The sequence below is a fragment of the Tamandua tetradactyla genome, chromosome X (genome assembly GCF_023851605.1).
Source record: "Tamandua tetradactyla isolate mTamTet1 chromosome X, mTamTet1.pri, whole genome shotgun sequence".
NCBI lineage: Eukaryota > Metazoa > Chordata > Mammalia > Pilosa > Myrmecophagidae > Tamandua > Tamandua tetradactyla.
The window spans coordinates 159,388,414-159,965,129 of NC_135353.1; the positions used below are offsets into that span (position 1 = coordinate 159,388,414).

The 576,716-nt window shown below is 40.6% G+C and overlaps 7 protein-coding genes, 1 long non-coding RNA gene, 4 other non-coding genes and 2 pseudogenes across 34 annotated transcripts; 10 read left to right on the plus strand and 4 right to left on the minus strand.

Moving 5' to 3' along the window:
- The first annotated feature begins 11,389 nt into the window (after nucleotides 1-11,389).
- LOC143671181 (BTB/POZ domain-containing protein KCTD2 pseudogene) lies at nucleotides 11,390-12,131 on the plus strand (annotated as a pseudogene).
- Nucleotides 12,132-29,072: 16,941 nt separating this feature from the next.
- LOC143672143 (ubiquitin-conjugating enzyme E2 variant 2-like) lies at nucleotides 29,073-31,737 on the minus strand (annotated as a pseudogene).
- Nucleotides 31,738-37,412: 5,675 nt separating this feature from the next.
- On the plus strand, nucleotides 37,413-100,532 carry ACE2 (angiotensin converting enzyme 2). 2 transcript variants are annotated; one of them, XM_077146348.1, is made up of 19 exons: nucleotides 37,413-37,585; nucleotides 38,292-38,564; nucleotides 50,384-50,542; nucleotides 53,648-53,741; nucleotides 54,177-54,320; nucleotides 55,225-55,337; nucleotides 57,208-57,313; nucleotides 68,721-68,818; nucleotides 71,336-71,505; nucleotides 75,009-75,235; nucleotides 78,230-78,374; nucleotides 81,735-81,833; nucleotides 82,559-82,681; nucleotides 83,094-83,266; nucleotides 84,477-84,535; nucleotides 87,674-87,774; nucleotides 88,090-88,206; nucleotides 90,208-90,402; nucleotides 93,582-100,531. In XM_077146348.1, exons 2-19 carry the CDS (start codon nucleotides 38,382-38,384, stop codon nucleotides 93,688-93,690), a joined length of 2,415 nt encoding a protein of 804 aa, XP_077002463.1. In that variant the 5' UTR covers nucleotides 37,413-37,585; nucleotides 38,292-38,381; the 3' UTR covers nucleotides 93,691-100,531. The 2 variants fall into 2 exon arrangements, with proteins under 2 accessions (XP_077002463.1, XP_077002464.1); XM_077146349.1 differs by lacking the exon at nucleotides 37,413-37,585 and adding an exon at nucleotides 47,513-47,561 and having other exon boundaries at nucleotides 38,458-38,564; nucleotides 93,582-100,532.
- BMX (BMX non-receptor tyrosine kinase) lies at nucleotides 98,115-167,877 on the minus strand. Of its 4 annotated transcripts, XM_077146350.1 has the most exons (21): nucleotides 167,849-167,877; nucleotides 164,312-164,526; nucleotides 161,415-161,534; nucleotides 153,431-153,577; nucleotides 152,248-152,352; nucleotides 150,281-150,362; nucleotides 146,067-146,186; nucleotides 144,100-144,164; nucleotides 140,036-140,211; nucleotides 138,788-138,859; nucleotides 138,057-138,110; nucleotides 132,554-132,608; nucleotides 130,678-130,757; nucleotides 128,108-128,235; nucleotides 125,984-126,058; nucleotides 125,140-125,311; nucleotides 122,281-122,497; nucleotides 121,238-121,302; nucleotides 107,388-107,506; nucleotides 104,678-104,835; nucleotides 98,115-98,550 (listed from the first exon to the last, which is right to left on the minus strand). In XM_077146350.1, exons 3-21 carry the CDS (start codon nucleotides 161,415-161,417, stop codon nucleotides 98,476-98,478), a joined length of 1,968 nt encoding a protein of 655 aa, XP_077002465.1. In that variant the 5' UTR covers nucleotides 161,418-161,534; nucleotides 164,312-164,526; nucleotides 167,849-167,877; the 3' UTR covers nucleotides 98,115-98,475. The 4 variants fall into 4 exon arrangements, with proteins under 4 accessions (XP_077002465.1, XP_077002466.1, XP_077002467.1 ...); XM_077146351.1 differs by lacking the exon at nucleotides 167,849-167,877 and having other exon boundaries at nucleotides 164,312-164,595; XM_077146352.1 differs by lacking the exons at nucleotides 161,415-161,534; nucleotides 164,312-164,526; nucleotides 167,849-167,877 and adding an exon at nucleotides 154,550-154,899.
- PIR (pirin) lies at nucleotides 166,926-264,770 on the plus strand. 7 transcript variants are annotated; one of them, XM_077146354.1, is made up of 10 exons: nucleotides 167,096-167,311; nucleotides 168,958-169,086; nucleotides 176,953-177,045; nucleotides 199,913-199,996; nucleotides 203,188-203,394; nucleotides 230,138-230,222; nucleotides 241,670-241,714; nucleotides 250,811-250,893; nucleotides 260,068-260,134; nucleotides 264,414-264,770. In XM_077146354.1, the coding sequence occupies exons 1-10, from the start codon at nucleotides 167,207-167,209 to the stop codon at nucleotides 264,524-264,526; spliced, it is 1,011 nt and encodes a 336-aa protein (XP_077002469.1). In that variant the 5' UTR covers nucleotides 167,096-167,206; the 3' UTR covers nucleotides 264,527-264,770. The 7 variants fall into 7 exon arrangements, with proteins under 7 accessions (XP_077002472.1, XP_077002470.1, XP_077002469.1 ...); XM_077146359.1 differs by having other exon boundaries at nucleotides 167,191-167,448; XM_077146360.1 differs by having other exon boundaries at nucleotides 167,191-167,448; nucleotides 168,983-169,086.
- On the minus strand, nucleotides 183,599-183,716 carry LOC143672371 (small nucleolar RNA SNORA17). The gene has a single exon (XR_013169824.1). It is a non-coding gene; the product is annotated as a small nucleolar RNA SNORA17 (small nucleolar RNA).
- LOC143671268 (uncharacterized) lies at nucleotides 207,066-216,103 on the plus strand. Its single transcript, XR_013169523.1, has 2 exons — nucleotides 207,066-209,338; nucleotides 211,310-216,103. It is a non-coding gene; the product is annotated as an uncharacterized LOC143671268 (long non-coding RNA).
- A 112-nt stretch (nucleotides 264,771-264,882) lies between the features above and the next one.
- On the plus strand, nucleotides 264,883-298,992 carry VEGFD (vascular endothelial growth factor D). 3 transcript variants are annotated; one of them, XM_077146364.1, is made up of 7 exons: nucleotides 264,883-265,728; nucleotides 282,339-282,546; nucleotides 285,818-286,008; nucleotides 288,889-289,037; nucleotides 290,223-290,323; nucleotides 297,507-297,702; nucleotides 298,321-298,992. In XM_077146364.1, exons 2-7 carry the CDS (start codon nucleotides 282,351-282,353, stop codon nucleotides 298,445-298,447), a joined length of 960 nt encoding a protein of 319 aa, XP_077002479.1. In that variant the 5' UTR covers nucleotides 264,883-265,728; nucleotides 282,339-282,350; the 3' UTR covers nucleotides 298,448-298,992. The 3 variants fall into 3 exon arrangements, with proteins under 3 accessions (XP_077002479.1, XP_077002477.1, XP_077002478.1); XM_077146362.1 differs by having other exon boundaries at nucleotides 264,883-265,724; XM_077146363.1 differs by lacking the exon at nucleotides 264,883-265,728 and adding an exon at nucleotides 278,529-279,205.
- Nucleotides 298,993-301,466: 2,474 nt separating this feature from the next.
- LOC143672408 (U5 spliceosomal RNA) lies at nucleotides 301,467-301,582 on the minus strand. The gene has a single exon (XR_013169857.1). It is a non-coding gene; the product is annotated as a U5 spliceosomal RNA (small nuclear RNA).
- A 14,200-nt stretch (nucleotides 301,583-315,782) lies between these two features.
- Nucleotides 315,783-329,359, plus strand: PIGA (phosphatidylinositol glycan anchor biosynthesis class A). Of its 4 annotated transcripts, none has more exons than XM_077146147.1 (6): nucleotides 315,792-315,850; nucleotides 317,485-318,264; nucleotides 322,491-322,623; nucleotides 323,730-323,862; nucleotides 324,019-324,225; nucleotides 327,060-329,359. In XM_077146147.1, exons 2-6 carry the CDS (start codon nucleotides 317,547-317,549, stop codon nucleotides 327,324-327,326), a joined length of 1,458 nt encoding a protein of 485 aa, XP_077002262.1. In that variant the 5' UTR covers nucleotides 315,792-315,850; nucleotides 317,485-317,546; the 3' UTR covers nucleotides 327,327-329,359. The 4 variants fall into 4 exon arrangements, with proteins under 4 accessions (XP_077002264.1, XP_077002262.1, XP_077002265.1 ...); XM_077146150.1 differs by having other exon boundaries at nucleotides 317,485-317,565; XM_077146148.1 differs by lacking the exon at nucleotides 327,060-329,359 and adding an exon at nucleotides 326,540-327,051.
- Nucleotides 329,360-331,991: 2,632 nt separating this feature from the next.
- Nucleotides 331,992-370,746, plus strand: ASB11 (ankyrin repeat and SOCS box containing 11). 5 transcript variants are annotated; one of them, XM_077146748.1, is made up of 7 exons: nucleotides 331,992-332,195; nucleotides 349,383-349,462; nucleotides 360,172-360,279; nucleotides 363,048-363,198; nucleotides 366,466-366,600; nucleotides 367,445-367,636; nucleotides 370,180-370,746. In XM_077146748.1, exons 1-7 carry the CDS (start codon nucleotides 332,015-332,017, stop codon nucleotides 370,302-370,304), a joined length of 972 nt encoding a protein of 323 aa, XP_077002863.1. In that variant the 5' UTR covers nucleotides 331,992-332,014; the 3' UTR covers nucleotides 370,305-370,746. The 5 variants fall into 5 exon arrangements, with proteins under 5 accessions (XP_077002863.1, XP_077002864.1, XP_077002868.1 ...); XM_077146749.1 differs by having other exon boundaries at nucleotides 360,223-360,279; XM_077146751.1 differs by lacking the exon at nucleotides 331,992-332,195 and adding an exon at nucleotides 333,026-333,230.
- Nucleotides 370,747-377,837: 7,091 nt separating this feature from the next.
- Nucleotides 377,838-404,913, plus strand: ASB9 (ankyrin repeat and SOCS box containing 9). Of its 4 annotated transcripts, none has more exons than XM_077146545.1 (8): nucleotides 385,040-385,112; nucleotides 385,192-385,273; nucleotides 385,999-386,096; nucleotides 392,416-392,523; nucleotides 396,515-396,665; nucleotides 398,507-398,641; nucleotides 400,694-400,885; nucleotides 404,710-404,913. In XM_077146545.1, the coding sequence occupies exons 3-8, from the start codon at nucleotides 386,094-386,096 to the stop codon at nucleotides 404,832-404,834; spliced, it is 714 nt and encodes a 237-aa protein (XP_077002660.1). In that variant the 5' UTR covers nucleotides 385,040-385,112; nucleotides 385,192-385,273; nucleotides 385,999-386,093; the 3' UTR covers nucleotides 404,835-404,913. The 4 variants fall into 4 exon arrangements, with proteins under 4 accessions (XP_077002657.1, XP_077002659.1, XP_077002660.1 ...); XM_077146543.1 differs by having other exon boundaries at nucleotides 385,041-385,112; nucleotides 385,999-386,078; XM_077146542.1 differs by lacking the exons at nucleotides 385,040-385,112; nucleotides 385,192-385,273 and adding an exon at nucleotides 377,838-378,340 and having other exon boundaries at nucleotides 385,999-386,078.
- Nucleotides 404,914-539,831: 134,918 nt separating this feature from the next.
- LOC143672212 (U6 spliceosomal RNA) lies at nucleotides 539,832-539,938 on the plus strand. Its single transcript, XR_013169681.1, has one exon. It is a non-coding gene; the product is annotated as a U6 spliceosomal RNA (small nuclear RNA).
- A 33,419-nt stretch (nucleotides 539,939-573,357) lies between these two features.
- LOC143672254 (U1 spliceosomal RNA) lies at nucleotides 573,358-573,521 on the plus strand. Its single transcript, XR_013169724.1, has one exon. It is a non-coding gene; the product is annotated as a U1 spliceosomal RNA (small nuclear RNA).
- The last annotated feature ends 3,195 nt before the right edge of the window (nucleotides 573,522-576,716 follow it).

The window sequence follows — 576,716 nt, forward strand, 5'->3', positions numbered from 1 at the left end:
TTGATTTTATTTCTGGATATATTATTCTAAATTCTAATAAGCATTATTATACATTTATTAATAGAAATTAAGTTTGTTACTCTGTCTCCCACTATCACCCTTAGTTTAAGTTACAGCAACGGTCTCTAACACACTTCCCTGCCTCCAGTCTGAGATGTTAGTTGGATGCAGAAGGTTTATTGGGGACAGCTCTCAGGAGATGCACCTGTAAGAGGTGAGGAAGACAAATATGGCTGACAGACTGTAGGGGCACCCACCATCATTCCCACCTCCTGGTGTTCCTGTCTTTATGTAATCCCTCTTCTTCAGTAAGGATGGGACCTGTGACTCGCTTCTAATGAATAGAATACAGCAAAGGTGATAGGATGTCATTCTCATGATTATGTTATTTAACATACTAGTCCATCCTGCTGGTAGAACCTCTGGAAAGATCCTCCACACTGGTGTGATAAATCGAGTGGCCATGTTGGACAATCCCACATAACAAGAAACTGGGTGGCCTGTAGGCACCTGAGACATCCTCTGACCAACAAGCAGCAAGGAGCTGGGTCCTCAGTCCTACAACCACAAGAAGATGATTCCTGTGAACAACTTGAGTGAGCTTAGAAGCAGATTCTTGTCCAGTCGAACATCCAGATGAGAAAGAAGTCTGGGAAATACCTGGATTGCTGCCTGAGTATAAGACCTAGATAAGCTATGCCCACACTCCTGACCCACGGACAGTATGAGACAATAAATGCATTGTTTTTAGCTGTTAAGTTTGTGTTAATTTGTTGTAGAGCAGTGGAGCAGTATTGGGCACAGGGAGAAGTTGACTAGCAATATGGTTACAACAGAGGCCTTAGCCAATCCTCGGGTAGCTCAGGAGCTGAGGTGCCCTGCAGAGTTGTCCTGGATTGAGACAAGGGGCCAGATCTTTATACTGCCACATTAGCCAGTCATTGACCCTGGGTGCTCTCTGGGAAAGAGTTTCCCCTTGGGAGAGGTGGTTTCCCGTGGCTGAGAGCAAGGCCCATTGTAGGGCTCAGCTATGAGCCTTCAGGAGCCAGTATTCCCAGTAACTGGGGGAGGGTTCATGAGCCCGGAAGAGGGTGTGTGGTGGACCTCTCGCGTATCCACCACACACTCTCCAATCCATTGGCTACAAATGCACCTTGAATAAACATCCAAATTGCAAACCTCATCCTGTTGGCTCCTAATGAAGAGACTTTAATGACTTCTCATTTTCCTTAGGATAAAGCCAGACTCCTTAACATAAGGCCTGCTGTGGTTTGGCCCCTGCCTTCCTCTCTAACTTCATCTCTCACTCCTTCTTCTTCTTCTCTCTCTCTCTCTCTGATACAATCATACATAGGTCTTTTGCTTCCAGGTCTTGGTACAGGCTGTTCCCTCTACCTGGAACACTATTCTCCATCTCTCAGCCACTCCAGCTTGTCCGTAGGGTCTTTCTCACATAAGCATCTCAGCCTCAGGGAGAGCTTTGCTGGACCTCTGGCTATGTGCACCTAGAGTATCCAGATAATTACCTTCATCTTGCACCTAAATTATTATTTTTCTGTCTGTCTTCTCTTTGGTCTTTCAGCTTCATCAGGACAGAAATGTCTTTACCTGTGATATAGTAGATGCTCAAGAAATATTCTTGAAGTGAATGAATCGATATTTTATGAGTCTAATTGTGCATATACCTTGTTATTTAAACCCTTTTGGAAAGGAGGTGAAATAGAAATAATTTGAGAATCCAAGCTTGCATACGTTTGCTTCTTATTAGATATTTATGGTGCCTGGTAAATACATTTTTACCCTGTTGTTTTCTGAAGGTGACCCCCACCTCCAGGAAAAGGTTAAAGTTTCCTGTGGAAACGAGTGTGAGCATGCCAAGCGATGTCATGGTGCTGTGGCTTGGCTGAAGCTGGATACTCTACTCCAATACCCTCATCTCCCTCCTTCTGATACCTACTTGGAAAACACCTATTTCCAAGCTTAGACTATTACTTCCTCCATTTGGGCCAACTTCTCCATTAGGCACAGTAGGCACAATGTGTGGGGCCCACAAGAGTTTTAGGGACCCATAGACATGTTTTAGCCTTTTGTAGGTCAACAGGGAAAAAATGACATTTTAGGGTCACAGATTATATTAATCTTCATATCAATGCAGTAGGGAAACATGTTTTTCAATGTTTTTTTTTTATGGAGAAAGGGGACCACAAAAGCAAAAGTGCCCTAGAGCCCATTAAAAGTTCTAGTGCAGTAGTTCAGTGGTAGAATGTTCGCCTTTCATGTGGGAGACCCGGGTTCGATTCCCGGACCATGCACCTAAAACAAAAAAAAAGTCCTAGTGCAGTCCTGCTTCTATAAAGCTTTCATAGCTCCCTTTATTTTGTCCCCCCACCTCTAGCAGATAGCATAATTTCACGATATCTACACATATTTTTAATTATAATGATTATATCACTGTGTTTACATGCCTGTAGCCTCACACTAAAAATAATATTCTTAGAGAGAGGGTTCTAGTGACCTAACTTTAGTACCTTGTCTCCCACCCCACTTCCTGTTTTCCTCCTTTCCTTCTTTACTCTACAATGGTGAGCAAAATCAAGCGCAGTCCCTGCCCTCTTGGAGCTGAAAGTCTACATAGAGCTCAATAAATGTTAATGAACAAGCAAATGAAGTGGTAGATATCACAAGCTCATTGTCTTATCCCTTCTGGACCCCCTCCACCGTTGATCACCCAGGGCTGGGGTTATTCGGTAAGCCCTATGGAAGCAATGACTTGGGCAAAGAGGTGAAGGTTTGACTAGACAGCAGAACATAGCTCCTCTCCACCCTCTCTCTTTGACAAAATGGTGGTCACCTGGAGCCCACCTGGTGTGATAGAGGCACGCTGCTCATGGGGCTGACTAGAATCATCTCGACCATTGCTTTTTACGCTTTCACGTGCATATGAATCACCTGGAAATCCTGGTAAAACATAGATTCTGGTTCAGCAGGTCTGGGGTGGGGCCTGCGAGTCTGCATTTCTAACGAGCTCCCAATGCTGCTAGTCCTCAGACTAGGCTTTGACAGGCAAGAATCTAGGACCTGCACTAGCTAACACAGGATCTACCAGCCCATGTATTCGCAACAGGGGTGATCACACCCCAAAAGAGGCAAAAATTGGTTCTTGGGGGATGGAAAATATCTTAACTTTTTTTTCCCCACAAATCACAGATACACTTATAGCACATAAGCAGATATTCAGTATATCTCTTAAAATTTAGTGATGCCTAGGAGTCATCCCCAGAGAACCTCTTTTATTGCTCAGATGTGGCCTCTCTGTCTCTAAGCCAACTCTACACGTGAGCTCACTGCCTTCCCTCCTATGTGGGACATGACTCCCAGGAGTATAAATCTCCCTGGCAATGTGGGGCAGGACTCCAGGGGACAGCCTGGTCCTGGAATCATGGGAATGAGGAAGCTTACTTGTTCATAAGGGGGAAGAGAAATGAAACAAAATAAAGTTACAGTGGCTGAGAGATTTCAAATAGAGTCGAGAGGTCATTCTGGAGGTTATTCTTATGTAATATATAGTTAGCCCTTTTCAGGTTTTGGTGTATTGGAGTAGCTAGAGGGAAGTACCTGAAACTGTTGAACTGTAATCCAATAACCTTGATTCTTGAAGATGATTGACTAACTATGGAGCTTTTAAGATATGTCTGTGTGATTGTGAAAACCCTGTTTGGCGCTCCCTTTATCCACTGTATGGACAGATGAGTAAGAAGAAAAAAAATAAATAATAGGGAGGATGAGGGGTATGAGATATTTTGGGTGTTCCTTTATTTTATCTTTATTCTTATTTTTTTTGAGTAATGCCAACCAAAAAAAAAAATCAATTGTGATGAGAAATGCACAGCTATATAATGATACTGTGAACCACTGATTGTACAATTTGGATGATTATGTGTTATGTGAATACACAATATATCTCAATAAAATTGTATTTAATTAAAAAATTTAATGGGGGACATTTTCAAAGATGAAGTACATAAAATCTCATTACAGATCACCTTTGACAAATGAACATTTGCAACTGGTTTTGATGGGAGGGAACACTAATTTTAAACCCCAATTAAGCAAAATGTTATTACCCCCAGATAATTCCATTCATATCATCAGTAGATGTGAAGTACAAAAATTATAATAATAATTATTGTTATAATATTTTGAATTTCAGCAATAAAAAACTTGTGGAAATTTATTTTGTTTCTTGTTTTTTTTTTCTTTCTTGTTATTTTCTTTTCTTGTTATGTAAGCACCTACATAATATCCTTGATTTTGCCTCTTGGCCCACCAAAGCCTAGAATATTTACTGTGTTCACAGACCAAGAAGATGGTCATTAGAGAACTGGTAATAAGACTGTGAGATTAAAAATAAAACATGCAGAAGAAAGTATTTGATTTTTAAAAAATTGGTACATCTTGGGGGAATAGAAGACAGATAAGATTGCCAGTGTTACACAATCAAAGGAAATAGGTTAAGGTCTGCCTGTAAGACATGGTAACTGGATTAGGGTAGTTAGGTACCTTATAGAGACCCAGAACATTGGCCTTCATTCAGACAGTGGTCAGGGGCTTGCTAATGTCCCTATTATACTATGGGAAAGAAGATCATACAGACAAGTAACCTATTAGGAACTTTGAGGAACAAATTGGAGAAGCCATCCGTAAGAGAAAAGTACTATATCTACAAGAAGGCATAAATTCTTAAGTAGGTTTGCATAACTCTAGATGATGACACCATCCACATTTTCACGGGAGGTCTACTGTGGTGTAATGTCGGCAAGACAAGACTTGGAGTAAGAGGACCTGGGAGCAAATGCCAGCCCGTCCCTCTCCTCTCCCTGTCTTTGGAAGAGGATAAAAGGAACTAAAGTATGTTAAAGTGTTCAGCATGTTGTGCTGGACATAAACACTCAAAAAATGTGAAAAGAGCTTGAATTTGTGGGTTCCAGGTTTTTGACTGGGGCACCATTTTCATTTGGAAACCATATGTTCTTTACATTATTAGGGCTTCATTACTTTTAGGAGACAAATGAGATTTGACCTCTTGGTTGGCAAGATTTGAATTACTAAAGAACCATTTTCTAACTTCCACCCATTTGAGTTGTATGCTCCAGGAGAGGAGCATAGCTTTGCATGTAGAAGTCTTTTAGTTCGTGAAACATCATCTGAATCCAATCAGTGTGCACTGACAAACCTAATCCAAGGCATACATTCTCAACAGGGTGAAAACTGGGGCATATTTTAGACATTGCAATGTTTGTATCCCTCTAAAGGGCCACAATACACAGTTATATAATATATCTACGGCATTAAAATTTCATGGGAGGTGGTTAAGGGAAAAATGTCTAAATAGTCTCAGTAATGAAAAAAGAAAAGGTTGAGAGACATGCTAGATATGCTTCTTATTTTGAAGGCAAGGGATGAACTCATCTTGATCAGTAGATCATTTTCGTCACTATCTATTTATTCTGATGGCAGAAGGGTTTATTTCACTGGCCAAGGTCTGCTCCATTAAACATCCTTGTGGGGGAAGTTTTCTACTCTGCTGTAACCTTGATAGTCAATATAACAGCAAAATGGAGTTTATGTCTCCTGCCTACTGCCTTTGACAAACACTCTGGGTAATTTGAGAGCAATCAATCAACCACACCTCTCATTTTTAATTCAGTGATCCTGTAATGTGCCATGAGGGAACACATTGCAAGGTGATATGTACTGGAAATAAAATGTTGTTAAGCAAGTGGAAATATAGCTGCCATTCCAGTCTCCAAGACCTTCATGAAAACTATTTGGTGAAATTGGAAAGACAGAAATGTCTGAAAACCAACCCAGCGCAGAAAAAATTTAAAAAAGGATGGTGACATCTGAGCTTGTTTCACAGATAAACTATAAATGCAAATAATTTGTGGGTGTGTGCAGTTTCATGTTTTCCACAACAACTGTCCAATAAAAACATCATTGTATAAAAACATGCAATGAGTTCTTCTGTTTAGAATGATATATGATTAAAATTCAAACATGAATATCATAAGGTGAAAATATGCATGTATTTCTGGATAAGGAACAAGGAGTTGCAGAGAGTATAGTTTAAGAACCAGAGAGAGAGAGAATAAAAATGAAATTCCCAATTTCAATTACATAAGCAACACATAGACTTTCTTTCGTCCCCTCCTCCCTCTCTCCCTCCCTCCATCCCACCCCCCTTCCTTCCTTCCTTTCTTCCTCCAGAGTTTATTAAATGTCCACTCTATGCAAGATATCATTTTTTTTTAATTATGTACTTTTTAAAACTTTTTTTTTAGTGTGAAATAAAACATATATACAAAAAAAGCAATAAATTTCCAAGTACATTTTAACAAGTAGTTATAGAACAGATTTTAAAGTTTGGTATGGGTTACAGTTCCACGATTTTTCATTTTTTCTTCTAGCTGCTCCAAGACACTGGAGACCAACAGAAATATCAATATAATGATTTAGCAGTCATACTCATTTGTTAAATCCTATCTTCTCTGTTATACTCTTTCTCTTTAAATAACATATATACATAAAATCAGTACATTTCAAAGTACAGTGCAACAATTAGTTGTAGAAAAGATTTCAGAGTTTGGTATGGGTTATAATTCCACAATTTAAAAAATTATATATTTTTTTAAATCGGAGAAGTTGTAGGTTTACAGAAAAATCATGAAGAAAATACAGTGTTGCCATATACATCTCATCACATGCTGTTTTCCCTATTATTAACATTTTGCATTAGTTTGATACCTTTGTTGCAATTGATAAAATAAAATAATATTATTGTAATTATACTATTAACTATAGTCCATACTTTATATCAGAGTGTACTGTCTGTTGTACAGTACTATGGTTTGAACATTTTTATTCTAGAAACATAATATACAACCTAAAATTTCCCTTTTTAACCACATTCAAATATGTAATTCAGTAGAGTTAATTATATTCACAATGTTGTACTACCTTTACCGACATACATTACCCAAAGTTTCCTATCACTCCGAACAGAAATTCTGTACCAATTAAGCATTAACTCCTCATTCCTTTCCCCCACCCTGGCATCTTTAGGACCTTATGTTAGGCTATGGTTTCTTAGATTTTACACCAAAAGCACAAGCAGCAAAATAAAAAATAGATAAATTGCACTTCATCAAAATTTAAAAGTTTGAACATAAAAGGTTTCATTATGAAAGTAAGAAGATAGCCTATTGAATAGGAGAAAATATTTGGAAACCACATGTCCCATAAGGGTTTAGTATCCAGAATGTATATAGAAATATCTTACAATTCAACAACAAAAAGACAAACAATACAATTTTTAAAATGAACAAAGGCTTGAATAGACATTTCTCCAAAGAAGATATACAAATGACCATTAAGCACATGAAAAGATGCTCAACACCATTAACCATTTATCCATTGATCTATTGATAGACATGTGGGTTGCTTCCATGTATAGACAACTGTGAATAATGCCACTATGAACATCAGTGTGCAAATATCTGTTTGAGTCCCTGCTTTCAATTCTTTTGGGCATATACCTAGAATGGGATTGCCTGGTCAGATGATAATTCTGGACTTAATTTCTTGAGGAACCACCAAACTGTCTTCCACAGCTGCTGCACCATTTTACACTCCCACCAGCAATGAACAAGTGTTCCTATTTCTCTGCATCTTCTCCAACACTTGATATTTCCCGTTTTGTTAATAGTAGCCATTCTAGTGGGTGTGAAATGGTATCCCACTGTGGTTTTGATTGCATCTCACTAATTGTTAGTGATATTGATGTATGAAACTTTTAAATTTTGATGAAGTCCTATTTTTCTATTTTTTTTTCTTTTGTTGTTTACGCTTTTGGTGTAAAATCTAAAAGTCCATAGCCTAATATAAGGTCATAAAGATGCTTTCCTATTTTCTTCTAGGAGTTTTATAGTATTGGTTCTTATATTTAGTTTTTTATATTTTGAGTTAATTTTTGTATTTGGTGTGAGGTAAGGGCCCACTTTCATTCTTTTGCAATTGAATATCCCGTTTTCCCCAACACCATTTAGTGAAAATACTATTTTTCTCCCATGGAGTGAAATTGGCACCCTTGTCAAAAATAAATTAGCACAGATGTAAGGGTTTATTTCTGAACTCTCAGTTTGATTCCATTGGTATATATGCCTGTCCTTGTGCCAGTATCATGCTGCTTTGATTACTGTACATTTGTAATATGTTTTAAAATCAGGAGGTGTGAGTCCTCCAACTTTGTTCTTTTTCAGGACAATTTTGGCTATATGGGGCCCTTATCCTTCCTTATAAATTTGATGGTTGGCTTTTCCATTTCTGCAAAGGATGTTGGTTGGAATTCTGATTTGGATTGTGTTGAATCTTTGAATCACTTTGGGTAAAATTGACATCTTAACATTATTTAGTCTTCTGATCCATAAACATGGAATATCCTTCCATTTGTTTAGATCTTCTTTAATATCTTTTGGCAATGTTTTGTAGGTTTCTATGTATATCGTTTACATCGTTGGTTAAATTTATTCCTGGATATTTGATTCTTTTAGTTGCCATTGTAAATGGAATTTTTCTTATTTCCTCTTCCAATTGTTCATTACTAGTCTATATAAACACTACTGATTTTTGTATGTTGATCTTGTACCCTGCCACTTTGCTGAATTTATTAGCTCTAGTAGCTTTGTTGTAGATTTTCAGGATTTTCTCTATATAGGATCGTGTCACCTGCAATTAGGGAAAGTTTTACTTCATGTTTTCCAATTTGGATGTCATGTAATTTCTTTTTCTTGCCTTCTTTGTCTGGCTAGATCTTCCAGTATAGTGTTTAATAACAATGGTGACAGTGAATATCCTTGTCTTATTTGTGATCTTAGAAGGAAAGCTTTCAGTCTCTCGCCATTGAGTATGATGTTAGCATGAGTTTTTTCATATATGCCTTTTATCATGTCAAGGAAAGTTCCTTTTATTCCTAGTTTTCTGAGTGTTTTTATCTAGAAAGCATGCTGGATTTTTTTTCAAATGCCTTTTCTGATTTAAGAGAGATGATTATGTGTTTTTTTCCTTTTATTCTATAAACGTGGCATATTATATTATTTGGTTTTCTTATGTTGAATTACCCTTGCATACCTGGGATAAATCCCACTTGATCATAGCATATGATTCTTTTAAACCACTTTCAATAATGGACAGAAGATTTAGACAGAAGATCAATAAGGATATAGAAGACTTGACTGAAACTATTAACCAACTAGACTTAATGGACATATATAGAACACTTTCATCAGATAGCAGCAGAATACAAATTCTGGACATGTGGCAAGATTCAGTTTGCTAGTATTCTGTTGAAGAGTAATGCATCTATATTCATAGGGATATTGGTTTGTAATTTCTCTTCTTGTGGTATTTTTGTCCGGCTTTGATATTAGAGTGATATTGGCCTCATAAAATCAGTTGGGGAGTGTTCCCTCAGCTTCAATTTTTTTGGAAGATTTGAAGCAGGATTGGTATTAATTCTTCTTGGAATGTTTGGTAAAGTCACCAGTGAAGCCATCTATTCCTGGGCTTTTCGTTGTTCAGGGGTTTGTGATTGCTAATTCAATCTCTTTACTTTTTATTAGTCTGTTGAGATCTTCTATTTTTTTCTTGAGTTGGCATAGGTAATTTGTGTTTCTCAGAATTTGTCCACTTCATCTAGGTTATCTAATTTATTGGCTTACAGTTATTCATATCATTTTATAATCCTTTTTATTTCTGTGGGATTCATAGTAATATCCCTCATTTCATTTCTGATATTACTTATTTCCATCTTTTCTCTTTTTTCTTTGTTAGTCTAGCTAAAGGTTTGTTGATTTTATTGATCTTTTCAAAGTACCAACTTTTGGTTTCATTTATATTCTCAATTTTTTAAAAAAAATCTCTATTTCATTTATTTCTGCTCTAATCTTTGTTATTTCCTTCCTTCTGCTCACTTTGGATTTAGTTTGCTCTTCTTTTTCTAGATCCTCCACTTGTGAGATTAGGTCTCTGATTTGAGATCTTTCTTCTTTTTTTAAACAACTTTTTTTTTTATTAGAGCAGTTGTAGGTTTACAGAAAAACCATGCAGAAAATACAGTTCCCATATAGGCCCATCCCCACACAGTTTTCTCTATTATTAACATTTTGCATTAGATGGTACCTTTGTTACAATCAATGAAATAATACTATTACATCATTAAGTATACTCCATAGTTTACATTAGTGTTTGCTCTTCCCGCTTGTTTTCATTTAGAGTTATAAATTTCCCTCAGAGCACTGCCTTTGCAGCATCCCATAAATTTTGGTATATTGTGTTCTCATTTTCATTTGCCTCAGGATATTTCCTAATTTCCCACATGGTTTCTTCTTTGACCCATTGGTTTTTTAAGAGTATGTTGTTTAATTTCCATGTATTTGCGAATTTTCCATTTCTCACTGTGTCGTTGGTTTCTAGCTTCATTCCAGTGTGGCCAGAGAAAATACATTATGTGATATCAATATTTCTAAAAATTTATTTGGACTTGTCTTGTGACCTAACATATGGTCTACCCTGGAAAATGACCCTTATACATTAGAGAAGAATTTGTATTCTACTGCTGTTAGGTGAAGTGTTCTATGTCTGTCCATTAGGTCTAGTTGGTTAATAGTTTCATTCAGGGCTTCTATATCCTTACTGATCTTCAATCTAAATCTTCTATCCATTATTGAAAGTGGTTTAATGAAAGCTCCTACTATTAATGTAGAACAGTCTGTTTCTCCCTTCATATCTGTCAATATTTGCTTCATATATTTTGGGTCTCTGCTGTTAGGCTCATATGTATTTATAATTATGTCTTCTTGTTGAATTGCCCCCTTTATGAATATATAGTGACCCTCTTTGTCCCTCATAGCAGCTTTTGACTTAAAGTCTGTTTTATCTGATATTAGTATAGCTACCCCAGCTTTCCAGTATGTCCAAAGTCTGGTCTTCATTGATGGTTTCTGGATTTTTATCTTGTTCCTGTGGAAGGGCTATATTTTCCTGTTTTTTGTTTGTTTGTTTGTTTTTCTGGTATTCTTTTGTTATACATATACATTCTAATATTTTAAAGGGTTAACTCTGGGATTTAGTCCTGAACTCTCTGTTCCTTAAGTTTGTAACCAGGCAGTAATGTGACAGAGATTTCTTTGAGTGCCAAGATCCGACAAAAACAAACAAACCAAAGCAAAAAACAGCTTCCACAGTCTTTGCCAATTGGCTGTGCCCTGGCTGGTGCACTCCTTCAGAGTTAAGCCCACCTGTCAAGAAGATCAGCTTGGGGCAGCAGCTTAAGATGGCTGAACTGCAGCTGGATCCAGCAATGGCAGGGCTGGGAGGGAGTGGTGGAGTGGGCTGGGCGATGGGGATGGCCCAGCCATGGGCCCCCCAGCCCTTACCCTGTAGGCACAGCCATCTGCCTGCCACCACCATGCAGCCACTGGAAGCGAATCCTAGGACAGCCTGAGCGGGCAGGGGGTGGTGGCCTGGCCCGCTGGGTCCAGCTCGATGTGGGTAGCTCCTACTTCATTATTATCAGACAGACCCTACCTAGGCTGGAAGCCAAAGTCTTTCCTCTGTCACTTCTGCTGCCAGGAGGATTCAGAGCTTCACATGGACCAGGAAGAGACAAAGACAGGGGCCTATCTGATTGACAGAGATCCTACCTACTTTGGTCCTATCCTAAACTATCTCCAACAAGGGAAACTCATCAGTAAGGAATTGGCACAAGGTATGCTGGAAGAAGCAGAATTTTACAACATCATGTCTCTTGTGTGACTGATTAAGGAAAGGCTATGGAACAATGAGTAGAGTCCTGCAGTGTCAAGAAGAGGCACTTACACAGATGGTCTCCACCACGTACGATGGTTGGAAAGTCAAACAGCTAATCAGCATTGGATCTTCCAAAAACTATGGAAATGAGGATCAGGCAGAATTCCCCTCCTGTCACCAGAGAACCAAATAATTCTACCAGTGGCATTGTCTTAGAATCTAGTGAGAAGGCAAAGATTCTTCTGGAGAGAGGCCCTTGGATGTAAATTAAGAATCAGAAACTCCAGAATCCTAAACGTCCAGAGAGCAATCTGGAAGAGCATCTATCTGAAATTCAGATAGATGTCCTGTACAGTAACCAGCACTGCAAAGCAAAGCTGAGGCTGGGGCCCCAGTGGAGAAGTCAAAACCTAAAGGCTCCACTCAACTTCAAGGAGAGGTGCGAATTCTGGCTGCAGAGTACCTTTTCAGAAACCTGCTTTTGGTTTCTTAGCCAATGTTATAACAAATCTTTTCACAGTAGCTAGGCTCATTCCCAGTTGGGGCCTCTATGGGGATCTGGGGGAAGGGGAAGGGGAAGGTCCAGCTCCTTATACATGGCCTGTACTTCAAGGAAGCTGGAGCAAATGAAAGAGGATTTATCCCTGAGCTGTACTGTATCTTCACCCGCAAGCGTACCAAGTCGGATGTTTGCAGCTGCTTTGTAACACTACCTTTCCCCAACTTCCATGCTCGCTAAAAGTAATGCAGCATATGTCTAATTGGATTGAGGTTTTAATCTGGACCAAGGATAAAGGGACTTTTTAGACCTTCTGATGGCTTGTGGTCAGGAAGCCTGTTTCTTAGAAAGTTGCCAAATGTTGTTGTATCCAAATGTGCTATTTCTGTGATCTTCTCTTGGAAATGCCTTGACTGAATGTGTGATATCTTGCTCCTCTTCTTGGTTTCCATCTTGGCAAACCTGACTCACGATGTTATTGATAACTTTGTATAATCCCCAGTAGTGTGTGTGCACTTGCGGGGCAGTCCAGGGACTCACTGCATCTCCAGCCCCTCTCCTCACCATACTGCTTTCTATGGAGTGCCATGTTGTCGAGGACTGAATACTTGTTTGGCCAAGGTTGAACGATTACTTTGGCGCAGTTGAAGTGGGAAACCCTCCTTTGGGCTGGGACTGCAGAACATGTGTCTGGGCTTTCTTTTTGAGCTTTTGGGTCTCAGTGAGCAGTCATGAAATGTAAAAGGACCAGAAATTCTTGTTTTTCCTGGATAATTTTCAATAGTATGGCAAATCGAATGCAGGCATAGAAGGTGCCTCTGACGAATGCTCCGCCTGTACAAGGCCACACTTCAGGCCTTGTACAGGTACTCCTGGGTAGTATGCAGTGCTGAGGTTTTCCACACTCCACAGCTCAACTGCTTACTAGGGGTCCCTAGAGTAGAAATTTTTGGAAATGACCATAGATTGTGCCAGGTGTCTTTTGAGCTTGTTACCTGATTATGCCTAAATGGCTTGACTCTTCCCCCAGATTATCATTTCCCCCCTTATTTTCTGTGTCTGTACAGTAGGATAGAAATGTACAGGGGTGTCAGCTGTCACTATATGTCTAAAAACCCAATACAAGAATATGTGTTATGTAGGTGAAACCCTAGATCTTTAGGCTTGCTCTTGTGGAGCTTATTTATGTAGTGAAGAAACTATGCTTACCTCTAGTTGTGCCTAAGAGGACCTCTTTTGTTGCTCAGATGTGGCCTCTCTCTTTAAGTCCAACTCTGCAAGTAAAATTATTACCCTACCCTCTATGTGGGACATGACATGCAGGGGGTAAGTCCCCCTGGCAGCATAGGATATGAATCCCAGTGATGAACCTGGCTCTGGAACCGTGGGATCAACAATGCCTTCCTGACCAAAAAGGAGGAAAGAATTGTAACAAATAAGACATCAATGGCTGAGAGAGTTCAAACAGAGTCGAGAGGCTATTTTGGAGACTACTCTTATGCAAGCTTCAGCTAGATATTACTGTTTACCATAGTTTGCCAACCCCCTACTGAAAGCATTCCTGCCAACCCTAAAGGACACCTAGAACTCTATCTGAGATCCTATAAAGGTTCTGTGTACTATGTTTACTTTCCAGAATCCTAGAACTTCCATATGGATCCCTAGGCCAGATAAGTCCTAAACCCAGAGTGGCCAGCCTCTCCAGATCATCAGATAGTTCCATGCCCCATCCCATATTATTGCCAGCCCTTTCCAACATGAAAAAGTTAGAATGGGCATAGACCAAATACCCCTAAAGAGCAGGAGAAAGATCAAAGGAGAAGGTGGAGTTATGACAGAGAAGGTACAGTTTAACAATTGAGCATGACTGCTGAATCATATTCATATTTCTTTTAGTCTCAGTGTCTTGGAGCAGCTAGAAGGGAAAACCTGAAATTGTGGGACTGTAACCCATACCAAACTCTGAAATCTGTTCTATAACTAATTGTTGCAGTGTGCTTTGAAATTTAATGGTTTTTTTTATCTGTTATATTTCACAATAAAAAAAAGAGACAGAGGGAAAATTAAAAAAAGACGCCTTTGTCATTTAGATGGTGGTGAAGGTAGCACAGCACCATGAATGTAATGAACACCACTGAATTGTACATTTGACAATAGTTAAAATGGGAAATTTTACATTGTTCGTATGTTACCACAATAAAATAAAAAATAAGTTAAAAAAAAAAAAGCAAGAATACATGTTGATGCCTCAGAAATCTGCCCTGGGCCCAGTATTGTCATGGTTATAAATGGTAGATGGATTTTTACAAACAGTAAGAGCGGCCACCCCTTCAAAAAGGTTACAGTATCCATCCTGTTGTATCTTTCAGGAAAAAAAAAAGATTTGGTAATCCAAGGAAAGGTAAAGAAAATGGTAAGAGTGACCAGAGAGGACGGAGTTTGGAAGAGGTGCTCTTTGGCCAATAGGGATGAGTAACTCGTGACTGCCTAAGGGAAAAGCAGCTTCCTTTGGGGCCTGTACCGAATTCCCTAGTTGCTGTAGACCCCTTGTCCCTCTGGTTCCTGGGGCATGCCTAGACACAGCATGGACTAGGGCTCAAAGCTGGGCAGATGCCCCTGGACCAACCCCAGCCTCTTTACCAAGTTCAGCAAGAAGAAGAGAGGTGGGCTGGGGGTCTGACATTGATCAAGTGTCTCATGAAGGTATTTGTCTTTTCATTTATCTTTTCACAATTCCACAGCCAATCCTGTAAAATGACTGCAGTTGAGCCCCAAACTAAATGCTCTGAGAAGAACTAAATGTTATTTCAACTCTCTCAGAGGACTGCTTTTCACCCAGTTTCTCTCCTCACTGCAACACAATGAAAATGTAAATTGTTCCAATGCTCCAGGAATCTGAGACTGCCTCATTTCTTAAAGTTTCTGGAAAGTGTTTTACCCATGCCCTTTATAAACTAAGTTCTTGCTTAAAAATCTTCCCACCCCCCCCCAACCCCAGCAAAATCTGCCTAATAACCTCAAAGAGAGTTCTACCCATCAGTTTGGGGGTGCCACACGGCCAGTGGCCCACTCTCTCCAGCTGCCCGGTACTGCCGAATGCAGAGTGGCTTCCCACCTTTTTCTCTGTCCCAGATCCAAGGCCCAGGAGCAGCCTGGAACCTCTGGAGTGACAACAGGCAGCTCTACTTCTCTTTTCCTCAGAATCTGACCTTTTCCCTTGGCAGTGAGGTGGGGCCTAACCTCCTCTAAAGTGACTTCATCTCCTCACATTTTAACTGACCTCAGGGGGTGTCAGTGAGGTGTAGAGAGGAAGGGCTAGAGATGCCAGGGGAGGAGGGCGAAGAGGGCACCATACCCTCTAGCATGGCCTTTGACCCAGGTGCCCAGGGCCAAACCTCTCATTCTTGTGCCCTTTGCTGCTGTCTATGTGTTTGAATAAAGTCTGAAATGCTGTGACATTTTTTTCTCAGTGAAGATAATGAAACAAAACAAAATAAAACAAAAAGAAGATCAACCTGTGGCAAAAGTAAACCTGTGGCAGAAGTAAAGTGTAGAGTCCTCTCTGTCTTTTTTTGAGCCTGTGTCTTGTATTGGGTTAGTGTTTGTTGGTGGCTTTTAGAATTTCCCCATTTACAGGAATTCAAATGTCCCCTCTACTCCCTAAGAAGTAGACTCCCCTGTCCATGCTCTGCCGTATTTCTTAAAGCAGTTATTCTTTTGCCCCAGACCACTTTGATTTAATTGTCTGTTAGACTGATTTAGCTCTCTACAAGCTGCTCCTGTCCGCAGGGCAAGTTCTCGGAGGGAGAGCCGGATGAGCTTCCTGGTTCAGTTGCTCAGGCTGCCTTGTGCTAGATTGGCACTGACATATAGGCACCTCAGTGTTAGCATAGTGGTTACTCTGCTCTCTCCAGAGCAGGCCAGGGATTCACAATGGGAGCACAGGCTGGCTTCACCTGGTGTCAAGGAGGGGTTGGAGGAGGGGCCAGTAAGGGTGTCAGGAGCTTTTCCTACCTTTTGTTGTTGTAGTGGTGGTAGTTTTTGGGTGCATGGGTTGGGAATTGAACCTGAATCTCCCACATGGCAGGCAAGCATGACAGGGCACTGAACCACTTCTTCTACCTTTTTTAAGGCTGAGTTTTATTGATTCAGCACTTGCCCAGTTACTGCAACCCTTTACCTATTTTCTGGGATTTTGAGGAAGATGACTCTGCCAGCTTTTTATTAGTTTTTCAAAGATTCTGTGGGGGAAAGCACCCTGGACCATCTTATGCTGCCATTTTCGTCTACCTCTGAACCCTCTTTTGTTTTATGTGTTTAATACCTTTTGACCTAATCTGGAAGCACAACAGGGCTGGGTCACCCCCAGGACCACTGGAATAGATGGAACAAGAGCTGACCACCAGGGGCAGGCAGACCTGGGAGGTGCCATTGTCAGGTACCTTGCTACAGTGAACAGATGACCCTTATTTGGAAAATTCAGCAAAAGTTCAATGAAGACTTGTGTCTCTAATCACCCCTGGAGTTCCTTGAACTCCATTAGTCATCTTAAGCCATTGACTGATGCCCACTATATTTAATGAACGATGACGTTTTGGCAATATAAAGTCTGTATCAGGGTTGCATTTGAAACTTATTTCGTGAAAGCATATGAAATTGAAAATATACAATCATTTTTTGAACTACAAAATGTCAATTTTACATGGTTCAAGGTATTATTTTGCTGGTCAGTTCTTTGGGATTTAGGAAATTTGTCACCCATGTAAATATATTATATATGATGATATCGCCTTTAAGCCAGCTCACACAGCTTATTAACCCATGATATACGTGAAATATTATACATTTATAATGTAACCTGTCAAAGACAATGCTGTTTCAATGCCAACAATTTAATGAAAACAAACATAAAAGAACACAATTAATATTTTGATTGTCAGTGCTTGAGGAAAAACAGGTTTTAATAGAAGAATATGAAATTAAACGGAACTGATAAAGGGAACTTATAGACATTCTGAAGACCTTTAAAGGTTAAATTTAAAAATGGATCTAAATTCACTGTCTTGGTTTCACTACCATCCATTTGCACTTTGCATTCTGGCTTTCATGCCCACAACCCTAAGAAAACTGCTCCCTCAAAGGTCACTAGTGAATTTATGGTTGTCAGGGCCACAGCTTCTTGGTGTCCCCCCCCCACCAAATCTCTCTGAAGCATTTTGCAGTGTTGTGCATGCTGCCTCCCTCTTTGACATGCTCTCCCATCTTGATTCTGTGATATGACCTTATCCTTCTACTCCTCCTCCTGTGCTCTCTCTGTCCATTCCTAAAGAAACCAGGAAAAAAAAGTTGAAAGAGAAAGAAATAAACAGGTGAAACACTAGAGTGATACTGTGTAAAAAGTAATTGAGCTTTCAATACTGAAAGATGGAATAGAAGCACTTCTTGTTCATAGTGAAAGAGAGAAATCTTGGGGTTAAGGGGTCTCTCTGTTGACCACCAACAGGTTGGTTGCTATCTGGGGAAGCCTTGGAGTAAGGGAGAAAAAGTTTGCAAGAAGTCATTCTATATTAAGTGGCTGGTTGTTTCACATAGTTGTAGAGAATGCTAGGGCTAGAGGAATGCATTTTCACAATCCTTTCTTTGCAACTCTGAAACCCCAAATCCCTTGAAAACCATTTAGTAGCAACATGGGAACTGAAGAAACATAATACTCCTTAGGGACTATTTGCATCCTACTTAATGAGACCATCGTGTGATCGCCTGCAGAAATATTCTGTTTGGAGATAGGACATGCCTCAGATCCCCATGCACAGCATTACTTGTACTGCCTGAGTTCTAATCTTACCACCACCATTTACTATTTGGGTGGCCGCAAGTGAGCAGGGTTTCATAAAAGTAGAGAATAGACAACTCAGTTAAAGAATTTGTCCCCATTTGATGCAAATCTTTTCCCAAACTAGACGATCTTATAAAAGGAACTAATACTACCTCATCTGCCCAAAGGGCTATTGTGAGAATCAAATGAAATATATAATAGAAAACATTAAAATTAGTAAACAAAATGTACTCTGTGAATGAAAATTTTAAATTGTTTATTCAAAGTGGTAAATTACTCAACTATGCAACTACTCAACTTGAGGCCATAAAGTAGAAATAAAAGGGTTTATTTAGGGGAACTATATGTAGTACAATATATGTGGCTGAATTTCAGAGGTAAGATAACCTATCCATGTGGGAAGGCACAACCACACGTAGATCTGGTAGGAATATGGTAGAAGGGAAATACAACCCCCCCCCCCCCACAAAACGACTAGTATAGTTACAAAGAAAAAACTTCCAAGTATACATTATTTCTAGCCCCAACAACATTCTCATTTAGCCCCCAAGAATTTGATCCTGATATGATCCTTGAGGAGAGAGGGAGAGGGAGAGAGAGGGAGCCACTGAGGTGGCCTAGGGTGGGGAACACAGCTAATTATTTTAGTATTAAATTCTACCCATTTGGGTAATGATGATCATGTTTTTAAATGGTTAAATTTTTTACTCTATGACTATCATTGAGCCAATTGATATTTAATGAATCAACTCCCAATCAATTTAGTTTAAACTTTTTATCTAACTGGATGGACAAGCTGTTTTGTTGAATGAACTAGTCAATATGTCAGAATTTTGTGTCCCAGATCAATGACACTTAGGCTCTCTTACATTGAGGATTGGTGCCTGTGTCTGGGCTGTCAAGTACGTGGGAATGAGTCACCCATCATCGCTTCTTCGTTGCTTGGGGCTCCTACAGCAAGGGCTCAAAAGTCCCTGGGAAGACAGGGCTGCAAGCCGGTGTGTGGGGAGGGGGAACCATTCTTTCATATGCCAAGCCTTTTGGTTTTCATTTGGGACAGTTCCAGGTGAATGAACCTGGTCTTTGAAGAGCCAAAGAAAACTTAAACAGTGTCTATGAGAATTAAAATCTGCTTGCTCAAAACTGGCAGAGGTTTGCCAGTGTTAATACCTTAGCCAAAAATCCAAGGATGATCAAGGCACATAATTCCTTTCACATATTATCTTTCCACTAGAGCATCATCCTCCTACCTATAAAGGGGAATATCAAGGTTCATTTTAGTAGTACAATGGTTACACAAAGCCTCATGTTGTAATTTTAAACGTGGTGCTTTGACACAGCACATTCCAATAGATCAACAAATAAAATGCTATTTACAAAACCTCCCCAGAGATAATGAGGGTCTATCTTCCTCTCTCTTATATACCCTTCCACCAATCCCTTCCAGATTTATGTGTCTTTCCATCTTTCCACATAGGTAGGTTACATTACTTCTAAGATTTAGTCACTGTGGATATGAATATTTATACTTATAGTAAAATATTTTTGCCAAACTATTTTTTTTTCTTTGTGGATTCAAGTTGATTAGTGTCACTATCTCCTTTCAGACATAGTTTAAAAGTTTTATTCACAGGGCATGTTCTCTTCCCCAAGTTTTATTCATTTTCATTATTTATTTCCTCTAATTCTCACAGTACCCCCTAGGTATATAAGGCAAGCATTACTAATCCGACTTAACAAAAGAGGAAACAGGCTAACACATTTAATACCTTGCCCCAAATTATACTGTTTCAAAACTTTCATTCATTGCATTAGAGGTTTCATAGTGGCTTGTCATTTCCATTGTTAAATTATTATCACTCTACTTTTAGCTTATTACCAATTGAAAATTATTTTGGCATCAAGTCCTCTTCCTGGAATAACTTGATCATGTCATCTTTGTCATGCCAGGAGAGTACTTGATGGAGGACAAGAACTGGGGTTGACAGCCCGAGACTGAGAAGTGTGAAAAATGGTGGCCGGGATGATTTTGAGTCCAAACTGAACACAAAACTTTGGGCAGTGGTGTAGAGGGAAGTCAGGTTTTTGGTCACATTGAGTGTATTTCACAATGGGAACATTTTTTAAATGAGGATTATATTTTTGCTTTAGAGAACTTATGTAGCAATTGGTTGATTGTTGGTTGGTTCTTCCTGTGCCATGACTTGATTGAGGACATTTGCTATTTCAACTTTTCTTGTGGGAAATCCAGGGTGCATTGCAGAGGTTCCGGCACGCGTGCACCCATAATGCTCTCTTCATCCTCCTGCTCTGGAGTCAGATTTTAAAAGAGGAAGAAAATCTGGACATATCTTGTTAAAACAGAAAACTAGGCCATGTCATTTCTCTACCCATGGCCCTCCGTCTCTCCTAGGGTAAAGCCAAAGCCTCTAAATGGTGACATGGCTCTATATAATTTGCCCTCAATTCCCGCTAAGAATCCCCCCAACCCATTTTCAATTATACAAATTTTCAGACATGGAGGATAGTTGGAGGAATAGCATAATAAGTATCCACATATTCACCAGCTATATTTAACCACTGAAGACCAAAATTACAAAGGTCCAGGAGAAAAGGACCCCTGGGAGGGTTGGAAGGGAAAGGAGGGAGTGGCCACGCAGACGTGCTGTTAGAGATGTGATGGCGGGTGCACTGGGCCATAGACCAAGGTCATTGCAGATGAAAGGGGGGCAGGAAGGTTGGCAGGGAGAAGGGGCAGCTGGACTGTGGTCTCGGGCTCATTCCCACCACAGCCTTTGTGAGGAGCCCCGGCCATTCACATCCCCCTCCTTGGTCAGGTCCACATTCCACCCTCCTCAGCAGATCATCTGTCTTCTCAAGCCCACCAGACATGCTGCTGACACCACGTCCTGCAGGAGTCAGTGGCCGTGTTTCCAGCTGTTGAGCCATTCTCCCTCAGGACTCAACACAAGGTTTCGCTGTGTCCTTTCAGACCGTTTCTTCCTGTCCTTTTCTCAGGAGAGTAACACGATCTGGATAATAGCTTCTAATTATTGATGTCAATGGATTGCAAGGCAGAAGTATCCCATCATTTTCGTGTTTTTAAAAATCGTCATTATTTTCCTCTTCAACAGTCTTACTGTTTCTTCTGAACTATCACCTCATGGAAACCCCATTGAAAGAGGCAGCAGTTACAACGGAAAGCACACTGACAGATTTTACCCCAGTTCTCTGACAGGGTGACAGAGCTAGTTAACTAACTTTGTGGAGCAGTGGGTTCCTCGCCTGAAGAATGACAACCTCCACGAAGGTGTTGGTGCCGACTCCACGGGGTCAGGAATGCTGGCACCCCACATGGACTGTGTGTTAGGCCTCTCCCCTAGGAAGGTCTAGTCAGGGCTAATTATTTGTACTGATTGATGTTTATGTCTCTTTTTTTTTCCTGCCTTCTCCATATTTGTTATTGAGACCATATACAGCTCTAAAAGGTGTAGGTGCCTTGTGTTCGAATGCCTCAGCAGTTGTGCTACTAGACAGGAGGTAATTTGCTAATGTTCTTGGCCCTGATTAAGACATGGGGAGTTGGACTTATACTCACACAGTTCTTGAGAGCACTTTGTTCATGATACTGTGTAGTTAGGTCCCCTCAATATCTTGACATTGGGGAGCCAGATAATTCTTTGTTGTGGGGGCTGCCCGGTGCATTGTGGGATGTTTCACGCAGCCTGGGCTTCTACCCACCAGATGAAGGAGCACCCTCCCTGCAGTTGTGACCACCCAAAATATCACCAGATAGTGCCAAATATTCTCTGGGAGGCAACTATCACTGTTATGCACATGCTTTGAAGAGAACAGAGTTTCTGTTATGCCATTTGAGGTTGTCATCTGTAAACCTGTGATCTCCAATTATTCTCAAATCCTGAGTATTCTGAGCACACTGAGAAAAGCATAGCTTATTACCAAGATGGGTTTGGACACTGATTGTCTCCCCTCAGTGAAAAATCAAGAAGAAACACGCAGCATAAATACAAGAAAAACTGTGTTTGTAACTCATGTAAGTTTGGTGTCATCATGGGACCATCTTTTAAGGCTGTCCAGCCACATCATTTTGGTTCTTCATGGCTTGGCTGTCGCTGACTTCTTTGCCTGTGATAAAAATTATTTCAGAAAGTCCTTTCTGATCACAAAAAGCCTGGACTTAAAGCCAGACTTCTCAGGTTCATATCCCCAGTTCTGTTCTCCAGCACTGGGATTTGGGGAAAGTTCCTTAACTTTGCTGTGCCTCAGTTATCTTCATCCAGAAAATAAGGACGGGACCATTGCTTACTTCATAGGGTTGTTGTGAGGATTAAATGAGGGAATACATGTAAAGCAGTTAAACTCCAACTAGCACATATTAAGCACTCAACAAAGCTTGGATATAGGTATTACTATCATTCACAGTAGCAGTAGTCTCTATGATTCAGTCTCATCTCTTTCAGAAAGCTTACCTGACCTCTTGGTCCCTGTGATGGTTAGATTCTGGTGTCGATTTGGCCAAATGATGAGGCCAGTTGTCTGGTCAGGCAAGCACTGGCCTGTCTGTTACTGCAAAGATATTTCGTGGCAGTTTGATAAATCGGAAGGCTGGTATATTGAATAATCAGTCAATTGATCACATCTGCAGCTGATTACATCTGCAATCAACCAAGACACGCCTCCCACAAAGAGATAATCCAATCAGGCGAAGGCTTTTAAGGAAGAGCAGAGACTCTTTCACTGCTTCTTCAGCCAGTGAGCCTCTACTGTGGAGTTCATCCAGATCCTTCATCAGAGCTTCCAGCTTCACAGCCTGCCCTACAGATTTGGGACTCTTCCATCCCCACTGTTGCATGAGACACCTTTCTAAATCTCATATTACAGATCTCTCCTGTTGGTTCTCTTTCTCTAGAGAACCCTGACTAACACAGTCCCACTCTGACCTATTTCTCTGAAAGACCATATAACATTACAAATTAGAACATATTCATGTCATCTTTTATCTGTGTCATCTGGGTACATATTGCCAACATGGGATTATGAACCAGAGACCATGTGTTCTATGTGTGTGCATTTTCTCATTTCCCTCATACATTGGGTAAATAGTTGTTGACATCATTTTGGAGTTCTACACCCATGGAAAAAGTTGGATAGTGGCCAGGAAACTCTATTCTCTTCTATCAAGATTTTCTCTTCATCTTGCCTAGTCTTATCTAGTTATGTCTTATGTGGTCAGTGGGTAGAGGCGTCAGCATGATATTGATCTTAAGATAGAAGCACCTCTCAGACAATGCAAGAAGATGATCTTTCAAGTTCTGTTTTCAGTGTCTGAACCTCATAAAAATGTAAATATCATGGCTGGAACAAAATCTCTGCAGAAAATATCCCCAGAAATAGGCCCTTCTGCAGTGGTTGAATCTAGCACTACCTATACTATGCATATAACAGGCGTTCCCTTCTAATTCCTTAAGGCTAAGTTAAGCCAAGTTTAGCCAACATGGCTAGATATAAATCCTGATTAGTCTAAGCCAGTTATCATTGTCCCCTGGGAAAGTTTCCTTGCTCTTAGAAAATGCAGAGAGAGAGAGGTTCTTGGAAAGAAATTGTCCCTCTTTTTCTATGATATGTTGTCATTTCTAGATGTGATGCTTGGAATGAATGTAGCCAATTTGTGGTCATGAGGGAAGCTTTCTTCAGAGCATAAATCAACATATTGATGGTGGTGCCATGGAAAAATGCTCCTTTGACGATAGAATTGGACCATTAAGTAAACTAACCCTGGGTTTACCCTACCATGGTCTTTTATTTATGTGTTAATAGATTTTCCTTATTTTTAAAGCCAGTCGAGTAAGAGTGTCAATAGATTTTCCTTATTTTTAAAGCCAGTTGAGTAAGAGTGTCTTCTTATTTGTATCTCAAAAGCATCCTATCTGAATAGATGATTTGGAAGGAGCTTGGTGAAGTTATTAAGGTAATGCATCAGTTAGCTTATGCTCCATAACAAACCACCCCAAAACTCAGTGGCTTGAAACAACCACAATTTATTTAGTTTATGATTCTATGAGTTGACAATTTTGTCTGAATTCATTGGAGAAGTTCTTCTGGTTTCACTCATACATATGTGGTCAGCTGGCAGGAAGGCTAGGGGCTGGCTGCTATAGACGGCTTCACCTTGGTTGGCTCATCTCTATTCCATGGACTCCAGCAGTTTAGGTTAGGCTCATTCACTTTGTGGCTAAGCAGGGTTGAGAGAGCTGAGAGAGAGACAGAGAGAAAGAGAAAGAGAGAGAGAGAGAGAATAAACTTTTGAGGCCTAGACTCAGAGATGGCACAGTATCACTTCTGCCACATTCTATTGGCCAAAGCAGATTCAATAAGGCAAATAGATTAGTCCTCTTGATGGGAGAAACTGCAGAGTCACATTGTAAAGGGCATGGGTACAGGGAGGAGTGAAAAAGTATTTTTGCGATCTACCATAGATACCTTATACTACATCATTGCAAAGCCTTCTGCCTAATTAGTTGGACATCACAGTAAACACATGGGTCAAAATCTGGGCACTGCCATTTGTTAATTGGACTTGGACTGTTTAGTCATGATGTTTAAGTCTTTATTTCCTTTCCTATTAAACAGAAATTATAAATAAATGGCAAACTGTTCCTTACTCATAGGATGCCTGTGAGGATTCAAGATCTTGCGTGTAAAGTGCTGACCACAGTATCTGGCATTTAGATGTTAACCATTATTTAAAAACTGTAAAGACAGGCCTGTACTCTCTAGTTAGTGCCCTAGAATTATTTCTCTCTCTCTCTCTCCTGTTTGTTAAACAAATTAAGTAATTTCTTGTCCATTATGCCCCTCCTCCATCACCTGGTTACTAGTCTATCGACTGCTTAACCACAGCATCTCCATACCTGTTAGAGGTTCTGTGCCCCCAGTGGAGCTCTCCACGGTGCTGGATTGCCAATGCCTAATGCTCTGCAGATGAGTGTCATGGGCCTAATCTGATGCCTTGCCTTGTCATCTCTTGTTTTTGACTATTCAGTAGAAGAATGCTAGGGTTCTACTTAGAAGAATGCTAGGATTGAAATTCTAACTGAGTAATAGATGGAGAATTATTCTTTCCCTCACTGATTCTCCAATTTACCAAGGAGAATGCTACCTTTAGGCATGGATCCAAGTTACAGAAAGGGTCTTTGAAGTGCCCCATGTGTCCAAGCATGATGGGTCTTCCAGTGACATCTAATGGAAGTACTTGGGGATATCTCTGTATATCAAATTCATTTTGAAATTGTATGGAACTTGTGCCTACATACTTCTTCAGCAAATAAATTAATTTGGAATTCTGAGTCAGTTCCCAAATATGATCAAGTTGCCCAATCAGCTGTAATTGACTCTTACTCCACAGACAATTTTTGAGAGACCCAAATGTTGACATAGGAGAAGAAAAAGGTTTTGGATAATACTAACCACCAAATCCAGTAAAACGGCTGAGTAAAATCAAACACTATGAGATTCCTCCAAGTATATTTTCAAGCTTTCAATTTTCACAATTGCTTAATGACCTCATGCTTGTAGAGTTACTAAGGTCTTGCCTGCTTTTATGTAAACAAATGTTGAAACATTGGGAATCATTGAACCCCAAAAGAACATCTTGTAGCATGATGGTATTATCCAGAATCCAAGGCCATATGATCCTGATTCCTTTCTGGATGGAATCCAAATTAATATTACTAAGACATGCCACATTATGACTGGCCCTTCAAAAGATGCAATGCTGTTCCGGACTTTATAGTGTATAATTTCTAGACATGAAACCCATTTCTCAGCCAAAGAAGATCTCTAATGAGATTAAAGACAGGAGAGTCCATCTTAGGAGGGTCTTTGGTGGCAAGAAATGTAGTAATAGGAAAGTTCTTACCCAGCTTAGCTTCCAGTGTTTACATGTTCATGGTGACATTACATCTCCTGCATAGTCAAAAGCCAAGAGATTTTGACTTAAAATATGAGAGACTCTGAGGCCTCAGAAAAGTTCTTATAATTCCAAGTCCATGTATTTAAGTGGGCACAAGATTGGAGAAGACTTTGCCCTTCAATTTTTGGCATCCAGACTGTCTGTCCTTGAGGCTCAGATGTTACGTGCCAGAGGATTTACATTGTGATTTATCCACTCTCATCTCTGTGATCTTGGAGCTGGAGTGAGTTTATAACCTCTCCTACTTTCTTTCACATCTCTAACTTGCTTAGGTGGGAGAAGGGGGGAGAGAGAGAGAGAGAGAGAGAGAGAGAGAGAGAGAGACCACAAAGCTCTGCAATCAGATAAACGTCAATATTCTTGGGAAGTGTGTCAGCCTTCCAGGACAATTTAGAAGACAATTTCAAAACCACAATTTAGTTCCCTCTCTAGTCCTGTAGACCAGAACAAGGTTCCCTCTGAACCCATCCTGGTCTGTTTAGCTCTGATGAGCTCTTATGTCTCTAAACCAGAAAGCTTCCCAAGCTTTGAGGCTTACAATCCTTCCAGGACCACTGTGTTAATAGTCTCTTTTTGGGAAAATATGCATCAGAGAGGGAGACAAACAGAAAAGAAGAGACTTCTATATGTTGAAGAATCATTATTATTCACTGTCATGCCATTCTCTCTTTGCAATAACCATTTTTAATTCTCAAAACTTCATAAATGTTCTTTTTGTGACATGCTAAACTATGCCATAGTCCAATATCTTGAAAACATCCTAATTTATTTCTGGGTTCTCGTCATTATGTTGATCATACACTCTCTTTTGAATCAGCCATCAGTTATGAATGAAATATATTATATAGAAATCTGGGACGACATAGTCATCCCAGTGGGCACAGAAATAGGCCTTTAAATAGTCAGCACAGTCCTGGGTCATATCTGCCAGAGATCCCAAAGTCTTATTTATGCATCCCATTTCCCTCCTGAGGTCCAGACTAAGTAATAATTTCCAGCACACCTGAAGTAAGAAATAAAATCTTCTCCTGTTGGTCTTAGCCAAATAGACATCTTTGGCCAACCATCTTCAGCTGACAATTCACAAATTTATGTCTCCATCCTGGACTTCTCTACCAAACTCCAGATTTGTGTATCCAGCTGCCTTCTCCACATCTTCACTTGGATTTCTAACAGATAACACAAACTCAGCTGAACTCCTTGTCTTCCCTCTGATCCTGTTCAACCTGTAATCTTATTTCTCTGTAACTGATATTGGCTAATTTATTCTGAAGTAAGCACACCCATTCCAGAGCCAAACTTCTTAAAAGGTGTGGTACCTCTGAGAACTCCAAGTAATAATTATCTCATCCTAATCCTTCTAAAACAATTGTCACTATGGGAGCAAATGCATCTACATGGCCACCAGAGTGGCTTTTCAGGTTAGCCAGTAATTTGGACTGTTTGCCCATGTCTGTAGTTACTTGGCCGTCTTATCTTTGCTGAGGTTAATGGTTGACTATGAGCACGATCTTTAAGATATAGTAACTCCCCAAGGAATAGCATGGAATTTTGATGGCACTCTAACCTCTTGAGTTCAGAGCATCTCTAAATTGTGGAACAAATTAGCAATGATAGAATTGCCAGCCCTGTGTTTTGCTGACTAGGTTGGAAGAGTGTGCACATCTTCTGGCTCTTCATCTCTTCCTGATTCCTTCTGCTATTTTAAGGAAACTGTCATTTTGATATCCCTGATTAGAACACCATCCTCTACTCTGGTGCTCTATGAATTCTGATGACCACAGTTATGGGAAAATGAACAAAAATTCATGGCCACAGATAAGACAGTGCAGAGTAGGATTGAAGAATCTGTAATTTCAAAAAGAAAAAAAAAAGATGAATAAATTTAATAACAATTTTAAAATAAAACAAAAATTATTAATGAAATCAACTGGAGGGAGTTCCATTGCTGTCACTTCTCACTTCTTGATACCCACTTACACATCATGAGCTTCGTTGAAATGATAGTTATGACATAAAGATGGTTCATCTTGTAAAATGCCAGTGTCTTCACTTCTCCTGTTGCTTAAAACATTGATTATTGGTACTGAGATATCTGGCTCAGGGGAAAGACTGACTTTTTTTGAGGATACTTTCCACATTTTACTTACATTTTAAGATTAACTTTAATCTCAAAATCACATATCCATACACCTAGTTCCTTTTAGTTAGTTTCACTTAAACTTAAATGCATGGTTTGTTGCATAAAGACCGTAAACAGTCTGTCTGTTACAAGTGACACACAGGGAACGGCTTTTAACAGAAATTCATTGACACCCCCCAACTTTTTTAATTATAAATACAGGCATCAAAACAATTGTGAACATATTTTTGATACTACTAGTAGTCAGCACCCACCATGCTTCAAAATTAGCACAATTTGCAACAATATTCATTGTACCTGCCACTTTAAACCATTTAAACTGCAGCTCTTTCACTAAGCAAGTGGATAAAGCATGCCACTTATGTTTTTCCTTCTTAAAATTAGTTTTCAGACACATATATCCTTCCACAGCAATCTAATACTTCTTGTCATGCTTTCGTCTTGCAAACCTGAATTCTCCTTTGAGTACTCTAGGTTTATGCTTAAATTAGAGTGCCTTGATATGAGAAAAAAAGAATTGTGCTACATTTTTCTTCCTGTTACTTGAAAACGTAATTGGTGTATATATATTAAATGTAAGTACAATAATATATGTATATTTAAAAATGTCTGGGTCGTGTTTACCAACTGGAATTCTTTTACTTAATGTGTGGGTATTCTGCATTGTGATACTTAATTAAGACATTAACATGGGTCGAAGGTTGTTGATTTAAAACAAGTTTGAGATCCACTAAAATTAATTGCTGTATTTTTGTCTTCCTGGTGGCTGTGGAAGCTTCATATTTTCTTTGGACATCATTAGACGTCTTAGTTCTTGAAGTACAACTTTGAAGTACATCTTTAATGCTATACGAATTTTGCCATTTTGCTAACACTGATATGCTCCGTGCATCCACCATTCCACTGGAATTATTTATTCCATTCATATTAATTTAGTAAGTAACTTATGTACAAATCTAACTGACGGAGGAACTTCTGAGTATTTAGGTCCACATTCTACGTTCAGGCTATATATTCTGTTTTCATAATTTGTCTTTTCTCCTGTATGGCTGAAATGTTCTCCACTCCCATCACCACCTTCTGAGCTTCTACCAGTTAGTCCTGTAAGGATCATTCCAAAGGCAACTTCCTCCACTGTTCAGCCTTCCTAAATTACTCTCACCTTGGCAGCCCAATAATCATGCCTTGTCCACCTTGTAAGTGTCATATCTTCATCATCTTCCAGGCCCCAGCCAACATTTCCATCATCTACTCCTTTGTGTTCTTCTTTAAGTTTTTCCAAGAAGCGAAAATTGCAAGGAACTTTAACTCCACATGCAGCAAAGGCAGTCCTCAGGTGCAAATTTATAGCTGTAAATATCTAATCTGATGCAAGAAGATATAGAAAATCTCAACAGACCTGTGGAGACCACCATTTTCTCCTGCGGCTCCGAAAGACTGACTCTTGCCTTTGCTATTTATTAATTAATAGCATGATGTTGGAAGAAGCAACTTGATAGAACTAGACTTCGTTTTCTTCATCTGCAAAAAAAATGGTAACAATATCTCTCCTATAGTATCATTTGGTGGATTCCAGCATATTAACTTTAGCCATAGATTGCAAATCATATCTTGTTGCAAAAAAAATTTCCCCACCTTTTTTTCATATTTTTTATATTAATCTCTATCCATCACTTCCTGTGGATGAGCAGATAAAATATGCCTCATTAAAAAATGAATTATGTCACATACAGGCTAGACAACTGAGCTACCCTCCTCCTCCTTGCTACAAAGTAGTATTCATTCAATAAATATATATTGGGTGCCTATTATGTGCCAGGTGCTTTTCTAAACAGCTAGGAATATGGCAGTGAACAAAACAGAGGAAATCCTTTGCCCTCTTGGAGCTTACATTCAAGTGGACAAACAGTAAGTAGCATATGTTGTTATCAGTATAGTGTAGCAGGTGGTGACAAGTGCCATGGAGGAAAATAAAGTATGGAAATCTACTTAATAGTGTCAATATATATATATACATATGGTAGTGGTGTTTCAGTTTTCATAGGGTGACCAGGTAGCTTGAGTTCCACTCCTCGGCTCATTAAAAAAAGAGAATCATAATGTTCTTAAAATTCTGATTTGTCAAATAGGCTGAAGGCAAAAGCAGTGTTTAGTAAAAGTGAGAGGTTATGGCCTTGATCAAGAATCTGGGATCAGCCCAGGAGTTAGTACAATTTGCTTTATCTGATCATTAGCTCCCTATGAAGTCTTCTCTTCCAACTTGGTGAAAGAGACCCTGAGTGAATGGGGAGCTTGGGGTTGGAGTGAGTAACTTGTTTTGGCCAAATCCCACTGATGGCCCAGACCAGGCAAATACCTGAGAAGATGAGGAGGGAGGGGTACAATAAGGTCTTCAAGATGAGCCTGCTAGACCTTAAGAAGCAACTACTTCTTTTGAACTTTTCCCATTGGATCAAAAAACATAACTTTCTACTTAATTCAGAGACTAAGGTGGAGGCTAATAAGGATGAAGGATGAATAAGAATGAAGCCTTATTCTAAGACGTTTAAAGTCAATTAGGAAGCACTGACCAATCTATAAAAGTGTTTAGCCACCCTCAGAGTCTAGCTTGAGAAGCAGGAACTAGTTTCCAAAGGGGTCTTCTTTGCTCTGAATGCCCACCAGTTTTGTGGCCTTGAACTGGATGGGGTCTAAACCACTTGACTTTGATTCTCTCTCATTTCAGCCACCTACCCTGAATATGCACTTTTTCTCATCTCAACCACTCTGTGCTCTAATATTTGCCCACTTTGCCATAAACCACTGAAGGAGAGTGATGCTGTGGCCATGTTCCTGAAACTCCCTTTTAGCAGCTTCCTTTTCAGTTCACAGATGGCTCCTCCAGAAGGAGTGACTTCTAGTAAACTTTTTCCTTATTTGTCCATTCCATTTCCCTCTTGAAGTTTAGACTAAGTAATATTTTCCAGTGCACTCGACTCTCGAAGAAGTAAGATGTTTTCCTATTGGCTGTAGCCATAAAGAAATATTTGACTATGCAGCTGTCTGTCCAGCTGCCTTCTCGATATCTTCCCTTGGATTTCAAACAATATCACAAACTCAAATAAATTCCTAGCCTTCCTTCCAAACTTGTTATACCTGCATCTCCCCAATCTAAATGGATGCCAGTCTGTACTTCTGGTTGTTCAGGCCAAAAATTTTGGAGTGATCCTTGACTCTTCTTTTTATTTCATACCCTATATCCAATCCTCCAGTAAATCCTGTTGGTTTTACTTTCAAAATATATTCAGAATCCAACTATCTCTCACCAACTCTACCACCATCACATCTCCCCTGGTTATTGCAATGGTCTCCTCACAGGCCTCCCTGTCTTTAGCCTTACCTCCGTGTAGTCTATTTTCCATATTCTTCATACAGCAGCCAGGGTGATTCTTTCAAAATAAAAGTGAGATCATGTTACTCCTTTGCTCAAACTCTATCATGGCTCCCCATTTAATTTAGGATAAAGTCTCAAGGTTTTACAATGGCTTTTAAGGCCCTAGACATAAATGTATACTAGTGGCTCCCCTGCTCTAGTACTTACCTAATATTCCCTACAGTCTGGATGTGGAAATAAATTAGGGTTACTGTGGCAAGAACTACATTATCATGATTTCACGCCAGTCAGTATATCAGTATAATCTGCCTAGAACCCATGGTTTATCCTCACAAATTTTGACTGTGTTGAATATCTTTATCAATTCGGTTAATGAAGATTATCTTTGCACTTTCTGTAGGAAAAAGGGACTGCTATGCATCTAGAAATGTAAATAAGAAAGAGCTTTAGCTTTTCATTTGAACTAAAAAGTCAACTTTTCTGGAAAGCACTTATAAATCCACTTTGTATGCTCAAAACCAATCATGCTAAATGCAAATAATTTTTTGTGGGCCATATAAGCAGTTTAAATTTCCCTATTCTACATATTCCTGATTCCCTGCCTTTTTCTTATCAGAAAGAACTTGTTCTTGCCCATCACCTTTAAGATGAAACATTGCACAAAATATCCTTTCTGCGCTGAGGTTTACCGAAGTTGTCATCTCAACTTGGGGAAACGGAGGAAGTTTTTGCTATAGCTATTTGGAAACCTCATTGTTTATGACTCAGTTGGACTTACATTGAAAGTTGAGCAATAAGGGAAACGTGTCTCAAAGTCTACGCACTTTGCTCAAGAGGAATGAAGACCCACCCTCAGGTCTGAGCCTATGAAGAAGGAGTTTTCTGATTAAATTCCACGGTTATCTGGTTTCCTTTTAGGTTTTAGCAGACAACTGATCCTTAACAGGGAGAGGATTAGTGGTGGGCGGGGCTACTAAAAGTCAATCCACGAAGTAGCAGTGAGCTCAGAACCTGCCAAGGCAGCAGAATTAATAGCAATAAGGCTGTTTGGAACCATTTAATAGAAAGCCCTGAGGACATTGCCATGTTTTAGCTTAGCCCGGAAACAATGTTCAAGTTGAGGACTCTGAGTCAGCTGGAAAAAATAAAAGATATAAAATAATGTCCAGGCAACATCCTGAATAGTAATGAATATATTTTAGTAAGAGTTCTACCTAAAATGGTTAAAAGATGTGAAACCTGTACAATCAAAGCAGTAAACTTTAGTTTTTGCTTATGTGGCCTACTTATTAGGTAAATATGAGAGATGGATGAGGACTTAATAGACCTTTTTGTGGTTAGCGGATGACCGACCCCATGATTCCGTGGAGAGAAGATGTCTCTTAAACAACCTGGAATCCAAATCCAGCTCCACTACCTTCTAATGGTGGGAATATGGGCCAGTCATGGGACCTCCTGAAAGCTCAGTTTCCTTAATTATAAAATGGATCTCATAATTCCTATCTGTCAAAGTTGTGACAAGTTTATGTACAGAGCCTGGTGCCAACCAGGTGCAATCAACAAAGACATCATCAGTTACATTCATGACTTTCCAGTTCCCCCTCAAGATTGCAATAATAGACTCAAGTTCTCTACTTTGCTCCGGTGGGAGGTTTTATACCAGGCCCTCATGTAATCGGGTGAGCAAATTACCTGCAGACTCCCCTGGTTGACTCGCTTTCCTTTTGCAAATGGCTTTCCTCAATCCATTGGTGAGTGTTCATATCTTACAATTTCAGTACAGGCTGGCAAACTTCTACAATGCAGGACCTACAGTTCAAATGGATCTTTGAATCCAACTCCCCGCCAATCTATGCTGCAATGTCCTTGAAAGATGATCTTGCAGATAATTTGCTTAAACATTCTAGCAAAGGAAGTTCTCTAATGATTACACAGCTCCTCTCATTTTGTGTGTGATTTTTATTACTAGGTTGATGGCATTGTTCTTTCTGTTCTCATGTATTAATTCATATAATATTCAAAGCATCCCTATGAGATGGGTATACTATTACAACTTTCAAAGTAGGGAAATTAGGTGCAGAAAGGATATTACCTGCCTAAAGTCACACAGCTAATGAGTGGCAAAGCAAATCCATTGTGCTACGTCAGTCTTCTTCTAAATGACAGTCCCACATTGGAGGAGAACTGCCCACCCTAAATCTTCTCTTCCATGTCAAAACTGTCCTTCAAATTATATCATCTAAAAGATTTACCCTTTCTTTAGGCAGTCGAGTTGCCGGCTCATATTAGGCTTTTATTTAACTACCTTGATGGTAGCTTCCTAACTGGTCTCCCTGATTCCACCCTGTTCTCTAAGCAGCAACTAGAGTGATTGTTAAAACTTTTATTTGATCACTTCTCTCCTTGAAGCCCTCTGATGTCTTCCCATTGGAAGTAAAAGCCAAAGTCTTACAATAGTCTCTAAGGCTCTCCTGATTTGCTCCCTATCTTCTTCTCAGACTTAACTTTCTGCCACTTCTCCCCTGCACATTGGGCTCCAGCCACAGACGACTCTGATGATCTTGAGACTTACCTACACCTTTGCACTTGCTGTTTCTTCTGCCTGAAACAGTCTTCCCCCCAGATAGCCACACATTTTCACCCCTTCCTTCAAGTCTCTGCTCCAATGTCACCTTCTCAGGAGGCCCTTCTTATAAAAATCTTTATCCCCATGCCATCATTCTCTGTGCTGGTTTGAAAGGAAGTGTATGTCCCCTAAGAAAAGCCATGTTTTAATATAAATCTCATTTCTTAAAGGTAGAATAATCCCTATTCAATACTGTATATTTGAAACTGTAATGCGATCATCTCCCTGGTTGATGTGATTTAGTTAAGAGTGGTTGTTAAACTGGATTAGGGGATGACATGTCTCCACCCATTTGAGTGGGTCTTGATTAGTTTCTGAAGTCCTATAAAAGAGGAAACATTTTGGAGATTCAGAGAGACTCAGAGAGAGCAGAGAATGCTGCAGCACCATGAAGCAGAGAGCCCACCAGCCAGCGACCTTTGGAGATGAGGAAGGAAAACGCCTCCCGGGGAGCTTCATGAAACAGGAAGCCAGGAGACCAAGCTAGCAGATGACACCGTATTCGCCATGTGCCTGTCCAGCCGAGAGAGAAGCCCTGACTGTGTTCGCCATGTGCCTTCTCACTTGAGAGAGAAACCCTGAACTTCATCGGCCTTCTTGAACCAAGGTATCTTTCCCTGGATGCCTTTGATTAGACATTTCTATAGACTTGTTTTAATTGGGACATTTTCTCAGCCTTAGAACTGTAAACGAGCAACTTATTAAATTCCCCTTTTGAAAAGCCATTCCATTTCTGGTATATTGCATTCTGGCAGCTAGCAAACTAGAACATTCTCTAACCCCTTACCATCCTATTATGTCTTAGCCTTGATCACAAGATATTTGTTTCTCCCTCTTACCCCCACCTCATAGAATATGATGTCCACAGATACTTTTCCTGTCTTATTCATGAATGTATGTCCAATATCTAGAGTAGTGCCCGCCATGTAATAGATACTCAATAAATAATTGTTGGGTATTTATTGACTCGAGAGTCTCTGTTGTTTTGCATGTGAACCTTTATTTACCAAAGCTCTGCCTAATCTTGTACCGCATGGTTGTTTCAGGGGCATTTGGATTTAGTCATAGAACTTTACATTTTGTTAAATTCCTTATCAAAATGGAAGATAGACCATGTCTTTGGATTTTTCTACTATTCCAGTCTCTTATCCAAAAGGAAATGAGGTAAGCAGCACCTGGCTTGTTCCTAGTGAATCCCTAATGGAACAGATATATATTTTCCAAGTGCAAGGCACAACCTAAAAAAGTATATTTTATAGTTCTGTCAGGTGTCAGATCAGTGGCAAGATCAAAGTCTCTACACTACAGTTTATGAAATCCACCCACCCCTGACCCTTTTGAAAATGAGAAACACTTTCCTACATCCCTATCTTCTCATTTTTTCTAGTTCTCCATTCTTTTTCAAAGGGTTCCTTTGTGCCAGTTGACTTTCTAGGTCCCATCCCCTTGGTCTCTAGTGTATTCTTTCCATTCTCAGAGTGGACCCTGAGAGAATACTTCCAAGTAACCATCAGAACATCAGCATCTTCTGGGTCAAGAGTGAACAAAAGTTACAACAATTCAGCCAGTGTTGTAATTGGCCATTGTGAGCTAATTTTTCCCATGCTATTACTGTACACAATTCTCCTGCTTCTTTTGCTTTTCAAGGTTTCTTGGCTTCCAGTATTTTCCTGCCTCGTTACCTCAGGTTCCTTGTCCAACAGCTTTTAGCTTTCAGATTTCATATCTTGCTTCGTCCATTTCAATTTGATCACATTAATCTCATTTTCTGCCTCACCAAATTGAATTTGGACTACTACCATTTTTTGTTTGTTTCTTTGTTTCTAAACTCAAGAACTTCATTCAGGAAGTTACCTGAGTTGAGTGTTGTTTCACTTTTTCATAAAGCAACATTCCAAATCTTTGCTCAGAGACTCCTCTGCACTGTGACCCTCTCTTTTTTAATTATTTATTTTTTATTGATATGTATTGTATATTCACATACCATGTAATCATTCAAAGTGTGCAACCAATAGTTCACAACATCTTCATATAGCTGTGCATTTATCATCACAATAGACTTTTTTTCCTTTTTTTTGAAAAATACCATATACAAAACAGCAATAAATTTCAGAGCACGTCGCAACAATGAACTGTAGAGCAGATTTCAGAGTTTGATATGGGTTACAATTCCACAATTTTAGGTTTTTACTTCTAGCTCCTCTAAGATACTGGAGACTAAAAGAAGTATCAATATAATGATTCAGTAATCATACTTATCTGTTAAACTCTACCTTCTCTGTATAACTCCACCATCAACTTTGCTCTTTCTCCCACCCTTTAGCATGGCCCTTTCTTTTGTCTGCCTTCTCTTCTAGTGTGGGTGAGAAGTCATCAACTCGGGGAGGAGCCTAACTGAAGAGCATCTTTGTGCACTGATTGTTCCCTCATCTTTCTTTTTCCATTCTCTGTCATTATAACTTAAAGTTGCCAATTAATTTTTCTCTTAAAAGGATACTGTGTTTTGAGTCCTGCCAAGGATAGTGATAGGCCATGTGTCTTTGATGTGGTGGGACCCAATCCATCATCTTCACTTAAGGTAAGACTCCCTCTGCTGCTCGTTAAGCCTCCACTCTTGCTATTAGACTGTTGGGTACAGCTTAGTTAAGTGCCTGGATTCCAGAATCCGACTGCATGGATTCATGTTTCAGCTCCATTACTTACTAGCTAAGTGAGGTTTGGCAATTTATTTAAGCTCCTTTAGCCTAAGCTTCATAATCTCCAAGATGGTGAGAATACTCTTTACCTCTAGGTTTGTTGTGATGCTTACATGAGATAATACACTGTACTGCACTGTGAACAGTGTTGCTTTTAATTATTTGTTCCTGTTCCACAGTAATATATACAACTTCAGAGTGCGGGGAAGTAGTGGCAGCTTTTTAAATTAACACTCGGTTACTGTCATTTTCCCTGAACCTGGAAGACCTGTTTTTCTGGGTGAAGGTTTCACAATCGCAGTCCAGCAGGCCCATGAACCAGGCCATTTAAAGTGGCTCCTCATTTTTATCTATGAGATTCATGGCTGCATCCTGGGGATGAGGCCACTGAGCCAGCTCCTGAGGCTCGGCAAGATAGCCACTGAGGTCTCTTGGAATCCCATGTTGCCATGATATCATGGCTGTGGATGACCAGAACTTGACATGGACACTTTGGATTTTATACCATGCGGTAGCATTCTCACTTCCTTGTGACCTCAATGAGGTTTGAACAGGTAAGTCAGAGGAAAGGAGGCACACGATGAAGTCAGTCCTAGAATCAGTCTTTAACATGGTCATCTGAGAAATAGTAAAGCGATTTTTAAAAGTTTTCCAAACCCAGACCAGGGGCGTTAACCTGGGGAGTGGAGGGTAGTCCTTGACTGAAAAAAAAAAATGACCATGGAAGTCAAAGTGATTAGAATAAAAAATACTGAATTCCATGAAGACAAGAGCAGGAGCAGAATCATGTTTTTTTTTTTTTCTGTTTGTTTTTTTTTAGGAAGGGGAAGTGCACCCAAGTGGAGGGTTTCTGAGAATATGAGCTTGAAATAAGAGAAAGGGAGATCAGTGTTAGTGGAATTGTCTGAAAAATATATTAGCACCAACATTACCCCCGTGGTCCTGTAAAATTATATCACCTTGGGTGTATCTTTAACAGCTTTTTAGGAACATATTAACCAAATGTAAAATTTTTTTATTTGGCCATAAAATGCTAGGAGAGCTATGGTCTCTAGGATAAATGAATAACATTTGCTTATTTGATTTCCTTTAAAAAAAATCATTCTAAAATCTGTTTATGTATCCGTCCATTCCAGGATGAACTTTTTTTGAGGTCAGCAGATTGTTTACTGTTTTTTTTCCATTTTTTTTTCTTTTCTTCTTTTTTTTTTTTTTTTTTTTTTTTTTTTTTGGCCTTCCCTGCTCAACGCCCAACCCAAGTTCAAAGGCTGATGAGAGAGAAAAACTCGTGAGGAGATTTTACCCTCGGGAAACTTGTTCAGTGGATGGGACCTTGGCACACAGGGAAAGATGTCAGGCTCTTCCTGGCTCCTTCTCAGCCTCATTGCTGTAACTGCTGCTCAGTCCACCGAGGACCAGGCCAAGACATTTTTGGAGAAATTTAACCAAGAAGCCGAAGACTTGTCTTATCAAAGTTCACTTGCTTCTTGGGACTTTAACACCAACGTTACAGAAGAGAATGAGCGAAAGATGGTGAGTTCTCATGGCTACATGGGGGGTATTTGTTGCTTCTTAAAGATTAGATTACTACCCATAAAACTGAAAAAGGAAATCAAATAAATGCTCTTGGCTGTGAGATTGGACGTTTGCCTCTATATGTCTGATTCTGGAGTCCCAGATGACTACACTTAATTGACTTTTGGGTTCATTTGGAAAATTTTTACAAAATGATTCACTGGTCCAGTCCAGATTCTTGGAAACCAGTGAACGTGTTTTATAAAGTTCGCCACCATAATTCTCACCATGGTCAAGGTTTCAAAACATTTCATGGAAATACCATCAATTATTGAGTTAATAATTTCCCCAAGGCTACAGTAGCAACAGGAATATCTAAAGAATGTACAAATGATGCATTAACTGAAAAATGCAACTGGAAGCTTAGTGAAAGAGCTGCTAGTAAATAAGCTAATGATGGGACGGGTGAGGCTGCACTTGGGAATTCCTTCCATCATTGTCATAGAGCTCTAGGGGACTTCCAAAGATCACAGAGTCCATTCAGAGCCCTCCAAAACAGACTATAATGAAACCATTTCTTAAAAATCTCAATATGCCCTGGGAAAGTAAGATGGCTTTATTTGATAAAAGTACAAGGATTTAGGAATTTGTTCTCTCAGACCGAGGTGGTATCCTTACGCATTTAAGTAATGGAAAATTGAACAACGTTATTTAAGAAACGATTTTTATCAAAATATGGTTCAGGAGTGCATGAGGGTGGTTCAGTGGTAGAATACTCGCCTTTCATGCACGAGACCCAGGTTTGATTCCTGGACCATTCACCCAAAAAAAAGAAAATATGGTTCAGAAGCTTAATTTTCCAAACCATTAGTGGGTTGCATATTGACACTGAATTACTATCATTCATTGGACAGAGCAAATCGGAGACCTACTACTTCCTCTGAAATCTGCAAGAGAATTTCTTCTTTTTATAAAGCTCAGAGAAATGCAGAAGATGTGGACAACCCAGAGTTGTTATAGGGAAGTTTTTTTCTTATTCCATGTTTTGGTCTTACTTTTCTTCACCTCTTTGGGATGCTCTTCCTCAGTTCTCATTTGATCTTAATTGCACATGACTACAGTTATTTTCCTTCCTAGCTGAATGGTCCCATGGGTGGTGGAGAAAGAGTACTAGTGTTGTGCCCAGGAGTTCTGGGGCCAGCCTGCCTAGATTCAAATCCTGGCACCACCACTTTCCAGCTCTGTGAATCTGAGCTAGTTAATTAACCACACTCTTGTCTATGAAAAAAGGAGCCAATACTCATATCTGACTCATAGGGCCACTGTGAAGACTGAATTAGTGCACAAAGCTGCCAAAACAGTGCTTGATGCCGGGAAAACAGTAAGACATCACTGCTGTTAGTGTGAGAGGGGGTCACGACTGCTGAGGATGCATGTAACAGTTCTGTTGAGCTCCTAGAGGCCGAGAAGACATACTATGGAACGAGATCTGATGATGTTTGCCAAAACCATCTTCACGCCAAGAATGGAAGGGCATAAATCTCGCAGGGCAGCTAAACTGCACGAAAGTATGGGTACTTTAAATGAAAAATAAAAATATTTGAATGCAAGAAGCAAGCAGGGAAGCCGATCCCTTCTTTCTCAAGCAGTGGTGAAGGGCCCATTAGTGCACTTAAGTGCCCCTGCATCGGTTTACCTGGGGAGGGAGACAGAGGAAGGAGGTAGCTCTTCCTTTTGTTCTCTGGTCATATGTATTGAGAGCCCCTGATGCACTGGGTCCTGTGGGGGGTATTTCATTTTGGGTTCAGATCTTGGTTCTGACCCGTACAAGCTGAAAGATCTTACCTTCTTTGAATCCCAGTGTCATCTGTAAAATGAAGATGATCAAAATAATAATAGTAGAGTATATACTCTACAGGATTATTGAGGGGATTTATATATATATAATGTATATATACATATATGTATGCATATGATATGTATATATTATATAATATATATGCTGAAAGTTGAAATTGTGCCTGGCACATAGCCATCACTACGTCAATGTTGGCTGATGTTATTATTCAGGGATCTTGTATTCTGGAAAGCCCTCAGTGTTTCTGTGCTATCTCCAATGGACAGTTCTAAAATAAGGATTTACCTGAAAACAGTCAGAGCTGGGGTAACTGGAAGTCTCCCACCTCTGGAGGCCATTCTGAGATTCACAGAATGGGTACTGAGGGACAATGAACTAGAGGGCAAGGTGGTTCCCAGAAGCAGCCATAGGTTCTTTCCTTTACCTGCTCCTTGGCCTGCAGGCAGTAGAGAACCCAGGAGCAAAAATGGAGAAATATCGATTTCTATCTGATTATCTTGATAGAAAACCTTTCCTGCACAAAGGGGAGGATTTGTTCCAATAAACTTATGCACTACTGACTTTGCCCTATGTTTCATCACAAACGGGCATCTGTTCTTCTAAGACATGACCTGACTCACTACATTAAAAACAGTGTGGATTTATTTTAGTGAGACTCTCTGATGATCTAGTTTATCTTTCAGGTTATCTATAAACGAACCTCTTGGATAGAGAAAATAAGTTGTTCTGTAATCCCCAGTCTTTAACATTTGCTGAACAATAACCTACTCTTGGCTGAAAATAACTAAAATATTTGAAACTATTACTAATATTTTAAGCCCATTTCATGGTTTTCATCTTGGCTTCATGATATTTACAAAGAAGTTTTGCAAATTCTGAAAAAAAAGCTCAAATAAAATAAATATTTATAGCATATCATCAAGCAGTTTGGGGAAGATCATTAATACATAGAAAAGTGTTTGTAATGAATGATTCAAACTATAACCAAAGCATAATTTTGCCACCAAGAGTGATGACATATAGTAAGATTACATAAGTTGGAACTGGTCTAGAAAATCCAGGTTGTCTATATTTTGGCCGTTCCTGTGAGCTCATTTAGCAGATACCCCATTCCAAGAGGAGGTTTGGAATGAACTTGAACATTTGGGTCTTGTTATTTGCACCTCTGGCATTGCCATGCAAACATGCCTGGGCTAGCCGAAGAATGAGAGTATTAGTGTAGCAATAGATAACTGACACAGGAAGGGAAATTTTGGCTCTGTGACGTGTATATGTTCATATCCTATGAGGGTGACATTATTGAGGACAATCTGCTACCCTCAACTTGTCCCTTGATGTAACTTCAGAGTTAGAATACTGAACTTTTCAGCGTATAGACCAGACCTTGTATGTCTAGTCTTATATGAAGTTGTGAGGCTCTACCTTTAAATAATAGAGAGCATCTAAGTTCAATCAGTGTAGTGGCTTAAAAGCTGCCTTCCTAAGGAGTGTGGAGTGACCCATCTGATAGAAAGAAAGCTGGGTGTAAAACAGGGTTCCAAATAGTTCAGAAATCCAGTGAAAATTAATTACCAAAATTTTGTCATGTGCTACACAATTCTCATTCATGAGAATACCATTCTCATTTTGAGATCAAATATTTACTAATTAAATTTAATTATCTTCTCAGTAAAATGATTCCCTCCCCCATCCTCCTTTTTTTTTTTTGCCCAGCACCTGCTTGGTAAGTTTATCGTTGGTTTGGTTTTTGAAATAGGGCCCTGCATAAATCTTCTTCGAAAGCACTTGTATGGGAAATTAGTAAATTCATTATGTTAATCAGAACATCATTAAGCATCAGGAAAGCCAAATCATTAACTTAACTTGGAAAGCAAAGTAGAGTAAATGAGAGCAAGAGTCTAAGCAAATAGGAAGATAAAACCTCTTTATCTGTTAGTCCACCTAAATCCTGTAGCTTAGTTTGCACCGAGTTAAACCCAGTGCTCCCGGAGGAAATTGGGGCCTCCTAAAAGCAACTTCAGGAAGGGCACATTTGAACTTTAATGGCAAAGTCAGAAGCTCTCATACTCCCCTGTAACATAGGAGGTTGCTGGGAAAATTTTATCCCTGGAGAGAGCAAAACGACCCATTGTGGCAGAGGTGACCTGGTTCACTGTTCCAGTATTTGGCAATAACTATTCCAGCTGCCCCAAACTCTTTGTCTATGCTGCTGCAGTTGGTATTGAAGAATGCCCATGGAGGCTGGTCTTTGTAGATATCTCCTGGTGAGATATCAGAAACTATGAAGAGAGTAGGAGGCACACACTCACCCTTGGGTGGGCTTGAGGACTTCTTCAGCCCCCGGCTGCAGGGCTCCCCAGGGTCTTTGGGCACACCTCATTCTTGAATCTGTTCCTCTTTCTTCAGGGCCGGAGTCACAGAGAACTCAGAGTGGGATCATTCTAAACTACTATTCTGTACCAAAGGAAAGAATGTCTGTCGAGTCCACCCCTGTCTCCAAGGAGTCCATCCCACCCTCCACAACACACACAAATACTTACACACAGGGGGAGGGGGAGGGGGAGATGACTGTACTGCAAGTACAATGGAAGTCAGGAAATCTGATGGTATGCTGACTCCTGAGCTTTCTGTGCTACCTTGGGCAAGTCACTTCATCCATTTCTTCATCTCTTGCGCTGTAAGGGGGCCGAAGGGCACAGCCAAGATTTTTCAGTAGATAACAAGTGGGTGTGGCTGAGTTCCACAGGTGGAGGATTGAAACTGACTCAACCTGAATCAAGTACATTGGAGGCGTTGTTCATACTAGTTTTCCTTTGCCATGACAACCTTATAATGTCCCAGTTTAGTAAGATACTCTTGGTGAAATTAAACTTTAGCAACTCAAAATGATATGTTTAGTTGCATCCAAACTTGGCACAATTACCAAATGATCTAAGCACCTTGCCAGGATGCCAGGAGGCCACCAGGTACACCACAGGGAGGCCAGCCTGGTGGGCAGGACCTGATGCAGACCAGATAACTGCATAAAGGAATATTAATTTAATTTTGGCCAAATCCTTTGGTTTGAAGCAGACCCATAGTGGTTTCGACCTAGTTATGGGACCTGGAGACTAAGGCCTGTTTTGTTGGTTTTTTCCTACCTTTGCTTTTATGGTTGAGGTTTTTAAAAAACAGCTTTATTGTGATATAATTTACACACCATAAAATTCACCCATATGAGGTGTACAATTCAATGGTTTTTAGTATAGTTATAGAACTCTGCAATTATCATTACTACCTAATTTTAAAACATTTTCATCAACTCCAAAAGAAATCCCATAGCCATAAGCAATCATTCCCCCTTTCCTTCCTTCCTCTCCAGCCTTCAGCAAAAACTTATCTACTTTCTGCCTCTATAGATTAGCCTATTCTGGATGTTTTGTATAAATGGAATTTTACAATAGGTGGCCTTTTGTGATTGGCTTCTTTGATTTTGCAAGTTGTAGCAGGTGTCAGTATTTCATTCCTTTCTATTGCTAAATAGTATTCCATCATATAGTTGTGTTGTATTTTTTTAACTTTTTATTATAAAATTTTCAAAAATGTATAAAAGAAGAGAGAATGATATAATGAACCTCCATATATACTCATTACTCAGCTTAAGCAATTATCAACACTATGGCCACTCTTGGTTTATTTTCCTACCCACCCCCACCTTCCTTGAATTATTATGAAGTAAATCCCAGACTTTATATTTTTATGTGTAAATATTTACCTTGTAGCTCTCAAAGACAAGAATTTTTTAACAGCCTTAATAACTATATCGTGTCAAAAATTAACATTAATTCCTCAGTGTCATCAAATATGTGGTTAATATTCAAAGGTACCATACTGTCTTTACTGATTTATTTAATCAGCATTCAACAAGGTTCTCTCTTTCCAATCGATTTGAAGGATGTTGCTTAAGTTTTTTGATCTATAAATTGTCTTCCCCACTCATTTTTTTGTTAAATTTGCAATTTATTGGTGGAAGAATTGGGTTGTTGGTACTATAGAATTTCTCACATTCTGGATTTATTGATTGTTTCACCATAATATTGTTTGACATGCTCTTTTATCCCCCGTGTTTCCAGTAAATGTATATACCTAGGGCAGAGGTCAGCTTACATTGTTGGTAATGTCCAAAGAGTAAATATTTTAGGTTTTGTGGGCCCTACAATCTCTGTCAGGAGTGCCCAACACTGCAGCTGTAAGTCGAAAGTAGCCACAGACAATACATAAATGGTTGTTACTGTGTTCCAATAAAACTTTATTTACAAAAACAGGTGGTGGCAGATTTCTGATCTAGAGACTTGAACAGATTCACATTTCACCTGTGAATTATTTAATAAGTGTGGAAATGGAATGTATACTAGTTGCATAGTGCAGGAATATTGAGCCAAGAAATTAACATAAAAACTGGTTCAGGTCTCTAGAGCTCTGGAAAAATAAGCAAATTTCAAAATCCATAGGAACCCTTTTATAACCCATAGTGCAAAGCATTCCTACTTCATACTATAGATAAAAATAAATTTAATGTAGATTCACGATTAAATGTGAAAAGCAAAACTTGAAATTTTTATAAGAAAATGTAGGTACATATCTTAATGACTTTTGTTTAGGAATGGCTTATTAAATAAAGTACAAAAGGATAAAGCTGTAAAGGAAAATACTGATCAAATCCGTGGCATTAAATTTAAAGAAAAATTTCTATGCATCAAAAAGACATCATAAACACAATGAAAAGACAAGAAGTAAACCTGGATAAAATATCTGCAATCCATATAACTAACAAAGAATTATAAAAAGAAATTTACAAAGTGATAAGAAAAAGACAAGAAAAAATCAACAGAATATATGAGTGATGAACTAATATAGGAGATTTGAATAGATATGTGTGTGCATCTCCATATATATCTCTTTATCTCTTTCTCACTCTCTCATATATATAGTAATATATAAACTCAAATTTATGTGTTTAGCCTCAGGAATAATCAGAGGGATACAATTATAATAATAATGAGATGCCAATAATGAGATAAAATCAGAGTTACCAAACTTTCACAGTGTCCACTCAAGTTGAAATGGGCAGGCAGTTGCTTTAAGTCATCAAGTCCACTTTTAGGAGTTTCACTTGGAGAGCTTCAAGTGCGTGCTCCAGGAACTTTTACTTGAGTTGAATCCTATGAAATTTCTATATTTTCAGGGCAAAATTGTATATTAAACATATGTTTTAGTTTGCTGAAGCTGCCAGAATGCAATATACCAGAAATGAATGGGCTTTTATAAAGGGGACTTTAGTTACAAATTTACAGTTTTTTGAAAGAAAGGCAGCTAACTTTCATCTGGGTTCCTCTGTCACATGAGAAGGCACACAGATATCTGTTGGCCTTCTCTCCCAGCTTCTGGTTTCAAATGGCTTTCCCTGGGCTGTTTCCTCTTTGCATCTCTAAACACCTGGGTCTATGTTGGCTCTGAATGCTTTCTCTCCCTTCTGACTTCTCCTTTGAAGCTTCCAGCTGATTAAATTAAACATTACTCATTGCGGAAGGCACTTCCCTTAGCCTTAGCCGACCACAGATGTGATCAGCCATAGATGAAATTCACATGCTGATGATTTAAGTCCACAGCAACAGAACAATTGGGCCCATCACCTGACCAAGTTGACACCTGAACCTATCACAACACATTAGCAGTTATATGTTCAACTGAATACAAGGATGTGTATGATTAAAAAATGTGTAATACCTGAAACAGGAAACACACTAAATATTCATAGATGAGAACTCCTTAAATAGACTTGGACTTGGTCATACACTTAAATGTTTTGCAGCAGTTAAAAAGAATAAATTATACATACCTTAAATACAGAGAAAATATACTCTTGAATGAAAAACACAAAAGGGTTTCATTTCATTTCTTAGATAAGAAAAAACTCAGAATAAACAATTGCATGATAGCATTTATTAAGTCTGAGTGGAGGTTTTTGTATTTCTTATATTATTCATATTATCTTATATTTTTATTGTTAAATAGCTCAAATATATATCTTTGGGTCACTTTCTGGGCCCAAATGTCAGAGGTGAGTACTTTGTTTTTTCCATAAGAAATAATTCAGGAACAAAAAAAGTTTGTAGGTCACACTCCCCACTTCCATCTCAAATAAGGAAAAAATAATTTTTGAATCCCAAGGGTGAAGGATAGAATTCATATTCTTGTAACTTTCATTACTTGCTGCATTGAATAGAAGAATGTGTGTGTGTGTTTTTTTAATATGCAAGTATCTGGACATATTTGAAAAGTAACCAAGGCAGCTTTTGTCTTCGAACCTGATGTGACTTTGAGGGCTCTATCTAGAAACCAGGCCAGGATATGGGACTTGTGGGTGGCAGGTTTCCTGGGAGCTTGGTGGACTCTAAGGGACCAGAAGGATGCAAAGTTTCCATCCAGTGTTTCATCTTCTGTCTTCAGAGAACTCTCACACCTTCAGGGAAAGAAGTGGCTTAGATGTTGCTGAAAGTATAGCCTGATTTAGGGGATGGTGCGATACAGAAAAGAAGAAAATGAGACATGAATGCTTTAACATTCAAACAATTGATCACAAAAGCATTGTAGCTGCTTAAATAAAATTATCACAGTTGAGGTGGAGACCACCAGACTGACGGCTTAAGGCAAAGCTCAGATGAATACATTTAAATGCCTAATGAAGTCGTTATATTTAATTATGCAGGTGCTTAGGGCCAAAAACAGCAGGGTATTTTTTGAATGTTTAAAAATATAATTTAGGATTTTACATTTCCAGTCCTTGAATTTACAAAAGGCTCTCTCGGCAGAATGGGAACATGGTATCCACTACAGTTATAGGTGAGGGGCCAGAGAGTGCTTTCATTCCAGGGGTTGGTCCTCAACAACGTGTGTCTTATCCTCAACTCCCATCTATGGCTATGGAATCTTCCGTGTTTTAGTTGCTGCTGTCCTGCCTCTGCACAGATGCAGTGTGGGATGCCATCTAGTTTGTCTGTAATGGTTCCTTTGGAGCCCTGGAGATTTGTAAACTACTGAATATGTATTCAATTTATCCATTTTTCAGGTCCAGAAATTATATAGAGCTATCGACCACCATCTAAATTATCTAGTTGGTATGTATGAATTGACTTTGATTCTCTGCATAACTTCTAAGCCATCTGTTTCATTTAGTTTTGGACACCCTAGGGTGAGGATACAGAATAAATCGTAAATAACGTTAAAAAGAATAGCTTGGGAAGGAACAGTATATCCTCAGGGGCCAAACTGCAAGGCAACATAAAGTAATTCTTTGGTGATATAAAGTATAACACTTGGAGGATGGTACTGATAAATAAAATAAAATCAGATGTCCTCATTTGAGGTTCCCACATGCAATATATTTTAAAATTGTTCTAAGACTGAGGACTCGGGGAATTGTGAATTGTTACCACACTAGATTGAGAATAAGATCATTCTTATAATTTGGTCTCAAAGTTTTCCCCAGAAATTTTGTTTGACAGTAAATTATCCTGATTTGGGTGAAGAAGGGTAGGAATTGAGAGGTGAGTGCTGGATTGCATAGATGGGTCTGTGCTATAGACCAAACTTCTCGTTCCATAGCTCTGTCCTTCCTGTTCATACATGTTAGGGAGAAGACTGGAATGTGTTGAGTACAATCTGCAGGACAGTGGTTACGAGCATTAGCTTTGGAGGTAAACACAGTTGGATTGATGTCCTGGTTTTTCTAAGTACTAGCTGTGTGACCCAGGGAAAGTTTCCTACCTGCTCTGTGCCTCGTTTTCCTCATTTCCATCTGTGAAATGGAAACAATAATTACCTCCCAAGTTTTTTGTGAAGATTAGTTGAGAAGTTGTTTCCGAAAGGTTGTGAGTGCTCAGTTATGAGAGACATACTTTTCCACTTGCACTCTTTTTTCTCTTAATCTCTCGTCTGGTCCATTGCTGTCACTTCTGCACACCATTTCCATCATGTTACACCCCTATGGGGAACCCCTCATGACTCCTTGGTGCCCAAAGGACAAAAGTAAAACTCCTTTGCCTGGAATGTGCACTCATGCCTAGAGTCTGTCTTTGAGATCTGTACTAGCAATCTATTGCTGTGTAAAAATTTACCACGAGCTTAGCAGCACAAAACAATACACATTTATTATCTCATGCTTTCTGTGGGCCAGGAGTCCAGGCACAGCTTAGCTCAATATTCAGCTTCAGTGTTTTATAAGGCTGCAATCAAGGTGTCCATCAGGGCTGCGGTCTCATCTGAGGCTCAACTGGGGGAAAATTTGCTTCCAAGCGAAGGTGGTTGTTGGTGGCATTCAGATGCTTGTGTGCTGCTGGACTGAGGTCCTTTGTTCCTTGCCATATAGTCCTCTCTACAGGGCTGCTCGCAACATGGAAGTTTGCTTCTTCAAAACCAGCAAGGGAGAGAGAGACTCCTGTCAAGATGAATATTACAATCTTACATAACATAATCATGTACATCCTGTCACCTTTGCCATAACCTACTGGTTAGAAGTGAGTCACAGATCTCACCCACACTCAAGGGGAGGGGATCACACAAGGGCATAGCCACTGGGAGACAGGAATCTTGGAGGCCACCTTAGAATCTCTCCCCCACAGGATCCAAGTGCTGGGTGTTGACTATCAGCTCCATTATGTATTTATTTCTCTCTGTCCTCCTTCTTCACATATGAAAAAATGGAAATAGGGTGATTTTCTGTCTCTTGGGATTATTAAAAAGATCAAATGAGGTAAATTATTTTGCAAAATACTCTAAATCCATCCGACTCCTATTCATCCTTTAATGTCTGTCTTCAGTTCTACCCTCTCCATGAAGGCTTGGCCAAACCTGGTCACCTGCATGAACCCCTCCTTTCCTAGAACAGGAACTGATTGGCCTACTAATATTTTACACATTATCATATGCTATTATATATCATTAATGAAACATTCTTGATGCATATCTGATAAAATTGTAAGTAACATAAGGGCAAGGACTTTTCTCTCTATATAAAAATAGCTAACATTTATTGAATGCTTATGATGTGTTAGGCTCTACGAAAAGCATTTTATTATTTTTTAATCTTCTTATCCTTACAAAAACACTTTGAGGTAGGTCCTATAATTACTACCATTTTACAGATAAGGTAATTGGCTCAGTTACTAGCTCACACAGCTAGTTGGGGGTTTCTAATTCCAGGAATGGAGCCTCATAGCCTACCTCTTTTATGATTTAAAGTAGTACAATGTACAAAGTGATTACTAATTTTAGTCTTTTATAAATGGAAATGCATTTATGCATTGAGAGATGACCACACTAAAGAAGTCTGGGGAAGTCTACTTGTCTACTGATGTTCAGAGGCAACTGGGTCCTGTTATCATCACCTACATGTTGGTTTCCTTTACTGGTAGTGACCATGACTGCCAAATAGCTATATTCCAGGCAAACTTCTTTGGAGATCATAATTTAAGATTAGAATCTTTGGGCCAAGTCATGGTACCTAAGAGCTTACCGTAAACTGATGTCACTTCTCATGGTTCCCATCATCATAAGGGGCTATATTCCCAGTAAGGCCACTCTGCACTCTCCTGGGTTCTCCCTTTAGAACATCCAGCCTTGCATCCTTGGCCAACTCACTCACATCGCAGCACCAAGACCATACATTCCAGGGCCTCACAGTGTGACTCATCTGTAAGAATTCACTTCCAGTTCTGGTATAGGACTCTGGGGGAAAAACTAGGCAATGGGCCAGAGAGAGAGAGAGAGTGACCAAGAGTGGCCTAGCCACCCTTAACCTAACTGCTGACCGTCAGCAAAGGAGCAGGCTAAGCCACTCAGGAAATATTAGATGTTCTACCAGATGTTCTTGGACTATATCTTGTGTTCTATCTGTTCAAGCCACTACACTCTGATGTGAATTTTATTTTTGTTGTTACAGAATGAAGCTGGGGCCAAATGGTCTGCCTTTTATGAAGTACAATCCAAGATTGCCAAAACTTATCCACTACAAGAAATTTTGAACAACACAGTCAAGCTTCAACTGCAGGCCCTTCAGCACAGTGGGTCATCAGTGCTGTCAGAAGACAAGAACAAACAGGTATATTTGTGAGTATTTTAGCACTGATCCCAAGAGTTGAAATATTTGGGAAATATTAAACAGTAATATGACCCATGGTAGCTTTCTTTATCTACAAAGAGAGTAATGCTGACATTAAAAAAGAGTTCTTTATCTAGGTTAAGTAACCATATAATTCATCACCCCAACTGGAGCCCTTTTGAAAGTGAAAGAAGATGCTGGTATATTAGAGCACAGAATTAAAAGGATTATTGCAGATAATCTGGTGTGTATGGACCCGATGCAGAGGTCACCCTCCTAAGGACCAGGCAGCCTGAAGATGTCTAGAGACATTTTTGGTTGTTATGACTGGGGTAATGCTACTAGCACATAATGGGAAGGGATGATGCCAGACCGTCTAAAATACACAGGACAGCCTATCTACTACCAAGAACTATCTGGTCCCAAATGTCGATAACACCAAGCTTGAGAAACCCTGTGTGTAGTCTAATTTCTCCCTGCTTTGATTCTTGACTCTCCTCTGCAACTTCCTTAACAAGTTGCTAAAGTCTCAGCTCAAACCACTTCAGCAATGTGTGATTCACAACCCATCTTGTGTGAGGGACCCACACAAGACATTTCCATGTGTGGGTCCCTCCAATTAATGGAAAGATATTCTCTCTGTTGAGCATGAAGTGGTTTATTGCCACTTGGTTCCAGCTTCTGGAGCCACATTGTTCTTATGAGAGTCTTGAAATAAATAAAAAGAGCTTTTTTTTTAAAAAAAAAATTTTCTTTGAGTCTTTTCTCCTCTAAGCTAAACATTCATCACTCTGTCAGTTTTTCCCCTGTACAATGGTTTCGTGTCCTCTCATCAGTCCTGGTTGCTGTCTTCATTTTGTCAGCAGCCTTGAGCCAAACATAGATTGGTTCAGGCCTGCACAGAGGTGAACATGAATATGACCTTCTGCATCTTGTGCTCTACATCAATGAAGACTGTCTAGAACTAAATTAGATTTTGTTTTTTGGAGAGCCGAATTCCATGGTTGGCTCATGTCAACCTCACTGTCAAGTCTCCAACCATCTTCCACCAATTTTGCTCTAAAATGAGGCCTTTTAAAAATTCTATTCTTATGGAGTCAGTTTGACCATATTCAAGAAAGCCTTGTCAAGGTAGCATCTCTTTAAGTTCACCCCATCCCTTTAGCCCAGGAGTTGGCTAACTTTTTCTCTAAAAGAACAGATAGTAAGTAAATAGGTATGACTGTGTTCCAATAAAACATTATTTACAAAAATAGACAACGGACAGGATTTGGTACACAGACCGTAGTTTGGTGACCCCTGACCTAGCCTATTGAAAAATTTTTATCTAAGATATTTGGTCATTTAACATCAAGGTCATTTCTTTCTCAGTCTATTGTTCTCTGGGACTCTGCATATTCTCACATGTGTCTATAAAAGATAAAAATGTATAATAGCGACAGGATGAAGCCCCATGACATGTATCTTCCTACAGGTTGGTATATATTATTCTTCATTTTTTGGGTCCAATTATGCAGCTAGCTATTAGCCCACTTTTACCTTATTCATTCTATGATTCTCCATCTTTTTCACAAGTGTATAATAAGAAATGCTGTCTATTGCTCCGTTAGAATCTAGACAGCCTGGTCTAGGTGGAACCTAGGAATCGCATTTGCAGAAGATCCCAAGATAATTCTAATGGGCACCATGATTGCAAACCACTTAAATGAATGTAAGAGTTTGAGAATAAGAGACTCAAAGAGTGTGAATTCAATGGAGAGGAAGGAGAGGAAGTTGAAATAGCAGGTAGAGAAAGAAACCATGAGGGGCCTTGTGCCATGGTAAGGGATTTGGATTTATTCTTTTGGACAACAGGATCTTGTTGAAGTTTTAAGCACAAGATCTATTTCATGTTTTAGGATAATGACCTTTATAACAGAGTGAAGGAATGGATGAGAGAAATGGAAGAAAGAGAAACAGGAATCCTAATCCAGCAGTTCTGAACTCATCTGTTGAGGAGAACCACAGTTCATACTCCCTCTCTCCCTCCCTCCCTCCCTTCCTGCCTTCCTTCCTTCTTCTTTCCTTCCTCTCTCCCTCCCTCCTCCCCTCCCCCATTCTCCCTCCCTCCCTCCCTCCTTCTTTTCCTTTAGTTCCAGTCATTAACAGATCAGTGCTTGGTTAAGTTCATCAATCACATGCTTAGATATCAAATTGTTTTTAAAAGTCTCCACACATTTTTTTCTCGATTCCTATATTTATCTTGTCACATAACGGAAACATTTTGCTGACTGGTACCAATCCATGGACCATACTTTGAGCTGCACTGCTTTACTCTATTATCTTCACTCTCCAGTACTTACAGGGTAAAGTTTGAACTCTGCAGTATGGCATAGACGATCCCTGCTTACCTCTCCATTCTCTAGTCCTTCACTTCCTCCAGTCAACACCACCACTTCAGTCCCATTCCACATTTCACTACCCTTGAAAATACCTTGCCTTTCCCAACCTTTTTTCACCTTCTAGGCTTTGCCTTACACCTCCCTTCTCTACCTATTTATCTTGCAAGACACAGCTCAAATGTCCTTTCCTCTTTGACTCCAGTCCTGAATTTCTGGGTTATTGATCCCCTCCTCCACCCCTGTATTACCACATCATTTCTTCTTGGTGACAATCATAGCACTTGGAACTCTTTTATGTAATTATTGATTTCATGGCTGCCCCAACAGACTGTGGGGTCCTTGAGGGTTGGTAACTTTTTCATTTCACAATTGTCAGAGCATAAGACATAGTAGAGGTTCAATAAATATAGGCTCAAAGAATGCTGAATGAAATAACGAATGCACTTCCCCATAATTAAGAAATGTTCTTAGGGCTTTGGTAAATCTGTTTATTTCAATCACTCCACATATCTACATTATGTGTTTATAAGGCTCTGTGTTAGTTGACAATGGAGACATTTAACTGAGCTATTCCTTCCCTACATGTAGAAAGATACTTGGCAAAGAAGATATCAATTCTGTATTTTGAGGCATAAAAAAATCACATGGCCAAAAGGAAACCTTTAAATTAGTGTTGCCTTTAGCATGTTTTTTCTTAATATTGTTTATTATCTTTAATTTGCAGTTGAACACAATTCTAAATGCAATGAGCAAAATCTACAGCACTAAAAAAGTGTGTCGCCCAAGTAATCCAGAGGAGTGTTTAGGTCTTGAACCAGGTAGGCTATTCATTTTGAGTAGTGACTATGAAATTTCCTTTCTTCTTCCAAGTTCTACGAGTGAGATTGACATTAGGTGGTGTCATTCTGCCTTCAGATGCATATTCCAAATGTGATAAGATTCCAAATATGTGGGTGTCAGCACATAGATGCTCTTTAACTTCTAATAAAACCTCACTGTAAATTTTGTCACATTCAAATAATTTAATTAAGTTCATAATTAAATTATTTCAAGTGATTTTACTTTCTCTGCAGGCATAATTTGGAACTATAGTAAGGGAGAGAGAATTAACAAATCATTAGATTTCCTTTAATAACTATGGTCTTGAGGTCTGCCAGCCTTACTTTTAGCTCTTTAAGTTTAGATAATTGTTTACAAATAAATTTTTTTTACAAAAGCATGTTTATCTCCCTTTGGATTCTTTACAATAACAGGTCTGGAAAACATAATGGAAAATAGCACAGACTATGACGAGAGGCTCTGGGCTTGGGAAGCCTGGAGGTCTGAGGTCGGCAAGCAGCTGAGACCATTATATGAACAGTACGTGGTCCTGAAAAATGAGATGGCAAGAGCAAACAGTAAGTTTGCTGATATTTAGAGGTCTTGTGCTATTTCTTATGCATGCCCACACCTGCCCTTTGACATCAGGGCTATCCCTCAATCAAGGATCATCTGCTGAACAACCCTCAAAAAGAAATCACTGGGGAACGAGAAAAGGCGCGTTGGAATTTTCCAGTTTGAAGAGCTCAGGAGTGAAACTCCCCTTTAGGTCTAAAATGAATCAGTTGCCTAGGAACATCTCAGGCCCTTGAGAGTTCCTGAGGGTGTCTGGGGGAAAGAATGGTGTCTTAGTTTGCCAGGCTGCTCTGACAAATACTACAAATTTGTTTTCGCTTAACAACAGGAATTTATTGGCTCACAGTTTTTAAGGCTACAGGTGGCCCATTAAGGTATTGGCAGGGCTTGCTTTCTCCCTGAGTCTGTAGTGCTCAGCAATCCTCTGTCACATGGTTTCTCTCTCTCTCCACCGCACCCCCTTTTGCTTGTATCATTTCTGTTGACTTCCAGCTACTTCCCTGGCTTTTTCCTGACTGACTGCATCCATATTTCCTCTCTTTGTAAGGCTGCCAGTCATATGGATGAAGACCCACCCTTACAAGCTGTGTGGCTGTGGACAAGTGATTTAAGTGCTTTAAGCACATGCAATCACTCTGCTCAGTGGGGTTTACAATAATGACAATCTCGTAGGGGGATTGTGCATGTTAAATGAGAATGCATTCAAAATCTTGGCCCAGAGCAGGTGCTTAATAGACAGTAGCTAGTCTTATTATCCATTCCCCTTCCTGTAAGTTGATGTTTAGAGGGGCAATAAAATATGACAAGCCTTTGGATTTTCTTAACCTCCCAGCAAGGCTAATTTATGAATATCATGCCTTCTGTCTTTCTTTCCCTTATGTTCTCCTCTTTCTCCTTTTTCAACAGGTTATGAAGACTATGGGGATTATTGGAGAGGAGATTATGAAACAGAGGGGGGAAATGGTTATGGATATACCCGCAGCCAGTTGATTGAAGATATTAGCCGTACCTTTACAGAGGTAACCGAGGAAACGTACACAAAGGAACTGTACACGGGTGCAGGGCAGTTCATGGGGAAAATGACCAAAGGGATCCCAACTTGTTCTTAGCACATTGGTCAGCCATTCCCTGGCCTCTTAAACTCAGGGAATATTAGAGCTTGCAGGGATTTTAGAGAACAATAGGACATTTATAAATGATCAATTTCTTGCATAATTGTTTTTTCCACCTCTGATTTGTTACCTTTTTTTCAGCCCCTGACCAGCAATTAGGAATGGAAAGATCATAAGAAGGAATGGTCTTTTAGATTATACAAAGGAATGGTCTTTTTAAATGATTTTTAAATTGAGATATATTTTATATTCACATACCATATAATCATCCAAAGTGTACAATCAGTGGTACCCAATATGGTCATATAGCTGTGCATTCGTCATCACAACTGATTTTTGAACATTTTCATTACTGCAAAAATAAAAATAAAAGTAAAAAAGAACACCTAAAACATCCCATCATTTGTTCTAACACCCTTTATTAGAAAACCATAGACTTTGCATACTTCCTCAGGACAATGGATACTATTATTTCCTTGGCCTTTTGACTAAGGAAGACTTCCTGGGGAAGGGAGAGTCCCAGGAGGACAAGTGTCCCTTGGGCAGTATCTGGTATCTCCATTTACCTTCATTTTGACCCCCATGCCTCCCGTTTGCCCTTGCCCCTTCAAACTTCTGTGAAGTTCCTCTATTACAGCATAGTTGGAACAAGCCACTATGAATGTACATTGGACAAACAATGCAAAAAGAGAAACGGGCAATAGATTTGACTAAGTACATCATCAGAGAAATTATATAAATGGCAAATAAACAAATAAAAAGTTATTAGAGAAATGCGATTTAAAACCATGATGAGAATTCACTACACACCCACCAGAATGGCTGTGATTAAAAAGACTGACAATACCAAATGTTGGTGAGCATGTGATGGACGGAATTGGAACCCATATACACTGCTGGTAGAGATGTAAAATGGTCCTCACTTTGGTAGTTAATTAGAAAGCTAAACACACTTACCATATTTCACTTCTAGGTGCTTACAAGAGAGAAATGAAAACATATGATTGCACAAAGGTTTATACACCAATGTTCAGAGAAGCATTATCCATAACAGCCAAAATCTGGGGGAAAAAACACAACTGTCCAACTGGTAAAAGGATAAACAAATGCTGATATACCCATACAATGGAATGCTATTCGTTAATAAAAAATAAATGAACTACTGATATGCAGCAACATGGATGAACCTCAAAAATATGATGCTAAGTGAAAGAAGCCAAACCTAAAAAACCACATATTGTATATTTCCATTTATATTAAATGTCCAGGATAGGCAAAACTATAGAGACAGCAATCAGTTCAATGATTCCCTTGGATTGGGGAATAGAAGTGAAATTGACTGCAAGTGGGCACAAAGAAACGTTTTGGGGTCACGAAAGTCTTCATGCTTGTCCAACTGTATGAACATAGAACTCATGGAACTGTACACTCAAAAATGGGTACACTTTATGGTATGTAAATTATACCTTGATTTTTGAAAAAGGAAGTGGATAGCACTTTAAAAATGAATATTTTTTCAGCTGCTTTTGTTTGGCAACCTTGTGTTCTTCTGGGGTATGTTTATTGTTTTATGCAACAAAGCTGGTCATCATCAATGTCTGTGAAGGAGGAATCTTTGTAACTTCAGAATGTTCAAGAAGAGAAGAAAAATCTTCCTTGTTCTTTAGGGAAAATTCTAATTGTCTAAAGAATCTCCTACTTCTAGCTTTGGGGATTTGAGATTGGAAAATTGGAGTCGTCTACTCTTGGTCTTAAACCTTCTTCCTGGGTTTTTCAGATTAAACCATTATATGAACATCTGCATGCCTACGTGAGGACAAAATTGATGAATGCCTATCCTTCCCGTATCAGTCCAACTGGTTGCCTTCCTGCTCATTTGCTTGGTAAGAAACCCCCCAAATTCTTTTTTTTCCTTTGATTTTTGTTATTACAGCTATTGTAGGTTTACAGAGAAACCGTATAGAAAGTACAGAGTTCGCATATACCCTCCCCCCCCCACACACTTTTCCCTATCATTAACATTTTGCATTAGTATGGTAATCTCGTTACAGTTGATGAAGCAATATTGTTATAATTTAGATACTAACTTTAGCCCAATGTTTACATTAACTTCCTTAACTTCCTGAGGAGCAGCCAAACTATTTTCAGCAGAAGCTTCCCCCTTTTACATTCCTACCAACAGCGGACAAGTATTTGTATTTCTTTGCATCCTCCCCAATATTTGTTAATTTCCTTTTTTTTTTTTAGAAGTAGTCATTCTAGTAGATGTGAAGTAGTATTTCATTGGGGTTTTGATGTGCATTTCTCTAATAATTTTGAGCATCTTTTCATGTGGTTATGGTCCATTCGTCTGTCTTCTTTGGAAAATGTCTATTCGAGTCTTTTCCCCATTTTTAAATTGGATCACGTCTTTTTGTTGTTGAGTTGTAGGAGTTCTTTATATATTCTTGATATAAAACGCTTATCATATATATGGTTTCCAAATATTTTCTCCCATTCAGTAGGTTGTCTTTTTAGTTTCTTGATAAAGTCCTTTGACGCACCGAAGTTTTAAATTTTGACAAAGTCCAATTTGTCTATTTTTTCTTTTGTTGCTTATGCTTTGGTATAAAGTCTAAGAAACCACTACCTAACACAAGGTTCTGAAGATGTTGCCCTATGTTTTCTTCTAAGAGTTGTATAGTTTTACTTCCTATATTTAGGTCTTTGATCCATTTTGAGTTAATTTTTATATATCATTCCTTTGGATAGGGCTATCCAGTTCTCCCAGCATCATTTGTTGAAGAGACTGTTCTTTCCCCACTGAGTGGACTTGGCACCCTTGTTAAAGATCAAGTGTCCAAAGATGTGAGGGTTTATTTCTGAACTCTCATTTCAATACCATTGGTCTATATGTCTGTCCTTCTGCCAGTTATCACACAGTGTTGAATACTATATATTATAAGTTTTAAAATCAGGAAGTTGAGTCCTCCACTTTTGAACTTCTTTTTCAGTATGGTTTTGTCTATTCAGGGCTGCTTCCCCTTCCATATTAATTAAGTGATTGGCTTTTCCATTTTGGCAAGGAAGTCTGTTGGAATTTTCATTGGAATTAGGTTGAATCTGTACATTGTTTTGGGTAGAATTGACATCTCAAGAATATTTCACATTCTACTTCATGAGCACAGAATGTCTCTCTATTTACTTAGGTCTTCTTCAATTTCTTTCAGCATTTTTTTGGTAGATTTCTGTGTACACGTCCTTTACATCCTTGGTTAAATTTATTCTTAGATATTTGTTTCTTTTAGTTGCTATTGTAAATGGAATTTTTTTCTTGATTTCCTCTTTCTCTGTATAAGATCATGCCATCTGTAAATAGGGAAAGTTTTACTTCTTCCTTTCCTATTTGGATGCCTTTCATCTCTTTTTCTTGATGAATTGCTGTAGTTAGAACTTCCAATGCAATTGATGACCAACAGTGGTGACAGTGGGCATCCTTGTCTGTTCCTTATCTTAGAGGGAAAGCTCTCAGTCTTTCACCATTGAATATGATGTTAGCTGTGAGCTTTTTGCATATGTCTTTTTATCATGTTAAGGATGTTTCTTCTATTCCTAGCTTTCTGAGCGTTTTTATATAGAAGTCATACTGGATTTTGTCACATGCTTTTCTGAGTCAATTGAGATGATTAAGTGGTTTTTTCTTTGTTTGATTAATGTGGTGTATCATATTAATTGATTTCCTTATGTTGAACAACCTTGCATACCTGGGATAAATCCTATTTGATCATAATGTATAGTTCTTTTAATGTACTGTTAGATTTGATTAGCTCATATTTTATTATTTTGCTTAGGTTTTTTACATCTATTTTCATGAGGGATATCACTCTATAATTTTATTTTCTTGTGATAGCTTTGTCTGGCTTTTGTATAAGGGTGATGCTAGCCTCATAGAATGAGTTGGAAAGTGTTCCTCTTCAATTTTTTGGAGGAGTTTGATCATGATTGGTGTTAATTCTTCTTTGAGTGATTGGTAGAATTCACTGGTGAAGACATCTAGTCCTGGGGTTTTCTTTGTGGGGAGTCTTTTGATGACTGATTCGAGCTCTTTACTTGTTTTTGGTCTATTGAGGTCTTCTATTTCTTCTTGAGTCAGTGTAGGTAGTTTGTATGCTTCTAGGAATTTGTCCATTTTATCTAAGTTATCTAATCTGTTGGCATACAAACGTTCATAATATCCTTTTATAATCCTTTTTGTTTCTGTGGTGTTGGTAGTAATGTACCCATTTTGTTCCTGATTTTAGTTATTTGCATCTTCTCTCTTGTTTTCTTTGTCTATCTACCTGAAGGTTTGCCAATCTTATTGGTCTTTTCAAAGAACTAACTTTAGTTTTGCTGATTCTCTCTATTGTTTCTTATTCTATATTTCATTTTTCTCTACTGTATTCTTTATTTCTTTCCTTCTTCTTGCTTTGGGTTTAATTTGCTCTCCTTTTTCTAATTCTTCCAGATGGGAGGTTAGGTCTCTGATTTGAGTTCTTTCTTCTTTTTTAATGTAAGTATTTAAAGCTATAAACTTTCCTATCAGCACTGTCTTCACTGCATCTCATAAATTTTGCTATGTTGTGTCTGCATTTTTGTTTGTCTCAAGATATTTCCTGATTTCCCTTGTGATATCTTGGCTTGTTGATTGTTTAAGAGTGTGTTGTTTAGCTTCCATATATTTGTGGATTTTCTAGTTCTCTCTGTTATTGATTTCTAGCTTCATTCCAGTATAATTACAGAAGATGCTTTTTATAATTTCAAACTTTTTAAATTTATTGAGACTTGTTTTGTGACCTAACATGTGGTCTATCCTGGAGAATGATTCATGTGCACTTGAGAGGAATGTGTATTTTTCTGGTTTATGGTGCAGTATTCTTAATATGTCTGCTGGGTCTAATTTGTTTATAGTATTGTTGAACTTCTCCATTTCCTTATTGATCTTCTGTCTAGATATTCTATCCATTGATGAAAGTGATATGTTGAAGTCTCCAGCTATTACTATAGAGGTGTCCATTTTTCCCTTCAGTTTTTTCAGTGTTAGCCTCATATATTTTGGGGTACTGTGGTTAGGTACATAAATGTTTATGATTGCTATGTCTTCTTGGTGAGTTGACCTTTTTATTAATATATAGTGTCCTTCTTTATCTTTTAACAGTTTTTGACTTAAAGTCTATTTTGTCTGATATTATTATAGCTACCCAGCTCTCTTTGAGTATTTGTATGGAATATTTTTTCCAGTTTTCATTTTCAACCTATTTTAAATCTAAGGGAGTCTCTTGTGTACAAATAATAGTTGGATCATTCTTTTTTATGCCTTGTGCCAATCTTTGTCTGTTGAATGAAGAGTTTAATCCATTTATATTTAGTATAATTATTGATAAGGCAAGACTTACTTCAGCCATTTTCCCTTTGTTTCTTATATGTCTTATATCTTTTTTGTTCCTCTTTGCCTTTATTGCAGACTTCTTTTTTGTGTAGTTGATCTTTTATTATGTAAGTGATTGATCCCTCTCTCCTTTCCATTTCTGTATATATTTTAACTACTTTCTTTGTGGTTATCCTGTGGATGGTATTAAACAGCCCAAGTCTATAACCTTATAGTATAAAAATAGACTATCTTTCATTTTTGGCCACTTTTCTGGGTTCCACTGACTTCCAGCTTCTGGCTGCTTCCTGTTGCTTTCTCTCTGTGAGTTTGAACTTCATTCTGCTTATAAAGGACTCCAGTAATAGATACAGTTATGGGTGTGATCCATCTGTCCTGATACAGTTGTGCCACACATCAATTCAGGTAATCTCATCAAAAGATCCTATTTACAATGGGTTCCTACCCATAGGAATGGATTAAAATGAAGAACATGCTTTTCTGGGGTTCATAAATCCAAGCCACCACAGTCTGCCCTCTGGATCCCAAAAAGATATATTATTTCCACTTACAAAACACATTCATTCCATCACAACATCCCAAGAGCACTAAGTCATTTCAGTAACAATGTTAAGTGCAAAGTCCCATCAAAATTGGTTATGGGTGTGATCCATCCTAGGGCAAAATTCCCCTCCATCTTTGAATCTGTGAAACCTAGAAAACAAGTTATCTGCTCCCAATATACAATGATGGGATAGGTATAGGATAGACATTATCATTCCAAAATGGAGAAATTGGAAGGAAAACAGGGATCATGGGTCCCAAACAAGTCCAAAATAACAGGGCAACTTCCATTAGATTTCAAGTTCTAAGTGTCATCTGTGGACATCTATGTTTTATTCCCTGAGCCTGATGGAGTGGCAGCCCCACTTCCAAGGGCTTGTACAGAGGCCATGCTCTCCCTGCACACTAGGGTGAATGCTTCACTCTCTCCTAGCATTGGGATGGTGGCCAGTCTCTCCATAAATGATGGGAAACAGACCCCACCCTCTCTTAGAATTGGGGTGGCAGCACTCTTCTGGAACAATAGAGCATGAGGTCTGTCCCCTCCAATCCTGGGGCAGATAGTCTGCCCCTTCCAAACACATCAGTGAATCCACCCTTTCCACATACATGGGTAGGCCAACTCTCTTGGCCACAGGAGATCTCTTTGGTCCAGACTTTGGAAGTTATTCTTTTTTCAATTCATCCCTTCTCTGTCCCTTTGAGTCCAGGCTGCCAATGGTTCTGTTCATACAAATTTCACAAAAACCTTGTTGGATTTCTGTGCAGTTCACTGGGATCCAAACCATCAGACAGCAGAACTTCCAAAGATCCTTCCTACATAACAGCCTTTCCAATCATGACTTCCACTGAAATGGCTGACTGAAACCATGTTCACTTAAACTCTCACATGGAGCCCTATTCTCTGAGGACTTGCTTTCCAGAAGGTCAGGGAACCACTTCTGGCTCAAGTTTCAGAGCACACTACCAGGTAGGCTCAGAATTTCCAAGCCATCAATTTCTGGTTTCTTTGTGCTTAATAGTTCATTTCTCAAATTTTACTATAAGATGCAAGAAGAAGCCAGGCTCACCTTCCCCACTTAGCTTGAAAATATTCTCCACTTCCAACCCAACATCAGAATATAATTCTGCCAAGTTCTCTGCCACTTTATAATGAGGATTGCCTTTCTTCCAATTTCCAATAACATTCATCATTTCCTTCTAAAGTCTCATTGGAAGTACCTTTAGTGTCCATATTTCTACCAACTTTCTCTTCAAAGTAATCTAGGCTTTTTTCTGTCAAGCATCTCACAGTTTTTCTAGCCTCTACCCATTACCCAATTCCAAAGCTGTTTCCACATTTTTGTTATTTGTAAATGAGCACCCCACTTTCCAGTACCAAAATTATCTTAGTTTCTTGGCTTCTCTTCTGGGTTCCATTCACTTCCAGCTTTGGGATGCTCTCTGTGACATTTTCTCTGTGTGTTTGATTTTCATTCTGCTTCTAAAGGACTCCAGTAATAAGATTAAGACCCATCCATATTCAGTTGGGTCACACCTCAACTGATGTACCCTCATCAAAAGGTCCTATTTGCAATGGGTTCACACCCACAAGAAGGGATTAAGATTATGAACATATTTTTCTGGGGTACATAACTCCAAGCCATTACAGATACCAGCTTAACTTCCATAGCATACAGATACCAACATAACTTCCATAACTTCTGTGCTCCCCAACCTCTCCATTTCCCCTCTTAAAGTTGTTTTTGTCACACACTACTTCTTTATATTTTGTGTGTCCATAACATGGAAATATTGTTTTTTCTTGTTCAGTTGTATTCTAGATCTATAAGAAGAATAGATTTACATACTGAGGATACCATACTATTGGGTTTTGTATTTACCCATGTAATTTCCTTTACTGGAGATCTTCACTTCTTCAGACTGCTCCAAGATACTGTCCCCTGTCCTTTGCTTTCAGTCAGAAGAACTCCCTTTAGCTTTTCTTGTAGGGTAGGTCTCTTGGTGACAGACTCTCAGTTTTTTGTTTATCTGTGATTGTCTTAAACTCTCCCTCATTTTTGAAGGACAGTTTTGCTGGATAAAGCATTTTTGGTTGGCTGTTTTTCTTTTTAAGTACCTTAAATATGTCATACTACTGCCTTTTTTGCCTCCCGGGTTTCTGATGTGAAGTTGTCATTTAGTCTTATTGAGGATTCCTTATATGTGATGAATCGCTTTTCTCTTGCTGCTTTCAGAATTCTCTTTTTATGTTTGGCATTCAACATTTTAATTAATAGGTGTCTTGTAGTAGCCCCATTAGGGTTTATCCTGTATGGAGTTTGTTGTGATCCTTGGATGTATATATTTATGTTTTTCATAAAATTTGGGAAATTTTTGTCCATTATTTCCTCAAATTCTTTCTTCTCCCTTTTCCTTTAGGACTCCCATAATGCACATGTTGGTATGCTTCATGTTCCACATTGGGGCTCTGTACACTTTTTTTCATTCTTTTCTCTATCTTGTTTTCCAACTGTATGATTTCAGTTTTCCTGTCTTCTGGTTCATGGATTCTTTCTTCCTGTTCTAAATGGCTCTTGAGTGCCTCTAGTATATTTTTAATCCCCATTATTTTTTTCATCCCCACAAATTCCTTTTGGAAGATGTTAATTTATTTTGTTCACGAGGCATGATCTTTAAGTTCTTTAGTCCTGTATTCATATTTAGTTTACTTCTAGCCATATTTTCCTTTAGCTTCTTGAATTTATTTAGGAGATTTGTCTGAACATCTTTGATTAGTTGTTCCACTCTGTATGTTTTCTCTGAAGTTTTAATTTTTTCTCTTGAAATAATCATCTCTTCCTGTTTCTTTGTTATGTCTTCTGATATTCTGTCAATGTCTAAGCATTTGATTGTTTTAATATATTAACTCTGGAAGTCAATTTCTTTTTCTTGTTTAGGGTTTTAGAGCAGACTGGCTGTGTGTTAAGGCTCTTCTTCAATGTTTGGTCCACTTTGTACTGAGCCTTTAGAGAAGCCTGAGTTTAGCAGTTCATATGTTCTCAGGTCATTCTGTACCTGCTCTTGCCCTGGGCATGTACAGTAACTTTTAAGATTGCCATATTATGTGTGGCTTGCCCCCCACCCCATCCCGCCCTGACTCCTCAGAAGAGGATGTTTTCTCCTCTGTTCCTCCTCTGGGAGTACTGGCTGTTCTCTTTGTTTTTTATATAAATTTTGCTCCCCAGCAACTATGATTTGCTCAACTCTCTTCCAGCTCTCTGGGCCACATTTTCACTGCAGCTTTCAGCCATGGGTCTGCTCTCCCTTACAGCGGTTCTGTTTCCCCTTTTCAAATGGCATTTCTACCTGCAGTAACTACCACATTAGGGGATCCCTAATGGTCCAGTGTTTAAAAACAACCATCTTCTTCATTGAGGCACACCAGCAGTTAGGGAGGGGCTGGGAGTGTACACAGCTTGCCAATATCATTCTAGTTTCCAGGGAATCACTTTGTGCATTTACACCGATCACCTTCAGTCTATGTGGCCTTGGGTCCCTGTGCCTGAATAGATATGTGGTGACTACAGTCACTGCTGTGGGTTGTCAGCAACAACAGTAGGAGGTACCTAGTCCAGAGTGCTGCCACTGTGTGTCTCTTAAATGGTGTGGGACCAAACTGGAAAGGAGTCAAGTCCATGCTGCTCTCCTACCTCTTTTTCTTTTGCTGCTTTTTTCCCTTTGATACAGCATTTGTGGAATCTTTCTCCAGTCTATACCATCCTCTGGAGTTCCAAGAAGGTTGAATGTGCCTTTCATTTAGGTGTCTCTAAGGGGAAATGTTCCAAAGAATATCTTAGGCCGCCATCTTGATAACGTCCCCCACCCACCCTGGGAATTCTTTGTGTACTTGGCTCTTTGTTATTTGCTTCAGTAAATTTGTCTTTTGGAATAAGGCACAAAATAAAACTTTTGAAAAATTCTGTGACTAAAAGGAAATTAGTAACATAGATACCACAGTTTTAAAACACTTTCTTCCACAGAAGGGCCATTTTAAATTATTCTCTATTGCACTACTTATTTTATACATAAAAAGTTATGTTGGCTGCAACCCAAAAGACAAGGGGATTATTTAATAAACTAGGGAAAGAATTCCAAGTTCAAATGAGAGTGGAAGTGGGAAAAAATAATTTTTACTACTCAAGTTGGTTGGCTAAGCTCTCAAGGTGGAGTCTGGAATTTCAGTATCATGTTGTTAGAGAAAAGAAGTTTGATAGGCTGGAGGTGATCAGGGTGAGAGAAAGACTTCCTAGAATTAAGGTATAGCCTAGATGAAAGCTTTGTAAATTTATTTTAGATGCATCAATTATACTTGCTGGAGAGTACTTAACTTGGAACCACTTGAGTATTAATGAAGTTTTCTTCATCATGAAGCAAGAGACCTAGGTGAGGAGAAGAATCAGTGTTCAAAGAAATTTGGATCTTACCACTGAGAATTTGTAGAATACCCAAGTCCTGGGGTCCTTTGTGGAAACTCCTTCCCCATCCAGAAAGTGGGATTCCAGCCCTACCCCAACCCTAGCAGCTGAAGCCAAATAAAATATCGGTGTTTAGAAATTCCATGCCAAGCATACATTTTTACTGAAGTTAAGCTAAGTTGCTGGTAGCTGATTCTCTTCTACAGCCAAGCCTCATGTCTGTCAGCAGAGAGAATATAGATGAAGGACCTAAGGAGCCTTCTTACCCTAAAGCAATACAGAAATCTTTCTACAATATCCTTGACAGGTGTTATTCAGTAATTCCATTTCTACTTAAATATATCTGTTATGATATGGCTTTTCCATCCTTCCAGGGTAGACTAATCCATTGCTAGATAACACCAACTATAAGAGAGTTCTACCTTATGTGGAACTGAATCAATATTCCTCTTATGCCTTCCATTAGTTATTCCTAATTCCCATTATGAGGTTACCCAGAATATGTCATTTCTTCTTCTACAAGATGGCCTTACAGATATTTGGAGACAGCCATCATACAAAACATGGTGTAGTACTTGTCACAAGAATATGTACTCAATACATTTGAATGACTATTATTATTATCATCATCACATATATATACTATTTTCCTTTTTCAAGCTAAACATACAACTCAGATTTTCTTAACTCTACCTCAAAAATCTCACTTCCCTAATTGCTCTCCTTTCAATAAGCTATACTTTATTAATGTCATTTTTCAAATATTCAAATGTCATGTCCAGACTGAACAGTTACTCTAGACGAGGAAGTTGTCTAGAAACCTTGCCAATAAACTTGACTGGCAAGTTTATTAGCATAAAGTTGTTCATAGTACCCTCTCATTACTTTATTTCTGTGGGGTCAGTGGTTATGTCTCCTCTTCCATTTCTGATTTTATTTATTTGCATCCTCTCTCTTCTTCTCTTTGTCAGCTTCACTAAGGGTCCATCTATGATTTTCTCATAGAATCAACTTCTGGCTTTGTTGATTTTCTTGATTGTTTTCATCTTCTCAATTTCATTTATTTCTGTTCTGATCTTCACTATTTCTTTCCTTTTGCTTGCTTTGGAGTTAGTTTGCTGTTTATTCTCTAGTTCTTCTAAGTGGACAGTTAATTCCTCGATTTTTGCTCTTTCTTCTTTTTTGATATAGATATTTAGGGCAATAAATCTCCCTCTTTGCTGCATCCCATAAATTTTGATATGTTGTGTTTTCATTTTCATTTGCGTCGAGGTATTTACTGATTTCTCCTGTAATTTCTTCCTTGACCCACTGGTTGTTTAAGAGTGTGTTGTTGAGCCTCCACATATTTGTGAATTTTCTGGCACTCTGACTATTATTGATTTCCAGCTTCATTCTTTCATGATCTAAGAAAGTGTTTTGTATGATTTCAATCTTTTAAAATTTATTGAGTCTTGCTTTGTGACCCAGCATATGGTCTATCCTTGAGAATGATCCATGAGCACTTGAGAGAAGGGTATATCCTGCTGTTGTGAGGTGTAATGTTCTATAAATGTCTGTTAAGTCTAGCTCATTTATTGTATTATTGAAATTCTCTGTTTTTTTATTGATCCTCTGTCTGGATGTTCTGTCCATTGATGAGAATGGGGAATTGAAGTCTCCAACTATTATGGTAGATGTGTCTATTTCTCTTTTCAGTGTTTGCCTCATGTATTTTGGAGCATTCTGGCTTGGTGCATAAATATTTATGATTGTTATGTCTTCTTGTTGAATTGCTCCTTTTATTAGTGCATAGTATCTTTCTTTGTCTCTTTTAACTATTTTACATTTGAAGTCTAATTTCTTGGATATTAGCATAGCTACTCCTGCTATTTTCTGATTGTTATTTGCATGAAATATCTTTTCCCAACCTTTCGCTTTCAACCTATGTTTATCCTTGGGTCTAAGATGTGTTTTCGGTAGACAGCATATAGATGGGTCCTGTTTTTAAAATCCATTCTGCCAGTCTGTTTTTTGATTGGGGAATTTAATCCATTAACATTTAGTGTTATTACTGTGCAGGCAGTACTTTCTTCTACCGTTTTGCCTTTTGGATTTTATATGTCATAACTAATTTTCCTTCTTTTACATTTACTGATAGTCTTCATTTCTACACTCTTCTCCAAACCTCTCTTTCCTGTCTTTTTGTATCTGTCTCTAGTGCTCCCTTTAGTATTTCTTGCAGAGCCAGTCTCTTGGTCACAAATTCTCTCAGTGATTTTTTCGTCTGAAAATGTTTTAATTTCTCCCTCATATTTGAAGGACAATTTTGCTGGTTAACCTTTTAGGAGATGTAGAAGAGGAAGGAAGAGTTGAAAATGTAAAACAAGAGAAAGAAAAAGAAGCAGTAAAAGGAAGCACAGAAAGTGGGTTAAATCTAGAATATAGGCATACCTCATAGATATTGTGGGTTCAATTCCAGACCCCTGCAATAAAGTGAATATTGCAATAAATCAAGTCACACAAATTTTTTGTTTTCCCAATGCACATAAAAGTTGTGTTTACATTATAGTTAGGGTATTAAATGTACAATAGCACTGTGTCTAAAAGAACAAAGGACATACCTTAATTAAAATTTGACCCAGAGACTCGAAGTGAGCACATGCTGTTGGGAAAATGGCGCTGATGGACTTTCTTGACACAAGGTTGCCACAAACCTTCAATTTGTAAAAAATGCAATATCAGCGAAGTGCAATAAAGCCAAATTCAGTAAAACGAGGTATGATTGTACTGTGTGCCTTGCTTACCAGTCCTACTTCATACACAATGTAAAACTGGATCTGTACTTCTGTTCTCATCAACTTCATGTTGTCATCATGTATTAACCAAAATTTTTTTTATTAGGTGATATGTGGGGTAGATTTTGGACAAATCTGTACTCTTTGACAGTCCCCTTTGAAGATAAACCAAACATAGATGTTACGGATGAAATGGGGAAACAGGTAGGAAGAAGAGGTCATAAAAACCTAATTTAAATTCTCCACTTTCTTTTTTTCTATGCTGTCCTATTCTTATTTTTTAGCATGTGAAACCATGTAAATAAAAAAATGTCAAGGTAATTTAAATTTACTTCTAATGTCACATCTTTTCATGAAAAAGTAGCTTTCAATGTCAGTGACCTCATGTACCTTGAATAACAGGTGTTGGTGCAAATGGGAAATCCATGAATTAGCAACTGGCTGGCATCACTCTTTCCAGAGTTAGTCATTGCTAAGTAATCAGTTACTAACCTCTATGACAAGTAAAAATCAAGGATCTCATTAGAAGATTTTCATATATCGTTTTAAAAATCATCATTGTTGAAACTATTATAAGTCTTTAATATAATTTTTAATCACCTTTATTTTACCATCTTAGTATAATGGCTTAAATTATCTGTTTTCCCTTCCATTGATGAAATCATGTTATAATTCTGTATTTTTCTTCATTCAACTAAAACTCTATGTTTCTGGATAAACTTCACATTTATACTTTTATTGACTGTATAAAATTTCTTTGAACAGTTGTACTATAATTTACCTAACTAGTTCTACATTGCCAGACATTTGCTTATTAGTGGTTTTAAATCTATAAGTTGCATTGCAACATTGACCATCTTCACATACAAGACATATTCCTGGGAAAAATCCATGGCAGAATAAAAAGGTGAAGCTGCAAGAGCCTCCAAACACTTATTCTACAGATTGAAGCCAGTTTTCCACAACAAGGGGACAAGGCAGGCATGCCACTGTTCTAGCCCCATTGCACACTTGAGCAGCAGCCGAGGCCCACTTTTATGTAGCTTTTTAGCCTTCCTAAAGTTTTTTCACACCCATCATGTCTCCTACTGCTATCCCGATGACAAACCTATGGCACTGTGAGGACAAACACTGCAATTGTTGCATGTCATAAGCGAGGAAACTAAGGCTTAGGGTGAAATGATTTGTCCAAAGTCACAAAGACATTGAAAGGCAAGTAAGGTTTGAACTCAGAACTCCTAATATTTCCAGCTTGGTTTTCTATTCATTCTTTATTCAACAGATGTTAATTACTTGCTAGTCCACACGTTTTTGGAAGATGTTCATTTTGCTTAAGAATGCCATACTTATCAGTACCAAAATTACTTGCCATTAAGCCTTTAGAGGTCAATAACTTTTTCTTTCTGTGGCTTAAAACAACACAAATTTATTATTTTACAGTTCTGAGGTAAGCAGTTGGAAATTGGCATCAATGAGCTAAAATCAAAGTGTCAGTAAGACTGCATTCCATATGGAGGCTCTGGGGAGAATCCATTCCCTTGCCTCCTCCAACTTAGAGATCAATAACTTTTTTTAAAAAAATCCTCAGCTTAATGTCCTGTTTCTTAGCCCCAGAGATAGCATAGGGAAAACAAAAACAAAAACAACACAACAAACCAGACTTGACCTGTCTTTGAGATCAGAAGGAATTTTCTGTGTCAGTTTAAGTGATTCATGACATATCTGCCTAGTACACAAACTTAACTCACCTAACATGGACCTTATCTCCTAGGCAGGCTTGGTCAGCTCCTGGGACACTGGCTCCTGGCAGAATTTTCTTGGTGACAGATGCCTACTGCTGTCTCTCCCTAGTTCCAGAACATTCTAAAAGTTTAGACTCCCATGGAGACCACAAAGCTAAGGCCCAACTATTCATTGGCTGCTGGGTCACAACTGGGTCTTTTTGATTCCAAGAGCCCATGCATCCATGTTTACCTTATTGTTTTTATCTTCCTCCAAGCCTAATACTGGGTCTTGCCTCTTTAAAGAGCTCAGTCAATAAGTGTTCACTTGGGTTAGTTTTTAATTTTCTTCTCCTAAGCTAATGCTTATTTTTTAATTGTCATAGTAAATAAAAGGTTGTCATTGTTTATGTTTAGATTTAAAATATAAAGTATAGGGGGTGCAAGGGTAGTTCAGTGGTAGAATTCCCACCTGCCATGCAGGAGATCTGGGTTCAATTCCCAGCCCATGGATTTCCAAAAAAAAGTATAAAGATGCAAAGCATCATACATAAACTCATCCAGCCTCAAATGTTAACATTTGCATATATTTCCTCATTACAATTATACTATATAAGCAGTTTATATATTCTACTTTTTCACTGACTATTAAATTGTAAATATTTTATCACATCAACAGAAACTCCTTAGTGAATGGCTGCAAAAGTTTCCATTCTACCATGATAACATTATTTATTTAACCATTCTGGTGGTCATGTCTACCTTTCCCCTACCCCCCAAAATGATAATTTAACATGTAATTCTTTGACCTAATTTCTGATGATGCCCTTGATTAGATCCCCAGAGACAGGATTACTGAGACAAAGAGCACAAACAATTTGAAAGCTGTGCATACATGTCAACAAATTGCCTTCCAGAAGGGTTAGACCAAAGTACATATCCAACAGAAAGAATGCTGTTGTTTCAATGCTGGTATTGAATACTCTTATTTTTTTTTCAGGCCTGGGATGCAAAGAGGATATTCAAGGAGGCTGAGAAGTTCTTTGTGTCTGTTGGTCTTCCTAATATGACTCAAGGATTCTGGGACAACTCCATGCTCACTAAGCCAAGTGACAACCGGGAAGTAGTCTGCCATCCCACAGCGTGGGACCTGGGGAAGGGTGACTTCAGGTAGGGGGGCTCATTCTTACATGGCTGATACTAAGATGAGGGACAACGGAGCCAGGGGTGTGGTTGAACCGGGATTCCTTCTCTGCTTCTGTGAGCAGTGAGGGCTGGGAGTCCATGAGAATACATCTTGGGAAAAGTGGATTACCAGCTAGCCCTAACAGGAACCTTTAGACAGCCTGCCTCATTTGGAGGTAATATATATGCACCTGTGAGAACTGTCATGGAGATGGTGATGCCCACATTAGCAAAGGTTTAGTACTAAGATTTATGGAAGATGGACGTGTGAATCAGGGTTAACCTCCCCTCAATGTTTCCCTCTTGTGAGTGAGACAGGACAGGTGAGTGAATAAACTAGGATAACAGCGAGAAAGCACGTGTCATAAGATAGATGCAAGTAACGCTCTATGGGGAATTAGAAGAGAAGAAATGACTATCCCTGCACTAGGGGGTAGGGCCAGACAGGGCTTTGTGGGTGGCAGTTGAACAAGGCTGGACAGACAAGAAGGGTTTAGACAGACAGAGATGGGAGGAGGACACTGGACTGGGAGGATAGCAGGAGCGAATGCAGAGAGGCTGGGCTGGAGTGTGTACTGCAGTCAGCAAGTCAGGCTACAATAAAGGGCATGTCAAGGAGGGTCACACACAGCAGAATGAGCACAGCTTTTGGAGGCCAAGTTCAGATCACAGGTGTGCCACTTAATGACTGTGTATTGAACCTTCTTGGGTTTCAGTTTCCTTATCTATAAAGTGAAATACTAATCCCCATTGGTTTGTGGGTATCTTAGGTTGGGTTCCCTATCTTGAGATGGGAGTGAGGAAAACAGGATGGAGCAGGGGAAGGAATTAAGCAAGGATATGGTCTCAGCTGGAGATTTGCTTCAGCCTGATCCCACAGGACACTCTGGAAAGTGATTTGTAACACAGAGTTGGTCCCATCTTGAGGCAAAGGAACTGGCCTTTTGTACCCCCATATTAGTCAGTCGTTGCCTGTGATATGCCCCAGAAGTTGGGGGAATTTAACCTCCTGGTTGAGGTGCCTCCCATGTGGTCAAGGGCAATGAAGAAGGAAATAGCTATTAATTGGCACTTAATATTTATGACTCAAGCAGATGGGGGATGGGTGCCCCTGCCTGCTAAAGGGGAGCTGAGTGGGGGCCCGAAAGCAGTCACTGGAGTAAGGGTCAGCAATCCCTTTCTGTAAAGGGCCAGAAAGTAAATAGTTTAGGTTTTGGGGGGGTCTCTGTTCCAGTTACTCAACTCTGTCATTCTAGCATGAAAGCAGTCATAGACAATCTATAAACAAATAAGCATGGCCATGTTACAGTATTTGAAAAACCGGCAGCCAGGGCAGTGCAATGGTGGCTCAGTGGCAGAATTCTCACCTGCCACGCTGGAGACCTGGGTTCGATTCCTGATGCCTGCCCATGCCCCCACGCCCCCACGCCAAAAAAAAAAAAAAAAGGCAGCCAGTCAGGCCATTGTTTGCAGACCCCAGTACCAGAGTGAGGCTTAAAAATGAGAAAATACTTGTACGTTTCTTAGCATAGGACCAGTAGGCATTCATACGTGGTAGCTATTCTTATAATTGTTTCAAAAGAAAACAGAGAAAAACCAAGTTAGAAAAGCAAATTAGGATCAGATTGAGGTATATAAATAAGGCTGAATTTATTCTTGAGCAGTAGAGTCCTTGAAGGGAATTGATCAGGAGGGTGGCATGATCAGAGTGGTAGGACAATTGATATAGCAATCTATTGAAATATGACCCTACACCCACCTGAATGAAACTACTCTTGCCAAGTTGAAAAGGATCACCAAGTAATGGCCAAATGCACTCCTTATCTCGTGTCACAACTCAAAAATGAGTCCTCGTCTGATGTGTACAGAGTTAATCAGTAGACACCAGGATTTTGAGAAGATAAAAAGTTTATGTAGCAAAGGCTAGCTTCATGAAGACAGGCAGACAGTTTCCTCAAATCTGTCTCCCTGAACTGGAGAAACTTTCGGTGTTTTATGGCACTCAGACAAAGGCAGGCAAGCTTAGGACAATAAACAAGGCAGGTTTGAGATGCTGAGGTCAGAAATAGTCTCATTACTAAGTATGCAGAGCGTGATTAGACACTTAGGCTACTGCGCCTGTCAGGTGTGCTAACCTTGGTCAGAATTGGCTTGGTTCGGCAAGATAGTTTAGGAATTTGGGGTGTTTGGTTCTAGGCTGACTCATGTTAATCACTATAGCGCTATGTGCAAGGGCACCTGATTGCAGGGGGCTACGGACCAGGACACTCTACTCCAGAGTTGCAAAACAAGATAAGGGGAGACAGGCAGAGGCAGTCATGAGATGTCCTGTTATTTTCCATTTACAGCGAGCCATTTCAAAACATAGCACCAGTAAAATAAGGCATCTGGGTTACAGTTCAGTGAGTATAGTTTTTGCTATTATAATTAGGCAAAGTTTTCTCCTAGGTTAACTTTCTTTTTAATTGTGCATATCTTGGCAGCTAAAGCCAATTAAGGCTGGCCTAGCTGAAGCTGTTAAAAAACAGGAATTTATTTATGAGTTGTGTAGGTGGGAATTTTGGGGATCAGAGAAAAGAGAAATGGAAACTTTTGCTACCTAGTCAGGGAGGGAGCTGCTTCAGAAAGTGGTCAATGTGGGGGAGTGAATTATGAAAAAACGGGTCAGGGCCCACCACAACTGGGCCACAGTAGCATTTGACAGTGTTTGCGAGTTGTCTTTGAAATGCCCCTCTTCCTTGACTTCTGCATTATCATTCTCTTTTGGACTTCTTTGACCTGTCTGATTGTGCTTTCTCCATCTTTCCCTGAATCATTTTCCTTTCCCCACTTCCAAGGGTCTGGGGCCTCGCAGAGCTTTGTCACTTATCATTCTACACTTGCTTCACAGGCCATCACATCCATTCCCACCTTACATGTGAATGTTTCTAAATATCCATTTCCAGCCCCTTCTTCGGCCACTTCTCTATCCTGATTATACCAAACTGCTTGCAGTGTCCTGGACACCATGTTTGTTTCTCAATCCTTTCTCTTTTAGCACTTCAGGAATGTCAACCTCTTCTCTCCCCACCCCCGCTGCCATCTACCTGGAAAATTCCTGCACATCCATCAAAGTTCAGAATGCTGACTGCATCTTCAGTTTATGCCCCTCTTGGTGGTTCCAGGAGACTTGCCTTTTATTCACTCATTTTTATGCCCAAGGCAGTGTCTACTAATCACTTATAGAGCACATGTCTAAGTTTTTGTAGCAAGGGACTATGTTAATCTGTCTTTATATTAGTCTGTGAGCAGGAGAAGGGTATTCAGAGTATCCATCATTTTCTACTGAGCACCTAGAATAATTTCTAAGACATAATAGGTAGGTACTCAAGATTCATTAGTGAATAAATCTTGGAAGGATGATACATGCTACCGAAACCCCATACAACTCTACTGTGATTAAAGGAAATTCAGTGAGATTCGTTTTAATCTTGCCCATTTATGTACAGGATCAAGATGTGCACAAAGGTGACAATGGATGACTTCCTGACGGCCCATCACGAGATGGGACACATTCAGTATGACATGGCGTATGCCGCCCAACCCTTTCTGCTAAGGAATGGAGCTAACGAAGGGTTCCATGAAGCTGTTGGGGAAATCATGTCACTCTCTGCAGCTACGCCTGAACATTTGAAAGCCATTGGTCTCCTGCCACCTGATTTTCAAGCGGACTTTGGTACAGACATTTTTTCATAGCTCATGTTGGGGATGCAGTAGTCTGATGTGGCCAAAAGTATTTGTTATCTTGCATATTTATGAGTAACTGGGAATTGCTACTGATAAAAATTTTTAAAGTATATATCAGAATATGCCAAATTGTAGCATTGTAGTTTTGAAAATGGGATAAGATAGGTAACTGAACAAATAGGCCTGGGACCCTAAGAAACAGATAACATGGGGTGGTTTTGTTTTGTTTTGTTTTTTAAGATACTGAAATCAACCCACAGAACTGAAACGGCTTGTCCTCTGTCACCAGCTAATTACTGTCAGGCTTCTGACTAGATCCCTCTAGTTTTAGGTTTAAAAATCCAGTGTATCTGGAACAGATTCCAAAAACTATTTTACAGAGGTACACCCTGAAGCTAAGAGAGGGAAAGTAACTAGCCTATGGTCACAGAGTAATCAGGTGGCAGAACCAGAGCCCAAAGGTAAAGCTTTTCCAATAATATTGTGAAAGTCAAAGCCTGACTTGAAATTTGAGTATTTTAAAAGAATGTCTAGACTGAAAAAAAAAAAAAGAATATCTAGACTGGAAGGAGCCTTAATGTTTTGTTCCTCTAGCTGATGCACAAGTTTCCCCTGCAACAACCCCCTCCAATCTGTGCTATCTATTCTTCAATATCTCCTCATACAACCTACTTGACCTGAGGCAGCCCATTTTTCTCTGGGTGGCTTGGACCTGATGGAGCAGGCCGAACCTTCAGGAGATCCAAGTTCTTCTGTGGGATGCTGCGGCTTTTGAGTCCTCCTTGTAAAAGGAGGACAATTAGAGCCAAATGCCTTCTCTCCTTTGGTGTGTTTCTCTCCCCTCATTGTACATATTTTGACACATAAACATCAACTGGCTGGAGTGTTTGGTCAACGAGGTCAAGGTCGTGAGTGCCATCCTTGTATGGGCAGTCCACTCTACTTTGACCACTGGCTCTAGACTGTCTGTGATCTTATGAGGACCTGGAGTATAGAAGCCCACACCCAGAAGGTGCTAGGCCCGTGGTGGGATACCACTGTGAAGGGAACAGCCAAAAACAAGGGAACTTAACAGTAGCCATACGTGCTTCCTAATTTTAAAATATTCATTCAAGTCAATTGCCAGGCAATTATTTATCTGTTTAAAACAAAAAACAAAAAACAAAAAACATTCCCAGCCAGCAGGCAAAGAGGGTTGGATCTCTACCTTTCTTAACATGGTGCTAGACATGGTTAAACCACTGGTTTGGAAAAGTCCTGCTCATTTCTTTGACTCTGTCCTGATCTATGAATGATGTTAAGCAAATATATTCCTTCATTCCTTCTTTCTTTCCTTCCTTTCCTCTTTCAAACATGTTTATTGAAAACATACTGCATACAAAGCATTCTTCTAGATACCACATACAGTTGTGTGCCAAGTAGATAATGCCCCAGGGAATTTCATTTGTACACTGCAGATGATCCCTACTGTTTCTTCTTTTTTAAATTGTGAAATATAACATATATACAAGAAAACAATAAATTTCAAAGTACATTTTAATAAGAAGTTATAGAGCATATTTCGATGTTTGGTATGGCTTACAGTTCCACAATTTCAGGTTTTTCCTTCTAGCTGCTACAAGACACTGGAGACGAAAAAGAAATATCAATAAAATGATTCAGTAGTCCTACTCATTTGTTAAATCCTCTCTTCTCTGGTATAACTCCTCCTCCCTTAATCTTTCTCACAATTTTTAGGAGTGTTTGGGTTATGCCCATTCTAACTTTTTTTCATGTTGAAAAGGGGTGTCAACAATATGGGATAGGGGGATGGAACAAATTGATGTTCTTGGAGAGGCTGGCCCTGCTGTGTTTCAGGACTCATCTGGCCTAAGAACCCATCTGAGGGTTGTAGTTCCTGAAAAGTAAAGTTAGTGCATGCAACTTTTGTAGGATCTCAGACAGAGCCCTGGGTGTTCCTTAGGGTTAACAGGAATGGTGTTGGTTGGGGTTTGGCAAACTGTGGCAATTAGCAATATCTCCTGAGACTTGCATAAGAGTAGCCTCCAGAATAACCTCTGGACTCTATTTGAACTTCTTAGCCACAGATATCTTCTTTTGTCACATTTCTTTCCCCCCTCTTAGTCAAGAAGGCATTGCCTATCCCGTGGTGCCAGGGCCAGGCTCATCCCTGGGAGTCATGTCCCACGTTGCCAGGGAGACTCACACCCCTAGGTGTTATGTTCCACTTAGGAGACCCGTTATCTCTTTAAAGTTGCTGGTAAAGGATAAAAGAAATAAAATGATCTGTTAAAGCATTTAAAATGCTTAATAAAAAAGATCTCATTGAATTTAAAGCACATTCTTGTTTTGATTTTCCAGTGGATGGTGTCCTCCAGGGAGACTCTTCTCTGTTTTTTAATTCTCCTTGGTTTATTGGCTTTTGACCATATCTCTGTAATTTTTGTTTATTTAACAGAGATTCACAGAGGGCATCATGTTGTAGACACTGAGCTAGGTAGGCATAAAGTCTTGAATAAGACATTAACAGTTACTGCCTTCATGGAGTTTACAGCAATGAACAGTGTGACTGGGAAGGTAGATGAATTAGTCTTAATTAGCTCTGATAAAGAAGGCAAATGGCTGATGATACTCTGACCCAGTAATTGTATACCTCAGATGGTTTGTATGCTGTGTGAATATATCTCAAGAAAACTGCATTAAAAAAGACAAATGAAAGTAATAAAAAAAAAAGAGACAGGATGGGGGCTACTTCTGGTGTCTGTGTATTCATTCTGCCCCAGTGCCTCACTCTACTCCAAGTCCCTTAGCTGAGAAAACAAATATACACATATTATTATGTCCGCTGTCACTAGCTCTCCTGCAGCGATCCTTACGGTAAGTATACCTTGAGGAAATGTAGCTTGAAATTAGAATAATCTTGACACAAAGTATACACTGCCATTCTGATTGTGATATTTATCCTTTGCCATTTTGCTTTCAGAAACAGATATAAACTTCCTACTCAAACAAGCGCTCACGATTGTTGCAACTCTGCCCTTTACTTACATGTTAGAGAAGTGGAGGTGGATGGTCTTCAGGGGTGAAATTCCCAAAGAGCAGTGGATGCAAAAGTGGTGGGAAATGAAGTAAGTCGATAAATATGCAATTGCTAAAAGAAAAGATTTGACAGATTATATATATATATCCATCTATCTATATATGTGCGTATCTGTATATCATCTGGCTATCTAAGTACCCTCATCATCTCTATATATACATATAAACAACTGATAGGCAGACTCCATTGCCTGAGGACTTCCTCCAGCTGCTAGAGGCCTCATGGGGCAGAAATTGTTGATGAACTAATACCATCCCCATTAGCCCTTAACTGACAGACCCACCTCCCTTGCTAACTCTGGGCTAACTCTAGGGCGAGTGCTTTACCTGGACTCCTCGATTTCTTTGCAGGATTAAGCTCCAATTACGCAGAATGGCAACTTGCATGCTAACACACCTTTTGGGGGTGCTGCTCTCCCTTCTCTGTCCTACCTCCTCATTCCTTTGCTGGTGTTTCCTGGGATCACCTCCCAGGACATCGTCTCAGGGTCTACTTCTGAGAGAAGCCAATTTTAGACAGCTAGGTGCTGCGGTCCAGCCGCAGCAGAGGGAACGGGCCTGAAGGTGTGGAGGGTCGTCGGCGCGAGAAGAACACCAGGAGACAGCTCAGAGTGCTCTGAGAAGAGTCGCTTAAATTTATTTTTGCTTAACTGATTTTATACTCTTATTCTTGGCAAAAAGACAGGTATCACAGGATCATGGTTGCGTTATGGCTTACATTTTAGGTAAGGTTACAGGTTCAGGGAAGCAAAGCGAAAGTACACGTTCTGATTTTCTTAGGAACATGTACAGAAGATTTTGATAGCAGCAAGATATTGGCTTAAGCCGCAGACATTGTGTTTGCAGTTTTTCTGAGTTTAGACTTTCTGTTCCTATTATTCTACAGGTGAGGCTATATGTCAAGACCTATTTTAATCTGGTTTATGATTAAAAGGTTACATTGTCTACTTAGATTTTTTATTGTTTCATTAGCATGGACCGGCGCCGTGGTGGGGGAGATTGGGTGGTGATAGGTATCAGTTTTTCTTATTCCTTTATTTCCTCTTGAAGTTTTTGGACAGGTTCCCTGAACCAGGGGCAGCATGTTAAACTCCATTTTAACTGTGATTTCACTAACTGTTGTAAAAGATCTCGTTTCGTTTTAGGCCCCAAAAGACACCAAGGGGGGCTTGCTCTTCTAAGTTTTTCTATAAATGATAAAGAGTTAAATCTAACGTGCCTACCGTTGACATTTACAATTCTATGGCCATCTTCATTGTAAACTCCTGTGTATGGTAATGGAGGGTCAGGGAATCTTTTCCCATTGACATTAGCTCCTTTAGGGGGTTCCCACCATCTGTCTCCAATCTTATATTTCACATTAGGTGGTCCTTGCGCGGTGGGAAGTAAATTTCTAGGATGGCTCAATGCAGGGTTTTTTAATTGTAATTGTTTACTCTTTATAGGGTACTTTTCTGTGACTTGTTCTAAAAGGACTTCTGCCTGCTACATCTGCAGCATGACTTGCTTAATGGGGGTATCCCAACCTAATTTTTTCCCAGTCATTAACAAAGTTTTGCAATTTGTACAATTTGTATCATTTTTTCCAGTTCTTAATACAAAATTTTTGCTTTCTGATTCGTTTTGATATAATGCTTGGAGCACAACCAGCAACAAGAAACACACAATTAGTGTCGTTAATCCCAGTATTTTTCTATTACACCATTTTATGCCTCATCCTCTTTTGGGGCGTTGAAGGCCTTGCCACCGCCCTTCCTTCCAGGGAACCATGTCAAACCGGGGAGGAAAAAGAGGACACGGCAGCTAGGATTGGGATTCTCAAAGAATGCTTCATAGCCAGAATAACTGGAATTTCAAGGGGCAAGTCTTGAAGGCTGGTGGTGTGGGGTTATGTTTGTGGAAAAGAGAGAGAAGGGCATTTAGACTAGAAGCATGCCATCAAACCACACGCATGCACACACACACACACACACACACAGCCTCGTGTTTTAACTTTTAAATCTTCATTTGTATGCCATGCCCTCAGACAGATTTTCCTTGGCTTTGCCCCCCACCCAAACCGAGTCAGGTGACACTACCTCATATTCTCTCTTCTTAAGTGTCAGCTGCCCCCATTAAACTGCAATATTATTTAGGAAGTGATCAAATAATTAATTTTTTACTTATTCTTTTAAACATAAAGATCAAGCCCCAGATTTTAGGCAAACTATTTTTAGCTAATGAGGGGATGCAGAAAACAAAATCACTGCCGCACGTTGTGATGGGAGGGTAGGGGGCCAGGAGTGTCCAAGAGGAGACCTGAAGCCCAACCTGGGGGGTCTGGAGGGGAGAGGACATCCAAGGTGAGTGGCAGGGGTGGGAGTTAACCAGGTGTGTGCAGAGGCTGAGCATAGAGGGAGCAGAGGTGCTGCCAAGCTAAAGAAAGCCTGGCACATCTGGGCAACAGAGAATGATCCATTTCAGTAGTTTGGGCACGACACCATTCATCACTGTATCCCTAGAGCCTCGCACAGCGCATGTGCCTTGCATATGTGAACCAAGTGGGTTCTGGATGTAAGAATTACAAAAGAAGAAAGAAAGAAGAAGGAAGGAAGGAAAGACAGAAGGAAGGATGGATGGACCGAAGGAAAAGAGAGAATGTGAGCTTCTCCCCACCATCTATGAGACCTCTGCTAATTCATTTTTTCTTCATCTTTCTGATTTTTCCTTTCTGCAGTGAAGATCTGCATGCGTAACACTTGGTCACACTTCCAGAAGTTTAAGTCAGTGCCCCTCTGCTGCCCTGATTCTCTCTAACGTAACCCTTTCTTGGGAGGAAGGAGGCAGCATCTATAACAACTTCTCTAGCATTTGTGTTGCACGGAAGATGCCTATAAATAACCCACAGTCAAAAGAGACAAATATATTCAGTTCTCACAATTCCAAATGAGTGGTTTCATTAACTTTTTTTCTGAGTGAAGTTTTTGATCCCTCTTCATTTATTTTAAAGGGATGTGGACTTGGACCCTTAAATTATTCATTCATGCATTCATTAGTCCCTCATTCATTCAATTTTGGCCATGCAGTAGCAACTTAGGAATTTTATTAAATTAGGGTTTTGAAGGCATAGCTATTTTCCAATGGTATATCTAGCTGAATTTAAAAAGAGAGAGTGAGAGCCAGAGAGAGAGAGAGAGAGAGAGAGAGAGAGAGAGAGAGAGAGAGAGAGAGAGAGAGAGAGAATCACATAATGGGCCTTATCCTCCAAGGTTTTACACTTTCTATTTCTCCTGACAGCCAGTTCCAATGTAAATACCGCTGATGGATGAAATTGCATGGGTGGCACCCAGCTCTACCCCCTCGTGACGGGGGACTCGCTGCTAACGTGTCCTTTCTTTTTCTCTCCAAAGGCGAGAAATGGTTGGGGTGATGGAACCCATCTCCCATGATGAATCCTACTGTGACCCCGCCGTGTTGTTCCACGTGGCTAATGATTACTCATTCATCCGGTAAATGGCAGCTTTCTTCTCACTGCTTAACATCCAGGGCTTGTGGGCGGCCGTGCTAGGGGCAAGGATACAAGGAGTGTGGAAGTAATGACTAGTTTCTCTTCCTGTCTTCAGGATGCCCCCCACACACACAGGCCCCCGAAGCTCATGTAGATGACCTTCAATTCCTTTGAACTCAATACAGTTTATTGGGTTAAATAAAACTTGCTTGAGAGCTCTTCCTCCTCATTAAGGAACTAGTATTATTATTGGGAAAAATAGAATTTGTTTGTCTTCTCACTACTGGTAGAGTTCAGAGTGTATCTTAACAGAGCGTTCTTAGCTTCGAGCAGAAAAACCCATGTTCCTCACCTATTAGAACTTGATCTTGATTTCCCGGAGCCTCAGTTTCATTATTTATAAAATGGAGATAATATCATTGCCCTCCTGTAAGGATCACTTGTCACCATTCATATGAAGGGGCTATAAATCTCTAAAACACAATGCAAATGAGAATTGACATTGAACAAAGTAGTTCTGCGTTGTTTATCAGCTGACACACGAAGTGCATATAGGTCAGGATGAGTCCATGGCGTTCATGCTTGGATCTTTCTAGAGGGAAAGATTTGACTAGTATCTCTTTGACTGCTTGGGCCCCAGAAATGAAATTTCTGCCCCAATCTGGGACTTTACCACAGTAACTAAACACGGGATTGCTTTTGTTTGTCTGTTTGTTTCTTATACAGATATTACACCAGGACCATTTATCAATTCCAGTTTCAAGAAGCCCTTTGTCAAGCAGCTAATCATAAAGGTCCCCTGTACAAGTGTGACATCTCAAACTCCACTGAAGCAGGGCAGAAACTGCTGTAAGAAATGCCTCCAAATGTTGAACGTCTCCTAGTAACCGATAGTAGGCATTTCCATGCCTAGGTTTGAATTTGATTTTATTTTATGAAAAGAAAATGTTGGCCTCAAAATGTTCTCTTCTACATTTGAAATGTTAGATTTATGGCCAGGCAGGAACCAAGGTCATGTGATGGCTGCATGGACCATCTCCTCTCTCCTTGGCCTGACTACAGAGCTCCTTTTGTAGAAACTGGAAGAGCAGAGAGATTGGGGAATGAACCCACACTTGTTAACAGCATGCCTTATTTTCTTATCTGCCAGGAGCAAACATGCTCAAAGAGAAAAAATTTTAAAAATGTAGATCATAGATGTAAATAAACTTAAATCTGGAATCCTTCAAAAGACCTTGAACCCCCTCTTTTTCTCATATAGCAAAATGCTGAAAGATGGAAAATCAAAACCCTGGACCCAAGCATTGGAAAGCGTCGTAGGAGCAAAGCATATGGATGCAAGACCACTGCTCAACTACTTTGAACCCTTGTTTACCTGGCTCAAAGACCAGAACAGGAATTCTCCTGTGGGGTGGAGGACTGACTGGAGCCCATGTGGGTACCACAAATTGGCACGCTTTGCATTGTTCCCTTTTTGCTTCTCCCCAATCTACTCTGGTTCCAGTTTCACAGGGCTGGGACAAAGCTGAGGATGTTTTCCTTCTATGTGGACCCTGCTTCTGACTGTGCTGTCCCGGCAACTGCCATTTTATGGGGGAGGGAACGCGGCATCCATTGAGGTCATACTATGCACCAGGCACAGTGAAAGCTGCTTGGCACGCTCCCTCTCTTTCAAGTCCACTTCATTAGCCCCATCTTTAAATAAAATAGCATGGTAGTCTCCAACCCACTGCACTTGAATCCTGCTTTTCAAAGACAAACACTATCACCGATTTTAATGTTAGTAACGCTTCTTTCCGGCAGTTGCTTTCTAGTTGCTAAATAATCTGTATCACTGTTTGTTGGTCAGTTTTAGAACCTCGTTTCAGCCTACGTGTTCACCTCCCTTTCTCACACTCCCAGTAAAGCTTTATCACAATTTTTGGTAAAGGATTTATCAATGTTTACATCACTGTGTCTGCAAAGCCAAGTAATATAGCGCTTTCTATCCTTTCTTTTGGGGTTTTTGTCTGTCCTGGAATTTTTGCTTGCCTCTTTTTTTTTTCTGCTTGCCTGATTTGCTGTCTACATAGCATTAATTTTCCCAATTGCTCCAACATATTCTTTTCAGCCTCATTTCCCCACAGAGATCCCCTTTTTAGAGTTTTACATCCTTCTGTCTGAATCAGAGTTTTCATCTTCAGGCATCCCTCTGCTGCTCTCCTGGGTCAAATCTGCTGCTTTCTGGGTGCCAGGTGTTCCTCCTTGATTTACCCTCATTTCACTGGAGCACAGCTTCCAACTGATTTTCTAAGCGTGGGCACGTGTGTAGGATGATCAACTGTTCTGCAAAGTGGCTTTAACCACATCGACTCTCATTCCCCCTGTTTTCAGCCTGGTATCTTCCTTCCAGCCTCTGTTACACCTGCATCCTTAGCCTCTCTGGGTTTCTCTGGCTCTTTGGGGTCTGTGCCTCTTCTGTCTACACAGTAGGCCATGGCTTCCCTGTCCCTCCTCCATCACTTCTCATTTCCCATAAGTGTGTTATAACTTTAAAAGAATTCCTTTACTGCCACTGTAGTGGGATCTTGGGAAGGGAAGGAAATAAACACACTTGGCCAATCTGTCATCTGTAACCATCAGTCTGCCATTTCTCTTTAATCAGATGCTGACCTACCCATCAAAGTGAGGATAAGCTTAAAATCAGCTCTTGGAGATAAAGCGGTAAGCATGGTTGCAGACAGTGTGTCCGTGACTTTTCAATGCATTTTCTCTATCTTGGACACAACAAGCACTTTCCAGTGCTGTCTGAAACACCAGACGCTAGTGGTTCTATTCAAAACTACCACCCTCAGATTCTGGGCTTCATCTTTGGTTTCCTTTAGTAAGATGTGCCTTATTGGATAGTCGATGCCTCCTTCACACTGGTTAACTTGAAGGTGTTATGAAGATCAATAAGAAAACGTCTATACCCGTCCTGAAATACCAAGGATTAAATACCACCCTTCCAATTCTCTTTTAGCATCATTACTTGTATTAGAGGGCGAGCACATTGTATATATATTCTCAGAGGTTGTTTTAGAAGTAGTTTGGATGGATTTTGTTTGGTTTGGTTTTACCCAAGCATCCATTCCCTGGCTCTACTTCGAGTGTGGTCCAAGGACTGATAGCGTCTGAATCTGCTGGGGACTGGTGCAAAATGCAGAATCTCAGGTCCCAGCCGTGGACCTGCTTAAATAGAATCTGCATTATAACAAGACCCCTGGGTGATTCCTACACACTAAAACTGGGAAGTTTGGTTTTAGAGTAATTTCTCAAACTTGCTTGCACACTGGAGTCATGTGGGAAGTTTAAAAACTGTGAATGCCTACGTCCTAACCCCACTCCCCCGGAGATTCTGATTTCATTGGTTTGGGGTGTGGCATCAAGAGTGGGGCATCTAGAGTTTTAAATGCTCCCCAGGTGATTCTAATAACTGCCATGCTTGGGAACCACTGATTTAGAGATGCTTTTTGAGGTTGCAAAATGTTTTACAGCTAATCATATTACACACAGCTTCAAGTGAATTGCTTTAATTAGCTATTGCTTTCCCTGAACACCTGTGTCAGGTGATCCATTCTGAGGAAGTAGGAAGTTTGGGAAAGTGGAGAGGAGAGAGTATTCTCAGGCCTTTGGGGATCAGAGGCCTGGGTGGGGGCAGATATTCTGAAGGCCTTGCAGGGTTAGAAGACAACCTGGTCAAATGGTCCAAGATGCTACAGAAAATTGTTGTCTGTATTGGATAGATCCAAGATTTGTATTTCTACCACTTTAATTTTCCTGGGAAGTTTGATATTGCCAGTAGTAGCTGCAGTGTATTTTTTTGTAGATAAGTAAAACATCAAAATATAAATGGCATAGTCAAAAGCGAACATTTAGGCAAGAAATACTGAAAATGGAGGTGCACTGCTTCCCAAACTCTGAAAGTTCAGGTTCCTGTTTCTTAATCCTTGCTTGTCTGTGGGATTATTTCTCTTGCTGTCATATTTTTCTTAGCTCTTCCTTGGCCTAATACGTTTTAATTACTCTCAGCAGATCAGGATCCTTTTTTAATTGCCTCCCTCATCCCCCAGCTTCTGTCCCCCTGTTTGCTTCCCAAGCAGTGAAGGGATTGTTAGCCTTCACAGTGTTCATTGGTGTAATGTCTGGAAATCGATTCACTGAGCAACGTCCTGCTTAGATGAGACCAGGCCCATAGTTTTGGACCATCTGCATGTCAACACCAGAATATCTGCCCAGTTCAGGCTGTTTTGTAGTGAGGTTTGACTGGGGTTTTGGCATTATTTTGAAAAACCATATTCCCTACATGTTTTGCATTTCAACCAGGGCCTGCTTTGTTTTCATTGTTTTGACTTCGCATTACCTGGAGGAACGAAGATCATGTTGTTTGGTTCAGTGGTCATTGGGTTTTTGTGTGATTTTCAAAGGCCGATTCATTTTTCTTTCCTGACTGACAATCTGAGGAGTTTTCAGGTTGAAGGTGGTCAGAGCTGAACCAAGGGGAGGAAGTAGGGACCTTTGAATGGGCAGGTTCTCTGAGTTTGTTTGATACCCTTATCTCCACCAGCTTCCCAGTTCGGTGACCTCACTCCCACCCACAGCTCCGTCCCACAATCCCACCCACACACACACATTGTTCACAGTCTGAACTTCTTAACCAAAAAATAGCTCTCAGGAAAGAATCCAGAACACCGTGTCAGTACGACCTAAATGAAATAGGGTGGCTAACAATCTGCAATTCCCTTAACAGGGAAATCTTAGACTCAATTAAATCTTAAATTAAAGAAAGTGACATTTCAGGGACTGGGGTGGGGGGTGGGGGGCAGGGAGAGGGTCAGGTGGTCCACATTTACGTGCCTTGAAGAAAATCTCTCATGTCAGTGTCATCCACCAGCTCTGTGATTAGAACCCAGCCTATACAAGGTGTTTAAATATGGAAATGTAACCAGATGATCACTATTGTAGTTGTAGTAATATTATTATTAAAGCAACTCCCCCCCCCAAAAAAAAACCTGGGTGAAACCAAGCCGAAGTGAATGTAACAGTTCTTTGGTGAAATCTTGTATTTTTTTCCTAAAAGGTAAAGGAGGAACACAAAGTGTTTGCCATTCATTGAGCTCTACTGCCAACTACTGGAGAAAAGAGTGAACGCTTTTTTTTCCTCCTGTTCACCAGTCCTTTCCTACCCACGCCAACAAACAAGCCATTTGTTTAGCACTGAAAAATAAGAACCAACAGATGACCGTGCTGTTTACAAACTGTTGTTTATCCCTTTGGACTTAAAGCTTCTTTTTCTTTTAAACTTATAATTTGCTCATCTGGAAACTTACTATAACAATAGTAAAAGCTCCATGTATTTCTCTAAATATATATATATATGGAGGGAGAGAGGGAGAGAGAGAGACATTTTAAGCGACCCCCCTGCCTCGGCCCCAAACTTCTGCTTGACTGCCATCCATAAACCTGCCTGCAGCCTCTTTCTTTCAGCTTACATCCAACCCAAAGTAAAAGGATCACTAAACCCAGTGGTTCCTAAAGCATAGCCTCCGGGCCAGCAATGGGCATCGCCTGGCAGCTGCTGAGAGCTGTAAATCCCCGGGTTTTACCCAGACTTTCAGAATGAGCAACCTGAGGGCAGGCCCCAGCCCCCGATGTATCAGAAGCCCTCAGGGGGTGCTGATGCGAGCTTTGTCTGAGGCGAAGACAGCCGATAGAGGGAATCTTTGGAATATTGGACCGTGTCAGAGTAATGGCTGTGGAGTGTCAGGCTCTGACTGTCTTCTTTGATCCCCACTGAGCAGTGTCTTTCTTCTGAATTGGCAGTACAAGTGGAATGACAACGAAATGTACTTGTTCCGGTCCTCTATTGCGTATGCCATGAGAAAGTATTTTTCAGAAGACAAAGTGCAGACAATTCCGTTTGGGTGAGTTGATTTGCTGGGTTCTCAAGTTACTCCAACCAGCGCTTCTTTTACTCTTGGATCTGAGATATCCGGGGTCACCAATGATTTCCTGGTTTCTCTTCTCGATGCTTTCAGTTTGAAACTTTTCTATCATTGAAAAAACATGTGGTTTTTATATGGTGGCAGGAAAAACAGTCGCAAGAATGGATGTCACAACTTGTGTGGTTGATTTCATGTGCTTTGGGTACTTTTCATGTTTTCTGGACAAGCGAAGCCTTCATTTTCTTGACTGTCCTCCCTGCCCCAAAGGAAGATGCTTCTTTGGTTTCTCTACAGAGAGCAGGACGTGCATGTGTTCAATTTGAAGCCGAGGATTTCCTTCAGCTTCTTGGTTTCTGCACCTAACAATCAGTCGGACATCATTCCTAGAGCCGAAGTTGAAAAGGCCATCAGGTGACGTTTTACCTTCAAACGAACTATTTGCGGGTGAGGGGGGATTAAGAAATGTGACAGGCATGACCATGGCTGATAGTTCCTATGCTCTTGCTGTGCACCAGGCACTGTTCTAAGCCATTGACAGGTTTCACCTCCTCTTACAAACTTGGCTTTTCATTCCATAAGGATCCCACAACAAGAGACTTGTCTAGATTTGGGTTCTCCCAGGTGTAGGCTTTGAGATAGGGATTTGAGTGTAAGTAATATATTTGGGAGGTGATCCCAAGAAATACTGGGAGGGAAATGTGGACAAGAGACAGAGGAGAGGGGTAAGACAATAAATGGTTATTGGCAAGCAAGTTACTACTGTGGGAGATGGCTTAGAACGTGCACCGGAATTGTCCCACCAGAGGGTCAAGGGAGTTGGGGGTATTTAATCATCACCTTCCAACAGTCATTGGTTGAGAGCTGCTTCCAGATGTCATCAGTTCCCCAGCACTTCTGGCCTGCGGGACAGGGCAGGGGCTTGTGGCCTGGGACAGCTCTCAGCAGATGCTGGCTGAAGGCAGCCCGGCCAGCATGCTTGTGCAGAAGGAGTGCGGGCAGGCATTGCCGTCATCTGCTACAGGGACTCACTTAACTCACCAAGGAAGGCAATCATAGGATTCCTCAGATATTGGTTAGCCTTACGCTAAGAGAGGCATTTGCTATGGGCCCTGAGTATTCAGAACAAACAGTTTGCCTGATCTGCCTCAGCAGTTGCCCCTAACCACAGCAGGGGTAAAGAATGGATCGGCCGGCGTAGATGGTTCATCTTGACATGAAAGGATGCACATACCTGCCATTATGGGGCTGCACATTAGGTGGCCCTCTTGAGCTACATCAGGGAATCCTGTTCCCCTCGAAAAGAGATCTTAGTTCAGACCTGCTGGGCAGGGTGAGCCTAGAACATCTGACTGGGTTGTAGACTTACTACCCAGCCATATTCCTAGGCACTCACTGACTGCCTCCAAGAGACCTGTGTGTGACTAGGGGGAAGTGCTGGGTGAGAGTCCAGCCCTCCCGGATGCCCAGCTGCTAGCTCTAGGGCACCTCAAACTTGCCTTTTCTGTTTCTGGAATGACCCGAACAGAGCACATTTGGGCTGAGGCCACCAGGGGTTACATGGCTGATGCAGATTTCCTCTCTCTCCCTCTCTGGGTTAATGCAGACCTCCTGATCTGCTCTGTACCCAGACACTTTGGTCTTCAACCCAGAATATTCCCCTCCATCTCTTTCTGTGTGTGTGTTGTACGGTGGGGGTCACATTTCATTCTTTTTCTGTGTGACTAACCCATTATTGCCCCACCAGCTGTTGATTTTGGGGGGCTGGGAGTGCACGAACCGGGAATCGGACCCGGGTCTCCCACGTGGCAGGCGAGCATTCTACCACCGAACCACCCTCGCAGCCCCAGTGTGTGTTTTTAATAATCGTCATCCCTCTTGCTGCCATACGATTCAGCCATTTCCCATCCTGGAGCTGGAAGAATTGGTAAAAGTCCTTTTCCTATGTCCCTTCCCAGTGCAGCCCCCAAATGCCACACGTTTGATTTGGAAAATATGATGACAGAGACTTGGCTATGGGACCTGTTTCACGTGTAGAAAGACATATATCCAATTCTCCCCCAGTTCTTTGATATGAAGTCGTTATAGACATACGCTGACAGAGGGGAAATTCTCAGCAAACATGTTAACTTTGCGTTTATAACTGTTTTCACATTTCCACACTTGCAACACGTTTTTCCACTGAGGATCTTGCCTCACCTGCCCCAGGTTGGGAGTGATGCAAGGTGCACCGCTGTCACAACCCCTGGCTTTCATCGGGACTGCTTATTTTGAGTTTGCTGTTATTTTAAGTGTACATTGCTATGCTAAGCCTTGTCAAATCCTTTCTGGACCAATGCCATAGGGGGTAAATAACTAGGCATAATTGTATTTTGCCAAAATGTCCCTTTTGCTGTGTTTTGCTTCTGCGAATAGTATGTCCCGGGACCGTATCAATGAAGCTTTCCGACTGGATGACAGCAGCCTGGAGTTTGAGGGGATTCATCCGACACTGGAACCCCCCTACCAGCCACCCGTCGTCATATGGCTGATTGTTTTTGGGGTGATTATGGGTGCAGTGGTGGTTGGCATCGTGCTGCTGATTTTCACCGGGATCAGAGAGCGCAGGAAGTAAGTGGCCCTGCCTGGGCTCGCCTAGCCCAAGCCCCAGAGGGCGCGGGGACACCACCCGGACCTCCGCAGCTAGTGAAGGTTGTTCCTTAGTGGAGCATTTTGGCATCTAATTATTCTGATGCATCCCCTGAAATCTGCCCAGTGTCAGCTGCGCTCCTCGCAAGCACAGTGGGGGTACCGCCTGGGGAGCCCCTAGTAAATTCCATCCCGGCTACTTCCTGCCGGGGGTGTTGCCCCCTCACCAGGGGAGGGCAGGCTCGGGGGATGGTGCTCTCTGCTGAGTCTCCCTGGTCTAGGAGTGACTCTGGAGCCTGCACTGGCGATGCATCTGAACTGTGAAATTGGTCCAGAAGGAACCCTACCATTGGATCCAAACTGCTGCTCTATGATCCCCTCCATTCCTCCTCACGGAGCCCAGACTTTGCATCGTCCCCCAAGTTCATGGGCCAGGTCCTCTCTCGTTTGTTCTAGAGCCAAAGATCCAAGTTCATCGAGACCTGAAACCACCAGAAATCTGGCCTCTAATCTTGCTCGGCCGCTAGAAGATTTTTTTTCCCTGACCTAGAGAATTCATTTGCTTTTGTTGAGTTGATAATATTTTATAGCAGCTAGCAAAATGCCATGCATGCAGTAGGCTGTTGAAACACATTCTTGACTGAATCTCTACATGCATTAGTCTATTTTGCTCAATTTCCTTCATTATAGAGGTTTTTAGTTCCCCCAAGTAGCTTCATTTTTAAAATTAGGTATTGAATAGGGAATATATCCCTATGTTAATTTTTTTTTAAATACAAAAGGAAGTGTAAAAAAGTCTCCACCACCCTTTACCTCCAAGTTCCCTTCCCAAAGCCAACCAGAATTACTAATTTTCAGTATATAAATGTTAGCAGGCTTTACACCATGGTCTATATATTCTTTTATTCCACCACTTAATATTTTTTTGAGATCTTTCCTTATTAGTTGCATAAAGGAACTGTGACAACACAGTTTCCCATTTTAGGGACCAGTCTTAATTTAAGTACCTCTATTAATGGATTTTTAGGTTGTTTCCAAATGTTTGTGATTTAGAAAAAAAGGTATAATAGCTTAATACAGGTAATTTACTGTGTGTATGAATATCTCTGTAGGATAAATCCTAGCTGCAGGAAAGCTGCATAAAGGGTATGTACGTGTGCAGTTTTGATAAATATTTCCAGATTGCCCTCATTAGAGGCGGTATTTATAGTCATATAATTTATAGTCATATCAGTAACAATATATGAAACATCATCTCATATTCCTGCCCACCCCCCGCCCCCAGGCTCTTTAACACAAAATAACTACCAAACCTGTTGCTCTTTATCAATCTGGTTGGTGAAAAGGTGGCCTACTGATTTTTCTTTATTTGCAACATGGTGCCAAAATCCATTGCCTTTTTCTGGTTGTTATTATTTACTTGGAGTAGCAACCTTTGGATATTGACTCTCTGGCAAAATTGAAGTATTTCATTTTAATGTTTTTGGTATGTCTTCTCTCATGAGAAGAGACTTCACCTTTGGATGAGTAAAGTAGAATAAGTAATGGGAATGGGAGTGAGGTGGAAAAGGGCACAACTATCTGCTTTAACTGAATCCATAGTCCCTGAAATTCATTATAAGAGATAGCTGACGAAGCACTCCAGTTCCTCTAACAGTAGACCCGAATTTGTCACGCAGCTCCCAAAACTCTTGATAGAGAAGGTGCCATTTGCCATTTAGCCCATCACCCACTCCTCCCATCTCACAGCCCCACTTGTTGTCACCCAGGTCTCCTTCAGATATCCCCTGGACCCCGTGGCCTGGCATGCTTCTAAGCCCCTGCTTCTGTGGGAGGTCACTTGAGGACTGAGATTGTGTCACTCATTTAATGAGTCCTCCTCCTCAGCTTCTGGAGAGTGCTGGACACATGAGCACTATTGACTGGTGGGAACTTTAGGTGTAGGCTCTGACACGCACAAAAAATATCACCCCCTCTTCTGCCAGAGTGAGGGCTCACCACGCGCTCCCTGCCAGGGAGAACTTCTAGAAAACATAAGTGGAAGCCAAGGCCAGTGGATTCAAGCCGGTATAAAAAGCCCTTTGAGGCCAATGTGTATTAAACAGAAAAGAAGATTTAACTTAACTACAGCATTCCTGATGTTTGCTTCTGCCAATTGAGAAAGTCAAACTGGTGGCTTTGAAGACAGAGATTTCTGTCCAGTCCACTCCCTGTGCTCATTTGCTCCTCACCTAATTTTCAGCATCTGCATACTTTACCTCTGTTATTCCTCCAAGAGTGGTCCTTGGGCCAGCACTAGCAGCAGCATCACCTGGGAGCTGGTGAGAAATGCAGATTCTTGGGCCCCATCTCAGACCGATCAAATCTGCATTTTAGTAAGGTCCCCAGGTGATTCGGATGCACGTTACAGTTTGAGAAACACTTCTCTGTGCTATAAAAAATTGCATGATAAAAAATATGCACAAAGCGAATTCCTTAAATAATTAGGAGGTGGGTGCTAATAGAAGTTACACGGAAAAATAAGACAGCTGCCCTCCTCTGTGCTTTTGTGTATGCGAGTTCTCAGAAAACATATGATAATAATTGTCATGTATATATAAAACTGAGGCTCAGAGAGGCTGAGCGAGTCGCTGAAGGTCCCACGGCTGGTGAGTAACAGATTAGGCTAGACGCTTCAGTTTCCGAAGCTGGTTGGTGTGCTGTGAAGCTGCCCTGCCCAGTCTTTCCCCTTTAGCAGGGGAGCTCTTTCATATGAGGCCATTAGCTAAATAGCCACTGAAGCTGCTAAAAAGAGTGAGACCAGGTAGCACTTACCGAGGATTATGTGCCAGGTTCTGTGAGTGAGTAGCAGCCCTGTTTCATAACTGCCATCCTTTTCTGAATAGGCGAGCAGGGGCCCCGGCCCCGGCGTCCTGACCCCAGAGCCTACACCCCCAAGCACCTCCTCTGCCCTGCCTGCCATCGTGCCAACCTAGCCTGGGGGCTAAAGAAACGAACCAGTTGCCGTCCTTGCAGCCCAGGAGTTCGTAGCCTGCTAAGAAGGGGCAGAAACGGCAAACGCGTGCACTGGCATCTACTGATGCGGAGATGAGAATGACGCCGGGGCCCCTGGGGAGTCATTCTAGCAATGCTGTATCTAAGTGACTTGCTTTATTCAACAGGAAAAATCAAGCAAGTGGTGAAGAAAATCCTTATGCCTCTGTGGACTTCGATAAAGGAGAAAATAATCCAGGATCCCAAAACAGTAATGATGTTCAGACTTCATTTTAGAAAATTGATCTTATTTCCTCCTGGGGTGATTGTATTGTACGTAATGTTCATTTCAATGTACGGAAAATTTGGGCTTATGAAGATGTCACTAACTCTCAAAACTATGGCTCTGTTCAGAAAATGTCACCCACTCAGCCAAAGAGGGGGCGCGACTGAGGAGAGAGCCGTCTCACCCAGGCGGCTTTCAGTGTTTATTTCTGCCTCAGGGTTTGACTTCCCTTGTGTTTCCTTCAAAGGGCTGTCTATATCAGAGAATAATAGAGAAAGTGTGTCTTTGTCCTCCCAGGTTGCTCAGGGGTGATGAAATAGAAACATCCGTTTAGTTGCTAGAATGGAAAAAAGAAGCCGCATCTTGGGAGCAGGTGTTGTGCTTTGTGTGGGCTCTGGGTGGGCGTGCCTGGGAGCAGGGGGCTGTGGGGGCGGGGACTGCCGCATGCTGGTGGCCTTAGTCCGCGTGTGAAGGCTGACACACTCTCTTCACATTAACGTAATCGGAGTTTCCTAGGAATTCTCCCTCAGCGAGGCTGGAATCGGATCACACCTCCTTCGGGGGACAGGCCTAAAGGAGAGAGAAGAATCCCGAGAGGAGTTAGAGGGCCTCGCCTCCTCACTTCCAAGTTGTTTGATGGCTATTTCCCTGACGTGTCCCTGACCGACACAAAACCAGCCCCAGGCGCCTCCCCAGGACACCTGCTAGAAACTCGCTGCCATTGTGCTTTCACTGTGGAGTGTAAATCCCAACTGAGGCATCCCCCCCTGAAGCCGACACCCCGTCTCTTAAATCTTTGTATCAACCCACAGTGTCTGAGTAGTGCTGAGCCCAAAGCACTCAATAAATACGTGTCAGATTTGCACACTCCCGTGGTCTCGGGCGTCCCTCCAGGCTGGAGCCTCTGTGGATTCCATCTGCTTTTCACGTCCATGGGCAAAGCTGTCGTCAGACTGCCTGGCTGCCTCAACCTCCCACAGGTCTTGGGACATATCTCAACTCCTCAAATGGCTTTATGGTACAAGCAAGTGGAAAATCAGTCCAAAAGGAGTAGTGTTAAGACCTATTTGTGAGAAAGAAATCTGTTTTCTTGGCCCTTGCTGGCCTGGAGTTCATCTGACAATAAAGATGATGACACAGGGCCAGGCCTTATTCTAAGAACCCCATATGAAAGAATGCCTTTAAACTCATAACACCCTCTGAGTGAGACAGTATCTGTAGCTACCCCTTACCGACGGGGAACTGAGACTGAGAGTTTAACTGGCTCAAGGTTGTGTGGCCATTAAATGGTAGAGTTGAGATTTGAACCCCAGCAGTCTGGTGCCAGAATCTGTGTACCTCATTCAACCAAACTGCCACATGATGTTTGAGGAAGCCCAGTTACATCATAAAGCCCCGCTAAAAGATCCAGGCACCTTTGCTGGCCTTAGACCCTGAGGTTCATTCTCTCCTCACATGTGCTTTCCCTAAGTGCTTCACCTCTACTGGATGCTTCCTCTAGCTCGGTGGCTCTCACCCTAGGACTGGAATCACAGAGGGGGCATTTCAAACACTCAGATGACCCAGACCACCCAAAGGTCCTGATGAATTGGTCTAGGATGGAGCTTGGGCATCGGTGTTTGTAAAGGCTCCTGCCTTCAGGCTAACGTGCAGTCAGGGTTGAGAACCACGGCCTAGCCCAGAGTTGGGTCAAAGTGTGGCATCAGCCTCACCCATGCGCTTGTTAGAAATGCAGGCTCTCAGGCCTCACCCTGGACCTACCAACTCAGAATCTGCATTTTTACCAGATCCCCAGGAAGTTTGTGTGCACATTACAGTTTGAGAAGCACTGGTCTTCATAAGGGACAAAACTCAGCTTGGTATTGAAAAACCTAAGTTTGCATATCCCGAGTCAAGCTTGCAGGCCTTCTATGTAGCAGTAACTGGTGAGAGGATGGAGACCCTACAAGGAGGGTTCCCTGCCTGGGGCTAAGACAGGGGTCTGCAAACCAGGGCGTACGGTCATCCTGCCCACCATCTGTCTTTATATGGCCTGTGAGCAAAGAACGGTTTTTACATTTTTTAATGGTTGGAGAAAAAAATCGAAAGTAGAATAATATTTTGTGACACATGAAAATTATATGAAATTCAAATTTCAGTATCCATAAATTAAGTTTGATTGGAACCTGGCCAGGCCCATTCATTTCCCGACTGTCTGCAGCTGCTTTCCCACTATAACCATAGAAGAGTTGCAAAGCCACCTGGCCAGGGCCAGCAAAGCGATCTGGCTCTTTACATACAAACTTTGCTGACCCCTGGGCTAAGAGGCAGTGAGAAGTACATAAAATTATAAATCTGAAAGGGCCAGTATGATGCTCAGTGACCTGAGGTACATTTGTTTATGGAATCTGAAGCCATTCACTGAGCATTTTCTTCCTGGGAATGTAATTATTTCTTAGCTGGGTGAGAAGATGAGAAGAGAAGCAATTAGGACAGAAACAGCAGGTGCTTCCTCCTCATTCCTGGTGCCTATCAATGAATTATTCTCCCTTGTTTGAAAGTTTACCCCCAATTTAGGTAAAGACGAGGCCTGAGGTCCAATCTCTCTTTCTGAATTGAAATCAAAACCGAGAAACCCAACTTTGTAAATCAACTCTGTTGGCAGCTTGCTCCCAATTAATTCACGTAGGTATGATGTGAATTTTGCCCAGACCCTCTTGGCTTTCTGTATGACTTTTGGCATATAGGAAAAAAGTTCAGCAAAACCAGGAAGTTATCTGTTGGTTTCCAGCTAGTAAATGCTGCATTTATATGTACCCTCCATCTTGCCCTTTGGAAAAACTTCTTGCCACACAGTCTGCCTTTTTCTTCACTCACAAGAGAGCATAGGTTGTTTCTTGGTTTCAAACAATGATAATTGCTGGACATCACCACTAAACACAGTTAAATAGCATTCAAAACTTATTATGCATGTTTTAACTAGTATGATTGTAGTTCCATTACTTGGCTCCTTCCAGCATCACTGGACTTGTTCTCTGATAAACCTCTCCAGTACCTTATATTCTTTCTTGGCTTGATTTTTATAGCCAGGCTTCTAAGCCAAGCCTTTCATATTAGACAGTTCTGTATTTGATGTGTATTTCTTTTGTTACAATGAGGATTATTTTACAAAGATCAAATAGACACCGAAGAAGGCAGAGAAGAAAGGAAAACAGTTTTCAAGAGGGTGACCCCAAAGCCCTGGCTTGTATCTGAGAAATCCTTCTGTGAGGTGCTTAGGCCCCTGGTGTACAGGATGAGAGCTCAGTAAAGACATCCGATTGTGGGCTCCTGGCAGAAGAGGCTTTGGGTCACTCGTTCCTTCTTTCCCCTTGGGCAGAAAAGAACCTGGAACACAGTAAGTACTAAATAAATGCCCACTGAATGTATAAATGCCCCAGTGGATATTTAAAGAGTTACACTGCATTATATGTTGATATTCGTGTACCTCCAAAAAAATAGATGATTTTCAAAAGTCAACTCTTGGCTGAAAATAAAGGAGCCATTGTTTAAATGTCAAGAAACAAATAACCAAGAGAGACCACTGGAGATCCCTGGTGGGGCAGGGGATGAGGGGGATGAGGGGGTGAATGTCTCTTAAGGGACATTATTAACTTCTATCTGGAAAATAGTAGCTGGGTTTAACTACTACTAATGGTAGTAGTGCCTCCACATAACTTGTCTCTCTCCCTTCCTGGCATTATAGAAAAGACAACCAACTATTCCAAATGAGATTATAACCGGTGAGTTCAGCAGCAGGCTGTGAAGGGTGGCAATCGCAGGAACAGATTTAAAGCTAAAGTACTTCTTAGTAATAGTCAGGAGAAGCTAAAAAAAAGTACTTCTGTACCTTTGTATCAAGATGAAAGACTGAAGTGGAAACTCCAGTTATCCAACATTCAAGGATTAAAAATGATTAGAAGGCAAAAGTCTAATAAATTCTAGAGTGAAGACAAGGACTTCACTGAATCCAGACCCAAAACTGGTTAAGGTTAAGGAAAAAGGCATCATTGTGCCTTAGCATCTCTTTAAAATTTGCTCTGTGTGAAACATTTAATATTTTATTTACTAACATTAACTTAAGTTTTATATTTGTGTACATGAATGACATCAAAAGACATTGTTCCAATCGGGAGCTCAGATGAGAACTGAGCCATCTGGTTAGAAGGAGGGGCCGCCCACCGAAGCCTCATCATGTCACCAGGGCCTCTAGGGCAGTTCCCAGTGACCGCAGCAGCAACAACAGGGAGGTGGTTAAAAATACGGATTCTCAGGCTGCACGCACACCTCATCTTACCAGAGTCTCCGGGGAGGTTCCTAGCAAGCTGTGTTTTAATAAACTTTCCATTTGATTCTCATGCATGCTCACATTTGAGAACACTGAAACATAAAGGCACATGCCCACATTTCTGTACTTGTTAATAACATTTAATTATCATGACAATGACAATATAATGAAAAGAACACACTTTTAACAAATTCTTTTTCAATTCTGTTCAATGTTTATACCTGCTTCACACCCTCTCTATATTGCAGTCAGAAAAGGTACCTCTGCTATAGGCTGGGAAGTGTTACATTAAGAGAGGCAAAACCAAACTCACTAATTTGTCCTAAAATTCAAGGAAACCTTTTGCTTCCTACCTTGTTCATTTCTAGTAATATAATAGACAGCACACAGAACACCATTAAGAAGAACTAGCTAAATTACATTCCTTTAAAAGAATGAAAATGTTTGCCAACATTTATATCCATTCCCATCAATTCTCCTAATTTCTTCTTCAAGGCTTGTCTTTTGCCCGAAGTGGTTCAATGGAAGATAGGAGTTGCTGAAATGTGGGACGCTTTTCTGGAAGCTAGATAAAAGAAAAACCCAATGTTTTAGTTTATGAAAGTTATAATTAAATAATAAAATATATGCCTCAGTCCTAAATGTTTAAACATTACAGACATTTCTCTCAAGTTCAGGAACAAGGCAAGGATGCCCTCTATCACCACCACTTTTTTTTTCTGAAAGCACATTAAATTTTTTATTTTGAAATAGTTTCAAACTTACAGGAAAGTTGCAAAAATAATACAGAAATAATACAGAGAACTACAATATACATCCTACCCAGATGCCCAGATTTACCAACTTTTAACATTTGCTGCATTTAATATATCTACCTCTATCCATCTTCTAAGCATCTGAGAGTAGGTTGTATACCTCATGCTCCTTTACCACTTGATAATATTTCCAGGTATATCTCCTAAGAACAAGGCATTCGCTTATGGGACTACATTAAGTACAATTATCAAGTTCAAGAAATTTAACATTGATATGAAGCATACACTGTATAGTTCAATTTTTTCAGTTGCCCAATGATGTCCTTTTGGGCATTTTCTCCTCCATTATTAGATGTAGTCCAGGATCACATACTGCATTTAACTGTCATTGTCTCTTTATGCTCTCTCTCTTTTTAAAAATTGTAGTATACTTAACATACAACATAAAATTTCCCATCCCAACCCCTCCCAAGCATACAATTCACTGGCATTAATCACACAATGCTGTGCTACCATCAGTATCATCCATTACTAGAACTTTCCCATCAACCCAAAGACCCTGCACCCATTATGCATAAACTCCCCATTCCTGCCCCCACCTGTCCCTGCCCCTGGTAACCTGTACTCACTCTACTTTCTGTCTCTCTGAATTTGCATATCCCAGTTATTTCATTTAAGAGGAATCATACAACATCCGTCCTTTCCCACCACTCTTTAACTTTGTCTTGGAGGTATTAACCAATGCAATCAGAAAGAAAAAATGATTTAGGGCTTCAAAATTTGGAAAAGAAAAAGAAAAAGTATCTTTATTTGCATAGGACATGATCATAAAAATGGAAAACCTAAGAGAATCAGCCACAGAACTAACACAAACAATAAAGTAATTCACCAGGAGAGCAGTACATAAATTTAACACGCCAAATAAATAGCCTTTATATATACCTACGGTAATTAATTAGAAAATAAAATAGACAACTCCACTTACTTAAGCAGCATAACCAAACAAAATACTTAGCAAAAAGTTTCCAAAAATGAGGAAAACTTTAAAACACTGCTGAGAAAATATAAGTGCACTCTTCAACACATAGAAAAACATCCCTTGTTCTAGAATATGATGAATCAACATCATAAAGACATCAACTTTTCCAACTTAAAATATAAACCAAAGACCATCTCCTAAAAAAATGAACACTTTGTTCAAGCTAAATACATTGCTTTTCTAGTCATAGGTTTAAAATATGCAAAAATAGCTAAGAAAACTACAAAGAAAGATGAGAAATGGGGGTTGGTATTCTACCAAATATTGAAACATCTTATAAAATCTCTATAATTAAAACTGGGGTGCTAGCACATGAATAGACAGACCAAAGAATAGAATGGAAAGTTCAAAACTAAAGCTAAGTACATATGGAAATTTAATATAATATTAGGGTGTTATTTCATTTTGCTTCGTGGGTATAGAGTGTTTATAAATAAAAATTAATTTTAAAAAGAAATTTTTAAACAGTGATATTTTATCCCTGGGATGAAGATGGTTTTTAATAAATGGTGCTACAACAACTGGATAGCCATTTAGAAAATCACATGTATGGATCCATACTTTATACCATATACCAAAACAAACACCAACTGGAACAGAGACCTAAATGTAAAATAATGAAACCATAAAGTACTAGAATAAAACCTGGGTGAATTCAATTGTAATCTGGTTTTGGGAAAGATTTTCTAACTATGACTTAAAATCTAGAAGCAATAAAAGCAAATATCGATATAGTAGACTTTTTTTTTTTTTTTTAACATGGGCAGGCACTGGGAATAGAACGCGGGTCTCTGGCATGGCAGGCAAGAATTCTGCCACTGCGCTACTGTGGCCCGCCCAGGTAGACTATTTTTAAATTTGCATGTCAAAAGACACCATAAACTAAATTAAAAGACAAGTGATAAACTAGGAGAAAAATATTAATCTTGTCAATTTACAAAGGGATCTTTAAAACTGAAGAGAGGGGAGAGATGAAAACCTGATAGAGAACAGGTAAAAGACACAACAGATAGTTCTCAGAAAGATACATAAATGACCCTTAAAAATACAAAAAGGTGCTCAACCTCACTCATCATGAAAGATATACATATTAAAAATGCAATGAAATGCTGCTGCTTATTGATCATTTTGGCAAAAATTTGAGTTTGACAATGCATTCTGTTGGCAAGGTTGTAGGAAAACACGCATTCTTCTCCATTGCTAGTGGGGCAACACTTATGAAGAGGCATTCCTAAGCTACTATTTTGTAAGAAAGAAAGGGAAACAAACATACACACATAAATACATACACGCATGCGCTCATTTTTGTACAAAGAAATACAAAAAGAGTAAACCAAAATCTAATGAAAATTGTGAATGAGGTAGCAATTGGAGCGATGCTTCTCTGAGCTCACTTAATTTGGCTTTGACCTTTGAATCATGTAAATGTTATATGTACCAAAAAATTTAAATTAAAAAGGACCAAAAAAAGCAAACCCAAATTTGAATACAATGTGAACAAATAAGCCTGCATATCATATTAAAAACATAACCATAAGTGAAAAGAGCCAATTCAATTAGCCTTTGAATCTAGTCCCTGACTGTACACCTTTAGTGAGATGCATTCAAAGGACAAAAGAACTCCGAAGACCTCTTGAACTTCAGATTTGTTGGTGCTGTGTTGGAGGATGGAGGAAAGGGCTTTGAGAAATGATACCCCAGTAACCATGTTCACATTAAGAGTCCAGAACTCTACTAAATTCCCTGGTCCCTGGAGAAATCACTGATTCCAGTTCTGGAGCAAGGAATTTCTGAGGTGAATCTGGCATATTTCAGAAAGCAAGGAAATACCTAAAGAAATGGGGCCATGTCCAAAGACCAAGGAGCCAGGGTTGAAGGGTTTCCCACTGGCCAAATCTGGTACAACTGAACAAAAAAACATAATGGCAGTAATGAACTATATTCACTAGATACTCATTAGAGAAAAGGAGAAAGGGAGAGAAATTGGGGAAAGCTTTTCTTTACAGAAGAATGCTAGATAAATGATGAAAAAATGATAGAATTATAAAATCTTTTTGTAACCTCCAATGAAATAATAGATTCAGGCAAGGATCATCAATGGGTATGAAAACTGTTGGAAGAATGAATATCAAAGGATGTTTATATGCTCTCAAACTATCAATTTTTGGACTACTATAAATTACAAAGGGGAAACTTGCTTCACAGTGGAGAGATCTGGGCATCACCAATGATGACTGGGTCTGATATCATATGCCTCTTGACATGACATGCTGGGAGCTACATAGCATCAATTACATGATGTTCTTGCCAGAAATGTTTGATTTGAATCTCATCATGGGGTCAGATCAAGAGTCAGATGAATCTCGAATGAGTGTTGTTCTGCTGGACAGCTGTCCTCTACTCTCAAAGCATAGTATATGAAGAACAGGAGGAGGAGGGGAGCCATTCTAGATTGGGAAAGACAAATGAAATATATAACCCTGCCTGGATTCTGGATCTGCAAGAAAAAAGCACTACAAAGGACACGTTGGGGACAGGTGGAGAAAATTAAGTATGGACTAAAACGTTGGAAGCTGTTACAAAGTTAGTTTGATTTTCCTTAGTATGTTCATAGTATAAGAAGTGAGGCAGAATGTCCTAGTTCTTGGAAGATGCATGCTGGTGTATTTGGGGTGAAGGGTTGTGATGTCTGTAATTGACGCTGAGATAGTTGGCAAAAAGGAAGCATGTGGATGTAGAGAGAACTGGAGAGGGCATGGCAAGACGTTACCAGTTGATGAACCCAGGTGAGAGGATGTACAGGTGCTCATCTTACTCTTCTTTCAACAGTCCTATGGATTTGAATAGTTGGAAAATAAAATACAGAAAGGGGGAAATCCAAAATCTACAAAATGCTCACTATATGCAGAATTGTCAACTGGGCATCATTTCTGTGCCACCCCTCTGTGGATGGATTCTGCCATGACACACACTTCTGCGGACCCACTATGGGAAAAAGGTAGTTCTTTCTTATTCAGGGCTCGCATCCGAGAGTGCCGTCATGTTCTCAGGAGTTAGAGTGGGGATGGTCAGGGCAGAGGTGGGGCTTCAATGCATAAAACTTGTCTGCCTCTCTTCTCCGTCTGTCAGGACAGCAGTAGGTCAGCCTGGTTGTGGGCTGGTCTCAAACTATACTCCCACCCAGTCTGACCCTCCAGCATTGCTAGCAGCTCTCACAACCTTAGATACTAAGTTATGGATAGAAGAAGCCTTAGATAGTTTTCCAAGTGCTATAGGGTGGGAAATCATGAAGCGCCCATATTTCAGGCCATGATTTAACGATAAATGATAAAACATTGCTGTGTGATGCAGACAGCAATTCTGGATTCTAAGCTCCAAGACATGAAGTTAGGAACCATTTAAGTTCTGTTCACCAGTTTATTCCCAGCATTAAGCCTAGTGCCTGGTATATAGGGGTTCCATGAATATATAACAACAACAACAAACACTTAAAGCACTTACTGTGTGCCAGGCACCATTCTAAATGCGTTCTCTTAAACTCATTCAATCCACTCAGTCCAGATAAGTACTATTTTACAATGACACATACAGAAGTTAGGAGACTTGTACAAGGTCACACAGCAAGTAAGTGATCAAGGCAGGATTCAACCCAGTCTGGCCCCAGAGCTGGCATGCTTAAACACTATAGCAATGTGCTTTTTACTAGTGAATGAATGAATGAATGCAGCACTAGGTACTTTTCTTCACCAGGCAGTACCATATAATGGTTATGTGCTATGGGCTCTCAGATTAATGTTCTAAAAAAGCCTCCTTTTAATGTGGCACTGCCTGAAAGTCTTCAATGGCTTCCCATCGCCTATAAAAAACAAACAAAATAACCTTGCACTCCTCTTCTTGTCATCCAGCCTGCAGAATCTGAGCCAAGCCTACCTTCCAAACCTATTTCCAATCCTTCCAACAACAGCTCCTGCCAAGCACATCCTGCTCACCCCTGCCTCTGCACCTTTGCTTGTGCTATTCTCACCTAGATACCCTTTGGCAAAAACTCCATTCACAAAGTCTCTGGATATTCTGCAGAGATTTCCAGATGTGGCTCAGACCCGAATGCATTCCCAAAACTGGGCTCCCTCTCCTCTGAGCTATTCCTGCACTCATCTACGTTTCTAATCTGGGCACGTAATTCTGCTTGGTGTTCTCAGTCCCACAGCAGATGTGTGTGTGTGTGCGTGCGCGCACATGTGTGTGTTACAACTCTTGAGTTCGAGGAGGGCAAACACGGAGCCTCATACTTCCTTAATATCTCCCATTAATTAAAACTATGAACATAGTGGATGTTTTGCAAATTAATCCCTGGCAATTTCAGCTCCATGTCCTCCCCTCAGATAACCTGACCCTCTACCTGCATGAGATGTTTTCAGTCATTGGCTGGAAGACATGGGGAGACAGGCTGGGGTGGTATGTGCTCTCTACACGTGGTTGTATGTTCTCCTTGAGGACAGTGGTGAAGAACAGAGACTCTGGTGTAGACAGCCTGCTTGAATCTCAGCCCTGCCTCTTACAGCTGCGTGGCCTTGGGCAAGTCACTTAACCTCTCTGGACCTCTGTTTCCTCTTCTGTAAGTTTTAGCAATGATAATAGTATCTACCTCATAGTGTGTTCCTGATGAATAAATGAGTTAGTATTTATGAAATTCTTAGGAGAGAGTTGGACATAAGTTGTTTATTAAATTGTTAGCCTCCCCCCATTCCTTGTTTTAAATTACTAACATTTGGGGGCAGGGTTCTGGGCCATTTGCACCTGCTCTGTAGCAGGTGACTCCCTCTGAATAAAGCTTTGCTCTGGTGGTGAGATGGTGAGATGCATCTAGGCCACCCCCAGCTTCCCGGGGGCCCACTTGCCTCATGCCAGCAGTTGTACATGACCTGGTAGATGGCATCCGATGCCAGCTGGGGCCGGTAGAGCCTGTGACCCTGCGAGACCTTCACAACCACCTGGGAGTTGTCATACAAGTCATAGGGCTGCTTCCCCAGGCTGAACACCTCCCACATCAGGATCCCTGCACCGAAAAAGAAAAAGAGGCAATGTCAGAAGGTACAGGGTTTGTGGGATGTGCCTCACACGGTAGGTCAGGAAGGCTATGGGTCACAGCAAGGGGTCTCTTGGGAAATGGGTCCTGAGGAAAAAGAGCAGGGCATGGAGGAGGGCCTGTGCCATTAATTCTGGAGCCTGGGGTCCCTTCCCCCATGCCTGCTGACACAGGAAGCCTCTTCTTGCCGGGTGGACAGGGAAGCGGCAAGAGCAGTTGCAGAGGGAGCCTGGGCTATTCCCAGGAACTGCCTCGGGCCTCACTCGGCCTCCACAGTGACAGTTCCCCATGTGGGGATCCCCGGCCTCAACCCTGAGGACTGACCAACATCCTCATCCTTTCTTTTTCTCTTGCTTGGTAGTTCCATGCAACAACTTGATTGCATGATTACATGACCTTTCAGTGGAATTTTAAAGATAAAACCATTGCCAGCAAAAAATCAAGTGCCTTTTGAGAATTTGGGAAAAGCCTCCGGCTCCCCCCTTGGCATATGGTTTTAGAGCATCATGGACTCTAGGTTAGGAAACCCAGTTCTGGCTGTGGTGGTCAAGAGGGGTCATCTGGAGTCATTTGGCGATGTGGCCTTTGAGTCCTAGTCCTGCCACTTACAGGCTGAGCAAGTTTCTTAAGCCTTCTCAGCCTCAGGCTCCTTGTCTATGAAGTGGGGATATTTGCCCCACATGGAATATTTAATCCTAGGATTAAATACTATAGAATTGGTTAAGCACTTAAAGGAGCGTGGGGACAATTTAAGTGCTCACTAAATGAAGGCCTTTGGGCCTTGTACTGGTCAAGGCCAGAGAACTTCAACAGTGATGCATGTTTGAGACCTTGGAATACTGGAAATATGTAAGAAGGAAGAAAATTGTTCTAAAACCATGACTAAGATTCGAACTTCAAAACTTCTTTGACCTCCAGGGCTACAGATTTTATGTAAAATAGTTATAATAAAGTAATTTTATATGTTGTTGTGGCTGCTTTTTCTTTTTTAGAACAATATTCTAAAAGAATTATTCAAAAGTACTGTTCTCTTTACAACTCTCACTTTGGAAGGTTACACACTTATTTCATTGCTCAAAATTTCTGTGGGACTCTTGTTCGGAAAATGCCTTCAGAGGCCCTGATTCATACTGAATATCCTCATTGGAGCCAAATTATTTAAGAATGGGTTTAGGTTTGGGAATCAGCCAGAAAATATCTGCAGCCAAGTTCAGGTGTAGAAGGTCATTACTCAAACAGGGTAATGTGATTTTGGGGTCAAAAACAGCTGTAATTATTGAGTAAGGGGACTGATTTTTTTACATCACTCATAAGGCATATCATTTGATACCAGGAGATCGTAACTAATTTTTACAAGGTACAAAAATTAATCAGTACAAAATGACACCAAGTATTCACCCAAATGCTGTTTTTGTGGTTTTTCCTTATTTGGTGTACACTGGATCTTTTTTTTTTTTAACAACAACCAATGCCACTTTGACTAAAGGAATAACCATTTTAAAAAATTTTGTCATGCAGAAAAATAAATAGCTAACTAAATTTTCCTTTTTTCAGGAAATCTTATGGGTGTCAATCTCAAAATCAAATGATGCTTTTGGACTAAGACAGGCATGACATAGGCCTCAGTCGTATTTAATATATTCTATAACTTTAGCTAATTTGGATTCGGTTTCCTGGACTGATCTGTCAGTGACTGAAAGCAGGTTTGACATTCCTTACAATGTCAAAAAAATCAGGAAATTAAGAGAGTGTCAATTTGAGAACTGTCTCAGTTTTCTAATTACCTTTACTACATTTCATTATAGATTTTAAATAAAATAAGAGTCAGCAAACTTTTCTCTGTAAAGGTCCAGAGAGTAAAGCTTTTAGGCTCTGCGGGCCACACAGTGTTTGTGGCAGCTCCTGAGCTCGGATGTGGCAGTGGAAAAGCAGCCAGAGGCAACACGGAAGCCAATCAAACATGATTTACAGAAACAGGCCTCCTGCTTTGGTCCTTGGACCACAGTGTGCCGACCCCTGCCCTAACATATGAATTTTAAACAAGGAGAGGAGACTAATTAAAATGAGGTAGAGGCCAAAGAAAGTGCCAGGTCATCTTTGGTGTTAACATTAGGCATGCCCAAAGAATCAGTTCAGAAGAGAATGATTATCTTGGCCTTTTTTGTGTAGAAAGTTGATGACTTCATTTTAAGCCCTTCGACTTTTTTGGACTCCATGCAAAGCTGGCTTTCGTTCCCAATGACTCCTCTTTATAAACTTTTTGTAATCTTCAAAGGAAACATTTTCATCCCGTTTGATGCTATGAGAAGGTGCTAGCAGGATGTACATTACACAATGTGGGGAAGACATCCTGACAGCTGACCCAAGAAAGGAAATCATCTTCTCCAGCCTCTTGCTTGACTCAGGCCATATGTGTCAGTGCTCAAGGACTTTGTAACAAATGGATGTTGCTGCTCTTGTGGTTTCCTGTTGTGGAAGCTGGCTTATGAAATGGGGCCGGGCCAGTGTGGCCACATTCTTACCGAATGCCCAGACATCAGACTTGCTGCTGTATTTGAAGTAGTGAAACACCTCTGGGGCTGACCACTTGACTGGAAACTTTGTTCCTACTGAACTGACATATTGGTCATCAAGCACATACCTGTTGGGGGAGGGGAGACAACAGCACAGACCTTAAGCCACACACGGGTACCAAACAGGCAAACCTCCGCGCTGCTGCCTCTGCGACCAGGCCAGCTGTCACGAGCAGATGAAGGACACGCAGCCAGCCAGAGGTTCAGCCCAGGGCCTCCGTTTTCTGGATCTTTGGCTTCCTTGCAAAGTGTGAGCTTGGCTAGAGGCTGCTCAGGACTTGCAAGCATTTAAAAAAATATCTAACATTGAAAAGAGCAAGACTTGAGTGCAAAAGTTTGGTAGATATAGAAAAACACAAAGGCATAAATAATAATAATAACCCCAAAGATAACCTGTATGTCTGCCACTCAGGATACCTTTTTTGTCATATTTTCCAATCTTTTTTCTATAAATGTAATTTAAGCAAAATACGGTTTCTGTTATTTTGATGTCTGCTTTTATTTTTCATTTAATGACATATCGGGAGCATTTTCCCATGCAGTTATGTTTTCGTCAGCAGCATCATACTTGATGGCTGAAAAGTTTTTCCTTTATGGGATACCATAATTTTAACTGTGTTAGTTGCTTCTCGTTTTCTGCTGTTATAAACAGCGATGAACAAAATTTCCTATGAAAACATCAAGACCATAAAAATATATGTTCAAGAACATTCACTGCAACTCTTGTCTGTAATAGTAAGAAAAATATAAGCCACCTCATATGTTCTCATGTGAGGAATGATTAAATATGTTATGTACATTAATACGATAGAATGCTATGCAGCCATTAAAAAACAAGATAGCTCTATGTTTCCCAGCATAAAAAATGCTCATAGTATACAGCTAGATGCAAAAGCAAGTATACATAATGTGATTTCCTTTCTGTGGGAACAAATAGTAAATGTACATATCTGGGTATGTGATCGGGTATACTTAGGAATAAGGTCTAAAAGGACACCCACAGGGCGGGCCACCGTGGCTCAGCAGGCAGAGGTCTCACCTGCCATGCCGGAGACCCAGGTTTGATTCCGGGTGCCGGCCCATGAAAAAAAAAAATTAAAAGGACACCCACAACATGCCAGCAGCAGTCACTGCTAGTCCTGAAGATAGGGTACAAGGATGAGGGGGACAGTTCTACTTATAAAACGTATACCCCGTTGCTTGTATTTCTTACCATAAGCATGTATTATTTATGTAGTAAATAGCGGGGAGCCTATATAGTTGCCCAGATAAACAATCCCAAGGAAATAATGATTCAACTAAAAAAAAAATAGGAAATTGAGAGACTTCTGAGAGATAGCTGACTAGAATAGCTCTAGATTAGCCCTGCTCCATGGAAAAGTTAGAGGACGGACAAGAGGGCGACTAAGGCGGGGATTTGGGAGCGTAGCTGAGCTGGGGGAGCCTTCTGCACCACCCACGGCAGCCCTGGTTGTGGAGGCTGAGGAACTGAGAGGCAGAAAGCTTGAGCCTGGTGTGGAGCCGCAGAGCCCACGGGAGCACACGGACGAGAACGCGAGACTAGGAAGTAAGCCAGGCCCCGTTCCTTGGTTGCGCTACCCTCACCAGCACAGCCCCATGACCAGCGACTTACCCCACACCCCACGCACCCGAACCCCGTCACCCACGCACATTCCCTGCACTCCAGGTGCCTCTACCCCACCAGCCCCCAGTGCATGTACCTGCCCCCCACCCCCACCCCAAATGCAGCCCAACCCACCTCCTCTGCACCCCTCCCAAGCACTACCACTCCCTCCCTGTTCCCCGCAGGCTGTTACCACCACATAAAGGCTGCGGACACTAACCTCCATACCTAGGCTACCCTGGCCCCTCGCCCATAGTGTCACACAGTGTCACTCCGCCCTCCCTGAGCTCAGGGCATCGGTTTACAGCACTGCCAGGCCCACCCATGCACACGGGCCCCCAATCACACCTTTCAGCTCTGGGAACCACACGTTACAGCAGTCCTAGAACCGTGCATGTGCATAGCCCTCAGCCTCACTTCCCAGCTCTGAGAAAGTGCCAACCTACACAGCCGGGTCACATCTGCCCACAACCTGCGAAGGCATAACCCCGACCTGCTGCCACAGCTCTACGCATGCACACAAAGGGCCCCGTGCCTTAGACCAGTGCATACCAGGGCTATGCCCCAGGGATGCTGCACCCGCACAGCTACATCCTCCCTGGCTGCTAGGTGCCCACGTTCACAAGCATCAGGGTAACATCCCCAACCTGCATCTATACCTGCCCTGAAACACATCACCGCACTGAGTGCCCCATCCTGTGCCCTGCTCCCTACTGTACAAACATATTGCAAACCAAGGCCTTAGACTACTGAAAGAAATCAACTCCCAAAGTAATGCGATGAAGACAGCAGAAGATCACTAAGCATATCACAATGCAGACAGATATAGCCCTGCCTAATGACCAAATTAAAATACCAGAGGAGACACAGATGCTGGAACAACTAATCAAAGATATTCATACAACCCTACTTAATAAAATAAGTGGGAAAGCAAATGGCATAAAGGAGATCAAGAAGACAGTAGAAGAGCACAGAGGAATTTTAAAGGCTAAATAAAAAAAATAATGGAAATCACAGAGATTAAACATGCTGTTGACCAAATAAAAACATACTAGAGGCACACAACACCAGATTTGAAGAGACAGAAGAAAGAACAAGTGATATAGAGGACAGGATAATTGACTTCGAAGACTCAAAACAGCAAATGGCAAAAGGGATGGAAAAAATTGAATGGGAACTCAGGGAAATGATAGACAAAACAAAGTGCACAAATATAAGAGTGTCCCAGAAAGAGAAGAGAGGAGTAAAGGGCTAGGAAGAGTAGTTGAGGATATAATGGGGGAAACTTCCCAACCCTCATAAAAGACATAAATATGTAAGTCAAAGAAGCCCAAAGAACTCCAAACAGAATAAATCCAAATAGGCCTTCCCCAAGGCACATACTAATCAGTATGTCAAATGTTGAAGAAAAGCAGAAAATCCTGAAAGCAACAAGAGAAAAACAATCTGCTACATACAAGGGAAATCAAATAAGACTGAGTTCAGACTACTCAACTAGCACCCTGGAGGTGAGAAGGCAGTGGTATGATATATTCAAGATCCTGAAAGAGAAAAACTTCCAGCCAAGAATTCTGTACCCAGCCAAATTGTCCTTCAAAATTGAGGGAGAGATTAAAGTTTTCACAGACAAAGAAGTCCTGAAAGAATTTGTCAACAAGAGATTGGCCCTACAAGAAATACTAAAAGAAGTTGTGCCGGCTTAAAAAAAAAGACAGGAGAGGGAGGTCTGCAGGAGGGCACAGAATTGAAGAGTACCATTAAAAGTAATTTAAAGAATACAAAGAGAAAGATGGCAAAGAATATATAGATCTGACAAATAAAATAAAAAAGATAAGATGGTGGAATCAAGAAACGCATTTTCAGTAATAACTTTGAATGTTAATGGACTAAACTTATCAATTAAAAGATATAGATTGGCAGGATAGATTAAGAAACATAATCCAGCTATATGCTGCTTACAAGACTCATCTTAGACACAGGGATACAAATAGATTGAAAGTGAAAGGATGGAAAAAGATTTTCCATGCAAGTTGTAACCAAAAGAAAGCAGGAGTAGCTATACCAATATTGAACAAAATAGCTTTAAATGTAAAGACATCATAAGAGGCAGAGAACGACACTATATACTAATTAAAGGGTCAATTCACGAAGAAGATATAACACTCATAAATGTTTATGCTCCCATTCAAGGAGCTCCAAAGTACACGAGTCAGACATTGGCAAAACTGAGGGGAGTGATAGATGTTTCAACAATAATAGTAGGAGACTTCAATACACCATTCTCCTCTATGGCAGAACAACCAGACAGAAGATCAACAAGGAAATAGAGAAGTTAAATAACTTGATAAATGAAATAGACCTAATAGACATATATAAGTCATTGCACCACAATGCACAAGGTTATACATTCTTCTCTAGTGCTCATGGAACATTCTCCAGGATAAATCATATGCTGGGGCACAAAACAGGTCTTTATAAACTTAAAAACACTGAAATTATTCAAAGCACTTTCTCCGATCACAATGGGATGAAGCTGGATCTCAATAACCACCAAAGAACGAGAACATTCACAAATATATGGAGATTAAATAACACACTCTTAAACAACCAGTGGGTCAAAGAAGAAATTGCTAGAGAAATCAGTAGCTATCTGGAGATGAATGAAAATGAGAATACAACTTATCAGAACTTATGGGATGTGGCAAAGGCTGTGTTGAGAGGGAAATTTGTTGCCCTAAATGCTTATAATAAAAAAAAAGAAAGAGTAAAAATCAAGGACTTAACAGCACACCTGGAGGAACTCAAGAAAGAACAGCAAACGAATCCCCAAAGCAAATAGGAGAAGAGAAATAACAAAGATTAAAGTGGAGAGAAATGAATGGGAGAACAACAGAACAATAGAAAGAATCAATAAAACCAAAAGTTGGTTCTTTGAGAAAATCAATAAAATTCATGGGCCAGTAGCAAGGCTGACAAAGAAAAAAGAGAGTGGATGCAAATAAACAAAATCAGAAACAAGAGGGGGTGCATTACCACAGACCCTGAAGAAATAAAAGAAATCATAAGAGCATACTATGAACAGCTATATGCCAACAAACTAGACAATTTAGATGAAATGGACACATTCCTGGAGACACACAAACAAGCTACACGGATTCAGGAAGAAATAGAAAATCTCAACAAACCAATCTCAAGTAAAGAGATTCAATCAGTCATCAAAAATCTTCCTACAAAGAAAAGCCCAGGGCCAGATGGCTTCACAGGGGAATTTTATCAAAATTCCAGAAAGAACTAACACCAATCTTGCTCAAACTTTTCCAAAAAATTGAGGAAAAAGGAACTCTACCTAACTCATGTTATGAAGCTAATATCATTTTAATACAAAAACCAGGTGAAGATGCTATAAGAAAGGAAAACTACAGGCCAATCTCCCTAATGAACATAGATGCAAAAATTCTGTATAAAATATTAGCAAATCGAATCCAACAGCACATCAAAAGAATTATACACCATGACCAAGTGGGGTTTATACTAGGGATGCAAGGATGGTTCAACACAAGAAAATCAATTAATGTAATACAGTACATTAACAAATCGAAAGGGAAAATCACATTATTATCTCGATTGATGTTGAAAAAGCATTCAACAAAATTCAGCATTCTTTTCTGATAAAAACACTCCAAAAGATAAGAACCAAAGGTAACTACTTCAATATGATAAAGGGACTATATGAAAAACTGATATTCAGCATTGTACTCAATGGAGAGAGACTGAAAGTCTTCCCCCTAAGGTCAGGTACAAGACAAGGTTGCCCACCATCACCAGTATTATTCAACATTGTACTAGAAGTTCTATCTAGAGCAATCAGGCAGGACAAAGAAATAAAAGGCATCCAAATTGCAAAGGAAGAAGTAAAACTGTCATTATTTGCAGATGATTTGATACTATACCTGGAAGAGCCTGAGAAATCTACAGCAAAGATACTTGTGCTAATAAATTCAGCAAGGTGGCAGGATACAAAATTAATGTGCAAAAATCAGTAACATTTCTATATACAAGCAATGACGTAGCTGAGAAATCAGTTAAAGAAAAAATCCCATTCAAAATACTAACTAAAAGAATCAAATACTTAGGAATGAATTTAACTAGGGATGTAAAGGGCTTGTACACAGAAAACTATATAACACTGCTAAAGGAGATCTAAATAGGTGGAAAGACATTCATTTCTTGCTCATGGATAGGAAGGCTACATATAGTTAAGATGTCAGTTCTCCCCAAATTGATCTACAGAGTCAACACAGTACCAATCAAAATTCCAACAACCTACTTTGAAGGTTTGGAAAAGCTAACTACCAAATTCATCTGGAAGGGAAAGAGAACTCAAATAGCTAAAAGCATCCAAAAAAAGAAGAATGAAGTGGGAGGATTAACACTCCCTGACTTTAAAGCCTATTATAAAGCCACAGTGGTCAAAACAGCATGGCACTGGCACAAAGATAGAAGCACTGACCAATGGAATTGAATCGAGAGTGCAGAAATAGACCACCAAGTCTATGGTCAACTGATTTTTGACAAGGCCCCCAAATCCTCTGAACTGTGACAAAATAGTCTTTTCAATAAATGGGCATGGAAGAACTGGATATCAATAGCCAAAAGAATGAAAGAGGACCCCTATCTTACACCCTACACAAAAATGAACTCAAAGTGGATCAAACACCTAAATATAAGAACTAGCACCATAAAGCTTCTAGAAGAAAATGTAGGGAAACATCTTCAAGACCTAGTAATAGGAGGTAGCTTCCTAAACTTTACACCCAAAGCGCAAGCAACAAAAGGAAAAAAAGATAAATGGAATTCCTCAAAATCAAATGCTTCTGCACCTCAAAAGACTGTGAAAAAGGTGAAGAGGCAGCCAACTCAATGGGAGAAAATAGTTGGAAATCACATATTGGACAAAGGTTTCATTTCCTGTATATACAAAGAAATCATACAACTCAACAACAAAAGAACAAACAACCCAATTATAAAATGGGCTAAAGATATGAACATGCATTTTTCTGAAGAGCAAATATGGATGGACCAAAAGCACATGAAGAGATGCTCATTTTCATTGGCTATAAGGGAAATGCAGATCAAGACTACAATGAGATACCACCCCACACCTATAAGAATGGCTGTTATTAAACAAACAGGAAACTATAAATACCGGAGAGGATTTAAAGAAACTGGGGCACATATGCATTGCTGGTGTGAATGTATAATGGTGCAGCCACTAAGGAAGACAGTTTGAGGGTTCCTTAGGAAACTAAATATCAAGTTGCCCTATGACCCAGCAATAGCATCACTTGTTATATACCCAGAAGAGCTGAAAGCAACAACACAAACAGACATTTGCATGCCGATGTTCATAGCAGCATTATTCACAATTGCCAATAGATGGAAACAAACCAAATGCCCATCCACAGATGAATGGCTCAGCAAAATGCGGTATATACATATGATGGAATATTATGCAGCAGTAAGACAAAATGATGTTCTGAAGCACATGACAAGATGGATGAGCCTTGAGGACATAATGCTGAACAAAATTAGCCAGACACAAAAGGATAGATACTGTTTCATTCCACTTTTATGACCAGCATAAAGGTATAATCAGAGGCTTAAAATACAGAATATAGGGGACTTAGAGACACACAGACGCTAGAGATGGGTGAACTATTAGCTAATGAGGTTGAACTCCAATGTAAGGAAATATATAGGAGTGAAGGTGGTTCTCTAGTGGGTCTAGAAGTAATATTATCATATTGAAGATGAACAAGATTAACATGAGACCCAGACGTTTGGAGATGCAGGGCCCTGCACATGGCACCCTGTGCCTTCCCGTGTGATGTTAAGCAAGCCAGAACCCAGAGTTATGTCCTGAAGCAGCTAAGTGAGGGCCCACAGAAGCAAGGTGAGGAACCCCCACAGGGAACAGGCTGAAAGCAAAGGAGCCCAAGAGCAATGGTCCAGCAGATGCTAGCGACTTGCCTTCCCAACTGACAGAGGTGTTCCAGATGGCATCAGTCTTTCTCGAGTGCCTTAGTTTGGACATTTTCTTGGCACTAGAATGTTAATCTGTAACTTAATAAATCTCTTTTTAAAAAGTTGTTCCATTTCTGGTATATTGCATTCGGGCAGCTTTAACAAACGAATACAGTGGCCAATTGATTAACCGGTCAATAAACCAAAAAGTCCACCTTTTGTCCAGGTGCATGAGCCTGTGCAGGACTACTGGCAGGACCAGTAGAGCTGAAAGATTGTGGGCTGTGGGCAGAGAGGGTGTGTTGCTGCCATATCTGAGCCGAGCACTGCTCCAAGTAGCTGGCCAGTGCCGCAGTCTTCTCCAGCCTGTGGTCACGGGGAGGATGACTTTGAGTTCAGCAGACCCTTGGAGCCATGGGCTCTATTGAGTCCAAAAGACACAAATGGGTCTGATGAGTCATTTTTAAAAGTCCTCTTGGGAACTTTAAAGTCATGGATGTCAAGGAAAGCTAGAGGTTAAAACATGATAATGTATAACACAGTAAATCCTGTGGTGGATGATAACTGAGGTTAACTGTACAAATATTAAAAAATTCATTCATGAGCTACAGCAAATGCACGACACTATTGCAAGGAGTTAATAATAGAGGGGCATTTGGGAAAAATTTACATATTGCAAACTGTAGACTATAGTTAACGATAATATCTTTTTTAACATTTTTAAATTGTGAAATATACCATATATGCAGAAAAGTAATACATTTCAAAGTGCATTTTAACAAGTAGTTATAGCACAAACATCAAAGTACGGTATGGGTTACAATTCCGCCATTTTGGGTATTTCTTTCTAGTTGCTCTAAGACACTGGAGACTAAAAAGGAATATCAATATAATGATTCAGCAGTCATACTCACGGTTAAATCTTAATTTCTCCCTCTCATTTGATCTTTCTCCCAATCTTTAGGGTATTTGGGCAATGACTATTCTTCATGTTGAGAAGGGGTGTTGACATTATGGGGTACGGGTAGGGGGATGCAGCTAGTTGCTATTCTTGGAGAGACAGGTATCTCTGAGTTTCAGGGCTTCTCTGGCATAGGGACAATCTGAAAGTTTTAGGTTTCTGAAAAATAAGCTGAGCGATATGTTTATAGGGTCTCAAGGACAGCTCTGGATATTCTTTAGGGTTTTCAGGAATACTGTTGTTTGGGGCTTATCTTACTGTAGCAATTAGCAATATCTAGCTGAGTTTGCATAAAAGTAGTCTCTAGGATAGCTTCTCAACTCTATTTGAACTCTCTTAGCCACTGACACCTTATTTTGTTCTGTTTCTTTTCCCCTTTTGGGTCAAGAAGGTGTTGTCAATCCCACAGTGCCAGGGCCAGGTTCATCCCTAGGAGTCATGTCCCACATTGTCAGGGAAACTTTCACCTCTGGATTGTATGTCCCACATAGGGGGAAGGATAACTATTTTACTTGCTTAAAGAGAGTTGGGCTTAAAGAGAGAGAGAGAGAGACCACATCTGAGCAACCAAAGAGATTTTTTGGAAATGACTCTTAGGTATAACTATACGTAGGCTTAGTTTCCCTGTTTTAGAAATGAATTTCAGAAGAGCAGGCTTCAAGAATAGTCATAACCAGTAGCCATGTTTCTTGATGATGGTTGTGTAATGATATAGCTTTCACAATGTGACTGTGTGATTGTGAAAACCTTGTGTCTGATGCTCCTTTTATCTACCTTGTCAACAGATGAGTAGAACATATGGAATAAAAATAAATAATAGGGGGAATAAATGTTAAAATAAATTTAGTTTGAAATGCTAGTGATCAATGAAAGGGAGGGGTAAGGGGTATGGTATGTATAATTTTTTTTTCTGTTTTCGTTTTATTTTTCTCCTGTCTTTTTATTTCTTTTTCTGAATTGATGCAACTGTCCTAAGAAATGATCATGATGATGAATATGCAACTATGTGATGATATTGTGAATTACTGATTATATATGTACAATGGAATGATCACATATTAAGAATGTTTGTGTTTCCTGTAATTTTTTTTAATTAATAAAAAATTAAAAAAAAAAAAGATGAACAAGATTGAAAGGGGTTGTATAGGCCTACATGTCCCACTGATTCACACTAGAAATTTGAATTAGTTCTCTCAAGAATTACTTCAAAGGTATGATTATTGTATAAAGAATGTTTAAGTCCAGGGTACAGGGGGAAAAATGCTATTGCATGCTATGAGCTATGTTCAAAAGGAAACCATCAGCATTACCTCAGCAATAGCAGAGGTAAATAATGGGGTGAGGGATAAGAGTTAAGAGGAAGTTTAGATTTCCTATTTGGCAAGGGTGTATTTATTTGTTTTCTTTCTCTTGGGAACAATGAAATTATCTAAAATTGAGAATGTTGATGGACTGTGGACTTTGGGCACTATACATGATACCCGATGAACGCAGGTAGCTGAAGGATGCACTGATGGAGAAATAGATTGGTGAACGATGGTGCATACTTATGAATGAAGGTTGTGCTGCTACAAAAAGGAACAAAGTTGTGAGGCATGCAAAGATGTGAATGAATATGTGGGATATGTGGCAAGACAAAAAAAGCCAGAAACAAAGAACAACATGGTATGGTCACCTTTAGAAAATGCTTATAAGAACAGGGGTTGTAAGCTTTTAGAGCAGGCACATTAAGTCTGGAGTGGTGATTATTATTTCTGGATTTTGAGAGGCTGTTTTACATATATAACCTGATATTTAGAGATAAGAATGAAGCCGAACAGGTTCGGGTTAAAGTAATTCAGAACATAGGGGTAAGGAAGACAGTGTCTATATTTTAGAACCACACATACTCTTTGACACGGAAGAAAGGTTTATTTGATCTGGAGTGCATAATCTAATTCAACCTATTTATATAGCTCATTTGAACAAGTGAAACACAGGGAGCACAGAATGAGAAAGAGGTCCTTTAATCCTATATAGATTATTGTAATGCCTGGAAACATCCTGGACTATATGAAGCAGATAATCAAAAAGTATTGGCAAAGTGCCCTGAGGGAGGGGAGAAAGAATATGGAACTATTAAACTTTACCATCAGGAAATCCCATGATACTGTGTTAAACTTTAGGGACACCCAAAGCAATAGGCCATGACTTGGATCATGAGGCTTACTCCTGTGAAGCTTATGTAGGTAGCATAGAAGCTTAGAGTACCTATAGGCATGCCTAAGAGTTACTTCTAGAGGACCTCTGTTGTTGCTCAGATGTGGCCTAAGTCTCTCTAAGCCCAACTCTGCAAGTGAAATCATTGCCCTCCCCGCTACGTGGGACATGACATCCAGGGGTGAAAGTCCCCCTGGTGATGTGGGAGATGACTCCTGGGGATGAATCCAGACCTGGCACTGTGGGATCAACAATTACATCCTGACCAAAAGGGGGAACAGAAGTGTAATTAATAAAGTATCAGTGGCAGAGAGAGTTCAAATAGAGTTAAGAGGCTACTCTGGAGGTTGCTCTTATGCAAGCTTCAGGTAGACCTTGCTACCTATCATAACCTGCCAACCCCCAACCAGGACCATTCCAGCCAATCCTAGAGAATACCCAGGGCAATATATAAGATTCCACAAGGGCTATGATGATGAATATGCAACTATGTGATGATATTTTGAGTTACTGATTATATATGTAGAACGGAATGATCAAAATAGGAATATTTACATTTGCTTTGTCTTTTTTGGTATTTAAAAAAATTAAAAAATAAAAAAAAAAAAACAAGAAAAAAAAAAAAAGATTCCACAAGGGTTCCATGCACTAGAGCAGCTTTCCAGAAACCTAAAACCTCCAGGTGGGTCCCTGGTCCAGATAAGTCTTGAAACCTAGCCCAGCCTCTCCAAAACATCAGATGGTTCCATCTCCCTACCACATATTAGTGACAGACCCTTTCAATATCAAAAATTTAGAACTGCTATAGCCCAAACACCCCTAAAGAGAAGTATGGAAAGATCAAAGGTGATGGTGGAGTTATATATAGAAGACAGGATTTAACAAATGAATATGATTGCTGAATCATTAAATTGATATCTTTTTAGTATCCAGTATCTTAGCGCAGCTAGAAGTAAAAATATAAAATTGTGGAACTGTAACCCCTGCCAAACTCTGAAATATGTTCTACTACTAACTGAGGCGCTATGCTTTGAAATTTATTGCTTTTTTGTATATATGTTATTTTTTCACAGAAAAAGAAGGAAAAAAAGTAAATTGTGATGATAAAAAAATAAGCCCTTTAGTCTCCTATATTCTGGAGGATCGTATAGTAGCCCATGACAAACTCTGGGATCTGACCTATAACCATTTGTTGAAGAGTGCTTTGAAAACTATTGCTTTTTTATTTCTTTGCTTTGTATATATGTTATACCATACAATAAAAAAGTAAAAAAAAATAGGAAATTGAAAATTATGGAATCTGAACATTTGAATATAATTCATGGAAAAGTTTTACAGAGAAAAATGCCAGAGTTCTCTACTATAATTTAAAACATAAGAACAAGCTGGTTGGACACATCATTCTTTTAAATATTAATAATCGTGGTAAACAGCCCTTTCACAGGATTACACCCATACTTTTCTTTCCGGGCCCCCTCAGGTTCCCCAGGCACCACAAGACCCCCCAGAAAATATCCCGGCACACCTGACTGGGGTCCGCTCATGATCTGAATCTTCTCTTCAAATCATCAGGACCAAGTTGAGTGACAGGTGTTTGGATGATGTGGCCACAGAGCTTCATGACCCACAGGGCCCAGTGCCTGGCCTCCAGGATCCTTCCATCAGAGCAAGACCGTGTGCCTCCCCTACCCGCAGCCACAGAGAACCTGACATGTGTCCCCTGGCTGCTGGCATTGCAGCCAACAGTCCTGCCTTGAGAGCACAGGCAGGATCAGTTCCCTTCTCCTAAGTGCTTTTCTTCCTTCTAAGGCGCTCTGAGAAGTTTCCTCTCTTGCCTCCAGAGAGCTACATATTTGGAGCCTCAGTCTCTGACGGTGGTTAGAGTGATGGCAGGGAGCACACTGCTAAAGGTCACCTTTGTGATGGGCCCATACTGGGGGGTTCCATCTTCCCCAACAATGAGGTGATAAAATGTCAAGAGGACTTACTATGGCTCCAGCCCATCGTCTGGCTCTGGAGTCAAGGAGCATCTCCTGTTACTGAATTTGAGACTTTTAAAAACAGATCCTTCAAGGGCCTTTTAGGGCCCTGCTTGCTAAATACAGGGCTGGTCTTTGCCAACTCTTAAGATCCCTTTTAAACTCCATTATTCCTCTTCAGAATTATGTGATTTTATATGGAAGCAGCACAACTTTCTAACCGTTTTTTATCTCAATGTCAAGAACACCTACTTGCCCCTAGACTAAACTGTGAACTTTTTGAGGGCAGAAACTCTCCCATTTATATCAGTGTCTTCCATGAGCCTAGGCATTCAGAGGGCACTCAATAAATGCTTGTTGAATGGAAAGAGTGATATGCATACCCTCATTTGCTATGCAAAACCATGAAAATTGGCCCCGAGGCTTAAATTGTATGAGGATTCAGAACGCAAGAAAAGACTGTTTTAGGCTGCTATCAAAATCAAAATGATTTCTCCAAATTAAGAAATGGTGGTAAACTGGCCCACCAAGAGAATCTGAGCCTACTTTCATGTCTTACTTGGTAATACAGAAAATTTAATGACATGAAAACAAAAGCTTTCCTAGTGTCAGTGCTCTGCCCATTTGAACATAGACAGAAAACCAGAAAGGGCTAAAGGAGCCTTGATGGAGTTAAAATATATGTAATATACATAATATATACTTATCCAAATAATGTGGCTGTAACACATTATATTTAAATAAGCATATGGAATTTATTCATAAGCTCAGGAAATATTTTCCAGAGTGCTGACAGAACTGAAAGGCAGCTGAGATAAATTTTGGAGAATAATCCCATTTTACAAGTGAAGAAATGAAGTGAAGCATGTTTCACAGGGCATCAGAGGCAGTAGTGGGGAGAGAAGACCCAGGTACTTAAACCCCCAGTTCAGGGGGGCCTGCAGTGGTGATGGGCAGAGAGGGGTTACCGGAAATTGCTCTCTTGTTGGTTGCCCCTTTAGAGTCGGCTTACCTCGTCATCCCAAAGTCAGATACTTTCACAGAGAGATCACTGTCCACTAAGCAGTTTCGAGCAGCCTTTAGAGGAAAACAAAAAATCAACAAGAATTAAATGTGACCAAAATTCTCCTGACATCAGAATCAGACATCTTCCTCCTTTTCACCAGAGCACTCAACAAATCTCCAGTTGCCTATCCCAACCCCAAATGCCCCGAAGTTGCCTTTCTTCCCTTTGTAATTTTCAATTTTTCAAAATGAAAATGTGCTCCCCTAGGTATTTTCACTCATGCATCCCTCCTTGTGAAACACCATGAAAGCTGTTACAAACGAAACTTGGAGCTTCAGCTCATCAGTGAGAAAGAAAATTCCAGGGGCCGCCTTTCCACCTCGGGGACATGGCACATGACCAAATGCACAGAGAACGGGGAGGTCCCACCATTTGCCAACTTTATGCTCTTGCTTTGCAGGCAGAAACGTTGCCCAGGTTGCTGTGACAGCCCTGGGCTTGTGTGCGCAGTGTGGAGGCTGCTTGGCACAAGAAAATCTCTGAAGTTAAATTCCAGTGAAGACCAATCTGAACACTGCACTCCCATCCTGACCCAAAGACCTCACAAAGCTCACTTCTTCTGGGTTTTGTTTTTGCAGTTTCTGTTTCAAACAATTGCTTTAGCACTAAGCCCTTCCTGGAGGAGAGGCCAACTTAGGTTTAATGGTTTCAAGAAAAGCTAAACCGGCCAAAGTCTTTTCTTTCCGTCTGCTCCCCTTCCTACCACAATATGGCTCTCTAGAACTTGATGACAACTTTTCCTCTTTCTGTTCTTTCTGTACTTCAAATATCCTTTTTCAAAGTTGTGAATTTTTTTTAAATTACAAAGTGTCATGTGCTTCAGCAAGTCATGAGCAGACAAAGTAAAAATGAAGGTGTCAAAAAAAACAAGCAAACAAACCAAAAAATGAAGGTGCCCCCTCACTGTCCCTCCCAATAACCCGGTGCCTTGAGGTGGGGCTGTGCGCTGCCTTCTTTCCTTGCTTGGAGCCTCCAGGGGCGCTGCTTACCAAGTCCCGGTGGATGAACTGGTGGCTCTCTAAGAAGGCCATGCCTTCACAAACACCGTAGCACATTTCTACAAGCTGGGAAGGTTCGAGTCCTTTCCCGTGGCTCTTCAGGTAATTAAGCAGGCAACCATTGGCTATATATTCGGTGACTATGTATATGGGGTATTTCTCAGAACATACTCCATAGAATTTAACCAGCTTGGGATGGCTGAGTTTCCTGGAAACAACAAATTTTTAAAGTTCAGACTTGAATTCCCACAATCCATTTTCCAGATGTTCTGAAAAAGAATTATGCTCAGATTTTTGTTTGTTTCTTTGCTCTCATGATTTCCCCTTCTATTTGAACAGAGAAAGAGTCAAAAACAAAGTTCAAGTCTTACTCGCGAAGCACACTAACTAGCCTTTGGGGTCAAAAATGCTGCCTCTTGCTGGACACCAGCAGCCCTAGCACCAAGTTAGTATGGTGGGTGCAGTGACCTGCACTGTTCTTAACTTTCCTGCAGAGAATTAGGGTAGCAGTAGTCTGCTGCCTTGGAAACCCTGGTTAGTCTTGTGGCATCTTGAGAACTTTCATGACTGATTTGAGGGAAGCCAGAGCCTGAGAGCAATCACTTCCATTTTAAAGCACCGAACTTTCATGTCTAAATATTTCACTCAAGAAAAATAATATCCGAATATGAAGGGCATAGATGAAATGAAAATAGTTGCTGTGTTAGGAAAGTAGGATTAGATGTGATTTTTCCTTCCTTTTTTTTTTCTTAAAAAAGTATTTTACATTACTGTTGCATTCTTTTTTAAATAATGAATTTAGAAAATGGTAACCACATGACATAGCCCATCTGATAAGTCATGATGGGATGGACACTCAGCTATTACAATGTTCATCAAGTTGTCCTCATGTGATTTATTTACTTGTAATAATTTACAAGATGATTCTTTAATATTCAGGTGTGTAAAATAAATCTAAATTGAACATATGTCAACTTTTTTTTGGTAATCAGCCAGGATTTCTTAAATTGCTTGTTAGTTTCTTCCTTCTTGATTTATGCATAAGGACATGCCTTATCAAGTTACTCAAGGCAATGAGTTTGATTACCTGTCTGTCAGCAATTTTAGAGGCCTGTAGGGTACGCAGCATTGCTCCCTTCACAGGGAAACCTTGTGGTGGGACAAGGGTCACCCAATACAAGGTTGTCCCTTGAGAAAATTCAGTCACTGCCCAGGGGACTCAAGGTGGGAATACTATGTCAACTGATACTTCCCACATGTGAGAGTTCAGTTTGACAATTGCATTTGGGATTCAACATGTTCCCCTTATTGTATGTTTGACACCTTTCCTTATAATTAGGTAATTTCTTTAAATGTTTTTTTTTTATTCTTTATGATTATGAACTTGGCAAAATAGGTTTTAATGTTACACCAGCGCACAGAGGTTACACCGTGAGCCTACATGGGTTTCTGGCAGACTTTGCAGGCAGTTTCCAAAAGGAGGATACCAAGGGACCCTCCAAAATTTTATGACCGTCTAACTGCTAATGCCAGGACTGGCTATATAATTTGCAGACCACTACAAAATGCAAATACAGAGCTCCTTATTTAAAATATATCGAGACTTTTAAGATGGCAACAACAGAGCATGAAACCAAGTGTGGAGCCCTTCCAAGTGTGGGGCCATTGCAACTATGTAGCTCACACACCCATGGAGTTGGTCCTGGCCAAAAGCTTATATTCACATAGCACCTCTGCTTTCAAACAGCTCTGAGATTGTGGGAAAACTGATCATTCTGACTTTCCTGGAACCTATGGTCTTCAGAGTGGAATGATCAAGAAAATGGGCTCTGGGACCTGGCTGCCTAGATTTGGAACTCAGCTTTGTCACTTACTAGCTTGGAGACTGTGGGCATGTTAGTTAACATTTCTATGCCTCAGTTTCCTGCAAAATAAAGATAACAATGTACATCCCCCATAGGCATCTCATCAGGATCAAATGAGTTAATATTTATAAAGCCTGAGACTGACAGATTTCCCAGGGTGCGGGACTTTCTATGCTAAAACAAGGACAGTATCAAACAAACCAGGATGTTGGTCACCCTATGAAGTCTTATACACCGTGCTATGAGTAAGCAATGCCTTGTATTTATATAGACTTGGGGCAGGTGAGGATCAGATTACTACCAAGAATTGAAGACTTTGCTTGGAACTGAGACCCATTAAGAAGAGTGTCTCCATTTATCAGGTGAGGAAAGCAGAGCTTTACAGGGCCCCACTTTGTTCATCATGACACCATGCAATTCCCTTCTAAACCACCCCTGGGGTATCAGGATTCTGGGGCTCCCTGCCCACATAGTCCTGAGGCCTCTTCCAGAATCTGTGTAGGCTCTTTCCCCTGGCCATCCCCCCATGGGTGGGCCATGCCATAGGTGTGCCATGCCATTGGTGTGCCCATCCCTGGTCAAGGTGGTTAGCCTATAGATGGTTGTTTTTGAGCAGACTAGAGTGAGCTTGGTTATACTGAAGATAAGGTCTGCTCATAAGAATGGAGGCCACTTGTGGTTCTGGATGGAGCTGGGGGAAGGAGAAGAAATGGGTAAGTCATGCTCTGGGGGACCACAGGCCAGTGGCTGGTTTCTTTTGAGTCTTGAGAATTCTAAATTTGAATATGGCCTTTCAGGGTGTTATGAAGGTATCTTTGTCAAAGGAACAGCATGGAGTCAATTGTCAGCTCAATTTATAACTTCTAAATATTCCTAACTATGATATGTGTACTCTTGGTCAAGGCCTTGTAATGTCGGGGGAGCCGTTAGAACTAATGCCCTCCCATGGCAAGGGCTCAACTTCCATTCATCAAAGAAAACTTACATCATGGTCTGGGCCTCCTGGAAGAATTCATCTTCTGACATGGAGCCCTCCTTGATCATCTTCACGGCAACATCGTACTGGCCCTTCCACTTGCCCAGTTGGACCACTCCAAACTGGCCACTTCCCAGTTCCTTCAACAGGGTAATCTCTTCTCTTTTCAGTTCCCAGATTCCTAATAAGGCAAAGCAGATACTCTCTGGGACAAGAAGAGGAGACTTTGGGACTAACAGCTTCCCCAAGTGCTTTCCTCTCCAATAAGATTTTCATACTGACAATACACAGAAGAGCAAGACGATATTTTTAAAGTTGCTCACTTGAAAAGAAAAAAAAAAGCCACAGCGATGTGGTCTTATGACCTGTAAGACCACATGACAACTCTTCCCACTGTTTTTGAAGCAGCTACAGTTATTGCCAAGGGGACTCTAGAGTAAAAACACTTTGCTAACCAGTGGTATCTGAGGATGAGAGTCAGGGTCAAATGTGCTTGCTGGCTTCAGGTGGGTAAAATAGGGTTATGTTTTCCTTATAAAACAAACTGTGAACCAGTAGGATGTCATTATTCTGAACACACAAGGCTAAAAACTGGCTCCCCTGAGCAGATCAGGGGTACCCAGGACAGGAGGAAGAAAAAGATGAGCAATGAGGTGCTGGAAGGTGATGACTAGGGCAATAAGAGGGAAATTGTGACATTTTTTGTAATATTGGAGAGATAACAGAAAAGTTGGGAACACAGAAAGTTTTTTCTTTCAAGAAAATAAAGAAATGTATAAGAGTTGAAGCTCTCCCTGACACAATCTGAAAATAGTGGAAAGTAGAGGTTAAGAGCCCACGGGTGTGTCCATACCACTTCCCAGGGACGCAGAGTCGGGGACCTTGTTGGCCTGGGTGGACACAGGGTGGCGGAGCCGCGTAATCATGCCTGCAACGGAATCAACACCGTATCATGACATCATGCCACCTGGGTTCACACCCCTGCTTACACTTTCTCCAGAGTGGCTGCAAAACTAAAGACTTCCCAGCACTGTGATGCAGATAGAGGGTGCGTTCATCCCACAGTTGTATCGATTTGCCTGAATTTACAAATTAGCTCAACATAAAGCCAAAGTTAAAAAGAGGAAAACAAACTTAAGTGATATAAAATAGTGAAATCAGTTGCTTGCTGGAATATTTTATTAAAAAAAAATTTCCCATTTTAGTTTTATTAACTCTTTGAAGCTCTATATTTAAATATGTAGACATCCACATAATCCTTTTGCCTGGCAAAAAATTCAAACATTAGAGAAGAGTACAAAATGAAAAGTAAGCCACTTGAATTTTTTCAAATTGAACTGACTAGTAAGTTTCATTAAGCAGTCAAGTCATTTTCATTGTGCACATGAAATTGTGGGTTAAAATAATCAGAATATTTATAGCAGCTTGAAATGTGTTTTAAAACACATTTTTAAAATATGTGTTTCTTGCTTTAAACTTGGGAAGTTTTCCAGGTCATGGGAAAAATCAAACATGTCCTCTTTCCCCCCTTTTTCCAATATACCTGTTTGCTTCTTACATTAGTGGTTTCCAAAGTTTTAAAATCATGCACCTTTAATCTAAAGGCAAAAAAATTTAGCCCACTGCTCCAAAATATGTACATACACAAGTACTGCTGTATTTATTAATACTTTATGTTCATCAAAAAATACACACATGGAAAACCTGAAGGAATGAAATAAAAAACAAATTAAAATATAAATTTTAATGTTCTCTTCCTATACCCCAATGGACTTTGTCGTGCATCCTCGTGGTGTCGTCATTCCACTTTGGAGGCATCTGTTTATACTATACCTCTTCCAAAAGGTACCTCTGAGGTGCTACAGGTTGAAATAAATATTTGAGGAAATTGGCACAAAGGGAAAATACCAGAAAGAACCAAAGAGAAAGGATAATTACCAAAGTACATGCAATCAAGTCTGATAAAGTTATGCAAATTTGATGCTGAGCTCACTGCTTATTTTTACCCACTGGAAATCCATCCTGTCGCTGCCTGTAAGTGGCGCTATTCCAGAAAAGACACTTAGAGGGATTTCTTCTCTTATTTCTGCCAGTTGGTGAGGCAAAATTTAAAAAGAGTAACGGTGCCCAATGTTGGTTAGGATGAGAGAAATTGCTGTCGGTGGGAGTGTACATTTCTAAACAAAACATTTGGAAATATTAAAATTAGCTGTTGCCTCAGAAATTTGCTACTCAGGAATGTGGCTACAGCAATACTCATACACATGCCCAGAGAGAGGTGTGCAGGGTGGTGCACTGACACAGTGACTGAAATGTGAAAATATGAGAACACGATCCAATTGTGCATCAGTAGCGGCCTAAGTGGAGAAATTGTGGAGCAACTGTCCAACAGAATTCTATATAGCTATTAACTACACCAAAGTAAGCTATAGCCTATTTGTATGGAAAGATCTCTAGGACCTGCTGAGTAAAGAAAGGAAGCTGGAAAACCATATGTATAAAATGATCTCATTTCTATAAAAATTATAAGGTATAGACATAAATATATATAATTTTTATATGCAATGTATATATAATGAATGATAAGTGTTAATATCAGCACAGAAAAAATCTGGCAGGAGACACCACCTTATCTATGGAGGTTATTCCTCTAATAATATATATTTCTATAATGTTTGAATTTTGTGATTAACTTGCTTCCATAAACAGAAAAAATGAAAGATTTTTTTTTAAAAGTAAATCTCTACTTCAAAGTCACTCAACTCACTCAGCTTCATTCTTTTTGGCATTATAGAGCCTATAATTTAATATTTCAAGAAATGTAAGTTAAAAATCACAGCAGGAATATAGCTTGAGAGCAATTTTTTCTTACTTTCATGCCTCCCTAAATAATTAACAATATTAGAAAAATCAGTAATATTAAAGAAAATTGATATTTATTAACAGAGCCCCTAAAAGAAGATCTGAAATAAATTACCTGCTGAATTGTGTTGGTGATAGTGAATAAGCTTTGGAATGGAATCAAAACAGTAGTTTTCCGCCAGGTACAATCTGTTCTCAGCGTTTGTGTGCACGTGGTAATGTTTGACAGTTCCTTTTTTATCACTAGGCGGGAAGAAAGAATGGTAGAACATTTTTAATAAGCAGTTGCAGCTTGATTAAATAATGGTTGAATAATTATTTTAGATGCATTTGCAAATTTTGGTGGGGGATGTCAGAGGGTTTCCCAGTCCTGACATCTGGCATTTTTCCAGCAGTACTGATGACAATTGGCAATTATGGAAAAGGACTCCTCTCTGAACTCAATGTACCCTTTGTGCACACACAGAATCCACCTATAATAAAATTCCAACTTTCCAGACTGCGCCTACCTTGGCGAATGTGAAATTAGAACCTTCCTTTGATGACTGACACCTCTGCAGTTCTTCAGGATCATCGTTCTAAGTATCAATTATCTTTTCGGATAAGAATAGAGATAAAAATGCAGGAGGCATAGGTGATTAGGCTTGGGGTGTTCTCACCCCAGAATGTGGACAGGAGGCTCCTTGGGGAATGAGGGTAGGGAAGGGGATGAAGTGGGTGGGGATGCCCTTTAATTCTTTACTGAACTTGTACCTTTTTCTACATACACTTTTCTATTGCTCCACTTTTAGAAAATGGTGGTAAAAAGATACACATTGATTTAAACTAATCGGAAGTGATGTGCCTGCCTTAGGTTTCAGGGTAGGGCAGAGTAGGTTTCAGACTTTGAATCCAGTTCTACCGTTGGCTAGCTGTCTCATCCATCTGCCATAAAGATTGGATGAGATTTTATATAAATCAATCTATACTACGCTTAGCACATAAGAGACCACTTAAATTGCTGTTATTGCCTGACAAGTCGAAGGAGAAAGAGTGCCTCCGTTTGTTGCAATTAGCTAATCAGCTCCTGGCTTCAGCAAGAAATTCCCTGAAGCCCATAGACGGCATTTAATCAAAGAGGGCTTCTGTATTATTGATGGAGATTATTTTAATTTGATTTCTTATTTACCAGGCAACCTTCAAAAATTAACCTGGAGTCAAGAATCTTGTCTAGGAGAATTTCTGATCTCACATTTGGGCCAAATGGCACAACCATAGTGCTACAAAGTTTTGATACTCAATGATCAAGGTTTTTCTCCTGGTGGGTTGGCTTTAGCCAGTGTCCAGGTACTACAGGTACAACCTAATACATGAGATACAAGGGAGATAAGGCTTCCGGGTTTGGAAAATGCCATGGGGCTGCTCAAGTATATCCTATTGGAGGCAGAAATAAAGTAACATTTCAATCACTTAATTGTTAGAAAAATATATACATGCACTGTAGGGCATGGAGCATGGGAAGGGCATCAAGGCAGAAGTTCATTCCTTCCAGTTGTTAAGAGAGGATTGCACATGTTGCACCTTTTTTTAAATGGGCTTAATAAGGTTTAGCAGGTCCTCATTCCAGCCTTTGGGGCTTTCAGTGTGCCTGAAGCTGTTGGAGGCCTGGCTTTGGGTTGGTCACTTATTAGCTTTGTGGGCTGCTCTTTTCAAATTCAGAGTCTCAATCCTCTCATCTGTAAAATGGTGCAGACTAAAACAGCTTTCCTATTGGCTTTGCAGAGCGGTTAGAAGGAACAAAAGAGCCAAGAGCCAACAGGAAAGTGGCTGACAAAACACTGAAGGGGGATCCTGATGTTGGTGATGATGATGATGTGCATCAGACCACCGTGGGGTATCTTACTTGCCTGAGTGCTGGCAGGGAGCGGGGGCAAGGAGGGCAGGCAGAACACCCCTTTCCCACAACAACATTAGTAATTGCTATTAGTTTATTAAGTGCTTGCTGTGTGCTAGGCATTGTTCAGATCTAATGCATGAATTTGGCTGACTTCATGAACGCATGGATCTAATACAGGACTTTACTCACAGAACCTTATTTATTGTTAGGGATCTTTTTCAGCTGAGGAAGCTAAAGCACAGAGGTTAAGAGGCTTGCTCAATGGCATAACACTCTGAATGGATGAGCCATGATTTGGTTCCAGAACTGTGGCTTGAAATCAGAGCTCTGAATCACACAAAGAAGATAGTGTCCTAGAAGAGAGCCGCCCAGGAAGCTACCTGGATTCAGTCTTCCACTAACTTTGCCCCCACTCAGAAAGGCTTACAAAGAAACAAACACTGGGACAGGTTTCTCAGTTTGCAGGTGGCTGGGGCTGAGAGGGTAGAGGCTCCCTTGCTAATTTTTCTCTTTCTAGGCTTAGGCCTGAAATATGGGGGAATCACCAGGGTTCTTCCCACAGATGTGAGCTGAGGCTGGTTGCGCACTGGAACTCTGCTGTCCAGGGTGGGCAAGAGAGGTTCAGCCAGTGAATAGCCTCTTGGATACTAGGAAAGAGACACCTACAAGTGATCAGATCCAATAGAAAGACTTTGATCCAAAATTCCAACCTTTACAGATGGTGTCTTATCCCAAAATGTGACTAAGTGGCCAATATAGCCAAGGACATACATGAAAAGAGAGAAGGAAGGAATTCATGTCATACTTACTTCATGGCCTTACTGAATAAGGACACTGTGTACATTCCCATCTGGCTGGAATTTCTGACCATAAATGCACCTTCTTTTCCCTAATAAGAAAGGAAAATGTGGAAGGAGCAGAACACATTTGGGTTATTCTTGAAAACTATTGTTCAGGCTAGGTGGTAGGAAAAGAGATCCTTTAGATCAACTTTCAGTCAGTTGGGCACAAATTATCAAGCACTGACATAGTTTTGCTTTCCTCCTTTTCTCAGTCAATCTCTATATAGATCTATCCTGCGAGATTCGACTGTTCTCTGCAGGTAATTTTAACCCTCTCTGATATTTTTCTCTGCTTCGTACTTGTCCAAGCCTAATATTTTAATCTTTCAGAAATAAAATTAATAATCATATCCCACCATATCTCGCCTTTGGAAGATTTTAGAAAACCAATGAGGCAGAAAAAATCATTTGTTAAAGATCTATACTTAATGTGTCTGTCTTAAAGACGTGCTAATTGTAAGCATATCCTGATTCAGACAGACCAGATAATAATGTGACAAAATACTGAGTTAGGTAGTGAAATCAACCCATTCTCAATAGCACACCTGAAAGAAATATTTAATGTATTTGGTGTTTTATTAGGTTGAATCATATCAAAATGTCATTTTTGTAGGTCAAAAGAGTTGATTATTGATACTTCCATACCAAATGGGAACAAAACCAGGTGGGTTTATGCCCTCTTACACGTGCTGTCCTCTGATGTGGATGTTAATGAGCAATGATGGATCTGTGGCAGCCAGATTCATACCCTGTGTAGTCCCAGCCAATGTTGGTTCTGGGTTGGGCTATGTGACATGCTCCGATGGGACATAGCAAGCGTGACAACAGCAGACTCGATAAGCACTTGTACTGTGGGGATATTGCCTGAGACTGCAATGCTGTGAGGAGCCCAAGCGCCATGGGGAGAGGCCCCAGAAGGCAGCTTCAGCTGAGCTCCACGCCCCAGTCAATCCATCAGCTAAAGGCAGCCACAGGAGTGAGCCTAAGCAAAACCCACACAAGAACTGCTGGCCAGATGGCACACAGAATCATAAAAAATCATAAATCATTCTTTCAAGGCACTAAATTTTGGGGTGGTTTATTATATAACAGTAGGTAAAAGAAATAGAGGAAGTGGCTCGATGTGAAGGGCCTGGAAACCCCTAGGCTGGACAACTGTGGCATAATTTTATTCTTGGCCTGGTGGCTTAGTCTCTTTCTCTCCCTCCCTCGCCATTTTGGCACTTCCGGTTCTTCTAGACCTCTGAATTACAAGCCTCACCGGCGACTAGTGATGATGCAGTCTTGTCTCTCTAACCCTATTGGTCTTCTCCTTAGTCCTCCACCTACCCAACATCCTCTGCTACGGGTACACTCAGGAACAGCATCTCTATGGTCACAGTCACTCATCCGTCCTCCCGGTGTGATTGGCTACCCTCCCCTGGAGGCCACGCCCTAACTCCGCCTCTCCTCAAGCTGTATATAATCCAGGGCTCACGGAGCCTCGTGGTCTTTAGCTACTGGCGGCCCTGGCATAAGCGTCTACCAACAATAAAGCTACCTCGCTTCATGCCTTAATTGACTCGGCCTCCAGTCCTTTAGACCCGCAGCGAGGTCTCCTGCGCGCGCCCCTTGGACCCAGACCCCCGGCTTGAGCCCCTTTTCTGCGTGCGGCAGTGTCGTCTAGCAAGCAGTGAGAAGCTGAGGAGTAGAGGGTCCCCGATAGTTTAGCGGTTGGGCCAAACCGCAGACAACCACCACTAAAATGAGTTGATTGTATAATTAGCAATCAGGTTTCTCTGAAAGGTGTATTACCTTCTGGAGCCCACAACAGACTATTTGAAAGGGCAACAAGATTTTTTACCTTTTGTCTTAGTAACTGCTCAGACTGTGACCTGGAGATGTTACCTGCAAACCAGCTGCAACAAGAAGGAATTCCATATTTGAGACTTAGGAAGTTTTTAATGCATAACTTGTCACTCAACTTTCTAAACTTTAAAATGAGACGCTGACCTAGATCAGGGACTTCCAAACCTGGCTGCCCAAAAGAATCACCAGAGAAGCTTTTCAAAAATGCAGGCTCCTAAGTCCCCACCACCTATGATTCTGAGTTTGAGGTAGGGCCTGGACATCTGTATTTTTAAATGGACTGAGATTTAAGAAACCTTCAGCCTCCTCCTAGGTAACTTCTAGGTTCTTTAACATTTCACTGAATGAGGGCAAGAGATTAGATCAAGGAAGACTGTTCAAGTGGGAAAGTCAGAGTGGCCAAGGATGAAAACTCCTGTCTTTCCACCCTATCGTTTTCTTTTAATAACTCAATAGAAGCACCTTTGATAGCATCTATTTTTAAAGAAAATGCTTTTTAAAATATGGGCTTTTTTGAGTGTTTTCAGAATAGCAACAGGTAGTATCTAAGGTTATTTTAGGACAGAAGCAGTTGTACTGAACTGAGAAAAAGATGAAGTGGCAGAGCTAGGTGCAATCTTTAAATACTGCCCTATTGTACCAAGCTAGCCAAAAACATCACATCTTACTTTGTATGTGGAGCTCAACAGGCCACAACACTGTTGAAGTGTGTTGGACCTCACAGGAAGCCAACAATGTCTGTAGACTTCTGGCTTTGGTCTTTTGGCTTTAGCCAGTTCAACAGCATTGTGTGAGGTGGGATGGTGCATGGGTTTGGGGGCTTAGGAGGACTTCCTGGCCAGAAGATAACTCTTTAGAGGAAGAGAAACAGGGTATGGGTGCAAGGCCAGGTTTAGGAGAAAATAAAAACCAGGCTGTTGCAGCACTTGGCAGAAATGAATTAGGCCTTTGCTGCTCTGAAACTGAAATACTAAAATATTATAACACTGGTAAAGTACTACTGTGCGTATATATGTATATGTGTGCATATGTAAGTGGGGGGGGGCTGGAATATACACATTACCTCATGGCTTCTCTCAAGGACTCTTTCTGATCATCTATTCCTCCTCTCCCCCACATGGATATTTAATTTCCAATTTTTTAAACTTTTTTATTTTGAAATACTTTCCAACTTACAGGACATTTACAAAAATAAAACAAATCTCTTACAGAGACCTCCAACATACCCCTACCCAGATACCCAGATCCACCAATTTTAACATTTTGCCATGTTTGCTATACCTTCCTTTCCATCTTAGTGTAGCAGGCAGGCCTTGCCCTCTTTCTAGTTCAGCTGTGCTCTCTGCGGAAAATCCTCAGACCCCCTCTCCTAACCTTCAGGAATGGGTAAAACTGCAGGCAAGTGAGATAAAACACATTCCTGGGATAGAAACCCCCTCCCCTAGCCTTCAGGAACTGGTGAAGCTGCAAGTAGGCAAGATAAGACTTTCTGGGGTGGGGACCCCTCCCTTAATGGTTCAGCTCTGGGCCATTCTCAACTTAAATCAGCCAATTGTTTACCTCATCTTTAACATGTCAAAGAGTCTATAAAAGCTAAGGTTGCCTTTTGTTCAGGGCTCAGACTTTCAGAGGTTACTCACTGAGCCCTATGGCCATAGCAAATAAAACCTGCTTCCCGAAACTATGGATCCTTAGTCTCAGCCTGTTCTAACTTTGCAGAACGTTCCTGGAGGCCTGCGGCCTCGTTCCTGGTTTTCGCACTACATTACGAGGCAATGTATGACATCCCCTGAAAAATCCCCAGAGATTCAGCAAATAAAAGGACAAAGCCCACTTGCTTAGAACTCTGGAGGACAGTGAAAAATGGAGAAGGACTACATAAATGCAGAACTGAAGAGAAAGAAAAATGTCAGGTAGGAAAATTCCATCCTGGACCACCAGTCCATTCCGTTCCATTCCCTCTCACTGGGTCCTGCACACTCTGGGAGTTGCATAGACGCAGTGCAGCCCAGGTCCCTCCCAGTGCAAACAGAGACTATAAAGCCACTCACAGCAGTGAGTTAGAACTCCATGCATATCTAGGCACAGACCTATGTCCTCAGAGACCCAGAGCAGAACACAAGCTGCTGAGGAGGGCTGCATACAAATGCCCACCCTCTCCCCCACCGGGGTGGAAGAAGAGGGAGAGAGACCTTGATAGAGCTGCTGGCAAGAACTGTTGTTTCCTCATGCAATCCAGTTTCAGTCGGCTGGGCAACCTAAATGCAAAATCGACTTTTCTGAAGTGACCCACCTTTCTGGATTGACCCCGTATGGCTTCCTGAAGCACAATACCCTAATGAGGAAGAAACCAGAGGCAGAAAAGCCTCATGGAAAAAAAACTCTGTGTGTGTGTGTGTGTGTGTGTGTGTGTGTGTGTGTGTGTGTGTGTGTGTGTGTGTGTGTGTGTGTGTGTGTGTGTGTGCGTGCGTTAAACTGGACTGCTATAAGATAGGATGGGTCCTAGAATTGAAAAGTGTAAGAAAAACAGGGCACTGAGTAAGGGAGAGAATTTAAACAAATCATTGGAGCCAGGGAAAAAATTCTGCACAAAAACAAACAGAACAGATCAAGATTTCCAGAGAAGGAATAGAGGAAAGGAAGCTTACTCCTGGAGATGAAACAATTGCACAAAAATTGCAATCCTAAAAATATCACCACATATCCAGGGCAAAAATCAGATGAAGAAGAGCTGAGAAAATCTGTACAGTTAAACACAGGCTATTCTGAAGGTCTAGAACAAGTTAAACCAAGCATCAAAGAAGAGCTTTAACACAAAGCCAATCAACAATAAAACCCTAGATAACAGGGAGTGATGGATCATCAGAGTTAATGCATCAAGATAATCAGATGCCCAGACATCTATCGATTCCTTGATTTCCTTTAGTTCTTTGTCCATGGTTTTCTTTAGCTCTTTGAGCATATTTAGTTTTACTGTTTATGAAGTCTTTTTCTGTAGTGTCCTAGGTCTGGTCCTCCTCATTGATGTTTCTAATGCTTTAATCTCCTTTGCCTGAGCTATCACTTTCTGTTTCTATGTATGTTTTGTAATCTCTTAATGAAACCTGGACATTTTGATATATTAATGTGGTATTGCTAGAATTTAGACTTGGAGGCATCTGTTTCTTAAACTAGTATCCAGCTAGTGTTATGACAGTTTTCCTTAAATGCCAGGAGCTAACAACAACAAAAAAAAAAATGAAGAGGGAAAAAAAGAAAAACCTCTCTCAATCTTTGCCCATTGACCTGTACAAGTGCTCTCCAGGGCTTATCCATACAATGAGTTTGGAGAATAGTTCCAGGACAATGTAAAGGGGCCTCCCTGAACCTTTCTGCATGTGTCTTGCCTTGGGCATGTACCTGTGAACCTGGGAACTCTCCCCAACCCTGCCCATTTACACAGTTCTGAATGTCACCTCTTCCATAGGAAATAGTTTTATCAGGATCCCAGGCACTGCACTGTACATCCTACAGCCAGCAATGCCTTGCCCCAGGCAGCAGGACTTGACTGTTCTCCCACAGCATTCTATAAGAGAGCTTAATGAGCTGCCTTGTACACACAGGGCAGTGAGTCCCTCAGCCCAGAAACCCCAGCCAGTAACACATGCACCCAGTATGTATGTACACAAGAGTTACTCTGCTCCCTCCAGAACAAGAACTAGATCCACACTGGGAGCTGGTGAGGGGTGGGAAGGGGCCAGTGAGGGCACCATGTGATACTGCTGCTCTCAAATGAACTTTTACTTGATGCGGCACTTGCCCTGTTACTGGACTCTTAAAACTGTTTTCTGGACCTTTGAGAAAGATGTTTCTGCCAGTTCTTGCTGGTTGTTCAAAGCTTCTGTTGGGGAACGGAGTCCTGAAACATCTCACCCGAACATCTTGATCAGAACCCAAATGTGCATATTTTTTAAAAGATCAGTATTTCAATTTCAGAGAAGCACAGGCCTGAATTTTTCCATCTAAACCTCAGTGCCTCAGTTTTTGAGTAGAGTAGAGCTGCTCCTGAAATTAGGGCCATAAAACAAACACTCCAATTACACTTATAAACCAGGAAGCTGGGGGTACCAAGGGCGGCATGTGAAGGCTAAGCCCCACTTTATATAGCCCTGCAGTCCTGAGCTTCTTTTGGTATCTCTGTGATTTTGAAGAGGGCGGGCTTTCCCTGATAATTTCCCCCAATGCCTGTCTCTCACCCACCATGAGAAAAGAGGGGGGTAGAGACTGTTTAAATGGTCAGAGCTGGGCTTTACAAATCAAAGACTTTCAATTCATCTAAGTGCTAAAGCTGAAAATCCACAATTAACCATTTACTCCAACCAGTTTAAGTCTTTGTGTTCTTTTAAAGTGAAATTATCTTTGGAAATGACCTTGTGTTGGTCTTTCTCCATCTTTTCTGTAGTAGGGTGAATTATTGGATACCTTCCTGAGGGTCAATGCTGGGGACAGAGATAGGGCCAAAGCGGAGCTGGAAGGCAGTAAAGAGACCACACCACTGGGGGCAGAGCTGGTACAGGACAGTCTTCTCCAATATGACAGTTCTTATTAGGGCCAGCCTGGGACAGGTAAAAGGAGGAGAGGAAACAGTGGCGTGTACGTAGATGATAGTGTAGATGATACCTCAATTATGGGCACTTAGATGAAACCTGAACTAAAAATATGCATAATCCTAGGGTCCAAGTGGATTGTGTGGTGCTGGGTATCAGGGGTCTAAGAGAAGCAAAATGGCCAATTACTCGCACTTCTCCTTGATGTCATCTTTACATGCAGGAGACAATTCTTTGTCCCTCTGTAGAATGATAGAATCTTAGATTTCAGAAAGGGACTGAACAGTTGCTTATGCCAACCTACTCTTCAGTGTAGGTGGTGTGACCACATAGCCTTGTTTGCTTCGAACAGTCCACTTTACATCTGATGTCCAGGTGTTATTCTTAATAGTGCACTCTCTCTCTCTAAAGTACCCCAATTTGTATGTTAAAAGATAAGATCACCCTAAAAATTAGAATCTTTCCACACAAGTGATGTCATACTTACATGTCTCAGTTGTGTTGCCTTGTAAAATTATTGCATAATAAATAACTTCAAAAAAAATCTGATTCAACATTAATAAGAGCCTGCAAAAGTGACTCTGACAGGAGGCCCCCAAGGAATAAATAATCAGCGGCTATGACATATGCTGCTTCTATGAAGGTGAAGTGAAAAGATGGAAGGGAACACTGGGTATATGAGCAATACAAAGAATGTGTGCAGCTAATTTAAATAATCCAGTTTGGGGAAAAATATTCTCCATGTCTCCTGTAATCCAGATAAATGGCCCAGAACCACCCATGACTTTTGCCTGTGTAAATACAGTCTCGTGAGCAAGTCTGAATCATCTGTTTTAATGCCTTTGAGGAACAGACTGGATGGAGGGTCTATGATTAGTTTTTAGAAGAACACAGAGAGTTTTCAACACTCACTTGTAATCATGTAGGTTTTCCTCTTCTTCAGATGAACTTGACTCAGGGAATCCCCTTAAGAAGAGGGGAAGCAACATGAATGCAAAAATCAACGAAGAAATCACCCAAGCACCTAGCAGTGCAATATTAAATCCCACCCTGACTGTATCCAAGGATATAAAATTCAGACTAAGTTTCTCTATTCACACTTGGGAAGGTATCAGCAAAGTGAAAAGACAGAGTTGCTCGAAGTAGGGCTCGTGCCTAATGCTAAGAGACAATGCTCTCGGAGCCAGGAGGTCCCCAGGAGGCCCCCAGGAACTCAGTTTACTTTGACCTTTCAGAAGAGTGGGCTCATGACCTAGATGAAGACTCCTTCAGTAATCTCTGTAGTACAAAGTGAAAAAAACAAAAACAAACATCTCTGTCGGTGTCGGAACTATTCTTAAAGACAATCAATTCTGGGATGTTTTTCCTCCTACTACAGATGCCTGAGCCAGCTATAGTAATATTCACGGTAACACCTGTGTATACATGGGAGTTGGAGAGGACAATCTCTGTGTGAGGACAACCGTAAACTGCAAGTCACCTGTGCAGACCCACCTAAGGGCTCAGAAAAGCCAACTGCATAGATTTTTTGGTTTACATTTTCCTTAATGTAAAATCTAGTTTCAAAATTAATGGGAATTTGGTTTGTTTTCCTGCAAATGAAGACAACACTAGATGTAAAGGAGTAAATGCATTTAACTTACCATGAAATCTTTGAGGTGCTGTGATTTATAAAATTTCTTTCCCTTTGGTTACTACATGCAAAATCTTCATGGCTATAAGAAAATATATTTTACACATTTATAAATTTGTATTCATTTATAAATTTTGAAAGGCAAAAATAGTTTTGTTCACATATGTTTTAGCTTGATGAACATTTTAATCCACACATTTCACTTGACTGGGAAATTTAAGCTAATGAGCCATTCTCACATTTTTGTCCTTGTACGGACTTCAATCCAAAGCAGTAGTTTGGCAGTATTCCTAAGCAAAGGGGGATTGTTAATCGTGGCTCATAATGACCCCAAACAATAGAAAACCTGGATTAATAAATAATTTTAACTGCGTTTGCCCCGATTATCTTATAGATATGCACATTCTGTCACATATATTTTTAAATAAATTGTTATTTTCCTCTTTGCTGCTGTGATTACAATTAAAAGTCCTGAAAATACTGAACATTTTAATACCATCTGGACACAGATGGACCTGCAGGATCCTCATCACTCCCTGCCATCTGTCACTTTCTCTCTTTCATGTTGGGTATTAAGGAGAGCACAAGGGAATGTCTACCTCTCAAAGTCCAAAGGCTGTTATATCTGGAACGTAGGTCTTATTTCCTGTTTGCCTGGGAGGAGAACCGAGGCAGTACAAAAGGAAGGGGAGCCACTTGACCCTTTCTTTATGTTCACCTTGCAATTCATTTCAACATTTATTGAGCATCAACTGTGGGGAAGGCTTGGTGCCAGATCCCAAAGAGATAATATGAGTTAGGGTCTCCATTCAAGGGATTTTTCAGTACTGGTTTTAGATAGATTCTTTAGGCTGAAAAACATGAGAAAACTTATCAGATCCAGCTATGGCCTTGCCTGAAATACTACTTGTCTTTTGGCTAGTGCTACCAAAGCACATTATAAAAACAAGTCTGTGCCAAGCTCTCTCATCCAAAAGCCAGATCTTTTAAGTTTCTGTGTTCTGGAATGTGGAGTTATTTGCAGGAAGGGGGGAGATGAAGGGATTGGAGTCAAATACTCAAATATTGCTTAGATCATTAGATAGGATGATTTAAGTGCAAAGTCTATGTAGCTGAGCCCCAGGCGCCAGAACATTTTCTGAGAGGACAGATTTATCTCAGCTGAGACCTGTACTGACAGCTTTGAGGCTGAGCTCCAAGTCAGGTGAGTAATGTCTACGCTACATTCTGGGAAGACAGCCTGAAAGCTGAGGTTTACCTTTTCATTTTTCTTACTTGCCACCAGTCAGGACAGTCTTCCCTTGGAATACACCCCGTGTTGACATTTAGCTGGGAGCCAAAGTTTTTCTTTAAGTCAGCATCATTTTGGGCCACAGTGGTACTTGAAGATGATGCATCCATTTTGAGGACAGGAACTGCACGAGGAATCTTTAGCTAGGGAGGACAAGAAATTTTAAAACATCACAGCAAGCTACAGATTCATGGGTTGGGAACTAACAGCCAAAGTACATCAGCTCTTAAACAGGAAGGAAGGAAGGGAGGGAGGGAGGAAGAAGGCAATGCTAAATGTTGGTGAGGTGTGCTGGTTTGAATTTGAGAACCTCAGCAAAGCCATGTTCTTTAATCCTCATTCATTATTTCTGGGTGGGATTTTTTTTTATTAACCATGGAAGTGTGCTTACATGGTGGGGTTGCTTACTGGAGCCCTTTAAGAGGGAACCATTTTGGAAAGAGCCACAGAGTTCACGCAGCCAGAGACCTTTGGAGATGAAGAAGGAAAACACCCCCAGGGGAGCTTCATGAAACAAGAAGCCAGAAGAGAAAGCTAGCAGACTTTGCCATATGCCCTTCCAGCTGAGAGAGAAACCCTGAACATCATTGGCCTTCTTGAACCAAGGTATCTTTCCCTGGATGCCTTTGATTGGACATTTTTATAGACTTGCTTTAGTTTGGACAATTTCACAGTCTTAGAACAATACATTTGCAATTTAATAAATTCCCCTGTTTAAAAGCTGTTCCGTTTCTGGTCTATTGCATTCTGGCAGCGAGCAAACCAGAATATGAGGATATGGTGCAACTGGATCTCTTATACTTTGCTTGTTGGAGGATGAAGTGGTACCACTGCATTGGAAAGCTTTTTGCAGAACCCTCTAAAGCCTGACACACACGTATCCTAGCGATCCAGAAATGCTACCCCTGAAGTCCAAAAAACATGTAAAAGAATATTCATAGAAGAACTGTTTCAATTAGATTAAAAACTGGAAATGACCTAACTGCTCATCAAGAGGATAAAAGAAGAAGCATTTTGTGGTCAGTGTAGGTTGAATAATGCCACCCCACCCTGCCCCCAAAGATATCCATGTACTAATCTCCAGAACCTGTGAATTTTCACTTACATGGTAAAAGGGACTTTGCAGATGTGATTAAGGATCTGGAGATGGAGAGCTTATCCGGCATTATTCAAGTGGGCCTAATGTATTTTCACAAAGGTCCTTATAAGAGGGAAACAGGAGGGTCAGAGATTAGACAGAAGATGTGAGGATAGAAGCAAAGGTCAGAGAGGGGAGAAAATGCTACCCTATTGATTCTGAAGATGGAAGAAGGAGCTGGAAGCCAAGGAATGTAGGTGGCTTCTACATTGGAAAAGACAAGGAAAAGGATTCCCTGCTAAAGCCTTCAGAAGGAATATAGCCTTGCAGACCCATTTCAGACTTTGGACTTCCAAAACTATAACAGAATAAATTTGTGTTGCTTCAAACCACTAAGTGTTTGGTAATTGTTACAGCAGCAATGGGAAAGTAATACAGTGGTATATTTACACAATAGAATAATGTACAGCAATGAGAATAAACTATGACCATTAAATTAAGAAATGGATAAATCTCATACATTGATCAAAAGAAGACAAACCATCCATGATGTTATAAGTCAGGATAGTGATTACTCTTGGCTGGATGCAGTGACTGAATGGGAATCTGTGTCCCAGGGTTCTGGGATATTCTGTTTCTTAATCTGAGTGTGAGTTATACAGATGTGCTCACTTTGTGTAAATCAATCAAGCTGAACACTATAATGTTCTGGGTGCTTTTCCAAGTGTATGTTATATTTTAATGAAAATTTCACATAAAAATATGTATCAGCTCAGAAGTTAATATTTTTACACTGCATTTTACCTTTTGTTTTTTTCAGGGACCTGATTTATTCTGAGTTGAGGTTTTGACAGCTTGGAAATTTTAGTTATGCAGGACACTGTTATTTATGAACTGTGAGATGGGTTCTCTCCAGAAATAAATACAATGGAAACTTCCCTAAACTCAAACTTCTCCTCTTTCTAAACAGAATGGCAGTACAGCTGATTTTATTTCCTCCGCTCAGTAAAGTAAGCCCTCTACTAAATACTCTGGTTAAAAACAAACAAAGGAAAACATGCTTTTCATGATTTCCTCTCTGATCCCAGGTTCATTTGGGTAGCTCAGAATCAAAACAAGTTTATGGAACCCTTGGCCACTAATTTGCTTGGCTGATAATTGTCAACACATTTCTCAAAGAATCCTTACCAGAGACTATATGCAGTGTTATCTGACTACTAAATTCTCCTATTCACTTTGTTTAGAACAAACTTTGGGGAGGCATAATTTACATACCATAAAAATGGCCCTTTAAGTGTACAGTTCAATGACTTTTTAGTAAATTTCTCAATTGTGCAACCATCACCATAATCCAGTCTTAGAACATTTCCATCACCCCAGTAAAATATCTCTTGTCCATTTATAGTTAATCCCCACTCCCACCCAAAGCCTCTGGCAGCCACTAATCAACCTTTCATCTCTCTCTATTTGCCTATTCTGGATACTGCTCTTAGATTTTTTATGCAGTCATGCCTTTCAAGGATCAGGACTGGAACACATATCCCAACCAAAAAAGCTATGTCTCCCCCGACCCCCATAACAAAATAAAAACTCCAAACCATAAAAATGGATATTTTTGGTCTTCATTTTGGGTTTACAGAAATTATATGTGGCTTTTGCTTAGATAGAAAGAGAGAATTAAGTGTGTGAATGCTTGTAACTGAAAATAAGTACCCGATTCACCGTAGACCTGATCTGGGGGATGGAGATGCCCCCTTCCTTTCAGGTGAGCTTCCAGAGAACCACTGGGAAAACATTTTACATGTTTCCTGGCATTTGAAGAGGCTGAACTCTGCCTGGGAAATCTCAAAGCAGGAGACTGTGGCTATGAACCCAAGAGGGCAGAGCAGAAGGGGTGGCAGTCTGTACTGGGAAAGCAAACTGCATATAGTTTTACTAACAAGAGCAAACAAGGCTTTATTTGCTTTATTGTAGGCCAACTCCACCCTTGGGAGAGAGTTAGCCAGGGACTATGTTGTAAGGAACTATGCCCAGGGTGGGTGATTTGACCCAGTAGAGAGGTAGAAGGGTGGAAACCCAAGAACTGTGGATCAAGACATCTCCTGTGTCATAAAACTGCATTTGGAGATGCCCCCCCAACCCAATTGAAAACCCTTAACAGTCCCCCATAAGATAAAAAACCAAACATTGGAAATTGTCTCACCCAGAAGCCACCACTATCAAATCATGTGGGACCAGCCATGTTTGACCCCAACTCAGAAAGGGTCAGAAATTTCAGTCTCCCCATGGGCCTCTCCCCCAAAAGAGTCTGCCACCTGAAGCACACCTGACCTATGAAGGGGAGAAGTTTTAGCTTGGAATGACGTTTGGAGCTAAATGATTATAACATTGGATGGGGCAACTTAGAGGCTGTTCTCAGGACTAATAGTAATGGGGGCATTTTAATCATCTGTTACTAGAAAAGGTATGGAACTTGCCTGACACTTCATCCAGGGGCAGAGAAGAAAGTCCAGAAAAGGACTTTGAAGGGATAATCGTGGGAAAGGATTAAGTTGTTTTCTGCTTATATCCTGTGGGATTGTATACTGTCACCAGGACAGTTACATTAAGTATCAGCCAGGGTGGTAGTAAGAGAGGAATGACAGAGAATGACAGCTATGTGGTACGTGTAGATGCCATCTTAAGGGCTTTTCTCACATGTACCCATTTTCTAGGTGACTATGTATGTGCTTACTGGTTGGAGAAAAAAGGCCCAGTAATTAAATACAAAACTATAAAATGGTAGAATATTTGAATTAGTTATTTGATACCACACACAGCTCTTGGTAGCTCATGTTTTTCCCTGTGTTTGCTAAGTAGTCTGAATGAATCCCACATTTTCTAGTCTTGAATCTGGCAACTCCTGGTTAATTTAATATATCCTGACTATGAAAAAAAGTTAATGTTGACTCACCACCCTGTCTGGGAAGATAGGAGATCTATGTTTCTCTTCATTGGTTGTAATGTGCAGATCAGCATCTGAAAAGTATAGACAGGTAATGTCAGAAGGAACTTTAGACAAAGCAAAGGAAAATACCAACACTATGAATCAAAACAATGAGGCAGCTTGCTGAGGAATCCTCCAGATTGAGTGAATTTAGACACAATATCTGGAGTGATTCTGTAGCTTTCCTGTATAATACCAACTCAATGACCTCTCCACCATTTGGGAGGATTATCGATGTCCTTCCAAATCCGTGGGAAAAAATCAAGCTCCTCTAAATCCTATAAACTATGAATTTATACTTTGCATGTGAGTCACAGCTATCTAATCTCATCAGATAGGATATATGAGCCTAGAGAACAGAATCCATGTCTGAGTCCTTAATGATTGGCCTATACAAAGATGCTTTATCATTCCTGGAGGTCAATAAATAGCTCATGAGCAAATAAACAACCTACTGCACGTTTTTTTTTTCCTGTTCTTAATGATAATTGTTGACTTCTCTTTCCACTGCCACATGTAGATAGATGACCAGGTTGTGAGTGTGAAGCCACTGTATACCTTATGAGTAGGGTGGCCATACATTTTTAGCCCACACTAGAACGCTTTTGACAGTGAAAGGGTGCGCTTTTAATAATTATGTCAGGGCCCCAGGCACAGGATGGGACGATCCCAAACAAACTGGGGTATATGGTTAACCTACTTGTAGGCCATGTACCCTGGAAAAAGGGTGGACCAGTGTGCCTTGAAAACAGAAAGAAGCAAAGACACCCAGCTGTTTCCTTACAACAGTTTATTTATGGGCTGCCCAGCAGCTCAGCAGAAGAGGCCAAGGGAATAAGCTGTGCTCAAACCCATAAACCATATCATCGCTGCTCATGAGCTAGGATACCTCCACACTCTGTAGTTTTCTTCAAAGACTTCAAAAGAGCGTGTAGCACCCAGAACCCATGGCAGGTACCATCCAGACAGAGCCTAGGAAGCGAATCTCAAGGCTGTGCTCTCTCTGGCCTTTTCCCTGCTTCTCCCAGGGAGTTCAGACAAGGTCATAGCTAGACCCTGTGTTTCTGGGTAATGATGCCAGACCATAGACAGAATCACTGGGGAAAATGCTTAATGCTCGAAGGAGGTATTACTCCTCAGCCCCTCCCAGTGGAGGGAAAATTCATATACAGTAAGTTCTATGTAGTTCATTAAATAACTATAATTAATGAATAAAAAAATATGATCTAGTTGAGATGAATTCATTGTAAAGTAATTGAGATGGAAAATGCAATGAATATTTATTCACTGATTTTGGTGTAAAATTATGAGCAGTGAACATTAACAATTATTAATTTGAATAATATTTCATGTGCTTGTGTGTTTTGCAGTTCATGAAGTGCTATCACACTGCTGATCTCTTTCAATTCTTTAAAGCCATTGTAATCCAGTCATATTTTGTCCAGGCTCGTAAAACTGTTACCAAAATAAGTTCTCCTTTTTTAATTTCTCAACAACTTTGTATTGTTTGATAAGTATAAACTGCTACAATGGATAAGCCCCTCATTTCTGTAGAAACATAAGTATGGGTAGAAACTGATTCCACTTAAAGCAAATCCTTCAGTATCATCTACTGATGTCATAAGAAATCAACCAGCATAAACAGTATAATAAACCACTTGAAATATCTTTTAAAACCCAGTCATCCATCATTTTGGTATATATGGTGATTAAAAGTGTTAGTTAAATTTTATCCTTTGATATTTACAAAAAAATGAACATTAGTTTTTTGGTTTATGATTTTTGTTATTTATAAGAAAAAAGTCTTCTTCACGATGCCAACTAATCTTGCACATCTTATTTTCCTGAAAGGTGAGTTGTTCTGGTATCTGGCAGGGTTGGCCTAATGGGACACCATCCACCCAGGGGCCAGCCGAACAGAGGGGTCACATTACATGCTTCCCAGAGGGTACATCCTGGGGCCGCTTTGCAACTCTGCTGGCAGCACAGGAACTTCCCATCCGCGAAGAACCCGCTATGGTATTTGATCAGCAGGTGGGGGTTGCCCTTTATCTCTGGAGAACAGGCAGGAAGAAAACAAGATGTGAGCAAACGTTGGCCCAAGAGGAGAAACCCATTTACAGAACAATGACAGGCCCATTTTGCCAGCAACCAGGGTAAGAGCAAAAGTTTCCGGAAGGATATAAGTCCTTCACTCAGAAGTTAATTAGCCAAAAGCAAAAGGAAAGTCTAACCATACATGCATAGGGAGAACAACATAAGAACATATATCAGCCTTTAAAAAAATAGTAAAGAAAAAACAAGCGCCTATCAGAGCTGCCTATTATTAGAAATTTTGAAATACACCCCTAAAGGAACTGAGAGGTGTTCTCTGGTGGCAGGAGGAGACTGGAGGGTAAGAGCTAGAGCTTAGCAAAGAGCAAAGATTCTAATAAATTTATACTTCCTCCCCACTTTTTATTTTGAAAAATTTCAGATATATAGAAAACTTGTAAGAATATCTCAATGAACATTCATTTACTCTTTACCCTGAGTCACCAATTTACTATTTGCCATGTTTTATCTCTCTCTCTGTGCATATATACTACTTCTTTTTTTCCTTCTTTTTTTTTATTTTTATCATTTTTATGTTTTGCTTAAGTGGGTTGCAGACATTGTAACCTAAATAATGTCACCTATAAATACTTCAGCATGTAACATCTACAAACAAGGAATTCCTGTATGTAACTATAATACAATGATTGTACCCAAAAACTTAACACTGATATAATACTTAGAACTTAATATGTATTTCATATTCAAGTTTTTGCCAATTGTCCCAGTAACATCCCTTATGATCATCCATTGTTTCTGATCCAAAATCCAAACCAGAATCACACATTTAGTTACCTTGTCTCTGTAGTTGTCCTTGAATTTAGAAGTTTTTCATCCCTTCTGTCCTTCATGGCTTTGAAATGATTACACTAAAGAATGAATTGTTTATGAGGCTACTTTGCTAGGAGTATGCGCATTTGAAAAGAGAACATGGGATTAGGTTTCAAAGGAATGACTTCCTAAAATTGGAGTGTAATCCTGTAACAAATTAGCCTCTCTTAAAATACAACAGAGAATAGTTCAAAAGTCTCTAGGGGGAAAGGGCTAGTTCTACTTGTGACTTCAGCTCTTTCCACCTTGATCTTCTGTTCATCTTGAGGATTTCCTATTTTAATCCCACAGGATCCCTGCTCCTCTTTACAATCCTTAAGCAAGGAAGTATATGGAGATAACAATCACTTCACTGGGTCATTGGGAGGATTTGAGATAATTTATTTAAAACACCTAGCATAATGTTTGGTTCAGAGTAGGTGTTCAATTAACAGTTGGCCTTTAGTGATGCCAATTCACTTAGTTTAACTCAGATCAGCTGAAAGTGCCAGCATTAAAAAAACAAAAAGGTTACTCAAAGGTACCACACTAACACAAAGTGTTAATGAGAACACTGTTTCTCTGCACTTGGCCCCAAACGATGAATGCGATTCACTGGGCACATTACCTGCCTTCTTGTACTCTAAGCTCCTGGACTCTCTCTGTATGTCAGGATCCCTCTTAGCTGTTACTACATGAGTTTAGTCTCCTAGGTAGCTATTTTTTTGCCCAATCAAGTCCAAAAGTCCACATTGCAGCACTCGCCTCCACCAAATACTGACAATAAGAGGAACACATACATTAATATATGTAGAGCACTTTACATTTACACAGTTTCCCCCCTCACATATATCATCTCATTTAATCTATTCAAAACTGGGTGCAGAGAGGTGGCATAAATGCTCAGACTCACAGACCTAGTAAACAGCAGACCCAAGACTCAGTCCCCAACTTTTTCTACTACATTCCAATGTATAGATGCCAGCTTTCCTGCCAAACCCCGCGACAGTTTTAATTTTGGGAAGGAAGGGCACACTGTCCACATTGGGTCAGCCAAATTCAGAACTGTAGTAAGTGACTCCCTGAGTCCCCACTGAAGATCAACCCAAATCTTCTATTTTCCATCTGGGAAATTTCATGCCTTCACTGTCCACCTCAGTTTATAATGCCTGAGCCAATTATAGACGCAAAGAGGGGAGTCATTGTATCATGGTGAAACTTGGTAGGGGAGAGATTTTTGAATAAGGGGACTTCTTTGTTTTCCTGTAGCAGGTTGGTTGCCTAACCTGACAACTGATACCATCCATCTTCTCTCTTGCTGCCTTCCAGCACAGAGGCTGGAAAAGCCAGTTATTGTCTACCAACCTCCCTTGCACATAAGGATGGTCATGAGACACAGTTCTGGCCAATGAGGTATGAGCAGAAATTTGCAGGGAGATTTCTGAGAAAGCCCAGAGCCTCTCTGGGAGCTTCTAAAAGTGGCAAGGCAGAAAACTAGAAGAAGCTTGGGTCTCTAATGACCTCAATGAGCTGAGGCATAGCCCTGGTCTGCTTACCTCTGGACTTGTTAATGTGTGAGAAAAGCCCATATTTGTTTCATCAACTGTTTGGTATCTTGATACACGCAGCTCAAAGCATTACTAACTGATACACATTGCTTACTGGACATATGGCAGCCCCAGTGATAGGGTCTCTCTGCAGTTTTATGAAGGACTGAGAGACACACTTTTGCTTTTCTCTCTAATCTCCTTTTACCTTTCACATGCCCCTACATGAGAGTCAGCTATCCAGGGTCCATCCAAGCCTGCCCACCACATATAATCCCAGAAGGATTCCCAACGGTGGAGGACCTAGGGACTGACCAAAGCTGCACACAGAAGGTGTCTCCAAAGCAAATGACCTCAAGAACCCTGCCCCCACCCCCCTCACTAGGAGACTGAATTGGAGGCAGCATCTCAGAGCTCCTCCTGAACGATTCATTGTAGCCACAGTGAGTCACTTTTGTGTGTAGGACACTTTTATATACACCAGCCACTCATTTGTGGCTCATGACCTCTCTAGGAAAGAAGAAATGTGATCCCCCATTTTACAGGTCAGGAAACTGGGACCAGAGATGTCTGATGTTTTTTTCAGATGATACAGCAAAGCAGGTTGTGGATGCAGGTTTGCCTGACTCTAGGAGGGATCTCCTTCTCACTTCAACAAGCTGGTAGGGGCAGAGGAAGGCTTCTCTCCCTCTGCATCCCTAACTATTCTACAGAATAGGTTGCTAAATTATTTTATGCATATGGAAAATTAAGCCTTGTGTGTGAAGAAGTATGTATTTGCAAAAAATTGGAGTAGGTGGTTGTTTAAAGTGGTATAATTTGAGTTATATGAGAAAGAGCCATAAAATAAAACCTGGATGAAATAAAGTAAACTCTACCTAGATCTAGGAGCTTAATTCCTAAAATTCCATGAAAAGCATCATTCATTTGGGTTAAATATTGTCCTTACTTCATTAGCCACCTTTAAAAGAAAAATATTTCAGGGCGGAACATCCAAGAGCTAAGTTACTCACAATGATTTTCTCTTTTCTCCCAAGGTTGATAACAGGGAGGCCTAAGAATCACTGAATAAGAGCTTTATTAAATCCCCAGTTTTGCTGGGCACTTATACTGTACTGGTTAAAAAGTTTGGTTTGGGTAACTGAGTCCTGAGCACCCCCTGGCATTAAGTATGTGAGACTGGGCATGTTTCTTTAACTTCACTCAATCAGAAAAAAGAGCCAGTAGTATCACCCCTTCCTGTAGAGTTGCCTGAGGATTATCTAAGAAAATGTTTTATACGTGCTTGACCCAGAGCTGGCAAACGGTGGGTGCTTAGTAAATATTCCATATGACTAGCTATGTAAACATCGAAAGACCAGTATCTACAGGACCTGACACAGACTCATGAGGACCCAGACTGTGCCCTGTGGGAGGAGAGCAGGTGGCCTGGCTTCCCCCATGCAGCTGGGGAGGCACAATAGCCAGCTCTGTGCTGACCTGGGGGTGGAGGGTAGGAGGGAATCTGATCCACAGGCTTCCTCCACATAACAGAATGCGAATGCAAAATGAGGATAAGCAGGTACATTCCCGGAGGTTGATAGGAAAAGCAGGAATTTCTCTCTTGGCATCAGCTCCTTTTATTGCCATCTCTTTCCTCCATCGAGCCTCAGAAAAACTCAGTCAATGACTCTCTTTTATGACATTTTAAAAGTTACCTTTTTGTAATGCCTTCAACCACTGACTTCGGCTCTCTTCATTGGATGCATAGACATAGAGAAGCCCATCTTTATAGACGATCTGGAATGGAAAAGATGTGGTGCATTTAGATATAATTGCATCAGTGTTCACCTGGGTGAAACTGCAATTGCACTCTATTATCTGAAACAAACTTTGAGTTTGCTTATATAATAGACATTAGCTCAGGAATCAAAGGGAAAAAAATCTAGAAAGTTTTTTTTTAATCCTTCATCCCTCGATTTGTTTTTATCCCAGACAGTCTTTTATATTCTGGAAAATCACAGAAATGAGGCATCTGTCAGCAATGAATGCTGAGGTCTCATCAGGGATTCCCTAGATGATGGAGATATATAAAATATTAGAGAGTACAGGGGTCTTAGAGTGTTCCAGGCCATCCACCTACACAGTTCATGACTCCCTTGGAAAATGTTTATCTGCCCTACTCTTAAAAATACCTCCAGGCATGGACTGTCCTCTCCTTTGCTCTGCTCGTCATCCTTGCCAACTTCCATATATTCTGGTCATTCAGCAGGTCATGCTTATATTGAGTAAAACTATGTCCCTATTACTTCAGCCTGTTAAGTCATGTTCTACCTCAGGAACCCCCTAAATAAGTCACTTTCTATTCCATTAAGACACTTGCTTAAATGTGTGAAGGTTACAATGTCTTCCCCAGATCTTTCCTTCTCTAGACTTATACATGCCAGTTTTTGAACACCTTCTAGTTGCTGAGCGCTTACCTACTTTCATATTTTAATCTATTTGAACTCTATGAAAAATATATAGTTATTCCCATTTTACAAATGAGGAATCTGAAACTCAGAGAGAGGCTGAATATGCTGTCCATGCTTACACAAATGTAAACAGTGGGACTGAGAGCTCTGTGAGACTCCAAAGCTTATGTTCTTTTGCATACCCTAAGCCTCTGAGATGTGGGTTGGAATCAGCTTCCCTTAGCACACTCTCTCGTGGTTTCTCCCAACTGGGTAATGTTCTTTTTAAAGTGGGAAGTATGGGTAGTTCACCAACTGGCTTGTTTTAATTTACTTTTGATCACAGCCCCCTAATACTAACATAGGGTAGTCTGATCATCTGAAGGATAGTCTGTCTGCCTGTAGATTAGACAGGTAAGTATTCTTGACAAATCCACGTAGGGCATGACTTAGATCAAGCAACTTCCAAAGGGTGCTGTAGGTGCACTTTTGTAGCATGCCATTGTTTAAATGGAATCAAAATTCCTTACCAAGGGTGCAGCACCATCCTGATCTGGCCCTGCCCTCTCTCCCAGCTGACTGCTCTCTGGACTGTCCTGGGGCTATGCCATTCACAGGGACCATCTGAAGCTCTCTTGACATGCTCTACACTTTCACCTTTCAGTGCCTTGACATCTGCTGTTTCTTTTGTCTCAGCTGCTTTTTCTGTCTTTGCTGTGCTAAAGTTCACTTGACCTTCTCAACCTGAGAGTCACCTCTAATAGAAAATCTACCAGACCTCTTGGAGTGAGGAGTGATGCTGCTTCTCCTGGGGCATACTCTGCCAACCTCCATCCGCATTTAATGGTCTGTTTATTAGTCTTTTTCTCCATCTCCCTGGACATTTCTTGGGGGGCAGCGAAAGTGTGTTCTTCTCCATAGTGTGCCTACTACCTTGGAGAACATCGGAGTCTGTCAGCAACGTTTGATGAAAGAGATTGTCAGACCATGAGGCAGGTCAAGCCACTGCTGCGAACATTCTTATCTTGCTTCCCCTCCCTCCAGGGAAAGCAGATGTGTGGGCAGAAGCTTAGAAAAATGCTCAGTTCCCACCTGGGGATACTCCAGGCCATATCCCTGGCTCAACAAATCATTTTACAATGACATCATTTATCTCAGTTATATTGAGAACATAACAAAAGATATTTAAAGGAAGACCCACCCATCTGACAGGCTGTTGGCCCTCCTCATACCTGAAATGGGTACTGTCTCTCCACAGGAGTTTGTTCCTCCAGATTTACTTTCTCTACACATCTGATTTTCTTAATCTCGATTGATCCTTTTCTGCTGCCTCTTTTCTGAATTCAAAACACAAAATATAAGATGACTCATGTGATGTACCTTGGTGTATAAAGAAAAGCATAAACTTAAAGTTATGCTGGGGAGAGAGATGGGGGATAGGGTTAGGCATGGAGAATCACTTTCTATTATTTCCATATGTTCAAAAGCCAAAGGCAACGGGATATATTTCTGGAATATGGACCCAAACTCATATATGACCCTGTGGTAGGTTGAATTATGTACCCCAGGGGGAGGGGAAAAAAACCCACATGCTATTAATCTTAATCCATTCCTGTGAGAGTGAGCCCAGTGTAAATAGGACCTTTGGAAGATGTTATTTTCAGCTAAGGTGTGGCCCAACTGAATGAGGTTGGGCCTTAGTCCAATTAAGGAGACTTTATGAAGACAAAGTCATGTGGAGGAGGAGAAGCTAGAAGTCAATAGAACTCCCGACAGAAAAGGGAAGATGCTGCCACGTGCATTGCTAGGTGACAGAAAAGCCAAGACCCACCGATCCAGCAGTCAACCCAGAATGCCCCAGAAAAATCAAGATTTAACTCCACAAACAAAGCATCTTCATTTTGATTCAACTTTATGAGGGCATTTCATCTTACTGTGATAGAATATTCAACGATATAGAAATACTCTTATTTCCAACACTGTCTTAAAGCAGGGTGTCACATCAGCACCGTTGACATTTTAGACTGGCTAATTCCTGGTTGTGGGAACTGTGCTGTGCATTTTGGGATAACTAACAGCATCTTTGACCTTGGCCCACTAGATGCCAGTAGCACCTGCCCCTCCTGGTCCAAGTAGCAAAAACCAAAAATGTCTCCAGACATTGGCCAAAGACCCCTGAGTGTTAAAATCACCCTCAGTTGAGAACCACTGCTCCAAAGTTATCATCTGGCTAAGCAAAGTTATCAAATGTTTTAAAATACTTTATATTGAGCAACTATGAAAAAGCAATGTGATAAGTAAATCAAGTTGATCTTTCCAGCATAAGCTAAGAAATGGGACATCGTTTCATTATGAACAAGCACTTTGTGGAGACGAGTAAACAGTATAAAAAAGATGAAATAAGTAGGGTCTTACCATTTTGTCATATTCATAGTAGGAGAGGTCTGTTTTGGTCAAAACAAAAAGTCGCTCTTTGTAATTATTTGGTGACATTTTCTTCTTTTGCTGTGACCTTTTTAGAAGAAGTTCTTCTAGAATGGATTTTGTATCCATATTATCGTCCTAAATAAAATGAAATAGTTAAAATGAGTTTTTGTAGTGTCTAGCTCAGTTCTCTTTTACCTCTCATAACGCTTACTCCCCTGTTGCTTATTCAAGGATAATATAATCACCAATTTTTAAAAATTAGACTGATACAGGATAATAGAGTAAAATGTAACTAAGCAGGCTCTTCTATGCATACATAAATGCAACTCTGTTTTTTTTTTTACCACTTTTGCTTCGATTTTTAAAAATATGTTAATTTTTAAAGTATTTTATGCATTGTACTTATTTTCCACTCTGGATCATAAATTCAGATGCAAATATCTTTGCATCACCCTTCAGATCATCTCAAGAAAATGCTGTTTACTCCTTAAGTGTTCTATAGGTAATTGTTGAATTTAATTGGAGGTAATCAACCTTTTACAACTTGAAACTCCAGACGGTTCACTATCAATCAAGAAACAGATCGACTAAAATTTCCCTCCATTAATGTGGCCAGTTGTTTGATCGAATTATCCAAAGTGCCATCAACTCTGGACATGGGGCACAGTTTTCAATGTTTTTGAGAAAGAGTTTAAAATCAAAGTGACTGCCTAAAACAGAATAAAATGAGGAAAAATCCATGAAAGAGCAATTTTTAAAATACTATCAAAAGAGATTTAAAAGAACTGGAAAATAAATGGTACATTTACAAGCTAAAAATACTCTTGCTTCCTGGCCCCCTCCCAAATCATGTAAAACAAAAGTTAAGGTATTTCTGGAAGATAAATGCATTATTTTTCTGGTCCTACTTAGACTGTTGCATCAACCCTCAGCCAGGTATCAGCTCTGGTAATGAAAAGTAGCAACATTAAGCAGTAGCCTACAGAGATAAAATTTCTGATGTTGCTCTTTGCTTTATGCAATCACATTGTTATTTGCGGTCAGATGCACAGTGCTTAAGATCTTTCTTTGTTTACTGATAATCTGAAGTTAATTAACATCACTCACCTTATACTTGCTAGAGCCCAAGTTTACGAGTGGGTCCTCAGCTTTAACTCTCAAACACAAAGCAAAATTTACTTCTCCAAGGCACTCATATTCCCTCAATTTATGCCCAAGTCATTTATTACAAAGAAGAGATTTGCATCCTACTTATCCCTTTCAATCAGTAAGCACCCATGTAGGCATTGCTCTGTCCGGATGGAGGCAGGTGCCAACTCAACCCATCCAATCACTAGCAGGAATTTCTTCTCACTGGCTCAGAAGTACTATGGCTCCTCTGTGACTGGGGAGAAATGGAGAGTGAGAAATACAGTCTGGCAGAGGCTCACTCAGTGTTCCTCCTCATATAGATCGCAGAACTCTAGAGACGGGACTCAAGAAAATCAGCTTTTATAATTTATTCACATGGGGGGGAAGTTACTTATTAATTCCTAAAATGTTCTCCAAGGGCACCGTTTGACTTATTGGCAGGAGTAGTAGAAATCTTATCTCTTAACAATAACAAATTCTTGGTTCCTTTTTGCTTTGGGTATTGTTTATCTGAAGAAGAAAAAGAATAATTCTTTTTGAAAAAGAAAAAAAGAAATCTGGGATTCTTTCGAGCACAATGGTTGCTATTTGCCATGGTCTTGGCTTCTTTGCCCCAGGGCCTGAAGACAGGGTCGAGATCAAGGTGTGGGGAACCCAGCAGAAACTGGAAGGCAGGCAACATGCTTACTTTCACCTCTGCCTCCATTATAACCACTATACATATGCCTACTCAGATAAGCTTATTTTCTACACCCTAAGTCTATGGTCAGAAGAGAAATTGCTTGACAATTTGTTAAAACTGTGTAGGGGCTGCTTTTTGTGAGTGAAAGTCCCTGTCTGAAAATCATACCACACTGGATACAGTTGTAGGGTGTTTCTGCCTTTAACATTTCTTTTTCTGTTGTTAAATTTCCAAGTGCATTTTAACCAGTAGTTACAGAACAGATTTAAAGTTTGGTATGGGTTACAGTTCCACAATTTTTCGTTTTTTCTTCTAGGTGCTCCAAGACACTGGGGACCAAAAGAAATATCAACATAATGATTCAGCAGTCATGGTCATTTGTTAAATCCTATCTTTTCTGTTATACTCCTCCTTCTCTCTCTTTTTTTTCTTTTTTGTGGAATACATTTCTAAATTAAAAAAAAAATACATACCAGTAAAGCAACAAGAGAACACTGTGAAAACTCGATCAAGTTCACTTACACCTACAACTAAAACATTACTCCTCAAAGCAAAGTGCTAGTTAAATAGACCTGGCTAGTTGAATGGAAAGTTTACTTTTCAAAGTTTTTTTCAGACACTGAATCAATTCATGACACTAAGGATGCTGATTCTTAAATGCAAATGCCAACATCCAAGGCAGTATGCAGTCTCTCCCAAATACTTTTCTGTTTCTAGAATTTTCAAATGCATCACATTAAAGATTATTTGGGGGAATTTTTTTCTTGTTTTAACTTACTTTAATTGGTTATTTTCACAACTGTAAACAATACAATTTAACTTCTATTTCTTATCCCATCAATTTTAGATAACAACCCCAGACACTGCACAATACAGGATGAAAATATTAGCATCTTCACTTTTCTTTCCACCTTGTCTCCCTCCTTCTACTTCCTACTCTCTACCAGCTGTACTTTTGCTTTACATGAGCTAAGCTGATCATATTTTCACACTGTTTTATAATCATCACTAAGTTCTCTTTGTTGGGTAGAGTCTAAAAGTTGAGAATCAGTAAACTGTGATCATATTACTATGACTAGGTGAATATATCCATGGAAAAGTCAAGTTGTGAGCTCTGATTATGTTTCCTTTGGGGGGAATTTTATTTGAAAAATTAATTTGGTGAGTCACAGAAACCACTGACAAATGGAACTCACTAAAGTTGGCTCTGTATATCAGAAGGAAGGGGAATGTTTTGAGACCTCAAGCACATTCTCTAGCAAGGGTAAGTGGAAAGGGTGATACACATCGTTGCACCTGATGCAATATAATTGGCCAAATTTCGACTTAAGTTTTAATTCCAAAATCCTGCCCCTTATGAGTTGTCTTGTTTTCATTCCCTTTTATTGTCTGTGATATACATTTAGTCTACAAAATCAGTATCTATAGACAAGCAAAAGAATCTGTCCACTGTTAACATTCTGGTGACTATACTAAAATAAATAAATACCTCCAGATTTATTTATTTTCAAATATTTATGTGCATGTGTTTACTTTCACACACACGCAGAATGGGTTCCTATACTGTGCACATGGGTCTGTAAACTGTTGTTCTCATGTTACAAATACCTGAAGTCCAACCTCTTTGATATTCTACCCAGGATGGCTAGGCCTTCAAAGTTCCACTCACCAACTGGGAATCCCAAGCCTTCCTAACAAATTTAGGAACTCTGTTTTTTTGTTTTTTTTTTTTTTTTTTTTTTTTTTTTTTTAAAGACAGAGAGAAGGAAGGAAGGAAGGAAGGAAGAAAGGGAAACATTTTTAAACATTTTCTTGTTTTATTGTATTCTGTTTCTCCGTTTTTGTTACATGGGCTGGGGCCGGGAATCGAACCGAGGTCCTCCGGCATAGCAGGCAAGCACTTTGCCCGCTGAGCCACCGCGGCCCACCCCAGGAACTCTGTTTTGATGACTCACACATTTGTCATCTCCAAGTCAGACAAGATACCTGGTTCCTGCTCAGGTGCGGGCTTCCCTTTCTCCTTCTATTTGTTTCTGCCCCTCCTCTCAAAATCCTAGATTCTAAATTGACAGTACTTCTCTGGTCTCTCCTGGTATCAGAGGTGATAACTTTTAAAAATGTAATGTTACTTCCCTTGCATTAGGACAGTAAACAAACAGGGCCCAGGTACCCACTGCTGACTTTATAAACGCTTTCCAAACAACTAGCAAACTCCGCTCTGCCAACACTTTTTTAAGGGAAATTCAGTCGAGAATTTAAAAATCTTTCAAAATATAATGAGATTTCAAACCTGGTCAGTATTAACCAGAAATCTATTTCCATAGAGGAGCTGGTGGGATCTGGTTAGACTCTCATCTTACCATCCACATAGAATAGGCACATCAATTTGCTTACCAAATAACGACAGCTGCCTATTTCCATAAGCTCATGAAACTAGAAAGAGATCAAAGTGTAGGAGAAATGAACAAAAAACAAACAAATGGGCAGAAATCAATATAACAGTCTTTTCTATAAGGACGCTGGCAACCACACTGCATGCCTAAAAGGCACCTGTGAATTAACATAACTTGGAATTGCTATGGTTCTTCAGGGTTTCAAAGGAAATGGTATCCTGAGAGTAGAGATCAATTCTGCAGTGCTACTCAGCCCACTTAACTTGGAGCCTACAATGTGCCCCACGCTGTGGAACTTACTCCAGAAATAAAGATCAGCTTTCCACAATTCCAAGTGAAAACTAATGGGGGTGAGAGGCAGGTTCATAAGTAATTAGTATGCAGGGTTACCGTGGGGTGGTGGGCTCAGAAGGCTTAGACTGGGGTACAATCCTGTCATCTGGGACCAAGCCCCTTTACTGCTCTAACCTTCAGTTTGCTGGTCTGTAAAGTAAGATGGGCAACAGACCTCTCACTTTATGGGACTTACATGAGAAACTTTATGTGAAAGCACTCAGCACACTGGGGACACCCAATCACGAATCAACAAGCAAAAGACAGAAACAACTCAAATGCTAGAGTGGAATCCCTTCACTCTGCCAGAAAAAGGTCAAAGGAAGGAAAAGCTGCCTTTATTTCTAGAGATAATCAAGAAAGATACTATGTAAAAGAAGGCCCTGAAACTGGACCTTGAAGGATGTGAGTGATTTTAGCAATAATGATCTCGGCTAACATGTAAGGAGGTGCACCATGGATCACACACTACCTAGAGCACCTTACAAAGGTTAATCTATTTAGGGGTCACAGCTGTCCTATGGGGTACAGCATAGCATCTCCAGCCTGTGGAGTAGGTCCTAACACAGTCACTCCACAGATAGGCTAGGATATCCTCATGCTATAAGGTAGGCTGTAACATCAGTCCCTGCTTATAGGGGACAAAGCTGAGATACTAGAAGGAGAAGTAAATTTCCAGGTCTGGGATTTGAACCCAGGCAGTCTAACTCCACAGCCCATTTTCAATGACCATGACACTAGTGTTAGGGAAGGACTTGCCAGCTCTGTGCCCCTCCCAACAGGAAGGCAGCCATAGAACGTCAAGGCTGGTAGGTACCCTAAAAGGCCTTTTACAGATGTGTTACTGAACCCCAACAGTCTCAGTGACAGCCAGGACCACAAAGCTGGGACACAGCCCAGGGAGTCAGATTTCCTGCCTGGCACACTGTCTTCATCACTGTGGTGGCAGTAGACAGACGAAAAACCATCTCTGCTTCCAACTAAACATACTACAGCCTTGCTAATGTATGCTATGTGGTAGAACTAGGTATAAATTTGGGTCTTACCATACCCTGTGCAAGGGATCTTTTATCAGAAAGATGTGACCTATAAACAGTCATTCAGTAGGAAGCCCAAGGCAGTGTTAAACAGCAAAGCTCTAGCTCCTATTTTGAAAATAGGTAAAAACACCCAACCTCAAAAGCTGGAATACATTGTAAGTGGTGCAGAAGGAGAGTAGTAGGCAGGAGAGGAAGGTAGAAAGGTAAACATAATTAAAAGGGGCCATTAGTTATTCTGCTCAGCCAAAACGTCTATTTCCCTACTGGCCCAGGATGGTGCCTTTAAAGGTTTATCACTTAGCTAAAGCTTTTGATGGGGTCAAGATATTAAAATAATGCATGGAGTAGAAGAGCAGCAGAGGGCTGAAAGAGAGGGAAGATTATCCATGTGGCAGCAGAGGATGGGGCTCAGAAAAGGAAACTGGAAGAACCTACTACAAGTTTGACCTTTAAATGTTTGCCTAGGCTAGGCCCCCATTTACCTCTCTGTAACTTAACTGAAAAAAAAAATGATGGTAAGATGAAATAAGAACAAAAAGCTTAATTCAGAATCATGTAAAGTAGATCAAAAATATAAATCTTAAGATGCTGGCCGAAGTTCAATACAGGCTTCAGAGAATGTGACAAGGCCCTATTCCACACGGTTATGACATAATGGGAGAGAGAAAGTTACAACCAGTTGTGGCATGGCATGGACAGAGATTCTTTTGATGCTGACATTCAATTTCTCAGCATATTGAGAACCAAAATGAAATTATGAAAACCAGACACCTAGGGAAGGCCATTTTGCATAAAGAAGGCAAGAATTTCACTGCTATTCCTGTTGGAGCTAAATTTTGCTTTGGGAATTAAATTCATCTTCAGTGCCTCTTGTTGTTTTACTAAGCCCTTTCCTTTTTTCAGCAACCTCTTTCCTTCTACCCTCCCCTCTGTTCAGGAGACTTTCACTGGGCACCTTCCTTACAAAAAAAGCAAAAGTGATATATTCATGTGCACATGAATAAACCTTGAGTTTGCTTATATCATAGACATTAGCTCAGATATTAGAGGGGGAAAAAATCTACAAAGTTTTTTAATTCCTTACGAAATGCAGGTTGGTACCAATGAATGCAAAGAGCTTTGGAGGGTTCAAATCCCTGCTCTGTCTCTTTGCAATCTGGTGAGTTACTTAACCCTGCCTAACCTCAGCTTCCTTATCTGTAAAGGGAGTAAAACAATAACCATCTCAAAGGTTATGAGGAGTCAAGAGAAAATGAAGGCACAGTGCCTAGTACCCTAGTAGATATCCTGGAGACATATGCCCCTTGCCCTCATCATTCCATAGGCAAAGTTTAAAAAAAGACAATAGCAAAGTTAAAAAAACAAAAAATGAAATGATCCTTCATAATAAAATTTCAGTCCTTATAACCCCTCTCCCAGCTCCTGGGGACAAGAGATAAAGGCGGGCAGCAATACACTCTCAGATACCCTCAAGTCAGCAATCGCTGGCTCTCTAAGTTTGCTAACTGGCTTTCCATTTGGGGACCAGTTAGTTACCTTAAAAGCAGGTTGAACCAACCTTCATTGACTATGTATTTGTGCCACAAGGTTTCTCATGAATACCTGAATGTCACTCAAAATGTGGTCCATGGAGGGGCAGCATCAATATCCCCTGGGAACTTGTTACAAATGCAGAATCCCAGGCCCCACTCCAGATCTCCTGAATCAGAATCTGCATTTTGGCGAGGCCCCCAAGTGCTCCACATACACATTTAGACTTTGAGCAGTGCCAACCGAGACCACATTTTACTCGTACTACTTTTCACTCAAATGAAATCCTCCTAGTGCCCAAGAACTTCCACAATGACACGGATGTGGATGCAGTGATACAGATGACCTCTCCCCCCGGCTTTCTATCTACATCTAAAATATCTTAGATAGAGACTTAAGTGCCCTCGGAACAAATATTTGTAGCTAAAATAACATCATAAAAACACACGTGAAGGAAAGAATGAAGGAATAACATTTCTTTGTCTTTTTAGAAGCAGTTAGGGAGCCAGTATGAAAAATCAGGGCAGAGAGATGGCTCAAGAACAGTGTTGGGCAAATCAGAAGAGGACATGGTCCAAAGCTAGTGTGAGCGAGAGGACACATCCTCACAGCTCCCCTGAGAGAGATTTTGAGCTAGGGCTACAGGGAAATCACAGTCGTTTAAGCCCTGTGCCCCCAAATTACAAAGTATCTTCCATAGCCCTGGAAGCAGCCCTAGCAATTTCATAGTCACAATTTTGTGTAATTTTTCTCTTAGCGCGGGCACTCCCAAATTGTATAAACTTTAGGCCCCACAGCACCTGGCCCTGAACCTATATGGCAGGAGAAATGGCATCGCATAGCCACCTGCCTCCAATACGCACCATTTTCCTCGTTCGGTTGCAGGAGCCCACCACAGAGTGAAGTCAGTCCGGTCTTGCAAGACCACAGCACCAGCTTTCTTCCTTCCAGCGGCAGCGAATTGTCTCACATTTTCCCAGCTGCTGGGTCAGAAATGGCTACATTACTCAGGGCCCCCAAAACGCTTATTGTCCTGCAGGGCCTTACACAATCCTACAGGAAACCACGCTCAACACTTAGCCAACACTTGTTGATCTGATTGAAAGCAGCAACAATGGAGACAAAAGCATATTTCATAAAGTTTCCAACTTTGATAACTGCACCTCCTGCTTTTCCCAGGCAGCTCTTGGGTATATGTGATAACCCTGTCTTTGTTTATAGAGCTCTCCCCTGGAAAGGACAAGAAAATATCTCAGCCAAACCTCACTTCTGACGCTGACTTCTCTCATATGAGTCAGGAAACATTAGGTAATGCCAAAGCGCACAGAGAATAAGCAATGAAAACTTCAACTCAACACTTGAACAAAGGGAGGCCTGAGAATATGTGAGAGAGAACAACTGATATGACCCAAAAGGAGCACATTACCAGAGCTTAAATTATTAAGAAATCCAGAAATGGAAAATAAATCAGTTTTTGTCACTGTATCATGCATCAAGATTGCAACGAAAAGGTGTGATTATCACTTGACATCATTATGACACATTGCAACTTTCGGCTTTGCTCATTTCAACCATTTTCTCTGGTGTACACTGGCTGGTCCCATATAATAAAGTGAATGACATACTTTAGCCTCTGCTAGGGACAACCAAGAAAAGTAATCATCCTTTTGGCCTGTGTTGACACACTGCATTCATTTATAAATTGTTGGACTTTATTTGCAGTCGCAACACAGTTAGGGTGTGATGAAATCTTTTGTTAGCTACTGACTTACAAAGAGTGAATACAGGATTGGCATCCTTTCTGTTCATTCAGTCAGTCAACTTTTACTGAGAATCTGCCATTTGCTGGGCATTCTGTTAGGGACTGGAGATATAAAGTAAGCAGAACAGAGGCAGCCCACAACTTCAGGTGCTTATGTCTCTTGGGGGAACACGGACATGTAAAGGCTTAATTACTATAGGGTATGTGTAAAATCACTCGCAGAGATGAGAGAGGATTTTAATATTTCCGGCTGGAAACGGGAATTTGATGAAGGGCAAGAAGTCCTTCGGAAGAATTCAAAAGAGGACAGAGTTGCACTGAGATAGCAAATGAAAGTCATTGATGAATTCCAAATATTTCTCCCTCTTCTAGGGATAAAAACAGGCCATCATTCAAGAAACAAAGTAACAGCGGCATGGCAACCTGGCCAAATGAGTTAATTCTACCCTCTGCTAACTGACCTCCTTTCCCATGGGACAATCTGTATTCACTTCAGTGCTTAGATATGGTAACATGGCAAAAGACCTTTTTTTTTTAAAGGTAAATTTAGGGGGGAAGGAGGAAAGAGAGCTGGTATAACTCCTGAAAGACTTGCACAGACTCTTGGAATTTCCATTTCTTCTTGGGGATGAAAACACTCAAGGGCAACTGGAAGGAGTGGTTTCCTCTCAGTAGAAACGCCACAGATTTATTTATTTATTCTATCCATTCACTTCCTCTGCTACTTCTCCTGAACCCTTCATTGACTTTGCATTTTCCCTGTCTTTAGTTTAATTCGAACTTGTTGTGGCAACCTGTTTCTGATTATGTGATTTAATTTGCTTGAATTTTAGTCTCTGTTGTCTCCTCTTCTCAGTGAGAACCTTAAAAATTGTCTCCAAAGTTCTCTCATGGAAGCACTTAGCAGAAAACAAGCTTCTATAGGGATGCAGCATGGGATGATTGGACTTCATGACGTGAACAAGCTAGTTCACTAGGGAGAATTAGGGCTTAGATTTTTAGAATAAAAAAGAGCCTGGTAGGGATCCATTGTTGGGGGGGATGGGGGGGAGAGGGACAAGAAGAGAGGGAGAGGTTGAGAAGGAGAGGGAGATTGGCTTTGTGGCTGAGCTATTTTTCTTTCACTTTTAAAACATCATTTGACTCAAGACTTTAAACACAATATATGCTTATGCTCCCAAATTTCAGCCAGGAACTTGCCCCCTGAACTCCAGGCTCATATCCAACTGTCAACTTGTCCATCTCTACTTGGAATAATTGAATATGTCCAATGCCAACCTCCTGATTAACTCTTCAAACTAGCTCCTCCCACTGTCTTCCCCTTCTCAACTAATAGCAGCTCCATCCTTCTAGTTGCTCAGGCCAAAGAATGCGGAATCACCTTTGAGTTTTATCCATTCCTCACACCCAACAGCCAATCCTTCTGGAAATGCGCTTAATTCTACCTTGAAAATATACCCTACATTTGGCCACACTTCACCACCTCTAATGTGACCTTGCCATGTCACCACTATCCCTCACCTAGTACACTGCATTTGCCTGCCCACTGCTCACCCCTCTTCTACTCATGTCTTCTGAAGTGTAGTCTCTACCAAGCGGCCAGAGCAATTCTTCACGATGTAAGTCGGATTGCATCACTCCTTCATCTGAGCTGCCAATGGTCCCCTTGCCTGATTCACGACTACTAACTCTAAGATCACCTCACAATTCTTCTACTACACTGTGTCACTTCAAAAACTGGTCTCGATATTTCAAGCACCACCAGTCCAGGGTCTTTGCATTTATAGTTTCCTCTGTTTGGCAAACTGCCCCAAACATCTGCCTGGCTCATTTTCTCAGCTCCAGGTGCCACTCAAATGGCACTTTTGCAACGAGTCCTACCCCGCCAACTACATTTAATCATATAACCTTGCCCCACCCAACACTCCCAGTCTCCCTTGCTCAGCTCTAATTTCCCCCGTATAGCTCTTATCACCTTATAACCTACTTATATGTTACCTTTAGTTTCTGTCCCTCCTCATTAGGGAGGAAGTCCACAAGAGTTTCAAAAGCTTCTTTGCAGCTGGAGTTTTCTCCATGGGTTTCTCTTCACCTGGGTTGGGACCTGATGTAGATCGTGTACAGACTGCAATTTAAGGTTAACATATCACCTCTCCTAAGAATGCTTGCACATTAAATTTCAGTTTCAACTGTGAAAAAAAATGGCATTCTTCCTGAAAAAAGGAGAAGGGGAAGTTGGTGTGGAGGTAGACAAAGAAAGGTTATGATCACCTTTCCTGACGCCTATGAAATCTTTACATAGACTGATGGTATTTTATCAATTTGACTCCCTTTTTTAAGGGGGAGGTAAGGATTTCGGGTCCAGGTGAAGTTGGCAAATTGCGACCTCCATCTATTTTTGTAAATAAAGTTTCACTGGAACACAGCCATGCCCTTTGTTACATACTGTCTGTGGCTGCTTCTGTGCTACAAGGGCAGAGCTGTGTGGTTGCAACAGAGACCGTAGGGCCCACAAAACCAAAACTATTTACTCTCTGGTCTTACAGAAAATAATTGCCAGCTCATGCCTGAGGAGAATCATGCCAGCTCCGAAAGTGACCAAGTAGCCCGGAATTTGGATCAACAGCTCAGTTCAACAGACACTAAATTAAACCTTGTATATGATACCAAAGTTGGAATCAAGGAAAGAGGCAAGGAGGGCAGGTTCTTCATAAAATTCCTCCAGCCCCAATCCCCACTTTGATTCAAATTATTTTTTTCTCAAAATTTTGTCATGAAAAATTTCAAAATATGGAAAAGTTAAAAGAATTGTACAGTGAGTGACCTCCCATACACCACCCTCTAAATTCCACAGGTAACATTTTTACAACACTTGCTTTATCATGTATCTATCTATTCATTTATGCATTTCTCTATCCATCCACCAATCCCCCTTACTGTTATTATTATTATTGTTGTTGTTATTTTAGGGTGCCAAAATAAGTTACAGACATCAGTTTACTTCATTCAGCATCATTAAAGTAGTAAATTAAATTAGTTTTTGTATTTTAACTTCAATACTGTGATCTCGAAAGCAGCCTTCACTTGGCTAGAAGACACAATGTGACAAAAAGCTGAAAACTGAGAAAGGTTATCACAGTAATTGAGGCAAGTATCAGGGGAATCATTCACCTAAAATTTCTCCACTTCCCTGGTTCAGGGATGAATCAGTCTTTCAGAGCCAAGAGCGCTTTGCTTGTGATGAATTCTAGGAAAGTTCTGTGGCTCAAAAGAGAGAGTTAGAGCTCTGTTTTTCTGGGACATCACCAAAAACCCACGAGAAAGATGAAGAGGAACACAGGTAGGAGTGTCACGTATGGCTGATCACATGTAGTTTCTGCATCAAAATCCAGTTCAATGGAAAAGACTGGGTCTTTTCTGGCTACATTTGGATGTTCTCAACCACCCAGTACATTTTCGGCCTTCACAAACCAGTGTTTGCAAAATAATCAGCCCCTGACTTGGAGCCAGTTGATTTCCTGGGTTCAGTGAGTCTGAATCCCTAATATGAAATATTCCAGAGACATTTGTCATTCAACAAATAGCAGCTGCAGTACCCTGGGAAGCAAATTACCAAAACCCGGCCGATCTGCAAGAAAGTGAATTTTTGAATTGACTGTTTGAAGAAGGAACAAGAATTGCAAATGATAAAACATACTAGTTGTCACTAATTTTATATTTCTATAAAATACATATTTTTTGAAAAGAAATTCAATAAGTTAAATGACAGGAAAATAAAACTTTTGAAGTCAAATGAAATATGGTGATAATGTGGGTGTCTTTAAAGCTTATAACTGCATTATTTGGAATCTTATAGGGAAAGCTTTGTTTGTTGTCAGATACCCGTGGAATTTTCCTTTGATTCCAAAGGCACTTGATGGTCTGTCTACACGCGCTTATATCCAGCTGCCTGTTTGGCATTTCCACTTGGGTGTCCAAAGACAGTGTGACAAGTGATCCAAGCTCGGGGTACGGGTTCACATTTCTCATTGCAAAAGTGGATCAAGTTCGGCAAAACCGGTACATGCTCCCTACTCCATTTGTAAAAATTCTTCCCCCGTTTCACCTGTGGTTTTTTAAGCCTTTTAGCCTTCCAGGCCTGCCCATTTTTTCCGCACAGGCTAGCAAACAGAATTCCTGGCCCTGCCCAGACAATGCAGACCCCTGGACTTAGGGTCAGCCGTGACCCGCCACTCAAAGCCAAGAAGGAAGGGAAGCTTGCTATTCCCGCTGCAGAGCTGGAGGGGAGGCTTTTTTTGATAAGGCGTCAAACCGAAAAGCATCCCCAAGACTATCGCAAGTCCAGTACAGAAACAGGTAAAATACTGTCCAGCTGAGCCATCCTCTTCTGTTTTCTTTCATTATGAAGCCGTCCTAGTAAATGCAATTTCTAATAGCTGTACGCCGAGGTTACTGCTATGGCCGGTGGAACACAACATTTAATCTCTAAAGTCTAGTTTAACAACTGGTGACCTTTTTGAGGGCTGGTTGCCTTGGTAGTAACATTTAAATAGGCATATCCGCTTTCTGTAGGAAGAAGTATTCCTAACAGCCTGGAGAGCTTTGAAAACCCACCTCTTCTTTCCGCACGCATAAAGACGTACTTTCCAGTTATTTATTATCATGAACCAACGTACCCCGCAACTGAACGGCTGCGAAGGAACATTTTATTTGCTCGCAACTCTGTGGGCCAGGAAGTTGGGGAGCTCGGGCGGCTGGGAGTTCACCCCTCGGCCTCGTGGCGTCCTCCTCCTCAGCCGCCACGGGCAGGGCGCGAGCGCCCCCTTCCAACATGGCGCCCCGCTCTCGACGTCCGCCCGCCTGCAGGGGGTCTTCTCCGAGGTGGGAACAAAAATGTCTCGTTCCCCTCGTCAAAGCTCGAAACGGCGCACGGCAGGCAATCTGTTCATGGGACAAACGGCTCCACAGCGCGCTCAAAACCCTTTACAGCTCGCAGCGGTAAAGAGGCGACCTCCGAGGTGGCTCCTCCCCCGGGCGCACGGAGAGGCTGAGCCTCCCGGCCCAGGACGCGCAGCTAACCGTGGGGGAGGCAGGATTCGCACCCGTGCAGTCAGGTTTCGTGGGGTGGGCGGCAGGTAGGGGCCACTCCAAGCCAGGTTTGCCCGGGGGGGGGTCGAGCTGGGGCCTGGGCTTGAGCCGGGCGCGCCTCTCTCTCCGGGCCTGGGGGAGGGGCGCGGAGGCCAGAGGGCGGCGGCGCTGCGGGGAGAGGCGGGGGGCGGAGGGGAGGGTCCCCCCGGAGCGTAAGTGAGGGAGCAGCGGCCCCGCCCGGGGCCCGCACCTCCCGGCCCCGCCGGCCCGGCCCCAGAACCGCTGAGTCACGGTGAGGCGGCAGCATCCGCGCCCTGCAGCCCGCCCTCCCCGCGCTCGGCGTCCGCGGCGCGTTCAGGAGCTCCCCGCCACCCCGCCGCTTAGATTGCCGGGTGCCTCCGCCGCCGCAGCAGCACCCACAGGCCGCCCCAGCCGCCGCGTGAGTACCTGGGGCGCCCCGGTCCCCGAGCCTGTCCCTGCGCAGGTGGGCTAGGGCTGGACTGGGGATGCGCGCGTTCAGTGTGCGGGATTCCTGCCCGCCCCAGCCCGCGTTGCCCGTCCTAGGGGAGATGATGATGGATGCTTAAGTACTGAAATTTGGTACCACTTGTAAGAGGACCTTTCCCTCTGCAAAGCCCCGAGATCTCTTATGTACATCACCTGTCGTTCACATGCGTAGACTTTAAGTGTAGGAGTCTGGAAGGACCCGGAAATAGTCCAGATAGGGGTAAGATACTTTCTAGTTGCTTGAACGGGGGTGATGACAGTCCCATTTTAGGATAAGTCTTGACCACCCGGCGGGTATTGCTGCCTTAATAGCAGTGGCTAGCATTCCTTAGAGATAGACAATCTTACAATCCCTGTTTTACAGATGGGATAACCAAGGCACAGAGAGGCCTAGTAACTGGCCACAGATCACACAGCTGGTTTGTGGTGAAGCTAGGATGTAAACCCAGGCTATCTGCTCCATAGTCTGGCTTCTTGCTAAAGCACCTCTCTTGGTTTCAGTAGGAATCTTTAAAGGAATTGGTTATATTTAGCTTGAAGAATAAATTTGGAGGTGGGGATGGGTGGGTGGTATTGTCCACCACCACTTCAAGTGGAAAAGGGATTATACTTGTTCCATGATATTCCATTGGGTAGAGCTTAGGTCCCTAAAGAGGAAGCACTTGAATAATAAATACGGGGTCTGGATTGATCCTGCAGTGCTTTGGTCCCCATGTGCTGTCCAGGGTGACTCCTCCATGAGTTGCCTGCACTCTAGAAGCCTTCATGAGAAAGCTCAAAGATTTCTTGCCAGAAGAGTTGGCCCTGAAATTCGGGGCTAGATAGATTCCTTTCACTGCCAAAATCCTTGGCATGTCCTGGTGGCAAGAGTCGTGGGCCTCTTGGTTCTGATCCATGTTCCCAGTGTCTCTACAACAAAATTCCCATCTCTCTCATCTGTGTAAGTCTCCTAACACAGGTTCTTTGTTTTTTTTTCCTCCATGGATGTTCCCTCCTTCATGACTTCTCTTTTTGTTGTGGTCCCTCCTCTGCCCCTCTATCCTCTCCAGCTCAGCATCAGAACACTCTTTGCAGACTTCAACATGGGGTCCTCCAAGAAGGTTAGCCTCTCAGTGCTCAGCCGGGAGCAGTCAGAAGGGGTTGGAGCACGGGTCCGCAGAAGCATTGGCAGACCGGAGGTATGCTGCTTGCATGGCTGCTTCGCACTTTTGTGAGGGACTGGTAGGATGCTGAGTGGGTGGGTACCACAGGGACCAACTTTAAACTTAGCGATGGGGGCCCTTCATGAACCAGCCTTGTCCCCAGTGGACTTCTGTTATGTGAGTCCAGACAGCTTGAATAGAAGGTGCTGCTGACCTTCATGACTGAAGTGTCTCTGCTCCTCTGTGCCTAGTCACATCCTCCCCCAGGTTGACCTGCTATCTGCTTTAGCATGTAAGTCCCCAAACATGCCTGTCTAATGGCTTCCAAGTTTACGTGTCCACAATTCAAGCCCAGCAGGGAGTAACTCTGGTTTCCAAGTCCAAATTCCAGGAAAGAGTCTAACTGTCTTGACTAGGTCACATCTCCACCCTTGGGCAATCAGCTGTTACTGGGGGTTTGGATTCTAGAAAGACTGCTGGGCCCCAACCTCTGTTGGGCCAGGGGACTAGCTCTTAGGGAAGGCCATTGCAGGTTAGGTAGCTATCTTTCAACATTGGAGGACTTCGTTATTTGAATAATACATGAAACTTAGGACGGGTGGAAAAGAAAATCTTCTGTGGATAAAAAGATGTCAAATGGTGGGCATAGCCCAGGGAAGATGGTGTTCAGTACCATCCTAGATTCCAAACAAATACTTTTGAACAAAGTATGAAATACATTAGAGAAATGGATTCCATTTTGAGAAGTGAAGCTGGTTCTTCCATCTTTTTAAATTCTGCTGGGATAGTCTCATACTGCTTTGTTTCTAGACCTGAGCTTTATGCCACCCATTTCATAAGAGTTACTGTCTCCTCTATTTTAATTTATTTTTATTTGTCTCCTCTATTTTATATATGAAAAAAATGTTTTCAATGTCTGTTGGGTTTTTAAAAACTTCTGGCTTTCCTTGGTGAGTGCTGTTGTCCGTTGTTGATGGATTGAGTCAATGGATTGAGTGTTGCCCTATGTTGTTGATTGAGAGAACAGTGCCAACCCAACAACACATCAGCTCCATCGGGTGGCCTCTGGCTGTGCCTCTGCCATTTGTTTTTCCACCATTGGCTTCTTATTTGCCTGGGGATGTTTTGAGGTCCATCTAACATTATTTTCCAAAGGATAAGGGCAACAGGATTATTCCAACGGCTAAATGCATGGTGGATGGTGGGGCTATACAGATGGATGCAGTGTCATATTCTGCTAGGCCACCTCATTAACGGAACAATTGTAAAGAATTGTGGGACCTGAAAACCACCAGTCGGCCTACTGTTGTCTGTTGAGAGCTGCTAATCCTTAATTAGTCCATCTGTGAGGAACACAGCTGATGAAGGGCTATTAATTTGATTCTGTCCTGTGAATCCCTTTGAAAGTGTGGTGAAACCTGTCAATTCCTTCTTAGAATAATATATATTTTTATTTTATTATTTTTTATTGTGAAAAATAACATATACAAAAAAGACAATAAATTTCAAAGCGTGCTGCAACAATTAGTTGTAGAACAGATTTCATAGTTTAGTGTGGGTTACAATTCCACAATTTTAGATTTTTCTTTCTAGCTTCTCCAAGACACTGGAGACTAAAATCAATATAATGAGAGTAATATTTTTAAATACATAAAATACATTGGATTACACAGGAAAACTTTTATATCGCAATGTGGTTAACAAAATATTATGAAACAAATTTGTAAACTAGTAATTTTACATTCAGTAACAAGACATGGCACTTTCTATGATAAACGATGACAAAGAGACAGAGGAACTGGCTACAGTACACATGGGCCCGGCCCCCCAAACTCAAATTTGAATGGCTGTATAGCATGCTGTTGGGGTGGTGGTGATGGTGGTGGCTTACTGTGCTCCCAGCAAGAGGGGAATCCCCCCACTCAACTGGCTCTGCCTCTGCCCACCCCCTCTTCCACCAGACACTCCTGGGTGGAAAGCACTTTTCCTTGAACTATTCTTATTTTTCTTCTTTTTATTATGGAGAATTTCAAACATAAAAAAGCAGAGAAAATAGTATAATCAAACCCTACATCATCACCCAGGATCACAACGATAAACTCACGGGCAATCTATACCCCTGTTCATTTCTCCTCTCAGAGTATTTTGAAGTGAATTCTAGCCATTGTGTCATTTCATTTAGAAGTATTTCAAGTTTTGTTTCTAAAAGATAAGAATTTTAAAATATATATATAGTCAGTACACCATGAACACACCTAAAAAAATACAAGAATTCCTCAATGTCATTGAATAGCCTCAACTGCTCTTGATTTTGGTCCTGATTAACACAGCTTCTGTAGATGGCATGCTGTGTTATCAAGGTCTCTAGATAATGAATCAAGGCCAAGGGCATAAAGTCATGGCTCATGGCCACCCAAGGCTGTACTTGGATCTTGGGTGTGGGCTCTTTGCTGGCTGTTTCCTTCTCCCTTCTCACTTTTGCCCCAGGCTGGAGACTCAGCAAGCCTGGGAGGCAGTCAGGTAGTCTGAGCTATTGGAGTCTACCTTGAAGAACTTCTCCCTCCTGCTACTGCCATACTGTCCTCACGTAGGCTGGCCTTTTGGAGGGTTATTGGAGGGGAGTGGCTTATATCTAACTCTGCACTGCTGCCACTAGCTCAAGGATTAGGCACAACTGTCAGTTAGGATTAGGCACAACTGTGTGTAACAGAAAACATCCTCCAAACCACTGGTGTACGTAGGCAAGGTTTTGTGTTTCTCTTTTGTAAAGCCCCAAAGTTGGCAGTCTCTATTGGGCCTGGAGGCTGCACACTTACCAGAGATCCACACTCATTCTGTCATAGTGCATTATCCTAAGCATATTCTTTGTGCATCACCTCATGGTTCAAGACAGCTGCTGGGCACAGAAGAAAGGGAGATATGGGGAAAGGGAACAGGGCACACTTCAGCTTTCTATCCTCCTTTTATAAGGAAATTTCCTAAAAGTCCCACCCAAAATCTTCCATATACATCTCATTAGCTAGATTTAGTCATATGGCCACACCAACTGCAGAAGAGTCTGGGGCCTAACACAAGTACCAGGACATCTGCGGTGTACCTTCTATGCACACAGGCTTATTTATTCAGTGGGGTATAAAAAAGCATAGCATCGTCCCTGTCCCTAAGAAGCTGATATTCCTGGTATCCTCTTCCTGTCCTCCTGATTTAAATACAAGGCTAGGCTGCTATAGCTTTATTATGGGTGTGCTACATACCTGAAGAGTGGTGGCCACAGGTTTTAACTGGCCTTCCCAAGAGATCAAAAGAAATAGCTTGACCAAGAAATAGTTGGAAGCCATCACTTGAATTTGGCATCTAAAAGATTTGGAAGTGTTTGAAGGAAAGGAAAATTTGTGGTTCAAAAATTTAAAAGATTATCAGTTAAATATGTAGGGAGTAAAAGATGTGGTTATGTTGGGGACTTAGTCAAAATATTTTAGAAAAGCAGAGATCTCATAAAAATCAGATTTTGTCTGTAGATAACACTTTTTTTTTTATAACGTGTTGAGCATTTGCTCTTAGGAACTTTGGCAGTGACTAATAACCAGCCTTGAAAATAACACTTTATTCAGTACACAATCTAATGCAAGATACTCTTGCTTGTTGGAAAAAAGAGTATCTCTTAAACATCTTCCCCATCCTCTGGCCAGAGAAACAGTTCATCCTTTTGACTCCTGCCTCAACTACCCTCCTGACTTCTGCAGTCTTTTCCTAGTGCTGGCAGGATGCCTTCCTTCCTGTGCATGGATGTCATTGATTAGCGACCAGAAGGCTTGATTCAGTATATGACAAATAGTATTTTCTGAACAATGAATGACTATTCTGTTGTGGGTGAGGGATGGTGATGATAGTGGGAGCGGAAAGAAGGAACCTCTTCCTTTTCATAGTTCATTTCACAGCAGGACATGTTGGCTCATGCTCAACTCCTTGATAGGAAGAGTCAGTAAGTATTTCTTTATCTTGTCTTTACCGACATCCTAATACTGTAGAACCAAAACAATGTAAAGCTGAAGTGTCTTTAGAGCGTCAAACCCTCTGTTTGGCACCAGGGGAAATGGTGGCTCAGAGAAATATACGGCAGGTGCAGTGTAACAGATACGACCTCTTTATGTACCTGCAATTTTCAGGCTCTGGACCAAGTGTTCTACATCATCATCCTAATTATCCTGCAAGGTTTATATTATTCTGTGAGAAGGGCGAAAAGGCATATGGAGATGTGAGAATTCACAGCCTCTCTTCCCAACCTCAGCTCCATTTTGGGGCCCTCATTGAGCTGAAATGGAATAATAAGCAACAGGATAAAATTGAAAGGCCCCAAGCCCTGCTTGGTTGATTTTCTCTGAAAAGGGTAAAGAGTTACTGGTGGAAGAGAAAATAGTAAACTTAAAAGGTGAGAGGAGAGGAGGAGAAAAATTAAAGAGCTATCTACAGAGGATTTGGAGAGATCTGAAGAGTTAGAGTAAGAGAAGTTGAAAACATTGGAGACATATCTTGAAATTGAAGCTCCTTTTGACAATTTTGATAGGATTCAAGAATCTTTGAATTGCTTCTTAACTTTTTGATTAGATGGATGACACACTGTGCTGAGGTGGGCTACAAAGTGGCCCAGGCTTTATATGGCTTACTTTTTTTTTGGCATGGGCATGCTCCAGGAATCGAACCCAGGTCTCCAGCATGGCAGGTGAGAATTCTGCCTGCTGAGCCACTGTTGTACCACCCTATATGGCTTATGTTTTAAAGTGACAAAACCACAGTTTGCTTAGGTTAAATAACTTACCCTAGTTTGTTGAATTTATAAATGTATATGTGTGTGTGTGTGTGTTTTTCATAGAAAGTGAAAAAAGACAAAACCAGAGACAGAGACAAAGATCTTGGTGCTTTCAGTTTTAGCAATATAGCAGAGTAGATACCCTGAAATGAATGAATGAATGAATAATTTTAACAAAATTAATTAACTGAGCTGGCAAGGAAACATTCTTAGAGTCCCAAAATAATGAAAAAGAAAGAAGGAATAGAAAATCTGGTTTCATAACCAGAAGAGTAATTGAATCAGTATTTTTAAAGTCTCTCACAAAGGCAATAGGTCCAGATGATTTCATAGGAAACTTTTTCCCAAATATCTAAGGCATAGATAATTCCAGTAACACACAAACTCTCCAGTGGATAAAACCAGAGTAAATATTCCTGAAATCTTTTTATGAGGCTGATATGACCTTGCTATCAAGACCAGTGATTTTAAAGATAATTACTGGCCAATCTCATTTATAAGCATTTTTTCAAGGATCATAAATAAATTTTTAACTAAATCAATGTATTAAAAAAGATACTTTAATGTAGTATGATCAAGTTTGTGTTATCTATAGAGAGAAAATTTGGTTTAATGTTACAAAAGCTATGTAGTTTACCAACATTAAGAGATTAAAGGGGAAAAGAACATGTAATTATCTCAATAGATGTAGAAAAAAACATTCAGTAAAATTTGACATCCATTTATGTTTTAAAAATCCTTAAAAAACTAGAAATAGAAGAGAACTCCTTTAACCTGATAAAGGTAACCTATAAAAAACTTTAAAAACCTGGTTACTGGTGAAACTTTAAAAGCAGTCTTTGTAAAATCATCATTTCTACTCAGCACTGTTGTAGAGATCCTAGTTTGCAAAAGAAGAAAAATGAAAAAGCGTAAGGATTGGAAATGAGGGAAAAAACCTGTTATTATTTGCTAATCTGTGTGGGTTGAAATATTACTCCCAAATAAACACCTCACCCATTTTTAGTTGCACTACCCAGGAGACCCATAGAGAAGGTTTAAGTGCATGCCTCGCTGACTGGGCACGGTCATGTCACATGCTTTAACCCATGGGACATGTTAATGTGACTGCCTGATTGGCTTGCCTGGGCTCTCTTTTACTCTTGCCCTTGATTTTGTGACTTAGATAGTGACCCCTGTTTTAGCTTGGGTCCCAGAATGAAAAGACAAAAAGAGACCAGCCAACCCCAGCAAAACTGCAGGCTGCCACAGCTTTAATGTAATGAAGACAAAAAAAGTAAATAATTTTTTTTTGTGAACTCTTGTGCAAAAGCTGATGAATATACTGGTGACATAAAGCTACGGACCAGTTAATAAAATTAGTAAGAGTTTAGCAATGTTCACAATCATCTTTCTATCCATGTTTCTAATCTTTAGCAGCAAACTGTTCAAAAACATTATTTAAAAAAACTTTATGATACCATTAAAAGTTATAAGTTAGGAGGTGCAAGGGTAGTTCAGTGGTAGAATTCTCACCTGCCATGCAGGAGACCTGGGTTCGATTCCCGGTCCATGCACTTCCCAAAAAACAAACAAACAAGCAAAACAAAAATTCAACAAATGGTGTTGCAATAGCGAGATACTCACATGGAAAAATAATGACATGTGACCCCGCCATACAGCATACAAAAAAATAGTAAAAGTTAGCTCAAAAAAGAGTTAAAATATGTGCAGAACTTTTATGGAGAAAATGATAAATCTTTATGGAAAGACATTTTAAAAGACCCAAATAAATGGAGGTAACCATGTTTGTGAATAGGAAAGCTGCGTATTATATAGATAGCTGCTCTTCCTAAATTATTCCATAGATTCAAAGTAATTCCAATCAAAAGCCCAACATTTTTGTTTATAAAGTTTGACAAAATTTCTATAATTTATATTGAAAAATAAATAACCAAGACACTCATAAAGACATGCTGACAACAGCCAGATCTGCTAGCTCTCATTCGAACTTGAGACTTACCTTCAGTTGCCTTCTACCTTTATATAATATGATGAACACTCAGTATTAATGGTTTTATTTATACAGGAAACATTTATATGGAGATCTCAAACTCAACGTGATCTAGAATGAAGTCCCCATGGCAGCATCAAGGCTGCTGCTGTTACATACTTGGTCCTGTTGAATGGCCCTACCAGCTGCCAGGCACCATAGTTAGAAATCTGGGTGTCATCTAATGCTCTTCCTTTTTGTCTCATAAATGTCTACCCAGTTGCTCAACCATTCACTGCTGCTATTACTTTAGTCCTGGCCTTTCCTCTTGCCCAGACTATTGGCTTTCTCTTTGTTTCCTGTCTCTTCCGTTTCCAAGCCATCTTCCATATTTCTGATAGAGTGATATTTCTAAATCTAATCATCCCACCTTCCTTTCCCTCCTCCCCATCAAAACTCACCACCTTCAGGATAAAATCCAGTTTCACTCTCCTTTGAGATTTGGTCCCTATCCTCAGCCCATCTGTCATTATAATTCTATTTCTGTCTTTTGCCCCAATATAGTAGCTTCTTTGCAGTTCTTTAAACATACCAAGCTGTTCCTCTGCTCTTCTACTTGGCATATGCTTCCCTCCCCTTCTCCCTCTTTTACTTGATTAATTCCTATATGTACTTCAAGATCCAGCTCAGTGATACCTCCCTGATAGTGCTTTCCCTGATCCTACCCCCTTCTTATTTGTGCTAAGTTGTATCTTTCAGAGCTTTTGTCATCATATTACAAAAATTGGTTTTCTAGTGTATTCCCCCATTTGGTTATGACTAGGATATGGACTGTAGCTTGTTTGTGTTTGGCTATTTCAATCACAGATGATAATGATTGTTTATCAACTCTTAGTGCTTCAGTCAACTTCATAACATAATCAGTGAATCCCTGTGTGTGTGTGTGTGTGTGTGTGTGTGTGTGTGTGTATGTTGTATGTGTATGTGTAAACAGTTCATTTCATGAAAGCAATTTTCATTATAAAAGTTATTTCATTGGCTATGTAGTTTCCAGTTCGTTTTGTAATGTAGCTCCCAGTAGCTTAAAAGTATGTTTAATCTGATGAATGCATTTTTATTCCAGTTAAAAAATCTGGATCCATTTTTACTGCTTGATGAATTTAAAGGTGGTAGACCGGGCGGATTTCCTGATCACCCACATCGAGGTTTTGAAACAGTAAGTAAAATAATTTGATGGCAAAAGTGTGTAATTAAAAACTTGCCTCTGTTCTTAAATTTAATAATCACTTCTCATAGAAAATTCCATTTTAGGAGCAGTGAATAATAGCCTAAAATTAATTTATAATTTGCTGGCTACAGACTGATTATTATAGAATTTTAATATCTACTTTTAATGAAGTATACTCAAATTTATTCACTGTTTGTAGTACTCTATGAATTTGTGCCACTGGAGACACTCCTACTTAAATAGTCAATAATGAGCAATAATTGGCTTCTTAAAATATTTATATAATTAAAATAATTAACTGGAGATCAAAGGAACTATTTCAGATGTGATTAAAATAACTTGATATAGAAAAATGTTATGTAGGAAATCAAAAATAATTTTATGTAGTTTTTAGGTAAGACTATTTGGAACTTTTTAACTTCATGTAATGTAATACTATAACCCCCCAAAGACAATCCAAGAATATTATATTTAAAATTAGTTCTAAGGAATCATAGAATGAAGGGGCCAAAATAGAATATATCCTAAAAATTAGGATTTTAAAGACATGCATATAAATTTACAAATTTAATTGTAAAATTTAAAGATTCTGGTGAGCACTGGTTTTCAGGTTTAGTTAGATAAGGAAATAAGAATGTATAATGTAATATTGTGCAAGATTCCCATTCCCCACTTATACATCCATTCTGGGAAAGCTCAGGGACAGTTACTTCCTGTTTAGAAAGTTGAGCCGTCTGTTTGGTGAGAACAACCTGTATTCTTAGGAAACAGGCCAGGGCTTTTTAAATGTTTCATATGTTTGTGAAACCAATTAGTGAATGAGTAAATATTTACTGAAGGCTGGCAATATGCAGGCGTTGATGTAGGGTGATCTTTGTTTTGTTGGGAGTGTAGGTAGGAGGGAGAGGAGGGAAACTGAAGGAGATTAAGGCAAGGTTCCTGCTTTCCTCCAGAATATAGTCTAGTTCAGGAGGTGAAAGATGGGCAGGTAAAGAATTAAACACTCACCCTGTAAAGGTGGAACGAACCAATACACTTCTGAGACTGGCTCAGGGTAGTTGGACCATACCCTTCCCCCCTTAACAGTTTGTCTTCCAGTTCTCTTTTCTGCTAGCCACTAACCCCTCAGGAGTAGTGCTGTGCCTTGTTTTTGTTTTTTTTTTTTTGCATGGGCAGGCACCAGGAACCAAACCCAGGTCTGCCATACAGCAGGCAAGGAAGGACTCCACCTGCTGAGCCACTGTGGCTCGCCCTGTGCCTTGTTTTATTTATAGTAATATTAGAATCCATTCCTTTCACCTACCCTACAGGGTACAGATACGTCCATACTGTGTTCTGACCCTGTTTCCAGAACCTGTTTCCCCACTGTGCTTTTGTCTGAGCTACTTCTTTGTGTGAGGACTTTCTCGCCACTGCATCCCATAGCTCCAGATACCACCATCTTACTAATCCTTCAAATTTTTTCAAATATCACTGTCTCCACCAAGTTTTCCAAACAGGCCCAAGATGATGTGCTCTCTCCTTCATTTGGTTCCCATAGCATTCTATTTTTACCAGTATCAGGCCCAGTGTACCTTTATGGTGGCCTTGATCATATTCTGCCTGCCTTGTATTTGAGTTGGAAATTGCTTCAGCCTCCCCTCACATGCTAAAGAGAACTGTCAATTCCTTCATTCCTAAGATGAGATAGAGAACACCTCCATGTTCTCTGCATGGAGGTACTCAGTAACTACTGGCTGACTTGCTAAAGACAATGAATGTATTACATAAAATGAAAAATGAAACATACTGCTTTGCTTTCTACTACATAAAATACCTTCTACGGTATCTGTTTTATCAACTGTAAGGTACCAAACTTTAAACTACTCCGTGAATCTGGTTCAGCTAAGAAATATTGGTGTTTGGCTCTTTCCTTCTGAGTAAGAATTTCCATTAAGACTACAGCTTTAATTATCAGTTTCCCCAAGGAATGGAGACAAGCCAGGGACTCAAGTGTTTCTTAGCAATATGGACTTTGAAAGTCTCCACCTTAAAGCCAGGTCCACATATAGGCTCTCACCACTGCCTCCCTGGAGCATTTTTAAAAATAATATGGGCTTGTTGTAAATTTAAAAAATGCTAACTAATATAAAGAACAAACTTAGGATCACTTGTTAGGTTATCTTACCATACAGAAATAGCTAATGTTATGGTTTTGTTGTCTTTTCTTCCAATATATTTTTTTCTGGTGTCACACTATATATGTGGTTTTTTTATTATATGTTTTGTATCTTTTTTTAACCTAACATATTGCTAGCGCTTTTTTAATATTCTTAAAGAAAACAATTTTTAATGGCTTCTTTAAATATCTACCATGATAGTTGTACTAATTCATACTACTACAGCAATGTAGGAGGATGCCTGTTTTCCCTCAACATTACCTTTGTAGTATATTTACCCAACTTTTTTTAATCTTTGCTATTTTGACAAGCAAAAAATAATGCCTTGTTATAGTTTTAATTTGCATTTTTATCTGAATAAGGTTGATTCCTTTTTAAACATATGTTCACCATATGTATTTATAGCTTGGGCCTTTTTTTGTTTTCAGTTGGGTTGCTGGTTCTTACTGTTTTGTAGAAGCTCTTTATATATTAAGGAAATCTGGTCTTTTTCAGTGACTTGAGTTGCAGTAGTATTAAGGGGGATTAGGTTTGTTTTGCATGCCTGCAAAGGTGAACTTTTGGATACAAAGCATACATCTTGGCTCAATAGAGGGAAGAGCTTTCCAACAACTAGTTACCCAAAGATAGAATAGGCTCCCTGGAGAAAAGTTATTTTCTTGTGCGTGGAGGAATACAAGCAAGCACGGAATGTTCATATGATGTTATCGGGATCAGGGGTCTGATGTGGCTAAATGAGCCATTGCTGGGTTGGAAAAACTATTAAAGCTCACTTTTATTTTTTTAAATAAAAATGAAATTATGTTCTACTAGCACAAGAATATAAAATATAAATAACTATACGTAGTTTGGGTGCAGACTTGCTTTATTTAAACTAATAGTGATGCATCATTAAAGAAATGTGGAGAATATGATTCTACAAGAGTCTTATTACTTCAAGTGTGGTCTATGAAGTACGTTTTTAAGATTTTCATAGCTTTCTATCCAAACCTAAGAGTTAGGTTTAAAAGAATGACTAGCCATTATAACTCTGTAAAAGAACGTTTCACTCCTATTTGTCTCACAGAATTGTCGTGTCCCTGGTTTGAAAGATCTTCTCAAATTTTAGTGTGTATCACAATCATTTAAGGATGTTGTTGAAATACAGATTCAGATTCAGTAGATGTGGGCTGGGGCCTGGGATCCCCACAGGGGATCATCTTGTGGTAGATGACTCATGTCCCTCACAAAGACATGCTCAAGTCCTAACCCTTGGTCCTGTGGCTATGACCATATTTGTAGATTAGGTCTTCCAAGATCCTATAAGATGAGTCCAAACTGAATTAGGCCTCAATCTGGTATGACTGGGGGTCCTTATTAGCAGAGGGAATTTGGACACAGAAGTACAAGCCACAGGATGAGACAGAGAGACTGCCATGTGTCAGAGGCAGAGTTGATGACTGGCAAACCACTGTCAGAATGCTAGACTTCAGAGAAGGCATGGCCTGCTGATACCTTGATTTTGAACTTGTGGCCTCCAAACCATGAGCCACTAAGTTCCTGTTGTTCAGGCCAGTCAGTTTGTAGTATTTGTTATATACAGCTCTGGCAAACTAACACATATGTGAAATCCCAGGCCCCAGCCCAGATCTACTGAATGCGAATTTGTATTTCAACAACACCCTTGGATGGTTGAGATGCACATTGAAATTTAAGAAACTCTTTCAAACCAAGTATATTACAATTCTATCAGATAAATAGGAGTGGAAATCTTTTATTTTATGAAGTTGTAATGGCTAGTCATTCTTTTAAACTTAACTCTTAGGTTTGGATAGCAATGTATTTTGCATTAAAAACTTACCTGAAAACTGAGGCAGAAGGATTGCTCAGGAGAGAGAGTGCAGCCTCTTCCTGCAGTGAGCCATTTAACTAAGGAAGCACAGCTGGGTCAAAAGACCAACCATTCAGTATTTCCTGCTAGGAGTTTGGCTCTGGGGAGGACTGTTTTCAAAAGGCCTGAGTGGAGATGGGTGGAATGATTTTTCAGTTACCTGTTTCAGCTCAGTCCTGATATTTTGATTTGTTTGGGGATAACAACAAATGATCAGAAACAGAACATCTAAAAATCCAAGCCCTGTCAAAATTTAGTTTAGCTCTAAAAAGAGGTGCTTAGAGTTCACATAACCCTAACCCTAACCCTCACCTACCCTGAGAAAAAACATCTTTTTGTGCCTTTCAAAACCACCCTTTAAATGCTAACCTTGGAGCTTTCCAGGTTTCAGCACTGAAAGTCCCACTTGACCAGCAACCCCTCAGTCCCGGGCAAACTGGGATGGTGGGACACTCCTGCTTAATTAAATTTAAGACCTGTTAGGAGTAAACCAACATGCCTGCTTTGCCAGGAGCATTTTAGGATGGTCTTCTCCTTCATGTTTTCAATTAGGCTGAGAAGTGTTTTGTAAAATATTTAATTACAAGCCTCTGCAGGCTCTTTAATTTTGTTCAGGAGAACATAACTGCCTTGTTTCCAAGGGTGTGCCCATCCAAACAGCCACACACGTATTTGCTGGGTGGGAGCCAGCAGCATTTGCATGCAATACCTGGGTAAATACCCTGGACAGGAAGGGGACCCGCTTGGTGATTCACGTCTAAAACTTACCACTGGATTAGATTCTCCTGTCTCCCACATGGCCTTTTTATCTAGCTTGCTGTGCACTTCATAAACCAAACCAAACCATACCATTACAGAAGAAGTAATATTGATTAAATTCAACACCACTTTTTAAAAGAAAAGAAATATTCTGGGAAATCTAGGCAAGACTGATACTCTCTCATTATCTTAAAGGCATCCTACATCATAGTTAACATTGAGATATTGGAATTATTAATAATAGATTATTAATTATTAATATAGAGAAAGAAGACAGAACCATTGCTATTTAATATAGTTTTGAAAGTTTTGAAGTCATTAATAAATAAGAGGTATAGCTATTGCAAAAGAGAAGCAAAAATATTTGTAGATAATATAATATAAAAGAAAGCTCCATGGTAGCAATATCCCACTTTGGATAGTGATGATTGGCTGAGGAATGAGGAGGCAGAACTTGTCCTGAAGTTGTTACAGCAAAAGCACATGGATTAGACTTCCAGGGAAGATGGCAGAGTAGGGAACTCCAGGACTCACTCCTTCCTCCAAAACAATGAGTTAACAGGCAGGAAGTGTCTGAAACAACTGTTCTGGGGTTCCGGAGGCCAGAATAACACTGATCCAGAGTAACAGCATCCAGAGAAGAGTGGGAGGAAGAGGCTATGAAACTGTGGTAAAGAATTATGAGTAGCTCACTCAGACTGGTGGCTGGTGGCACCCATCCCCTACTCCTGAGGTGGGCCACCTTAGGGTCTAGCCCCTGGCTAGCTGCTATGGCCAGAAAGGGACGTAAAAATCTTCTCCAAAAACAGGGGTGTACTCAGCCAAGCAATGATCATGGCTTTTGTTTAACAAATTCAGATTGCTGAGTCCTGGCTCTGAGCTACTGTTTCAACCCACCTTAGACAAAGGTGGGTACAGCCATTGTTTCAACCCCACCTAACAGGGGCAGAGGTAGTGGAGGTTTAAAGAAACAGTGTCTCCTTAGAGCTGTGAGGCACAGTTTGTCAAAGGGTACCATCTGCTAGGCAGGCCAGGAAAGCCCAGCTTTGGGGTGCCATCTAAAAGACTTTGGTGTTTTTCTTGACTTTCTCCCCAGGGCTCTTTGGAACTGGTCTGAGCCTCTCTTTTGGGTCCCTGGCCCTGTTTTTTTTTTTTTTTTTTTTTTTGAGGTAAAACACAAACATTTATGAAGTTTACTTAAATTTTTATAGAAGCACAGCAATGATGATTTCTCAAGACTGTAATTTTTGTTCAATCCCAATGCAAAACATAACCAAATGCCCTGGCCCTGTTTTGACTGGAAAATTGTTATTTGGGAAATTCCTCTCTGGGGTGACCCTCCTCTCAAATTTGCCCTCTAGGCAGAAGTAACTAGAGACAACAAAAGGAGGGTTAAAAAAAAAACAACTATAGAGATAAAACAAAAATCACAAAACAATGCTTAAAGGAATCAAAGAAGACCTAAATAAATGGAAGGACATTCCATGCTCATGGATTGGAAGACTAAATATCATTAAGATGTCAGTTCTACCCAAATTCACTTACATAGTCAATGCAATCCCAATCAAAATTCCAACAGTTTGCTTTGCAGGAATGGACAAGCCAATTACCAAATTTATTTGGAAGGGTAAGGGGCCCCAAATAGCAAAAAACACCTTGAAGAACAATGTTGGAGGGCTCACACTTCCTGACTTTAAAGCATATTACAAAGCTACAGTGGTCAAAATAACATGGTACTGGCATGGTACTGGCATTAAAGAGTCTATTCTGGACTCTCAATTCGATTCAAATTGAGAGTCCAGAAATAGACTCTCACATCTATGGCCAGTTGATATTTGGCATGGCTGCCAAGTCCACTCAACTGGGAAAGAGTAGTCTCTTCAACAAATGGTGCTTGGAGAACTGGATATCCATATGCAAAAGAATGAAAGAGGACCCCTATCTCACACCACATACAAAACTTAACTCAAAATGGATCAAAGACCTAAGTATAAGACAGTACTGTAAAACTCCTAGAAGAAAATGTAGGGAAACATCTTCAGGATCTTGTGGTAGGCAATGGTTTCTTAGACTTTATACCTAAAGCACAAGCAACAAAAGAAAAAATAGATAAATGGGACTTCCTCAAAATTAAAAACTTTTGTGCAAAGAACTCTGTCAAAAAAGGGAAAAGACAACCTACTCAATGGAGGAAATATTTGGAAACCATGTATCTGATAACAGTTTAATATCTAGAATATATGAAGAAACCCTATAACTCAGCAATAAAAACACAAAGAACCCAATTTTTAAATGGGCAAAAGACTTGAATAGGCATTTTTCTAAAGAAGAATTAGAAATGGCTGAAAAGCACATGAAAAGATGTTTAGCATCGCTAGCTGTTAGGGGAATGCATATTGAAACCATAATGAGATATCATTTCACATCTGCTAGAATGGCCACTATTAGAAAAACAGAAAATTGCAAGTGTTGGAGAGATGTAGAGAAATAGGAACATTCATTCATTGCTGGTGGGAATGTAAAATGATGCAGCCACTGTGGAAGACAGTTAGGCAGTTCCTCAGGAAGCTAGGTATAAAATTGCCATATGATCTGGCAATCCTCCTTCTAGGTTATAAATCCAAAAGAACTGAAAGCAGGGACTTAAACAGACATTTCCAGACTGATTTTCATAGCGGCATTATTCACAATTGCCAAAAGACGGAAGCAACCCAACTGTCCATCAACTGATGAATGGATAAACTAAATGTGGTGTATACATATAATGGAATATTATTCAGCCATAAAATGGAATGAAGTCCTGCTACATGTGACAACATGGAAAAACCTTGAGGATATTATGTTGAGTGAAGTTAAGCCAAACACAAAAAAGGACAAATATTGTATGATCTCACTATTAGGAACTAATTATAATAAGCAAACTCATAGAATTAGAATCTAGAGTATAGGTTACCAGGAGATAGATTGGGGTTAGAGAATGGGGAGTTGATGCTTAACTTGTACAGAATTTCTATTTAGGCTGATGTAAAGATTTGGAAATGGATGGTGGTAATGGTATAGTGCTGAACTGTATAGATGACTGGAATTAAAAGAGGAAACTTTAGGATGTGTATATCACTAGAATAAAAATTAAAAGATAAAACAGGACTGTTCAACACAATGAACCCTATTATAGATGATAGATTATAGTTAATAGTACAAGTTTAAGAATGTTCTTTCATGGCTTATTACATATATTCAATACTGCTACAAGGTGGTAATAGAATGGTATATGGGAAATAAATATAACTCATGGAAATAATGGCCAATAGAGAGAACTATTTTAATATTATTGATATTATCAATAGTGATTAAGTTTTCACACCAATGTAAGGTGTTGGTGGTGGGTTGGTGTGCAAGTATCCTGTATTTCATGCACAATTGTTTTGTAAATTCACAACTTCTCTAATAAAACAAAAGCACTTGGATTTTAGTTTATATGATTATTTGGTGCTATTTAGGGGTTGTATTAGTTTCCTAGGGCTGCCATAACCATTACCACAAACTGGATAGTTTGAAATAAGAGAAAATTTTTCTCTCAGTGATCTGGAGTTTAGAAGTTCAAAATCAAGGTGTAGGCAGGGCCATGCTCCCTTTCAAGGCCCTGGGGATGATTCCTTCCTTGCTGCTTCCTGCTGCTGGTAGCTGTTGACCTTCCTTGGCATTCCTTGGCTTCTACCTGCATCTCTAATTTCCGCCTCTGTCTTCACATGGCCGCCTTCCTTCTGTGAGTGTCTGTGTCTCTGTATCCCAATCTCCCTCTCCTTTCTCTTCTAAATATACTTTCCATTAGCTTTAGGGCCCACCCTCATCCAGTATGACCTCATTTTAGCTTGGATATATCTACAGAGACCCTATTTCCAAATAAGGTTCCAGGTAAATGTAGACTCAAGGGGACACTGTTTAACCTTGTACAAGGGTGAAGCTAAGAGTTTATAAAAAGGAAACTAAAGTCACCCTCCACTGCCAAGACACCCCTTGGCGCCACCATACCAAGAGTATCAACCTATACCTCTTAGTAAGTGGCTGGATATAAAAGAACTGTATAAAAACCAACCACTTTCCTACATGAAAGAAATAACCAGATATGATGAGGAAATATCTTATTCATAAGAGCAATAAGAACTCATATAATTGCAATATAAAAAAAAGTTCATTTCCTTTAACCTAGTAATAATACTTCTAGGAATCCAATAATTTCTTGGAAAGAAACTCAAAGTAAGAACAAAGGCTTATGTATACAAATGTTGCATTCCAGCACAATTAATAATTAAAAAAAGGAAACAGTATCCAAAAATAATCGGGAAATGCTTAAGGAAATTATTTTATATCCAGAAGATAGAATATTATGCAGCATTATTTATACAAGAAATACTGTAAATAATCTAAAATTACATTAATTATTGGCTATTTTTTATCAGGGTTTTTCACACTAAGCACAATTGACATTTGGGGTGATAATTCTTTGCTCTAGGGGGCTGCCTTGTGCATTGTAGGACATTTAGCAACATTCCTGCTATCTATCCACGAGATGCCAGTAGCGCTGCCCCTCCAGTTGTGTTGGCTAAAATGGCTCCAGACATTGCCAAATGTCCCATGGGCAATAAAGTCATCCTCAGTTGACATCTATGGTTTCAAATATTTGCATCCATACAGTGGCCTACTGCACAGCTGTTACGAAGAGTGCCACAGCCTGATATGTCTTGATATGGAGCAGTCGCAGTGATATTTGGAAAGTGACAGGCAAGGTGCAGAATTTGTATCTGGCATAGTGTAGGATTTATATAAAAAGCAAAGACTGTACTTTATTCTTTAATTTAATGGTTTATAATCAATATTACTATGGTGAAGACTATTTCAATGACTGATTACTTCTACAGACTACATTGATGCAAAGAAAATAAAATTACAGAGAAATAAAGTACCAAATAAAGATGGTATTAGAAAACAAACTCATCATGACAGTTGACAAATCCATATTCACAAAGCTTTTAAAAAATTCAGTGGTTTTGAAGCATATTCATAAGATTGTGTAGCCATCACCACTTATTCTAGAATGTTTTCATCACCCCACAAAGTAACCGTGTACCCCTTGGCAGTCTAGTCACTCCCCATTCCCCCCTCCGCCAGACCCGTGCCAACCTCTGATCAGTTTTTCTCTTCCTATGGATCCCCTATTCTGGATAGTTCATAGAAATGGAATCCTATAACATGTGGTCTTCATGACTGACTTCTTGCACTTGGCATAATGTTTTCAAGGTTCATGTATGTTGTAGCATGTATCAATACTTCATTTCTTTTTACTGCCATGTGGTCTTCCATTGTATGGCTAGACCACATTTTGTTTATTCATCAGTTGATGGGCATTTGGGTTGCCTCCACTTATATACTTTTTTTCTTGGGTATGTGTAGATTATCTCTGAAAAGACACCCAAGAAACTGTTGACCAATGTTATTTCTAGGAAAGAAAACTGAGTGACTAGAGAGAAGGTGGCTAGGAGAGTTAATTTTCAGTGTAATCTCCTTTTCTCTTTGTTCCTCTTGAACTTTGAGCTGTATTTGTTAATTATTTTTAAAAAATCAATGTTTTAAAAATTCACTCTTCACATGATAGCCCTTCTGTTCTTTGAAAATGAACAGCAGTTGGTGAAGTTTCTAGTGCTCACTTGCTGACCAGGATCTCTTGCTGGTCAGGTCTGCCCAGTTCAGATGGACCTGGTTTGTGATCTGTTCAGCCAGATGAGCCAGCAGGTAATGCGGAGGTTGGCCCCTGGGGCAGCTTCCTGTCAGAAACATTTGCACACGATCAGAGGGTTCCACAAAATCTAAAAGCCTCAAATTAAAAATATAACTTTCTGCTCCTCAACATGTTCCCTGCCTAAAAGGAAATTTAAATTGTGTGTGTGTGTACGTGTACACACACAAGTTCGTTTGGGAGTAGGGATGGAGGACTTTCAGTTTGTACAAGCTAGAAAATAATTAAGGAGGACCAAAAGAGGTCTGGTTGAAGAAGTTTTGTATTCAGAGGGAGAAGCTATCACTTCTAACAGGAGATTTGGGAGGATTTCAGGGGAAAATTTGTCACTTGCTGAAAGAATAAGTTAGATTTGAGCCTGTAGATAGTGGAGGAAAAGGTGAGGAAGGCATGGTATGGGGATGAACCAGAAACAGAGGTTTAACTGGGCTTAGAAATCAAATGTGCAAGAGGGTAGTAGGAGCTAAGGCTGTGGGTCGGGCAGTTATTGGGGAGGCCTTCAAACCCATGCTCCGTTTCTAGTTATGAATGAATGGCCAATGTTTCATATCCTGTAATGCCCAGGTTAACATAATCCCAGGTAAACATAATGTAATTGCAGGTTAAATTAGAACCATCTTTTATATAAAAGTCTGATTTTTGTAGAGTACTCTCTCAGTCAGCAGTGCTCAGCCTCCCCTCCAGGGGTCATTTGGCACTGTCTGGAGACATTTCTCATTGTCACGACTGAGGGGGTGCTACTGGTATCTTATGAGAGAGGTCAGGGACACTGGGCACAGGACAGTCCCCCAAGGCAAAGAATTAAACCCTGGCCTACTTCAACAAGCAAGGGTCACAAGAGGGAAAGTGGCAGGTTTACTGAAATATTCTCCTAAAACAGCCCAAACAAACTCCCAGCAAAATCCTCCATCTGTTCCTCTCCCACCCCAGGTTCTAAGTCCAATTATGATTATAAACAGAAGCCATTCAAACCCATGAGATTACTTTCCTAGAATTTTTGAGTAGACAAATGGAGGAAATGCCTATAATAAAGACTATAAACCAGTCATTAAAAATGACTTTATGTCACCAAATAGAAAATAATGCTTTTCAAGTGGGACGAAAAATGAGTCCAAAATAGGTTAATACAGATCATTACATAATCATAATAGAAAGCTTCTTACAAATCTCAGAAGCTATTAGCAAAGCCGCTTCTGAGATATCCAATTAGTAGACTCTTTTAAAATGAATGATTCTGGGAAGAAAGGACTGTCCATACAGGAATAAACCCAAAGAAAGTTTGCTGTGCAACAATATTAGATACCAGTTTTCTGAGAAGCTTCATATGTTGTCTGTAATAACCTCTAAGCCCTACAACAACCTGAAGAATAGGAATTGTTATCCCCCTATTTCACAGATGAAGAAACTGAAGCTAGAGAAGTGGTGACTTGCCCAAGCTCACACAGCCCATAAAGGTCAGAATTTGTTGGTTCCATCCCATTCCAGGGCCCACAGTTGTCCATTCTTTCGTGCCATGGCTCTTCTTGAACAGAGTTCCCATTCTATACATGTGATATGTTCTCAATACATTGAAATATTGATTGATTGATGATTATGATGTTTTTAATACTTTGGAAATGAAATTGCATCAGGACAGATCACAGAACTGTGGCCCCCTCAGGCTCTCTCTGATACCCACTTACTTTGGGACCTGATGCTTTCACAGTTCAGGAATCCAAACTGTCCTGCCTGTAATGATCTCACTTCTTCCTTGAACTTCCAGTACTGCAAAGAAATGGATCAGGTTGGACAGTTGCTGGATATTTAACATTTAGCGTATTTCATACAGTCTCAAGGAAACTGTTCGGGTCCTATTAACACTGTAATTAACAAAAACGTGCTTTATTTGCTTGAGACTTATCTTTCTATAACCACTTAAAAATTTACTCCTCATTCTTTATACCCTCTTGCCCCATACCACCCCAGTCTTTTCACAATATTCCAGACTCTTAAGGCCTAGCCAGGAGGCTGCTGCCTCCATGAATTACTCTTCCAGATTCTTCTTCATCAGAACTAATCTTTGTTCTGTGTTCTGTGGGTGCTGCTTGTTCTTCTCTTTAGCTTTTACTTCACTTTGCTGCCCATTTTAGTAGTTTATTCTGTAATAGCATAGTAGCTTTCTGGGGTTAAAGAAGAATGATAACCATGTTCCTTCCAGATCATTCCTAAGTTCCTGACTATGAAATTGTGAAGACAATTTCCCTTGTGCAGGCCAAAATGAAAGAAAGAAGGAAAGGAGGGAGAGAGTGAGGAAAGTGGAAATGCTTAACAAGCTAGGGTCTTTCCTAGATATAAATTTGTTTTCCTTAAGATTGTTCCTTATCTAGATATTGCTATTCTTCATTATTGGTAGTTAAAATGGCTTTAACCATAATAGATGACTTTTTTCCCTTCCACAATTTAAACATAAAAGTTGGTTTGTGCCTCTCCCCCTGAAGTTGAGGGACACTCTGTAAAATACCTCATCACTATCCTTCAAAACTGTCATTTCACAAAAAACAAGGAAAGAGTGAGAAGCTGTTACAGATGAAGGAGAGTAAGGAGACACGATGACGTGGATCCAGGAACAGAAAAAAGACGTTCCTGGGAAAACCAGTAAAATCCACCATCAGCTGTATTACTGTTGGTTTCTTGGTGTTGATGGATATATCGTGGTTATTTCAGATATCACCGTTAGGGGAAGCCAGTGAAGGGTATACCAGACCTCTTTGTACTATCTTTGCCACTTTTCTGTACATCTAAAATTATTCCCAAATAGAAAGTTGGTTGGCAAAGACAAAAGAAAATGGTAACCCTATATCAGACTTCCTAATTACTAAACATTGTATTGCTTCTTGAATTCTAAAATCCAGGGACTCATTAATGATATGTTCATTAAAATTTGAGAATGTAAATCCTCCCTGTGATTGGATCAGGAGATAATGTACCCATAAAAAGGTGTCAGCTGCTTATTTAGATTAAATATGATTATAATGAAATATAAATATTATTATATGAACATGATATTAAAATCAAAGGAAAACTGACATGATCTCCTCAAACCTATCTGTGTTTCTGTGTGAGCCTTAAGACTGCCCAGGACCTTGTATGCAAAACAGTGTTTTCAGCATTTTAAGTGTCTGCCTCGACAGGTTCTAATGGGGGATTGTGCTGAACAGAAGAGGGAATCCACATACACACCACGAAATGGGTCGCCCCTGGGTGCCCAGATGTCAACCAGCCATACAGCACATGGTCCTTAAGCAGACACCAGGCCTATGCTGGAAGACACAATTATTTATCAGTGGAGCTATTCTCAAGACTTATAGTTGGTTTGTAGAGGTCTTATTCTAGAAAAACAGTGAGCACACATCAGTTGAGTCAGTAGAGGGCACTCTTAAACAACAATAGTTCTAACAACCCACATTGCCCAGCTGGATGCAGACCGAAGACTTTTGAACGTGGGAGATCTGGGTAATTATAGAAGTTAGCAAACCATCCCTTGAGATACCTTTAGTATGACAAGGCAGATAAAACAATGGCCATGAGCTCCCTGACCATATTTTTACAGAATTCTAGGTGGTGGTAGTTGCGAGGTCAGGCTGCCAGTTTCATGGTGAGTCACGGGTAATTTGTCTGAAGAGATTCCCCAAAAGATTGGGTCTTGAGTAGGGTGTGAAGAAGAAGGGGCATTCCGGGCCCTGGAGTTCAGGAAGCTGTAAGTCTCTGAGGGATTCTGCAATTTGGCTTACCTGGTCTTCACAGAACCTTGATGTGCATGTCAGAAATTTTCATCAGAGTGAAAGAAAAATGAGTAGGTTTGGAAGATGTTTGAGAATGGAAGCAACTTAAAAGCCAATTGTTTTTTACTCTGTAGTAGGACGTTGTTGGCTGAAAACCTTCAATATCCACATCAAAGGAGTGTTCCCTGAACACCTCATCTCTGGGTCCTGGGGCTCCCTGTCCTTTCATCATCCTTTCATCATTGTCTTCTGCTCCTCACCCAGGAACCATGAGGCCTGTTTTCAGCTTTGTGTCCAAGAGCCCTTTCTTTGCCTGAGATTTCCAGCTCCCCTAAAGCTATCCCTATATGGTGAAGCAGTATTGGTGAGGCAGCCTGGGATGGCAAAAATAGTTTTATATTCAGAAATGTAAAACATTGATTTAGATCCTCACTCTACTATTCTCATTAACTTTAATCATGTACTTATTGATTCCTTTAATAATCTGTAGATTATAATATAGTAATAATCTGTAGATAATATATCCCTAAGATCAGATGCTCTGTAGATACTGAAATGCCATGCAAAAATATATAAGATGCTATTCTATTATTCAGTCATTCAACAAACATTCAGCACCAGCTATATGTAGGCAATGTTCTAGGTGAGCAAAAAAATGTTCTTGCCTTTGGACAGCTTATTTTCTCTTAGGGAGAGAGACAATAAATGAATAAACAAAGAACTATGATTTTACGTCCCTTAGTGAAAAGTGTGAGAAAGAGGAAACAAATTAGGGTAGGAGGATAAAGAATAGATTGATACTAATCTGGTTGGGACTAAGGTAAATCAGAATACAGAGTAAAGGATGACAGTGTCTGTTTTAGAACTTCACCTACTGTATGAGACCAAGGGAAAGAGCTTTATTTTTTCCAAAACCTTAATTTTCTGTAGCACACAATCTAACTAACCCTGTCTGAATAATTCATTTAAACAACCCAAACACGAGCCCAGAATGGGGACAAGGGTTTGCAATTCTGTTTAGCTGAATTTAATATTCAGCTACATCCCCAGAGTATTTTGAGCAGATAATGAAATAATATTGGCAAAATTCCTTGAGGGACTAGAAAAATAAATATGGAACTATTAAACTTTCTCACCTGGGAAGCCCCTAATACTCTCTCACACACTACGGACTCCCAAGTTAATAGGCCAAGCCCCTGATCTTGAGGCTTCCTCTTATGAAACATTTCTGTAGTGGAAAAGCTAAGGCTAACTATAATTATGACTAAGAGTTACTTCCAGAGAACCTCTTTTGTTGCTCAGATGTGGCCTCTCTCTCTCTCTCTAGCCCAACTCTGCAAATAAAATCATTACCCTCCCTCCTACATGGGACATGACTCCCAGGGATGAGCCTGGCCCTGGCATGGTGGGATCAATGCCTTCCTGACCAAAAGGGGGAAAAGAACGTAACAAAATAAGTTATCAGTGGCTAAGAGATTTCAAATAGAGGAGAGAGAAGTTATTGTGGAGGCTACTCTTAGGCAAGCTTTGGTTAGATATCGCTAATTCTACAGTTTGCCAATCCCCAACCAACATCATTCCTGTTAACCCCAAAACCAGGGCTCTATCCTACAAAAGTTGCACACACTAAGTTTACTTTTCAGAAAACAAACCTTAGATGGGTCCTAGGCCTCTGGCACCAGTCTCTTCAAGAACATCAACCAGTTCCATCCCCCTACCCCATATTGTCAACACCCCTTTTCAACATGAAAAAAGTTAGAATGGGCATAACCCAAATATCCCTAAAGATTGGGAAAAGGATCAAAGAAGAAGGAGTTATAACATAGAAGTTAGGGTTTAACAAATGAGTATGACTGCTGAATCAGTATATTGATACTTCTTTTTAGTTTCCAGTCTTAGAGCAGCTAGAAGGAAAAACCTGAAATTGTGGAACTGTAACCAGTACCAAACCCTGAAATCTGTTCTGTAACTTCTTATTAAAATGTACTTTGAAACTTATTGCTTTTTTGTATATAGGTTATATTTCACAATTTTAAAAAAGGGGAAAGAAAAGAATAGATTGATAAATTAGATGGGTTGGTTCAGAGAGACCTCTAGGCAGTGACATTTGAGCAGAGGCCTGAATGAAATGAGGAAGCGAGCAATGAGAATATTGGAGGAAATATGTTCCATTGAGCATGACACTGGACCCGTGCAGGTGTGGCAGATGTGATGACTTACTGGACACTTCACAGGCACCATGCACTTGGCACACGTTACCACTTTTCATCCTTGCCACACAGTGAGTTCACCTCCTGGATCCGTTTTGTAGATGAAGAAGCCAAGCCTCCGAGAAGTTAAAGGGCTCACCCCCTGGCAAAACCAAGATTCCAACTGGGGTCCCTAAGCCTGAGCAGTTCCCCGAGGCAAGACCAGGGCCAGCAGGGGACAGTGTGGCTGAAGTCCTTGGAACATTGTTGCCTCTGCAAGGTTATGGAGGGGAAATGTCAAGGTTGGACCCAGTAGAACTTTAAAACACTTCAGTTTGCCTATTGGCCAAACACCTGAAACACATTGGTTATACTTTTCTTTTGTATTGAAATCACCTTACAGCAGCTTGTAGGTGTTTTGGGGATCAGGAATGGGTGGGTCAATCAAGTGGGGTGATTTTCCAGATTTCTAAGTCATTAAACAGTTTTGAAAAATAACCTGGATCCTTAATAGAATGAATTCAAGCATTAGATTTCTGTCCTTGAAGACCAGTTGGCAGCTGCTGTTCTGCAATATGTTCCTTGCTAGCATCTCTCAGCAGCCATGACCTCAGTGCTTGTTGTTTTGTTTTTCACCTTTTCCTACCTAACTACCAATAGAAAAAAAGCCACCATTTTATGGCAAATGGAAATGAAAGGAAGACATAATTTTCCCTATAACATAAGCTTTCTGGTTTAAAGAATAAGTCTTGCAGTAATAGCACTGAATGAGGCATTCACACTCTTCTTTCTAAATACCTGCCAGAAAGAAAAAACAAACCTTATTACATCTGGTCCTATAATTCTTCAGAATTAATTTATAGCTCCTTGAGGTACACTTTCTCTAATTATCACATTGCAAATGACACTTTTCTTTCATCGCTGTTGTGGGTTTGTGCCTTACTCCCCCCAAAGATAAACACACAGAGGAATAAAAACTGACAAGAAAGCAGAAGTATTTAGTAATGACCCATGGAAACTTTAGGACTGAAAGGAGGAGAAAGGAGGAAGCAGGACCGGGAAGCTTATCAAGCCCTTTAACAGAACACCTGTTTCAGATTATAAATTTCTTACTTGATTAGATACACGCAACTCTTGAGTTTAAACATAACACAGTTCGTCAACCACCCACGGCAGTTCTCCAGGTGCTAGCGATTATGTAATGCCTTAAAAAATCATCTGGATTTTGTCAACTCTCAGCAGTACTGCCGGAGTGTTTTTTTCAATCCTCTACAGGCAATAATTAATACTTAGGGTCTCAGTCTAGCATTCATAGCACTTAGCAAAATAATGATGATGCTGGTGCTGATGATGATAAATAAAGGGCTAGTGGTTCCCTTGGTTTCTGATTTTTCCCCCAAATGCAAAAAGTATGGCATTTGCTTTTAAGTGGTTAAAGGTAGGTATTATGGATTCAGTAAAGCTGCTTTGACCAGACTTTTCTAATTCAGAATTTATAGTCTTTGGATGGGAGAAACGATGTTTTTTTGGTTGACGAGGGAAAAGAGGGTGGCCGTACCACAAAAGAAAGAAAAGTGGGGAAAACGCCTGTCTTCTTAAGCTTTTAGAAACATTTTGTTACATACATAAAAATGTGTGCATGTAACAGGAGTTGACAAACGTTTTCAGTAAAGGTTCAAAGAGTAGAAATTTTCTACTCTGTGGTCCACATGATCTCTTGCAACTCCTCAGTTCTGCCTGCTTGTAGCCCCCACACAACCATAGACAGTATAAAAGTGAGAGACTGTGTTCCAGTAAAACTTTATGGATACTGAAGTTTGAATTTCATATTTCACTTTTCATGTGCCATGCAATGATTTTAATTTTTTTCAACCATTTTAGTGTGATAATGCAATTTTTAACTTATGGGCCTGATATGAACAGGCAGTGGACCAGATGTGGCCTGCGGGCCATGGTTTGTGGATCCCTATCATATGACATAATCACAAAGGCATGTCTTATTTAAGATACTGTATTTTTTTTAAATGATGACTCTAAGTAGTAATTCATAGTTGGTAGATTCAGAAACTTAAAACCCGTTATTTTGATAGCATCAAAAGTACAAGATCTTGTTTAGTTGGTGGCTTATTTCTCTTAGGTATTAATGAACCTGACAACTGTCTTATCACAGAGAAGTGATTTTGGAAAATTGTTTATAAACCTAAAGTGTGGTCCACAGACTAGCAGCATCAGCGCCACACCTAGGAACTGTGAGAAATGCAGACTCTCAGGCCCCACCAAGACTGCTGAATGGAGGTGGCCCCAGGGATCTGTTCATCAGGTGATGTCGATGTGTGCTAACATTTTTAGAAGCATTGCCACATAACATCTTATTAAAATTACCTGATGAGCTTAAAATAAAATCTCAGTGCCCAGCCTCCAAGTCAGGCCAATTAAATCTGAGTCCCTGGGAGTGAAGCATTTGTAGTTTTTGAAAGCTCCCCAGGAAATTCAGGAAATTCTGTCAGGCAGCCAGGATGATTAGTTCTTTGTAGTAACGTACTTTGACTTGTAGTAAATAAAAGGAATCCCTTTCTTAAAATCTGTTTTATTTGCAATTTGACAAAGATTCCTAAGAGAAAGAACATAATGGATAACGGTAAAAATGTAATATGTGATGATGCTGTTCCACAGATAAGATAGAAATAGAATTTGTAAGCTGTTACCCTCCCCATTCATATTTTACTTTTTAAAGGGAATTTAAAATCAATTCCAAGAATAACAGTAATAATAAGATGATGAGACAGACTTATTTGGACCCATTTTTGTGTTTCTTACTGTTGTTGACATGTGCTTATTAGTGGTAGTCAAATGTGAAAGAGAAAACACCTAAAAATGGAAATGTTTCCTCCCAGGCATTTCACCAGCACAGAGGACCACCAATCTCAAAATCATCAGACCTAAGACCTAAGGATGTTGAGGAATTTAGCCTGGGACTGAGAAATCTCCCTGTAGGCAGCAGCATCTAGAAATTTACCCGTAGCACGTGTAGTTAGGTGGGAGCAGAGTGAAGCCCACGTGCTTCCTGTTGGTCCTTTTGACTTCAGCTCAGCAGCCCAGCATGGCATTCGTGCTTGGAGGAAAGGGATTTCTGTGCCGGACCTGGCATTGCAAAGGGAGCTGGAGCTGTAACAATTTATGTGCTTTGGATGTTGGCTATGAGTCAAGGAAGGCTTGGGGTGCTGAGGATGCAAGAATGGGAGTGGGGTCGCAGGTTAATAATATTGATAATGACCTTTCCATATTTATTCTTCAGCTTTGCTCTTTTCGTCAATATATTACCACACCATTATTAATTATAAAACCAAACTACTACTTACATGTACACATCTGTATGTAAAACACACGTGCATAAAGGATGGATAGTCTATACCTTGTCTTCTCTGACAATGGGGCTTTATATGGATGACAGACATTCTCTTTTATTTGAAAGAGTTGTTATTATTAAGTCCTTTCTCTTGCTGCACTACGAAATAAAAAATAAACTCAGATTAGTGATTCTTGATTTAGTGCATTGTTTTTGCCTTAGTATAAAGATTTCTGCATGTATTTCAGGAAGTATTCCATTATTCTACTTGCTCATATTTCTAAAAATTTTTTCTCATCAGTAATAAAGAGGTCGTTATACTAAAATTTCTCTGGAAATCCCCATGGATTTTTCCTTTTTCATAAATGTGGGGTACCTCAGGATAGTCTTAACTTGTGCTCATTTCTTCTGGGTGTGCTAAAAGCTTTGTTTTTGTTTTGCAATGCTGCTTTTTACTCTAGAACCTATAAAGTGATGTCAACTTGCATATTATAATTTATTTACAAAGCAGAATGTAGACTAATCCCCTCAATTGCACTTTATTTCTCTTAATAACCAAAAGATATTATCTTTTTTGTCATTGATTAGGAATCCTCTCTGGAACAAAACATTTAATTCATTTCCATAAATCGGCAAAAAATATTAGATAATAGCCCTTTCAAGAATTGGCGATAAGGTGTTTCCAAGCAAGAACTAGATAACTTCATTTAGCAACCAAATCTAAAATGGAATGCCAAACATTTCCCTGGGATATGAAAGCAAAATGTTAGTTTCATGAAAAAAATATTTCCATAAGAGGCATGGCGCAAAATTTTTAAAATGTCAGAAGCCCAGTTGTGGTTCAAACAAACCAGTATCCAAAGCTAGAGACAGCATCACATTTTAATGTGGCAGTTAGCATTGAGGTTCCCCTTGACCTTCATTTGAGTCAAGATGTATTGCACACTGTCCTCTGCTCATGGCTAACACGCAGCTAGCTCCATCTGAATACCAGGCAGTGTGCTGAAAATCTGACCCGGCTCAGGTCATTTTATTCTCACAGCAACCCTATGAGGTCACCACTTGACAGACGTGAAATTCCAACCAGCCACCACCACCGCAGTAACCTTAGAACTCACAGCCTTCCTGGCCAGCCCCTGTTCACTGAGACCGAGAATAAGTATTCGCCAGAGTCTTTGTAGCATAAAGCATTCCACTTATTTTCACTCACAGATCAGTGGCTGTGGCTTTACATTTTCCAAAATAAAAAAGTTGTTTATTTTAGCTATAAAATGTAAATTATTCATTGTAGAAAATCCAAACTATCAGAAAAGTGGAAAGATTAATACACTTACCTGCAGTCTCATCATCTGGATGTGACCCTTGACCACATTTTGGTGTCTAGCCATCTAGATACCTCCATGCACACCCTGACAGGACTGGAGACAATTTTATGTAAATGGACCCACCTAAACTCATTGGTGCATTTAACCCCTTTTGATAAAATTGTGGTTCAATAACCTGCTTTTTTGGTCTGGTGATGTTTCACTTTTCTGTGTCAATTAATAGCAACCTAAATAATCTTTTTAACAGTTGTATAGCATGTCCTTGTATGTCTGTGTTGGTTTGAAGCTACTGTGTACCCCAGAAAATGCCATGTTCTATTAATTCATTCCTGTGGGTGTAGACCTATTGTGGGTGGGACCTTTTGGTTTGGTTATTGAGAAGTGTGAGTTAAGTGCCTCCCCTGGCATCATAAATACATTTCCTTTGAATTTCCCAAATTAGTGTCAAGCTGATTGTCAAGCCCTGAGATCTATCCCCCAACACACACAGGCCTGTGTGAACATGCCTTGCTCTGGGGGGCTCCTGCTGCTTCTTTCAATAGAATCTGCCTCTCTTTAGTGCCAGGTTTCAGGGGCCTCTCTTTAGTGCCTTCCAGGCCAAGGGACTGAGGGGGGCTCTTCCTGCCCAGCTCTGGGCTCTAGCACACTTGGGCTGCATCTTCCTGGAGAAAGGGGCACCTATTTGATATTCTCTCAAAGAAAATGTAGAGACACAAAAGGACAAATGATGTATCATCTCACTAATATGAACTAATTATTATATGTAAATTCATAGACATAAAGTATAGACTATAGGTTACCAGGATATAGAATGAAGCTAAAGAATAGGGAGTGGTTACTTAAATATGTGCAGAATGAACTTAAATGTTTAGAAATGGACAGAGGTAATGGTAGCACATTACTGTGAGAATAATTAGCAGTGCTGAATGGTGTGTGATTGTGATATCAAGGGGAAGATAAGAGTCGTGTATGCCACAGAAGGAAAATTGGAACTTAAAACATGGAAATATATAACACAGTGAATCTTATGGTAAACAATGTCTGTGATTAACTGTACAAATATTTAAAAAGTTCTTTCATGAACAACACATGTACAACACTATTACAAGGAGTTAATAGAAGAGAGGTATATGGGAAAAAATATACCTATTGCAAACTATGGACTATAGTTAACAGTAATATTTTAATATTCTTTCATCAATAGTAACAAATGTACCATACCAATACTATGGGTCAATAATGGGAGGAGATAAAGGGTATGGAAGAATTTGGGTTTTCTTTGTATTTCTTTTCTGGAGTAATGAAAGTTTTCTAAAATTGCTCATGGGGTTGAATGCACTTACATGATGATACTATGAGCCAGTGATGGTCTGCTTAGAATGGTTGGTATGGTGTGTGAATATATCTCAATAAACCTGCATTTAAAAAAAATAAATTTAAAAATAGAATAAAGAATAAAAAGAAAGAAATAAAATGTGAAAAAAATAAAGGATATGTTGGGGTTAGTGCAGCCTTTTCGCTGGAATTCATTCTCTCAGCTTTCTCTACCATGTTAGTTGCTCCTGACACTTCCTCAGCAACTTCTCTGTGGAAGAAGTGAACAATACTGCACACCTACCCAACACCTATTTTTAATTCTTTTTGTTTTAAAGGTGTCTTACCTTCTGGAAGGGGGTAGCATGGCCCATGAAGATTTCTGTGGACATGTTGGTAAAATGAACCCAGGAGACTTGCAGGTATGGCCAAAGACAAGGAGTTACTGATGGCTTAAGAGTCTTTGTGTGTGCATACTGGATCCCTCCCACTTCCAGTACATCCAGGCTTTCTCCTCATCTTGTATACCTTCAAACTCTCCTTTTTCCTTCACTTGGTTAGAAATATGCACAGTTTTCTTGTACTTCTCTGTCATGCTTTCTTTGACCTCCTTGACCCCTTTTTAAAATTTGCAGCCACTTCTTCTCTTACAGTTATCAAAAGAGTAGTCAAGAGAGACTGCCTCCACTTCTTTAGCTTCTATTTGGTCCTCTACTCACTGAAACCAGGATGGGCTCTTGGGACCCCTCCCCTCCAAACCACTACTGAAGCTGTCCACATAATGGTCACTCATGTTGTCCCAACTGCCACATTCAGTGCATCCTTTTCAGTATTCATCTTTCTAGACCTTCTGCTGCATCTGAGACAGTTTTCTATGTAACCTCCACCTCAGTTGCCGGGTGAGGTGCTATCTCTTAAAGCAGCCATGACCGCCCCACTTCCACATCGTAGTCTCTTCTGAGACATCATGCAAGTAGAATCCCTGGGAAATGCTTGGTTCATCTTTACCAATTTTCTAAGTCTGAACTCCCTATATTGGCTATCCTCTGGGATCGTGTATATATTTTGTGAAATGATAAATGCGAACTTTGAATCATGTTGTTTCCAAGAATGTGAAATATAAATACAGGAAAGCAAAAGGGCCGAGTGAGGACCAAAAGGCCACAGCCACCTTTCACTGGAGGAGGACACAAGCTGGAGCAGCTAGGGATGGAGTACCATTACTGCTTGTGTCCAGATGAGGAAAGTGGCAGCTGCCCACTGTCTGTATTGTCACACTGCCTCTGTGCATCTATAGGGTGCAGGTCAGCACAGGGTGCAGGTCAGCATGGGCTCTACTTTTACAATTTCACACTTGATTAAAAGAATGCCTGATCACACAGTACCTTTCATTTCATCTAGCACTTTCATATGCATGATTACTTTGAGATCAATATTATTTTTACCTCATTTTTAAAAATTAGGGAATGGAGATGTGAAAATGCTCAAGAAGAGGCCCATGGCCTCAGAGCTAGTAAATGATGAGGTAGGAAGGAGAAGCGTATTCTCCTCCTCTAAATCCAGAAAGACATTGCCAAACTTGTCATGTTTGAAGAAAGGTAACTACAATGGGGAAAGGTAGATTGAAAATATGGGGGATGAACTGTTAAGAGGAAAATGTTTAAATTGGGAGCATAGGTCTGTGAGCCTCACTATCAGCTATGGCCAGATGGGAGAAACACTGCATGGGAGGGTGTTTGGACCCACTTTATGTTGCCTTAGAGAGTGGGTTAGCAAACTTCATCTGTAATGGCCAGGTAGGAAATATTTTAGACTTGATGAGCCATATATAGTCCCTGCCATTGTAGCATGAAAGCATATGTGAAATGTGGCAGTGAATGGGTGTGGCCATGTTCTCATAAAATTTATTTACAAAAATTAATGACATGCAGGCTGGATTTGGGCCCCGAGTTGTAGTTTTCCAGTCCCCACATGAGAGGGTTTATCAGCCATATCAAATGGAAGATAATGGGAAATCTCGTAACAAGAGAAAGACTTCTACAGAATGCATACTGGCCTTCTTCAGATCCTCGAACTAATAATGCTCATTCTTGTCTCAGTCTTTGTACATAATGTTTCTTTTATGAGGAATCCTCCTCCACCACCACCCCCCCTCCCCTGGTCAGCTCTTCCTACTGAATGTTGCATCCTGAGGTAAGTTGCCTTGAACTGTGCAGGTCCCTTTCTGGTGCCGTCATGGAATTCTGTCATCTTCCCAGCATCAAGCACAGTCATAACATCAATAACTGTGTGTTTGTGTAAAGACTTTTCTCCCCACGAGGGCCATGATGCAGATGCTGTTCCTGGCTGCCCCATAGACCCTCGTCCCGTCCCCTCCACCCCAAGCTCAGGGGGTGACAGTTCCCTAGTCCATGCACATCTCCCCAGCTCAGGTCCCCATGCGTCTCTCCACTTCTCTGACTGAGAGCTTTTGGCTTTCTCCAGCCCACTGCCTCTCCCAAGGCTGTGCCTCCTGCTGGGGGTGGCCCACAGTCGATGATTTGTCAATGTGGAGGTGTGAAAGACTGACCACATTGCCTCAATTTGGGAAAGTTCTGAAGGTTCATCCAAGCTCCAAAGTTGTGGGTTGTTTTGCAAAGCCTCTGTTGAGTTAGCATTGCCAGTTGGCTTCTCCCCCTGCCCAGTCCTGTCCTTTCCACTTCTTCCTGATGTATCTCCCAAGAGTCCTCCCCAGTATGCCCTCTGTGGTAGTTAGATTCAGGTGTCAACTTGGCTAGGTGAGGATGCCTAGTTCTATTGCTGTGGACTTGAGCCAAGGGCATGTGAACCTCATCTGTTGCTGATTACACCTGCAGTCAGCTAAGAGGCATGCCTGCTGCAATGAATGATGTTTGATTTAATTGGCTGGTGCTTAAATGAAAGAGCTCAATGTAACATAGCCAAAGCAGCTCAGCATACCTCATGTCAGCACTTGCAGCTCAACCCAGGCCTTTGGAGATTCAGAAAGGAATCACCCCGGGGAAAGTTGTTGGAACCCAGAGGCCTGGAGAGGCCAACAGAGATCATCCTGTGCCTTCCCATGTAAGAAAGAACCTCAGTTGAAAGTCAGCTGCCTTTCCTCTGAAGAACTAACAAAATAAATCCCCCTTTATTAAAAGCCAATCCATCTCTGGTGTGTTGCATTCTGGCAGCTAGCAAATTACAACACACTCTGCCTGCAGTCACCATCTCAGACATCTCAGAGCCCAGTATAAGACTCAGGTATGCCAAAGAGAAAATTCTTGCATTTGTGCGAAGTTCAGCTTGAGGCTTTGATTTTAAATGTGGAAGCATCAGCAGTATTATTACTGTTTGTTAGCCCTCACATTCTTTCCAACTGAGGCTTTATAATGTTTAGGCTTAGGGTCTCCTGTGTTTGATCAATTAAGAACAATTTAGGCGGAAGGCTATGGACAGGTTTGTGGTAGGAAAGGAAGTGGCAAGTGCTGGTTAAGTGAACACCCAGAATGAATGTGGGGAGGCCAGGGCTCCTCACACCTGGCATCAGCATTGTTCCACCTGCAGGGGTGTCAGGCACTGGGTGACATTCTCCTTGTTGGTCTGGTATTCGCAGTGGATGACCGCAGGCCGAGGAATTCTGCACGCCGAGATGCCGTGTTCTGAGGAGCCAGCCCATGGCCTACAGCTGTGGGTTAACTTGAGGAGCTCAGAGAAGATGGTGGAGCCTCAGTATCAGGAACTGAAAAGTGAAGAAATTCCAAAACCCAGTAAGGATGGCGTGACAATTGCTGTCATTTCTGGTGAAGCCCTGGGAATGAAGGTAAGTTGTGTTCTTGGGCATTTTTGAAAACCGAGGTGTGCAGTGACATAAGGCTGAACCTGTCTCAGTGGGTTTATCACAGTTCATGCCCCATGGGCTGAACTTCCCTCAGAGGTGTCAGAATAAGTACAAGTCAAGGGAACCCAGAAGATTTTGCAACATTTTGTCAACCATAGAATAAGGAAAATTACAAGAAAGCAAGCCCGAATGAAGAATGTGATTAAAAAAGTTTTCAAAGAATGTCTTAAAATGTGTTCAGCCTAATTCCTTTCACTTAGAGTTCCATTTTATGCTTTGAATTGTAGCTCTTTGCTGTACCACAAGATTGCACCTTTAAGAAACAAACAGAAACAAAACCAGCTCCACTCCCCAGAGATTTCTTTAAATGTATTATATCCAACTAGGTAAGGAAGGAAAGCACACTACTACATTTTAAAAAGGTTTTATGTTTTAATTAATCTGAACATTTATTTAACCCATACATGCCATTCCCTGGGCATTCTTCCCAACTGAGACTTTATAATATTTAGGATTAGGGTCCCATCTTTTTGATCTATTTAGGCTAAAAGTTACAGACAGGTTTGTGATAGGAAAGGAATGTGGCAAGTGCCGGTTAAGTGAATACCAGATGGAATGCGGGGAGGCCAAGATTCCTCACACCAAACAACTTGAAGTAATGATGAACTGGGGGAGCATGCTGTCTTAGGTGGGGTTTCTCGGAAGCAGAACCTGATATGAGGATTCATATACAAGTGATTTTTCAGTACTCGGGTAAGTGCTCCTAGGGAAAGTAGGGGGAAGCCAGACAAGGAAGTAGATGAAACCAAGCAAGGGTGCAGTTTTAGGCAAAGTTCCCAAAGACGGTGGCTTAAGCCTGATCCTGCAGAAAACTATGGAGAATAAGTTATGTCTCAGAATTGTCTGGACCCACCTGGTGCAAGGGAGTTGGACTTTCATGCTCCTTTTCCCAGTAGTCATTGGTTATGTCCATTGAGTTTGGGGTGGGGGTAGGGCACAAAAATGGCTAATAATGATCGAAGGGAATCTGGGCAGGGCCTGACATCGTGTGTTCTGTATACCGTCTGGCCTTGGGAGCATCAGAATCTTGGAATCTACTTTGCCATTATCCTGTGGACAACCACCACTTAAAATTGTTCTGAATACTAATTTTTTAAAAAATATTTTTATTGACAAAACCATATACAAACACAAACATTCTTAACATACAGAAATTCCATACTTGGTATACAATCAGTGGCTCACAATATCATCACGTAGTTGTATATTCATCACCATGGTCATTTCTTAGAACATCTGCATCACTCCAGAAAAAGAGATAAAAAAGAAAAAACTCATACATACCATATCCCTTTCCTCTCCCTCTCATTGACGACTGGTATTTCCAACTACCCTATATATATATATAATACATATATAAACTTCTTTATTTTATACTAATATATATAATATTAACTTATTTTATAGTATAACATATATACAAGGCAAAGAAATAAAAAAAACAATAGTCTTCAAAGCACTCTTCAACAAGTAGTTACAGGACAGATCCCAGAGTTTGTCATGGGCTACCTCACAGTCCTCTCAGATTTTTCCTTCTAACTGCTCTTGAATATAGGAGGCTAGAAGGCTTAAATATTTTCTTATCGTCACAATCAATTTTTTTCCTTCTTTTTTTGTGAAAAATAACATATAGGCATATGTATTATCTCACTGTGTGTCCCAGTGCAAACAGAAGAAATAGAAAAAAAATCAAATTCCCTCCCTGTTGGGCATAGCTGATTGCTGTTTACAGCCCTGGCAGGGTCACCCTTGTCTATACCCCTCTTGCTTACTTTACAGTTGGATACGTGGCCGTTTATCATGTCTTTGTGATCATTTCTGTTTCATCAAGCATAGGGCAGTGCCCTTTTCAGCTGTATGTCACTTTACTTCCCTTCAGCTCCATAGAGGAGTCCTAAGATCCTTTGAGGTCTTCCTTGTATGAGACTAAAGAACATCATCAGAGAGAGAAGTGAATTAATGCAGATGAGAATCAGTTCAATTCCTTTTTGTACAGTGTTTTTCATTCTGTGTTTCCAGGAGCCTAGAGTTCTAGGGACAGCCTTCAGGCTATACCAGGGTGGATGGTAGAGGTCAAGAAAGTCTCCCTATTCCCTTCATCCAAATCACAAGACATTGCCTGTTGTGTGTATTCCAGTTGTCCATAAGAACTCATTTAGAGAAGGAGTTGAGCTGTCTGCAGCCAAAAAGAGAAATTAGACCACTGATGTAATAGATAAGCAAAGCCAGCAATATGCCAAGTCCTCAGAGTTAGCAACTGCTTCTCATTTATTGAAAACAAAACAAAATTTTCATGTTGGAGCTGGTTTCAGTTACAGGCAGGAGAACATTCTAAAGCACTTCCAAGTAGCAGACCATGCAGTCTTGGAATCAAAACCAAGAATTGGAGAGCTGTAATGTTTACCTTGTAAACTGCTGTCTTAGTAGCAAAAAAAAAAAAAGATTTTTTTTTTGTCACGTAAAATGTCTGAAGTGAATTACATTTTCCTGAGTAAAAAAACAAACAAACAAACATTTTCCTGAGTAAATGATTAATCTTTATTATTACAACATTTTAATAATAGATTCTTGGAACCCTAGATAGCATTAGTTTGGATTCTGAGAAATTTATTCATTGTAAAAATGGGGAGGTATTGTCCATTTCTTTCTGAATATCATAGGAACCATAGTTTTGCACATCTAGAGCATTAATCTTCTGCTCATCAGGGAATGACTGAGTTCTGAAAAGTCTAGATCTATCATTAGAACAAACATTCCATATCAGGAAGATAGTCTTAAGCTAAATAACGAGGTGAAACAGAGAAGATACCTTTCAAGAGGCTGAAGTAGTAATAAGCAGACAGTCAACAACAGTTTCCCTCTCTGCAGCTGGAATATCTAGAAAAGAGAGAATTAGTGACCATTCCAGCCCTTCTCCAATTTATTATTCATACAGACTGCTGGGGGTGGAGAGAAGAGGAGGTCTTGTAAAAATGCAGACTCTGATTCATCAGGTCTGAGTACGGCCCGAGATCCTGCATTTAACAGGTTCCAGTGATGCCAACGCTGCTGGTCTATAGCCCACTCTTCGTAATTCATGTCATGGGTGTGGGATCCAGGACAAGGGAGGTGTTTTGAGGGCCTCTCAAGCAAATAACATGAAATGGGTTGACTTAAACACTGGGAATTTATTCAAACACTGGGAATTTATTCACACACAATTTAAGACTGGGAAAATGGTTCAAATCAAGGCATCATTAAGGTGAGGCTTTTTTTCCCCAAAAACTGACTTTCTGGGGCTGGCTACTTGGCAATTCTTGGTCCTTAGCTTGTCATGTGGCAAGGTACATGGTGGCATCTTTTGGTCTCTCCCTTCTTTGTTGATGTTCAGTTTCTTGCTCCTCCCTCTGTTACTCTCTGTCTGAATTTCATTCTGCTTATAAAGGCCTCCAGTGATAGGATTAAGACCCATTTTAAAGGAGTTGGGCCACACCTTAACTGAAGTAACTTCGTCAAAAGGTCCTACTTACAGTGGGTTCACACCCACAGGACTGGATTAACTTTAAGAATATTGTTATTCTAGGGTAAATAGCCCCAAACCACTACACGAGATTCAAGCAACAAAACTGTCTTTTTGATATTCCCAAAGGTAAATGTGTCTGAGAATTTTTTCAGGCCTTGGAAAGCCACAGCTCATTTTGTGCAAGATTCTGCCAAGGCAGCACTGTTGAAAGTGAAGGCTAAAATGGAGAAAAGATAAAAATGCAATATTTTGGATTGTTTCTGTCACTTATGGAAGGTCAGAGACACATGTTTATTTAATGACTATGAAATTCTCCAAACCCCATTCCATACTTATCAGGCAGCCAATCAGCAATATTTATTGCCAGCTCTCTGTGGAATATGATTCTTTTTCCACCAAATGCTGTCCTTGCCCCCTGTTGCTTTAAATTCCGTTATATCAGAAGCTGTTATGCTTCTGACATAATGACATCAGGCCCTCAGGGTCAGAGAAAGGCCATCTGGAGTTAGACTGACCAACTGTATCATAGACTAACATTTTTATTTTTATTTATTTATTTCTAATAATAGCCACTCTTGTGGGTGTGAAGTGGTATATTGTTGTGGTTTTCGTTTGCATTTCCCTAACAGCTAATGATATTGAATATCTTTTCATGTGCTTATTGGCCATTTATATATCTTCTTAGGAGAAAAATGTGTGTTCAAATCCCTTGCCTATTTTTTAATTGGGTTCTTTGTCTTTTTGTTGTTGAGTTGACCACTGACTAACTTTGGAGAAGTCATTTAAGTTTACAGGGCCTCAGCTCTTTCTCATCTGTAAAATAGAGATAATAATGATGACCTGGCTCAGGATTGTCAGGAGAATTAGTTTGGTTAATATGTGTAAAGTACTTAGAAGAATGCCTGCTGCAATGGGAGTCTTCTATAAGTGCTTGCTGGGATTTTGCTTCTTTGCAAGAGCTTCATGCAATGTTTATGTGACTGATGGACATTACAAAAGGAATCTTTCTTCTGATGGGCAGACTGGATATTCTAGTGTTGGATGATAACCAAATTTTTAAAAGTCAATTTCCAAAGGAGTTTGGCAAAAATCTCACGCAGTTGGCTCAGGTCTTGCTGACCCCTGCACTTTTATCACCTAAGCCTGACTGATACGTAAAAGATGCGTAATAAATATTTGCTGAAGGCATGGGTAGAATAATAACAATGAAATGGCGTTGGAATAAGATGAACTATGGAAAGTAGTATGAAGGCTGACAATACAGAGATCAAGATTTATTGCAATATGCTTAAAAAGAACTTACTGAAAGCTTAAGAGAACAATAAACCTAGCTAAATTATATTTAAAAAAATACAATAAATTAAAAAATTACAATAAACTATTTAAAGGATTAGGATGGTTGATTTTTAAAATTTGAATTCTAGGCTGTTTTGCAAGGCTCAATTTGTTCCCTCCAGGTTTCTTCAATTCATACGGTGACAACAATAGCCACTTGACATTTTGAGGCTTACAGTTCCCCTTGGAGAGCCACAGGCAGATGTCTTCTTATCTACTTTAGCTTTTTCCATGTGGGTTTTCAGAGCATGGCTTGATCTACAGAGTAGCAGACATAGTTGTTAGCCTTCAAATTGTTCTCACTGACACCTCCTCTACTTCCGCCTGGTTTAGCACCTATAGGAATAGGAGGGCACCTCTTGGGCAGTTCTTTCTCAGCCAAACAGCAACCATCCCGCTACTCAGCATGCATTGGTTGTAAACTGACATATGTTTTATAATCAACCTTGCAATTCTTGCCTCTGATTCCAAGAGTTGGTCTTTTCTCCAGGCTACCTGACAGATCATTGGTACACATAGATGCTTTGTCCTATACTAGAACTCAAGAAAAGCAGCTGCCTATGACATTGTCCAGCTTTTGTTTTTATTGAAGAAACTTTAAGGGCAGAATGTGCTTTGAAGCATTTTATTACCAAAATATGATATTATCAGTATCCTTCTATCTTAATTTGTTAAAAAATATTGTTTATTTGGCCCTCAAAGAAATACTTCTATAGCATGTCCAAAAGGCAGTGACTTTTTGGCAATCATAATACTGGACAGTAAAGTTAGAGCATTTTTACATTCTGCCTGTTTCTCTATTTTAGGAGAAATTTGAATTCTTTACTTATATCCGACATATTTGAAATGAATCTTGCCGACTTCACAGTTGACCATAATTCTCTGCTCCTTTCCTGAGTTTTGCCTCTGTTCACGTTGTAATGTGGGAAGAGTTGGGCCTTTGCCACAGGAGACTGTTCTTTCCTTCCCAAGGTCAGAAGAACAGTTTCCCAAAGTAGAATTTGAAAAATGATTAAATCATGAAAACAGGTAGATAATATGCATGCTTTTTTCTTTCTTTCTTTCTTTTTTATTTTTGCCTTTGAAGTATTCCAGCCAGTTCATGGGTTTAGCATGGAAAAGAATGACAAACAGTGGCCTCAGGGCAGAGGCTATGAGTGGGGAAGGAGGTTCTGACAAAGGGAGCTTGTGATAAGGGCTCCAGCTGTCCCTGAGAGCAATCAAAGGGAAAACAGCACTTTCTCAGAAAGGGATCCTTCATATTAGACTAGGTATTTTAGAAAGGTTAACCTTTGGATGAGGGTAGAAGTAATAAAGTTAGGCTTGAGACTTCTCTCAGTATGTCTTCTTAGTTTTGCTTTTTAATTTTACTTCTGAAAGCTGTCAGTGTTTGCATGTGTAAAACACCAGATTAAATCCAAAAAGGGACAAAAGCAAATCTTAAAATTGAAAAGAAACCAAAACAAATGAGGAACCTAAAATTGGTGTAAAAATAGCAGCAACATAACCACACAGAGGAAATATTTATTTTAAGAGCTTTTAAAGATAGTTCTCTAACTGTATATTTTTAGCAGGGTATTTTCTAAAGACAAAAAAGCATGCCATAAAAGTTTTAAACTTCACTCTGTCATTTTATCATTAGTGTTGGTATTGTAATTTGGAACACATTTTTTAATATTATAGGGAAAATCAATTAAGTAAATATGTTAATATTTTTAGGAATCAGTATCTTCAATGTAAGAAAAGTTAGATACAAATCTAAAATCAAAGAGCTAAGAAAAATAATGTAGTATCAAATGTTAAATTAAATATTAGATGGAAATTTTAAGGAAATGGATGGCCATTATCTGTGTAAGACAGTTTCTAGAAACCTGTTATGATTTGATCATTTTAGGAATTTGAGATTTTAGTGGTGTAATTTTACTTTTCTTTCTGATATCACTCCCATTTCCCCCGGGTTTTTCTTTCCATTGATTTTTCTTTTTGGTCCATGTTTAATTAGATGCAATGAGGAATACTAAAAAGTCCCACCTCAGAAATTCATGATCATCCAAATGATTTCTTGCTGAATTTTCTTTTGAAACCTAAAATAAGTGTATTCTATTGGGGGAAGGGGAGTTGGGAGGAAAGGAAGTATCAGCTTGAGGCAGAAAGCCTCCTGTTCTTCCCTTGACGTACATCACAGAGCAAGGAGGAAATAAGCATTTGGGGAAAGGATATGGCAATTTTAAAAAATATTTAAAAATGTGGAGTTAAGGTTTTAACCATCTTTGCCTTCTTGCTACAATTCTTCAAGGGCCAGCCTAGGCCCCTCTCCTCGGAACTGGCCAGCATCTTGACTTCCCACTCAGGGCCACACAGACAGCTTTGGGGACATTTACTATCCATGTCCCATTTCTCTATGACCTTTATTCATTCAGTTATTAGGCATCTACTGTGGGCACATCATGTCGTGCCCTGGAGATAAGATGTGAATAAGATGCAACCACTGTCCTCTGGAAAGGCCATAGCCTAGCCAGGGGGAGTAACTAACAAACCTCAGAACTGTAATGGAATACATGAAATACTAAAAGAGCAGTGGGTGAGAATTTCCTGATAGCTCACAGAAAGGAGAACGAATTCTGCTAGGATGGAAGAAGAGTGGAAAAGAAAGAAGACAAGCAGGCCTTGATTGTGTATTATAATGTCTTGCATCAAAAGCTTAGACAGTAGGAGTACAATCACTCTTTGGGGATCATGGTGGGTGTGTGCATAGATAATCAGACGGCTGGTAGGGGTGCAGCAGGGGAAAAGGAAATGATGGGGATGTAGGGAAACCAAAGACGAAGTTCATCTACTCCTGAATTTTGTCTGAGGCTGATCTTGGTTGTCTGACTATTTTTGCATCCCTCTTGCCCAGGATTTTAAATCCTGGGGCTTGAGGGTAAAGTGGGGCATGGCCCCCAGCATACTGTGTGCAGTCTTTGTTCATCTCATTTTACAAAGCAGTTCATTTTACAGGGCCTGCCATACACAGACCATAGAACCTGAGCAGACGCTCAGTGTCAGTCCACAGACAAGTGTCAAACTTGGCTCTGATTCAGTGATGAGAAAGGGCACAGTTAGATCTTTCCAGTCTTGTTGAGGAAGTAGGAAGACAATCAAAGAAACTCATCCAGTAACTTCAAGGAACTTGCGGCAGACTCGTCCTGTGATAGTCAGCCGTAGCTGGCACTTCATTTGCGGTTGGGAATGTTCAAATAAATAGTGGTTGGGATCTGCTCAGCCCAGCTGTGCAAAAGGCTGCCTACAGCAGCCCACTCACCCCACAGATACTTCTGTGCACAGAGGGAACCAGATGTTCTTATCCCTTCAAGATGTCCCTACTGACCTAGTCATCTAAGAAGTACATTCCGGTGGTGTAAACAAGCCCTCTTCTGCCAGTAAGTGGAGAATGGACTGTCATGTTTATAAACCAGTGCTGTTCTTCCATCTTTGGCCCTAATAATAAAAGTTAGAAATTAGCAGGAAATTGTGTCTGGTGCTCCTTTTATCTACCTTGTCAACAAACGAGTAGAACATATGGAATAAAAATAAATAATAGGGGGAACAAATGCTAAAATTTTAGTTTGAAATGCTAGTAATCAATGAAAGCATGGGGTAAAGGATATGGTAGGTATAATCTTTTTTTTTTCCTTTCCTGTGTTCGTTTATTTCTTTTTCTATTGTCTTTTTATTTCTTTTTCTGAATTAATGCAAATGTTCTAAGAAATGATGAATATGCAACTAAGTCATGATATTGTGAATTACTGATTACATATGATGGTTTATTTGGTTTCTTAATTTTTTTAATAAATAAATAATAATAAAAAAAAGATAATAAGGCATACCCGTAAAAAAAAAAAATTAGCAGGGAAATTTAGTCTTAGAGCATAATGGAAGCAACAAAGACCAAGGTCACCTTCAGTAAAGGTGAGTGAACACTTGACCTATAATTGTAATCACCTCTGTGGCTGTTGAGGCCTCTACTTTCAGGATGCCAAAAAAGTCTTTTTCCAGGAACACATTATATATCCTTTCTAACCACAACAAAAAATACAGGAAAGCTTCAGAGAGCTAGCTGTAGACTCTTGCATGTTGCCTTAAAAGCTGAGCTCTTGTGGATATAAATAGGGCAGATGTCTGTATTCTAAAAAAAATGGTATTGGCATATAGAAAACTATGTTGGTGATAGCTGCAAGCATAGTACTTTATTTTCACCAAAGCACAAATCCTTAGGGTCATTTAGCTTTTGAATGATTTTTACCAAAACTGCACTAAATATGATGAGCCAAAGCAGTATAATTCTGGTAACTTAACCTTCATTGAGAATTCTGTTCGCGTGGCCAGGTATAGGGAATGCTCCAAGATAGCCAAGTACTTCAAAAGTTCCCCTCAGAATGATCAGAATAGGAATGTTTGCGTTTGTTTGGTGTTTTTTGATATTTAAAAAAAGAAGAGAAAAAAAATGTACAGGATTCCTATTTGGAATGATGGAAATGTTTTGGTAATGGGTAGTGGTGATGGTAGCACCACATTGTGAATGTAATTAACAGCACAGAAATATATACTTGAATGTGATTAAAAAGGGAAATATTAGATTTTATATATAGGAACAGAAAGATTTTTTTTAATCCATGGAGCTACACTATAAAAAGTGACCCTTAAGTTAAACCATCGACTTTAGTTAATGGTACAAAATAGTACAAAAATGTGCTATCATCAATTGTAACAAATGTTCCACACCAATTCAAGGTGCTGGTGATACAGTAGTGTATGGGAATCCTGTATTTTATGCATTATTTTTCTGTAAACCCAAAGCTTTTCAAATAAAAAATAAAAAGCCAAAAAAGTTCTGCTCAAATGAGCTGTAAATATTAAAGGAAGAACATGTTAGGATCTTAAAACCACAGGGAATCCTTTTTACTGTGTATTGCAGATCCCCAAGCTGATGAGTATTCCCTTGGCTTAGCAAAATGGGCTGGGGAAACTGTCAGGACCTGCTGTTTCTTGTGAGGACTTCCATATTGGCTTTGGGGAGTCAGGAGGAATTCCCAGAAGTTACTCACTCCATTGCAGTTCATTTACATCCAGCAAACATGTACTGAGAGCTGACTGTGTGCCAGACCCTGTGCAGATATGATGGGAAAAAAGTCAGGGAACTACAAGTGCAAAGTAGAAGGGACACACTGATGGACTGAGAACCCGAGTCTAATATGGTGAGTCATCAGATTAGTAAAGTGGTGGCTTTATGGGAAGGCAGAGTGGGATGCCCAGCCCCAGTCTGCAGGTTTAAGAAAAGCTGGCTGAAGACCCGGGGGATGAATTTACCTTCCGTAGAAGGATGGACAGTCTACATAGTGCAGGAGACAGCATGAGTAAAGAAAGGTATACTACACAGAGGTGTGAAACGGGGTGTGGCCATGTATAAAGCAGTGCTTTGAGATAGCCTCCAAAACGTATGTTCATTTTATTAAGCATAAAAATTGAAAAAGTAATCTTTCCCATGTACAATTTTTTTTCTGGTAATTTGCATCTTTCTCTCTTTTAACTTTTCAATTCCCTTTTGTCTTTTTCATAAAACTTTAAATCCCTCCCACCCTGCCTTCTTTTACTTTCATATTAGAGGGTCCTTCATAACATTATGGAAGGACCATGATGGTCATAATTTTTCTTTCTTGGTCCAACAAATAGAATTGGGAGAAAATTAAATGCATCCTTTTAAAGGAACCTATTTTGAAATCCAGAATAAGACTCTTCTTACCCACCATACTCAAACACTTACCAGTGGTCATTCTCCTTTCATCTCTAGGTTCAAAGGACAACACTGACTTTTTCTTCCTCTTTTGTTATTCTTTAGTTACAAAGAAGTGTTTCACAAGAGAGAGGAAGAATTTAACTGTGAAAACAGGAAGAAAAATAACCTTTCCTATTCCATCTTAGTTTCTTTTACATTGGTCTTTGTGCCTTTCCACCCTTTCTCCATTAGAAAGTTTTCTTGTAGACCCCCCTTCACCACTGCCAATTAGAGTTTCTGCCTACTGAGTACTCCTGGACAGCTGCTCTTCCCAGCATCCTCCACTCCCAGTCATGGCAGCTCTGGTTGTCCCGAGTCAATACTCAGCTACATTTTTATCTGCCATGGAAGACTGTGAGTATCTTAGACTTGGCTGGTAGATTTTTGCAGCATCAGATATAGTTTTGAGGTCATCTTTTACTTACTTATCCAAGAGAACTTTTGAGTTTGAGAGTTCCTATTGACTCATTAAATGTCTTCATAGTTTTTAACCGCCAGAGTCTGTCAGCTAGACAAAAAAAGACCAATACATTGAAGAAGGTTTAGAATTGGGTAGAAGCCAAATGTAAGGAGCTGAGTGGAAGGAGGAGACCAAAAGATAATACTCCTCTCTTCCCCTCCAAAGTTCAGAACTAATTGAGAGGTAGACCTGAGGGGTGGCCAGGTGGGAATCAAAATAGCATGTTTATCACCAGTAAAATACAGGTAAGAGCACATGGTTTGTATGTGAGACCTTTGGGGTTTCTTAATACTCCCCCACTACATTTAAAAAGTCCAGGCAGAATTTCCTAACATAACTTTTGTGTACACCTTAATTGAGCACCATAATACTTAGAACCTTGAGTAGGGCATGAGATTTTGTAGGTTTGTCCAGAGTGATTTAAACAGTGAACGAAAAAGTATTTGCAAAGTCCCCTTGGGGGAATGGTGAGAAAGGGGAAAAATTCAACTTCCCCAAGTGGAGAATTCTTGATATTCTCACAAGCAGTGGGGACAACCAAAGCAATAGGCTGAGCCCCCAATCTTGGGGCTTGTTCATAAGAAACTTAATCCCGCAAAGGATAGGCTAAGCCTACTAAAATTAGGCCTAAGAGGCACCCCCATGAGAACCTCTTCTGTTGCTCAGATGTAGCGCCTCTCTCTCAGCCAACGTGACAAGCAAAATCACTGCCCTCCCCCTCTCTATGTGGGACATGACTCCCAGGGGTGTGGACCTACCTGGCAAGGTGGGACAGACAGCAATCCTAGAATGAGCTGGGACTCAACATCAAGGGATTGAGAAAACCTTCTCGACGAAAAGGGGGAAGAAAGCAATGAGACAAAATAAAGTGTCAATACTGAGAGATTCCAAACAGAGTCTAGAGGTTTGTCCTGGAGGTTATTCTTATGCATTAAATAGGTATCACCTGTTTAGTTAAGGTGTAATGGAGAGGCTGGAGGGAATTGCCTGAAAATGTAGAGCTGTGTTCCCAGATCATTGTATAATCATATAGCTTTTGCAATGTGACTGTGTGGTTGTGAAAACCTTGTGTTTGATGCTCCTTTTATCTACCTTATCAACAGGCCAGTAGAACATATGGATTAAAAATAAATAATAGGGGGAACAAATGTTAAAATAAATTTAGTAGATTGAAATGCTAGTCATCAATGAAAGCAGGGTTAAGGGGTATGGTATGTATGAGTTTTTTTTCTATTTTCTTTTTATTTCTTTTTCTGAATTAGTACAAATGTTCTGAGAAATGATCATGATGATGAATATACAACTATGTGATGATTTTGTGAGTTATTGATTATATAACAAGAATGGAATGATCATATGCTAAGAATATTTGTGTTTGTATGTGATTGTGTTTCATAGAAAAAAATGATTATGGTGAAGAATACACAACTGTGTCATCATGTTGTGAGCCATTGATTGTATACCATGTATGGACTGTATGTTTGTGAAGATTTGTCAATAAAAATATTTTTTAAAAATCCAGGCAGGGCTGAACACAATTGCAGGCTTTCTCTTCATGGGCAGGCTTATTTCCTTGTGGCAGAAGAAGAGAAGAACTTGTATATCTAGAGGACAAGCTATTTTATGGGAGAGAAAGAACGGGGAAAGAAGAGATGGGGTGAAAAGAGGGGCAGAGATTCCTCACATGGGCTGGATAAGGCTCTATTAGGACTGCCAAAGTTGAATTCAAAAAGATAATAAGGGGGTTCAGTGGTAGAATTCTCACCTGCCATGTGGGAGATCCCGTGTTCAATTCCCTCCTCATGTACTCCCCCCCCCAAAGAAAAAATCAACAAATGGTGCTACAAGAATGGGATACTCACATGGAAAAAGAATGAAATGTGACCCCCACTTTTTTTTGGTACAGCATACCAAAAAAAAAAAGTAATAGACACATTTATCACAACACATCCTTGAGGTCATGAAACTTCATTGCACAAGCAAATCTCCAACTCCAGGAAAGTTACCTATCTGGGAAGACCAAACCATGTAGCCATGTTGTCTCCACCCTCTGAGCTGAAGCGTTCCCACCTTTTTGAAATGTCAGATGCTTGTATTGGTGGCAGCTCCAGTCACTAGGTCTTGAGAAAATTCTTCACTTATCCATAGATGGCTGATAAGAATATGGGGAGATGATCTTCTCACCAATAGGCAGAGAAATGTCAATTCAAATAATCTGCTACCACTTGATACCCAGCTGGTTGTCAAAAACTAGAAAGTCTTTTGTCATCAAGTGCTGGTAAGGATGGGAAGAAATAGAAACCTCATGCATGCAGTGTTGATGTATCTGTATTTCTTGTGGAGATCAAGCTGGCCTTCCTTAGCAAAACTAACTCCACATATACCGTATATCCCAGCAACTCCACTCCTAGATACTTATTTACTCCAGCAGAAGTTCCTGAAGCAGACATATGGCTCTGGTTCTCCCAGCATTGTAGGTGGGAGAAAGGAGTCAGAGGTGATGTAGGTGTTCACCACTTATAGGACGGATAAGTAGAAGGTGGCGATTACATATGATATGAAGCAATGGAAAAAATTTGCTAATAACTATATGATTTGATCTCAGGAAATGTGGAATGAACCAGAATGAGAAGGCAGTTTAGCACACAATACAAATTTGTCAAGGATACCCACTTATCTAAATAAACATCCCAAAGTTAGGTTGGAAGAATGTTCATCATGTATGCTCATTTGGGAGCCAGTGTGGGGAGATGGGATTGAAACTGGGGGTGATGGGAAACAATAATACAATGAAACGAGGGGCTCTTATGACTTACAATGACCGTGTACTGTGGACCACGGCAAATGACTATTTCATTTGTGTGCTCTAAGGGAGAGAGATTTGTGCCCAGAACCAGCTTCTAATGTGATTTAAGGGATTCTAAGAAGCTCTAACACATGCCAAGGAATCTTCCTGTGATGTCATCAAAACTGTACCATTTGAAAATCAATCCTTTGACAGTCTGATTGATTGAAAAGAGCATGGGCTGTGTTGTCAAGTGGACCTGGGTTCAAATGTCAACTCTGTCATTTAATACCTCTGTGGGCTTGGGAGAATTGTTTTTTTTAACCTTATTCTCCTCATCTGCCAAACAGGGATAATATTATATACATAGTCTTTGAGTTATTTGTATGTTATGTGATGTACCTAGCAACATAGAAGGTACTAATAAACATTTGTGCCCTTTCCCCTTTTCTGTGTCCTCTTTTTGCTCCTCATTCCTTTGTATCTTTAGGTTTAATGACAGCAAATCTCTAGAACTTTCTGGAAAGGAGAATGAAAATGGCTAAACATCTTTTGTGTGCCTCCTTCTAAATCATAGCTAAGCCAAAACTATAATACAAATGACATAAATTATTTAAAACTTTTTGGTAGGTATGTTTTAAAAAGTAAAAAAGAAAAAACAGGTGAAATAAATTTTTAAATATATTTTATTTAACCTAAATATTATCATTTCAACATAGTAAATACAAAAAACGATGAGATATTTTACATTCTTTTTATACTGAGTCTTTCAAATATACTGTATAAATTGCCCTTATATCATGTCTTCTTTCGAGCTAGCCATGTCATGTACTCAGTAGCCACGTGACTCATGGTAAATGTATTGAACAGTGACATTCTGAGTGCTTTACCTGTATCAGTTCTTTGAGTCCTTTTAACTTGGATTCTCTGGAAAAGAGCCTATTATGTACACTCCAAGGGCAGCAAAAGTGAGGGAGAAGGAACAGATGTTTGGTCATGTTTAATGTCTCCAAACAGCCTGTTAAGAACACTGAACACATCTGTACTTTCTAATGGAGGAAGAAAGGTGAAAAATTTTTCTGTCATTCCTCCATTTTCCATCTCTCTCTGGTCACTGTTTGCCCCATGTTGTAATCCCCCGCAGGGCTGCCCAATCTCTTCCTTTTCCTTCACTACCTTCCCACTCTCATGATCTGTTGGGCTTTTCCCTGGAGAAGAAAACACATCAGGCCAGACCCATTCTCTCTCCCTTTGCGCCTCCACACACACTCAAGAAAATCACTGCCAGTTCCCATGGCTGCTGCGTGGGGAACCATACCTTCCCCTTTCTCCTGGATTTTAAGCCTTTGAGGAAATGAAAAATAAATCTGCCACACTATTTAAAGCATTCTTGCAATCCTCATTGTGTAGAACAGGCCATTGCTCTTTAATAAAATAATAACTTCTGTCCCTAATCCAAAGTGCTCTGATTTCGGAATTCTTGATTATTTTAAACAATTCTGATAGGAAGCGGGAGAGAATAATTTCCATCCTCAGTGCCAAAGGTATTGTGGGAAGGATTAAAATCCTGTAATCACATTTTGACATATACATGAAGTGCTATACAAAGAGAAGACAAGGAATTCTTAGGCAGAATGCCAGTAACTTTGTATAGGGTAAGAAATAGAGTGCCCAGAAAACATTTTAAACTATTATCAGCCTTAAAGGATTGCATAAAATCTTGAGCATCAAGCAGTCCAGCTGGCCAAGAATTTTGGAAATAGCCAAATTGTACTACAGTCCTGTCTCTATAGCATCCTTTTTCAAGGATTCTTTTAATAAACAGCAACCCTCTATTTCCTCTCATTCTCACTTTTTAATTATGGGAGAGGCAGTGAGGAGAGACCGACAAAGGGAATAAACATGTTGACAGACCTCACAGTCCTCAAATTTAGTCAGAGGTATGGTAATTGTGAAACTGGACTTTGATTTCTCCACTGTTTGAATCGGCATCCTTGCCTGAAGTTGGGTTTCAGTTGTAAATTTTTTTTGGAAAATTAAAGTCAGAGAAAGAACAAATGCCCATCTCTTGTGCAAGCAATCGATCCATAACCCTGTGAAAGCGATGGCATGATAAAACCACAAAGTCCCCCAAATATGTCAACAAGGGGCCTTCCTATCCCTTATCTCCTGTCCAGAGGTAATGTGCTCCAAGGTTGAGTCAGTAAATCTATTAACTGATGCTAGAATATTCCTCACAGGGCTGTGTAACATTTTCAGTCCTGATTAGCAGCATTTGGTATTTAGTAGGATGTTTTAAAGAGTTTTTGCAAGAAAGTGCATCAAGATGTAATGTAGGAAACTATTTGGTAAAGATAAGATTTTAGAGAGCTCTGGGGAATGATACATTCATGTAGATATAAACCTTCAATTTTTTTTTATTAAGGGGGAATTTATCATGGCACAAGGTTTCTCTTTCTTGATAGTTTACAGGATGTTCTAACATGACTAGACAGGGGTGACTGCTTGTACAGACAAGTGACCAAAGGTATCTTTTCAGTCCAGAAAGAGAGATTTTCATTTTGATGCTTTCTTCCATGAAAAAGAAATCGGACACTCTCCAAATGGAGAGAGACCTACCCAGAAGGTTTATATACAAGGGTTGAATGGTGTGATTAGGCAAGGGTAATGTGCAAATAAAATGGGGTAAAAGTTAGGAAAACTGAGTTTGGAGCCAGGCTCCGACCACAATAAGCTGTGTGACCTTGGGAAAGGCTTTTTGCTTATTTGGATTGCAGCTTTCTCATCCATAAAGTGGTGGAGTTGAAGAGCTAATCTCTCAGATCTACTGCTGCTTGACATTCTGATTCAAAGAGAAAAGCCAGAAGAAAAAGGAAGAGTAGTCCTTGGTTGGCTTTGCGAAGTATCTCATCAGTCAGGAATTCTAGACTCTGGCCTGTCCGGAGAACTTCATTCATATCCTAATACCTCATGACAGCCTGGGAAGAGGTAAATGAATGGAAAGTTTCTTGCCCAACACATCTAAATAAAGTAGATATTGAAATAGATCCCAATAGTATCAATCACGGCCTCCTGTCTACCCACAAACAAGAGTAGAGAAAGTTCTTTACTATTTGGCAGCAGCACTGAGGAATGGAAAAGGTGACCAAATCTACCAAAGGGTTGAAGACCTATGAAAGGCACCAGGACTTACCCTCTATTCAGGATGGGAATGGCTCATGAATTCCTGGGCAAGTAGGAAGAAGTCATCTCCTTGGCAAAATTACCTATCAATCAAGATTTTCTGCTCTATTCAGTATCCATCTCTTCTCTTAGACCCTCTCTGTCTTTAAAGTTTCCACTGATGGAAAGCTACTCTCAGTAAAATTTGATTTGTATTAGGTTGTGCCTAAGTAGTAAGGACCAATACACTTTTTGGTTAAGAGCACAAACTCTGGGTCTTTTCATTTCCTCAAAGCCTTTAGATCTCCATGAAAAAGGGGAAGGTATGGTTCCCCATGCAGGGGCCATGGGAACTGGCAGTGATTTTCTTGAGTGCAGGTGGAGGGGCAAGGGCTAGAGGGAATAGGTTTGTGCTGATGCGTGTTCTTCCCTAGCACAACATCCAACAGACCATGAGAGTGAGAAGGTGGTGGAAGGAAAAGGAGGAGATTGGGAAGCCATGTGGGGGATGACAAGATGAACTTCCTGGATCTCCCTTTATCAATTGGGGCTCCTGAGTTAGTGAAGTGAATATACCTGGTTTCCCGCCAATAAGGCTTTTCCTTGTGTTGGTCAGAAAGACAACCTACCAGAAATAGACCCTATTATATATGTCAAATCATAATTATAAAGAAGATTATCATTAATTGGGGGAAAAGGGAGAGTAAGTCAGCAAATGGAACTGAGACCATTGGTTAGTCATCTATAAAAAGAAATCAGTTTAGTTCTTGATCTCACAACTTACAATAAAATAAAATATGTATTAAAGAATTAGATGCTAAAAGTTTTGAACGAGAAAAGTATAGACGGCATTTATATATTCTTTGGATAGAGAACAAGTTTCTTCCTAAGTTAAAAAAGCATTGAAGGCAAAGATTGGTATATCTCACCCATGTCAGAAATTCCATAAATGAAATTAAAGGCCAAAAACAAGCTGGGAGATTGTTTACAAGTATTACTAAGGGCTAACAGCCTTAATTTATTTTTAAATAAAATCTCTTATACAAATTGGTAAGAGAAGCTCCAAACTGCCTTGACCTCAATTCTCTGCTCCATCTCAGAGCCATACTTCACAGAAAAGTGGTCTACATACATTATCTCCACTTTGCCCACCTTCTCAAAGCTGTCAACCTAATATCCATCTGCATCAGTCCATTGGAACTGATCACCACTTACTTCCATGTAGACAAACCCAGAAGTCTTTCTTTCTTCAAGTTAACTCTTCCTCTTTCTCAGTACCTTCTTCCCTTTTTTTTGACCTCTTGGAAAATACATTCTAGTGTCCAGATGCTCATTTTCAGCTCCCTTTGTCTCAGGTAGGTATATTTTTCTCTTCCAGATCCCTGAATACCTGAATTCCCTGAATCTCAGTCCTGAGTCCTCTTCTCATCTATTGAGCATTATCTCCCTAGGTTATATCATCCATGCTATGGATTTAAATACCATTTATGGGCTGACAACTCCCAAATCTATATCCACACCACAAGCCTCACCTCTGAGCTCTGGGAAGACTCATATATTCAGCTGCCTACTTGACATCTCCATTTGCCTGGTTCCTAAGCATGTCAAGTTTAAAATAGCAAAAATTTAACTCTTATTCCCCCACCCCAACCTGCCTTGATAACAGACAAAAGATCTGCTCCCCCTCTAGTCTTTGCCATGGTAATGAATGGCACCATCACCCACTGCTCAAAGTAGAAACCTGGTGATCATTCCTGTCCTCCCCTCATCTCCTCCCACATCCAGGCCATCAGCAAAACCTTTCTCTTCCCAAAATTTATTTCAAGTCTATCTACTTTTCTTCCCATCCTCTTCCCAGCTTTCGCCTGACCACTGCAGCAGCCTATTTAGGAGATCTTTCACTTCTAATCTTACTCCCTTCCAGGTTTCCACACAGCAGCTCAAGCCATCTCTTTACAATAAAAACTTAAATCCGGTCACTCTGCTGTTTCACATACTTCAGTCCATTCCCATTATACTTAAAAGAAATTCTGCATGCCTCACTATGACCCACACCTGATTGGGTCTTTCCTAATTCTCTAAATTCATTTCAAGCCATTCTCCCTTACAGCAAGCACTTTGTGTCCACCATATTGCTTTCCTCTCAGTTGTTGAATACTCCAAGCTCTTTACTCCTTTAAGTCTTTTGCACATACCATACTAGGTTTCTTCTATTGGCTAGAAACTTTTGACCCCCAGTTCATCTCGTTCAAGCCTCTACTTAGATCTGATCACCCTAGAGAGGCTTTCCATATCTATATATGCTACCCCTCCCCCATTCTATTATACCCTATGTCTACAAAAAACCCTATGTCTTTCTTCTGAGGCATGAGTCACATTTAATAATTTTATGTTTCACTTTTTAATTTAATTGTCTTCCTCACTAGAAAGTAACTGAACAAAGCCTGAGCAGGTCTATTATTCACTGTCAGTCATATCCAATGACTATGCAAATAATAGGCTCTCAATCAATATTTGTTGAATGAGGGAAGTAATGAATAACTATTCAAATAGATTAATGAGCTGTTAGTTTATAAAAAAGGAAATGTAAGTAGTATAATTAATTCATGTGAAGGAATGCCTGATCCATACAAACCATCAATATAAAGCTTATTCTTAGTATACTAATAATATCTAATAGTGTTTGTTAAATTAATAATAATTAAAATATCACCCAAACTAATAGTCAAATTAGAAGAGTATGGAGATAACCAATTTATGCTTATTACATTTTGCTAAGATTTAAAAAAAAAAAAGAGTCAACATTTTCATGAGATGGACACTTTTTACAGGTGAATACCAAGTGATTTGGTCAAAGCAGTTTGGATGAAAGAATATCAGTACAATGATTGATCAAAAATGATTTGTTCATAAGCAAATATTACTAGAGAGTGGTTTTACAAATACTGGTGTTTCTATTATGGAGGTGGTACTTACCCTAAAATGTTTAACTTCTATCCTTTTCCTTTTTGTCCATATTTTTAAAGATTTTAATTTTTCTTTTGCTTTTTTTTTTCTTTTCAACAACTAATCCTTCTCTTCATGTTTAGGACAAGGAAACATTGAAAAAAATTTGAAATATCCAACAGTAGGGGATGAGTTGGAATGAGTTGAGTTTTTAATGATAAGGGATTAGTTGGAAAACAAGCCCTTGATAGTGCCCATAAAGAGCTTGAAACTGTACTGTAGCACAGCAAAATTACCAAGCCTAGGAAAACCAGTGATGGACAGTAGACATTTTCAGCAAAATGACTGCTTAAACCACATGATCTGGTTGACCATTTTGCTTTTGGTAAATTGTTTTTGGTCACTTTGCATTTAACCATAAACTGACAGCTACTTCTTTAAAATGGCCAGGCCTTTAGACACATCATTTTGCTTTGAAGGGGAAAGATAGAAGTGTGATCAAAGATTTATGTGCAAAAGAATTCATCAAAAGTTAGTGATACTCTCACCTGCGATGCGGGAGATGGTTTCGATTCCCAGAACCTGCACATGCCAGAAAAACCAAAAAAGTGTGAAACAGAAAAACATACAGCATAATGTCCAGCACCAGGGGGATGATCCAAAATGAGGACTGAGGCCCATGAACAGATAGAAACGCGATGTCTTTCTCTTACAGGATATTGAGGATTGGCACTCGTGTATACAGTTAGAATAATGTGCTTAAACCACATATAGTAGGTTTAAGACCTTGCATGCATTCATTACAGAGAAAACCACTAAATCATAAAAACTTTATTGAAATAGCCCCCAAAAAGAATTGTGAAAGCATTTAGTACCGTTTCAACATGTGACTACAAATTGCTGCCACTTGTATTTAGGGAAGGCCAGCATGGTGTTCAGAGCAGCAGCCTTCAGGGATAAATGGGTTGCAGTTATCTGTGCAAAGGGAGGCAGTGTCACAATGACTGACATTTCCTTTACTGCAGTCATACATTGGGCTCTTCTCTTTTTCTTGGGAAGATGTGTTTTAACCACATGGCTTCCATGTGGAAGTGATTTCATCTCCTAATTAAGATCATATTTATGAATTAGAGCAGAGGAAGGAAGCCAGCTTGACAAGGCTATCAGACTAAAAGCCAGGGTAAGTGGGAAGTCTTTGAAGGATATAAGATGAAGGTAGCCGGGGTTCGGAAGGAAGTGGTTTTGTAGGCCATGTGTTGTCATGGTTGTTTTGTGGTCATTATTAGAGTGGTGTCTGAGACGGAGACTTATTAAGGGTTTACTTCTGACATATTTATAGAGAAAGAGAGACAAGGTTTTCCTGGATTTGGTAGCACCCCTGCTGTTGTAATTTTGCCAACATTTACCCTTAACCTCTTATGAGGTGTCACATTACTTACCTTCTAGAAGCTTTCCCTGTGTGATATTTAAACAATAAGATTTTAAGCCGCTGGGCTTTTCACATACAAACTAAAACCTTTAAAGGAGAGTTTCCTAAAGAGTTTTCACACAGAATTATAAGATGGGAAGAAAGACAATAGAAGGATGGCTTTGGATCTTAGTACCAGTACAGGCACTATTAATTGTGTGCACAAAAATGAAAAGGAGAAACAAAACCTTTTACCAGTGGAATTTAAACACATTAGTTCTGCTCATGTTGAAACAGATTTGTAGAGGAGTGTTTTATCTTAGGTTGGTATAGACCAATTTATTAAAATCCTGTGGAAATGGGTACATTGATAGTTAAGTTTTAACCAAAAAAGAATGATATGTTTAGTTAAATTCTCATTCCATTTTGAAAAGCTATTAATAATTTAATACTATACATAAAACTTAAAAAAACAACAGGAAAAAACATGCCTAGTGGCCATATTTCTTTCTGATTACAAATCAGCAGTGTGTGTGATAGAAAAATTAAATCCAGCTTTGCTCAAAGTGCATTCAAGACTGATGTTACTATTTTTGAGATAAATGAACATAGTTTACATGTGCTATTTCTCCAGAGCTACCCTGAAAGATAGCAGTTAAAAAAAAAACCTGTCTGCTTTTCAAAATATTATATACATTAGTGTGTGTATACACATACTCACAGAAAGAGCTTTCAAATTGAGTTTTGTCTCATTCTATTCTAAAATAGAATAATATACATTTAGGTTTGTTTTGAATTTTGAGGGAGTTGTTTTTTCAGGAAATGTGTTGTATCTAAACCTTGAATGACCTGATTTTCAATTTAAAAAGAAGGATCCTGGAGTCTCAGTTCTATTTTCAGCTATAGATGTTGTGAAAAACACCCTGAAAATGAATTAAAATTTTCTCTTTAGCCCTTTTTATACTATAAAACAATAGGATATATGTGTGCTTTATAAAAGTCTCTAATTGGTACCTGTTTAAAAATTTTTAAATGAATACAGAGCTCTCTCTCTCCCCCCTTCCTTCCCTGCCTCTCTTCCTCTGTATGGTTCCAGTCTTAAGGAGGCCGAATACTGTTTTCTGAAGTTAGAGGCAGGAAGAAAAAGAACCAGCCAGCAGGGCAGAACTGCTGATTGAGGTTGAGGGGTGAATGTTGGGCAACTTAGCTCACAGCCCCCAGTCTCTCCTCACAGCCTTAGTTGCCTGCCCCCACTTCTGTCCATCTCTAGTCTGAATGAAAACGTTAATTCTGTGACTCAGAATTTCAGAACCAAAACAGGCTTAAACATCAGAGACTATTCCCCACCCCCTGCCCTGTGAGGTTTTCATATGGGAGCACTAAGCCCAGAACAAGAAAAGTGCTTTGCTCATCAGCACAGAAGGCAATACTAGCATCAAAAACTCCGGGGGGTTTCTAGTTCAAAACTATTTTTATGAAAACATTCTGGGAGAAGGCTAGTAAAAACTAAACCAAGGACCTCTTTGGGATTAATCTCCTCCCCGTAGGCAGGGATAGTGCATCTGGCACTGAGGTGAGGGTTGTAAAAGGTGCTTCAACCAAGTAGGGATGCTCTTTTGTAGAGAACAAAATATTTCCCAAGCAGAGGAGTCATCCAATATTATGTGACGGTTACTCTTGATCATCCTGGAGGTAATTTTAGAAGTTTCATCAGTCAAAGCCAGCCTCTTTCCAGATGGTACCTTAGATACCTAATAATGCATGTCCTGTGTCCTGTATGTGCTGTCTTTGTTTTATTTATGTTTCAGGCTCTTCAGGATGAGTGTGACTTTTTGGCCTCAGGGTGCACTTGGTAGCACAGGTGTTTTTGGTTTCATTTATGTCTGCGCAGGGTAATAGGCTGTCTTGATGTAGGTTGACATTTTAAGCCTGTAAAACCACCTACCAGACTATTTTAAAGACTACAGCTTCAATACATAAGATTCATAGGAAAGGGAAATAAAATCTTTTGATAGCATTATTTATAATTCTCTATCTCAAAATTAAAGGTATAGAAACACGCTTTGATCATACCAAATTCTCCTGTCTTGAAGAGACATTTTGCCACATCTAGGTAAAGATATGGACGAATACGCTATGTGTACTATAAATGGATGTATTATTGTACATGGGAGTTTCCATTATGAAACATCATTCCACAAATACTTATTGAACATCATCTGTGTGACCGGCACCGTGGGCTGATTCATGGTGAAAAAGGCAGGTGTGTCCATGTCCTCATGGAGCTTACATAACCATTATCTGTAAAATGGTGCCTTCACCAAAGAGAGTAACAAATTCTGGGCTCCACATTCTCTCTTTTTGTCTGTTTGCATGTGCATTGTTTTAAAAGTAAGCTTTTTATTAAAACATAACATAGACACAGACATGAAACCAGCAGCCAGGTCAAGAAACAGAACATTATCATGCCCCAGAAGCTCCCTTTAAAGCTCCTTCCAGGTAATAACCTTCCCAAGATAACCATTTTTGTGACTGCTGACACCTAATTTTGATACATTCATTTTGCTTTGTTTTGAATTTTATAAAAATGGAATCATCCAGTGTATGTTCTGTGTTTGCCATCATTCACTCAGTATTATGCTTGGGGAGATTCATCTGCGTTGTATGTAGTTGTGGTTCCTTTATTCTCCTTGCTATATAGTCTTCCAGTGAATACATATATATTACAATTCATTTATCCATCCTTTTGTTAAATGGCATTTGGGATAGTTCCAGTTTGGGCCTATTACTGATAGCACCACTATTTACAATTCTTGGGCATATTCATATTTTTGTTGGATATACACCTAGGAGTTGGTTATAGGTTATGCATATAGCTATAGGTTGTACATATACACATCCATGCTTTAATACTGCCAAGCAATTTTCCAAAGTTGTACCGAATTTCAATCCCACCAGCAGCATGTGAAAGTTCCAGTTACTCCACATCCTTGCTAAACTTGGTATTACCTGCTTTTTCATCTGAATGTGTGTGGTTTTTTTTCCTCCACTTTTTAAATTGTGAAAAACAGCATATGTACAAAAAAACAATAAATTTCCAAGTACATTTTACAAGTAGTTATACAACTTTTAAAGTTTGGTATGGGTTACAGTACCACAATTTTTCGTTTTTTCTTCTGATTGCTCCAAGACACTGGAGACCAAAAGAAATATCAGTATATTGATTCAGCAGTCATATTAATTTGTTAAATCTTCTCTTCTCTATTATACTCTTCCTTCTCTTTTTATTTTTTTTGAAAAATAACGTATATACAATAAAGCAATAAATTTCAAAGTACATTGCAATAATTAGTTGTAGAACAGATTTCAGAGTTTGAGATGGGTTACAATTCTACAATTTTAGGTATTTACTTCTAGCTGCTCTAAAATACTGGAGACTAAAAGAGATATCAATTTAATGATTCAACAATCATACTTATTTGTTAAACCTTACCTTCTCTGTATAACTCCACCATCATCTTTGCTCTTACACCCACTCTTTAGGGGTATTTGGGCTATGGCCATTCTAACTTTTTCATGTTGGAGGAGACTGTTGATAATATGGGATGGGGATGTAACTAGTTGATGTTCTGGAGAGGCTGCCCCCTCTGCGTTTCAGGACTTATCTGGTTCAGGGGCCCATCTGAATATTGTAGATTTCAGGAAAGCTACCCTAGTTGAATACGTGTGTTTTTTGTTGTTGTTGTTATTGTTTTAGCTCTTTTTATTGTATAGTATAATATATATACAAAGCGGAGAAATAAAAAAGCAATACTTTTCAAACCACTCTTCAAAAAGTAGTTACAGGACATATCCCAGAGTTTGTAATGGGCTACCATACGATCCTCTCATATTTTTCCTTCTAGCTGTCCCTGAATATAGGAGGCTAGAGGGCTTAAATACTTTTTTATCATCACAATCAACTTCTTGTTTTGTGAACAATAACATATATACAAAAAAGCTATAAATTTCAAAGCACAACACCACAATTAGTTGCAGAACATATTTCAGAGTTTGACATGAGTTACATTTTCACAATTTTAGGTTTTTACTTCTAGCTGCTCTAAAATGCTGGAGACTAAAAGAGATATCAATTTAATGATTCAGCATTCATATTCATTTGTTAAGTCCTCTTCTATGTATAATTCCACCATCACCTTTGATCTTTTCGTACCTCTCATTGGGGTTGTTTGGGCTATGGCAATTCTAAATTTTTGATACTGGAAAGGTCTGTCACTAATATGGAGTAGGAAGATGGAACTATCTGATGTTCTGGAGATGCTGGGCTAGGTTTCAGAATTTATCTGGACCAGGGACCCATCTGGAGGTTGTAGGTTTCTGTAAAGTTACTCTAGTGCATGGAACCCTTGTGGAATCTTATATATTTGAATACGTGTGTTTTTAAGTTAAAAAAAAAATAGAACAGAACCCAGGGGCTTTGCAATTAATAATGAGACATCATAAAGTTTGTAGCAACAGTGATAATCCCTTGGATTTTGCTCCATGCCCAGGATTTAGTCATAGTCTCTGTTTAAATGTCGATAGAAGCAAAGCCTCTGTTTACAATGGGAAATACTGCAAAGGTTTGCTTTTCCTGTATTTTTGAGTTATAGATTTTTCAAACCAGCAGTGGTGGGCAACTTTTTTTTTTGCAAAAGGGCCAAGTAAGAAAAAAATTAAAATATTTCCAGGCCACCTCTTTGAATTTCAGAATGAAAATGACTTTATTGCATCCTGGGAAAGAAGCATACGTGTAGATGTGAGATAACCTAACATATCAAGGGGAAGACTGGAAGTGAGAAAGTTGGGTCAACGGTTGGCCAGTAAAATATTTATACCCAACCATATTTGAGAAGTAGATATAAGGAGACAACTGTCAACCTGCAGTTAATTTGTCAACCATAGTGTAAGGCTGGGGGTAGGGGACAGCTAACTCTTAGACTAAGATTCTTTAGAAGGGACTCTATTTGCAGCCCAGCCCCAGCTTTCATTTAGTATTTAGTCTTTGTTTCAATTAATTTAATGTAAATAAATTGTTAAATTAGTATCTGGCTTTTAAATAATTAATTTCTTTAGCATTTAATTTAAATTAATTATTTAGTGTTTAATTTCAAATGAGGTTCTAGGCCCCAAGCCAATTACAGAAGGGCCTAGGTGAAATAGAGGAGAACCTTATTCTTGGAAAAATACTAATGATTCTTTTTTCTTTTCAGTCCAAGATTTACACTCGCACACCAACCTTATATTTGGACTTTACATTGGACCAAGGAGCAAAGCATTCCCAGCCAATTCCTAAAGGTATGATGGATGGACTTTGGGGGTTATGGTCATTTCCGGCTAAAACAAGGAGTTGCTTTCTTTGGAATGTGCTTGTTTCCTAGCCTCTGCCCAAAGTTCTATGAATAGCTGGGGGAATATGAGATTAATTAGCAAGTACGGCAGGGGTCTTTCAAGTTAAGAAAATCAGGAAGAAATCAGAGAGAGTTCAGGCTGGAGTGTCCAGGCCATACCCTCATTTTATAGGGGTGGACACAGAGGCCCCAGAGATCAATCACTGGCACAGGGCCACAGGAAGACTTCCTGGACAGGTCCTGTCTCCTGAATTCCAAGCCTCTGCTGACACATAGTGTTCTTGGGGCCAGTTCAGCCCCACATCACTTAACAAACAAGTGAATGCCCAATTGAAATACAAGGATTACTGGATCCAGGTGTTGGTATGGAGAATTCACTTTGAAGTGGACATTTGAATCTAAAGAATAATTAGAAAACTCTGAAGTATTTAAGACCAATTTTATTTTTTAGAAGTGGTCATATCCAAAGTGATTAGGAATCACCCATGAACCCATATTCTCTTCTTTGTTTTGTCATCCTGGCAATTTTAAGTACAGAAAATCTTTTCAGTTAATTAACTTAAGCATATACCTACCACTTATACCTGATTTTATAGCAAATAATCATGATAGCATATATGCTTTAATTTTGTGGTACAGTGCTCATTATTGCTTCCCTCCCTTATCCACCCATATTGGTATCCTATAGATATATGTCCCAGACCTGGGCTATATCCCAGATTTGTCCTTGAATTTTATCTTCCCACATTTTTCTCCAAATTTGTTTTTTTGTACTGACATACATATATACATGTATATATATACACACACACACACACACACACACACACACACACACACACACATACATGTAAATCTGCACCTGTACAGGGTTATTTGGTAATTGCCTTTTTAAATGGAATCATATTTTTAATGCTTTCTCGGCACCTTGCTTTTCTGATTGAATGATACCTCCTAGAAATCTTTTCCAGTCTACTTGTATAGCTCTTTTCCTTTTTCATTGAAAATTTGTAGTTTTTATTGTTAGTGAATTTTATTTCCCCCCAAATTGTTATCCTCTTATGTTGCTTTTTCTGTAGCTTGTCTCATTATATCCTGTGCCCATATTTCTTTTTTGTATGGCTCTTTTTAATGGTGCTATTTGATGCCACGGGTTTCCCATCCAATATGAGTCATGCCCCCATCAATGGGTACTCACTTTGTTCCTAGCATTTGGCTGCTGCAGACGGGCCTGCAGTGAACACTCTTGCACATATGTCCTTCCATCTGGGGATCATCAAAACATATATGCATGCTTAATTTTAAAGGACATTGTCATATTGTGATCTCAAAAGGCAGTCACACTTTCCATGTGTACTGTATGAGAGCACCAATTTCACCACAGCTCCACCAACAGGAAGTTATGGCTTGTATTAGTATTTGCTGTACACTCATCTGCCACCTCATGAGAGGATGCAATATGTCAGTTTGGAAAGCTGTGCTTCTATTTTGTTTTGTCCTTAGGAACTTAAAACTGAGCATTGTTTTCAAATACATTTTTGGAAGCTTACAAAAAAAAGTACATTGCTCAGAAATGTACCTTTTTCATTGGATTACTATAAACCCACTTTAAAGAAGTTGGTTATAAGCCCAGCTGTGAAAGAAAATAACTTGTCTCCTCCAAGACATGCCTTCCAGTTACAGTGTGCACTCTCTTGTGTGCTCTCTCTCAAACATGTGCATGTGTGCATGCACACATACACACTCATTCCATGTTTGTATCAGCTGACAAATCCAAAGTTTGAGGCTTCCTGCTCCAGTGTCAGACAAACAATTAATTCGAGACACTTATTATTTACAGATTTGATAGTCCTTGCTGCCTGGAATCAGACATGTTAGCTGATAAATTTATGCTGTGTAAATTTTAATATGGAGTAGTTGGAAGTCAAGGTCACCCTTTGCCTTTTTTTTTTTTAATACCATCTTTCCAGGTCAAATTCCATTATAAACTCCAAGGACTGTCTAAATTGATTGTATTTGGGTCCTTTATTGTCTCAAATATTCTTTGAAATGTGTAGGCTTTTCTGAATTCCTTCCCATAAATAGTATTGAAATCGATTTTTACCATCTCTTTATTTCCTTCAGGCTAGGCATGTTTCTCTTGAGTTGTGCTAATCTTGCAGAAAACAGATGTTTCATGCAGTGATGTTTTTGGAAGGTAGTTGATATCAGGAATTGAGCTGGACTGTGCATCACTTACAAAGAATCCAATTTGTCAGGTCTCTGACATTACCAGATTCCTTTCACATTGGCCACATGTTTTTCATGTTAGCTCTTGGCTAAAATAAGAATAAGTAGTTGTGTTTTTTTGCAGTGAGTTTACCATATCTTGCGAGGCAATCTGACTTTTCCTGCTATAAAGTGATATACAGATAATACTGTTATCATTCATTAAGAACATAAATCTGTATTTCTAGGAAAATATCAATCTTTTCCAAGAAATTTGTGCCTTCTAGTCCTCATGCCCCCTTCATCTACTGATGGACTGTATCAGAGTTTGGCCATCACCAGCCACTCCGTTTGTTTTCTCCGTCTTTCTTCACAGCATCTCTACTGCTAGGTATTTGAAAGAATGCTCTGGAATGCTAAAATGGAGAACTGTTGTGGTATAGGAAGACTCAATTTTCTGAATCTCCCTACTCTTCTCTGACCTTTTCACTTTTCTGTCTAGTATATGTAGATCAATAAACAACATTTCATTAGGGAACACATAGTCTAGCTCTGTGTGATAGGTAGAACAATGGACTCCTAGTTCTCAGAACCGATGACTATGGCAAAAGGAACAGTGTAGATGTGATTAAGTTAAGAATCTTGAGATGGGGAGAGTATCCTGGATAATGCAACTGAAGGAGGGGGTCAGGAGAATCAGAATCAGAGAAGGAGATGGGAATGGAAGCGGGGGTCAGAGCAGTGAGATTGCTGGCTCTGAAAATAGAAGGTCACAAGCCAAGTAATAGGAACAGCCTCTAAAAGCTACAAAAGGCAAGGAAATGGATTCCCCCTAGAGCCTCCAGAAGGAACATAGCCCTGCTGACACCTGAATTTTAGCCCAGTGAGATCCATTCTAGGATTTTTGACTTCCAGAGCTGTAAGATAGTAAGTTTTTGTTGTTTTAAGCAACCAAGTTGTGGTAATTTGTTATAAGAGCCATAGGAAACTAATACACCTTTTTAAATACTGTTGACATATTTTTGCTTCTGTGTTTACCTTCATAGAAAGAGTAAAAGGAAAGGAGCCACATCGTCCTCATTTGATTTAAAAAGTAGATCTTACTGCTACACACACAGTAACTACTCAATAAATCAGATTAGCATATATTTAAATCCATCTTATTGTATTGGTTATATATATTGTTGCATAACACATTACCCCAAAGCCCAGTGCCTTAAACCAATGTTTATTATCTCACAGTGACTCACCACTTAGTTGAATCCTCTGGCCCAGAGACCCCCTACAAAGCTGCGGTCATGGTGTTGGCCAGGGCTGCAGGCATCCCCAGGCTCTAGTGGGAAGGCTCCACTTCCAGCCTGCACTCATGGGTGCTGGCAGGATTCAGTTCCTTGAGGGTTTATGGCTGGAGTCTGCTCTCAGTTCCTTGTCACATGGGCCACTCCATGGGGCAGCTCAGCACATGGCAGCTGGCTTCATCAGAGTGAGCAAGCAGAAGTGCAAAAGAGGGAAAGCACCACGGAAGCCAGAGTCTAAACGTAACCTAGTCTCGGAAGTAGCATCCCATCGCTTTTGCTTATTCTGTTGATGAGAAGCAAGTCACTAGATGCAGCCCAGACTCGGGAAAAGTGGATTCCACAGGGTGTAATACTAGGAGAGTGGGGATCAAGGGGAATATTGTAGATTTCAATCTGCTACACTTGGGATTGATCTTGGAACAAGGTATCTCACGGTTTTCCATATGGCCATGACTCAAAAACAAGATAGTGATTTTTTTTCTTTTACTTGGGATTTTTTTAATGTAATGATTTGAGTAAGGCTGGAGAAATACATGGTGAGTTTTCCTCAGAGGTTCTGCCTAAATGTCATTTCAGAGTTGTTATCTTCTTTTGAAGGAGAATGCCCCCAATATGAATGATTCCTATGGAATTTTAGATTTTCAGAGAACAGCAAAGACTGATTGTATTTACTACATAGAGTAATGATTTAATTTGTGTAGTTTTGTGCAAAGTTCTCTACCTACCGGAGACTATCCAATCACAGTACCCTTCAGACTTGGAATATACACATAATAGTTACAGACATTAATCAAGTAGTCTTCAGAGCAGTGATAGACTTGAACATATAAAATTGCCCAGAGAGCTGTGTTCTCGTTTGCTAGCTGCCAGAATGTGATATACCAGAAACAGAACAACTTTTTAAAAGGGGAATTTAATAAGTTACAAATTTACACTTCTAAGGCTGTGAAAATGTCCAAATTTAGGCAAGACTATGAAGATGTCTGAATTAAGGCACCAACAAGAGGTTACCTTCACTCAAGAAAGGCCCATGAAGTTTGGGGTTTTCTCTCAGCTGAAAGGCCACTTGGAGAAATCTGCTAGCTTTCTCTCCCGGCTTCTTATTTCAGGAAGCTCCGCCGGGGGCATTTTCCTTCTTCAGCTCCAAAGGACTCTGGCTGCATGGGCTCTCCTGGCTCTCGAGCTTTTTCTAAAATGTTTCCTCTTTTAAAGGATTCCAGTAAACTAATCAAGACCCACTGGTATGGGGGAAGTTACATCTCCCTCTTATCAAAGGTTAATACCCACAATTGAGTGTGTCACATCTCCGTGCAGATAACCTAATCAAGTTTCCAAAGCAGAGTGTTGAATAAGGATTAGAGGAAACGGCTGTCTCCACAAGATGGATCAGGATTAAAACATGGCTTTTCTAGGGTACATAATCCTTTCAAACCGACATAAGCTGTTTCATATTGTTTTCCTTTGGGTGGAATGTCTGTTTCTTTCTTATTTGTAGGAGCGCTCTATTTTTTTATTTTTTGTTTTTGTATACTGTATGGCAGTGGTCACATTTCATTCTTTTTCATGTGAATATCCCCTTATTGCAGTACCATTTGTTGAATTTTTGTTTTGTTGATTTTTTGTTTGCTTGTTTGTTGGTTTGGCAAGTGCATGGGCTGGGAATCGAACTCTGTTCTCCTGGGAGAACTCTATGACTGAACTGCCCTTGTAGGAGCTCCTTACATATGCTGAAAACTACTCATTGTCAATTATTTGTTTTGCATTTATCCTCTCATTTTTGCCTTGATTTTCACTTTTCTATGCCATTTTTTCTGTTTTTAATAACTAAAAATCCTAAAATGTGTCTTTCTGTGTGTTCCTTAATGGTTAGTGTTTTCTGTGGTTTCTATAATAATCTTTTTCTAACCAAAAATCATAAAACTATTCTCTATGTTATGTGTGCTTTGTTGGTTTGCCTTTCATACTGACGTACTTGCTCTGCTTGGAATGAATATTCATGTATAGAGTCATGCAGAGATACAATTTCATTATTTTTTAAATGAGGCTTTAAAAAAATGCCAAAAATCTACTTTTGGCATGTCATGAACATTTTCAGGATTTCACAGTTCACAGAATCATCCTGTAGTAATAATAATAATCACGGCTAATACCAAGTGTCTGCTGTTTGCCAGGTACTGCTTTAAGAACTGTACCTATGTTGACACATATGATCCTCACAACCCCTTGGGTAGAAATAGGATTATCCCATTTTTCAGACGAGGAAGCTGAGATACAAAGAGGTTAAGTCTCTGATTCAAGGTCACCTAAATTGTGAATGTTGGGTCTGAAATTCTAACGCACACAGTCTAACATTAGCTGTGGCTCTGAACTACCATCTTGTCCTGCACTGAATGAATTAATGGACCTTTAGTGACCATTATCCTACAGCAGTCCCATGGGCATTTTCTAAATAAACCTAAGATTTTGCAGATTGGTTAAAAAATAAAGGTTTTTAAAAAGTTTTTAAATGTACCATCTCATGAGTTTGAAAATTGTATTGTGTTTTTCTGTTATATCATCTTCAGGAGAGAACAGATTAAATTGATGGTCAATGTAATTTAAGAAACTGTTCTAAGAATTTCAACATATTTCAGTTTTAATAGTGGTTTTTATTTATGTTTTCTACATGCTATTTAAATTTTTTTCTTTTAGAAACCATCTGATGTCTAAATATGTCCATTTAATAATGTTAGGGATTTTATGACATTCCTTGCTTATTTTAGGTTTCTATTATTTTCTGAACTCATTATTTAATCCTTAAAATTCAGTTTAGTTTAGTTCTTAAATGTCCATAAACTTCACTTCCCTCTAAGTATAAATGTTTGAAATAGTTTCTGTTTTACAGATCTAAATGTAATTTTATACGTATATCTGTATGTTTAAATTATTTTCTGGATTATTCTGAGCAATGAAAAATCAATTGTGAATAACGTACATTTTAAGAGACTCTTTGTTCAAATGAAGCCAAGAAATAATAGTAGCATTTATTAATTTAGCTAAAAAATTATCACATTAAATGCTTGTTGGTAGACTTAGTCTCTAAAAAGAAGAATAACCTTCCAAGGTATGATAATATGTTTTGTTTTCTTGCTATTTTATTAGAAAGAAAATTATCAGCACAGTTTGTCCTCTTGTGGGCCAGGCTATGTTCTGGGTACACAGAAGACTGTCTTCTGAGAGTTTGCATTCCAAAGAGCTTATGCTGCTCATACGTTTCTTGTTTAGAACAGTACATTTCATTTATTTCTTAGGTTCTCTATTAGTCTCTGATGTAGGTTGTCTTGGAGGAGGCGGTGGTTCTTGTTTAAAATATAGGGTCTTTAGAGGCAGCTCTGAAGGTTATAAACACAAAGCATAGTATGATAGTTTAATGTGGGAAACACATTCTAAGTATATCTTGCTCTGGAAAGCCAGTTCTCTCAACTGTCTTTTTGTGTGTACCTTTTAGTGCAATCTTGTTGAACATTTTATTATTGATGTCACTCATCAAATATGGCAAAACGGACTTGCTTTTGTTTTTGTTGGATGGAATTCCCACAGAAGTTCATATAATAACCTGCCTCTTTTCCAGATTGCATAATTGCAAAATTGTCATCTTTCATTAGCTGTTTATCTTTAGTTACAAGATAGGGGTTAACTGCTTGTTTTTGACAAGCTTATAGATCATGTAGTAAACTGTCGAGTGCTACAAAATCAGAAAGCCCAATTTATGTCACCAGTTCTCAACTGCAGTGTTCCATGGGACACAGACAGCATCCTAAGTGTCACAAGGTGCTTCAAGAGGACAGAAAGGATCTGTTGGCCACGTTTTGGGGAACGGTGACCCTGCTAAGCTTTGCTCATTATATAGTGCAACCCCAGAGGAGATCAGTTGACTCAGTGTTGTGGGGGGTGGGTGTTCAGTGGGGGGCAGTGGGGCCATCTCTGTAGTGATGGCCTCTCTCTGGCCCAGATTGCAACCTCATGAGGAGCTTCCATGGCAGCCACTGCAACCTCAGTTTTCTTTTCTCAGAGAAGAGTGGAAATAGAAGGAAGGGGCTGGAAAGGGAACTGACATTTACTAAACATCTACTAAGTGCCATTTGTGTAGGTAGAATGTTTGTGTGTGTGTGTGTGTCCACATTCCCCAATGCCACTTGATCATCATAACAGCCCTGTGCTGTGCATATCGTTTCCTTATTTTACAAAAAAGAAAATAGGCTCCAAGAGATTAAAAAGTCTTGGCTTAAATCTCTCCACAGGTGATTTTAAACCTCCACTTCTGCCCGTAATCATGTGTGTTTGTTTTATTTGCTGTTTTGTGGCTACTTAGTTGGTTTGTTTTCCATGACACCAACACTGCGAGGCCACCTCTAAAGTTCGCTACTGCTTCATCCTTCTTCCTTTCCCCAGGAAGGGTTTTGCCGGTTTAAAATTAAATATGGAGAGGAGGATAATGTTCGAGAAGTTATGTAAGGCTGAAGCATCTCAGTTAGTTCAGGCTTGTCCTGGGAGAAAAGGGAGTCATGAAAGGGTTTTTAGGGGGTATGTATAGAAAATTCACATTTGCTGTGTGTAGAAAATAAGGCAACTGGTTAGGGACATTTCTTTCATCAATATAGTTTGATCTGAGAAAGATAAGAAAGATATTTTTAAAATATGATGAAATGTATATTCATTATATCATCCTTTGTACTGTTCTGAATTTTAAAAATTGAAATATTAAAAAGAAATTTAAACTGTTATCTAAATTAGGGAGGGAAAGGGATTTACAAGCACTTTGGTCTAATTATGAGGAAACAACAGACAAACCCAAACTGGCCAGGGAAGGGGTCAGGTGGCAAGGACTTCCCTAGAGAAGAAGGGCTCCACTTGGCCAGGAAGCTGGGCCTGCAGCCCTTTAACTTGGTTTCCTATTTCTCCTCCCCTGCTTTCTCCTTCTTTGGAAGTCCCTTGAGTTTGGGAGTTTTACTGGATCCCTGTATCCCGGGGCCTGCTCCGTCTGTCCCCTCAACGCCCTAGACTCCGAGCCCTAGATCTTTTTACACAAGACTTGCTCCACCTCTATTCCAAGGGGCACTTAGTGTACCATCCATGAAATTAGCTATTTTTTTTCCTATCCCTATTCCATGCTCACCCCCCACCCCCCGCCATGAATCTCGAGGAGGTCTGTAGAAGCCATTTGTAAAGAAAAAAAGTTTTAGTACCAAACATGAGTGAGTGAATGAATGAATGAATAAGTGAGTGAATAAATAAATGCATAAATAAAATGTGGGGCGGTGCAACAGTGGCTCAGTGGCAGAATTCTCACCTGCCATACCAGAGACCCAGGTTCGATTCCCAGAGCCTGCTCATGCAAAAAAATAAAAATAAAATAATAGGTGGTTGTTCTTAAGTGTATATTAAGCATTCTCATAATTTGATATTTGTTTTGTGGTAGCTTTAATAAACAATTTTTAATGGAAATTAAATAAGATTAATAGAAACAAATGCAGATGAACAACTTGCTAAAAAGAAGAAAACAAGGCAGTCATCCCTATTTCTACTTCATTCCCTCAAACACTGTGCTTTCCAACCAGCAAAGAAGTGTGTTATTACTGGACACTTTATTCCAGTTATTACTGGAACTTATTATGTTCCTGGATACTGACTGTATCCTAACAGAAGATTTTTACAAGGAGTGTAATCAGTGTATGCACTTACTAATTTGACTTGGTCATTCTTTTAAGCAAATGTTTGGTCCTTCTGGATCACATGGACAGATTGAAAGGGAAAGAAAACAGACCTAGGCAATTATGTGTGGTCTTGTTTTCTGCTTGGAGGGTGCATAGGAAGCAAAGGAGGTGGAGGAGAAATGAGATTAGGACAATCAAAATGATTCCAAATAAAAACCCAGCTAAACAATTGAGAGCTTTGAGGTTTTGTCCAACACAGAAACAATTAATTTTTAAATACCTTTAACTATAAAAAGGGAGTTGGCTATATAAATTAAAATTTGTCCTTTCAATAGAATGCTATGGACTCTTTCCAAGGATGTGTTAACATCTCTGTTTTGACATGGAAAGGTATCCACAGTAGAACATTAAGTTTGTTCTCATTCTTAAGCAAATTATATATATTACATAAGAGGGAAAAAAAACCCTGAAAGCACAATTACCAAATTGCTAGCTAGCTAACTAACTATACATGTATGTATATGTCAGGTTAGGTATGAAGATTGCCAAAGGAGTTTCAGTTTAGATGCTACACACTTTTGTATTCTGAAAATTATTTTAAATAAGTGTGTATTACTCCTTTTTTTTACATGGGTAGGCATTGGGAATCGATCCTGGGTCTCTGGCATGGCAGGTGAGAACTCTGCCTGCTGAGCCACCATGGCCCGCCTGCATTAATTTTTATAATCAGAAAAAAAGCAAAGGCATTTGCACTTTGAAAAAGAAACAAACCATTTTCAGTGGCTACATTTTTAAAGGAACAGAGAAGAAAGGGTTATAGTTACTGCATTTTGATTATAAATCAGACTAAAGGAGAATAGAGAAGCTCAGCATCCCTTAGAAAACAGAACAAAGTACTGAAGCAGAGCCAGCCCACCTGGAGAAGACCCAGAGAATCAGGCTGTAAAGTGTTGGCATGCTTTTCCAGCATCTACCCTGAACCACCCTCCCAAAAATGCATAGCTTGAACACCTCTTGCCGTGGCCTTATTGTCTTTATATCTCCAACCTCAAATGTGCATGCATGTGGTAGATGTTCAATAAATGATGGTTCAAGACCAAGCAAGCACATTAATGAAGGAGAAAACGAATAAGTGAGCTATATCCAAATTGTGTTACTCCCATAGGGATAAACTTACTATAGCTAAGTTTCAGAGAGGAACAACTGTGAAATAGGTGGATGGAAAAATACCCTCTAGCATTGACCCAAGTGCTTTTGTTTGTTGGTTTGGTTTGCTACCCTTTGCATTTCCTTAACCAGATTCAATTTACATTTATATTTAAGTTTTTATCAGGTATTTATTTCTTTTTCTTATGTGCCTCTCTGACTCATTTGAGCCCATCTGCCTTCACAACCACATCCTGAGAGTATATTTTGTCTTCCTTGCCCCTTCTCTGCCTGTCTTTGTTTACTAGCATCACCAAGTTTTCTTACCCAGCCTCTAGTCTAACTAAGCTGTTCCTTTCTCGCCTTGAACTCTGCCCTACATTTTCTTCTCAGATCTTCTCCTTTCCATTAAAGGTACATAGAATGATGTCCTAAATCCATTCTGAGCTTGCCATTTCTAGGTTCAGGTCTTTTCATAGAACTCTCATAGAACTGCTACATCTCTTCTGGGCCATGGGTATGATACATAAATATCCATAGGAATCAAGTGTTGGTGCTGAGAGGACAAAGTGCAGGTTGTCCATGGCTCTGAACTCTTGGCCCGATGGGTCACGGTAAGAATCTGGTGAATACTATGTACCACTTCTCAGAAAGATGGACACACTTGGCCAGTTCCAGGAAGTTCGCAGACCATCCAAAGCACATTCATAACACAAAGACTATGTGACCCTGAAACTGATGCTCTGTTTTAGGATGGATAAGAGGAATGGGTTCACTGGAGACTAGAATGCAACTAAGTAAATCAAAGCATATTTCTATCTAGCATTATCTTCACACTAAAAACTACCTGGAGGTTTAGTGTACTTGTAGACTGTCTTCTTTGGGGGCTCTTAAACATTTGGAGCCAAGTCACTTAACTTCAGCTGTGTGTGTGTTAAACAGTTCATAGAACTTGAAATTTAAAATATGTCTGACTCCAAATCTTACCTTTTATATTCTTTGTTCCTTTTGGCATTATGGACAATAACATTTTAAATATTCCTTTTCAGGATGGACAAGCTTCATTTATACCATTTCTGGAGATGTGTATATTGGTAAGTTGCTTTTGTTTCGATTGCGATTTCATTTAAACTTCTGAAGGGAAGGAAACGTGATAAAGCCTTCTACGTAATTGAATACTAGGCTTCCTGTTCTCCCACATCAGCCCTCCTTATATCCTAGCACAGATATGCAGGATGTCTCTCAGCTTCCCGCGTGTTCTGTGAGGGAAGAGAATATAAACACCAGTCAAGACCACAGTCATTTTGTTAGGACCTGTGTGCAGACAAGTTTGTGGGCTGACACCTGGTAAGAAGTCAGCAACTCCCATCGTGATAAAGGGTTGGGACTAAAATGGGCTCTGAGGGGCGTGGGAAGCCTTCTATCTCCTGGGAGGTGGAAGGGGCTGAGTTTGGAGTCCCAGGAGACTCTGAGAAATCTCAAAATCCATTTTCTCCTATTCTGGGGATTATTTATATGTTCATTGTTGAGTTTAGCTCTAGCAGATGTGATCATCTCTCACTTTATAGAGGAGGAACCCACGGTTCCTCAATCCTGCTCCTCAAGCCCCACCCCGTACTCTGTACCACAGTGCAGGGACCACACACCATCTAACTTGTGATTTTGAGTCTAAACCCTTTAGCCAACCCAGCAGCAGAAGAGACACCAAACAGAATGAGCTGGAGAGTGGGGCTTGCAGAGTAGGCTGACCCCTGCCTGCATCTGCTCCCACCCTCCCCATCCTCCTCAAAGTAGCCAGTGGTGCCAGGAAAAAGGCTCTCTGTGGGATTGACCTGATACCCCTGTAGCAGGTGGCTTTGGGCCCCACCCACACCCCTGGGGTCTAACCTTTTCAGTGCCCACTGGTCGACTTCCAAATGTCTGAATCTGGATTGCTTTGCCTGGGGACTTTCTCTGAAACCTGGGAAGCCTGCCCCTTCTCAGTCAGGACAGGATGAAAATGCTAGGGAATTAAGATGAGAAGCTACACCTCACCCTCAAGTGGGATAACACTGAGGCTTTCTGGAAAACAATGGTCCCACAGACCCACATATTTTGAATTTATTCTTAATACAGTACAAATGGCTTTAGTTCATTTCTCACTGAGTAGCATTTCAAGTAGAGGTCAGAAGCAAACTTCATATACTTCAGCAGTTGAGAATGTGGAAAAAAATTTAGTGGCCATATCACAAGTCCATGGGCACATAAATTAAAGGATATGACCATCTGGGAGAGAAGAGGCATCACTTGCTTTTATGATCTTTTAAAAATCCTAAGAATCATATAGTTATTTTATAAAAATGGAAGGAAAAAGTGCATTTGTATGGAATTAGCACTCCTGACTTATCACTTCAAGAAAAACAAAATAATATGTGTAAATGGAGAGTAATCAAGCAAGCCCATGAATTCTATGGTGGCTGAGATACCAGAAATGTTGGTGTCAAATGAGAAAGAGCCGGGGTCAGCAAACTTTTTCTGTAAAGCGTCAGATGGTAAATATTTTCAACTTTGTGGACCGTACAGTATGAGTTGCAACTACTCATCTCTGTCTCTATGACACAAAATCAGCCACAGACAATATGTAAATGAATGGGCATGGCTGTGTGCCAATAAAACTTGACATCCACTGATATGTGGTTTTCATATTTTCAAGTGTCATGAGATATTCTTCTCTTGCTTATTTCCAATCACTTAAAAATGTAAAAACCTTTCTTAGCTCACAGGCTGTACAAAAACAGGCAGCTGGAGGTGTGTTTGCCACCTCCTGAACAAGAGTAGAACTCCCAGTTGATTGGGGTTTAAATGACATTGTAGAGGGCAAAGGGAAGGAAAATTAATGAGCAGTCCCACAAAGTGGATTTTCATCAGTAATTGCAGTCTGGTTGCCTAACATTTTGTCTTAGAAGTTATGAAAAGTGCTTTCCTCAAGGCGAGGTGGGCTTTTTCTGAGTCATCTCTGTTCACTGGCCTTGTGACCCTGGGTCACAAGTGTAAAAGATCTGGCAAGTGATGGGGTCTCAGTCACTAGCCTTGGCAAGAACTTGAATCTGTCCTGAGTAGACTGGACTTTGGAGAGAACATTTGCTCACAAAAACTGGCCTCTTGGGAACTCTGTTTTAGCCTATGAGTGACTGGCCAGATGACCTCATTTGAATTTTATCTTCTTCCCTTCTGCCTCCCTACCTCCTAATAGGGGTTGTAGTAGTTAGATCCAGTTGCCAACTTGGCCAGGTGAAGGTACCTAGTTTCTGTTGCTGGGGACATGAGCCAATCCTCATCTGTTTGCTGATTACATCTGCAGTCGGCTAGGAGGCGTGCCTGCTGCAGTGAATGATGTTTGATTTAATTTGCTGGTGCTTAAATGAGAGCCAACCTAGCACAGCCCAAGCAGCTCAGCATACCTCATCTCAGCACTCGCAGCTCAGCCCAGGCCTTTTGTAGATGCAGAAAGAAATCACCCCTGGGAAAGTTGTTGGAACTCAGAGGCCTGGAGAAAAGGCCAGACCATCCTGTGCCTTCCCACATAAGAAAGAACCTCAGTTGAAAGTTAGCTGCCTTTCCTCTGAAGAACTAACAAAATAAATCCCCCTTTATTAAAAGCCAATCCGTCTCTGGTGTGTTGCATTCTGGCAGCTAGCAAACTACAACAGGGGTGTTAATGAGAAAAACAAAAGGGCAAAAACCAGACAAAAAGAAATGACAAAGCAGAAATAACTACTGAATGCTGATTTGTAAAATCTATAGAGAGAATCCAAAAAAAAAGTATTTTCTGGGCAGTGCAGTGGTGGATCAGTGGCAGCGTTCTTGCCTGCCCTTTTAATAAAAGGGGATTTATTTTGTTAGTTCTTCAGAGGAAAGGGAGCTAACCTGGACCTCTAAATAAGTCTCAAAGAAAATACATTTTACTGTTTCATTAGAAACATTAGAAAATGCTGTACATCTAACTAATTGTCTTAAGTTAGACATTTTAAAGTTCAAGGTGAGTACACTGTACTCCAACATGACACCCAATAGGAGAGGAGTTAACAGAACTAAAATAAGACCAGTAGAGTTAGCACTTTCTTATTAAAGAAAGGTATTGGGGATGCTTTAGGCTTCTCAGGGATCCTCTTAATTTCTGACATATTTGTTCTTTTCAATAATGGAGAGGCTTCAGAGTTCTTGAATAGTAGCTTTAATAATTGCACAGGAAAGAGACCTTTGATGACAATCTTTTATTGAGGCAAAAAGTCCAGTGACCAGCCTTCAGCCTGAATCTGTGCAGCATAAAATTTAAAAAAATTGAAACAAAATAAAAACCACATGGTCCAAAAGCCAGTAGGTACCAAAATACTCACACTGAGCCCCATCCCCCCCCAGCTGTAATGAAAAAGATGTTACACTTTAACATAGAGATTAAAAAGGTAGAAGAGTATATATCCTGTATCCCTAAAGCTTGGGGCATTTCATTACCTTGGCTGCCAGTCCCCTAGAAGGACCAGTATCAGGTATATCAAGACTACCATTGATACCTAGGAAACATCAAATTTAGAAATCTGAAAATATTTCTGGTCATTTGAACTCAGAGCTCACTGGCTTATGTAGTCAGTAAAATGTTTCAAATGTTAAGTAATTATTCAGGCAAAGTTTCTGCTCAGTCCTTTGCTTCTGATTCTGGGTATTATTACAGAATTTGATGTTACCCCTTGGATCTTAGTTCTCTGTTTCCCACATTCTGGGATCTACAGATTTTTGATATCCTCAATTTTATATGTACAGTTGAAACTCTCTCATCTGATGCAATCATATCATTATACTTAAAAGGTCCAACTGCTTCAAACATTTTAATTGTAAAACACAAGTGTTTCTTCATTTGCCAGTTTGTAGAAATATAGTCAAGGTAGGGCTGCTGATTGGATTTGATCATTGTCTTTCTTAATAACTCATCATCTCATATATAAGGGAGGGGAGACATATATACAGTAGAAGTTTCCTTGATTGACTGCCACTGGGTTGATCAGTACTCCCCATTCCTTGGTGACCATCTTGAGTGAGGCACCTAAACACCCAGGAATTCGCCTCCTCCATGTCTCCCTGCCTCCCTGCCCAGTTCTACTCCCACCAGGTTCTAGTGACCCTAAAGGCAGTTGTGTTTGTTCTCAAATCTGTTTATGCCAGTTATACTGGTAATTAAAATCATATAATTTAATTGAATAATATGTAAATTAATGAAATAAGTTTGAAAAGAGAGTGGATGTTTCTAGAACAACTAAGTGCTTTGTAAAACTGAATTGTAAAGAAAATGCCTTTTGAGTTAGTATAAGAGAGATGTTGGGGAAATATAATCTAGAAGGATTTAGATGGTGCATTAGATGGTGATGAGTTATTAAGAAAGACAATAATCAAATCCAATCAGCAGCCCCACCTTGACTATATTTCTACAAATTGGCAAATGAAGAAACATTTGTGTTTTACAATTAAAATGTTTGAAGCAGTTGGACCTTTTAAGTATAATGATATGACTGCCTCAGATGAGAGAGTTTCAACTGTACATATAAAATTAAGGATATCAAAAATCTACTGTAAATCCCAGAATGTGGGAAACAGAACTAGTGGGCCAGCAGGTTTTATAAAGAGAAGAAAAACAAAGAAGTATGGCATATGGCAAGAAGTTGCACAGCAATTAATCATACCTCGAAAATGCAACACTAACTTTAAACCAGGTTTCAAAGTAGTTTTGCCCTTCTTTGACTGTTGAGGCAAACAAAAGCTATTTTCAGTTTAATCGTTTTCAGTTAAATTTTCCTTAACTGCACCAGTAGATTTAACATTCTTGGCAAAGATTCTCAGTGGAAACTATTTATTATCTGATTTGGCTCTATTTATCATTGAAAGTAGTCAGAAACAGTAAAATGTATTTTCTTTGAGACTTATTTAGAGGTCCAGGAAATAATCAGATGGAAGACATATCACAGAAATGACCTGGGACTGAAGTTAGAATCAATCTTTGCTCTTCTCTGACTCTGTTTTAAACAATTCATATAATAATATAAAAATTTTAACCCAGAAACCTGACTTAAGTGTCTATAAGAAAGGTCCATCTGCTTTAGAGTGATTGGAGCATTTCACATGTCTCTTCAGTATCAGTACTGCGAGTCCTCCCATTTATCAGCAAGGAGAGTGGCAGATACTGCATCCCCCAAAAAGTTAGAGTTAGAGTTAAAGCCCTCTGGACAAGTGGAATTCTTTGTTTCTAAATTGAGGTTTCCTCTCAGACCAATAAACACTGCTATCCTGATAAGGAGGTGCAGAGAAGTCCCAAGTCAGCATTATTTTTGAGAGTCTTTTTTTTTTTTTTTTGAGTTATTATTTTGAGTCTCTTGCCAGCTCACTCTACTAAAAAGGAATGGGGGGGGGTTGATAAACTTTTTGGCTTATGTGTCATGAAATATCTTAAGTGACAGAGTTAGGGACCAGGAGTGGATCGCATGGGTAATGGGTGTTATGTATGAATAAGTTGAAGATAAAGATAGTGGTCTGTTGCCCCAAGGGAATCTCAATAAAATACCCTCAATAAAACGCTGTCCCATATCTGTTTAAAATATTAGCATACCTGAATGAGAGTCTTCTATTCCCAGACCTCTTTTCTCTTGCCAAATCCAGGCATGAATGGGAAATCAGTGGCATTTTATCACTCATTCCATTACTTTTTTTTTCAAAACAAAAATAATATAATTTTAATTTCAATATTTTAAAATACAGAAATTGGAAAGTAAGAATACGCAATACAACTTTAACCAAATCACTTACTCTCCCCCCATAATAACCAATGTAAGCTACATAAAGACTTACACATTTAAAGTAAAACAGAAACAACATAAATACTATACACTTTCCCTGCCTGCAGACAAAAGATGGGAAATACTGTTATGAATAGAAAAAAAATGCTCTTAAAGCTTCAGCATCCCACTTCCCAGCCACACACCACTCCATTGTAACACAGTACACTTTTGTATTAAAGGGGCACACATGTACACACACACTGACTGCCTATGCAAGTAAACAAGACACTATTCTGTAGACACCCTTAACAAGAAAAGATAACAGTCATCTTAGACCATAGGCATAAAAATCAGTAAGGAAAGTCAGTCAGGCTAGTAAAACATTACTATAAAACTAGTAAATACCATAGCCAACAACTGTCCTCTTTTCAAATTTCACAGATTTAAAACCCCTAAAACCAATACCCTCTCCTATTGCCACCCTCTACCCCCTTCCCCCACAAAAACCTGCTGAAGCACTGGCAAAGTTAGACATTTCACAGTAAATGTGAAACATCATACTATATAATCTCTTAAAACAAACCTTTCACCCTCTCTCCACAGCATGAAACTATTATGCCTTAATTTATATTAAAAGTAGAAAAGTCTTTTCTGAAGGAAATACAGTTGGCAAAGATGCATATGCATTTCCTAATTGGTGCTATTTCATATCTAAAACTGCATGACTTGCTTTTGCAGTCAGAAGCTGTTTTTGGAAAAATTGAGGTTACAGCTTTTGATTAAGTCTAACCATAAACTGTAAGGCCCTTAGTTTGGTTTAGGTTTCTTTTGCAAGATAAAATAACCTTGGGGTTCACTTAGCAAGTTACACCCCAGGTCCCTGAGTATAATGTGGAAGTTATATGCATGCACTGCAAAAATAAAAACTCTATTACATTTGTTGACCTAAATGTCCATACCTTTAAATGTATGCTGGGGCCAGCCCTGATCAGCTCATGGGAGCTGATTGTGCTCCTGTTCCCTGACATGTCATTGATACTTTGGAATTGGCCACAATGGGACTGCTTACACTGTGGTAATTGGCACACACTCCAGATCAGGTCTGTCCCCCACACCCCCACTGCAAAAGTCACTTGTTCAACATTAACCAGCACACCTCTGACTCTAGGACAGAAGTTCTGAATTTCTTTTGGGCCATCGGTCTCCACCACCCTACCCCACCCCCACCACTCTGAACAATGTGGGTGAATGCAGTGAAGTTATCAAAAAGTTAAAAGGAGAAGTTTCTGATATAGTTTTATGTGTGCTTCTGTAATCACACATGAAGTAACGTGATTAACAACCAGTCCACCCTGAACTCTAAGTAGTGATTAGCATAAACTACATTTTGAGATATCTGCAAGACTGTTATGTGGTATGAAAAGATCTGTGATTTTTACTGGAGACAAAGTCATGGGTCCATGGAATACTACTGTGGTTTGTTGACTTTGTTCCTAATTGAAAGAAAGGCTACATTTCAGTTTGTTATTAAGAAGAAAAAAGATTAAAGTCCATGAATGCCCTGAATTCTGTCAGACCCCTTGGGAGCACATTGACTCCAGGTTAAGAAGTCCTACTTTATTAAAATCCTATTTCAGGTTTATAAGCATCACAATGAAACCTCCTAGGTTATCTCCAAAGTGGAGGTGAGAAGGGGGATTAATTTTAAAAATAGAGTTCTATTTGGAACCCAACTAATATCCACAAAATTCACAAATAATGCTTCTGTTCATATAATGACTTCTTACGTTATTGTTCTCATTTAAATGAGTACTTCCTCATTGACCATTTGGCTTTTGCTCCAGTGTATCAGATGAATGGCCTTATTTATGTTGTCAAATGTCAGGCAGGTGGGTTTCTTTGCATATCTGTAGGAGCTGCTCATCCCACTTGGAAGGTTCTCTCTGTTGTCCATTCACATCTGCCTTTTTATCCAACTGAAAGACCCAGTCTACATCCCACCCCCTCTTTGCAGCATCCTATGAGTACTCTGCCTACTTGGGTTCCTCCATTCTCTCACAGAACCCCTATTGTAATTTTCAGATCACTTCATTACTCTGCTCTTGTGAGAGTCATGTTAGACTCTTCTCTCTCCCCCTGCTGTGACATCCCTTAGAATCTTTCTCCACTACACCTCTCCAATCCATTCTTATCTTTCTATGTCCCCTGGCCCAGGTCAGACTGTAATTCATTTCCACTTAGACTATTTTAGTAATCACCTAACAGGCGATACTAACTATAGTTTTGCCCCTCCCATTCATTCTGCTTCCATAGTGATTTCTCCAAGACCCATCTGACTGACTGTGTTACCCTTCCACAACCACATTCAAGGGCTCTCCATTTTATCTGGCTATCAAGTCTTCCTTGCTCTGAAGCCAACCTACATTTCTGGAACTCTTCCCAGTACAGTCACCAGAAGCTCTGGCAATATGGAAGATTCCCTCTTCCCCTCAGGGAGGCCCTACGCAGTCCCGTCCCCTGGCCCTTGTACAGCCTGTCTGCTTGTCTAGAATGCCCTTCTCAGCTTTGCCTTCTGAAGGTATGTCTAATCCTACAGAGCTGTGTTTCAAACTCAACTCCTCCACACCAAATCCCTGGGTTCCCGTGGCCTAAATTAGCCACAACTGCCCCTCTGCTCCCCTTGAACTTTGCTTATCACTTTATTGCATATAACCTTTCAAAAGTCTGTCTTTTATGATTTCATCTGTGAGCCTTGGTAGGGAAGGGGTGGAAAGGTATCCTTCCTGAAGACTCCCTAGAGCATTTAGCACAGAGCCTTGTTCATAGTTCAATAGCTTTTTTCCCAGTAGCTTTCCAACTTGTTTTTCATTTTAATTCTGATTATCTCATGAACATATATTTAGTTCCCCAATGAGATTTTGAATTATTTTCAGGCAGAGAACCTTCTTTGCATGCCTTTGTATCTCCCCATGATATCAGGCAGTCGTAGATGCTCAATAAATACTTGTTGAAATGAAGTCATGCATTAGGACATTATCCTAAGTATGCTTAATTCTTACAAGGCTTAGAAATTACCCAAGGAAACATTTTTATAAACAGATAATTCCAAGGACTTTGCTTATTAATTGAACATCCATTTGAGCACGACATTAAGAGTATAAATGGAAGTGCAATTTAGGATCCGTCTTCCTGTTCTTTTCTACATCGAAACCAGAGTTTCAGCCTTAGGTAATAGCAAATATAATAATCAAACAATTTAAGGCAATTCCTAAGTATATTATTTTGGAAATTAAAGTTAATAATATGGTGCTATGTAGTTAACAAAATAGGTGACCATATGATAAAGGTACTAAAATAAGTATTAAATTTAGTGGGTCATCCTTTTTGTAGGGCCTGATGATGCACAACAGAAAATAGAACCTCATCACACTGCAGTATTGGGGGAAGGTGACAGCGTCCAGGTGGAGAACAAAGTAAGTATTGGAAATCTTTGATTTTCTTAACTTGTGCTTTCTACTAGTTTCCAGAAAGATGCCTCAATCTCTTGTGTAGCTGATATTTTTTTCTCATCTGTCACACAGAAAAGTTTATCAACTCCTTTAATTGATTTCTGTTATTCCTATTGGTTTATTTGAAAATTTTATCTACACTGATTCCCCATCTCCTGGAATCCTATAAGGTTCCTATTGTTCACCCCTAGAAATTTAAATTTGGAGGCAACACATCTTTCTTGTCTATGAAGTTTTTTTCTTTATATGTAATTGTTTTACGCTTATGTGAATATGGTTCAATCCTCTAGAGGTAGAAATCTGGTTTGCATGCATCCTCACACAGAGCTTGTCTTAATTTCCCAGGGCTGCTGTAGCAAAGTACCACAAACTTGGTGGCTTAAAACAACATAAATTTATTTTCGCACAGTTCTGGAGGCTGGAAGTTCAAAATCCAGGTGTCGGCAGGACTGTGCCGACCTATAGAGGAGAACCCTCCCTTGTCTCTTGTAGGTTCTGGTGTTTGCTGGCAATCCTTGGTGTTCCTTGGCTTATAGATGCATCATCCACCCTCCACCTCCTTCATCTTCCCATGGCGTTCTTCTCTGTGTCTCTGTCTCTTTCCTCCTTCTTATTAGGACACCAGTCATATGGGATTAGGGAGCACCCTAATCCAGTTTGGGTTACATCTTCTAGGACTCTATTTCCAAGGTCATATTCATGAACTGAAAGTTAGGATTTAAGCATGTCTTTTTGAGGGGGCAGAATTCAACCCTTAACAGAGCCCTTTGAAGGTAATCCCCATTTCAAATTAAGAGAAGCATATGATATGTTTCATAATCCTTTCTTGATAAATCCTTGCTTTTTAAGTCATGTTTCTAGTATTTTAGGAGTCTTGGAAGCATTTCTTTCCCTAGATTCCAAGTTTGTTTTCCATGTCTATTTCACCCTCTTGTATAATTCATTCACCATCTCATAAGCCTATGAAACCAATTTGACTGCTTCATGTCAGTCTAATAAAAGGGACTGAGGAGATAATCATACAAAAACTCCTGCAAATCAGGTTAACTTTGTAGACCAGGAATGAAAACTATTTCAATTTGGTGGAGAGGTAGTTTGACTGACTCCTGGCCCTCTGGTCCTGGTACTAGACAATGTATTGGAGTACTTTTCTGGCAGCCCACCTCCTGCTGCTGGAGTCATCTGCAACAGCACCACGAACTGTAATGAAAACCTCATAAGCACCAGAAGAAATGCATAACTCAAGATCTCTGCCCTTTAATATTAGGTTGAACCCATTTGAAACTGCCACTTTGGACCTATAACAATGGCAATTCCATATGTTTCAACCCTACGCAGGAACTAGCCATGGAAGGCTACACATAGGCCAGAAACTAAAAACATAAGATTATTCTGTAACATGTTCTGCTTTCACTTGGCAACAGCAAATAGCACATTGCAAGTGATAAGAATTTGGAAGCTGAATCTGAACACCAATAAATGATGAGAAGATCCAGAAAGGCAGGAAACAGCTGGGAGAGCAGTGGGGAGAAGAGGGCCAGAGGAAGCCATCCATTCATTGGCAAGCACAGGCGTCACTCTCTTATATACACTTCTGTAATTGTTGCTGTACATAAGCTTAGCCTGAGCCATCATTTTTCTATGAAAACCTAGTGTTTTAAAATTAGCATTTAAAGGGGCCTATGTCACTCATGTCTACAGGGTAAGTATAAAGTCACTCTTAAGGTTTACCTGAAAGCAGACTGTATAGGTTTGAATCCTGGCTTCTCCGCTCGTTAGCTATGTAACTTTGGATGCATTTCTCAACCTCTCTGACCTTCAATTTCCTTGTCTGCAAAATGGGAATAACGAAACCAGCTTTATGAGGTTGGTAGGAGGATTATGTGAGATTAGTATGTTGAGAACCTACTCCAGGATGGAGCACAGGGGTTGCCAACATATGACCCATGGGCCAAATCCAAACCTGTTTCTGTAAATACGGTTTTATTGGAACCCAGCCAGTGCCCATTCATTTATGTATTATCTCTGGCTGTTAACCACGCTACAAAGGCAGAGTTAGAGAAGTTGAGATGGAGACCGTCTGGTCCACAAAGCTGAAAATACTACCCTCTGGCTCTTTACAGAAAACGTCTGCCAACCCCTGGTCTAGCACCTAGTGGGTGCCCAGTAATGATAGCTGAAAAGTTCACTGATCCAAACAGCTAACTTAACACATACCAGTTGCATAGTCATACCAGATGCGTGTGGCAAATGAGGACTCATACCTTAGGCCCTGAGGCTTAGATTAGGACCCATAACAGATTCTTCAACTAGCAAGAAGGCCCATAGGGACACCCAGGGTCCAGGACAGGATTATCCTCGCTTAGAACTAGTTGTAACTTGAGGATAAGGAAAAGGAGAAAGATGTGACTTCCTAGTGCTGCCCCCAGTGCCATTTACACTGAGCTGAAGTCAAGGAAGGAGAGCTGATTTGCTCTCTGTATTCCTTATGGATATGTTCTTCCTGCCCTTTCTTTCCTTCTCATTTCTGGTTGTTTGGCCATGTAGGCAGTTTCCTCTAGAGTGGCCAGTCTCTAAACAGGAGAGGTGGGAAAGGAAAGAACAACATAGACAATCACACCTTTCTCAGCCCCAGCTTTCCTTGCTGCATCCCATAGCATTTGGCCCATCTCAAGCTACACAGGCCAGGCTTCAGGGACCCGTCTTCTTTACTCAGAGGATGGATTGCCTCTTGTGACCCTTATCCTCAAGTCCACCATGGTAGGTAGAAACTGCAGGGCACTCAGTTTATGCTACATGTAAGAGTCTTCAAGCCAGATCCTTTGACTTCTTGGAGAATACCCAAACCCCAACAATGTCTTCAGAATGGACATAGCATTTTCAGAGTTCTCAGAGATTTGGGATCAACCCTGGGCTACTGTGACATTTAATCCTAGACTGGCACCAGTCGTCTTGGAACAGCCTCTGTTCCATGGACTGGGGCTCCCTGTGCTGCTTTGATGCACAGTTGGCATTCTGGATTTTCAACTGAGTGATGGTTGCCAGGCTGGCTCCATGATTAGGAGGATGTTGATTTGATACGAAAGGCTCATTCTCATCCTTAGACCCATACCTATACTCATGCCCTGTTGAGAAAGCCTAAAGCCTCATGGATTAGCAAACATACTTGTAGTTTGTAAAATCAGGCAATCAGTTCCTCGTTGGCCATCTTCAAAGCCATACTTGAAGGTGATGGTACTTTTTATTGGCACCATTCATTGGGAAATTATTACATTAGTAAAGATGAACATTGGCCAAGTACACCATTTGATTCAAATGAACATTGAAAGACAGGAATATTATAAAACACTATTAAAGCTAGAGGCAACTTTTTTGCTTATTTATGTAAAAGTTCAAAACAAACCATTAACGTTTTAAAAACTGATAACAGTTTTATCTTTCCATTAACCTAAATAAATAAAAACAGTGAAATCGAGTAAGAGTGAGCACATACAATTAAGTCATGCAAAAGTTTAGCTTCTGTTCTGGTAATTTTTTTCAGGTAGTATATCTATCATTATAATAAGAGTTCTTGAAGCATAAGCATAAACGTAGATTCATTCTCACAGTCCTACTGCCATCTCAAGCTTTATATTTATAATTAGTTAAAGAAAATATGTGTAGGCTACTCATTGTTTGGAAATTGCCCATACCTTAAATGAATCATAGGACCTTTCGGCTTTATTTATTATGGGTATCAGCAGAATTCAAGACATATGTTGGCGGTAGTATTTATGGAATAATGAGTGATTTTTTTTAAAGTAAATTATTAAATCAACCCAGAATGTGTCTTGGTACCAGAAACTATGAGAAGGCACACCAAAGTAAAAGACATGGCCTGGACCTTGAAAGATCTTGAATTTTAGTTGGGATGATTATACCTGAAACAGTAAGTGGGCATCTGTTACCTTTGCCTTGATCTTTCCTTAAATTCCATAAAGGCATTGACTTAGATCCCATAGGAACTCATGTCTTGAATAGATCTTTCATTCTCTTAGTTTTTGAATGATTTTCAGCATTTGGCACTGAATGTGTTGGGTTACCATAGACAAGGATTTTCAAGATAAAAGCAATGGGGACTTGCAACCACATTAGTGCTTTACTGATAAACAGAAAAATTATCAGCATTTGCTAAAGAAGGCTAATTAAGGAAAGAAAAAAGAACACATTTCAGATAACTGAAAAGGCACAAAGCAGATCTGGTTTGTATTAGAGGAGAAGGGGACCCTCAGAGCTTGAATTTGCGGAAAAGTAATTTATAAGAAACTTGACCATCCTCCAGATTTTCCCAGTAGTTCAGTAATTTCTCATTTCTGTCAAAATGACACATGTCCTTTAATCCTACTGTCTGAATTACAAATGGAAAGTCTTTATTTGATTTGAGTATTATCTTAATTTAAATTATTATCATTCCAAAATGTATAAACTATAGGACATGTCATCACCCTCAAATGATGAATTAAGAAATTTAGAATTGAAGGAGTTCAAACATATATGACATAAGGAGGTTGATGTTTCTTCTTCCCTTCTTTCTTAACCCCGCCACCTGCTCTCTTCTTCCTCTTGACCCAGGACTCAGATATGCCCCTGTGCTGGTTTGAAATAATGTATGTACCCTAGAAAAGCCATGGTTTAATCCTAATCCCATTTTGTGAAGGCAGCCACTTCTTCTAATCCCTATTCAATATTGTATGTTTGAAACTGGAATTGGGTCATTTCGCTGGAGATGTGATTTAATCAAGAGTGGTTATTCAGCCTGATTAGGTAGAGGCGTGTCTCCACCCATTTGGGTGGGTCTTGATTAGTTTCTGAAGTCCTGTAAAAGAGGGAACATTTGGGGGAATGAGAGAGATCCAGAAAGAGCAGAGAATGCTGCAGCACCATGAAACAGAGAGTCCACTAGCCAGTGCTTTGGAGGTGAAGAAGGAAAACGCCTCCTGGGGAGCTTCATGAAACAGGAAGCCAGGAGAGAAAGCTAGCAGATGATGCCATTCTTACCACATGCCCTTCCAGCTGAGAGAGAAACCCTGACTGTGTTCACCATGTGCCTTCTCACTTGAAAGAGAAACCCTGAACTTCATTGGCCTTCTTGAACCAAGGTATCTTTTCTCTGGATGCCTTTGATTGGACATTTCTAAACTAGCAACTTATTAAATACCCTTTTTATAAAGCCATTCCATTCCAGGTATATTGCATTCTGGCAGCTAGCAAACTAGAATAGCCCCCTCCCTCGAAAGAAAAACACAGAATACTATTTAGTGACACCTGTCTTTCAGATTAAATGACATAGAGCCAATGATCAGAATTATTGCTCTGAGATACTTTTTCTTTCAAATGTCTATTGTTTTGCACTAAAATTTCATCACTCTAAAACCCTTACTGACTAAATCTTTTTGGATAGCTGTTTCCTTTTTTAAGTTGAGTTTTTAGTCATTAATTATCACATTGGTGGGGGGGGAGAAATAATTTCAGATAGGAACCAGAAAACTTCCCCCTTTCTTGTGCACTTAGATTATGCTAAGCATAATTGAATGTATTCATAACCTGGGGTCATCAGCATGTATTCATTTATTGTCCTGAGCTATAAAGAATGGTGAAATCTTCAGGTCCAGTGTATTCCTGCAGTAAGTGGTCTGAGACTAATTTTCAGCTTCTATGACTGTTTTTCGTGTTTTCTTTTATTTCCATCCTTGATATTAAGCTGTCCGTCTTCTTGTAATGCTATGGGGGTAGTGTTTTCCTGTCTTCTAGCTTTATATCTCTTAGAGATTCAATGACCACCAAGTCTAATTGTTAGAACTGTGTGTAAAGTAAGACAAGGTAGGAATGAATGAGGGTCTATGCTAAGGGTAAAGCACTAATCTTTCATATATGGGCTTTATGATATTTGTTTCGAAAATTCGGACTATCAGAAGCCCTTTGAGGGTACTCTTTGATTTTCTTCTGGGTTCATGTTAGCATATTTTGATAGCAAATTGAGTTGTGAATAGTTAAGGTGATTTATAAATAAATACAGTCCTGAGAATGGTTAAAAAGACTCTTTTCAATATGAAGAGGTGATTAAAGAATCTACTGCATGATGTACTAAATGACATCTACATTTCATTCCAACCCTGGGATTGTAGAGAATAAATGAAGACTTTTGCAGAAACTATTCTACCCTAGTGTATTAGTTAGGGTTCTCTAGAGAAACAGAATCAACAGGGAACACTTGCAAATATAAAATTTATGAAAGTGTCTCACGTGACCGTAGAAACGCAGAGTCCAAAATCCACAGGGCAGGCTGCGAAGCCGATGACTCTGATGGATGGCCTGGATGAACTCCACAGGAGAGGCTCGCCAGCCAAAGCAGGAATGGGACCTGTCTCCTCTGAGTCCTCCTTAAAAGGCTTCCCATGATTGCATTTAGCATCACTAATTGCAGAAGACACTCCCCTTTGGCTGATTACAAATGGAATCAGCTGTGGATGCAGCTGACGTGCTCATGACCTAATCCTATGAAATGTCCTCATTGCAACAGACAGGCCAGCGCTTGCCCAATCAGATGAACAGGTACCACAACTTGGCCAAGTTGACACCTGTCCCTAACTATGACACCTAGATTCCCTTTTTTTCTAAAGTTGGAGGCAGAGGGAGAAATAAAGTTGCAGTTCTGTCAAATATAACAGTTTTTTTTACCATGTGGAAGATTAAAGAACGAATTATTAATTTTTATTGAATCCCATGTTCAATTTTCCAGGACTAGTAACACTACAATGATTCCTAATTAAACGGTTTTATATTAGAAGTATATAAATATAATGATATATATCTTATCACATATTTAGTGCTCTATTAGCAGAATATGAGTGAAGTTTTAAAAGTTTTGAAGGCTTTGTTTAAAAGTACAAAATCATTTTTGCTTTGCTTATTGTTCTGTTCTGAGTTGGGTGAACCTAAGAGAAGCTTCGACAGAAATATGTAACAACCAGTTATCTGTTAGCAAATAACGAATGACGCTAAAATTTATGGGCTTAAAACAACAATGATTTATTAATTCTCACATGTATGGTGGGAGGGGGTAGTTCTTCTGGTTTCGCTAAGGTGGCACATGTGGCTGGGGCCTGGGGTCAGCAGAACTGAGGCACCTCTGAGACAGCCAGTTGACTAGGTTGGGCTTCCTCACAAAATGGCAGCAACAAGTTGGTGTCCCAAGAGGGAACATTTGCAGATAGGAGGAGCTGGGGAAATGAAGATGTAGAAGGGGGCTTTAGGGAATCAGAGAAGTTGCTAACCAGCACATCTGGGATGCTAAGTACATCTGGTTACTGAAATGAGGCCATGAAAGTGAAACTGACGGAGAATTACAGTAGAGAAGTCTGTGGTTTTGCAGCCAAATGTCTGCTTATAGGTCTGGGGCTTCTTTTGGTCAGCAGGGTCCAAAGTCAGGAAGAAAAGCTGAGTACGGTATGGAGGAGATAAGGACAAGCTGGAACCTACCAGCACCTCTGAGTCTGCCTGTGGCCATACCTAAACACCATGGCTTTCTGAGAGCAGTGGCACTGTTCCTCTTCAGCCTTCCAAATTGCACACAGATTTTTCTTTTGCTCAACACTCACTCACAGGGAAGGAGATTCTGGGAAATATCTGTATAAGTGGATGAGTGTATCTGAATATATATGTAATTCAAATTTCCCTCTGACAGAACCACAGTTATCCTTAATTCCAAATGAAAACTCCAATTTCTAATTAAATAAATTTATTGAAATGTTTAAATAGTTTTAGGATTTTGATAAAGATAGGACTTTAAGAGTTATCACATTTGCTTTTCAAGTATTTGATTCATTTTATGTAGTGAGATGAAGATCTAATGGGTATTAAACCTGAAATGCATTTGATTATAAAATGTTTCCACAAACAGAAACATATATATATATATACACACACATATATATGTGTATATACATAACTTTTAAAACCAACACATATTGTGGCAAGTTGGAAAAAAAAATGCAAAAAAGCATCAGGGAGGAAAAAATCACCTATTTCCAATCACTCAGAAATAACTAGTGCTAACGTTTTGGTGTACTTTTTCACTGTATGATTTTGTCCTTAAAAATTAGAACAATGCTATATTTATCATTTAGAGACATTTTGAAAACTTACAATACATTATGAACATTTTAATATTTGTTGAAAAAATAAATTGTAATTGTTGCATGGTATTTCCTCTTTATAAGCATACCATAATTATTTAACCTCTCATTGTTGGAGAAATATGTTCAATTTTGCTATGCAGAATAGTGCTACAGTGAGCAAACTTTGTGTGGAATTGATTATTCCCTTACCCTCTATTTCCAAAACTGGCCCTAATGGGTCAGGGATATCAGGTATATTGGGGTTTTGAATCATATTGTCATATTGCCCTCTCTAAGGATTATTGTACCAATTTAAAATCTGCCAAACAAATATGAAGATCTGTGTTTCCCTGAAGCCACACTAACACTGGTTATTATAATTCAAAAATATTTTTCTGTGTCTAAGCGAAAAAAAAAATCTGATCCTTATTTCAAAACTTTTAGAGATATAACATAATAAGACTTTTTTATAGAGGAATTTGTCTGAGCAGATGTCCCTTGGATGCTGTTTTCATAAGTTCCATTTAATGCAACATTTATAGGGCCCATTTTTATATTAATAGTCATAAATGTCAAAAGTAATATCTTATTTTTGGATTTGTGTAAATACTCTTCCCTTTAAAAATTATATTGATGATGGGAAATTATAAACCCTACAGTGTGCCAATTCTGTCACACAAGTTTGTCGCGTAGTTTGTCTTGAAGATGTGTCCAATTTAAGAAAATCTTAATGTAAATCCCCCTTCTCTTTAATTTGAGAAAGATATTTTGGTGGCCTGGATTGATTCTTGAATTCTAACTTCTATTTATTCTTAAGGTCTACGCTTTTTCCTAGTGAATGTAGCATAGAAAATGTTTCTGCTCTTTACAGTCAGAATTCGGAACATTGTTCATTTGGCCAGCATGTCAACTTCAAATTGCTTCGAATTTGACATTCAAAAATATGCATATTTATTGTTTGATGCTTTCTTGTTGATTTTAGGATCCCAAGAGTTGCCACTTTGTCTTAATTGCTGGAGAACCAATAAGAGAACCAGTTGTCCACTATGGTAAGCCCAAAATGAATGGTGATTTTCTTTTTCTTTGAAAGTAGTATATGTGTATAATGTTATTAGTAAGAATAGATAGGTTTTTGTTCTGTTTCTCTAGCTACAATTTTTTTAATATTGTTTCCTTTATTGTCAGAGGAGAATACATATATGCCTCTTATTTTTACCTCCATTTGCTTTCTTTTAAAGCAGCATTTCTTCAGTACCTAACTATGTGTAGGACATTGTTCTTGGAACTGTGGGAAACATATAATAATATCTTCTTTGCATTGTTTCATAGGGGAGTTCAACTTTAAAAAGATCTTAAGGTTTACTGGGGACTTTGAATATCGTTTTTCTCTTTACCCAAAATAATAGTGATTTCAATACTGTCCTTGTAGCTTACTGTATTTTTAGAGAAAACTGTGAACCTCTTATGAATAATGTCTTTGAAGATTTCTAAAATATTTAAGTCATTCTTTGACTATTGAAAAAATAGATATAAATAGGACTAAACCTGGAGGCAGACCATCCTGATACAAGTACTGTCACTAGTCACATCTATTCTTTGTGTCTTGACATCTTTATAACATTGCTGTTTGATTAAATCTGAAAGCACCTAGAACCCAACTTATTAGTTAGATAAATGTCTACAAAATATATGTCCACATCACTAATTAGTAAATTTAATATTCTTTAAAATCCCATGACATCGCCTTGCTTTGCATGAATTCCCAGGTATAAATAATGATTTCAGAAAGGCCCTGATTGATCATAAATTTTAAAAAACACTGATTGTTTTTGAACTGTTCTTCCTTTTTGACCTACTGATTACATAAGGGGAGAACATTAAATAATACCCCACCAAGCCTGCGGCATCTGACCTCCATTTTGCAGGCTCACAACTTCTACTCCTAAGGTTCATGGTTCTTGACTGAACAGCACTGAAATGGTTTCTTCTGTAAGAAACCTGCAGGCAGACTGTGTAGGACTAGTTCATAATCTTGATAAACAATGACTAGAAATTATGTGGGAATAAGATGTGGAGGTTGAAAGTCTTTTAGGTTAAGTGATCTCAGCAGCAATAGTGAAAGGTGAGTATCCAGCTGAAGGAGGTGATGCACTAATGGGGTGAAACTGCTTGAGGTCCCCCTAGGCTCAGGTTATGCGAACCTTCTCCTAGTGACTGGGAACATGGAAACGCTGGATCCACCTGCACATACATACAGATAACCAGACAAAGGAGATATGTTGCTTGACATTTCAGTTGATGAGAGGCAAAGCATTTGGGAAAGTTTGTTTTGTTTACTTGTTTGTCTTTTTTTGTTTTGTTTTTACTTTTAAAAATCCAGACATTCATTTAAGATTTTCTTTTATATTTGTATGTTTAAAGACAGCCACAACTACTCTCAACTATTTGGAAACTAGTATTAGTTAACAAATCAGCTAAAACCCTTTCTTCTCCTTTCGTTGTGTGTCCACAAATTAAATGTGATATACAGAATGCTGGAATAGGAAATGGCCTTCGTAATGATGTAGTCATGTCTCTTTTATGAGTGAGGAAAATGAAATCTGGATATTTTACTTATTTACTTAGCAGATACTTTACGTAGCACTTCCCATTTACTAGGCATGGGCCAACGTTTCTTAGTGTTTATCCATTTAATCCTCAAACAACCCTATGATGTGGATACCCTTATCCCCATTTCATAGAGGAAGAAGCTGAGGAACGGGGACTCAGTGGTTTGCCCAGGGCCACACACCTGGGTTCACACACCGGCTTCTGCCTCCCGTCCACCCTGCCAGCTGCTACTCACCTGGGCTGCCCCTGGCTTTGCCCTACAGCTTCTCTGATGAAAAGAGATTGTTGGTAGCAGAACTGGAATCTGAATGCCAGTCTCTTGCCCCCCATGTCTGATCCTCCCTCCACTATACCATAGTCCCACAGAATAATAGATTAATCTCATGTGGTTTTATTATAAGAGAAGGAGTTCAAATGTTTAATTAAAAAAGAGATGAAAACTACAGCTGGAAAGAGTATTGACAGAAATATCAATAACTATCAAAGAATTTTGTTGTCCATAACTCTGATAGTTGATCACCAAAAAATGTATGCTTTCTAGATTCTGGTGTTTTTCCTTCTTCTTGAAGGTTGGAGGAAATGAGCTTCCCCAATTCGGCTTTGGTGGGCTCAGTGCCTCTCTATAGAACAGGCTTGTTTCTCAAAGTGTGGTCCATGGACCAGCAGCGGCAGCAGCTTCTGAGGCTTGTTAGAATTGTAGACCATCAGGCCCCACCCAGATCTACTGAATCAGAATCTGCAGATTCTCAGGTGATTCATGTGCATATTATAGATTAAGAAGTACGGCACAGTGCCTTAGAAAAGTATCAAAATGGAAGCCCAGAAGTGCACTGTTCTTCCAGAATGATAGTTGGGAGATGGGAGTGATGATCCACAAGTCCAAACTATAGCAAAATTATGATACGTAGGAAATGCACCCTTGGCCCAGCACCTCTTCTCATTTTCTGGGTTCCATTTCCCTTTCCTCTGTGTGTCTCTTAAAAAGTTGGCTTCTCCAGGGTGCCCTCTAAGGTTTATTCCTTATTCCACATATAAGGGCTCTCTTCTTCTTCCCTACCTGATAATAGTCTGTCTCCAGATGAAATTTCTCTCCTGAGCCCCAGATCCAAATTTCCAACGATGAATCTGGCACCTCTACCGGAAAGCCATTTTCTTGTCTCCAGCAGCCCCATCTTGAGAGGTTCCCAGCTGAACTCCTCGCCCCCTCTTCCTGCCCTTTCAGTGCCACCTCTAGAATTTACATACTTTCATTGTTCCATAAATCAAAGTCTTGTGGTTGTTTGTTTTCATAACTGTCTGTGTGATATTTCATAGCTGCTCCTTGAGGGGAGGGACTCTATCACTCATTTTTCTTTTATCTTTATGTCTCTAGCTCCTGTCATTTAATAGGCGCTCAAGAAATACTTGATAGTTGAATGAATGAAAGAATTTAGATATCCTCTGCAAGTTTTCCCTTCCTATTGGCATCCTGTTCTCTGCAACCTCCCAAAAGCTCCCAACAATGTCATGGCATATCAACCTGCATCCTCCTTCTCAAGTTTTAAACTAAAGTGATCACCAAATCTATACTGATATGGTCACAATGGCTCAGAAGGTAGAATGTGATATTCCCTTTAAGTAATACCATTATATTTTAACCTGGGCCTCCCAGAAAAAGCCCCTCAGAGGAGGGACTTCCATAAAATCAATGTCAGGAACCTCTGCAGGCTGGTGAAAGAAATTTGTTGAATAGACAAACCTGCCAACTGCTTTTAAGACATTGCCATTGTCATATTAGAGCTGGCCTTGTTTATCCAACAGATCATGGGAGTGATACAGTCCAGAATGGTGCTCCTTTGCCCCTACAGTGTGTGAAGGAAAGGGAAGAGGCAGTCATTTTGCCTCCTGGTAGATGAGGGGATGACTCCTTCCACACTTCAAGCAAAACTTGAGTTTAGACCCAGGAATTAGAAAAAGGTGTCAATACATTATGGCCTGTGGTCAATTCTGTCTGTTTTGAAAATAACGTTATATGGGAACATAGCCACATGCATTCTTTTACGTGTGGTCTGTGGCAGCTTTTGCACATAATTGCCACAGACACTCCATGGCCCACAAAGTCTAAAATATTTACTCTCTGGCCCTTTACAGAAAAGGTTTGCTGACCCCCAGAGATTTCAAACAATGATGTTTTTCTGATAATGAAAAGTTTCTAATCTTTTGTTGTCAGTGGTGTGCTATTTATTTGTTGATTGTCAATGGTGTGCTATTAATTTTCAAAATAGGCTCAGAATGCTAATAAGTGCAGAGCTTCCATGATGCTTTGGCACCAAAGCTGTGATAAGATTTGGTGATTATTTCTATCAGATCAGTTTAGTTCTTGTCATCGGCTAATGCTATAAAAATTACTACTTCAAAAATGGATATAATAGACCCAAACGTATGACTATTTTGAATAAAGAGACAGCCATTGCTGATGAGGAACATGCAATGAATGGGTGAAATGCATCTGCATTTATTTAACTGAAATGTGGTCTTGATAATCTGATCACACACAATCCCAGTCAAGAAACTCATATTACAGTCCTCGGTGGTTAAACACTGCAAAAGCAGCCTTTTACCATTCATATATGACTGGATTTTGTTTCAAATAAAGAGCCACAGAGAAGTGGGGCCATTTCTAGTGGTAGAGGACAATGACATCACTGGAACTTTCTGAATGTCTCTTCTCTGCCCTAGGTCCATTTGTGATGAACACTGATGAAGAGATTTCTCAGGCCATTCTTGATTTCAGAAATGGCAAAAATGGGTTTGAAAGGGCCAAAACCTGGAAATCACAGATTGGAAACTAGTGCCGAGCACAAGAGCAGGTCTCACTGCCTCCTAGAATTTGCAGTTTGTGGCATCTGTTCACTCCTAGAATTTGCAATTTACGGCGTCTGTTCAGTGCATTCAAGTTCCAAAGCCGATGTAGCCGGTACTTATAATGATGTCCACCCTAACTCAATAACATGTTTTTTTATAGCAGTGTATGTGGGATATTTGGTGGCACCTCCAGAAACCTGCAAATAAACCTAACCATTACTTTTTTGAAAATCCGTGTTCTTCATTTTCACCTGTTACTTAAGCTTCTATGAAAGAAAAAAAAATCCTGTGGTGTATGTCTGTTTTTTTGCACATATGCATGTTTGTGTTATTTGTGTGCATGTGTGGGGTTTTAAAGTGTATTTGATTGCTTTCTGTGTGTCATTGGCAGTAGATGTGAGTGTCTGAGGTCCCTTCCTGAGCAACTTGATTGCTTTAAAACAGCTGAAGTCAAGACTGCAGTGCTGGGGTTTCATGTTACAGGTTATCTGCTTTAAAATAACAGCAGTCCTGGGCGTTTAAGTCAGTTTTCAAACTGCCCAGCTATTGGTAGGGATGCAACAGGATTACCGCCAAGACTTCCCTGCATTTTCTGCCAAAGTCTGCGTCAGATTTAAGACACATGCTTCTGCAAGCTTCCATGAAGGTTGTGAAAAATGTTTTAATCCAGAGTTTGGTTCCAGCTTTCTGTAGCTCCAAACACTGGTGGCTGCATCACCTCCTTTCTGCAACCAGCAGTATAGTGTTGAGAGATTTTTTTTTTAATTTGCTGGACGTGAAATGGATTTAGAGTGCTTGACAATTTCAGATTGAAGACATGTCCACTTCCTGATTATTTTTGAGACCATGAGGGCATTTTAATTTTTTCATCCTTCTTTCTCTCCCTGCCCCCCCCCCAGGATTATGCAAAAACGTACCTTGCCTAATTCAAGTTGTTTCATTGGCTTTTGATCACAACTGATTGTTTGGGTTTTTTCCATGTGAAGTCGTGGGGTTTTGAACTTTCCTTCTGGAGAAGAAATGCCTTTTGACACAATTTTCTCTAGCTGCCTGATGTCAACTGCCTGACAGTCAATGGATATTAAAATATTCAAAATGTATGCACAGTGGGCAGTGGTGAATATTTTCATGATGTCTTACGTGCAGCTGGTGCAGGGCTCCAGTTATGAACATGGACCAGTGAAGGTAGGTGAGCACAATTTGTAATGTGATGAGGATTTTGGTTACGGGTTTAGATAGAGGGCTTTCTTTCTTTGTCCCTACTATTCTTGAAACTAAAAAAATGCAAAAACTCCTGTAGTAGACAGGGTGTATCCTGAATTTGTTAGTGACTATTTTATTTCTTTGACTTACTTTACAATGCTTGCCATGAGTGTCTGAAAATGAGGTGGGGTTTTTCTGGGGTGTGATAGAATGTGCACATTCTGGCATTTTTTTCAGACAGGACTATTTCCCCTCAGTTGTATATGCAAATGTCAGTGCTTTTCTAATGAAGCACTGATTTTCTTTTATAACACGGATAACTTTGTTTATCATTATTTTCTGTTTGTTTGTGAGCAGCAAAGGTTAGTTTATTTCTTCTGAGAATGCCAAATTACAGTGCTTTTCTGCAGATGCTTTTGATCTGGTTTTGCAAATTGTCCATTGCTACCATCCAGAAAAATGACTTCTCAGAAGTTGTTCTGTTTTTAGTAAGGCATATAAAATCCAACAATAATCAAATCCAGCCTACTTGAGTGTACAAACATCAGGTAGAGCCAGCGAACTCAGAGTAATGCAAAAATAAAATGAGTTGGGACATTACCGCTAGAGTAGTGTGTGCCCAATTATATGTATTTCAAAGATTACATTGTTTTTTAAAAAGATTTTTATCTTGAAAATGATTCACATTTAACTGTTTTGATTGAAGTGGTGCTAAGTTATTACTGATTTAGGATTTCTGGCCATGAGCAGACAAGCAAATGTGGGCTCGAGTGTCTGTAGCTGTCGTTAGGACGTGTGTTCCCACTGGAGGGACATCTCCCCCGATGGAGGAAACTGGTTCTTGTGCAGTGAAAAAATTCATACTCTCTTTATGTATAAAGCATAGGTAGGTAGGTGGGTAGATAGGTGTACATGAACAGATATACAGTATATCTGTGGTATTATTTTACTGCCAGCAGCCAGACTGTAGGTAAAAGGGAATCAGTTTTGAGTACACATAACAGGAGGGAGGGTGAGATCTGACTTGTTTGAGGCAAGTAAGGCTTTTCAGGTGGTTCAGTATTTTTAACTCAGGAATTATTTCCATATTCTGGGCTCATCAAATTTTAACATCTTTCTGTTTTACATCTTAAATATCCATTTATTCGATGGTACAAGAGAAACTGAATTGTTTGAAATAAGAAATGGTCTTTAGGTGGTTAAGCTCTCTTAAAGAGCACAAACACCAAGGATTCTTTAGATGTCCTTGGCATACTGAAGCTTTGAATGTTTCCAGTTTAACTTTTAAGATTGCAATTTATTTGATGGTGCACTGCAGGAAAGCAGTCGAATTTACCTGTGATGGAAAACATCCTTATACAGGGAAGATGCAACATTAGTGATATTATTAGGGTTTGTTTGTTTGTTTCCAAATATATCAGAAATTCTTTTTAAATGTGAAGCTACATATACTGAGCTTATATCCCCAACCCTCCAGCTAAATTAAATCTTTCTGCTTTGAAGGAAAGAGTTGCCTAGAGTTCAACAGAAATTTAGGCATAGATGTGACTGAGTGGTGAGGTATAATGAGGTATATCATATTGATTATATCCGTCCATTTCCCCTGAAAATAGAATCTTAAGAAATATGCTTCTTAATGTTAATATTCTTCTTGATTAAAGTTCAGTATGAAAGTATATTCAGAATGTTAATGATTTAGGACACCGGGACTTGAATATTCCTGGGGGGTTTTTGTGCTCTTCCCTCCACCCTCCTGTCTTCAAACAGCCTTTGTCCAGGATGGGTGGTGGCAGCAAGCCTGGCTGTAGGTTGCCCTTTCCCACATCCTCACTCTCTGGCCTTAAACATTGCCCAGTGTTTCATCTTACACTAGAGGCATCTCTGCTGCAGTTATAGGAATCTGTAACTATTTTTTTCTACAGCACCCATGCCAACAGTACCCACTGCTCTGGTCAGTCACTCTGAATATCATTTGAATGTAGACATCCTGATTTCATTCGTCTGACCACTTGTGCTTGGAAGGATAGCTTTTAGGGTCCTGCAGTGCATGAATGATACAAACTGAGACAAATCTGTTTGGAAGCCTCAACTTGAATCCATTATATATACTGTTCAGCTAAGTTTCTCAGTTAAGCAGAATACGTTTTCATCTAGAAATAAGGTTAACTCAATGCCTATACTTGGTTCACTGGTAGAATCAGATTAACTGCCTAGATGTGAAATTTATTTCTATTCCTCTTTTCTCCAGCTTTTCTTAGTACATTTGGGACAGTTATATATAGTTGCACAGCTTGTGTACTGCTCAACTCTTGGGACCCGCCCACATAGACACACATTGGTATGTGACAGCCTTGAGTACAATATCATAGCGACTTTGGGTATTTGGTAAATAAGTATCTGCAACTTCAACCTCATTATCTTGCAGTTCACATCAACCTTCTAGCCAGCACTATTTCTGGATGATTTGAGAAACATTTCTTATCAGCAAGGATCTTAGAGCCTTCCTAAGCCACTAAGGGAAGCCAAGCTTCATAAAATTTTTCAAAATCACCAATACAGATATATCAATATCTTGATAAAGGAATAATTCCAGGTGTGAAAGTCTTTCTCAACCCTTTTCTGGCAATATTTATTCTATCTTCTTCATCTTTCTCTATATTACCTTTCATCCACCCTCTTTCTTACCTTCATGGTGGAAGAATCTTGCTGGGTGTTAGAGTCATCCAAAGTCTGTGTAAGACTGGAATAATTCCAAGAGCCACAGGAATGTTAGCTATCTCTAACTTTCATGAGAAGCACGTGGCTTACCAGATTTCATGACCTTGGTGTCACTTGCCTTCTCCTGAATAAACAAGGACCAAGGGGCACCTTCCTATTCAACTCCAGGAAGCAAAGCGTCCACCCACAAAGCCACACACAGGATAGTCCATTGACTTGGTTGCTAGTCAGATGGTCCAGTAAGTTCTTGCACACCTTTCTATTAGTCGTAGTCCTTTAAAGGCATCTGAAACATTTTTCATTAATTTCTTCTTTATGTCCTTGTCATTTAATGTGTTGAATTATATGCTTCTGTGTGCAGATTTCTTCCAATCTAGTTAATAACTTTTAACTGGCAATTGCAGCCATGACATTCTTTTGGAGCCCAGGGTACAATAGAACCCCCTGCATCTTTTATCTTGAATATAATGCTTCCTTGTATGACTTATTTTTTTATTTAAAAATCCTGATCTAGATCAGGATCTAGATCGGGAAGTCCCCAGCATATTTATATTACCACAGTTGGACAGAGGTGCCAAATAAAGAGCCACTCAGATGATGGTAAAATGGTTTCTGATCACATTTCTAAGCCCAACTTTTTCTTATCACTTAAGGCCGGCAGAGAGGGTGACGAATGTTATATAATCGGAAATGTGACTGAGCTGTGTATCAGATATGAGAATACTTCTTCTTAGGTTGCTTTTATGGTGCTAAGCCCATTTTTCTCTCTTCCCCTGCTACTTGTTCTTATAGTCACTGCCAAGATTCTAGGGCATAATAAAGCAAGATACCCCAAATACCCCTGCACCATGAGAGGCTTGGCTGATCATGATTTCCTAGTTGATAAAGAACCTCCCTTGTCCCTCATTAGAACTTTCCAATGTTCGAAAATTCATTTTTTTTTCAACAGGTATTTATTGGGCACCTACTATGTTCTTGGCACTGATCTAGGTGCTGGGAATGCAGCAGAAAATAAGGCGATGTTTTAGCGCTCATGGAGCTGATATTCTAAATGCAGCATGTGAAGGCAGACAGTTTGCAAATCCATCACCTATCAGGGTGCTAGGTGCCATGAAGAAACCCAAGTAGGGGGAGAGGGCAAAGGGTTGGGGAGAGCTCTCTGATAAGGTTAGATTTGTGCAGACCCCTGAAGGAAGGAAGAACTATTGGCGTGACAGCTGTGGGGGGGCAGGGAGTGGGCTTGGGTGTTAGGGTATCAGCCAGGGGGCCGGTGTGGCTGGAGTGAAGTGAGCGGGGACGAGAGTTGCAGGTGTTACAGTTGGAGAAGTCAACAAGGCAGATCACACAGAGCATGGCTGTACTCCCATAAAATTTGATTTATGGATACTAAAATTTCAATTTTATCTAGTTTTCATGTGTTATGAAATAATCTTCTTTTGGATTGTTTCAATTATTTAAAAATGTAAACATCATTCTTAGCTCATGGACCATACAAAAACAGGCCATGAGTTAGGGTTTGGCCCATGGGTTGGGGTTTGCTGACCCCTGCTCTATATCACTGCACTGGTGTATCTTCTTCACGGTACACATCAGTACCTGAAAGTTTTTATTTGCTTGTGTGTACAAGTTTATTGCTTTTTCACTATCCACTAGACCAAAAGCTTTTTAGAACAGGAACGCTTCATGGTCTTGTTTACTGTGGTGTCCCAATCACCTTGTTCAAATCCTGGAACAGAGAAATTACTAATAAAGTATTTGTTGACTGGATGGATGGACTAGTCTCCTAGGATTATGAGATACCTTGCTTGGAAACATCTATTTTCACAATGACTTGTCTGAGTTCCTAATTTTTTTGTATTCTAAAGCACTTTTTCAAAGTCAGTAAACTCAACCTATGTTACTTGCCTTGTGGGGATAGGACAGGATTTGAGTGGAGGTATCAAAGAATCCTCCAGTGTCTTTCCAGCTACAAGCCTTCCTATTAGGCATTGCCTTCTAGAAATCAAAGGTCTAGAAGGAAGTCACGTTAGCCCATTATTCCCGCCTGGTGGTCATACAAAGAGAGATGGGCAAAGTGGCATCTGGCTGCACAGCGGGCCCAGACAAAACCTGAACACCTCGATACGTTCCTTCACTCTTGAGATCCTGGAGAAGCCCTCTCTCTGTCTTCCTCTCATGTAAGGTGGCTTGTGAAGATGTGGTCAACAATGGCAGACTACTTTGATCAAATACTTCATCAGTCAGATTGGACCAATAACCAACAACCCCCAAATCTTGGTGTCTCATAAACAACAGAGGTTTATTTCTTACTCATGCCCCAGGGAATCCAGGTTCATCTGGGGTCAACACCATGTCATGAAGAAGCTGGCTGACAATTCACATCTTGAATCCTGTGAGTCACCATGGCAGAGGGAAAGAGAGACCCAGAGAGGCTCACCTTGGCAGTTAAATGCTCTGGCATGGAAGTGACATCCATCACTTCTGGCCACAGCCCCGTGATCACTGCCCCATCCAGCCACAAGGGCCACTAAGTGCTCAGAAGGCAGAAAGCTAAAAATATTTGCTAAGTAGCATTCATTTATGTCTAATACATTCGACTTTGATCATGTCCAGATGCTTCCAGATGTTTCCAGATGCTTCTGAACATACATACCTTTGACTGTAGCAAGTCAAAAACATTCCCCATCTTACAGCAATGCTGGAAAACTAATTGTATGGAGACAGCTTGGGAGGGTCAGGAAGAGACAGATGAAGGAAAAAAATCACTCATTTCAGCCACACCTCTTGAACACGTGGAAGAACCCATGCTTCCTTAGAAAATCAGGTTTTCATACAGAACGACTTTAGTGAAGATTAGAAACAACTGTGCTTGTTCGTGCTTGCTAACCACCGAGCTCGTGGGGTAGCATCTGCTCAAGGAAGACATGCAGCCTTCCTCTGCTGCTTCAGGAAGTTCCTTCTCCCTGGGAAAAGGCAAGCCATACATTCGGTTCAGTAATATTTGTGGAATGTCTACCATGTGCCAGGCACATGAGTAGAAATCATGTTTTTATAAAATAAAGATGTCTCAGTCATTTGCATGTCTTACTAACAGACAAAGAATTCAATTTGGCCTATGGAAGGATAAATTTAATGCCTGAAACTTCAAGTAATCAGGTAGATTTTTAGAATGAGTCTCTTTTTGTCATTCATCAAGTATTACCATAAAATGTACAACACTCACATGTTAGAGAAAACTATTGCCTTTCTGAAATCTAGGTTGGGATAAAATCATTTCTGGAGAGACGATGACATGTGCCAAATATTCCTATGGCAAATGTCTTGTTTTTGCTTTAACATTCTGGAGAGTTAGGAAGAGTGTAGTTTGGATTGGACGAATATCCTGAGTTCATCAAAAATAAAAGGCCCTCCAAAAAGAAAAGCGTGAGATGAGAAAGTAAAAGCAGCCTTTGCAATGGTGTGCTTGGTTCATAAGTGCATGGTCACAGCAAGACTAGACATCATTGGGCATCGTAGACAACACAGAGGATGTTGGTGAGGAAGATAAGAAGGCAATTAGTAGCTGCTGATGTGACCCCACTACAGCTCCTTTAGGAAGAGATATGAAAAGGTACACTCTGCTGATTGCTGGTGGCACAGCAGGACTGCCTTGTAGTTAGGACATTGAGGTTTTACGTAAAAATCCTTTACCCATTGAATGGATTAGGCAGAAATAAGGCTGGATCAGTTAATGCTTGCCACGATAACGCTGAGTAACAAAGCAGTCCAGATTTTAATGGCTTAAAACATCAATAACATTCTCATTTACGTATCTGTGGGTCAATTGGGAGTTAAAGGGCGTAGGCTGGTCTTGGCTGTGCTTGGGACTCCAAGCCACAGGTTCAGGGAAAGTCTGCCCCACATGTCTCTCATCCTCCTTGGACCAGTAAACAAGCAAGTTCTCACAATGATGGCGGAAATGGAGAACAGCCCAGTCGTAAGCACATTTCGCACCTCTGCTTGCATCGTGTCTTGTAACACTCCGTTGGTCATGGCAGGTTACCTGCCCAACATCAGTGGAACTGGGAAATATGCTCCCTCTTCAGGGAGGTGGGGGAGAGGGAGCATCTATTTTTTGAACAATAATCTAATCACCACCCAGGGTTTAGGTTATTTCCTTGGCTCTTGATCTTTGAGATCAGTGATGAAGGAATTAGAAGAGACCTCAGGAATCCATCCTCCTGGGTTATTCAGAGCATCTATTTAGAGGATCTGGACTGTCTTGCTACTCAAACCCATCCCGTACCCATCTGCCTCCACGTTTCCTCACATCGCTGAATCAAATGGTAGCAGAGTCATTTCAGTAGGGCACGGATTTGCAACAAATATAAAAGGGACCTAGACATTTCCTGAAATACTGGATCATTTGGCTGGGGAAGAAACCACCTATACTCTTTGTGGAACTGAAGAATGTGCAGATTCCAGTCTTCTTAGCCACCACTATCCCCTTAAAACATCCAGCAGCAATGCACACACATGCACATGCGCACTCATACAAGTTTGCACACGCTCAAACATGTTTGTACACATGCACACACACTATTCCTGCATTTGTAGTTTCTTTCCTCTAAGTTTAAACACCCTGAACTTCTCATATCTGCATTTAAATATAGAACTGCATAAGTAAAAGAACCACCTGAGCCTCCAGTAGCCTGAGGCCTTGAAAAGGAGGGCACCTCCCCCTCCCCGCCCCGCCAGACTACCAGGCTTTCTGGGTTTCAGAGGAGCAAGACCAGGCCCTTGGCAGGTTCCATCTAAGCAGCCACAGCAGTAATTGTTAGCAGGTGTGCACACTCCTGCCCTGCCCATGGTTGGGATGCCCTCCTGTACCATTTGTTGCCATCTGCTCTGGGGACAGCCAGACCCTAATCACTAAAGCCAAACATTAGGAAGTGGGTTTGGTTTTGTTTTGTCTTGTTTTGTTTTTGTCATTCATCTATATAGACATATGTAAAGCCTGGGCAGATGCTTTGAATTGGCCTTTCATCTGAAAATACCTGCAAGAATTAATTTTTTTTTAAGATTTGTCCTTTGTTTAAGCTGGAAATTTTTTTTGTTTTAATTTACTATGCTTGGAGTTGCCCTGCCTGGCTCTTTTCAAACTCACCTCTCTGGTTACAAGAGATGCCAAGGGTCATAAAGCACAAACCCCCAAACCCCAACACATAACACCAGATGACCCGCCGCTGCGAAAGGAAATAGGCATTTATTGAGTGTTACTTGATACCTGACTCCTTCCTACATGCAAACTCACAGAGTCTTCCCATCAGCTCTATGAGTGGGATGTTATTAACATTGCCACTTTATAAACAAGGAAACAGAGATTTAAGGAAGTTAAGTAATTTACTGTCAAATAGCAAAAAAGGAGCAGTCTGCATTCTAAACCAGCTTATATTATTTTTTTAAGTAACATGCAGTAGAATTGACATTTTTTTCCTTTGGGGGCTCGGTTTTATGAATTTTGCCACATGCACATAGACTTGGGTAACCACCACCATGATTAGGTTATAGAGCTCTTCCATCCCTCTTAAAACCCCCCTGATGTTAACCTTTTATCATCACACCCCACCCCCAACTCCTGGAAGCCACTGATCATTCCAATTTTTTGAGAGTGTCATAGGAATAGAATCATACAATATGTCATCTTTTGAAATGGTCTTTTGCTCAGCATGAGGCCTTTGAGGTCCATCCAAGTTGTTGCACATTCCAATTGCTCATTCCTTGTTATTGCTAAGTAGTATCCCACGCCATGGAAGGGCCACGGTCTGTTTACCCATCCACCCATTGAAGGACATTTGGGTTGTTTCCGGTTGGGGGCTGTTACAAATAAAGCTAGTCTTAACATTTGGGTACAGGTTTTTATGTGAACATTAAGTCTTCATTTCTCATAAGTCAGTACCCCAGAGTGGGATTGCTGGGTCATATGGTGAGTCTACGTGTAACTTCATAAAGAATCTGCCACCAGTTTCCAGAGTGCTTTACCATTCAGAGCCCGTTCTGAGCTACTTGCATCCAAGCCCTCTTCTCTACAATAAGCTGTCTGTCCAGACAAAGAGTGGTTTATGATGTTAGGCAAAGCTTCCTTTGGGATGTCCAGATATTATTTCCACTTGGGAGCTATGGGAGCAGAAGTCACAAAACTTCCACTTACACGACCTGAGATGATGCCTCGACAGGTGGGGGAATGATACGGGGAAATGGAGAGGGAGGGAGACATCATCTTTGGAGGACAGCTGGGAGCCAGTCAGTACAACTTGGACCCTAAACCAGGAAAACCTGGGTGGTTTCAGCTGAGGCTTAAATATCAAGTTATAGATGAAATGCAAAATCCTCTTCTGGTGAAACAGAAGTTGCTAAGAGGTGGAAGAAAAATGGAACTATTTGTACTGCAACCTAATCCATTTCTCCAAACCCACCACAAAGGGAAATTGCTGACTGCTGTTCTCCTGAACTCTAAGAGGGGTGAGGACTGAGAACCATGCCCCCAGGCGACACTATTGAATTGTTAAACAAATCTAGGGAAAGTTGTGTGAAACATGTTCCCTCCATAGCTCACTCAAAAGCTTCTGGATATTTAGATACACAAATTCTATCTACCACTGTGGTAGTTAGATTCAGTTGTCAACTTGGCCAGGTGAAGGCACCTAGTTCTGTTGCTGTGGACATGAGCCAATGGTACGTGAACCTCATGTGTTGCTCATTACATCTGCAGTTGGCTAGGAGGTGTGCCTGCTGCAATGAATGATGTTTGACTTAATTGGCTGGTGCTTGCAATGTAGCATAGCCCAAGCAGCTCAGCATACCTCATCTCGGCACTCAGCTCAGCCCAGGCCTTTGGAGATGCAGAAAGAAATCACCCTGGGGAAAGTGGTTGGAACCCAGAGGCCTGGAGAGAAGGCCAGCAGAGATCACCCTGTGCCTTCCCACGTAAGAAAGAACCTCAGTTGAAAGTTAGCTGCCTTTCCTTTGAAGAACTAATGAAATAAATCCCCTTTTATTAAAAGCCAATCCGTCTCTGGTGTGTTGCATTCTGGCAGCAAGCAAACTAGAACAGATTAAAGGAATCACTCTGGGGAAAGTTGTTGGAACCCAGAGGCCTGGAGAGAAGTCCAACAGAGATTATCCTGTGCCTTCCCACATAAGAAAGAACCTCAGATGAAAGTTAGCTGCCTTTCCTCTGAAGAACTAATGAAATAAATCCTCTTTTATTAAAAGCCAATCCGTCTCTGGTGTGTTGCATTCTGGCAGATATTCCCTCATAACCAAACTTCCGGAAGACATATTATTGTTGCTGCAGTCTGACAAAGAAAATAGCAGCAACCCTTTTGAAAAGGCTTGGAAACATGATTTTGGACCCACAACTCTCAAGCAGTCCAGTGGGAAATTTCATAATGCTGGTCTCCTTTTCCGTATCTTGAACAGGAGAGTTCTTTATGGCATGAGATCGGATTGACCCAAGAAAGACTTTTGACAACTGTGTAAGGTAAATAGTCAGGGTCCCCACTCAGAAATTCCTTGCTGAAGGCCTGCCAGTCCAGAGCCAGGATCTGAAGCCAGCCAGGTACCCCAAAGCCATCCTCCCCTTTGGCATCAGGTTTGTCTTCTTATTCTTGCTTTCTTTAAGGTATTCTATAGGACTACCTTGAGAAAGAATTATAATTTATACTTCTGTGTTGAATACCAGTAGGTAAAAGCAGTACCTATTATTTTAAAATCTGTTTCGGGAAATGAGTTGTTTGGGTCCTTAGGAATAGCAATTTAGCCTGGGGTTCAGCAGGGTTTCACAATAAGGCAGCCTGTACCTCCTCGTGCCATTTAGCCTAGACGACAATATTGTTGATCTTCAAACTTGAAAAAGTCATCCAAGTTGAAAACTGGTCTGCCAACAGTGAATCAGGCGTGTTGAGTTTAAAAAAGGCTTTAAATGTCCAGTTCAGCAAGATACTTATACAAAGATTTTGAACCCAAGGCATAACTCAAAGGGGTCTTTTAGATAAAAAAAAAAAAGTCAAGTGTGATGATAAAAAAGTATTTAAGCCCTCTAGCCTCCTATATTCTGGAGCAGCTAGAAGGAAAAATTTGAGAGGATCTTATGGTAGCCCATGACAAACTCTGGAATCTGTCCTGTAACTACTTGTTGAAGAGTGCTTTGAAAACTATTGCTTTTTTCTTTCTTTGCTTTGTATATATGTTATATTATACAATTAAAAAGGTTTTTTTTTTTAAAAGGGATCTTCTAAAGTAGATCTTTTATTTTGGAATAATTTCAGAATTACAGAAAAGTTGCAAAGATAGTACCGAGAGTTCCTGTATACCCCTCATCCAGCTTCCCCAAGCTGTGTATCCCAGGCCCATAAAGTGACAATTTCTGAGGATAGGGCCCAGTATCAGCATTTCTTTGAAGATTCTTCCCTGGTAGGTTCAGGGTGAAGTCAAGGTTGAGAACCTCTGCTCCAAATCCTCACTTCACAAAATGTAGTCTGCAAGCCAGCAGCATCGGCGTCACCTAGGAGCAGGTTAGAGATGTAACATCTTGGGTCTCACCCCGACCTTCTGCATCAAAATCTGCACTTTTTCAAGATCCCCAGCTAATTGGCATGCACATTAACTTTTGAGAAACACTGCTCTTTACAAATATTAGACGTTACAAACCTGGGACCAGTTGCTACTTAGCAAATGTATGTATGTATTTATTACTCAGAAATTTGTTTGTCTGATATAGATTAAGGATATAAGTGAGTCAGACACTCATTCCACCTTTAAGGATACCTCGGGCTAGTGAGGGAGATGTGTTTTGTCCATAAATAATAGAGTGGGAGCTAGGGACATCACGGAGCCCTCTATGGCAGAAGTGGCATTTAATCTGGACCTGGAAAGAGAACACTTGGAGGAAGAGACCCCGGAGATGCGCGATGTGGTCTGAATAAGTGAATAATCCCCGGGTTAAATTTTCTATGGCTTTTGGTGAGTCAATTTATTTATTCATACAGTTAATAAATACTTCTTTTAGCTCTTACTATTTCTGTGGATAAGACAGATACCGTTATGGCTCAAGGGGCTCTTACAACTCAGTGGGAAAGGTAGGCACTAAGCAAAAAACACCACGAATAATTCATCCCTGTCAGTGGGAAGGAGGAAGCCGGAATACTGGAAATCCATGTGACAGAGAGACCAGAATTGGGGGTGGAGGATGTGGGGGTGGGGGTGGTTTTGCTGAGAAAGGCTCAGCTAGACAAAGGGCAGAGGGAACAGTGTGGCCTAAGGCCAAAAAAAAGGAGAAATGAACAAAAGGACAAGCCAATGGGATGCATGTTCAGTAGTATTCCATTGTTCAACCCTGTTTTCCATTGCCTCCCAAATTGGGTTCAAGTAGCCTGGCCTTCAAGCCTCCAATCCTTTTTTATTTTAAAAATAACTATATTGAGATAAAATTTCCATACTATAAGATTTATCCATTTACCTGTTTTAAGCAATTCAATGATTTTTAGTAAATTTACTGAGTAGTGCAGCCAACCTCCCTATAAGGTCCTTTGTGCCCTTTTACAATTAATCCCCTTTCCCACTCCCAACCCCAGGAAACCACTCATCTATTTTCAGTCTCTTGGGTAGACACTTAGGAGTAGACTTGATGGGCCATATGGTAAATTTATGTTCAACTTCTAAATTACCTGCTAAACATTTCCAATGTAACTGCACCATTTTCGAATCCCATCAGCAAAATCTGAGGGGTCCCGTTGCTCGGCATCCTCCCCAGCAGGTATTATCATCTGTCTTCCGATTATAGCCAGCCCAGTGGGTACGAAGCGGCAGCTCACTGTGCCAACCCCTCTTCCTAATCTCATTTCCCAGCCCCTCCCAAACTTGTTGTGGGCCCCAGTGGAGGTGACCTTCATACTTTTTTTTTGTTGGGGCTCCCTGATATCCCCAAATCAAGCTGATGTTCACCCTTTGAGTGTGTTACTTGACTTGATATTCGGGGGGGGGGGGAGGGGAGAGAGACAGGATAGAAGTTGAGGCTCCCAAGAAGTAGGAGCAGAGAAGGCCTTCGACTTCTCTACCGCATGGACACTTTCAACTTCTTCCTATAAACTAGGCCACTAAACCCTTTCAAACAGCTTGCCTGCCATCGTGGTCACACTTGATTGAGAGTACTGCCTACCCCTGAGCTAGACACTGTGGAGGAAGCCCATGCTTCCTCCAGGGGAGAATGACGTGGATTTAGAAATTACCAAAAGGAGAAATGACTCATATTATACCACAGAAAGCAGTATACATTCAAATAGTGGTAAAACCTTGTTCCAGAGACGTTAAGCCTCACAGTTGAGAAACTGGCTCGGGGTGACTGTGCCGGTCTGAATCTGTGGCGGACCCCAGAAAAGCCATGCCCTTTAATCATCATTCAATATTGCTGGGTGGGAGCATTTTGATTGTTTCCATGAGATGTGACCCACCCAATTGTGGGTGGTAACATTTGATTAGATGGTTTCCATGGAGGTGTGTCTCCACCCACTGAAGGTGGAGTTGCTTACTGGAATCCTTTAAAAGAGGAAACATTTGGGAGAGAGGCCCTTTTTGGTAGAGCCATGAGAAAGCCAGCAGATGATGCTGTGTTCGCCATGTGCCCTTCCAGCTCAGAGAGAAGCCCTGACTGTGTTCGCCATGTGCCATCTCATTTGAGAGAGAGGCCCTGAACTTCTTGAACCAAGGTATCTTTCCCTGGAGGCTTTTGATTTGACATTTCTATACTTGTAATTGGGACATTTTCTCGGCCTTAGAACTGTACACTAGCAACTTATTAAATTCCCCTTTTTAAAAGCCATTCTGTTTCTGGTATAGTGCATTCTGGCAGCTAGCAAACTAGAACAATGACCAAAACATCAGAGAATGGTTTGTATTTAGAAGTGTAATTGCTAGCAGTCTCAGGTTAATTACCAAACAAATATTTGGTGTTTTTACAAATATTAGACGTCACAAACCTGGGACCAGTTGCTACTTAGCAAATGTATGTATGTGTTTATTACTCAGAAATTTGTTTATCTGATATGGATTAAGGACATAAGTGAGTCAGACACTCATTCCACCTTTAAGGATACCACAAAAAAGAGGCAGCTACTGTAATAAAAAGCAGAGATCTGATACTTGTGCTTTGCTTTCTTCCTCTTGCCAACTGCTTTTTAATTCTTTCAGTTCTGATTAGTACTTGCTTCAGAAAGTAGGAAGAAATTAAGAACAACTTATTTGGCCAAGGTTTAGTAGCTAAAACCATGGTATTGGCGACTAGTTTCCTTCTTTTTAGTTCTAGTTTTGTCTTGGACAGAAAACATAGACTTGATTGTATAAAAACCAACCAATGCTGCAAGCCTATGGGAAACAGGCCACCATTCTGTACCCTTCGGAAGTTTATGCCCTCAGTGAATTAGTTGCCAGGTTTCTCCTATGTTAAATTTTAGTGCTTCCACTTATAATAGCAGATTTCTATTTTCTAAGTTATTTCAAACTAAGTTTTTAATTATGAGCTTTAAAAGTATGCTTAAATAACTCTGAGTTCTTGAGTATACACTACATTTTTTAGGGGGTGAGTCCAGTCTTATGAGCCATTCAGTGGTTTCAGTTCAATCCAGAGACTTAATATTTTCTACTGAATTCTCACAGTTGGATAGTTTAAAAATATTTCTGCAGTGATATGATAGTCTGGAAAATACCCCCCAAAAAGACATGTTCAGGTCCTAACCCCAGTCCTATGAGTGTGAACCTATAAAATAGGATTTTCAAAGATTCCAATAAGATGAGGCCAAACTGAATCAGGCTGGGCCTTAATCGAGTATCACTGGAGTCCTTATAAGCAAAGGAAATTTGGACACTGAAGTAGTAGCCACAGGAGAAGAAAGGGAGAGATAAATTGCCACGTGATGGAGGCAGAGGTTGAATGACAGAAGCTACCACCAGAAGTTTAGAGACTTTGGCAAAGGCATGGCCTGCTGTTAGTTTGATATTAGATTCTAGCCTCCACAAAGTGAGCCAATAAATTCCTGTTTTTTTAAGCCAAAAAATAATATATGTATATATATATATATTTCTGCAATTGAATTGAAATCCTTAAGAACTATTTAGTCATACTCATTCTGTATTTATGGATGATAGTGGATGAAATTTGCCTCAATGAATAAAAATCCTTTATTACATAATTAAAAACCTTTAAAAACTTTTGATTGCTACCATTACCTTCATGTGGAAACAGTGTTGTAACAAAAATTTATTTCCAAGATTGTATTCGATATGAAGTAGTTATGTTATCCAGCTAGAAGAGGGATGGCATAAACAGGAAGAGAGACTATTGGCAAATGAGCCCTAATAGAGGCTCAGAACTTCAGAGCTGCAAGAGACATTAGCAATTATTCCGTTTCATCCCCAGAATTATTAGATAAAGCAGCTGCCACACCCTGCTCAAATTCTCTGCCCAGTCCACAAACTCCATCTGTGCTGCTCACCCTTCCTCTACCCCTTGCTCCCAGAAAACTGTCTTGATGCCAACTTCGCAGAGAAGTGAGAAACCATCAGCATGAGCTCACTCGCCTTCCCAGGCACCCCGCTGTCACAGACCCATGTCACATGGCACTGGCTACCTTCCTCTTGTGTCGAAGGGTGATGGCCTCCTCCACTCCTAACCATCCACTTATCTCTGGAACTCATGGCACACCAACCCCTCTGAATCCCACTCCAGGTCTCCTGCCTGTGTTCTCAGTTTATTCCTCTTTGTTGGCCCTTTCCCTCAGCTTACAAACATCAAGGTCCATCCACGTTTATTATACACTCACACACACACACACACACACACACACACACACACACACATCTGAGTTGCCAAGCAAGATGACCTTGTAAATTTGTGTTTGAAATCTTTTATAGTCCACAGCAGTGACAGATGAAATCGCCAAAATACAGGGCAAACATCTGCAGCAGTGGTACTAAGAACATAAAGCTGGCGCTGCAGGACTGATGGACTCTGAGTCTGGAAGACTGAGTCTGAAAGACTCTGAAAACTGCCGTAAAGGTCTGGGTCACAACTTCTCAGCTCTGCCATGGTAGCACAAAAACAGCCGTAGACGGTACTGAGATGAGTGGATGTGGCCATGTTTCGATAAAATTTTATTTACAAAAGCAGGCAGCAGGCTGGAGCTAGCAACATAGTGTGACCATCCCTAACCTAGAGAATAATCATTGTTTATACTTGCATTTATATCTCCTCAGATTTGCTTCATATTTTTGGATATATTATGCATATGCATACATATAATTTTAAAAGCGATCGTATCATACCTGAATCACATGTGACATGGACCACATTTTCTTTTCTGAGCCCCCACCTTTGGGCAACTCTCGGTATCCATCCTTATATCTTACCAAAAAAAAAAAAATCCTACTCTCAGTCCACTGATGCATAATGCAGACTTCAAAGTTTTGAGGGGAGTTGGAGGAGGATGTACATCTCACGCCCCTCAGTGAAACTTTCTCCAAGTGCCATTTGCTTATCATTGTTTCCCCTGTGTCCTCTCCCCACGGCAGGCAGCTGGTGCTCCCCTCTCCCCTCTCCCCTGCTCTTGCAGCACTGTCCTGCAGCCATGCTAAAGAGCCCCTCAGCCTGCACATCCCACCACCCAGCAGAGCGGAAACCAAACAGCCTCACAGACAGACACCTCACCCAGCACATTCCAGGGAGGACCGCCATGCATTCTGCCGCAATGTACAGCTGCAGCATGGGTTTTGATGATTGCACAGGTTAGCAAGACAATGTGAAAATGTAAGTTGCTTTTAAGCCAGTAATTTTTTTCTTTGAATCAGGCATATCAGTCAATGTTAGAACGATCGGAACAGGAGATTAAGGCAGCTTCTAGTTTGGAGGAGCTACTGCGAATCACACACTCGGAGAACTGGAAGCTGTGGCAGTGCCGCCTGAAGCTCAAGGGTTTTACCGGGCTGGACTCTCGCTCAGCATCCCATCGGTCCACCAGGTTTGCGGCAACGTTCTACGACATCGAAACACTCAAAGGTACGCGTGGGGGTGGCCGGGGAGGCACTTGCTCTTTATCGGCCAGTTCCTTCCGAAAGTCTGAGTAGGGCAGGTCGGAGGGAGAAGGAAAGGGGGTCTTTTATTTCACAGCTTGGATATCAGTACCGGATCCTGATTTTCTGTATTTTGCTCCACAGAAAAATATGTTCCACACAGTCTCAAGATCAAAAAACCAACACAAAGAATGCTTCAAAATATATGTAGCCATCAACAAGGAACATTTTATGGCCATACATACACAGCTAGAAACCCACAGACTAGGTGTAGCTTTTTAATTTCTTCAAAATTCAGTGATCTTGAGTAAAAATGAAAAGTACAAGTTGGAAGCTGAATGATAATGATAGAGACTTGTATTACTAAGAGAGTAACGGAAAGGGGGAATCCTTCTAGACAAAATGCTCAAAACTCCAGACTCAAAAATCAGAACATCTGAATTACAGGAAATGATTGTTCCCTGATAAGGCAGGGAGGGTCTCTGCAAGAGAGCCATGGTGCTGCTGTGCTGTGCCGTGATGGACACAGTGCTTCTCAGAGTTGTGCGGCCTCTGAGCAGGTATTTAGCTTTTTGAAAGACATGTCAAAACAACATAAGAAGCTACTATGGCAATTTTGAACTGGCATTTTAGATTTGATCAACAAATGATTATTTGTAACAATTGTGTTTATTGCATAATTCAAATTGACTGCTATGCCAAAATTATTCTTTTCTTTCTCTCTGGAGTTGCCTTTGCTTTTTTCTCCTTTTGTAGAAAAGATAATGATTTTTTCACAGTTCCGTGCCGCTGGCTGTGGGGAAGTCTGTATGTCGGTAGGGCTAAGTCACCCGGCAGCACCCAGGCATGAGTGTGCCCAGGGTTCTTTGCGTTCGTGTGTATGACTCTCCAAGTAAATTGAGGTAGATGGAACAATGGCCTGCAACCTGCTTTAGATGCAGGTTTAAAGCTCTAATTGTTTCTATGTGGTAAATTAGCATAAGAAAGCCAAGGGGTCAGACCTGACCTGGAGGTCAGAAGACCCTAACCCACTAACCTTAGGAAGGTTTGATGTGAGCCTAGAGATGTGCTGTGAAGACAGGGAGACAAGCATGACCATCAGTCCAAGACTAGGTGATAGAAAAGGCCAGTGATGTTGATATTTTCTAAAAAAAGCAAGCATAAAAAAAACAGACTCTTCTCATTACGTGGGGATCATCTAGCTTAGTTAGAAGCAGCGAATAATGAAATCTGTGTTTGACATGGATTTTAGGACTGCTGTATCATAGTATAGAATAGTAGAGTTAATGGAGCCTTTCATTGGTGGTGTTGGTCAGAATTGTATACAGTCTGGATTGAAATCTTACCTGCTACAACTTTCAAAACTTAGTTTTATACAAAGAGAAAAAGCCAATGGAACCCAAAAGTTTCAGTCAATTGGATAGTATGACCAGTGCTCCTCAGCTGTTCAGACATCTTGTATTTTGTGTTTTCAGTGACTGAAGAAGCAACATATGAGGAAAATTGGGATTAAGGGGAAAAAAAGGATACAGAAAAGATGTTTTAAGGGAATAATGAAAAGACTCAAGTTAGATCTCAAACAGTAATATTATATCTGTATACTTCAAGCAGCAGTCCTCTCTATTCCTCTCTAGTGGAAGTATGTCCATATGCATAGGAATTCAGAATAGTATTGGGAGAGATCAGTGCAAATTATTGAACATAGAGTAAAATGAAGTTATCTGTTGCTTTGCTACCTAACAAATCACCGCAAAATGTAGTGGGCCAATACATTTTTATCTCACAGTTTTTGTGGGTCAGGAATGCAAACTTGGCTTAGATGAGTGTCTGCTTCCGGGTCCCGCCCAGGCTGCAGTCAAGGTGTCAGCTGGGGCTCAGCTAGGGTGGGATCCACCCCCAAGCTCACTCAGTGGTGGCTGGCAGGATTCAGTTCCTGGAGGGCTACTGGACTGAGGGCTTCATTTCCTTGCTGGCTGTTGGTCAAAGACTCCCCTTAGTTCCTTGCCACGTGGGCCTCTCCCACATGAGGGAGTGCCTCATCAAAGCAGGCAGGCCAAGAAGCTGAGAGAGAGAGCATGTGGGAGAGTGCAGGCAAGAACTCAAGGCTGCAGAAAATAAAAAATAAAAATAAATGAAAGAAGAAGAGATAGAGACTTCTAGCAAGATAGAAGTTGGTCTTTTTAAACCTAATCACAGAAGTGACATGCCATCATTTTTGCTGTATTCTGTCCACTAGAAGCAAGTCATTACGTGCAGCCCACATTCAAGTCGGGGATTACACAAGGGCGTGAATCCCAGAAAGTGGGATTCCTTGGGAGTCATTTTAGAAACCTCCTACCACAAGCATTCTCTTTATCTGCCCCCCTCCCCACCTTCTAACATATAATAAACTACACTTCCTGGTAAGCAAAGTGGAAGTCTTTAACTGTTGTCCTTAGCATGAGATTGAATCTTTCCCCAAAAACAATCCATAGAAAGGCTTAGAGAATATTAAGCACCAAAGTGTCAAAATCTAATTGAAAGAAAAAAAACACCTATATAAGAAAAGCAAGTACAGTTTTATGAGAATGCATGTAATTTTCTTTTTATTCTCAGGGGCGTTTCCCTTTTCCATGTTTCCCTCACATTAGCTAGAATGGCCAGGCTATTACTCCTTCCTTAGAATTAACAGACTGATTTCATCGTGTTATATAAACATCAATATCAGGCATTTGCAGATGAGAAAACTCCAACTTCTGGAAAGTTCAGTTCCACTTAAATTTACATTCATGTTTTTGCCAGGTTTTAATCCTCCTATAGCTACGTAAGCACCCAATAGAAACTGTTTCTTGATGGTGCTACAACCTGCTCACACCTGGCTTCAAGTAGAAGCAGTTCTATCCAGCTGTATCCTTTAAATTTCTTAGTAAATAGCTCTTAAGTGTTATTTCTTTATTTGCTTCCATGTACCTCCTTATCCGCCAGCTTTTCCAGATGTACTCAAGGTAGTTAGTCATATGCAGGAAATAGTGTTCTTCACCAAAGGGAGATAAAATAATTATATTCTATGAAAGTACAGTATAGATGGGAAGGAGCACAGATTTGGGGATTAATTTTCCCCCAAACAATCTTTGGTTAAGGTACGGACAAAAATCTCTTGTCTAATGAAATAAACATGCACCAAAAACGCAAAAGGGGCTGTTTTCCGCGTACTTCGGGCGCACGCTGGCGGGCCAGCTCCTTTCACCTGCGGGTCCCCGCGGGCCTCTTCTCTGCAGTTATAGACGACGAGTGGCAGAGAACCCAGTGCAGCCCGAGGGAGACGTGCGTGGAGGTGGCCGCCGAGCTGGGGAGGAGCACCAACACCTTCTTCAAGCCGCCCTGCGTGAACGTGTTCCGGTGCGGCGGCTGCTGCAACGAAGAGAGCCTCGTCTGCACCAACACCAGCACAGCGTATGTTTCCAAACAGGTACGAGGACATGGGCAAGTGCACCTGCACCAAAGCCCTGGTGAGCACGGTGGTGTTGGCAGCTACACTTTGCCTTGTTGCCAGGAGCTGTGCTAAATGATTGGTGTTCATCATCTTATTAATCAACAAGCTAAAAGGGTACCTGCTTTATTTTCCTCCCTTATAGATGAGGAAACTGAGGCTCAGAGTCACTCATCTAAAGCCACAGAGCTAGCAAGTAGCAGAATTGAGATTCAAACCCAGGTCTCTGGAACCTCAGAGTCTGAGCTGTTGGCAGTTACTGCCTCTCTAATGCTATAACATCAAGAATCAGAAAACTGCAAGGAAGAAACTAGAACAGGATGTTAAAAGGAGTGAAGCTAGGGACACTGGCCTGTGTATCCATTAGGTTCCTGGCAGGAAACAGATGTGTTGCTCAGATGGAGTGCTTGAGAAGAGTTTAATGGAGGGTGTAGACTGGATTAGGGGAAGGAGGAGAGGATGGGAAGCACAAGGGGCTAGCAAAAAGGGGGAGCCTTCCCAACCCTGAGACTGAAGAGACAAGGAAAGGAAGAAGCTACAGGAACCCAGAGAGAAAGAGGAAAAGAGGGCTGCTGGGCTGGAGGAGTGGCAGCCACTGCCTGGGGGTGGAAGATAGGGTGGGAAGGCCTGAGGGCCCACAGCTGCAGTCCATGGAGGTGGCCTTTGGGGCACAGAGTCAGGTAGAGAAAGGAGGAGAGAGGACACGTATCTCTGGAGGGACAGATGGAGAATCTCCAGCACAAAAGACCTTTGAAAATAATTCTGTAGTCTCCGTGGAAGAAATAATTCTTCCTTTTCTGTCTTCTAACGTTTCCTTGCTTGATAGATAAGTTTGTCTTTCTATCACTATCATTTTGTTATGAAATGTAAGAAACATTGCATACAAGAACAGTAGTAACAAACTTAGGAAAACAATATTAAAAAGCTGTAAGTCAACATCCCTTTTGGTTGTAAGTCATAGATTCCTCATTCATGTTGATATATTCATTTAATCCTCTCATTTGCCTATCCAAACTTTTCTCACTGCTGTAGAGAGAGTCCAATAAGACTACATATGCAATGAATATATCCATATTATGGTAATTCTCTTAATAAGATGGAAAGACTGGAATGCCAGTTTGCTTTTTAAATGGCTTAGCTTGTCCTTAATTTTATTCCAGCATCCTCCAAGCTATCCCTTAAACAGGAGAGTTTCTTTTTCTAAATCATTCTAGAGAATCTTGGAAGTTGTGAAAGTTCTGGTCTCAACTGTTTGACGGTTAGAAAAAAAAAAGCTACGTAAGTATGGCTAAGCATCAACCATTAATAAAAACAAAGCTTTACTTAATGCTAGAGGCTTTAGTTCATGCACATGTTATCCCCTGGATATAGCTGAAAAATTGCACAAGGAGGTGAAGTTTATGCAAAGTAAACACTCTAAAAACAGTCTCTTCCTTAGACTCCTGGAAGTTCCATTACACATTGACAGGTCTGAATAAACACAATTTTAATGAATTTTTTCCACTTAATGGATAGTTGAGTGCTTTATTTTGACTGTTCTACTTAACAAATGATTAGTTTCAAAGAATGTACTTAAGTGTAAGTGTATGGCAGTTTTTCCTTCCAAATATGCATATTCAAACATTGAAATAGTGTTTTATTTTTTAAGAAGTACCTCTCATTCTTACAAATAAAATGAATATGTAATAGCAGTCACACAGAGTGGTGACTGAATGGGCAACACATTAAAATCAAGTTCAAATTCATTCATACATCAGAGAGCCACTCTGGAACAAAGTGCTTGATATTTCTCTAAATTCTATTTACCAAGATCCCATTCTGCTACTTCTGGTCCCATCTATTTCATTTCAAAAAACAATCATGCATATTCTTAAAATCATCACCTCTGGCTCTAGAGTATAAATCCCACTATTTCAAGTAATAGCTGTGTGGCATTAGGTAAGTTACATAACTTCTCTAAGTATCTTGTTTCTTCACCTGCAGGGTTTTAGAATAATAAAATACCCATCCCGTAATGTTGTTATAAGGGCTAAATAGATTAATAGGAAAGTGCATACAACAGGGTCTGGCATATGGAGACACAGAATGATATGTGTTAGCAGTAATTATTAGTTTGGGCATGATGATCTTGCATCAATCGGTCAGCTGTTACAACCGAATGCTGCAGCGTCATACCTTGAAACTCAGTGGCTTCAAACAACAATGAATTATTCTCACTCACATATCTGAGGTTTGGTTAACCTCAGGTGGGCTTGGTTAGACTTGACTCTAAGCTTCAGGTTGGGTTCAGATCTGCTTCTTGTGTCTCATCCCTTGGACCAAGAGGCTAATCAGATCATGCTCCTCTCAGGATTATGGCATAAGTATGGAAAACAAGCCCTGCCGTGCAGCTGCAGTTCAACCTTGTACTTGTGTCATATCTGCTAATATCAGATTGGTCAAAGAAAGCCACATGTCTGAGTTCAAAGTCAAGGAAAAGGAAATTATATTCTTTCAATGGAGATGGTATGGGGAGGGATAAATAGTTTTGAACAATAACCTAGTCTACCAAGACCTCAAAGAATCTTCATAGCTATAATCTCATTTAATCCTTTTAATTTATAAAGCATGAGCAAGGGGACCAGCAGTGACATTCTATGAGGGTATCAGCAAGACTGAAAAGTTAAGAGATTTGACTGTACTTAAATACTTGAGCGAGCTCTTCTGACTCCCAGCCCAGCATTCTTTCCAGCATGCTGTCCCTTATGAACAGCTTTGCTAAAGGCACCACCATCAAGGACAAAGGCAAAAATTCAGACTATAGAAACTATTTTTTAAAAAAGATATATATGTACTCATAACTATCTTTTTCTGTTATAGCTTTTTGAGATATCTGTGCCTTTGACATCAGTACCTGAATTAGTGCCTGTTAAAGTTGCCAACCATACAGGTTGTAAGTGCTTGCCAACAGCTCCCCGCCATCCATACTCAATTATCAGAAGATCCATCCAGATCCCAGAAGAAGACCAGTAAGCTCTTCTTATGCTCCATTACATTTGTTCTTGCCTTTTCCAAAGCTGTGTGTGTGGAGAAAATCTCGCATTTGATGATTATTATAGAGTCATTGCTTTTTCTTCAAGTTCTTCATCTGTTGGCTTCTGACTCAGATCTACTCATGATAACTGTTTAGCCAGCATATTCTTTATTAGGTGTTTGAGCTTTATTGCAGTAGGACCAGAGAACTCAGTGGTTGTGAGTTCAGCATGCCTGCCTGTGGACACCTTTGTTCTTGCTATTCCTAGTCTAATGAAGTAGAAAACTCTGCTCCAGCCTCAATTTGGCCTGTGTCCTCGCCTCATTCCAGAACAAGCATTAAAATTGTGAGCTATTTGTATGTTACTGAATATAAAAATTGAAATTGAGAAAAAATCCCAGTAGTTTTGCAGGAGCAGTAAAACTATCAGTATCTGAGTTTTGCAACTTTCTAACCCTTCCTCTTAAGAATTTCCTTATTTTAAATAAAAATGACTTAAAATTCATTTAACTTTAGATTTTTCTTGAGAGTATTTTGTGATTCTTCATAAGACAAATTATTACACCCTGAAGTGTTCTGAAACTAAAGGTAAAAATCATTGTTTGGAAGAAAAATAATTTAATATAGAGAAATAAATGAAAGGCATATTATAAAAACTGTTTGAAAACATAAAGTAACTAAGTTGGGTACTTACTGTTTACATTAAGTCAAGTATTACCTGCCTTGTGTGAGTAGCAAATGAAAAGGTAAACTACTGATTATATTAGCTACCATCGAGACAAGAAAGCTCATAGAAAAGAACTATTTATTCTCAAGGGCTTCCGACTGCTGTCCTGGCCAAAGTTCTTATCTCCATTTTAAAGGTAAGACTTTGGAACTATGTTAGAGCAATATTTACCTTTGGCAAATAAACTCCACAGGCACCTTTATTTTGTACCAGTCTTCTTAGAAAGAACATAACTTTCCACAATTACCATTTCATTTCCAAAGGTTTCTAAATAGAATATTTGTAATCCCAGAATTAGTACCTAATAATGTACAGTTCATACATACAGACGAAGTTTCTTTAAAAATCTTAACTGTTTTCCCCATGGAAATTTAGTTGACATGTTTTTAATGTACCAAAGGTATGCTTACCCTTGAAAACTTTTAAATGTGGTTCATTTTTTTCTGTTCCTAGCTGTTCCCATTCCAAGAAACCCTGTCCCATTGACATGCTATGGGATAGCACCAAATGTAAATGTGTTTTACAGGAGGAGAATCCCCTCAGTGGAATGGAAGGTAATGTCAGCAGTAGTGAAATAAGAATAGTAACAATAAAAATAACCACAATAGCAACTAACATCTATTGAATGCTCACTTATGCACAGGCAGTGGTGAAGTCCTTTTATGTATACTAACTCAATCCTAACAACAAGTCCCTATGATATACTAGTATTATCCCTTTTTTACAATTATAAAATGGACATACCAAGATGTCTAGTAATGTGCTCAGGTCAAACAGCTGGGAGTGGTGGAAGCAGTCAGATTCCAGAGCTCTCTGTGCTTGAATTAGATAATCAGAGCCCACCAACACATCACTACGCTTTTTAATATTAAAGAAAAGCCCAAAGTGATTAGAGCATCCCAAAACATTTCATTTCAAAGGGGACGATAACCTTGGTCAAAAGCCACTTCCCAACTAAACACTGGTAAACCACAGTTTATTAAGATATCTGTACAAAAATCTCAGAGGAACATAAAATAATTTTGAACTCGGTTTTTTTTACCGTGTCATGTGAAAGCATGCCAAAAATTTGGAAAAAAAAAAAAACAGGGAATAAGAGGAAACTTTTTCTTAATCTTGGGGAAAGTAAAGCAAAACATAGCTACTGGGCTAACGGGAATAAGGAACAAAATAAGATAGGCCATCATTGCTCATAACCCATAATGCTCTGCTTATTCCCTGTTGGTTTTTTTTCCAAATTTTTGGCATGCTTTCACATGACACAGTAAAAAAAAAAACCGAGTTCAAAATTATTTTATGTTCCTGTGAGATTTTTGTACAGATATCTTAGTAAACTGTGGTTTACCAGTGTTTAGTTGGGAAGTGGCTTTTGACCAAGGTTATCGTCCCCTTTGAAATGAAATGTTTTGGGATATTCTAATCACTTTGGACTTTTCTTTAAGATTAAAGAGCAGAGTGATGTGTTGGTGGGCTCTGATTATCTAATTCAAGCACAGAGGGCTCTGGAATCTGACTGCTTCCACCACTCCCAGCTGTTTGACCTGAGCACTCCTCTGAGAATACAGAGGAGTTTTCGGGGAAACTCACCACCCACCGAGGCAGCCCAGCTACTCTTGCGCACACTGATTGCTAGTAAATGACTCTGAACTTCAATCTCTCCCAGTCTCTGGAACAACACTGGCCAATAGAAATATGATGAGAGCCACATCATATTTCTATTCTATTGCAACATTACGTTTTCTAACACTCGCATAGAAAAAAGTACAGGGTGCACGGTTGGTTCAGTTGTAGAATGCTCGCCTTCCATGCGGGAGACCCAGGTTCAATTTCTGGACCCTTTAAAAAAAAAGTACAAAGAAACAGGTAAAATTAACTTTACTAGATCATAATTTAATCCAGTATAACCAGAATAGCATCACCTCAACATGCAATCAATATAAAAATTATTAATGAAATGTTCTATGTTCTTTTGCTCTGAGTCTTTGAAATCCAGTGTGTATTTTACATTTATGGCACATCTCAGAACGCACCACATTTCAAATGCTCACTGGCCACATGTGGCCCGTAGCCACCACTTTGGACAGAAAAGCTCTGGTGTATCAACTCAATAGTGCAGGTTTTACCCCACAGTGCCATGCAAAAACAATAGAATTCTTTTTTCCATATGACTAATCTTTTAATATTGTTAGAAAGGTGTCATGGGAGCCAATGTTCATGGAGCTTAAACGTTGTTCTGGTCAGAGTTATCCTGGTATGCAGTCCCTGATGCAGATTTGCCTGTAGATTTTTTGGAAAATTGTCTCAGAGACATCACATGAAAGGTTGTGAGAGAGTTAGGACTGCACCCAGGCAGAGAGTGAACTCCCATGAAGTTGCAAAGAGGCCCAGCCAATCCCACTAGGAAATGAAACCTTCAGGGATGTCTCAAATGGATGCAGAGGAGCTAGGCCCGGTGGATCAGTCATTAGATATGGGGTGGCCCAAGGGAGGGGGCATGACCTTGGGTGAGGCAAGTTTTTTTCTTCAGAAGGTAATTCCTGTTGAGGGACTCAGCCAGTGAGCACGTGTGTTAGGGAGGAAGGAAGTAGTGGGGAAGGCAAGAGTGTACTGAGCAGGGGAAGAAATGAGCCCCAGGGCTGGGGTGAGAAAGCAAGTCCTGGGTAATGGAAGTTCAGCACAATGCAGATCAGGGGGAGGAAGCTAGGTAGATGTGAGAGAGGAAGCTGGAGAGGCTCCCAGGGGCAGAGCAGAAAGACGTAGGTTGGATGTTGTATTAGTTTTCGAATGCTTCTGGAATGCAATATACCAGAAATGGAACAGCTTTTAAAAAGGGACTTTAATAAATTGCAAGTTACAATTCTATGGTCATGAAAAATGTCCAAATTGAGGTACCAACAAGAGGTTACCTGCACTCAGGAAAAGCTGATACCATCCAGAACACTTCTGTCAGGTGGGCAGGCATGTGGCTGGCATCTGTTGGTCCCTTGCTCCTGGACTCCATTGCATTTGGTCTGTTTCCTGTGGTCTCTTCTCTAGACATCTGTGAGCCTTCACTTAGCTCCTTCAGGACACAACCCAGTCAGCTGGGAAGGCACGTGGCTGGCGTCTGCTGGTCCTTGTTCCCAGTTCATTGTTTCCAGCTTCTGCTGCAAGTAGTTTTCTCTCTAAGTATCTGTGGGCCTTCACTTAGTTCCTCTGGGACATAGTTCTGGGTTCAAGCTTGCTTAGCATCGCCTGGGAAGGCACATGGCGATGTCTGTTGGGCTCTGCCCATGTGTAGGCATCTGCTCTCTCTGTGGGCACTCCAAGCGTCTCCAAACATCCATGTCTCTTAAGTAACTGTTCTCCAAGCATCTGTATCACCTCTGTCTTTGTGGGCTCTGAACTTCCTCCAAAGTGTTTCCTCTTTTAAAGGATTACAGTAAACTAATCAAGACCTACCTTGAATGGGTGGAATAACATCTCCATCTAATCAAAAGGTCACACCCACAACCGGGCATGCCACATCTCTTTGGAGATAATCTGATCAAAAAGTTTCTACCCTACAACATTGAATCAGGATTAAAAGAAACAGCTTCCCCCACAAGACTGAGTCAGGATTAAAACATGGCTTTTCTGAGGTAAATAATATTTTCAAACCAGCACTAAGGGCAAAGGAAAACAGCCAACGAGTTCAAGTAGGAGAGTGACACTTCCAATTAGAATTTTTGTATAATCAACCCAGGGACTGTATAGACTAAGATGGGCTGGCATAGGACATGAGAGGAAGCAGGGACCTTTTGAGAAGCTGTTGCGATGATGAAAGTGAGAGGCACAGGTAGGCTGCATCATTAGAACTTTTAATTTTCATCTCCCATAATTTCATTAATGTGGGCCAGGTTTATAGTCACTTCTCCTGTGGTCCCATAAAACTGATGACGTAGATGGAGCTCACTGTTCACTAACATCTTTTTCATACATGTGGCCATTAAGCTACCTGCCTTTTCTCCAAAACCTTTTCTCTGAGTGAACGTATTTGGCTTAGTGAATCCAAGCACAATTTAATTTCATCTCATTAGATTCAGGTCATTGCTCTAACTGTTAAAAAGGCAAACAAACAGGTAAACAGTATGTGTATTAGCTGGCATTTCTCTGGAACGTTGAGTACCTCTATGACCCCTAATACCCGGAGCTAGAGTTCCGCAGCTCTGAAAGTCAGCATTGCTACATACAACAACTGTTAAAGTTACGGAAAAAGAGATCAGTCCTCAATTAGAGATAAAAACGAAGCCAATCTGGTTAGGATTAAGGTAAATCAGAATACAGGGCAAAGGATGATAGTGTATATATTCTAGAGCTTCACCTATTATATGAAAACAAAGGCAGAGAGGTTTATTGTGTCTAGAACCTAATTTACTGTAACACACAATTTAAATCAACGTGCCTGGATAGCTTACTTAAACAACGTAAACATATGGAACCCAAAATGGGAACGAGGCCTTGTAATTCTATATGACCTAATGTAATACCCAAATACATCCCACATTATGGTAGGTTGGTAATTAAAAAGTATTGGTAAAGTCCCTTGTGGGACTAGAGAAAAAATATTAAATTTTCCCATCAGGGAAACCGCTTGGTACTCTCTCAAACATTAGGGACTCCCAAGAAAATAGGCCAAGCCCGTGGTTTTGAGGCTTGCCTTTAGGAAATTTATTTCTACAACACAGAAGCTAAGCCTACCTATAATTATGCCTAAGAGTTGCTTTCAGGAAACTGTTGTTGCTAAGATGTGGCCCCTCTCTCTCTAAACCCAGCTCTGCAAGGAAAATTATTACCCTTCACTCTACATGGGACATTACGTCCAGGGTTGTGTCTCCCTGACAATGTGGGACATGACTCCCGGGGATGAGCCTGGCCCTGATACCATGGAATTGACAATGCCTTCCTGACCAAAAGGGGAAAAGAAATGTAATAAAAGAAGGTATCAGTGGCTAAGAGAGTTCAAATGGAGTCAAGAAGCTATTCTGGAAGCTACTCTTATGCAAACTTCAGCTAGATAGTGCTAATTGCCATGGTTTGCCAAACCCCAACCAACATCATTCCTGTTAACTATAAAGAATACCTAGGGCTCTAACTGTGACTCTAAAAATGTTTCATGCACTCAGTTTAGTTTTCTGAAACCTGTAATCTTCAGAGGGTTCCTAGGCCAGACAAGTCTTGAAACCCAGCGGTGCCAGCCTCTCCAAGAACAACAACTAATTCCATCCCCCTATCCTATATTGTCAATATCCCTTTGCAACATGAAAAAGTTACAATGGGTATAATCCAAATACCCATATAGATTAGGAGTAGGGTCAAAGGAGAAGGAGGAGTTATAATAGAGGAGATAGGATTTAACTGACGAATATGACTGCTGAATCACTATACTGATGTTTCTTTTGACCTCCGGTGTTTGGGAGCAGCTAGAAGGTAAAACCTGAAGTTGTGGAATGATAATCCATACCAAACTTTGAAATCTGTTCTGTAACTACTTGTTAAAATGTACACTGAAAATTATTGCTTTTTTATTTTTTTACTTTTTGTATATATGTTATATTTCACAAAAACAAGTTTTTTAGAAGGCAAGCAAACAAAAGAAGAAACTCAGGGCAGGGCCCTCCCTCTATTTTTTGAAGTATTCAACACATCACTTCCTTCCTCAAAACTGCCACAAATTTCAAAAATTTACTTTGAAAAGTTTCATCGGTTTATTGATAAAAATGTTAAATGGAACACGCCTGAGGACAAAACTCATTTGTATCTCATCATCAACCACCCTAAGGATTGGAACTCACTATGTCATTCTTCAGGGTATCACCCTGAGCTAGGTGTGGGCCCACCCAGTTTTCCTGCCTCCTATCTGCCTCTTAACTTGCCCATAAGTATGTGAGGACAGCTGCTGCCAATTATCTTGCCTGGAGTTTAGCAAACATCTGTGGACTGTGTTTCCCCAAACCACTATCCGAGAATGGAGCTGATCACACCTGGTCAATGCATTCCTCTTAAGAGCTTCTTAACTATCATTTAACAGTCTATTCATGTTTTGCCCCAGAGTGTTATGAGCCTTACAACACAAACCTTTTTCCTTTTTACAAAATTCAAGATGGCTTCTCCCCAGCTCTAGTCTTCTAGCACCCATTCCATATAATTCTTCAAAGATCCTCAACCACAGGGCAGTTAAAACTATGAGATTGAACAGTGTGAGATTGCCATTTTGATATGTCATTAATGGTCAGAAATTAACAAGAACGTGGTTTAACCCTGTGTCTTCGAATGCTCTGTGAAATTCTTCACAGTCTCCATGTATCAGCTTGCTTCGGTACCCTTTGATTACACCAGATATGCTGAATATTTATCGAGTGCCTGTTTTTTGCCACATCAGTGAGACCTGGTCCCTAATCTTCAGGAGATTTTTTACTTAATGGGGGAAACAAAAAATGCAATGCAATGCAAGAAAGGGCAAGATGGAAGTATGCACAGGGTCAGGGAACCTAGCTAAATTTGCAAAGGCTGGAAAAGATATTAGAAGGAAAAGTTGACTACCAGAGGGCATAGCGAAGGCAAAGGCTTGAGGGCAGAGAGGCCCTAGCATATCAGGGGAACAGAAAGTACTATAATTTGGTCTGGATGGAACATAGGATATACGTTGTGAGAGAGACAGAAGATGGGTCTAGCAGAGCCCAGTTCATGAAGGGTTTTACATGTCATGGTGGGGAAATTGGCTTTTATTGTAAAATACAGGAGAACCTTTTAAGATTTTTAAAGCAGTGGAGTGATGTGATTAGATTTGCATTTTTAAAAGGTCCTTTTGATAATATAGTATGGAGAACATGTCAGAGGGTAAAACACGTGGTGGCACAATGAATTACAGCCATCTGCATCTGCATGAGAAATACAAGCTTCTGACTAGATTGAGGCTGTGATGGGGTAGAGGTAGAAATGAGTGGACATGCTGATTTGACTCAATGTAGCAGGTGAGTCAAGAAAGATGGTGCCATTCACTAAACAAAGCAAACTGGGCGAGCAGCAGGTTTGTGGAGAGAGATCAACATGTATTTTCCTCCCAAATTGTCAAGAATGCTAAGGTGACATGGTTAGGTTCCCAAAGTTTCTGTCCCTTTCATTTTTTGCAATGTTCAGAATTGGACAATGGAATAACAGTTACCCAATTGTTCTGTCCACCTTCTAGAAGAAACTAAGCAAGTCAAAATTTCAGACCATCCTTTCTCAGCTCAGTGTATCTTCCAGCAGATGTCTGTATGATCCAAGTTCTTTATCACTGTTATGTCTTCTGTACTAGTGTTGTCCTCTGCAGGGAGGGAATGCAGCATCGTTTCCACCCTCACTCCAGAAGGCCTGAGGTATACTTCTAGTCCTCCAATAACTTCTGTTCCTCTCTCCTTTTATCTTCTCCTAAAAGCTGGACATGCCTCAACTCAACATCCTTAGACATCCTATATTTCATTACTAATATGTGGCTGTAGAAGGAAATTTTCATCACAAACTTAAGAACCCACAAGATTTTTGTGTTCACATTGTGAAATCATCGGAGCTGAATCGCCTTCACTCCGTGAAAAAAACGAGGGGTAAAAATCTAAAGAAAAGGAAACCAGGAGAATCCAAATTATTTTAGGATGAGGTAAAACACGAAGCCCCTCTTAGCACCCACGTTATCCATGCTGCAGCCACCCCCACCGATCCTTTTCGGTTTTTGTCTAGACCACTCTCGTCTCCAGGAACTCGCTCTCTGCGGGCCGCACAGGGTGTTTGATGAAGATCATTGCGAATGTGTCTGTAAAGCTCAGTGCCCCAGAGATCTCATCCAGCACCCAGAAAACTGCAGTTGCTTTGAGTGCAGAGAAAGTATGGAGAGCTGCTGTCAGAAGCAGAAGATATTTCACCCAGACACCTGCAGGTGAATGACCTTTTCTCTTTCGCCTTTACTTAGCTCGGTGACATTGAATGTCAATGCCATTTCGATTCCGGGAAATTCTTTATTAAGTCAGTTGTTTTCTCAGTTGCCAAGCCACTTTTTGGTCGTGAAACAGAGATTGGGCAACTAAGAACTAAGCAAGAGTTTATAAAGTGTTGATTAATTGTGAGAGCAAGAAAATCTGGCCTGTTATTGTTGGTTTATAGCTCTTAAGCAAACCAAATTGATGAGGTTTAATTAACAGTTATTTGGGGGGAGTTTCAGATCATCAAATCAGCAAACTCTTTGGTTCATGTGTGTGTGTGTGTGTGTATGGTGTACGGTTTAATTATTTATGTAAATTTTTTGATGAACGGGATGACACTGGATTTATATAGTGAGAAGATTATTGATGAATAGAACTCTTGGAGGTTACTGATTGGGATTGAACAGATTTTGAATCCATGTGTACTTTCTATTGACACTGATATATATTGATACTGACCTTTTATACATATCCAGAAAATTTAGTTTTTAAAAATTAATCAAACCAGAACAGAGTTATTCTTTTGAATGTAAACCTTGATTCTGAATGCTTATGCTTGTTAACTTTTGCAACAGCTGTGAGGACAGATGCCCCTTTCACACCAGAACATGTGCAAATGGAAAACCTGCGTGTGCAAAGCACTGCCGCTTTCCAAAGGAGAAAAGAGCTGCCCGTGGGCTCCAAAGTCAAGAAAATCCTTAATTCCGCTTTTGTTCCCAAGTTCCCCACCCCAGTCATTTTAAACAGCATGCTGCTTTGCCAAGTTGCTGTCACTGTTTTTTCCAGGTGTTAGAAAAACTCCCTTCTACATAGTACCAGGTTGAATCCAGACCAACCTTCCATTTAAATACCAGCTAAGGATTCCCTGGATCATTGACAGATGTCTTCTATTTGAAGATGCTTCTGCTCACCAAGGAATGGAGAGAAAGGAACCTGCATAACCCTTTTTTGGTGAACGAAAAAGGTTGCTACTCATGAGATAGCAGGTGCCGTGTGTTCGATTACTCAGAACCGATGAGGAAATTTGCATGGCCTCCGAGTCCTCTGCTAATTGCGAGTCTTTCTTGAATTATGGTTCTTTCTTAGACAGAATTTGGTTTATATGATCAGCACTGACTTTCTGATTACTGTCCAGCTTGTAGTTTTCAAGTTTACCAACTACTGTTTGATGATTCATATTTAAGTGTATTTAAAGAAAATAAACACCAATATTCAAGCAGTAGAATTTTGTTATTTAATATGTTTCCACTCTAAATTTTATGTTAAAGGAAAAAGTGCTTTTAAGCAAGAAAGGAATTCAGAAATGGAAGGAACAGGGAGAGACATGAGCACAATAAAACTAGATCTCAGTTTTAGAAAACCCAGGGAGTATCTCTCAGAAGATTTGGGATTCTAAACCAGGGCAAGCAAATGTAACCCAGGAATCAGCAGGGAGTCACTCTGTCCTTTGAGATGAAATTCAACTTGATATGACACCTAAGCCATGACCGAGGAGAGCCCACTGATGCCTTGACATCTTTGGATGTTTATGTTTCTTCTGGCCAACTCCAGCTCCAAGCTTCTGCTCTTGCTAAATTCTCTGTCTCATTTACATCTCAACACTTAGGGTAATGTGCTTCTCTCTGATCCGTGACTATGCAGGAAGGGAGGACAAACTTTCTTCCCTTGCTTTTCCCCCGAAGTACTCCTACAAATAATAAGTTGGAGCAGAGTTCACCAAAAGTTTAGTGTAACAGAATTTAGCAGCAAGGCAAATAACTTAAAAATTGATGTCTTCCCATAGCATCTTGCATATACACACATACATACATACACACACACGTGTATATATATACACATAGATATGTTACACATGTATAGGTTAGACATACCTATATATACATACACACATCTATAGATAAATGCACATTTGTGTGTGTGTATTATATATACTGACACACATACACAAAGATCTATTACAGCATTATCACACAGTTTTGTAAATACTTGTGTTCATGTTTATCACTCCCCTATATAGCAACCTCCCTAAGATTGGAAACTGTCTTGATGAAATTTGGGTAACCCAATTTTCTCAGGCCAGGCCATCCTGGAACAGTATAATCACAAGGTTAAAGACAGTGATGAACAAATAGAGAGAAAATAGTCTTGTTTCTCCCGAAGCCCCAGAGTAGAATTGTTGGATCCTGGCCCAGATCTCTGCCCTTCCTCTACCAGGATTCCTAGGAATTCTCCCTTCATTCTCTGAAGCTCTCTGAGGCCAGTGGCTCCAGGCTCCCCCCCATCCTTTCCTGGCCGTGGTTCTCAGTCCCTGCCCTGGGGATGTGGGCTGGCCTTCACCAGACCATGGGGTTCGTGGCCACTGTACTACCACTGTTGTTTCTCTTGTCATCACCGGTGATGACCCAGCCACACCTCTCGTCACTGTTCCTCTGCCTTTATAGTTACAGGGCTGTTGGGCCTTCTTTCTTCCAATTTTACTATTTGTGCATCAGGCTTCTGAAAGGGCTCACATGTAACTCAGTTCCTTAAACAGACTTAGCAGGTGACTTCTTGGCTTGTCCTTACATTCAGTTTCTACCACTCCCCTCTTTGCCATAGTATTTGATTCAAGTTCCCTTGAGAACTAAGACAGAAGATAACCCAAAGAACACACTATAGTTAAAATAGGCACTTTATTCATCCCTTGAGTGGTGAAAAAGGGAAGTCGAATCACTGACAAATAGAAAAGAGCTGAGTTTGAGGACAAGCTCTGCCACCTAATCACGTTATGAAGCCGAACAACTTCATAGTGCCTCAGTTTCCAGGCCTGTCAAATGTAGATGATAATCTCTTCTCCCTATATCACAGAGTTGTCAGTTTCATTTGAATTATCATAAGTAAAAAAAAAAGTTTGAAAAAAAGAAGTACTTTACAAATTAAAGGAATATTCCAAAGGAGAACAGTATGACTGTGACCAAATCCCAGAGGTTTGGATCCTGTCTGCATAGAGACAAGGAAGTCCTTGGCTGATACCACATCCTTTGATCTGTCCCCAAATCAATTCACCCCATATTTGGTCTCAACATGGTTCTGGCTTCCTAATTGTCATTTAGATGGAGGTATAATGGGTAATTCCCTAACTAGGCCAACTCTATATCTGAGTTTGAGCCTCTAAAACCCCTCAATGCTTCCTCCTCAACCGGTATTAACCAGAGATCTGGATTTGGATCCCTGAGACTGAGTCCGGATGGATTAGGGTTCAGGGGTGGAGGAGGGTAACTAACCTATTGCCTTATTAGAGTCTGTTGGTCACTGCACATAAGTATTTGTCATACTAATAACCCTGGAATGTGGGCTGACAATTGTCAACTGTTGCAAAATAAAAATATGCGAGAAGCCCCAAGAGCTTAGAACAAACACAACAAACGCCAGCAATGCATGATGTTCCCGATTATCTAAGCCACATTAAGAATGTATTAACATGACAGTGCAGATCATAAATCTGTGAATAAAGCAGTGTGGCAGGAGGCCCTTTAGAGATGGAAATACAGATTGGGCAGCATAATCTTCAGAGTTGAAGATTAAAATACTTTCTGAGATACTTGGTAAAGGAGATGGCACAAATAATCCATTTAAGGTTTGTATAAGTAGAGCAATATTTCAGTGAAAACTGTGAGCTTAACGGAGGGGACTACATTACCTCAAGAGCTGGACTTTGTCTCATTGACTCAATATTTTTAATTGCCTTGCTGAAACAAGGCCTCAAAAAATTGGTTTAAAGTTCAGAGTTGTTTCTCTCCATGGAAATCTTTAGTAAAAGGTGAAAGATATATATGATCTGAAGAGAAACCAGAGTATGTCTCATTGACTCCTTTTTTTCTTTTTTAACTTTTTTTTAGATTATGAAACATAACATACATACAAAAAAAAGCAATAAATTTCCAAGTACATTTTAACAAGTACTTATAGAACAGATTTTAAAGTTTGGTATGGGTTATAATTCCACAATTTTAAGTTTTTCTTCTAGCTCTTCCAAGACACTGGAGGCCAAAAGAAATAACAATATAATGATTCAGCACTCATACTCATTTGTCAAATAAGTTATATGCCTCCTCTTTTTTTCATTTTTTGTGAAAATAACATATAAACAAAAAAAAAAGCAATAAATTTCAAAGCACATCCCAAAAATTAGTTGTAGAACAGATTTCAGGAGTTTAGTATGGGTTACGATTCCATCATTTTAGGTTTTTACTTCTAGCTGCTCTAAGATACTGGAGACTAAAAGAAATATCAATATAATGATTCAGCAATCATATTTATTTGTTTGTTAAACCCTACCTTCGCTGTATAACTCTACCATCACTTTTGATCTTTCTCCCACTCTTTAGTGTATTTGGGATATGCCCATTCTAGATTTTTCATGTTGGAAGGGTCTGTCGATAATTTGGGATAGGGAGATGGAACTAGTTGATGTTCTGAAGAGACTGGCCCCTCTGCATTTCAGAACTTATCTAGTCCAGGGACCCATCTTGAGACTGTAGGTTTCTGGAAAGTTACCCTAGTACATAGAACCATTGTAGAATTTTATATAACACCCTAGGTGTTCTTTAGATTGGCAGGAATGGTTTTGGTTGGGGTTTGGCAAGTTATGATAGGTAACAATGTCTAACTGAAGCTTGTGTAAGAGTAGCCTCCAGAGTAGCCTCACAACTATCTCATTGACTCTTAACCCTCTGTGCAAGAACAATATTTTGCACATAGTAGGTGCCTAATAGATAACTGTTGAATGAATAATAAATTATTGCATGGATTTCATGACCAGTGAATGAAAATAATCTCTAAAAGGAGAGTCAAGAGTAATTTTTCATAGCTCATAGTTCAAACTCAGCTAAATTCTTTGCCCATCTGAATTATTCAGATGTTGCAACTCTAGAAAGGAATTTAATTAATTATCTATTCCCCAAATATTTATGGAGTGGAAGATATCCAAAAATATTCTGCCATTTGACCCTTGTAATAGCATAGTAAAATAAAAATTCTACCTTCTGTAACATTATCATTGCAATTATTCAAAAACAGGAGTTGGAAGCAATGGCCAAATTCGGACTACTGCCTTTTTCTGTAAATAAAGGTTTATTGGAACACAGCCACACTCATTTGTTGATGTGTCGTTTATGGATGCTTTTGTACTGTAACAGCACAGTTGAGTAGTTGCAACAGAAACCATATGGCCACAATCCCTAAAATGTTTACTTTCATCCTTTATAAAAAGAAGTTTGCCAACCCCCTGGTGTAAAAGATTCCTTACTTTATCAACTGTCATTAGTTCATAGTAAATAGAAAGCATTAGACTGTCTTCTGAGCCCCCACAGAAAAAAAAAAAAAACCCTGCTACCAGGCTTGGATGGGTTGTAGGAATCAGTTGGCCTCATCTAATTTTAATCATTGTGTAGCGTGCAACCCAATGAAGCTAAGGTGTACCCTTGATTTCAATTTCAGCTCTCAGTGGTTCAAACAAAATCATGCTTTTGTGCTCTCTTCCAAATGCCTTATAAAACAAGAGTAAAGAGAGATTGGAATAAAGAAAAGCTTAAACCCACAAGGGCAGGGTGAATGAGAAAGGTGACAAAGGCAACATTCTGAAGGCTGAAAGGCAGGTGAATGAGTTGCAAGTAACCTGGCAGACCTGAAAAAAAAATTTAAGCCAACAGTGTAGTAGAAAGCTGAGTCCCCAAAAGGCTCAGAAATTGGCAGTACCAAGTACCTCCGGAAGTGGGAATGAGAAGAGTGGGTGCTAACATAAGGTTCAATCCAGAATCCCTTTAAGAAATAATTTGTGGTGCAGCTGCTCTGGAAGGCAGTTTGGTGGTTCCCCAGGAAGTTAAATATAAAATTGCCAAATGACCTGGCAATCAGTAGGTATATACTCAGAAGAACTGAAAGCAGGGACATTTGCACACCGATATTTGTGGCGGCATTATTCACGACTGTCGATGGATAGAGGTGGTTGAAGTGTCCACCAACTGATGGGTGGATGGGCAAACTGTGGTGTATACTATGATGGAACATTGTGCAGCTGTAGGAAGGAATGAGGTCATGATACCTGCAACGATGTGGATGACCCTTGAGGATGTTATGTTGAGTAAAATAAGCCAGAAATCAAAGGGCAAATGTTGAATGGTCTCATTAAAATGAACTAATTATAATGAGCAGACTCTGGGAGTTAAATTCGAGAACATAGGTTATCAGGAGATAGAAAGAGTGTGGAGGTTGGGCAATGGATGCTTAAGGAGTACAGAATGTCTAATAAGGTAGATTTTAAAGGTTCAGAAATGGATAGCACAATACTGTGTGATGGTAACACAATATTGTAAGCCTAAGTAACAAATCTGAGTGTGCGTATGGTTGAAAGAAGAAAGCTAGGGTCATGTATGTCATGAAAAGGAAAGCTAGAGGATACAAACTGAGACTGTATAACTTAGCGAAGCCTAGAATGGATGACGATGGTGGCAAATTGTGCAAATATAAGAAAGTTCTTGTGTGAACTACAACAAACATGTCACTGTGACAAGGTGTTAATAATAGGGTGGTATATGGGAAAAAATACAGTTAATGAAAACTAAGGTCTATAGTTAACAGTAACACACTATTCTTTCATTAATTGTAACAAAGGCACTATACCAAAGTTAAATTGCAATTATAAGGGGATAAGAGGATTATGAAATATTTTTTCCCCTGGAAGAAATGAGAATATTCCCATATTGACTGTGGTGGTAAATGCATAACTTTGTGATTGTACCAAGAGCCATCAATTGTACACTCGAGATGGACTGTATGGTGTGTGAATAAAACGGTTTTTGGTTTGTTTTGTTTTTAAAGAAACAAACGGTTTGACCCCAGAACATCTCCTACATTCCCTGTGGTGGGGTGACCCTCCCTAGCCCAGGAAAGAGATGGGCTCTGGAAAGGGGGACAGCTGGGCACACAAGTGCAGGGTAATGAAATGAAAGCAGGGGGATCAGAGGAGCTTGTGCCTGCCAGACGCTAAGACCCTCAACCCTCTTCCCGCCGTGGGCAACCACAGCGCCGGCAGCCGAGATTTTACTTTAAAAGCGTTGCTCTGGGAAATCTAACCAGCCCAAGAGGAAAGACCTAAATGGGACAGAAATCAGCTGAGAGGGGGAATTATTAGTGAAACAGGCCAATCAGGTCAACAAGCTCCACACTTGTGCTCAAAGCTTCTGATCAATTCTTTTGTCCCTTAACTTTTAAGTCTGAGCAAGCAACCATTAATTTCCAGAAATCTGGGGTGGGGGTGGGGGAGGGGTGGACTCTAACATGAAAGACAGAGAATAATTCAAAAATAAAAACAGAAGCAATTTGGAGGAAGCAGACTAGTAGGCAAGGAGAAGACAATTTCAAATAAACCATCATTGATACCCTGGGGGAGGGGAAGCCGGGTCTGGAAGAAGGGAAGACAGTGCAAGCTGTAAAATGAAGATGCTACTAAAAAAGGACATATCAGAGAACATAAAGGAGCTCTTGGAAATTAAGAATTCAATAGAAAAAACTAGAAGATAAAGTTGGAATTTTGTAAGAAGTAGAACAAAAAAAAGAAAAGAAATTGAAAATAAAAGCAAAAAAGATAAGGTACAGGAGGTCCAATAACAGAATAATAGAAATTCCAGGAAATGCGAAGAGACAATGTAGAAGACATATTCATCAATTAAATAATTCGAGAAGATTTCTCAGTACAGAAGCACATGTTGGCAAATGAAAAGCTCTCTGAGTATCATATTTTCTAAGGATGAAAATATACCTACATAAAGACAGAAATTTATGAAATTTCAGGACACTGGTGACAAAAAGATGATTGTACAGTATAATCATCCCCAGACAAAAAAATTAAAATAATTACATACAGAGGTTCAGGAATCAGGATGATGTTAGATTTCTCAAAAGGAACAAATGAAAGCTAGAAGACTCAAGCAATGCTGCTACAGTTCTGAAGGAAATGAATTTCCATTCTACATTTGGTACCCAGACAAACTGTCAATAAAATTGAAAGTAGGTGTTTTGGCTCAACAATAAGAATTTATTGGCTCACTTTTAGAGTGTTGAAGGCTTGCTCTCTCCTGGGTCAGTATCTTCTGGCTGGTTGATAATCTCTGGGGTTCCTTAGCTTCTCCACCATATAGCAATGCACATGGCAGCCTCTTCTTTCTCTTCCAGGTTCCATTGACTTCCAGCTTCTGGCTACTCCCCATGGCTTCTCTCTCTCTGTGTGGCCTTCTCTAAAAAGCCTCCAGTAACAGGATTAAGATCCATCCTAAGTGAGTTGGTCCACCCTTAACTGAAGTAACCTCATCAGAAAGTCCTATTTACAGGATTAAGATTTAGAACATGTTTTTCTGGGATACAAAACTCCAAGCCACCATGGTAGAAAAAATACATTTTCAGAAATGCAAGGTCTCAGGAAATCCTCCCACCCTCCCATGTACTCTTGCTCAGAAAGTTACAGGATGATGATCTTCGAAAAGGGGAGTAAAACAAAAATGGGGAAGACATGAAACAAGTGATCTGGCACAGGAGAGATGAAGGGGAAGCTCAAGATGGGGGTGAAGGAGATCCCAAGTTGGCCTGGTGGGCACGATAGGTATAAAGGGCAACAAGTTCAGACTGGAGCACATCAAAAGACTCCTGAAGAGATTTCTCCAAGAAGAAACTGATAGAATGTCTAACGAGTGTGAACATATTAAGAAAAGATTTAGACAACTGGCAGGTGATCTTGGATTGAAGTAGGACACAGAAAATCAAGCAAGGGGGAAAAAAAGACAGAAAGACACTTGTGAACTCCAAAGAGGAACACAAGTTCCAGGATAGGAAAAGAAATGTAATCAAAATTTATAAAGCCTGGTTCAGATGCTAATAATATTTACATAGCCCCAGTAACACAACAGTTTCAATCCGACCAAATAACTAGCTATAGTAGGAAGATGGGGAAATGAGAAGGCGGAGGGTGTGTTGAGTAAGGGAGGAGAAAAAGGGCAATGTTTTCATCTTCCATAGGAAGAAACTAATAAATAATGCCCTGAACTAGCATATTATTTCATGGTATAAGGGAAAATAGCAAAGAGCAGCTAAAAGGGTTAGAGTTGCCTCTGATGAGAGGAACGGCAGGGCTTGGGCAGGAGATTCTTTTGAGTTTTTTTTAAACAAATATTTTCAAACAATTTGACTCTCTAAACTATCAGCATGTGTGACTTTGATAAAAAAAAAAAAGAAACCTAGTGATGGTAAAAGGCCAACAAAGTAAAAGAGATGATGGCATAAAGGGAAGCACGAAGACCATATAACCTTTATGCTTCCGCTTATGCTTTGTGTTTCGTGCATAGTCAGAGACAAAATACCAATCTGGAATGAACTATCAACTCAGCATGGTGATTCATGGATACTCATGAGCAGATTAAGTAGAGCTGTCTACTTGGCATGAGCTTTGCTTCTCGCCCTGGATTGGAAACAGTCCTCAGTGACTGCACAGAGCTTTGAAGTGGAAAAGACATTATTTCCTTGGTGGCAATGTGTTTATAAGATATGGTAGATATGTTTATGTTTTCCTAGAAGTAGTTTGAAAGAATATTTCTGAAGGAAAAAAAAAAGAAAATTGGAATTTTAACTTCGTAATAGCAATCAGAACATTCTTTGAAATTGTTTTGTCACAATGCAAATTTATTGTTAAAATGTTGTCAGTTCAATCTGGTTACTTTAAATTGATTTAGGAGTGATTGTGTAGTTCAAATTAAAAATGTGAATTGAACATAATCATTTATCTTCTCTCACTCCCCAAATCACAATTATGGCATGTTTTTATACAGCTTTAGAACAGCTCTAAAGGAACAAGAATCATAATAGCTTTGAATTAACTGACAGCAATATTGGATGCTAGAAGAAAAATTATTAGTGTCTTCAAAATATGGGTGAAAAGTATTTTCATCCTATAATTCTATACCCAGTAAATTATCAATAAAGTGTAAGATAGAATGAAGACAGTTTGAGACATGCAGGGATTCTGAAAATTTAGTCACCCTTTTAATAAGAAGTCACTTGAAGATGTGCCACTGCAAAACAATGGAGTCTACCTAGAAAAGGAAAGATAAAAGATTCAAGAGACAATGGATCCAAATCTGGGCAATAATAAAGGGAACTTCCAGTTGGCCACCTGGCACTCCTTTTTCATTCGAAGATTATCTGTATTAGTGAGGACACAAGCTTGGTCATGGATGACATAGATACCAAATAACTGGTTTAAATATAATAGATTTTGAAGGAGAAGCAAACATTATTAATATAAAGATCCAGGCTGGTCTGCTCTGTTGTCTCTGCTGTATGAAGTTGCCAGAGCTACAAACTCATTCTATTTTGTTGTTCTGCAATCCTTAGTATATTGCCCTCATTCAAATTGTCCCAGATGACTCATCACCATTTCCTATTTCAGGCAGATGAAAAAAAAGGAAAGAGGAAGGGAGAGTTTCCCCTTCCTTTAAGGGCATGCCCTAGGCTTAAATCCCTTTGCAAGATTTAGTCACATGATTACACCTAGTAGCAATGGAAGCTGGGAGATGTAGTCTTCATTCTAGGTAGCCATATGCCCACCTAAACATTCTATTACTAATGGAAGAAGAGGAGAATGTACATTGGTGGTGTTAGAAAGAATGCTGTACCTGAAAGAGAATAAGTGCTCACCCGATTGTGGAGAAGAAAACAATTTATTCACGATCTTACAAGAACAGGCACCCACCCAAAAAATGGTCTCCAGTGCGGCAAACAATAGAATGTCACAGGTATTTCTATACTAAGCTTAGCACGCAGGCCCCACCCCTGTTTCTCCGCTGATTGGATACTCCAGAAGTTGCAGCCTATCCAGATAGTCCAGCTAATTCAAATTTCCCACGGAAGTTTCCCGCTTTTGATTATGCTTTACATTTCAATGACCCTGGCCGTTATTTATTTAAACTTTGTTTCTACCTGTTGTATGCCAATTCTAGGCTTACATCAGAGGCGCTTTCCTTGCCTACCTGCAAAACCGGTTTGAGTTATCCTGCAGCCCTTTCCTGCACCATCTTGTGTGAAAGCTAAACTTCATTTTTTTACAGTGGACAACTTGAAGCCTCTTCCTCATGAACTTTTCTACTTTTGCCTTCCAGCTCTCCGTTTCAATCTTCAGAATTCTTAGTCAGAAGATTCCTTCTGCTTTTTGTTGTATCTTCCATTTTTCTTTATCTTCAGCATTATTCCGACATATAACTTTTAATGTTCAAAATCCTTTTAACAATCCCTTCCCTCAATCTTGCCACTCTCCTAACGCTATCAATTTATTTATTTATTTTTTACATTCAGAAATCTTAATACAACAGCTCACACTCATTGGTTCTTCTTCACTTACTATCTTCTTAATTCTTGGTAGTCTAGATTTTTCCAATTCTACTTCACTGAAACTGTTCTTTGAACCATCAGTGTTTTGGGTACTTAAATCAAGGTCCTTTGCCAGGTCTTCATCTCCAAGCAGTCTGGAACTCTTGACACTGTTAACACCTCTCCTTTATAACCCCCTGCTAACATGGCTTCTGTCTTACCCATCTTCTCCTCTCCTCTTTCCTCCCTGTCCACTCCTTCCTTGACCCATACATGTCTCTAACCACTAAAAATAGGTGTTTCTTGAGATTTTGTCCATGGCTTTCTTCTTCCCTGTATTCTCCCTGTGACTTTATCTGCCATCACAATGACAAATTTGTATCTCCTGGCTTGTTGTTTTTTTTTTTCTATTGACAAATTTTCATGCATATACAGTCCATACATGGTGTACAGTCAGTGTCTCACAATATCATCACATAGTTGTGTATTCATCACCATGATCATTTTTAGAACATTTGCATCAATCCAGAAAAAGAAATAAAAAGAGAAAAAACTCAAACATCCCATACCCCTTACCCCTCCCTCTCATTGACCATTCATATTTCAATCTACCCAATTTATTTTACCTCTTATCTTCCCTATTATTTATTTTTTATCCATATTATTTTTACTTATCTGTCCATACCCTGGATAAAAGGAGCATCAGACACAAGGTTTTCACAATCACACAGTCACACTGTAAAAGTTATATCATATGCAATCATCTTCAAGAATCAAGGCTACTGCAACACAGTTCAACAGTTTCAGGCACCCCTTGCTTGTTCTTAATACAAGATGAGCAGGCTAACTCCATCTGAATACAACAGTATACTCATTATGTCTAAAACTGAAGCCATCATATTTTCTCCCCAAGCTCCTCATTTTCTAGTGTTTCCAATCAGATAAACAGCATCATCATCTCCAAGTTATCCCAGTTTGAAACTTCAAAGGCATCTTTAACATCACCCTCTCTTTTGTTGCCCATATCTAATTAAGTCAACCCAGTTTACTGCCACCATATCCCCTTTATCAGCAGTCAATTCCTCTGTTTTTTCCATTGCTACTACAATAGATCAGATCCTCATTACCTTCTAGTCTAGAGGCATATTTCTCATGCTATAATGAGCACACTAATCACTCAGGATCTTGTTAAAATGCAGAATCTGATTCAGTAGGATGGAAGTAGGGCCTGGGAGTCCACATTTCTGACCAGCTCCCAGTTGCTGCATCTGCTTCTGATCTTCATACCACATTTTAATTGCATGGGGGACTCTGGACCACGAGAATAGCCTAATGGTCTCTTCTCTAGCAGCAGAGAGCTAATAGAGTAATCATCCTAAGACAAGGCATATATTTGTCTGTGAATTCTCATTCTTTAAAATGTTTTCATATTTTTCTATTATTTTAATTGCATCTAGAGTGAATTCATCTTCCATTGTTACATTTGTGAGTCTTCTTCCTATAAGATCTCCTCCCATGCTTTGGAATTTTGGTGTACAAACTAATCTTGAGTGGAAGGTTCTCTCTCTCTCTCTCTCCTCCCCCTTATGTGCATGTGTGTGTGTGTGTGTGTGTGTGTCTGCATGTATGGATATGTGTGCTTACAAAGTCCAGACTAGCAGTGAAAGGGGATATTGCAGATTCAGTTACCCAGAAATCATGTTGCTTGGCTCAGTTCTGGTAGCAAGGTTATATCAGCATCCTCTCTGGACAGGCAACAACTGTTGTCAACGAATTCTTTCAATCTCAATTCACAAGTTGGGGCGATGGTTAAGCAACGAGGCTTGTTATCTATTGTTGGGTAACAAACCACGAGGAAACTTAGTGGCTTGAAAAAAACAACAGCAGTTTATTATTTTTCATGTTTCTGTGGGTTTGCTAAGATCAGCTGGGTGATTCTTTGTTCTCCATAATATAGGCTGAAAGTCACTCCAGTGATTACATTAAGCTGGGAACTCCTCTACAGCTGGAATGCCCAAAATGACCTCTCATTCCAGGGACTCTTCCCATGTGGCTTTTCATCATTGAATATTTCGCTTGAGCTTCTTCACCCTTGAGCATTGGTTTTAAAAAGAGAGAAGGTTCTAACAAGACACACCGCAGGACATAAACACTCATTAAGCCTTTGTTGCATCTCATTTACTAATATCCCATTGGCCAAGCAAATTGCATGGCCAAATCCACAGTCAACGTGGGAGGGTATTGGACAAGCATGTGAAAATGAGGAAGTGGGTCACTGAAGGCTGCCAATGCAACAGTCTTCCACAAAGCTGGTTCCTGTCCCTAGCCACATATGGAGCCCTTTCAGTCTCTGTTGCCCTACAGGAGTTAAACTCTTGTTCATGCCTTCCTGTTTCCACATACAGAGCCCAAGATCCATGTGGCTTTAGTCCTGATTACCGTTTTGCATTTTGGTTCCGTTTCTGATACATGGAAATGCTTATCTTATTTTTAAAATCAGAGCTACGACATTTACTTTTCGAATCTATAGTCTTTCTCTCGTTTTTCTATTTAAAGAAGAGCAAGACTAGAGGAGTCTCAGCTTTTTCATTTTGATTGAAAATGTTTTCTTGGCTGGAAGTCTGGCTCAGCATCAAATCCATTTTCCTTCGTAAGATCCTTCACCAATTTGCTGCAACCTTCACTGGAAATGCCACTCTTCTCTCGCCTGAACCCTTCCCCTTCTCTCCCCCTGTGCAATTACACAACAGTATTCCCTGGACAGTCAGCATCTGTCTCTGTGCCTTGTTCAAGTTGTTGTTGGAACGATCTTGCTCCCAACAGCTGCCTGGACACACTCTGCTTTTTCTTCTGGCTAACTGCTGGCAGCCAGAAATACTCTTTCCTACTGAACGCCCAGTATTTTTCTCTTTTGGCACTTATCACATCCTAGCTTTTCTCACAGATATTTACATTTGTCTTAACCCTGACTTGCTTCCTTGGGGGTAAAGCTCAGCCAGAATTACCCAGCACAGTGCCTTGCACATGGACAGCGGCTCTCCATACATATTTGTTGCCTTCCCACTTCAGAAATTCACCTGTGAATTTGCAAAGAATTGAATAGCCACATTTACTTTACACTGTCTCTATTTATAGGCCATTTTATTTCTACAACTGGGATTGATTGCCCTCATATTTGAGTATGGGTAATCGGAATTACAATGTATGTAAGTATCATACTCTAATTTTAGTAGTTACTAAGAAAATCTCTAAAAGCATACCTTGAGGCCATACATTTAGGCCGAGCACTTTAATTAGAATTATCCCCAGGTGTGTGTCTTATTCCTGCTGCTACAACTTTCTTCTGCTTTTTAGAAAATAGCCTGAAATGTAGACCTTTGCTTAAGATTTAACTGACTATAAATGGAGTCTCGTACCCATATGAGATTATGAACCCTTGAGAGGTGAAATCATGATTTCTTTACTTTTTTTCAGGCTCAGTGTCTTGTTCAAAGGCTGGAGCATGATGAGAATTGAATTCTGCAGACTCTATAGAAACTTACTGATATGGCCCTCAGGCTCCCTCACCACTCCCTGTTAGGTCTCAGAAAATAAAACTTAACATACAAAATGGATTCTGTGGCATGGGGGCCCCTTCAATTTCTCTCTCTTAGCAGCTCCTCTGACAGGACCTGATGTGCTGGCAAGATAGATGAGCATGAACGTGCTGACACGCCACCCTCCAGAGGCCAGACCATCCATAAGCATGAAGTCATGATCTGCGCCAGCCTGATATCTCCCGGGGATGCCTGTGGCCGCACGTCACCCCCCACTCCCAGCCTTCTTGGCGTGGTTTTTCCTTTAAAGCCACAACCTGTCAGAAAGAAAGTTGGAGCCCCTTTTCCTTTCCTTTTGCTAGCAGATTTCACTGGCTCTCACTTGCCTGCTCTCCCTTTGCTCTCAATCTAGTTCTCTGTCTCTCAATAAACCTATCAAACTCTAATTCACTGTCTCATGGGGAATCCATAAAGACTCCCGGTGCCTAATGCTCCCCACCCCACCCAGCAACTCAATACAGTGTGCCTTGATGAGTATCTGTTTATAATGGGCAATCTATTCTACAGTATTTGAACACAAAGAACCTTTTTAGAAAAGGGGATCTCTTTTGACTATTGGAGAAAGGTGTAGAAAATGCTAAGAAAGATTTTTTTTAAAAACTTTTAAAAGACAGGGATTATGTTTTAAATTCCTTGTATTCCCCCCAAGGCCTTTTACAGAGTAGGCACTCAGTAAATGTTTGATGATAAAGATTGGGAATATTTATTCTGTTTTGAAAAAAAGGTCACAACTCTTTTAAAAGCTTCAGGAGCTTAGAAGATTCATGGGAGAATTTCAAACATGTATTTTGATCAGAATTATGGTAGCAGCAAACCAGGGGCTCATGAAATGAGCCTTAATTCTCATTTATGCCTTCCAGGATTTCTACCCTCTCTTTAAGTCTCTTAAAACTGACTTTAAAAATGAAAAGGAGACCAAAGCCGTGCTGAACCATCTGGTACTGTTGCTGCTATGTGTGAAGCCAGTTGCAAATTATTAAGCTTGATAAGCGTTCTCAGGTCTTCATCACCGTTATTCTCTGATGCTTCATATTATACATGTGAAGTTAGAATGGTAAACAGCTTTACTAATCACCTTAATTTGCTTTAACTTCCATTTTTACTTTGGAAACTACTAAGAAGAAACAAAAAGCAACTGAGGCAAGCTGACATACCAACAATCCTTTGTGGTGCTAATTAAGACCCCTGTCTCCATGGGAAAGGAGGCACTGTGATAAACAAGTCATGCTGACACCAGCAAGTCTGCTACTCTTCACCAGATAAGCCCGTTCCTACTCGAACATTCTTCCTGGGCAGCTTTTGCAGATTTATGGTTCCCAAAGACGTCCTGCCCCAGACAACTCACATGCCTCCCCCTCCCCGTTCCCCATACCCTTCTTTTGTTCTAAGCAGGTATATAAACTGTTTTCCTGCCATTTTGCTTTGAGCACTAAATTTCTTTTAGTTCTGCTCCCACGCATATCACTTAGCTCAATAAACTTATTCTGCATCTTATTTTCAGTTTTCAAATTAACACGCAGGACAAGATAACTATTCCTACTTGAGTTTTACTTTTTAAAGTTAGCTCATTAACACTCTTCAAGTCCTACAACCAAAATGCGCTTTGAAATATGTCACTGCCCTGTAATTTATATAAGGAACACTCCATGAAATGTTTTCAGTGTTTTTACCACACAGCTAATGTGCAAGGGACTTTGTTGTCATTGGGTAAAGAAATTCCTTAACACAACTACAACTTATTTAATATCTATTACCAGGAACAATCCCTGACTCAGCTTACTATTTGGCAGGGAAGGCGGGCATTTATTAGCCATATACAATAGTAAATTTTCCACCAGTCATTAAGGATGAAGGTGAGGAGGAAGAGGGACAGGAGCCATGCAAAACAACTTGAATATCACCTGAAAAAATGCTATGCCTGCAGTATAGCTAAAACACTAGGTAAACACGGAAGAGGAAGTATTTAATCCACTTTGAAAGTTTGGGAAAGGCATCAGAAAGGAGCTGAGGTCTTCAGGGATGAATAGGCTTTCTCCAGTCTTAAAAGGGATGGTGGTGACAGTGCTCAAAAAGTTATCTGCTCTTGAAAATGTATGCATGGCAATGCTGGGGAGCTCCGGGTACCAACTGTGAGGGATGGATGAACCTTAGGACACTGCCACTGATTCTCTGGCCCAAGCACCACCATGGCCAGCTGAACCAAATTGAGAAGTTCAGCTCTCAATTCAGGTCAGGCTTTAGATTCCGTACCCAGCCCCCAAGTGTAGGGTTGCTAGGTAAAACACAAGATGCCCAGTTAAATTTGAATTTCAGACGAACTATTTATTTATTCATTTATTTTAGCATAAGTATGTGCCCATGCAATATCCGGGACACACACATATATTTTAAAGTATTCGTTATCTGAAACTCAAATTTAACTGGGTGTCCGGTATTTCTATTTGCTAACTTTGGTAACCCTACGAAAGTGATAAGAACAAAACGCGACCATGACCCCCAGCCTTCTATAGCCATCCCACCCAAGACCCTCCAGCCAGAAGAAAGCAGGGAGAGGTCAGGTTTCCTTTTCAAAGAAACGCTGTAACTAGGCAACCAAGGTGCGTACCCCCTCGCACACCGCCTCCAAGCTAGAGCGCGGTGCATCCTGGGAGTGGTAGTTTTCTAAGTTCGGCTTCGTCTCCAAAGGTCGCCAGACTACAACTCCCGGCAGCGCAAATGGACCGCTGAGAGGCACGTCGGGAATTCTGGTTTACGTACAGAAAGGGTTTTGGTGGGCTGTCTGTGTTAGAAAAGTTCAGGCCCGTTTATGAGACGGTCGCGACGTCAGGAATTTCTATACAAAGTTAAACCGAGAATTAATGTTTCAAATTCTGAGAAAATACATGTCCCGGACATCGTGGAGACGTGCGCAAGCGCATACTGACGTTACGCCCCCGCTGAAGGGCGGGGAAGGCTGTGCGTCGTCCCTGCGCGTGATCCCAGCTTCGCTTAATGATTGGCTGTCGTGGGGGCGCGGCGCTCGGGTGCGGACCTCCCTGATTGGTGATTCGGGGCAGCGGGGCGGGGCTCCGGATGCAGCCGCGGGAGGTCTGGACACAGGCGGCCATGGGAATCGCCGGTAAGTGCGCGTCGGTCCTCCCAGCTCCGGCACTCTCGGTCGCTTCCGGGTGGGGCTAGACTTCCCCGACCGGAGCGCGGCAGGTGATGGGGGGCGACGCCGACCGAGGCTTGAGGTTGAAGTCGTGGCGGCGGGGTCTCTGGCGTCGAGTGGGGCTGAGGATGCGTCGAGGCGGCGGCGTTGCCGCCGGTTCCTCGGAGGCCAAGGCAGGTGGGGCGCGGGGTTCCGGACTCCCGGACCCTGTCCGCTCCCCGGTCCTCCTTCCTGCTTTCTTTGGACCTGGCCTGTCCCTGGCGTGCCGTCCCCTTCTTGGCCCTGGCTCTCCCCAGCGACCCATCAGCGAGTGAAGCCCGGCCCGTGCCCAGGGGTTCGGTGGAAAGATTGTTCTCGAGCCCAGCCTACCCCGGGCCCTCCTAAGGTCTGACTGGGAACCTTAGCTAAACCGCTCAACTTGTCTGGTTTCTTGTTTGTGAAGTGAGCGAGGTTTTCATTAGATCTCCAAGTGTCTCATCAGCTTTAAAATCTTTAAGGTTCTGTCCTAGGGTCGTATTTCGAGTCTTTGTACTGTGAAGAGGTTAGGAGTGATAACCTGGCGGAAATAGGCAGACTTGTTACAGAACGTTTCAGGTTAATGACAACAAAAATTTTTAATGGTTTCTTTTGGTTTTTGACTCACTGTTTTCGTTATCTTTCATCTTTTGTAATTGAATAGAACAGAAAGTTGGGATTCAAGTGATAAACCACAGTAAGAAATGTTATTTAAGCCACATAAATGCTTAAAGAATCTCAATATTTGGTGATACTGAATTTTAATTAGTAAAATTAATTCAACCATCACTTATTGAGTATTTCTGGGAATATATTTAAATAGAGATGTCCTTGTTGAAGAGAATGATAGTTAAGAAAGTTGCACTTTCTCAGTTTGCTAGTGAATTATGAAATCCTTAGCTTTAGGACATCTTCCCGATTGTTGAGTAGAATTTCTGGAGCCCTGGAAATAAATCTTTGTAAAGTCGAGGAAGATTTTCACTACATCTCAAGTCTCTCTTTAGCTCTAAAAGTCTAAGAGCTTGTAATAATAGTATAGATTCAGCATTGCATGTTTTGTTTTGTTTTGTTTTTGGGTGCATGGTCCGGAAATCGAACCTGGGTCTCCTGCATGGAAGGCGAGAATTCTACCACTGAACCACCTGTGCACCCTGGGCATTGTATGTTGATGGCTAGCGCCTCCTGGATCTAGGCCTCCCCTGACATGAACATTTCCTACTTTAGATGTGGGAAATGGCCTCAGATCCAGCCCATCTCTAGTTTAACCTTTCTTTTCAGACTCTAAGCTAAAGGCCTACATCACTAAAAGAAGGGTTAGGGAAAAAATAGAGGGAGCACTTTGGTTATATTATCATTCTTGAATAAGAAAAGAAGAAACTGTGACTGTCTCCACATGTAAAAGGTGTTCTGAAAAAGACAGCTCTAGCTCTGGGTATATTTTAATGTAGACCATGAGATGAATACTAGCAAAGTCATTATATACTTGGCTTTATAAATTTCTGTTCATGTTAAAACAGCATACCTAGATTTGGAGGGTGGTATGTTTTTTATCTCTGAACTGAGGTCATGTTTACTCTCTTTTTCAGGTAATAAACAACACATACCTTGCCTGAGTTACTCTAAGGACTGATGCCTATACCATCTCAGTATGGCCTATAAAGAAGGAGGTGGGCATGGCCAGCCTCCCTCAGCTGCACTCTCCTGTGTTAGCCCTGAAAGTCATTCCCCATGTGGAACTCATTCCCATAGTATATGCATGGTGTCTGACTTTTTCTATCCAAATATGGGTGGCGTGGAAAGCCACATTTACCAGCTCTCTCAGTGCCTGATTGAAAGAGGGCACAAGGTCATAATTGTCACTCATGCTTATGGAAATCGAAAAGGCATCCGATACCTCACTAATGGCCTCAAAGTCTATTATTTGCCTCTGAAAGTCATGTACAACCAATCTACAGCCACGACCCTCTTTCACAGTCTGCCATTACTCAGGTACATATTTGTTCGGGAGAGAGTCACCATAATCCATTCACATAGTTCCTTTTCTGCCATGGCCCATGATGCCCTCTTCCACGCCAAGACAATGGGGCTCCAGACAGTCTTCACGGACCATTCCCTTTTTGGATTTGCTGATGTCAGCTCGGTGCTTACAAACAAGCTTCTAACTGTATCTCTTTGTGACACAAACCACATAATTTGCGTCTCTTATACTAGTAAGGAAAACACTGTACTAAGAGCAGCACTGAATCCTGAAATAGTGTCCGTCATTCCTAATGCCGTAGATCCTACTGACTTCACTCCAGATCCATTTAGAAGGCATGATAGTATAATAACTATTGTTGTTGTCAGCAGACTTGTTTACAGAAAAGGTAATGAATGAAATGATGGTTATAACTGTACTGCACAGACTTTTTTTTTTCCTGTAGAAGGCTGTTACCTATTTGTATATGATGATTGTTTGGCTTTTCATTTGTTTTATGGTTTTACAAGTACTTATGCATTCAGTATAGCAAAAAAGGTCTAATATTGCTTTAAAATTAAAGAAATTTTTGGAACAGTGATAAATGCTGTGTTCATCATGGACTTAACCAAAGTAAGGGCAGAGCCCACTTACATAACCTTTTCTTTCTGATTGCAAAAGTGATATCTCTTCATTGCAGATATTTTGAAGACAAAAGCACAAAGATGAAAAGTAAACTCAGCAGTAACCGTACTATTCAGAGATGATTCTAAGGAGCATTTTGACTTAAAACTTTCCTGTCTTTTTTATGTATATGTACATGTTCTTAAAATCAGTGAATTCTGTACATTATTGTCTTTTTGTAACTTGCCTGTTTCAGTTAACCACGTACAGCACATTAATAACATATCGACAAGGTAAGTGATGAAGAGATCAAGGTGCTCTGGGATTAGACAGCCTGGCTTCCGATCCTGGCTTCCCCTCCGTGTGATCGAGGACAAGTTACTTAACTTCTCTAAGTCTCAGTTTTCTCATTTGTGAAATTTGGGCAACAGTGGGAATCTTGTGAGGGTTCACTGGTAGTTCCCATGAATGCCTTGGCCCAGTATGTGTTTGGTTAAGTGTTCCTGTTAACAAGGAAGGTTTTTTCGTGCCTCTGCAGCACTTTAATGGACACCAGTAGAGTTTGTGAGCCTCATTTACTAAAAGTCTGAGGCCGTTTTGAATTTGATTATTAGAAATATGTAGTCTTCTGGGTGGAATTTGAAACCTGTCCAGTAATCAAAAATGTCACGTAAAGTAGGAAATTGTTTGTAAAAGTAATATATATGCCCCTTAGCAACTTGAGTTTAACTCAAAGCATAATTATTAATGTGCTACTGAATTCCCCATAGTTTGATGTAAGGTGACCAGCTTTAAGCCTAATTCCACACATTTGAGTTCTGCATCATCTTTCTTGAATAGTCACCTTCAAAAAGGAGAATTTACAATTGCCAATTTGGGTTTCTTTTAAATGGACTAAGAACCTGAAGACATGAAGCAGTGGGCTTCTGGATTTTTAATTTTCTTGTTGCAATTTTATACAGTGATCAAGTACACCCTTAATTTGACAACAGCTTTTTTTCTGTGACTTGCCTTTATTAAATTTTTGAACATGTTCAACTTAGTTTTCAGGGCAATTCATTTTGTCGGTTCTGTGTGGTATTTAACAATTTATCCAGTACCGTTAACAAGTATAACTGGCATCAGACAGATTTGTGATAAAACACAACTGATTCTTTGTACGCATCAAGCTTAGCTATGGAATCAGAAGCATGCTGGTTTTCAAGGGAGGGCCTAAAATCTAGAAGTGAGCCTAGGTTGGTATACTTTATGTTTGGAATGTAGAGCCTTGGTTGCTCAGCAGTCCATTAAAGTGGAAGCTGGGTGAAAAAAACTAAACTATTTTCTGGAGTGAAAGCAGTGACATGCTTTCATTCTATAATCAAGGTGAAGGCAGTGGACTGCTACCATCAGTAGGCTCTGTATTCTGAATCCTTGAAATATTAGTGACGTGTTTGTTATGACTTAGAAAATGTGCCTAAGTTCTCTTCTAACCAAATGGTGTGCCTCTGTGAGATAGTTTGCTAAGAGTATTTTGCGTCTATGATTGAAGATCAGAGCCAAATGAACTTGTACAAAGATAAAATCTTCTACCTTGACTTCACTAATGTATCTTAACCAGCTGAGCTAACCACCAATGGAGTGAAGGTGCAGGCATTTCCTCTTCTCAATTCAGTAATCCAACAAATATTTATTGAACTCTCTTCATATGCCAGGTACCATGTAGAACAAAACAAATCAAAACAAAACAAAAATCCCAACCAGCTTGTGTAGGATGGCCGTATCTGTAGCCCAAAAGTGAGTAGTTGTATTAATGGCCCTTTAATTATGTTACTTTAATTAGTAACATTACCTTTCTAAGGAGGTGGTCATTGGGCCAGAAGCAGGGACCCATTGGAATGTAATAAGTAAGAGAGAAGATAAAAAAAAAAAAAATTGTATTGCCCAGATTTCCTGGCTGGTTTCTTCCTGTGCCCTCTTCTTGTGAGCCTGTTTCCTTGGGGTTGCCCAGTGTTTCTCTGTGTATGTAGGCACGCCCACTTCTTGCTATAGCGGTAATAACAACTTGCATTTATATTCTGCAGTTGAAAAAACCTATGCATCTCACTTGATTCTCTCAACAACTGTAGGGTAAATATTATCTGCATGTAACAGACAAACTGAGGCTCAGAGAGGGTAAGTAACTCATCCAGGTTACACAGTAAGTAACAGAGATGACAATATGTCCAGCTTTTCTTGAATTAAGGTCTGTTCTCCCCATCTCTGGCCCAGCCACCATTATCCTCAGTGCAGGTCCAGAAGATTCTTTAAAATAGTGTTAAACTGAGCTTTAAAAGCAGTTGAAGTAAGGAATTTTCCTTCTCCATTTTGTGTGAATATGGCAATTGAAAGTCATTTTATATGCTCCATTATGTTAGACATCTTTATTCTTAAAATAATATCATGGATCATTGACAATGTGAATAATCAGCTACATTTCTTTCAAGGTCATTGTCAGGATTAAATGAGAAAATGCATTTAAAGTACAATGCCTGACATTAGAACCTCTTGGTAAATGTTAGCTGTCATTAGCAATTATGATTGTGGCTCTATATATGTTGATTTTTTTTCCTTAGAGGATGTGCTCTACCTTTGTGTTAGAAAGGAGAAAGGAGGGAGGCGGTAAGGGTGGGAGACAGAGGAAATGAAAGAAAAGAATTATAGTAGGCCAAATGTTAAAAATCATTAAGCTACCTTCTGGTTTTATCTAGAAATCCAATCGATGGATTTGGTGATAGACTTGAAACAAAGGTAGCTAAGATTTTAATGAGAAGCCTTCATAATTCAGAAAACCTGCATGTAAATTTTTGGTCAATGAAATAATTTTGAAAGGAGTAGAAGAGTTTACTTAATCCTTTGAATTGCTAATTTAAATGACCCTCTATATATCATTTCCTCCCACCATCTATTCTGTAGTTGATCCTCCTTTATTTGGGAAGATTGATGTAAGAAATAATATTCTTGCATATGTGTGTGTACACGTATGCATATTTTAAATTAATAAACCTCGTCTGACTCTAAGTGGGTTATTTTGTATTTATTTTTACTTTTGAATGTGCACAATTAGTAGTTGTTACTGAATTAAATTCCTAAATAATGTCAATAGTGGTGCAACTGAATAACCACTAACTTTTTCAGACTAGCAGGGTATGATTTATTTTATTGCTTTATAGTACCTGAGATTATATATCATAAGAAAATTGTGGTGTTTTGTTATATAAAAGGAAGTAAGATAGATACATCCTTTTGTTCTGTGAATTGTGAAGCTATGACACTTGAGGTCCTGCCTCCTTCATTTACTCTTTTCATTCCAGGGAAGTGGGCTACAGCTCCTTTGAATGAACTGTTCTTTCAAATTTGCTTATACCATAGTGTTTCCTAAAAAATTATCTGTACAAACTGCATTTTGAGCAAACCATAGTTTATATGTTGTCACTCAGCCTTTTCTTTGGTAGGAAGTGGAATCATAGAATGGTAAACTTTTGTTCCCGAAAGAGACCTTGGACTTTAGGTATGTAGTCTCCCCATTTTAAAGATCAGGAAGCTTTCCCATAATCTACTAATAGCTCAGTTGTTAAAAAGCTGGGTTAAGACATAAACGCCCCTATCAGCTGTCCTGCACTGTAGAAAGCTTTGATTCCAACATTGGCTACCTCAAATGCCTGTTTTAGAAGTAGGCCATGTGTAACTCACAAGTGAATACTTAAGGAACAGTATGTTCCAGTGGAACCGAATAATACACATTTTGAATGTGTGAAAGGTAACAATAAATCTTAAGATACAGATCGTCAAGAATTACAATCCTCTCGGGACAACAGCAGTTTGTGAATGATTCCACCCTCCTGGGAAAAGTTTGAGAAAGATAATTTCTCTACTTTAGGGAACATATAGCTAATACTTTTTAAAGTGAGTGCATTCTCAATATTTCTAATGATTTTTAAAAATGTTTAAGTATTGCTATTTCCAGCATTCAACTTTGTTTTATATTTTCAGGGACCGATTTGCTTAGTGGTATAATACCTGAACTCTGTCAGAAATATCCAGATTTAAATTTCATAATTGGAGGAGAGGGGCCAAAGAGAGTCATTTTGGAAGAAGTACGGGAAAGATACCAGCTACATGACAGGTATAGATGAATTCTGTATTGTCCTGAGTGAGAAAGTACCAGTGATTATTCACTTTGGGCTTTGTGTCTGTATTAGATGTGCTGCTTCTCCCAAATATAATTAATACAGAAATGTGATACAAGACCTATTTTATTTTCTTTTTTCTGTTAGCCCAGTCTTGTTTTAGGGGGCAGTGGTTGGAGGCACTATGGAAGGTACAGGCCTCAATTGGCAACATTTGCAGAGTTCCAGACTATATTGTATAACTGATTTAAGTAGCAGAGCTCAAACCATGGAAATTGCTCTGCATGCAGAGGTTGGGATAGGTCTCTTTCTCAGTGACTTAGATAACATGTGAGGGATGTGTGCGTTAGGCATCAGCTTGAAAGGGACACTTTCCTGGTTAGAAATAACACTTTATATGTTTAGCCCTATCTGTGTTTGCCATTCTACAGAAGTTAGAAATAGTACACCAAAGTTTATAGCAGCATTATTCATAGTAGCCAAAAGGTAGAAGCATCCCAAGTGTTTATCAGCAGAATAATGGATAACCAAAATGTGGTATATTCACACAGTTGTAATATTATTCAGCCATAAAAAGAAATGAAGTTCTGATGGATGCTACCACATGGATGGACTTTGAGAATATCCTGTTGAATTAAAGAAGCAAATTTCATAGAGACCTATAGTAGATTATAGGTTACCAGGGGCCTGGCTTTGTAGTTAGTGGGGAAGGAATTATTGCCTAAAGAGTGCAGAGTTTCTGTTTGAGGTGATGAAAAGATGGGGTAATGGATATTGATGATGGTCGCATGTGTTGTGAATGTCATTAACACTACTGAATAGTATACTGAAAGTGGTGAAAATGGGAATATTTGAGTAGTATATAAGTTACTCTGATAAGTTTTTTTTTAAGTTAGAAATATGTTAGCGCTAAGAGTTTTAAGCACACAACTTTATAAGGCAGTTTCTTTTACATCATAATTTGGTGATGCATTTTGAGATTGAAAATATTGGAACCAGTAAGAACCTAAGTATAATATGAATAGCAGACTTAGCATGTAAATTATACTTCCTTTGTAGCCTGATGTTCCCTTCTTTCTTCCCTTCTCATTTCAAAAATCAGGGTGCGTCTCTTGGGAGCCTTAGAACACAAGGATGTTAGAAATGTCTTAGTTCAAGGACATATTTTTCTTAATACCTCCCTTACCGAAGCATTCTGCATGGCAATTGTAGAAGCAGCCAGTTGTGGTTTACAGGTAAAACAAGTTTTTGAGAGTTTAAATTGTTGCATTTCTGTATTTGCATTTTGAAAAATAATCAGACACATTCAGTAGTAATTTTTTAAGTTGGTTTTTGTTAATTTTCCTGGCATATGAATTATGGCAGATCATATGTTCTTTTTTCATTTTAAGGTTGTAAGTACCAGAGTTGGTGGAATTCCTGAGGTACTTCCAGAAAATCTAATTATTTTGTGTGAACCTTCTGTAAAATCTTTGTGTGAAGGATTGGAGAAAGCTATTTGTCAACTGAAGTCAGGGGCATTGCCGGCTCCAGAAAATATCCATAACATAGTAAAGACTTTCTACACCTGGAGGAATGTTGCGGAGAGAACTGAAAAAGTATGTCATACACTAAGAAAAGGATATTCATGATAATGTCTGAACTCTTACTGAATATCTCATGTAGACACCTGCTTTTACCTGTAGACTTACGTTTTTATTCTATTGCTTAAGTTTATGAAATAATTCCAAATCAAAAGGAATGAATTTTGTATTGTTTTTGGTGCATGATGGGCTAAGTATTTAGTTGAATCTTTGCATTTGGAGTCTGAAAATAGATATAATACAGTCTAAACCACTCATTAAACTAGGTGTAAAGAAGTTATAAAAATTTTCTAGAAGCCACAGTAATTAGAGGCAAAATTAGTATTAAAACTCATATTTCTTCACCTACTCTTAGACATTGTCTCTAGGCTGTTTTTAATTGTAATGCATGTAGATCAGTCAGCAACTGTGGTTTTACTTGGCCCAATTGCAGCACCTTTTAACTTATGAATATTTAATTCAGGCCACTTCCTAACACTCTTGCATTATTATTGCTAACTACTGTGATTTTCTTCAGGAAAAGGACTTTTGCCTCCTGGGGATGATGGTAACATCAAAAGTTAGCATTCAGAATGAACATGACAGATGTTGGAGAAATCAGAAATGAAAAGCAGCAAATAGAGAATATCCAAATGGACAAGTAAAGAAAATATATTCAAACCCTACGTAGGAAAATATAGTTACACATCCTGATTTCGAGTTAGCACCTTATTTATTCTACTCAGTTTCCTCCTCTTGTTACTTTGCCTCCCTCATGCCTCCTATTACCAAGTAACAGGCTGAATGGAAGCAGTTCTGCTTCCTAATGTGTAGAATTTATGAATCAGAAAGAGGGCTGGTTGGAGGCATAGACAAGGTACTACTTTAGACTAGGGCTTTATAAATACTGTCACTTTCTTTAGTGTAGCAACTAGTTTGTGGATAACCTGAAATGGATAGCAAGGTGAAACTGAGTAAAGAAATGGCTCTGCATTGTAAGGCTTTCTTATTTGGTTTAAATTCTAGTATACAAGATGAGCCCATTTTGAATGTAAATGCAAAAACTCTTTTCTCTAGAAATTGTCATCTCCTATACAGCTTACTTTGAAATAGGAGAAACTTAAATTAGCAGTCAGACGTTTTTGTCAGAAACATTTCTGAGACACACTCACCTTCTAGAAGTTTTGCAGTATTTCCATGTATATGAAACTGCTATCTTTTCATTATTTTACTTTGGACGTTGGAGTCTGGCACTGATTACCTGTTGGGAGTGCATGTCAGAATCAGCTAAGTAGCCTTTTCACACGCTGTACTTAACTTCATGTCCCCCTGCCACCTCAAACACTCCTGGATTCTAATATGACCTTTAAGTAGCAGAAATGGAATTTGGGGTAAGGTTAGCAGGAATATTTGGTTGTACATGTTTTTTTGTTGATACCCTTCCTAAATCTCTGATCCTGATTGAGCACCTCAGCTCTATAGTTGTAGTCTGACCTTCTTGATAGACATCATATAAATCTCCATCACTTCAAGAAGAAAGAACTATTTTAATGGTGACTGTCAGCATATTTTAAAGGGCAAACTTAGGGTTTTTTTAAAATCATAAATTTTCTTGTAGTTGTGCTTAAAGTAATGATAAAACGTCAGTATTTTTTTTTCTATTGTATACTCTATGGTCACTTATATATTTAGAAAAAACTAAATCCTTATCTGATGGTTCATTATCCTTAACATTCTCTTCATAGTAGTAAATTGTTATTTGATCACTTAAAATCATAACTTAATTGACCTAGAAATAAAGGTGGGCAAAACAGTTGAGTTAGTAGCTGCTGTTCAACTTTCCCTGTTCGAGAGAGGGCACTTTGACCATTTTCAACTCCTCCCTCTTGGCTTAGTTGTGCTATTTTTAGGAAATGAATCAGAAAATTAAAATGGAGTTCATATTGGAAAAATACTCAATTGCAGTTCATCAGTCTCAGCATAATTCTGATGAAATGTTTCGATTGAAAATGTCTGCAGGGTAGAAGCTACATGAAAACATCTTGCGCCTTTCAAAGGCCACTGTCCTTTAGAACTTGCACTCTGTAACTTTCTCATTCAAAAGGGAATGTTTTACAGTTGTGATAGAATGAGCCACAAAGAATGCTCAAATTCAGTTTAAAAACCACTAGGGCTGAATCATTATGTTTAAACATCTTTTTTTTAATGTTTTCAAATTTAGTGCTTAGCATTATTTTTAAAAGTAAGCCACCAGTTATCAGCAATAAACTTTATTTTGTTCATCAGTACTTAGCCCATACCGCCTACTAAAATTTCCCTCATCTCTTTCTCATCATTTTATTTATACTAGAAATCCATGAAATGTTTCTGTATGGTCTCACATGGCTGTTCAAAGGAAAAAACGCTGTTCACTAAGAATCACACTAAATTATGTACCTCTGATTGTGGTAGAACTCTGCCAGGTTATCTCAGCAGAATCAAATAATCTTAGAAGACCAATCTTGCTTCAGGGAGTCACTGCTGAATTAATATTGCCACTCCATTCATGGTCTGAAAAGCTGCTCTGACTTCTGAGGACTATCGAAGCCTAGTAGTCCACTAAAATACATGGTAATTCCCTAGAGGGGAGGAACTGTGGCTTATTTGTCTTTGTATCACACACTGTCCAGCCCAGAATTAGTGCTCATTGATAAATATTGCATCACATTGTGATAATTACTATGATTAAGTTCACTGATTACAAATAAACAAACAGTAACAAGACTGTTAAGTGACTTCTGTTTGCATTCCTTTATTAAATGTTCCCACTGAGTGTATTTGAAATATGTCCCAGGTTAGAGTGCTCATTCCCTTTTCTCTCTTCCCACCAGGTGTATGACCGCGTGGCAGGGGAGGCTGTATTACCAATTGGCAAACGACTGGATAGGCTCATGTCTCACTGTGGCCCAGTAACAGGCTGCATTTTTGCTCTGTTGGCTGTGCTCAACTTTCTCTTCCTCGTCCTCCTGAGATGGATGACTCCAGATTCTATCATTGATGTTGCAGTAGATGCCACAGGACCGAGGGGTGCCTGGACTCATCAATATTCTTACAGTAAAAAAGGGGGAGACAATAATGAGATCTCTAAAACCAGGTAGAAGAAAGCCTGCATTGTAAGATTTTAGATATTTGTGATAGTTCTACTGAGGCTATTGAAAATAACCTTACTTTTTTTTAAAGAAGTTAATTTAGTAAGTTATGCTACCTCTGTATCATTCAACGCTTTATTTTGAGGAAAGATAAAAACTTATGCAATTCCTGAGTGTAGAAGCTCCTTGCACTTATCTAAAATTTAGGAGAGAAAATTTAAGCCACTCAGGTATGAAATTTTTCAGACTACTGAAATCCCTCTAGAAGAGATGTTTAAACGTTATATTTTGGGAGCTTTGGGTGCTGAAGGGCCAAATGTTTTCTGGGTATTTTTTGGCCAATTTTTGACGTTCTACCATTAATTAGACACTTACCAGATGTTTACACGTTTTCTTTAGGGAAGTACAACAACTATATGAACTATTTAAGTCATGTTCATATACATTTATTATACATTTAAGTCATGTTCTTATACATTTATTGGGTATACTCAGTGAGTGTTATATCTGATCAGCAGGTTTATCCAGTATGATGCTCCATTAGTTATTGGCATCTTTTGAGCGCCTCCTACCTGGAGAACATTGAACTAGCTACTTCCTTCCGTTAAGGTCCAAGGGAGCGCTCGCTCTTTATTACTCAAACTGCTTACTTCATTATAGTAACAGTTAACATGCCAGAAGTGCTCATGCTAGTTAATGCCAGAATAGAATTGCTGGCAGACTGAGTTCTTTGATCTGTTGTAAGTGTTCTCCTAGGTAGAGCCTTTGTCTTCAGTTCTCTTTTTGAAAATACTTTTTACTTTTGAAGTACTCGGGACCGATACACTGTTGGTGATGGTGCAGAGAAACTCTCCACCTCTTTCAGTGCTTATTTCAGTCTTCTGTAAATGCCTTTGTGTTTTCTGAGCAGAATGTACAAGGTGTGCCATCTCAAAATCAGCTGCTATCTTGCACCTTTGATATAAGTCACTACCCTTCTTGTCACCCAGCTGATGTCTGATGAGTATTGTCAGTGTACAAAAGTCTTTATCCAGAATTTTTTATTTATATCAAATGTGAGTCTGAAAATTTTAAATGAGTCTCTTTGTGGGTGGATTTGTTTAACTGGTAATTGTCATTTCCCAGAGCCATGGGTTTTTTAACCCCAAATAATCCACATGGTGTGTATTATTAATTCTTTGAACTCTTTAGAGTAAGTTTTTTGTGAAATCAAAACGATGAGACACTTGTGGGTGTCCTAGATGGATGGATTCGGTCAGTATTGTGAGTCTGTACAGGATTTTTTTTTTTTTTTTACCAACAATGTTCACAAAACTTGTTACATTTTGAAAAGTATCTTAACATGACTTTTAACTGGTTGCCACTGATATATAGAAATATATTGTTTTGTTTGTACTAAAACAAATGCAAGAGTGTAATTTTTTAAATCTAGAAGTTAGGATTCCTTTTATTGAAGAAAAATGGACTGGTCCAAACCATTAAATCTTATTGGGATATTTATGCATAGAAGCTAAATTATATAAATATGAAAGTCTAACAGCGCCAGTATTCGTGATAAAGTGAGAAACTGTAGCATTTGGTTTTGTTTATTCTATTCAGCAATTTTTAAAAGCATACTGCTGTTTTTTCTTTTATTTTTGTTTTGTTTTTTCAAAATTTGTCATATGTACTTGGCTTAAATTCTTAGGACAGAAGTAAGATTTAAAGTTGTCTTTGCATGTAAACATTATCATTTGCAAATTAAAATTATTTTCCTTGGGGTTTTTTTTGGTAACAAATGAAAGTAAATTTGCTTGTCTTATGTAAATCTTAATTTTCAGGCTTCCTTGAATACCTTAATTATAACTGTCAGAGTTGCACTGGTCAATATGTGAAAACATATTGCATTACCCTGTTACTTATATTTATTTAAAAATGACTTTACAAGCAGTGAAAATTTATGAAAAATATATTGTATTTCTTTTGATGTTACAAAAAGTATCACCTGTAAAACTGAGTTATTAAAACATGCTACATGTCCAAAAATAAAGTTCAAAATGACATTTTGACAGTTTTCTGAGTGTTTTACAGAATATTATTTACTAACGGTACAGCTCCCTCCTCCCCCTACCACTTTCATTTTAGTGCAATCTGATGTGTTGGTTGGTCTGTTAGCAAAACAGAAAATATCTTTCCACTGCAGTTCTCTCCATGAAACAAATAAATATATTTATGAACTACTGTGTATGTAAACTACATAATTAAACTGTCTATTTTGTGAGCAATTTTAAGAGAAATTTGCATTTTGACTTCATTTACAGAAGCCCAAACTCTCCCACCCCTTTTCTTGGAAGCAGTGGAAAGTTGTCACCTACATTCATGTGTTCTAATTTATTTTACATCAGAACTTATTTTTGGCAAAGTCAGGGTACCGTAGGTCTGGGTTTTTTGTGTGAGGTGTTTTAAAGACCTCTTTGTATTTCTCCGTTTCCAAAAGAACCTGGCCAGTTGATGTTAAATTGTATTCTTGTAGCTGGATTTTTTTCATATGAAACTATAAACATTAGAATTCTGTAAAGAATTTATTGATTGTATTCAACAGTACCTTGAGGAATTGTCTCTACTTTATCCTTTCATTCTTATTTGGCTGTGGCTCAGAGGTTCTCAACTGGAAGGTGATTGGGTATCCCCAGGGGACACGAGGCAATGTCTGAAAGCCTTTCTTGTCACAGTGGAGCAAGTGGGAGAAATTGGCATGGAGTGGGAGAGTCCAGGGAAGCTGCTAAACATCTTGCAGTGGGCAGGACAGCCCTGATCTGATAAGTTATCAAGCTCCAAATGTCAATAGTGCTGAGGCTGAGAAATCTTGGTGCTGTAGACTGTTTCATCTGTGAAAGATAGTGTGGGTTAGGCCATGGTGGCTCAGCAGGTGGACTTCTCACCTGCTATGCTGGAGACCCGGGTTTGATTCCCAGTGCCTGCCCATGCAAAAAAAAAAAGAAAAACAACAAGCAAAAAAAGATAGTGTAGATTAACTCATTTACTGGTCTTTTGCACCTATCTCAAATGTAGTACCTTCGTATTACAGAAAAGATGGTCTCCAAAGGAGAGACATTCATTTGAACCTTAAAAAAAGTTGAGCTTCAAAAAATAAAATAAAAAATAAGTAAAAATTTTTAAAAACGGGGGTGCAACAGTGACTCAGTGGCAGAATTCTCAGCTGCCAGGTCGGAGACCCAGTTTTGATTCCCGGAGTCTGCCCATGCCCCCCCAAAATAAATAATAAGTCGAGCTTCTTATGGCCAACTCTTCTGGGATGTAAAGCAAAGGACAACCATGTTTTAAATAAAAATTAAGGCCACAACAACTGTTAATGGTATGTGTCCCTGGCCTGACATGAGTAAATGATTGCCTTTTTAGAGTACAGTTGAAGGAAGAGAGATACCTGAAAAGAGCTAAAATACTTCATCCAGTTATTTTCAATACATTTGTGTTCTACCAGGTAATCTAAACTTGGTGAAGTAAGCCTTGTATATTTGTATCTATTCCCTGAGTGGAAACAATACAAGATTATGTGCCGTGACACCAAAATGGATGAGCTATATATATGGTTCAAAGTTGTAGTGTTATGTGTCAGCTTTCTAAAGTGAGTATAGTGAAACAGTTCTTATGTGGGTAGGCATTCTTCTACTTTGCCCAAGTACCGGGCGGAACTACCATAATTTTGCATAAAGCATTGACTAAACACGAGTTATGTAGTCTGGTCTAAGAATTGTATCTTGACTTTTTCAATAGGTTGTAGAAATTTAGAGAATCTAATATAGCCAAGAGAGAAGGAAGAGGCCTTGAGTGGTGAGGAAAGTAAAAATATATCAGTTTCACTTGTATTGGCCAGCTGATGTACGTTGGACAGTTAAAAGTGAACATTGTCCAAGGAAGAAAGTGGATTTGTAGACTCTTTGGGTACATCCCCAGGACGTACCTAGGGCATTTTTTTCATCCATTTCACTATGAGTCTTTCGTGAGCAAGGATGGGACACGTTTTTCAGGGGGCACGACCACCTTCGCTGCCACTTAAAATGGGAAGTGAATGATCAGGAACTTTGCTGCAGGAATAAAACTGCATCTTGCGAGTTGTCTAGATGCTTCCAGACTGAGGCCTTCACTGGGAGAGGTCGCTAAAATGGGCCATCTATTAAATCCCATCTTTGAGCACATGATCTTTAACAAATCATATTTTAGACGTGGGCTTTATCTTTCATAAACATTCAAGTGAAGAGGAAATGTCACAGGGATAGTATTTCCCATTAAGTGTAATTGCACTTTTGGGTATCAGTGTCAAATAACTTGCCATGTCCCTGTGCATCCAAGTTTCTTTTAGCTCCTTTCGAACCCTGCCTTCCAACCGACTGTAGTAAAAGTAGGGGTTTAGGAGTTAAAAAGATTCGGACATGAATCCCATTTGTTAAATAGTATTGATTAATGTAGTTCTGCAACTGCTGGATGTTTCTAGTTGGAAGGAAGATTCTTTAGTGCGTTGAATATTGCCACCAATGTCAGTACATGGCGGCTGCCAAATCACAGTTAGATTAGAACCTACAAACAGTTCCCGGTAACAGGAGCACAGAGTGCTGGAAGGTTTAAAATAGATGTCATATGTTACCAATTATAGCTCAGTGAAATTTTGCAGTCCTAGGAAGCTATACAGAAAAGCCAAAATGGAAGATGGTCCTGTTTTCTATGGCTTTAAAAACATCTTTATTACAATGTTTGCTACCTTTTTTTTCTTCAAGCTTTTAATTAAAGTTTTTTTGGCTCTCCTAACCCATTTCTATATCGTCAAAGGAAATAGAAAAGAAGCGGCTAGGATAGCAGAAGAAATCTATGGTGGAGTTTCAGGTAAAAATACATAAATTTGTTCCCAATACTTAAAAAAAAAGGCCTTCCAGATAATTCATATGACTAGCATTTCTGGAAGGCAGATGTTATTGATAACTTTGGTTTTGAGTGGGTAGTTTTAAAATTATCTATTATTTAAAGTAACAAAGTGGGGCTGAGTGCACCAATTTGTGAAGGAGACTTAGCTTTATTTTTCCGCAAGTTAGTAGATCTAGTAGTAGCATTATTTAAGTAAACTAATGGCTTTCTAAGAGTATTTCAAGAAACCTCATTTCTAATGGCCAAAAGACATATAGGATTATTTTCCTTAATATTGTAAGTCAAACTTTAACAATGGAGAGCATTCTAACAAGACTCAATTTCCTCAGGAAATAGATTGACCAATTAATTTGATTTAAAGCCGCAAACATGACATGTGATGTATATTTTTGTGGTGTCCTTTACAATTGGAGTTGATTAGCCACTTGTCATTGTAGGGAAAAAACCTTCGGTATTCATATGTGACGCCATGTAAAGCACTGCAAACAAAGTTTCTTCTAATATGAAATGCCAAGATTCTGGTACATTTTAAAGGCTCATGCTCTGTAGAAATTAGTCTCCATTTCTGTCAAGAAAGGATTCACCTTAACTGTAGTGAGACACTGAGATAGAAAATGAAACAAATATCCCTGTCACTGCTGGGATTGTCACTCGATAGAGGAGTATTTATCCATAAACAGAGTTTGGAATTTCCCTATGTATTTTTAGTGTTTGCAGGGGTTCCAGCATTACATCATTCTTTATCCAGTGTCCACTTTCCATTTGCATCCAGGATTCTCTTTCAAAATAGACTTATGTGAGCCCAATACTCTAGACAACTTTGAAGAGCACAGCAGTCTTATCCGAAGACGTAAGACCTTCAAGGACGAAGCATCAGAATGCTTCAATTCACGGGGGAAAATGAAAAGAATCTTGAAGTTGCAGAAAGTGTCAGAAGGCCCAGACTTTGGAAACAGGTGTCTTTTGGGGATTACATTTGTCACACATTTCAGGGAGGTATGTTGTACTTTGACTAGATAATAATAATAATGTTTCTTTAGTTTCCAGTTAAGCCTGACTGAAAAGCTGTTTTCTAATTTAATTTGTAAGTCTAAAACTCAAATCCAAAATTTTCAGTAACACCAGTTTTGGGGTTCTCATAGATAAGACCTACTCCTGATTTACATTAGGTAAATCCAGCAAAGTCAGTAATGGCAGGAACATGTTAAAAATATTCTCTCCTGTTGTTTGTGTGCATTATTCCTGGTATTGTGGTCTAGATTAAGTACAGTCTTAGAAAGGCTTTATAATATGCAAAACCTATATACACACTTAGCATGGTTTGAATTGAAGTCTGGAGCATAATACAGATCTTGTAAATAGAGCTCATTCATTCCTTAGCTCAGATATTTTTACATGCTCAGGCTCCTAGGATCACCAGCATTTAATTGGCAAGTGGCATAGTATTAGGAGAGCAAAGCTGTATTTTTCAATTATCGTTAACAAGAAGCAGGGAATGAGAACTAGCATGCTAATTTCCCTCCTATATATATATATATGTATACACACATGTGCACATACTTACATAGACTATAGAGCATATCCAGATTTGGTAAATAAGGCTTTCTATAGTAATATAGTAATACAGGCAGTCATATGCCAGAAACAGTAGTTTTGTTTTCTTTTTACATGATTCTAACAGTTTTTTTTTTTTTTGGTTTGGCAATATCAGTCAGATACCATGTATTTAAAAGCTAAAATGCATTAAAAATCAAGAACAAAAGTTTGTGGGAGTGGTAAATATGCTGTTCATTGGCCAGATGATTGTTTGTCAGGAAAAACATACGAGGTTTAATCATTACGTTAGCTAACTGACTTCCAAAAGTTTCAGTCCAAGGTTAAATTTCTTGATTCCACCAGCATATTATGTTCCTGTAAACTACAATCGGTGCTGTCAAAAGCAAGGGGAGGGCAGAAAAAGCTCAGCTGGGGCAAACATCATATCCTTCATTAAATTTTTTTTTTTTTTTACTGTAAAATCTCTTGGAAAGATTTTTTATTGTGCGATCTCATATTCTGGAATACATTATTTCATATGTCTTTGTGGTTTAAACTTTTGTATTTGTAGATGATTTGTGAGAGTTGAGTTAAGCTGTGGTTGGCCGTGGTTATTCATTTTGATTTTACAGACTTCTTGGTGGATTTTGTAGACAATACATTTTTTAGGTTGAAATATGGTCTTAGACCGTTGAAAAGTTCCCAGCCCTGTGTGCCCTACCTGATGGATAACCAGACTCTGCCTTGGGCCCAGAGAAGTTTCTGCAGTGTTGAAAGACACATGCTCCTCTAGACAGGTCATCTGGTTTTTCAACCTTCACTAATTTGGTCAGAATTTGGAGCTATATTTATGACAGTGACCTGGTTCTCAACCTTGATGAAAGGAAAGTCCATATACAGGTTGGTAATTGGTTATCCACAAGCCTTGGACCAGCTGTGTTTCAGAATTCAGGATTTGGGGGATATAAGAGAGAGGACACAGAGCATGTACTGTATATTACATTGCACCCCTGGTGGGGTCTGAAGCTGCTTCCCACACTCACACGTTTTGATATTTTTCTAGTGAACATGAATATTCACGCCAAGGGAAAAATAGCAATAAAAATAATAAATTGCCTGATCTGAGTCCTGGATATGTTTTGCTGCCAAAAGGAGTTTGCATCAGACTTTGAGAAGAACTTGGTTTTTCAGAATTTGGGGCATTTTATAATTGTGGGTAAGGACTTGTGGAACAATACTACCTTTCTTCTAAAAAATTAAAAATAAAAGGCCATTTTAAGGCCTGTTTAAAGGATTAGTTCTGTTCTACGTGTGACATTTAAAATCCGGTTTCCTTGTTATAAATTCAAAGGACTGACTTCTGCCTGGCTCATCCTGCTGCCATCTTTTCCCCATCCTCCCCATTCCAACAGGATTGTCCTGTACTTTTCCCATTTCTAGCCTCTACCTAGCCTTCTGCTCTAATTTCCTTTTCCTGGTTGTCTCATCAAGCCTTGTCTCATCTAAGCGTCCTCTGAGTGTCACCTAGATGGGTGTCTGCTGGCTTTTCCCCAGGTGGGATTGCCAGTCTCCAGCCGGGCCCTGCCTCCCTACCGGTCACCTTCAGCTCAGCTCTGCTGGCCCTCCTGGGTTCAAAGGAGCCTTCCTTCTAACACATGTTCATTATAGGCCATGTTCATCGTGTTCCATCTCCAGGGCGCAACTGACAGTTCCGGAGAGATTTCACTCGATTTTCTTAAAATATTTTAGATATCTCAGGAAATTCTATGATTTCTTTTTCCTTGATTACCTTTGTTTTACCTAAAAGGTCATCAGTTCTGCCAAGTTCTTGCCTCTATTGTGGTTCACAATTGAAGTTCCTTTGGACTTTTCTCGGATAAATGCTACAGAAGGAGATGTTGCTTTTCTCTGATCTGGGAACTTGAATAAAGAATAAAGGCTGTGGTCAGTGCACAGCTGGGTGATGTTTTAGAAAATCAAGCCAGGAATGTCAGACTTGGTGGAGTTAGGCAGAGTGAAAATTGCACGTCAGTAAAAAGAATAATTGGTTTTGAGCTTGACTACGTGGAACTTGGACAGACTGAAGCCCATCGGAATCAATTTTGCGACTGAGATCTGTGGTTTTAGAAGCTGTCATGAAATTGTCATTTGAGGAGGCTGAGGACATGAGCTATAAATCCCATTCTGAGAAAAATGCAAGAGTGGGGGGGAGGAATAAGTACTCAAACATTTTCCGTACACCTCATCAGGAAAAAGTAAACAGATCTGCAGAGTAAACTATCTCCATAGTGTGCCTGCAGCCCTGTGACCCGGGCAGTGTGCCAAATAACTAAAAATAGATTCCCTTTGAAGAAAATCATTTTTGATTACTACTTAACCATTCATTTATTTGGAGAGCTTAGTTGCATTTTTCCTGAAAGGAATGGAAAAACTCCCTAGCTGCCAAAGAACTTTTATCCTTAATTTTTCACAATTAGCTCTAATTTGCAAAACAAGAATGATCAGAGTGAGCCACTGCATGTTGGGAACATGATTAGAAAAACAGGAGAGACCCACCCCACCCCCAACCCCCACCCCCAGCCTCCCCATGGCAGGGTTTCTAGAAAAGGGCTCTGTGTGAAGCTCTTCATGATCCTTTGAGGAGCTGGAAAGCAGTGTAAACAGGAAGGTAGCTTCCTTGAAAGTGGTTTCGTATCCAATAGGAAAATAAAAATGAGTTCTGCTTTTAATGAGATACAATTGATTCACTGCCTACTATTTATAGAGAGAAGGTGGATCCCAAAGCATCATGACAAGTCTAGGGACTACCTCTAGGAGAGGCAGACTTTAAAAATCAGTAGTTCTTAAAACCAGAACAGGGTGTGTTCTGAAGTCTCAAGAACCTGAATTCAGGTCTTTCTTCTGCTGCTTGGCTGGCTGAGACCTCTTTATGTGAGGCAAAGGGTTGTTGGCTCTTCTTGCTTTCCCTCCTCTCCTGAACAGCAAGGGATGGGGGTCCAGGAGAAGTACAAGTGCAGATAAGGGGCACCTGCCAAAAGGGGAGGCTGGTACCTCACTGTCAACTTGGAAGTCTGCTCAGCAGACAACTTGCTCAACTACCCGATGGGAGAAAGAGAAGGGGTAAGCAGTGGCGTGAGGAGGGAGAAGCAGGGGCCAGCCCCGTCGTTCCCTCTTGCTTGCTGGAATGGAAGATGGCTCCACAAGCCTTCAGAAGCACGTGGTGCAGAGGATGCGGCATTGATGGCGGGCGCTTGGACAGGGGGCCAGCCGAGCGCCACTGCTTAGGAAACCTGCCTAGGAGTGAGCCTGGATGCAAAGAGCAAGTCCACGGGCCAGGAGCTACAACTGAGCTGGAGGCCAAGTGTGCTGGATTTAATAGTGTGCCCCCACCCCGCCCATCCACCCACCAAATTCACATCCACCCAGAACCTGTGAATGGGGCTTTATTTGGAAATACGGTCTTTGCAGAGGAGATCAACTTAAGAAGAGGTCATGCTGGATGAGGGTGGGCCCTGACTCCAATAAGACTGGCATCCTTATAAGAGGGAAATTTGGGCTCAGAGACACAGAGAAGGCAGCCACGTGATGACGAGACACAGATTAGAGCGTGGGGCAGCTACCAGCCAAGTGTTAAGTACAGTAAAATGGCCACCTGTGTTGGCAGGGACCCCTTTCTGAGAATGGATTTTCCAGAAGACAAAAAAAAAAAAAACAATTGAACTGCAGGAGCTTTCCAAGAAAATAGGACAATGGAAACACACCCTTACAGAATTGCAAATACGCAACGCCTGGGAATGAACCGATTTGCGTCCAGTAGAGACAGCTTATCAGAACGGGACAAGCATACCATACAGATCAACGTCGGGCTGCGCCCCACTCTGCAAGCCTCCCCCCTGTAGAAAATGGAAATGTAATGTCAGGCAATCAGAATGTTTCTTCACTTGCTTTTGCCTTGGCCCTATAGAATTTCCTCCTTTCCACCCTCTCAGTGGGGTTCCTTTCTACTTGCAGTTTGAATGCTACCTGATTCATGAATCGCAGACTGCTCAAATAAACTCCCATAAATACTATCTTATCTAATATATATATGTATATATATATGCATATTAACACAAGGACTGCGGGGGGGGGGCAAGGAAGGATTGAAGGAACATGGCCCTGCCCACACCTTGATTTTGAAAAAATCTAATTTTGAAAATCTAATGAGAGGATACATTTCTGCTATTTTAAACCATCAAGTTGGTGGTCCGTTCTTATGGCAATCCTGGGAAACTACTACACAGAGCCGGTAGGGCTGGCATCCCCTTCCAGTTCCCTGAAAAGACCTCTTCCCTGTCCCTCTCACTTCTCCCCACCCCACTGGGCACCGAGAAAAACGAGGTGGGCCCAGAGCACGAGAGATGGTTGTGCCCTGCTCTAACCCCAGCCAGGAGAGGGGCTTTGAGGAGGATGGCAGCTTTACAGTTTTAAAGTGAATTGGCCTGAGTCGTTTTTAAAAACTCTTCATGGAAGTGTACCATAAATACAGAGAAGTGCACAAATCCTGAGCGAGCAGCTTTATGAATCTGTACAAAGTCAACCCAGTTGGGAACCAGCACCCAAGAGCAGGAAACTGCTTATCATCCATGGGGACCCCTGCTGTGCACTTCCCAGGAGGTGCCCCGTGCCCCCAGACCCACATCCCCCAAATGAAAGGTGAGTCTGGCCTCTTTTTTGTACTTCGTAGAAACTGAATCATAAAACCAGATTCTTTCCGGTCTCGCTTCTCTCACTCAAAATTTGATTTGGGGGATTTTTCTATGCCACTGTGTAGCTACCAAAATGAGACTGATGAATTACAGAAAGTCAGTGGAAAGTTTGAAAAGGACTAAGAGGTTGTATTTGCTTCCTAGGACCATTGTAAAAAATTACTCCCAATTGGGGAAGCACTCTTTCTTGCCTCTCTCCTATCTCCTGATGGTGGCCAGCAATCCCTGGGGTCCCTTGGCTTGTAGCCACATCCCCCCAATCACGCATCAGTCCTCACAAGGTTGTCTCCTCCGTGTGTGTGTGTCTGTCTCTGAAGTCCTCTTTCAGGATACCAGTCATTGGATTTAGGGCCCATCCTGTCAGTGGTAGTTAGGTTCAGGTGTCAACTTGGACAGGTGAAGATGCCTAGTTCTGTTGCTGTGGACATGAGCCAATGGCATGTGAAGCTCATCTGTTGCTGATTACATCCACGGTGGGCTAGGGGGAATGCCTGCTGCAATGAGTGATGTTTAGTTTAATTGGCTGGATGCTTAAATGAGAAATATCAATGCAGCACAGCCCAAGCAGCTCAGTATACCTCATCTCAGCACTCGCAGCTCAGCCCAGGCCTTTGGAGATGCAGGAAAGAATCACCCTGGTGAGAGCTGTTGTAACAACAGAAGCCTGGAGAGAAGGCCAGCAGAGATGGCCCTGTGCCTTCTTGTGTAAGAAAACCTCAGATAAAATTTAGCTGCTTTTCCTCTGAAAAACTATGTTTTTAACTAAATAAATTCCCTTTTATTAAAAGCCAACCCATCTCTCGTGCATTCTGGCAGGTTTGGGAAACTAAAACACTAACCCAGTAGGACTTCATCTTAACCTGATGACATCTGCAAAGGCTCTATTTCCAAATACAGTCACATCCCCAGGTGCTGGAGGTGAGGACTTGAGTCATCTCTTTGAGGTACACGAGTCAACCCACTGGAGGTGGCTTTAAGGTCTGAGCTTCCCAGCAGGATAGGAGGACACAATACTCCACTTGAAGCCAAGTTTAAGAAATAATAAAACCATTTTGTATTGATGCTCTAAGTTAATTATTTCAATTGCCTGTTGCCACTTACATCTTATTTTCATTTCTGAATCAAATAGTTTTAGTAACTTTAGGGGACCTAAGGCCAGATTGACTGGCTGTTGTTGTTGGAACAACAGAAAAACAAAGCAACAGGCTGTGGGTTTGCTTCTTGTGGCATTCAGGGTGCTGAGTTTCAATCCATGGATAAAGGCTGTCCTCTTACTGCAAGTACCTGCTTCCACTTCCAAGAGCCATTAGGCAAGAGTACACCCTCTCCCACATGCTTCCCATTGAGTGAGACAAAGATGTCCTAGAAAAAACCAAGCATGACAAATCGGGGTTTATATGCATACATTATCTCATCACCTCAGCTTATGCAAATTACCAATATCCAAGGATATTTAAAAATACTCCATTCTCAGGGGCAGGCAACTGTGGCTCAGTGGCAGAGTTCTCACCTGCCATGCTGGAGACCTGGGTTTGATTCCCAGTGCTTGCCCATGCAAAAAAAAAAAAAAAAAAAATTACTCCACTCTCAGACCTTTAACTAATTCAAGAACAAATGGAGATACCAACCCAATGTATTTCCACATTAACTTTGTTCCCTTGTTTATCTTTGTTATTACAAAAGTAGCATGCATTCATATCGGGAGCAATGGGATCACCAAGAGCTCCATTTTATTCAGTTTTTATTTTGGAACCACTTTCAAAGGGACAGAAAATTACAAGAGCAGCATAAAGTGTTCCCACATCTCTTCACCCAGAGACCCCATTCAGGGTCTCCATCGTAATAAGTCCGTGATGGCAAAAGGATCCCTCCAGAGTCACATGTTGCATTTACACATGGCGTCTCTCCAGCCTCCTTCTGTCTACAACACTTTCTCATCCTTCCTTGACCTTTATGACCTTATAAGTACACAGGCCAGTGATTCTGTAGGTTGTCCCACAGTTTGGGTTGGCCTCATACTTCCTCATGATTATATTCAAGTTATGTCTTTTGGACAGCCATACCCCAGATGCGACACCATGCTTTTCTCATTGGGTGCTGTCAGGTGGCACATGATATGTATATATATACATGCACACACACACGTATAATTTTTTTAATTGAAAGTAGCTATTTTATTTGAGTTAAAATTATTTACAAAAACCTAAAGACATACTTCATGAAGCTGGTACAAACTATTTTTTCCTGCCTTGGCTTTTGCTCCAGAGATCACAGCTAAGAAATATTGAATAAAATAAAATAAAATAAAAACAGGAGTGCATTCAGAAAAGTACTATTCTAATTCCTAATTGGTTAGTATTACAGAAATATTTACAATGGGAAAAAATGTTACTGTAAAACTTTAGCTAATTTTTTTGGAAGTCAGTCTTAAGAACCCTAAACTGCAGAGTTCTCTCAGGGTTAAAAACACAAATGCACTGCCTGCAGTTTGTGACATGGTGTCTCCCCCCACCCCCCATCCCCAAATCTGCATTTCTATCAGTGCTTGATAATTAGGTATTATTTTAAAAACCAACCGAACAAAAAACTGTTAAACACGGAGTTAAATCAATTCTCAAATGATTACCAGTGTAACAAAAAATGTATTTGACTCTGACTATTCTCGCCCAAATGTTTGATAATATTCCTTACCATCTGCCACAAGGGAGTTTTACCAAAAATCTGTTCCTTTCCTAAATTCCAATGATTAACAAATATCATGTATTTTTAAATCATCAAACAAAATATATCTAGTTAATTTAATTTTATGAATATCGTTTACTAAGATGCTTTTAAAATAGCTTGCTAAATTACCTTTTTACACTCAAGGCAAATACTGTCTCAGAATCTTTCCCAAGTGTACTGGTTTGAAAGGATGTATGTCCCCTAGAAAAACCATGTTTTAATCTAAATCCCATTTCATAAAGGCAGAATAATCCCTATTCAATACTGTATGTTTGAAACTGTATCAGAGGATGTCCCTGGAGATGTGATTTAATCAAGAGTGGCTGTTAAGCTGAATTAGGTGACGACATGTCTCCACCCATTTGGGTGGGTCTTGATTAGTTTCTGAAGTCCTATAAAAGAGGAAACATTTTGGAGAATGGGAGATTCGGAGAGAGCAGAGAGTGCTGCAGCACCATGAAGCAGAGAGTCCACAAGCCAATGACCTCTGAAGATGAAGAAGGAAAATGCCTCCCGGGGAGCTTCATGAAACCAGAAGCCAGGAGAGAAAGCTAGCAGATGATGCCATGTTCACCATGTGCCCTTCCAGCCAAGAGAGAAGCCCTGACTGTGTTCACCATGTGCCTTCTCACTTGAGAGAGAAACCCTAAACTTCATTGGCCTTCTTGAACCAAGGTATCTTTCCCTGGATGGATGCCTTTGATTGGACATTTCTATAGACTTGTTGTAATTGGGACATTTTCTTGGCCTTAGAACTGTAAACTAGCAACTTATTAAATTCCCCTTTTTAAAAGCCATTCTGTTTCTGGTATAGTGCATTCTGGCAGCTAGCAAACTAGAACACCAAGGTATGCTGTAACTAAGAAATCAAGATTTAGGGGATGATTTTGATTACTGAATCATTATATAGATGCTCCTTTTTGCTTTCTGGTATATTATATTAGACAGAGGAAAATGTCTGAAAGCTCTAAATTGTAATCCAGCTGCCTTGATCTCTGCTAATGGTTGCCTAACCCTTATCTTCTGCACGTGTGATTGTAAAAACCTTGCAACTAACCTTCATTTGTACCCGGTTATCCAGTTTTTCAAATTTAGAGTCTTGTAATCACTGAAGACAGCCCCTGATGTTTAAAAATGAAGGGTCTAGGTTAGCCGAGAACTAATCCACCCCATGTCCAAAGTTATCTTGATGACCGAGTCTGGGTCTACCCAAAGTGGGCCCGCCTGACATGCGCAGTAGCTACACGTCGCTTAGACCTCACTCGGCCATTTTTTCACACACATTCTATGACTAAGTGTGTAATCAATCTGTGCATGCTCAATGATTAGATCAAATTATATCATCTGGGGCCACTGTGCTCATTATCCTAAACCCTGCCCATCTTTTCTCTAATAAAACTGTCAGAATTACTGCAGTTTGAGGAGACAGATTTTGGGCCATCAGGCCATCTGCTCTCCTACTACTCACCTAATAAGAAACTCTTTCTCTCTTTGAAACCCCGGGGTCTCATGAATTGGACATTGAGGGCATCAGGCAAAAGAATCCACAGCCTTTGTCTGGTAACACCACTGGCATACTATATTCTCAAAAGGTGATGGTTAGGGGTTGGAGTGGGTAGAAGGAAGAAGAAAACAATTTGCCTGGAATCAGTTACTTCCTTATAGATTTCCTAACAATCTGCATTATCAAAAATAGGAAGACAGTAGAAGGCAGCCACTGCACTAAAAAAAAATATATAGCTGGCACAAGAGGCCCGATTTTGTCACTTTATACAAGGAAATAATAAAGTCTAAAAAGGTAAAAATTAGACTTTTAGCTGTTTTCCCCAATAGCACATGTACAATTTTACATCTAAATTTACTTCTATATCAAATCGTTTTCATATGATTGCTCCAGTAGTAATCTAACCCTGTAGATAGCATTCTAGTTTTCCTTCCTTTCATAATCCAAAGGGTGGCAGAAGATAAAAATTGAGTTTCAGTATAGGAAGAGGGTTCATTGAAATGTTTCTAACTCTGGTTCTCATCCACTGGTAAGTTTACTCTTTCCTTGAAGACTTAAGGTATCTCAAATGAATGCAATTCCACCTTTGGTGGGATTTTGTTTTAGCGGAAGTTGCAGGCAAGGGCAAACCCAGTTCTTACCACCATCAGGATCACCTAGAAGAGATCGAGAAAGGGGGGCCTTTGTTTTAAATCCAAATTGTATACATGTTATTTCATATTTGAAGAGCACAGTTATAAGTTGAAGAATGCCAAATTTTTACAAGGTGAGTAGGTTTTCTTCCAAAACAAATGACTGGCCTTTAGCATTTTTAAAAAAGGATTGCTTCTCAAATGCCCATTTAAGCTGGTTAGTGTTTGTAGACAAGTGATTACAAGAAAAATAATTCTGAAGGAAGTTCTGAGACTCTTTCTTAGAGAACTTCCCTACCATGTGTTTTTATTAATCATAAACTGTCTTGCACAGCTAAAATCATGAATGCATTTTATTGCCCTTCTTAGGGACCAAAGCACTTGCCCAGTACTAGATTGCCATGTCCCCATTTTAGAGGTCAGGAAGTTGAGGTTCAAAACATTTTAATAGGATAGAGAGCGATCTCGGAGCGAGGCAGCAAGATGGACGCGGGCTTCTTCGCGGAACTAGTGCAGAACAGGATAATCGGTTCAGCAACAAACAGAAGAAGCTACTGAAGCAACTGAAATTTGCAGAATGCCTAGAAAAAAAGGTGGACATGAGCAAAGTAAATTTGGAGGTTATAAAGCCTTGGATAACAAAACGAGTAACAGAAATCCTTGGATTTGAAGATGATGTTGTGATTGAGTTTATATTTAACCAGCTGGAAGTAAAGAATCCAGACTCCAAAATGATGCAAATCAACCTGACTGGGTTTTTGAATGGAAAAAATGCTAGAGAATTTATGGGAGAACTGTGGCCCCTGCTGTTAAGTGCACAAGAAAACATTGCTGGAATCCCTTCTGCTTTCCTAGAACTGAAGAAAGAAGAAATAAAGCAGAGACAGATTGAACAAGAAAAATTGGCATCTATGAAAAAGCAAGATGAAGACAAAGATAAGAGGGATAAGGAAGAAAAAGCAGCAGAGAAAAAAGGGAAAGGTCTCGAAGCCCAAGAAGACGCAAATCCAGATCTCCTTCCCCTAGAAGACGATCTTCCCCTGTCAGGAGAGAGAGAAAGCGCAGTCATTCTCGATCTCCCCGTCACAGAACCAAGAGCCGGAGTCCTTCCCCTGCTCCAGAAAAGAAGGAGAAAACTCCAGAGCTCCCAGAACCTTCAGTAAAAGTAAAAGAACCTTCAGTACAAGAAGCCACTTCTACTAGTGACATCCTGAAAGTTCCTAAGCCTGAACCTATACCAGAACCTAAAGAACCTTCTCCAGAAAAAAATTCCAGAAAAGAAAAGGAAAAGGAAAAGGAAAAGGCTCGACCGAGATCTCGGTCACGTTCCAAATCAAGGTCCCGGACTCGTTCCGCTCTCCGTCTCATACTCGACCTAGACGGCGCCATAGATCCCGATCAAGATCATATTCACCTAGAAGGCGGCCAAGCCCACGACGGCGGCCTTCTCCTCGGAGAAGAACTCCACCAAGACGAACGCCTCCTCCACCAAGGCATAGAAGGAGTAGATCTCCAGTGAGACGAAGAAGGCGCTCATCAGCGTCCTTGTCTGGGAGTAGCTCATCATCACCTTCTTCTCGTTCCCGGTCACCACCAAAGAAGCCTCCCAAGAGGACATCTAGTCCCCCTCGAAAAACTCGTAGGTTATCTCCTTCAACAAGTCCTCCCAGGCGAAGGCACCGGCCTTCACCTCCACCAACTCCACCGCCAAAAGCTCGTCATTCCCCAACACCCCAGCAGTCAAACCGTACCAGAAAAAGTTGTGTTTCTGTCTCTCCAAGGAGAGCTTCAAGTAAAGTGACAAAACATAAAGGTACTGAGAAAAGAGAGTCTCCTTCACCAGCACCCAAGCCTAGAAAAGTAGAATTGTCTGAATCCGAAGAAGATAAAGGTGGCAAGATGGCAGCAGCAGACTCTGTGCAGCAGAGGCGCCAGTATAGACGACAAAACCAGCAGTCTTCATCTGACTCCGGCTCCTCCTCCTCCTCAGAAGATGAGCGACCCAAGAGGTCTCATGTGAAAAATGGTGAGGTAGGCAGACGGCGGAGACATTCCCCTTCCCGGAGTGCCTCTCCATCACCACGAAAGCGCCAGAGGGAGACTTCCCCTCGTGGTAGACGGAGAAGAAGTCCCTCCCCACCACCTGCCAGAAGGCGACGTTCTCCTTCTCCAGCTCCTCCTCGGCAACGCAGATCGCCCACACCACCACCTCGACGAAGGACTCCTTCTCCTCCGCCACGTCGGCGCTCACCTTCCCCGAGAAGATACTCTCCTCCAATACAGAGAAGATACTCTCCTTCTCCACCTCCAAAGAGAAGAACAGCTTCTCCCCCTCCCCCTCCTAAAAGAAGGGCATCACCATCTCCACCGCCAAAGCGTAGGGTCTCCCATTCTCCACCTTCCAAACAAAGAAGCTCCCCCGTCACCAAGAGACATTCACCATCCTTATCATCAAAACATAGGAAGGGGTCTTCCCCAAGCCGATCCACCCGGGAGGCCCGATCTCCACAACCAAACAAACGGCATTCGCCCTCACCACAGCCTCGAGCTCCTCAGACCACCTCAAGCCCTCCCCCCATTCGAAGAGGAGCATCATCATCACCCCAAAGAAGGCAGTCCCCATCTCCAAGTACTAGGCCCATTAGGAGAGTCTCCAGAACTCCGGAACCCAAAAAGATAAAAAAGGCTGCCTCACCAAGTCCTCAGTCTGTATGGAGGGTCTCATCCTCTCGCTCTGTCTCAGGATCTCCTGAGCCAGCAGCTAAAAAACCCCAAGCACCTCCATCCCCTGTTCAGTCTCAGTCACCCTCTACAAACTGGTCACCAGCGGTACCAGTCAAAAAGGTTAAGAGCCCAACACCAAGCCCATCTCCAGCAAGGAATTCAGACCAGGAAGGAGGTGGTAAGAAAAAGAAGGACAAGAAACACAAAAAGGAGAAGAAGCACAAGAAGCACAAAAAAACACAAGAAGGAAAAGGCTGTGGCTGCAGCTGCTGCAGCTTTCGTAATCCCTGCAGCCATCGCTGCTCCCGCAACTACATCAGCACAGGAAGAACCAGAGGCAGAGCCAGAACCTAAAAAGGAGACTGAAAGTGAAGCTGAAGATAACCTTGATGACTTAGAAAAGCACCTGCGTGAAAAGGCCCTGAGATCAATGCGGAAGGCTCAAGTGTCCCCACAGTCTTAGGTGGAAATGTTTGTTATGATGTAAATTTTATTTGATTTGTACGCAATTCAATTTCAAAATTGCTAAAATGTGTTTGAGCTTTAGACTATAACATTTGTTGTAATAATTGCTAGGTTGAAGTTCACCATGTAAAAAGGGGCATGGATTTACATTGCAAAAGGTGTCCACAGTGTATTAGTGAAATTCTCTCATTGACAGCTCACATAAATTCATTTAGAGTGAAATATTCTAAGCCAAAAAAAAAAAAATCCTCTTTTTAAAAAGGGGGTTTAGATATGATTGGCATTCTTATGGTTCCTTTAATGCCTCTGGCTATTCCCAGCGTTGGTTTTTTTTTTCCTCTCATTTGAGTCTTAGCACCCATTTAAGTTATGATGCTTCCGACCCAGTATGGTTTGTAAGCTTGCCCAGAAATAAGACCATTGTTTGAACTGCCACAAAAGTATAAATGACTATTTTAATGCCACAATCTTTCCTGTTGCCTATGGAGTCTCTGCTGAAATGAATCAAGATTTGAACTCTAGGGGTAAGACAGAAAATGAAAGCATGTTGTTTGCCAGGACACTGTGGGTTTATATTGATGTGTAACAAGTTGATTTGGAACACTGGAATTTCATTCTATTCTGGTTTTGGTGTTTTGGTTTTTTTTTCCTCCTTTTCTTTTGTAAAGGCAATTATCTAGTCCCAGGAAGGATCCTTCAGTTATATAAAATTTTGTTTTATGAAACGTCATGGCTCCATTCAAAATTTTGTCTTGTACTTCCATTTGATACACACGACTTTCAGAGCTCTTGTATTTGGAAGGCTGGAAGGGCCTAGACTTTGAAATAGTGTTTGTTTTCATTGTTTTTGTTTTTTTGTTGGTTTTGTTTTTTGGTTTTTTTTTTTAACTAAAGCTATATAAAGCTTGTGGATTAAACAATAAATTTCTAAATTAAAAAAAACATTTTAATAATTTGCCCATTTTGGCAGAGAAAGTGGTAGAGGCAGGACTTGAACTCAGGCAGTCTGGCTCAACTGGCCCCTTGTTTATCCATCACACGAAAACTGCATGCAACAGAGCTGTTTAGGGAAATACTTTTAGAAGATCATATCATCTGAAAAACGTCATACTGCCTTATGATAATTGATATGTTCATTACCAAAATGAAACAGAAACAATTACCTAGGGATATTAGAACAAAACCAAAATGCTTTTACTGGATCCCTTAGAGTCTCTTTAGTGTGCTACAGGTTGCTGTGTCTTTGGGGTGGAAAGCAGGGGAAGGATGAAAGTGGAGAAACTCACTGACAGCTTTGTCCTCCATTTTGCCCTATTTAGTAGTATTGTATTCAAGAAGTGGGTACCAGTTATTTGAACTAAGTCTATTGCTTGTTAAAACTGCCCCTAAGAGAAAAAATATGGATCTATTAAATTTTACCACCAGGAAAACCCTGACACTGTATCAAACATTAGGGACACCCAAATGAATAGGCCAAGCCCTTGATCTTGGGGCTTGCTATTGTGAAGCTTATGAATGTAGCAGAGAAGCTTAGCCTACCTGTAGGTATACCTAAGAGTCACCTCCAGAGGACTTCTGTTGTTGCTCAGATGTGGCCTCTTTCTCCCTAAGCCCAACTCTGCAAGTGAAATAATTGCCCTCCCCAATACTTGGGACATGATGTCCAGGGGCAAAAGTCTCCCTGGTAGCATGGGAGACAACCCACAGGGATGAGCCTGGCCCTGGCACCGTGGGATCAACAATTCCATCCTGACCAAAAGGGGGAGAAGAAATGTAACAAATGAGGTATCAGTGGCTGAGAGAATTCAAATAGAGTTGAGAGGCTACTCTGGAGGTTGCTCTTACACAAGCTTCAGTTAGACACTGCTTCCTTACTATAACTTGCCAACCCCCTACCAAAATCCAGCCAATCCTAAGGAACACCTAGGGCATTATATAAAATTCTACAAAGGTTCCATGCACTAGGGTAACATTCCAGAAACCTACAACCTCCAGATGGGTCCCTGGACCAGATAAGTCCTGAAATGCAGAGAGGCCAGCTTCTCCAGAGCATCAACTAGTTCTATCCCCCTATCCCATATTATCGACAGCCCCTTCCAATTTGAAAATGTTAGATTGGGCATAGCCCAAATACCCTTAAAGAATGGGAGAAAGGTCAAAGATGATGGTGGAGCTATCCAGAGAAGGTAGGTTTTAACAAATGAGTGTGATTGCTAAACCATTATATTGATTTTTCTTTTAGTCTCCAGTACCTTAGAGCAGCTAGAAATAAAAACCTAAAATTGTAGAATTGTAACCCGTACCAAACTCTGAAATGTGTTCTACAACTAATGGTTGTGATATACTTTGAAATCCATTATTTTTTTTGCTTATATGTTATATTTTCGCAAAAAAGAAAAAAATATATTTCTTCTAGCCTCCAGGGTTTTGGAGCAGCTAGAAGGAAAAATCTGAAATAATGGAATGGTAACCCATAACAAGCTCTGAAATCTGTTTTGTATCTACTTATTGAAGTGTACTTGGAAAATCATTTCTTTTTTTTCTTTTCTTTGTATATATGTAATATTTAACAATAAAAAAGAACCTGCCTCTGAAAAGCCAGAGAGAGCAACTGTACCCTTTACCCCAAACCCCTAAACAAATCAGCTCTACACCCAGTAGCTCCTTACCCTGAAGTGGTTGACGAGCCATCCTGATGCCTGGCACATGCTCTCCTCCTCCTCCTCCAAATCTGCTCTCCCAATGGGTGGGCAGCGTGGACAAGCTGCAGGAAGGAGTCTTCAGGTCTTGATTCTGATCTTGATTTGTGTTTCAGATTGCTGGGCTGATCGATCCCCACTTCACGAAGCTGCAGCCCAGGGACGCTTGCTGGCCCTTAAAACTTTAATTGCACAAGTAAGTAAACTAAAGATGTCATCCTCTGTGCACATATTCTAATCTGGCATCATTCTTTGTTATCATTGGCTTGGTAGCCCAGGTCCCGCTTGCGCCATCTGGTTCAAAGCACTGCCATTCTAGGCTCCTACCTCCTCTCTCACCTCACCATTGATTCTTCCTGATTCTCCTTCCCTGGGGAGCTGGCTTGGTTTCATCTAGTTCCCTCCCTTCCCCTTCTGCATCTCCCTTTACCTCCTAGGAAGTCTTTTCCTGTAAGGGGTGAAGGTGGATGCCCTCAGATTTACATGGCAATGATACTTTCCCAGTATGCATTAGTGACAGCAGCCCTGAAGTGTCATTAGTCATTTGTTGCTGTGTAACAAATGACCTCAAAAACATAACGGCTGAAAACAAGAAAGGTTTATTATCTTGTAGTTAATATGGGCCAGGGAGCAGCTGAGCTGCGTGGCTCTGGGCTCAGGCTACAATCCCGGTTGACGGCGAGCAACCAAGGAAGAAGGTCTGCTTCCAGCATACTCGTGCAACTGGTGGCAGGACTTGTTTCTTTGCCACACGGGCCTCTCCACAGAACTGCCTCAGAAGATGGCAGCTAGCTTTCCCCAGAGAGAGCACAAGAGAATGCCTAAGAAGGAAATCCAGTCTTTTTATAATCTTCAGTGGCATTCCATCAGTCTGCCATATGCTATTAGTTAAAAGTGAGTCCCAAAAATATTCTAAAAAGGAAAAATGAAGTGGGAGGACTAACACTTCCTGATTTAAAGCTTATTATGAAGCTATAGTTGTCAAAACAGCATGGTACTGGCACAGAGATAGACATATTTATCAATAGAATCAAATTGAGAGTGCAGAAATAGACCACCAAGACTATGGTCAGTTGATCTTCAACAAGGCCCCCAAATCCACTGAACTGGGACAGAATAGTCTTTTCAATAAATAGGCCTGCAAGAACTGGCTATCAATAGCCAAAAGAATGAAAGAGGACCCTTACCTTACACCCTGTACAAAAATGAACTCAAAGTGGATCAAAGACCTAAATATAAGAGCCAGTACCATAAAACTCCTAGAAGAAAATATAGGGAAACATCTTCAAGACCTAGTAATAGAAAGTATCTTCTTACACCTTATACCCAAAGCACAGGCAATGAAAGAAAAAATAGATAAAATAGATAAAATAGATAAATGAGAACTCCTCAAAATCAAATGCTCCTGTGCCTCAAAGGACTTTCTCAAAAAGAGATGAGGCAGCCAACTCAATGAGAGAAAATATTTGGAAACCACATATTGGATAAGGGTTTAATATCCAGTATATAAAAAGAAATCATACAACTCAACAACAAAAGAACAAACAACTCAATCATAAAGTGGGCTAAAGATATGAATAGACATTTTTCCAAACAGCAAATACATATGACTAAAAAACACATGAAGAGATGCTCATCTTCATTAGCTATAAGGGAAATGCAAATCAAAATCACAATGAGATGTCACCTCACACGTATAAGAATGGCTGCTATTAAACGAACAGGAAACAATAAATGTTGGAGAGGATGTGCAGAAATTGGGACACTTATGCACTGCTAGTGGGAATGTATAATGGTGCAGCTGCTGTGGAGACAGTTTGGTGGTTCCTCAGAAAACTAAATATCAAGTTGCCGTACAACCCGGCAATTCTACTACTCAGTTTGTGCCCAGCAGAGCTCAAAGCAGTGGCACCAACAGATATTTGCACCCTGATGTTCATAGAGGCATTATTCACAATTGCCAAAAGATGAAAACAATTCAAATGCCCATCAATAGATGAGTAGATCAGCAAAATGTGGTCCACACATACGATGGCGTATTATGCAGCAGTAAGACAAAATGACGTCCTGAAGCACATGACAGGATGGATGAACCTTGAGGACATAACGCTGGGTGAAGTTAGCCAGACACAAATGGATAGATACTGTTTGATTCCACTTTTATGGCCATGGTAAAGGTAAACTCAGAGTCTTAGAATGTAGACTATAATGGGACCTAAAGATACAGAGAAGTTAGAGATAGGTGAACAGTTACCTAATGAGGTTGGACTTAGATGTGTGGGAACGGATAGAGGTGATGGTAGTTCATTAGTGGGTCTATCAGATATGCTGCCATATTGAAGGTAAACCTGATTGGAAGGGGTTGTATAGAGCCAATGTATCCCCCTGATTAACACTACCAATATAAACAAGTTCTTGCATGAACCACTTCAAAGGTATGAATCTGTACAAAGAGTCAATCATAGAGGGGTATAGGGAGAAAGCTAATATTGCATGCTATGACCTATATTTAACAGGAAAACATCACCACAGCAATACCAGGGGTAAATACTTGGGGTGGGGGAGGGACAAGAATTAAGGGAATTTTTGGATTTTCTCTTGAGTGAGCATGTGTTTGTCTGTTGTTTTTCTCTTTGGAGCAATGAAAATTGTCTAAAATTGAGAGTGATGATGATTGTATAACCAAGTGAGGATACTGTGAGGTATAGATTGTTTGTTTGGAACATTATACATGATGCCCATTGGGTGGAGGTGGCCAAAGGGTACAATGACTGAGAAGCAGAAAGGTGAACTGTGGCGTATACATATAATAGATTATTGTGTGACTACAGAAAGGAACAAAGTCATGAGGCATGCAACAAGGTGAATGAATCGTGAGAACATTATATTGTGTAAAACAAGCCAGAAACAAAAGGACAAATATTGTATGGTCTCTTTTAGGGAATACTTATAAGAAAATTGGGGCCTAGATTGTAAACTCTTATAGCAGTAGCATTTATTCCAGAGCTTGAAGTGTTATTTCTAGATTCTGAGATCTGTGCTGTATGTAACCTGGAATTTCCTTGGAATTTTGGGTACCTGTGCGACACCTAAGACTCAGAGTTGGAGTCCTGCAGCTCTGAAAGTCAGCATTGCTATGTACAGCAACTGTTAAAAAGAAAGTGAAAAAGAGGTCAGCCTTTAATTAGAGATAAGAACGAAGCCGATCTAGTTGGGGCTGAGGTAAATCAGAATCCAGGATAAAGGATGACAGCGTCTGTATTTTAGAACTTCACCTACTGTATGAGACTAAAGAGGAGAGTTTTATCTTGTCCAAAACCTAAATTTCCTGAAGCACATAATCTAACTCAACCTATCTAGATAGATCATTTAAACAAACCAAACACATGGAGCCCAGGATGGAAATGAGGGCTTGTCATTCCGTATAGCTTAATGTAAGACCCAGATACATCCCAGAGTACGTTGGGCAGATAATTTTAAAGTATTGGCAAAATCCCTTGAGGGACTGGAGAAAAAGTATGAAACTGTTAAACTTTCCCACCTGGGAAGCCCCTGCTACTCTCCCAAACCCTAGGGACTCCCAAGTTAATAGGCCAAGCCCTCAAGCTTGAGGTTTGCTCTTATGAAACTTATTTCTGTAGCAGAGAAGCTAAGCCTACCTATAATTATGCATAACAGCTACTTCCAGAGAACTTCTTTTGTTGCTCAGGTGTGGCCTCTCTCTCTGTAAGCCCAACTCTGCAAGTAAAATCAGTACCCTTCCCCTTTGCTAATGGGACATGACGTCTAGGGGTGTGAGTCTCACTGGCAATGTGGGACATGACTCCCAGGGATAAGCCTGGCTCTGGCACCACGGAATGGACAATGCCTTCCTGACCAAAAGGGGGAAAGAAATGTTAACAAAATAACGTATCAGTGGCTGAGGAGTCCAAATAGAGTGAAGAGGCTATTCTGGAGGCTACTTTGATGCAAGCTTCAGCTAGAAGTCGCTAATTGCCATGGGTTTGCCAATCTCCAATCAACATCCCTGTTAAACCTAAAGAATACTGATGGCTCTATCTGAGATCCTACAAAAGTAGACACTAAGTTTACTTTTCAGAAACCTACAACCTCCAGGTGGGTTCCTAGGCCAGATAAGTCCTGAAACCCAGAGGGGCCAACCTTTCTAAGAACATCAACCAGTTGCATCCCCCACTCTATATTGTCGAGACCCCTTTTCAATATGAAAAAAGATATAATGGGCATAACCCAAATAACCCTGAAAATTGGGAGAAGGATCAAAGGAGAAGGAGGAGCTACAAGAGAGAAGTTAAGATTTAACAAATGAATATGACTATTGAATCATCAGATTAATATTTGTTTTAGCCTCCAGTGTCTTAGAGCAGCTAGAAGGAAAAACCTGAAATTGTGGAACTGTAACCCATACCAAGTTCTGAAATCTGTTCTATAACTATTTGTTAAAATGTACTTTGAAATGTATTGCTTTTTTGTATATGTTTCGCAATAAATAAGCTTTTAAAAAAAACGAATCAAGGCAGATGAGTAAGAAAATAAAGACAAAAATAAATAAGTAATAGGGGGGAAAGAGGGTATGGGATGTTCTGGGTGTTCTTTTTATTCTTATTCTTATTTTTGCTGTTTTTGGATTAATGGAAATGTTAAAAAATCGATGGTGATGATGAATACACAACTACATGATGATACTGTGAACCGCTGATTGTACACTTTGGGTGATTGTATGGTATGTGAATATATCTCAATAAAATTGCATTACAGGGCAGGCCACGGTGGCTCAGTGGCAGAGTTCTCACCTGCCATGTTGGAGACCCAGGTTCATTTCCCAGTGCCTGCCCATGGAAAAAAAAAGAAAAAGAAAAAAAATTGCATTACAACAATTGTACCCACTCTGATCAACATGGCAGAATGAGACACCTCAGGGCTCCGTCCCCCCACAGGAACTTTGAGCAACTAGCAAGGGCTGACAGAAACACCTTTCTCAAAGCTTCAGTTAACATTTATAGGACTGCAGTGACAGACAAGTGCCAAATCAAGAAAAAGGCTACTTAAAAGTCGTGGGATCTCTCGGTCCCCTGGCTGGGCCCCCACTCCCCCCACTCCACCCCACCCTGGCTCTGCCTCAGCCCACGCTCCCAGCATAGATCCCTGGTCCCAGTTCCAGAGGGAGCAGAGTAAGTCCCGTGGACATCCCGGGAGCAGGTATGTGCGGCCCACTCTGTCTCATCTTGGCCTGAGGGCCTCATCCCTGAACTTGCCCTGCATGTAGAAGGCAGCTCAGTGCGCCCTCCTGCGGAAGGCTGTGGGATTGCAGTCAGGTCGTGCTGCCCTGGGCTGGGGATTGCTGGCTCCAGGACAGAGAGTGCAGGGCCTGGACTGTTAAGAAACTTTTGCCTGGGGAAGAGGGGACATTCAGAACCCTGAAAACAGAGAATTCCTAGGGCTGCACACACAGGCCCAAGACCAGATGTGCACAGAAAGGATCAAGAAGGGCCATACGCCAGGCCGGGGACTATGCTCGGCCCTCCTTGTATGGGTAAGCCCTGAAGGAGAGGCCTTGTTCAGGTCAGTCTGCAAAGACTAGGGAATGAGTTTTCTTTTCCTGCTCCCCCAGGCCCCCTTCCTCCCCCTCCTTCTTTTTGTTAGCTCTTGACAGTCAAAAAAAGCTCTGTCATAACACTAGCTGGATACAAGCTTAAGGACCAGATGCCTCAAAGTCTAAATTCCAGAATAACATTTTAAAATGTTATTTTTGAAGCCCAGGTTTCAACAAAAAGTTGCAAAATATATAAAGAAACAGGAAGGAGTGACCCAGCAAAGGCGAAAATTAAAGCATTAGAAACCATCAAACAAGAGGACCAAACCTGGAATATATCAGAAAGAGGCTTTAAAGAAATGGCCCCAAATATGCTCAAGGAGCTAAAGGAAAATATGACAAAGAACAAAAGGAAATCAGGAAAATGGTAGATGAACACAGAGAGAATATCAATAAAGAGATGGAAATTATGAAAGGAACCAAACAGAGTTGACAGAGCCCATTGCCACTAGACTTGCCGAACAAGAGAAGAGAGACCTGCAAGTAGAAAGGAAAGGACAATAGACAGTCGATTGAAGCCACAGGAAGAAAAAAAGATCTCCAGGGAGGGTAATGACATGGGTAAATATAAATGCCAGGACTATTGCCTATTTGGTTTGTAAGTCCACTTTTTACTTCCTACATCATCTAAAAGGCAGGTGCATAAAATGTAATGAGAAACCAGTGGTTTTGGACTCACAACATATAAGCATGCAATTTGTGAAAAGAGCTACATAAAGATGAGGGGCTGGAGGCATATAGGAACATAGTTTGTGTATGCTATTGAAGCGAAGTTGGTATCAAAGCAAATGAGATGCAGATAGATTTGGGATGTTAAATTTAAGCCCTTGCTAACTACAAAAAACATATTGGATGATATGCAAGCTTGTAGAGCCAGAAGTCAGAGTACGGTTGCCAGGGGTAGGGGGCAAGGCGAGCGAGCAGTTAATGCATAAAGGGAATAGGGCTTCTGCTTGGGGAGACGGGGCACTTTGTAGTAATGGAAGGTGGTGAGGGTGCTGCAATATTGCAAATGTGATTCATCCCATCGAACGGTGTGCGTGGGAATGGTTGAGATGGGAAGGTTTATGTGGTATATATGTTCTGACAATTTTTTTTTTTTAAAGAAAGAACAACTGAAGAGACAATGACAATGCATGATCCTGGATGGAATCTAGCAAGGGAGGAGAAAAAGCTCAAAGGGACATTATTGGGACATAGGAAGAAATCGGAATGTAGACTATAAGCTTTATATCAATGTCAAATTTCCTGAACTTGATAACTGCACTTAAGGTGGATACATATGTGAATACCCTTGTTCTTAGGAAATGTACATGGCAGTATTAAGTGTTCAAGGAGCCTGATGCCTACAATTTTACTCAAGTGTTCAGAAAATGGATCGCTAAACGGATAGGCAGTTGGATAGATAAATTGGTGGCAGGGAGGGAGGGGGAGGGGAAGGGAGGGGAGGGAAGGAGGGAGGAAGGAAGGAAGGGCGAGCAAATGTGACAAAATATTAAAGTTGATGGATCTGGGTATGGGGTGGCAGGCTGTGGTGGAGTTCTCCTATGCGGTCTGTATTATTTGTGTAACTGTCCTGTATGTTTGAAAGTCATTCAACATAAAAACTTAAACAAGAAAAGCAATTCACTCAGTCCGGCCCCCACTCAAAGGGAGGGGACCCCACCGGGAAGGGGGGCTCGCGGGCCCACCCACATGCTGCCTGCCTCCATGGCCACTGCTTCAAGAGCAACAGTAAAATAGGGTGCCACATGGGTGGCTCTTAGTCCTTAGACATTGATTCAAGTCCTAGGTATTCAGGCCACTTGAACTGTTTCTGTTCCGGACTGTACCCCATTACCTTGAATAATGAGTAGAGGCCTAGTAAGTCCTTGTGAATGAATGAAAGAGGGTACACACTCCATCTGCTGTTCTTTTTAAGAGTCTGCATGTGTACAGAGGAGGTGATTCATTCGATCTTTTTTCCACATTCTAATACCACCTAGCCTGGCTCACTTACCATATTAAATTTTAAAAGCTGGACATATTGCTCTTTTTGTGCCTCTTTCTCTTCCTCCTTTATGAATTGTGCTTTCTCTTAAGGAAGCAGAAGCAAAAGGAAACCAGAACTGCTAGCAGTGACCAAATGGAAGCAAAAGGAAACCAGAACTGCTAGCAGTGACCAAATGGGCTTTGAGTTTGATTTCAGTGCCAGTTTATTTACTTTTTTAAGCACGTTAAATATTCTTGCATCTACCTCCTCTCTCTCAGTATCTCAATACTGTTATTGGTGTTTCTTAATAAGTATTGATTTTGGAATAACTTTAAAGAAAATTTATCAAGAGTCCAGAGAGTTCCCGTATGCCCTTCACCCAGCTCCCCCTAACAGTAACATCTTACATCACTGCGGCACATAATGGAAAGCAAGAAATTCACATGGCACAATTCCATTAACTAATCTTCAGGCTATTGGCATTTCACCAGTTTCCGCTAATATTCTTTTTCTGTTCCAAGATCCAGTTTAGGATACCATATTGCATTTGGCACTCATCTATTTCTTTTCTAACCTTTTATTTTGAAAAAATTGCAAGTTTATAGGACAGTTGCAAAGTTGATGCAAACCTCATGCAGAGAGCTCCAACCTACCTCCTACCAGAGCCACCAACCTTGAATGTTTTGTTGCATTTGCCTCATCATTCTATCCATCTATCTTACTCTCTGTTTATTTATTTTCTAAACATTTGAGAGGGGGATGTATACATCATGCTCCTTGAACTCTTAACGCTGCCATGTACGTTTTCTCAGAACAAGGGTGTATTCACTGACATAGCCACCTTACGTGCCGGTGTCAAATTCAATAAATTTAACATTGGTATAAGGCTTACCATCTACGCTCTCATTGTTTCATATGTCCCGATAATGTTCTTTTGGGCTTTTTCTCCTCCATTATTAGATCCAGTCCAGGATCATGAACTGCTATGCTGTTTGTTGTTATTGACTCTTTAATCAATTCAATCAATCAATCAATCTCTCCCTGTCTAATTGTGGAAACATATATACAGCATGAACTTTCCCAAGTACACTGTTGAGTGGGGTGTCACCCTCGTCGTGTTGTGCTGTCCTCTCTACCATCCATTACTAGAACTTTCCCATCACCCCAAACAGAAACCCAGCACCCATTAGGCATTAACTCCATCCCCCACCTCCCCCCGACCCCGCCCCGCCCAGGGCTGGTTTATTTTTAACTCGAGATCACAAGAGTGTTCCTTTCTGTGGTGTGATTAAATGTGAACAGAGCATTCTTCGTTAAAAAGTTCACCTTTTTCTTGCTACATCCCCACTTCCTTACCCCTACATTGGCCAAAATGGCATCACCCTCCTTCATTCTTTTACTTTATTTCACAAGTGGCTAGTGGGGTGTGCTGATGAGCAAAACACTAAACCCTAAAACACTACACCAGGAGCTCCTGACTCCCCTGCTGGCCAGGGACTCATTTGCACTTTCTGCTTCTCTGTTTCCTCCTGCACCTTTGAAGGTGAGTCACCTCTAGGTGACCTGGCTTGCCTGTCTTGTGTTACTTTTCTCCAATTCCAGGGACACTGAGAATTTGCACTTTGTCAGTTTTTTCTCTGGCACATTGCTGTCCCCTTGTGGACTAGCTTGTTTTCTCCCTTATTTTTGTACAAGGGAATCATATATGGGAAAAGGGAAAGAAAAATACTTTTCTAACTGGCATCAAAGACCCACTTTGAAATCTGTAGCACAGCCCTAGAGTCATGATGTCATATTCAGGACATGAAAATGGGCAGGACCAAGGCGGCCCAGAGTGGCCCTCGGAGGAGGGGGCAGACCATTGTGGGAAGTCCCAGCAGCTGGACGCAGCACCCAGCAGATCTGGCAGGAAATGGCAGGTGCTTAGGTTGGAGCCCGGGGCGCATGGTCATGACCCTAGTTTCTGAAAGCTTTCAGTAGGGTGTTGACCAGGCAGAGAATCAAAAAGCAAGACTTCCCTAAGGAGGATAAGGCAGGGACCCGAGTCCTTCAGCAGATATAAAGTTACAATCATTTGGGGAGTTGGTAAGAGCCAAGTTTATTAATATCAAGGTCTGAAGTCAGAGTTGACCAACAGCTTGACTGACCTTGAGTCAGTGCCATGTGGACTCCAAGATGAGGAAGAGGGAGTGCGGCAGTGTGTGGGCAGGGAGGGAACCAGGACTGGGCAGAGACACTCGTACCCGGGTAAGGACATGAGGGTTAGTGGAATCCCCCAGCCCTAGCCCCTGGCACTGCAGAGCCCTCCCCATGCAGTGGAGTTGTGGCAGGGGCTGCTATGGCTTATGGCTCCTGGGAGTGCTGTCTCCTTGACGCTCTAGCTTTAAGTCTGGGGGTCATCTTCTCTTTCAAAGCCAAGTCTACCTCCTGAGCTTCTCTCAATCCACCACCTGCTCCTCAGACCTACTGCTGTTCAGGCCCATTTCAGCCTGTGCCTGGACTCTTACAGCAATGTCACATCCCTGCCCCTCAAGTCCACTCTCTGTGCTGCTACCTGTGTGTTTTTACTAAAACATCTCATATACCCCAGGCCCTCCACAGCCTCGCAGGCTTCAAAGGTGCCTCATTCCCTACGAGACCTGCACTCCCTGTTTGGAAATCAAGGCCTTTCATGATCTGACTCCTGCTCATTGCCCTCCTTCATCTCTCTCTGTCTCCCACTTCCACTTTCTTCCACTGCCTCCAACACCTGTGGGTTCTTTCTGCTCCAGAAATAACCAACTGGCCACCTGGGGCTCCACCACACTCCGTGTTGCTTCCTGTGTTTGCGTATTCTGTTCCCTCCAAAAGGAGTCCTCTTTCTTTGCCTGTCTAGCTTGAAACTTTTTATCCTTCAAGCCTATGTGTAATGCCACCTCACTTGTGAAGCTTTCTCTTAAACGCCCAGGCAGATTCAAGGATACCCTTTCCCCACGCTCCTAAATGAAATTGGAGCATGCTTCCATCGTAACAGTGTCCTTGCTGTTTGTTTTCACGTCTGACTGTGCATGGGGCTCTTGGAGGGGAGAGACCCATGTTATAACACCATCATAGACCCACTTCCCAGCTCAGGGCCTGGCCCAGAGTGCTGAATGAGGATGTGTTGAATAAATGAATTCAAGGCTCCCACACCCTATGTAGACTCCTCCAAGTCATGGCCACTCTTCTCTTTATGGGGTTGATAAACACCAACAGGCCTTGAGCACATCGAAAATGTGGCCACATAGCTGCTTCCACTGCCATCGCCAATGTAGCATTTAACCTGTTTTTCTCCAAATTATAGGGTGTCAATGTGAACCTCGTGACAATTAATCGGGTCTCTTCTCTCCATGAGGCATGCCTTGGAGGGCACGTGGCCTGTGCTAAAGCCTTACTGGAAAATGGCGCCCACGTAAGTAATGGCCCCATCCCCACCCTCTGAATGCGAGGTGCAACTGCATATACCTAAAGGGACTGGACCTTCTGGACTGCTTCTCCACTGAGAGTGCAGACAGGTCTGGGCCCATCCAGGGATCCCCATTCCACCTTTTAGGTTGGGAAGACACTGTTGACTACTCCCCACCCTGCAGCCTAGATGTATGAACATTCAGCTGAGATCATTCACAGACTCTTTCACATTCGTGATGCTGACTTAAAAAAAAAAATCAGGGCGGGCCGCGGTGGCTCAGCGGGCAAGAGTGCTTGCCTGCCATGCCGGAGGACCCCGGTTCGATTCCCGGCCCCAGCCCATGTAAAAAACAAACAAACAAACAAAATATAATAAAAACAAGAAAATGTTTAAAAGATGTTTCCCTTTCTTCCTCCTTTCCTTCCTTCCATCCTTCCTTCCTTCTCTCTGTCTTTCCTTCCCTTCCTCCCTCTCTCTAAAAAAAAAAAAAAAAAAAAAAAAAAATCAACTTCAACCAAAGTAGTTGGGAAACTGACCTTGGAACATTTACTGTAAAACACCAACAAGAACAAAAGTTTAAAAGAACAACAACAAAACTACTTCTAATTCAACACCCTAAATCAACAACTGATTTTATTGAATTAAATTATCAAGCTAAATGAGTTTTTAAGAATTTATGTATTAAAACCAACAAAATTAAACTTTATCGTATTTTTATTATACCCTAACTTTTTTTTTCAAAGAGTGACTGAGTGCTCTGTATAATACAAGTATCGAAGTAGGGATATAAAATCAAAATTTCTGAAAAGCTCATTGCCACATGTATTTAGGCTGTCCAATTCTGTTTTGTTACCAATTCGGTTGTTTAACTCAGTCCTTGTATTCTCGGTCTCATGAGCTGCAATGTTTTTAAGCATTTAATGAAGAATTTTCTTTGCGTTTTAGATGGAAATTGGATTTCTTCCCTTAAAACCAAATATAAAAGTCTTCTTCCAGAGTGCACGGGTGGTTCGGTGGTAAAACGCTCACCTTCCATGTAGGAGATGTGGGTTCGATTCCCAGGCTGTATACCCCAAAACAAACAAACATACAAACAAAAAACTTTAAAGTCTTCTTCCTTAAGCAAACTAATTTTCTCAAGATGGTGCATTTCCTTTAGGTAGTGCTTCTCTAGGTGAACACTTAGTCAACTCATGGGTACTGATAAGGCCAAGACTGTGAGGATCATCTCCTTGAAAGCTGATGTCTGGAGTCACAAGCAGACTTGTCAGGAAAAGTTAACCAATAGCAGGTCACAGAGAAATTGTAGTGGGGGGCACCTCTGGGAGGTTTTGTGGGGGATAAAGAATAAGACATGGTCCCTGTCATTGGCAATCTTATGAGAAAATGGCCAATAAACATTACATTATACCATATAACATTTAAATCAGAATGAGAGAAGGAATAAGAGGAAGTTGGTCACTTCTCTTAGAAAGTCCCTAAAAATTGGCCATCCCATGTGTATCTCAAACTCAGTGCACCCCAAACTGCTTATCATGTTCTTTCTTCCAGACCTGCTTCTAATCTTGGATTCCCAGTCCGGGAGAGCTGGGGAAACATCTTCCAGGTCTGCCACGCCCCTAACCAGGAAGTAACCCCATTTCCTCCTTCTTCCCATCTACTTAATCACAAAATCCTGCTAATTTTACTTCCTAAATATTTCTCAAGTCTACACACTCTTCAGTGCTGCTCCCCTGGTGATTAGAATCATTTTCCAACATATCAAAATTATCTTTTTGTGTGTTTGTCTTCCCTAATAGATTCCATCCTACTCAAGGAGAGGCAATTGATTTACTCATCTATGTTTCCAAAAAAATAGCACTCAGTAGGTGCTTAATAAATGCTTGCAGAACTGAACTGAGATAGAAACATAGGAGAAATCAAAAGATTTCCTGGTCTGAGGATGGTAGTTAGTAAAAACAAATCAGAGCAACTCCACCAAATATTTTTCAATGAAAACAGAAATACATTAGGAATCCCTAGAGTGTGGGTTGACACACTTTGCCCCTGTCCTTGTCTGCCACCTTAGCATCCACCCTTTAACCTTTAATGGGGACTATCCTGGAACCTGGAGACAAATCTATTCTGCTATGTTGATGGCTATTTTCAACATGCCTTTGGCTTGATCATAATCTCTTTAGGAGTCACACAGGCAAATGCAATTTCTATGGATTGTAGGAGAGCAGAGAGGAGATTTGTGGCAAGAAAGGAGAACTGTGAGGAATTGCCAAGGAACTTTTTTTTTTTAACCAGCACAGATGGGACCTTAAGTTAGCCAGCTTTTCCAGTATTTTTGGTTCTTGCCATGTTTGTAAATGATCAAAAGGGAATGAGTCAGCTCCATAGTGATGGAAGGTAGAAACAATTGTAAATGTTTCTTGAGTGCTTTCTGGACCCCAGGTACTGTTATAAGTGTTTTACATGTAGCAGAAACTTGAGCTAATGCATCCAGAGGCCATGTTTTTAACCACCATTCAAGGCTACTCCTAAGAAGCGCTGCAATACCCACGGATACAGCTGAAAAGCTTTGGCCCATTTTTACTTGGGATGTTATTTGCAGCAGAGAGCAGGTCACTAGGTGCCTAAAATTCATAATATTGTAAATGCCATGGACTCTCTTGCCCCTCCATCACAGTGGGAACTTTCCCCAGGCAGCGACACAGGAATACACCCTTGGAGGTGGCAAGAACAAAACAGCAAATCCTCTGGGTCTCCCTTTGCCCCATCATTAGGTCAACGGAGTCACAGTGCATGGAGCCACGCCCCTGTTCAATGCCTGCTGCAGTGGCAGTGCCGCGTGTGTCAACGTGCTGCTGGAGTTTGGAGCCAAGGCCCAGGTCGAGGCGCACCTGGCTTCACCCATCCACGAGGCAGCAAAGAGAGGTAACGCAGCCACCACGCTGCGCACAAGGCAATGGGGGGCCGACTCCAGCCTGCATGAGTCAGTCATCTAGTGGTAGCCATGCCAGATCACCTGGTTTACCCCCAACATTAGAGTACATGGGGCTTAGAAATCCCACAGCAGTAACTTCAATTTACCGTTATCTTCAGAAATACCATGGTGAGTGAAACAGCTCTTCTTAAACGCTGGGAATATCTTCCTGTCTCAGATGTCCCATTTCTGGGGTATCATCGCAAGGAAGATAGCCATTAAAACAGCAACCACTAACATAAAATAAATTCTGAGAGTGTCTGAAAGCCAAGGCTGATGCTATTTCTAATGGGAAATTAAGCATAACTGTCCACAACATGTATTACTCCCCAGGTGAGCTAATGACTTCAAGATCATAGTTATTGGGGGGGAAAGTCATAACTTTTTTCCAAAATCTTGACGTCGTCTCAAGAGTCCTGTATTCTCAGTTACTTTTGAAATGAGGGCAAGAGGTATAGATTTAAGGGATTTAAAAACCATATGCATACCAGACACGAACCAGAAGATGCTGTTGAAAGAACAAGGTCATTTGTCAAAGGTCACACCCAAAGAGCACCATTTCAGTGATACCCAGAGGTGGAGTCATCCTCTTATACTGAGGTCAGAAATGCACCGGAGAAGTTAGCACACCCTAGAACAGTGATCCTTAGTGCTGGGGATGGAATTGGTGACAGAAGTCTTTATTTCAAAAGGCAGTAGTGAAATATTTGCCCCACGTTATTAAATGTGTTACCTGGTCATTTTTCTTGGCAGTGGATTATTTAAATGATACAAAGGACCCAAATCTCAATGTCGTCAACATATTTAATAAACATTCATTGATTAATTAATTTTTTTTTTTTGCTCATTTTCCAAACTTCAAATAAGAACTTCAAGTTGTAGAGTAAGAGACTACTTTGGAAAATATATAAAGTCTTTTTAAAATTTTTACTACTGTTTTTAAGTAAAACTTCATTGGCTATTTCCACTTCCACCAGAACCTTTAAAAAAAGGAATAAATGTTGGGAATGGTTTGAATTACTTAATTCTGCAGTGCTTGGCAGGTTATATATGGAGCGTTTGATATCTGTGTGCGTAGAAAACATATATATGCTTATTATTAACCCATAAATTCATGCCTCTCTACATATTACTTTCTGTATCCTAAAAGCATTGTCAAGGACTAATGTCTACAAAATGGAAGAATGAATATCAGGTTTATTATTTAAGATACTGTTATATTAGTGATAATCAAATGGCTTTTATTTATTCTTTTTTTTTTCACATGGGCAAGCACTGGGAATCGAACCTGTATTTATTCATTTTTAAAAACTTCCTGAGAATACTTAAACTAAGTTCAGTTTCTTCTGCAAAAAAAAAATAATAAAATTAGACAAGAATTATTCAAAGATATTTATTAGATAACCTCTATTTGCCAGGCAATTTTAGTTACTAATTAGATATTATTTATGAATTCTTACAGCTTTAAACCTCTATAGACAAGCTGGGTCACAGTCTGGTCAATACTTTGACATACTGGACATATTGATGCTATTATCCAGGTATAACATTGACTTATGGTAACGAATCATTTGAATCCACAGAACCCTGATTTGAATCTTTTAATGCCTATTTGTACCTAATTCAGAATTTGTGCTAAGGCAGGCAGGTCTGGGATGAGCTGACTTTATGTTATCTATGAAGAAACGGATGGTTATGTTAGCCAGAGATAAGATCTTTTAAGGAAACATTTAAGTCTTCAAAGAGAGCAAATTCTCTCCAAGCTGCGTTCAGTACTTCAGCAGCTCAAGACTTCCATTCGTTCCTGAACAAATCATTCATAAGCTGCCAATCTACACCTCTTTTCCTTGGGTAAACTCTCTAAGGAGAATGCTTGCTTGTGTGTTTCTTGCTAGCCACTGCATTTGGAAGCATGTTTTAGAGTACATCCTATACTTGAGGGTTTTATTAACTTCTCACAGGTGTCTTCCAGGTTAACCAAAATAAGGAGGTTTTATTGCGTGGTGCCCATCACCCGCTAAGGCGCGCACCCATGGGTGGAGGAGAGGATGGGGGAGTTGTGCTGAAGAGCGAGTAGGGCTGTGCCCAGGATTTGAATTCTGGCTTTTCAGCTTGACTGTGAGTCTTTTAGCCCTCTGGGTCTTTTGTAAACTGGCGGCTTCATTCTAGAGAATGAATTTCAACTGTGCTCCTTGACGTCCTCAGTTTTACTGGAGGTAGCTCAGGGATTGCAAAGTTGAGTTTGAATGGGGGAAGCAGGGAGAGCCTCCTTTTTTTTTTTAATTAATTTATTTATTAATTAAAAAAAATTTAACAACAAATGAACTAAAACATTAACATGTGATCATTCCATTCTACATATATAATCAATAATTCACAAAATCATCACTTAGTTGCATATGCATCATTTCTTAGAACATTTGCATCAATTCAGAAAAAGAAATAAAAAGACAACAGAAAAAGAAATAAAACGAAAACACAAAAAGATTATATATACCATATCCCTTACCCCTCGCTTTCATTGATCACTAGCATTTCAAACTAAATTAATTTTAATATTTGTTCCCCTTATTATTTATTTATTTTTAATCCATATGTTTTACTCATCTGACCATAAGGTAGATAAAAGCATCAGACATACGATTTTCACAATCACACAGTCACATGGCAAAAGCTGTATCATTATACAATCATCTTCAAGAAACATGGCTACTGGAACACAGCTCCACATTTTCAGGCAGTTCCCTCCAGCCTCTCCCTTACATCTTGACTAACAAAGTGATATCTATTTAATGCGTAGTAATAACCTCCAGGAAAACCTCTCGACTCTTGTTTGGAATCTCTCAGTCACTGACACTTTATTTTGTCTCATTTCACTCTTCCCCCTTTTAGTTGAGAAGATTTTCTCAATCCCTTGATGCTGAGTCTCAGCTCATTCTAGGATTTCTGTCCCATGTTGCCAGGAAAGTCCACACCCCTGGGAGTCATGTCCCATGTAGACAGGGGGAGGGTGATGAGTTTGCTTGTTGTGTTGGCTGGAGAGAGAAGAGCCTCCTTTTTAAACTGGTTTTATGTTGGGGGGTTCTAGCTAGGAATTTAAAAAAGACATTTTTTTCTACTACAGAAGAAAAAAAATTTAGGTTATTTCTAAGGCCGTACAATTTTGCGAATATTCAATGTTTCCTTTACTTGAGTATGATTATCTTGTGTTCTACCAGGTCACAGAGAGTGTATGGAGATTCTGCTGGCAAGTAACGTTAACATTGACCAAGAAGTGCCTCAGCTCGGAACTCCCCTGTATGTGGCCTGCACCTACCAGAGGGTAGACTGTGTGAAGAAACTTCTAGAATTAGGTAACTTCCAGAAATCTTTTCATAAGACAAATCTGTTAACCTTGTTGGTCTTCCTGGGCTTCATTCTTGTCAGGATGTAAAATATTATGAGAGCATTTGGTGTTTGCATGCTAAACACCGAACTTCTCTGGAGAAATGAGGATCTGTATTTCTCAGTTCTGCTTCCTTTGATTTTGGGCTCCATTTACCCTATGTGGTTCTCTGTGGTAGTCACAAGATGGCTGCTTAGTGAAATGCAACGCGCATTCATCACAGACCATCTTACAACAGTCCTGCTAAGTTATTTAGTGATTTTTTTTTTAATTCTCAAAGACATATACAGAAACTGAGAGTCCAGGGAAAAGTAAAATATTTTGAAACTATTGAAGATTCACTAAGCTTAGTCACTGACAGAAAAGTAGAGTTTTTAATTGCGAATTTTTATCTCCAAGAAGTTTTTGGCTTTTTTTTTAATCCCCCACAATTTACTACCTTTATAGTAGCTCAGGAATCATTTTTAAAAAATGAGCCCTGCATAATATAAATATTAAATACATTTAGCTTTATCTTTTGCCAAAGAACATAACTCTGTGTGACAGGGTTCTCGGATATTTTGTCTCCTGTCACGGTTCACATGGGAAAGCAAGGCCAGTCTTTTAAATAAATGACTAGCTAAATTCACTTTTCTCACCAAAACATGGCGAGTGGTTTTTGCAGGCACCTGCCCCGGGCTTCTGGGCTTAGTTTACCAAAAGATGTATCACCTCCGGAGGAGTATTTGCGATCCGGGCTTCGCACCCAACTCCCGCGGCCGTTCGCCTGCGTCTGTGCAGCAGCGGTAAATGGAGGCACCCGTTTTGTTCAGGCGCCAGTGTGGACCACGGCCAGTGGCTGGACACCCCCCTGCATGCGGCGGCGAGGCAGGCCAGCGCCGAGGTCGTGCACCTGCTCGCGGACTACGGCGCCAGCCTGCGCAGCCCAAACGCTCAGGGGAAGAGCGCGCTGGACCTGGCGGCTCCCCAGAGCAGCGTGGAGCAGGCGCTGCTGCTCCGGGAAGGTAGGCGGGCGCTGCCTCCCGGCCCCCTCCCTCCACCTGCCTTTCACCTTTTTTTCTTTTTTCCTTCCCCTTTTGCATTGGGGGTGGCTTTGGGGGAGGTGGCAGGTCCTAGCGTCACCGACGGGTCTCCTGGGACAGAATTACCCACGACCAAAGGCCACGCACCCAGTCTGTTTGCCTTGTATTTTCCATATAAAGAAAATAATTAGCAAGTCTTGATGTCACCACAAAAAGTTTGAGCCGCGCTGTCTATCGTGGCAGAAGGCCAGGAGGAGCAACCCTCCCCACCCCACTCAGCTTCGTGATATTTGGACGCAGTCTGGGGGCAAGTTGGAGATACTCGAGTCAGCAGCAGTGGGGCCAGGGTGGGGGACAGAGAGTGTGTATTTCAGAAACCCCTGTAAACAGTGCCACTGTTTGCCTGTTCCCCAGGTCAGGGAGTAGGTGGCTCTGCCTTCCTCCTTGCCTGGTCTTCTCCCATTTCCACCTCCTGGGTGCCGGGCGTGGGGGTGGGGGGGTGTAGCTGCAAGCTGCTTAAGTGCTTCCCACCCCTGATCAAGAGAACCATGTAGGAGCTCGTCATCTGAACCCAGATTGAGGATTTGTGTGCTCCAGAGAACATTATGAGATAATGGGAACTGTTGTGCTTTGCAAGCACTAAGCACTCAGCTAAATCTGAAACCTAGATCTCACCAAATTCTTAGAACTTTAAAGCCACCAGTCCTTTACGGTAGCTGACGCTATCCCGGCTACAAAGGGGCAAAGAGGAGCACAGAGAGGTTAGCTTGGCGGGAGGTCCCTCAGCTCCTAGGCTTCTGTCTCCATCAGTCTGACCCCAGAGCGCACCTTCTTAAAAGAGTGGAGCCCCAGTCCTGAAGCTTCTGCAGCAGTTTCCAGTGGGGAGGGGTCTCATTTCACTCCTGGATTCCATTTTGTGACACCAGCCTCATGCCTTCATACCTTCCAAGTGGAATACTTGGCTTCGTAGTTTTAGAACTAGACTCTCGACTAGCGCTCCTTAAATTTTAACGTATGTACACATCTCTGGGGATCTTGCCAAGATGCAGCTTCTGATTCAGTGGGTCTGGGGTGGGGCCCAGAGTCTGCATTTTCAGTGGGCTCCTGGGGGTGGGGGTGGGGTTGGGGCTGCTGCTGCGGCTGGTACTTTGAGTCTAGAGTATTTCCAGTAGTCCAGGTCATTCATGATTGTTCCTGTATTTGAATTTCTACCAGAAGGATTGTGATCTTATCTACCAACTCCAAGTTTGGAAATAACAGGAACTTTCCAACTGTTAGTGGGAAATATAGTTAAGGCGTTTGTCACACTTCCTGTTTTTTTTTTCCTTCAAATGTGCTTCCAGGTCCAATATTTGCATTTTTATAAGCAAATTATTTGGTCCTTAACCTTTGTAAATGTAGCTGCTTGATCTAGAATGACAAACACCAGGCACATCAGAGTTCCTCTGGTGTCCAAACTACTCCAGGCAAACTGGATAATTTGTCGCATTGCTGTTTCCCAGAGGAGCTTAGGTAGTGAAACAGGTATAAACATTTTTCCATTCTGCCATCCCAGGATTTTAACCAAGCACTATCGTTTGGTCATGCAGGTAGGTTTTCTGTCACCTGGGCACTCCTTGGCAACATCAATCCAAGTGCTATCCAGCTAATTGCATATGCAGCCTACCATTTCTCATGGGGTGCATGATGTAGTTACAACAGGATTTTCTTGAGAAGGAAAACTCTATATGGACCAGAAATCACATAGAGCTCTTATTGATAACAGTCAGGTTAGGAGACAGTGGGCCATCCCAAGTGCCCCTGTAATAACTAGTATTCCAGCCAAAAGCTCTTTCAGCCCATGCAACCACATTTTGGACTCTCATCAACTTGTCTCCCATGAGGACTCAAAGCCACTAAAGTTCAGGGTCTAATGGGGTCTAGGCGAGTTGGGTCCTTTCTCTAGAGCCTCTACTGAGCTGGGATCCTTGCAAGAATGGAGGGCCCCTTAGAGTGTGTTGCGCCCCAGACAGCACCGCCTCCCAGGCAGCTAGAGCAGGAGGGTCCAGGAGGACCCCAAGGCCTGACTGCCTGGCCCTGGCATATCTCCTGACACCACCTCTGACCACACAGGCTGGGCTTCCTGCAGACACCCTCTCCACACTCGTCCCTCAGCTCAGCAGCTTCATCTTGGAGGTCCTGCAGGCTCAGCACTTCATCTGAGAGTCCTCCTCCACCAGCACGTCACGTCCAGTCCATGAACAGGATGTACACTTTTAAACCCCATGCTTCATTCCTCACTGGCCTCTGGTCAACATCACAAATCCAATTGCCATGTAAGGATCAATTAAAAGAAACATGCCCCCTCCAGAGGGGCAGCTGGGAGTGTGCATTTCATGTCTGCCATCTTGCTCTGTCATCTCCTATGCAGATCCAGTTTCTCGTGTCCTTTTAGAAAGTCTTCAGTCCCTTTTGGTTCTCTGGTCTCCACCCTGCATCCCCACCCCCACCCCATGGGGATTAAACCATTTGTATCCCCTCTACAGGCCCGCCTTCCCTTGCCCAGCTCTGCCGCCTGTGTATCCGTAAGCGCTTGGGTCGTGCATGCCATCAAGCCATCCTTGAACTACATCTGCCGGAGCCGCTGGAAAGATTCCTCCTGTACCGATAGGCCCTACTGCCCACTGGAAGAGCCTGGGAAAGACACGGGCTCCTGCCTGCGGTGCCCAGGTCTCCTCAGGCATGGACTCTCGGCATCTTCATGTCAGCTTAGCCATTCAGGTCGGTCCCAGACACTGGGGGTGTGAAAACTACTGGCTGGTTTAATATTCTCATTAGCCAAGGGGCAATGGGCAACATTTCCATCTTTAGCTCTTGTTAAAAAACTTTAAAAAAACCAACTGTCAAGTAGACTGAGAAGAATAGGCCATTTTTCGATAGCTCATGATATTCAAGTACGTAAGTGTCAGTTTTCTGCATACCGTGTAGACATGTGCAAATCCAGGGGGAGATGACGATGAATGTTACATAGCCCAAGAAGTGGTCCTGACTTAGTTTTTCCCTCCTCCACCCTTCTTTCTTTCCTTCCTTCTTGGAATAAATCTCTGCTAGCATTTTGATTCCCCTGCCTTTTTTTTTTCAATATTAAAAACAAAAAGCCAAATACATGAAAAACAACACAGTGAATGGAAGTTTCCAGTTACTGAAATGGTTGCTAAGAGAGATGTTGGCAAAAATTATGCCAAACAAATCTCAGGGTCTATTTTTCATCACTTCTGCTATTAAACACTGCTCTCGGAAGAAAGCAGTTCTAGGATGGTACATCACCAGGAGTCCCATCTACCTGAACCTACAGGTGCCATCTGATGCCTGTTGCCACCCAAGCATTGGGTTCTTTTCAATGCCAAGAGAACCTCAGGGTGTTTGAAAATATTACCCGTGCATACCAGTCAGCAGGGCAGACTCAAAGCTGGATCAGTATATTTTCCGTGGGTAGGGGCCCAAAACAAGCAAAAAAGCATATATGAACAGCCGCTGCTGTCTCCTTTTCTCTCTCCTCCTCTTTCTTTTTGTAAGTTTAAAAGATGGAAATTAGACAGACTTTTAACTATTGAAAGTGCTACTGTCGTGATTCAGTGACTCAATCATGTTACCTTCTCAAAAGAAAAAAATTAAGTGAAACACACACATATAGAAATAAATATATATATGATTAACTTCTTCCTCTCTCAGGTGACCCTAAAATCAGTTACATACGTGATTTTTTTTTCTTCTATTTTTCTAGATCTTTGGTTCTCAACTGCAGACAATTCCCCCCCACCCCCACCCCCACCCCCAGGGATATTTGGTGATGTCTAGAGAAATTTTGGGTTATCATAACCAGAAGGCGTGCTACTGGCCTGAAGTAGGTAGAGGAAGCAGGTATTCTAGACTATCTCATAAACTAATTTTAATTAGTTAGCTATTTTGGGGAAAAGGTTAAAGTCTTACCTTATGTCACATTTTAAAAACAAATCTCAGGGCCGGGCCATGGTGGCTCAGCAGTCAGAGTTCTCTCCTGTCATGCCAGAGACCCGGGTTCGATTCCCAGTGCCTGCCCATGCAAAAAAAAAAAAAAAAAAAAAACCCAAATCTCAGGTTTTTGAAATGTTAAGAAATGTGAAAATACTAGAGGAGAATGCACGTGAATATTTATGCACTCTGTGGGCAAAGCCTTTCTAAGTATAATATCAAAGGCAGAAAATTTTAAGGGCAACACTGACAATTTAGAATACATTAAAAATTATGTTGCCAAAAATACCGTAAAATGAAAGGGCAAACAAAAATGGAAGAAAAAGCTATATGTGACATTTATGGCAGATCAAGGGTTAATGCCCTGGCCATATAACAGGGACAAAGGAGACCTTCCCTCCACCCTACCCCACTCCTAGTTCCTCAACTCTTCCAAAATTCCTTAAATTATTTTAAGTGTTATATATAGCATTCGATTCTCTCAATTTTGGTTCTGATTATCAAGGAATTGTTTCTCCCCAAATAATTCTCATCCCTAACTTTCTAATACTGCCATGTCAAGTAAGCATGATGTTGGATGAATGATTCTTTTTTTCAGTTGCAAGCCTCATTGCTGAGATTTTATGCACTTAGCACAACAGAGAAGGGCGGAGGCTTCAGAGGCAGAGCCTGCAGCTGTTATGGGGAGGGGCGGGGCTGAGTGACCACAGCTTGTCCCCGGAGGATGTTCTCCCCACTGGATGACCTCCGGTTTCCTCCCATCGCAAACCACTGTAAGGATCAGCTCTTGCCTGGACATTTGCAGAGCAAATATTTCAGCTCCTTCCCTTAGTGGGACGAATGCATGGGTCAGACCGAATAGCAGCTTCCTATTTTTTTCATGAGTTGAACCTGTAAAAAAATCTATGCCAGAGTTTTATTTCCACTTATTAATTTTTCTTCCCCCACCATTGTTGTATGTTTCAAACTTCCAGAAAAGTTGTAAAATAATACAATCAACCCCTCCATGCCTGTCGCCTAGATCCACCAATTGTTAGCATTTTGCCACATTTGTTTCTCTTTCTGTATGTGTGTGTATGTATATATGCATCTATGTATGTAAACACTAACATCTCTGTATAAAGCATATATAATTAATACATATGCATACACACACACACACACACACACACAGGTTTTTATTTTACTGAGCCATCTGGACATCATACAGACATCATTGCAGACATCATAATTTTTCACCAGGGCTGGCATTAGGGTGAGGCAAGTGAGGCCCTCACCTCAGCTGCAAAATTCAAGGGAACACCAAACACTCAGTCATCAAGCTAAATAATATTTTATGCACTATTTTAAAAAATAAATATTAAGACATCCACAATTAAAAAAAAAAAGAAAGAAAGAGCAACTGAAGAGACAATGACAATTAAATGCAATATGTGATCCTGGATGGGATCTAGCAAGGGAGGAGAAGAGGCTCAAAGGGACATTATTGGGACATGTGAAAAAAATTGGAATATAAACTGTAGGCTTTATAGCAATCACACATTTCTTGAACTGGATAACTGCAGTTAAGGGGGTTACGTGAGTGAATATCCCTGTTCTTAGGAAATGTACGTGACAGTATTAAATGTTCAAGGAGCAGGATGTATACAACCAATATTCAAATATTCGGAGAGTAGACTTACCAAAACATGGATGGATGGATGGATGGATGGATGAATGGATAGATAGAAAGAATGATGAGGCAAATGTAACAAAAATGTTTAAATTGGTGCCTCTGGTTATAGGGGGTAGGGGTATGGTGGAGTTCTCTGTATGGGGCTTGTATTATTTTGGGAACTGGCTTGTAGGTCTGAAAGTGTTTCAAAATGAAAAGTTAAAAAAAATGTATTGGCAAGAAACCCACGATGACCAATATGCGAAAAATTTTAATAAAGGCACACTGTTGGTGTTTGCTTTACGACCCTACAGCATTGTGCAAAGAGAACAGTGTTTCCGATCAACCCGGGTTTCTGGGACATGTGGTCATGGGATTTATGAGGAATGACAATGGCATGTGAACAGACCAGGCCCGGTGGGGGGCTTTATCTGTACTCATGGTTGTTTGTTTGTTTGTTTGTTTTCTGTAGAGCTTGTATTAACTTTTTCCATTTGGTGCAAAATGTGTATATAGGGGCGCACATTTCCCCTTTTGCCCAAGATGTCCATAAGGCTCTATACCAAATACTTCCGCATGCAACTCCTAAGCGCGCAGAGTCCCCACATAACCGTGATACAGTGCTCCTCTCAGGACGTCTGGCATCGCCACACCACGGTGACCCAGTGTACATCCAGATTTCAGGTTCCATGCTTGGGGCCCTGATGTCTTCTCTGGCTTGTTCCCCATTCAGTTTCCAATCTAGGATGTTGCATCGCATTTGATTATGTGCCCCTTTGATCTCCTTTAGTATAGAATGCCACACCCCCACTTTGTCTTTCATGCCATTGAAATTTTTGAAGAGTTCAGCTCCATTATCATGTAGATGGGCCCTCAATGTTCATTTCTCTGATTGTTTCCTTATGAATACTGTATTATAGCAGATTTTTAAAAACATGTTCTTGTTCGAATCTTGCTCTGCTGCTCTGCTGAGCAGGAAGGCAGAACGTTCTATCTCTAAAGCAGCAATACCAGATAACTCAGCATGCAGAGCCAATTCTACAAGAACGACTGGAACAGAGAATTTTTGCGTAAAATCTGATAATTCCAAATTATCAGTGAAGCTGCATACCTTCTGGGCTTTAAAGGGTTTGTGCTAGAAAAACTGCGAGCAGAAATGACAAGACCCCCTCTTTGCAGTTCCTGTGCCAACTCTGACCGAGTGGCCGTGGGTGCCTTTGGAGACAAGAGTCTCATGACCCATGAGTCATGCTTCCTTCCTAGGGACATTATCTCAAGGGTGAGGCAGAGGGACTGGCCAGTGTTGAGACTGCACCTGATAAAGAATGAGTGTGATGGGTCCCTATAACCTCCAGATGGGTTCCTAGGCCAGATAAGTCCTGAAGCCCTGAGGGGCCAGCCTCTCCAAGAACATCAACTAGTTCTATCCCCTGTCCCTTGTTATTGACACCCTTTTCCAACATGAAAAGTTAGAATAGGCATAACCCAAATATCCCTAAAGATTGGGTGAAGGATCAAAGGAAAAGGAGGAGTTTTAACAGAGAAGATGGGATTTAACAAATGAGTATGACTGCTGAATCATAGTATTGATATTTCTTTCAGTCTCCAGTGTCTTGGAACAGCTAGAAGGAAAACCCTAAAATTGTGGATCTGTACCATACCAAACTCTGAAATCTGTTCTGTAACTGATTGTTGCGGTGTGCTTTGAGATTTACTGCTCTTTTGTATATATGTTATTTTTCACAAGTAAAAAAAAAAAAAGAACAAGTGTGACCTTAGAATCTGCTGTAGGCCATAATTCTTTTTTCTTTCCCAACCGGGACCAGCCTCGCTGAACATGCAGACACACACAGTGACACGCAAAGCCTGAACAGCTGATAAGATAGTTGATAAGACTGCTGGTTTGTGGTAATCCAACCCAGTTCTCTCTAATCACGGCTCATACACATGCAAATCAAATTGATCCGCATGTAAATCCTTAAAAATGTACAAACTCTTCTTATAATGCTTTTCTAGTTCTTGATTAGAACTATGGGTAGTTTTTTAAAAATCACAAGTGTCAATAAACATTACAAATATAATGAGAAGATTAAAAACAGATTAGTTGTTCAAATGGGAAATTTTTGTTGTATAAATGTTACCAGAATAGAAATTAATTTACACACACACACACACACACACACACACACACAAAGCTGATTCCCTCACAGGCACCAGGGCAACATCCTGGAAGTCTTTATTGTCATTTCCGACCTTAAATTTGAATATGGAGAAATCTTATCTTCTTGGAATTTAATTAAAAATAAAGGAAGACGCTGAATTGCCACTTACCAACCTCCTCTCCACTGAAGGAGTGCCTCCCCTACTGGTTTGAAAAAGTTTTCATTTCTTTTGTTTGCGCTTCCACCCCCTCATGTTTATTCAGTAGCAGCTTGCTTGGCTGCAGGAAAAGTTCCTCTTTCCCTTCCAACACCTGCTAAGGCTGGTTCTAGCCAGTTCAAGGGGCTGGAGCATGCTCAGTCAGGAGAAGCCCTGACCTAACATCACCATTGCCTAATTACAAATAGTAAAAATCACTCCCACCCTCCATTTTTGAACATGTGATGCGTGAAGTAGCATGATCTGACCTGAGCAGGCTCCCCTTTAGCCCACTCCCCCCAACCCCTCATCTCATCCACCCTTAGCCCCTCCCTGAGGCCCACCTTTCCCAGGTAAAACCTCAGCTCCCATTCCGCTTGGGGAGACTGCTCTGAGGATCATCTCTTGGATCTCCTTGCTGGTGGACTGCGTGATAAATCTTTTCTCGAACTCCTGGTGTCACGGCATTGACTTCTGTGCACATAGGACAAAATTGCCCACTCAGCGGCAACAAACCTGAACCATGAAGATTTTGCTAAGAAAGAATGGTGACGGGTTCCAGCTTCTCCACTACGCCCCTCTGTCTAACTATTTGTAGTTCAGTCGAGCCTGGGACTACATTTTTCACTGACTGTCAAGTAAAAATGACATCGTTCTTCAAATCTTTCCTGAAGCAGTGGTGAAGAATTTATATGCTTCTGCCCTTCTCAGTTAACTATGCAAATAGAGATGGGGTAATTTGGCACCTTTTAGCCCCATTTTAAATGAGCATCACTTTTTTTAATTGAAACATCTTTTGAGATAATTGTAGATTCACAGGCAGTTGTAAGAAAGAAGACAGGAAAAAAAAAAAACCCAAAAAAACTGAGAAAGCTCGTGCACCTTCTACCCAGTTTCTCCCATGGGTAATATCTTGCAAAGCTCTAGTACAATATTGCAACCAGGATATTAAATGTTGATATGGTCCACTGATCTTATTTAGATTCCTCCAGCTTTTCTTGTACTCATGTGCACGTGTGTGCCTTTACATGTTTATGTTTTTTCTTTAACAACTTATCACCCGCATGTGAGCATACTTTTTGATTCAGTGTTTCCACACTTAGAAATCTCTCCTCCAGAAATATTTGCATATGTGCACAAAGCCATATATTAAAAAATATGGGCTGCAGTGTTTTTGTAGTAGTAGCAAAAAAAAAAAAAAGAAACATTCTGCCTCCATCATATGGAATATGGACTAGGAAGGCTAGGCGGTAGTGAATAAAGAAAGGAGCATGTAGCTATATATGCTGAAACAGAAACATCTCCAAGTCTAATAAATGTGAAGGACATAGAAGAACATGACAATCTAAGGACATTTATGTGAACAAATGGTAAACGGATAAATGTATATACAGATGTGTGCAGGAAATGCATTGTAATGACTCCTTGCATTGTTGACGATGGCTACGGAGCGTTTCAGCTGGGATTCTTAAATCAGAAACAGTGAAGCTGCCTCAGCATTCAATCAAAATTCCGCTATCATTTCACAGCCAAACTAACCTTGAAACTAACTCAGAACCTTCTCCCACTGGAAGATAATCCTCTTCCACCTGGCAGAGAGGAACAGTGGGAGTCCAGGGTCGGTTAACAGCCTGAACCAGCACCAAAGGGCGCTGTGAAACTGGGTTTATCTGAAAAGATACATATACAGAAAACCCAAATATTTTGTAACGAAGACTGCAAAACGTTTATAAAGGAAAACTTTATAATCAGCAATTGGAGAAAGATAGCAGGTGTCTTGCAAACAACCCCCACCTCCATGCCACCCAGAAACTCATTTTTCCTATAGCAACCCATTAATTCTTTACTGGGAAGTGAAAATGTGTGGAGGAAGGGTGAAGTACATTTAATGAACTCCTTGCTGTCCAAAGGGGAAAAAAAGAAAAAGTTCTTTCCAAACGTGCATGTCTCTGTGACATACAGACACATTTTCTCATAGGAAACTCTCAGCAAAATTGAAACCACGTGTGCAGCTGACCAGGCTTGTTGTGCTTTTTGTTGTGCTTATCTCTGCGCAGCGCAAGCAATTCTGCAGGGCTGCAGCAAAACCAGCTTTCTCAAGCTCTCGGGGGTGGGGGTGGGGGTGGGGGGCTGGTCTCCACGAGAAAAAGTAACAAACAGCTCTCAGCAGGGTGGACCACGGTGCAGAAGGCGAGCTGCTTCCCTCAAGCCCGCCCTTGTTCACGCTCCAATGTTACAAACTTTTGAGTTTCCTTCCTGATAAACTCCAAGGCTGCCTCACTGATTGGTCTCAGTTTTTGGAAAGGACGTGACATCAGCAATTTTGCAGACCTGGGGCTTGTGGGGCTGTCGTGGGCTTTGGCCGACCTCCAGCCAGCTAGGTGGAGCGTGCGCGTGTGCGAGTGCGTGTGCCCGACCCGCAGGTAGCGTTGCCCAGATTCCCGCTGCTGGCTGCGCTGCTCTCCGCGGCGGGCCGTCGGGGCAGGACGCGCGCCGCTTCTCAGCCCGCCGCCGGGGACGCCTGGGACCCCGGCTTTCCTGAGCACCCGGAGGGGCGCGCCGAGTTTGCCTGGCGACCCGGGAGCGCTCAATGGCTGGCGAAGGAGGGAGCAGGAACCGCAGAAAACCCCTGGGGCCAGGAGACCGTCCCACCACCTGGCTCCTTTCAAACCCAATGATGCGGGGTGAGTCACGGGGGCTGTGGAGTCGTAGCGCCCGGGGAGGTTGGTTCCCGGGCTCGGGAGGTGCGTCCACGGGGCAGGTACGGGTCCGATGTCCGCGGCTCGCCGGGTCGCACACGGATTAAACGGTTTTCACCTGTACCCCGAGAGCCCCATAGACGGTGACGAGTCCGTTTTCACCGATTCTTCTCCAGCAAAAACGTCAGCCTCCAAGGAACTGTTCTTTGTCGATGCAATGCATCCCTTGTTTAAATGGGAGCTTTCAAAAGTTACTTATAACTGGGGAACTTTTTACTGCTAAACCATTTCTTCGAGTCACAAGTCATAGGTATTTGGCATTCAGGTTTGGCTGGGTTTAGAGATGATGTTTCAAACACAGCCTACTGATGGACTCATTTTAAAGGGATTTTTTCCCCCCACTTTGGGAAAGTGTCTTACAGGTATGATTCTTAACCGGTTGGGAAAGCATTCATTCAGGGCTCAAAGGATTCTGAGAAACAGGTTCAGGCAGTAGAGGACAGACCCTGCGGCTGCCCACAGCACTTGTTGATTCCAGAGCCAATAAACAGAGACCCTGAGATCCACTAAGATGTATTAATTCCTGCAGGGCAGGTGCTGAAAAGGGACAACACAGAAGAAATAAAAAACCGAAACGCTTTCCTGCTGACTAATTGAGCGGATGAAGTTCATTCATTCATTTATTTAGTTTTGCTCACAAAAATGAGAGCACTCAGCATTGAATAGGACCTGGATCCACAGAGGCAGGACTGGATTAATGAGCAGATTTGTTCAGCATGAACTGGGGACCGTAGGAAAACAGGTGGAACCAAAAAACATATTTTAAGGATAATTTGATACATGGGTTTTTAAAGCAACACATCGGTCATTCTGGGAAAGAATCTGTAATTTGGTTGCCCTCCGTACAATTATTTTACAGCTAACTGTTTAGGGTTTCTAAAGGTCCTAATCCTACCTGGGTGGGGTGGGATGGGTGGGTGGGCGTGAGCAGGCATTACAGTCCAGGCCTTGGGGCTTAGAAAGTGAAGACATTGTCACAGGTAGAATGCAGAGTGTCTTAGGACATCTAAGGAGGACAAGTTTGGAGAGGTGGAGCCTGATAATGGCACTTTACAAGCCAGGCGCAGGAGTTTAGTCTTCACAAAGCAGGGAGCCACTGATGGTTCTGGAGTGGAGCCCTGCCAAAAAGCAGAATAACTAACAGTGAGTAAATTAATTGGGGAGCCACTCTCAGGATGGATTGTGGGAGGATCACAGGAGATTCTTGTACTACTCCATTGGTTTAAACTTTCATGAGCATCAGCTTTACTTAGAGGGTTTTAAAAATGCAAAGGAATGGATACCACCCCCCACCCCCATCCCCAGAGCTTCTAATACAGTGGAAGGCCTGGGTGGGTGTGGAGGTGAGCCCTGGGAATCTGCATTTATAACAAGCTCTCAAGTAATGCTTGTGCTAGTCCCTGGGGGCCACAAGTTTGAGAACTACTGCACTAATCCAAGCATGACTCTTGGATTTGGATCGAACTGTGGAAACAATAGAGAAAGGGAAATTACGGGTGATATTTCAATGGAAAAAGAAATCAGGCTGTGTTGTGTGATTAAATTCTGAGGACCAAGGAGACGAAGCAGCCAAGACTGTACAGTTTTTGAGCCTAAATTAATGTCAGATAAGGGAGCTAGCTGAGAGAGAAATTGGGAAGGCCCGTTGGCCCGGCTGTGGAGTGAAGAATGGAGGGTGAGAAACTGATGGGAACATCAGTGTAACAATGACATGGCTGATGCACAGCAAGATGATGTGGGCCTAACTTGGAACGAATACAGGGCAGGAGTTGGAGACCTGAGAATGTTCTGCACGGGGGCTGCGGCTGAAACCTCAGTGAAGGAGAAATTGTCTGGGGGCCAAGTGCTGAGGACCAAGGAGAGGCCCTGGGATGGGCCTCCAGGGGGTGGCGGAGGCCCGTTTTTGGGCAGAGAAGCCAGAAGAGACTAGCAGGCTGTAATTCCACAGGGACTAAGGGAAAGGACGTTTTCCAAAGAAATCACAAGGCAGATACCAGAACACCTCTGCTCTCTTACACCCTCCTTCTCTGCCCCTGACTGGCAAACTCCTGCTTACCCTCCACACCCAGCCAAGCTGCTACCTCCAGGAAGCCTTCCCAGACTTTCTCTCTCTTCCTCTCCAAGAAGAGTGATTCTCTCCCTGCTTTGCCTGGGTCCTGTCTCTTGGACGAAACCTCAATTATGCTGGGTTGTGCTTGTTGATGTTTCTGAAGTCTTGACCTTGGTGAAGTGTGGAATGTGGACCACACAATGCTGTTTGCAAATGGCCAGGAACGCGCAGCTCAGGAGACCTAGGCCAGGCCAGAGGGAAAGTAGGGACCCGCCGGGCTGATGTGTTGAACTCTGCTGCTCCCTCCTCCCCTTGCTGGTTCTTGGAAGAAAAGATTTAAGAAGGCGGACAACCAGCTCTTCAGAGAGATTTGTTTAATGCTTCACTTCCCTGCCCCAGGAACAGGAAAAAATGTGTGTTCCCCTGCCCCTAAAAGAAAAACAAAAAAACCCTACTCATGGAAACTTTGGAAGGTACATTGAAGGATAAACTAACAACAATGCATAATCTCACCGGCCAAGTAACGCTGTTAACCATTTTGGGTGTCCGTCCTTCAGGTTTTGACCTACAGACTCCCACGGATAGGGATTTATTTTGCCTTAAAAACTGAGCCGATCTGTAGCGAGTCTTCACATTGAAACAGAAAACATGTGGGAACAGTCACGGAGAGGAAACAATTACATTCTCTTATGGTGGAGTTTTAGATATTGGGGCAGCTAAGCAGGGGAGAATTTTCTGGAGAAACCTTCCTGATCAGATAGGTTGGGTGGCCACTTGAGGTCCCATGGCCAGGGCAGCCCCTTATAAAGTGAGCCAGGGGCAGGGAGGGAGAGGGAAGAGGACAGGTGACAGATGACGGATGACAGAGCTGGAGGAAGAACTGCAGAGGACAGGACCAGCTTGCCCCAGAGTTCACGAGCTCCTGCCTCAGTGGGCCTTTCAGGTTGCCTCGCTTCTGACCATGATCCCCACTTTCTCTTTCTCTCCAACCTTCGTTTGGCCTGGAATCAAGCCAAGGTCCCCTGTAGTCATAATCGGCCCCCAGGTAGTCTCTGGTGTCACAGGCGGGCCACTGAAACACTCTAATGCACCCAAAATGCCCCCACCCCTCAGAGCAACCCGATTTCTCTTCTGTCCCCCTGACCTTGCAGGACGTTTCCCGGCAAGGACACATTCATGCCACTGCCCAGCCCTCGCTGGGGCGCTCAGCTTCCTTCCTAGCTCTTGTAGGAGTGCACCAGTTGTCCCATGTTAAGGCTCTTCTGAAATCATGGAAAATGTGAAAATCATTCCAAAAATTCAATGAAAACAAAACAGCAGCCTTTTGAAGGCGCTGCAGGGCTTGATCGATGCACAGTATTTCAGAGTCCCCCGAAATGCAGGGTGAGCTTAATGGCGCTACTTGGTTTCGGCGGGAGAGCGTCCAGGCCAGCATTAACCCTGAGCTGTACGGCAGGATCCGCGGCGTTGCCAGCAACCTGTTTGGCCTCTATTTTTTTGGCAGCGAAGCCAATAGACCCTGGCTTGAACAAGTCCTGGGGAGTTTTCTGTAACATATGCCAAGGGCTTGGAGAGCTCGGTTTGTGTACAGATAATGACCCTGGGGTTTCAAAGACTTTGGTGGGGCCAGCAGGAGAGGTCCCGGTGGCTTGGGTTTCCCCTTCGTCCATCACACAGCCTCCCACCGTGAGCAGCGTCCATGCTCTGGGAGGAACAGGCCCTCTCTCCTGCTTATTCCCATCTTTCCAGCTGCCAGTGAGCAGGAAGAGACTCGAAGCGGCTTCTGGGTTTAACCAGGCCCACGCTGAGCCTGTGGCTCGTTGCAGCATCTCTTGGGCCTCCCAGGCAGACCCTCATTTGGTTCCCACCAGGTGCACTTAGCGATCTCTTGAGGGTTTTCAAGAGCCAAGGAGAGTCTGTTGGTCTACCCGTTGTGGGTTTGAAGCTGTCATGTGCCCCAGGAAAGAGCATGTTCTTTTAATCCATTCCTGTGGATAGAGACCTGTTGTGGGTGGGGCCTTTAGATTCAGTCATTCTATTTGGGAGGTGACCCAGCCCATCCATTCAAGGTGGGTCTTAATCCTCTTACTGGAGTCCTTTATAAGAGGATAAAAGAGAGAGAGAAGCGGGCAGAAAAAGCCCCACAGAAGCTGAAAGAGAGAAACCTGCAGAAGCTCAGAGAGGAAGCCACCGAAGCCAGAAGCTGAAAGCAATGAAAGCTGGGAGAAAAGGCCTAGGAGACGCACCGTGTCCTTTGCTGTCTAACAGAGCAGCCCAATCTCACCAGTAACCTGCCTTCAGAGACGGTATCATCCTCTTGATGCCTTAATTTGAATGTTTTCACGCCCTTACAATTGTAAACGTGTAAGTTAAGAAATTGTAAACGCCCGCCCATTTCTGGTATAATGCATTTTGTGAGCTTTAGCAAACTAAAACCACCCATATTGCAAATAATGGCATTTGCACATTCCATGCTCTCGAGATGTTAGGAAAATGTCACCTTATCCATTGTCCCAGCTTTAAGCTTTTCCATAATCACTCAGTTGTTCTGCGGCCTGCAAAAGCTAAAGTCCTTCTATAAATCTGAGATGGATTTTGGCTCAACAATGACCCGAGTTTTTCTTTGTGGCAGGAGAACAGGCATTCTGTGGTAGGCTTACCAAGCTCTGGACTGCAATTAGTTAGAAGGGAAGCTTTGCGTACTGCCAATGGGAATGTCAAATGGCACAGCCGCTTTGGAGAATAGCCTGGCAGTTCCTCAGAAGTTAAATGTAGGGTTACCAGGTCATACAGCAATTCCACTGCTAGGCCTACACCCAAGCGGATTGGAGAGGTGTGTCCACACACAAACCTGTACCCAGATGTTAACAGCAGCAGCATTCACGCTAGCGGAAAAGTGGACACGACCCCAATGGCCACCGACTGATGAATGGGTGGGTAAAATCTGGCCTATCCATATGATAGAATATTACAATAAAAAGGAACGAAGTACTGAGTCATGTTACAGCACGGATGAACTTTGAAAGCATTATGCTAAGTGAAAGAAGCCGGCCACAAGAGGCCACAGGCTGAGTGATTTCCTTTATAGGAAATGTCCAGAATAGGCAAATCCATAGAGACAGAAAATAGGCCAGTGGTTATCAGGGACAGGGGGAAGAGGAAATGGGGAGAGACTACTAATAAACACAGGGATTTTTTGAGGTGGGGGGGACGGTGTGTGTGATGAAAATGTTCTAAAATTGATTATAATTATGGTTTTGCAACTCTGTGAATATACTGAAAACCATCAAATTGTATGTTTCAGAAGGGCAAATTGTATGGTATATGAATTATATCTCAATAAAGCTGTTATACACACACACACACAGAGGAATAGAAAAAAGATACAGATACATAGATCTAAAGACATTAATATTGTCACCCCCCCACTATGTGTTCCAGGTCACATACTGTCCTGTTTAGAGACAGGCTGTCTCTGTAAATGCTACTTTCGAGTGCAGGGGTACAAACTCCAGGTAGCCTTTGTTTTTCTCTTGCAGAGGTACCAAATTATTTGCTCTAAAAAGAGGGAGTAATTGTTCCATGAGGACTGAGCAGAAAGTAAACCCTGTCTTAATCTACTCTTGATAATATATTTGCATCATCTTTATGAAATCGGAATGACATTACAGTTTAGGACCCAAATTACCCTCCTGGACTGTTTAAGCTGTCAACCCTCATTATCTTAGATCGTTTTAAGAAAGGTTGAGGAGTGTGGCTGCTGTATTTCTTAGCAGCTGAGGACTTGGAAGGAAGAAATGGATTAATCACTGCACATATGGTGAGCTATTAGGGTACATTTGCAAGTGTACCTCTCCCAATTTTTGTCCCACTCGATTTTGCGCGGATGGTGTTTTGCATTATCAGTACTAACAGGATGAAATGAGTCGTCTTTTCATTCTCATTTGGACCTAAATCTTTGCATGTTTACAGTCTACATTTTAGGTCCCAAGCCCTAGAAACAGCAGTATTTTTCTTGAGAGAATAAGAAACCTCAGAGAATGCTGTGAGGTGACTCAGTATCTGTTGAACATCAGGTTTCGGAGGTAGGAAAAGCCATGTTGCTTAAATAGCCTCAAGCGCTTTAGTGACTGCGGAAGGAAAGCCTTCGATGAGCAGTGCGTGGGCGCACTCATCTGGCTCCGTGCTCTGTGCTAAAGGCTTAATGAATCCATCTGAAAGGATGGTCATTTGCTTACTGGGACAGATTTTCCAGGACATTGATGGCTCCGGGTGGCAGGCAGGCCTCCACCAACGTGTGTTAAGTGCAAAGTGCCCTAGCCTCCTCCTCCTTGGCTTTTCAGTTTGCAAGGGATGGGGAGCTATCCGGACGCTCCAGGTCTTCTCAGCTTGTAGGAGATACCAGCTCCCGGGGAGGGCATTGCCGCCTGCCTTGTTTACATTTAGAGAGTTTACTAACGCTGGCAGAGCTGGAGTGCAGCAAGCTCAGACAAGACTCCCAGTGGCCTGCTCACATTCTAACTTGCCACACCTGTGTGTTCTGGCAATCAGACACAGCTTGAGATGAGAAAAATCCAGGTTTACACCTCATTTAGGTTGCATCCATGCTCAGCTAGAAAGGGAGAGGAAAGCGTTTCATGTGTTGAGGTGAGGTTTACAGTCTACCTTCCCAAGAATTGGTATTCTTTCTATATGTTTGTAGAATAAATTTTCTGTTTTAAAATAGCAGTGATTATGGGATGTAACCGAGTGTTTGGTGTTGACGGCCAGGTGATAAAGAGTATCCGATACATGTTGAGGTAACACAGGTAAGTATATGGCTGTCCTCACTTAACAGAGAAGGGAAGTGAGGCCCAGAATTTGTCTGGGGACTCATAGCTCAAAAGTCAAGTGGCATGCTGCCTTTGGGGGGGGGGGCACTGTTTCAAAAAGGCAAAACCCCCATTTTCAAAGTCAGTCTGAACTCCGATTTGTGCTAGGTGTCGGGGCTGGAGGTGATCCATAAATAGACTTAGTTCTCTTTAGGTCTGATTCCATACCTAATGGTGTGCATGTAATTACTTAAGTGTTTACTACTGTTAGTACATGACACTGTTTGCTGAGGAGCCAAAGTTTGAATTTCATGCAACCATAGCCGAAATAGACAGGCAACCTATAGCTTAACGCACTAATGCTGGTAATTAGTGAAGCCTTCACTTAGCTAAACAGATCATTTGTCTTCGAGACCAGTGTGTAAATGGAAGTATAGCAACCTATCTGTCATCCCATTTGACCCCTTGTCTTCAGTTTGATCATGGGCTGTAGCTCTCCCTTTGGCCATCTAGACATTTAAAATGAACTATGCACAAGAAACCTTGACTAGGGGGAGAAATGCTGGCGTCACATCAGTTGGTGGGAGTTTGGTTGAATGACCTGTTGGGCTCTTGTCTGTGGGCAAGGATGAGGCCTGGGGTTCTGTGGTGTGTTAGAAGGATGTAACCTGCACAGATTTTTGTGTCCAATTATGTAACCTGTCCCTCCCCTATCCATACAGATATTGTGTCCGATTGGTCTCCAATGCACGAAGCTGCAATCCACGGGTGTCCACTTGTCCTGAGGAACCTCATCAGCCAGGTAGCTTTTTGAAAAATGGTAAATATTAAGCACATCCTGTTGCTTGCCACCCATAATTGTTGTCTGATACTAAAATATAAATATCCTCTTCAGCAAAATGAGGTGAATGCCACCCCGTCTCACCATTTGTTGATTTGCTGGCACAGTACTCGGGTTTAGAACAAGTCTATGCATGTAGCAGGCACTGCAGTAAGTATCTGTTGAATGAATGAGGGGCTGAGGAGCACATTCAGGTCACCTTCATTTTGTGCAGTAGGCTTTGTTCTTGAAAATGATCGTATAAAACAGCGGTTCTTCACCAGGACGATTTTGCCTTACAGGAGACATTTGAATTGTTTGGCCCTATATGTTAGTTGTGTCAAGGTTGAAAACCGCAGATGTAAAATAAGTGCCTGAAAATGTTGTTTTCAAATAGAATGCTACATTTCAAAGCTGTTCTCGGTTCCATTAGATCTTCAGTCAACAGGAGCTCCGAACGGTTCGATTTTCGTTCCTTGGCTCCTCAGGTGTCATTTCAAGTACACATTAATTTTGAGTTTTGCTGGTTGGAAATGATTGGGAACCTAAGCAAAGGCACTTTGAGGAAAGCAGTTTAATTAACCATTCAAAAATCCTAATACAGTAAAGTCTTTGTTCAGAGCGGGCTGTTCTCTAAAAAGAGTATAGATTCTTTAAGCCAGCAGCTCTTAGCCCGTTCTATAATTGGACTTTTCGAGACTCTGGCGAAACCTTATGGGCCCTTTCTCAGAATAGTGTTTTTAATGCAAAAAGTCTGCCACAAAGGAATCTTATCAAAATATTTAAAACAAATGTGTTCCATAATAATATATGAACTTCTTTATTCCTGCATTAAATAAAAAAGATCTAATGGTGAGTTTAATGACTGCTATAATTTCTAAGTTGGGTGAGCGTATATTTTGAGATATTTTGGATATCTGCAACAAATGTGCAATAAAAAAAATCTGTGGTTCCTATCAGTGACAGTCCTACATATTGCTTTTGCTACTGAGATTTGGTGTCTATATTCATAATTGAAGAGCATGCTGAATTTTAGTTAGAGGCTAGTGAAAATAAACATGCTTCTTTTAGTCCAAGTTCATGAATTTATCTAGATTAAGAATTCCTCCTATAAGAAAGCAGTATACCAAGAAAAAATTCAGACTGCCCTAAACCACTGTCTTAAGCTGTTTTTGTTAGCGGCAGCTTTGTAGAAATTCAAATAGAGACTATGACACAAAACTCTAGCTAAAAGAAGTTAAAACTGCTTCTCAGATAAAATGAAAACTTTACCTTATTTTGACCAGGGGACAGATGATCACTGCAGCTTTTATGTATCACTTGTTAAATTGAGCAGATATTCATTTATATTCAGTATTTATATGAACACCTGCCATATCTGTGCCTCTGTCTAAGCCCTGTCACATTATTAGAGCGAGAGTATCTTCCTGGGATCTCAATTTCTGCCTTCAAAAAAAATGGGCATTCTAATACCTACCTGTAATACCAACCCCAAACCTCAGTGGCCCAGTGTGTCACCTGGTGTAGGCTGGGCTGGGGTTGGCTAGGCTGGGTGCACCTGTGCTGCGAAGGTCTCTCATCCTCCTGGGACCAGAAGCTGCCCAGGAATTTTCATCTCAATGCAAAAGGGTGGAGCAAAGGAGGGCCAGCCTGTGCAGGAATGCGTCCCATCTGCTAACCAAGTCATGTGACCAAGTTCAAAGTCTGGGGACAAGGAGGTACATTTGTCAGCCGAGGTCAGGGCAAGGGTGTGAATCATCTGTGTCACTAGATAGGTTTGAGAGAATTAACCTAGATGACATATGTAGATTATCTAGTCTGATTGCTGTCATCACAGGTGGTATCTATTTCTCTTACTCAGATGAGCACTTCAGGTAAACAAACAATAATGGAAAACACTGTTGCTAAACTAACCAAACTTATATTCTAAGCAAGGGAGATAAAACAAAGCATTCAAATGGTTTTAAAACAAAGAAAGAGCTAACAGAATTATAAAAATAATTCCCAGTAAGTCCACGAAGGAGGAAACTGAATCCATAAGTATTCTATAGCATGGCTTCACATTAGAATAATCTGGAGTGTTTTTAAAAATAACAAAGCCTGGGCCTCACCCCAGATATTTTGATTTAGGCTAGGGCCGGGCTCTAAGATACGTGTACATGTGTTCATCAAAAGATATGCACAGTTATATTCATAGCAGCCTTATTCCTATCAGAAAAAAACTGAAAAGAACCCAAGTGTTCATACAAAATAAAATGAATAAATATATTGTGGTATATTTATATAACGGAACTCTGTACAACAATGAAAATGGATGAATGAATTAATGAATCCGACAAACATAATGCTGAATGAAAGTAGCCAAGTGGACCCACACAAATTCATATTCATGGTTCAGTTCATATCATGTTGAAGAGCAGGGAAAATGAGTCTGGGATGGTAGAAGTCAGTCCATTGGATACCTCTGGAGATGGTGGAAGGGGTAGTGCTTTGAATGGGGCTTAGGCATCAGGTAAAGCTCTTTCCTTCACCTGGCCAGTAGTTGCTCGGGCATTGTGGACTGTTGGCTAATTCCATGAGGTTTACACTTAGGAGTTTGGAACTTTTAAAATTTTCCTGAAAAACAGGAAACAGTAGCAGTTTGTTTGGTCAAAAGAAAGCAATTAAGGCATCTTTGGGCCAAGGTGCAGCCTTAGTTTGGTGGCTTTCAATCTCCAGGGCACATCAGAATCCCCTTGAGCCGTGCTGGGCTGGGCTTCCTTGCAAATACTGATGCCCGCATCCCCACCCCCAGCCCCCCACCATCCCCTGACCATCTCCCCCCCACCCCTACCCCACCCCCACTCCCATCCCCTGCTCAGCCCTGTGATTCTGAGGCAATTTGTCTGCAGTGTAGCCTGAGCATCTAGATGGTTTTTAAGGCTCCCCGGGTGATTCTAATGCACAGTAAAGATTGCGAATAAGGTCTCATTGTGAGCAAGTGATGAGGACCGGCTTTTCAGTTCCTGGGATAAAGCTCCTAATTCTGCCTCCTCCGATCTTTAAAGGGCTAAGCCAGTATCAGGGAGGAAACTAGAAGTGATCCTGGCATTCTGACACATCAGATCTTTAGGGTGTGGCATCTGATTGAAGGCTAAGTGACAAGATGAAGAAATGTCATATAATGATAATTACTGGGTGTTTTCTATGTGATAAGCATTTCACATGCATCATCTTTTAGTGTTCCTAACAAACCTTATAAGGTCGGTACAGTTGTCTCCATTCTCCAGACTAGGGAACTGAGGCTGAGTTTGTTAGGTGAGCAGGAGCCTTAGGGAAGGAATTGTCCCAAAGTCACACAGCTGGTTAGTGGTGGTGCCAGCATTTGGAATTGGGAAATGACACTGTTATCCTCTCTCTGTGAGGTCTCAATCCTAGGTATGACACAAGATGGCAGAGCCATTAAGAGAATTAGGGTTGGCAAGACAAGGAGCTCTTTTTAGGAAGCTTTTGGTTGTTGAAGGCCGAGTTTGAGTTGTTAGCTGAGTCGCTAGGTGGTGTGTCTCATAGGGAAGTAGGAAAACCTACCTGGGGTGAAGACCTCTGTTGGAAAGTCATATTTCATATACATATATGTATGTGCATATACATAGAGAGTATTGAGATGTAAGAAAAGTATTTCTGGATAAATCCTTAAAAAAAATGTCTTTATTAGGTGATGCAAGGAGGAAGAGGAAGAGTCAGTGAAGGAGACAGAGAAAAAGAAGCCAGAGGTCAGGGTGGAGCTGCATTTTAGAAGCCAGAGGACGGGTCACCGGTAAATGTGTACTCAAGTCAGAGGAGAAAGGAGGTGGAGGAAAGGGAAATGTAAGCTGGATTCAACAAGAAGTCACTGGTGACCTTTAAAAGCAGTTTTGGCAGAATGGTATGGGTAGAAGATGAAAGAATTGTACAAGGAGAGAGAATGAGGTTAGATTCTTTTTGAGAATCATGGGGCAGTGAAGGGAAGAAGAGTTTTGGGTGGTAGCTTGGCTGAAGATCATGACTGAGGGATGGGAAGACTTAGAAAGCAAAAGCAAAGTGGGCCTGAAGAGGCAAGCTGGGGAACGATGCCAGAAGGTGGAGGAAGGAAGGTCATGGGCATGGTGACGGGACGGGTGCAGTCAGGGGCCAACTGGTGGGATGGAGGCTGGTTCATGTGTTTTTTTCCTCAAAGAAAGGAGCAAAGTAAAGAAGACTGGAGAAAATACAAGGAGAGGTCAGGGTTGGAGAGAAGGGGAATGACGGATGCTCACATCATGGCTTTACTGTCCTTGGTAAAGTACGAAGGGAAAGATGTGTTCAGATGGATGTTGGTGACGTGGATTTTCATAGTCTTCCTCTCTGCTGGGTGTGTGGAAGGAAGTGGTAACTCTGTGGGTCAGACAGATGGAAAGAAACAGCCCAGCCTTCTTTGTGGTCCATTCATACAGCCTAGGTGGGCATATGATTTGGGGGCTGGGACAGGAGGCTACCAGGTACTGGACTCTGTGGCTCATGGGTGCCCTGATGTTACACAACCCCAAGTACCCACCGAGGAACTTCTAACCACAGGCTGAGATGAGGGAACAACTAATAATGAGAGACTTAAAAATAAGTCATTCAACCATATTTTAAAAAGTGAGAACCTGCTGTGGGCTGAACCCTATGTGAAATCATGGGCTTGAAATTCTCTTGCAATAATATGTAATTCAGACTTGTTGCCAATTCAGACAGATCATCACAATTCCTCCAAAGTAGAATGTAGATGGATGATGATCTGAAATGAAGATGAAATATATAATGTGTGGTGAAAAACTTTTTGGATTGCAACTCATTTCTTTGTTGCCTTTTCCTTTACCTGGATTTCTGTAGAAATGGCTAAATACTGGTTTAAAGATGGCAGCTGTAACTAGAGGAGTGTGTTTACAATAATAGAATACCTAGGAAATATCCCCTTAAAGGACAATGTTCTTTCATCTCAGAGAGTAAATACAGTTCACATTTTGCTGTGAGTTTTTTGTGTATCCTGGCAGTGTGAGTGGAAGAAATTGGGCAAATATAGAGCATTGAAAAGGAAAAAAAGGATTTGGGGACAAATCTTTGAGATGATTCCTAGAATAAAGTAATAAAATCATAATTCCAATAATAAAATCAAATAGAAGATGCCACAGTGGGAAGCCCATGGGGAGTTCTTATGAAGGGGTAAATGCAATAACTCAAATTCTTCTTAAGCCAGTGGGTCAGTAAACATTCAGTGAGTATTCATTGGATACCAGTGGGATTTGAGCTAAGAAGGGAGGGAAAGATACAGCCCCTGTTCTCTGATAAATGGCGAACAGCACAGCCTGTATGGCTTAAACACACATGATATTTCACAAATAATGGCTTCCACCCAGGTTCAAGAAATGGAGAAAGAGCGCATTGCTGCCTCTTCCAAAGCTCCATGCCATACCGCCTCCCTCTACTGTAGAAGTCACCGGTGTCCTGACTTCCCTGCTTTTCTTTATAGTTTTAATTCCTATATGTGTAGTAAGCAATGTAGTTTAGTTTGGCCTGATTTTGAGCTTTATAGAGATGGACTCATTCGGTAGGTATTATTTTGTTTCTTGCTTCTTTGGCCCACCATTATTTTTCGTCTCCAGATTTTGGTTATTATGACCCATGCTGTTGTGGAATATTCTCATGCATGTACCCAGCTGTATGTTTCTCGAGTGTCTATACCTAAAAGGACAGTGTGGGGTCATACACAGATGTATCTTCAACTCTAATAGATACTACTAAATTCTTTTCCAGTTTGGTTGCACCATGTTACATTCCCACCGGTAGGATATGAATGTTCCTTTTTTTCCCTTTTGTTCCTAACTAGAGAAACTGTGGGCTTACATAAAAATCATGCATAAAATAAAGGGTTCCCCCAAATCATGCTATCATGAACGCCTTGCATTGGTATGGTACATTTGCTACAGTTGATGAAAGTGCATCTTTATGATTGTGCTATTAACTACAGTCCATGGTTTACCTTAGGGCTCGCTGTTGGTGTTGTACAACCCATGGATATTTAAAAAAAATTTATTCTAATAATATATATACAACCTGAAATTTTCCTTTTTAACCACATTCACATATATAATTCATTGCCATTAATTACATCTACAATGGTGTGCCACCGTCATTTTTTTTTCACCATTGTCACCACCTTGTATTGTCACGTTTTGATTTAACTTTTTAAAAAATTGCCATCCTACTGGATTTGTGGCTGGGAAGCCACCGGGGCACTGACACTTTGCACTCCTTACTCTGCCCCTTTCCTCTTCTCCAGGGGTGCTCCGTGAACCTCACCACGGCAGATCATGTGTCCCCACTCCATGAGGCCTGTCTTGGAGGTCATCCCTCTTGTGCAGATATTTTACTAAAGCATGGAGCTCAGGTAAGTGCAGCTCAAATAACAGTTTAGAAACCAGGAATGAAAAGTGACTACTTGTACCCTTCCGAATAATTTCCAGCACCTTAGATTAGCCTGAGTGGAAATATCAGACAAATTTGAGTGTTACGGGCATCGAGCTTGTTTGCTTTAGCGATAGATGAAATCCTGAATATTTAGACTCGATAGCATTTTCTTTATCAACCACTAGTGATAAGTAGCTGTCAGACTGCTCCTGCCTTCATTCCTAGAGTACAGGAAGATGGCGAGGGATCATGGAAAGGACATAAAATGTGGCCTCGGGAGACTGGAATTGTGGTCCCAGCCCAGCTCTACCGCTTACTGACACTGTACATTTGGACAAGTTAGCCTCTGAGCTGAGAGTCTACATCTACAAAAAGAGGGGAAATAATGCAAATTTGTCCAGCTTATTGTGGGGTTGTGTTGATTAAGAAAAATGAGGTGTATAATTATATATGGCTACATAAATTACTATTTTGGGAATGAGACTCATGATGGCATAAAGAAGGAAGATAAAGTCACTGAATTTTTTTTGAGGAGGTGGGTGGTATATGGTCTTGGAATCGAACCTGAGTCTCCTGCGTGGCAGGCAGGCATTCTACCACTGAAGCACCCCTGCACCCCAAATTCCTTGAATTTTTAAACTTTTTTATTGTATAATGTAATATATACAAAGCAAAGAAAGTGAAAAAGCAATAGTTTTCAAAGCACTCTTCCACAAGTAGTTACAGGACAGATCCCAGAGTTTGTCATGGGCTATCATATCATCAGCTCAGATTTTTCCTTCTAGAAGCTCCAGAATATAGGAGGCTAGAAGAAATAAATTTTTTTTTATCATCAGAATTGACTTTTTTTTTTCTTTTTTGTGAAAAATAACATATATCCAAAAAAGCAATAAACTTCAAAGCACAGCACCACAATTGGTCGTAGAACAGATTTCAGAGTTTGGCATGGGTAACACTTCCACAATTTTAGGTTTTTACTTCTAGCTGCTGTACGATGCTGGAGACTAAAAGAGATATCAATTTAATGATTCATATTCATTTGTTAAACCCTATCTTCTCTGTATAACTCCACCATCACCTTTGATCAAAGCCCTTGGATTTTAAAGTAGGGACCCATAAGTCTGCCAGTAACTAAGGCCCTCTCATGCTCACAAGCAATGGGAAACTTTGATGAGGACGTTACATTAGGGTTTCTCATATTCTCACAACCACTGTTTGCTGAACATTTATTTTGTGCCTAACTCTGGTGAAGATGGTCCCTGCTTTTTAGAAAGTTATCTTCTAGTTGGAGAGCCAGCCAGATAAGTAGATACTAGAGACTGTAACACCAGCTGCTTTAGCAGATAAACCTGGGAATCTCAGGAGCCTAATAGGAGGCAAGTTTCTTTCTTGCCCAGCTCAATCTGCCGTGTGGGTGTTCCTTGGTTGGGCCGCTTGCTCCCGTGGGGTGACCCGAGGACACAGGCTCCTTTCAACCTGTGGCTGCGCTGTCTTGTACAAGGGATTCCCGCATTTGTCCTCCAGGTTGTCTCTATTCCAGGTTGTTGGAAGGGAAGAAGAGCATGGAGGTTTGTGCATGCAAGGTTTTTTGGAGCAGTCTTGGTGGTGATATAAATCACTTTTGCCTGTCTCCCATTGGTCAGAATTCAGACAGTGACCAACTGAGAGGGAAGCTGGGGAATGTAGTATGGCTGCATGCCCAGAAGATGGAGGAAATAGGTTTGTTGAACACGTGGCAGTCTCAGCTGTAGCAGGCAGTTAAAATATAGTGCTTTTATCAATATGTTTTTGCTGCATCACAAACCATCCCAGTTCAATGGCTAAAATGACAGCCATGTATTTTATTTATCTTACAGTTATGTGAGTCGGCTGGATAGGAGCCCTGGTCTGGGCTTGCTCAGCTGATCTTGCCAGGCCAGCTGATGCATTTGAAGTCTGCTAGGTGGGTCAGTGGGGCAGGGAAGCTGATGGCCTTGACATTTGGGATGGCTGGGGGGATGGGAACTTTCTCCAGGTCATCTCCTGGGCTTGTCCACATGGTAGCAGGGATTCCAAGAGCCCCTGCCCCTCTGCTTGCTTTGTACAGACCGCTGTCCCATTGGCAAGTCACATGGCAAGCCCAGCTTCAAGGAGTGGGAAAATAGTCTCTATCTTTCAGCGGGAGGAGTTGCAAGCCATGTGGCAAAGGGCTGTGCATGGTAGAACAGGAACACTCTGTGGCAAACTAATATGAAGGCGATTGTTGGGAGCACAAATAAATGTTCCTAACTTGTTTTGTTTCTAAGAGGGAGAGAGGGAGTCAAAACAGGTGGATTAGGGGAAATTACAGGCTTCCTGATCAACGGAAACAGCCAGTGCAGAGGCCTTATCTTCAGGTAGTTCCTTCCAGCCGGAGGATAGAGTGGACCAGAGGTTTGTGGGCCACAGCACCATCGGCCTTGTTGTCAATGCCAAGAAAATGGACTTTATCCTGAGATCAGTAGAGAGCTAGAGGTGAGTGCATGATCTGATTTATATATTGGTTAAAAAACATCTCAAGCTTGGAAATAAGGCCAGGACTAAGGTAAGGCAAAGAGGCACCTGGGGTGCAAACTTTAAGGAGGTACACACTCTTGGGGGGGGCACTTATGTGACCCAGAGAGTTAGTGTCTCCTTAAGTTTTGCACCCTGGGTACCTTTTGCGGCATCACTGCCATCCTGGCCCTGCTTGGAAATAGAGCGTGACAGTGATATCATGTCCTTGCAAGACATCATTGCTTAACAGGCTCACCAAATAATTATTTGGCAATATAACACAATGCATCTGCATTGGCTTTGCTGTTTAGGGAGCTGATGATGGCCCAAGTGCTGTGAAGTTACAGTGTTAACCTGTGAATTTCTTGTGTGATTTCTAACATCAGAAAAGATAGCCCCATGGATTATGGTTTTATGGTCTGATAGGGCATGTGTTAGGGTTCCCTAGAGAAACAGAACTGAACGGAGATATAAATATAAATATATGTAAATATCAAGAGATTTATAATAGGAGCTGGCTCATGCACCTGTGGGGACTTTCAAGTCTGAATTCTGTAGGGCAGGCCCACAGGTTGGAAACTCAGTGAAGGTGACATTGAGTTCCCCAGGAGAAATGGTTCATTGGGAACTCTGATGAAGGTGACAGGATAAGCCGGTTGGCCCAAGTAGAGATAGAAATTCTTCCTTTTTTCTCTCTCCCTGATTGCATGAGGAGACACCTTCATTGCTGAAGGCCATCAATCTCCTTTGTTTAGTGGAGATGAAATTGGCCACAGATGCATCCAGCTGACTAATGATTAAATCCTTCTACTAAATACCTTCCCAGTAGCAATCAGGCTAGTGTTTACTTGAACAAACAACTGGACCCCATCACCTAGCTAGGTTGACACATCATTAACAATCATGGAACATTAGCCAGTTCTTTATCTGTTAGCATATTTAGTTGACCATCCCATTGACTGACTATGCACATCTCCATTTCTCACATTCTCCTTTGAACCATACTGACCATCTTACTGGTTCCCTTATTAATTAATGAGTGGATACGATCTTCAGCATGTGTTCCCTCTGTATTTGTATGAAAGTCATGTTTCTAAAATTTCAAAAATTATACTTTAAGTGAGGAACTGGAGCGGTATGGGATGGGGCCTGGCAGGGAAGGTTTAACAGGACATTAGTTTGTTAACTACTAAAATTATCCCAACTAGTTTCGAAGTCCATATTTCCTGCACAGGGCATGGAGGAGATAGAACATTCTGTAACATTCTTGGTGCCTTTACATTCACTACCTTGTTGAGTTTTTCACAACAACCTTATGGATGGGTTATTTTTCTCCATATTTTCCAGCTGTAGAATTTAAGGCTCTGAGATGTTAAATAGCAGCTTGAATGTGGTGGAGCCTGGGCTGAACCCAGGATGCCCCCTGGCTGCCTTCATCCTGGAGCTTTTCTTTCCAGGTGAATGGCGTGACTACAGACTGGCACACTCCCTTGTTCAACGCTTGTGTCAGTGGCAGCCAGGAATGTGTGAATTTGCTTCTGCAGCATGGAGCCAACCTCCACCCTGAAAGTGATCTGGCATCCCCCATCCACGAAGCTGCTAAGAGAGGTAAATGTGTGGACAATTTCAATTTTCCATCCCATACCTTCAGGCCCACCTTACTGTTGAAAGAAAAGAGGGGATAGGGGGAGGTATATTTTAGAGCAGTGGTTCTCAAAGTGGGGTCCCAGGATCAGAAGCATGAGCATCACCTGGAAACTTGTTAGATGTGCAGATTTTCTGGCCTCCCTGCAGACCCCTCAGTCAGTACCCTGGGTGTGGGGACTTCCAGGTGATTCTGACAGCCAAGTTTGAGAGCCTCTGTTTTAGGGCACTTGGGATGTTGTTAACTGCTATAATCCTGGAACAGACCTGGCATGTAGCTGACTCTCCATCAATATTTCTGGCCTATATTATTGTTGAATCCATGAACCCGTAGGAATCAAGTTATTTTATAAAGCAAATTGGAGCCTGCTGTTTAAGAGCCTTAATGAATATTGTCTCAGGACCACCTGATTTGCTAAGTGAAACCCATGGCTTTCAAGGTTTTGAACCATAAGATGTTGTATGTGGTTTACAGTCATTTTTTTTAATAAAGTCGTAGTTTCCCTGATAGTCTTAGCTCTGAGATACAACAAATAAAATTATGAGTTTTGCTTTTTGATATTCTTGCTCTTCCTCCTCCTCCACCTCCTCCACCTCCTCTACCCCCCCACCTCCTCCTCCTCCTCCTCTTCCACCTCCACCTCCTCCACCTCCACGTCCTCCTCCTCCACCTCCACCTCCTCCACCTCCTCTTCCTCATTCTCCTCTTCCACCTCCTCCTCCTCCTCCACCTCCACCTCCACCTCCACCTCCTCCTCCTCCTCCACCTCCACCTCCACCTCCTCCTCCACCTCCTCCTCCTCCTCCACCTCCACCTCCACCTCCTCCTCCACCTCCACCTCCTCCTCCACCTCCACCTCCACCTCCTCCTCCACCTCCACCTCCACCTCCTCCTCCACCTCCACCTCCTCCTCCACCTCCTCCTCCACCTCCACCTCCACCTCCTCCTCCACCTCCACCTCCTCCTCCACCTCCTTCTCCTCCTCTTCCTCCGCTTCCTCCACCACCACCGCCACCACCTCTTCCACATCCTTCTTGTCCCCACCTCACCTTGTCTAAGGGCTTGCTGTTTCCCCCAAGGACTTTCCCAGAGGGGCATCCTGTGATCCTTACAGCATCCCTGTGTGACTAGATCCACCCATATCATCATTATCTCCCAAAGCTTTGATTTTTATTTATCGAGAGATGAGCTCATTCTTATGTTCACTGGGTATGTAGAATTAGACAGGTATAACAAAAGAAATGCAAAGGAGCAATATTTAAAGTAGAACATTCTAGACCACTGAAGAGTGATTTGGCTTTGACTGAACCCAGTGTGCCTGATCGACCCGTTCGTGTTGGGTTTGGCAGTGTCTTCTGAGCCCCACCTGTGCCCATGTGGCCAGTTGCCCTCAGGTGTGCCATTGGCGAAGTTGTGTGTTTTTGTCCCCATTCCATGGCTCACCTCGTGCCCTTTGTTCTTCAGTTCCACCTTCAGTCCTGCCATGTCCATATGGCTTTCCCCATCTCTCACTTAAGTTTCTATACCACGTTACAAATGCATGAAACAAGGTGGATGGTCGCTGATGGCTTACCGTGGCTAATAAATGCCAGTGAATTCTACCCATGGCTGCAGATCATGTCTTGCCAACCTGTGAACTGAGGGCAGTGTTTAAAGTATGTCCTTGTTTTAGATAAAGGGAATGTTTTTTTGGTCCTCTGGATAAATTGCTGACAAATTTAAAAACACAAAAGATGGGGATGGGGATGTTTCTCTAGCTGCGGGAACTTGTGCTGTAACTCCTCCCTCTTTCCTTGGGCTGCAGGCCACGTGGAGTGCGTGGAGTCCCTTGCAGCTCATGGGGACGACATCAATCGTCAGATCAGAAACCTGGGTACTCCACTTTATTTGGCTTGTAAAAACCAGAAGATAGTCTGTGCCAAGAAGCTTCTGGAGTCAGGTAAAAACAAAGCAAAAACAAGGAAAAAAAACTGAAAAGTTAACTGAGTGTATTTTAAATATCTTTTTATTGTCACAGAGGAAGGAGTATGGGCAATGAAATGGGGAAAGATCGAGGTTCGTGGTGACTGTATTCCCAGAGGGAATTATTTTTTAACTCTTTGAACTTCACTTCTATTACTTATCAGGGGAGGAGGATGAGAATGGTGAAACAGTAATACTTCCTCCTAGAGCAGGCTTCGGCATTTGTTAGTTGCTCCCCTCTTCCCTTGGCCACCCTCCCTCCTGCCAGTCACATTATTAGCCCCTGAATTACTTGTAAAACTGCTGGACTTGGGCTAAGTCTTCCTATTTGGGTCTCCTTTACCAGTTCCCTTGGATTTGGAAATTGAACTCACCCCATTTTTAGTCCATTGTAAATACCATGTTTTCTTTGAAATGGCTACATACCATCCTTCCTTTGCACCTCTCACTGCTGCTGGCCAGGCCCCCTTCAATGCCTGGGACACCATTTCAGCACCTCTTTCATGATCTGGATTCCATTTATTCTTTATGATTTCAGTAACCAGTCTCTCCTCTGAATTCTTATAGTACTTAGGACTTTCTACTCACTGCCATAAATGAAGAGACTCATTTTCTTATTCTCTTTCTCCTCTCCTACCCTCGCTCTCTCCCCCTCTGCCTCTCTCTCTCCCTCTCTTAAATAACATGTCTAAGCTCTGTTGCCCCAGCTAGAGTTTAAGCTCCTCCCCAGGAAAGGGCCAGGTTTGCCCTTTCCCACAACGCCACGGAGAGTGAAAGAACGCTTGGTTAGTATTGCTTGACTGGATATAGATTTCCATTTTCCTAGGGGAACAGGGGCTCAGGCAAAGCCACATGGCCCCATGTGTCAGTGAGAGCCAGCTGGGGGATCCAGGTGGGGTTTCCTGAGAGGGGAGGGGTGAAGGTGGGTGGGGAAGGGCCTTAGGAATCTGCCTTACTTTTAAAAAAATTTTTTAATAATAAAACCGATCAAAATACAATATGAACATTTTTTATCACATAGTTGCACATTCATCATCATGATCATTTCTTAGAACATTTGTATCAATTCAGAAAGAGAAATAAGAAGAAAACAAAAAAAATTCATACATACCATACCCCTTACCCCCCCTTTCATTGATCACTAGCATTTCAATCTAAGTTTAAGATTTGTTCCCCCTATTATTTATTTATTTTTAATCCATATGTTTTACTCATGTGTCCATACCATAGATAAAAGGAGCCTCAGACACAAGGTTTTCATAATCACACAGTCACACTGTGAAAGCTATATCATCATACAATCATCATCAAGAAACATAGCTACTGGAACACAGCTCTACATTTTCAGGCAGTTCCCTCCAGCCTCTTTATTACATCTTGACTAACAAGGCGATATCTATTTAATGCATAAGAATAACCTCCAGGATAAACTCTTGACTCTTTGGAATCTCTCAGCCATTGACACTTTACTTTGTCTCCTTTCCCTCTTCCCCTTTTGGTCAAGAAGGTTTCCTCAATCCCTCGGTGCTGAGTCCCAGCTCATTCTAGATTTCTGTCCCACATTGTCAGGAATGTCCACACCCCTGGGAGTCATGTCCTGTATAGAGAGGGGGAGGGGCCCCAGATGTTAACCCCCCACAGCAGCTGCTGCTCACCGTGTGAATCTGGCCACCTGGTGTAGACGAGCTCACACCATCTCGCCTCACTTGGGTCAATCAGTGGTGAGTGTACAGCCTTCACGCCCCTGGGGTTTTTCTAATGTGTCATGCCTACGGGCAGTGCTCCAGCGTGAGTTTTTAACCTCATGTGCCTTAGCTCATGCTGTAGGTTCAGTCACACTGTAAATTGGCATCACCCCCCAGGTTATTAAATGAGAAACCAGATCCCCTTTTCTTAGGACAATTGCCGTGCTCACTGCAGATCAGCTTTCCCGAGGGAAGGCTGAGGCTCAGCACCTTGGAAAGGTATCTGGCTGGCCTCTGCCGTTTGGCTGACTGTCACCCCCTTTTGTTCCCGTGCCATTACTTAGGAGCCAACGTGAACCGAGGCAAAGATCTGGAGTCCCCTCTTCATGCGGCGGCCAGGACATGCAGCGGGGAGCTGGCCTGTCTGCTCATGGACTTTGGAGCAGACGCCTGGGCTAAAAACGCAGAAGGCAAATGTCCTGTGGAGCTGGTGCCTCCAGAGAGCCCCCTGGCCCAGCTCTTCCTGCAGAGATCAGGTGCTCCTTCTTTGTTGGAACTAAGCTCCAACCCGTAGAATTCCTGGCGGTCCTAGTGGGAGGCAGGTACTTGCCGAGTGCTGCCTTCTGATCTTCTAGAAAATCATGCTCGGCCATGCCACATGTGGGCAGCTTTTGATAATTTGGTAATCAGCGAGTATAGTCCTGGCTGTTTAGTAAATAGCCACACTGCTGTTGGGCATATTGAAACAGGCGGGCTGGGAGGATCTACTATTCATATATGGGACGTGCTAGTTTTCAAAGAATTAAGATATTGTTGGAAAAAAACCTTCAACTGAAGTTATGTGAAATACACTTTAGAATGATGACAGAAGCCTCTCTGGGGCTGCATGGTGGCCAGGTATGTCTGTTCTTGGTGCCCTGCAGATGGGCAGAAAGCCTAGGCACTTGTTTCTGGGGGTCATTAAGAGCACGGGGTATTGCTTTAATGCATGACAGCAGCCTGACGACATCTGCTATGGTAAATAATTAATAAGCACTAAGTGTTCCCTCCTCCGTAAAGAAGTACTAATGGCCCTGGCCCGGACCAGGTTGAGTGGCCTGTGAGGCACCAGGGGAGCTCCCCTGGGCTGCTGGGTGGGGGTGGGGGGGTGGGCAGGGAGCCACCTGAGTCCCCGGAGTATGGGCTGCATGAATTTTCAGGGGTCATGGGACTCTGATGTGGCCTCTCCCTATCAGAAAGCTTCTGATGTCTGTTTCCTGGTTGTTTTCTCCCCAAGCAGCTCCCACTCCCCAGCCCTTGCCTTAGGGTACCCCCAGACGAGGCTGGTGCCGGCCCCACGCCCAAGGAGACCCCTTGACCTTAAGCAACAAGACAAGCACGGGCCAGTTCTACTGGCCTTTTGATAATTCTTTGTCTTCAAAATATCTTCTCTGTACAGGGCTGACTTCTCCATCGTCCGCAGAGTGCTTAAGGCCCACGATGGTTTTTTGTTTTTGTTTTTTTTTTTTTTTGGCTTGGGCAGGCTCCAGGAGTCGGACCCACGTCTCCGGCATGGCAGGCGAGAACTCTGCCACTGAGCCACTGTTGCACTGCCCTAACCCACGATATTTTGAGGGGCCTGTGAAAATGTTTTCATTTCTTTTAAAATCAGAAGAAAATAGGAGGAGAATCCGACCTGGATTATATTCATTTTTTATACCAACACAGTTTTTACATATATATATATATTACAGAGAAAGAGACCCACAAACACAGAAAGGTCTCAGGCCCCCTAAAGTCAGGATGTGGGGGTGCATACACACACATAATGGAGAAATCCCCTTGCCCCATCACATAATCTCATAAGATTTTCCAATTGCCTTTAGTGGCTTTTCCCAAAACCATTCTTTATTTGCCAAAACCATTCTTAGAAATCGACGTGGTCTTCAATTCCTTTCATTCACGTTTTGAATCGTGGACAATGTCACTGCAGATCCCACTGGCTTATAAAGTGTCATTTGCTGCTGGGGAGAATCGCTGCATCTTTTGCCTCTAGGTGTCATTTTTGGGGTTGGGGTGAGGTCACTCCTCAGTGGGCTGGAACCCCCTGGGAAATGGGGCCGGGCTACTGCAGAAAGCTATCCCTGCTGAAACGATGTGGCAGTCTCTGTGTGTGGGCCTCTCCTCCAGCACATTTGCGTCAGGCCACCTGTTTCTCTGTAACCAGGGAAGGGAATTAGTTAAATCACCATCCTCTTTCAGTGGCGCAGTGACAGGAAAATGTTAAGTGAAACCCAGCCATGTTTGCAATTAGGCTTTGCATGGACAGGTGGGATTTCCCCCCCTTTTCTTCCCCCTCCATGATAGTTGTTTCTTTGGTGAGAAGGGAAAGGATTTCAGGTCTCTTATCATCCCACCCCCGGATGGGCATTTTGAACAGTATTTGCTCATGGATGCAAGGAAAACTAAAAATGAGCCTCAGGGCCCAGCCCGAGTGTTGCTGGGGAAAAAAAAAGAAAGAAAGAACACTCAAGACCCAAAGGAACATGCCAATCCATGAAGATGGAATTAGCCAATTTGGTTATCGAGTGAAGTAAAATGCATGTAAGGTAACCAAGAAATGGCTACCACGCTGCCGTGGATTTTCAGCTCTATTTATAGGCTTGTAAAGCTCTCGTCCTACCTTTAGTAAACAGTTAGCAGATACTCAGTTTGCATCAGTAGTTAACACCAGGCCCCCTCTGACGCCCCCCTTTTCGTAATTCTTTATCCGATCGCCTCTGCTGACGCGTTCTCATAATTGCTTATCGGCTGTGCTCTGACGTTTTATTTTTCATAATCCTTTATCAGTACCTCCCCCAGTGGGCCCTGCCAGCATCTCTAGCACGTAGGATTAGTCACATGCTTCAGCCTTCGTAGGTGAGATGACACGACCAGCAGCTTTCCACAGTTGATTAATATATGCCTTGAGTGCACTCAACATAATTTGGAGGTGTCCTAAAATTCCAATAGGGTTCTTCTTGGGGTGCTCTCAGGGCCTGATTGTAAATGCTGGCTTTATGCATTTGATTGTGTCTGTGTTTAGTTCTCTCTCCCTTGTTCTCCATCACCTGAGAAACTCGTAACTCAGTTTATCCTGGAGCTTACGGTGACATATTAGGGAAGTAGAGGCCGCCCTGCCCTTTTGGATATTTTCTCAGCCAGCCTGTGCAATCAGATGATCCAGGGCATATTAGAAACCTCCATATTACTCCCCAACCAGGAGTAATTGAAGCAGCATCTCTGGGCAGTGGGGCCAATATTCAGTATCTGTGCAGTTTTAAAGTATGCCCTCTGCCACCTCCCCCTCCCCCCCACCCCATATCCCCCCTTCCATGTGATTCTCCAGCGCAGCCAGGATTGAAGACTTCTACTCTAGGGAATTCTTGAGTATATCATTTTGCTTTTTGGGGATTTGTAATAATAACCAAAAGAGAATTCCCATCACAATTTGGGGTGGCGGGTTAGGGTGTGGGGAGTGACTCCCCATGCTTTTACCTGATAATACGGTTTCTCAATCTCAGTACTGTAGACATTTGGATGGTCTTTGCTTTGAGGGGGCTGGCTTGTGAGTTGTAGGGTGCTGAGCAGCACCCCTGGTTTCTACATGCCAGTAGCACCCAGTCATGATAACCAAAACTGGTTTCAGCATTGCCAATGTCTCCTGGGGCCAAAAGTAAAATCCCCCCACCCCTCCGCATTGAGAACCACACTGCAATGCCAGCATTGTCCCTGTGCGAGGTTGTGCTAGTCCACTTGTCACCTGTGTGTTGAGCCACTGGGAGAGCTCTGAATACAGACTCTCAAAGCAAGGATGATGTATGAGGTGACAGACACAGCTCACCACCGGTAGCTTATTAGGTTTGACTACCTTAATATTGCTCAAATTACAAAATAAAAATGTTTGCATCTAGAAGTATGCACTTATTTTTTTTTCAGGGAAAAGCAAAGAAAACTGTTCAACATTGAATTTTATTCTTATTTTTGGTTATTTCGTGTAGCTGAGTAATTCCAAAATTCACTTTCCTGAAGCCTCTGTTAGGGAGGCTGAGCTTTACATGTCCTTCACTCTTTTCTAAATTAAAGCTGAACAAGTTCATTTTCAATTAAATACCAGAAAGAAGTGAAGATGGCCTAAAAATGTGTCCTAAAACACAAAACCGTCGATTCCCAGACCACGCACCTAAAAACAAACAAAAAACCCCGCAGAAAGTGGTTTTAAGCAGTACCCTATTATTTGCTTATAACGATGCTCTATATCTTTATATGCTTTTTTTCTTTAAATGGAAAAGTAAAACGAATCTGAGATAAAGTGTGTGACCTGTCCTGTGGCTTTCCCTAGGACCCTCTTCGCTGATGCAGTTGTGTCGCCTGAGGATTCGGAAATGCTTTGGAATCAGGCAGCATCATAACATAACCGGCCTCACCCTCCCAGAGGAGCTGAAACGATTTCTCCTCCACAGTTAAATGTTCACAGACAGCAGGCAGAGGCAACCGCCATCGGGCGTTGCGACCATTGAAATTTTAAAATAAAATTGGGCTTGTAGAGCTTGGCTGTTATTTTTTTTTTCCAGTTAGATTTTTATTGTCAGTCAAAATGCCCTGGAGAGGTTTATATTAGTGGTTGGAAGGCAGGAAGACACCCCCCCCCCCCACCTGCCTCGAAGAGGTTTTTGACCGCTGCTGCGCGGGGAGACACTGAGCCAGCAAAGCAAGGCTTACGCATCATCTAATTGAGCCCTCACAAGGTCTTCCCAGGTGTGTCCCTTTTTCCAGGTGACACACGGAGCCTCCTGGACATCCATCTGTCCAGTTACCCAGAATCAGAATAGGAAGGCGGATGAGCAGATAGGTGCTCCAGTGCTGACCTGCGGGGTTTCAACTGCAGCAGAATTTTCCAGCATTGCTGTCCTGGCTTCGTCTCCCTTAGATGGGAGGGTAAAGAAGAAAGACCTTTCCTTGTCTCCATCTGCCTACTTTAAAAATGATCTTCACTGTCTTTGTGGCAAAACCACTACTCTTCTGGGATAACGGCCAGTCCTTCCGCTCACCCCAAATGCCATATACACGTTTAGCGTGTCCTAGAAAGGTGCTGTCTGGTACAGTAGGCACGAGCTCAGAGAATCTCAGCCACGGGCTATTTTGTACTGCACAGGGACAGGTGGCAATGTCTGGAGACACTTGTGGTTGCCATTGCTGGCTTCTAGTGGGTGGAGGCCGAGGATGGTGCTGAGCTCCTGAAATGCCCGGGGGCAACCCCACAACAAAGAAATACCCAGTGCAAAATGTCACTACTGTTGAGGGGGGAAAGCCCGCCCTAGCCAAATGTGGCTGTTTTTAAATTAAAGAGAAAACGAACAGCTCACTTCCTCAATCTCATCAGCCACATTTCAAGTGTTTATATGTGGCTACTGGCTACTGAGAAAGTTCTGTTGGTCAGTGCTCTTCAGATGCCCATTTGAATGGATTTTAACTGCTTTTTAGGGTCATATTTCAATGAGACCTGTGATAAAATTCAGTAGCGATGGCTGTAGGGTCTGTTTTCTCTCAGAGAGGAATTTGGGGGGCTCCATTGCATCGATAGAAAGAAAACATTGTACTTCCTTAAAGAAAATGCCTATCTGTAAGATGACATAATAATATCCATAAATCCAGCTGCCCCTTGCTTCTGCTAATCTCCCCTCAGCCTAGATAATGTCTGATGATATTTCCAATATAATTTTCTGTGAGTCTAAATTTAATTTGTTATATGAAAAAAAAAAGCGCATCTAGACTAGTCTTATTATACTCAACTGCTTGCCCAGCAGATGGTGCTGCTGCCACATAGTTGGAGCAAAAGGGCTGCTCCTTGTAAATGACCCCAGAGCAAGCTGGTCTATAAGGAAGGCTCTGGAAATTTCCATGCAGGAATGAAAACTTTGTAGTGATAGATTCCACCGACACCGTGTTTCCTTCTCTCTCTCGCAGTGTACTCAGTAATTTATTGTAACTTTACAGAACTTCACTTCCCGGCTCCTGTTCTTTTTTTCTTTTTCATCTGATCTTGTTTACATTTACTTCTGCTGAGGATTTAGGTAGTGAGTCATCACCAGCATCCTGCCGCTGGGTAATTAGTTTAATTTCATTAATTCATTTATTCAGGGAGTATTTAGTGAGTGCCCGAGTCTGTAGGCAAAAATACTGACTGCCCACATGTTGTTCCTTGACTGGTTGGGGAATCTGTGCTAAGGAGTAGGGAGCTGTAGGCGGGTCGCTCCAGCCCTTTGGGAAAACACCAGTTTGAAAGCAGCCTAGTTTCTCAGGTAACATAAATCCAGCTGCCCCTTGCTTCCGCTGATCTCCCCTCGGCCAGATCCACTGAGTCAACCCAGGGCTGTAACAGAATTACTAGAATAGCATTTTCCTTCTTAAGTGTTCCAGGCCATTATCTACCTGCAAATCCATATTCTAGATGGCCCTTGCCTCAAATGGGAAAAATACCCCTGCCCACCTCCCTCAGGGCAATTTAGGGAAATTTCAAATGACCTCATTTACCAATGCTCAGAGAAAAGATTCTGTGTGGTGCTAGGTAGGCCCGGCTTCAGCATGGCAGACAAGAAGCGCAGGGCAGGCTACATTGGGGCCAAACCCAGCGTTGGCAGAGGGGAGGGGAGGGGCTGCTTCCCCAGAAGGTGCCTCTGATGGTTAGATTCTGGTGTCCACTTGGCCAAGGGAGGAGGCCCAGTTGTCTGGTGAGGGAAGCACTGGCCTGACCATTGTTGCAAGAGGATCGCGTGGCTGGTTGATAAACTGGGAGGCTGGTGTAGTAAATCATCACTTGGTTGATTGCAGCTGTGGCTGGTTACACCTGTGCTCAACTAAGGCGTGTTCCCTACAATGAGATAATCCAATCAGCTGAGGGCTTTTAAGGAAGAAGAGAGGCTCTTTCAGTGCTTTTTCAGCCAGGAGCCTCTCCTGTGGAGTTCGTCCAGACCTTTCATCGGAGCCGCCAGCTTCACAGCCTGCCCGATGGATTTTGGACTTGTCCATTCCCACGGTTACGTGAGACACCTTTATAAATCTAGCATTTACAGATCTCTCTTGTTTGTTCTGTTTCTCTAGAGGACCCTAACGCTTATTCTGAGTGGACATAGGATTAGATTCCTAAGTAACAGGTCTCTTTGAATGCTTTATTATCATTGTGACCTGGCCCAACCCCACAAATTCTATCATGGAAGCTGATGAACTGACCTTGGCTAGGCCCCACCCCCATGAATGAGGGACGGAAGTATTTAGCCTGGGAAAACCATCTTTTGAAAATGCTCCGTTATTCTGTCCTTTCATAGATTGCAGACTTAACACTGACTGGTAGAGGTAGCTTCAGGTTGTCGTCTTATTATGTTTCTGTTGATTTCAGTTAGTAGAGAGACGGCCCAGTTGGTGCACAACCTCTAGAGCGATTTCTCCTTCCATGAAAGAAGAGAGGAAGGGGAAGAGGGGACTGGTTTTTCCCAGGTTCGTGATGTGGCTAGATCGGATGACAGGGGAAAGGGGTTAAATGCACGTACCGGGCACGAGGTCAGTTATTAAGCAGACCCGAGGGGTTTGGGCACGAGGGAATATGGGTCTGCTCAACTCTCTACTTTGGGGCGCTGGGTTGGGGCTTTACATATCACAGGAGCCCTCCTTTAGGGCTTGAGAGTAAGATCAGCTCAGCAGCAAGGATAACTAGCCAGCGGCCCCCCGTTGGAGAAGGCCTGGAAAGGCTGGGCACTGTGCATTTGTGATTTATAAGCCTTACTACAAACCCTTTCAACGCTGTTATCGCCACTTTGTAGGTGGAGGCTCAGAGGGGTTAAGGAACTGACAGAAGGTCACCCAGTTAGGAGGTGGTGGGGAAGTCAGCATTCGACTCAGAAGGCAGAGCTCTTAACTGTCGCTGCCCTCAGTTTCCTTCAGTAGATCCCAGGTCTCTGCTCCATGGGTCCTCAGCCCCCACCCCCACCCCATTTCCTGATTGGTCATGGAAGTGGAGGGGAGCTGAGTCTGGAAGTTGAAGGGCTCATGTACTACAGGGAGGCTGGATCTGGTTTAGCCCCGGAGCTCACACACCTGTCTCCTCCCAAGCCCCAGAGGCCCCAAACTTGCTGCTGCTTGGGCGGAGGTCAGCCTTGCCCACCAGTCACCCTAGGTGAGCCTTCCAGGGTGAGTGCACAGCCACGCCTGCCCATCAGCCCACTTGCAGCATAGCAGATGAATTTCTTTTCTTAATCTGGGAGTCTGTGGTGGGGTAGAGGGGAAGCCATGTGGGCTTTGCACAAAAATTGCCTAGCTGCTCATTTGCTAGTTGCATCTGTTTTGTTTCTATTTTTTCTTTCCTGCTGCATTGGTTTTTTGTTTTTTGGGGGGTGCATGGTCCAGGAATCGAACCTGGGTCCCCCCTCATGAAAGACAGGCATTGTAACCACTGAACCAGCTGTGTACCCTGCATTGGTTTTCTACGTCTGCGTAACAAGTTGTCACAAACTTAGTGATAAAACAACACAAACGTATTATCTCCTCCTTCCTGTGAGTCAGAAGCATGATGTGGTGGCATTCTCTGCTCATGGTCAGCAGGGGCTGCCCTCTCATCAGAGACTCAGGTCTTCTTCCAAACCTTCTTTCCTTGAGTGCTTCCCTGTGATGCCTCCTACTTGCCCAGGAGAGTGAAGCCTGGAGGGGGCAGGAGCCCCTGAACCTCCCTTCCGCCCCTGTCCACCTTCCACACTCCAGGTTCCTGTCTGATTCTTGGGGGGTGTCACTGGACGCGACTGGCCCAGCAGCCCCAGTGGCTCCAACAGGGGAGGGCAAGGTGGCGTCCGGCTCAGGACTTCCCTATGACTTACTCCAGTCGTAGCCTCTAGGGGGCTGGGGAAGAGAACATTCCAGTGCCTGATACATCCTCCAAGACCTTTAGGGCCCTCCAGGTGAATCAAGTCTCACTGATCTGGCAAGATGGATTGTCTGCCCTTTACTTTGTAAAATCCCTTGTGAGGCCAAGACAAGTGAAATTGATTTCTGCTCCCTCTCTTCTCCGCCCAAGGCCTCTTTGCTTGCTCTTGGTGTTAGATTTTCTAACTTTCTAGGTCCTTTTGAAAAGGTGGGGTTTTCTTTTTTTTTGTCTGTTTTTGTTTTCCCTCCCCAAATAGTCAGATCAGATGGTTCTACAGGCCTGTATGGGTATTGTAATATGATAAGTGTTTAAGCTTCATTCACTCAGGAAGAAACCTTTAGTGTTTCATAGTTGGAAGAGTAAGTATTTGCCATCATAAACACTGGGCTCTAACTACCCCATTTTCCACTTTGTGTGCATTTAACTTAAATAAGAAGGGACTTTGGAAAGCCACTGGGAGAAATTTATTCCTCTGGCTTGCATTGTACAGAATCAATGTAGTGGGTCAGCATTGTACTCTTCAGCATGGGCTACAGGGAATGCCCCCTTTTCTTTAGGTCAGTACATGCATTTAATTGGTCCCAAACCACAGTTCAACCGCAGTCATGATATGAGGCCCATTTTTAAAGGGTTAGGCAGAGATCTGAAGGGTCTTAGGTCACCCAGAACACTCAAGGAGAGCCCTCTGGTCTTAGGTCCAGGTGGTCACTGCTTATGCCTGTTGTCCAGGCCCCTGAGGTTCCTGGGAGGTGGGAGGCTGGGAGGTTCCCATATAAGCTGATGCTTGGGCTGAGGCTGGGACCCAGCCTCCCTAGAAAGGTGCTGTAGCATCTCCTTCTAAAGCTGTGCTCATGGCCCCAAATAATTATGTGAGAAGAGGATATTGGCCCTTGTGGCTGGTATGCATCTAAAACACCCAGCCCCCTTTTAGTCTTGAGGAATTAATATCTCCTTGTATAGCAAATTCCACTCTGTGTCTGCAAATGCTCTTTCTCCCTCCAGGCCCAGGAAGACCTAGCATCATCCCCTCAGTGAGTTAGAAATGCAAATCAAGAAAGTGGGCATTTAGCACAGAAGGCAATTGCCTTCAGGGGGCTTCAGCTCAGGGTAGTACCGGCCTGGGTAGTTTCTACTTTCCCAATGAAGCAGGAAGAGCAGGGCGGTGGAGGTGACTTGGGAAGTCAATGGATGGAAAGACGGGAAGTCATCCTCTGTCCAAGAGTAGAGCAGTTGTATTTACTATAGAAAGGCAGCAGGGTTGTCAGGTATGCCAAGTACCAGCCTGAGATCTGTGGTCATGGTTGTGTGTTTTCCTTCAGCCACACTTGGCACTCAGGTGTGGGTGGGGAACTGGTAGGAGGACAAGGAAGTGAGGGGTAGGATACAAGGGTATGATTGTGGTCTAAACTGGGCGAGAAGGCATGGGAGGACGTGGGAATGCAGGGCTAGTGGTTGGTGAGAATGGTAGAGCCAATGGATTGGAGGTTTCAATGACCTCAGTCAATCAAAGACTCATCCATGTCTGGGGTGTTTGAATGAAGGACTTAGTATACTAGGGGTTGGTGGTTAGTGAGAGGTTCAAAATCAAGACTTGAGAGGTAGTTTGATTATTGGAGATGGAAATCTGTGAAAAAGTGAGTGGATTTAATGGTGTAGCCGAAAAGATCATTGGGGGTGAAGGCTTCAAGAGACAGAGGAGCCAGGATATAGGATGAACTGTTTTCTCCAGGAATGGTAAAGTTGCCAAGAACAATGGCAAGCCTAAATGATAAAGAAGGAAGATGGAGAGCCAGGTGGAAAGATCAGAGGCTAGTTGATGCCTACAACAAGAAAAGGTATCGGATGGCATGTACTTCAAAGGAGCTTGGAGTCTGAGAGATGGGGGATAGAAATTATCTAGAACAGAGTTTGGCAGACAATGGCCACTAGGCCAAATCCAGCCTGTCTTCTGCTTTTGTAAATGAAGTTTTATTGGAATATAGCCAAACAGTCATAGACATATCATCTCAATCTGCTTTGGCACCATGGCAGAGTTGAGCTGTGACAGAGACCATATACATGCAAAGCCCAAGCTATATACTATCTGCTCCTTTATAACAAAATATTGCAGACCCCTGATTCAGAATTACCAAGGAGGAGCAAAAACATTAACCCTATAGTGAGAAGTAAACACAATTAATGTCAGAAATTATCTAGCCACACAGACATCAAATTCTCCTGTTCCTTTCAGTCTGGGTCTGTTCCAGTTTGCCATATCAACCATTTTGACTCAACTGAGTCCACCCCACCCCAATCCCACAGTGAAACAATTTATTGGGTGGCTGAAATGACAGAATGGCTGGCTGCTTGGGCTTTGCACATGGACATGTTCTTCCATGTAAGCTGGAGCCAGTCTACGCGATTGTAAACTTATGTCATTTGCAGAGGAAGATTTCATCATGTGCAAATCCAGATTGCCCTTCGTTCAAATACTCAGCTTCAGGGTATGGCCCCGGTAGATGACTTGTTAGGGTGTTGAGGAAGGATGCTAGGGGATCTGTCTGCCACAACCAGTTCCTGCTCCAGCTTACCCTGCTCCCTGCTGTTAGCCCTGACGATGGGAAACCATTGCCCACTTTCTGAAGAGACAGGCAATAACAACCTTCCCAGGGTAATTGATCTGTAGCTTGGCCAATGGCCCACCCACATCCCTTTTCTGGAAAATTTGAACCAAACAAGAATGGCCAGTGGAGTTCTATAGATAGCAGATGCCAGAGGAAGCATCCTGGTGCCTGAAACGGTTGTCTTTATTCCTTTTCTTCCTAAAACCTGGCTCTATAGCTTCTTCTTCCTTTTTCTTAAGCTAACTTGGGTGGATTCTACTCGTTAGAATCCAAAGATTGCTAAGACAGTCTGAGTGCCAGGTTCATGGTCATAAGTGGGCCTTGAACTTGGCTTGTTTCCCCCATGAGCTCAGATGAGTTCTTTAGTCCTTTATACCCCTGTCGTAAGGAGGAAACAATATGTTGGGACCAGCGCAGAGGCAAGGCAGTCTCCACTTTTGGGAAGGCCACAGACAGCATGAACCCAACTGAGGCCCAGTCGATAAGTGCTCTGTCTGTACAGATGGGTTTTTCTAGTCTTACTGGGAAGGACTGAATGCGAATAGCAAGAGCCACTGGGGTCATTTGCCACCCCGGCATAGCCTGGGGATGTTCTTGCACAAAGCTCGGAGTGAACATTTGAAGTGCAAATGGTTTCCTTGGCAGATTTTTATTAACCAGAGCATCCTCTCGACCATTTTCCTCCCTGCATGTTCCAGAACTGATATTAACACAGGAGTGTGTGGAAACACATTTCAAATGCGGCTTTTCTCAGTTACCCTTTGGACCTGTCAAGTTCCTGGTGATGGAAAGACTAAAAAAGAAAAAAAAAAGTCCCGCGCATTCCCTAGGTACCAGTAGTTAGTGATGGAAACTGTCCCTGCTGTGCCCTTTGCTTCATAAATAAGTTCTTCTAACTTAATCCCTTCCTGTATTAGTCGGGCTTAGTGAAAGTGCACTCTGCTGTTTGGAGATTCAACAGCAGAGAAGAGGAAGTCTCTCTCTCGGGGTGGCCCTAGTACCAGCTAGAGGGAAGGAGCCTACCCAGAGACTTGGAAAGATTTTGGCAATTGGGAACTCAGATGTCTCAAGTTCCAAGGCTCTACTCTCTGTCCCTTGCTGAGTCAATGATGACTGGTTTTCCTCTGGTTGATGAATAAGCACATCTGCTTTAGTTAAATAATCTGTGGATTGAAGGCAGTTATTCTGCTATGGTGCCCACCAGTGGTGGGTGATGCCGGGTGAAGCAGGGACACAGTTCCTCCTGCAGCTGTGAATTTCTGGGTCTCAAGTGATTCCCATTTATGGGTCAAGATTGGCGACAGCTGTTTTAGTCTGACAGGAGGCTTCCAAACCTCTTCCTGTGCTGGGGGAAGCCACGCATGTAAATGGCTTTTTCTGTGAACCTTCATTTTCTTAGACCTGTCACAGTGGGAAAACGTCCCTCTTTAAGTGGAGAGTCATGGAATAATGAGTTTCTCTGAATTTTTGCTTATTATCCATGAAAAGGGTGACTTGGAAATGAGGGAGGAGGCTTGCCTCCCCCAGTGTAGAATAATAGGAAAATATTTGGTATCTAGCTGCTCTCAATAGAGAGGACCCACCTTACCAAACACATTACCTGAGTAGTGGGGGCACCATAAGGAATTGTATCCATCTTTCCCCTGGCGTGGACAGTGGCCTGTGAGTGGTAGTGGGCTGCTCAGTGTTGAACATCCAGCTCCCCAGAAACGCACACACACGCACACCCCTGATCTGTAGTGTTTCCCAATTTTTGTTGTGTAAATGTTCCCATCATGGCCAAGTTCAGTCTACCAACCTGTTGTCGTTGGATGCAGAGTTGGGAATGAATGTGCCCAATTGGCTCTTAAGAGGCAGTCATGCTAACTCCAGCCACCACTACTTTCTAAGGCTGGTCAGACTACGTATAATGAGGCTGGATTCTGCCAACCGCTTCAGAAGAACATCAGCTGGGAGTGGGGTGGGGAGAGTCGAGGGAGAAGTTTTAATGATGTCACTTTCTACTGCGCCTCACCTCTGTGGCTTAATCACAACCTGGGAGGCTGTCTATCTTGACATGGCTTCATTTGTTCACACTAAGTCAACTGTGTGACCTCCTAGTACTTCAATTTTTCAGTGGCCATATGGAGTTGTGAAAGGAACTTTGAAGTGGGATGGACTGTGGCACATGGTTGGGGGAAAGACCTTGCTTCTAGCTTCAGCTCTTATGATTCTTAGCTCTTTCACTCTTGGACAAATCATGTCACCCACTTCCTTACCTGCCTCCCCAACAACTTATGAATAACAGCCACGTATTGCTCATTGACCAAAACGATAGAGTAGGGCATTTTTTCCTTTATCTCTCAATTCTCCACTGGAAGCTCAAGAGATAGGGGAATGATGAGTGGAAAACAGGGACAAGACATCAGGAACTTACCAAAGCATGCATTGGTAAATCATCCTTGAGCAAACTGTACAGTTTCTTCTAAAAGAGCTTCACCACTTTGACATTTAACAGTGGGCATTTTCCCTATAATTCCAAAGAAAGGAATACAGTTTGCTCATGTAAATCATTTTCAAATTCAAAAATTCTTGGTAACCCAGTTTAGAGCAAATGATCCCATACTGTTAAAATCACAGGCAGACATTTTAAAAATACTGATTCTCCAGACCCCATGTCATACCTGACAATTCAGAATCCCGATTGGGGTGGGGAATGGAGAGGAAGGGCAGCCCCTGTGTTTTAAAAACTCGGATGATTGTGATGCAGAGAAAAGTCTGGAAATCACTGCTCTAGAGCACCAAAGGACTCACTCAGTGAGTGCTCAACTAAGCAGCTCTCAAAGTTCAGTTGTATTTCCTAGACCAGTGGCCCACTGAGGGGCCCAGAAAGACTGAACATTTTCAGGTTAATGTTTCCAGCGACAAGAAGGCAGATCTCTGTGTGAGTGGCCCATCGATGCAGCTCACCATCAAACTTTTCGATCCCCAAACGTCAAGACCCACGTCCCAGCCTATTTTGTACCCCTAGCCCTCAAGCCGAGTCTCTGAAACATGCAAACTTCTGAAAGGATTAGGGAAACTGAAAGAAAATGTCACACCTGGGTGACTCTCATTGCCTTCAGAGGCTGGAATAGCTGTCAGAAAGAGATGCTCTTCGATGCCTGAGGCTTTCCTGGACACCAGCTTTTGGTCTTCAAGTCAAAGTAGATTAGGAGCATCAATTCCCACTGCGGCCGAGGTTCAGTTGACATCTCTGTCCCTTATGATAAGTGACTTGGGTATAATCAGTGGTTGAACACACACTTCATCACTGTCCATCTTTTGAAGCTTCTGCGTATTGATTTTCAGCCTCAGAGCTGGGCCCAAAACAACCTTGAACTCCAAGTGATTTCTATACTGGGCCTCTTCCTTCAAGTCATTCATTCATTTATCAGATATTTTCGGAGGTCTGCTGTGGTTCAGACAAGGGGGGCACTGCAGTAATAAGAGCAGAGGCCAGAAGCCCTGTCCTCATGGAGTCCCCCATTGGGAGAAAGATGACAGCTAATAAGCAAAGCAACAACAATGAATATGTTAGTGTGATGAATGCAATAAGTAAAATAGAGCAGATGTCAGATGGTGCTAAGTGCCATGGAGGCAAGGAAGCTGGAATGGAGGAGGCCGGAGGGGCAGGGCAGGGATTGTGCACTCCTTCTGGCAATTCAACAGGCTTCCACTGCAGAAGACTCCCAGGACCCAAAATGACAGTGCTTCCAAATCTGGAGTTTCTTACCAGAAAAGGAGACAATAGAGAAGGAGCATTAAAGAGAGGACGTGCATCACAGCCAAAGGCTCTCTCACAGTAAGGGATCTGGAGAGGTCAGACATGGGTCCCCTTGTCCTCCCCCTCCAAGGGCTGTGGTGGAGACACTCTCTCTTTCAGATCAGGAGCCATCATCGTGCACATGGTACCCCTTGGAACCCGGAAACCCAAAATGGAGTCTTGGCTGGGTTTTTCTAATATTTTGCCAGTTACATATGCGTATTCCAACTATGTCACCAGCCTTAACAGCAAAGACCTCCAAGGACTATCAGTCTCACCATCATAAAAAAGGAAGTCTGTAAATTTAAATAAAAAAACCTTTATTTTCACTGACTTCTAACCACAATTGGGTATTTCCTTCCATTAGGAAGTAGTATTAGCAGTATTTGTAAATGCTGTCATCTTATAAGACATCAGAGGTCTTTTTATATCAGATTAAAGTTGTTGAGACTACTCTAAGATTTCTTTTATGCTCATCACTTCTCCAACAGTACTGTAGTTATTAACCTGCTGCTAGATTGCACCCGATCACTGCCTTCCTGCCGCCTCAGTTGAATGTTTTCACACCTGGAGCTGAACTCAGAAAGCTCTGGAGAATTCTAGAATCCTTGAGAGAAGATTATCTTGGCATTGGAACATGAGCTGTGGAAGTTTTAATTCCTTTAGCAACAATGTCTCTTTCCGACCTTGGTAACCATTAGAACAGGAGATGGATGTGGATTGGACAGCCAGCCTGAGGGGCGGGGCCGAGCTTCTGGCCTTGTCAAAGACCACGTCGCAGTTTCATGTCCTTTTTCAAACTAAGTAACCCCAGCCTTCATGCAGAAATGCCTTTTTCAGAAAACTTTAACTTGGGTATATGTATTGCATGGTGATTTTGTTTCTTTAGAATGATAACAAAGAAGCACTTATATTACTATATCCTAAATTTATTCGTTTTATTTATTTTTAAGGCTCATTGAGGTACAGTTTGCATACAGTTCTAGAATTGTACCAGCTGCAAAAAAAAAAAAAAAAGGAAGAAAAAAAGAGCTCAGCAAGAACATTTCCTATTAGCTGTTCCAAACAGACATGCAAGGTCTCCAGGATAACAGCTGGTATCTTGAGAAATTGAATTTTCCAGTGCTAGGTAAGGTTGATGAGGTATTAGCTCCTGCATGGAATATATCATATAAGATTTGACAAGCTTGAATTAATACCTAATGTTCTCAGAAGGGATGGGAAACAACTGGAACGCAACCAGTGTGTTGTCCCAAGAGGCCACTGACAACGTGAAGGCAGATAAATATGAAAATGCACCCCATTAGCAGGTCACGAATGGACTGGCATCGGCTTGGTATTGCTGAGGGTGAATGAAAAGCTGAGGGAAATGTGTGAATACAGCAGGGAACTATCACCTCTCTGATTTTTTCCCTTTCAGGTAATCAGAGATCTCTTTGTAGGGCCTGGCTATTCAGAAATGCTTTTGGTTGAAAACCCATAAAATAGAGAAAATGGACCTGCTCAACCATGCTCCCTGTTCTGAGAAATATGTGCCCTTTGGGTCTGTTTCTGAGATGGATTTGGGCTCTTGCTGCATGTGACAATGGTCTAAGTTTGGTGCTAACAAATAACATCTGTCTAAGCAGCCTGTCCTCCACCCTGTGCAAATGCAGTGGAATCTTCCGGGGCCCTCTTGGGCTCACTGACTCCTCAGGCACATTGCAGTGGGCCTCAAGCAGGGAGCAATTGTGCCCTCTTGCAGGGGGCATTCATCAATGACTGGAGGCATTTTTGGTTGTCACAACTGGGGGCAGGGGAGGTGCTACTGGCATATGGGGGTGGAGACCAGGGATGCTGCAAAGCATCCTGCAATGCCCAGAAGAGCCCCCACAGCAAGGAAGCACGTGGAACAGAATGTCAATAGTGCTGGGGTTGAGGAAACCCTGGTCTAGAGGATGGAGCGCTCAGTCACCTGGGAGTGTCAGCAGAGAGGAGGGCCTCAGAGGAGGAGCAGAAGTGGCCGCGTGGAGAAGGCGCATGAAAAGGCAGAGGCCAATTTGTTCCTTCTGGCCCATTTTCCAGACATGACTCTCTGCTCTGGACTTCAGATCATCTGATGGAAACTCATTTCTGTCATGCTGTCATCTTTCCTGTGGATTAAAAAGGGGCAGCCAAGTGCTTGCTCTGGCAGCACATATACTAAAAGTAGAATGATAGAGAAGATTGGCATGGCTGCTGCACAAAGCCATTCATAAAGTGCTCCATATTTAAAAAAAAGGGGGGTGGCGCAGCCAAGATAGGGAAGTCTACCCAAGGCTCTGACATCCCTGAGAAAAACACCCACAGACGAAGCTCCTTCATTCAATCAACCTTTATTTGAAAATATTCATATATTATCAATTAGTATTGATCTGTTATACTGTGCATACTGACATGTCCTTCTTCTAATTGGTATTATTTTTAAGCTCCTAATCAAATAAAGAACTCACATGTAGTCCTAACTCATGTGGTAGAGCAGCTGGGTGATAAAAGGGGTTAGAGGTGCCCTGACTTGCCCCATGGAAAGGAGAGGCCATGGAGGGAGAATGAAGACAGGAAGCACGTTTCACAGAGTTGTGGGACATGGCAGCGGTGGTGCTCAGGTCAGACGGATGGCAGATTGAGGAGTAGGGGAGACTCATAGTGAGCAGCTCTCTTTAATGGTCTCTTTTGTCCCTTTTTCCACACTGCAGGATCAATGGCCCACTTATCCAACCATCTTGAGGTCTACTGGCTGCTGACCCTTCTTTCTGTTAATAAAAGCCCAAGATCTTTCCTAGGAAAGTAATTAGAGATTCTGGGAAGCAGAAAAGCCTTCAGTGCACAAAGGAATGTCTTCTAATATCATGTTTTTGTAGGTTGAGAGAGCAGGTACTGGAGCTCCCAGGGCACGGTTTCATGTGACCTCTGCATCTGATCTCCTGAGCAACACGACTTCTTTTTTGGAATCTGGGTTCTAATTGCCCCTTTGCCATGAACTATTTTTAAAAGCTTTTTGTTTAGAAATACTTTCATCTTTACAGGATAGTTACAAAAACAATATAAATCCCACACCGAGAAGCTCCAACATACCTCTATTCCTGCAGATACCCAGATCCACCGATTTTAAATTTTGCCACATTTGCAGTTCCTCCCCTCCTCCGTTCCTCCACCTGCTTGCCTATCCATTTATCAATCTATTTTCGGAATACTTGAGCAGAGGTTGCATACATCATGTTCTTTGAACACTTAATAGCACCATGCACTTTTCCTAAGAACAAGGATATTCACTTATGTATCTCCCTTAAGTGCAGTTATCAAGAAATTTAACATTGAGGTAAAGTTTACATTCTATATTCCGATTTCCTTTCATGCCCCAATAATGTCCTTTTGAGCCTTCTCTCCTTCCTCAATAGAGCCCATCTAGGATCAAGTATTGCCTTTAATCACCATTGTCCCTTTATTTTATTTTACTGGGGGAGCATGTGTACAACATAAACTTTTCCGTCTCATCCACCCCCAAGCATACGGTTCAGCGGGACTTGTCATGTTCATGACATCGCAGTATCCGCGCCATCTTCCTTTACTAAAATTTCTCATCTCCTAAACAGAAACCTGACACCCATTTTGTATTGACTCCCCGGTCCTCCTGTCCCCTGCCCTGACAGCCTGTACTCTGATTTCTGCCTCTATGAGCTTGCATATCCTCCCATGTGCTCTTTGTAGTTATCACGGGCCTTAAATTTAACATCCTAAATCTGTAATAATGTCGTCTGCTTTAATACCAACTTCACTTCATTGGTATAGGCAAGGTATGTTCCATCCCCACCTTTATGTAGCACCCGTCACAACCTATATGCGTACACGTTATGAGTTCCAAACCACTGGTTTCTCATTACGTTCTTTTTTTCTCATGGTAGTGGCCATTGAATTTCCGGGGTCCTATTTCTTCTTATAAGTTGGAAAAATAACTGTTAGCCCTATTCTTTTTTTTTTTTAATGCAATTTTATCGAGATATATTCCCGCAGCATGGAAACCCTCTGACGTGTACAGTCACTGGCTACAGTTTCATCGCCTAGTTGTGCATACAACCCCATATCAAATCTGGAACATTTTCATTACTCCAGAAAAGAAATAAAAATAAAGAAGAAAACCTGAATCTTCTCCTACTTCTTATCCCCCCATATTATTGACCTATAGCGTTGTGGTGGTACATGTGTTACTATTGATGAAAGGGCATTAAAATATTACTGTTAACTATAGTCCATAGTTTGCAATAGGTACATTCCCCCCCATATATCCCTCTCTTATTATCTCCTTATAGTGAGTGTCATATATCACTAGTTCATGAAAGAATTATTTTTTATATTTGTACAGTTAATCAGGGACATTGTCCACCACAAGATTCACTGTGTTAGATATTCCCATGTTTTCACCTCCAGCTTTCCATCTGGTGGCATACAGGACTCTAAACTTCCCCTCTGCACCATGATTATACACCATTCAGCACTGTCAGTTGTTCTCATAATACTGTGCTACCGTCACCTCTGTCCACTTCCAACCATTTAAGTTCACCCCAGTTAGACATTCTGCACATATTAAGCAACAACTCCCCGTTCTTTATCCTCCTTTTATATCTTGGTAACCTAGATTTTATGTCCATGACTTCACATGTTATAATTAGTTTATATTAGTGAGACCATACACTATTTGTCCTTCCGTGTCTGACTGATTTTACTTAACGTAGTGTCTTCACAGTTCATCCATGTTGTCACATGCTTCAGACTTCATTCCTTCTTACTGTTGAATAATATTCCATCATACGTATCTACCACATTTTGTTTATCCATTCATCTGTTGATGGTCTCTTGGGTTGTTTCCATCTTTTGGCAATTGTGAATAATGCCACTATAAGCATCAGTGTGCAGATGTCTGCTTGTGTCCCTGCTTTCAGATCTTCTGGGTATATCCCTGGGTAGCGAGATTGCTGGGTCGTGAGGCAACTCTATACTTAGCATCCTGAGGAACTGCCAAACCATCCTCCACAGCGGCTGCACCATTTTCCATTCCCACCAGCAGTGAAAAGTGTCTCAATTCCTCTGCATCCTCTCCAACACCTGTAGTTGCCTGTTTGTTTAATAATGGCAAAGTTGTGTGAGATGGCTTCTCATTACATTTTATGCGTCTGCCTTTCAGATCCTGAGGGAAGTAAAAAGTGGAGTTACAAACCAAAAACACAATAGTACTGGCATTTATATTTGCCCACTTTGTCACCCTCACCGGAGATCTTTATTTCTTCATGTAACTTTGATCTGTTGTCCTCTGTCCTTTCCTTCCAATCAGCAGAACTCTTCTTAGCATTTCAGGTAGGGCTGTTGTAGTGGCAACGAAGTCCCTCAGCTTTTGTTTATCTGGGAAAGTCTTAATCTCACCCTCATTTTTGAAAGATGGTATTGACAGATATAGAATTCTTGGTTGGCAGGTTTTTGCTTTCAGCACTCTAAATAAGTCATCCCACTGCCTTCTTACTCCCATGGTTTCCAATGGAAAATCAGCATTTGACCTTATTGAGGCTCCTTTGTACGTGGTAAATTGCTTCTGTCTTGCAGTTTTCTTTGGCATTCAACTGTTTGATTATAATATGATGCAGCAAGTGTCTATTTGGTTTTATGCTCTTTGGAGTTTGTTGAGCATCTTCGATGCATATATTCATGTCTCATTAAAATTGGAAGGTTTTTAGCCATTGTTTCTTTGAATATTCTCTCTTCCCTTTTCTCTCTTTTTCCTCTATCTGGGACTCCCACAGTGTATCTATTGATAGCTTGTTGGTATCCCTCAGGGTCCTCAGGCTCTGTTCACTTTCCTTCATATTTCTTTCTGCTCCTCAGGTTTCAGTTGTCTTATTTTCAATTAACTGCTTCTTTCTTCTGCCAGCTCTCATCTGCTGTTGAAAATCTCTAGGAAATTTTAAGTATCTGTTACTCTGGTCTTCAGCTCTGTTTGGCTCCTTTTCATAATTTCTTTCTATTGATATTCTCTTTGTGTTCATCTGTTGGTTTCTGATTACCTTTAATTCTTTGTCCATGTTTGCTTTTAGCCTTGTGAGCATATTTAGGGTCTGTGAGGGTTCGGTTCAGGTGTCAACTTGCCCAGGTGTTGGTACACAGTTGTCTGGTCAGGCAAGCACTGGCCTGAGTGTTGCTGCAAGGATATTTCCTGGCTGGTTGATAAACCAGAAGGCTGGTGTATTAAATCATCTGTCAGGTGATTGCAGCTGTGGCTGATTACATCTGTGATCAACTAAGGGTATGTCTTCCATCAGTAGGATTTGATCCGATCAGTTGAAGACTTTTAAGAGAGAAGAGAGAATTTTTACTTCTTCAGCTAGTGAGCCTCTCTTGTGGTGTTCGTCCAGACCCTTCCTTGGAGTTGCCAGCTTCGCAGCTTGCTCTATGGAGTTTGGAGTCTTCAGTCCCCATGGTTGTGTGAGACACTTTCACAAATCTCATATTTTTACAGATCTCTCCTGTTGGTTCTGTTTCTCTAGAGAAGCCAGACTAATACAGGGTCATTTTTTAAAAGTCTTTGGTATGTCCCAGGTCTGGTCCTCCTCACTGATGGTTTCTAATGCTTTCATCTTCTCCATTGGGCTATTGCTCCCTGTTTCTTTGTATATTTTGTCATCTCTTGTTAAAAACCATTTTGATATTTTACTGTGTTATTGCTGGAATTTAGACTCTGAGGCATCTGGTCCTTAAGCTTGTAACCAGCTAGTGTTATGACAGAGCTTTTTGTGAATCTCAGAAACTAACAACAAAAAAGGAAAACAACAGGACTTACTGTTGCACCACACACCTGGTGATCCATAAAGCCATCACCTGGTTGCATTGTTGCTATCGCCAACTGCTTTTGTTTGGATCTTGTTACTCGCAGCACCGAGTGAGCACTTGGCTCTGCAGCTTAGCACTTTCAAGTTTTACTAATCATGTGCTCATGCCGTACCAAATACCCCTGTGGACACTCCATAGCATGCCAGCCCTTTTAGCTCTCCCCTGTGCTGCCGACGGAAACGACATCTTCCCAAATCCCTTGTCATCAGGACTCCAGTTTCATTATTCTGATGAGGGCATAATTCGGCAGGCCATTATCCTCTTTTGGTGGCTGCAGGCAGGTGGTGGGGGCTGCAGGTGCACCCCTGAAAATTGCCCATTTCAGCACTGCCAGCATCTGAGGTCACTAGTGGCCATTCCTGTGATTCCTGTATCTTTGGTCAGTTTGCCTGAATTTCTTTCCTCCTACTCTTCCCCAAGTTGCGTAAGCTGGTAATTTCCAATGGGAAATCTCTTTGTGCTCAAAATACCTAGGGTGCTTTCTGTTTTTGTGGCCAAACCCTGATTGATCCACATTTAATTTGACTTGCAAATATTGCTGGCTAATAGGTGAGTGGAAGATAATAAGATCTAGGTTTCAGGTAACAAAGCAAAGGTATTTGGGAAGGTGTTAGAACAATGAAACAATTCTGTTATTGGAGGTCAAGGTGAAAACCATTTCAAGAGCAAGCAGATCCTCAATGATGAATATTTCCTTGTCTCCCAAGACTTGCCAGCTTGTGTTAAGATGATGGATTATAAAACAGTGCAGGTTTTAAAATGGAAGGAATGAAGCCCTCTGTAAGTCCGTGTAAGTGAAGGAAAGATGAGCTAACCATGGAAACCTCATTAACATGGTACAGAGGCTTTCTCTGGCTTCTCATGGGTGCTGATGCAGGGATACTGGGAATTGTGTACTATGCAATGCTGTGAAGTGAGAAGTACAATTTAATGCAAAAAAATTAAGAATTCTGGATGACATGGCAGTTCATAAATCTATCCTACAACTCTTCCTTGCAGACCAGGAAGGTAGCACTTTTAAATATAGTTTTCTAGCTCTTCAGGAATGCTAGGGGCTAGGTTGAAGCTTCCGTTCTCCTGCTTGTTGGAATAAAATAGCATGCTAGTCATCTGAGTCCAAATGCCTGAGTCATATAAGGAATAAACACTTATGTTAATATTTTTCAAGGGAGCCAAGTGTTTGACATTCTCTATGTAAAGCTTCTCTGTATTCTTCTCCCAAAGATTTGGGGGGGAATTTTTTAGCCAAAGATCCTAATTCATTTGTCAATTTTAGTAAAATGTTGAGCGTAGACTTAGAGAACAGTGTCTGATAAAAAGGCATGCAAATGTTGTGAAAGCATACACATGCCTTCTGGCTGACAACACATGGAGTGGATGCAGGCGTCCACTTGACAAAGAACTAGAGATACAAAGATGGTGACCCAATTTCCAAGGGTCCCATATCTACTAGGAAGAACAGACAAGATATGGAAAACCGTGCATTGTTATGTGAAAGAGGTATGTTAAGGCTGCTGAGGGTGCTCAGATGAGGTGCTGGGTGGGAGGTTCTGGGAAGAGATAATGTCTGATCTGTTCCTTAAAGAACCAGCAGAATTTAGCCAGAGGAAGAAGAGGATGAAAAGGGTATGTCCAGTGGCAGAGGCAAGAAGGAACAATGCATTTAAGAGATTATAGGTAGTTATTATGAGAATTAAATGTAATGATGTATTTAAGTACTACTGAAATTATGACTCTAGCACTGATACCTGGCCTTCAGTAAATGTCAACCCTGTCTGTCTTCCCCTTTTCCTTTGTTGTCACTCTGTACTCTTTGGGAGACCTTGAGGTTTTCGAATGTCAGACAATATTTGGATAACAGGGAAGTACGTCCATGTAATTCACGACTCTTAAAGAAATAATTTCCGCCTTGTAGAAGCTGTACTTTAACAGATGTTTCCGAGTGAATTTATTCATCATATCAAGCAGAGCCTTGCAGTGTGGGATGCTTTTCAAAAGTCCCTTTTGGGAAAACAGATTGTGTTGCAGCTGAGGGAATTTGCAGGAATGAGGCAATCACTGTAATTCAAACAATTTCTCCTCATTTAAGAGCGCCGGCTGCTTATATTAGTAATGACATGATCCATTTATGAAACATCTTATCACCGTTGTCTCTGAGATTTTGGGCTGTCAAATGGTCATCAGAACTGGGTTGGCTCTAATTGCAAGCAAGATCCTTCTGATCTCTTTATTGAAATTTTACTGTGCAGCCACCATGTTTGGGCTAGTTGGCTGGCTTGTATGTGATACGACAATGTTAGAAAAGTGTGGCTGATCTCATTTATTCACCATCAGCATTAATTGAATGCCTACCTACACGGTGCTGGCACTAGTAATACAGGGGTACAAAAGACATGCTGCCCCCACCCTCCACTCCAAAAACGAGTTCTCTAATAGGGGAGAAAGATACATAAACAACTGCAGAGGAATGTGCTCATTTAAACAATGTATACAGGAATGATGATGAATGGAGAAAGGAGTCATTGAACTGGAAACTCACCAGGCAGATGAAAGGAGGGAAGAAGCCTTAGATATTGGGAAAAGCACTGCACCCGGGGAGTGGGGTATGAAACAGTATATTCCATTGAGGGAAAAGAAATCAGTTTGGCATGGTTGTGACATGTTGGGGGAAGGGAAGGAGATGATGGTGGAAAAGCAGACAAGGACAGTCATGCCTATTTTGTGTGTGTGTGTGTGTGTGTGTGTGTGTGTGTGTGTGTGTGAGAGAGAGAGAGAGAGAGAGAGAGAAAGTATGAACTTGTTACCAGACAAAGGACTGGGTTATTTTACCTGATGTACTCAAATGACCAATTCTTGAGACCCTGGGGTTTCAAAGAGATAAAGAGTGTATTACTAGGCACGTAGCTGGAGAACAGATGGCCTTTCAGCCCCAAATCTGTCTCCCCAAACTACAGTAATTCTAACAGTTTTATAGAATTAAAAGATGGGCAGGTTTAGGATAATGAGCACAGTGGCCCCAGCTGATGTAATTAGAGGTGATTTAATTATTGAGCATGTGCAGATTGATTACGTGCTTAGTCACAGAATATAGATAAGAAAATGGTGGCCTTAATATGATGATGAGCATGATTTTCAGTATTATAGTGAAGTATTGGTGACTTGTAGGTTAAAGTCTAAGCTACTGCGCTTGTCAGGCAGCCCATTTTATTGGATCCAGTTTCAGTTATCAAGATAACTTTGGACTTAGGGTGGGTTAGTTCTGGGCGGACTCAAGACCCTTCGTTAATAAACATTAGGGGCTGTCTTTAGTGATCACAAGACTCTAAAGTTGAAAAACTGGATGACTGGGTACAAATGAAAGTGAGTCACCAGGTTTTTACAATCACCAGGGCAGAAGATAAAGGCTATACAATCATTATCAGAGATCAAGGCAGCTGGATTACAATTTAGAGATTTCAGGCATTTTCCTCTGTCTACTCCAATATACCAGAAAATAAAAAAAGTATCTATATAATGATTCAGCCATCAAAATCATCCCTTAAATCCTAACTTCTGGCTTACAGACTGAATAAACACCTTTTCTTTGACCTTCATACACCAGTCTGCCCCAGTGGGTACTTTTGTCTGCTTCATAAACATTCTATTTTCTTGAATGCATCATGATAAGAATATAATGAATTCTTTGCAGCTTAGTAAGGTGGCAAAGCTGTTCATAACAACATTCCGATAATCCATCAGCTGCCTAATTTACCTCTCAGTTTTCTCTTTTATATCATTTACACAGAAAGTCATTGCATATTGAATGAAGCCTAACTCAGTCTCACTTTGAATCTGAGAAGGTGTGACAGTGATCACTTGAGTGGTCCCGGCATGCCTAGGAACTTGAACCTTATTTTCTAGAGTGTAACATGCAGAAGAGTACCATGATCTGATCTGTTATAGAAAGCTCATTCCAGCAGTTGTTTGGTTGGTGGATGAGAGGGCAGGAGTAAGACTGGGGATAGGAAGACTAGTTAGGAGATGATATTACTAATTCAAGTGACGAGGTCCTCAACCCGGGCTGTAACATAGGGATGAGATGAGGAGATGGAAGTAAAAGAAGAAATGTTTAAGAGGTAGAATAGGTTTAACAATGGAAACTGGGTGTTGTGGGACAAGGAGATGGAGAAGACTAGGATGGCATCCAAATTTGTGACTCAGGTTACGGTCTAGATGATGGTTCCATAAATCAGGGCAGGCTGATGAGAGAAAGAGGTTCTTTTTCAGTGGTGGACGTGGGGAGTGGATAATTAGTAGTCTTTTGAATAAGCAGAGGAAAAAGTTCCTGAGACCCTGGCAGCCACATGCAGATTTGGCTCTGGATCTCAAGAAGGTCTCGCAATAGGTGATAGGAGAAGTCATGTGTTTGACTTAGACTTCCCAAATAGATTGTGGAGCATGAGAAGGGAGCACCACACTGAAGAATCTCTTGGTGCTTTTCATTCATCTTCTTGACTTCATATTTTTGGCTATGGACTTTGGAGGATTCAATTCTCAGACCTTTTTCCTCAACAAATCTCTCTCTCTCCCCTCCCCCCTCCAAAAAAAGTGAGGGAATAACCTTCAGGGACTACCCTCAATCTATGGTGGAAAGGAGCTAGTGTATGACTGCCCCAGTCTCCTATGGTGGTTATGCTGTCTGTTGTCACCCCCTAAATAAGCTGCTTCAGGCTCTGATTTGGGGGAAATTCAACTGAGACACCCCTTCTTGACTTCTGAGAGCTCTGGAATTCCTTGACCTTCCTACTACCAAAACCAATTATTCAGATTTTCTCTCTTAGCAACACACCCCATTGTCCTGATGGTAGGGGGTGGTAGGTAATTCTAAAAGATATCGGAGTATCTGCCCACTGACCAGCAAAGGACCTCATGCTTTTCCAGAAGGGAAGAGACAGGAGCAGTAGGTACTAGATCTAGGCTTCAGAACCCTTCCCACTGCAAACCCTGATCCTCTAATGAAACCCCATGGGCAAAGCTTGCTCCTAAGTGTCTCTACTCCTAGAATGTTCCAACCACGGTGCTTCATCTGCTAGTTCAGTGCAAGTCTATCCCTAGGTATAACAGTAAGGCTGTTAATTCCTGGCTAATGTGAATTAATTCCCACTAATACCATATCTTCCTGAGAGTATTCGGTTTTCAGCATTATTCCTAAGGAAGGAGAGAGTTGATAACAGTAGCAATTTTAACTTCTTCTTAGCATTCTTTAGGTCAGCTGTACATTTAATCCAATGAATTTATTCATGTTTTTAAGAAACACTGATTAATTTTCTTCTCTATATAAGACTATGCCTGGTACTTGCTATAAAATGATGAACAGAACACAGTCCCTCCTTCATGGGACTCATAGCCTAGTGGGCATGTTTGAAAGTTTACACAAAACATGAGTGACTCCTCTTGATGCTTACAGACTGGTGTGTTAGAGTGGTGGTGAGGGATGGCGGTGGAGTTATTAAGGTTACAAAGAAACAGTTGTAGTCACAAAGGGGAAGTTGGTGGCCAGCAAGAACTATGGAAAAAGAGAACCCAGAGCCCAGCATTCAAAACTAGTGAGATATACATAAATTATACAAATTTAGAATCTATACTCAGGTCAACATCCTGCACTTGAGGTTAACTGCATCCTGCTTCTCTGGTCAAGCAGAGAAGCTGGATTCAGTGGTTGCAAGCACAGGCACAGTAGCCCCAAAATTGTCCTTAAAGTGACCCCTGTCTTATTAGCACAGTAAAAAATACATCCAGAGGTGGGGACTTTCTGCCATTTTTGAACATGCAATGTATGAAATAGTATGTAGTCAACATAGGACTATATAACCGTAGGGACATGCTCATTAATTAGTCATCAACAGATAATTATAGATGCAAGTGACGATAGTTTTATGTAAAACACCTGGCTCCAAGTTACACAAAGCTATATAAGCCATGGATAGAAAAGCTTAGGGCTTCCAACTTGTGAATGAGGGTAGATCCTTGTCTCTGCAGACACAATTAAACTCTTTGAATCATCTACTTATGTTGTGGTTCTTCTAACTTAAAGCGGTCACTGTTGGTTTTCCTAAGAGGTTGTGGTTTCCCAGCCTAACAGGTGCATGGGGAAAAAAAGGGATGTGGGTTTTGTTTTAAACTTACTTCCTATCTATTTATCAAAATAAAAGCAGCAAATGCTTATTGATTGCTTACCATGCCAAATATTGCTCTAAACACTTCATATAAATGAACTCATTTAGTCCAAATAATAATCTTAGAATAAGTTATTACTTGCTCCATAATACATATGAGAAAACGGAAGACTTGGTGATTAAATAACTTGACCAAAGTCACATAGCAAGTAGTGGCAGAGTTGGAATTTGAACTCAGGAGCTCTAGAGCCCAGACACTTAACTGTCATATAATGCTACCTGTTCTACCTTTCTAAAGCTCTGTCTCTTCTATCCATCCATCCATCCATCCATCCATCCGTCTATCCATCCATTCATCCATCCATCCATCCAACCATCCACCCACCCATTCATCCACCCATCCACTCACCCACCCACCCACCCACCCATTCATCCATCCATCCATCCACCCACCCACCCACCCATCCAGCCATCTACCACCTACCTATAATCTATCAACCTTCTCATCCATCTATCCATCCATTCAAACATCCATCCACTACTCAAACATCCATTATCTTAATAAAAAAAGGAATTAAATGTACTCACAAAGAAATAAGTGAATAACCATAAAACAGGCTATAATATCAAAAGTTCCATGAGAGATACTTAAGTTGAAGGTATGTATAAGGTTTTTTTGTTTTTGTTTTTGTTTTTTCCATGAGCAGGCACCAGGAACCAAACCCGGTTCCTGCATGGCAGGTAGGGATCTATTAAATTTTAATGGGACATGAAAGATGAATATCATTTTGAAAGTTTGGAGTTAAGAGGAGAATAACAAGGGGGCATGTCTGGCAAAACTCACTAGGGTCCAACATTTATGTCAAGTGGAGACATCATTGTGGATGATCCTGATGGTGCTAAAGATGAAGAAGAAGATAAAACTTTTCTTCATGCCTCATCTGATTTGATTCTTACAACCACTCTGTGAAGTAAAGTAGAAAGTCTATATAAACAGCAGAGTTCTTTGCAAATGTGAGGTGTTATAAAAGACGGATGTCTTCTTTGCCTCAGACAGTGTATGGCCAAGGATTTTAAGTCTGGAACCAGAGGCTGACCAAGAAAATAAGTAGCTGTCAATACTTGGCCAGTACATGTGTGGGGATTTAATTATATTTTGCTGTTTCTGCCTTTCTGGCAAAAGTGTAGCTGAGGAGCATGGTTTGTTAATCTGTACACATGTGCACTACAGCTGGGGTTTAAACAAAGCGTGTTTATTCCCTGCTTTTGCCAAAATGGAGCTGTAGCATCTTTTTGAGTCCAGTGAAAATATAAACAGACTCCCCCCAGTAGGCTCCAGTTTATAATGTCATCAAACAGCCCCACTCTGGTACCATGCTCATTACCAACTGCCCAGCTCATGACTGAGAGTCACCCAGGGCAGGTTTCCCTGATTTTTAAAAATCACCAAGTCCTAGGGTATCACTTCTCCCCTAGTTCTTTTATAGCCCTTCTGAATGAAGGGGCTGTGATGATGAACTTCAGCACCTTTGGGTGGCTATATCTGTTCATCCATCATAGCTTTCAAAGTCCTGGGTTTGGATTTGCTATGAGATCACCATCCATGAGATGAACTCTTGGTTGCCTGCTGTTTTGGTGGCCATTCCTCACATGAAAGCTCCTGTCCATCAAGGATATTCAGTCCTAGCAGATGGATCAACTTGAGTCAGATTTCCAGCTGGCAATTTTTTTCAAGTCATCTGAAGGACACCCAAGATTTCTGGCCTGCGCTTCACAATAAGCCTTCAGTACAATCCCAGCAGCCTGCAGGGGGGTGGGTGGGGACAGAATGGATTGAACGGATGGTTTCATTTTGGTCCTGTGGCAAGGATTATGCCAGCCTCAGCAGTTACAGCCTATTTTAATGAATTTCTCAAATCTTAGGATATCTCCTTCCAGTTTTCAGGCTTATGACCACTGTTGACTGGTGCTAAAGAAACATCTGTTTGAATGTGCTGCACAAGGTAGAGAATGATACCTTCTGATCAAAATCCTATGCTTCCTGGGCACATGGCTAGACTTCCTCCCAGTATTCCTTGAGGTTAGTTATAGCCATGTGACTAAGTCTGGCCAGTGGAATGTAGACAGAAGGGAGAATAGCTCATCCAGGCCTGGCTCATGAAAACCTCCACTGTGGTCCTCCATACTCCTCTCTTTTGGCAGGTGGGAATGGAGGGCACACCATAGAGGGAACTTGAGGAACTACACATTAAAGAAAGTGCTGCCATAAGATGGAAGGGGCCTGAGCCCTGAATCACCACTTTGGGGAGTGCATCTGTTACAGTAGCTCGTGTTACCTTGTCTAACACATGGTGGGAGAGAATGGGTGTTGTGTACGAACTGATGCTAGGAGGGAGTTCTTCTATAGAGAAGGGTAGACAAAGCAGAAGGGAATTCCATGTGAATGGTTTACAAACTCACCTGGGTCTCCCAATACTGCCTGGATTCAAGTCCCTGAGCCTTACCCTGGAGTGGGGTTCCTTCAGTTGAGTAGCAAGGCTAGGCATTTTAATGTTCAGCCCACTTGATTCTAATGCAGGTGGACCAGAAAGGCTAAAAAGGTGTTTGTCAAGTGAATAATTAAATAAACAAGGAGCTGGAGAAGAGAGAGTAAGAATGAGATTACATGGGGAGATATGAAAAAAAGTCACCAGTGGGGAGTGGGCAAAGAGCCTGGCCCTGAGGCACATTAGAAGGTGGGGCCATTTTCTCACAGGTGTCTGTGGCTGATGACAGTGGAGGAGACATATAGAACATGTTCCTGAGCATGCCAGCTCTAATTTCCTAGGGGAAGGGCCCTCAGTCGAGGAGTCTGCTTTTCATTAGGCATTTAATGTACATCCTTCTGTTGCCATCCTCTTATAACCTGCTTCTTTTCTGGTGTCATTTTCATGCCTAATGGCATTTTTTTTTGAGATTCTAGGGGCAACAGAAAGCAGGGAACACTGTCAATAGATTTTAAAATCAGTTGTCACACTCCAGCTTTTGCTCATTTGCTGCACAGATTTAATTTAAGCCAAAGAGATGAGATTTCTCTGGTCTGCAGCCTTCTCATCTTGTTTTTCTGATGCCCAGGCAATAAGAGGCCACCTTTGCTTTGGTGAAATAGATACCATTTTGTAAAGAAGGAGGCTGAAGGAAAATCCACCCAGGACCCCCCATGGTGCTATTGACCATCTGGGGTCATGCAGAGAGTGGAGAAGGGATTAAGCTAATGTCGGGAGCTAAGGGTTCAGGACTGGAATGTACCCTGAGCAATGCAAGTAGATGCCACTCAGGGACTGTAAGTGACAGAGACAAATGGCAGAGTGTGAGGATGGAGAACTTGGACAGGGAATACCAGGTGGATTGACAACTCCAGCAGACTGCTTTACTACTGCTGTGGGTGTGCAGTTATTGCACTGGACACACCTTCCTTCCCAATCAAGCTGGCTTAATGGTCACGTGTATCCTCTGCCAGTGTCCTAATAAATTCCTTTCAAAATAAGTGAAATGTCTTTATGTCCAAATGTCTAATAAAGGTCAATAGTTGATTATTGAAAGTATGCCTTCAAGAGTTTGAATAAGCTGGTGTTTTGGATGAGCATTCCTCTAGGAACATCAACTAGAATTAATCTGCATTTCTTCAAACAGTATAATATTGACGCTATCAAGAGTGTGAAAAGGCATCCCATGGAATGGGAGAACATATTTACAGTTTGTATATCTGGTAAGGGTTTAGTATCGAGAATATATAAAGAACTCTTACAACTCAACAACAAAAAAACAAACAATCCAATTTAAAAATGGGCAAAGGACTTGAATAGACATTTCTCCAAAGAAGATATACAAATGACCGACAAGCACATGAGAAGAAGTTCATCATCATGAGTCATTAGGGAAACACAAATCAAAACCACAATTAGATACTACATCACACCATTAGGCTGGCTAGTATTTAAAAAAAAAGGAAAATGAAAATCAATACGCCAAGCCCTAGATCTCAAGGCTTGCTCTTGTGATGCTTATGTATGTAGTGGAGAAGCTTAACCTCCCTATAAGTGTGCCTAAGAGTCACCACCAGAGGGCCTCTTTTTACTCAGATGTGGCTCTCTTTCTCTAAGCCCAACTCTGTAAATGAAACCATTGTCCTCCCCCCTATGTGGGACATGATATCCAGGGATGAAATTCTCCCTGGTGGTGTGGGAGATAACCCCCAGGGATGAGTCTGGCCCTGATCCCATGGGATCAACAATGTCACCCTGACCAAAAGGGGAAAAAGAAGTGTAACAAATAAGTTATTAGTGGCCGAGAGATTTAAAATAGAGTCGAGAGGCTACTCTGGAGGTTACTCTTATGCAAGCTTCAGTTAGACTTTGCTGTTATTATAACCTGCCAACCCCCAACCAAAACCATTCCTGCCAATGTTAAAGAATACCTAGGGAATTATATAAGATTCTATAAAGTTTCCATGCTCTAGGGTAACTTTCCAGAAACCTACAACCTCCAGATGGGTCCCTGGACCAGATAAGTCCTGAAATGCAGAGAGCCCAGCCTCTCCAGAACATCAACTAGTTCCATCCCTCTATCCCATATTATCGACAACCCCTTCCAATGTGAAAAAGCTTGAGTGGCCATAGCCCAAATGCCCCTAAAGAGTGAGAGAAAGGTGAAAGGTGATGGTGGACTTATACAGAGAAGATTGGGTTTAACAACTGAGTGTGAGTGCTGAATCAGTATATTGACATTTCTTTTAGTCTCCAGTACCTTTAGAGCAGCTAGAAGTAAAAACCTAAAGTGGTAGAATTGTAACCCATACCAAACTCTGAAATCTGTTCTACAACTAATTGTTGCAATGTACTTTGGAATGTATTGCTTTTTTGTTATGTTATTTTTTCACAAAAAAGAAAGAAAAGAGAGAAGGAAGATTATAACGGAGAAGATAGGATTTAACTAATGAATATGAAAGCTGAATCAATATATTGATATTTCTTTGGTCTCTAGTGTCTTGGAGCAGCTAGAAGAAAAAATGAAAAATCGTGGAACCATAACGCATATCAAACTTTAAAATCTGTTCTATAACTACTTGTTCAAATGTACTTGGAAATGTATTGCTTTTTTGTGTATATGTTACTTTTCACAATAAAGAAAAGTTAAAAAGTGGAAAATAACAAAGTGTCGGTGAGGATGTAGAGAAACTGGAACCCTTGTACATTGCTGGTGGGAATGTATCATTGTAGGTATCCATTGTTTTTTCCACCTTTTCTACTTTGTCCTTCACTTCCATAAGTTCTGTGATTTGTTTTTTCAGTTTTTCTATTTCTTCTTTATGTTCAGCCCATGTCTTCTTCATGTCCTCCCTCAATTTATTGATTTGGTTTTTGAAGGGGTTTTCCATTTCTGTTCGTATATTCAGCATTAGTTGTCTCAGCTCCTGTATCTCATTTGAACTATTGGTTTGTTCCTTTGACTGGGCCATATCTTCAATTTTCCAAGCGTGATCCATTATTTTCTGCTGGTGTCTGGGCATTTGATCAGATTTCCCTGGGTGTGGGACCCGGCTGGTTGAAAGGTTTTTCTGTGAAATCTCTGGGCTCTGTTTTTCTTTTCCTGCCCAGTAGGTGGCGCTCGTGGTGCTTGTCTGTCTGCGGGTCCCACCAGTAAAAGATGCTGTGGCTCCTTTAACTTTGGAAAACTCTCGCTGTAGGGGAGGGTCACCAGCCGAAGTGACTTGGGGGAGTGCCAATCCGAATCTCCCAGCTAGCCCGGGAATCCGCGCGTGGGGAGGGTTGCCGGCCTCCGCGGCTTGGGGGAGCGGCTGTCCAAATTTCCCAGCCGGCCCGGGGCACCAAGCATGGTGGGGGGGCGCTGGCCACCACAGTTTGGGGGAGTGCCTATCCACCGTTTCCAGCCAGACCGGGAAGCCACGTGTTTGGAAAGGACCCTGGTCGCCAGTATCCGCGGCTTGGAGGATCTCCGATCCAATTCTCCCAGCTGGTCTGGGGGGGCTGTGCGTGGGGGGCGGGCGCCAGCCACCGCGGCTTGAGGGGATCGCCTGTCTTTCTCCCAGCCGGCCCAGGAAGGAGGGAGGGAGGGACTCCGGCCGCCTGCCGCCCCGGCCCGGGGAAGCGCGCGCCCCTCGGTAATCTCATCGCAGTGGGTTCTTCCAGCCAGTCAGCCGTTCCAGAATGGGGTACGCTGTCTTCTTGGTCTCTGTTGTGGCTCCGGGAGCTGTTCTGTACCGTTTCTACTTCCCTACTAGCTGTTCTGGAGGAGGAACTAAGACCAGCGCGTCTTACTAAGCCGCCATCTTCTCCAGAAGTCGCTTATATATTTTTTGATCATCACAATCGACTTTTTTCCTTTTTTTTCTGTGAAAAATAACATATATACAAAAAAAGCAAATACATTTTAAAGCATAGCACCACAATTAGTTGTAGAACATATTTCAGACTTTGGCCTGGGTTACATTTCTATAATTTTAGGTTTTTACTTCTAGCTGCTCTAATATACTGGAGACTAAAAGAGTTATCAATTTAATGATTCAGCATTCATATTCATTTGTTAAATCCTGTCTTCCCTGTATAACTCCACCATCACCTTTGATGTTTCCATACCTCTCTTTGGGATTGTTTGGGCTATGGCAATTCTAAATTTTTCATATTGGAAGGGTTTGTCACTAATATGGGCTTGGGAGACGGAACTATCTGATATTCTGGAGAGGCTGGGCCCTCTAGGTTTCAGAATTTATCTGGTCCAGGGACCCATCTGGAGGTTGTAGGTTTCTGGAAAGTTACTCTAGTGCGTGGAACCCTTGTGGAATGTTACAAATTATCCTAGGTGTTCTTTAGGATTGGCTGGAATGGTCCTGGCTGGGGGTTGGCAGTTTATGATAGGTAGCAAGGTCTACCTGAAGCTTGCATAAGAGTGACCTCCAGAGTAGCCTCTTGACTGTATTTGAACTCTCTCTGCCACTGATGCTTTATTAGTTATACTCTCTGGCTGGGCTGTTAACCACAATGCTCTGCTGCTTGTCATGTAAGCCAGGTTGCAATTTGGATGCAGCTCCTGATACTGGAGGCCAGTCTCCACTTTCTCTCTCCCCCATAAACCTGTTATATGTGACCTTGAGGGCGGGTATCCTTTGTTAGTTAACAGTCCTATCTCTAAGTTGATGATGCTGTTAGGATTATGAGGCTCTGGGAAGCTTCTATGATGGGCCTGGGAGATGACTTTTGGTGGAAATGCTGGCAGAAGAGAACGTGAAATGGTGGCTGCTTCAGATATTGAAAATGAATTGCTATGCATGTGTGTTATTGCCTTGTCAAAACGCTCTTGGGGGTTGAGAGAAAGGAAAGCTATCAGATGCACACCCACAGCTCAGTGCTGTCCCGGGAGTCATAAAAAACCTTGTCTGAACTGGGGCCAGGTATTTTCCTGAAAAAAAGAAGTCAGTCACGTATAGAAATATATACACAGCTGGCACCAAGTCGGGAAAAAGATTAACCTGCCTTTTGAATGGATAAACAGTTGGCTTTGAGAAGGCGCTCCTGAGTTGGGGTTGCGCAGACTGGGAGATGAGGCTTTTCCTAATGGGGACGAGGACCAAGGAGGGATCAGCTGTGGGTCTGCGATCAGCACCAAGTACCCATCAAATTACTTCCGGGGAGAGCCAGGCTTCCTCAGGTCAAACTGGGATGGAAAATCTCACCCACGTAGGACCTTTTCTACCAGCACTGGAGAGACCTGGGTTTCAGTAGTAGCACGGCATAGAGCTGGGCTGCCCAGTTCCAGCGGCCACTGACCTGGGTAGCGCTGGAGCCCTTTAAGAGACCACAGCAGATTTCAAAGACTTAGTACAAAGGAAGGAATGCCAAGTATATCTCACTGATCTTTTTTTTTTTTTTTTTTACATTGATTACATGTCAAAACAATCATCTCTTGAATAGGTTGGGCTAAGTCGAATGTAATATTAACATAAAGCTTCCCTGTTTCCTTTTATTTTTTAAAAAATGTGGCTAGTAGAAAATTTAAAATGCCGTAATGTGGCTCCCACTATATTTTTGTTGAAAGGTGATGGTCTAGACTCTGAGCGTGGGCTTTGAGGTCCACCAACACTGGATTGAAAGAACCTCTGCCATTCGCTTGGTGAGTAATGCTGGAAGGAGACCACTTACCTGAGTTTTGGTTTCCACTTTGGAAAATGGACAAACCAAGACTTTGTAAGCTATTGTAGAGCATACAAAAAATAGGAAAAGCTTCCAAACTCACTCTTTGAGGCTAGTATTATGCTGAGAGAAAAATCCGAAAACTATTACACACACACACAGTTGTCCAATCTCCCTTATGAGCATGTATGCAGAATTTCTAAGTAAATTTAACATCTGAAATCCAGCAGTGTGTTAAATCAGCATTGCATACCGATTAAGTGGGGTTAACCCTAGGATGCAAGAATGGTTTGGAATTTGGACATTTACAAATGTTATTTATGAAAGCAACAGATTAAAGGAGTAAAATTTTGTCATCCTGGCAAGCATGCTGAAAAATAACTTGATAATTACGTTTAAGACTGGTTCCTGATTTTTAAAAATCCTACCAAGCTAGAAATAGAAGGGGACTTCCTTAAGTTTTCTTAAGTGTATTCTTCCGGAAACCGATAGCAAAGATTGTGCTTAATAGAGAAATGTATGAAGTAGTTTTATCAAATCCAGGAAGAATACAAAATACCCACTCTTATCACTTCTATTCAATGCTCTACTGCCAAGGCAGGAAGTCAGGGAGAAGACACGAGAGGCTTAAATACTGGGAAGAGGAGAGAGAAATGTCTCTGCCTGAAGATATTATTGATTATCTGCTTTGAAAAGTCAAAAGATTTATTTGAAAAATGATTAAAATGTTTAAGAATGCTCATGTAATTAAGGGGATATAAGATAAGAATAAAATGGTTAATAGCCTTCTAGCAATAATCTATTTGGAAGTGGAATTTTAAAAGGTTATATTCAGGACGGGCCATGGTGGCTCACTGGCAGAGGTCTCGCCGGCCCTGCCGGAGACCCGGGTTCATTTCCCGGTGCCTGCCCATGTTAAAAACAAACAAACAAAAACAAAACATATAAAGGTTATATTCACAGTATCAACAATAGCAAATATGTTTGAAAAAACAGGACTAAACCTAGTACAATTTGTAAGAGTTAGATGAAAATCAAAACAAAAATCTTTCCTGGAGGATATTAAATAATACCTGAAAAAAGTAGTCATGCTATGTTCCTGGATGATAAATACGAGGTTGTAAAGATGTCAGCTTTTGCCAAACTCATAAGTTCAGTCCTTTCCAACTCAAAATTCTGAGAGGATTTTTTTTTTTAATTGGCTGGAAGCTTAAATGAGAGAGCTCAACGTAACACAGCTCTGAGAGGATTTTTAAAAAGAAAATTGACCACCCAACTTAAAAGTCATATGATGGGAAGGTATACAAAAAAGGAACCAAAAGAGTTTTAAAAAGGAATTTTAAGGAGAACATGCCATATGAAAAACATTTTATAAATGATTTTAAAAATGTTTTAGACGTTCTCTATAAGGCCATAGACTTTAAATAAAGCCTATAGAACTTAAAAGTAATAGAAATAGATTAATAGAAGAGAAAAGAGAACCCAGAAGTTGATGACTGTTTGTTTATAACTAATGAATGACTAAATTTACTGGGTGAAGATGGGCTAATCAGAAATATAATTATAAATATAATTATAATTAGCATAGTGTGCTGTCTGTATGGAAAAACCAATACTTTAATAATTTACACAATTGTATTTTTATATATTTAAATTATTTTTTTCTTTACTCGAAAATACATTTTAGTTGGATTTAATTTCACTTGGTAAAATCGCAATTATGCAGGTGTTAGAGAAGAGTTAAGAGCGTATGAAAATGACATCAAATAATTTCCAAGTCTTTTTGCCCTTTAAATGGAAAGAGAGAAGTCACAACATAATATATATTGTGTATTCTGTTAGAGTGGAGAAAAAATAAAACATGGACAAGGATTTAGAAGGATCCATATCAGTTTGTAGAGTGGTTTGCAGAAACCACCTAAATGGCCAGAAGGAGAAAAAGAGTTAAATTACGAAAATACCTTAAATATTCATCAGTGACTGAAGAATTAAGAGGATCTATATTTACTTACATGGAATGATCACCATGACATTTCTTCTTATGATAAAAGTCACTGGTTTTATCGAGCAGCTCAAACTGGCTCTGAAGGCAGTTGTTAGAGAGGAATAACAAACAGGTTTTGAGCAATTTTCAGCCTCTGACTAAGCTTTAATAGTACATACGCTAAAGGACACATTGTTCTCTTCCTTAAAAGTCAAATTCACTAAATGCATTCACCTATGCTTACTTGTAGTAGAAAAAAAACAAAATAAGCTCTTGGGTATTTCAACCTGTTTCTGCCCAAATGAGTCCAAATGGGTGAATTTACTTCCCTATTGATTCCGGTCTATAAAAATGGGAGGTCTGAAGAAACCAGAAAGTTTATTCATAGACTAAAATAATAAAGAGATTTATTTTCTCCTGAAATAGGAAATTTTATGTTTCCATAGTCAAAAACAATACATACTTTTACAAAGTTTTCCTAAAAATTAGTTGTGAATCCCAATGAAATTATTTCAGCAAAATAAAGCTAAAAGCAGCTTGAAAATATAAAGTACTGCACAGGAGGTCCCACATTACATAAAATTTGAAAGGTTTATTGGCTTAAATAGTTGCAGGTGAAAAAGACTATACATACATATACATATATATATTTCAAACACGCCATTTTAACTACCTTATTACATAGTTATGTGCTATGCTGGTCAAAGAGAAGGCCATGAGTTACCTCAGTCAGAGGGTCGGAGGAAGAAGAAATCCTAAACCTTCACCTACGAGATCATACATCCAGTCAAGGCCTTATGCCAGCATTTAAGGGGTTAATGTGGGGCTTTACAAATAATAGCTTCCCTGAGGTCCCTTTGGGTGGGATTTGAAGGGCCCAAAGATCAATTTTGCTCATTAACTCTACAGTGGCGATCAAACTGACCAGTGTTTTAAGGAGGGACGCGTGAGGTGAAAGGGAAGGGACAAAATGTGCCGTTACAGGAATTTGTGTATCAGGTGTTAACAAAATCCCACCACAAACAAGAAGCTGGCCTGTTGGGTGAAGGGTGAGGGAAGACAGTCAAATCATCCAGGGAAGGATCTACCCAGTGCAAAATCTTCTTGACTTATTGAACTCAGAAGGACAGGCACACCGCATGGAAACTTGCAATTTAAGATTATATAGAACCAGAAGCTGGCTCAGGCTGGACTGGGAGGAAATGGAAGCCTTGCCTTAGAGAGCGAACACTTGTTCCAAACACACGATTAATCTCGGCACAGGTTTGGGGTCTGGGGATTTCCTCCTCCTTAGGTGACAATAACACTGCTCTAGCCTTCCCAGTTGGGTCAGTGACCTCTTGCTAGGAGACCACGGAACCAATATTTTTAATGTCTTGTGTTCCAAAGCAAGACTTCCAAAAGCAGTTTCTCATGGCAATGAAATTTCAACACAGTGACCTATAATTTTCCTGGCATATGAGGTGTGCCTAAATTCCTTGAGCTTTTTAGCGTTTACCAATTTCAGCTGTAGATCAAACTGAAGCCATCTGTAAACACCTTTAAAATGCTAATCTCTCACAGTGTAAGACAACTACATGCTATGATAGTATGCAGTATGCTCTCATTTTAGGTGTAGGCCTAAAGGAAAACTGGCAATTGGATGAAAACAGAAAGTGCATCTGATGGCTAATAGAACCAAAGTCCCACACCAGCAGTAAAAATTAAATTGGCCTTTAAAATAATTTTACAGATGGTTTCTATCTTGCCTTTACTTTCAGTGAGCTAAAACTACATGAGGACTTTATGAATACCCTCCCCCCAGACTATTCAAGATGCATATGGGTTAGCATTTGTGGACTGATCTGGAGCCCTACCACCATTTACGGTATTGCCTGAGTTGTAAAAAAAACAACAACAAAAAACTTACAAATGCACTTTTAGAGCCTAACCTATTTGAAAGCTGGGGACTGCTTGTGTTGAAAAGTTACACGTTCATTGGTGATATACTCAAGAGTATCTTCAGTGCTGCTACTGAAAATGTTGAAGGCAATACTTTTCTGTGATTATATGTTCTCACCAGGTATTACAATGTTAAAATCACCTACTAGAGTCTGTGGCGCTACCTGGCAGCATGTTACACACTGATTTGGCACTGAAAATAATTTCTTAGGTCGAGGACACTTTAGTTGGTTACATGAAAAGGGCAAATTACCAGGCAAGATGCAGATGTTTAGATGTGGATGTATTTATATTATTAAATTAAAAGCATAGAAAAAGTAAGAAAACATAGACAAAGGACTGGAGTGATGCAGGACAACTGGTAAAAATTGGGAAGGTGTGGAGGAGATGACCCCATGCCCTTTAGCTCTTCAGCGCTGTCCAATAGAACTTTCTATGGCGAGAGAAATGATCTGTTCCTGCACCGTCCTGTTCAGTTGTGGCGAGGGCTGTGGAGGAAATGCATTTTTACTTTCACTGAATTTTGTATTTAAAAGGATGCATATGGCTAGTGGCTACTGTGTTGGACGGTGCTGCTCTACATACTTTTGTATTGCTTGACAAAGCATACATATATGTATTTTTACAACAAAAATGCCTAACTCTCTTATGGTGTAGGTTATGCTATGATAAATGCCCATGACTACCTCAGTGACTTGAACGATAAAATGCTTGTTCCACTCTCACATGACACATGGTCATTACGAGATGGCTCGGGGCTCAGCTCCATGTCTCCTCACCCCAGGATCCAGGCTGATGGAGGCGTCACCATCTGGAGCCCCATTGGTCGCTGTGGCGAGAGGAGCTCAATGGTACTTGGGGACTCAAGGTGGCAATTGAAACCCTGCCTCCTGGAAGAAATGAGCACTTGCCAGCTTTTGCATTTCACTGGCCAGAGCAAGTCTCATGGCCCCCCTGAGATCAAAAGACTTGGGGAATACCAGCAGACCATGCACCCAGAGGGAGGAGAATGTGCAAGCAGCCCCAATGTCTACCACATTTGTATAATTTCCTTTTTTTAAAAATTTTTATTGTGAAATATATTTATACAAAAAAACGATAAATTTCAAAGTACATTGTAACAAGTAGTTTTAGAATAGATTTCAGAGTTTGGTATGGGTTACAGTTCCACCATTTTATGTTTTTCTTTTTGGCTGCTCCAAGACCCTGAAGACAAAAAAAAATATCAATATACTGTTTCATTCTCATTTGTTAAACCCTATCTTCTCTGTTACAACTCCTTTTCCTTTGATCCTTCTCCCACTCTTTAGGGATGTTTGGGCAATGGCCATTCTAACTTCTTCATGTTGAAAAGGGGTGCCAACATTCTGGGGAAGGGGGATGCAAGTGGTTGATGTTCTTGGAGACACTGGTAACTCTGGGTTTCAGGGCTTATCTGGTCTAGGAACAATCTGGAGATTTTAGGTTTCTGAAAAATAAACTTAGTGAGTGAACCTTTTAGAGAGTCTCAGATGGAGTCCTGGGTATTTTTTAGTTTATAAGAATGATGTTGGTTGGGGCTGGGCATACCATGGTATATTTAATTTTCTTTTTAATTAAGAAGGGAGGGAAGTAAAGCTAAGTAAGGAAACTGGAGCTCAGACTTCTGTGGTAACAATCATAAAAGCTTAATCAATATTTCCAAATTTCTCACCCACCCCCTTCCTCATTTGAGAGAAAGCAGTCATCTTCATTTGTAGCACAGGAGGACTTAAAATGTGCTGAAAAAGCAGGTTGTTGCTCCTAGATCTATTTGGCTGAATACCTGGGGAGGATCCAATATTTCTTATCTGGCAATCTAGTATTTTTTTTCCAAATAATAATTTATCTCAATAAACCATACCAATTACTGCTAATACTATGATTAAGGATGTTCCAGTAATGGTAAGCAAGTGTCTTCTGGTAGTATTGTAGTGAACGATTTTGATGGCATCTGGAAAATCAGTGGAAATGAGAATTTACCGTTCATTTCCACTAGCTATTCAGTGACTGCAAAATGAAAGCACTTCCATAAACAAAAGCATAAAATACTTGTTGGAAAAAATGTGAAGGTAAATGAATCAAGAATTCGGGCCACACTAACTCTAAAGAATGAGTCTCTCGGTCCCTGCAATAACTGATTTTGCTTACTCTGTGCAGGTTTGAGTCTAAGGAGTGAATGTGGGGAAAACACATTTTATCCTACGGAACCTCACTTTATCTTGTTGGAAGGCTAGGCACTAATGGGAGAATAAATTCAGTTGCTCTGAGTACATTACTGACTATTCTGTTCAGAATTGATGGAAGAGGACCTTGGTGCTTTATCAGTGACTGCTTCCTGCACCTGTGGAGTAGCTCGCACCTTGCCTAGGCTGGGAAAAATCCTAAATTTATTTGGCAGTGCCAGAGAAGGCTCGTTTGCTGTTGAGCTGTACTTGAAATCCAGGGTCGCAAAGGAGACCTAGGTCACAGCCATTCGCCCTTCAAACAGGAATGAGTTACCCAAAGCAGAGAGCTGAAGCCCACAGACCAAACACCCCGGGAATGCAGCTGTCATCAAATGAAGGTGGGTTTACTGAGTTGTTCCCACAAAGGAGAACGTCCCCCAGAAGAACCACAGATGTCTCGGTAAGAGGGGCTGGGAGGGCCTCCTTGGAGGGTGTAGGCTTGTGCTAAGGCCTCTAAAGAGGAGTTAAGGAATCAGAGCCTCCTCTGGCTTGCCTGTTCAGCAGCAGGGGCAGTTTGGTGACTGGGTATGTTAATGTTTATCTGGTAGGCGAAAGGATTAAAGCAGGGCTGGAGAAGACATTGGGAGGGAAGCAGCAGTCACTTTGGCTGACCCAAGGAGAGGTAATACAAATTTCTGGGCTGGTGGATCGGTCTTGTTGCAGGCATGGTCACAGGGTGGCTTTGTCCGCCTGTCATTCCTATTTTGTAAGCTTTGCACGTGGCGAGCTGAGAAGAACATCATGGCTGGCTTCCATAGGGCTGGTTTGCCCTTTCTCGGGTGCATGGCTGCCTCCTTGTTCCTGTACTTAATTATTCCATTCGATTGCCTTTCAGTGGAATTTCAAAGAAAGAATGAGATGTTGAGGTTTTTGGAGGAAAAGGGAAACTGACCAATTTTACTAGGGTGTGATGGGGCCTTGGGTGGAGGACCTGCTTGGACAAGGGACCTGGAAGAGACAAACATTGTGCTCTCTGGCTGGCAGTGTTAGACACCTTCCTAGCACCGGGGCTGTGCCCAGGTGGAAGAACATTGCAGTGATTGCTTTATTGGCCCCAGTTCCTCCCCCTCCTTGCACCTAGCCTGGTGCCTTGGCCTCATCATAGTATATATCCTCACCTTTTGACTTTGGGCTTGGCCAGGTTACTTCTCTTTGATGTTTTAGCAAATGTGATGCAAGCAGAAAAGATTTCTTTGAGGAAATGAATTAAAGCCAAAATCTGAAGGATGAGAAGAGGTTAATTAAGGAAAAGAATGGGGCAGGCTTGGAAAGAATGAGTTTTCTGGGAAAACAGGTGAGCGTTACACAGAGATCCAGAAGAGGCACAGAGCTTGAGGGAGAGGGTATGCATTAAGACTGGAGAGAAAGGTGGGGGCTAGAATATAGTTGGCATTACTATAGTACAGCAGATTTGGGAATTTATCCTAACAGTAATGGAAAGCTATGGAAGAGGTTTAACCTGGGAGTGACATGATCTAATTTGCTTTTGTGAAAGATTACTTTGGCTGCAGAATTGCTATCATAATTAAGGATAGAATTTGGGAGAAATAAGTCCTAGTATCCTTCCATCTTTGTCAGGGTGCCATATAATACAAATTGGCTCTCATTTGTTCCATTAAAATAAGTGACTTTGTTTAGGCAAAATGGCTCCTGGACATCATCCCATAGAGAGGTTAGAAGGGCTCTTGATAACATTCTAAATTTACTAAATGAAAATAAGAGCGTAGCCAAAAGATTGATTTTGGGATGAGCCAACAGTTCTTAGTGGCAGTACGCCAAGAAAGATAGAATATTAGGCTGGGTTTAGAAAGCTGTGGCTGTGAGTTTTGAGGGGGTGCCATTTTCTTCATATGGCAACTCATTTTGGAAATGAAATTGATGAGAATAAATAACATTTTTCAGTACAAGAACGAAAGAGAAGTAACCCTTTCCAGCATCACCTCTCTTGGACTATTCAGATTTGGATCTTATCTGGAGTTGCAGTTTTATGCAATGTTATATGCCAGAACATTAGATTCTCTCATTTAAGAAACTCAGGGGTCTGATATCATATAGCTTTTCATAGGAAAACAAAATCAACCACAAAGTGAGATCAGATGACCCTGGGTCTTAAAAACTTGAAATTCTGAAAACAGGAAATTAAATTACAAGAAGAAATTTGGCTTGCTTTTTAAGGTTGACTTGTTTTGCTTTTTATGAAAACAACAACAAAGAATTTTAGAATCAAAGAATGAACTGTAGATTGCTGATTTTGCTGGCTACTTAAAGTTCTTGGCCTGGTTGGTCTTTATAACCTAATAGTATCCATGCTTTTATTCCCAGAACAAATTGCTTATGGGAGGACCTTTGGTTGCACCAAAGTTGTGTGCAGATCGAAATGTTATGTGATTGTTAGAAGAGCATGTTTTTGGACATTGAATTGTGGAAGTATAAATTGTGCTAAATGTTGACAGAGGTTTTTAGGCTTCACAAGCTTGGCCCTGTTGAAATTTGGGGCAGGATAACTCTTTGTTGTAGAAGCTGACCTGTGCCTGTACAACGTGTGACGGCATCCTTGGCCTCGACTAACTAGATGCCAGGAAGACAACACCTCAGACAAAGCAAAAATACCTCTAGACATTGTCAAGCATCCCCTGGGGAGCCAAGTCATCCCCTGGTTGAGAATGACTAGGCTAGATCCCATCTAAACACTTTTGATTTAAAAGACTGTTGAACAGATTTTATACCATCACTTACATTTTCAATTATGTCCAATAAGAAGCAAGACTGTTTATTAATAGTTTCTGAGCTCTGCAGTATTCCAAAAGAGGACCTCTGGATATGCTATCCTGTGGCTTTCATCATGGCTGAAGCTGTGGGTGAACGCCAGGATGAAATGTCCGAGATGTTTGCTGAGTTTTGGAAATTTTTTCACTGGTACCTGAAGAGGATGAAAGAATTTTAAGAAGTGGTGGTTGTGGTGGTGGTGGTTTATGTGTGTGTGTGTGTCTCAAGATGTATTTTTAAAGAGCATGGAAAAGATTCTGAATTCAGTGTGTGTTATACATGTAAAGGAGCACAAAAAATAAATATTCATTGAGTGAAATATTCATTAATGTCAAGTTTGCTTTTTCTATTTATCTGTGGATAGTAGAGCAGGGCTTGACAAATGCTGTGGAGTACCAGGATGCTGCCTTGGATCACGCATAATTATACTTAAGAATGCAAAGGAAGGGCCCAATAAAACTGGTAACCACAAACAAGAGATAAAGGAAATTGAGAGGGTGGATTTAGAGGTGACTTTCATTTAAAGAATCACTGGGATATGAAATGAGAAACTGAGCTCCAGAGAGAACTAGCTGAAGTCAGTAAGCATCAAGTCATTGGAAGTCAGGAAAGGATGATTCATAGCATGCCTTAGTGGAGTTTGCCTAGCCCCAAATTACTGATGCGAAGATTATTCCAAGGATGTTAATGAGATAAATCTAAGTTTTGCCAAATTAGCATAGAGAGCTGAAGATGAAAATGAAGAATACAAATAATCCCTGCTTGAAAAAAGAGTTTCTTATATATATATAAGAAAACAAAAAAGACACACACAAAAAAAATGAGTAAGGGGAAATTCTGGGGAAGAAGACAGAATAGGGACCTCTAGGACTTAGTCCTTTCTTAACTCCAAAGCAGCTGGTAAGGCAAGAACTGTCTGAAACAACTGTTCTGGGGCTTCAGAGGCCAGAAAAGCACTGTTCAGGATCCAGGAAATAACAGGAGGGAGAGGCTGTTAAATTAATGTAAGGAACTGTGAGTAGTTCTACCTGCATGGTGGCTGCTGGCACCCTTATCCCACTCTTATGGCAGGCTGCCATGAGATCCAGTCCCTGGCTAACTGCAGCTGACACTAAAGTGACATAAAAATCTTCTTCCCTAAGAATGGGTAGGGGGCACAGCCAAGCACTGATCATGGCTTTTGATGTGTGAATGTAGATCACTGGGTCCTGGCTCTGAGCTACTGTTTCAGCCCACCCCAGACAAAGATAATGGCAGCCATTGTTTCAACCCTGCCTCTGACAGGGGAGGAGGCAGTGGAGGTTTAAAGACTCAGTGTCTCCTCAGGGCTTCAGGGAACAGTTTATAGAAGGGTGTCACCTTCAGGGCAGGCTGGGAAAGCACAGCTTTGGGGAGTCACCGAGAAGGCTTTTGGTAGCCAACCCGATCCCCTCCCCACGATAGTTTGGAGCTGGTCTATGCTGCCTTCATGTGTTCCTAGCCCTGTTTTGGCTGGGTAATACTGACTTGGGAAAGTTGCCTCTGGGGCCACCCTCCTTTCAGAATTTGCCCTCCAGGCAAAAGCCACTAAAGACAATGAGAGGAGTGTAAGAAAAACTATAGCGGCAAAACAACATCAGACAGAACAGATCAAGATTCCCAGAGAAGGAGCAGAGGAAAGGAAGCTTTCTCTTGGGAGTGAAACAATTACACAAAAAAGTACAATCTTAAAAATTATACCACATATCTAGGGCAAGAATCAGATGAAGAAGAGCTGAAAAATCTGATCAGTTAAACATGGGCTAATCTAAGGTCTAGAATAAGTTGAACCAAGTGTCAGGGAAGAGTTTTAACACAAAGCCAATAAACAATAAAACTCTAGGCAAGAGAGAGAAACTGCCCTTCAGAGTAAACTCATCAAGATAATGAGATGCCTACACATGAGCAAAAAATTACAGGCCATACTTAGTAATAGGAAGATATGGCCCAGCCAAGAGAACAAGGTAAAACTTAAGAGGAGGGTGGGCAATGGTGGCTCAGTAGCAGAGTTCTTGCCTACCATGCCAGAGACCCAGGTTCGATTCCTGGAGCCTGCCCATGTCAAAACAAACAAACAAAACTTAAGAGGAGACACAATTTGGAACAATTAATCAAAGATATTCAAACAAATCTCCTTAATTAATTCAAGGAGAGGAAGGAAAATATGGCTAAAGAGATAAAGAATATCAAGAGGATGCTTTGTGAGCATAAAGAAGAATTTGAAAGTATAAAAAGAAGCATAACAGGAATTATGGGAACAAGAGGTGCAGTAGAAGAGATTGAAAATACACTAGAGGGGTAGGCCATGGTGGCTCAGTGGCAGAGCTCTCACCTGCCATGCCGGAGACCAGGTTCAATTCCTGGTGCCTGCCCATGCTAAAAAAAAAAAAGACAAAAAACAACACTAGAGGCATACAACAGCGAATTTGAACAAGCAGAAGGAAGAATCAGAGAACTAGTAAACAGGACAATAGAAATCTTACAGACAATAAACAGATAGAGAAAAGAATGGAAAAAATTGGGCAGAGTGTAGTGCAAAAAAAAAAAAACAAAACAAAACATACATGTGATGGGTGTTCCAGAAGAAGAAGAGAAGAGAAAAGGATCAGAAAGAATATTTGAGGAAATAATGGCCAAAAATTTTGTCTTGCAAAAGACGTAAATATACGTGTCCAAGAAGTACAACTTTCTCCAAACAGAATAAATCCTAACAGACCTACTCTAAGACACATACCAATCAGAATGTCATATACCAGAGATAAAAAGAAAATCCTGAAGTCAGTAAGAGAAAAGTGATTCGTCACATACAAGGGATCTTCAAGAAGACTAAGTGCCAATTTCTCATCAGAAACCATGGAGGTGAGAAGGCAGTGGTATGATGTGTTTAAGGTGCTGAAAGAGAAAAACTGCCAGCCAGAAATTATTCATTGGTAAAACTATCCTTCAAAGATGAGGGAGAGTTTTATATATATTTATAACCTGGTATTTAGAGATAAGAACGAAGTTGACTGGGTCAGGATTCAGGTAATTTGGAATACAGGGGTGAGGAAGACATTGTCTGTATTTTAGAACTTCACCTTCTCTTTGAAACCAAAGTAAGAAAGGTTTGTTTTGTCCAGAACCTAAATTTTCTGTAGCACATAATCCAACTCAACCTGTCCGGATAGATCATTTAACAATCCAAACACAGGGAGCCCGGAATAAGAATGAGGGCCTTTAATCCTGTACAGCTTAATGTAATGCCTGGATACATCCCAGAGTATATTAAGCAGATAATAAAAAATATTGGCAAAATCCCTTGAGGGGTGGGAGAAAAATATGAAACTAATAAACTTTACCACCAGGGAAACCCAGGATACTGCATCAAACATTAGGGACACCCAAATCAATAGGCCAAGTCCTAGATCTTGAGGTTGTTCTTGTGAAGCTTATGTATGTAGTGGAGAAGCTTAGCCTACCTATAGGCATGTCTAAGAGTCACCTCTTTTGTTGCTCAGATGTGGCCTCTCTTTTTCTCTAAGCCCAACTCTGCAAGCGAAACCATTGGCTTCTCTCTGCTACATGAGACATGATATCCAGGGATGAAAGTCTCTCTGACAGTGTGGGATATGACTTTCAGGAATGAGCCTGGCCCTGACACTGTGGGATCAACAATGCCGTCCAGATCAAAAGGGGGGAAAGAAGAGTAAGAAATAAGTATCAGTGGCTCAGAGAGCTCAAAATAGAGTTGAGAGGCTACTCTGGAGGTCACTCTTATGCAAGCTTCAATGAGACATTGTTACCTATCATAACTTGCCAAACTTGAACCAAAACCATTCTTGCCAATGCTAGAGAATACCTAGGGCATTATATAAGATTTTACAAAGGTTCCACACTCTAGGGTAACTTTCCAGAAACTCGCAACCCAGATGGGTCCCTGGACAGATAAGTCCTGAAATGCAAAGGGGCCAGTCTCTCCAGAATATCAACTAGTTCTATCCCCCTATCCCATATTATCGGCAGACCCTTCCAACATGAAAAAGTTAGAATGGCCATAGCCCAAATACCCCTAAAGAGTGAGAGAAAGATGAAAGGGATGGTGGAGTTATACAGAGAAGGTCAGGTTTAACAAATGGATATGAGTGCTGAATCATTACACTGATATTTCTTTTAGGCTCCAGTATCTTAGAGCAGCTAAACGTAAAAATCTAAAATTGTTGCATTGTAGCCCATGCCAAACTCTGAAATCTGTTCTACAACTAATTGTGATGTACTTTGAAATTTACTGCTTTTTTGTATATATGTTTTTTTCACAAAAAAAAAGAGAAGGAGGAGTTGCGGTAGTTAGATTCAGTTGTCAACTTGGCCAGGTGAAGGTACCTAGTTTTGTTGCTGTGAACATGAGTCAATGATATGTGAACCTCATCTTTTGCTCATTACATCTGCAGTTGGCTAGGAGGTATAACTGCTGTAATGAATGATGTTTGATTTAATTGGCTGGTGCTTAAATGAGAGAGCTCAACGTAGCACAGCCCAAGCAGCTCAGCATACCTCATCTCGGTACTTGTAGCTCAGTCCAGGCCTTTGAAGATGAAGAAAGAAATCATCCTGGGGAACGTTGTTGGAACCCAGAGGCCTGGAGAGAAGGCCAGCAGAGATTGCCCTGTGCTTTTCCATGTAAGAAAGAACCTCAGTTGAAAGTTAGCTGCCTTTCCTCTAAAGAACTAATGAACTAAATCCCCTTTTATTAAAAGCCAATCCATCTCTGGTGTGTTGCATTCCAGCAGCTAGCAAACTAGAACAAGAGTGTAACAGAGAAGACAGGATTTAACAAATGAGTATGACGGCTGAATCATTATATGACATTTCTTTTGTTCTCCAGTGTCTTGGAGCAGCTAGAAAAAAGAATGAGAAATCGTGGACCTGTAACCCATACTATATTTTAAAATCTGTTCTATAACTACTTGTTAAAACGTGCTTGGAAATTTAGTGCTTTTTTGTATATATGTTATATTTTGTGATTAAAAATCGTTAAAAAAAGATGAGGGAGAGTTTAAAATATTCAGTTAAACAGAAGTAGAGAGTTCATCAACAAGAGTCCTGCTATACAAAAAATACTAAAGGGAGTTCTGCAGGATGAAAGGAAGAGACAGGAGAGAGAGGCCTGGAGTAGAGTGAAGAAATGAAGATTATCAGTAAGGGTAACTAAAAGGGTAAAAAGAGTGACCAAAATAAGATATGACACATCAAACCAAAGGATAAAGTAAGTAAGTAAGGCATTTACAGTAATAACACAGAATGTTAATGGATTACTCTTCCCAATCAAAAGACATATTGTTAGGATGGGTAAAAATATATGTTCCAAAGCAATATGCTGTCTACTTGAGACCCACCTTAGACCCAAAGACACAAATGGGTTGCAAGTGATTGGAAAAAATATTCCACTCAAACAGTGAGCAAAACAGAGCTGGGGTAGCTAAACTTATATCAGACAAAATTGGCTTTAAATGTGAAAGTGTTATACAAGACAAAGAAGGACACTATGTATTAATAAAAGGCACAATTCACTGAGAAGAAATAACAATTATGAACATTTATGCACCTAGCCATGGTGCCCCAAAATACATAGGGAAACTAGAAAAACTGAAGAGAAAAATAGATGTCTCCACAATAATAGCTGTAGACTTCAATACAGTGCTCTCATCAATAGATAAAACATCTTGAGAGAGGATCAATAAGGAAACAGAGAATTGGAATAACATGATAAAAGAACTAGATCTCAAAAGTTAACTCAAAATGGATCAAAGATCTAAACATTAGGTCTAAGACCATAAAACAGTTAGAGGAAAATGTAGGGAGATATCTTATGGATCTTACAACTGGAGGTGGTTTTATGGACCTTAAACCTAAAGCAAGAGCACTGAAGAAAGAAATAAATAAATGGGAGCTCCTCAAAATTAAACACTTTTGCACATCAAAGAACTTCATCAAGAAAGTAGAAAGACAGCCTACACAATGGGAGACAATATTTGGAAACGACATATCAGATAAAGGTCTAGTATCCAGAATTTACAAAGAGATTGTTCAACTCAACAACAAAAAGACAGCCAATCCAATTACAAAATGGGAAAAAGACTTGAACAGACACCTATCAGAAGAGGAAATACAAATGGCCAAAAGGCACATGAAGAGATGTTCAATGTCCCTGGCCATTAGAGAAATGCAAATCAAAACCACAATGAGATATCATCTCACACCACCAGAATGGCCATTATCAACAAAACAGAAAATGACAAGTGCTGGAGAGGATGCGGAGAAAGAGGCACACTTATCCACTGTTGGTGGGAATGTCAAATGGTGCAATCACTGTGGAAGGCAGTTTGGCGGTTCCTCAAAAAACTGAATATAGAATTGCCATACGACCCAGCAATACCATTGCTAGGTATCTACTCAAAGGACTTAAGGGCAAAGACACAAACGGACATTTGCACACCAATGTTTATAGCAGCATTATTTACAATTGCAAAGAGATGGGAACAGCCAAAATGTTCATCAACAGACGAGTGGCTAAACAAACTGTGGTATATACATATGATGGAATATTATGCAGCTTTAAGACAGAATAAACTTATGAAGCATGTAATAACATGGATGGACCTAGAGAACATTATGCTGAGTGAGACTAGCCAAAAACTAAAGGACAAATACTGTATGGTCCCACTGATGTGAACGGACATTAGAGAATAAACTTGGAATATGTCATTGGTAACAGAGACCATCAGGAGTTAGAAATAGGGTAAGATAATGGGTAACTGGAGCTGAAGGGATACAGACTGTGCAACAGGACTGGATACAAAAACTCAAAAATGGACAGCACAATACTACCTAATTGTAATGTAATTATGTTAAAACACTGAATGAAGCTGCATCTGAGCTATAGTTTTTTTGTTTTGTTTTGTTTTTATATGTTTTTTATTTTTTTATATATTTTTCTCTATATTATCATTTTATTTCTTTTTCTGTTGTCTTGCTATTTCTTTTTCTAAATCGATGCAAATGTACTAAGAAATGATGATCATACATCTATGTGATGATATTAAGAATTACTGATTGTGTATGTAGAATGGAATGATTTCTAAATGTTGTGTTAGTTAATTTTTTTTAATTAATAAAAAAATATATCTAATAGAAATGTACAGAACACTGCATCTCAAAACAGCAGGAGATGAAGTCTTCTCAAGTGCTCATGGATCATTCTCAAGGATAAACCACATGTTGGGTTATAAAACAGGTCTCAATAAATTTAAAAAGACTGAAATTATGCAAAGCACTTTCTCTAATCATAATGGAATGAAGCTGGAAATCAACAACAGGCAGAGAACTGGAAAATTCAGAAATATGTGAATAGGTTAAACAATACACTTTTAAACAATTTTCAGTGGACCAAAGAAGAAATTGCAAGAGAAATCAGTAAATACCTCAAGGTGAATGAAAAGAGAGCACAATGTCTCAAAACTTATGAGATGCAGTAAGGTGGTGCCAAGAGGGAAATTTATAGCCCTAAATGCCTACATTAAAAATTGAGAGAGAGCTATAATCAAAGATCTGACTGCATACCTGGAGCAACTAGAAAAAGAACAGTAAACTAATCCCAAAGCAAGCAGAAGGAAAGAAATAAAGATTAGAGCAGAAATAAATGAAATTGAGAATAAACACAATAGAAAGAATTAACAAAACCAAAAGTTGGTTCTTTGAGAAGAGCAAAAAAAAATTGACAAACCCTTAGCTAGATAAAGTAAAAACGAAGATACAAATAAATAACATCAGAAATGAGAGGGCGGACATTACTACTGTCCCCACAGAAATAAAGTTTAATTAAGAGGATACTGTGAAAAAATGTTCATAAGAGGTTACTATGACAACAAGTTAGACAACTTAGATGAAACGGACAATTTTTTAGAAACATGCAAACAACCTACAGTGACTCTAGAATAAACATAAGACCTTAACAGACCAATTACAAGAAGAGATTGAGTCAATCGTCAGAAATCTCCCAACAAAGAATAACCCAGGACCAGATGGCTTCATAGGTGAATTCTATCAATCATTCCAAGAAGAATTAATACCAATCCTTCTCAAACTCCTCCAAAAAATTGCAGAAGAGGAAATACTACTTAACTCATTTTGTGAGGCCAACATCACCCTAATACCAAAGCCAGATAAAGATACTACAAGAAAAGAAAATTACAGACCAATTTCTCTAATGCATATAGATGCAGAAGTCCTCAACACAATACTTACAAATTGAATCCAGCAGCATATTAAAATAATTATACACCATGATCAATTGGGTTGTAGCTCAGGTACACAAGGGTGGTTCAGCACAAGAAAATCCATTAATGTAATACCCTACTTTAAGAAATTGAGGGGGGAAAAGCCTCATGATCATCTTGATTGATGTAGAAAAGGCATTTGACAAAATCCAACATGCTTTCTTGATAAAAGCACTTTGAAAGATAGGAATAGAAGAAAACTTCCTCAACATGGTAAAGCGCATATATGAAAAACCCATAGCTAACATTGTACTCAATAGTGAGAGACTGAAAGTTTTCCCTTATATATCTGGAAGAAGACAAGGGTACCCACTGTCACTACTATTATTCAATACTTTGCTAGAAGTTCTAGCCAGAGTAACTAGGCAAGAAAAAGAACTAAAAGGCATCCAAGTTGAAAAAGAAGTAAAACTTTCACTATGCAGGTAATATGATCTTATATATACAAGGTCCTGAAAAATCTGCAACAAAGCTACTAGAGCTAATAAATGAGTTCAGCAAAATAGCTCAATAGAAGATAAATGTACAAGAATCAGTAGTATTTCTATACACTTGTGATGAGCCATCTGAGATAGAAATCAGAAAGAAATTCCACTTACAATAGAAACTAAAAGAATTGAATTTTATCTAGGAATAAATTTAACCAAGGATGTAAGGACTTGTAGATAGAAAACTATGAAACATTGCTAAAGGAAATCAAAGAAGACCTAAATAAATGGAAAGACATCGCATGTTAATGGATTGGAAGACAAAATATCATTAAGATGTCAATTCTACCCAAATTCATTTACAGGTTCAGTGCAATCCCAATCAAAATTCCAACAGCCTACTATGCAGAAATGGAAAAGCCAGTTATCAAATTTATTTGGAAGGATAAGGGGCCCTGAATAGCGAAAAACATCTTGAAAAAGAAGAAAGTTGAAAGACACACACTTACTGACTTTAAAGCATGTGACAAACCTACAGTGTTCAAAACAGCATGGTACTGCCATAAAGATCAATACATTGACCAGTGGAATTGAATTGAGAGTTCAAAAGTAGACCCTCGCATCTATGGCCAATTGATATTTGACAAGGCTGCCAAGTTTATTCAACTGGGACAGAATAGTCTCTTCAACAAATGGTGCTGGGAGAACTGGATAACCATATGTAAAAGAATGAAAAAGGACACTGCCTTGCACCATATAAAAAAATCAATTCAAAATAGATCAAAGACCTAAATTTAAGAACCAGGACCATAAAGCTTCTAGAGGAAAATGTAGGGAAGCATCTTCAAGATCATGTGGTAGGCAATGGTTTCTTAGACTTGACATCCAAAGCGCAAGTTATGAATGAAAAATAGGAAAAGGGACTTTCTCAAAATTAAACGCTTCTGTGCATCAAGGACTTTGTTATGAAAGTGCAATGACAACTACTGAATGGGAGAAAATATACAGTGCAGGGAGGCTGTGTCTAAGAGCAGCTGATTAGGAAGGGCTTGTTAGAAAAGGGGGAGGCATCGATCTAAGTTCCTTCCATTCCTCCTGAAGAGAGCTCGGAATTCTCTCATTGAATTCGAACCATCCTTCCATTGTCTTTAACCTGGGCTCTTACTTTCTAACTGGTCAACCTCCCTCCCCAAGCAGCCTTAATTATTTTTCTCAAAAACAAATCTGACCCTCGTGCGCTGCTGTTGGGAATGTAAAATGATTCAGGCACTGTGGAAAATAGTTTGGTGGTTGCTCAAACAGTTAGGCATTGAGCTACTGTACGACCTAGTAATTCCACTCCTGGGTATATACCCCAAAGAATTGAAAACAGGAACTCAAACAGATACTTGCTAATTTAGTTCCTTAGCTGCTAAAACAAATACCATCCAATTGGTTGGCTTAAATAACAGGAATTTATTGGTTCACAGTTTTGAGGTTGGAAGTCCAAAATCAAGGTTTTAGCAAAGCAATTCTTTCTCTCAGAAGACTGATTTTCTGGGGCTGGCTGCCCAGAAAGTCCTTGGTCCTTGACTTTTCAGTCAGATGGCAAAATAGTGTGTCTTCTCTTTTTCTCTTCTGGGTTCTGTTGATTTTCAGCTTCAGGCTGTTCCCTGTGGGTTTTCTGTCCAACTTTCACTCTGCTTATAAAGGACTCCAGTAACCTTCATTAACCCCCATCCTGATTCATTTGGGCCACTCCTTAACTGAAGTAACATGTTGAAGAAATCTAATTTATAATGAGTCCACACCCACCAGAAAGCTGACCAAGGCCAAGAACATGTCAAAACGGGGGTACCCAATTTAGCCCACCACACTGATTCGCCAATGTTCATAGCAACATTATTTAAAATAGTCAAAAAGGTGAAAACAACTCAAGTGTCCATCAGATGATGAATGGATAAACAAGATTGTGGTTTTTCTATACAATGGAATACTATTCAGTCATAAAAAGGAATAAAGTTCTGAGATATGCTACAATGTAGATAAAACTCAGAAACATGAAAGAAACCAGATACAGAAGGTCACATGTTTTATGATTCCATTTATATAAAATGCCCAGAAAAGGCAAATCCATAAAGACAGAAAGTAAATTAGTAGTTGCCAGTGGCTGGGCGAGAGGAGAGTGACTAATTAATGGTACAGGGTTTCCTTTTGGGGTGATGAAAATGTTTTGGAATTAGATAGAGGTGGCAGTTGGCCAACGTTGTGAATATACTAAATGTCACTGAACTGTGTACTTTAAAATGTCTAATTTTATGTTTGGTGAATCATAGGAAAAACAAATCTGATCATGTCATTCCCACACCCATCCTCTACCCCTATCCCTTTGGGGACTCTGCCCCTCCAGAACAGGTGTGCCTTCTCCAGGGTAACTCCAGGCCTTCGGTTCTGGCCTGAGCTCCTTTGTCAATGTCCACCTCTGCCCACTACTCCTGTGTTTCCTCCATGCTGAAATGTATTTCAGCCTTCTCAAATGCATCAGGGTCTTTTCTTCTTTCCTGCTGTCTATGTGTAATACCCTTGCAGCACTCCAAAGATTTTAATTGTCTCCAAACACTTTGAAAAATAGGTAGTTTCACCAGGCAATGAAACTTGGATACAAGGCCTTGGCAAAATCAGTCATTATTAATATTTAATATGTATTAAACATTATTGCTCTGGGTAGAAGCTATAAATTGGTCTTGCAAGAGTTACAGTTCCTGCCAGCGGAACACATTTAAATTCTATCTTGGAGCCAAATTTCAGAAAAGTCCTTTCACCCTTTGTGAATCAGCAAACCAAACATAAGGCCCTCTGCGATTCTCAGAGAGGGCACATCTGAGTGTATTTGCAATCTGGGCATCTGTCCTATGGCAGGCTTGGGCATGCAGCCAATCTGAATAGTGTGGAATCCAGGCCTTTCCACAGAATTTCTTACCTTGCTTCTCAAGAGTGGAAATGAGAGGAGCTAGCCGTGGGCCATACCCATAAGCTAAGACCAGTGGCTCTGCCTTCTAGTTCTCTTCTTCAAGTTCTCAGTTACTTCTAGGCACGCTCAAGCTTGCTTACAATATCTCCTCCAGCCCTTCGCACTGAGGCCCTGCCTCCCCTACTCCCTAGAGTTAATTCGTAGCTCCATGCTTGCAAAAAAATTCATGAGCATTGTAGGCAATTACATGGGTCTTGACAGTTTGACCAGGAAAAGAAAGATGTATCTGTGAGCATCAATCTAGGTCCTTTGACTCTACCCAAGTGTGGGGATAACTGACAGAAAGTCAGAATTCCAACTGCAGGTCCCCAGGGTCTTCAGAGACACTTAATAATATAAACCAAACTGAAATTTTAGGCTTTCTAAAAGGAAGAAAACACTGGAGATTTTAGAAAGAACCTATAATTATATGGAAATTGTTCAAATCATAACTGTTTTCTCAGTTAATTTTCAGGTACATGGTGCACTCTAAAAAGAACCTTTTTCAGTCCATTAGACATAATAAGTGATTATCATTTCTTTTTAATATAAAAAGAGAGGAGATGGTGGGGTGCAAGATCAACCGGCAAAAATCAGTGGTGTTTCTATACACTAGTAATGAAAATGCAAAGAGGAAGTCAAGAAAAAAATTCCATTTACAATAGCAGCTAAAAGAATCAAATATCTAGTAATAAACTTAACCAAGAATGCAAAAGATTTACAATGGAAAACTACAAAACATTGCTGAAAGAAGTTAAAGAACACTTAAATAAATGGAAGGACACTCTGTGTTCATGGATTAGAAGACTAAATATTTGAAGGTGTTAATTTTACCTAAAGCCATATACAGGTTCAACACAACTCTGATCAAAATTCCCACAGACTTTTTGGCAGAAATGGAAAATCCAATCATCAAATTCATATAAAAGGGTAAGGGGCTCAGCTTAGCCAAAACCATCTTGAAAAAGAAGAATAAAGTGGGAGAGTGCCCACTTCTTGATTTTAACTGTAGTACAAAGTTATGGTAATCAAAACAGAGTGACACTGGCACAAAGACAGATATATAGACCAATGGAATCTAATTGAGAGTTCAGAAGTAAACTCTCATTCTTTTGGCCAATTGATTTTGTTTTATATGCTCTATGGCAAGGTCACATTTCATTATTTTTCCATGTGAGTATCCCATTATTGCAGCGCCATTTGTGAATTGTTTGCTTTTGTTGGTTTCTTTGTTTGGGAAGTGCATGGGCCGGGAATTGAACCCAGGTCTTCCACATGGCAGGCAAGAATTCTACCACTGAACTACCCCTGCACCCACTGGCCAATTGAATTTTAAAAAATATATTTTTATTGAGAAATCTTTACACACATATAGTCCATACCTGGTGTACAATCAGTGGCTCACAATTTCATCACATAGTTGTGTATTTATCATCATGATCATTTTTAGAACATTTGCATCACTCCAGAAAAGAAATAAAAAGAAAAAAAAAGAAAAAAATCATACATTGCATACCCCTAACCCCTCCCTGTCATTGACCACTGGCATTTCAATCTACCTAATTTATTTTACCCCTTATCCCCCCTATTATTTATTTATTTTTATCCATATTTTTTTACTCATCTGTCCATACCCTGGATAAAAGGAGCATCAGACACAAGGTTTTCACAATCACACGGTCACATTGCAAAAGCTATTATCATTATACAATCATTTTGAAGAAACATGGCTACTGGAAACCAGCTCTCCAGTTTCAGGTATTTCCCTCTAGCCTCTCCAAATACACCATAAACTGAAAAGGGATATCTATATACTGCATAAGAATAACCTCCAGGATAACATCTCAACTCTGTTTGAAATCTCTCAGCCCCTGAAACTTTATTTTTTCTCATTTCCCTCTTCTCCCTTTTTGTCAAAAGCCTTTCTTAATTCCATGATGCAGGGTCCTGGCTCATCCCGGAAGTTTTCTTCCACATTTCCAGGGAGATTTACATTCTTGGGAATCATCTCCCACGTGTGTGTGTGTGTGGGGGGGTGGAGGTAGTGAGTTGTCTTGCCAAGTTGGTTTAGAGAAATATGGCCAACTGAGTTTTGACAAAGATGCCAAGTCCACTCAGTGGGAAAAGAAGAGTCTCTTCAACAAATGGTGCTAGGAAAACTGGATAACCATATACAAAGGAATGAAGATGGACCCCTATCTCACATGATATGCAAAAATTAACTCAAAATAGATCAAAGAGCTAAATATAAGAACTAAAACTGTAATATTTCTAGAAGAAATCATAGGGAAACATCTTCAGGACTTTGTGTTAAGCAGTGGTTTATTAGACTTTACACCAAAAGTACAAACAACAAAACAGAACAGAGAGAAAGAAGACTTCATCAAAATTTAAACCTTTTGTACATCAATGACTTTATCAAGAAAGTAAAAAGGAAAAACGATCCAAGATGGCATCTTAGTAAGGTACATGCGTCTTAGTTCTTCCGACTCCAAATCAACTAATAGGTGAACAGAAACAGTACAGAACAGCTCCCGGGGCTACAGCAGGGAATGGACACACAGCGTAACCCAGTCTGGGCTGGTTAGTCTGACTGCGAAACTCGGCTGCGGTGAGTGAGATCCCCGAGCGGCGGGCGATTTCCCGAGCAGCCGCAGCTGCGGCGGTCCGAGCTAATCCCTCCCTCCTTCCGGGGCTGGCTGAGGGACGCGGAGAGACAAGCTTCCCAGCCAAGGCGGCCGGCGCCACACTTTTGTGGGCGGCTTCGAGTCTCGGCTTCGAGTCCACAGCTACGAGTCTCGGATCAGAGGGCTATACAAAGTCTGGGCTGGCAAGTCTGACTGCGACTCTTGGCTGCGGCGAGACCCCCGAGCAGCGCGTGATTTGCCGAGCAGCCGCAGCCGTGGCGGTCCGAGCTAATCCCTCCCTCCTTCCCGGGCCGGCTGAGAGTATTGGAGAAGCAAGTTTCCCAAGCCGAGGCAGGCGGCGCCCTTCTTCTGCGGGCGGCTTCGAGTCTTGGCTTTGAGACCGCGGCTACGAATCTCAGATCAGAGGGCTATCCAAAGTCTGGGCTGGCTAGACTGACTGCGAGACTAGGCTGCGGTGAGACCCCCGAGCGGCGCGTGATTTCCCGATCAGCGGCAGCTGCGGTGGTCCGAGCTACTCCCTCCCTCCTTTCCGGGCCGGCTGAGAGTATTGGAGAAGCAAGTTTCCCAAGCCGAGGCAGGCGGCACCCCTCTTTTGCGGGCGGCTTCGAGTCTCTGCTTCGAGTCCGTGGATACGAGTCTCGGATAGGAGGGCTATCCAAGCAGCGGTAGCCCCCCCCCCACGGGAGGCTTCCTGGTCCGGTGGGGAATCCCCCAGGCCCGCTGCGGCCCGCAGCCAGCCACAGGGTCTCCTCAAGCTGCGGCAGCTGACGCCCCCACCACGCGCGGCCCCTGAACCAACGGAGAGAATTGGATCCGAAATCCCCAGGCCACGGAGATCGGTGACTGGGGGAGACCCATTCCAAACACTTGAGACAAACGTGTGCCACGTGCGCCACATACTGGGCAAGATAAGAAAAACAGATCCCAGAGATTTCACAGAAAAATATTACAACCTTGCTGGGTCCAACACCAAGAGAAATCTGAATAAATGCCCAGACGCCAGCAGCAGAAGATAACTGTCCACGCTCAAAAGATTGAGAATATGGCTCAGTCAAAGGAACAAACCAATAGCTCAAATGAGACACAAGAGCTGAGACAACTAATGCTGAATATACGAACAGAAATGGAAAACCTCTTCAAAAATGAAATCGATAAATTGAGGGAGGACATGAAGAGGACATGGGCTGAACATAAAGAAGAAATAGAAAAACTGAAAAAACAAATCGCAGAACTTATGGAAGTGAAGGATAAAGTAGCAAACATAGAAAAAATAATGGATAGCTACAATGATAGATTTAAAGAGACAGAAGATAGAATTAGTGAATTGGAGGATGGAACATCTGAATTCCAAAAAGAAACAGAAACTATAGGGAAAAGAATAGAAAAATTTGAACAGGGTATCAGGGAACTCAAGGACAATATGAACCGCTCAAATATACGTGTTGTGGGTGTCCCAGAAGGAGAAGAGAAGGGAAAAGGAGGAGAAAAACTAATGGAAGAAATTATCACTGAAAATTTCCCAACTCTTATGAAAGACCTAAAATTACAGATCCAAGAAGTGCAGCGCACCCCAAAGAGATTAGACCCAAATAGGCGTTCTCCAAGACACTTACTAGTTAGAATATCAGAGGTCAAAGAGAAAGAGAAGATCTTGAAAGCAGCAAGAGAAAAAAAATCCATTACATACAAGGGAAACCCAATAAGACTTTGTGTAGATTTCTCAGCAGAAACCATGGAAGCTAGAAGACAGTGGGATGATATATTTAAAATACTAAAAGAGAAAAACTGCCAACCAAGACTCCTATATCCAGCAAAATTATCCTTCAAAAATGAGGGAGAAATTAAAACATTCTCAGACAAAAAGTCACTGAAAGAATTTGTGACCAAGAGACCAGCTCTGCAAGAAATACTAAAGGGAGCACTAGAGTCAGATACAAAAAGACAGAAGAGAGAGATATGGAAAAGAGTGTAGAAAGAAGGAAAATCAGATATGATATATATAATACAAAAGGCAAAATGTTAGAGGAAAATATTATCCAAACAGTAATAACACTAAATGTCAATGGACTGAATTCCCCAATCAAAAGACATAGATTGGCAGAATGGATTAAAAAACAGGATCCTTCTATATGCTGTCTACAGGAAACACATCTTAGACCCAAAGATAAACATAGGTTGAAAGTGAAAGGTTGGGAAAAGATATTTCATGCAAATAACAACCAGAAAAGAGCAGGAGTGGCTATACTAATATCCAACAAATTAGACTTCAAATGTAAAACAGTTAAAAGAGACAAAGAAGGACACTATATATTAATAAAAGGAACAATTAAACAAGAAGACATAACAATCATAAATATTTACGCACCGAATCAGAATGCCCCAAAATACGTGAGGAATATTCTGCAAACACTGAAAAGGGAAATAGACTCATATACCATAATAGTTGGAGACTTCAACTCACCACTCTCATCAAGGGACAGAACATCTAGACAGAGGATCAACAAAGAAATAGAGAATCTGAATATTACTATAAATGAACTAGACTTAATAGACATTTATAGGACATTACATCCCACAACAGCAGGATACACCTTTTTCTCAAGTGCTCATGGATCATTCTCAAAGATAGACCATATGCTGGGTCACAAAGCAAGTCTTAACAAATTTAAAAAGATTGAAATCTTACACAACACTTTCTCGGACCATAAAGGAATGATGTTGGAAATCAATAATAGGCAGAGTGCCAGAAAATTCACAAATACGTGGAGGCTCAACAACACACTCCTAAACAACGACTGGGTCAAAGAAGAAATTGCTAGAGAAATTAGCAAATACCTCGAGGCGAATGAAAATGAAAACACAACATATCAAAACTTATGGGACGCAGCAAAGGCAGTGCTAAGAGGGAAATTTATTGCTCTAAATGCCTATATCAGAAAAGAAGAAAAGGCAAAAATTCAGGAATTAACCATCCATTTGGAAGAACTGGAGAAAGAACAGCAAGCTAACCCCAAAGCAAGCAAAAGGAAAGAAATAACAAAGATTAGAGCACAAATAAATGAAATTGACAACATGAAAACAATAGAGAAAATCAATAAGGCCAGAAGTTGGTTCTATGAGAAAATCAATAAGATTGATGGGCCCTTAGCAAGATTGACAAAAAGAAGAAGAGAGAGGATGCAAATAAATAAGATCAGAAATGGAAGAGGAGACATAACTACTGACTTCACAGAAATAAAGGAGGTAATAACAGGATACTATGAACAACTTTACGTTAATAAATACAACAATTTAGAGGAAATGGACGGGTTCCTGGAAAGACATGAACAACCAACTTTGACTCAAGAAGACATAGATGACCTCAACAAACCAATCACAAGTAAAGAAATTGAAGCAGTCATTCAAAAGCTTCCTAAAAAGAAAAGTCCAGGACCAGACGGCTTCACATGTGAATTCTATCAAACATTCCAGAAAGAATTAGTACCAACACTCCTCAAACTCTTCAAAAAAATCGAAGTGGAGGGAAAACTACCTAATTCATTCTATGACGCCAACATTACCCTCATACCAAAACCAGGCAAAGATATTACAAGAAAAGAAAACTATAGGCCGATCTCTCTAATGAATATAGATGCAAAAATCCTCAATAAAATTCTAGCAAATCGTATCCAACAACACATTAAAAGAATTATTCATCATGACCAAGTAGGATTCATCCCAGGTATGCAAGGATGGTTCAACATAAGAAAATCAATTAATGTAATACACCATATCAACAAATCAAAGCAGAAAAATCACATGATCATCTCAATTGATGCAGAGAAGGCATTTGACAAGATTCAACATCCTTTCCTGTTGAAAACACTTCAAAGGATAGGAATACAAGGGAACTTCCTTAAAATGATAGAGGGAATATATGAAAAACCCACAGCTAATATCATCCTTAATGGGGAAAAATTGAAAACGTTCCCCCTAAGATCAGGAACAAGACAAGGATGTCCACTATCACCACTATTATTCAACATTGTGTTGGAGGTTCTAGCCAGAGCAATTAGACAAGAAAAAGAAATACAAGGCATCAAAATTGGAAAGGAAGAAGTAAAACTATCACTGTTTGCAGATGATATGATACTATACGTCGAAAACCCGGAAAAATCCACAACAAAACTACTAGAGCTAATAAATGAGTACAGCAAAGTAGCAGGTTACAAGATCAACATTCAAAAATCTGTAGCATTTCTATACACTAGCAATGAACAAGCAGAGGGGGAAATCAAGAAACGAATCCCATTTACAATTGCAACTAAAAGAATAAAATACCTAGGAATAAATTTAACTAAAGAGACAAAAAACCTATATAAAGAAAACTACAAAAAACTGCTAAAAGAAATCAAAGAAGACCTAAACAGATGGAAGGGCATACCGTGTTCATGGATTGGAAGACTAAATATAGTTAAGATGTCAATTCTACCTAAATTGATGTACAGATTCAATGCAATACCAATCAAAATCCCAACAACGTATTTTTCAGAAATAGAAAAACCAATAAGCAAATTTATCTGGAAGGGCAGGGTGCCCCGAATTGCTAAAAACATCTTGAGGAAAAAAAACGAAGCTGGAGGTCTTGCACTGCCTGACTTTAAGGCATATTATGAAGCCACAGTGGTCAAAACAGCATGGTATTGGCATAAAGATAGATATATCGACCAATGGAATCGAATAGAGTGCTCAGATATAGACCCTCCCATCTATGGACATTTGATCTTTGATAAGGCAGTCAAGCCAACTCACCTGGGACAGAGCAGTCTCTTCAATAAATGGTGCCTAGAGAACTGGATATCCATATGCAAAAGAATGAAAGAAGACCCATATCTCACACCCTACACAAAAGTTAACTCAAAATGGATCAAAGATCTAAACATTAGGTCTAAGACCATAGAACAGTTAGAGGAAAATGTCGGGAGATATCTTATGAATCTTACAATTGGAGGCAGTTTTATGGACCTTACACCTAAAGCAAGAGCACTGAAGAAGGAAATAAATAAATGGGAACTCCTCAAAATTAAACACTTTTGTGCATCAAAGAACTTCATCAAGAAAGTAGAAAGACAGCCTACACAATGGGAATCAATATTTGGAAATGACATATCAGATAAAGGTCTAGTATCCAGAATTTATAATGAGATTGTTCAACTCAACAACAAAAAGACAGCCAACCCAATTACAAAATGGGAAAAAGACTTGAATAGACACCTCTCAGAGGAGGAAATACAAATGGCCAAAAGACACATGAAGAGATGCTCAATGTCCCTGGCCATTAGAGAAATGCAAATCAAAACCACAATGAGATATCATCTCACACCCACCAGAATGGCCATTATCAACAAAACAGAAAATGACAAGTGCTGGAGAGGATGCGGTGAAAGAGGCACACTTATCCACTGTTGGTGGGAATGCCAAATGGTGCAACCACTGTGGAAAACAGTTTGGCGGTTCCTCAAAAAGCTGAATATAGTATTGCCATACGACCCAGCAATACCATTGCTGGGAATCTACTCAAAGGAATTAAGGGCAAAAACTCAAACAGACATTTGCACACCAATGTTTATAGCAGCGTTATTTACAATTGCAAAGAGATGGAAACAGCCAAAATGTCCATCAACAGACGAGTGGCTAAACAAACTGTGGTATATACATACGATGGAATATTATGCAGCTTTAAGGCAGGATAAACTTATGAAGCATGTAATAACATGGATGGACCTAGAGAACATTATGCTGAGTGAGTCTAGCCAAAAACTAAAAGACAAATACTGTATGGTCCCAATGATGTGAATCGACACTCGAGAATAAACTTGGAATATGTCATTGGTAACAGAGTTCAGCAGGAGTAAAAAACAGGGTAAGATAATGGGTAATTGGAGCTGATGGAATACAGACTGTGCAATAGGACTAGATACAAAAACTCAAAAATGGACAGCACAATAATACCTAATTGTAAAGTAATCATGTTAAAATACTGAACGAAGCTGCATCCGAGCGATAGGTTCTTGTTATGTTTTGTTTTGTTTGTTTTGTTCTTATTATTATTACTTTTATTTTTTTTCTCTATATTAACATTCTATATTTTTTTCTGTTATACTGCTAGTTCTTCTAAACCGATGCAAATGTACTAAGAAACGATGATCATGCATCTATGTGATGATGTTAAGAATTACTGATTGCATATGTAGAATGGTATGATGTCTAAAAAAAAAAAAAAAAAAAAATGGTCAGCACAATACTGCCTAACTGTAATGTAATTATGTTGGAACGCTGAATGAAGCTGCATCTGATCTATAGTTATTTTTTGTTTTTTTTTTCTTTCTCTTATATATTTTTGTACTTTTTATTTTTATTTGTGTTTTCTCTGTGTTATCACTTTATTTCTTTTTCTGTTGTCGTGCTATTTCTTTCTCTAAATCGATGCATATGTACTGAGAAATGATGACCATACACCTATGTGATGATATTAAGAATTACTGATTGCATATGTAGAATGGAAAAAAAAAAAAAAAAAGAAAGTAAAAAGATGACTTACAGAATGGGAGAAAATATTTGGAAACCATATTGTTATAAGGGTTCAATATCCAGAATATATAAAGAACTCCTACAACTCAACAACACAAAGAAAAACAATCCAATTAAAAAATGAGGAAAAGACTTGAATGAAAATTTCTTCAAAGAAGGTATACAAATGGCCAATAAATACATGAAAAGATGCTCAATGTCATTAGTCAACAGAGAAATGCAAATCAAAACCACACTGAGATAGCATTGGCTACTATTGAAAATTGGAAAATAATAAGTGTTGGAGAAATAGGAACACTCGACATTGTTGGTGGGAATGTAAAATGGTGTGGCCGCTGTGGAAAATAGTTGGCAATTCTTTAGAAGTTTAAGTATATAATTCCACATGACTTGGCAATCCCAATTATTGTATAGACCCTAAAGAACTTGAAGCAGGGACTCAGATATTTGGAGTCACAAGTTTGTGAATATAATTAACACCACTGAATCATATATTTGAAAGGGGATAAAAAAAGAAAATTTCAGGTTGTGTATGAGTTACACACACACCTATAGAACTGTACAAAACAAAGAGGGAGGTCTAATATAAACAGTGGGCTAATGTTAATAGCAAAATTTTATAATACAATTATAACAAAAATACCTTATTACTATAAAGTGTTAATAATGGGGAAACCTATGTGTTTGGGAGGGAGTATATGGGAACTCTACTTTTTGCATGATTTCTCTGTAAACTTACCACTATTCTAACAAAAAAAGTGAGTAGATTAAAATGGAAAATAGTTTTTCATCTAAATTGTATATATGACATATTAGAATGATGTTCACATATAAATATCCCAGTAAATATAAGCAGAAGTCTTATTTACAAGCTTATTACAACTAAATATATATATAGATGTCATATTTGTTTTATTTTCTTTTTTCTTTTTTTTTTTGGCCTGGGCAGGCTCTGGGAATCAAACCCGGGTCTCCTGCATGGCAGGTGAGAATTCTGCCACTGAGCCACTGTTGCCCGCCCATTTGTTTTAATTTTCTTGTTGTCTTTAGGCCCTTTATTTTTCTGACAAGTTATCTAATTTTTGTCAAGATTTGAAATCATCAGTGTACTTGTCTAATTGACATACAAGATTCTAATTCCTAGAGGATAGAGATCTTTCTTTCACAACTTTGCATCCAACTCTGTCCCTTGTAGGAACTTTAGTTAGCATCTTAGGAGGCAAAAGAGAGTATAAAGCTCCAGAACAGTATTTCTCAATTGGGAGTGATTTTTGTCCCTCGGGGGATATTTGCAATGCCTGGAAACATTTTTGGTTGTCAGCACCTAGGGGGTAGCGGGGAAGGTGCTATGGTTTTAGTGGGGTGCTGCTGAACACCCGACAATACACGGAACAGCCCCCCAGAAGTAGAAGGTATTCAGTTCAACGGCTCAGCAGTGCTGAGGTAGAGAAACCCTGGTCTAGAATCATGGTTATAGGATTTTTCATATGCAAAACAAATAATATTAAAGTATTACCTCATACTGTATATGATCCAGGTAGATTGAAAATTTAAATGTAGAAAATACAACCTGAGAAATACTGGAAGAAATTACATCTGTAAGGTATTGAAAATGGAAGCAAAAGCCTAGAAAAAGAGTCCTACAGGATTACTAACTCGGTATGAGTTTGAGGGAGAATTAAAAATTAGAGGGAAAGGGGAGACTATACACTGTATAACATTTTCCCTCCCATTTTACAATGAAACTGAGGCTTACAGAATTTAAGTAATTTATTCCAGTTCAACAGAGTTATAAGTGATAGAGTGAGGTTTTAATTCCAGGTATCATGATTATGCCTTCGTGTTGGGAGGGATTTCTAAAACAAGATATAAAAGCCATGAACTAGAAAGAAAAATTTTGTAATTTTGAGCAAATTAAAATATGAAACTCCTGTATGAAAGAGATGCTTTAGACAAAGTGAAAAGACAACAGACCTAAAGACATTTGTAATACATGCAGTATCCAAAAGATTAATATCAATAATGTACACAGAACTCCTTCAAATAAGCAAGAATAATTCAAATAGCCCCATTGAAAAATTGCCAGTGGATATTGTAGTGGACAGAATAATGGCTCCCCCAAAGCTGCCCATGCCCTAATCCCTGGATCCTATGAATATGTTACTTTACATGGCAAAAGAGACTTTATAGGTGTGATTAGGTACCTTGAGATGGAGAGATTATCTGAATTATCTAGATGGGCCTGATTTAATCACAAGGGTCTTTACACGTGGAAGAGGGAGGCAGGAAGGTTCAGGTCAGAAGAGAGGTGATGATGGAAGCAGAGGTTGGAGTAATGCAATTAATGACTTGGCAGATGGAAGGCAGCCATGAGCCAAGGAATGTTGGAGACTTCTAGAAGCTAGAAAAGGCAAGGAAATTAATTATCCTTGAGTTTCCAGGAGGAAGGTAGCCCTATAAGCACCTTGACTTTAGTCCAGTGATTTCCATTTTGGACTTCTGACCTCCAGAACTGTAAGGTAATAGATTTGTGTTATTTGAAGCTGTGAAATCTGTGTTGGTTTGTTAGAGCAGCAATAGGTAACAAATACAGAGATAGGCATTTAGGAAACAGGGGACATAAGTGTCTAATAAATACATTAAAAGAAGCACAACGTCAGATATCAAAATGAGACTATTTCAAATCCATCAAACTGATAGTCATAAAAGCATTTGATAACAATAGTGTTGGGAAAGATCACTGCTGATAAGAGTGTAAATGGGCAAAACCATTTGGAGAAAACTTTGACAATATTTATTATAGTTAAAAATGTGGGTCATTAGGGCAGGGCCATGGTGGCTCAGTGGCAGAGTTCTCACCTGCCATGCAGAAGACCTGGGTTCAATTCCCAGAGCCTGCCCATGCAAAAAAATAAATAAGTAAAATTTTGGGTGGGCAAAGGTGTCTCCTCCCATGCTGAAGACCCAGGTTTGACTCCAATGCCTGCCCATGTAAAAAAAATTTTAAAAAAATGTGGGTTGCCTGGAACCCCACAATTCCGCTTCAAACGATAGACCCTAGAGAAAAATCTGGCGCAGGAGCACCAGAAGAACTCTAGAATAATGTGCATTGTAACACTGCTCATAATTATATAACAACTGGGGAATATTCTGATTATTTGCCAATGGAGGAATTTATAAACACATAGATTTAAATTCACAAATATGTAGACTATAAATGTATAGATTGCATAGATTGGTTAGAATGAATAAACACAAACTGTTTCAACACTGGTAGTTCTTCTAACTATGCTACCGAGTAAAAACAGCAATTTGAAGTAAGAAACAAAACATTCAGTATAATAGCATTCATATAATTTTAAATGCATAAAGCACTATTATATGTTGTTAATGGATGTGGATCTCTGTAGCAAAATACAAAAACATGGGCTGGAGGGAGGTGCACGCATCTGGGCTGGCAGCTGACTCTGGAGAATGGTGGATGTGACTAGAAAGGAGAAAAAAGGGGATTTCAACCTCATCTGTTATGTTCTCCTTATTGTATATATAAAAACACACACGTAACTTTTGTTAATTCTTCTTGCTTGGTACACAGATGTTTCCTGTAGTTCTCTCTCTCTCTCTTTGCCTTATATTCTTTTCAAAATACAATAATAAAAATCAAAACAAAGGACATGAAAAGGAGAATGATCACATTGAAGTTGGCTTAGAATAAACCCTGGGTATTCAAAACTTGTCAACTCAATTTGTCTTTCCAGACTCAGAAAATAGCTTAATATATTAATTCAGACTTAATATCTTTGGAAATCAGCCAGAGAGTGGATTACACAAGCCTAGAATAATAATCACTGAGCACAACTAAAATTCGTATCATGTTCTTTTAATGAAGAAAATTCTTTGACAGCATTGTCTGAGATGATTTTACAAAGAACCCCATCAGTGTGAGTCTAGCCAAAAACTAAAGGACAAATACTGTATGGTCCCACTGATGTGAACCGACATTCGAGAATAAACTTGGAATATGTCATTGGTAAAAAAAAAAGAACCCCATCAGTTAGGCAAGGCAGAGCTTCTTAACAGTCCTGTTTTCCAGGTGAAAGATGGAGGTGTGGAGGGGACAAATTACTTGTCCAAGGTGATAATTGGCAAGAACCAGAGTTTGAACACGTCTTCTGATTCTCAGCACCATGCTTTACGTGCTCTACCAACCATTTCCTGGCATGAGGAATGGCTGGTTCGTGTAAAAATGTAAAAAGCTCTGTATGTTCCAGTTGACCCAAATGTGGTCAAAGTCAATGTGGACTGGCTGCTAAAACAAGCAAGCAAAACAATCAGTGGCAAATGATTCTTATTTTGGGTTAATATTAGTACAGTGTTCACATCAGAGGAGGGACTTTTTCCCAATGTTTGCACTTTATTGGGTAGAGTTCTAGGCAAAGAATTACAAGATGGATATTGATAAAGAGAAACAGGTGAAGATTACTAAGATGATCAAATCGAGAAATCATGTTAAATGGGGGATTATTAAAGGAACAAGTCATGATTCCCTAAAAGAAATCTTAGAGAAGTGATACCTACCTTTAACTTTTGAAGGATGGCCAAGTAGAAGAAGGAATTAAAAAAATTAGAACTAGAATTGAAATGAGGAAATGATACAGTGATGCCAACTCTCGGCTCAGAATGTATAACTAAAATGGAGAGTTGTCACAAAGAAAGAGAAAGACAGAGAGAGAGGAAAGAAAGAAAGAAAAAGGAAGAAAGGAAGAAAAAGGAAGGAAGAAAGTAAGAAAGGAAGGAATGGGCTGCCTCAGAGGAAGTTCAAGTCGAAGCTGGATGACTGATTTTCAGCACTGCTGAAAAGGAAATGCTTGGAAGAGGTGCTGAACTAGATGAGAGAAATGGAATTTCTTCTGCCTGTCATTCTCCCTAATACTGGTTTAACTGGGGAAGCAGGAATTCACTTGCACAGTTCTGAAGGTCCTACCAAGCAAGGGGCTTTGAGGTATTATAGATTGCCTTTACATTTCACAAACCCTGTGTGTGTACACATGCATGCAATTGTGTGCCTCAAAGGGATGGTGGAGAAGATCTTGGAGAGAGAGATGCCTTCTGGCTTTGTGGCCCAAACTCACTCTTGTGGGATCCCCAGGCCGAGGTCAGGTGTGTGACTGAGAATGTTACAAAAGAAGGCAGAGTGGGGTTGAACTGTGATTCCCCAAAAGATGTCTTGAAGTCCTCACCACCCACCCTCATCTGTGAATGCACCCTTATTTGGAAATAGGGTCTTTGCAGATATATTCACGTTCAGAGGCAGTCATAATGGATTAGAGTCAACCTAAAATCCAAAGACTGATGTCCTTATAAGGAGAGAGGGGGATTTGGAGACACACCTGCCATGTGAGGAAGGAGCAGACACTGGAGTGATACAGCTTCCTGTTTCATGTGCTAGAACATTATCAACCTACCTCAGTCAGTTTGCTGTGAGGTTCGTTGCTGCTCACAGCCATAAATGTCCTAACTGATACAAATGATTGATAAGGGACACCAAGGATTGCTGGGAGCCCCCAGCAGGTAGGAAGAGGCAGAGGAAGATTCTTCCTAAGAGCCTTTGGAGGGAACCTGGCCCTTCTGACACCTTGAGTTTGGACTTCTGGCAGCCCTAGGGAACTGAGACAGATACCACCTGTTGTGGGTTCTCCAGAGCTTGGGAGGAACATAAACAAGCAAGTCAATAATCATAGTGAACTGAGGCTGGTTGACTGGCAGTGGGCACAGGCCTGGCACAGAGGCAGGCGGGTTGCAGTATCGTCAATCAGCGCGACAATCAATATGAGGTCCAGTACTGGGAAATGCAAGAGAGGAGTAAACCAAAGCAGCCTGCATACTTGAGGTCTTCTATTATAACTGGACACTTGGGTGGGAAGAGCAATTAGCCTGGAGTGAGTCTGTGGAGTGGAAAACAGAGAGCAGACCCAGCGCCTCCATTCCAGCCCTCCATCTGCTTCTAGGTCTTGGTGACACAACCCAGAGGCTCATTTTGCTTTTCCTGCCCTTTGTTCCATTGTGTCATCTTCTCACCAAGTCCTGGAGGCTGTCCTGGAGGCCCCCTTGTTCTTGCTGACAGCAACGTAATCTTTTAAGGGCTCACTGATTTGGAAGCTGCATTTTAACAAGATCATGGTCATGTGTGTGCACATTAAAGTTCAAAATGCACTGCCTTAAGGATTTATACTCTCATATTTGTATTTGTGAATTAACTCAACTCTATAGCAATGACCTAATAAGCAGTTATGATTTTCAACCTGAACTTTTCCCAAGTTATCACAAAATCTCATGGAGCCCGTGAACCGAGTGAACACCAGATGTGGAGTGAAGGTGAAAGATGGGGATGACTGCTGGACACCATAGTGAAAGGTAAGATTATAACTCATGGATGGAAGACACTACTCTTTCCCTTTTGCAAATTTCAAGCCCAGAGAAGTGGGGGAGAGCAGAGAACCATCTTATGGTAGTTTCCTTAAGGAGCTGGCCTATTTTGTCACAAAGCCTTTTGGGGACAGCTGACACCAATGGCGATGGTGTGTGGGGTGGTCTCTCTCCCAGTGTGGATGGCTTGCAAAGCAGCAGAGGAGACTGACCTTGTCTGCTAAAGTAAATAACACTTCTTGGATGCTTTTTAACTTCTTTTTTTTCAGAGAAGGCTTCCTTGATGCCCTAAGGAGGTTTAATATTTAACCAAAAAATATGCTATGAAGGGTATCGTGTAGAAACTCTCCAGAATCCATTCCACCCCAGCCAGTTAGTAGAGAAATCTCTTCCCAATCGCCAGTCATTAGTTCAGGGCTGGTTGGGCCTAAGAAAGTTTGGACCAATGCGATGCCAGAAGAGTCTCCCCGAAGACATTTGGGAAAGAAGCTTCTGAAGTCTTAGGAGAGACTCCTGGGAAGCCCCCCTCTCACCTGTTAGACATGAATGAGGGTACAGTTTACCTTCCTGCACTGACAGGAAGAGCCTGCCTTAGCATGAAGGCAACCCTACAGGCACCAGAAGAAACAATTTCTTCCTTTGAACTATTGCAAAGCTTAGAGGGGAGAAAAAGAGCCTAAGTTCCGAGTGACACAGTTGAATCCCCGAAGCTCACCTTACCTGTAGCCTTCCTGTTTCATGTGCTAGTAAATTATCTCCCTGCCTCAGTCAGTTTGCTGTGAGGTTCACTGCTGTTCACAGCCAATAAACGTCCTAACTGATACAAATGGTTGATAAGAACTGTCTCTTCTTGGCAAGCACTGCACAATGGATAATTAGCACCGATTCAAAATCATCATTTCTGAAGTGATGCTATTTAAAATCACAGACACGGATCTCAGGTGAAAGAATACAATTTTACCAACTATAATGAGATCCAACAATTACAGCAGAGTAATTCTGAAAACACATGTCACGATACTCCCATCTTGTGCAAAGCTTATTTTAGTATTTTTCTTGGCAGTTCTTCACAAGGTGCTCAGGGTGCTGTCACTGTAATTGATAAGACTGATTGCATCATGAAGGCCATTACATGCTAAACTCATTTCGACTTTGAAACCTTATCTACTGAATAGCTTCTATACAAAGCTGCTTATTTTTTTTCCCTTGAAAAGTTCAAAATGGGACTCACTTTTACATTTTATAATCTCTACCTTTAACCAAGCACATCCCCCATCCCATTTATCTTGTCTGGAATTTGCACCTCAGGAAAGGAGGAGATTTTATAGGTTTCTTGGTGAGCTGGTAATCAATTAGATCTGCTAGGGATGGAAAAGAAAGTCTGGTGCCATTTCTATAAAAAAGCCAGAGGCACCACCTGAGCTACCTGTCAAATCTTAGCATGCATAATCCCAGATGTGTTAGTTCTCTTTCTTCAGATGGCCCTTCCTTCTTCTCTCTGCTAAGACAAATCAGACCTCTCTCCTGAATTTTTAAGACTTAGCTCAAGTACAATTCCTTCTTGAAGCCTTCTCTATTTGAGCCATGCCACAGACCAGACAATAAATGACCCATCTTGACCAAGCTAGGTCCTTAAGCTCTAGCAGATCATTTCAGAACTCAGCAACTGGGAGTGATTGGAAAGTCAACAGAGTATAATCCGAACTCTCAGTTCTAGATCTACTCTCATTTTTCTTATTGTGAAATATAACATATATACAAAAAAGCAATCGATTTCATAGTACATTTTAACAAGTAGTTATAGAACAGATTTTAAAGTTTGGTATGGGTTACAGTTCCACCATTTTAGGTGTTTCCCTCTAGCTACTCTAAGACATTGGAGATTAAAAAGAAATATCAATATAATGATTCTGTAGTCCTATTCATTTGTAAAATCCTATCTTCTCTGTTATAACTTCTCCTTCTTCTTTGATCCTTCTCCCAATCTTTAGGGGTGTTTGGACTATGCCCATTCTACCTTTTTCATGTTGGAAAGAGGTGTAGATAGTACGGGATAGGGAAATGGACTGGTGGATGTTTTTGGAGAGCCTGGCCCCTCTGGGTTTCAGGACTTACCTGGCCTAGGAATCATCTGAAGGTTTTAGGTTTCTGAAAAGTAAACTTAGTGCATGCAACTTTCGTAGGATCTCAGAGAGAGCCCTGGTTGTTCTTTCAGGTTAACAGGAATGATGTTGGCTGGGGATTGGCAAACTGTGGCAATTAGCAATATCCAGCTGAAGCTTGCGTAAGAGTAGCCTCCAGAATAGCCTCTTGACTCTATTTGAACTCTCTTAGCCACTGATACCTTGTTTTGTTACATTTCTTTCCCCCCTTTTGATCAGGAAAGCTTTGCTGTCAATTCCATGGTTTCAGGGCCAGGGTCATCCCTGGGAGTCATGTCCCATGTTGCTAGGGAGACTTATACCCCAGGACATCATGTCCCACGTAGGGGGGAGGGTAATGATTTTTCTCGCAGAGTTGGACTTAGAGAGAGACCACATCTGAACAAAAAAAGAGATCTACCTTCACTTTTAAGCCTTACTTTTCTCATCTGTAAAATGGAAAAATTTACAGTAACTAACTCATAATGTTCTTATGAGAGTGAAACAAGATAATCTGAATAAGGTCTTTGGTTCAGTTCCTAGCACATGGAGAATGTTCAGTAAATGCATATAATTACAGATGATACCTCAGATTTCTGTGGGCTGAGTTATATGCTTTGGGGGTTGCTGAATTCCAATTTTTATTTATGCATATGTCCTCATTTATAAAAAAGAAATCCTGGTTTTATTTCATTGGCTCAGCTCAGGCTCTGGGTTTCATGTTTAATGATGGAAACTTCTCCTTAATCAAATGACTTGACATCTTTATAGTAAAAATGAGTCTATTTTACTAATGTGGACATCTTACATACATGTGTACATATACATAGAAAATCAGGATTCATAAGTAACAACTAACTCCTGAATTTCCTTTTGAGATGATACTTGTCCCTAATTTTGAGTAGCAGTTAAGATTTCATTCAACAAATACCAAGCATCTACTGGGGGAGAATGCATGGAAAAAAGCAATGGTGTTTGTACAAGATAAATGCTTCATGGGTTGTATAAGCAAAGTAGTTTATAACAGAGACAGAAACTACTGCCTTTCAAGATAAATGAGGACCACTGATACCCCAGATTCACTTTCACTCTATAGTTGTCTCACATAAATACTCTCTCTGATTTCTGGATTATTCTTTTAAGAAAACAGTATAATGACTGGTGTCCAAAAAATGACATTCTGCCTATGTATACTTGGGCAGCTCATTTAACTTCTGATTAACTTTTCAACTTTTTTTTCATTTTCTTCAATTCCTCTCAGTTATGCCATTAAATGTAATATGGGAACATAGAGACCATCCCAGGAACGTTTCTAGTATCCAGTACTTAAAAAAAATGATTTGACCAAAGTATTCATTCCTTCTGGAACACACCTGAAATGAATTTAGGGGAAAACTTATGCTTACACATACATTAATGTTTACCTGGCAAGTGCTGACAATGAAGAGGTAAGAGTGGATAAAGTCTCTTTGGCAACTCTTACCATACTATTTTTGCTACAAGGGAGATGACATGTCTAACATGAAGACATTTCTTTCGTTATTTATGATTATTTATGTACTGTTATTTCATTATTGTGGAGTGTATAATTTATTAAATTAGATGTGCATCAAAATTTACCACAAATAAATTTAAAAAGCAAACAATAAAATAAGAAAAAAATATTTGCAATGCTTAATAGGACGATTTCCCTACTTTATAAATTGGTCCTTCAGATCACTAAGAAAAGACTGTGAATCCAAAAGAAAAATGGTCCCAGATCACATATAGTTAGTTCATAGAAAATGGAGTACAAAATGTCTTAAGCTATCTTATGAACATACAAAAAGATGATCCATTTTGCTCCTAGTTAAGAAAACGACAATAAAACAAGAATTGGTTGCCATTTTTCACCTACCAGATGGGTACACACTTTTGTAATACCAGCATTCATCCCCAGATAGGAGGCAATTGGTCAGTTTCTGTCAAAATTGCAAACCCCCAAGCTATTGAACTCAACATTCCCTTGTATGGGGATGTTTTACATTTGTACTTGGCATATGTGTACAGAGCCATATATACATGCAACTGTTTATTGCAGTGTGATGTATAGCAGTAAGAGGCCAAAAATATCCTACCTGTCCATCCCTAGAGAATGGATAATATATTATGGGACATCTACTGTGGAGTACTGTGTGATCAATAAATAATACAGATTGTTAAAAGCATTACTGACTAAAACAGTAGGGTGCAGGTAGATTGGAAGGATCTCAAGAGGTATTTCAACCAAATGCAATGTGTTGACCATGTTTGAATCCTTATAACAAACCAACTGTCAAATGCATGTCCCTTTGGGGTAATTTGAACCGTGACATGATATTTTGATGATACTAAATAGGTATAGTTAAGTTTTTAGGTTTAAGAGTGGTGTTGAAGTTGGGTTTAAAGAAGAGACCTTACATTTCAAACATGCATACTGAAGTATTCTGGGAAAATCATATAGTTTTGGGATTTGCTTCATTATAATTGCTGAGTTATAAAGATTAATGTTAAGATAGTAAATGATTAATTATTTATTAATCTACAAGTGATGAAGGTTAATAGCCTCATAATCGGTGGGAAGGAAGGAGAGTATAGATGGGAGAAGGTTGGGCCTGAGCTGAAGGTTATTGTAGCCGGGCGGTGTGCACATGGGACTCCGGTTCTTTTCCATGTTTGGAATTTTTTCAGACACAGAAACTTGTGTGTGTTTGAAATTTTCCCTAATAAAGAAGTCGAACTTAAAATTTAAAAAATAAAACTAAAGAAATTATAATAAAAATTTAAAAACTGACCAACCCCCTAAAAACCACAGCGCAAGGTGGGTAATTGCAAAGATAGTAAACTAGTAATGAATCTGTGTAGGAAAATTCTGGAAAATTGCTGACAGCTACTTTTTTTCCCCCAAGGAAGGGACTGGGGGCATAAGGTGGAGGGAATATTTACTTTTTGACATGATGGTAATATTTGAAAACGAAGCTATAAAAATGAAGTGCTGTACAAATAATGACATGCATTATTTCAACCTAGTATTAGAAATAATGCATGTCACAGTTAAATTCAAATGAGCTAATGTTCACAGCAGGGCTTTCCAGTTAGCACATATATTAATTCATGTCCTGCTTAGACTTTACTGGCACCTTAATTATTTTAATTAAATCTTCAGCTTGCAATAATTTACTACTTGGTTGAAAATGTCAATATAGTAAACTCATATTCTTTTATAGTTGTTTATATATTTTAAGTATGTATTTAATTAAAATATATTTATTACATTGCTATATATTAAATCTGTTTCATTAAAAGTATAGAACTAAATCTGCAAGCTTGATTTAATTTATGATAAACATTTATTTGAAGTTTTATATATATATATTTTTTGCAATTTTTCAAACAAACAGAAAAGTAGAAAGAAGTATAATAGACATTCATCATCTAGATTTGACAATTGTTAGCATTTTCCCATATTTGCTTCATCTATTTTGCCTGGAGTATTTAAAAATAACCTACAGACATCTTGTCATTTCACCCCTAAACATCTCAGTATGTAACTCTAAAAAAATAATGGTGATTCTTTACACAATGTTGATATCTTTCTAGATCTACCGATATTCACAGTAATTCTCTAATACCACCCATCAGTCAGTTCATCTTCAAATCTCTACAGCTGTCAAAGCAGGATCCATGAAAGGAGCATCATCACGACATGTGGCCACTGTCTGCCTCAAATTTCTCTTATTCTAGAAGCATCTTTTTGTTTGTTTGTCTTCATCCTATTGGCCTGCTGAAGCAACCAGGCCAGGAGGCTCTATGGGGGGTCATCCCCACAAGGAGACAAGTCGAATTGTCCACTGAATGGCATCTGGTGGCACTCGACCAGTTTACTGCTTGTTGGGACCAGTGGCTCTCCCTCCTGCCAGCAAGAGGTGCTGCCATGCTCTCAGTTTCCCACAAGATTACCTGGTGTTATCGAAAGTGGTGTCCAACTGCACACTGCTTATCTATCACTTGCCCGAGCCGACCATTCCCAAGCTCAGATCCTTTTGCCTCTGCTTGAAAGGCCACTCTTACAAAAGGGTCCCATGATGACTCAGTCTGATCAGTCTTTGATGCTCCTTTCTAGCTCAACAGGCTATCCCAGGTTCACCTTGCGTTTTCCATATGCCATATCTGGAATCAGCTTTTTTTTTTACAGGACTCTGCTTCTTTTCTGTAGATAACTGCATTTAGGGATCGGAGTTTGTGGCATGTCATTGTTTCTAGCAGCTGACATTGGAATACCCCCTACCCCAACCCCCCCAACCCCCACAGTGAATTTACATTGATATTTCCAATTTAAATTTAACATTTAACTAATATATAGACTAATATATTAACTAATATATAAAAATAGTTTTGAAATAACCATACAATATTACCACTAAACATAGTGCTATGAATGAAGCTTAAAATGTTGTTGCAGTCCTTTTATCCTTATAACATACGCCCTAAGGATGCAAAGTCAAAGTGTGTTTTAAAGACACTTGAAATAATTCTCTGGTTTTATAACCAATTTACTGTTTAATTAGCTCATTTGTTTCAATTTTATGGGGTTTTTCTTCTTCTCCAGTTCGCATTCTTAAATATTTGTATTTTTTGAAGGTACGGAGGAAAATATTAATTTTTTAGAGTTCTTAGCCAACCAGCAGAAAGGTTAACCTTTTCAGTAGACCTCTATACACAACCTTTAATCCTGGACTTTTCAATTGGTTCTCCAGTCTCTTGATATTGGCCTCTAAGCCAAGTTCTGTATTAGAGACTTACAGATATTCAATTATAGATCATTGGGTTCTGATAATTGCCTGAATTCATTTCTTCTGTTTTCCCCCATTTTAACTTCTTCCCCACAGAAATTCCAGATGTTTTTTCTTTAAATCTGCTTAAGGGGTTTTAGACTGATGGTGGAGTGCCAACTGAAACGAGAACCGCGGGATTTGAAGAAAGTGAAAGGAGCTGGACACCCCTGGAGAATTCCCCCTCCTTTGAGAGAAGGCTTCTCACAGGCAGCCCGAAAACCATGCCTGACACATCATGAAGCATTTTTAATATCATTCCTGTTGGGAGGCCTAGGATTTCACCTCCCACATCAATCCCTGCCCACCCTGGGAAACCTTTCAAATAAAGATAAGCAGGAACAAACTTCTTATGAGATTAAAAACTTCACAAGATAGCCTGCTGAGCAAATCTGAACTGATTGAGTTTAGTTCCTATAATTTTATCCAAGAAGATTAAATATAGTTGTTTTCTAGTTGCAAGCTAATTAGCTTCTCCCTTGTGTCCACTGATGGAGCACATGTTTGTTCCAAAAAAGCACTGTTTTCATGGTAACATGCCTCTGGCTCTGGAAGAGAATGAAAAAAGTTGCTGTTGAAAGCTGATTGCCTTCTTTTCCTTCCTCAGCTTATCGGATAAAATACTAAAGGATTTTTTTTTTGGCAGCATGCAGTTTGGATGTACTTTGCCTTTGAAGAGTGAAGCTGGAAAAGACAAAAGAAAGAAATCAATAAAACATTTAAATAACTATAGAAAAAATGGACACTCAGCATGAAAGTCAGAAAATAAGAAATACAAATGGTGAACAAAAATCTGGAAAAAATATTCAACACCATTAGTGGCCAAGCACTGTAAATGTGATTTCTGCAATAGTGAGAGACCCTTTTTGTCCATCCAAAAATGTGATTTTGTTTTTCTAAAACATTCTTGGTAAGAGTGTGGTTAAATAGGCACTTAAAAATAGATTTTGGGAGTGCACATCTGTTCAGCCTTTCTAGAGGACAGAAAGCAACGTACATCAGAAAGCTAGCAATTCCTTTCTCAAGGATAGATCTAAACTAAACATTTGGATGTGGGCACAGACTTATGGAAAACAATACTCTTTGTAGCACTATTTACTATGGCAAAGAATTAGTAACCATTAAGATCTTTAAAGAGAGGAAAATGGTTATATAAATTATGTTACATTCATATACTAAAATCTTATGTGGCCTTTAAATATTAAGAAAGAATATATGATGACTTGGGAAATGTTCATATTGAATTAAGTGAGAAAATCAGGATATTAAACTAAATAAATACATTATGAGGGCAATTTTGTAGAAAAAGAAAAGTCACAACACAGCCCCCCACCCTCTTCTTCTCCCACACTTACACACACACATAAGAAAGAGTGCAAAGAAATATACTAGCATGTAAAAATAATTTACATTTCCTTCATGAGCATTAGTACTTCCAAATTTTAACAATAAAGATATATTACTTTATCAAAAGGAAATTGAGAATGATTTCTAGAAAATAGATTAGAATTAGTATGTACATCCCCATCCTCCATTTAATACTACCAAAAGGAACCCAAAGAAAACATTTTAATTAAAAGACCTGTGTGGAAACTAGGAGGGATCCTAACTTCTCAGCAAGTCTCTGGAGAATAATGACCAGGCACAGAAAATTAGTCAAACTTGAGACAGGACTTTGGAACTGACAGCTTCTCTGCGGGTGAGGCTCGCTGTATGTTCACCAGAGATGGGAGAATGGGTGTCCCGAGGGCCAGACCATGGCAGCTGTTCTGCAAGCATGAGGAGCGTCATTTGTTTAAGCTGTTATCTGGGGCTCTGTAGCTGGAAGCTGATACCACAATATCAACAAACTCTTTTAATATGAGTAATTGAGCCAAAAACCACAGAAGCAACAACAACTGAGAGCCGAGGGGTGTCAGAAATGCTTCTCATCTCCCATGAAACTGTTACTAGATACTGTTCCACTCAAGATTTTGAAAATTAATAAATACATTTCTAAGAGGTGATATGCGTGTAGGGGTAGTAGCCAAAATAATGTATTTAATTTGTCAGAGAGGAACTAAGGGATGACAAAGACAACAAATATTATATTAAAAAGAAGAAAATGTTTAAAAAAAAGCATTTTAAAAACAGCTCCATGAAAGCATTATTTATAATCAGATATATTTGTGTTGTCCTGAAATGTAAAAGATAATGCAATAACGCTCTAACATGGGCACCTAAAAAAACAAAAGTGTATGCCCTGTACAAGAAAAAAAAATCTAAACTAAAATGCAGATATATGACAAATATAAGAAAAAACTTGTACAAAAAGAATCAAGATGATTAAAAGTAAAAGGATGTGGGAAATATATTAGGCATATGTAAGTATGAAACAAGGGTTTAATCAGAGATTGAAAAGCATTAAATAGGTCAAAGAGGGTCTCGTTAAAGCAATGAAAGATAATTTCCACAATGAAGATAAAAATGTCAGAAGCCATTGTATAGTGATAACATAGCACCAAGAAATATGAAACATTTTTGGGAGAAATAGAATCATAGTGGTAGAGTGTAACACATCTCTGTCTGGAAGATCAAGTACATAAAAAATTTAGGATATATAGAGTTTAACAGCCACCTCTAGTTGCTTATTCTTGTGTTTCATAGAAATAGAGCCCCTTGATTATCAGAAGCGATAATGTGTCCAGACTTTTAAATAAACTAAATTTTTTAGCATTCTTTGAAGATCAGGGAGGGTCAAAGAGAGGAAAATAGAAATTGCTGGGTTGGGCTTCCAGGAAAGTTCTGTAAATGTAGCTTACTCACAGGCAAAGCTAGTGCCCTTTTCTCCTATCCCTTTTCCTTTTTAACCAGCCGTGTATTTTTCTCCTTTGACCTATCAGGAAATATGGTGACGGTAACTAAAATTGCTGATATCCGAATATTTAGGAAATGTTGAATTTCTAGAATGGGTGGAACTAGTTAAGATATCTTATTTCTTCACATACCGCTATATTTTTCTGAGGCTATTTTACTGAATATTTTTACATTGACATTTGGAGCAACTTAACTATAGTTTTCTCATGCTTTCTGTATCAGTGTTTTGGTATCATTATTTTATCTTCATCTGGAAAATGTACTCTGATTTTACCTTGGGTTGGAAGATGGAATTCCCTTCTTCCATCCCATAAGATTCTAGAGAACCTGTCTATCATGGCTTGCCACCATTACTTTTTAAAATTGAGGTAAAATTCTCATAACATAAAATTAACTATTTCAAAGTATGCAGTTCAGATGCGTTTAGTATATTCACACATGGTGCAATCACTACTTCTATCTCGTTCCAAAACATTTTCATCACTGCACAAGGAAGCCCCATAACCATTACACAACTGCACCCCAATTCCCTCTTCCCCTACCTCTGTTCAACCACCAATCTGCTTTCTTCCTCTATGGATTTGCCTATCCTGGACATTTCATTTAAATGGAACCGTACAATATTTGTCCTCTTGTGTCTGGCCTCTTTCACAGAGTATAATGTTTTCTAGGTTCATCCATGGTTTTGCATGTATCTGTACTTCATTCCTTTTTCTGGCTGAATAATATTCCATTGTAGAGATAGACCACAATTTGTTTATCCATTCATCTGTTTAGGGATACTTAGATTGCTTCCACCTTTTGGGTTTTGGGAATAATACTGCTGTGAACATTGGCATAAAAGTGTCCCTTTGAGTCCCCATTTTCATTTTTTTGTGGTATATACCTAGGAATAGAATTGCTGGGTCATATGGTAATTCTTTGTTTAATTTTTTTTGGAATGAACAAATGGTTTCCCATAGTGGCTGAACCATTTTACATTTCCACCAGCAATGTATAATGGCTCTGATTTTTCCAAATCTTTTTCAATATATTTTCCACTTAAAAAAAATTATTATAGCCATTCCAATGGGCTTAACGTGGTACCTCATTGTGGTTTTCATTTGCATTTCCATAGTAACTAATGATGTTGGCCATCTTTTTTATGTGCTTGTTGGCCATTTGTACCTCTTTGGAGAAATATCTATTCAAGTCCTTTGCCTGGTTTAAAGATTAGTTTGTCTTTTTGTTGTTGAATTGTAACAGTTCTTTATATAGATACCAGATCCTTATCAGATATACGATTTGAAAATACTTTCTCTCATTGTGTAATTTGTCTTTGCTTTTTCCCGATAATATCCCTTGATGCACAAAAGCCTTAAATTTTGATGAATTTGATTTTGGTATCACATCTAAGAATACATTGTCAAATCCTAGGCCAAAAAAAAAAAAAAGTCCTAGGCCAAAGCTCCTTTGTTTTCTACTAAGAATTTTATGTTTTAGCTCTTATATTTAGGCCATTGTCCCATTTGGAGTTAGTTTTTGTATATGTGTGAAGTAGGGGTCCAACTGTATTCTTTTGCATTGTGGATCTTGTTTTCCCAGAAATATTTGTTAAAGAAACTATTATTTCCCCCATTGAATGACCTCGTAACACTCAGCTGACCATGTAGGGGTTTATTTGTGAACTCTCAATTTCATTACATTGGTCTATATGTCTAATCTCATTCTAACATGACAGTGTTTGGAATCCTACAGCTTTGTATTAAGTTTTGAAATTGGGAAATGGAGTCCCCCAAGTTTGTTTTCTTTTTCAATATATATATTTTTTACCTACTCAGGGCCCCTGGCAATTCTCTATGAATTTGAAGATCCGCTTTTCTGTTTCTGCAAAAAAGGTCATTGGAATTTTGCTTAGGCTTGTACTGAATCTATTGATTGCTTTGGGTAGTATTACCATCTTAACAATCCTAAGTCTTCCATTCCATACATATGGATTGTGTTTCCATTTATTTAAGTTTTCTTTTTATTTCTTTCACCAGTGTTTTGTTGTTTTCACTTTACAAGTCTTCCACCCCTTTGGTTAAATTTATTCCTGGGTATTTTATTCTTTTATATGCTATTGTAAATGGAAATGGTTTCTTAGTTTCCTCTTTTGTCTCTTAACCCCATTTTTCCACATAGGTGAACAAGAGATTCAGTCACATTTATCCATTCTTCTCAGCACAGTGAATATTTTAGAGACTAGTATATGATCCAAGGTAAGCCAATCATAATCTTTCTAAGATTTGACATATTGGCACCGGATCATAAGTATAAGAGTAATGTAAGCTGACACTGCTTCCCCAGTAACATGGGAAAAGAGAGAATGCATCGAGAAAACAAAGAGAAGCAGAAATGAGTCGAGGTGAGAGAAGGCTAGAGATCAATCCTTGATGATAGTTCAGCCCCTGAATCCAGCCATTCTTGATCTATCCATGGAATATGCAGTTATATTAATCCCCAGATTCTCCTTTTTGTATAAATCTATTTGAGAAAAACCCTGATATGTAGCCTCAATGTACATCATTCAGAACTGGTTAAATATATTTTGGTAGATAAGTACAGATGTATATTTATTGACATGGAAAGATATCCGTGATATATTTTTTAATGAAAATAAGCAGTATTTGTAGTGTGATTCCCTTTAAATTATATACATACATACATACACATATATATTATTTTTAATTTCCAATCAGAAAGTGCTAAAGAAGAACTCAACTGAGAAGAAGATTGAGGAAGCTCAACCAGATATAAGCTGTTGGGTTCTTTGTTATTCCATGTGGTTTTATTTAAGCCTGAGCAATGGGAAATTTAGCAATTGTACTAGTGTGAGAAATGGTTTTAAAAAGGAGTTCTGTCACTGAATTGTATCCCTTTAAAAGGAAGAAGTTACATCACTCAGGTGTGAGTTCAACACATCTTTCTGATTGAAGATTTTAAAAGGGCAAGATTCAGGTCCAAAAGGGTAGCATATCCCCCAAATAAAGCAAGCCATAAGTGCAGTTTCCTGGCTGGCTCAGAAGACATGCTCATTGTGATTGCTTGCCTTTAGGTTTTGTATCACTAATGCTAGTTTCAAAGAATTGTGGGACGGGTTGCTTAAGATTTCAATCTGCCTAGGGTCAATCAGTGGAGACACTCATATTCTCCTGCACAATGTTTACTAAAATTTTCCAGTAATAGGTGCCATCTTACCCCTATTGGGGCCATAAGATTGGGTCTTATCTTTGTAATTGAATAACAGTTTCCACCTGGAAAGCATGCTATCCTCACTTTTGATCATCCTTCAAAGAGGTTCATTTAGGGTATGAATTGAGGTGTGTTCAGGTGGCGATCAGACTGGAATTCTCCTCTTCTGGAACTCATGGTCAGAATGGTTCATAAAGAAGCCCCATGAGGTTCTAATGGTCAGAGGTAAGACACTCCTGGCCACGTGGAAGCTGGTGGGCACAAGGCTGAGAACTCACTTCATGAGGGACCCCAAAGACTCATCTTCACTCGGGCACTGCTATTGTATTGTGAAAAGACACAGCCAGGTTTGTGATATGCTCAGGGGAGATATGGAAGAGGCTATATCCATTACTTGTGATGAAGAGGATGATGGAAAATAGAGTTCCCTTCCAAAAAGTTAGAGGAAGGTAGCAATAGCAGTCATCTGTCAAGGGTGGCAGTGCCTACAGAACTGGGATCAAGCTCACAATACTCCTTAGCAGCTGAGGCAGCAGATTGGCCATGTAACATAGATGCTGGAATGTAATTGTACTCCCCAGCTCCTTGGAACCTCTGATGTTGTTGGTAGATGACACTTGGCAATAAAGACATCACAATTCCAATAATTCCTTGTAGGGGTGTGTGTGTGTGCATGTGTGTGCACATGCATGTATATTCAGACCATGAGAGACTAAGGTGGGTGGGGGTGGAGACCGAGAGCAAGCAACTGATTTGGAAGCATGATCCAATGTTCCAAATACCTTAATATGGTGTGTGTTCTAGTTTGCTAGCTGCCAGAATGCAATATACCAGCAACGGAATGGCTTTTAAAAGGAGAATTTAATAAGTTGCTAGTTTACAGTTCTAAGGCCAAGAAAATGTCCCAATTAAAACAAGTCTCTAGAAACGTCCAATCTAAGGCATCAAGGGAAAGATACCTTGGTTTAAGAAGGTCGATGACATTCACGGTTTTTCTCTCAAGTGAGAAGGCACATGGTGAACACAGTCAGGGCTTCTTTCTCAGCTGGAAGGGCATGTAATGAACACGGCATCATCTGCTAGCTTTCTCTCCTGGCTTCCGTTTTCATGAAGCTCCCTGGGAGGCATTTTCCTTCTTCAGCTCCAAAGGCTGCTGGCTTGTGGACTCTCTGCTTTGTGGTGCTGCAGCATTCTCTGTTCTCTCTGAATTTCTCTCATTCTCCAAAATGTTTCCTCTTTTATAGGACTCCAGAAACTAATCAAGACCCACCCATATGGGTGGAAAAACACCTCCACCTAATCCAGTTTAATAACCACTCTTGATCAAATCACATCTCCAGGAAGATAATCTAATTACAGTTTCAAACATACAATAGTGAATAGGGATTAAAAGAAACGGCTGCCTTTACAAAATGGGATTAGGATTAAAACATGCCTTTTCTAGGGTACATACATCATTTCAAACCAACACAGTGTGTTTGAGTGATTTTTAATTTCTTATTTGCTTTTCTGATTCTTTGATCTTTTTAAATAATGAGATTATCTATGTGATTAAAATATTTTTTACGTGGGCTTAGAAAGGAACTGAATCTACAGGCTATCTGACTTTTAGTAGCATCTAGCATGAATTAGGTTTGTTATATTATGTCTAATTTTGGAATAGATGTCTTTCCTTTAGAAAAGTTTCCTTACAATGTGGAAAGAGGGTGGGACCTTTTATAAGACATGGTTCAAGTTTTCTCCTTACTAGTCAACAGCGATGACTTCAGAGGAGTTTTTTACACTTTGAAGCTATATCCTTATCAGTGAGACAGAAAAGTAATGGAGTGGTCACATGGTATAAATGAATTGTGTGCATATGGTATGAATTATTATGAAAAGTTAAGGTTTTTATCACTGTTATTATTGTTGTTACTAGTACTGGAATTATGATAATTTCAGGTTTTAGGGAAACAATTTGCTTTCCCCATTGGATATCTGGCTGCTAAAAGTGATGAAAAAGATTATCACAGGCTCTCAACAGAAAGCAAATAAAACTTAGGGAAAAAAAAAAGGAGAATTGTATTTGTGAACTAGAATTTAATATGTAATGCATGACCTGTGCTATAGAGATGATTTAGAGTGCCCAATAAAGGCTGGTTGGCTGGTTGATTTGATTTAGAACCGCCAAATCCATGAAAATAAACACTGACCCATCTTCCCAGGAAGAGCTTTGCGAATCAAATAGATTATAGTCAACAGGCCTGATGACAATATGAGAAATTCAATCTACTCCACATTTATTTTCATTCTCTCTCTCTCTCTTTCTCTTTTTTGTGGCTTGTGACTGCTTGTGGGAACTTGTGGCAGAAATTGTTTCAGCTGTAAGTTGAAAGTCCACATCAGTTTACTGAGGAAAGAAATTCAAGTGGTATCACTGCTTTGGAATCCAACGTGGTATATATATGGGTGAGACATTAATGAAATACTGTGAACCAAAATACATGTATACTGGTCAAACATTCTGAAAACTATTTGCAAGGCTACTAAAGAAAATATGGCAGGCTCCAGTTCTCCCATAGCCCCCCCCCAAAGACACAGAGCCCAATAAAATATGGGCAAAAGACTTGAACAGACACTTTACTAAGGATGGTATATAAGTGATCCATAAGTCCATGAAAATGTTTACAACATCATTAGTCATCAGAAAAATGCAAATGAAAACCACAGTGAGATACTACCACACACCCTCCAGAAGGACCATATTTTAAAAACTGGCCTTACCATGTGTTGGTGAGGATATGGAGGCAAAGAATCCCTCATATATTGTAGGTGGGGTATAACTACTTGGGAAAATACACACTTAACCTTGACCCAGCAATTGCACTTCCAGATATTTCCCCAAGAGAAACAAAAATGTATATTCACAAAAAGGATTTGTACAAGAATGTTCAGAGCAGCTTTCTTTACAATTTTTCCAAATTAGAGACAACCCAAATGTCAAGCAATGGGAGAATGAATAAACAAATTGTGGTGTATTTATACAATGTAATGCTACTCAGCAAGCAAAAGGAATGAACTACTGGGAGGTACTAAAGCAAGGACTATCCTTACATTTTGCTGAGCAAAAGAAGCCCACCACAAAAGAGTACATACTACATAATTACATCTGAGTTAAGTTCTAGAACAGACAAAATTAACCTAAGGCAACAAAAATCAGCAAGTGGTTGTCTCTGGCAGGTGGAGATTGGCTGGAAAGGGTCACAAAGGAACTGGGGTGAAGGAAATGTTCTTTACTGTAATACGGGAGGGGGTTACATAGGTATATCCATTTGTCAAAACTTTTAAGCTAAGATTTGTGCATCTCAATATATGCAAATTTTACCAAAAATGGCAATAATAATAAGTGTGTGTATAAGGTCGTGGTGGGGTGGGAAGGGTGGTTGAGGTGATGAGAATGGAGATGAAATAAGAATACCGATCATTGTTGAAGCTGGGTGATAGATACATGGAGATTTATTATATTATTTTTTTTGCTTTAGATATATTTGAAATTTTCCAGAATAAAATGCTTTGAAAAGTGATAGGCTCCAATAAAGTGGAGTGGAACAAGCTCAGGCTTAGACTGACCCTATGAACATTTCAGTGGGTTCCATCATCTCTCTGGGCATCTTCTCATTTAACAGAGATTGGACAGATGAGGCGTTTTCTGAGGCGCCTTTCAGTTCTATGGCTAAGAGTCTAGGAAATACTCCCTTGTTGTGCAACTCTTATCTCAGCAACCAAGAAAGCTCTGCCCACTTGCTGCCATATTGAGGAAGGGCTCAGATTGCAAGTAGTCCAAAATGTTTGGCTCTCCTTCCGGGGAGTGCTCCTCCTCATCCACTTCCCTCCAGGGCTCTCAGGGAACAAAGATAGAGATGTGTTTGTTGGCATAGTACAAAGCTCCTCTGATCATATGTCTGAATGCCTTAATAAGTCCACTCATCAACACATTTTTATTGAACACCCACCATATGCAAGGCATTGCATTAAGAATTAGGCTTGGGGGAAGACATGCCTATGAATGAAATATATTTTCTGCTCTCATGGAGATGAGTATCTGATTAGAACTTAGACAAAAAAAATCATGATAATACAAGCCACCAATATGTATGTCACAGGTTACATATACAAAAATGGCTATGGATCAGAAGGACATGAAGGGTTTGGGTTGACACGGGGGCTGGAGAGCGGCGAGGGAAGGAGTTTGTCAAGGAAGTTTCCATGGAGAATGTGGCACTGGAGCTGTACCTTAAGACGTGAAGGGGTTTTTACCATGTAGAAGGCACGAGGAAAGGGCAGATAGAGGAAAAGACATGGTGATATACCAGTCTATGGTACATTCTGGAAATGGAGAAAAACGGGATGCATTTGAATAGGGGATTGCAGGGACATGGTGGTAGGAGAAGAGATTCGGGTCACATAAAGAAAATCTTGGTATGCTGGACTAAGATGTTTTGGCTTTCTTTTGTAGACTTTTAGGGCGACATTTCAAAAGACAATTACTATAGGTCAGGGGTCCACAAACTATAGCCCACAGGGCCAAATCTGCTCTGTGGCCAATTTTTTTACAGACTGAGAGCTAAGAATGCTTCTTTTAAATTTTTTATTTTTTACAATTTTAAACAGTTGGAAAACACCAAAAGAAGAATATTATTTCATGATGTAAAAATTATATGAAATTCAAATTTCAATGTCCATAATTACATTTTTATCTGAACACAGCCTGGCTAACTTGTTTGTATAGTGCTTGTGACTGTTTTTGTGCTGCAGTGGCAAAGTTAAATACTCACAGCAGAGACCTTGTGGCTCACAAAGCCTGAAATATTTACCATTAGACCCTTTACCTAAACAATGTGCCAACCTCTGGCCTACATAATCAAAGTGTGAAACCTGTCTTAAGAACTTTATTTATTTTTGTTTGTTTGTTTTTGCGTTTTTTTTTTTTTTTTTTTTTTTGCATGGGCAGGCACCAGGAATTGAACCAGGGTCTCCAGCATGGCAGGCGAGAACTCGGCCTGCTGAGCCACCTGGCCCACCCTATTTGGTTTTATTTATCACTTAAGGTGGAAAAAACTCCACTCTTAAGCTATCTGACTTTTGAAATGTTTTCCTCATTCACATTTCATGGAACGTTGTACACTATGTTAAACAAAAAATTTATAGCCAAAATCACGACACTACAGGAGAACTTTTTTCCTAAGATGAAAATTTCCGAAGGAACGCCCCCCAGACAATCCACACTTCAAGACAAATGCTGGAGTAACTCTAATAAATGGCGTTATAATCTGTGGCTAGAAGTCACGAGGCATACACGCTGCATGACTGCTAACAAGGTAGGGCCTGGACATGAATTTATGTGAGGACAGAGTGGGTGGAGTGTGGCGGGGCATGCTTTCCTCCTGGCTTTTGAACACCGACTGTCTCTCTTGTGGCCAATATCTGCAAAACTGTGCGACAGCCAGGCTCAGGTCATGATTTGTGAAGGTCACGTTACTCCTGGGAAATGAAGAGTTTGGAACAATGTGAGGTTCTGGGCTCATCATTTCAAATGACTCTCTTATAAAATAAAGGAATGAGTTTGCCACCTGCTCCCCACAGTGCCCTAAGAAAAATGGGAGGTTTTCTTTATCTGCTAGATAAAAACAAATCCGAGAAAAACTGATGCTAAAAGGCCTTTAGGGCCAGAAATTCTCTTGTGCTTTTTCTCTCTCATAGCTCCCAGCAACATGTTCTCGTTATCATAGTAATCAAAGTCCAGCCACTATTATCAACATCGTGGCTGCCATTTATTGAGCTTATTAGAAACTTTGCAGTGATGATTACTTTTAGTTTTAGCAACAGTCTTACAAGTAAGGAAATCATAGATGGGGGAGCCAAAATTTAGAGAAGTACTTTACCTTGCCTGACGTAGTAGAGCTAGTAAATGACAGGGCTGGACTTGAAAGTATGTATGCCATAATTTATGTTGTCTTCTCAACAGCACACTGCCTCAAGCCTTGATGCTGGCCAACACAGGTGCCTACTGAATATGTTTGAATGAATGCAAACCTGAATGTTTTCATTGCCCTAGATTAGATCAAGGATACAGCAATTCTAAAAATCCCGGTCTGCACTAATCTGGATTAATTCAAAGAAAAGGCCAACCGGAATCATTAAAACATCTGAACTGCAAGACTTTTGAAAACAAATGCCTTTTGTTTCACGGAGCCATTTAAAAACAAAATAAAACAAATAAACTCGCCATTTCACCTAGCAAACAAAGGCTCTTAAAGGGTCTGCTTGAGGAAAAGAGAAAAATGATGCAGAAGTTGAAAGAAAGCAAAAGTCGCTAAATTTGAATCAAGTCCATAATAAGCATCCAATATTAATTGTCTCCAATCTATGAAGATTTTATTCTGCACAGGCAAACTTTGGCCCAAGTCCTCCATCTCTCACTTGAATCTGAAATTGAAATGTTATGCATCTAAATGTCCTCTAAATAAAATTGAAGCACTTGGGTCTAAAACTGACCCTTGACCTACCATGAAGTGGCTGTTCTATCCCATGCACTGAAATATGTTAGCAGGAATCTCTTCCTCATTTCTGAATCAATATTTTTCTTTCATTTTTAAGTAATCATCCCTGAAGCTGATCTTGTCACATGGTCGATGGATCTTTGGCACCATTTAGACTTGGAGGCCTTTAAGAGACCTCCACAAATTATGCCAGCCGCCCTGTCTTCTACTGACATTGCACTTGCACCTCACCAGTCATTGTTTTTTTTTAATTTTTTAAAATTTATTTATTAATTAAAAAAATAAAGAAACAAAATAAAATAAAACAACATACATAATCAGTAATTCACAATATCATCACTTAGTTGCATATTCATAATTTCTTAGAACATTTGCATTAATTCAGAAAAAGAAATAAAAAGACAATAGAAAAAGAAATAAAACGAACACAGGAAAGAAAAAAAAAGATTATACCTACCATACCCCTTACCCCTTGCTTTCATTGATCACTAGCATTTAAACTAAATTTATTTAAGCATTTGTTCCCCCTATTATTTATTTTTATTCCATATGTTCTACTCCTTTGTTGACAAGGTAGATAAAAGGAGCATCAGACACAAGGTTTTCACAATCACACAGTCACATTGTGACAGCTATATCATTATTCAATCATCCTCAAAAAACATGGCTACTGGAACACAGCTCCACATTTTCAGGCAGTTCCCTCCAGCATCTCCACTACATCTTGAATAACAAGATGATATCTACTTGATGCATAAGAATAACCTCCAGGATAACCTCTCGACTCTGTTTGGAATCTCTCAGCCATTGACACTTTGTCTCATTTCCCTCTTCCCCCTTTTGGTTGAGAAGGTTTTCTCAATCCCTTGATGCTAAGTCTCAGCTCATTCTAGGGTTTTTCTCAATCCCTTGATACTGAGTCTCCGTTCATTCCAAGATCTCTGTCCCACGTTGCCAGGAAGGTCCACACCCCTGGGAGTCATGTCCCACGCAGAGAGGGGGAGGGTGGTGAGATTGCTCATTGTGTTGGCTGGAGAGAGGCCACATCTGAGCAACAAAAGAGGCTCTCTTGGGGGGTGACTCTTAGGCCTAAATTTTAAGTAGACTTGACCTATCCTTTGCGGGGTTACGTTTCATATGAATAAACCCCAAGACTGGGGGCTCAACTATAGCTTTGGTTGTCCACACTGCTTGTGAGAATATCAAGAATTCAACTTGGGGAAGTTGAATTTCTCCCCATTCTTACCACTCCCCGAAGGGGGCTTTGCAGATACTTTTCCACTCACTGATCGAATCACTCTGGGATTCATCGGGGCATCACTCTGGACAGACCAGCAAAATCTCATGTCCTACCTGAGATTCCAAGTATTTATGGCGTACAATCAAACTACCTACATAAGTTATATTAGGAAATGCACTAGTCAAAATATAAATTTTGTAACTAACAAACATTTTTTGCTTTAGTCTCACACAGGAGGTGACATTTTAAAATATTAATTACCATCTATTTTCAGAACCCTGCAATAATGACATTCCTTTGTTCTTCCTCATGCAAAAACATTTTTAAAATTGTACCTTGTACATTTCACTATTCTTATGCACTCTAGGCATTCCTAGATTATACCATCTCAATCTTTAACATCTATCTTTCTTTCTGATTTCATTTATGTCCCCAGCCCTCCTCCCTCTATCATTCTCACATGCAGCTTCATTCAGTGTTTTAACATAATTATATTACAGTTAAGTAGTATTGTGCTGTCCATTTCCGAGTTTTTGTATCCAGTCCTGTTACACAGTCTGTATCCCTTCAGCTCCAATTACCCACTATCTTACCCTATTTCTATCTCCTGATGGTCTCTGTTAGGACAAAATATTCCAAGTTTATTCACGAATGTCAGTTCATATCAATGAGACCATACAGTATTTGTCCTTTAGTTTTTGGCTAGTCTCACTCAGCATAATGTTCTCAAGGTCCATCCATGTTGTTACATACTTCATAAGTTTATTCTGTCTTAAAGTTGTGTAATATTCCATCGTATGTATATACCACAGTTTGTTTAGCCACTCGTCTGTTGATGGACATTTTGGCTGTTTCCATCTCCTTGCAATTGTAAATAATGCTGCTATAAACATTGGTGTGCAAATGTCCGTTTGTGTCTTTGCCCTTATATCCTCTGAGTAGATACCTAGCAATGGTATTGCTGGGTCATATGGCAATTCTATATTCAGCTTTTTGAGGAACTGCCAAACTGCCTTCCACAGTGGTTGCACCCTTTGACATTCCCACCAACAGTGAATAAGTGTGCCTCTTTCTCCACACATCCTCTCCAGCACTTGTCATTTTCTGTTTTGTTGATAATGGCCATTCTGGTGGGTGTGAGATGATATCTCATTGTGGTTTTGATTTGCATTTCTCTAATGGCCAGGGACATTGAGCATCTCTTCATGTGCCTTTTGGCCATTTGTGTTTCCTCTTCTGAGAAGTGTCTGTTCAAGTCTTTTTCCCATTTTGTAATTGGATTGGCTTTTTGTTGTTGAGTTGAACAATCTCTTTATAAATTCTGGATACTAGACCTTTATCTGATATGTTGTTTCCAAATATTGTCTCCCGTTGTGTAGGCTGTCTTTTTACTTTCTTGATGAAGTTCTTTGATGTGCAAAAGTGTTTAATTTTGAGGAGTTCCCATTTCTTTCTTTCTTTCTTCAGTGCTCTTGCTTTAGGTGTAAAGTCTATAAAACCGCCTCCAATTATAAGATTCATAAGATATTTCCCTACATTTTCCTCTAACTGTTTTATGGTCTTAGACCTGATGTTTAGATCTTTGATCCATTTTGAGTTAACTTTGTATAGGGTGTGAGATACGGGTCCTCTCTCATTCTTTTGCGTATGGATATCCAGTTCTCTAAGCACCATTTATTGAAGAGACTGTTCTGTCCCAGGTGAGTTGGCTTGACCGCCTTATCAAAGATCAAATGTCCATAGATGAGAGGGTCTATATCTGAGCACTCTATTCGATTCCATTGGTCGATATATCTATCTTTATGCCAATACCATGCTGTGTTGACCACTGTGGCTTCATAATATGCCTTAAAGTCCGGCAACGTGAGACCTCCAGCTTCGTTTTTTTTCCTCAAGATACTTTTAGCAATTCGGGGCACCCTGCCCTTCCAGATAAATTTGCTTATTGGTTTTTCTATTTCTGAAAAATAAGTTGTTGGGATTTTGATTGGTATTGCATTGAATCTGTAAATCAATTTAGGTAGGATTGACATCTTAACTATATTTAGTCTTCCAATCCATGAACACAGCATGCCCTTCCATCTATTTAGGTCTTCTGTGATTTCTTTTAACAGTTTCTTGTAGTTTTCGTTGTATAGGTCTTTTGTCTCTTTAGTTAAATTTATTCCTAAGTATTTTATTCTTTTAGTTGCAATTGTAAATGGAATTCATTTCTTGATTTCCCCCTCAGATTGTCCATTACTAGTGTATAGAAACACTGCATATTTTTGAATGTTGATCTTGTAACCTGCCACTTTGCTGTACTCGTTTATTAGCTCTAGTAGTTTTGCTGTGAACTTTTGAGGGTTTTCGACGTATAGTATCATATCATGTGCAAACAGTGATAGTTTTACTTCTTCCTTTCCAATTTTGATGCCTTGTATTTCTTTTTCTTCTCTAATTGCTCTGGCTAGAACTTCCAACACAATGTTGAATAACAGTAGTGATAGTGGACATCCTTGTCTTGTTCCTGATCTTAGGGGGAAAGTTTTCAGTTTTTCCCCAAATAGGACGATATTAGCTGTGGGTTTTTCATATATTCCCTTTATCATTTTAAGGAAATTCCCTTGTATTCCTGCCCTTTGAAGTGTTTTCAACAGGAAAGAATGTTGAATTTTTTCAAATGCCTTTTCTGCATCAATTGAGATGATCGTGTGATTTTTCTGCTTTGATTTATTGATATGGTGAATTACATTTATTGATTTTCTTATGTTGAACCATCCTTGCATACCTGGGATGAATCCTACTTGGTCATGATGTATAATTCTTTTAATGTGTTGCTGGATTCGATTTGCTAGAATTTTGTTGAGAATTTTTGCATCTATATTCATTAGAGAGATTGGTCTGTAGTTTTCTTTTTTTGTAATATCTTTGCCTGGTTTTTGTATGAGGGAGATGTTGGCTTCATAGAATGAATTAGGTAGCTTTCCCTCCATTTCAATTTTTTTGAAGAGTTTGAGCAGGATTGGTACTAATTCTTTCTGGAATGTTTGATAGAATTCACATGTGTAGTCGTCTGGTCCTGAACTTTTCTTTTTGGGAAGCTTTTTAATGACTGACTCAATTTCTTTACTTGTGATTGGTTTGTTGAGGTCATCTATTTCTCCTTGAGTCAAAGTTGGTTGTTCATGCCTTTCTAGGAAGTAGTCCATTTCATCTACATTGTTGTATCTATTGGCATAAAGTTGTTCATAGTATCCTGTTATTGCCTCCTTTATTTCTGTGGGGTCAGTGGTTATGTCTCCTCTTCCATTTCTGATTTTATTTATTTGCGTCCTCTCTCTTCTTCTTTTTGTCAATCTTGCTAAGGGCCCATCAGTCTTACTGATTTTCTCATAGAGCCAACTTCTGGTTTTATTGATTTTCTCAATTGTTTTCATGTTCTCAATTTCATTTATTTCTGCTCTAATCTTTGTTATTTCTTTCTTTTTGCTTGCTTTGGGGTTAGTTTGCTGTTCTTTCTCCAGTTTTTCCAAGTGAACAGTTAATTCCTGTATTTTTGCCCTTTCTTCTTTTTTGATATAGGCATTTAGGGCAATAAATTTCCATCTTAGCACTGCCTTTGCTGCATCCCATAAGTTTTGATATGTTGTGTTTTCATTTTCATTTGCCTCGAGATATTTACTGATTTCTCTTGTAATTTCTTCCTTGACGCACTGGTTGTTTAAGAGTGTGTTGTTGAGCCTCCACACATTTGTGAATTTTCTGGTGCTTTACCTATTATTGATTTCCAACTTCATTCCCTTATGATCTGAGAAAGTTTTTGTACGATTTCAATCTTTTTAAATTTGTTGAGACTTGCTTTGTGACCCAGCATATGGTCTATCTTTGAGAATGATCCATGAGCACTTGAGAAAAAGGTGTATCCTGCTGTTGTGGGGTGTAATATCCTATAAATGTCTGTTAAGTCTAGCTCATTTATTGTAATATTCAAATTCTCTGTTTCTTTATTGATGCTCTGTCTAGATGTCCTGTCCATTGATGAGAGTGGGGAATTGAAGTCTCCAACTATTATGGTATATGTGTCTATTTCCCTTTTCAGTGTTTGCAGTGTTTGCCTCGTGTATTTTGGGGCATTCTGGTTCGGTGCATAAATATTTATGATTGTTATGTCTTCTTGTTTAATTGTTCCTTTTATTAGTATATAGTGTCCTTCTTTGTCTCTTTTAACTGTTTTACATTTGAAGTCCAATTTGTTGGATATTAGTATAGCTACTCCTGCTCTTTTCTGGTTGTTATTTGCATGAAATATCTTTTCCCAACCTTTCACTTTCAACCTATGTTTATCTTTGGGTCTAAGATGTGTTTCCTGTAGACAGCATATAGAAGGATCCTGTTTTTTAATCCATTCTGCCAGTCTATGTCTTTTGTTTGGGGAGTTCAATCCATTAACATTTAGTGTTATTACTGTTAGGATAATATTTTCCTTTACCATTTTGCCTTTTGTATTTTATATGTCATATCTAATTTTCCTTCCTTCTACACTCTTCTCCAAACCTCTCTCTTCTGTCTTTTCGTCTCTGTCTCTAGTGCTCCCTTTAGTATTTCTTGCAGAGCTGGTCTCTTGGTCACAAATTCTCTCAGTGATTTTTTCTCTGAAAATGTTTTAATTTCTCCCTCATTTTTGAAGGACAATTTTACTGGGTATAGAATTCTTTGTTGGCAGTTTTTCTCTTTTAGTAATTTAAATACATCATCCCACTGTCTTCTTGCCTCCATGATTTCTGCTGAGAAATCTACACATAGTCTTATTGGGTTTCCCTTGTATGTGATGGATTGCTTTTCTCTTGCTGCTTTCAAGATCCTCTCTTTCTCTTTGACCTCTGACATTCTGACTAGTAAGTGTCTTGGAGAACGTCTATTTGGATCTATTCTCTTTGGGGTACACTGCAATTCTTGGATCTGTAATTTTAGGTCTTTCTTAAGAGTTGGGAAATTTTCAGTGATAATTTCTTCCATTGGTTTTTCTGCTCCTTTTCCCTTCTCTTCTCCTTCCAGGACACCCACAACACATATATTTGTGTGCTTCATATTATCTTTCAGTTCCCTGAGTCCCTGCTCATATTTTTCCATTTTTTCCCTATAGTTTCTGTATCTTGTCAGATTTCAGATGTTCCGTCCTCCAGTTCACTAATCCTAGCCTCTGTCTCTTGAAATCTACCATTGTAGGTTTCCATTGTTTTTTCATCTCTTCTACTGTACCTTTCATCCCCATAAGTTCCGTGATTTGTTGTTTCAGACTTTCCATTTCTTCTTTTTGTTCATTCCTTGCCTTCTTCATATCTTCCCTCAATTCATTGATTTGGTTTTTGATGAAGTTTTCCATGTCTGTCCGTACATTCTGAATTAGTTGTTTCAGCTCTTGTATCTCATTTGAACTATTGGTTTGTTCCTTTGACTGGGCCATATCTTCAATTTTCCTGGTGTGATTTGTTATTTTTTGCTGGCGTCTAGACATTTAATTACCTTAATTAGTTTATTGTGGAGATTGCTTTCACTTCTCTTACCTAGGGTTTTCTTGCTAGATGAATTTGTTGTCTATCTGTTCTTTGACTTTCAGTTCAGCTTTTTCCAGACCTCTAGCTTAGGTTTTGTTTAACAGAGGATAATTTTTCAGTTCTTGATTTCTTGTTTCTTGCCCTGCTTGTATGGTGCCTTTTCCTTCCCCACCCTTAGGAGGGTCTATGTAGGTATTATGGACTCCAGCCGGGTTTTCCCTGACTAAACTGACCTCCTATCGGGGGAAGGAGTCACCTGTGTCAGTTTTCCCTGAGGTGGGACCCAGAAGGTTAAAAGACTTTCCTGTGAAGTCTCTGGGCTCTGTTTTTCTTATCCTGCCAAGTATGTGGCACGTCTGCCTGTGGGTCGCACCAGCAAAAGATGTTGTGGCACTTTTAACTTTGGAAGACTCTCCCTGCTGGGGGCGTGGTGGAAATGGAGGAGAAGTTGTAGGCTGGTTTTAATGGCTTCAAATTGCCAAGCTCTGGGGTCTGAATTCCTTGAGGGAGGAATTCAGGAGTTGGGCTTCGTCCCTCCCCTGGGGAAGGCACAGGTGGGAGACAGCCCTGAAAGCAGCCCATTTCTGCCTATGCCTGGGGCAGTTGCAGCCTGAGAAGTCCCGCCGCTGAATCCAGAGGCTGCCAAGTCTCCATAGAAACACAGCCACTAGAGCCTCCATTTCCTCCCCTTTCCTCTTTTTCCATGAGCCCAATGAGCAACCTCCGCCTTGACCAGGTTTAGAGTCTCTTTCCTTTCCCTCTGGGAAGCCGCCTGTAGGGGAGGGGCGCCAGGTGCCCGCCGCCGCTGCTTGGGGAACTCATGGTTTTGGGGAGGCTTGCAGCCGGTCCAGCTGGTCCAGACTGGGGTACACTGTGTGTCTGGTCACTGATGTGGCTCTGGGAGCTGTTCTGTACTGTTTCTGGTTATTTAGTAGTTGTTCTGGAGGACAAACTAAAATGCACACGTTGCTAAGCCACCATCTTGGCCCCTCCCTACCAGTCATTGTTTTTAATAGCTATCTGGACTCTCCTTGGGTAAATATAAGCAATTAATATTATTATTTTTTGACATGAAGGAAGGTTGGAAATCTGGAATGTGAGTAATAAGGAGCTGGATAGGAGGAAAAATGTGCTTTTCGTTTCACTGAGGGCCACAGGGCTAGACTCCTAACCCAGCTACTTTGTATGGGGTGGAGACAAAAAAGGATGCTGGATTCAATTTTAATTGCTATTACTGCATATCAATCTACCCTTGGAAGTTGCAGAATTTTAAGTAAATAACTGGCTAAAAGCAGACTGATTTGGAGCAGCAAATATTGGGCCCAAATAATACCAGACATGGATAGGAGTTTGCAAGCTGAAGAGCTCCATTTTCCACCTTGACAGAACATCACTTGGTATGAGATTATCTAACCTTTTGAGCAGACAGAAAGACTCAAGGCTCTAGCTGTGGGCTCTGGGAAGGTTGTAAGACCTGAAGTCTTAAGTACAGCCTGTGAAACATAGGCCATGTGGGGAAATATCACTGGACTAGGGATCATGAAACCTGGGTTCAAATTCTGCCTTGGCCTTAACTGGCTGAACACTTCTGGACAGCAAAGTTCTCTGAGTCTTTTTTATCTGGAAGATGAGGATGACCATAGAATTTAGAGTCTTGCTTCTTCAACTGCCCGAGTGGAGGACCAAGGTGTTTTATTTCCAATTCCTACCCAACTGAAACTTTTAGTAAGTACAGTAAGAATGAATTACTACAATAAAAAAGAAATAAAAAAGAATGACTTACTAAAAGAAAATTATCATATGCTTGAGTGTTGATGATGTTAAATTGCAGTAAAAGTGTCTAATCCTGTCAATTTCTGTACCTATTTCATTGTGGACTTGTGACAGACCTTTTTTATTACTTTTTTTTGACAAGTGCCAAAAGACCACATATTTTTTCTTTCACTTTTCCAGTTGAGTTTTATTCTAGAACAACGGGTTTACCATAAAGCTGATTTTAAACCCAGTAAACCCTGTTTCCCAACTGGTCACAGCCCCATCTTCCTGGATCAGCTCTTCAACCCACAGACCAGAGGATCAAAGCTTTGGCTCAGCTGTGAGTTGGAAGTCAGCTCAGACTTTTAAGGAACCCAGGAACCAATTCCTGAAGCCAGACCAACATTGGGAAATGAGTAGGCCAGCTATCAGCTGTGCCGACAGGGAGGGGCTCAGTGACAGAAACCATGTATATGATCGTGAAGTCGTACAGAGTTGGCCCCTCACACCCTAAGTAGCACTGGCTTGGATCAAGGGTTGGCAAACTATGGGCTGCAGGCCAAATATGGCCCACCACCTGTTTTTTGCAAATCAAGGTTTATTGGCACACTGTCACACCCATTCATTTTTGTGTCGCCTGTGCTACTTTCACACTACAATAGCAGAGTGCAGTATTTGCAGCCGAGACCCTATGGCCCCCCAAAACCCAAAATAGTTACCATCAGGCCCTTTACAGAAAAATATTGCCAATTCTTAGCTTAGAGGAGGCAAAAAATAAGGGAGTTAGATTAATTTTCTAAGGCCCCTTCCAGCACAGAAAGAGAATAATTCTGCCAAAGTGCTTGGTAACAGGGAAAAATTGGCATTCTCCACTTCCCCTTCTGGAGAACTAGATCGCTATGTCCTATAAAGACATTCTGTTCCAATGGAGAATATTTTGTTTCCCCCCCCCATTTCTTTTTATTTCCAGTATTCCAGTGGATTCCACCTGTGCACTAATAATTCTGTGTTGCACACATAATACTATGTTTGGTCAGTTGGGGTGTTCAAGGGCACAAGCTGTGTCCAGATTTCTGACCACCCCTGTTTTGAAAATGTGTTTCCTTATTTATTTTTCCCATTTCTGAAACCTAACTGATTCCTAAGTAATTATAAATTCTCATCACTTACTTCCAAGGCCTTTCTGCTATGTACTGCAGTTTGTGGGCAGGCCTTTGGCAGTTCTTTTTAGTTGAATGGACTTTGCTTGCGGGAGTTCAAAGAAGCCCTAAGAGCATCCCTCTTAACTATTTGGGCTCTAAGCCCATAGGATATTACCTATAGGTTATCGGAGAATGCAGTTTCTATCTGTGGATAACTGAGCTCTCTAACACTTAAATCTCCAGAATCAGTCAAATTTGTGTACCTAGTCTCCTGCATCCTCAGGAAACCAAAGGCCTCTCATCTAAGGGTAGCACTGAGAGAAATGGAAAGCATATACTCTCTGAAGGCAGGTGACCCAGGAGAGGAGAAAGAAGCAGTTACACAGCCCATTTTACTATCCCATACCAAACAGATAAATCGCTCTTGGATGGAGAGGCCAGGGGGTACACTATTGGATGTTCTTTCATGTAGAAGGAAGCATCAGGCATGAGCATGACTAAATCCTCTCATCCTCAACATCACTTACTGTGAGACCCTTTCATTGATTCATCTTTCCATCTACTCTACTGAAGCAAAGGGAAGCTCCACCAGTTGCCCACTTACTGGCCCAAGCTGAGTGTGCTGTTACTATAAGGAACTGCAGAATTCTGGAATGATGTCATGCTGGTTGGGACTCATCTCCTTGAGTTTCCAGAAAACTGAGTTTCCAGAAGGTAGGCAGAGTCTTTATCCTGAACCAAGTTTTGCCTCAAGCTGATCTCTGTTTTCCTTCTATAAAACTCCTGGCACCGTATGTATTACCTCAGTGATCAAGTCGATTACCTATCCAGCCTTGTACCCTACAATTACCTTCCAGATTTTTCCATTTGTCTAGTGATGAGCCTTGCCATTTCTACCTTAGATATCTCTGAAATCCTTACTCTCTCCCCATCCCAACCACAACTCCCTTAGTTCAAGCCCTGAACAAAAAATACTTAAAATATATTTTCTTTGGCAGACGCCTTTTTGGGTCCATGTCACAGTTTTCAGGCTTCTCTAATTTCAGCACCATTGTGGCAGACAGTTCTGCTACCCAAAAGAAGTTCAAACTCAAGGCCGTACTTTTCTACCCAAGGGCCAAGAGCTCCAGAAGCCCTTTTAGTCTCTGGACAGGCACAGATGGTGGTGCTAGGGGGTTACCACCTGGTGGCAACCTTCAACCAGTGTAGTCTCTGGATAAATGATTTAGCCACTGCCCACCCTTTCTTCAGAGGAACAATCCTTAGGAACATTCTATATTGCTCCTCAGAGAGTCTTCAGTTTGAGTTCAACTTGCCCATGGTGATATCAAGCTCATTGATGCACTTTTCAAAATTGTGTTTTTCCCCTTTCCTGTCTCATTCACCATGCTCTCGCTCTCTTGCTTTCTGGGACCACCTTCCAAATAAACCATCTGTTCTCTAGTCCTTGACTCAGGCACTGCTTTGGAGGGATCACAAACTGATATATCCATTCATTATTTATGAAATAGGAAGGTTGTATTGTTATTGTTTTAAAGATGAGAAAAATAAGCATAGATAGATGAAGAAATTTGTTGACAATTGAATTTCTAGAAAGTGTCAAAGCTTAGAATAGATCCAGGTCCAGTGTTTCTCTCATACCAGTGTCTTCTTTTCCCCTAAGATCCAAAGAACTTTCCATGGAATACCTCATTGGTCTGTATAAAAATCCAGTGGCCTAGAAAGGTATAGGGCATTTTATAACCCATTGTGAAAGGTGGCCTCTTTGTAAATAGACACAATAGTAATTACTGCTGAGGTGAGCTTTGTTCAAGTACTGGGACTCATTTACAGGGATTCAAGGAATGGAGACTTTATTAGCTTTTTATTTGTTTTCTGAACCATTCATATTACAAGTATGTTTGCCATTTTGTACTTCTGTAAATGCAGCCAAATGAAACACTTCAGAAACTAAATAAACCCCTGAAATGATTTACTATCATTCACAAATCAGTGAAAAGTCTCCAGTGCTCAACAATTTAGCTTTCATATGTAAGTACTCAAGGTCAGCTTCCTCATGTGAAAAATTCAAATTAGCGCTAATTTCAATTAAGCAGTAAAGGATATCCCTATCCCATAGTGTTTTAGTTTCCTAGGCTGTTTAAGCAAATACCATGAAATGGTTTGGGTTAAACAGCATGAATTTATTTGCTCATGGTTTTGGGGCCAGAAGAATGTCCACATCAAGGCCTTCATAAAGGCATTACTTTCTCCCTGAAGAATGTGGTGTTCTGAGGCTGGCTGCTGGTGATCGTTGGTCCTTATCTTACCACATGGCAAGGCACCTGGTAGAGTCTCCTGGCCTCTCCTTTTGCTTCTGGGTTTTATTGCTTTCCATGTGTTTTTTTTCCCTCTCTCTTTGTCTCAATATCATTCTCTTATAAAGGATTTCAGTAATAGGATTAAGACCCATCCTGAATGAGGTGGGTCTCACATTAACTGAAATAATCTCATCCAAAGGTCCTACTTACAATGGGTTCGCACCCATAGGAATGAATTAGATTGAAGAACATGTTTGTCTAGGATACATACAGCTTCAAATCACCACAAATACTGAATTATTTTTATTTTGCCTTTTGTTGGTCAGAAGAAGAGACACCTAAAGAGATGTCAACCCACTCCAATACCGGTGTTGCAATTGACAGCAAACGCATGACTCACACAGGCTCTGATGGAAAGATGCTTTACTCACAGAGAGAAGAGATAGAGGAAGGTCAGCTTCACTTGTGGGTGTTGGTACCCATAGCCAGTGGGTCTTGTCCATGGCCAATGCCGAGAAGTGTTCTTGGCACAGCACCCCTCCCATGTTCATGTGCTCCCATGGTAGAAGAACCCTGTTCCCTGCTTGCCAGGGACAGATATACCACCAGGGTGTGAGTTGGACGCCTTAAAATACACCCACCAGAGTCAGACCGTCTCCAGTAAGTATTTCCATACGTTTGGGCCAGTAGGGGAAAGGCATGTCCTGGAAGGCCCCTTATCTACTAGATGAGTGTGTTTTATCCCAGCAGGCTGACACACCTGGTCCTGAGCACAGGATGCAGTTTTGGGTCCCACGGAAAGGCAGTGGGCCTCCTACCTCACTTTGTTAGACTTTTAAAACATCATAATTATGAAAATAGAAAAGAAAAATCTTATGGAAGAAATTTGCCTAGAATACTGGATGGTCATCAACCGTAGGCAAGAGAAGATATCCTAGGAATGCATTCTCAGCCTCTCTAGTCTTGTAATAACACATGGGAAATGGGAAGTTGGGCCAAGGAAAATGAGTGTATGAGTCAGGGTATCAGCAGAAAACAGTACACTCAGCTAGGAGTTTTGAAGAGATGTTTTTAGTGAAGGAACCAGTGTGATTAGAATTAAGGGAAGTATTAAGGGATGTTGGAGCAACCGAGTATAGCGACATTGGGAAGCTGTTAGGTCCTTTTGGACTAAAGGGGGCAAAGGGAGAGAGCAGGGCTATCAAGCACAATGGCAGCTGGAACCACAAGAAGAGGGGTCCCAGCCATCACAGATGAATGATTTGGAGCTGGGAGAGAGCCAGTGGGATAACTGCTTTGGTCTTTCTCATCTCCTGCACTATGATCACTCTCTAGGTGCTCAGAACCCAGAGGTAAGGAGGTCTGAGTGAGGCAGTCCAGAGACAGCAGCCTCCTGGGGCAGGAAAAGATGGAGAAGAGACCTAGGAACTGGTGAAGGAAGAGGGAAGTCCTCACTTTGCTCACCCACTCATGAACCAGTCTTGAAATATACATGAGCAAAGTCAGTTTTATGGAAGCTTCAGTTCCCAAAATGGTAGGACTTAGAGACCCAGCATTTACAGTGACCCAGAGAATAGCACAAGAAGCAGTTTTTGCCCCAAGTTTAGATTGTCCATTAAAGCTTACATGAAGGTCTATACACATTTGGGTGCATGATTAAGCAGAGAAATGTGCCCACCACATGGGTAATTAGTGGTGCAATAATCTCTCACAAAACAAAATGCTTGTTTTCCTTGATATTTGAAGTTCTGGCCTTAAACAATTTTTTTTCTCAGTTGACTGACTATTGCATCCACAGCCCCAAGCTTTATTTACTCAAAATGGCATAAATATTGTCTCTTTTTTTTTTCCCAAACATTTCCTTATTGGGAAAATGGCAAAAATCACAGATGAGTTCCTGGGGAATGATTTTGCCCTGGTGGACTTTGGCTTTTATAGTAGTGGGGCATCCTGATAGTGACTTTGCTACAGTTCGTTCATTCATTCATTCAGTCACTCACCTAGCAAAGACTTGTTGAGCATCACACAGTGTGCTAAGCATGAGACAGATACAAAAGGCACCTAGTCTTGTTCAATATTCCATGCTAGTTTAAGAGGTAGATAAGAAATGAGCAAAGGCTTTAATAAAATATATCCAGATCATGATCAGCACTGTACAGGAAATGAAAGCCATGAGGAGTTGAAGTATTAGAGAGAGAAGAATCTCAAGTAGATGGAGTGGTAGGGAGGACCTGTTCATGAAGAGAACATGTAAACTGAAACCTAAGGGATGGAGAGAAGGTGGAAAAGCAAAGAGCAGGCAAGGGGTAACTCAGGCAAAGGGAAGGTCAAATGCAAAGTCCTAGTGGCAGGAAAGGTCCTGAGTCTTAGAATAATGTACCCCCATCTTCCCTTAGAATGAGGTGACCTGGGGGTACTTCCTTTAGCCCCACCCCAGATACACTGAATCAGGATCTAGAAAGGAAGAGTCTTGGGAAACAGGTGAATGCTATCATTAGGAGCTCTTGGGAAACTCTGCCCATAAAGAACCACCAGTGATAACTGGACTAGAGAATGGTCAAGGAAATAGGGCTGAGTGTGAAGAATGCAGTGTCATTTTGTTGGTATCGCATAGTGCCTCCTTTCAGAGGCGTCAGCCTCTCAGGAACAGTAACCAAAGTTAGTCAGCTCCAATGTAATGAGCACAACCTTCTCCCGAAACCCTGGGACCATCTGCTTTAGACAAGCAAAGCACGAAGTACAGTTGGGAGAGTTCTAAAGATGCCCAACCCCAAGATTCCCATCCTCTGGGTATTCACTCAAACAGTAATATAGGCTCTGTGGCAAAGGGACTTTGCAAAAATAATTCAGGTTACTGGACCTTAAAATAGGGAGATTAGCCTTGATTATCCAGGTGGGCCCAATCTAATCACATGAGCCCTTACAGAGAATTTTCTCTGGCCAGAGTCAGAATGGAGAAGGGAGATGCAATAGAAGAGGAAGGCACATGTTGGAGAGATGCAGTACAAAAGAAAGTTGGTGAGATCCAAAGCATGAGAAGGACTTGACCTGCTAATGTTGGGGCCTCCTAACACCCATAGATTCCTTGGCCAGGTCGGCACCTGCTTAAACACTCTAGCATCTATGTCAGGCAGTACTGTGCCAGGAAATAACAGTGGGGTGGAAACATGGAGAATCCCTTAGGAACCTTCCTAAAATGCCTGTGGGCTAGCCGTGTAAATGAGTTGAACAACCATGGGGATCCCTGTACTAAAACAGAACATTTTGCACAGTGGCAGCCACAGGGTTCCAGGAGAATTTCTGGGGAGGTTTTTTAATATTTCATTTTCTCTAGCCTCTTTGACTAACTCTTCTAACTCTTTCAAGCGGTATATTCGACTGAAAGTGTCTTATCACCTTGGAGCCTTTTATACCATACTCCAGGCTTTGAAAGTTACCCTGGAATATGAGGGCTAAACTCTTTTTGTAATGTGTGATTAAGGAAGAAGAAACTTGATAAGGGAAGGAAAAAGTTGGAAGGGACATACTTTTTAAACATTTTATTTAGTCCTCTTCCCGGGCTACCATTTTGGTGCCTTTAGAATCAGCATTAGTTGTTTCTAAATAGAGAACATATCATATATATATATTTTTTTATCTTAGAGTGGTTGTAGATGGTTTTCTTAGATCCTGTAGATGGTTACACAAGCATCATGTAGAAGGTACAGATTTCCCATACACCACCACCCCATCACACGCAGTTTTCCCTATTATTAACATTTTGCATTAGCATGGAAACTTTGTTATAATTCATGCAACAATATTTTATAATTATGTCATTAACTTTAGCCCACTGATTATATACTCTTTGTGTTATATGATTCTATGGGTTTGCATGTGTGTGTATGTGTGTGTGTGAGACAACTTTTGTACAACCCCAGCTTTCCCTTTTTATCCCTTTTTGAGTATACAATTCAGTGATAAAAACTACATTCGCGAAGTTGTACCTCCGTCACCAATATCTACTGCCAAAACTTTTCCATCAGCTCAAACAGAAACTCCTTACCAATTAAACATTAACTCCCTACTCCCCTCCCCAACTTGGCCCCTGATAACCTGTATTGTATTTTCTGACTTTATGAATATACATTTTCTGCTTATATTATAAGTGACATAATACAGTATCTGTCCTTTTGTGGCTGGCTTATTTTACTCAACATGTTGTTTTCAAGGTTCATCCACATTGTAGCATGCATCAGAACTTCATTCCTTTTGACTGCTAAACAATATTCCCTTGTATATATATACCACATTTTGCTTTTCTATTCATCAGCTGATTAACACTTGGTTTGCTTCCACCTTTTGACAGTTGTGAATAATGCCTCTATGTACATCAGTGTGCAATTATCTGTTTGAGTCTCTGCTTTCAATTCTTTGGGGCATATGCCTAGATGTAGGATTGCCGGGTCATGTTGTAACCACCACCAGCAGTGAAAAATAAATCATGTAAGAGGTGCTGTTATTGTTGATGCTAGAACCCCTAACTTGTGGTTTCCTTCCATCATTATGGTTGCCTGTATTAGCTGAATGATTTATAACCAGGCTGTAACCAGATGCATCCCATGCTTCTCCTTCACAGTTAAGTTAGTTATCAGAGGCTTGATAGGCCAATTTACCATCCTTGATTTGAATGTATACATAGCCAATCACAACAGCCCACTCACAATCCTTAATTTGAATATTTACTAACCATTCACAACATGCCAATATCTCTAACCTCACCTCCCTTTATTTAATCTAAAAAAACCTCTACGTACTTCCAGCTCAGGGAGACAGATCTGCACTTTGCCTCTGGTTTCCTTTCTTGGCTGCCTCATAATAAATCTCTTTCTCTCTTTGAAACCCCGGTGTCACAGAACTGGCTTTGTGTGTGTGAGGCAGTGAGCCCACTTGTTTAGCAACAATATGGTAATTCTACACTCAACTTTCTGAGAAATTGCCAAACTTTAGTAAACTGGTGTTCTAGTATGCAAGCTGCTGGAATGCAGTATACCAGAAACAGAATGGCTTTTAAAAGGGGGAGTTTAATAAGTTGCTAGTTTACAGTTCTAAGGCCGAGAAAATGTCCCGGTTATAACAAGTCTATAGAAATGTCCAATCAAAGGCATTCAGGGAAAGATACCTTGGTTCAAGAAGGCTGATGGAGTTCAAGGTTTCTCTCTCAAGTGAGAAGGCACATGGCGAACACAGTCAGGGCTTCTCTCTGAGCTGGAAGGGCACATGGTGAGCACGGCATCATCTGCTAGCTTTCTCTCCTGGATTCCTGTTTCATGAAGCCCCCTGGGAGGCATTTTCCTTCTTCATCTCCAAAGATTACTGGCTGGTGGACTCTGCTTCTCATGGCTATGTCGTTCTGCTCTGCTCTCTGAATCTCCTTCATTCTCCAAAATGTTTTCTCTTTTATAGGACTCCAGTAAACTAATCAAGACCCATCTGAAAGGGTGGAGACATGTCTCCACCTAATCCAGCTCAACAACCACTCTTGATTGAATTATATGTCCAGGGAGATGATCTAAGTACAGATTCAAACATACAGTATTGAATAGGGATGATTCTGCCTTTACAAAATGGGATTTTGATTAAAACATGTCTTTTCTAGGGGACATGCATCCTTTCAAACCAGCACAAGTGGCTACATCACTTTACGTTCCCACCAACAAGGAATGAGTGTTCCTATTTTTCCATATCCTCTCCAACACTTTTTATTTTCCATTTTTTAATAGTAGCCTTTCTAGTGGGTGTGAGATGGTACCTCACTGTGGTTTTGATTTGGAGAACATATAATCTTAATCCCCATGGAGATGTCCTACAGGTAAGCATTTTTATTACGTCCAAAATTGACTTCCTCCTCTTTCCTCACATCTGTTCTTCCTTTTCTCTTCTCTGTTTAGATAAGTGGTCCAAACATCCTGTCAGTCACCTCAGTCAAACATTTAGGAATCAAAGAAAGTGAGAATAGAAGAAATGGAGAGGAGGAAGTTTTCAAAGAAATTTGAGGAGATAATTTTCTATAGCTGAATAAGACAATGTCTTCAGATTGAAAAGGGCAACCAAGTGACCATCACAATAAAAGGGGGAAAAAAACCCTACAAATCCTATGCTTCTTCAGAACACCAAGGCTAAAGAGAAAAGTCTAAACACTTTCAAAGAGAAAATACAAATTACCTAGAATGAAACAAAAATGAAACCCCCGTCCTTCTTTCCACCAGCAACATCCGATGCTAATTGTGATGGGGACCTTGTAATTTATCGTGCAAACCAGTACACTTCATCTAGGTTGCATAGGTATAAATCATGACTATCTTAGCTAAACTGGGACATATGGCCACTCTGCTGAAAGCTGTGACCACAATAACTTCAAAGTTCGGAGGGAAAATTATTTTAACTTAAAATTTCATCAACAGAGAAAATACCAAACCAGTGTAAGGGCATAATGAAGACGTTCATGCAAGAAAGCTTTCCATCTGTGCACTTTTTACTTACGGGTCTGTTTTACTCTCCACCCCCAGCCCAAAAGTGAAAGAGTAAAGCCAAGAGACAGAGGAAAGAGAGGATCTAAGAGACAAGCAAAACGAAGTGAAGAGAATTTCCAAGATGATGGGAAAGGGAAACCAGAGGATAGCAAAGCTGTTAGCCCACTTAGACAACATCCAGCTGAACCGAAAGAGGGACAATGTGGGAAGAATGGGGAGTCTAAGAGCAAAGTGTCCATATACAAATGGAATCAGCAGAAGAGACAAAAAAAAAAAAAACAACTTGCAGGAGGTAAACAAGGAAAAAGCCATTTAGTCAAGTATACAAAAGAAGATTATCCATTCAAGCCTGATGCTGAAGACGTTCATCTCTGAAAGCCATGGAAAGTAACGCATTATAATAAAAGCTAATATTTATTGAGGAGTTGCTCTGTATAGGCACTAGATATTTTACATGTACTAATTCACTTCCATATTCATAGCAACCCCATGCAGTAAGTAAAGTTATCATTCCCCATTTTTCCAATGAGGTAAGGAAGGCACAGTGAGGTAGCTCACTCAAAGTTATGTGGGCAGTACAGGCAGAGCTGGATTTGAACAGCAGTCTGCATCCAGAGAGAACCATTGGCTTCTAGGGGGAATGGTTTTGGTTAACCAATGTTAATGCAGCTTATAGATTTTGGACCATTAGGATCAATCTATAGATAAAGCACAAGCAACTTAACTGTGGTTATAGGTCAGGATATAAATGTCATTATGCAAAAGAAAGGCATAATTGTCACAATGGTTGGGAGATGAAAGGGAGGGAGGTGACACGGATGGAAGGATGGAGAGATTACTGTCTTTGTCTAACAAAATGGGGAGAAAAGAGCAAGAGCTTATGTTTCATAGTCCCAGACTTGGAGGGTTCAGATGCTCTTCAGTATTGCATAGGTGACCATTTTTGTGTCCATATTGGATGGTATATAGACGGAAGTGTGTTAAATGTCTATGTGGATTAATCCTGCATCTAAAACATCAAGAATTCAATAGAAAATGTTTAAAGTCAATATATAACTTTTAAAAAGTATGAGCATTTTATGGAGAAATATAGCAGTACCTATTAGGGAAACAAAAATGAGAAATAGTTTCTTTCAGGGAAGCCAACTACAGCTTTTCAACATAAGTTCTTCTCTACTACTTTAGTATTTAGTATATTACTTTGCACTTATTAGTTTGATAAGTAAGAGAAACAGAAGATGTAGCATCAGCATTATAAGCAAATTGGCTTCCGAAAAGCATCATCCATTTTATTAAAAGAAATGTGGCTAATTTGGATTCCATTGGCATTATAGCTTTGATCATATTTAATTTGTAAATTTGTTTTACTTTTCCTATAGAATAAAGGCATAAGGATTTTATACCTAGTTTTATGGATGTGCATTTCAAAATATCATTAGAATGAAAAATACTGTAAGTCAGCTCTGAGAGGCCAAACCATTTTTTACTATCATATCACTCAAGTTTGAGCAATACCGCTGCACTGTAAGGGGTAGAGTTACCTTTGTATTGACTCATTACTCAAGGCTTGTTTCAATTTCATCTCCTCTATGATGCCTTTCCTTAATCCTCTGGGCAGAATTGATGATGGTCTTCTTTGGGTTCCACTGTATAATGTACATGCATTTATCACAGCCTGTGTCTCAGTTTATAGAGTTATTTGTTTACCTCTTGTTTATGACTTCCTAGGTAGCAGTGATCATGAGTGGAGCCCATAGCATATTTATCTGTATCCTTAGTACCCAGCTCACAGCCAACCACGTACATGGAGCCCCCCAAATGTTTGCCCAATCAGTGGATAGTAGCATCAGTGAGATTATCTGGCTTTCAGAGTCCCTTCAGTTGTTATCCATCAAAGTGGAAAAAGCACAGGGTACTTTAGTCACCAGTTTAAAAGCCTTTTAGAAATAGGAGAAACATCAGGATGAAGTTTGTCTTATAATTAGATTTATGACACCTTAAGGGCATCATAAATGGGGTTGTCTTCAACTCCTCTCCTGAGTCCCTGTTACCTCTGAAGAGATAATGGTGTCATTATTTTCAGGTATCATAAATATTGATACAAGGAGAGAATGCCCAAGCATATAATGACACACTATAGCTACTTATGCATGACCAGCTTTGCTGAGATAACTTGGTAACACAGAGATTTTCACTGCTCCTGCACAAAGGAAGTCTAACATAGTTCCTGACCCCATTCTTACCTGCTTTACAGCCTATCCTTCACTCAGATAAAAATGAATCTGTTTTATCAGTATTTCTACTTAAGAAAAGAAGACAAGAAAAACTGCAGTACAAGAAAATCTTAAAGAGGCAAAATTGTTGCATTTCCAGACTCAAAGAAGAAAGCACTTGCTGTATTTAGTGACATGTTCCTATTGATCGTCATTGGTGAGATTGTCATCTATTGCATCCCCACCCCTTCCCCCACATTGCCAGTGCATTTATCCATTCAATAATTCATTCAGCAAGAAATACCAGATACCAGATAGGAACAAGATGTTAGCACCACGTCGAATCTACAAGTAAGACATGGCTCTAATAAGCTAGAGTTAGAGCTTCATGAATTTGTGTCCTAACCAACCAATCTATGGTACTTTCAGTTTTACAACCTGGCTTTGACAAAAGGGAAACTGTATCTTTCTATTGATCACAACCTTTTAAAGGAACCTAAACAGTTCAAACGCAGGTATTTAAACAAAGGTATAGAGGCTCCTTGGAAGTCATTAAAGATGGTTTAGTTGCTTTATTCTAAAACAAAGCAAAACAAAACAAAAAAATCCTTGTTTTGGGTGGGCCGCGGTGGCTCAGCGGGCAAAGTGCTTGCCTGCTATGCCGGAGGACCTCGGTTCGATTCCCGGCCCCAGCCCATGTAACAAAAACGGAGAAACAGAATACAATAAAACAAGAAAATGTTTAAAAATGTTTCCCTTTCTTCCTTCCTTCCTTCCTTCTCTCTGTCTTTCCTTTAAAAAAAAAAAAAAAAAAAAAAAATCCTTGTTTTACTGTAATCTCAATTATAGCACTTCTTCAAAAGATAGCACCTAAAAAGAGTTACTGTGTCTCATAGTAAAATCATCAGGTGATACTAACCATAAATATATTAAAATATTTCACTTTATTGCCCCTCCTGAAAAGAATAGATTTCTTTATGAATTCAGGAACGATATCTCTTTTCTTAAACCTTTGCCTTGCCTTCTAAACCACTGATCTCCTTTTCCTTTGACTGTGCAGTGTAGATGAACTTCTGTGGAACTCAAGTCTTAGACTGGGAGTTAGCTTGGTTCCATGGAGACTGGAGAATTGTTGCCAACAGATTGCCCACTTACTTCATTTTTGTCATGTTGGGCAAGTTGTTTAACCTTTCTCTTTTAGTTTACTAAGTTGCTAAAAACAGATACCATAAAATGAATTGACCTTTTTTTTGTTGTTTGTTTGTCTGGGCAGGCACCAGGAAAGGAACCAGGGTCTCCAGCATGGCAGGCGAGAACTCTACCGCTGAGCCACCATCGCACCGCGCTGGATTGACTTTTAACAATGGGAATTTATTAGCTTACAAGCTTACGGTTCTGAGGTGAGAAAAATGTCCAAATCAAGACATCATCAAGGTGATGCTTTATCTCAAAGACTGGCTGCCTGTAATCCTGTCACATGGTAAGGCACACTGGCAGCATCTGCTGGTTTCTCCCTTCTCTTCCAGGCAGTTTCCTTGCTTTCAGAACCTTGCTTCCATGGCTTGCTTGCTTTCTGTCTGGATTTCATTCTCCTATAAAGGACTCCAGTAAGAGGATTAATACCCACCTGGAATGAGGTGGGACACACCCTAATTTAAGTAGCCTCTGCCGAGGACCCTGCTTGCAGTGGGCCCATATCCAAAGGAATGGATTAACTTAAAGAACATACTTTTGTGGGGTACATACAGCTTCAAACCACCACACCATCTGAACCTACTCTTTTATGTAAAACAGAGGTGACAGTGCCTACTTTACAAGGTCATAGTAAGGTTTAAACATGATAATATACTTTAAATGCCTGGTACTTGGAGGTAAAGAACTACTGCTTTGTCTTCTTTCTGTATAAGGGTAAAAGAAAATTTTTCCTTGAGGGAGGTGCCTGCTTCCCCACCCTCCTCTCCTTAGAGTGTGTCTGTTGAAAAAATATTAGGCCCTGTCAGAGGCCCAGCCTTTTGATTTTATAATGCCAGGTCAGAGGCCTCTGATCCTTGGTACTGTAAATATATATCTCTGAAATGAAATCTCTCCTGCGGTATACAGGAGACTATCACAAGGTGGATACATTTATTTCTCAAGTAAATAAGAGAAGATTTCATTGTTCTTTCTTCTGTGCCATTGTATAAACGTGCATGGGATTTTGTCCAGACTTTGCAGTCACTTTTGCTCTACCTTACCTGCATGTAAAGCTGAATGTGCTTATTCTTTAATAAATTGTATTCTCTCTCTCTCTCTTCTAGATTGGTACACCCAGGTCTTTTGTTTCTAGGATTGTTTTATTTCTGTAACATATGTTTGAGTTTTATTCTGGGGAGGCAGTTATTGTTCCATTTCTTGGGTTTGTTTGTGTCTTGTTGATAACAATGGCTTTTTTTAGCTTTGCTATTCTGTAGTTCAAATTATCCTAATGCACCTGTTAAGTTAATGTGCTTATGCTCGTGGGCTCTCAGTTGAATCAATTTTGCTGCTGAATAATGAAGCGCCCCAGGTTTTTCATATTTCTGCAACTACTTAGAAACCAGGAAAATGGATGTCCAGGCATTCTGCAAGGTGCCTCATGATCCTAATTGTTGACTGTAGATGTTGCAGGCATGAGAAGAGAGGTTCCTTAGACTCTGAATTTCGTGGTATGAGTCTCAGATATTGGCTCCAACTCTGAGCCAGAGCTCTGAGTTTTCTAGGAGATGCTTAAATCCAATAATCAATTTGGGGCTTCACTGAGCTTGTTGGCTGTTTTGAGAAAGCTACTTCACCAAAGGATGATGCAGGTGATGCTGCTTTGATGGCCACAAAACTGTGCCCTCCAGCCCCCATGCTCTGCTTTTTCTTAAGGATGTTCAGGGTGGTGTCTGGATCAATGAACCTAGTATACTTCCTCCTCAAGAGCACAGTTTCCCAACCATTCTTTGCTGTGGGGAATAGTCCTGTGCCTTGTAGGATATTTGGCAGCATCCCTGGCCTCCACCCACTAGATGGCATCAGTACCCAAATTGTGACAACCAAAAATGTCTCCAGACGTAGCCAAATGCCCTTGGGGGTTTGTGGTGGGGGTGTGTGTGTAAAAAATGCCCCCTTGAGAAGCACTGTTTTAGAGGGAGAAGGTGTATTCTGTGCAAGTGGCGATCATGGGCACCTGGCTCAGACCAAGGAACGAGCAAAGACAAGATGCCAAATTAACCTAGTGATGTGAGTTGTCAGTGTGCCATCTCAGAGACAAATCACCAACATTTGATTCTGATTTTAATGGATTTTCTAGTTGCAAGATTTAATTCCTACTTTATAGACCTACGGACATGTCGCTGTTACTCATGCTCTGCATATGTAGTACCTTCTTAGCATATAGTTAATGAGTTTTCTCAAGCCCTGGCTAAACCCAAAGTGAATCAGAAGACACTTTGCTTAAGTTTTTATTAGAGCACCCCAAAGCAGGTGTCTTTTGTTGCAACTTTTATCCCAACTCAGTGGTGTTGAACAAATTCCCCTGTGGGTGGAGTTGCTCCATTTAAATCAATATTACCTTGGTTGTTAATTTTTGAAGAGCTGCTTGCCTTGGGCATGTCGTACATACCTGTCCTGATATCTAAGCCTGAGGGAACATCTTGAGGACAGTGTGCCCATTTATTTGGTGTCTTGCTGATCCCAGGAGATCTGTAATCAGCACATGGTGACAGAAGCCTGTCTGTGGAGGAATGCCCTTGGTTATGCATCTCTTTGGAGAGTCTTCTATCCTCCAGCTACTTTGTGCTGTGACAAAAACAATTCTTTTCCTTTTTTGTGGCTGGTTTATTTCACTGAACATGATGTCTTCATGGCTCACTGAAGTTGTAGCATGTATCAGAACTATAATCATTTTTATGGCTGAATATTACTCTATTTTACATATATGCTACATTTTGTTTATTCATTCATCAATTGATGGACATGTGCATCACTTCTATCTTTTGGCAATTGTGAATAATGCTGTTCCAGTTTGCTAGCTGCCAGAATGCAACACACCAGAGACAGATTGACTTTTAATAAAGGGGATTTATTTCATTAGTTCTTCGGAGGAAAGGCAGCTAACTTTCCACTGAGGTTCTTTCTTACACGGGAAGGCACAGGGTGATCTCTGCTGGCCTTCTCTTCAGGCCTCTGGGTTCCAACAACTTTCCCTGGGTGATTTCTTTCTGCAGCTCCAAAGGCCTGGGCTGAGCTGCAAGTGCTGAGATGAGGTATGCTGAGCTGCTTGGGCTGTTCTTTGTTTTGCTCTCTCATTTAAGCACCAGCCAATTAAGTCAAACATCATTCACTGCAGCAGGCACACCTCCTAGCTGACTGCAGATGTAATCAGCAACAGATGAGGTTCACATACCATTGACTCATGTCCACAGCAATAGGTCTAGGCACCTTCACCTGGCCAAGTTGACAACTGAATCTAACTACCACACTTCCTAATCCCCAAGGAATGTGCCCCACCCTCTCTGAGACCTGCGACACTGAAACTCCTGCCTTCTGCCTTCAGAGCAAACTCACCCTCTCCAAGTGCATGGGTGGGTTCACTCTCCTGGCCCAAGGTTTCTTGGCTTCAGACCTTAGCTTCCATGGTTCTGCCTTTTAAGTTATTTTTCCTTCAATTTGTCCCTTTTAGTACAGACCTACAGTGGTTCCATTTATACAGATCCCACAGCACTCTTGTTGGTTTTCTATATAATAGGCAGAGATTATAACCATCAGACAATAGGACTTTCCACAGATGCTTCCTGGATAACTCCATCTCCAACCCTGGCTTTTTCTGAAATGGCTGACTTCTTCCATGTTTGCCTAAATCCTTACGTGGGGCACTATTCTCTGGGGTCTCCATTTATGGAAGCCCAGAGTTTTCCAGACCATTAATTCATGGTTTCTTTGTACCCAAGAGTTCAGTTCTCAGGTCATCTCTTTCCTGTCACATTTCACTATAAGCTGTGAGGAGAAAGAAACCAGATCTCACTTTCCACATTTAATTTGGAAATCTCTTCTGCTAAATATCCAAGTTCATGGCTTTTAAAATCTGCCTCTCATCCAAAGCCAGTATTCAATTTGCTAAATTTTCTGTCACTTTAAAACAAGGATTCCAGTTTGCAATAACAGATGCATCATTTCTGTCTATGGCCTTGTCAGAAGTGTCTTTAGAGTCCACATTTCTACCAACAGGCTCTTCAAATCGTTCTAGGCCTTCTCTATCAAGCTCCTCACAACTCCTCCAGAATCTTCCCCTTATCCATTTAAAGAGTTGTTTCAAAATGTTTGGTATTTGCAAATTGCAGCAGTGTCCCACTTCTCTGATACCAAATATTTTAGTTTGTTAAAGCTGCCAGAATGCAATATACCAGAAACAGAGTGGCTTTTTAAAAGGGAATTTATTAAATTGTAGGTTTACAGTTCTAAGGCCATGAAAATGTCCAAATTAAGGCACCAACAAGAGGCTACCTTCACTCAAGAAAGGCTGATACCATCTGGAATATCTCTGTCAGCTGGGAAGCACATGGCATGTCTGCTAGCTTTCCCTCCTCATTTCATAACGCTTCCCTGGGGGCATTTTCCTTCTGCATCTGCAAAGATCTTTGGCTGTGTGACTCTGTCAGCACTAAAGCTTTTTACAAAATGGTTCCCTATTAAAGGACTCCAGTAAGCAACCTGCCTTGATTGGATAGACACATCTCCATAGAAACCAACTAATCAAAGTTACCACCCATAACTGGGTGGGCCACATCTCCATGGAAACAATAAAAAAGATCCCACCCCAGCAATATTGAATAAAGAGTAAAAAAAAAAACATGCCTTTTCTGGGGTACACAACACTTTCAAAGTCTTAAACAATTTTTGTCCCTCAATTCCTCCATTAATGCCTATTTTAAAATTTATTTGTTTTTTTTTTGTAGTACCTTTTGAATCCCTTCTTATTTCTGTATGTATATGTTTTTCATACATATTTTTGTTGTTATCATGGGGCTTCAATTTAACATTTTAAATCTATAGCAATTACATGTGATTTGATAACAGCTTATCTTCAATAGCATATGCATACACTGTTTCTTTAGCCTTCCGTTCACCCACCACTTTTTGTGCTTGTTACAAAATTTACTTCTTTGTGTATTGTATGTCCCAAACTATCAATTTATCATACTTTTTACATATTTGCATTTTAGCATCTGTAAGATGTGAGAAACAATATGACAGTACAATATAGTACAGATATTTATAATTGTCTACCTTTACTGAAGACCTTTATTTCTTTATGCTGCTTTGATCCATTATCACGTATCCTTTCTTTTCCATCTGAAGAACTCCCTTTATTATTGCTTGTAGGGTAAGTCTAGTGGTGATGAACTCCTTCGGTTTTTGTTCATCTGGGAATGTCTTATTCCCTACCTCATTTTTAAAAAAAAACAGTGTCGCCAGATATAAATTCTTGGTTGGGGTGGCGGTTTGAAGCTGTATATAACCTAGAAAAAACATATTCTTAAATTTAATCCATTCTTGTGGGTATAACCCTTTGTAATTCGGAACTTTCGATGAGATTACCTCAGTTAAGCTATAGCCCACCTCATTCAGGATGGGACTTAATCCTATTACTAGAGCCCTTTATAAATAGAATGAATACAGAGAAAGAAAGAAAGCCACAGGAGCAAGAAGCTGAAAGCAATGAAATCTGGAAGAGAAGAGAGAAAGCAGCAGATGCTGCCATGTGCCTTGCCACGTAGTAGAAAAGCCCAGGACGGTCAGCATTTGGTCTTTGGGAAGAAAGCATTGCCTGGATGATGCCTTGATTTAGACATTTTCCCAGCCTCAAACCATAAGCTACTAAACTCCCATTATTTAAGCCAACCCGTTTCATGATGTCTGCTCTAAGCACTCTAGGAAACTAACACAGTTGGCTATAGTTTTCTTTTAGCACGTTAAATATTTCATTCCAGGGCTTTTTGTCTCCATGGCTTCTGATGCGAAATGGTGCCGAATTTTATTGGGTCTCCCTTGTCCATAACCTGTTGCTATTCTCTTGCAGCTTTCAGAACTCCTTCTTTGTCTTTATGTTCCAGAATTTGACTACTATGTGTCTGGGTATGGTTCCCGTTGATTTTATCCTGTTGAGGTCTGTGACTTTCTTGAATGTGCATGCTTGTGTTTTGTTTAATATGGGAATTTTTCTGCCATTATTTCTTTGAATATTCCTTTTGCCACCCTCTCTCTTTCTTCACCTTCTTGGACTCTCATAATGCACATATTGATATTCTTCATGGTGTCTCTTAAACTATTTCCTTTTTTAAAATTCTTTTTACTTTATCCTCCTCAGTCTGAATCATTTCAATTTCCTTGTCTTCAAGTTCCCTGATTCTTTCTTCTGTCAGCTCTAATCTGCTGTTGCAACCCTCTAGGGAATTTTCATTTTTGTTATTGTGGACTTTAACTCCAAGATTTCTTTCTAGCTCCTTTTTTTTTGTATGCTGTATGGTGGGGGTCACATTTCCTTCTTTTTCCTGTGAGTATCCCCTTATTACAGCACCATTTGTTGAATTTTTGTTTGCTTTTTGTTTGTTTGTTTGGAAAGTGTATGGGCCGGCAATCGAACCCCAGTCTCCTGCATGGCAGGCCAGAATTCTACCAGTGAACTGTCCTTCCACCCCCTGTCTAGTTCCTTTTTAACATTTCTCTATTTTTATTGAATTTTTTTATTGTCCATTCATTGTTTTCATGATATCCTGTAGTCTTTTCTCTGTTTTTTCCTTTAACACTTTGAACAGATGAAAGATTATTTTTAAAAAATTCTTCCTCTGGTATGTTAAAAGTCTGTTCTTCTTAGTCTGGACTTTCATCTTGTTCATTTGGATGCACCATCATTTACTGTTCTTTTTGTTTTGTTAGTCTTATAATCTTTTGTTGCACAGTATACATTTTAATGTTTTACTTTTTTTTTTCCTGGGCAGGCACCGGGAATTGAACACAGGTCTTCAGCATGGCAGGCAAGAACTCTGTCTGCTGACCCACCATGGCCCAGCCCACTTGAATCTTTTAAAGTGTTAATTTGAGGTGTCTCTGAGCCCCTAAGGTATCTATTTCTTTAACTAGTGGCATATCAGAGATTTCCTTGAGTGCCAAGAGCTAACAAAACAAACAAACCAATGCAAAACAAAACAAAACACCTTTCAGTCTTTGCAATTGTTTCTGCATTTGCTGGTGCTCTCCTTCAGAATTTAGCCCTCTTATCAAGAAGATAAGACAAAAGTGAGTTTGAAATGTAGGGTCCTTTTCATCCTTTTTGAGCTCACTTTTGTCCTGGATTTGTGCTAGCCTTAAGAATTCCCCCATTTATATGAATTCAAACTCCCCATCTACTCCCTATGAAATAGGCTTTCTCCCTTCCTGGGTGCACTATTGTATGACTTAATGCATGTAATCTTTTGCCCCAGGCCACTTGGACTTAATTGTCTCTTAGACTGGTTTGACCATCTGCAAGCTGCTTCTGCCTGTAGGACAAGTTCTGGAAGGGTACTCCTGAGAGGAGTTTTCTGATTCAATCATTCAGGCTGCCACTTGATAGATTTGCACTGACATAGAGCCACTCCATTATGCACATAGGGGTTACACTGCTCCCTCCAGAAAAGGACCAGTGACCCATAACTGGAGCACAGGCTGGCTCTATACTACACCAGGGAAGGGGTGGAGAAGGAGCCAGCAAGGGCACCATGAGCCTCTCTTACCATGTTTAAAGCTGTTTTCTTGATTTAGTACTTTTTCAGTTACTGCAGCCCTTTAACCATTTTCTATAGTTTTGAGGAAGATGGCTCTGCCATGTTTGGCTGGTTGTTCAAAGATTTTGTGGAAGAATGGCACCCTGGAGTCTTTCTTACCATCTTGTTGACTGGATATTCAGGAGGCCCTGACATGTATTTTGAAAAGTTAATAGTTAACATTCTCTCTCCATTCCTATTCTTTTGTTGAAACAATGTGTCTGTCCTTCCATAAATTTTACAGGGTGTCATGGTCAGGTTCATGTCTCAACTTGGCCAAGTGGTGGTATCTGTTTGTCTGGTTGGGCAAGTGCTAGCTTGTCTGTTGTGATGAGGACATTTCATGGAATTAAATCATGATCATGTCAGCTACATCCACAGCTGATTCCATTTGTAATCAGCCAAGGGGAGTGTCTTCTGCAATGAGTGATGCTCAGTCTAATCACTAGAAGCCTTTTAAGGAGGATTCAGAAAAGACAGGCTCTCTTCCTGTTTCGGCAGCTGAGCCTCTCCTGTGCAGTTCATCCAGACCCTCCATCGAAATCATCAGCTTCACAGCCTGCCCTGTGGATTTTGGACTCTATGTTCCCATGGTTATGTGAGACACTTTTATAAATTTTATATCTGTGAGTGTTTCCTGTTGATTCTGTTTCTCTAGAGAGCCCTAACTAATACAACTTGGTACCAGGAGTGATTCTTAAGAAACAGAATCTTAAAAATGGGTTTTTATGAATGGTTTTCTAATCTGACTGGACTCAAAGGCACTAAGGACTCTGATTCCCATAATCAGAATGATACTCCCAATCCATGGAGTAAGTTAGCAAAAGAGATAGTCAAAATATCACCATTCGATTCTCCTAATGCTTCACTTGTATGAAGCTAGATTTTGGGAGTTAATGTTTTTTATGGAGTTTTGTGTAAATAAGAGGTATAGAGATATTGGCTGGTTATTGTTAGATACACTGAATACATTAAGGAGTGAAAGGGATGGGCTTAAGGCTTCAAATGAGAAGCTTAAGTGCCATCTGACAGATGTAGAAGTTTCTATGAGTATCCTGAAGAAAAAATCTTATTTCCTGTAGCTGTAGACTTGAGATCTCTGAAAATCAGACTCAGAGTCTTATTGTTAGAGTAGCAACTTTACAACGTAAACTGAAATCTCAGTCTTGCATGGTGTCTGCCGTTAAAGTGAGGGCATTGATTGGAAAGGAGTGGGACCCTGAAAAATGGGATGGTGACATATGGATTGATAATGATGTTGGGGGTGAGGTTGAAACCCTAGACCATGCTGAGCCTTCTTTAGATAACCCTGTAATAGTCTGCCCTGAGGACATAGCCACCCCACCTCCAGCCTGCCTTGAGGAATTGGCCACCCAACCTCCTCCTGAAGGGATTAGCCCTAGAGTTATTAATCCTGTTTCACCAGATGAAACTGCAAATGAAAGCCCTGAAGCAAATGGCTTGGAAGATATTTCTAATTCTTTTCATGACCCACCCCCACCACCCCTCATTTCTTCTAGACCTATAACTAGACTAAAGTCCCAACAGGCCCCTAAAGGTGAGGTACAAAGTATCACACATGAGGAGGTACGTTATACTCCAAAAGAACTGTGTGAGTTTTCCAATTTATATAGACAGAAATCAGGGGAATATGTGTGGCAATGGATTTAAAGGTGTGGGATAATGGTGGGAGAAATATAAGGCTGGATCAGGCTGAATTTATTGATATGGGCCCACTAAGCAGAGATTCTGCATTCAATGTTATAACTTGAGGGGCTACAAAAGGTATTAACAATTTGTTTGGATGGTTGGTTGACACATGGATCAAAAGGTGGTCGACGTTACCTGAGGTTGAAATGCCAGAACTGCCCTGGTATAATGTAAATGAAGGGATCCAGAGGCTTAGAGGGATTGGAATGTTAGAGTGGATTTATCATGAAAAGCCTGCTCTTATACCCCAGGAATGTCTGGAGGATGCACCATTTACCAGAACAGTGATAAATACATTTGTGAGACTAGCGCCATTATTCCTGAAGAGCTCTGTAGTTGCACTTCTCTGTAAGTCAGATATTACAGTAGGAACTGCTGTCACTGAGCTGGAATCTTTAAACACACTGGGGATGACCAGATCCTGAGTTGGCAGGAGCCAGGTGGCATCACTTAATCGCCAAAGACAGGCTAGACATGGCTATTATAATAGACAGCAAACTCAAAGCAGATGTCAAAATTATATGACTCACAGATATTTGTGGCATTGGCTAGTAAATCATGGGGTGCCTAGAAATACAATAGAAGGGCAGTCTACTAAATTCTTGTTCAAACTGTATAAACAAAAGTGTTCTAGGTCAAGTGAACAGAAGTCTAACCTGAATTAAAAAACACAGAGTTACAGCCTCTTAATCAATTCCCAGACTTGAGACAGTTTATAGACCCAGAGCCCCTTGAATGAAGGGGAGGCCAGGTCCCTTTGGGGGAGAACCCTGTTACACTGCCACAAATTTATACTGTTAATTTTCCTCCAAGCCTTCCCCAAGGAGACCAACAGCCTTTTACCAGGGTAACTGTGCATTGGGGAAAAGGAAATGATGAGATATTTCGGGGATTATTAGATACTGGTTCAGAAGTGATATTAATTCCAGGGGACCCAGAGCATCACTCTGGTCCACCAGAATGGGGGCTTATGGAGGCCAGGTAATCAATGGAGTTTTGTCTCAGGTCCACCTCACAATGGGACCAGTGAGCCCCTGGACCCATTCTGTAGTTATTGCCCCAGTTCCAGAATGTATAATTGGAATAGACCTACTGAGCAACTGGCAGACTCCACAGATTGGCTCTCTAACTCATGCAGTGAGGGCTATTATGGTGGGAAAGGTCAAATAGAAGCCACTAGAACTGCCCCTACCTGTCAAAATAGTAAATCAGAAGCAATACCAGATTCCTGGAGGGATTGCAGAGATTACTGCCACTCTTAAGGACTTGAAGGATACAGGGGTGGTGATTTCCAGCATATTCCCATTCAACTCTCTTATTTGGCCTGTGCAGAAAACAGATGGGTCTTGGAGGATGACACTAGATTATTGTAAGCTCATCCAGGTGGTAACTCCAATTGCAGTTGCTGTTCCAGATGTGGTTATCATTGCTTGAGCAAATCAATACATCCCCTGGTACCTGGTATGCAGCTATTGATCTGGCAAATGCTTTTTCCTCAATAGCTAGTAGTAAGGTCCACCAGAAACAGTTTGCTTTCTGCTGGCAAGGTCAACAATATACTTTCACAGTCCTATCTCAGGGGTATATCAACTCTTCAGCCCTATGTCATAATCTTGTCCGCATCATTTCTCCCTCCCACAAGACATCACACTGGTCCATTATATTGATGATATCATGTTGATTGGACCTAGTGAGCAAGAAGTAGCAACTACTCTAGATTTACTGGTAAAGCATTTGTGTGTCAGAGGATGGGAGATAAATCCAAAAAAATAAAGGGGCCTTCCACCTCAGTGAAATTTCTAGGTGTCCAATGGTGTAGGGCATGTCAAGATATCCCTTCTAAGGTGAAGGATAAGTTGCTGCATCTGGCCCTTCCTATGACCAAAAAAGAGGCACAATGCCTAGTTGGTCTTTTTGGATTTTGGTGACAACACATTCCTCATTTGGGTGTGCTACTCTGGCCCATTTATCAAGTGATCAGAAGAACTGCTAATTTTGAGTGGGGACCTGAACAAGAGGAGGCTCTGCGACAGGTCCAGGCTGCTGTGTAAGCTGCTCTGCCACTTGGGCCGTATGATCCAGCAGATCCAATGGTGCTGGAAGTGTCAGTGGCAAATAGAGATGCTGTCTGAAGCCTTTGGCAGGCCCCTATAGGAGAATCACAATGCAGACCCTTAGGATTTTGGAGCAAAGCCTTACCATCTGCTGCAGATAACTACTCTCCTTTTGAGAAACAGCTTTTGGCCTGCTGTTGGGCCTTAGTAGAGACTGAACGCTTAACCACGGGCCACCAAGTTACCATGAGACCTGAGTTGCCCATCATGAGCTGGGTGTTGTGTGACCCACAAAGCCATAAAGTTGGGTGTGCACAGCAACACTCTATTGTAAAATGGAGATGGTATATATGCAATAGAGCCAGAGCAGGTCCTGAAGGCACAAGTAAGTTACATGAGGAAGTGGCCCAAATGCCCATGGTCTCCATTCCTGCCACATTACCTTCTCTTTCACACACCAGAGGTATGGCCTCATGTGGAAGTTCCTTACAGTGAATTGACTGAGGAACAGAAAACTCGGGCCTGGTTTACAGATGGTTCAGCAAGATATGCAGGTTCAACCCGAAAGTGGACAGCTGCAGCATTACAGCCTCTTTCTGGGGTGTCCTTGAAGGACAGTGGTGAGGGCAAATTCTTCCAGTGGCCAGAACTTCGAGCAGTGCACCTGGTTGTTCCTTTTGTTTGGAAGGAGAACTAGCCAGAGGTGCATTTGTATACTAACTCATGGCCTGTTGCTAATGGTTTCTTTGCATGGTCAGGGACTTGGAAAGAACATAATTGGAAAATTGGTGACAAAGAGGTCTGGGGAAGTAGTATGTGGATAGACCTTTCTGAGTGGGCTAAAAACATGAACATATTTGTGCTCCATGTGAATGTGCACCAGAGGGTGACTTCAGCAGAGGAAGGCTTTAATAATCAAATGGATAAGATGACCTGTTCTGTGGATACCAGTCAGCCTCTTTCCCCAGCAACTCCTATCATTGCCCAATGGGCTCCTGAACAAAGTGGTCATGGTGGTAGGGATGGAGGTTATGCATGGGCTCAGCAACATGGACTTCCACTCACCAAGGCTGACCTGGCTACAGCCACTGCTGAATGCCCAATCTGCCAGCAGCAGAGATCCACACTCAGCCCCCGATATGGCACCATTCCCCGAGGTGACCAGCCAGCTACATGGTGGCAGGTTGATTACATTGGACCACTCCCTTCATGGAAGGGGCAGCGATTTGTTCTAACTGGAATAGACACATACTCTGGATATGGGTTTGCTTTCCCTGCACGCAATGCTTCTGCCAAAACTACTACCCGTGGGCTTACGGAATGCCTTATCCATTGTCATGGTATTCCACATAGCATTGCTTCGGATCAAGGAACACACTTCACAGCAAATGAAGTGCGGGAATGGGCACATGCTCATGGAATTCTCTGGTCTTACCATGTTCCCCATCATCCAGAAGCAGCTGGATTGATAGAACGGTGGAATGGCCTTTTGAAAACTCAATTATGGTGCCAACTAGGTGGCAAAAATTTGAAAGGCTGGGGTAATGTTCTCCAGGAAGCTGTGTATGCTCTGAATCAGCGTCCGCTGTATGGTGCTGTTTCTCCCATAGCCAGGATCCATGGGTCCAGGAACCAAGGGGTGGAAATGGGTGTGGTGCCACTCACTATTACTCCTAGTGATCCACTAGGAAAATTTTTGCTTCCTGTCCCTGCTACCCTGAGTTCTGCTGGTCTACAGGTTTTAGTTCCAAAGCGGGGTGTGCTTTCTCCAGGAGAAACAACAGTGATACCACTGAACTGGAAGTTAAGATTGCCACCTGGCCACTTTGGGCTACTTATGCCTCTGGATCAACACACCAAGAAGGGGATTACATTATTGTCTGGGGTAATTGACCCTGACTATCAGAAGGAAGTAGGACTGGAACTACATAATGGAGGTAAAGAAGAGTTTTCTTGGAATATAGGAGATCCCCTGGGGCGTCTATTAGTACTACCATGCCCTGTGATCAAAATCAATGGAAAACTGCAACAACACAATCCAGTCAGGACCAAAAATGGCTCTGAGACTTCAGGAATGAAGGTTTGGGTCACCCCACCAGGCAAAGAACCATGACCAGGTAAAGTGTTTGCTGAGGGTAAAGGGAAAATGGAATAGGTAGTAGAAGAAGGTAGTGATAAATATGAAGTACGACCATATGATCAGTTACAGAAACGAGGACTGTAATGCTGTTTTGTTCATGTTATATTATTTAAGTTGTAAGATATCAAGTTTAAGAATGAATATTACCCAAGAACTTGCACCCTATTCTAGAGAGACTTAATGTGTTTCCAGTTATATGCAGGACAGTTGAGTATTGTTAGGTGAAAGAAAAAATGTGTGTTTTATTGTTTTTTATTTTGAAATTAGGTATTGTTTAAGATGATATGTATAGCTGCCAAGTTGACAAGGGGTGGACGGTCATGGTCAGGTTCATGTGTCAACTTGGTCAAGTGGCGGTACCTGCTTGTCTGGTTGGACAAATGTTGGCCTGTCTGTTGCGATGAGGACATTTCATAGAATTAAATCATGATCACGTCAGCTACATTCACAGCTAATTCCATTTGTAATCAGCCAAGGGGAATGTCTTCTGCAATGAGTGATGCTTAAATCTAATCACTGGAAGCCTTTTAAGGAGGATTCAGAAGAGACAGGCTCTCTTCCTGCTTCGGCTGGCGAGCCTCTCCTGTGGGGTTCATCCACAGCTTCACAGCCTGCCCTGCGGAATCATCAGCTTCACAGCCTGCCCTGCGGATCATGCCCACCGTTACATGAGACACTTTGATAAATTTTATATTTGTGAGTGTTTCCTGTTGATTCTGTTTCTCTAGAGAACCCTAACTAATACACAGTGTTAGACAAACATGAAACATATAGGGCTTTCCTTGATGTTTGCCTTTATAAAATGGATTCCTAAGCTATGTATTACTCTGCAACTTGTTTTTCTCACTTAATAATCCATCTCATAGATATTATTTGCTCTTTTTTTGTAGGCATAGTTATTGAAATATTCATTTGTGAATAAGACTATAATGCACTTTTTTGGTAACAGCTTTATTTAGATGTAATTCACATACCATACAATTTTTTTTTTAGCTCAGATGCAGCTTCATTCAGTGTTTTAACATGATTACTTTACAATTAGGTATTATTGTGCTGTCCATTTTTGAGTTTTTGTATCTAGTCCTGTTGCACAGTCTGTATCCCTTCAGCTCCAATTACCCATTATCTTACCCTGTTTCTAACTCCTGCTGGACTCTGTTACCAATGACATATTCCAAGTTTATTCTCGAATGTCGATTCACATCATTGGGACCATACAGTATTTGTCTTTTAGTTTTTGGCTAGATTCACTCAGCATAATATTCTCTAGGTCCATCCATGTTATTACATGCTTCATAAGTTTATCCTGTCTTAAAGCTGCATGATATTCCATCGTATGTATATACCACAGTTTGTTTAGCCACTCGTCTGTTGATGGACATTTTGGCTGTTTCCATCTCTTTGCAATTGGAAATAACGCTGCTATAAACATTGGTGTGCAAATGTCCGTTTGAGTTTTTGCCCTTAATTCCTTTGAGTAGATTACCAGCAATGGTATTGCTGGGTCATATGGCAATTCTATATTCAGCTTTTTGAGGAACCGCCAAACTGCCTTCCACAGTGGTTGCACCATTTGACATTCCCACCAACAGTGGATAAGTGTGCCTCTTTCACCGCATCCTCTCCAGCACTTGTCATTTTCTGTTTTGTTGATAATGGCCATTCTGGTGGGTGTGAGATGATATCTCATTGTGGTTTTGATTTGCATTTCTCTAATGGCCAGGGACATTGAGCATCTCTTCATGTGCCTTTTGGCCATTTGTATTTCCTCTTCTGAGAGGTGTCTGTTCAAGTCTTTTTCCCATTTTGTAATTGGGTTGGCTGTCTTTTTGTTGTTGAGTTGGACAATCTCTTTATAAATTCTGGATACTAGACCTTTATCTGATATGTCATTTCCAAATATTGTCTCCCATTGTGTAGGCTGTCTTTCTACTTTCTTGATGAAGTTCTTTGATGCACAAAAGTGTTTAATTTTGAGGAGTTCCCATTTATTTATTTCCTTCTTCAGTGCTCTTGCTTTAGGTTTAAGGTCCATAAAAGGGCCTCCAATTGTAAAATTCATAAGATATCTCCCTACATTTTCCTCTAACTGTTTTATGGTCTTAGACCTAATGTTTAGATCTTTGATCCATTTTGAGTTAACTTTTGTATAGGGTGTGAGATATGGGTCTTCTTTCATTCTTTTGCATATGGATATCCAGTTCTCTAGGCACCATTTATTGAAGAGACTGTTCTGTCCCAGGTGAGTTGGCTTGACTGCCTTATCAAAGATCAAATGTCCATAGATGAGAGGGTCTATATCTGACACTCTATTCGATTCCATTGGTCGATATATCTATGTTTATGCCAATACCATGCTGTTTTGACCACTGTGGCTTCATAATATGCCTTAAAGTCAGGCAGCGCAAGACCTGCAGCTTCGTTTTTTTTCCTCAAGTTGTTTTTAGCAATTTGGGGCACCCTGCCCTTCCAGATAAATTTGCTTATTGGTTTTTCTATTTCTGAAAAATAAGTTGTTGGGATTTTGATTGGTATTGCATTGAATCTGTAAATCAATTTAGGTAGGATTGACATCTTAACTATATTTAGTCTTCCAATCCATGAACACGGTATGCCCTTCCATCTATTTAGGTCTTCTGTGATTTCTTTTAACAGTTTTTTGTAGTTATCTTTATATATGTTTTTTGTCTCTTTAGTTAAATTTATTTCTAGGTATTTCATTCTTTTAGTTGCAATTGTAAATGGGATTCATTTCTTGATTTCCCCCTTAGCTTGTTCATTACTAGTGTATAGAAATGCTACAGATTTTTGAATGTTGATCTTGTAACGTGCTACTTTGCTGTACTCATTTATTAGCTCTAGAAGTTTTGTTGTGGATTTTTTTGGGTTTTCGACGTATAGTATCATATCGTCTGCAAACAGCGATAGTTTTACTTCTTCCTTTCCAATTTTGATGCCTTGTATTTCTTTTTCTTGTCTAATTGCTCTGGCTAGAACCTCCAACACAATGTTGAATAATAGTGGTGATAGTGGACATCCTTGTCTTGTTCCTGATCTTAGGGGGAAAGTTTTCAATTTTTCCTCATTGAGGATGATATTAGCTGTGGGTTTTTCATATATTCCCTCTATCATTTTAAGGAAATTCCCTTGTATTCCTATCTTTTGAAGTGTTTTCAACGGGAAAGGATGTTGACTCTTGTCAAATGCCTTCTCTGCATCAATTGAGTTGATCATGTGATTTTTCTGCTTTGATTTGTTGATATGGTATATTACATTAATTGATTTTCTTATGTTGAACCATGTTTGCATACCTGGGATGAATCCTACTTGGTCATGATGTATAATTCTTTTAATGTGTTGTTGGATATGATTTGCTAGAATTTTATTGAGGATTTTTGCATCTATATTCATTAGAGAGATTGGCCTGTAGTTTTCTTTTTTTGTAATATCTTTGCCTGGTTTTGGTTTGAGGGTGATGTTGGCTTCAGATAGAATGAATTAGGTAGTTTTCCCTCCGCTTCGATTTTTTTGAAGAGTTTGAGGAGAGTTGGTACTAATTCTTTCTGGAATGTTTGATAGAATTCACATGTGAAGCCGTCTGGTCCTGGACTTTTCTTTTTAGGAAGCTTTTGAATGACTAATTCAATTTCTTTACTTGTGATTGGTTTGTTGAGGTCATCTATGTCTTCTTGAGTCAAAGTTGGTTGTTCATGTCTTTCCAGGAACCCGTCCATTTCCTCTAAATTGTTGTATTTATTAGCGTAAAGTTGTTCATAGTATCCTGTTATTACCTCCTTTATTTCTGTGAGGTCAGTAGTTATGTCTCCTCTTCCATTTCTGATCTTATTTATTTGCATCCTCTCTCTTCTTCTTTTTGTCAATCTTGCTAAGGGCCCATCAATCTTATTGATTTTCTCATAGAACCAACTTCTGGTCTTATTGATTTTCTCTATTGTTTTCATGTTTTCAATTTCATTTATTTGTGCTCTAATCTTTGTTATTTCTTTCCTTTTGCTTGCTTTGGGGTTAGTTTGCTGTTCTTTCTCCAGTTCTTCCAAGTGGACAGTTAATTCCTGAATTTTTGCCTTTTCTTCTTTTCTGATATAGGCATTTAGGGAAATAAATTTCCCTCTTAGCACTGCCTTTGCTGCGTCCCATAAGTTTTGATGTGTTGTGTTTTCATTTTCATTCGCCTCGAGGTATTTGCTAATTTCTCTTGCAATTTCTTCTTTGACCCACTCATTGTTTAAGAGTGTGTTGTTGAGCCTCCATGTATTTGTGAATTTTCTGGCACTCGGCCTATTATTGATTTCCAACTTCATTCCTTTATGATCCGAGAAAGTGTTGTGTATGATTTCAATCTTTTTAAATTTCTTAAAACTTGCTTTGTGACCCAGCATATTGTCTGTCTTTGAGAATGATCCATGAGCACTTGAGAAAAAGGTGTATCCTGCTGTTTGGGATGTAATGTCCTATAAATGTCTGTTAAGTCTAGCTCATTTATAGTAATATTCAGATTCTCTATTTCTTTATTGATCCTCTGTCTAGATGTTCTGTCCATTGATGAGAGTGGGGAATTGAAGTCTCCAGCTATTATGGTATATGAGTCTATTTCCCTTTTCAGTGTTTGCAGTGTATTCCTCACATATTTTGGGGCATTCTGGTTCGGTGCGTAAATATTTATGATTGTTATGTCTTCTTGTTTAATTGTTCCTTTTATTAGTATACAGTGTCCTTCTTTGTCTCTTTTAACTGTTTTACATTTGAAGTCTAATTTGTTGGATATTAGTATAGCCACTCCTGCTCTTTTCTGGTTGTTATTTGCATGAAATATCTTTTCCCAACCTTTCACTTTCAACCTATGTTTATCTTTGGGTCTAAGATGTGTTTCCTGTAGACAGCATATAGAAGGATCCTGTTTTTTAATCCATTCTGCCCTCTATGTCTTTTGATTGGGGAATTCAGTCCATTAACATTTAGTGTTATTACTGTTTGGATAATATTTTCCTCTACCATTTTGCCTTTTGTATTATATATATCATATCTGATTTTCCTTCTTTCTACACTCTTCTCCATACCTCTCTCTTCTGTCTTTTTGTATCTGACTCTAGTGCTCCCTTTAGTATTTCTTGCAGAGCTGGTCTCTTGGTCACAAATTCTCTCAGTGATTTTTTGTCTGAGAATGTTTTAATTTCTCCCTCATTTTTGAAGGACAATTTTGCTGGATATAGAAGTCTTGGTTGGCAGTTTTTCTCTTTTAGTAATTTAAATATATCATCCCACTGTCTTCTAGCTTATGTGGTTTCTGCTGAGAAATGTACACATAGTCTTATTGGGTTTCCCTTGTATGTGATGGATTGTTTTTCTCTGGCTGCTTTCAAGATCCTCTCTTTCTCTTTGACCTCTGACATTCTAACTAAGTAAGTGTCTTGAAGAACGCCTATTTGGGTCTATTCTCTTTGGGGTGCGCTGCACTTCTTGGATCTGTAATTTTAGGTCTTTCATAAGAGTTGGGAAATTTTCAGTGATAATTTCTTCCATTAGTTTTTCTCCTCCTTTTCCCTTCTCTTCTCCTTCTGGGACACCCACAACACGTATATTTGTGAGGTTCATATTGTCCTTGAGTTCCCTGATACCCTGTTCAAATTTTTCCATTCTTTTCCCGATAGTTTCTGTTTCTTTTTGGAATTCAGATGTTCCAGCCTCCAAATCACTAATTCTATGTTCTGTCTCTTTAAATCTACCATTGTAGGTATCCATTGTTTTTTCCATCTTTTCTGCTTTATCCTTCACTTCCATAAGTTCTGTGATTTGTTTTTTCAGTTTTTCTATTTTCTTCTTTTTGTTCAGCCCATGTGTTCTTCATGTCCTCCCTCAATTTATCGATTTCGTTTTTGAAGAGGTTTTCTATTTTTGTTCGTATATTCAGCATTAGTTGTCTCAGCTCCTGTATCTCATGTGTATTATTGGTTTGTTCCTTTGACTGGGCCATATTTTCAGTCTTCTGAGCGTGGACCATTATCTTCTGCTGGCGTCTGGGCATTTAGTCAGATTTCCCTGGGTGTCGGACACAACAGGTTGTAAGATTTTTCTGTGAAATCTCTGGGTTCTGTTTTTCTTATCCTGCCCAGTAGGTGGCGCTCGTGGCACACGTTTGTCTCACGTGTTTGGAAGGGATCCCCCCGGTCACCGTTCTCCGCGGCCTGGGGATTTCCGATCTAATTCTCTCAGTTGATCCTGGGGGCCTCGCGTGGTGGGAGTGTCACCCGCCGCGGCTTGAGGTGACCCTGTGGCTCCTATTATTAATGCCCCTATTGGTGTTTGGTTGGACCCAGTCCCTGCCACTGTCGGAAATTCCCTCCTCTCCCTGGAGGGGTGCCGGTCGCCGGCCGCTGCGGCCTGGGGAACTCGCCACCGGACCAGGAAGCTGCCCGTGGGGGAGGGGCGCCAGTTGCCGGCCACCTCGGCTTGGGTAGCCCTCTGATCCAAGACTCGTAGCCGGTCCAGGAAGCCGCCCGCAAAAGAGGGGCGCCGGCCACCGCAGCTTGGGAAACTTGCCTCTCCGAGACTCTCAGCCGGCCCGGGAAGGAGGGAGGGAGGTGCTCTAGCCACCACAGCTGCCGCTGCTCGGGGAATCGCGTGCCACTCGGGTATCTCACTGCAGCAGAGTCTCGCAGTCAGTCTAGCCAGTCCAGACTCGGGTACGCTGTGTGTCCATTCCCTGCCGTGGCCCCGGGAACTGTTCTGCACTGTTTCTGTTCACCTAGTAGTTGCTCTGGAGGAGGAACTAAGACGCGCGTATCTTACTAAGCCGCCATCTTGGCCCCCTCTCACCATACAATTTAATGCATAGTGTTCAGTGGCTTTTAGTACATCCATAAAGTCATGCAACCATCTCCACAATCAATTTTAGAGCAGTTCATCATCCCCAAAAGAAACCCTATGCCTCTTAGCACTTGCCCTCTATTTTACCCCAAGCCCAATCCCACGCCCCCCACCCTTCTCAGCCACCCCCTCTGATTGCTAGCCTTAGGCAATCACTGATCTATTTTCTATCTCTGTATATTTGCCTGTTCTGGACATTCCCTTCACAAATGGATCAAACAACATGTGGTCTTTTGTGATTGGCTTCTTTCATTTAGCATAATGTTTTAAGTACATCATTTATTTTCATGGCTGAACAATAGTCCATTGTATTGATATAACTCATTTTATTTATCTGTTCATCCAGTGATAAACATTTGGTTGTTTCCACTTTTTGGCTATTATGAATAATGCCCCTATGAACATGTGTGTATAGCATTTGCTTTTTAACCCCTAATTTTCTGGTTACCAGGTAACCCTTTTTTAAGGGCTAGTTCCCCTCCATTCATGCCCCCCAACCCCCCAAGCAAGTCTTCTCATATACCCATATTCCAGGAATGCCTACTCCTTGGCAGAATCCCTGAGTTCCTAATTTAAGGGTGTGTCCTGCTAATCAAGCTACAGTTACACATAAAGATTGCATAGTTTATGGCAGCTGATGATACTGGAGACTAATTTTGAAAGTAGTCCGCTTTTAATATGTGGTGGGGGACAGTCTGAGCAGCCTGCTGCCTTTCCCTGGGACTCACAAATATATCCTATGCTCAGGGCCACATGTGTCAGCCGGGCAAGACAAAACACAATCCGTAGTAGAAAAGGGGACTGCCAGTACATGCTTCCCCCTCTCGTCCCAAGCATAAGTAAACATTCCCTGTTTACAGAGACAGTTTGATTCTGATGGGCATGTTTTATGGCATCTGGCTCATACCCCAGTGGTGGGTATCTGTTCCTGGTGGGGGGAACAGGGTTCCTCCACAGTAACACGCACAAATGAGAGAGGGTGGCTGTGTATGGAACATCTCCCTGCGTTGGCCATGGAGTGCAACCCTCTGGCTATAGGGAAACCAGTGCCCACTGGTGAAACTGACTTTTCTCTATCTCTTCTCTATGTGCGTGAACATGGTTCCATCCAGTGCTGTGCGAGTCAGGCTTCTATTGGCAACCCCCTAACACCTGTACTGGAGTGGGTTGGCATCTCTTTAGCTGTCTTTATTTCTGAATGACATTGTCCAACAACCAAAACAAATTCATATGTATCCTGACAATTTAGTTTCAAGGTCATATAGTTAGGGGATATCCTTACGTAATATAATAATGATCTTAAACTGTATGTTTTCAGTTCAGATCTCTTTCCCCAGTGTCAAATATCCAGCTGCCTGGGACATTTGGTTTTCCTAAAGCATCTCTGAAAAGCAAGTCCAAGATGGTACTCATCACATTCCCTGCCACCCCTCCCACAGACCCACTCTTACTCCTTTATTTCCTATTTGGTGCATGGCCCCAGTATATGCAGTCACCCAAATCAGAAATCTGGTAAATGCCCTAGACTTCGTTGGCACGTCCTGCATATGATCAGCCACCAAGGCATGTCAAGCTACCTCTGAAATAGCTCCTGAATCCATCTTCTTCTCTTCATCCTTATAGCCACCACCTTAACTCAAGATCTCGTGATACCCTATCATGCACCATAACCTCCAGAAACACACAGTGCTCTATGCTGGGGCATTAAGACAACTTTTAAGACTCAGCATAAATGTCACCTATTCCTCCCTTCCCATTCAAGCTGAATGAGTTTCCTTTCTTCTGTGCTCCTTGGCACCCTGTACTTACCTCTATTTTAGCACACACCATATTCTACTGAAGTTGTTGGTTTCATTGTCTATCTCTGCTTTTATTGGATTCTGAAATCCTTCTGGTTTAATTTTTTACCATGGTGTCTCACACGTTCTTCAAACTAAACAAATGTTTTATGAATATGGGAATGAACGAATACCTGCACTCTCGTACATAAAAAAGCAAAATTTGTATGAATGATCAGTTTTTCACTTACAAATATATTTGAGAAATGTCCCTCCTTGTTAGATCTCAGCTGTTTATTTGTAACATCAGTCTTACATCAGAGGGTGCTTATCTAAATATATATCTATTTCCATCTTCCCTATCTTTATCTGATTTGATAAACTTTAATGATTAAATTCTGAATAATTGGATGGACTCGAAACGTGCATGATAGGTCCATTAATAGTAATAGCTAATTAAAAGACATTTTGAAAATGAGCAACATAGTAGAATGAATCCATTAAGTTCCCATTAAACCCCTCCGTTAAACACTGTGCATTTGTTAAGAATTTCTTAATGAAATATCATTAACTCAAACACTTCAGAAATTAACATGAAACCTTCCACCCAGAATAATGTCTTGTAGAGGCAAAAACCTTGTTATGTGACCCCATGGTCAGAGCTCATCAATTCTGTAGGTTTATCACACTGAGGAGATTAAATTTCATGCTTTGTTAAAGATTGATAGAAAAATATCATCAGATGGTGCACATTATTCATCTTAAACAGATGACTGTTTCTTCCTAGCAAAAAGAACTTCAGGAATTAAAGTGTTTTAGAAGATCTTGAACTTGCCATATTGGAGAAAACAAAAAGGATAAGAAAAGAAACGAAATATTTCAATGGCTATGGGGCATGTTTAGAATGGCTCTGTAGGTTTACGGGGTGGGGGCAGGATAATTTATTTTCTCTCCTCTATGAAAGAGCACACTAGGCAAAATTCTATCTGATACTTCTTTGTCTAGAGGGCAAATGTCGCCCACCTATTGACCTCTTCTGTGTTCAAAAATTAGATTGTTGTGTCAGAAATATTGTAAGACTTATAATAAATTTGTGGCAGCTCTGGAAAGAGGCTTGGATGTCAGCATCAGATCATACATTTGGAAGGATAGCTGGAGGATAAGACAAATGGTGGTGGACCAATGGAAAAAGCAGGAGTGAACAACCCTCAGATGAGCCAGGCAGGTGAGGAGAAGAGGGTAAATGGGAAAGTACAGTGCTGCAGAGGGGCTGGGGAGGAGAAGACAGGGGGACTGGTGGAGAAACTGGAGGGCTACTGAGGAGCTACAACTCTGGGGACCAGTCTTCTTTGTTAACTGGGAGATCTGGTGGGGGGTCCCTGGTATGGTCACTAAGGCCCTAGAGAAAAGAGGTTGCTGGGCTCTCCTCATCACCACTGGGAACATGGAGGAGAGAGAGGAGCTCTGTGGAGGTTAAATACCCTTGATAACCCAGCTGCAGGGAGACTTGCTTTCTATTTTCTTGGTTGAGAGGCCTCTTCAGCCTCCTTTCTGCCCTCCAACTGTGTATCCTGCAGGGGAGGCTGCTTTGCCCTGTCCCACTCATGCAGTAGAGAAACGGTTTGAATCAAGGCACAAACCAGGTAGCCCTCCTCCTCCCTCCCGGGGTGGGGTGTGGGAGAGAAATATCAGGGAGCAGTGACCCTCTGTTTCCTGAGGGAACCTTCCCACAATACAGACATCTATCAATCTATACCATTGTTTACAGCGAGGAACGGCCAGTCAAGAATCACCAACAGTGTGAAAGAAGGCCCCACAGTAAACCAGCACAGCGATAGCTCCATAGGGATCACAGTTATGGGTGAATGTACATCTACATGAAACGATGAAGAAGTTTTCAAAAAAAAAATCTAGTTGATACTCGCACGAAATTTTGAAAATACTATACTCCCCCAAATAAGCACACAGCTTTAATAAAAAATTCCATCAGAAAACAGCAAAAATTTACAATTATAAAATAACTGACCGTCTTAAATACTCATTAGAATTGCTAGCGACATTGGCATGACTAAAAAGGGAACATGTAATTTGGAAGACAGAGTCATGGGCTTTTCCCGGAAGAGAAAATTAAAAACAGAAAGATGGAAATTTTGAAAGAAGAAGAAGAGAAATAAAAGAAAGAGCAGCCTATGCAATATTGTTTACTAGGAGTTTAAGAAAGAGTGACCAGAGAGAATGGTAGCGAAAAAAATGGTAAGAAAAGTAATAGAAGAAAATTCCCCTGAAATGAAAACCTATGAAATCCTGTAACTGACAGAGCCCACAGAACATCAACAGTAAACATTGAAATGGAGGAGGAAATGGGAAGAAATGCCTCCTACTCTTTAATGTTTGGACAGTGCCTGCCTTTGCCTGAACTCAGTAGAAGCCAGCTGTGTCCACAACTCCTCTCCGCTTCTTATAGGGACTCCAGTCATATTGGATTAAGAGCCCAGCCAGCTCTAGGTTGACTTCATTTTTAACTTGTCTAATTCCATCTGTAATGACCCATTTCCAAATAAGGTCACATTTTGAGGTACTGGGGTATTAGGACTTCAAAATATATTTTGGGGGGATGCAATTCAGTCCATAAGAGAGGCTAACTAGTCCACTGCCATTCATTGGTTGGGAGGTGCCTTCCTTCTATACCTGGCATGATTCTAGACAGTGGGGTATGACAGTGAACAAGCTAAAGTGGCATGCCTCAAAGATGTCACATTTTAGTGAGGGAGTGTATCAGTCAGCAGTCTGCAAAGAAAGCAAAACCACTCTAGATATTCAAGGAATTGAATGCAAGGATTGGGTGTTACAAAATGCTTAGGTCAAGAAGAGCCAGGAAAGTCTCATACTAGTTCCCTGTTTTGTCACTAAGTTTCATGGATTCAAAAAGTTGCTACTGTGCTCACTTCGGCAGCACATAGACTAAAATTGGAATGATACAGAGAAGATTAGCATGGCCCCTGCACAAGGATGACATGCAAATTCGTGAAGCATTCCATATTTTAAAAGAATTGAAAAAAAAAGAAGTTGCTACTGCTGACCAGGTCAGGAATGGCAAGAAATTGCACTTGATTATCAGCTTTTGGTGATCCATGGGCAGTAGATCAATTGCTGCTGTAAAACCTCATGTGTGCCAAAACCCGTGAGTCTCCCTGCCATTGCTGAGAAGAAATGATGGCTTCCATATCTCTCTTGCCTTCTGAACCTCAGTGATTCTTAGTGGCAGAGCCTGGCATGGATGCTGTTGGCATGGGATTCAGAGGAATAAAGATCCCAGGTGCCAGCCACTGGGGTATTGGTGAGAAAACAGAAGAGGGTAAGAATGATGCTAAGAACCAACAGACAATCCAGAAAATAAATGGCTGACGTGGTTAATAAACAGAGATATATAATGACGAATGTGGAGAAAAATAAAGCAGGAAAGGGGGTAAGAGTGACGAGCCTGGTTTGTCGGATAGAGTAGCCAAGACAAGCTGCTCTGGGAGTAGGCACTGAACAGTGACTGGAATGATGAGCCCTGAAGTTCTCGCAGGGAAGGGCCATTCCAGCAGAGGGACCAGCCGGTGTCAGGGCCTCGAGGCAGGGATGTGCTGGGCAGGGTAGAGGAACAGCAGGGCAGCAGTGTGGCCGGGATGCAGTGAGAGAGGGAGATATGGAAGGTGAGGAAGTTAGAGTAGAGGTAGCCATAGACTGAATCAGTTAGAGTCTTCTGGGTCATGGTAAAAGCTTGATGTTTTATTCTGAGTGGTATGAAGCCATTGGAGTGTTTTGAGAAGGGAAATGTCCGGGTTTGACATACACTTAAAACATTTTCCTTGACTTCTAGGGATAGAAGAACTTCTAGGGGACAAGAATGGAAACAAAGACACCACTAGAAAGCTATTATAGAACTTCAGATGAGATAGCTGACGGTGGTAGTGCTGAGGTGCTGAGGAGGGGTTGGATTTGAGGTGTGTTTGGAAACCAGAGCTGACAGGATTTGCCTGGTGACCTGCATGTGGAGTAAGAAAAAAGGAGTCAAGATTGATTTCCTGTCACTAAATAAATGGTGGGGTCCTTTACTGAGATGGGGGCACTGAGGAGAAGCAGATGTGTGCGGGGAAACTCTATGGTCAGTCTGATGCAAGGTAAGTTTGAGGTGCCCATAAAACTTCTAGGTGGAGATGTTGAGAAGTCGGTGGGACAGTCTGGAGTTTAGGGGAGAGGACTGGGTTGGAGGTATAGAATTGGAGTCTGTTAGTATATGTATGGCTTTCCAGCCATGGTGCCTAGTGAGATCCTCTAGGGCTAACTTAAGATGAAATTCATAGATCATGTTGCTTACTCACATGCATAATTGCAAAAAAAATCAATAGTGTCCTAATTTAACATAAACGAGAAGAAGAATGTGATGTGTAACCATAATTATTGTTTGTAAGTACATTTGGAAGCCTGATGAAGTGCTCAGATGCTGGCTCCTACTTTTTGTGAATACGCCTGTATTTAAAGAGAAGATCACCAGAAACCATTTCTCACAATCAGAAAGATAAAATGTAGGAGCACAGAGATAGTGGATATTAGGATAAAAAATGGTTACAATAAATTGTAAGAGACCAGACTTATATCATTGGTCCATGAATGGACTGCTTTGTTTGTTTATTTATTCAGCTATTTTTTGTAATGTAATAAGCATCCATGAACATGTCATCCAAACAAAACTAGGACTACTTCATGAACCTTCATCTAGCAATAAGGAGCCCCTCCCATTCCATCCCTGTCCCACACTCCTGCCTCCCTTCTAACCCAAAGTAATCATGATTAATCTCATGTTCACCTTTAACTTGCATGCCTTCTTATGTAGTTTTATTAAATAAGTAATTTTTTCCTAAACAGTATTCATATTTCTAATTTTAAGGGTTTTTATTTTTAAAATTAGGGTGTTATACACCATGTAAAATTCTTGGATTTACCTGTTGCTTTTTGTATGATAACCAAAATGCATCCATATGGCTGCAAAGTGCTCTAGTTCACTTTTTCTGAAGGCTTTCTAATATTCCAAAGTGGGAATATACCAAAAAGAATAGTTGGCACAATTCTGTGTACCTGAGATTAAACCAAAAACAAAAGAGTCTCATAGTTTCATATTTTTCCTTTAGAGAATGCAATATTTTCTTGTTAATTTACCTGCCTGTTTTTTTATTACAATGCTCACTTAATACTGGCAGTTTCACTGGTTCATAAAAAAAAGATAAATGCATTTTTGGGTAAAGCTGTAAAACCAAATTGCAAAAATTCACCTAAATACTCTCAACACTTTTACTTATTTTGAAATAAGGGCTAAATAAGTATATTCATACATTCAAGAGATATTTCCCTCCAGTGTAAAACCAGAAATTCCTCCTGGTACAGGTGTGCCGAATTGGCTGCTCAAATTTCAGGGGTACCATTGGTTTTGATAAAATGATTGTCCAAAATGGAGGGCAACTCTCAGTAAAGTTTCGACCAAAATCAACACCAATATTTTTTTGATTTATGCAATAATTGCCTTCCTTTATATTACAATACTTTGAGTCTGGGTATAAAAATTGGATCAGATCCCAGGCTCACCTCAATATGTCATCTTATGACTTTTACCTATGTTTATGTTCAGTTGGGCATTCCAGACCTGTGTGAGACAGAAGACATCTTGGTTGCAGGACAGTCTGACACAATGCCAGCTGCTGACCTTCCACCCATCACTTCCAGAATTGCCCACTTTCCCAAACAAGCTGTGGTAGTTAGATTCAGTTGTCAACTTGGCCAGGTGGAGGCACCTAGTTCTGTTGCTGTGGACTTGAGCCAATGGTACGTGAACCTCATCTGTCGCTGATTACATCTGCAGTCGGCTAGGAGGCGTGCCTGCTGCAATGAATGATGTTTGACTTAATTGGCTGGTGCTTAAATGAGAGCTCAACGGAGCACAGCCCAAGCAGCTCGGAATACCTCATCTCAGCACTTGCAGCTCAGCCCAGGCCTTTGGAGATGCAGAAAGGAATCACCCCAGGGAAAGTTGTTGGAACCCAGAGGCCTGGAGAGAAGGCCAGCAGAGACCATCCTGCACCTTCCCACGTAATAAAGAACCTCAGTGGAAAGTTAGCTGCCTTTCCTCTGAAGAACTAACAAAATAAATCCCCTTTTATTAAAAGCCAATCCGTCTCTGGTGTGTTGCATTCCAACAGCTAGCAAATTACAAATTGTGATACCCATAACACCTCCACAAATTTCCAAGATGCTTGATGAGGAAACACCATTTCTGCTGAGACCCACTGATCCAAGGAGTGGATGTGAGAAGAGGTCAGAGGACTGATTCTCAGAGGCTCTCTGATCGGCAAGGGTCGGAGAGAGGAAGCGAATCCAGCAAGGGAGACTGACAAGGCACGACCAGCAAGGTTAGAAGAAAGGTGGAAACTAATGTGCTCCCGGAGTCAAGGGAAGAAACCAAGCAGATGGATGGGTTGTCACACAGCCAGATAGTCCAAACATTTCTATTAGGCTTAGAAATATAATTCATTACATCTTCTAAGCCATTTATGGACTTATATTTAAATCCTCTATCCCTGACATTGGAATCATTCATTTAGTCACTCAGCAAACATTTATTGGAGAAGACAGTTGCTACAGTGACAGAGCAGAGCCTTTGGAGTTAGAGTCAGATCTGAGTTTGAATCCTGGGCCCTCTACCATATGAACAATGAGGCTTCATTCATCCATTTATCCATTCAATAAAACGGTATTGAGCACTCTCTTCCAGGTACTGCACTGGGGAAATATCAATGACAAGACAAACTTCATGGCCTACTCTAATTCTTCTGAGCCTCCGTATCAGTCAGCTGGGTACAAACCACCCCAAACTTCAGTGGCACACAGTGAGCATTTATTATTGTGCTTAGAGATGGTGGGTTGGCTGGGGCAGTTCTACTTCCAATAGAAGGTGTGTGGGGCAGGTGGGGTGGCTCCAGGCAGAACCCACAGGCTGCCCTGAGAATGTTGTTCCCTTGGTGATGGCAGAAACACAAGAGGTCAAGCCCCACCGAACAAGCACATTTCAAGCCTTTGCTTCCATCATGTTCTCTAACATCCCCCTTGGCTAAAACAAGTCACCTGGCCAAACCCACCATCACAAGGGCAGTGAAAGATGTCCATCTGCAGTGGGAGGAGTAGAGAGCCAGTATTTGCTGTACAACAATCCATGAGATCACAGCCTCAGTTTTCTAGTATGTGAAAGGGGATAATAGTATCTAATTTGCAAGGTTATTATTTTCTTTTCTGTGATGGGATAGGTAAAGCTTTAATGCCTAGTTATTACTCAAGGCAGCTAGTTATTTCATAATTCACTTTAGAATGATTATGACCTGCTTCTGATGTGAAATAACATTACCCCCTTAAAGAAGGAACTCGAAAGTTAATTCCCAGTTGTTAGTCAAAAAACATGTAATTCAGCAGGCTGTAGTGCTCCTTGTTTGAACATGATTGTAGTTGTCCTCTAATCTTCCTCCTTTCAATAACCTAATCTTTGAAAAAATTTTATGATAACATATATACAACACCGAATTTACTATTTTTAATCATATTCATAAGTACAGCCCAATGACAATTATATTCACAATGTTGCATTTCCATCACCACCATCTATTACCAAAACTTTTCATCTCCCCAAATAGAAACTGTACCCATTAAGTATTAACACTCCAGCCCCCACCCCCGAGCTCCTGGTAATCTGTAATCTATTTTCTGTCTTTATAAATTTCCTTATTCTAGGTATTTCACATAAATGAGATCACACAGTATTTGTTCTTCTGTGTCTGGTTTATTTCATTCAACATGATGTCCTCAAGGTTCATCCGTGTTGTAGCATGTACCTGAACTTCATTCCAATAACCTCATCTTCTAGCACTTCCTGGGAATGCCTATTCCATATGCGATATTTCTAGATGTTTGCATGATGTCCGTTGCACAATTTCTCCTTTAAACACATTCATTTTATCTAAGTTATTAGCATTAAAATCCCAAAGCTGATGCACCTCTTAACTTTTTTCCTACAGGCTCTCTGGCCTGCACAAGAAAGTCGATTTTTCTCTCCTTAGAGACACTTGCCGTAGTTGCATTAAGAAGAAAGAATGAGATCTGTTTGATCTTAGAGACATGCTGTTTGTAGATAATGAAAATAAATGAAGCATAACAGTTAATTTTGTTCTTTCTATCACAGATGGGGCCTCCTGTTAACCAAATCTCTCAATCAAATAAATTATTTTATTTGACACTGAAGACCCAGAGAATTAGAGAGCTAATGCGCTCATCCGCTCTGTGTTAATTTAAAGAACGATAAGCAAGGGCGCGAGGTATTTGCTGCCCAACTTCCATCATTCTCCGAGCTGGAGGCATTTTCAATTCCAAGACCTCTGGTCATCTTTGTCTATTTTTAAACAATGAAAGGGTGAAAAATTCTTCTTCTTTATAGTCCGTAAGATAGATATCAGCACAGGGCAAAGAACACTAGAGACCTTCAAGTTTTAAATGACTTGTCTCTGCAAAGTTTGGAGGTCAATTTTTCTTTGTTTTTTAAAAAAAAGTCAGTGAAAAAAGGAAATGAATTTCAACTGAGGGAAATTCCAAGTAAATACAGCAGAGGGGAGGCCTGAGACAGGGTGTGCTGGATATAGGTTTTTGGGTTCCGAAATAGGAATTCTTCACTCACAAAAATTCATCTAGGAAATAATTTTGAATCTATTCTGCAAAAGCTTGGAAACAATAGTCTCAAAGCTGAAGTTAGTAAATGATCCTCTGTCATTTTTTTGAATGTCTTTCTAACAGATCCTTTATTGTTTGAATGACCTTGTGCAAAGATGAGGGAACCTGTGATTCCCAGAGGCCTTGTGACTTGCCCATATTAAACCATACCCAGGAATAGCGTTTTAGGAACTTCGCTGCTGGCTAAGGATTTACCAGGACACTCCCTGAAATTTTCCTGGGGACATATTAGCACTATGCATAGATAATTATGCAAATCAGATCATCCAGTACGTATATTCAGCAATCACTTATCTAATATAACAATATACTGTGCTCGTCTTTCCGAGAGAATAAGTGTGGCCTCTGACACATCTTTTTAAAGGCATCATATTCACTGCAGTGTTTCTGGGGTTGGGGGAAGGGAGCACGACTTTGTTCCTCAGGGGACATTTGGCAATGCCTGGAGACATTTTGGATTGTCACAACTGTGAGAGGGGGTCAGTGCTGCTGGCACCTATGGGGTGAAGGCCTGGGATGCTGCTGAGCCTCCTATGCCAGTTGGAAAGGAGAGACCCCCGGAGTCTGAGTGCATGCAGGGTTGCAATGGTTTTAACAGTGCTTGCCACCAGGAACATGGTCTGAAGGTCCCAACCTACTTCATGGTTTGCAGGTGCTGGGGTCGTCAGCAAAAGCATAACTCACACAGGCACTGGCTGGGACAACTCTTTTATTCACATGGAGAAGAGACAGAGCAAGGTCCGCTTCACTAGTGGGCATGGATTCTGCATAGCCGGAGGGGGGCACAGTCCCCACCCACCTTCATCAGACTCTTTCCAGCGAATGTTTCCATATGTTCGGGACAGTAGGGGAAGGAATGTACCGGTAGTCCCCTGATTTATTAGGGGACATATTTTATCTCGCCAGGCCGACATATCTGGTCCTGAGCACAGGATATATCAGTGAGTCCCAGGGAAAGGTAGCAGGCCACGCTAGGAAGGTCCCCTGCCATAGACTTCGAAGCACAGGACCATCCTTCACAACAAATAATTACTTGGCCCAAATTTTAACAGTACTGAGGTTGAGAATCTCTGCAAAATTAGAGGTACCATAATTTACTCAACAAGTTTTTTTATTGTTGGTCATTTGGAGTATTCCCAATTTTCTCTACAACAGCGGGAATGGATGCCCTTGAATCTAAATGTGCATCATTCCAAATAGCACTTCAGGATAAATACCTAGAAGGATCATTTCTTGGTCAAAGATTAAGCCACAAAGACATTCTCTACATTGCCAATGTGAACAGAAAATATGAAATAAATTTGCATTTTTCTCAAGAATGTGCAAAGGTGTGTGGTTCCCCAAACACACTTCAATGCCCACTGGGTATCATCCACCCTTTTAAGTTTTGCAAACTTTTTGATAGATTCTACTTCTTTGTTGTAATTTGCATTTTATTCATTACTAGTGGGTTTATGTATGTCTCCAAATGTTTTTGGTCTTCAGTTTTTTTTTCTTTTGTGACTTGTCTATTCATATCCTTGATTATTTAATTTTATTTCTTTAAATTTTTTCATATTGGAAGGGTCTGTCACTAATATGGGGTAGGGAGATGGATCTATCTGACGTTCTGGAGAGGCTGGGCTAGGTTTCAGGACTTATCTGGACAAGAGACCCATCTGGAGGTTATAGGTTTATGGAAAGTTACTTCAGTGCATGGAACCCTTGTGGAATCTTATATATTGCCATAGGTGTTCTTTAAGATTGACTGGAATGGTCCTGGTTGGGGTTTGGCAGGTTACGATAGGTAGCAAGTTCTACCTAAAGCTTGTGTAAGAGCAACCACCAGAGTAGCCTCTTGACTGTATTTGGATTCTCTCTGCCACTGATACCTTATTAGTTACACTTCTTTTCCCCCTTTTGATCAGGATGGAATTGTTGATTCCATGGTGCCAGGTCTGGATTCATACTTGGGAGTCCTCTCCTATGTTACCAGGGAGACTTTCACCCCTGGATATCATGTCCCACCTAGGGGGGAGGGCAATGATTTCACTTGCAGAGTTGGACTTAGAGAGACTGAGGCCACATCTGAGCAACAACAGAGGTCCTCCAGAAGTAACTCTTAGGCATGCCTATAGGTAGTCTAAGCTTCTATGCTACCTACATAAGCTTCACAAGAGTAAGCCTCAGGAAGTGCCTGAAACTGTAGAGCTGTGTTCCAGTAGCCAGGTTTCTTGAATATGATTGTATAATGATATAGCTTTTGCAAAGTGACTGTGTGATTGTGAAAACCTTGTCCTAATGCTCCTTTTATCTATGGTATGGACAGATGAGTAAAAAAAATTTGGATTAAAAATAAATAAATAATTGGGGGAACAAATGTTAAAATAAATTGGGTAGAGGGAAATACTAGTGGTCAATGAGAGGGAGGGGTAAGGTGTATGGTATGTATGAGTTTTTTCTTTTCTCTTTTTATTTCTTTTTCTGGAGTGATGTGAATGTTCTGAGAAATGATCATGGTGATGAATATACAACTATATGATGATATTGTGATCCATTGATTGAACACCAATAATGGAATATTCATATGTTAAGAATGTTCATATTTGCATGTTGATTGGTTTTATTAATACAAATTAAAATGCTAAAAACAGAAAAAAAGAGTAAGCCTAAGGATCAACGACATGGCCTATTGATTTGGGTGTCCCTAAAGTTTGACACAGTATCAGGGGATACCCTGATGGTAAGGTATTATTTCTCCCATCCCTCAAGGGACTTTGCCAATACTTTTTGATTATCTGCTTAATATACTCTAGGATGTATCCAGGCATTACAATAATCTATACAGGATTAAAGGACCTCTTTCTTATTCTGTGTTCCCTGTGTTTCAATTGTTCAAATGAGCTATACAGATAGATTGACTTTAGATTATGTGCTACAGAAAATTTCAGTTCCAGACCAAATAAACCTTTATTCCTTTGCTCTCAAGGAGTATGTGTGGTTCTAAAATATAGATACTGTTTTCCTTACCCCTGTGTTCTGAATTACATTAACCCTAACCTGATTGGCTTCATTCTTATCTCTAAATATCAGGATGTATATATATATAAATATATATATAAAATAACCTCTTGAAATCCAGAAATGATAATCACCACTCTGGATTTGATGTGTCTGCTCTTAAAGCTTACAATGTAGGCCCCTGTTTTCTTAGTAAGCATTTTCTAAAGGTGACTATACCATTGTTGTTCTTTGTTTCTGGCTTATTTTGCCTCACCAAATGTCCCACATGTTCAGTCACATCATTGCATGCCTCATGATATTGTTCCTTTATGTAGCAGCACAACCTTTGTTCATAAGTATACACCATCGTTCACCAATCTATTTCTGCATCAGTGCATCCTTCAGCCACCTGCATTCATCAGGCATCATGTAGAGGGCCCAAAGTCCACAGTCCATCAACATTCTCAATTTTAGATAATTTCATTGTTCCCAAGAGAAAGAAAACCTATAAACACACCCTCACCAAGCAGGAAATCTAAACCTCCTCTTAAGTCTCGTCCCTCCCCCCCCATTGTTTACCTCTGCTGTTGCTGTGGTAATGCTGATGGTTTCCTTGTGAACATAGCTCATAGCATGCAATAGCAGTTTTCCCTCTGTACCCTGGACTTAAACTCTCTTTGTGCATGAATTATATCTTTGAAGCAATTCTTACAAGAACTAATTCATTTTCTAGTGTTAATCAATGGGACACATAGGTCTATACAACACCTTTCAATCTCGTTCATTTTCAATATGGTAATATTACTTATAGACCCACTAGAGAATCACCTTCACTCCCATCTATTCCCTTACATTGGAGTTCAACCTCATTAGCTAACAGTTCACCCATCTCTAGCTTCTATGTATCTCTAAGTCCCCTATATTCTGTATTATAAGACTCTGATTATACCTTTATGCTGGTCATAAAAGTAGAATCCTGTAGTATCCTTTTGTGTCTGGCTAACTTCACTCAGCATTATGTTGTCAAGGCTCACCCATCTTGTTATGTGCTTCAGGATGTCATTTTGTCTTACTGCTGCATAATATTCCATCGTATGTATATACCACATTTTGTTGATCCACTCGTCTGTTGATGGGCATTTGGTTTGTTTCCATCTTTTGGCGATTGTGAATAATGCTGCTATGAACATCGGTGTGCAAATGTCTGTTTGTGTCATTGCTTTCAGCTCTTCTGGGTATATACCAAGTAGTGCTATTGCTGGGTCATAGGGCAACTTGATATTTAGTTTCCTAAGGAACCGCCAAATAGTCTTCCATAGTGGCTGCACCATTATACATTCCCACCAGCAATGCATAAGTGCCTCAGTTTCTCTACATCCTCTCCAACATTTATAGTTTCCTGTTTGTTTAATAGTAGCCATTCTTATAGATGTGGGATGGTATCTCATTGTAGTCTTGATCTGCATTTCCCTTATAGCCAATGAAAATGAGCATCTCTTCATGTGCTTTTGAGCCATTTCTATTTGCAATTCAGAAAAAATGCCTATTCATATCTTTAGCCCATTTTATAATTTGTTTGTTTGTTCTTTTGTTGTTGAGTTGTATGATTTCTTTGTATATACAGGAAATGAAACCTTTGTCCAATATGTGATTTCCAAATATTTTCTCCCATTGAGCTGAATGTCTTTTTGACAAAGTCTTTTGAGGTGCAGAAGCATTTGATTTTGAGGAGCTCCATTTATCTAGTTTTTCTCTTGTTGCTCATGCTTTGGGTGTAAAGTTTAGGAAGCTACCTCCTATTACTCGGTCTTAAAGATGTTTCCCTACATTTTCTTTTAGAAGCTTTATGGTTCTAGTTATTATATTTAGGTGTTTGAACCACTTTGAGTTCATTTTTGTGTAGGGTGTAAGATAGGGGCCCGCTTTCGTTCTTTTGGATATTGATATTCAGTTCCTCCATGCCCAAATATTGAAAAGACTATTTTGTCCTTCATTTTTTTGAGTTATCTTTATCTTGGTGATTTGAAGGATCTTTGTCTCTCATATGAGTTGCACATATTTTTCAGTAGTTAGTCATTTGTCTTTTAATATTTCTAATTTTTGGATATGTTACACTGTTACAGAGTCAAATTTATTTTTATTCAAATATTTCCTCCTGGAGTTTATGTTATGTTTAGAAATGCTTTCCTATCCCAATATTATAAAAATATACACCAATGTTTTCTTCTGGTACTTTCCCAGTTCCTGTCAGTTTGTTTTATATTTCATTCTTTCTATCCAGCAGGAATTTATTTCAGTGTAAATAATGTTAACCTACTGACTCCTCTTAATACACCATCACAGCTTCGCAGGAACAAATAAAGCAGAGATTCTTATTGCAGAGAATGAACGACTAACTTCACCATCTGTAATGCGTTCTGCGACACCAGCCAAGCTGCTTCTTCATGTCGCCCACCAGCAGGAATGACACTGAACACGTGAATGGAGCTTAAGAATTTACCAGATTTCACATTATTTTTATTTTTGGCATCATTTTTAAGTCGTATTACTTCATTTAGTCCCATTCCATTCTATTTTATTTTATCTTCCTACCAATAGGTTGTATTATCCCACTTTACCAATGAGGCACAGCTAAGACTATCAGCTTAGCTGTACGTTTCTTGAGAACAGCAACTGTTTGTTTTCCTCCTCCAGTGCCGAGCACATATCATTTACTGAATAAGTGCCTGGCTGGCCCAAGGTCATACTTTGCTATATAAAGTAGATGAGTATGTTGATGGGATAGTTGACACATCTCATCTCTACTTGATTAAGCCCCAATGTCATCCTCAAGAGAAACTGCCTACACAATTCTTGATGATTTTGTTCTCTTCCAATCGATCTTTATACTGTCCTTTTTTTGTGTGCTTTTCTATATGTACATTGACAATAAGTTATTTGAAATCACCCAAAATTTTGACTGGCACAGGATACTGATATTTAAGGATCAATAAGTAAATAATTTAGGGAATTTAGAGCTTATTAGCTCACATGCTTGTGGGAAAAGGCCTAAATCCTAAAACTATTACTAGAATTCTAAGCTAGATGTTTTGGTAGGAGATAAGGAAAACACAATTTTTATTAAATAGGCCATAATAACTTTTGAAAAAAAATTTCATTTTGAGATCATTTCAATCTTACAGGACAGTTACAAAAATAATACAAATACCATGCAGAGAACTCCAACATAACCCCATCAACTCAGATATCCAGATTAGCCAACTTTAATATTTTACAACCTTTGCCTTTCCTTCCTTCCTTCTCCCTCCCTCCCTCCCTCCCTCCATCTATCTTTTTCTGAAAATTTAAGATTGGGTTGCTTACATCATAATACTTGAAAACATCATCTATGTACAGTTACTATGAACAAGGAAGTTACTTATATAATCATCTTAAGTGCAGTTACTTAGTTTAAGAAATTTAGTATAGATAAAAAGCTTACATTTGATATTCCAATTTTTTTCTTATGTCTCAATAGTGTCCTTTTAAGCCTTTTCTCCTACATTCTTAGTTCTCATCCAGTATCATGTAATGCATTTCGTTATCATTATATCTTTTGTTTAATGCTAATATGAACATTGATATGTAAATATCTGTTTGAGTCCCTGCCTTCAGTTCTTTTGGGTATATACCAGTAAGTGGAACTGCCAGATCATATGGTAATTCAATACTTAACTTTCTGAGGAACTGCCAAACTGTTTTGCAAAATAGCTACAATATTTTACATCCCCACCAACAATGAGTGAGTTTTCCTATTTCTCCATAACTTTTCCAACACTTGTTATTTTCTGTTTCCTTTAAAAGTAGCCATTTGAGTAGGTGTGAAATGGTATCTCATTGTAGTTTTGATTTGCATTTCCCTAGTGGCTAATGATGTTGAACATCTTTTCATGTGCTTTTTGTCCATATATATATCTTCTTTGGAGAAATGTCTATTTAAGTCATTTGCCCATTTGTTAATTAGATTGGATTATTTGTTTGTTTATTTGATGTTGAGTTGTAAGATTTCATAATATATCCTGGATATTAAACCCCTATTGGAAATGAGGTTTGCATATTTTTTCACTCTCTAGATTGTTTTTTTTATTTCTATGATGAAGTCCTTTGATGTACAAAATTTAAACATTTTGAAGAAGTCTCATTACTATTTTTTCTTTTGTTGCTCATGCTTTTGGTGTAAAGTCTAAGAAGTCACTGCCGGTCACAAGGTCCTGAAAGTTCTTCCCTATGCTTTCCATTAGGTCTTTTATAATTTTGGTTCTTATCTTTAGGTCTTTGGGTCTATTTGGAATTGATTTTTGAATATGGAGCGAGGTTGGGGTTCACATTCATTCTTTATCTTTGGATGTCCAATTTTCCCAGCACCATTTGTTGACAACAGTATTCTTTCCCAAATGCATGGATTGGGCATCCTTGTCAAAAATCAATTGGCTATAGATATGAGAGTTTATTTCTGAGCTCTTAGTTCAATTCCATTGGTTTATATGCCTGTCCATGTGCCACTACCATGCTATTTTGATTACTGTAGCTTTGTAATAAAAAATGAGGAGCCTGGGTCCAGTCAACCAACTTCATAGTTTTTTTTCAAGGTGATTTTGGCTATCCAAGCTCCCTTAACCTTCCATATACAGTTGGTCATTGGATTTTCCATTTCAGGAGAGAAGGTTGTTGGAATTTTTATTGGGATTGTATTGAATCTCTAAATCACTTTATTTAGAATTTGTATCTTAACAATACTTAGTCTTCTAACCCATGAACATGGAATATCATTCCATTTCTTTAGGTCTTGTATGACTTCTTTCCACAATGTTTTGTAGATTACATATATATGTTCTTTATATCCTTGGTTAAATTTAATCCTAGATATATGTTTTTTGTTGCTATTGTAAATAGAATTTTTCTTGAATTCCTCTTCAGATGGTTCATGACTGGTGTATAGAAACACACCTGATTTTTTTTTCCATGGGTAGGTTCCGGGTATCGAACCTGGGTCTCCAGCACAGCAGGCTAGAACTCTGCCACCTAGCCACTGTTGCCCGCCCTCACACCCCTGATATTGTGGATTGATTTTGTACCTGGACACTTTGCTAAATTCACTTATTAGCTCTAGTAGCTTTGTTGCAGATTTTTCAGGATTTTTCTCTATATAGGAACATGTCATCTGCAAACAAGGAAAGTTTCAATTCTTCCTTAAAATTTGGGTAACTTTCATTTCTTTTTCTTGCCTAATTGCTCTGGCTAGAACTTCCATTACAGTGTTGAATAATAGTGGGCATCCTTGTCTTCTTCCTGATCTTATAGGGAAAGCTTTCATTTGATCACTGTTAAGATGTTAGCTGTGCGCTTTTCATATATGTCCTTTATCATCTTGAGGAAGTTTCCTTCTATTCCCAGTTTTTAAAAATGTTTTTATCAAGAAGTGGTGCTGGATTTTGTCAAATGCCTTTCCTGCATCAATTGAAATGATCATGTGGTTTTCTTCTTTAGTTCTATTGAGGTGTATTATATTAGTTTATTTTATTTTGAACCACTCTTACATACCTGGGATAAATCCCACTTTGTCATGGTGTATAATTCTTTTAATTAGATGTTGGATTTGGTTTGCTAATAGTTTGTGGAGGATTTTTGCATCAATATTCATAAAGGATACAGATTGGCAGGGCTGGCTCTGCTTCAGGCTGTAGATCTGTGGGTTGGCTGGAGCAGCTCTGGAATACCTGCCTCCCTCCAGGGCTCAGGCTGGAGGGCCTGCAGCTTTTTGGGCACAGTCTCCTCAAGACAGATGTTGGAGACTCCCAGAGGGGTGGGTGGAAGTACTCAAGGTCTCTTAAGGTTGAGCTTTTGAACTCATTCCCATTTGGATTTGCCCACTGTCTATTGACCATATTCAACACGAATGAAGGGAAGAGGAGAACACTTTCTCACACAGAAGAAGGATAGGAGGACAGGAGCAGGTGAATACTTGCTAAACAATAATCTAATTTACTACACATGGTCTCCACACATGGAAAAAATTTAAGTCCCCAAATAGACAGTAATGAATGTCCCAGAAAGAAGAAAGAAATGGCTAGTGTACGTGGGAATTAGAGCGGCCATTGATTACCTTCACTTGTGCATTTCATGAGCGCAGAGGAGACCAAAATAAGACTTTAAATAATTCAGAAAAGTTACATATTAATCTATAAACAATTAATAAATACAATAAGATTTTAATGAACTAGGCAAAGTTAATTTATTAATAAATAATTACATATCATATACTACATTGCACGTATTATAAGTATTTTTTACTTAATTTATTGTAGGAAAATATTAAAATGTATTAACCAAGACAACTGTTTCCCACAACTCTTTCTAAGAGCTTGGCAGAGGGGAAAATGAGAAGATTGGCTAGAAACCAATGGACAGAGTGAGGTAACATCACGGGAAAAACATGTAATTTTCTGATAGGAAATAACAGCCATTATGACAACAAAAAGAGAGGGGTCGATTGCAAAAGAAAATTTCCTAAGGAGGCGAGAGTTTAGCCTGGCAAGGAGAAAGAATTCCTTACCCTGGAAGGCCAAAAAGAAAAGAAAGCCAAATGTGATAAGCTACTTTAAAGGTACATTTCTGAGGCCTCTTCGGTAATGTTCCCAACAAATTATTAATAAATTGAGATAACAGGTAACAGTTGATAACTGCTGTTAATTTTCTCATGAAAATGAACCTTTGGAAATTTTCACTCCCTTATTTTCAGCGTCCTCCCCTCTCACTTTGACAAATCCAGCCCTGGAGTAGTAACACTAGAGATGAGTGTGGGAGGCTGGTAATGGCCCCAAGAGCGCCTTGCCATAATCCCGGGAACCTGTGCCGGTGTTGCCTTAGGCAAGAAAGGGCACGTTGCCAGTGTGATTAAGTTGAGGGTTCTGAGGTGTGGCCGTGGTCCTGGGCTACACAGGTGGGCTCCATGCAATCACAAGGGGCCTTACAAGAGGGAGGCAGGAGCCCTGAGGAGGCTGCGTGAAGGAGGAGGCAGAGGGTGGCGTGGTGTGGTCGGGAAGGAAGGCGTGCAGGCAGCTTCTGGAGACTGGAAGGCTTGAGGGTTGGGTCTTGGCGCTGGAGCATCCCATGAAGCCTCCAGGAGCCAGCCCTGCCCACACCTTGACGGGCTTTGAGACTCATTTCGACGTCTGACCTCCAGAACCGTAAGATATGATTTTGTGTTGTTTTGAGTCACTAAGTTTGTGGTAACTTGTTGTGGCGGTAAGTAGGCTACACAAACTTCTGACACCAACTATGTAGGCAGAAATGAAATCAGATACCAGATACGATGCAACTTGGTTCTGACCCCACTCGGAGTTAGGTCAGACTTAAGGGCCAGCAAGCCTACAAGATTGCTTTCAGACACCCGCTGGAAGCTCAGGGGCTTCACTTCTAGCCAACTGCCTACCAATCCAGGGCCCCCCCCATCCCCCGGCCCCAGGTTCAATAATTCTCTAGAATGACTCACAGCACTTGCTGAAAGTGGTATACGTGTGGTTGTGGTTTTACTTATAGTAAAATGATACAGATAAGGAGCCAAAAGAAGAGACACACCTGGGAGGGTCTCAAATACAACCTCCCGTGTGCTCTCTGCATGGAGCTGGAACGCATTCACCCTCCCAGCACAGACATGTGTCTTCTTAATCATGGAAGCTCACCCAGGCTTCCAGTGCTCTGAGTTTACGTGGGGTTTCGTTACGTGCGCATGAGCTGTGGACCCAGCGCCCATATGGCTGAACTCAATCTCCTGCTGTGCCTCCTCCCCTAGAGGTCAGGGAGGTGGGACTAACATGACATGGCTCAAAGCCCCCGAGTCCATGGCCCCAAAAAATCACAATGCAGTTCTTAGAATTTTGTGTCTTATTATTTCAAGCACTTAAGCTGTCTTAATGATGTATGTTTGTGGTCCCAGGTTGGAAGCTTTAAAGAGACATTTTATCACTGGTCTAGTTTCCCAACAGGAGTCCTGTCTTAAAAGATGGTTTCAGAGGCTGGCAACGATTCAAAATTTCTTCTGCTTTGCTGATATTGTCTTGACAGTTCTCGACCCTTTTTTAGTGCTTAAGGTTTAACTTTGCACTTAATATCTTTTGGCACTCTTTGGAGTTTTACTGTAGTATATGCTCTCTGTTGTTGGACAATAGAATTGATTGTCACCAGTTGCTGTCTTCCAAGAACTTCATTTTAAAAGAGAAGAATGAATTTGAGATTAAAAAAAAAATTTTTTTTAGGCTTTACACTTTAGTCTATTTTTTTTTCATATCTTTAAACTCTCTTTCTTGGTATACTATTTAGGTCAAATCTGAAGGAGTTAGGAGGCTACTAACCAAGGTTTGTTTATCTTGCTAAAGATTTGTCAATTTTATTGCTCTTTTGAAGGAACAAACTTTTGGTTTAGTTTAGAATCAACTAAATTTAATTCTCTATTTCATTATCTCTAATCTTTATTATTTCCTTCCTTCTCTCAATTTGGGTTTAATTTGCTCTTCTTTTTCTAGATCTTTCAGTTGTCAGACTAGATCTCTGATTTGAGATCTCTTTTCTCTTTCAATGTAAGCATTTACAGTTATAATTTTCCCCCTCAGTACTGCCTTTGCTTCATCCCATAAGTTTTGGTATGTATTGTTTTGATTTGCCTCAAGATATTTCCTAAATTACCTTGTGATTTTCTTTTGGCCCATTAGTTGTTTAAGAATGTCGTTTAATTTTTACACATTTGTGAATTTTTCATTCTTTCCTCTCTTATTGATTTCTAGCTTCATTCCATTGTAGCTGGAGAAGATACATTGTATGATTTCAATATTTTTGAATTTATTGAAACTTCTGAACTAATGATATGGTCTATCTTGGATAATTATCAACATATTTTAGAGAAGAATATGTATTTTGTTGCTGTTGGGTGAAGTGTTCTCCATGTCTATTAGGTTAGTTGGTTTATGGTATCATTTTAACCTTTTATTTCTTTATTAATATTCTGCCTAAATGTTCTATCCATTATTAAATATGGTGAACTAATGTCTCTATTTCTACACTAATACTATTATTGTAGAAGGGTCTAGATCCCTTCAGATCTATCAACATTTCTTTCATGTATTTTTGGGCTCTGCTTTTAGGTGCATATATATTTAAAATTATTATTTTTTTTAATTTGTCCTCTTTATCAGTATCAGTACCCTTCTTTATCCCTTGTAACAATTTTTGACTGAAAGTCTACTTTATCTGATGTTAATTCAGCTACCCCAGCTCTCTTATGGTTAGTATTTGTATGGTATGTTTTTTCCCATCCTTTCAGTTTCAGCCTATGTATGTTTTGAATTTACAGTGAATCTCTTGTAAAGAGCAGATAGTTGGGTTATTCTTTTATATCATTCTGCCAACCTCTCCCTTTTGACTGGACAGTTTAACCCATTTACATTTTAAGTAACTAGTCTTAATACACAACTTTCTTCTGACACTTTGCTTTTGTTCTTCCTAAGTCTTATCCCTTTTGTGCCCTGAAATTCTTTCATTAAAACCTATTTTCATATTTATTTGATTTTTGTATGTACTAATATATACTTTTCATATATTTTGTTTGTGGTTGCCATGGGTTATAAATTTAGCATCCTGTATACCTAACAGTCATGCTTGATTTGATACCAGTTTAACCACCATAGTATAAACATACACTGTTCCTATACCCTTCTGTCCCTCCACTGTTTTATTGTCCTTGTTGCCAATTATATCTTATACATTGTACCAAAGCATAGATTTATCATTACTTTTTATGCATTTAAATTTTAAAACCTGTGGGAAGTAAAAAGTGGAATTACATATCATAAAACAATACCATAATACTGGTGTTTATAATTACCCATATGGATATCTTTACTGGAGTTCTTTATTTCTTCATGCTGCTTTGATCCACTGTCTAGTGTCCTTTCCCTTCAGTCTGAAGAACTCCCTTTAGCCATGCTTGTAGGGCAGGTCTAGTGGTCGTGAACTTCCTCAGCTCTTGTTTATCTGAAAATGTCATAATCTCTTCCTCATTTTTGAAAGATGATCTTACCTGATATGAAATTCTTGGATGCAGTTGCTTTCTCTCTGCATTTTAAGTATTTCATCCCACTGCCTTCTTGGCTCCACAGTTTCTGATGAGAAATTGGCACTCATTCTTAGTTTGGCTCCATTGTAGGTAACATGTTGTTTTCATCTCTTGCAGCTTTCAGAACTCCTCCCACCCTTGTCCTTGGCATTCTACCATTTGATTGGGCATTTTTCTCTTTGTGTTTTTCCCATTTGCAGTTTGATAGCATCCCACAGCTCTCTTAGATTCTGTTACCTCTTTACATTTTTCTTTCTGTTCCTAGGTCTGAATTGTTTCAGATATCTTATCTTCAAGTACACCAGTTCTTTTTCCTAGGAGCTCCAGTCTGCTGTTGAAACCATCTAGGGAATTTTTAATTTCAGTTATTGTCATCTTAAACTCTAGCATTTCTGATTGGTTTCTTTTTAAAATTTTCTCTATATTGAGACTCTCATATTGTTCATTCATTGTTTTCCTGATAGTCTGTTCTAGTTTGCTAGCTGCCAGAATGTAATATACCAGAGATGGAATGGCTTTTAAAAAGGGAATTTAGTAAGTTACAAGTTCACAGTTCTTAAGGCCATGAAAAATGTCCCAATTAAAGCAAGTCTATAGAAATGTCCAATCTAAGGCATCCAGGGAAAGATACCTTGATTCAAGAAGTCCGATGAAGTTCAGGGTTTCTCTCTCAACTGGAAAGGCACATAGCAAACACAGCGTCATCTGCTAGCTTCCTCTCCAGGCGTCTTGCTTTATGAAGCTCCCTGGGAGGCGTTTTCCTTCTTCATCTCCAAAAGTCACTGGCTGGTAAATGTTCTGCTTTGTGGTTCTTCAGCGTTCTGTTGTCCTTTTCTGCTCTCTCAGAATCTTGTGGCTTTCTTTCTTGTTCTCTAGCTTTTTCCAAAGTGCTGCTTCTTTTCAAGGATTCCCATAAAACCAATCAAGACACCTAATCAAGTTTAATACCCATACTTGATTGAGTCACATCTCCATGGAGATAAGCTAATTAAAGTTTCCAACATACAGTACTGAATAGGGATTAGAAGAAACCGCTGTTCCCACAAGGTTGATTAGGATTAAAACATGACTTTTCTAGGGTACATAAACCTTTTCAAACTAGGACATAGCCTTAGTTCTTTTCTTCTTTATTTCCTTGGGCATGTTGAGGATCACATTTTTAAAGTCTTTGTTTACTGTGTTAAAAGTGTGGTCTTCTTCCTTGATAGTTTTGGATTTTTATCTTGTTCCTTTGGATGGGCCATCATTCCCTATGTCTTTGTTTATCTTGTAATCTTTTATTGCACATTGTACATTTTAACATCTTAAAGGCTCAACTCTCTGATATAGTCCCAGAATTGGTTTGCTAATGTTGCCAGAATGCAATATACCAGAAATGGATTGGCTTTTACAGAGGGGATTTATTAGCTTACAAATTCACAATTGTCAGGCTGCCATGGGCGTCTATCCTTTTTAAAGCTGCATTTTCTTGATTTCGCACTTGCTGAGTTGCCCAGTTACTTACAACCCTTTACGGTTTCTCCAGAGTTTTTAGGAAGATAGCTTTGCCAATTTTTTGCTGTTCAAAAACCATGTTTGTTGATCAAAGAGTTTGTGGGGGAACAACATCCTCCAGTGTCTTATACCGCCATTTTGGCTGACCAGAAGTCCCTTCTGTTTTTAAGGAGCCTTAATCTTCATTCAGCACTCACTCTGCTATTGCTATACTTAAACTTTTTTCTGAAGCTTGGAGAAAGATGTTTCTGCCAGTTCTTGCTGGTTGTTCATAGTTTCTGGTGGGTGACAGCCTCCCAAATCTTTGTACTCCATCTTCTTGGTTGGGGCTTGTCTATAATATTATTTCTAAATCTAAAAACATTTCTACTTCTCTCCAAGAAAGATAACCTAGTTAATTCCCTAGCAAATGACTCACTATGATTCCGTGGTTGAAATACTAAACAAAACAACAATCTGAAACACTCAACCATCATTTTTCCAACCTGTAAACTGGAAACCAATTTTTTTATTGCCAACCTCCCCACCTAAAGATATATTCCTACATGATTTCAAAGAGCTTACAATGCGTTACCCTGGAAGAACCAAGACCTGGGCCACGTTATACATGGCTGTGGAAGCAGACAATTTGGTGTTGCCATCCTTAAAAGCCATTCTATTCATTTGTTCACATGATTGTGTACCAAACCAGCATCAATGCAAGAGTGATAGGAGAGCTTCAGATGTTGCCCCTTTGACTTAATGTGGAATGGCTAGAGCCACAACTGGGTAGGTTCTAACTTTGTGAGTGGTCGATGGTCTAGCTGTTATTTTTAGAAGAAAATTATTCTCTTTGTAAGAAAATGCCAGCAGCACCTCCAAACAGAAGCATTTTTGTATTCGTGGCTAGTTGCATCCATAACTACCAGACAAGAAATAAAAATTGATAAAACTACAGACATGGGGATATAACTTGATCCTTTAGGTCTCCTCAGAGCCCCAGCTTTATATAAATTTTCCATCGCACTCTCAGCCAGCTGCTCAAAGTTACAAGAATCTATTTCCCTGATGGATAAGGAATCTCAGGGTAGAAAACACATTCAGAACAAAATTACAGAATTAGTCTTCTTCCTCAGTAAAAAATCCTTTCTTTCCTTAGTTCAACAGAACATCCACAGCTCAATCTAAATAAGTCTCCAGTTTGATGTCCTTGAGTAAACAGGGTCTTTTGGTTGGTCTCAGACACAACTGCAAGGCTCTGTTTGAAGTTGTCTCTCCCGTGGTCTGTTGTCTCAGCCAGTTGTTTATCTTCCTGGATCCCAAACCTAGCATCCTTTAAATTGTACCTTTTCTCTGGCCTTACTGCTAAGCTCAGTGCTACTGGGTGGTTCTTTCCAGTTCCTGATGTTAGGCAATTTGCTAGTTTGTCTTTGCCACTTAGAGGCTTAGCTCATGCTCCTGAATCCTGACCTCAGCCAAGCCCTGGATGGCAAAAGATGGAAACAGTGTGAGTGTTCAAAGGTTAGAGAGAGGCTATCAATTAGAAGTTGCATCTTCTAAGGTTATCCCAATATCTCAACTGAACGTGCAGTTCGGAAGGTGAGTTGACAAGGACCACGTGGCCACTAGGTGGCAAAGTGAGACCCAGAGCTCAGCTTCGGATCTGCCGCTCCTTCTACAATACTCCCTTGCCTGTCCGGTGGGTTGCTTTAAGGGAGGCTTGAGAGTGGGAAATGCTAGGCAGAAAATGCGGAGTAGGAATGTAATGAGGGAGACCCTGCCACATTTTATTTAAGTATAAATTTTATAGAACTAGTTGTTTAAAAAAATTAGAGGGTGATTCCTGAGAGCAGGAATGGAGAGTGGGCTAGAGGGAAGCTGGATTCCTAGAGAGGGAGGGATGTGCTGAGAGGCAGACCCCACCTCTTCAGGGTCTGATCTCTAGCTGGTCCTCCAATGCTACAAGCCCCTGCCCATACAAATGTGCTTCCTACACTTCAGGCTCTGTTTACTTACTTGAAACTCATCTCATAGATTGGAGTACAAAGATATGGGCTCATGTTTGCAAAAAATTGTCCGGAGTCACACGCAACTATTTTCAGATGTTTAAACCCAGGAGCTCTGGCCGCACCTATAATAGTAGGGGCACTTGTATTCAGAAGCAAAGAAGCCAAGTGGGAAATAACAGAAAGAAGCCCCCCTCTGTGCTGAACTGTGTGACATAAAATTGCTCAGTCATCTTCATTTCCCCAGAGATGCCTCCACAGCAGAGGAGAGCAGGGTTTTTTTATTTCCAAGTTTATTCTCCTTGTAAGACGAGCAAACAAAGAACCTTTGCCCTGAGTTTTAGTCAATTCAGGGCACTAAGTCCTATTGCTTCTCTTTTTCTACCACTGATATGGTTGGTGGTCGGTTGCTAGATTAAATTGTGAAGTCTCCGCTTGAAGAGGTTATCTGAAGAAGGAACCGAAGGAGGGGTTGTGCCATCCACCCACATAAAACAATTTGGCTCTAGGTGAATAGCAAGGCATATTTAAAAACCTTTCCAAAATGACTTTTTCTCTCCTCATGGCTACTCTGCATCTTTCAGTACTTGAGCTAGAAGGCTTGATAAGAAAGGAAAGTCTTGACTTGACACCTCTTTCGGAGTGTGATTAGCTTAAGAAACATGCTGACCCCGAGATGCGATGCGGAGCTTGGAAGGTACAGAGAAGGCAGGAAATCACAACAGAGCGCTTCAGGGCTAACTGGGTTGAGCTTTTCAAGCATTGTCTTTTTGATTTCTTGCATAGTTCTGGGGGTGGGCGGGCATGGGTGCAGCATAGGAGAGCCTTTCTTAATCTGTACCTTGCTCCAGGTGATGAAAGGTGGTAAGCCAGAGGTATCAAATGCTACACACCAAGCTATAATTTGACCTGGAAAGGACTCGCCTCTTAACAATAGAAAAAAATATTTCAGGGATCCTAGCACATAGATTTATTTTAATATACATGACTTCTCACAGCTTCATATTTGCATGCAAATCTTGGCATGGACCTCTTACCTTATTTATTTTTAATTTGCTTGCGATGTAGTTTTGATGAAGGTAAGTGTTTTGGAAGTATTATCTGAGAAGAATTTTTATATACTTGTCTCACTGAAACTCAAGTCAAAGCAGTAGAAAACCTATAAAAGGGTAATAGTCCCTATATGCTGTGCTTTGAGGGGCCTTTGCAAGATTATTTCCAACTTATTTTTTGAGATTTCATCCAGTCATAGGACTGTAACATTTTCTGTTAGTGGTTGCCAGCTTAGTTTCCACATTTTCAGATGAGGCTACTGAGTCTCAAAGAGGCTGGGATATTTTCATTGCAACAAAAATACAGCATCCACTACTGTGCCTGACACTGGACCACACATTTCTATACCACGCTGCTTTTCTCTTTGCTCATTTAAAGTCCTTTGTGCCAAACTGTGTAAGGAGACGATGGCCACATACAGATAGTAAAAGATGAAAAAAAGTTATGGGCTTTCTGCTTTTTTAAAAGATGAAGCTTTTTAGTTTGTAATTCCTTTCCAATTCATTTCTAGCAGACATCTTTTAAACCCAGTGCAGAGGTGGCAGGGAGGTGGTGTCACTGAGAGGGACCCATGGGGCAGAAGTCCCAAGCGCATCTTCTTTCCCTTCTCTAGTACTGATGGTGACCTGGTGTTTGGAAAAAGTCTTTCATTAAATTAGAAGTCAGGGCACTATTATGGGAAGATTATTTATTTCTACTCTTTTTTTGCACCTTCTTATATTTTCATTTCTCAACTAGCTCTTGGCTCTCTGAGTATTCAGCAATAATTTTCCCTTCTTCTACCTTCTGGGCTCCCATATCCCTGGCTTTTATAACAGTGTATCAGGTAGTTATTGCCCCCATAATGCTGCATAACAAACCATCCCCAAACTCAGTAGCTTTAAACAGCAATCATCTATTTTCGTGCTCCCAGTTCTGTGGGTTGGCTACAACTAGAGTGGGCTAGGCTGGTACCCAGGTTCCAGGTTCCAGAGTTCAGGCTGCAAGCTGCAGGTCGAAAGAAAATGATGGAAATAATTCTCTTCAAGCCCCATGAAGAAGGAATGAGAGAAAAAGAACAGTAAAGGCAACTGTCCTTGTTGGTGACTGTTTGGAAGGGTTTCTCTCCCTCCTCCTTAACCGTCCTCATTCTTTTTGGCCAGTGCTAAGTTTTCCTGATTTGGGAGTGATGGGTTCTTCTTGCAGAAGTCTATCAAGGCAGGCCAAGTCTTTAGTCTGACTTTCATCTCTCTGTATTTCCCAACACCCATGTGTCCACCTGATACTTCTGTTTTCATAAACAGAACCGTGCTGTTCCCCAGGAAAACATGTTTTTTGCTTTTGATGAAACTTTTTGAAATTAGATGGGCCCCTAAAATAAGATGTAATTGTCTCGATGCTTTTTGTTTCCCCATGAAAGAAAAGAACTTGAAATTCAGGCATTCTGTTTTTCTGTGATCTTGTGGCACAAAACATTTGAAATCTAATGCTAAAATAAAAATGAGATGTCTCCTTGATATGTTTTGCAGTATTGCAGCAGACCTGGAAGATGGCAGTCTTTGTTATCAGAATAAAAGTAATGGTTATTTATGAAGTGCCTGATTTTTCTCTCCATGAATTATTTGAAGACTAATAAACCATATTTATCCTGCAATGTCCTATCTGCTATCTGTTCCCTGGGCATCTGAAAATCTTGTATCCCTTGTGATGGGCTAAATAATAGTTCCCCCCAAAAGATATCCTAATCCCAGACCCTGTGATTATTGTCTTATATGGCAAAAGGGACTTAGCAGATATGACTAAGTGAAGGATGTGGGGATGGGACAGTAACCTCGGTTGACTGGGTGGTCCCAATGAAATCACAAGGGGCCTTACAGGAGGGAGGCAGCAGAATCTGAATCAGAGAAGGAGATGTGACAATGGAACTGGAGGTTGAAGGTGTTATGCTGCTAGTTTTGAAGATAGAGGAAGGGGCCATGAGCCTAGACATGCAGGTGGCCTCTAGAAGTTGGGAAAGGAAGGAAATGGATCGTCTCCTAAAGCTTCCAGAAGGAATGCAACTCTCCTAACAAATCATAAAAACTTTTGACCTCCACTGGAAGACTAGAAATTTGTGTTGTCTTACAGCACTAAACTTGTAGTTATTTGTTACAGCAGCAGTAGGTAACTAACACACTCCCAAAAGGCATTCTACTGCAAATACAGGGACTCTCTAGAGGTCCAAGGGCTCTCTCTGGCTGTGGAAGCAGGCTTGGCAATGCACTGAGCAGACCGTGTCCACCAGGCCTTTAAGCCTCTAAGAACACCTTCAGGCAAGGCTAGTGCACGTATACTAGCTTCCCTGCCCCTCAGGTGGGATGACTCCGAGGCATGTTCTACACTGACTCCCGAGGTCTTAGGCTGGATTGAGCTAGAGTGGTGATCTACCCAGTGACCCAACTTCCATTGGCTTTCTCTCCTTCTCTGTCTCACTTCTCTATTCCCCTACCAGTGCTGCCAGCCATCGGCTTTCCAGTGTATCACCTGTCTCAAGATCCACTAGGAGCAAACGTAGCCTAAGAAACCCACCTTTCCTCTCTTGCCTACACACGTGATTAGAGAATCACTGGGGTGGGGAGGAGAGAGTGCCAGGGCAGCTGCCTGAACAGATGACAGCCAGATGCATGTAGGGTTGGGACCCTTTCTGATAGAGGTGGAAGGGTTGCATAAACATCTTTCTGGCAGTTAGGGGAAGACAGAGCAAGGTTTTACTTGTGAAAAATTGGATAAATAGGAAGCCGTAGAATGATAAAGATTGATCAGAGTCTCAAAAATGAAATAACATTAAATTTTGCTTGTTAATATTATGATAGTAATTTATCCCATAATAAGATGTTCTGTGGATCTTTAAAAGCAGAAACATCATGTATGGGGGAGGTATTGTTCTCTCCATAGATCTAGAGGAGGACAAAAGATGATTTCAATTTAAATGCATGGATTCCCTGTGCTAAATGCTTTACATGTAATTAGCCACACAATCAAGATGATCAAGGAGGGTACTCTTGGTGTGTTCATTTTATAGCTGATGACATTGGACATCAAGATGATAAGTAGCTCGTTGTAAGTCACTCAGCTTGTAAGTGACTCAGGTCAAAAAAAAAAAAAAGCCTTTACCTGTTTGAAGTGGCTGATTTAAATATTTGAGAAATTTTACCTATCAGTGGATTCTAAGACTTAGAAACAAAGAATCAGCATTCTCAATACTATACTAATGTAAATATTATTCACTATAGAACAAAGTAGCATGGTGTTGTCATAGAGAAGGAAATATAATCCTCTATCAGTCCAACTGCCTCTAATTTTTTTATCCCACATGTGTTCCACTGGTTATTTCGTCCACTTCTGAGACATAGGACTATTTATAGCTACTGATAACATCCATATTTGTATCTCTACATCAGACCTCTCTGCAAAATTCAAGCCCCATGCTGCATCTGCTACCTGCCATCTCTACGTAGCTATATCAGAGGTCTTAGAAACCTCACGTTTACAAAATTGCATGCTGATTTTCCTCAGCACTCCCAGCCCATTCTGCAACTCCTCTGATATGAGTCTAAAGTCATGGCATCACCTCCTGCAAACCTGGGACTTATTCTTGGTATCTCCTTCCTACCATTTCAATTGACCAGCACAGTCTGTTGAGTCTACTTGTTGAGTCCACCTACTTTTCGCCATCTCTACCTTCAGCATCCTGAACCATCACTATTCTCTCCTTACTGCTTCCCCAAACATATTTTGTTTCAAATCTGTCTTTAATTTGTGAAAATATAATTATGAAATAAGACAGAGATTAAAAAGCAACGTTCATGTAAATGACTCAGGAAATTCTAACCCATTGCTTGGATTTCAGAGAGAAATATTTCCCATTTGTTGCTTCAGATCCCCTTTTTTAAAAAGGAAAGTACTAGAGGCATCTAAATCTTTTTCCCCCCTCTCCTATCCTGTTCCCCTCCCTCTGACTGCAGATGGTGTTTATCATTCCTATAAATGCTTTTACTTCCAGGTATAGAGGCTTAATATATAGGTTCTTTTGTGTGTTTTAAAGTGTATACGAAATGTGCTTTATTCCTACAACGGGGTCCTTTGCTGTAGTTAAAATGGATAAACTAGGTCTATATTTTCCACACAGATTTCAAAAACATAGTATTAACTTAAGAAAATACATTGAAAAAGGACCTTGCTAGTCCTTCTCAGTGCTGTATAAAAACACATAGAGTGAGTGGCCTGTTTAAAAAAGAAACATGGCCATGTTCTAAAATTGACAGCATTTTATTTTCCCAACTTCAAATTGCTCTTAGGAAACAGGTCAAAATCTTGGCCTGAGCTACAAGAACCCTCCCTACCTCGTTGTACCTTGCTTTCCAGCCTTTGTCTATTTCTCTGTCCTGCCACCACCACACCCTGACCCCCCACCCCAACCATTGGGCCCCATCTGTTCTGTGGGTTCTTGGGGCCTCTCACCGCCTCTCCCCCTCCCTGCCCCCCTATTCTGCATCTTGCCAATTCCTACAATCCCAATCCCTTGAAACCCAGCTCCCTGGCTCCTTCCTCATGGAACCTTCCCTGACTCACCGGCCACGCCCGCCGCCCAGTCTTTACAGGCTTCTCCCTTCCATTGGCAATGTCCGATAGAACTTTCTGGGATCATGGCAGTGTTCTCCATACACACTTTCCAACATGCCACATGTGGCTAGGACACTTGAAATGTAGCTAGTGAAGCTGAGAAACTGAATTTTAAATTTTATTTGAAAGCACAGCTCTAGAGTCCTGTACTTTTCCCTCAAACCACTGCTTCCCCTGTACTTAGAGATTTCCCTGTGGGGGTGGTTGCTTAATGTCCTCTGAAACTCTACAGTCCATTAGGGAAGGAGCATGTGGGCATTGTCCCTCACCAGCATTTAGCAGATGCGTTAAGAGGCACTCAATAATGAACTACGTGTTGAATTCACAAATGAATCACTTTGTGTAGTCGTCTAAGGAGGTAAGACTCTAATGATCAGACAAAGAAGAGTCCTTGAAGAATTGTGAGCAAGGGGACTGACAGGATAAGCTTTGTGCTTTAGAGAGAACACGCTGGCCCTGAGGGAAGGGATGAGGTAAGGGGCTGAGAAGTTGGCATAGCAGAAGGTTGGTGAGTTCATCCTAACAATAAATGCAACAGGCCCAAATGATAGAAGAGTTTTCAGGGATGTAGGAAGCATTTAGGGAGTTGGGTCTTGATTAAATATGAGGCATAGTGTTGGGAGAGGGTGTCATTTTAGCCCTCTACCCCCCAAAGCAAATGAAGGCTGGGGTGCTGGTGATTATTTAGGAAGTGATCTCAGAAAGCTCCAATGAGGAACTCTAACATTTGGGGATGTTAGGGAAGGGAGGAAAGGCAGTAAGGGTGAACTAATGTTCAGATTACTTCTGGGGCTCAACACCAGTGGAACCTTCTGAGGAAACGATGGAACACACCTCCCAACTGGCCCACAGGAAGACGAGAAGGCAGGGGCACTAATTTGGAAGCTCCCATCCCTGGCTGGCCAAGGATTTCACCTGACACCAACAGACACTTGAGTGTCTGTTATGTTCTTGCAGTTGAGCAAGAGAAGGTGGTCAGACAGAGATGTGAGTTGCAAATGCTCCAGGAGGGAAGCTATCAGCCAGCCAGGAACCATCTCCTCCAGCCAGAGGCCCGAAGGAAGTAGAACAGGGCACCACCTGCTTTCTTTTCCAGAAACAGTGCCAGGTTTCTGACTTGGCCAGCCAGATGGAGTGGTGCACTACTCCTGAGAGGTGGGAGATAAAGAAAGTGGCAAAAACTTAAGAGCAGGTGTCATACTGTACTTCTTTTGCATTTCCATCACAGTCTCCTCTGTTTCACAGTGGACATGGCATGGCCAAGTGAGCCCTTAGTGCTTGTATAACTTTTTTAAGCTTTTGGATAGCTCTTTTCCTGGGAGGAGGACACCACAGTAAGGAGTCCCCCTCCCAGAGTGTCTACTAAACTGGGGCAACTGCTCTTACAGGGTCTGTGATTTGAACATTACCTTTCCATATACTTCTATCGGTATACCTGGTAGAACAGGTATTGAATAGTGGCAAAGAGCAAAGGCCCTAGTATTAGGCTGCCTTATTTCAAATTCTACCTCGCCCACTCACACAAGGCAGAGCAGAGATTCAAAACCCGCCTGTCTGACCCTAGAGTCTATTCCCTTAACCATGGTATCAGATGTCTGCTACTTCAGGAATGCTGCCTAATGAATAACCACAAAAACCCAGGGCTGCACAATAAGAAGCACTTAGTTCTTGTATATCTGTGGGCGAATGGGGGAGGGGTCGGCTGGCTTCAGCTGGCCTCAGCAGAGGAGCCAGAACATACTTTTGTCATGGTAAGAAGAGGCAAGGAAGCAAGATTAATGAGGCAGGCACTTCAGTTCCTACTTATGTCTTGGCCTCAAACCCACTGGCCAAAGCGAGCCATGTGGCTAAGCCTGATGTCAAGAGGTGGGGAAGGAGGTAAGGGTTCCTACAAAGACACAGGGCAAAAGGCTTGAATGCAGACAGGGGTGAAGAATTGGGGCCATTAAGGTCACCTGCCCCAACCTTCATGCGGCTACGGCTTTCTACGTGGTCACGATTATTACTCATTTTCAGCAGCTCAGCAGTGTCGCTATGGACTATACAAGCCCCTACGTTTTTTTAGAGATAAAAGATTATTTGTTCTTTCTCTGTATGATGGATTGAAAGATAGTACCATGGTATTCTGGTCTCTGAATATAACCAGCAGGCTACAAGATCTCAGTTCTACCCTGTTTGTGGCAGCTAGGAGTGCTTCTGGCTATAGAAAGAAAATATACACTAATAGAAGTTTACACAATAAGGAAATTTAATGGCCTTACATAATGAGAAGTCTGGTAGACTGAGGATTGGTGTGATGGTTCATTGAAGGCTTCAAAGATGCATCATTCTCTTCTCTAGTCCTGACCCTGTTGGCTTTTCTACCTTATATTATTGCCTCCTGGGTATTGAGATGGTTGCTGCAGTGCCAAGCCTCAAACCATTCTATATCCACATTCAAGGAGGGAAGAAGAACAAAGGAGCGATACCAAAGAGTACTCTTCATACTGTTGTCCCTTTATAAGGAAGATCTTTTGCAGAAGTTCCCCAGCAGACTTGCTCTTGTATTTTGCTGCAAAGAACTGTCACCTGGATACCTCTAGCTACAGGAGAGACCAGGAAATAGGTATTTATTTTTCAACCTCTCTAGTAGAAAGAGATAAGGGAGAGGGGATGGACAGCTATTGTGTGCCAGCTGACAGCATCTGCCGTACTTTATTCACTATTCTAAGAGATAATTGTAGGAGTATTTAACCCTAACATTAGATTCTCCTAACTAGTTTCCATATTCCTAGGTGGGTTGAAAAGGGAAGGATTAACCCCCCTTTTCAAACAAATCCTGACGTCCTCCTATGGCCTCATGAGTTTAGTAGGCTTTTCCCACCACTTTGGGTGTTCCCCACCATTTTTTGCTTAATGTATATATTATTCCAGTAGCTATGGTATAACCATAACAATGAGGAAACCATATGATTATTCTGAATAAATGAAACAGACAAAAATCCAGAGCCTTTATTTTTGAAAGTTCATGCTCCACTCCTTAGAGTCTCCAATCTGATTGGAATTTACTGAGCCTCTACCTTTGGGATCTAATTGGGCTATTATGGAACTCCCCAAATAGCAAATATTGAAAAGACAGACTCAATCTTAGCTAACAACACAAGCATCTACAAAAAAAAGCTTTTAGCCTGATCCTCATTAATACAAATAAAATCTATTTCGATTTACTTGTAGAGGAAAAAGATTGATTTTCTCATTTCTTCCTTAGATAAACACTGATAACTGCACTCTGAAAAAAAATCATCCACATGCTCTGTCTTATTCCCCAGAGTCCCAGCAAATTAAAATTACTGAGCTCCCCGAATTCAGATACAAATTGCTCTTGTCGGAACATATAAATAACGGGTAAAAATGCAACCTGAAAATTAGAGTGAATGAGGAAGAATGCATTTAACCACGAGAGCAGACCAAAATTTGAAAATTGGCAGGGACTTCTAAAAATGTGTTCATCCATATATTAAGAAGGAAGATGAAATGGGCCAGGAAGCAAAAGGAAATTTTGCTGAGATTTATTTTGAGTTTGAACTCACCGTCTATTCTTAATTTCCATGTCTTTTTATGGTCTAAAGGAAGCTGATGTCAGGGCCTGAACATGCCTGTATGTGTGGAAGCCCATCTCCTCTTCAATGGGGCCATTTCTATCTGTGGCCAAACCATACTACATGGCAATACTGGACAGTGTTGTTCAACATTGGGTTCCTCAAAGTTCCGTCTAGTTTGTCCCTTGAGAACCTCAAATAATTCACTAAATTACAACCAAGAATGTCAGAAGTTTCCCATGGCCAAATGGTGATTGGGCAAGTGCTGGCTTGTCTGTTGGAATGAGGACATTTCATAGACTTAAATCATGATCATGTCAGCTGCATCCACAGCTGATTCCATTTGTAATCAGCCAAAGGGGAGTGTCTTCTGTAATGAATGATGCTTGATCTAATCACTGAAAGCCTTATAAGGAGGATTCAGAAGAGACAGGCTCTTCCTGTTTCGGCTGGTGAGCCTCTACTGTAGAGTTTGTCCAGACCCTCCATCGGAATCGTTGGCTTCACAGCCCACTCTGCGGATTTTGGACTCTGTGTTCCCGCGGACACATGAGGCACTTTTATAAATTTTATATTTGCGAGTGTTCCCTGTGATTCTGTTTCTCTAAAGAACCCTAACTAATACATCTTGGTACCAGGAGTGGCTCTTAAGAAACAGAATCTTAAAAATGGGTTTTTATGAATGATTTTCTACTCTGACTGGACTCAAAGACACTAAGAACTCTGATTCCCAATCCGTGGAGTGAGTTGGCAAAAGAGATAGTCAAAATATCACCATTCGATTCTCCTAATAATTCGCTTGTACAAAGCCAGGCTCTGGGGATAATGTTTTTGACACCTTTACAGAGTTTTGTAGAAAGAGGAGGTATAGAGATATTGGTTGGTTGTTGTTAGACACACTGGCCACATTAAAGGGTGAAAGGGATTGGCTTAAGGCTTCAAACGAGAAGCTTAAGTGCCGTCTGAAAGATGTAGAAGTTTCTATGAGTATCCTGAAGGAAAATCTTATTTCCTGTAGCCATACACTTGAGATCTCTGAAAATCAGACCCAGAATCTTATTGTTAGAGTAGCAACTTTACAACATAAACTGAAATCTAAATGTTGCATGGTGTCTGCTGTTAAAGTGAGGGCATTGATTGGAAAGGAGTGGGACCCTGAAAAATGGGATGGTGACATATGGATTGATAATGATGTCGGGGGTGAGGTTGAAACCCTAGATCATGCTGAGTCTTCTCTAGATAACCCTATAATAGTTTGCTCTGAGGATATAACTGCCTCACCTCCAGCCTGCCTTGAGCAGTTGGCCACCCAACCTCCTCCTGAAGGGATTAGCCTTAGAGTGATTAATCCTGTTTCACCAGATGAAACTGCAAACGAATGCCCTGAAGCAAATGGCTTGGAAGATATTTCTAATTCTTTTCATGACCCACCCCCACCACCCCTCATTTCTTCTAGACCTATAACTAGACTAAAGTTCCAACAGGCCCCTAAAGGTGAGGTACAAAGTATCACACATGATGAGGTACGTTATATTCCAAAAGAACTTGTGAGTTTTCCAATTTATATAGACAGAAATCAGGGGAATATGTGTGGCAATGGATCTTAAGGGTGTGGGATAATGGTGGGAGGAATATAAGGCTGGATCAGGCTGAATTTATTGATATGGATCCACTAAGCAGAGATTCTGCATTCAATGTTATAGCTCTAGGGTTAGAAAAGGTATTAACAGTTTGTTTGGGTGGTTGGTTGAAACATGAATCAAAAGGTGGCCAGCAACATACTTACCTGGCAGGGGAGATAGCATGATCATGAAGGTAGTTTTCCCAGGGTGAGGCTTATCCATTGCACTCCAGATGTGCTGACCCCTATGATTTCCCCAAATGTGGGAAACTCAACTGCATAATTTGTGGTAGTGGGGGACTGTGTTCATGCTCGCCCCTGATTTAAAAAAAAAAAATGGTGGCAAACATTACCTGAGGTTGAAATACCAGAACTGCCCTGGTATAATGTAGATGAGGGGATCCAGAGGCTTAGAGAGATTGGAATGTTGGAGTGGATTTATCATGCAAAGCCTGCTCTTACACCCCAGAAATGTCTGGAGGATACACCTTTTACCAGAACAGTGAGAAATAAATTTGTGAGGCTACCACCATCATCCCTGAAGAGCTCTGTGGTTGCACTTCTCTGTAGGTCAGATATTACTGTAGGAACTGCTGTCACTGAGCTGGAATCCTTAAACACAATGGTGAGGACAGGATCCCGAGTTGGCAGAAGCCAGGTGGCAGCACTTAATCGCCAAAGACAGGGTAGACATGGCTATTATAATAGACAGTAAACTCAAAGCAGGCGTCAAAAGTATATGACATGCAGAGACTTCTGGCATTGGCTAGTAAATCATGGGATAACTAGACATAGAAGGGCAGTCTACTAAATTCTTGTTCAAGCTGTATAAACAAAAGAATTCTAGGTCAAGTGAACAGAAGTCGAACCTGAATTACAAAAAGACAGTCACGGCCTCTTAATCAATTTCCAGACTTGAAACAGTTTATAGACCCAGAGCCCCTTGAATGAAGGGGAGGCCAGGTCCCTTTGGGGGAGAACCCTGTTACACTGCCACAAATTTATATGGCTAATCTTCCTCCAAGCCTTCCCCAAGGAGACTGACGGTCTTTTACCAGGGTAACTGTACATTGGGGAGAAGGAAATGATCAGATATTTCGGGGATTATTAGACACTGGTTCAGAAGTGACATTAATTCCAGGGGGCCCAGAACATCACTCTATTCTACCAGTCAGAGTTGGGGGCTTATGGAGGCCAGGTGATCAATGGGGTTTTAGCTCAGATCCGTCTCACAGTGGGTCCAGTGGGCCCCCGGACCCATTCTGTAGTTATTTCCCTAGTCCCAGAATGTTTAATTGGTATATACATCCTGAGCAACCAGCAGAATACCCACATTGGCTCTCTAACTCGTGCAGTGAGGGCTATTATGGTAGGAAAGGTCAAATGGAAGCCACTAGAACTGCCCCTACTGAGCAAAATAGTAAATCATAAGCAATACTGGATTCCTGGAGGGATTGCGGAGATTACTGCCACTCTTAAGGACTTGAAGGATGCAGGGGTGGTGATTCCCACCACATCCCCATTCAACTCTCCTATTTGACCTGTGCAAAAAACAGGTGGATCTTGGAGGATGACAGTGGATTATTGTAAGCTCAACCAGATGGTAACTCCAATTGCAGCTGCTGTTCCAGATGTGATATCATTGCTTGAGCAAATCAATACATCCCCTGGTACCTGGTATGCAGCTATTGATCTGGCAAATGCTTTTTTCTCAATAGTTATTAGTAGGGACCACCAGAAACAGTTTGCTTTCAGCTGACAAGATCAGCGATATACTTTTACTGTCCTACCTCAGGGGTGTATCAACTCTCCAGCCCTATGTCATAATCTTGTCCGCAGGAACCTTGACCATTTCTCCCTCCTATGAGATATCATACTGGTCCATTATATTGATGATATCATGTTGATTGGACCTAGTGAGCAAGAAGTAGCAACTACTCTAGATTTACTGGTAAGGCATTTGCGTGTCAGAGGATGGGAGATAAATTCAACAAAAATACAGGGGCCTTCTACCTCAGTTAAATTTCTAGGTGTCCAGTGGTGTGGGGCATGTCAAGATATCCCATTCTAAGGTGAAGGATAAGTTGCTGCATCTGGCCCCTCCTACGACCAAAAAAGAGGCACAATGGCTAGTTGGTCTCTTTGGATTTTGGCGACAACATATTCCTCATTTGGGTGTGCTACTCTGGCCCATTTATCAAGTGATCAGAAGAGCTGATAATTTTGAGTGGGGGCCTGAACAAGAGGAGGCTCTGCGACAGGTCCAGGCTGCTGTGTAAGCTGCTCTGCCACTTGGGCCGTATGATCCAGCAGATCCAATGGTGCTGGCAGTGTCAGTGGCAAATAGAGATGCTGTCTGGAGCCTTTGGCAGGCCCCTATAGGAGAATCACAATGCAGACCCTTAGGATTTTGGAGCAAAGCCTTACCATCTGCTGCAGATATCTACTCTCCTTTTGAGAAACAGCTTTTGGCCTGCTGTTGGGCCTTAGTAGAGACTGAATGCTTAACCATGGGCCACCAAGTTACCATGAGACCCAAGTTGCCTATCATGAGCTGGGTGTTGTCTGACCCACCAAGCCATAAAGTTGGGCATGCTCAGCAGCACTCTATTGTAAAATGGAAATGGTATATAAGAGATAGAGCCAGAGCAGGTCCTGAAGGCACAAGTAAGTTACATGAAGAAGTGGCCCAAATGCCCATGGTTTCCACTCCTGCCACATTACCTTCTCTTTCCCAGAGCAGAGGTGTGACCTCGTGGGGAGTTCCTTACAGTGAATTGACTGAGGAAGAGAAAACTCGGGCCTGGTTTACAGATGGTTCAGCACGATATGCAGGTTCAACCTGAAATTGGACAGCTGCAGCATTACAACCCCTTTCTGGGGTGTCCTTGAAGGACAGTGGTGAGGGAAAATCCTCCCAGTGGCCAGAACTTCGAGCAGTGCACCTCGTTGTTCATTTTGCTTGGAAGGAAAACTGGCCAGAGGTGCGTTTGTATACTGACTCATGGGCTGTTGCTAATGGTTTGGCTGGATGGTCAGGGACTTGAAAGACCATCATTGGAAAATTGGTGACAAAGAAGTCTGGGGAAGAAGTATGTGGATAGACCTTTCTGAGTGGGCTAAAAACATGAACGTATTTGTGTCCCATGTGAATGCACACCAGAGGGTGACTTCAGCAGAGGAAGATTTTAATAATCAAATGGATAAGATGACCCATTCTGTGGATACCTGTCAGCCTCTTTCCCCAGCAACTCCTGTCATTGCCCAATGGGCTCATGAACAAAGTGGTCATGGTGGTAGGGATGGAGGTTATGCATGGGCTCAGCAACATGAACTTCCACTCACCAAGGCTGACCTGGCTACAGCCACTGCTGAGTGTTCAATCTGCCAGCAGCAGAGATCCACACTAAGCCCCCGATATGGCATCATTCCCCGAGGTGACCAGCTAGCTACATGGTGGCAGGTTGATTACATTGGACCACTCCCTTCATGGAAGGGACAGTGATTTGTTCTAAC

What these genes read in the sequence shown, in the direction of transcription:
- ASB11 (XM_077146748.1), top strand. Translation starts at nt 332,015, where the DNA reads ATGGAAGATGGTCCTGTTTTCTATGGCTTTAAAAACATCTTTATTACA. An exon ending in AATCTATGGTGGAGTTTCAG is followed by an intron (nt 332,196 to 349,382) that starts GTAAAAATACAT and finishes TTTGTGTTTCAG; the next exon opens with ATTGCTGGGCTGATCGATCC. An exon ending in TTAAAACTTTAATTGCACAA is followed by an intron (nt 349,463 to 360,171) that starts GTAAGTAAACTA and finishes TCCAAATTATAG; the next exon opens with GGTGTCAATGTGAACCTCGT.
- VEGFD (XM_077146362.1), top strand. Translation starts at nt 265,614, where the DNA reads ATGGATATTAAAATATTCAAAATGTATGCACAGTGGGCAGTGGTGAAT. An exon ending in CAGCGTATGTTTCCAAACAG is followed by an intron (nt 286,009 to 288,888) that starts GTACGAGGACAT and finishes TTTCTGTTATAG; the next exon opens with CTTTTTGAGATATCTGTGCC. An exon ending in TCCCCTCAGTGGAATGGAAG is followed by an intron (nt 290,324 to 297,506) that starts GTAATGTCAGCA and finishes GTTTTTGTCTAG; the next exon opens with ACCACTCTCGTCTCCAGGAA.
- BMX (XM_077146350.1), bottom strand. An exon ending in ACTATGAATATGACAAAATG is followed by an intron (nt 152,353 to 153,430) that starts GTAAGACCCTAC and finishes TTTTGAATTCAG; the next exon opens with AAAAGAGGCAGCAGAAAAGG. An exon ending in CAGGAGGCCCAGACCATGAT is followed by an intron (nt 122,498 to 125,139) that starts GTAAGTTTTCTT and finishes TGTTGTTTCCAG; the next exon opens with GAAACTCAGCCATCCCAAGC.
- PIGA (XM_077146147.1), top strand. Translation starts at nt 317,547, where the DNA reads ATGGCCTATAAAGAAGGAGGTGGGCATGGCCAGCCTCCCTCAGCTGCA. An exon ending in AGATACCAGCTACATGACAG is followed by an intron (nt 322,624 to 323,729) that starts GTATAGATGAAT and finishes TTCAAAAATCAG; the next exon opens with GGTGCGTCTCTTGGGAGCCT. An exon ending in TTGCGGAGAGAACTGAAAAA is followed by an intron (nt 324,226 to 327,059) that starts GTATGTCATACA and finishes TCTTCCCACCAG; the next exon opens with GTGTATGACCGCGTGGCAGG.
- ACE2 (XM_077146348.1), top strand. Translation starts at nt 38,382, where the DNA reads ATGTCAGGCTCTTCCTGGCTCCTTCTCAGCCTCATTGCTGTAACTGCT. An exon ending in TGATTTTCAAGCGGACTTTG is followed by an intron (nt 75,236 to 78,229) that starts GTACAGACATTT and finishes TTTTGCTTTCAG; the next exon opens with AAACAGATATAAACTTCCTA. An exon ending in GAGGACTGACTGGAGCCCAT is followed by an intron (nt 83,267 to 84,476) that starts GTGGGTACCACA and finishes CTCTTTAATCAG; the next exon opens with ATGCTGACCTACCCATCAAA.
- ASB9 (XM_077146542.1), top strand. Translation starts at nt 378,247, where the DNA reads ATGGCTGGCGAAGGAGGGAGCAGGAACCGCAGAAAACCCCTGGGGCCA. An exon ending in CCACGAAGCTGCTAAGAGAG is followed by an intron (nt 396,666 to 398,506) that starts GTAAATGTGTGG and finishes CTTGGGCTGCAG; the next exon opens with GCCACGTGGAGTGCGTGGAG. An exon ending in GCTCTTCCTGCAGAGATCAG is followed by an intron (nt 400,886 to 404,709) that starts GTGCTCCTTCTT and finishes GGCTTTCCCTAG; the next exon opens with GACCCTCTTCGCTGATGCAG.
- PIR (XM_077146354.1), top strand. Translation starts at nt 167,207, where the DNA reads ATGTCTCGTTCCCCTCGTCAAAGCTCGAAACGGCGCACGGCAGGCAAT. An exon ending in GAAGCATTGGCAGACCGGAG is followed by an intron (nt 169,087 to 176,952) that starts GTATGCTGCTTG and finishes TTTTTATTCCAG; the next exon opens with TTAAAAAATCTGGATCCATT. An exon ending in TTCTGGAGATGTGTATATTG is followed by an intron (nt 241,715 to 250,810) that starts GTAAGTTGCTTT and finishes TCCTTTTTGTAG; the next exon opens with GGCCTGATGATGCACAACAG.